Consider the following 576,716-nt stretch of genomic DNA (forward strand, 5'->3'; position numbering starts at 1 on the left):
TCAAAGAAACAGCTTTTTGTTTCATTTATTTTATGTATTTTTGTTTGTTTCAGTATCATTTACTTCTGCTCTGACCTTTGTTATTCCTTTTTTTCTTTTTCTTTTTTTCTTTGAGATGGAGCCTTGCACTGTCCCCTGGGCTGGAGTGCAATGGCGTGATCTTGGCTCACTGCAACCTCCGCCTCCCAAGTTCAAGCGATTCTCCTGCCTCAGCCTCTCGAGTAGCTGGGATTACAGGTGCCTGCCACCATGCCTGGCTTGTTTTGTTTTTTGTTTGTTTGTTTGTTTTGTATTTTTAGCAGAGCTGGAGTTTAACCATGTTGGCCAGGCTGGTCTCGAACTCCTGACCTCGTGATCCGCCCGCCTCAGCCTCCCACAGTGCTGGGACTACAGGTGTGAGCCACTGTGCCTGGTCGATCTCTGTTATTTCTTTTCTTCTGCTGGGTTTGGGTTTGTTCTTGTTTCTCTAGTTCCTTGAGGTGTGACCTGAGATTGTCCATTTGTGCTCTTTCAGACTTTTCGATGTAGACATTTAATGGTATGAACTTTCTCTTAGCACTGCCTTTGCTGTATCCCAGAGGTTTTGATGGATTGTGTCACTATTATTCAGTTCAAAGATTTTTTCAATTTTCATCTTGATTTCAGATTTCATTGTTGATCCAAGAATCATTCCAGGAGCAGATTATTTAATTTCCATGTATTTGCATCGTTTTGAGGGTTTCTTTTGGAGTTGATTTCCACTTTTATTCCACTATGGTCTGACAGAGTACTTGATATAATTTCGATTTTCTTAAATTTATTGAGACTTGTTTTGTGGCCTATCGTATGGTCTGTCTTGGAGAATATCCCATGTGCTGATGAATAGAATGTATATTCTATATTTTTTGGGTAGAATGTTCTGTAAATATCTGTTAAGTCCATTTGTTGTAGTTTATAGCTTAAGTACATTGTTTCTTTGTTGACTTTCTATCTTGATGACCTGTCTAGTGCTGTCTGTGGAGTATTGAAGTCTCCCGCTATTATTATGTTGCTGTCTATCTCATTTCTTAGGTCTAGCAGTAATTGTTTTATAAATTTGGGAGCTCCAGTGTTAGGTGCAAATATGTTTAGAATTGTGATATTTTCCTATTGGACAGGTCCTTTTATCATTATATAATGTCCCTCTTTGTCTTTTTTAACTGCTGTTGCTTTAAAATTTTGTTTTGTCTGATATAAGAATAGCTACTCCTGCTTGCTTTTGGTGTTTGCGTGGAATATGTTTTTCCCACTCCTTTACCTTAAGTTTATGTGAGTTCTTATGTGTTAGGTGAATCTCTTGAAGACAGTGGATACTTGGTTGGTGAATTCATAACAATTCTGCCATTCTGTATCTTTTAAGTGGAGGATTTAGGCCGTTTACATTCAAAGTTAGTATTGAGATGTGAGGTACTATTCTATTCATCGTGGTATTTGTTGCCTGAATACCTGGGTTTTTTTTTTTTTTTCATTGCAATCTTGTTTTATAGGTCCTGTGAAATTTATGCTTTAAGGAGGTTCTATTTTGATGTATTTCAAGGATTTGCTTCAAGATTTAGAGCTCCTTTTAACAGTTCTTGTAGTGCTGGGTTGGTAGTGGCAAATTATCTCAGCATTTGTTTGTTTGAAAAAGACTGTGTCTTTCATTTAGGAAGCTTATACAAAATTCTTGGCTGATAATTGTTTTGTTTAAGGAGGCTAAAGGTAGGACCCCAATCCCTTGCTGCTACTCTGATAGGTTTTCCCTTATAGGTTACCTGATGCTTTTGCCTCACAGCTCTTAAGATTTCTTCCTTTGTCTTGACTTAGGTAACCTGATGACTCTGTGCCTAGGCAATGATCTTTCTAAAATGAATTTCCCAGGTGTTCTTTGAGCTTCTTGTATTTGGGTATCTAGATCTCTAGCAAGGCAGGGGAAGTTTTTCCTTGATTATTTCCTCAAATATGTTTTCTAAACTTTTAGATTTATCTTCTTCCTCAGGAATACCAAGTATTCTTAGGTTTGGTTGTTTAACATAATCCCAAACTTCTTGGAGGCTTTGTTCATTTTTTAAAATTCTCTTTTGTTTGTCTGTGTTGGATTGGGTTAATTCAAAAGCCTTGTCTTTGAGCTCTGAAGTTCTTTCTTCTATTTGTTTGATTCTGTTGCTGAGACTTTCCATTGTATTTTGTATTTCTCTAAGTGCATCCTTCATTTCCAGGAGTTGTGATTGTTTTTTATTTATGGTACTTCTCTGGAGATTTTCTCATCCATATCCTGTAACATTTTAAAAATTTCTTTAAGTTGGTATTCACCTTTCTCTGGTGTCTCCTTGAGTAGCTTAATAATCGACCTTCTGAATTATTTTTCTGGCAATTCAGAGATTTCTTTTTGGTTTGGATTCATTGCTGGTGAGCTAGTGTAATCTTTTGGGAGTATTAAGAACCTTGTTTTATCATATTACCAGGATTGTTTTTCTGGTTCCTTCTCATTTGTGTAGACTATGTCAGAGGGAAGATTTGGGGCTGAAGGCTGCTATTCAGATTCTTTTGTCCCACAGGGTGCTCCCTTGATGTGGTGCTCTCCCTCTTCCCTTAGGGATGTGGCTTCCTGAGAGGCAAACTGCAGTGACTGTTATTTCTCTTCTGGATCTAGCCACCCAGCAGAGCTAATAGGCTCTAGCCTGGTACTGGGGAGTGTCTGCAAAGAGTCCTGTGATGTGATCTGTCTTCAGATCTCTCAGCCATGGATACCAGCACCTGCTCTGGTGGAGGTAGCAGGGGGTGAAATGGACTCTGTGAGGGTCCTTGGTTGTATTTTTGTTTAGTGTGCTAGTTTTGTGTTGATTGGCCTCTAGCCAGGAGGTGGCACTTTCAAGAGAGCATCAGCTGCAGTAGTAGAGGGAGAACCAGGCAGTGGGCGGGGCCATAGAGCTCCCAAGAGATTATGTCCTTTGTGTTTGGCTACCAGGGCAGATAGAGAAAGACCATCAGGTGGGGGCAGGGTTAGGTGTGTCTGAGCTCAGACTTTCCTCGGGTGGGGGTTGCTGCAGCTGCTGTGGGGTACGGGGGTGTGGTTCTCAGGCCAATGAAGTTGTGTTTCCAGGAGGATTATGGCTGCCTTTGCTTTGTCATGCATGTTGCCGGGGAAGTGGGGGAAAGCCGGCAGTTACAGGCGTTACCAGCTCCCATGCAACCCAAGAGGCCCGGTTGCCCCATCCCCAGCTGCGCTGTTTATTTCCAGGCAGCGGGTGAGTGGGGCTGAGAACTTGCCGCAGGCTCCATGCCTCCCAACTGAGGAAGCAAGCAGGGCTTTCAGATTTCATGCCTCCCTGCCTGCCACAGCTTCTGTGCTTGTATCTGCACTCCCTGTTTGTCCCCTCCCCAGGTTCTGTCCAGGAGACTTTGTGTTTGGTCAAAATTGTTACAAAGTTCAGCTGGAAATTTCCTTCTCCTTGTGGTCTTTCCCCAATTTCACTGGCAGCCCTCCCCAAGGATACCTGAGAGACAGAGTCAGAAATGGCTTCCCTGGGGATGGAAAGTTACCCACAGGGCTCTTCCTGTTGCTTCCCCTACCCCTGTATTTGGCTCAGCTCTCTAAATTTGTCTCAGCTCCCAGGCAAGGTCAAATTCTTCTGTGATCTGGACCTTCAGGTTCCCCAATGAAGATGTGTGTTTGGGGGCAAATGATCCCCCTTTCACACTTTCACACCTTGGGCACTCACAGTTTTCTGGCTGTCTCCCAGAGCCTGCAGCCTGCCTGTTTGTGTACTGGGTTCTAATGTAAAATATATTTCTTCCCATAGGTTACAGTAAAAGGAAAAAAAAAAAAAGTCACTGCCTTATTTAATCATCATAAAAACTTCATAAGGCAGGAATTCTCTCCATTTTACAAATGAAACCAAGACTATTGAGTTAAATAATTTACCTTTGGTCATGTAGCTGGTTAGTGGTTGAGCCTGAATTTCATGCAAATTTTTTGACCTCAAAATAACTTCTTTTTGGGCTGGGCACAGTGGCTCATGCCTGTTATCCCAGCACTTTGGGAGGCCAAGGCCGGAGGATTGCTTGTGTCCAAGAGTTCAAGACCAGCCTGGGCAACATAGTAAGACCCTGTCTCCACAAAAAAATTAAAAATTAGCTGGGCATGGTGGTGTGTGCCTGTCATCACAGCTACTCAGGAGGCTGAGGTGGGAGGATCGCTTGAGCTTGGGAGTTTGAGCCATGATCGTGCCACTTCATCAGCCTGGGTGACAGAGTGAGACTTTGTCTCAAGGAAAAAAAAATTATTTTGGCTTCTTTCAGAACGTTCAGACATGCTCTTTTATGATATTTGGCCTGAGGGGAGAGTAGCTCAGTCTCCATAAGCCGACTTACTGTGGAAGCTCAGAAGTCAAGGAGAACACCCCTGTTTCTCTTCCCCTGTGGAAGAGAGCCAGAATGATTTTTCAGCCATCAAAGCTTTCTCATTGCGTCTGCCTCTGATGTAAGGAATGCAGCAAATTTTAAAAGGCCTATGACTCAGAACCATGCTCTGTTCATATGACTGTTTGATGAATACTGATTGAACTAGACTTTAGTAAACAGGAACTATTTGCATGCTATATGACTCCCTTGGCTGGAAGATATGGTATTCAATTAGCATTTTAATTAATAATTAAAAGTCCCTTTATCTCTTCCAATGGACTCATCTTATAAAAGGTGTTATTTTGACTGTAATATTGCCAATGTGCTTGTTTCTTGTGGCAAAATTAAAACTTATCACAACTTCTGCAAACAGGATGAGATCACTCAAATGCTTGTCAGTGCTTGAGGAGAAAGCATATTCTTGTATCCTATTTAAGTGCTATTACATAATCTGAAAATTGGTTGAAGACCTGTCAGGAAAAGATAGTTGATGAATATGGAGGATTTCGAAGAAAAGTGAGGTACCAGATCGAGTGTTGAGGAATCCATTGTAGACTTGGTTTAAATGACTGTCTTTGGTTATGAATATTGTTTCTAAAGAGTAAAGTCACATGAGTACATTCCTGGTAATATACCAGAGGTCAAACAGCCCAACAAATGAAGAGTTTGAAATGTAGATAATTTAAAGATGAAGTACTAGCAGTCTGTGAGCAAGCCAGTATTGAAAGCGAACGTCACTGAGGTTATTGATGAATTAAAACTAATGGATAGGGGTGAGAAATAAATTAGATAAAAATGCAGCACCAAAAAGGAGAGAGATGTTATCTGGAATTCACTGTCCCTTACATATTTAGTTAATTCTTGTTGATGTTGCTGTTGCTTTAGATGTTGTGGTATAGATTACAAGACTTAGTATGTCAGTAGCCCTATACTTTATGATAATACTTGTTTTTTTCAGCTTTTCTTAAATGAAATGTTGGTATATACATCTGTCTAGTCTGTTCAGCCCACTTATGCTTATGAGCATAATGCTTATTTAGCAATGTGAATTTGCTTCCATTTACCACTTAGCTCATAAGGTCTTTCAGAAGAGGGACCATGAGTCCTGTTGGCTTGCCCTAAAAGATAGTGTTAAGGCATATTCATAGATGGATCATTATATGATTATAATACTGATTTATTTATTTAGCAAATGCCTACATAATACTGTGCATTGAACACTGGTAAGTAAACTTTCATATACTAATTAATTTCATCCTCCCAACAACCCAATGCAATAGGTATAATCATTGTTTTCATTTTATCTAGAGGAAACTGAGGAACCTAGAGATTAAGTAACTCAATGTCATATAATTGGAGAATTGGGACTTGTACCCCAGCAATGCAGCTGTAGAGTCGGTGTGCTTACCATGACACCAGCCTTCTTTACCCTTTCTCTAACCCAAGAGTATCAACCACTGCCTGAGGTTGTGATCCTCCCTTTTGCCAGGCGTTTGTTGGAGGAACAGCCCTTCACCCTCTCCCATTTTGGGTACTGAGCATGATGTTCCAAATTATATTGGTATGGTTTCCTCTTTCTGAATTTCTACCATATACCAGTTAGAGTAGTGCATATTAGCACCAGCACAATTGTAATCTTCTTATACTTTTTTTCAAATAGCAGGAGGGAATACAAATGCATACACTAAAGCACCAGTTTAACTGTAGCACCTGCAGTGCTCACTTACTATAGGGTGCATAACTTGATCTCATTTCTATTAAAAAGTATTTATCTTTTTTGTGTGGAGCTGTTTCCTAACTTGTTACACAATTAATTGCTCCCACCTACTCTATTGTGTTCCTTCAGGCTGTAGACATCACAGGATAGACAGAAAATAACAAGATTCAAGGTAACAATCTGCATGCTGAAGGAAGAATTCTGCTTTCAGACTATGCTAAAAACATTTTCAGTATTTCAGACATCAAATTTTGAATTGTTTTTGAGAGACTGAGTATACAGAGACAATGGCTAGACCACAGGACAACAGAACTCTCACCCACAACCTCTAAAGCAACCGTTCTAGGAGACCAAACCCTAACCTCTGTAACAATCAGTAAAGGATGGTCAGGACTTGGTCAATGACTGCTGGCTTCCCTAATTTTTGCCCCTGCCTCAAACTCAGGACCAATCAGATAAAACCAAATATGCTTCCCAAAATAATCACATAGCATACCCTGCTTCTAGGTAGCCTGTCCCCAACTTCCCCATGCCTGCAACCCCAATCAGAGCATACCTGAAGCCTCCCCTTTCTTTCACCATGAAGATTTCTCATGTCTCTGCCAAATGCAAGTGATGATAGCTGACACCCTTGTGAAAGCAAAGTCTGAATAAATAAGTAGCCTCTCTTTGTATAGTCATTATTTCCACACTTTCAATAGGTAAGTCTCCTCTTGCTCCATTTGCCAGAAAATTGCTTATTAATTTAATTTCTCACTTTCCAATGGGGTCCATAAGAGATTTCCAAAAGGGTTGACTAACATCTAGATAGCTAATGGGTTATTTAGAGGTGTGTGTAAGTTGTGGCAAAATCAAAACTTAAAATATTAGTTTTATTGTCTTAAAATATTTTGCTTCTTGTCTACTTGTAATCGGATGTGTTTGCCCTTCTTAGTATTATTTTAAAAATCAGAGAAACAAAGCAAAGATATATTAAGGAGAGTTTTATTGTAAAGATAGGCAGGATCTACAATTTTATATTTTTCCAAGTGTATAAAAACTCTCAGAGTAGAGATTTATGTCTGTCGTACCAGCAGACAGATTATTTATAAATTGGGAAAGGGAAAGTTTACTTTTTGCCAAACTGAGGCAGAGGGGGTGGCACCTTAATATCTTGGCCTCTCTCCAACTTCTTTTCACAATCCACCAGGTAATTGACTCCATCGATGACTATCTGAACAAGCTCAACCTTTGACAGTGAAGAAGATGAATGATTAATTTGAATAGAAGCATCTGCAGGGCATTGATTAACAGGAACAGCACTGTGATAAATGAGAACTTGCCACTTAGATGGACTTCACAACAATTCCTTCCTTCTCAGAGATGGAAGGCAGAGATATAAGGGTTTCTCTCAATCTTTCCATAGTTAAGATGGGGATACTACTTTGTATGTGAAAGCTTTTTTACTATGTGAAAACCATTAGTTTGCATCTCTAACATTTTTTCCTACCAGTGTCTGCTATAAAATATCAGAGTTTGTCTAGCAGTAAGACTACAGTGACACCCTCGTGTTATTCTTTGGCCTGGATCTGAATTCTGACCTGCCACTAATCTATCTGAGCACTGGATATGCTAATGTAGCTCAGATATCATCATTAATACAGTGGGTGTCTTCCTGAAAAATTAATGTCAAATGTTTGGCAACTAAATCATGTTTGTAGTATGCTAGGCAAGCTTATTAATGAAATGAGTTTTGCAAATTAAGATATACTTTCTAAAATTCCTGTTCTTAAAAAACTCTGTATAGAACTTTGGTTTCCAAATATTTGTTTTCCTTAAACCAGAGCACATCTACTTAATTTTTTTTTCCCCTGGGATCACCTCCTGAGCAAATGACTTGCACTGCCCCCAAGGAAACCCAAATTAAGAGAGAAATTAGTTAATTCCAGACATACAACTAAAGAATGAGCAGCAAGGATGGAAGGGACCATTGAATGTTAGCTCTCAGGCATCACATACTCCAGCTGCCTCCCTATCTATCTCTTTATATGCATAAGGAAACTTAGGCCCCAAGAGAGGGTTGAATCAGAATGTTAGTCACTACTAACTAAAACACATATTTTCTATTTATCCTTTTGATCCCTTCCAGTGTTGGTGAGAGTATGGTGAGATAGGTCTCTCACTCACTGCCAGTAGGATTCTATCTTGGTATAAATCTGGTAGAAAACTTGGTTATAAATAGGGGACCCTGGTTTTAACCCAGGAATTCCTTTCCTAGAAGTATATCCTAACTAAATAACCAGAGTTGTGATTAGAATTATGTAGAGAGATGGTCAAACATAAAATCAGGAAAACATTAAATAGGTAATGGATTATCTTTACTGTGATTAAAAATCATGTTTGTGAAGAATACTTAATATTGTGGGAAAATGTTCATGATATAATGCATTGGGAAAAAATTATAACCAGTATTTGGTTATAATATTAAACATGTATTATAACAATTTTTTCAAGTTTTTTGGGTAGTTTTTAAAAAGAATGAAGGGCCATTTAGAATAATGTTCACAATGGTTATCAGGGTTGTTGGGTTAAATAAATGGTGTTTTTAAATTATTTTTTGGCATTTTCCTCACTTTTATAGTGACTGCCTAGTATAGTTAGACTTAACATTTTTAAAGCATTAACTACATTGTTTTCCAGTAATAAATATCTATCTAGTTAATATTAGAATCAACAGGGATAGACTCCCAGATTTTCTTTATTCACTACACCACACATTATTCAGTAAATTTCAGAAGTTGTGGTATTATAGTTGCATGTCCCTCAAGTACTTTACCAGAGCTGATAGCACACTGGCTGATCTAATTGTTTTGAGGGTTTCTTCCTTTCCTTTTCCTCAGTGTACTTACTGGTAGGGATATTGATAGGCAGTGAAATATTCAAAAACTGGTAAGGAAGAAGAGAGAACTTTGATAATCCACAGATTTAATAACCAGTCACTGAATTATTAAGGGTTTTGTTATGAGAAGAGGCTTTAAAATTAATGATGGGCATAATATGTCCAATGGGACCACATCCAGATAGGCTGGTATAACTAACTTACCATGATCAGTATTTGCTTAGCATTCAGCTGCATGTTCCTTACATGTGATCTTTTTGCCTCATTCATTGTTTCAGGCCACACAAAGTCTATGAATCCTTTTCATCCTACATATTCATCACAGAATCCTAAGGATTTTATGAGCACAAACTTATCTAAACCTAGCACATAACATAGTTGCTATCTTTAGCCTAAGAAGTAAAAATTTAGAAACCATCGAGTATCTAAGAACACCAAAGTGAAGATGATCATTTGTAGCCTTCACCAAAGAAAATTCAGAACCAAGAGAAAATTCCACTATTTTGCCACCCTCAGAGGGATAGCATAGATGTTCTGACTTTACAGTAATAAAAAAACTGCAGTCCTTTAGCATAACAGAGCTCCTGCTCGCTGAGGATTGTTGGAATAGCTCTCATGGCAGGTCGGTGACAACAGTCCCACTGTGAATTCCTATACTTGCCTATAAATTCTCAGCTCACATTATGTTTCCCTTTATGCAGTTATTTCCCATGGAAGAATAATGTTACAGAATGAAAAGCTAACATAACTCAGGACTCAATGGGCGAAGAGGAGGTCTCGAATTTTGTGAAAACGGCTAGGCTGTTTGCTTTTCCCTATTCTCTCTTAGGCTGATTTTGTTAGTTCATGTTAGGAAAGTGAGAGAGACGTTACCTCTGATCGACCAATTCTATCTATGTTGGAAATGTCGTACACATCTGCGACCGCGGCAGTGTCCACACCACCTGTGCCACGCTTCTGGAGTCTTAGGTTTTCCAGGATCTTAGAAAAGCGTGGGTCCTAGGACAAAGGGATAATACTTAAATGTGCTAAGAGGCAAAATTGATTCATAATCATTGGTGCATTTACTGACAAAAGACATATAGTGAGAGATAACAGTTTAACTTTTTATATATATAATAAATATATATATAATAGATATATATATTTAATATATAGATTACATAAATAAAGCATTCTGGGATACATGTGCAGAACGTGCAGGTTTGTTAAATAGGTATACACGTGCCATGGTGGTTTGCTGCACCCATCAATCCATCATCAACCTTAGGTATTTCTCCTAATGCTATCCCTCCCCAAACCCCCACCCCCCAACTGGCCCCAGTGTGTGATGTTTCCCTCCCTGTGTCCATGTGTTCTCAGTGTTCAACTCCCACTTATGAGTGAGAACATACAGTGTTTGGTTTTCTGTTCTTGTGTTAGTTTGCTGAGAATGATGGTTTCCAGCTTCATCCATGTCCCTGCAAAGGACATGAACTCATCCTTTTTTATGGCTGCATAGTATTCCATGGTGTATGTGTGCCACATTTTCTTTATCCAGTCTATCATTGATGGGCATTTGGGTTGGTTCCAAGTCTTTGCTATTGTGAACAGTGACTCAATAAACACACGTGTGCATTTGTCTTTATAGAATGATTTATAATCCTTTGGGTATATACCCAGTAATGGGATGGCTGGGTCAAATGGTATTTCTGGTTCTAGATCCTTGAGGAATTGCCACACTGTCTTCCATAATGGTTGAACTAATTTACACTCCCACCAACAGTATGAAAGCATTCCTATTTCTCCACATCTTCTCCAGCAACTGTTTCCTGACTTTTTAATGATCACCATTCTAACTGGCTGTGAGATGGTATCTTGGAGTGGTTTTAATTTGCATTTATCTAATGACCAGTGATGATGAGCTTTTATTTCATGTTTTTTGGCCACATAAATGTCTTCTTTTGAGAAGTGTCTGTTCATATCCTTTGCCCACTTTTTGATGGGGTTGTTTTTTTCTTGTAAATTTCTTTAAGTTCCTTTTAGATTCTGGATATTAGCCCTTTGTCAGATGGATAGATTGCAAAAATTTTCTCCCATTCTGTAGGTTGCCTGTTCACTCTGATAATTTATTTTGCTGTGCAGAAGCTCTTTAATTAGATCCCATTTGTCAATTCTGGCTTTTGTTGCCATTGCTTTTGGTGTTTTAGTCATGAAGTCTTTGCCCATGCCTATGTCCTGAATGGTATTGCCTAGGTTTTCTTCTAGGGTTTTTATGGTTTTTAGGTCTTATGTTTAAGTCTTTAATCCATCTTGAGTTACTTTTTGTATAAAGTGTAAGGAAGGGGTCCAGTTTCAGTTTTCTGCATATGGCTAGCCAGTTTTCCCAACACCATTTATTAAACAGGGAATCCTTTCCCCATTTCTAGTTTTTGCCAGGTTTTTCAAAGATCAGATGGTTGTAGATGTGTGGTGTTATTTCTGGGGCCTCTGTTGTGTTCCATTGGTCTATATATTTGTTTTGGTACAAGTACCATGCTGTTTTAGTTACTGTAGCCTTGTAGTATAGTTTGAAGTCAGGTAGCATGATGCCTCCAGCTTTGTTCTTTTTGCTTAGGATTGACTTGGCTATATGCGCTCCTTTTTGGTTCCATATGAAATTTAAAGTAGTTTTTTCTAATTCTGTGAAGTCAATGGTAGCTTGATGGGGATAGCATTGAATCTATAAATTACTTTGGGCAGTATGGCCATTTTCACTATAATTGATTCTTCCTATCCATGAGCATGGAACGTTTTTCCATTTGTTTGTCTCCTCTTTTATTTCTGAGTAGTGGTTTGTAGTTCTCCTTGAAGAGGTCCTTCACATCCTTTGTAAGTTGTATTCCTAGGTACTGTATTCTCTTTGAAGCAGTTGTGAATGGGAATTCATTCATGATTTGGCTCTGTTTGTCTATTGGTGTATAGGAATGCTTGTGATTTTTGCACATTGATTTTGTATCCTGAGACTTTGATGAAGTTGCTTATCAACTTAAGATTTTGGGCTGAGATGATGGGGTTTTCTAAATATACAATCATGTCATCTGCAAACAGAGACAACTTAATTTCCTCTCTTCCTGCATGAATACCGTTTCTTTCTTTCTCTTGCCTGATTGCCCTGGCCAGAACTTCCAACACTGTGTTGAATAGGAGTGGTGAGAGAGGGCATCCCTGTCTTGTGCAGTTTTCAAAGGGAATGCTTCCAGCTTTTGCCTATTGGCTGTGGGTTTGTCATAAATAGCTCTTATAGTTTTGAGATATGTTCCATCAATACCTAGTTTATTGAGAACTTTTAGCATGAAGGGCTGCTGAATTTTGTCAAAGGCCTTTTCTGCATCTATTGAGATAATCATGTGGTTTTTGTCATTGGTTCTGTTTATGGTTTACGTTTATTGATTTGTGTACGTTGAACCAGCCTTGCATCTCAGAGATGAAGCTGAGTTGATTTTGGTGGATAAGCTTTTTGATGTGCTGCTGGATTCGGTTTGCCAGTATTTTATTGAGGATTTTCACATCAGTGTTCATCAGAGATATTGCTCTGAAATTTTTCTTTTTTTATTGTGTCTCTGCCAGGTTTTGGTATCAGGATGATGCTGGCCTCATACAATGAGTTAGGGAGGAGTCCCTCTTTTTCTATTGTTTAGAATAGTTTCAGAAGGACTGGTACCAGCTCCTCTTTGTACCTCTGGTAGAATTCAGCTGTGCATCTGTCTGGTCCTGGACTTTTTTTGGTTGGTAGGCTATTAATTACTGCCTTAATTTCAGAACTTGTTTTTGGTCTATTCAGAGATTTGACTTCTTCCTGGTTTAGTCTTGGGAGGGTGTATGTGTCCAGGAATTTATCCATTTCTTCTAGATTTTCTAGTATATTTGCACAGAGGTGTTTATAGTATTCTCTGATGGTAGTTTGTATTTCTGTACGATCAGTGGTGATAGCCCCTTTATCACTTTTTATTGTGTCTGTTTGATTCTTCTCTCTTTTTAGTCTGACTAGTGGTCTATTTTGTTAATCTTTTCAAAAAACCAGCTCCTGGATTCACTGATTTTTTGAAGGTTTTTTTGTGTCTTTGTGCCTCTATCTCCTTCAGTTCTGCTCTGATCTTAGTTATTTCTTGTCTTCTGCTAGCTTTTGAATTTGTTTGCTTTCACTTCTCTAGCTCTTTTAATTGTGATGTTAGGGTGTCGATTTTAGATCTTTCCTGCTTTCTCCTGTGGGCATTTGGTGCTATAAATTTCCCTCTAAACACTGCTTTAGCTGTGTCCCAGAGATTCTGGTACATTGTGTCTTTGTTCTCATTGGTTTCAAAGAACTTACTTATTTCTGCCTTTATTTCATTATTTACCCAGTAGTCATTCAGGAGCAGGTTGTTCAATTTCCATGTATTCGTGCAGTTTTGAGTGAGTTTCTTAATCTTGAGTTCTAATTTGATTGCACTGTGGTCTGAGAGACTGTTATGATATCCGTTCTTTTGCATTTGCTGAGGAGTGTTTTATTTCCAATTGTGGGGTCGATTTTACAATAAGTGCGATGTGATGCTGAGAAGAATGTACATATTCTGTTGATTTTGGGTGGATAGTTCTATAGATGTGTATGAGGTCCACTTGGTCCAGAGCCAAGTTCAAGTCCTGAATATCCTTGTTAATTTTGTCTTGTTGATCTAATATTGACAATGGGGTGTTAAAGGCTCTCACTGTTATTGTGTGGGAGTCTAAGTCTCGTTGTAGGTCTCTAAGAAGAGTGCTCTAAGACAGCGTTCCTCCAAGTGTAGTCCCTTGACCAACAACCCCGGCATCACCTGGAAACTTGTTAGAAATGCGAATTCTGCAGGTGGGGCCTAGCAACTTGTGTTTTACCAAGTCCTTCAGGTGATCTCTTGCATGCTCAAGTTTGAGAACTGCTTGAACTAGGAGAGACGGAGAAAGGAGATAGAAAGAACCAGAGAGAGCAGAGCCTACCTATCCTGATTTGTTACATGAGGAAAAATGTAAAGGCCTTATTCTTGAAGCTACCATCTTTTTCTTACAGCCCCTTAACCTTTTATTCTAACTAATACAAATGTCTTTTGAGGCAAACTTAATTTTTTTCTTATTTTTATATTGTAGATAGAGAAAGTAAGGGTTAAGGAATGGGCAGTGATGTTTTCTCCCTCCACAAAGCAGTCGCATCTGAGCTGATCCTGGCCCATCAGGGCCACTGGGCACATAACAGTACCTTGCTGAGCTTTGGGATCCTAACGTGGACACCAGCTCGTAGTCCTGTTCCAAGGTTCGAAGGACAGGTCAAAATGTATCCTAGGCGCTCATTCCACATGAACTCCCAGCCTCGTTCTTGGATTAACCGTTCTACCTACAAGTAGAACCACAGTGAACAAATGACAGCATTTTCCAACATCCATTCATTCAGCACATCCCTAACACCAGGGAGAGAGATGTGTACCCTCCTCTGGCATGAATGAAATTAAGGTAAATTTATAGTACTCCTTTAAGAGAAAATAATACCTCTCCTACCAGACTATTAAAATGGCCCAATTAAGTTAAATGAACCATGTAAAGCAGTGGTCCCCAACCATTTTTGCATCAGGGACTGGTGTCTTGAAAGATAATGAATGTTTTAAGACAATTCTTCCACAGATCGTAGGGAGGGAATGTTTTGGGATGAAACTGTTGTTCCACCTCAGATCATCAGGCATTAGTTTCTCATAAGGAGCATGCAACCTAGATCCCTCACATGCGTAGTTCACAATAGGGTTTGTGCTTCTATGAGAATCTCATGCCTCTGCTGATCTGACAGGAGGCAGAATTCAGGTAGTAATGCTGGCTTACCCACCACTCACCTCCTGCTGTGCGGCCCAGTTCCTAACAGGCCACAGACCTGTACCAGGTCCGTGGCCCCGGGGTTGAGGACCCCTGATGTAAAGCAGACCTGTACCAGGTCCGTGGCCCCGGGGTTGAGGACCCCTGATGTAAAGCAGTCAACATAGTACCTGGCCTGTACTAAGCACTTGATGAATGTTAGTTGGTGGCATTTTTCATGCCAAGAGAGGAGGAGAATACAGGAATTATCAGCAGGTGAGTCTATGGTCAGGCTACATTCTCTATCATCTGTATGCTTAGAATAGCTCAGAGCGATATTAAATAAATCAAAAAACAAGTAATGATCCACAGACTTCCCCAAACCACAGTGGAATGGGGAAGTAAGCGTAATAGCTTTCTAATAACAAGAGAAAGTCACTTATTTTCTGAAGCACTACCTTGGAAGTTGCACTCCAAAAAATGCCTTGAGGCTGGGCATGGTGGCTCATGCCTGTAATCCCAGCACTTTGAGAGGCTGAGGCCAGCAGATCACCTGTGGTCAGGAATTCGAGGCTAGTCTGGCCAACATGGTGAAACACCCCGCTCTACTAAAAATACAAAAATTAGCCAGGTGTAGTGGTGGCACCTGTAATCCCAGCTACTCTAGAGGCTGAGGCGGGATAATCACTTGAACCTGGGAGGCGGCAGTTGCAGTGAGCCAAGATCGCGCCACTGCACTCCAGCCTGGGTGACGAGTGAAATTCCATCTCAAAAAAATTAAAAAGCTTTGATTTCTAGAAAAAAATTAGCTCCATCTTGGAAGTTACCATAGTGTCTTCTTTCAAGAACAAACAATACGGTAATTTTATTTTAATAAATATCCAGAAATCTCAGATAACATCTTACTTCTTTTAGTCCACGACAGAATCGCTCAAATACTCGTTTCATATTGCCTCCTTTTTCCATTGAGATTACCCTGGTGTGATCCTCCTCATTTATCCAGATGAGAAATGTCTTATCATAATTATGCCTAATGAAGAGAGAAATATGGTACTGAGTGTTAATTGCATTTGTTTCAACACATGAAAATTCCCATTACCTCCCTAGCTTGATTGCTTCATTTCACCTTCCTCATTTCCTAGATGGCCCTAATCTCTTAACTGTGCCTGAACAAGTATGACAAAATAATGTTACTTTGACAGAAGGAAGATTAAGACCAACTCTCACCCTAAAAGATGTCATGTTTTTACCAAACAAGAATATAATTCCCCCTAGGTCCTCTGACTAGGATGACAGTAATTCAACTATATAACATTTGGCTTTGACATTAACAAGAATGTTTTGTCTCCTAAAAGATTCATCCAAAATCTTGTGCTCTAAAAAGCGGGTGGGGGTTACCTTCCACCCAAGATGTTGAAGGTACACAACATTTCACACGTTTGCTCCATGGATCCTGCCTGTCCATCCCTACAGAGCAGCTGCACATGAACATTTTTTATTTCTGCTCCTTCAGGCACATAATTCATGCAAACCAGGTCATATTTCTACACATCTTAGAAACACCACAATGCTTAGACACACACACACACACTTTCCAATTTCTGCTCCTTCAGGCACATAATTCATGCAAACCAGGTCATATTTCTACACATCTTAGAAACACCACAATGCTTAGACACACACACACACACTTTCCAAGTAGTCTTTTTCCGTTTAGCTCAGTCTGGGCATGCTGTCAGCTGCAGTACACAGCAACTCCAGGTTAGGATAAGCAGGTGATCTCAAAAACATCCTCTACAGATATTGCAAATATGAAAATGCTGCATCCATACCAGATTCCCCTGGCATCTGGCCAGTCACGGGCCATCCCAGCACATGTTAATAAAGGGGACACTGGCTTATCAAACAGAAAGTGGTCCTGTAGGCCAAAAGGGATAAAGCAGAGAGGAGAGACTGATGAGATCAAACAGGACTGCAAGTGCCAGGTGAACAAGTTCCAACCCACTTATCATGGCTGCTGTCTCTTAGGCAGTGGTTCTTAGCTTTGGCTGCCCACTAGAATAACCTGGGAGCTTCAAACAATGCCTACTTCCCATCCCCCAGAGATTCTGACCTAGTTGTTATAGACTGATCTGGGCATCAGGACTTTTTAAAAACTCTTCAGGTGATTCTAGTTTGCAGCTAATGGTGAAAAACACTGGGTTAGTCCATTTGGAACTCATGAAATCACTGTGGAGCAGGTATACACTACCAACACCAACCCTATACAATGGCTGAGTGAGCAATGAATGAGGGACACTATCCTGAAAAGGCTGTTCTACACAGTGGTCATTCTCTGTTTCTAGCATTATTGCTTCATTATTTCATTAAAAAGTATTAGAGATGTACAGTAATGATCAATAAATATAGTTACCATTAATGCTGACTGTGCCAGGCTCTAGATTACAGGCTTTTATTTCCTTTAATCTTCACAACTCTATGAAATAAGTGTAATTATTTTATAAATGAAGAAAACAGATTCAGAGAGATCAAACAACCTGTCCAATAGGATGGTTGTAGGAAGTAGCAGAGTATAGATTCAAATCTAGACTTCTGTGACTCCCAAGCCTATGCCTTTAACCATTGCAATATACTACTCCACATATCAAAATCAAAGACTTTTTTTTTTGCAATGTGTATACTACTCTTTCTTGCATAGTTACACACGTACTCTACAGAGAGATATATTCAAATATGATTACACAGGTAAGAGACCAAGTGGATGTGGGGAGAGGAGTCCTGCAGTCTCTAAGTGGGAGAGATCAGAGACTTCAGCCAGGAGAGGATTGTGACCTGCCACTGCCCAGGAGCAGCATGTCCCTTAAGCAGGAAACCAGGGTGGTGACTTGAGGTGGAGGAGGGCTTGTTCTATAACTGGGCAGGCCATATAGTTGGCCTGTCTGGTTTGGAAATGAGGCATATTTCTTAGCATTTGCATCTTTTGAAATGACAAAATTTTGTTTCTGCTTTTTTTTTTTTTTTTTTTAGGAGTTTAAAGTTACTTTTGAAAATGCCATCTTGTTTTAGCTGTGCTAAGACGAAAATAAGTAAGGGACTTGAGTTTTGTGCACCCTGGTGCCGGAGGGAAGCCGTGGTAGACATGGTGGAAGCAGCAGGAATCAACCCCACCAGGAAATGCAGAGGCTTGCTCCACAAGAGTCAGGGCAGGCCTCCCACCTGGAATTTCCTTTCTAGATTTTCCTAGCTTCCAGGATTTTCTTTGGCTGTGATAATGGAAACCATCTTCTGGACACAGACAGGATTTCCACACCTAACTGTTCCCATTTATCAACAAGCTAGGAGATCCTCCATTCATCTCCACCCTCCTAACCGCAGGCACCATCTCCATATTGGAGTTTCCTATGCAGATTTTATGCATAGAATGTTTCAGTGGCTTGACAAGTACAATGTGTGGCCTCGTCTTTCTTCCTTACACTGAATAAGTAGATGCTCTTGGGCTGAGCTCAGGGGTGGAGCCCAGCAAGCTCCCAGCTAGGGTAAGGACTGAGCAGAGCACCAGGAGAGGCCTTCCTGTGCGGGTCAGAGCCCTTGGTCCAGTCCTTCCCCAGGGAGCCCCATCTGCTACTCACATCGATGAGCCGCTGCTGGTCCTGCTCCGTCATCTCGGACAGCTTGTAGTAGCGGCCAGCCAGGTCCCCCTTGAGGCCCTCCAGGGCAGTGATGGCCACGTTCTCTACCTCCCTTCGCTCGGCCCGGGTGCAGGCGGGCGGCAGGCTCAGCCCACGGATGCTGCGGCCAGTGCGCACCCGAGAAGACAGCACGTAATGCTCGTCGAACTGCCCTTGGGTGATCTGCCAAGCAGACTGTGGGGTCACTGTGGCCAGCCTCGGACCACGGTCCTGCCACAGCGGGTTCTAATCGCCAATCTGCAGTTTCCCTGGGGACCCTCAGGCACTGTGCACGACTGCACAATCTGTAAATTGGGCACATTCCGGAAGTCTTGGGGCACGGACCTTCGACTAGTAAAGGGGAAAGCTGTTTTATATAGCGTGGTCTGGGGTCCTTGACCGTTACTGGGTGGTTTAGGATGAAAAAGGGAGTAGCTTTAGGAAAGGTTTAAAGTTCCCAATGACCAACCCTTCCCTAGTTGTATTTATTAAAGAAAACAGACTTTCGGACCCTCCTAACCTTCTCTGTGGCCCTCCAGAGGGAAGGCTGTGCCAGGGCAGTCACAGTGCTTTCCAGGGGTATCTGACTTACAGCGGGGAACCCCTCTCTCCAGGGGCCTTCCCCTTGGGCTCAGGAGTGCCAGCTTCGTGGGGAAGGAGAAGGAGGCTGGAGCCTACCTTTGATGCGTCCAGATCCGTTGTGTGCTTCATCACCCTGGGGTCGTAGCCGTTGTGTCTTAGTTTGATGACGGGGTCAAAAAGGTCAGCAAACACCTGCAGGAGGGAAGATGGGTGTTTCCTCTTTAATTGGTTCACCTACTATTCAAAGACCTTTCCATTCACTTGCCCCTCGTATCTTAAAAGCCAAAGTTGATGCCCTCCTTCTCTGAAATTTTCAGGACTATCGTATAGGAAATGGATGTGAGAATGGATTGATTAATAATAACAACAACAACAAGAGAGAAAGCCTTTTGAAGGCATCTTGCCCCTTGAGATAGGGTGGGGCTGGTGAGTTCTGTCATCTTAACCTCCCGCTGAGTGATTCTGCCAAAATCACTGCCATCAGATTGAGCAAGAAAATACTTGTGGTTAGGAATTTAAGGAGTTTCCTAGACGTGTTTGCTCTTGTGGGTTACAAGAAGCTACCTGATCAGAGGCTACATAGTTTTATGCTCAAGGGAAAGTCAGATTCTAAATATTAAGCTACATATGAAATTTGTTGAAAACCTGGCTATGCCAGAAGAAAAGTACATAGCAGCAGTTTGGGCAAAGCAGGGACCTCTCACCCGATGCGGACCTTCCCCAGCCCAAATGATCTCGTGCAAAATCTATTCTAAAAACAAAACTTCAGGCATATCCTTTATGTTGAAAAAAAAATTGTTAAAAGAAGTTGTAACAAAGCACCCTGCAGACTTTGGGAGCTGTGGGAAGTGGGGAGGGCTTTGGGTCTAGAGAGCTACTGCTAGCTTGGGACCCAAACTAGACCCAGGGTTGTGCACTGCAGTACGTAAATGAGCCACCAGTCGTGTTTATTCAAGATGGCTCCCTCTCTTCTCTATGGCTGCCTTTCTAGGGAACTGCCTTCAGCTCCCTGCAACAGAAGAACCCAAAAGGGTGGACCTGAAGGAGGAGGGCTGCAGGCATTTGCCTCAGCGGAGAGGCTGCTCTGTGGAGGGGACGCATAGTGGCTGAGCACTGTTCCAGCCGACCACCCTGTGCTTCTGCATTGAGGATGAGGATGCCGAGGTCATGGGATTTATCCAAGAGACTTGGTGAATTCAGTAGTCTGGGCTACAGTGATCGTCTAATCAGTAATAGGAGAGAAATCAGTAATAATAATAGAATAAGAGGAGAATTCCTCATATTCCCAAAGATACACTGAACCCTCCTCCCGACCCCCACCCAATAAAGCTCAGCCACAGACACATCAGCTCCTAATGTCTTACTGGTGAATACACACCATTCAATTTTATTGTTTCTGTACCAACTCATCCACTTGACAAGCTCAGAGTTCTGTCATGCAATTCATTCCTCCACAGGGAGGGATCTTAGCACAGCAGCAAGGGAAGCCTTGTCCCTGGGAAGCTATAGACCTCATTGTTTCAGAAAGCATTCCAGATGGTTTTGCTGGAGTTGGCTTCCCTTTATGAGAGCCCTTCCTGAGAAGGCAGAAAGTTGGCCCCATAGAGAAGAAAAGGACCCCAGGACTGTGCAAGTCAGTCATATCCAGAGCATCCCTCCCACCCTGGAACCAGCAGCCAATAGTTTTACCTCATAGGACTCCTCGTCACCAGCCACCATGCCCACAGTCTTTATGAAGGGGTGGCCAGGGTTGTCCACTCCAGTCTGGATGCACTGGTCCAGCGTGTAGCCGTTGGGTGTCACCTTGTTGCGAAGCTTGGCATAAATGGCGGGGGTGAGGCACTCGGCCATGCAGTTGTTGTGCTTGCGCAGGTCTGGGTAGTCTGCGCTGTGTGGGGAGGAGGGCAGGCTGTCAGCCAGCAGCCCCCGAGGAAAGGGGCCAATGGAAGGACTTGTTGTTTGCCCATCCTTCCACTAGGCTCCCTTCAGCCAGTGGGCACAGGGATACTTGGCTAGAACTGCCTAGGAGTCATAAATGAATACACCAGATTTCAAAAAATAAGCAAGCTCCACGAGAGCGGGGACTTTGCCTTTTTGAAAACAGTCCCTGGCTGTTAAAACCAGTGTTCAGTAAATATCTGTTGGAATAATAGAAATCAAATTGGGTGCTATCTTACCCTGGAGTGTGTACTGATTGAGGAATAGGAGATTTAGGACCACCACAGCCTCAAACACAAGTCATGTCACCTCAGGAATTCCCAAGGTACATGGGGGTTGCTGGCGATTCCCTCAGAGATCCTGATTTTCATAAGAGACACTAAATGTCTCAGAGACACCTCAGTGGTTTTCCTTGTCTCTCTCATCCATACCTGCCTATGTGGAATTCTGCATGCCACTCAAACTCTGCTCAGCGCATGGTATCTCATCCATGGCAGGGTTCCAAGGGCTGAGAAAACACATCTATTTTCATCCCTCTCATGCCACTCCTCCACTTTCCATCTGCAGTGTCCTTTAGAGCTGATACTTAAAATCAGTACTACGATATCCCTTTTTCCAGAAGGTGGTAGAGCAGTGAGAGAGGCATGGGTCTGGAATCAGGGGGCCTGGATTTGCATTTCGCTGTACTAGCTATGTGAACTTGGGCACTGTTTAATTTTTCTAGGCCTTCATTTCATCACAGAAGGATCCTAAGATGAATAACAGATACTCCATGTAAAGTGCTGGTCACACATAAAAGTGCTCCACAAATGTTAACTATCCCCATTATTACTATGCAACTGGACTGCAAGCTCTAAGCAAGAATGACGATGCTACACTTCTTTGTATACACCACAGGTCACTGGCTTAATGAGTCTCAAAATGATTTTCGGTTTTACTTAGTCATCCTCAAAGGCAAAAAGAAGGACCCTTGCTAACAGTTTCCAGCAGGGGAAAGCATATTTCTTGCTGGTCTTTGAAGATTTTTTTTTGTTTTGGTTTTGTTTTGTTTTGTTTTGAGACAGAGTCTTGCTCCATTGCCAGGCTGGAGTGCAGTGGTGCGATCTCGGCTCACAACAACCTCCGCCTCCCAGGTTCAAGCAATTCTCCTGCCTCAGCCTCCCAAGTAGCTGGGACTACAGGCATGTGCCACTATGCCTAGCTAATTTTTTTGTATTTTTAGTAGAGATGGGATTTCACCATGTTGGCCAGGATGGTCTCGATCTCTTGACCTCATGATCTGGCCTTCCAAAGTGCTGGGATTACATGCATGAGCCACCGTGCCTGGCCTGAGGTTATTTTAAAGTCAGGAGCCCTTACCTTGGAGGAAATAGCCTAGGCTGCTCCCGGACCTCGGCACACACTTTCTGCCGGTTCAGCAGGTACCCGGTGGTCAGGACACTGGTGCCCATGGTAGCAAACAGCAGAGAAGCATTGCGGCCAGTTAGCAACTTAGAAAAGATACTGGCCATCCTTCCTCTTGGATGAGTGTCTGGAAAGCAAAGAAGCTGGATTAGATAGCTTCATAGGATGACCCTGAGCCACAACATAGGGGTCAATGGGCAAGAGAACTGCAGGAGCCATAGCCTCTCTTTCCGGTGTCTCTGTCTCTCTCTCTCTTTCTGTGTGTGTGTGTGTGTGTGTGTGTGTGTGTGTGTGTGTGTGTGTGTGTGTGTGTGTGTTTTCTATTTCTTGCTTTGCTTTTTTCTTCATATTGCTTGGGAAAATCTGGGTAGTTTTAGACATAATGTCTAAACTTTCTGAATTCCATGCTTTTTCTCTGTTAATATGCTATGATAAAAAATAAACAGCAGCAGGGATGTCTTCTTCCAGCTATTTGACAGACCATATGCTCTATTGAACTTTGCCACTGCATCACAACTAGACCCTGAACAGGATGGATTTCTGGACTTCTGAAAGGTAGGAGAAATTTCTGAGGACCACCCTCCCACTCTACTGAAGTTGGGATGCCAGCATTGGGAATAGGGGCTGAGACTGGGATTCCCCCATTGAAGTAGGACCTTTGAAAGAGGCTGAAGTGGCACAAAGTCAGCAGACCCCAACTTCTGGCTCCTGCCTGAAGCAGGTCTAAAAGCTCTCTGAGGAAATTATATTCAGTTTAGGCCCTGGATTCCTACAGATTAAGATGAAACAATGAACTCCCAAAGATCACCAAACACACAAGGAGGTACAATGAATGAGAGTCAACAGAAGAAATAGCAGATGTAGACTGCTAACGACTGAAGATGCTGGAACTGTCAGACAATAATATAAATAAGCCCTATATTGAATGTTTAAAGAACTAAGTGTGGAATCATAGTTATGAGCAAGCAACAAGAGACTATTAAGAATGACCAAGTTGATTTGTAAGAACCAAATTGAACTACTCATTATGACACAGCTGAACATAGAATAAATGAACTGGAAGATATAGCTTAAGAAATTACTCAGAATGTAGCACAGAGAAATGAGAAAATGGAAAATAGATGTAAATTAGGAGATATGATGGATAGAATGTCAAGCTCAAATACACATCAAATTGAAGTCCCAGAAAGAGAATAAACAGAGAAGTCAGATTTGAAGAGGAATGGCTGAGACATTTTTAAAACTGATAAAAGAATCCATGATTCAAGAGGTGTAACATAATCTAAGCAAAGAAATTGACACCTAGACAAATAATAAAACTGCAGAATATCAGTGACAAAGACATGAAGAGCAGTCAGAAAGAAAAGACAGTTTACCTACAAAGAAATGACAAACGAGCTGATTTTTTGATAATGAGCCCAGGTAAATAATATTTTTAGAAGCAATAACTGTCAACCTAGAACTGGGGAACTAGTCTAACCATTTTTTCAAAAATGAGAGTGAAAAACATTGATAAAAAACAGATCAATAACAAAGGAATTACTAAGCTATATGCTTCAGAAAGAAAGGAAATGACAGCATAAGGAGAGAGCCTGAAATGCAGAAAATGGAGAAAACATGTATAAATCTAAATAAGTATTTATATATTTATTTGTAATACAAGTACTGAACTACCAACAAACGATGAAAAAGAGGATAAACATGCACAGACAGAAACCCTGTTGGGTCTGCTACTGCCTAGAGATTTAGAAGGGCCAATTAGCCCCACAGTATCACCTAGCAGGGAGCTGTGTAATGTGGCTCTTTGAGTAGAGAACAAAAGAGTACGTAGTTCTCAGTACTCTATTTGATCTCCATAATGCCCAAATAAAGAGTGTATGGGCCCGGGATGGTGGCTCATGCCTGTAATCCCAGCACTGGGAGGCAAAGGTGGGCGGATCACTTGAGGCCAGGAGTTTGAGACCAGCCTGGCCAACATTGTTAGCTGTCTTTTAGTAGAGACAGCAAAACCCTGTCTCTACTAAAATTACAAAAAATTAATTAGCTGGGTGTGGTGGCATGCACCTGTAGTGTAGTCTCAGCTACTCAGGAGGCTAAGGCATGAGAATCACTTAAACCCAGGAGGTGGAGGTTGTAGTGAGCCAAGATTATACCACTGCAATCCAACCTGGGTGACAGAACAAAACTGTCTCAAAAAAAAAAAAAAAAAAAAAGAGCATGGATTTCCCTAATATTTGGAAGGCTCCCAAGACTCAGCTGCAAGATGCTCCAAACTTAGCTGGATTGATTGCTTCAAAGAACTTGCTGATGTGTAAGGCTGTAGCTGAAAACCTGGGCCATCCAGTGAAGAATAAACATCAACTCCTAATAGAACCGTCATTTCGAAGTCTCTACTAAACCTGAATGTCCCAACTAAAAGCATCAAAGACCTTGAAAACATTTGAGAATGTTTATGTGTGCAAATAACAAATCAAGCCTCTTCTGAGTAGGGGTTACAGGATATAGGTTACAGGATAGCCCAGGAAATCAGATTATTAGTTCTTCTTCCGTGCTAATATCTGCAAACAATTCTTTCAATTCTAAAGCCATTAAGTTACTAAGAGCAGACAAGATATAAATTGGTCATTTCTTGAAGTTGTCCTGGGGACTTGTAAAGACCAACATTCATTCTCATCATGGAAACTTCTTTGCTCCCCTGCTAGATTTCAGGTCATCATGTCAGTATCCCTCCAAGAATAGATAACGGCTCTTCAATGAGCCGCACCAGTGCTTCCTGGTCCTTGCTTGCAGCAGGCAACACTAGCATACATCCTTTGGGCCATCTTATCTGCCATCACACCCTCAAATCCACTTTCTAACTAGAGAGAGGCAATGCTGTCACTCTAGAGGTTTACTGTAGAACTCACTAAAGTGAAAGCTTTGCCCAGATTCTTTCCAGGCAGTATGGGCCTAAACATAAGCCAGACATGGTCTTCCTAAGCTAACAGGAAGTATGTTCCTTTCTGGGATTGACCAGGGATGACCCAAATGTCTTGGTCCCTATTTTTCATTCCTTAAATTGCCTATGCACTGATATGTGCCCAAGTCAGTGTCTGAGACGATAAATCTTAGGAAGCAGAGCCAAGAGGAAGGGGAGTGAATGGTCTCCATGTATAGTCCTGTGACCACCGGAGGTCTTCCCCCTTGTAAGGGTGATGTGTGAGTGGGTATCTGGCTCAGAATATTAATGTTTGAAGTGTCATATCCATATTTTAGTTCCTGGAAGGAACTAATTTAATTAATTTAGAATTATTATTTTATTCCAAGTTCCAATACTGCCCTTGTGTCTGAGCAACAAAGGATGACTCATGCAGATAATCCTGGGGAAGCTTTGATTGTGGCTAGCAAAGCAATCTTGGAACTGAAATTCCTCAGTATCCTTGCTTTGATTCCTTGAAGAGAATTGACACAGACTCCAGGTTTTGGTGAAGCAAAGAATGCCTGCTTCCTTGACTCTGTTTTTGTCTCGCCAGAACACAAAGAGGCATTGAATTTCACTATTAAGGCCTTAATTAGTAACCTTGTTTGTGAAATTGAAACAAAGGTCTCACTGAACAGGCTGGTGATCTGGCAATGGCTGTTCCATGCTCTCCAAAGACCCAGAATCAAGGCTTGCAATGAAATCACTTTTCCTCATGACTAAACTAAATCTCTCTTGCATGTTAAAAGTTAGTCTTTAAAACGCTGCACAGTCAGAACATTGCTTTGTCTTACACATTTCCCTGTTACCTGGCAGGCCCCAGATGTTACATAAGCATTCTCTGCAGCTGTAACCCCTACTCAGAAGAGGCTTGATTTATTTGCACACATGATAACATGTGGCATAAGTAAAGCTGGGAAGATGTTTGTTTGTAAGGGGTAATCTGTGTCTACTAAAGCAGATAGTATTGGTTTTGCCTAGTTTCCAAACATGGTTTTATAAGTCAGTATATCTTGTGAAACCATTAGGACAAAAGTTTGGAACAAAAAGAAATCTCAGGCTCATTGCAAAGCTTTTTTAACGTTTTCAATTCCCTCCATGTTCTGAGCATTATCATAACGTACTGAACTGTTCTGTTCAGAGACCACTAGGGAGAGGAGATGAGGAACCAGAGCAGCCAGGATGTTTCTCCCTGGGATAAAATCTCAAGCATTCAGACACCCTCACTGTGGGCTCCACTTCTGTAGCTAGAGGGGACTGGAAACAGCAGGAGCATCTCACAGCTTGTAGGAAGCACACACCTTTTCCCCAAATGTTTCTTTTTGCAGTTGGTCCTTGCTGGCTGATCCAGCTTCCCCGTCAGCATATGGTGAGCAGTTCGGTGAGAGGACCACACTTCCAATACTGGCAGGTACGGGTCCACAAGGACCCTTCTTCCAGGGAACCCTGGCTGCTAGATATCACAGGGCTGAGGCAAGCTGGCTTCTCAACTTCGCTGCTGCCCGTGTTCCTTCCCACCATCCCCTCCACTCTAATTGGCCCTGTTTTCCGGCCTCACATCTGCCACTGTGCCCGTTCTCACAGGGATCCCAGAAAGTCTTAGATCAGTTACAGCCCGGGATTGGCTTCTAGCCCCAGCAGGAAGCATGGAATTCATCCATTAAGGAACTCTTTACTGAGAGCCTACTGTTAGGCACTGCGCTAGGCAATAATGATATGAAAGTGAGCAAAAGAAACAGTTCTCTCCTGTGGGGGCTTCTAATTCATTTGTGGCAGACAGTCAAGAAACAAGAAAACAAAATCATCGTAGGTGGGGATGAGTGCAAAGAAGGGAATAAGCAGGATATTATTCAGAGAAAATGTAAGTGATGTCTACTTTTAAATAGGCTAGGCAGGGGCAGAGAGTAGAACAGCAAAGCCTTAAAGCTGGACAGATCTGGACTTGTCCCAGGACAGAAAGGAGGTCAGTGGAGCTGAAGCACAGGGAGCAAATCACAGTGGACTTCGGAAAGGATGGACGGGCAGGGTGTAGGGGAGCCAGGTGTGCAGGCCCCGAGACCACCCTAAGGAGTCTGGATTTTATCCTAGTGCAGAGGAAATTTACAGATGTGCTTGCAAGCAGGAGACGAGCTGAGCTCATTTTATGAGTTACAGGGGTAGCTCTGGCTGCCAGTGGAGAATGGTTTAGAGGGACATGTGCAGAATGCAAGCAGAGAGAGCAGTCAGAGGCCCTAGACGTTGTCCGGGTGAGAGATAAGGTGCTGAGACCCAGGTGAGTCAGCGAGGATGAGAGAGAATGTATTTGCAGTCTATTCTGGGGCAGTGCTGACAGGTTGTGCTAATGGTTTGGAAAGGAAAGATAAGGGAAAACCAGGGATGCCTGAGATTTCTGGTCTACAGTTGGGCGGGTGGTGAGGCCCTTAGGTGTTGGGGCCCACTGGTGGGGGAGCAGTTTGAGAGCAGAGTGTTGCTGGCAGATGTGGATGATCTGTGTGGTGGCCCCGGGCCCCTCGCACCGCAGCTGCTGGGACTCTTCACAGCGCTGGCCCTGCTGTGCCCTCTGCCTGATCACCTGCTGCCCCGTCTCAGCTTTCCCATCCCGCTGGCTCCTGGGACTCTTTCAAAGGCTTCATAAGACCTATAGTGAAGGCCTGGCCATCAGGCCCCATTTCTGCCCAGCACAGAGACTGCTATGACCCAGTGATGACATTGTGCCCTAAGAACTTCCCCACATTCTCTTCAACTCGCAGACGACCTCAGATGTAGCTGCTCTCTCAGGCCTTCAATGTACGTCTCCACCCAAATGAGTAATATTTGCATTACAAGGAGGAAAGGAGAGAGGGAACCATCGGGTACCTGCTGTACCAGGCACATTATATGCTATTGTCCCTGTTTTCCAGATGAAGCCAGATACTCCTCTATGAAGTTAAGTGACTGGTTCAGTGTTAACACTGCTAGTGGGCGACAGAGATGGAATTTGAATGCACACCTGTCTGACTCCACCTCGTGTTCCTTCCACATGGCCAGCAAGCTCTGCTGTCCCACCTCGCACTTCTGGGAGGTGGCTACTCCCTCTTTCCACCCCCTTTTCTGGATCTTGACAAGGGATTCTGCCCTGCCCCAGCTGTCAAAGCCTGCAGCAGCTGCCAAAAAACCTCAACACAGGCATACTTTGGACCTACATCATGTGTTGATGTCACAGATGCTGTACCAGGCATTTGACTCCTTGATCTAAAGCCAGGATTCCTAGCCAACATGGCGAAACCCTGTCTCTACTAAAAATAACAAAAATTAGCTGGGCATGGTGGTAGGCACCTGTAATCCCAGCTACTTGGGAGGCTGAGGCAGGAGAATTACTTGAACCCGGGAAGCGAAGGCTGCAGTGAGCAGAGATTGTGCCTCTGCACTACAGCCTGGGCTATGGAGTAAGACTCTGTCTCAAAAAAAAAAAAAAAAAAAAAAAGTAGTGAGGGGGATGCATGCCCACACAAAGGAATCCTGATAGAGGAACAATGGCTTGGTCCATTTCCCCTCCTGTGTAGCACTGTGATAAAGGAAAGCCTTTCAGGTATGTGCCTTGATGGAGCCAGTGGGTGGAAGAGGAAGGGCAATAAGAGGTTTGAGGACAAGCTGCTGATACCCTCATGTGTCATCACAGTGGTGCCCTTTGGGAGCCTGCTTTGGTATACTCATCCACTCAGGGAAGAGGAAGTCTCTTATCCACAATTTTGTCTTCAAAATTGAAATTTCTTTGGGCAGAGCCTAAAAGAGAGTTGCCTCATTTCGTGTAACTGTAGCATATGTAGTGTAGAGGCTCCAATGTGTTTTTGAGGCAATCCGAGAGCTCTTTCTGGAAATCCCGGGCAGATGACATCTGCGTCTGATTTTACTTTGTCTTACAACCAGGCTAAGACCTCCAGCATCATCAGACTGTCGAACTGCTCAGGTCAAGGCAGACAAGTAGAAAGGCCCACATAGATAGTGGTTACTCATCCCAAGAACACAGAGGCCCACACCAGGAAGGGGCAGGTGATGTTAATGATGAGGCAGGCAATTATATCTTGCGATTTCTATGAGCCATGATGCATTACACTAAGGAACTTTACCTCACTTGGCTTATGACTTCTGTTAGTGAAAAGTGGCCTGCTGGCCTATGCTGTGGAGGACTTGCAGAAAACTTCCCAGTCACCGGCAGACGGTTGACATCTCCCCTGGTTCCTCCCCAACCCGTTTAGTGTGAAACGGGACAAAGGGAAACATTTCTTTTGATCTATTTTTGGGGAAAGAGGCAAATGTCAACTAAATAAGATCATATTAGGGACTGGGCGTGGTGGCTTATGCCTGTAATCCCAGCACTTTGGGAGGCCAAGGTGGGCGGATCACCTGAGGTCAGGAGTTAGAGACCAGCCTAGCCAACATGGCGAAACCCTGTCTCTACTAAAAATACAAAAAATATTAGCCAGGTGTGGTAGCACGTGCCTGTAATCCCAGCCACTCGGGAGGCTGAGGCACGAGAATCACTTGAACCCAGGAGGCGGAGGTTGCAGTGAGGCGAGATCACACCACTGCACTCCAGCAGCCTGGGTGATAGAGACTTGACTCAAAAAAAAAAAAAAATCCTATTAGGAATTTCACAAAAGCTCACACAGTTCTTGCACACATCATTCAAGGCCTGTTATGGGGGCCCAGAACATCAGGACACAGTAGCTAGCCTCACATTCAGCTCCATTGCACTAGAGCTTTGCATGATCTCAATTTGAAAAACACACATGTATATCCTACATTTGTATCTCTATTCTAATATACTGTATATGACTTTTTAAAATATTGGTTTGCTGTTTCTATTTTGTGCTAATGCAACAAATCTAATTTGTTTTAGAAACAGTTATTACTGTTTCTTGCTTCTTATCACCCCCTACCGTTTGGACTCTGTTTTCCATCTTTCCCTGCCTAATTGGACCACAGCCTGGTGCCTCAATCCCCACAAAATCTGTTCCCTTCTAGCTCAAGATGACTGCATTCTCTCTCAGTTCGCAGTGCACTCATGGGCTGCTCATTCATCTGCCCTTGTGCTCTGTGCCTTTTTGGCATCTGCGGGTAAACTCAGTGCCACATATCTCTATTCTGTTCACTCCTAATGTTTGTATTGTCTTCCCAAGGGACCTCTCTTATGGCCCTGCTGGGCTCCTCCCCTTACCCACACGTGCCAAGCATAGAAATCAAGGCAACATTCTCAGTCCCTTTAAGGGAAGTTCCAGGTACCTAGCTAGTCCTACAACCAGCAATTAGGGAAGTTAACGAATAACCTGCTAAACAAGAAGATAATAACTTAAAAGCCACCCAAGTAAGTCGGAGTCACAAAATGTTTGATTCCCTGTAGAAACTAAAGATAGCATCTTGACCTATTCCCTTGCATTGCTTTTCAGAAACCAATTCCCACACCAGATGGAAAATGCTGACCACTGTCATAGAACTCAGACAGACTGAAACCAAAAAATAGATATGGAAGTTCCAGAAATTCCCTAGCTCTTAACTCATTTTGGATACCCCCTCACTCCTGCTTTAAAAACCCTTGCTTATAAGCCAGCAGGGAGCTCAGGTGTTAAGTGCTAGGTACCCATTCTTCTTGCTTGGCACCCAGCAATAAACGCCTTTTTCTCACTACGAATCTCAGCGTCAATGTTTGGCTTTTTTGGCATGCTGGGCAACCAGAACCAACCCCATCTTTGTGTGCCTGCATCCAATTCTGATGAGCCTATGTATGTCAAGTTGGTCAAGGCCCTTTGTGCTGAACACCAAATCAACCTAATTAAGGTTGATGACAAGAAACTAGGGGAATGAGTAGGCGACCTCTGTAAAATTGACAGAGAGGGGAAACCCTGTAAAGTGGTTGGTTGCAGTTGTGTAGTAGTTAAGGACTATGGCAAGGAGTCTCAGCCCAAGGATGTCATCAAAGAGTACTTCAAATGCAAGAAATGAACAAATCTTTGTCTCACAAAAAAACAAAAAGCCCACAAACTTTTGAATGAAATCTACTTATATGATGTGACACAAATTTCTTTCAGACATGGATTTTGAAATCCTATCAATAAAAGCCACCAAGTGAGACTCACAGTTCTGGTTTTGAGCATGTACCTGCTCCGTTTCCTGGTATCTGCAAATTAGGGTGGCCCAGTGCAGGCTCCTGACCGTTTGACCATGACAGGCTGTCTGAACCCTGGGAGCTCATTGTGCCCATCGTCAGAGATGTCCGTATGTGACACAGCAGAGACTACCCCACAGATAACAGACGAAAGCCAGCAGAGTACAAGGCCTAAATGTGCATGTCCTTCTGTTTCCTTTTTTTTTTTTTTAGGGGTTCTGACTGAGCAGGCAGATTGGAAAGGAAGAATCAGATGAGGAGCAAGTGCTAGGTGTTGGGGAAACAATTTAAATTTCCTCCCACCCCAGAAATTCCTCTCCATAAAATATAGGAAAAAGAAAATATTTTATTATTGAATAAACATTAAACTAGTGATGCACATCTTTAGCATTCTGCTAAGGAGATTGCAAAGACAGACATCCCACCCTTTTATGTGGGCAAGCAAATAGGACCCATTCATTACATACATGTTCTCGAACTAAAGTAAGAGGACTTGACAGCACCATTTGTCAAGCATAATTCATCCTAAATTCACCTGGTGACCATTTGTGTTCGCTAATTGCCTTTATCAAAAGGACAAATAAAACTCAAGTTTCTAGGACAGCAGGTAGTTTTACAACTTGGAGCCAGGTGCTTAAATGAAACTACTACCCACTGCCCTCCCACTGACAGTGGGAGGTAGGGAGCTATCTTCCTTGATGTCTGTATTTTCAAAGAGATGGTTTCCAGGCCCTTGCAGGAAAAGAGTCCTAGGTTGTAAAATCGACTGGAGCCTTACTTAGCTTTTAAAAAGATTTATGTACATTTCAAAGGGGCAGCAAAATATAAGTTTTCTAAAGGAAATGCTCTAAGAAAAAGGAGGAAGCTCTTCCCCTTTTTGCATGGGCTTGTGGGGTAACTTACATTCTGGAATTCACGAGGAGCAGGAATTGGTTTCCTCCCTCCACGTGCTGGAAGGCACAGTGTAAGAAGCTTGGCAAGGCTCCAGTCAGGGGTGGACAATCAATGGGAATTCCACGCATCAAAGGGACAAGGGACAATCACTGGGTCCATCCTTTACTTCAGAGGGACAAGACCCAATGAATGTAGAACTGGGCCACAGTTTGTCTTGGTTCTTAAGCACGCTGGCCCACACATGATAGGTTATCATTAAATGTCTGATGAGTAAGTGAATGAATGTCAGGAACCTGAGAGGCTTTAGAGGTCATTTACCTCAGCTGAAATTCAGGCATCCCTTTCCCTCAGCCCTCCTTAAATACCAGCAGTCCTGGGGATCCCACCACTTGCCACAGCAACCCATTTTACTGTTGGATAACTGTAATTATTATAACATTTTTTATATGTGAATAAGGAGAGAAAACAAAATTCGAGTGCTTTCAAGGGCAGGGTACTTTTTTCAACACAATCCCAAGAAGCAGGTATCCCATGTCACAGAGGAGGGAACTCAAAAACAGAGACATTAACTAACAGCCCAAGGTCACACAGCTAAAGGGAAATCATATGTATCGAGTGTCTGTTCTGCACCAGGCACTCATTTAAATAAAGATCCTTTCACTCACAATAGTTTACCATACAAATATTACAGCATGTCTAGATGGGGTCTTAACCATACCAAAGTACTGTATTGCATGCCTCCATCTGCCCTGGGACTAGGACCAGGTCACACCCTGCAAAGGATTCAAGTGGAAACAATGAATAGACCCCTGCACACCCATGTGCATCAGTGGAGGACTGTGGATGCCGCGTGCCCCCACTCCTCCCTCCCCAAAGCTGCTTTCCAGGCATCTTCCAGGTGGGGAAATGGCCATTCCCCTCAGCCCAGAGCAGACTTAGCCTGCCCTTGAATGCTGCTGAAAAAAAGAAAGGGCTAAATGTGTCCCCTGTTCTATTCCTAGTCCAGATTCCTAAGATGAGGACACAGCATCCTGGGCCACTGTCACTAATACAAATTTGCCTCTGGAGGGACTCTATGGAAGATAATTCCCCTGAAATTTGGAGAGTTGAATTAAGCTAGGACTGATTCTGGCTGGAATTTGTGGTGGCTACGTACCCTAGAGGGCCTCAAGGAAACCCACGGTTCAAGACAACCCTGACAGATTCTGGAGTCTAGAACAGAAATGGATTTGAACATGGGCAAGGCCAACCACCCAGTTCACGGCCTGTGTACAGCAAAGATTACATTACAGCCTGAGAGCTAAGCCTGGAAGCTCTTTCATCCATCCGTTTGTCCATCTATCCATCCATCTGCTCATCCATCCCTCCATCTGCTCAACAAATGTTAGAGAATCAATCCTTGTGTCAGATACTGGGGCTGCCCTCAAGGAGCTTTTGTAGAGTTCAGGGTACAGCCAGGTGGGGGAGACAGATCACTATAAAAACCTACCACTATAATCCAAAGGACAAGAGCAAAAATAGTAAAGAGGAGAGAAGACCCAAATTTGCCTGGTGGGTCAGAGACGGCTTTCTAGAAGAGGTAAAAAATCTTCGGGGCTATCACTTCACCTTGCCTGGTGGATAAAGGGAGGACTTTCCAGATACAGTGGACAGAATGTGCAGAGGCAGGAGCCATGAGTGGCAGAGGCAGGGGAGGGACTGCAGAGACAGGTTGGAGCCAAAGCACGATGGCACTGGAGCCATAGCCAAAGGAACAAACTGTGAGACCTGGGACTTGAATTTGGAGGTGGTGAAAAGTGACAAGGTCTTCACAGAAGAGTGATTTTTTCAACTTAGGGAAGGCTGACCCCAGACCAGTGCTGCCAAAGTGTGGTCTGTGGGCTGTTAGCAGTTCATGACGATGTAAGTACAGGAATTGAGAGTAAGCATTTAGAACACCTACAGCACTGTGATAGTCATTTTACTTTTTAAATTTTGAGCTGGCATTTTGTATGCCTGTTTTTTTTTTTTTTTTTTTTTTTTTGAGACAGTCTCGCTCTGTCGCCCAGGCTGGAGTGCAGTGGCACGATCTCTGCTCACTGCAAGCTCCACCTCCCGGGTTCACGCCATTCTCCTGCCTCATCCTCCCAAGTAGCTGGGACTGCAGGCGCCTGCCACCTCGCCCAGCTAATTTTTTGTATTTTTAATAGAGACGGGGTTTCACCATGTTAGCCAGGATGGTCTCAATCTCCTGATCTCGTGATCTGCCCGCCTTGGCCTCCCAAAATGCTGGGATTACAGGTGTGAGCCACCACGCCCAGCCTTATTCTATTTTTCTAATAGTTGCACTTTATCATATTTTACAAATGTGTGAGTCTGCTATGGATTAGAAATTAATAAGAGATTTTGCCACAGATAGTTTGAGAAGCCCAGCACTGCCACTCAACAAATGCTGGTGCATTCAGATGGTGAAATATTCTGCAGCTATTAAAGGAGTTAAAACTGCCTCCACTTACCTGGAGGCCCATCTGTGACATCTTTTTAGGGTAAAAGGAAAAGAAAAACTTGCTTAGGACTGAATATGAGTGGTTGCAATTTGTAACAATGATGTATATATACATATACATTTTCATATATTTGTATGAACATAAAAGTATTGAAGGATATTCATCAAACTGCTAAAAGGGTTGCTTCAGAGTAACAGACTTGGAGAAGGCAGATTAATTTTCTCTTAATGGAACTCTGTATTGTATCACTTGTAAAAATAAGCATGTGTTATCTTTATGATAAAAAAGTAAAAACCTAAAAAAGAAAATTTTGATGTGTGTTAAAATTTTGGATTTCTAGGCTCCACCTTTTTGAATGAGTCTCTCCAAGAGTGGGGCCCTCACATGTATAATGAGAAAAAGCTCCCCGATTACAGGATGTTACCAAGCCCTGCTAGGTGTAGGAACCCTGCTTGGTACCCACCCGAGCCTCAGCAGCTCCTCCCCATCATGGGCATGATGAGGTCTCCCTGTGAGGTGTTGTGAAGACGACGGGACAGGCTGCAGTAGGCACTGAATAAATGAGTCCCTTCCCCTGATGACCCTAAGGCTATGGGATCATCATCACTCCCTCCCCAAAGCCACACCTGATTATTCCAGCCAGCACTCGGCCTGCCCCTTTTCTGAATGCTTTTTGATTTTAACTTACATTTTTCGCATTTAAATGTTTCATTTAATTTGAGAAAGAGTCTCGCTCTGTCACCCAGGCTGGAGTGCAGTGGTGCGATCTCAGCTCACTGCAGTCTCCACCTCCCGGGTTCAAGCAATTCTCCTGCCTCAGCCTCCCAAGTAGCTGGGATTACAGGCGCCCACCACCACATATGGCTAATTTTGTACTTTTAGTAGAGATGGGATTTTGCCATGTTGGCCGGGCTGGTCTCGAACTCCTGACCTCAAGTGATCCACCTGCCTCAGCCTCCCAAAGTGCTGGGATTAGAGGTGTGAACCACCACAGCTGCCTTCTTTTAATTTGTATTTTCTATCTCTGCAGACAAGACTTCAAAGGTGTCTATCACATACTTTCAGATCTACTGATCATCCTCTGAAAACCAACATCGGGGTTCACAAAATGGATTTAACCAATTGGGCTCCCCAGTTCTTCTTCCAGACTCCACCCCTCCAACACTGTCTCCAATGACTTCCTGGCATCACTGAACAGGTCCTTCACTTTGCCACCTCTGAGCCTTTGCTTGAGTGTTTTCTTTCACCTGGAATATCCTTTCCAACCCTATACACTGACTGAGTCAAACCTTCTGTCTTCTTTTTGAGCATTTAGGAGCTCCTATCATGAGCCATGCATTATGCAATGGACCTTACAAACACAGTCTATGTAACAATCCTGCCAAGTATGCTTTATTTTGGGCATGGGGAAACTAAGGCTCAAGAGAAGTGACCTGCCCCAGGTTTCAGTGCCAGCACACTAGTAGGGCTGGGATTTGAACCCAGGTTTGTCTTTTGCACTGGATTCAGCTTCCTTGCAGACCGCAGCACCTCACATACAGCCCGTCACTGACCAGCAATTGGAGGGAAACCACCCCTGTGGCTTAAAACCTGTGGTGCCACAGATCATTCCACTCGGTCAAACCCCCAAGACCGTAGAAGTGCATTTAACACAGCAGCTCCTAGGCACAGGATTGTCACCTCAGGGCATATGACTTCTCCTAGAGTTGCAGATTATAAACTTGTTCTCTTTCCTTGTCCTCAGGCTCCCGCTGAAGTAACCCAGACGCCAGGGATATCTCTGCCTGCTCCACTCTGACCCTAGTGCTCAATGTGCCTGCCAGGCCTTGCTAGGGATGCTGTGCCAGTGTGAGGAGGAAGGTGGTCTCCAGCTCTCACCCCATAGAAGCTTTCTGCCTCAGTTTCCCTAACCTGGAACACCACAGTGACTCCCGAATTGAAAAACACTGCTTACAGCATCTAGGCTAAAATTGGCAGAATACCTGGGCTCCAAGCCAGGGAGATTTGGGGCGATGGGGAGGTGCAAGAGCACAGCCCCACAGAGCCAAAAGCAATAATATCCTGTTTGTTCCTACACTGCCCTCCGCATTAAAAAAAACAAGGACAGCTACATCAAGCCCTTTTGTTAAGTGGCCACAAGCTGTACATTTCTTGGTCCCAGGCAGGTATACTGGGAGTTCAGATCCTGGTCTTAATGGTCTTCTCTGGTTCTGTGACATCCTAGAATGTGAAGAGGAGGCCTTGGGTTCTGTCACTGCCTCCAGCCCGAGCCCCCTGCTCTTCCTGGGCATCCCGGATGGACCATGTCTGCCTTTCTGCTGACTCAGATTTATTTCTGGTCCAGCCATTCACAGCGTCCATGTGTCTGAACTCCTCAGCCAGAGGGCAGGTGGAAGGGCAGGAGGAGGACCACGTGTCAGCTTTCCATCCAGAGAGCCACCCCAAAACAGAGGATGTCCTTGGGCTTGGACCAGCTCCACAGAACACTCTGAACAAATTCTCACGATGCCAGGCTCCTAGGCCAGCAGAAAATGCCTGTCTCCTCCCAGTTCTAAGACAGCAAAGGGTGTGCGTTACCTCACAACCACTTGGTACGCAGCCAACCTTAATGGGCACTCTTGGCATTACTGTTCTACTCAGCAAATAGACAGTCCTAGGCAGGAGATATTTAGAATCCTACTCTGTAAAACAGAGGCCTTTCCTAGGCCTCCTGTGATGAAGGCATGGGACCGTTACCAGACTTTGTCCCTCAAGGGTAAATTGTTTTCAAGAAAACAGGAAGCTAGGAGCCATCTAATCCTTTGAAGTGCTGTGAAGAAGTGGGCTGCCTTCTTCCCCGCCCAAGGGAGGGAGTCTCTGAGGCTTCCTGGGAAGGGTTAGTGTGACCTCCAGCAGTCATCTTCAGCATGGGTTGCTGCTGGATTCCTGGCTCTGTGGGCAGGAGCTCCCAGAATGCTTGACACAGACTCTACGTGGCTTCCTTTGGGAAGACAAATGGAGCCTGCTGTAGGCTATGGCAGAGATGGAGGCCCAGGGCCTCTGAGCTAGGGGCAAAGTCAGTCTCCCTCCTGTGTCCGAAACCCCAGGACTCCCCATTCTGTATGGTACTCCCCCCGACCCAACCCACAGTTTCCTTAGGAAAACTGACCTGCCTATGGCCCATTTCCTAATGATATGATTTGGTCATGAGGCTGGCAGAGTCCATGGGGTGCATGTGGCACTCCTGTGCTTTGCTGTGACAGTGCCTTAACCCACAGGCGTGATTAACTCCAAAGTCTGGGGTCTTTGGAAAAGGTGCCTATCAATGCAGAGGAAGTGAAGTGCTCACACCGCCAAACAAGGCCAAGAGCCTCCCGGAAGAGCCTGCCTGTCAGGAAGTCTCTGGCCACATGCTGTGGCCACGCTTGCCTCCATGAGAGGACAAGAGAGAACAGACCAAGGACACGAGTTCAGAACAGAGAAAATGTGAGAGCCGTAGACAGGAAAAGCAGCCCTTCTGGAAACAGCACACTGGTGTACCTAGCGTAACCTTGTCCTGAGGGCCACTAATTGCCCCTCACTTGACTCAGCTGACACTGTGAGGGGTCACGAGCCTGGCAACACTTTCTGGAAGGTCTAAAGGGCAGCACTGAGGAGACCTAAAGGTTTTGGTCTGTTTGTCAAATGTCACTCTTCCTCACATTCGGAGGAGAGCATTTGAAGGCAGACCACTCTAGGGGCAAGAACAGGACTGATTTTAACCCCGGGACAACCAAGCAAGCAAGCTAGTGAATAACAGGCCTCTGCCCAGGTGAAACACGTGGGGCCAATTCCATAGGTTTTCTTTTTTTTTTTTTTTTTTAAATTAACCTCCGGTGGGAAAGGTAAGGATGGTGGGGAGGGAAGACGGTTACTTGTCTCATTATCAATGTGTTAGTATTAGTGACGGCAAAACTGAATATCTAGCAATACTATTTGCCCGTTTAAACTGGGCCTGGCTATTGGGCTTATTAGTAAATAGCTTCTCAAAATTTTAATTTTCTAGTTAGTTCATCCCAAGTCACTGATTTACACGTCTTTTGAGACTGAGACTGCTGGGGAAAAACATTCCCAGAAATGAGTGGATTAGACTCTGTGAATTACAAGGGAAAGACACTTTAAAGTTGTCCCAAACTTAGTGTCAAAATACAGCCTTTAGATTTTTTTTTCCATCGAGAAAAATTCCTGATTCACTACCAAAAAGAGGCCCTGCAGGCAGCGTGCTGATTTGTTCTGCTCCTGGTGCTGAGCTGCCCCCACCTGTGTGCAGGGAGGAGGGGTCGCTTCGGCCAAGGGCGGGAGCTCTGCTGGCTTCAGCGAGTCACCATTGCCTCCTCGCAGTCAGCGTCCTAACGGGGTCCCCGTCTACAGCCCTGCATCCACTCCTCCAAGGTCCTTCACACTGGCTCTAGCCATGACCCCTCCTTGGAGGAATAAAGCAGAGTTTCACGGACTCACCGACCTTGAAGCCGGAGCCTCCCACGTCCTGCTGAGCGCACACAGCCAAGAAGTGTATGCAGGGCGAGCTGGTCGGGCCGGCCTGGAAATCCTCCTTGGCGGGGCGGGGCTAGAGGACCTCACCAATCCCAGCGTAGACCTCCGGGCGCACCGGCCCCCACAGCTGTACCCTTGAAGGCAGGCCCGTGGGCGCTGGGCCCTTTATAGCACCTGCTCTTTCTCTGAAACGTAAAAGGCGGAGCCAGTCTTGCTCCCCAGGCCTGGTCCTGGAGGCTCCTCTGCCAGGGCTCTGGATCTCAGAATTGAAGGGCCAGCAGGTGAAATTGCACATCTGTTGGGGGATTTGTTTCTCTCTTCTCTCAGGTGTACCAGCCTTGGGGCCCTGGTGAGCTCTGGAGGATGAACCCCTCAAGCCAAGGTCGGAGAGGAGGATGTCTCAAGCTGCCTGGCTCCAGCAGCAGACCGGGCCCTGAGCCAGGGGCTGGAGGGACCTCCTTCCAGCGTCTTTGTCTGGGGCCTGGATCCAGGGACAATTACAGTCAGGTTTCTGTTCAAGATCAGGCCATCTGCAGTAGATGGCTAGATCATCTCGCTTTCTGTCCACACCAGCTTAACCCACGGCAAGCCATAGCCCTGCTTAAAAATAGCCCCGCTTGGGATATCCACCGCACGCCGGGAAGGCTGCCTGTAAATAGCAATGACCCAGCAGGATTTTGGACAGCAGCCCTGCCATTTCAAGGGAGCCTGCCTAGGCATCTGGTGACCGTCACGTACTCAGCTTCTGAGGCCACGTGGACATGACCAATTGGTTCCTGTCTCTTCCTTCTCAGAGCCCAGCTCATGCTCAGAGGACTTGATGGAGCAGGGGGTGGAGCCCCAGGAATAACCTTCTACCCAGTGTGGTTCTCCTTCAGAGTTTCCATTTCTTTTAAACACGACCCATGTTTAAAAATATCATCTATTTTACCTTTGCATGGGGTACTGACTGGGAGAGCACGTGCGGGGGCCTTTTGGCGGGATGGGAAGGCTCCTGATTGGGGTGGTTATATAAAGATTGGGACCAATCAAATTAATTTCATAATCCTTTAAGGAGTCAAGACCCACCAGCTTGCATATTCTGTCATCAGGGCAGTCTCGGTTTATTCCTTCTCAAAATAGCTCTTTTCCACACACACTTGTTTCAAGTCAGTTCAGGCACCAACTGAAATAAATCCAGTGACCCTGAAATAGCCCAGCTCCCAGATCCAGAAAATTATAAGGCTTTTAAAGAGCATGGAATTGTAGATTTAAAGAATGGCAGTTATAGCAAAAACCTCCTTTGCCTCCCCAATTGCCTAATCAACATTTAGGGCCCCCTCCACTCACCCTACCTCAACACCTTATATTTTATAGAGTAAATGTTTATGTTAGTAAGGTCAGAAGAAAAATTGGGTCATTGTTGAGAAAAGAGGGTACCACCCTTCTTTTGGGGGACTGGTCCTCTTCAAGCTTATTATAAAGGTGGTGTGATGGGGATGAAATCTCTACAAGGGATTCACAGTAGAAATTCTGGCTTTCTGGAAATCTTTCAAATGCCATCCCTGTCACATGGCATCCATTCCCTTCTCATCGTTACCAACTCCCTTTGAAGCTCTGGGGCTCTAGCCACACCAGGCTGCCCTGTGGCTGGCTTCTGCCATAAGGGCAGGAACAGAATTGAAGTGTGCGACTGCCATATCATTTGCTTTAAAGGAAAATGTCCTGGACTTATTCTCTTTTCTGTTCCTGAGTCCAGCAGGAGTGTGGCTAGAGCAGGCCCCAGATTTGACCTCGAAGGCAAGGATGACGCCTTGTGGGATGAGCAAGTAATAGGATGAAAGGAACCTGGGTTCCTCTGTCGCACCAGCCTGGATTGCTCATTTCAGAATTGGGCAGGAGGGACCCCTTTCCTTAGTCTATTCTTGTGTCCAGCAACTGTAACTTAATTCCATCAGCTCTAAATGTTGCCACAACTTCATAGAAGTTAAAGTATTTTCATATATAGTAATCCATATAACCACTGCAGTTATTTTAGGGGTAGACAGGAGTCTTATTTCAGAAGCCCCTCCTAGGTGGAGCCTAGTGACTTTTAGGCCAGGACTCTACCCCGGCGGCTTCTCCTCTCTCCACCACCCATTCAGGAGCGTTGAGCTGCTGTGCAATGGACTGAGCTGTTCCAGGTAGTAGTGAGTTCTCTGTGCCTGGAGGTATCAAATATAGGCTGGGGATGTCACAGGAAGAATCTAAGCACTGGAAAGAAAGTGTGATTAGTTGATCCTTCGTATCATTTCAAAGCTTTCCCCAAATTCTTTGAATTTTAGGGCCTCTTCTAAACTGTTTTTCTCCCTGAACTTTAGAAGTAATATTTAGAAGTAAATAATATATCTGAAGGAGTTCACTGCTATGAAGATGTAAAATAAAAATAAAGCCCCTAGGCCCCCAAGCAAAACAAAACAGACTCATTGTGGTAAAAAGAGACCCCAGAAAACATTAAAAACCAGATTCTACAGCTTTGGCAAGGCAAGAGGTCAGTCACACCCAACGCTCCCCCACCTCGATAACTGCCTCAAGACTTTCTTTCCTAAAATTAAACTAAAACCAGTTCCTGAAAAACTATGTCTGGAAGATTTCTTCCTCAACTTCAACAGACAACCTGACGTGGTGAACCCCCCTTCCCTCAACGCAGTTTCCCCCTGACAAGTGTTCAGCCTTACAAAGCACTCCATCCTCATAACTGACCACAGACCACAGCCGGTTCTGGGCGGTTTACAGAGATTGCACACCAAGCGTCTTTGTGCCCTGTATTTCATCTTTTGACATATAGAGCCCAATTTTACTACATTTTAAGTCTCCATCCCAAAGTGAACATGGGTTGTATGTAACATGTAACATATATGATTACTGACCATGCATTAGGGCCTCTCATAAATATTCATAAGATTATCCTATAACCTACTAAATGTATATGTAAGGCTCATCTTGTTGGGCATAAATCTCAGCCTCTCCCTTTTTTATCTGAAGTGCTTGCTTTTGGCTTTGGCCAGAGGCTCCAGCCTGCAGATTGTAACCCTTTATAAGAAATTAAGTTCTATTTTTTCTAAATGTATACATTTCATGGTTTTAAGTTGACAATGTAGAAAAATGGGGGGGAAAGAGTTAAATGAAGAAACCAGTGAGATTTCTGAATATTCAAGAAAGGTGAAGTTTAATTTGCATATAGGCATAACCTACACCTCACTTGGCAAGTGTTAGGCCACAGCACAAACCCCTCTGTCCAATCACAAATGTCCACAAATTTGCAAAGTAACTGGACACAAACGATATGCTTCTCAAACTCACACACATATTCGTCCATCGCACACACACTCAAATGATAAAGAAATACATTGAAATCCTCTACAAAAGAGATCTGAGGACAGTAATCAGATGACCTCATGTGCGGACAGCACTTTGCAGTTTACAGTCTAATCCATTTGGTCCTCACAATAGCCCTGTGAGATAAGCAGCACAGGGATTACTATTCACACCGTTTTGCAGATGAGGAAACTGAGGCTCAGGGATGTGTAAACACCAGCCTAAGGTTTTCCAGTTGGAGACTGGGCCTAGGACTCAGGGCCGGGATGCCTAGGCCAGCTCTCTTTCATAACTGGCTTTCTAGTGAAAAATGAAATGAGCTGTGTAAAAACCAACATCATTAAGTATAATAGAACTATTATTTTCCTTGAGCAGATCAGACTAGTGCTATCAATCCTAATGTTAATGTCATGCTGCATGGCAGCTGAGATGAATAATTTTCTGAATCGTTCATGTGTTTATACCTACAACAAAATGACTGCTTTCCATTTTGGCTCTGCCTCATCTTAATTTTAAGTCACCAATGGCCGCTGAGAAATGACACACTGATTAGATTTCATTGACTTAAGTCTTCTATTACATGGTGGTATCTATAATCGAGCCATTAAACTTACAATCTGATTTCTTACTGAAATGAAAAAGTTTTATTTATTGATTCCCTCTGGCTGTGCACATTAGCCTGGCTATACCCTTCAGCCATAAATAGTATGTTCTCTTTTATGCCTTTTCGATAGTTGTAAAAATAATACATTTTGCAATTGGATTTTTAAAAACCTTTATACTTTAAAATGAAGAGATTTTTTTTCAAGGGGATAAAATCAAACTTTGAAAAAAAAAAGCTAAGTAAAATCTCTTGCTTTTAAATAAAAGTTAATTTTATTGGGAATAATCCCTGTATTGCATTACTCTTTTCAGTTAAGAATTTAAAAGCTGCCCAATCGCTGCTGGCCCAAAAGTCTCGTCTTATACAATAACATGAGAGAAAGGGTGCTGATCCATCATTATTCACTCCACGTGGGACCATAATGGATTTTTCTCTTCCAGGTGATTCAGTTTCTCTGAGTTTCATTTGTTTATAAGTAGTACTTTAAGACGTACTGAAATTTAACAAACAGTAATGGGACTTGGTATGAGAGCCACTTGAAAATAGTGCAATGGCCGTTTAAAATTCCGTCTTTAAATTCCTTCAGAAAAGCACTAAGGAAAAGTGACGACGTTTTACTTCATGCCTGAATCTGTCAAATAATATATTGGATTAGGTAAGAGATTTGTCCCTGTAGCAAAACTAGATGTCTCAGTTAATAACGAAAGGCATCCCCTAAAAGCTCCAAGATAATTCCGTTGACAGTACAAAATGTGGGCATTCATTCGAAAGCATGAAATTGGATTTTTCTTCTGATTTTCTAGGTTAATTTTACAGTATACATGTTCGCTACTTGGCTGTTAGAGGTTGACCTCCCATCTCCTCTTAGAAATGGGTCTCCATAATGGACTAGAGGCAGATGCAGCTGGGAATGCATGCTTTGTGTGTAGGCAGAAGAGGATGGGTACTTTAACGACCAGAAAAAACACTGCAAATTGCTCTTGGGGATTTTTAATTTGACCAAATTGAAGGTATTTTAAAATGTGCATTCCTCTCCCAGCTGGCACACGAATAGTGCAGGTCATCAACAGACACTCCCTCAGAGGTGGAGCTCTCTCTCTTGCCCTCTTGCAGCTCCAGGAAGGCTGCAGACTCCAGAAAGTGGTGTAATTCTCAAACAAAAATGCGAAAGGCTAGTGAGTGGCACACCCCTGCAGTCCCAGCTGCTTGAGAGGCTGAGGCAGGAAGATTGCTTGAGTCCAGGAGTTCGAGACCAGCCTGGGCAACATGGTGAGACCCTGTTTTTCAAACAAACAAAAACCCCCTAAAAGTCAGCATAGCAATTGACAGTGCCTAATATGACCACTGCGGGGCAGTTCCAACATCCTGCAGGAAATAGGCGCAAAAGCTTTGTCACTAGTTGAAGAAAAGCTGCGATCCAAAAGGGAAGGAGCATTTGGAAACTCCTGTCTTATTTTTTGTTAATAAGAATGGCTGCAGTGTCTCTGGAACATTTGGGTCAAAGAAATGAGTCCGAACTTCCAGAAAAAGCGCACACAGAACCATCCCTTTCCCTCTGAAGGACTCTGGCAACTCCAAGGCAGAGTAGAATGCATCCACCTTTCCACGTGTTGTTTGGCCCGAAACTAGTATGTGTGTGGTCCTCTCACAGATTTGTCCCGGTTTTAGTTCACCCTTCAGGACTATGCTTTTGAGCCATGAAAGCTAACCTTTACTTTTCTTCTGCAAGACCTTGAGGTGTTTGGTGCAACTGATACATATTATTTCAAACCCTCAGTTTCTGGAGCACTGAGAAATAAATCACAAGTTATGCGTTGTTAGGATCCAAACAGCCCATGCTTCTCATCATGCATCAAGATGCGTCAACCTCTTATTTGAAACTAAAGAGAACAAACAAGCAACTTGAAAAAAGAAAAAGAAAGCATCCATAAGGAACCGTCCTTGGGTTGAGTGCTACACTGTTGGCTAATATGAACTATTGAAAATATTTTGGGAATGGTCTTCAAATATTATAAATATTTTCTTTTACTTAGTTGATATTTCACTATATAGTTACATACAGAGATGGCACTTACCGTGCAGACAGTGTACATTCTCTACCTCTATGGTGCATTACCAATGCTAGCTCTTTCACTGAGTCTTCAGAGCCAGCAGGTGGAATTTATTAGTCTGTTAGCTCTAGCAACATAATTAAAGTGCAAGGAAAGAGGGAAAGCAGCCAGACAGATCAATTTTTCATTGTCAGCATCAATAAGTTTCATGCTGCTAAGAGAAAATGTCAGGTGCAACAGGTTCAGGGAAATAGAACTATATTTTTTTCTCTTCCTTCTTTTAAAGCAGCAGTCTCCCTGAGAAGAGTAGAGGGAGGTAAACAATGAGATAGCCCTATTTCTTCAACAACTGACAATCTTGGGAAAAGGAAGGTCACTTCCCCAGCCTCAGGTAGCAGGACTAACCCTTGCATTTGGTTTTGTAATGTAAGAGCTGTTCGGTGGTTGGGCCCATTTCCCATGCACTTATAATATTCTCAGAGATCTCTCAACATCAGTTTTTAAAGAAAGAGATCTACGAACAGCATATGGAAGTGTGGGTTTTGAAAAGAAAATTTCACTAAACTGTTTAAAAAAAATACAGCCAATGTTCATAGTAAGCCTAAAAAAAGGTCTGTGTAAATGAGAATAGATTCCTGCAGTACTATGAGTGGGGAAAGGAAACAAGCAAAGCAAGGTGCAGAGATGATTTTTAGGTATAGATTTTCACTCAGCACTGAAACCCATGATTCCCCACAGCACTTGGTGGCCTTCTGTCTGTTCCACAGTTTTGTCGGTGAGATGGGCGTGCACCTTTTTGCAGCTGCCTCTCCAAAAGGGCTGGCTTCTTAGGACCAACAGTCTCAAGGAAAAGCTCCCCACCCACCTCAGCCAGCCACTGTCTGGAATCCTCTGGGGCACAGCCTACTGCATTTAATTCAGGAAATGTTACATACAAATCCATTTGTGTTTCATTCTTTCTTTCCTATCCCGTTGCCTAAAGACTGGAAAGGCAGTTTCAGAAGGTACCATTCCTCACATAGAAATATTTAGAATGCACTGAAAACCATGCACATGCTGTAGACTGAAATTGCTTATGTTTTGGTCCATCTCTGTAGAGGAAGTGTCAGCTTTTCTGTGAAGCTTATACCAAAAGGAAATGTAATGGAACCAGTCAAATCCTAGAAGATTGGTAGGTGTGCCCAGGCCAGTAAAGCGCCAGAGAAACATCACAGGTCTTTTTCATGGATCCTTGTCCCTGAGTTCTAACAGAACACGGACAGAGTTTAAAATTTACCGATTTACCTGCTTTGTTAAAATGGCAACTAGCATCTCCCATCTGACATTCCCTTATGTAAAACGTGCCACCAGCTTTCTAAATAGCCATCTTTCACCTTCCCACCCAAGTCTGAAGCATCTGTCTTTGACCCAAACAGCTGGGTTTCTCTCTGGAGACAGAATTCCAGTCTGGTTCCATCTTCTTTGGTGGAGAAAGGAGACTGGCTTCGTGCTGTACCGTGATAGGCAAGGCATACACAATTCTGTCTGTCCTGCTTTCCATGAACATCCCGTGGACTCAGGGGCAAGGCCAGATCTTCAAGCAGGGAGTCGAGGTTCAATTTTTAGTGACAGCTCATATAGCGTATCTTCATCTATGATAAGGTCTTTGTCAAGCAAGTACTGTGTGACCTGAAAAAAAAGGGGAAGTCCCAGCTTTTACCTCTTTCAGACACCAGTGCGTACATTTTCTGAGGGAATCTAACACAATTCAACATTTTCTCTTAAACAACTAAAAATCTTATTTGACCAAAAAATCATAAATATGTTTCCATTGTTTAAAAAAAAAAAAAAAAAAAGGTGAACATCTCTAGTCCTCTCTCAACCCCCAATCCCAGGTACCTCCCTCAAGAGGAACTACTGTTACTAATTGGTTTGTATTCTCCCAGTTGTTTTTCTATGTCTTTATAGAGATTACATGTACTTACAGAAATCATTTTTCCCCCTAAAATTGGCACCATGGTGCACATTTTATTCTGCTTTCATCTCTTAATGATAGGTTGGAGAGAGCTCCCTGTGACAGTAGATAGAGCTCTAACTGCTATACAGTATTAATAGTGCCATATATTGGAGCTTGTTTAATAATCTCATATTGATAGATGTTGAGTTGCTGTCAATACTTCACTGTTACACAAAGTTTCAGTGAATTCCTTGTTAGCATGCTTCCTGGAGTGCATGCGTGAATACTCTGCTAGGCTAGGGTAGATATCAGAAGTGAAAGGAAAGGAATTGACACTAGAAATGAATATGTTGGGGCATGGGGGATTTCCATGAAAATATTTCTTTAGTTTTATTGAAATATAACACACAAAAGTGAAATGGATAGTTTGATGTTTTGACAGATGTATACACCATGTAACTTACATACATTTCTTGATAAAGAACAATTTCAGCATCCCCAAAAGTTCCCTCATGCACCTACTCAGTCAATCTGCTCTTGGAATCAAGCACTGCCCTGGTTTCTATCACCACATATTAGTTCTGTCTATTTTGGAACCTCTTATCGATGGGATCATACAGTGTGTACTCCTTCATGTGTGGCTTCTTTCACTCAGCATAGTGTTTTGAGATTCAGCCTTGCTGTGGCCTGTACCAGTAGTCTGCTCCCTCTCATGGCTGAGTAGTAGTCCATTGTAGAGATATACCATAATTTGTTTATCCATTCATCTGTTGATGGACACTTGAGCTCTTCCCAAATAGGGGCTATTATTTAGAAATGTTATGAACATTTTATACAAGGCTTTTAATCAGCATGCTTTCATTTTCCCTTTGGATAAACACCTAAGAGAGAAATTGCTAGGTCCTAAGATAGGTACTCATTTAACATTTTAAGAAACCTCTAAATGGCAGTTTTGCAAAGTGATTGTTCGATTTTATTCTCACCAACAGTGGTAAGAGTTCCAGTAATTCAATATACCAATTTTTAATTCTAAATGATGATGGAAAATGACCTGCAAAGCTTCCGCACCTACAGTACATGACAGTACCTGTTTTCCTATACCCTAAGCAATGTTTGATATTATCAATCTTTTAAACTTTTGTCAATCCGATAAGTGAAAACGATGTCCCACTGTAATTTACATTTTCTCTTTTTACTAGTGAAGTTGAGCATTTAAAAAATATTCATTGGCCATTTTTTTTCTTCTATGAAGTAACTATTCACAGGTTTACCAGTTGAATTGTTTATGCTTTTCTTATAGATTATGGGAACACTTTTATTCTGTTTCTTTGTTGTATATGTTGCAAATGTTGTCTCATTGTCTACTGCTTATATTTTGATTTTTAAATAATGGTCCTCTGTCATATAGAAGTCCTTAATTTTCATTAACTTTATCAAGCTTGGCTTTCACAGCTTTTGCATTCTGTGCTTAAGAAGGTCTTTCAAATCCAAAGGTCATGAATATTTTATCCTTTATTTTATTCAAATAATATAAATGCTTTTTAAACTTAGGTAATGAACTCATCTGGAATTTATTTTTGTGAATGGTAAGATGGAGAGCCAAAATTCCTGTTCTATTTATTGAATGGTCAGTTTCTTTCTGGCACTTTCTTTGAGTGCCTTCTTTATCTCGTATTAGATTTTCAGGTAGATTAAACACACACATGGACTTTCTTCTGCCCTACTGGATTTGCACTGCTGTGCCAGTAGAGTCCTGAATTTTTTTTTTTTTTCTGAGACGGAGTCTCGCTCTGTCGCCCAGGCTGGACTGCAGTGGCGCAATCTCGGCTCACTGCAAGCTCCGCCTCCCGGGTTCACGCCATCCTCCTGCCTCAGCCTCCCAAGTAGCTGGGTCTATAGGCGCCAGCCACCACGCCCGGCTAATTTTTTGTATTTTTAGTAGAGACAGGGTTTCACCGTGTTCGCCAGGATGGTCTTGATCTCCTGACCTTGTGATCCGCCCGCCTTGGCCTCCCAAAGTGCTGGGATTACAGCGTGAGCCACCGTGCCCGGCTGAGTCCTGCCTTATTTACTCTCACTTTAGGATGTGGCCATAACTGGTAGGGAACACTCTCCTTTACTATTCTTATTTACCAAAAAGTTCTTGTCTGGTTTTTGCCTATCTATGCCTCCCTAAGAGTTTCAAGATAAGTTTGTCAAGTTCCATGAAAACCCTGTTGGGATTTTGACCAGAATTTCAATGAATTTATAGATTAATTTGAGGACAATGGACCTCTTTACAATAGTAAGTGTTTTGATCCATGAATATGATACAACTTTCTCCTTACGTACTTCAGTACATAAAGGCCTTACATATTTCCCGTTCCACTTAATCCTAGTCATTACAGATTTTGTTGCTATTTTGATTGAGGTTTTTTATATTACATTTGAATTGCTTATTGCCAATGTGTTGAAAATTGGCTTTTGCATGTCAAGTTGCTATACTCCTTTAATAATTTATAAGTTTTTCTTAGATTTTCTCTTGGATTTTCTAGATCAAATCATCTGTGAATTATAGTATTTAATCTTCACCTTTCCAATTTTTATACCTTTTGCTTTTTATTGCTTCATTGCCGTGGTGAATTTTTTCCTGTTCAAATCTGAATAGTAGCAGTGATGGTCACAACCTTGTCTTTTTCCTGACTTGAATTAACTAATTCAAGAAACATTTATTATCTACTATGGTCCGGGCACTGTGCAAGATGCTGGGGCTATGACAATAAACACAGTAGGTCCAGCTCTGAACTTCATGCATATCATGCATGTGCACATAATCACACAAATAAATGTAAAATGGTGACTCCAGCAGTAAGTGCTAGAAAGGAGACTTACATGGTGCAATACAACCTTAAGAGTGGAGTGGGGTTTGGGAAAGTTAGGAAAGTCTTCCTAAGTGATACTTAAGCTGTGTACAAGTAAACTGTGCAATGAGGAAGAAAGGGCACTCCAGACAGAAGGAAGAACATAGGTAAAGGCCTTGTGGCAGACAGAAATAGGGCAAAACCTAGGGGCTATTAAAAGAAAGTGTGTCTCTCACTGTTGGAGAGGGAATTTACAGATAAGCAAATGTGGGGAGAGGGCTGGAATGATTCACATGGTAATAGAATAGAGTTGGGGGCATCAGTATATTTAGCTTAATACAAATACTGATGGTTACATAGAGATATATTTATAAATAGATGTGTATAAAATCTATACACACATAGATTCCTATGCTCTGTCAGCTGATACCTCCATAACGCAAGCATATCTAAAGCCCATATCTTGGTTGCTGAAACCATTCTCCAAAAAAACGAACTAGAGCTTTTGGCAGAAATATCTGAAACTAGGACGGGGGCAAAATATAAAAGATGACTCTAGAGCATCTTTTTTCTCCCCCTCCAGAGTCAGCGTGTTGCTCTGTTGCCCAGGCTGGAGTGCATAGGCTGGAGTGCAATGGCACAATCTCGGCTCACTGCAAACTTTGCCTCCTGGTTTCAAGAGATTCTCCTGCCTCAGCCTCCCAGGTAGCTGGGATTACAGCTGCCCGCCACCATGCCTGGATAATTTTTGTAGTTTTGGTAGAGATGGGGTTTCACCATGTTGGCCAGGCTGGTCTTGAACTCCTGACCTCAGGTAATCCGGCTGCCTTGGACTCCCAAAGTGCTGGGATTACAGCTGTGAGCCAAGGCGCCCGGCCACTTTTTGTAGAGTCAGGGTCTCACTATGTTGCCCAGGCTGGGCTCAAACTCCTGGGCTCAAGTGATTCTCTTGCCTTGGCCTCCCCAAGTGCTAAGATTATAGGTGTGAGCCACCGCACCTGGCCTGGAGCATCTTATACTATCAGAAAGTAAGAAAGTCCTCAAAAAAGAAAAAGAGAAAACCCTACATGGATTGGGGTATGACAAAGAAGTCAACTGAAAGAGCACCCGATGGCCAAGCTTGGAACAGTTTCAGCAGTAGAATAAAACATTATTGGATGACAACCCTAAGTATCAAATCCATTAGTCCATACTGATATAAATAAATGATTGAATAAATTAATAAATGGAGAAGAAACAAATCTCTTGAGCAGAAGAATTCCAAGTAATTTATGTAGATATTTCGCTCTCAAGGAGAGGCAGGCATAATTCTCCATTCCTTAGGTGTGGGGTGTTCATAGTGACTTCCTTCCCAAGAATACAGGATGAGGAAGGAAGGAAAAAGAATAACTTTACAGTGGAGACACCCAGCAAACACTACCTTAGCCAGGCGATTCAAGCTAACATCAACAGTCAGAAATTAGGTTGATAATATAACCCCTGATATGATGTGATGAAAATGGCACTTCACCTCTGGGGTCTTCCTTCCAATAACCCATAACCCCAGGCTAACCCTGAGTAAACATCTGACAGATTTCCACAGTGGGCCATCCTGCAAAATACCTGACCTCTACTCCTCAAAACAGTCAAGGCCACCCAAATTAAGGAAAGTCTAAGAAACCACCACAACCAAGAGGAGCCTAAAGAATCTTGACAATTAAATGACATGTGGTGTCCTGGATGGGATCCTGGAGCAGAAAGAGGATATTAGGTAAAAAATAAGGAAATCTGAATAAATGATGGTCTTCAGTTAATAATAAGGTATTGGCTGAGAGCAGTGGCTCACACCTGTAATCCCAGCACTTTGGGAGGCAGAGGCGGGCGGATCATGAGGTCAGGAGTTCAAGACCATCCTGGCTAACATGGTGAAACCCCGTCTCTACTAAAATACAAAAAACTAGCCAGGCGTGGTGGCGGGCTACTCAGGAGGCTGAGGCAGGAGAATGGCATGAACCCGGGAGGTGGAGCTTGTAGTGAGCCAAGATCGTGCCACTGCACTCCAGGCTGGGCGATAGAGCGAGACTCCATCTCAAAATAATAATAAAGTAATGTATCAATATGGGCTCATTACGTCAAACAAACACATCATACTAATGTAAGATAATAATAGGGACATTGGCTGTGAGGTATATGGGAATTTTCTCTACTACCTTCTCAATTTTTCTGTGAAGCTAAAACTATTCTAAAAAAGTAAAGTCTATTAAAAAATGGGGTAAAAGACCATTTGTGACTAGGATGGAGACAGTAAGGCGGTATATGATGTGAACTGAACCTTAAGAAAAAAGTAGGGGCCATATAATGTGAGACTTCACAGTCATGTCAAAGATTCTTAATTTTTTTTAATCCTAAGACCAATGGGAAGCCAGGAAAATGTTTTATGTAAGGGAGAAAATAATCCACTTTGCATTTCAGAGAGCTCTACCTAGCTGTAATTTGTAGAATGAATTTTGCATCCTAGAGTGAATGCAAGTAGAGCAGGCAACAGATATCGGCAGCTTGGACCAAGGGTTCTGGCAGTGAAGACAAATGGAAGAGGATTCACAAGAAATATAAGAAGTAAAATCAATAGAACTTGATGATGAATTGATGTTCTTTTTTTTTTTTTTTTTAATCAGACTAGCCAAAGATTTTCTCTTTTACTGGTCTTTTCTATGAGCTAGCTTTTGGTATTTTGGATCAACTTTTACTGTTGTTTTCTAATTCATTAATTTCCCCTTTTTTCTTTATTAATTTCTTCACAGCCACATAATATTACCTTTGGCTGATGATCTATTCTGTAGGAAGTCTGCTGGAACTGGCGTATCTCTCTGATGATGTGTGATATCTAACAGAGAAAAAAACAAAACAAAATGACAACAACAAAAGCAAAGAAAGGTATTTCCTGCATTGCAGCACATTCTTCTGAGGCCTCTTCCCAGAAGGGTCAGTCCCTTCCTCCAGTGAGGTGGGTGGAGCCTGCCTGACCATTCCCTATGGTTGGTGCTTTCTTGACTCTCAAGGAGGCACATGAAATGCCAAAAGCAAAAAGATACTGAATTCAAAACTGGGGAACAGCTGGCAATATGTGGCCTCATGTTTGGGAGAGGCAAGCTCTGGGTGCTGTCATCCATGGGCTCCTTGCTTCTAGCTTAGTGCTTAGAACCTGGCTGTCCAGGCTGGGCATGGTGGCTCATGCCTGTAATCCCAGCACTGTGGGAGGCCGAGGTGGGTGGATCAATTGAGTTCAGGAGTTTGAGACCAGCCTGGCCCCAACACAGCGAAACCCTGTCTCTACTAATAATACAAAAATTAGCCAGGTGTGGTGTTGTGGGCTTGTAATCCCAGCTACTTGGGAGGCTGAGGCATAAGAATTGCTTGAACCCAGAAGGTGGAGGTTGCAGTGAGCCGAGATCATGTCACTGGCCACTGCACTCCAGCCTGGGCAACAGAACTGTGTCTTTAAAAAAAAAAAAAAAGAACCTGGCTGTTTAGCAAGAAGCCTTCAGCAAGTGTCTATCACTGGTCAGTCTTAGGAAGTCATCCTTGGATTCCCCATCTCCTTGGGGATGCTGAAATGGCTTTGCCAAAAATCTCCTCAATCAATACTTAGGAATATACCTAACCAAGGAATCGAAAGACCTCTACAAAACACTGGTGAAAATTACAAAACACTGCTGAAAGAAATCATAGACAACACAAACAAATGGAAACACATCCCATGCTCATGGATGGGTAGAATCAGTATTGGGAAAATGACCATACTGTCAAAAGCAATCTACAAATTCAATGCAATTCCCATCAAAATACCACCATCATTCTTCACAGAATTAGACAAAATAATTCTAAAACTCATATGGAACCAAAAAGGAGTCCACATAGCCAAAGCAAGACTAAGCAAAAAGAACAAATCTGGAGGCATCACACTACCTGATTTCAAACTATACTATAAGGCCACAGTCACCAAAACAGCATGGTACTGGTACAAAAATAGGCATGTAGACCAATGGAACAGAATAGAGAACCCAGAAATAAATCCAAATACTTACAGCCAACTAATCTTCAACAAAAGAAACATAAGGTGGGGAAAGGACACCCTTTTCAACAAATGGTGCTGGGATAATTGGCAAGCCATATGTAGGAGAGTGAAACTGGATCCTCCCCTCTCACCTTATACAAAAATCAACTCAAGATGGATTAAAGACTTAAACCCAAGACAAAAATAGGCATGTAGACCAATGGAACAGAATAGAGAACCCAGAAATAAATCCAAATACTTACAGCCAACTAATCTTCAACAAAAGAAACAAAAACGTAAGGTGGGGAAAGGACACTCTTTTCAACAAATGGTGCTGGGATAATTGGCAAGCCATATGTAGGAGAGTGAAACTGGATCCTCACCTCTCACCTTATACAAAAATCAACTAAAGATAGATTAAAGACTTAAACCTAAGACCTGAAACTATAAAAATTCTAGAAGATAACACTGGAAAAACCCTTCTAGACATTGGTTTAAGTAAGGATTTCATGACCAAAAATCTCCTCAATCAGCCCACATCGGGTATTAGTCCCAATATCCACCTCCTCTTCCACCGCAAGATTAAAAAGCAAACATTGGGCCGGGCCTGTAATCCCAGCACTTTGGGAGGCCAAGGCAGGCAGATCACTTGAGGTCAGGAGTTTGAGACCAGCCTGGCCAACATGGTGAAACCCCCTTTCTACTAAAGATATAAAAATTAGCTGGTCGCCAGGCACGGTGGCTCACTCCTGTAATCCTAGCACTCTGGGAGTCCCAGGCGGGCAGATCACGAGGTCAGGAGATCCAGACCATCCTAGCTAACACAGTGAAACCCCGTCTCTACTAAAAATACAAAAAATTAGCCAGGCGTGGTGGCGGGTGCCTGTAGTCCCGGCTACTTGGGAGGCTGAGGCAGGAGAATGGCGTGAACCCAGGAGGCGGAGCTTGCAGTGAGCCGAGATTGCGCCACTGCACTCCAGCCTGGGCCACAGAGCGAGACTCTGTCTCAAAAAAAAAAAAAAAAAAATTAGCTGGGCATGAGGTGCACAAATGTAATCCCAGCTATTCAGGAGGCTGAGGCAAGAGAATTGATTGAACCCAGAGGCAGAGGTTGCAGTGAGCAGAGATCGTGCCACTGCACTCCAGCCTGGGCGATAGACTGAGATTGTTTCTCAAAAAAAAAAAAAAAAAAAAAAGGAAGAGAAAAAAAAAGCAGACATTGACTTTTATTACTTAGCCTCTTCTCTATAAACCTCTAAAGCCATTGAAACAGGCTAATTATGAAATTATACCTACCATTCTCATTTTGGAGAAATTGACAAGGCCTTCCTCAGTAAAGTTTGGTGTTCCTTCTTCAATAAATGCCAGGTCTGTCAAGTACATCCCAAGATAAGGAACTGCAGGAGGGTTACAACTGCAAGACCAAGAGGCACTGTTCTGAGACTCATTTGAATAAATGTCTATTTCCCTCCCCAAATTAAACAAAGGAGGCTTAAAGTATCCTCCTTTGGTACTGAAGAACAAAACCTTTTTATTTCAGTTTCAGAAGCATATTCACAATACACAGAATTTTAAACACATTTCACAGTAGAATATAATACAAAATGACAGCCCATGCTTTACTACGTGTTTGAAAAAAAATGGCATGTTCAAACAACAGGATATCTTAGAGACAAATACAAAGCATTTGCTAGCAGTAATTGTTTGCAATACTTGTAAATTGCCCACACTTTTTTGAGGGGTAGAAGCTTGGAGGGAAACCTCTATGGTCTTACCTCTTTAAATCAAGTATTCAGCCTTGATGAACTAGATGGAAAAATCCATGCAATTAGAGCTTTGATGAACTAGATGGAAAAATCCATGCAATTAGAGCTTTGCACTGGTGAAAACTTGTTTTCTGTTTTAGTTGGTACTTAAATGTTTTAGAAAGTGTAGACTTAACATCACAACTCAGACTAAGGTGAGACACTGTTTTGTTTGGTTTTTAGAGAGAGCTGGGTATACTTGGTCTTCTCAGAGGCCGGAGGCTAAGCACATGGGCTTTTGATGCGGGAGGAGCTGGGTTCAAATCCCAGCTTGATCAATTACTAAGTGATACTGGGAACATTCTCTGAACTGCAGTTTCCTCTTCTGTAAAATGGAGATAGAAAAGCTTATCTCTTGAATTTCTTGTGAGGCTTACATAAGACACATCAAGCACTTAGCATGAAAGCTGTCATTTAGTAAATACTTCGGTAATTAGTTCTTATACTATTATTGCTGTTGTTGCTATTATTGCTATTATTATTATTAGTCTTAGTCTTGCTTTCACTCATACCATCAGAGGACTCATGTTTTTCCAAAGTACATGTGGTAGATCATGAGAATACCAGTTGCAGGAGAATCTCAAACTCTCTCTCTCTCTGTGTGTGTGTGTGTGTGTTGTGTGTGTGTGTGTGTGTGTGTGTGTGTGTGTGTGTAGAAAGGGAATAATCTAGAAACCAAAGATCAAAAATAATAATCAACAGGTGCTGGAATATTGAAATAAAACTCACAGGAAATAATTGTGCTTAGATTAGGAAATAACTGAATCAAGAACATTTTTACAGTAAAAGATAGTCCGATTTATTATGGTGGTATTACCTTCTTAATTCTTAATCTGCATGCCATGAGTATATCCATAAGACAATTACTGTATGCACAGTATTCCAAATAATAAGGAGAATCAGAAAAATACCTAGATGATACAAGTTGTTTCCCATTTATTTTTCTTTTCAAAGCAAAGTAGGTGGTAGGTCACTTTGTATACTATATACATTATGTAAATATATTTCTGAATTATGAATAATTTAATAATTAAGATAGACATACTTTTTAAGGGTTTCTCTAAGATTTTTAAATCTTCCTTCAGAGGAAACAGTCTTTTGAAGTTTGTCCATTAGAGCTTTTGTCTAAAAAGAAAAGAAAAAACTTAGTGTGATGAAAATACTATGGTTTAAAAAGACAGTGAATTGCCAAAAGATGTTCAGTTCTCTTCTTTGGTGACAGGTGCTGACACCTTTGCCAGAATAAAGGTCACTGTGTGATAGGATTCTCAAGATGTAGAGATAGGGCATTATGTTTACATTTAATGTTAACAACATATGGAGAAGAGGAAGTGCCTGTATCTACACATTTAGCCAAAAAGAGAGCAAAAATGTGTGGAAAGAAAAATTGCAACGGATAGAAAACTTAGGCACTTAAAGAACTGACAAGTAGGCCGGGTGCAGTGGGTCACACCTGGAATCCTAGCACTTTGGGAGGCTGAGGTGGGTTGATCACCTGAGGCCAGGAGTTTGAGACCATCCTGACTAACATGGTGAAACCCCATCTCTATTGAAAGTACAAAAATTAGTCGGGTATGGTGGCATATGCCTGTAATCCCAGCTACTCGGGAGGCTGAGGCAGGAGAATCACTTGAACCTGGGGGGCGGAGGTTGCAGTGAGCCGAGATTGCGCCACTGTATGCCAGCCTGGGCAACAGAGCGAGACTCCATCTCAAAAAAAAAAAAAAAGATTCTATATTCAGCATGTGCTTGTCAATTATTTTTGACAAGTGGAATTTACAGGCGCATGCCACCACGCGCGGCTAATTTTTGTACTTTTAGTAGAGACAGAGTTTCACCATGTTGGCCAGGCTGGTCTCGAACTCCTGACCTCGAGTGATCTGCCCGCCTCGGCCTCCCAAAATGTTGGGATTACAGCATGAGCCACCGCACCAGGCCGAATATAGAATCTTAAAGGAGAGGTCTCATGTCAGACAGCTTTTGTGATGAACCCTTTAGAGTGTTAATCTCCAAATGACTAAAGCACATGTTTGGTTACCTTGGTATTGACTGAGCAATGTCCTCTACTACAGATCCTTTCTTTTGTGATCTTCTTCATCAATTTGTTAGAGAAGTATAACTGATAATTACTGAGAAATAACATTGTTGTTGACATTGGTCTGGGGTTTCTTCCATGAACATAGGAGAGTGGTAGGGTGGCCCTTGGGGAGGATAACCCATTCCTGAGAATACCCACATCCAGGCAGCGTGGCTGGGCATGGAGGATCCAGGTCCTGCCTGGAGAAGAACTTGGAATGCCCAGGTTGAGGGTCCTCAAACTACTTTGTCTCACCTGGAGAGAAGCTGCACAGCTTCCTGAGAGGCAAAGGGCTGTCTTCCCAATTCTGGTGTCTGAGGGCTCTTAGAGATGGCATGCTTGGTCCAGGGCTAACCTTGCTCAAAAAAGTTTCAAAAGTACAACCTGTCCTACAGCAACAGACCAATCTGTGGGTTCCAGAGTGCAGATTATCAGGCCTGCTGAACAACTCCCCGGCTGATCTCAGATGCAGAGAAGGGACAGCTGCACAGCGGATGTTGTCATCAAAGGTGTCTGAAGCAGGGTATATCTGCAACCAGGCCCTACCTACCATGACTGGAGTAAGGCGCTTGGCTCTAGAGACAGCCTCTCTGGAGGACAGTCCACTAGCCCATGCTAAGGCCACTGTGAGTGACCTATAATGTGACTGAAATGCTAATATTTTATTTAGAGCCTCTACAGATGGTATATTCAAATTTTGAAACAATCATTTCAATATTAGTCTCATCATCTCTATTTCATGATCAGTTCGGTTATTCCTAAACCAGCATCCTATCAAAGACAAGAATATCACTTAACTACAGAGTGGGCCTGGAAACTTTAAGATTTAGGGATCCCTTGGTGATACCTGGTGATCCCTAGAAAGCTGGTGAAATCTGGATAAGACTGGTGGATTGCACCAATGTTCATTTCCTAGTTGTGATACTGTCTGTAGTAATGCAAGATGCTGCTGTTGGGGGAAACTGGGTGTAAGGTGCAGGGAATCTCCGCGTTATTTCTTACAACTGCATGTGAAGCTATAATCATCTCAAAACAAAAGTTTGTTTTTTTGTTTTTAACCAGTATTTTTAAAAACTGTGGCTTTTATTTACCAGGTCCATTGTTGACAGAAAAGAGGACTTTTGAGTTCTAAGGGGCCAAATTTGGGATTCTCAGAGCACTGCATTTTTACTCTGAGAAAGGTAAGATAAAAGATAGGACTTAGGCTTGGTTTCCTGCCACACGGAGAAATTAAATTGTTCTCCTATGCTAAAGGGAAAGGCTTGGAGGGCAAAATGAAGATGGAAAAGAAATAATGAGTGTCTCTGAGAGGGGCTTAAATCCCCAGAGTAGGGTGATAAAATGAGACAGTTTTTAGGCCATGTCAGCAGAATATACCTAGATCTTCCGGTCTGGGACCCTGGAGGTGGCACTCCGTAGATTCCCCTCACCAACTCTGGGTGTTCACAGCAAGGCAGGGGAGGGTTAGGCAGAGAGGGCCTGATGTAGACCCTTCTATTCTCTGGCACCAATGGGACGTGAGAGCCTGGAAACTTCCCCTGAGGCCCTTTGAGGCCCTTTCCCCCTTGCCCCTGAGACGAGGTCAGCCAGGCTCCCTGGGTGCAATCACCATGCATTGTTCCCGGGCAGGGCAAGCAGGCCAGGTGACACCAGGTACAGGCAATTCACAGCAGCCTGTACCCAATGAATAATCAGCAAAGAATGACCACAGGAGGCCAGAGGAGCAGACAGGTGCCCAAAAGCCCAGAGATGCCCTCCAAGGCACCCAACACCCAGGGAGAAGGCCAGGAGAAAGGGCAGGGGAAGAATCATGATTTAGTTTGAATCTTGAAAGTATCTGAGTGAAAATGACAGGCATAGGCAAGCTGAGATTAATGAAAGAAAATGAAAATTATATTTCTGCACATCTAAGTCATTATGCCAAAACTTTACATCTACTACAGGAATGAGCAAGAGAAAGGTGAAAAATGAGGCCTCTTGTCCCTGGCTTTTGGCCCCACAGAGTTTGCACCCTCACTCTGGGAGAGAAAGAATGGACCCACTGGACAAAAGTGTGCTTACTCAAAATCAATGTACCCTCCGAAATAATTCAGGAAACAACCCTTGACTGACAACCACATTGTTTGTGGCTGTCCCCCAAAATGCTTTAATGAATGTTTTAGAAATGCACATGAATGAAATCAATTAAGTGGTAAGAGCACTGTAATTACCCATGTTGGCACCTTTCTTTGGCAACTGAGCGGCTCATTTCAGTTAATGATCTCCTAATTAGTAATATTTAACTTGGCTCCCATCTCCCAGCCTCTCCTCCTCTTAGCAGCAGGCTGTGTCACACGCTGAGGCTCACCTGCTTAGAGACCTTGGCCCAGGTTTTCTTCAGCCTGTAGATGGCACTTCTGTTTAAGGCCGAGGTGATCTCCAGCACGCCGTTGTAGTTGTGCAGGCATCGGCAGATGTCCGCCACTGCCACCCATTTCTCGATGGCGTTGGCACGGGAGCTGACATCAGCATAGTTCATTATCTGGGAGGCCACCAGGTTACTCATCTGAGACAATCAAAGAGCCCCGAAAGGCAGTCTAAGAGCCAAAGCAGTGCATTTAGGCAAAATATGTAAATTATCTGCAGACCTGTCAGGAAGGCAGGGTGTTGAGTAGCTTGAAGATCATATTCTACATTTAGATACCAACTTTCTAAAGAGACTAAAGTCTATAAGAATAAACTAATGAGCATCTGTTTGTCCTTTGAGTGAACAGAGGGGTTATCTGGATTCCCGCTTGTTGAGGGAAGAGATGATTTTGTTCCTCAGCAATTTTGATGGTGTCATTTCTAATAATTACTGAGGAAATGGGACAGAATAACCTAATGCCTGTGGAAAGGCAATGTCTGTAGATCATGGATGTCACTCCCTGGGGCCTTTCCCTTTACTCCTTGGCCCCCAACAGTGTGTGATTACTCACTCTGGGAAGCCACAGTTATCACAGAGAAAGAAAAAACACTTGCCCCCAGTTAGATCAAATTCTGAGCTGATTAACTCTCAAACCAGAATCACTTGGCTGCAAGGAAAAGAACATTTTCTTCATCTTATTCTTCACCAGCAGTTAAAAGGACCTATAGTTTTGAGGCTAAGTACCGTAATTTTATTACTTAAAGCCAGTTTAAGAAGCTCAGCTCTTGTAATATGGAGAGGAAAAAAAAGTGAAATAAGATTACCGTATTAACAAAGGGAATATAGGGCGTGTAATCTTATATCCATACACCAAATCTGAGGGATTCACCCATTCTTTGATGATTCTGAAGACACTTAAGATCTCATAGTGCCTCAACACCATCACTGTGGAAATTCGCTAAAGCACCTACTGCAGTGCTGTTCATTGAGTGCCTGCGCATCCTTAGCGTGAGGAGAGGAATTATTTGGAATCCAGTTTGTTCTGGGAAGAAGTGGTTTTGTTAATCAGTAATTTCGATGAAGAAGTTCTTGCCAATAACTATTGAGGAAATGGGATAGAATAGATTCTTTTAGGTGCTGGGAACAGAAAGACAAATAAATCCATCCCTGACCTTAAGGCAATCTGAGCCTAGGTAGGTGGGAAGGGGAGGGTCGCAGATACATAAACAGGTAAATGCCATGCAGCGAAACACAAAGTTGAGTCTATTCACGGTGGGGTTTGGGAATACACAGGCAGCATGGGGCATCTGGTCTAGTACAGAGGAGGCTTCTAGGAAGAGGTCACGCCTGCATTGAGTCTTTTTTTTTTTTTTTTTTCTGGAGGCAGGATCTTGCTCTGTTGCCCCAGGTGGAATACAGTGGCATGATTACAGCTCACCGGAGCCTCAATGTCCAGGGCTCAAGCGATCCTCTCACCTCAGCCTCCCAAGTAGCTGGGACCACAGGTGTGCACTACCATGCCTGGCTAATTTTTTGTATTTATAGAGACAGGGTCTCACTATGTTGCCCAGGCTGGTCTTGAACTCCTGGGCTAAAGCAATCCTCCCACCTCGGCCTCCCAAAGTGCTGGGATTACAGGTGTGAGCTACAGTATCCAGCCTTGCATTGAGTCTTAAAGGATCCAAGTATAAGAGCAAGGGGACAGAAGTGGGAGGGATGGTGTAATGGAGGATCTGGCAGCCATCTGAGGGGCACAAGGACTGGGAGAGGCAAGGGTGACAGATGGGCTGTGCTCTTGTATGACAGGTTGGGACCATATCCCTAAGGTAAGGGGAAGCCATTGGCAGATTTTTGTCAAAGGGAGGTAGATAATTAGATTGACCTTTCAGAGAAGTCATGCCTGTGCCACTGCATGCAGGATGGTTTAAGGTACATGGCTGTGCTTTGGTCTAGGATAGGCCAAGGTGGACATCTGGGCCAGAGGGACTCAGTGAGTTTAGAGCACAGGTGTATAACTCCACTTGTGATCACAGCCATGTAGCCATAACACGGAAGGCCATCACTTGGCTCTAAGCCACTATTGTCTGTAAAAGATATAATTGCCCTGTTGACACTGTACAGGAGCTCATGCCCAGAGAGAGAAAGAGTTAAGCTGCTGACCCTGAAGGCAAGTGAGAGCTGGCCACACAGCTGTGCGTGGGAGCGACTGGCTCAAGCAGCTGAGACAGAAGAGACAGCGTAAGAGAGCTGCTGATGAAAGAGCTGCTAATGAGACAGCTGCTGCTGAGAGCGCCTGCTGAACAAAATCATCTTTCACCTACCTACGGCCCCCTACGTGTTCTTTCAGGTATCCACCCACTCCCCTCAGACCTCAGCATGGGCTGGAACCTGACTCTGAACCTAACAGATGGATTGGAGGGCAGCGAGGTTGCAGGGGAGAGATGAGTCAGGAGCTCCTGGAGAGAAAGGGTAAAAGGCCACATCAAGGTGGTGGCAGCGGGGAAGGCAGGGTGGGGAAGAGCCTGAGACATATGTAGATTTAGGGTTTGCAAATATGTTGGGCAGTGGTAAGGGTGAGCTGGTAAGGGAGAAGATGACGTCTACATCCTGTGCTTGGGTGAGTGAGTGTATGGTGAGGCCACTACCCAAGACTGAGAACAGAGAGGACAATGAAGAAGCAGGCTTGGCGGCTCTGGGGTGCAGATGAAAGGTTCCATCTGTAATTGTCAAGAATGCAATGTAGCAGTCGTCCCAGCAGAGGAGACATGTGGGTCTGGAGCCTGGGATCGAACCTCTCTTTGAGTGTCCATTATATCCCCTGTGTTGGTTCACCACAGGTAACAGAGGTGTGCTTCCCACAGCAGGGAATCTGTTTCTCAGGGCAGGGACTAGATGGGCCATGCCCTTGTCCTTTAGGCAGCAGCGGCACTGAAGCTCATTGTGTGGTAGCATTCACACAGCATCCACGTGCTTTGGGGAAAGCCTGCAGGAAACACTGTCTTGGGAATCTAAACTGTCATTTTTGCATTTTGATTCTAGATCACTTATTAATTTACCTATGGGGTTCCTGGTAGTTTGTTGTTGTTGTTTTTAAAATCATTATTCCTTTTACTATAGTTTAGTGAAACTGGAAAGGGAGGCTTCCCGTTGCCTGGATAGGCCAGAAGACACTCCCACACTGTTACTTGTTCTACCACAGGACTAAGACTATGAGAACAGCACTAAGGAAGAGCGGGGAGGTATGAAAGCATCTCCCAATCTTACCGCTGGGGAAAAGCAGAGCTGTAAGATGGACTGACAGCTGGCCACTGCTGCACAGAACTATAGCAACAATGGGATTATGCTCCAAGAGGCCCCTTCCAACCCTGGAATGTAATTCAGGCTGAACGTTCAGTAATGATGAGGACTTGCACCAACCCAGCCTTACCGTGACCAACACCACCAGGGGCCAGTGACACATGTACTGCTCACTCTGTTAGTCAATATATGAACAGGAAGTAGTGATAATCATGATAAAAATAGGAACAGCAACCTGTACATTATTGAGCACTGGGTACCATCAAAGGTGAACCTTTTATGTCAGGAAGTTAATTGGACATTATTACATTACTGTGAGCTCTTAGAGATTTAAGCTTGTCTTCAATATCCCATCAATTCTGTTTAAAAGTGGGTGGCAGGCCAGGTGCGGTGGCTCACGCCTGTAATCCCAACACTTTGGGAGGCTGAGGCAGGCAGATTGCCTGAGGTCAGGAGTTCGAGACCAGTCTGGCCGACATGGTGAAACCCCTTTACTAAAAATACAAAAATATTAGCCAGGCATGATGGCATGCGCCTGTAATCCCAGCTACTCGGGAGGCTGAGGCAGGGGAATTGCTTGAACCAGGGAGGTGGAGGTTGCAGTGAGCCGAGATCACGCCATTGCACTCCAGCCTGGGCGACAGAGCGAGACTCTGTCTCAAAAAAAAAAAAAAAAAAAAAAAAGTGGGTGACAGAGTTGCTTTGTTTTAGAGGAGTCTTTAGACCCCAATATCCATCTTCTTGTGACACGCCCAGGGTTTTACTGTTACGGTTACTCACGTCATTGAAGTGTTGGCTGGTTTTCATAATGTAAGGAGTTCTTTCGTTTTTATCCAGCTTCATCCACCCCTGCCCAAGAAACTCCCTGGAAGTTCAAAACAAAGCACAAAACCAATTAAGTTTTTAAAAATATGGTGGCTATGATCCTGGACAGTTGTCACGAATATTAGAAACATTCCATTTGACATGGCCTAGAATGGTTCCTGACACCTGCTGCTGTCAGCCTCACAAGTGAATTTTACCTCGGCTGTTGCAGTTTACCTCTCAATGCCAAAAAGGAAGATTCTTCAGTTTCCAGCTTTCTCTTATAAATGTTTGGAACTGTGTCCCTATTAGGATCCTATAAAGGCTTCTCTGAAGTTGGAAAACAAGAACCAACACAAGGGAAATAAAGAGGTTAAGTACTACCTTAGAAATCAAGACTATTTTCCCAGGATTAGCTTTTAAAAACATTAAGCCTTAGCAGAGGGTCCAAAAATTTCATCACTACCAAAAATGTTAGTCAGAAGCAGAATTTCCTCCCTCCACTCTGCGCTGCCTGCCATTCTCCTGGAGGATGCAGATTTCAAAGGCAGGGATTGTGTTTTGTTCTCCCCAGCGCTCAGGAGGGCGCACGTGGTCAGGGCTGAAAAGCGCTCCTTTTAGGCTTGTACCGCATGTTCCCCTGACCAGGCAGTTCAGCGGGGCAGAAGCTCCACCTGGTCAGATGGGCTGTCTTCAGGGCAGCATCCCTGATCATTCACTTCATTCCTGAGCAGGTCACCAGACACAGCAAGAAACAAGGGACAAGTGAGATGGAGCATACAGGAATTATTTTGTATAGTCATTAAAAACACTCGAAATTACTCTGATACTTAAGTTGACTAAGTCCCTGGGCAAGGTTCTTTGTCCCTTGCTGTTGTTGGTCCTGCTCCCATCCTGCAGAGTGCTGGACACAGAGGCGTGCCAGTTCCATGGATGGAAACAATTGGTAGATACTCACACAGGAACTGAGGGGACAGACATACACACAACCTGCCTTAGGAATAATGTCAACTTCTAAGACAGCTACAGCAGCCAAGCCCTGCTGCTGTAGGGGGTGGCACTCACTCGTAGGGAATGCTTCTGAAAATGACGTGGTCCAGGAGGGTGATCTGTTCTGCCAGCTCCATGGCCGACAAGGACTCAAAGCATTCGGCCTTCATGCAGTCAGTCTGCAAGAGATGAGGGAGGGAAATGAAACACCCAGGAGAGGGCGCCTGCCATCTCATTGCGGGTCAGTGAGGCAGACAGCTGCATGTGTGGAAGCATGAAGTTCACCACTAAATTCTAACTATGAAAAAAATGGCAGAAAGCTAAAAGTATCAAAGCCAACATGAATATCTTAGACCAACTGCTAGACCCCACACCAAATGTGGTTCATCTCACAGAGCTTCACAGATAGGACAGAGGGCCTAATACTACAACACTCCTTGATCGGTTACAAACATATTGCTCGCCTTGGAGAGGTAGTTTGCACATAGTTGTGCTAGATAAAAATGTGGTCAGACTTACCATTTGAATTATATCCTCTAATTTTAGGTGGATGTCATCTTGGTCATCTTGTGAAAGGGCCCTGAAAAAGATATCAAATTATCCTCCATGAAAAAAAAATAGACAACCTAGGAACAAAACTACAAATGCAGTTTGGTTTTCCCTGGATGGGAGGTCTGAGGATTTGGGTCTACAAGGCCATGCAGCACAACCAACTGCTGAGCTGGAGATGAGCAATCCCCAAACAGAAAACATGCTCAAGGCATGACAGAATCATCAGGATAGCTGATTTAGAACAAAAAGGCAACCTGTTACATACAAGGTTGTAAATGAAACAACCACCATCACAGTGAGTCTGAGGGTGAGCTGGGTGTGCTCTGAGTTACCATCCATAATGTAAAATGGAGCATCCTCTAATGCTATCAGCCAGTTGTACTCCTAGGCCTGAGTGCCCTCCTCCCCACACCTCTATCCCCTACCGTGGGCTTTCCCTGCCCTCACAGAGGCAGGAGACGCAGGGCCACCCCTTTCTCAAGCTTACGTAGACCAGAAGCACAGGGGGTTCCTATGTGGCAAGACTCTGAACAATGCCAGGCAGGAGCCAGCAGATAGCTTCTTCCCCCTTGCATTCCAGATGGACTTTCCTCAGACACTTTTGGCCCTGAATCTCATACATGTTATTCAGCTCTCAATAAATATCTTTTTAAAAAATAAATGATGAATGAATGAATGAGTAAATGAATAAACACAAGTTAATACCTTAGATACTGGTTTCAGACTAGAGGGTATTTTTGTGCAACAGACGTTCAGAGTCCAGGAAAACTGGAGTCCAGTAGGCATCCAATTACATAATTTGCCATTGGAGCCAGGCATTTTATGTTTTCCAAAAGGAAGGCACAAGCACATACTCAAAGCATTAAAATAGTAGGAGGGCAGATCATGAGGTCAGGAGATCGAGACCATCCTGGCTAACACGGTGAAACCCTGCCTCTACTAAAAATACAAAAAATAGCTGGGCAGGTGGCGGGCACTTGTAGTCCCAGCTACTCGGGAGGCTGAGGCAGGAGAATGGCATGAACCAAGGAGGCAGAGCTTGCAGTGAGCCGAGATAGCGCCACTGCACTCCAGCCTGGGCGACAGAGCAAGACTCAGTCTCAAAAATAAATAAATAAAATAAAACAAAATAAAATAGTTAAACGGTCCCAAACCATGTACTCCGCTGGAGGAAGCTACTTTTAGTAAAAGGGGAAAGATTTATGCGATATGAAGAGAAACTAGAGTAAGAGGAAGCTACTTTTAAAAGAAGTAATGATGATGTGATGTTCTGTTGTGTTCCGAGTTGATTAAAACAACAGCCACAACCCTCAAACATATAATATCAACAGAGATGGCTTCCTGTATGCCTGCTCTATGCCAGGCATGTGCTAAACATTTGACATGCACTATCTCCTGTATCCTAACAAATCCCTTCCAAGGGATTGTTATACAGGACAGTAGATAATGCAGGCATTGTGATCTCCGTTGTACAGATAAGGAAACAAAAGCTCAAAGACACTGACTAAGTTGCTCAGGGTTGTGGGCCCTTCCTTTACTCTGCACTTCTCTTAAGCAGGCTCAGGGAAGGCATCTCTTCAAGGGTCCCACACACAGCACACAGTCAATAAACACAACTCCCTTCCCTCGGCTGTCTGAAGGGGGAGCAGGAGCCTTCTAGATTATACTAGTAGCAGCCCTCTTATCGGCACTTAGCCATATTATTTGTGAGTAGAAAGAAATAGTCATTTTATCTCAAAGGGCAGATTAAGATGAGGAAAAAATAAGTTAAAGCTAACTCTTTCTCCAAAGCCTATTAAATTACATGTAAGGGTTACACATGGGAGATAAAAGTGACTTTTCCGAAAGGGCACGTCATCTTTTCCACCATTCTAGGTTCCTGGAGAGAGATCTGTGGCTCCATAATTATGTGTACCAGTGGGAAAGATCTTTTTATGAAGCTGGGTAATATCTTTCCCTTGGAAAGAAAAAGTCAAAAAGTTAGTTAGCTCCCATCAAATGTTCCTCTTCTCAATGATCTTACCCTCATTTTCCAAGAGGCACTCTGGTGCCATTAAGTTACCTAACATTTTATGCCTTCCCGTTGATGCTATGTGGGGTTTGGGGATGACTTTTCTATGACCTGAGCCCATCACAGTTGAACATCCAAGAAGTTAATCACTATTTCTTTTCATTTTGTGGCATGTTGGGTATCTAGAAAAACTCTACACTGAATAGATTTTGAAGACAGCTAGTCAGACAACTTTGGAGGAGGAGAGATGGTATTTTAGAAATATAAGTTTTGAGTACAGGTTTTTATTTACAAACAGGGCAACAAACTATATATGGCAATTAAGTGTATTCATCATACACTTAATTGTGACCCCTGTGAGACTGTGAGTCAGGGAGGCTTCATTCAAAAGAGCATTTGCTTTATTGCATTAATGTAACCTATGCATGAAAACATGTTTTATGTTCATATCTCTTATATGTCAGGAATGCATATAAATCTCTAAATGTCAGGGCTGCACTTAACCACCATATGATATGTTTTTTATCTCTCACAGTCATAGCCTGTATTTTCTAGAGGGCATGGTTCAGAATTCTTTCCCTTCAGATGTGGAGGCCTCTGCACTTCTGGTTCAGTTCCGATAGAGAAAAGATTTGCTTCTAGTCTTCTGGCGATGCTTGGGCATTGATGAACATTCCAGGATCCTGGGTTCCCCACCACCATCACTACCACGTCTATCAGCAGTATCATCAGTTTAATAATTGTGCATTTATAATGAAACACCAAATAAAAGGAAATGGGATTATCCAAGTTGTATAAATAGAAAATTCCTCTTTCAATTAGGGTAGTCCAAAAACAGAGCCACGAGCAACCAGTGTCTGTCCTGGGATTGGTCCACACTCTCTTTGTGTGGAAAAGGTGACGAAGCCTAAAGAAAGTTGAGTTGACTAAGATCCAGCCTGGTTTCACTTGGGCCATATGGCCTTAACGGCAGAAACTACTTTTTCCAGGAACTACTGTCAGTGCTTCTAACAGTAATAATACTCACTTTACTACGAGTGCTAATGACTTTTCAGGCATTGTGTTAACCTCCTTACACATTTCACATCATGTACTCTTCACAACAACCTAATGAAGTAGCTATTATGAGTCCCACTTTATAAATGAGGAAACAGGTTTGGACTGGTTGAGAACCTGACATCCATAAATGGCCAAGCCAAGATTTAGCCTTGTGACATCCTGCAAAAGGTAGAATCAGACTCTGCTCAGTGTTGTAGTTTCAAGCTCTACTGCCTACTAAAATTTCTATTCCCTATCAATCTTACACTGCTAACTCTCAGGTCATTATTCAGCAGAAAGAATTGGCGCATCTGAAGCCTGATGAATAATCAAGACCTGGGATGGCAAACAGGATTCATCTTAAGAACCAACTCCAACTGACTGACGTCTGAGGTCACCTCTTGGTGCAGAGAGAAAGCTCTCAGAATTGATGGGTAAAGTCTAGCATGGGCATCTTGAGGGGATTGGCAACAAAAGGCCCTCATATTGGTTGATCCTGACAGTTTTTCCCAGCCTGAACACCCTCACTTCCCTGATAGCTATTTAGTCAAATATCCCTAGGGGCACAAACTTCCTGAACCTAGTTTTTAAATATTAGTGTTTTAAATGCAAAGAGCATAACAAACTAGTTATGAAGAGAAAAGAAACAGTAATCACTCAGAGTCCCTCATGCACTGAAACCAGGCTTCACCTCAATATGTACTTATAATTTTAAAATCTGAAAACAGACACAGTAATGGAATCCCTGGGCTTACTAAGACGTTTTCATAGAATGGAAAAAGTGAAGAAGGCCCCTAACTGTTTCCTAGGGCTGCCTTAATAAAATCCCACAAACTGGGTGGCTTAAAACAACAGAAATGTATTGTCTCACCTTCCAGACAGAGGTCTGTAATCGAACAGTCAGCAGGGCTACGCTGCCTCTGAATCCTGGAGGGGAACCCTCCCTTGCCTTTTTAGCTGCTGGTGGTTTGCCAGCGATCTTTGGCTTTCTTTGGCTTGCAGCTGCATAACTCAGTCTCTGCCTCCAGTCTTCAGATGGCATTGTCTGTGTCTGTCTTCCATGGTTGACTTCTTATAAGGACACCAATCAAAGTGGATTGAGGTCCACCCTACTCCAGTACCTCCACCCTACTCCAGTACCTCATCTTAACTGATTACGCTGGCAATGGCCTTATTTCCAAATGAGGTCCATTTTGAGGTATGGGAGGCTAGGACTTCAATATATCTTTTAGGGGGTAGGGAGATACAATTCTACCTGTAAAAGACCCTACACCAAAGAATGGTCTGGCTATGGGATCTTCAGCTAATGGGGGCTAAGAAAGACTTACAGGCCAGTTGCTAACACATCACAAACCAACATCTGGTGTTGCTGCATCAGGGAAGGACTTGCAAAAACATGGACTGAGCTAAAATGGACTGCCTGTGGATGACACAAACATTCTGGATAACATGTAACAAGGAGACAATGCAGCCAAGCTTCGAGGAAAGGAAGGGTCATTTCTAGAGGTTGTAAATGAAGAGGGAACTAGAAATGAGAGTGGTAAAGAAGTACCAGACCCTGGCAGAGAGATGCTGGGCTTCCCATCCCTAAGCACGGACAGAGGACGTACTTACGAGTGAGCTGGGAAGCTGCAACTGAAATGTCTGCACAAAGCTAGCAATGGCTGCCCTTTCCACATAGAGTGGACAAAAAAAAAATCCACCCACCAGTTCAAGAAGCTATAAGAAAGCTTGTTACCCACTTGGATACTGGGTGCAACAACTATGGACACAATCTCTAGCAGTACACCCAAAGTTGAAGCCTTTATCACATAGAAGTGTGGAGTCATACCTTATACAATCCCCCATAGTCATACCACCTACGTGATGTGGAAATCCTAAACTGACAAGCTGTAGAAAAGCTGGTTGAGGACCAGTGAAATGAGCCAAAGAAAATTCATAACTACTCTGTGATGTCACATCCACATTTTAGGTGCACGAGACTCCCACAGACACAACCACACTCACAAACACGAGCTTACAATAAACAATTACAACCCACAGGAGGAAACATCATCTCTCTTTGATGCCTGCTGGACTTGCAGGAGAGGCTCCTCAAGGGTTCCTTTCTTTAACTGTTTGTTCTATAGTAAACTGCTGTCTGCCTCCATAAATAACAGCAACTGCACTCCACACGAGTTATACCACCCCGTCCCGAGTCTTCCTGAGACAGCAGACCCCAAATTGCCCCCAGGAAAGAGAAGATAATACATAACACTTTACTGCTGAGAACATAGTCCCCACTGTCCCCAGGATTCTAAGATTTATTGGCTCTTATTTTCTATGAACATAGCAGGAATCAACCAATGTCATCTAGTCGGCATCTTCAGCTGCCTTCACCTGAGGATATTCGCGGTGGCTTTCCTTTCTTGGGGAAGAAGGTCTGGGTCTCGCAAAACTTCTTCTAGCAAATTTAGGACATTCATCTTTAGTTCATTGTTGAGTTCGAAATCCTGTAAAATAAAATAAATCTTTTTAAATTTTAGTTTTGAAAGGGTTAGCTCTATGACACATGACACCATTCTCCATGATAAATTCTCTAGAAGCTAGGTATGGAAATTAAAATGTATGGACCCTAGAGTTCCCTGCCACACCTAGGGTCCCGATTTAATTGGTTAGGAATGGTGGTCTGTTATTGGTAGTTCTGACAGGCTCCCCTGGGGGCTCCCCAGGGGGTGCAAATGTGCAGTCAGTGTTGAGAACAACTGCCTCTAGGAACAGCCATTGGGAAGGGTCCTTAACAGAGCTTACGAGGCCCTGGCCCACCCCTCCAGCCTCTTCTCTCACACTACTTGCATCCCTGTGGCCTGCAACACATACCATGCCCCCAACACACACCACGCCCCCAACACACTCACACTGTCCTAGACTTAACAAATGCCTTCAGTTCCTCAAGAGATATGTGCTTCTCATAGCCTGGAACACTATGCCACCTCCATACATGTATTTCTATTCATATTTTGGGCCTAGGAGATGATATGCACTCTCCCTGGAGTCTTCTTAATTCACCCAGTGGGATTGGGAGCTTTTCTTTGTGCACCCATGGCACACGTAACTCACGGCTGTCAACTCCCTGTATTCCATTGCAAGGGCCAATTTAATTGCCTGGCTTTTTTCTGGACCATGAGTAAGATCAGTAACTGTGACATACCAGTATCTCAAATAATATTTGCTGCAAGAATAAAATCTGTCATTTAAGCAGTAACTTGAATGAAAATATGCTAAGGCTATCAATATCTATATCTACATCAATATAGATATGCTAAGAGCTAAAGAATGATACAGACTAATGGGGCCACGTCGAATGAACATAGAAGTGAGATTGAAGAGGCACCCACTGGGGAAAGTTGGGACAATATGAGCATCAAAATGAATAATGAGAGTAATAAGCAATAACCAGTTTAATAAGAAGAACCTGTAAGTCCTTATTGATATTGATGCTCACAAAGACAGACAGATTTTAAAAAGGTAGAAAATAAAACTATTCTTCTTCTTCTTTTTTTTTTTTTTAAATCACAGGGTCTCTCTCTGTCACCCAGGCTGGAGTGCAGTGGTGTGATCATAGCTCACTGCAGCCTCAAATTCCTGGGCTCAAGGGGGTCCCCCACCTCACCCTCCCAAGTAGCTGGGACTACAGGTGTGTGCCACCATGCCCAGCCAATTTTTAAATTTTTTGTAGAGACAGGGTCTTGCCATGTTGCCCAGGCTGGTCTCAAGCTCCTGGGCTCAAGTGACCCTCCCATCTCAGCCTCCCGAAGTGCTGGGATTACGACCGTGAGCCACTGCACCCAGCCTAAAGCTATTCTTTATAGTAGAATTCCAAATAGTAGATGCAGAGAAATAAATGAGTTAGAAAATCACCATTTTCTTTTTTTTTTTTTTTTTTGAGATGGAGTCTCACTCTGTCACCCGGGCTGGAGTGCAGTGATGTGATCTCGCCTCGCTGCAACCCCCGCTTCCTGGGTTCAAGCGATTCTCCTGCCTCAGCCTCCTGAGCAGCTGGGATTACAGGTGTGTGCCACCACGCCTGGCTAATTTTTGTATTTTTAGTAGAGACAGGGTTTCACCATGTTGGCCAGGCTGGTCTCAAACTCCTAACCTCAAGTAACCTGCCTGCCTTGGCCTCCCAAAGTGCTGGGAGCCACCGCACAGGCATGAGCCACTGCACCCGGCAAAAAATCACCATTTTCAACCAAAGCAGTAATCACTGATTCAGGCAAGGATCATGACTGAATGCTAAAATGGTTGAATGAAGTGTATTAGAGAACAGGATTAACAGTGTCAGAGTACACCTCAGAGATTACTTATTAATTACAAAGGGAGAATCTGGCAGATAACACCTTACCCCAAGTGATCAAAGTTACCATCCCCCATGATGGAAGAAACCAACATCATATGTCTACTAATGTAATGCTCTGTAATGTAATACATCCTTAGTATTTCTGCCTAAAATGCATAAGTTGATCTAATTTTGAAGAAGCATTGGCCTGTACTCTTCAGAAATGTCAGTGTCATAAACAACAGAGACAAACTGAGGAACTCTTCCAGCTCAAAGGACACCAAAGGGATAACAGCTAAATGCAACCTGTGAACCTGGAGTCAAGAAGCGAATGCTTTAAAAGGGCATTACTATGACAACTGGCAAAAATGGAATCAGGACTATGCACTAGTAGAGAGCATTCTGCCAATCTGAAATTTTCCTGAATTTGATCATTTTACTGTTGGCTATGTAAGAGCAGGTTCTTCACTTATACACTGTTGGTGGGAATGCAAATTAGTTCAGTCCCTGTGGAAAGCAGTTTGGAGATTTCTCAAAGAACTAAAAATAGAACTACCATTTGACTCAGCAATCCCTGGGTATATACCCAAAGGAAAATAAATTGCTCTACCAAAAGGAGACATATACTTGCATGTTCATTGCAGCATTATTCATAATAGCAAAGACACAGAATCAACCTAGGTGCCCATCAACGGTGCATTAGCTAAAGAAAATGCGGTATACATACACCATGGAATACTATGCAGCCTTAAAAAATGAAATCATGGGCCAGGTGCGGTGGCTCATGCCTGTAATCCCAGCACTTTGGGAGGCTGAGGCGGGCGGATCACGAGGTCAGGAGATCGAGACCATCCTGGCTAACACGGTGAAACCCCATCTCTACTAAAAATATAAAAAATTTGCTGGGTATGGTGGCAGTCACCTGTAATCCCAGCTACTCTGGAGGCTGAGGCAGGAGAATGGTGTGAACCTGGTAGGCAGAGCTTGCAGTGAGCCAAGATCGCGCCACTGCACTCCAGCCTGGGTGACAGAGCGAGATTCCGTCTCAAAAAAAAAAATCATGTTCTTTAAAGCAACATGGATGAAGATACAGGCCATTATCCTAAGCAAACTAATGCAGAAACAGAAAACCAAATATCACATGTTTTCACTTATAAGTGGGAGCTAAATCTTCGGTTCATGTGGACATAAAGATGGCAACAGTGGACACTGGGGACTCCAAAAGGAGGGAGGGAGGTGGGGGCAAGGGCTGGAAAACTTCCTATTGTATACTATATTCACTATCTGGGTGATGAGATCAATAAAGCCCAAATCTCAGCGCCACACAAAACCTGCACATGTACCCCCTGAACTAAGATAAAAATGCAATTAAAAAAAATAACAGGTTTTTGTTCTTAGAGGGAGTCTGGGGAGAGAGAGAGAGAATACATGTTAAACATGTGAATGATTTCTGAGGGATTCTAGATGTGTATCAATGTACTTTCTTTTATTCTGGCAATTTTTCTCTCAAAAAATTTTCAAGGTAAATGTTGGGAAAAAAAGAACAAAAAGGTAGAATTGTGTCTCTTTCATTACTTAATTAAATGTATCCTTATAAAACACGTGCAGGCAGCAGAGAGGAATTGTTAGGTATTCAGAGATGAACTGAACACTGCAAAGTCCTGCTTTTGAGGATCTTACTCTGATAGACTATATCTTTATATGTACAGACATGAGTGTTTATTTTCCCCCATATAAAGTTACTTATTATAATTACATTTTAACTTTAAGGAAAGTAATTTTGAAGCACTGACATTCTGAATCCTTTTAAATGATTGGAGAGAACATTGTTAATTGCAACGAATCAGATAAAAAGAAAAGAGCAAGATTTTACTATATTTGGTAAAAACAATTAACAAGATCATAATTTCACAAATTGTAGACAATGCCAGTCTAATCTAATTTGAATTTAGTATTTTTGTACCTCAGTAGGGTGGCAGATGGTGTAATAAATTATTCCCAATATTTTACTTTTCACTGTTTGACCGTAGTCCCAATTCTTCAGACACAAGAGCCACTGGGGCCCAGGAGCAACATAGATGTCAATATCTCATCAATATTAAGGCTTCAGATGATGTTTTCCTAAAATGTCCCCTATTTATTGCCAAACACCTTTTTGCTATTAGTTTTTTAAAATGTACCTAAAGAGAAGAGAGTAATAGTTTGCCAGTGTTCTTTCCTTTGGTTCCACTCTCTCCCTCATTTCAAGGTAAAGGGATGTTTGTAAACGGTTAATGCTCTCACCTTCGTCAATCTTTGTGCACTACATTCTCAGCCATCAGGACTTTATTTCCTTAATGAATATTTCACATATATTAGTGAGACAACTGAGTCCTCATGTAGCTATGTCAGGTCTCTAATGATGCAAATAATCTGATTATCATAAATGCACGATTAGTGTGAAGGATATCAGGTTACTGTTTAGACCATGCTGAGGGCCAATTAGTGGTTTAATCAACCGGCATTAGTGAGTACCTACTGTGCCCCATACTGGGCTCAACGGGGGAGCGGGGAGTGGGGTGGTGGGACGCTTCTGGGGCCCCAGGATGGCAAATGTGGGAAAGGTCTTGTTAAGAAAAGCATAATGTAATTTTATTATTTTGAACTCTGGGAAGACTGGTCTGAGAGGGACCTTTGAAGGACTTAATGAAATCTGCCAAGACACTATTTGAAGCATGACAAATGGTCGCAGTTGAATAGTTGCTTTGCTGCTGATGATATAAATCAGACTCTGATATAATGCAAAGCAGAATCTCTGATAGCGGAGTATGAAATGGAAGAATTTTTGCCATCCATAATTTTCACTTACATTTGCACAGGTTTTTACAATGTACAAAGTGACCTTTAGTATATAATTTTTTGTTGTTATTTGTTTGCTTTTGAGACAGAGTCTCACTCTATTGCCCAGGCTGGAGTGTGGCACAATCTGGGCTCACTGTAGCCTCTGCCTCCCAGGTTCAATGGATTCTCACACCTCAGCCTCCCGAGTAGCTGTGACTACAGGCGCACACCACCATGCCCAGCTAATTTTTGTATTTTTTGTAGAGATGGGGTTTCGCCATGTTGGCCAGGCTGGTCTCGAACTCCTGACTTCAAATGATCTGCCCTTCTTGGCCTCCCAAAGTGCTGCAGTTACACGCGTGAGCCACGGTGCCCGGCCGTGTATAAAATTTTAATCCTTCCTTAGCTGACCCAGCATCAGACAAGTCAGGAACCATAATCTCATGGTCTCCCATCACATATGGGCCACACAGGCTGAAGAGAGGTGATCACATGGGCTGAGACGAGAAGCATGGGGAAATGGAGGGGCTGGGACAAGAACACCAGTCCTTCTGACTCCTTCGTAGTCCTTTATACTTGCCCTTCTCAAACTGTCATGTGCACAGGGCTCACTAGGGGTTGTGGCTAAAATTAGATTCTGATTCAGGGGATCTGGAACAGAGATAAGGATTCTGCATTTCCAACAAGCTCCCGGGTGATGCTGATGCTGCTGGCCCGGGGTCCACCTTTTGAGTAGCAAGACCTTACATTACCTTTGTTTATCTATCAAAAAAAAAAAAAGGTCACAAAAAAAAAAACCTCAAGAAGTAAAAGAAATCTAGATCTTCTGATGTACTACCTAGAATGATTTTATTTTTTACAAATGCATGTAAAATACAGAATTGGTCATTCAAAAGTCCTTGTTGAAAATACAGTAGCTGCTCCTCAATAGAAAGAAATCTAAAGCAGCAAAAAGACATTTGCCCTATTTAAATCCAGAGATAAGTGATTCCTAATGTCTGGCTGACAGCTATATTGTAATTGTCCGGCATGTAATTATTGGCTACATTTCCCCAAGTCCTGAAACGGTGGAATAAGACGTACCCGAGCGCCTTCTCGGAGGCAGCAATCGAGGCGCCCACAAGATGGCGCTCCCGGGTCAGCATTGGCTCTGGCGCGGGCCCCTGGGTGGAGCCCGCAGGCCTGGAGGAGGGATGTCGCCTGCCCATGTTTATGACACGAAGCCGCACGAAGCCTCATGCGCCAGGAGAGCGAATCCATGGCACCCAAGAGACCCCGAGGTACTTATTGAAGTTATCAAAGCAACAGCGTCTAATTTAGTTTTTGTTTTCCAATTCCTGAAGCAGGGATGTGGAGAGAGAGGATTCGAACGAAGAAACCGCCCTGCTCTCAAAGGTGGCGCGCTCAGAAAATGCAAGACGTTTATATTTCATTCTCTGAAAAGGAGCCCATAGCTCTTGTTCCTTCAAAAAGAATTACTGAGTAACTCAACAAACAACGCTCTGCAGTGGAGGCGGAGCAGCAGACTTCTGGGTTGGTTTGCACATGAAAGAAACATTAACAAAAGAAACCAAGAGAGGCTTGAGGAGGGCGTCCATCTGCAAGGGGCCCCCCTTGGGGACGCCCTACTGACCCTTAGGAGAGGCTGGGCCTGGAAACTGAGGTCCAGAAACCACCTGCAAAAAGCGGGTAGTTCTGGCCAGGAACAAGACAAAAACTGTCAAGTGATGGAGTGTGGCACCCAGCACACGCTTAGGAGCAAAACATTGTCCACCGATGATGCCAGAGTCTTCCAAGGGAGAGATGCTATTGTGAGATGAGTCTATTTTACCAAAATTGTATTGACTCTACTCAACATGTTCATAAATAATTAGGAAAATTAGCATTTTACCTGGATCGGTTAAAAAAAAAAAAGAACAAAAAACAAACAAACAAAATCCTAAAGTAATTGTAAGTAAGACAGTGAGAGGTTGCCCCATGCTAGGTAATTTTTTTTTGAGACAGGGTCTCACTCTGTCACCCAGGCTGGAGTGCAATGGTGTGATGATGGCTCACTGCAGTCTTGACCTCCTGGGCTCAAGGGATTCCCGCCACCTCGGCCTCCCAAGTAGCTGGGACTACAGGCACATGCTACCATGCCCAGCTAATTTTTAAGATTTTTTTTTTTTTTTTAGAGATGGGGCTCTCTCTATGCTGCCCAGGCTGGTCTCCAGCTCCTGGGTTCAAGCAATCCACCTGCCTTGGCCTCCCGAAATGCTGGGATTACAGATGTGATCCACCACACCTGGCCACATTTTAGCTACTTTATTATCTCATTTAATCGTCAATAGCAATCCTGCAACATATTTACTATCATGATTTCCATTTTGCATATGGGGAAGTCCAGGTACAGAAAATCTAGGTATCTTATCCAAGGTCAGACAGTTAGCAAGTGGCAGGCCCATGACTTAGATCCAGGCTAAACTCTTGGCTAAAGCCTGAGTTTTTAAACTGCTTTTCTAACCACTCAACCTCTTGAGATAAAGCAACTATCGAGCTGGGCACGGTAGCTCATGCCAGTAATCCCAGCACTACGGGAGGCTGAGGCGGGTGGATCTACCTGAGGTCAGGAGTTCAAGACCAGCCTGACCAACATGGTGAAACCCCATCTCTATTAAAAAATACGAAAATTAGCTGGGCATGGTGGTGGGCGCCTGTAATCCCAGCTACTCAGGAGGCTGAGGCAGGAAAAGCACTTGAACTCAGGAGGCAGAGGTTGCAGTGAGCCGAGATCGTACCATTGCACTCCAGCCTGGGTGACAGAGTGAGACTCCATCTCAAAAAAAAAGAAAAAGAAAAAAAGAAAAAAGCAGCTATCAGTGACTTAGTGGCTGCTGGCTTGGGGAAGGGAAGGCTGAAATGTCAAACAGTTGCGGAGCCTGGAACTATCTCCCTTCACTGATGACCATTTGAGACAGGGATCTGGAAACTGTGGTTTCCAGTCTGAATAAACTAGTTTGCATTAATGAGGCTAGATCATACACCAGAAAAATCATCTGCAAAGCAATAAATCAGATTTTCTAGCACTTTAAAACGAATCCCTGTTGATAGCTTAGGCATTTTAGAAATGATATTCATTCTTTCAGGAGAGCAGGGTAGTAATTAGTAATTTACTATACATGGCCAAGGGAACTCTAGGACATTGGGAAAATCTGATTGTGTAAACACAGTTTGAGGCTAAAGAGAATTATGAGAGTAATTTTCTCAGTGTAATAAGTACAGTATATTCCTAACGGTGGCCAGAGGTTTTAAAAGGAAAGTGAAAATACTGCAGAGTGGATTAAAATCACACAAATAATTGTAAAATCTGGAACAAAGAGCTTATAAAGAAGGACTCAGGATGTGTTGAGCTCAGAAATAAGAGGTGGGGGGTTAATTTAATGATTTTCAAGAAAATGAAAAACATACTACTGTTTTCTGTCTTGACTGCACAAGATGAAGAATTTAAATTGTGGTGTAGAGTTAGTTTAGACTCGGGCCAGTTTGTAAACTGGGAAGCTGAGGCAAAGGCACTGAATGATCATGATATATGCAAATCAGCCTTGACAGGTCTGGGGTACACAGGTTTGCATCCCTCATGTTCATGAACTAGAGACAACCTCCTAAACCAAGGTGGTTTTCAACTCTTCTGAGGAGAGGAAACCTTATTCAAAACTTTAACATTGAAACCCTCTTCCAGGGGAGATTGTGCTGGCTAAAACCTGGGATGAGAGCCTCTGCAGGGGACCCGCTCGCCTTGCCCACTGGCCACCACCGCTGGCCTGCCTGCGTCGGCGCCACCTTGGGGCAACAGGGACTCTGAATCAGGGCTTCTTGCTGGAAAAGTGAAAGGGTAGGGTTTTCTGGCATTTTCCATTGCCTAACTACAAAAATATTTTAAAAGCCTCATTGTTCACACGATGAAAAAGAACATTCTAATAGAAAAACATAAGGAAGGGCAATAAGTTTGGAATTAAACCCTACATAGCAATATGACAGTAATTCTAAACTTTCCAATACACGTTCAATACTTACTAGTCATTAACTACTCAGTAGGTTCTTGAATCTTCAAAGAGGAACAGAATGTAGAGAAAATATATGCCTGACAATCATCTGGGGACTTATGTTTCAGGTAGTAAAACCCACAGACAATTAAACCCCAAATCTGGTAAGCTCTGTGCCTTGCTCCTGGTCAGCCCTCAAACGTTTGTAGAATGAATGCATAAAAGTCCATGGGGGAGAATACTTGACTTTGAGACAAGTGGTAATAAGCTACCTAAGTTTTAAACTGGTGGTTTGGGAAATTAGTTTAGCAGATGTGAAGTGGGAGGCTACTGGGAGAAGGCACAGCGAAAATGTGGAAGATATGTTAGAACAAAAATAACTGGGAAGAGGCAAATGGCAATGAATGACACTAATTCAGTGAGAAGGAAAAAACCCATCCAGAAAACTATTTATTTGATCATTTGCTGACAAATGACTCTGCATTTGAATGACTGCGAAAATTCAGCCCCTAGTTCTGAACAGCTGTGCATACAGTAATGTTTAAATACTGCCCCACAACCCCGGAATCAGATCGCTTCCAAGCTTACATCTTTACGCCCCAAAAGGGAATCGGTCAGTTTAAAAAGCATTTACCAGAAAAAAAGAGAATTTTTTTTTTCAGATGCTGTGTTTTCCGTTAGGTAGGTGGTAAATTTATATGGATTGTCGTTTTCAAGAAAATGACAAAGACCAGAGGGAAAATGAAAAGTCTGGAAGGGCGTCCTTTTATTGCCAATATTTAAAACTGTATTTAACTTTCTTAAATAATGCCCCCTGCCAATAAAATTATCTTTGAGTTTAACTCTAATATAACTAGAAAGTAGTCTATTAGTTATACTTTTGTTTTTACCCTGATCCATAGGAGGGAAAAAGACTGATAAAGCTGGTGGGTGCATCCTTCCCTCCCCAAGGAGAAGATGCACTTAGAGTTACAGGAAGTAGCATCTTTGACATTCACCCAAGGAGAGACTTTATGCAAAGAGATTGGGAGCTATAAGTTAATGACATCTGAGAGCAGAGTGGAGAGGAGAGGAACACAAAGAGAAAGGCAACAAGCAAGGCAGAGCCGTGGGGCCTTGAGAACCAGTTGATAACACAAATGTTAAGTCAGCTCTTGGCATTCTGAGGCAGCTCTGAAGTGATGGAGAGCACCGGTCCAGGCCTGGTCGGATCAAACAAGGACCAGGTGATGTCAGGATCATTGTTCCCCATGCTGAGGGTTGCATGCCGCAGTCTCCAGAAATGCTTCCAAGGTCCAAGAGTGATTACAAGAGTGGGGAGACAAATTAGGAAAAATAAGGGCTCTCCATGGCACTTGCATCAGAAAACTCTTACAACAGAGATAAGAAGCTATCGAAGTACATAAAATTCCATCAACGAAATCCATCCACAAAAGGTTAAGGAATCCCACTAGTTCAATGGGGAAAATGTTTCTGTTTCGGCAGCTAATGAAAATGGAAAATCAGTGCCATTGAAGGCACACTTCCTAAAAGCTTCAATCTAGCTTATGCTAGCTTAATAAATCCTGCTGTAAATGTCTCACTGTAAGGAGAGTTTAAAGGATAACAATAGGGATGTATAAAAATAAGAAAAAACTTTGGTAAATAGTTCAAGGAACTAGGATTTTCTTACTTGGTTGGTTGTTTGCCTGGACCAGAGAAAAAGAATAAAAATCTATCTTTGGAATTAAAAAAAAGAAAAGAAAATCCATACTTATCAGAGAATAGTTTCTTACATTTCATATTTTCCAGAGAGATATGACAAATAATTCATTTGTGCATTATAACTCCACACAGATAATTTTGCCAATTTTACAAATGTGGAAACTAGCAAGCTAACAATGGAATCCAAACTAGTGTGCAAGTTTCCAGGTTTCTCTCCTCATCTGAGACCTTTTTGACCCAGGAATCTCTGAAGAACTGAAGTGAAATGTGACACCTAAGGCATCTGTTCTGAGGGGAGAAGGAGAGGGCAGCGGTCAGTAAAAGATTACAGCAGGACCCAGCACTGCCGTAAAGATAAGGGTCAGCCTATGTGTCCAGGAAATCAGAAGGGGCCAAAAGGAACTGAAGTTGCTGGCCTATTTAAATTAAATGGAGCATTCTCTATTTCATTTGGGCGGCTGTCATGGGGAATCTGTTTGTGAACAAACACTGGTGTGTGCCTGGTGGACGTTTGGGATCTCTTAGCTGAGATACGCAGAGGCTGACAGTGTCGACAGCTAGAAGTGAATGGGTGCTGATAAATAATAAAAGGGTGAGACTGACATAAAAGTATGTTGGGCGCAGTGGCTCACGCCTGTAATCCCAGCACTTTGGAAAGTTGAGGCGGGTGGATCACAAGGTCAGGAGTTCGAGACCAGCCTGGTCAATATGGTGAAACCCCGTTTCTACTAAAAATACAAAAAAATTAGCTTGGTATGGTGGCACATGCCTGTAAACCCAGCTACTTGGGAGGCTGAGGCAGGAGAATTGCTTGAACCTGGGAGGTGTAGGTTGCAGTGAGCCAAGATTGCACCACTGCACTCCAGCCTGGAGACAGAGCGAGACTCTGTCTCTGAAAAACAAAAAAAAAGTATATAGGCCATCGATTATCCTCTGACATGGTGATTGTATAAAATTATCTGTGGCTAGGCACAGTGGCTCATGCCTGTAATCCCAGCACTTTGGGAAGCGGAGGTGGAAGGATCACTTGAGGCAAGGGGTAGGTCAAGGCCATAGTGAGCTACGATCGCACCACTGCCCTCCAGCCTGGGTGACAGAACAAGACCCCATCTCTAAAAAAAAAAAAAAAAGAAACACACACACATAGAAACAACAAAAAAACCATAAAACACCATTTGCAAAGTTGAAGCAGCAGACAACTCATCAGTCATTTAAAAACATTTCATAGCTGCTAGCATTTCACATTGAGACTAAATTTTATCTTCTTATTCCTGGTATCCCCATCAGTCCTACCAGCTGGGGACATGCCCAGGAGCCTCGTGGCACTCTGTGGCGCCTGAGCAGTGGGCAGCATCTCACCCACTTGTCAAGGTGGGATATCTGGGGTCTTGAGGCTTCAAGAACAGCGGGGGTTTCCTGGCCCTTCACCGCGGGCAGCTCTGACTGTACCTCCTGCAGGCAGGTGGCCTGGGGAGGCTGGCCGGGGCATCTGCTGTCACCATCTCAGCCTGGGAGGTGCAGTGGTTGTCAGCAGGGGCACAGCACTCCTCCCTGCACCAGCCTTTAGCAAGTACAAATCCTTTGAGCAACACAAAATAGACTCAGGGTCAAAAGTAACTTTCCTAAGGAAAGATTGAGAAACAGGGAAAGCATTGGCAGTGTTGACATGTGCTATTCTCACTGTCCTGAGTCAGAAGCGGGTTTTTATGTTTCACATTTTGAGCGGTCTGCATCTCAACAGTTGGCCTGCAAGATGGAGAGGCTGCAAGATTGGGGGTTCCCGGCAAAAACTGTGCAGCCAGACGGCGGGGACTGAAACCTGCTGCTGCCATTTGCTATCAGTGGAACCTCAGGGAAATGGTTCAGTCTGAGCTTCCATTTCCCCATCTGTAAAGCAGTGGTAATAACAATATCGACCTCCTCTCCCTCAAACGAGTGGAGTCACAGTAAGTGACTTAATATTTGAAAACAACTTGAAACAGTGTCTGATATAAAGTAAGTGATACAGTATGTTATTTTTTTTTTAATTGGGTTTCTGTCATTCAGAATCCATCTTCACAGAGGAAGCTACCTACCTTCGTTCTAAGAATCAGGTTCTCAAGTCACCCATAAAAGACCATGTGCCCCATATCATAACTAAACGGATACCAAACTTCAGGCTGCTCCTAGATGACTTCTATGCAATTCAATGGTTCGTCCTCCTTGCTCAGAGTCCTAGTGACACACTTCTGCACTGGAAGTCTCATCCAGCCATGGTGAAGGCTTAGGGAAAGGAGCTTTTAAAGTCTTGAACTTCTTCAGGAAGTGGGGACAAGAAGCCCTATTCACAGCAGAGAGGCATCTTTCTCCTATAAAGATCTCAAAGGTCAGGCCCCCATATGCTGAGATTGCCTTGCAAATGGAAGAGAAGATCCGCTCTTTAAGGGGCAGAGACCAGGCCAGGAGTGTGATGGAAAAGTACCCTGTGGCCAACTGACACGAGCCCGGATGGACGAGGAGGGCAGGGCTGGAAGCAGGCCAGGAGCCATCAGGAGAGGTGACAGCAGCAGTCCAGGAGCGTCAGGAGAGGTGACAGCAGCTGCCTGCTCAATAGCTGGTTGTTTCTTTCACTTTTCATTCTCCTGCCCACACCGAAAATTCTGTGCTGTGTTTGTCCTGGCCCAACCTCCATTTCAGATTTGGAACAATGAACAAACCTGAACTCAGTGCTCTAATTCAACACTGAATTTTGTGTTTCACTAGGCAATGCCAAATAATCAACAAAAAAATTTAGAAGCCGCCCCTGTCATCTGTCAAAATAAGAAACGGAAGAGACGAACTATGTCCACTCACATTCTGGGAAAATCTGATCCCTGAGACCTTGAACGCACTAAGTAGAGGCCATCACACCGTCACGCACTTTTCCACCTTAACAAGTCAGAGGGCATGTCCCCACTTTACCTCAGACCTGGGACTGCAGCCCCAAAACCTAAACTCTGTGGGGCAGATGGATGCTCGTTGGTTGGTTCCTTTACTGGGAAAGAGCCATGGTCTTCTCTGAGATAACAGCGACTCTGAGGTTACATAAAGGTTTTGCTTTCCTCTCCACAAACCTAATATAGGTGTGCCCCCTTCAGCAGGCTTATTGCTGGAGCCATCGTGGAGACCGCCCGGTCGGGTTCTTGTTTCAGAGGAATGAGGCATTGTGGGAGACTGGAAGGAATTTTGACAGCTGGGTCTGTTTCCCTAGGGTACCTTTGAGTGGTCTAGAACTGTGCTGTTTATACTGTAACCATTAGTCACGTGGGACTATTAACATTTAATTCCATTCAATAACATTAAAACTCCAGCTTTTTAGCCACGCTAGCTGCATTCCAAGTGATCAATTAGCTGCATGTGGCTAGAGGCTACTGTACTGGGCACCATGACATAGAACATTTCCACCATCACAGCAAGTTTACCTGGGCGATGCTGACTGAACCCCTTTGAGACTTACGTGGTTCACTGGTCAAATGGGGGTAACAGCATTTGGCCTGCTTGAAGGTCTGGGTTTGGACCAGATGCCGCTTTCACAAGGTTATCTCTATCAAGAGCAGCATCTGCAGTGCTTTGAGCCTTCATCTGTAATGGCTACTCTGTATGTTTTAACTCACATAATCCTCACCCTCCCACAGAGGAAAAAGTGGCATTAATCCCCATTTTTACAGATGAAGAAATGGAGGCCTGGAGGAGCTAAATAGTTTGCTCAGACACAGCCAGTAAATGCCAGAGCAGGGATTTCCATCAAGATCACCCTAACTTCACAGCTCCAACAGGATTCGAAGTACCCCCAGCTCTGAGATCTCTGCTACAAAGACACATGAGGACTGAATTTAACTCCTACTGTGATTTTTGGAGATGTAAAAACTCTCTCCTCAGCTGCTATGAGTGACTAGAGTGGGGTTGTGAGATCCGCTAATTCCTGTCTTCTAGCTCAGACTATATTTATTTGTTAATTGTGTTTGACAGTGTTAGGGAACATATATTTTAATGAAAGAGTGAAAAGGACTCTGTTTTGTGTGTGTGCGCGTGTCTGTGTCTGTGTTTATAGGTTAAAGTATATATAAAACCCTCTTATAATGGGAAAAGGGTGCATATATGTAAAACATACCATAAGCAATGCTAAATGTAAAAGAACAAATTGAGAGAAACAAATATCATTTGACAGATAAAGGATTTTGTCCTGAATATATAAAAAGCTCATAATGTCAATGGGAACAATACTAAAACTAATAGAGCATGGGGTAACAGGAAGAGGGGCAGAGACTTGGAGGCCCCTCTCAGGTGCTGGAAATGTCCCAGATCTTGAGCTGGGTGGCAGTTACATGGGCGTATACAGAGGCAGAAAGTCACTGACCTACACACTGAAGTTTATTGCCCTTTATATGCGGTATGTGATATTTCAATAAAAATGCCAAAAAGCATGTTAACTGAAATGTAAACTCAAGTTATTCATTATTAGCTAAAAATGTGTCTCTTTGTTCACCATAAAATGAATGTAAGAGAACTGGAGTGAGTTAGAAATATAACAGCTGAGCTATTTTGATAGATTTTGTGAAATTGCTCTCCCAAGGGACCCTGGACTCCCTGTATCATAAGTAATAACGGAATCATCAAATGGCATTACTGCTTCTTGCCAGTCCCAGTAAAGCAGTTGATAGCCTATCCTTCCCCACCTGACACGGAGTTCTGGGCAGGCACCAATGTCTTTCAGTACTTTTTAGTTACAAGAATGGTGTCATTTCAACAGTCAAAATGTCCAGTTCAGTATATTCTTCAAAACTTCAGTCCAGCCTCCCTCTAGCCCTGGCGTGGGCTGCTTCCATCCTAGTGGCCTGCACAGGAGGCCCTTTCTGCTGCCTCCACCACCTCTCTACTAGCTGGCTATTGCTTCTGATCCTGCAGCTCAGGTCCAGGGGAAAGCAATAATTTAGTGTGATAGTGTAAGGGGAGCCCAGCCCTGGCTCTCTCTAGATGTGGCAGGTGGGCAGTGGCCAGCTTTTCCTGTGTGGGGCACTTTGGTGAGATTTTGGAGACCTCTCTGTGGGAGACTTAGGGCCAGCTCCCCTGACCCTGGCAATGTCTGTCCTCCTGTGAGTCATTTTCAACTCCCCCAGGCCCTGGGCTGCCAGTGGTCTGCTTCACCCAGCGTCTGTCTACGCGTCACCCCTCCAGGCCGTCCTCTTGGGTAGGATGCAGGGCCATCCAGATTGGACTCCCCATGGACCCATCTGGTTCACTCAAACACATATGAATACAGCTCACTCCTAGCATCCACCCCTCTTCACTTTGCCCAGCCAGCACCTTTCACCTTAACGGGGAGGCTAGCTGGATGGTTTCCTTGAAGCATTTCCCATGTGGCTAGAAGTGAAAAGGAGGCATCTCCCCACCTTCCCCATAGTGGTAGGGAACTTACACAGATGCCTCTCTCTGGAAATCTCCCTCTCCTTGACCTCTCCTACCTCAACTTCCCACAGGTGGGTGATCACAATTGCTAGCAGGATTGATTTCACGAGCTCTTAGCTGGTCTTGCTTAGGTGGCCTAGCCACTCCATTAAGGCCATGCAGGCTGTTGCTGCTACCTATTTTACCTGCCCCTGTGCCTTTGGTCCTCTGCCTGAACGTCAGAAACAATCTGAAGAATTCAATTTAACAGCCGGCCACACATGTAATTACGTTAAGTCCAGTGGCTGTTAGTGGGCATTTTCCCAATGGCTGGAAGCCCCTTGAGGTCAGAGACTGCCTGGATCTTGGTCACTCCCACACCTACCCCAATGTCTGGAACATTCTGGTGCCCAATTCTTATTAGTGAATGAATCAAGGAGGTGAGAAAACAGAAAAAGGAGTAGCAGTGTTCCTCTGTAAACTCCTTTGGGGAGGAGATTTTTATGTAGGTAGGTCATTTTTGTCTGATCTCATGTTTTAAAAACATGCCCCTAAGCCTACAATTAAGAAAATATGTGACTGTTCCATTCTCGGCCACTTGTCATTCAGGCAGTACCCAGAGCCTGATGGCGCCAGTGGTAATCTGCAGACACAGCTGCAGCTCTTTTACCAGCGTCATTCATGGTCTGTGAAATTCCTCGAATAAATGGACAGAGCATCTCTTCAGAATTGGTTGGTCAATACGATAATTGAGGAAAACAAAAATTGCTATAGATCATACGTGAAAGGCCTTCGACAGAGTCTTGTGCACAGATCTGAAATGTCTATAGCCAGCCCCCATCCATCTGTCTGTGCACAGAGGACAAAAGCAATCACGGGAACATTTGGTTAATAGCACTACAGGTCTGAAACCTGCAGGGACCTGGGAATTGTGTAAACGCTATGTAAGGCCTCCCAGCAGGAGATGCTCAAGAAGCATGTAGACCTCTAATGAAAACACTTCCTTTACTTAGACTGTCTAAACACACAGCCCTGATTTCTGATCCATTAGTGATCATAGTCTCTGTCTGGGCTGACTTTGGAAACTTTAAAGGCTAGAAAATGACCTCCAGGAGAGAATGAACAATGGAAACATTAAACTATGAACTCAATTCGACAAGTATTTACTGGGCATCTGCCATGTGTTCAGCATTGCAGAACTATGTGAAAGGAGATGCAAAGATGAATGAGACAAGCAAGGAGCTTACAGGCTGGTTGTAGGGTGATGAAATGTGCATCTCTCCTGTCCATAGCCAAAAGGGATTTCATCACACACATCAATATCATGCTTTATGCTTAATTCAGCATCATCTTTAACTTCATCACATCCTTGGGAGAGGTAGAGCAGGGATGGTTGTTCTCATTTTCAGAAGAGGAAACTAACACCTGAAGAGGTGGAGAGACCAGCTTGGGGCCCCACAGGAGCTACAGTGGCAGAGCTGGAGTAAGAACACTGGGCCCCTGACTCTGGGCTGCTGTTCCCTCTGCTGATTGATAGACAAGGCACATGAGAGAAACCCAGCTTGGGCCTGTGGCTTCACTTTCAACTTAAAAGGCAACAAATAGTGAGAAGGTATAACAAAATCAGGAGCAATAGGCCAGAATGTATTCACATAGGAAGATTTTTAGAACCCCCTAAAAATGGAACATCCTAGCCTCCCCAAATATTAACTAAAGAAAAAACTAGAAGGCTCCAGAAGATGAAATGCTATCCTAGCACCACATGGGGTAGAATTAGGAGGTGACATCCTGGGGCATTCTTATTTCTCTGGAGAACCAACCCCTAACCCCATACTTCTGCAACTTTTTAATTCTCCTGAATAAAGCTCAGGGTAGTATCTGCCAATGTTAGTTGCCTTTGATGAGAAGTGAGAAATAATTAGATGATGTCGAATACTCTGTGGCAGCCTTGATTCTCTAGATCTGTGGGTAAATCTACATCTTGACTGATGTGGATCTACAGCTTTTCTGTTTCTAGAAATCGAAGTGGCCTCCCTGGGTAGTTCACCATGTGAGAAAAAATGTAACTGTTACCATGCTTGGCTGTAGTTTTGAGATGAGTACAACTTCCTACTCATTTTTTAAAAGCTACTGATTCAAAATAATCAGGTTGCCACAATAATGCTATATTCTTCCTTAAATGGACTCAACTAGTACAAAGTGAATCAGATAATTAAAAATCATCGTATCCAAGCCCTTCGCTTTATGATGTGAAAACCAAAGACAATAAGGGTGAGGGTTGGTTGACAGCTGGATTATAGCACACGTTTTCAGACCAGCAGTCCCATCTATAGCTATATGCTGCCTTGGGAGAGTAAAGACCTGCAGATAAACTTGGATAAAGATACCAAGATGGGCTGTTACTCTGAAAGCACCATAACAGTCAGCTTGCTTAGGCTCTGTGAAGCCAGGGCCACCTTCACATCTTCTGAATGAAATGGCCCAGGCTAGGCCCACAGTTGGTGAGAGGAGGCAGTATGCACACAATGAGGCCCGAAGACTGTGAGCTGAGAGCAGCTCTGTCTATTTGAACCATTTACCAATCCATCACCAAGAGCCTGCCTTGACTTGCTCAAACCACCCATTGTGGAGGCCAAATGATTACCAGGCAGCCATAAGTGAGTCAGTAAAAGGAAGAAAGGGAATCTGGACACTCAAGCCAGCAAAAAAGAAAAAAAATGCCCTAAAGCAATTCCCATTAAGTGGAAATTTCACAGAAATGTCTTGCACACGGTCGTGTACTCATACAGAGAGGATGAGGAAGGTGACAGGAGATTCACGTGACAAGGTTGCACCAGGGCATTGATAACCAGCCATAGAGCCCTGAGGCCCACTCATGCATGCAGGGGAGTAAGGAAAGACCTTATGGGAAGAAATTCCTTGGGCACATCAGTGAACGAAATAGCCAGGGTCTGTATTTTACCCAATGGTGAGGTCAGAAGAGAAGACTGGATCCCTGAGCTATTTACATCACTCACCTATGCCCCTGCTGGAGGGAGAGTCTGAGGAGCTGGGATCCCTCTAACTGGAATTGGAGATGGACAAGCTTGCTCATGTATAAGCACAGCTGCAGTCACTCAGGTCGCAAAGCATCTGAACCGTCTAAACAATTCAGCTGCCAAATCAGGTGGCAAACCTTACCGTAAAACTCTTTATTGTAAAGGGCTTCCCTACACTAATCTCTCCCCATCTATGAATTTTTTTTTACCAAAAATAAAAAACTCTCAGCATCCTGTCATTTGCTTTGTGGTGCTTTTGTAGCTACTGTAAAAATTATATGTGAATTGGGAGGGATTCCCGTTTGAGATAATTAGAAAAAGAGGGCACTGGGGATTGAGAAAAGGGAAGTAAGGTGAATAGGGGAACCAAGGCTGGAGGGCTCTGGGGAGAAGATTTGGAAGGGAGGAGGGGAGCTGAGGCCAGGGGAGAGAACCAGCTCAGCCTTATCTAAGATGCAAAGCTACTTTGCATCTTAGAAGCCACTGTGGGCCCCAGGAATTAACTGTCAAGATTCTTGAGAAAAAATCAGAGAGGAATAAGATGGACCATCAGACAGTGGAAAAACTGTAAATGTTAAAACTCATTATAGTGTTTTATCTGCAGTGAGGCAAAATGGATTTACCAGCAGCTCACTGAGACTACAGGGAAAAGAGACTAGACATTTCTCATGCGCTAAGGATGGTTCTTGGAATTTGAATCATAGAGGATTAAATTTTTTCTATTTATTTAAGATGTGTAAGATGGAATGTTTACATTATTTAGTATGCTATCTTTATTACTTTAATTAATATTTAAGAACTTTTATGGGCTTACTTGTGGTGAGGCTTAAATGCCATTTTTCCTAATTAGTAAATTCCCTTACCACAGGGGTTTCAGGAGCCTGCCCTCATGGTGACCCTATTGAACAGACTGTCACTACCGAGGACCACGCAGCAGACACGTGATGGGCTCTGTGAATATAGTGGCAGAAACTGCAATTACTTTGGCACCAACCTAATAATAAAGACCTGGGAATACCTCCCCATGGGAGTGCCATTTATAACACACGATTCTCATTAGCAGACTGACAATTTGATTATATTTCTTTTAATATATGCTGCACATGTTCTGCTCTGAGCCAGGCAGGGCCCATTCTCTCTCTCAAATGCTCCTTGCAGGGTGCCAGGCAGGTGGGTGTCCAGGAGGGCCTGCCTGGTATGTGGCAGTGGGTAAGAAAAGCATTATGCATGCATCACATCAGGGGGGCAAAGTGGCACCTGACTTGTTTTGTGAAAGAGGAATAAATTCTACAAACGTGCACTGAAAACACATAAACAGATAACAAGTGGGTGTCCTGTCAGTGTAACACAATTTAAAAACAGCATTGGGACCCAAAACATCAACGGGCATGAGACAAAATATCTCCAGAATCAGGCCCAGAAAGCACTCCCTGACCAGATCCCAGAGTGTTATTTACCTCCAGGGGGGACCGTGAGGTTTGTGTCTAGCTGGGTGGGGGGCGGGGATACCACTGCAGTTGGCAGCCTCTCAAGCATAGCTCCACTTACAGAGAAGACCTTGTGAAAAGTGCTCCCAGGGTAGGTGGCACAGTACAGAGGCCTTGCTGTGGCTCAGGTGCCCATGGGTGAGTGCTGTTTCCTCAGAAGCTGCAGGGACAGAGGAGCCCCGTTTCACTGTGTCATGTCATTTGCAGATCTGAAACAGTGGATGTTGGCAAGACACTTGTGTCTGCTTTGATCTGTACGCCTAGCCTATTTCTTCCCTTCCTAAGTTCCAGTGTCAAGGTTTCACACTGAACTCCAAAGAATCGGGAGGTGTTTTACATGTGTCACAACTTAAAAAGATGATTTTTAAAAAAATCCTTGCAAGTAATTAATGAGGGCACTGACTTACCTGTGCGTGCTTTGAGACCCAGTGACGGAGGACGTTCAGAACTCGATTGGTAGCCGTTCTCCGTATAATAAACTCTTTATCACATGTTCTCTCGGTGTTGTTAAAGCCTTAGGAGAAAAAGAAACACACACGTGTTGCAGTTAAAGCCACTCCCTAGGGACCTGGAAAAGGTCATATATTTTAGGACATTGGTTAACGAAACTCACAGATGACACTTCTTGGCAGAGAGGTGCGCGTGGCTTCAGACTATTGTGAATTCCGCTCACCTATTACACTCTCAGCAGCAAGGCCCTCGTGCGGTTACAGGTGCAATTAAATAAATAATGCACACATATTTATTGAAGACCACTGATTAAAGCTAAAGCTGCTCTCCTGACACCTCCATTTATGCCTGTCTTGCTCTATAATACAAAGCCAAGAAGGAATCTTAACCAAATATTTGAGTCAGCATTAATTTATACTTTTGCCTCATAGTAACTGCACAACCGATAGCATTTTCAATATCTGCAGATGAATTAGGCCATATCTTGGCTCATGGATGATTCAAACACTTTACTGTGCATCCCTGTACTGAGAAGCAGTACAGCATCACGGCTAAGAATGTGTATTTAAAAAATACTCCAAGAGTAGATTTTAAATGTTTTCACCACACACACACAAATAGTAAATATGCCAGGTGATAGATCTGTTAGTTCGGTTTGATCATTCCACGACATAAACCTATATCAAAGCATCACATTGTACCCCATAAGAATATAATATCTACAATCATTATTTGTCAATTAAAAAGGAAATTTACAAAAACCCCATGGATTCCACAACCAGAGTGCCTGCTCTTAAATCACTGTTCTCCCACCCTGGCAAGTTAGGTCGCCTCTCTGGTGACCGGTTTCCCACATTCCTCATGAGATAATAAGTGTACCTACCTCATAGAGTTGTTGTGGGATTAAGACTTTTAATACATGCTAAACATTTAAAATGGCACTTGCACAGCAGTGAGACTGTAATAAATGTTAGCTACAATTACAAATCAATCTTGATTCACTGTCTTTGAGTCTTCTCTGTGCTGGCTAATGTCTCTATCTTGGCTACCTTTTCATTATCAAGAAACCATTTTAATATTTTTCCACTGACACACTGTTTTAAAAGATTCTGCCTTCCAATCACAATGAAATCACATTTCCTTTAAACATCAATTAAAGCCTTATATAACTTCAGTGGCAAACCTCTTGAAAGAGTTGTCTAGGCTGGGCACGGTGGCTCATGCCTGTAATCCCAGCACTTTGAGAGGCCAAGGCGGTGGATCAGGAGGTCAGGAGATCCAGACCATCCCGGCTAACATGGTGAAACGCCGTCTCTATTAAAAATACAAAAAATTAGCCAGGCGTGGTGGCGGGCGCCTGTAGTCCCAGCCTTTCGGGAGGCTGAGGCAGGAGAATGGTGTGAACCCAGGAGGCGGAGCTTGCAGTGAGCCAAGACGGCGCCACTGCATTCCAGCCTGGGCAACAGAGCGAGACTCCGTCTCAAAAAAAAAAAAAAAAAGAGTTGTCTATACTCACTGATTCAACTTCCTCACTTCCTGTTCTCTCTACATCCTACTCTAAGCTTCTTATCCCATCTCAGCGACAAAACAGCTCCCATTTAAGGTCCTACCAATAACCTTCATGTCCCTATATCCAGGGGACAGGCTATAATCGCTCCCTAGGAAATCTCGTCTAGGCCTACCACTTAAATGATTACCTACAAGCAAATTAGTCATATATTTATATCTCCAGATCTCTTCTCTGAGTACCAGATCCATATACGCAATATCCAACTGTCTCTTTCTATTTTCCTGTTATATATTTCAAACACACTTCAAACTTGATATGTCCAAAAAATAAATAAATAAATAACCAATGGCCTTTACACCAAACTTTGTCTTCTTCTAGTGTTCCCTAGCTCAGTAAAGAAATACCACCCTCCCTCCAGTTATGTAAACCTGAAACTTTGGAATTATTCCTGTCCTATCTTTATGCTGTTTCCTAATAATTTTATCTGCTATATAAATCTCAAATCTGTCCCATGTCTTCCCATCTACAAAACCAAAACTGGGGCTGAGCTACCAGCAACTCTGTCTACTGTAATAGCCTCTGGTCTCCTCTAACAGCCTCCCAGCTGGTCTCTGCTCTCACTCTTGCCTCCTCAAATTTGTTTTCCTCTCTGAAGTCAGAAAGATCTTTAGGATTTTAGAAAGAAAATTAGGATGTGTTGTTCCAGTGTTTAAAGCTCTTTAGATGGCTCTTACGATAAATACAAAACTCCTGAACACAAACTACAAGGTCTTTGGTGGTTTAGCCCTAGCTCCTCTCAGTCTTTTCTGAAACCATATTTTTCTCTTCTTCTTCCATTTCACCACACTTCTTTTTAGTCATTCATCCTTACCCCAGGGCCTTTGCACATACTGCTACATATCTGAAACAATTATCACTCCTCTTTTCACTTAGTGAAAGCCACTCTTGTTTCCAATTTCACTTCTCCAAATGAGCGCTTTCCAGCCTGAATTGGACAAAGCCCCCATTACATATCTCACGGCACCACACACATCTACTTTATGGTACTTAGCACATTTGAAATAATAATATTTGTGTCATCCATGAAGACAGGGATCTAGTATGATCTTGCTGGGCACAAGCACCTGTCTGGCACATAGCAGAAGCTGTATACAATATACATTTGCAGAAAAATGAAAGCCTAGATAGTATGAACTTACTAAGTTTTATTGCATGATATATGACTGTAAGGATAACTGAGTGAATGACTGAAAGAATAATTCTCGGAGCTTACGAGTGAGTTAAGAGAAAAAAAAATCTCTAAGTTTCTAAAGGCCAGAGGCCCCTTCTCCTTACTCCTCTTCGAATGTAGACAGGCATCTTCCACCCACCAGTGGACATTTTAATTCTGTCAGAGGATGGTGATGATGTGTTCTTGGCAGAGTAAGTATCTTGGAAAAAAAATCTTTTGTTATTAAAAACAGAAATTCTGAGTAAAATATAACAAATATCCTTCTAAATGCATAGCTGAGTTCTCAAGAAAGTAAGGAATTTTCCATGGTCAAACACACAGAGGGATCTGAAAAGCAGAACCAAGTCTCTGAACTGATGCTGGCTGTCCTGAGGGGAGGGAAGGCTATCAGTAGCATGGTGCTGGGATCGTAACATCCACATGGTTCAGGAGGAGAAGCACCAGGACCTTCATGAAGTGGGAATGGGGAGATGGGAACTGAGACTCCCACATAAACCTGGAACTCTCAAAGGAACACCCCTCCATAAAAGAAGGTAACAGGGAAAAAATTTATCCTACCTGCAAAAGGAGACTACTAAGAAACTTGTCTGCCTCTGCCTCAGTGGGGTTGTGGGAGAAGGTGGAAACATTCTCCTCGAGAAGAGATAATCATAGCCCACTTCCTTCAGGCCAGAGGCTCAGGTTGAATCACTATTGTATGGTATACCCATCTAATGAGAAGTTAAAATAAAAAGTGGCCTAGGCCAATGATGACCCTGAGGACCCCAACAAAAGCACATGCAAAACCTCTGCCGAGGAACACACACCTCAGCCTGCACTGGATCACCATGGAGAAAGCCCTTGAAGAAGAGCTCACAATCCAAAATTATAAAACGCACAAACCGTCCACATGTGCAATGATCAGTAGGCACAGGGATCAGGAACCTGATGCTCCCCACCCCACCCCTCCATCATCACCACCAAGAATTTCAGATATGAGAATTATTAGATAGCTCTAATTTAAACATACAGTATGTATTCCACATGTGAGATATTAATACAATAGATTCTCCTGGATTATGGAGAATTGGGTTATGCTGCGCATGTGAAAGATGTCTAAAGCCCCCCAAATATTTGCTATTTTCTTTTCCAGAAAATGGTACAAGGACTTCTTGGGGGTGGATCTATGATTTTAGGAGAGAACGGCTTCCACATGGTTACTGCCACCAATTAGCAGTGTAGTCCCTATTTAAATTAAAATATATTGTCCAAGGAGCTCCCCATTTAGGTGGTGGTTTGCAGCAGACACTCTGGCAAGTTGTAGAAAATTGTTCACATAGCTTTAAAGACTGTGAAAAGTGGTGAGATGGGCATGTCTGATTGGAAGCATGTTGGCATGGACCTCGATGTCTATGTCATAGCAAGAATGCACGATCAGCTTCACACATGACAGCACAGTTAAAACAATCACAGCTAATGAGTATACAGCACCCCCTTTTACAAAAAATGATCAAACTGCTACAGGCATGTCTCTTGGAGAGATGACATCTGGTTTGGGGCATTTCTAAATTGTCCCAAAGGGCATTTGGGACAAATTAGGAATTAAGAACGCCATTTCAGTGATGCATCATTTTTCATTTCATACAAATGGGACGTAATCTGTCCAACAGCATCAATGTTATCAATGTGCTCTGCTTTGCCCAGTAGATATTTTTCTTTTTCCTTTTTTTTTTTTTTTTTTTTTGAGACGGAGTTTCGCTCTAGTTGCCCAAGCTGGAGTGCAATGGCACAATCTCGGCTCACTGCAACCTCCACCTCCCAGTTTCAAGTGATTCTCCTGCCTCAGCCTCCTGAGTAGCTGGGATTACAGGCAGGCGCCACCATGCCCAGCTAATTTTTTTGCATTTTTAGTAGAGACGGGGTTTCTCCATGTTGGTCAGGCTGGTCTCGAACTCCCAACCTCAGGTGATCTGCCCACCTCAGCCTCCCAAAGTGCTGAGATTACAGGCATGAGCCACTGCGCCCAGCCCCAGTAGATATTTTTCTAAAGAACTGTAGGCAAGATAAAATCATGTAACTGGTTTGTATACTACTGTGCACTTGGATTACAACTGGATTTCTACTCTTTGGTTGCTATTATGGAAAGATCATTAAGATTTATTGCTTCTTTGTGCCAGGTGCTTTGCTAGGAGCTTTACAAGTGGTCTATAACTTAACCCTCACAACCAAGGCAATAATAACAATTGCCATTCATCACATGCCCACCAAGTGCTAAATATAGTACCATAAGTAATGCGGCTTCTTCAACATAAGAGCAACTGCATAGGTTAAACATTGTTATCCCAATTTGCAAGCAAAGAAACAGGAAACCAAAGAGGCTAAGAAACTTGGCCAAGGTCACAGAACTAAGAAGTGTGAGAACCAGGATTTGAGCCCAGGTCTGTCCATTTCTAAAACTAGAGTGCTCTTAATTACACCCCTGTGCCAGGATCCAAAGTGTAGGCCTTAAGTTTCTCTTGCAAGTTAGTAAACCAACACTTAAAGGTACAAGAGAAGACGCTATTTGGCTATTTGGAGAAAGAAAATGCTTTCCTTTTAATTCTCTCTCTCTTCTAAATTTTGAAGTGTGAGAGCATGACACCACTATTAAATAGACAGATATGTTTCATATTGTCATGGATTTTAAGGCAAAACCTTTACTTGTCTAATGGGAACTTAGATTTCCTCAAAATGTGCTCTTTTCCCAAACTTATCACATTTCTTATGTGACAATTATGTGGACCAGAGCTTTTCTTAGTGTGGATTGCAATAAAAAAGTTTGAAAGTGACTGATATAGACAATCTGATTACTAGCACTATGTTTAAAGAATCTGCATTAATTTCCCTGAAATCCTGGGTAATCAAGTTTGTGCTTTGCTATGAAACATGCTGAGGAAAAAGCAGAAGATGCTTCTCCTCTTGTCACTGTGCCTGCTTTGCTCTGTCGCCAAACACTCTCTTCATTCTCTCCCTGACCCTCCAGCCTCTCCACCTCTGCCTGATTCCTTGGTTCCTCTTTTCTAGGGTTGTCCCCATTCAGTTCTCACCCTCTTGGGGACATGCCCTATCTTGTGGTTTTTCTATGCCTTCCAACCTGACACCTCCAGTTCCAACAGTACCCCAAACTCCTCATTTCAAACTTCCTATTAGACATGTCCATATTAATGACACATTCTCCTCTCCTAAGAAACATATCTAAAAACCAAGTGTATGTGTCTTTTCTTCCAACTGCTCCCCAATCTAACTTTCCCATTGACTTCATGGGATAGCCATGGTTTCAACCTCTCAGGTGGGACACCTTACTCTTCTTTGTCTCTCCTTGGTTTTTCTCATTCAGTCAATAAATTCTGTGAACTTTTGGTAGCACCTGTTAGATTTATCCCTTCTTTTCCATTCTTCTGCTGCCATGCTGTGTGCTCCACATATGGGTTTCAGTTATTGTCTCCGAGATATTCTTCCTTTCTTCATTCTCTCTGTTCTTATACTTTCCTTCTATCCACAATTCAATTATTCGATCAGTGTCTATAAAGCACCTACTATGTTCCAGATACTGTGTAGGTGCTGAGTGAACAAAGGGAGATGCTCCCTGCTCTCGTGAAGTTTTCTCTATAAAGCAGGAGGAGATGGCCTTCAAACAAGTAAGACGCCAAATTTACAAAACTCAAAACCTTGGAAATGAGTAAGGTGCCTATCTCTTCCAGAATAATCTTCCCAAATACCCCTTTAGTTTGTTACTCCTCCAACTCAAGTACTTCTCATGTCTCCCTATTGCCCATTGAACCAATCTAGAACATTTTCCTAGACATGATGAGGTTAAGTAACTTGTTTAAGGTTACACATCTAGTAAACTGAAAATAGCTGGTCAGTGCAGACAAGCAGATTTTCCATACATACATCATGGTAACAGTGTTCACTGAGTCTATGAATTGACATACTGTTTCTGGAGAGATGAGTTAGGATAACAGTTAGGATTATGGAAGCTCAACTTTAGTCTGGATAGGGCAGGACATTTGGTGTAGTAATCTGCTGGTATATTCAACTGCTTCTAAACTACTTCCATCTTTATTTGTTTATTTATTTTTTTAAGACAGAATCTTGCTCTGTCACCTAGGCTAGAGTGCAATGGCACGATCTTGGCTCACTGCAACCTCTGCCTCCCGGGTTCAAGCCATTCTCCTGTCTCAGCCTCTCAAGTAGCTGGGATTACAGGCACCCACCATCACACCTGCCTAATTTTTTGTATTTTTAGTAGAGATGGGGTTTCACCATGTTGGCCAGGCTGGTTGCGAACTCCTAACCTCAGGTGATCCACCTGCCTTGGCCTCCCAAAGTGCTAGGATTACAGGCATGAGCCACTGCTGCCCGGCCTAACTGCTTCTATCTTAATGGAGTACAGTTGGCAATCTTTTGTTTTCAAGGTACAGAAAATCCAACTCAAACTGGCTTGGAGTAGAAAGGAAATTGCCATTTCACATATCTGGAGACAGTGATAGTTCTAGATTCAGATCTCATTTGATTCAGAAGCATATGATGTCATTTCTGTCTCACTGCCAAGCAGAAAAGATGGGTAAGGCTTTGCTAGTTTTATAATCTCACCACACATCATCCAGAGGATGAGAGGGCATTCTTTCTGGAAACTTCCACTGAAGATAGAGGAAGTTTCTATCCGAGGGCCCCCAAACAAATCCTTGCATTTTGCTGACATAAACTGCATCATAGGCCTTCTATAAACTCATCATTTGACAATGGTAGGGATAAGGGGTGGTAAGTTCCCACACAAAGCACATGGCCAGAATGTGAAGGGGAAGTTTCTTAAGGGTGTCATTGGCAAGATGCTAATGAGGCAATGAACAAATATGCCTCAGAGTGGATTTGCTTGTCTGTTTTTACCTTTCTATAAGTGTGTTCTTATCCTTCAGTTTTTAAGTTCATCTCCTTACTCAGGTTAACCTGAGATTTTCTCTAAGTGCAGTTAACTGTAACAATAAACACACACACACACACACACACACACACACACGCACATCCTTGTAGACGAGGGAAAGCAGCTCAGCAGATCTATCATTATTTGTGATGAAAAATACATGAAGAATGGTAAAATCAATATCTTTGCTTTCATCTTTCAAGGAAATCAGTAATTAAAACTGTCAATTAAATTGTTCTCATAGATTTTTTTAAACAACATGTGTTGTTTAGATTCTTAAAGGAATGATTATATATTGAATTTAAAATGAAACTTATTGAGAACCTTTGTGTATTATTTATTTTAATTCCCATAATTCCATAAAAACATATTCCTTGTTTTTATAGATGAGGAAACTGAGCCTCAGAGAAGTCCAACATCCACCTAAGGTCACAGATGGTAAAAAAGCCAGGATTTATGACCAGATAAATGCCTCTAAAATGCAGGCTCCTCCCACTGACACATACCACCTGCGCGCCAACTCATGAGGAGCAGCAAGTTGTTCCTGTTGATTCTATGTAATTATCAGCCCTCCCATCGCTGCTGTCATCAGCTTTTATGCTCGTATAGAAATGCAACAAGAATATACTGCCAGGAAAAAGGCGGAAGGTGACTTCTGCCAAAGGAGAATGGAGACAGGGGTTAGTGTGAGGTGAAGCCACAGGGTGAGCCAGTTTAAAGACTTCCAGAAATTGTCTGGGGCAAGAAGGAAAGGGATGGGTTAGAAGCAGAAAAGTGACAACATGTTTGTGGGAGACAATAACATGAACCAGTTGGAAAATTAAAATAGAGTGCTCTAAAAATTCAAGAAATATAATACTCCAGGTCAGAGTTTCTTGACAGCAAAATCCATATTACTCAGAAAGGCCTTTGAAAATACAGCAAATGCTCTAGAAATGGTTAATATGCAGAACACATACACACACACATACACAAACACAAAAGGAACACACTTTGAATTTTCTGATAATTTTCTTGTCTGCTCAACTTTGTGACCAACTATCTAAAAAGTGAAGGGAGGGAGATTTTGTGTGCTTTAGTTTGAATTCCTTGATGGGGCATTAGTTACCTCCTGTGGATAAGATGTCGCACTCCAGCCTGATGTGAAACAATATTCACCCCCTTGGCATTAAGCAAACTTTCCCCACAAACCAAAATAATAATGATTTTTAAAACCCTCTGTATTTCTTTCTACAAAATCCTACATACACACCTAGAAATGCTTTTCCATGGGAATGGGATCAGGAGTGAGTGGTAGCTTCTTATCAGGGAGGGTGCATTTAAAGTGTGTTCAGTTGTGAATGAGCATGCGCCTGCGTATGCAAGGAGAGGGGGATGGCCACCGAATTAGTGGAGATGTTCCAAAGAAGCCAAATTAGATAATTTTAGAGATGGTTAATAAGGGAGGAAGAAAATGGGCCATTTTCTTCTCCTCAATTTTTAATATATAATAATTTATACAAAAAGGTTTTAATGTCTAAACACAGTAGGCTTTACCATTACAACATGAATGGTAGGAAGGGTGGGAGGAAGGGCGGAAACCAGGAAGCACAAAGCTAGCCCAGCTTGGTCAGACAAAATGTTTACTGAGCATTTTTGTGGCAATCAATGGGTAGGAGTTTTCTTTTGTGGACAAGGAAAATAGTTGGCTGCTCATAGGAACCTATGTTCTACTGGGAGGAGGCAGACATAATAAATAATAAATCATACAAGTGGTATTATTATCTATAAGCAAATAAATAAGGTAAATTCCAATATTGAACAGAAAAAGGGTGACTAGGCCCATGTGAGAGAAAGGGCACATTAGCCAGCTCGGGCTGGGGAAGGCCTTTCTAAGGAGAAACACAGGAGTTGGGACATGAATGAAGAGAAAGACAGAGTCATGTGGAGATTTGGAGGAAGAGTGTTTCAAGCAGAAGGAGCAGTGATTGAAAAGGCTGGGACAGCTCTGCTTGATGGAGGGATGGGAAGCAGCCCAGTATGGCTGCAGCCCAGGAATCATGGGGACAGGAAAAGGGAGGTAAAGTCAGAGGGTAGACAAAATCACCAAGCTTCTTTTAAGCCAGTTTAAATAGCTGAATTTTATTCTCTGGTATTGGGAAGCCATCAGCGGGTTTTGCCCAAGGGAATCATATTGTCTGATTTACATTTTAGAAAGGTTACTCTGGCTGCCATGTGCAGTGTGCACTGGAGGGGGGCAAAGTGGAACGAGGAGAGGCCAAGAGTGAGGTAGTGATGCAGGTGATGCAGATACTGTAGGTGGTGCAGGTGACACAGGTGGTGCAGGTGATAACAGTGGTGCAGGGAGTGCAGGTGCTGCAAGTGATGCAGGTGGTGCAGGTGATGCAGGTGGTGCAGGTGATGCTGGTGGTATGGGTGATACATGTGGTGCAGGTGATGCAGGTGGTGTGGATGATAACAGTGGTGCAGGGAGTGCAGGTGATGCAAGTGATGCAGGTGGTGCAGGTGATGCAGGTGATGCAGGTGGTATGGGTGATACAGGTGGTGCAGGTGATGCAGGTGGTATGGGTGATACAGGTGGTGCAGGTGATGCAAGTGATGCAGGTGATGCAGGTGGTGCAGGTGATGCAAGTGATGCAGGTGATGCAGGTGGTGCAGGTTTGGGCAAAGGCTGTGGCTGTAGATGGTAAGAATCATTGGTGATGGAGGGGCTAAGATGTGCTGATCAATCAGATCTGAAGGTCTGTACTGAATTGAATAGTATTCTCCCCAAATCCACATCCATGCAGAACCTGTGAAGGTTACTTTATTTGGAAACAGGGTCTTTGCAGATGTGACCAAGTTAAGATGTCAAAGTGGATTATGGTGCGTCCTAATCATTATAAGAGGGAAATTTGGACACAGACACACCTAGAGGGAAGAAGACCATATGATGAAAGAGGCAGATATTGGGAGTCATGATGCCACCAGCTGGGGAACCCCAAGGATTGCCAGCAAACACCAGAAGCTAGGAGGAGGCAAGGCAGGATTCTCCCCCAGAGCCTCCAGAAAGTATGGCCCTGATGACACCTTGGTTTTGGACTTCTGGCCTCCAGAACAGTGAGAAAATAAATCGTTGTTTTTTTAGCCACCCAGATTGAGGTACTTTGTTATGGAAGCCCTAAAAAAACGAATTTAAGGTCTGAGGGAAAGAGGAATCAGGAATGGCTCCACTGTTCAGGGCCTGTTCAGCTGGGTAGATGATGATACCACTTCCTGAGATGGGGCAAGGGCAGGTTTGAGGGAGAAAATCAAGAGTTTGATTTTAGACATAGTTAAGTGTGAGATGCCTCTAGACATCTAATGATTACACTGGAAATGCAAATTGAGAGTATCAGCATTTAAACAGTACTTAAAAATCAGAAGTCTGGATGGGCTCACTTAGGTACAGAGTGTACCAGACAAAGCCCGTGGCCCCACAACCAGGAGACATTGGTCAAAGAGCCAGCAAAGCAGACCAAAAGAAGGAGGAGAGCAAGTCCTGGAAACCCAGGCACATTAGTCTCATGGAACCCAAGAGGACAGGAAATATTTCAACAAGGAAGAAGTGATCGCTGTGTCAAATGCCACTGAGAGGTTGAGTAAGACAAGGGGATTGGATTTGACTCTGGCAAGCTATCGGTTGTCAGTGATCTGGGTCAGTCATTCCAAGAGTGACGGAGTAAAAGTCCAAATTGAGGGGAAAAAGAAGGTGATGAAGTGGAGACATTAAGTATGGCCAATATTTTCAACACATTGTGCTTTGAAAAGAAGCAGAGGAAGGGAGCCATAGCTGGTAAAATGGGTGATATTAAGACACCGGTGCTGGGGGCAGTGGCTCACACTTGTAATCTGAGCACTTTGGGAGGCTGAGGTGGGTGGATCACCTGAGGTCAGGAGTTCGAGACCAGCCTGACCAATATGGTGAAACCCCAACTCTACTAAAAGTACAAAAATTAGCTGAGCGTGGCGGTGTGCGCCTGTAGCCCCAGCTACTTGGGAGGTTGAGACAGAAGAATTGCTTGAATTCAGGAGGCGGAGGTTGTGGTGAGCCAAGGTTACGCCACTGCACTCTAACTTGGGCGACAGAGCCAGACTCTGTCTTAAAAAAAAAAAAAGACGCTGGCATGCTGTAGTAATGATTGATAAAGGGGGAAATTGATGTCAATAGAGAAAAGGGTAACTGCAGGAGAACAGTTCTTAAGGAGGTGAAAAGGGATGGGATGGGGCAAAGCGGAGGGGCTGACCCAAGAGCAGTGTGGGGGGATGATTACTCCACAGCCTCGGGGAGAGGGCAGAGGCTGAGACCAAGTGTAGTGTGCTGGCGAAATCAGTGGAGGGAAGAGGTCATCCTTGACCATTTGTATCTGCTTTTGCTGTGAAATATGAGACAAGATCGTCAGCCAAGCCTGCAAAGGGATGTGGAGATCTGAGAAGAGGGGAAGGCGGTAAAGGGTAAAAGGCAGTGTAGGAACATGACTTTACTAGGATTGTCTGGCAGTGCAGAATATCCATTTAAGATCTGAAGTCTTCCTGTGAGTCCCAGCAGCACCACCCTAAGAGTCTCTCCAGACAATGGCTCTGCTGTGTCTGAGTGCCAAGTCGGCCTGACCCCGTCATTGTTCAGTCATGCTCTTCGTTGCTCCTACTCCCCACCTTTGATCTTTCCATCAGAACTTGCCAGGGGAGGCATCTGCTTTTCCTCATGTGCCCTGGAGGCAGCCACAGAGAGGAGAGGCCGAGGGGTCAGAGTGATGGCATCCCTGCCTGCAGCTGCTCATGGGGGCTTCCATTTTCAATTCTGTGCCCTGCGTTGGAACTTACAGAAAGCCCAGCGAGGAGAACACCACTATCACTGAGTGCGCACTGATGTGTGCAGTGAAACCCCTGCAGTTAAGAATTTCAGACGGATTCTAACCAACTCGCTGTAGAATTCTATTCAAGTGGATTAGTTTAACAACTGACTGATTGATGATTGCAAATTTTAACAATCTCTCGGTTTTGCAGTTTCTCTTGTTTGTGTCCCTACTGGTGATGCTTTTCTGCCCTGCCCCCTCATCCGAGGCTGCTATGGGGCAGAAACAATAGCTACGTCTTGGTTGGCCTCCAGTCCTCAGGACTGATACAAAACAGGCCTTGGATAAATTGGTTGCTGTGTGTATGTATTACAGTGAGTTCTTCTAACTGTGTTAAGTAGGAATTTCTGCTGGGAAGACCAGACTTGGACAGGCCAGGTCCTTTACGCTGACAGCCTTGTATCCGTCACTCTATCCATGGAGGGCAATGTAACATAACTCACAATGGTGCTAACAGCTCAGTGTGGTGATGCTTTAACTCCATACTGCCAGGATCATCCCGTCTCTTCACTCGGGGAAGACCCTGCCACCTATGACTTAAAGACTGAAGTCATTTCATGGGGGGGATCAGGAGACACCCTAATTTCCCTTCTTTCAAAAGCTCTCTGCAGTTTCGTCCTCATTCTTTTCCTTTACCCCTGGGGAAAGCTAAAGATGAGCTGGGAAGAACATCTCAGAAGGGACTGGGAATTTTTAAATTGGCTTAGCTCAATGAACGGCCTTAGAAAAATCCTCTCATCTCGGGTTCTCAGTGTCCTTTTTGGTCACAAAAGGAGCTTATCTGGATGCCTCTAAGGTCCCTTCCTTAGTCTCTCCTTGGATGAAGCTCAGGTTGCCCACCATGCATCTGATACCATCCTTTCGCTGACCTCAATTACCAGCCCTTCGTCCCTCCCCCATCCTTCCCCTTCAGTATCCATAAATCCCTCCCATCTGTGTACAGAGGCCTTTCCTCAACACCGCCACTCCCTCACATGTGACAATAGAGGCTGTGTCTTTCTTGCTTATCTTAGGTATCCTTGGAGTATCTGTAAGCAGACAAGGGCTTTTGTCAGGAGAAGTAAAGTTCACGGCCAGGTGCTGTGGCTCACACCTGTAATCCCAGCAGTTTGGGAGGCTGATGTGGGTGGATCTCCTGAGGTCTGGAGTTCGAGACCAGCCTGACCAACATGGTGAAACCCTGTCTCTACTAAAAATACAAAAATTAGCCAGGTGTCGTGGCACGCGCCTGTAAATTCCAGCTACTTGGGAGGCTGAGGCAGGAGAATTGCTTGAACCTGGGAGGCAGAGGTTGCAGTGAGCTGAGATGGCGCCACTGCATTCCAGCCTGGGTGACAGAGCAAGACTCCATCTCAAAAAATACAAAAAAAGAAGAAAAGAAAAAAAGAAGTAAAGTATCACTTTACTTTTTGCCCCAGTAATCCGCTGGTGCTTTGGTCCTGGGTGTTTCTTAGTAAAGTCAGGCAACACCAATTCTATACACCTGACTGCATCTATGAGTTTACATAAGGCCCCTGAATGGAAATAGACTACAATCCCATCTTGTCTCTTTGAGGTTCAATGATGCTGATATATATCAGGTGGACCTATATGGCACAGAACCAGGTCAGACAGTAGGAAAGGATGATGGGGCCTCCAGAGAATCAAGTCACCAGGAGTCTGGCCTGGTGTGCTGGAATAAGTCCCAGGGCTTACAGAAGGTGTAAGTAATATGGTCTGGACGAGTTAGCTCCAGGCTAGTTGGCAGAGATCTACACTGGCCCCAGAAGTGGCCATGAAGAGAGTGGGCATCACAGAAACACCTCTGGAGATGAGTCAAAGCTTTGGCACGAGCAGCAGAGGCACACAGGACCAGCAGGTGGGGCTGTTGATATAGTTAGGACAGGACACATGGCCTAGAGCAGCATCACCAGGCAAGGTCAGGTGGATAATGTCAGGTGAAAACAGTGCTGGAAATTCTTGGAAATATTCCCAAAGAATTCTTTGAAAGATGGATTTTCCTGTGATGATCCATACTGATTACAAGGTGAGAGAAGCAGCTATTAAGTTATTAGAATTCAAGAATTGAAAAGAATCAGGCCTCGCTTTGGGGTCCAGTACTGGAGGCCTGGAACATTGGGTTACATTTATACCTCCCTGCATGGAAAAGGGCCTTACACATGGTAGGGACTCGGTCCAACTGTTCGATTCTTCCTATTTTTTTAAATCGGAGATTTTTTATTCACTTTATCATTTGTGGATAAATAGACCAACACAGACTGCTTCCATTTATGGGAAGACCTTGGTATTTCCTGAGTCAGGAGGTTCCTAAACCTCCCTGCTTTGGAATTTACCACACTTCTCTTCCCATCTCCTCCTCCCCAGGGTCCGTAACCACAAGACTTGAGGTATTGTAAAGTACTTTCAGTTCAGCAACTGAGGACTCAGAAGAGAGGCCTGTACACAGTTGTGAAACCTTAAGCCCCTGGAAAACGCCCACCGTTCAAGGGCAAGGTCACGCTGGGTCCCACCCTTGGGGAACCCTCCACACTGGCAGGCTGCGGATTGGCTCCGCCTGTCTTTCATGTCTCTGCAAAGTGTTAACAAGTCGATTTCTATCGTTTTAGTGGAAAATGGCCGCTCAATGCTCAATGTTGAAAACTTTCAACACAGATTACTGAAAACTCTTAAAACATATTTGAGAGCCTCCAAGTTCCTCTTCTGCCCCGCCTAGATGCCTTCCCCTCATCTACATAGGACTCTAACTCCTATAGAGGAATTTCATCATTCCTCCCTCTAGAATCCATACTTTGCTGATCAGGCCAATACTTACTAATTGGTATGCAACTGCCAGAAGGCAATAGAAGCTCCCCAAGAATTCCACCCCTAAATCTGTGTTGCCATCGCTATTCATTAGACAAAGTCCTTTTTGAAAACCACAAATTCTGAAAGTATTTTCTATGCAACTTCCCAAGAAATGATTTAACAGTCTAGAAATGATTCAAGTCTACCAGATACTTGTAAAAAAAATTTTCTGCCAAATCAAGTCAAAATATTTGGTTAATATAAATATGAATTAATGAACCATATTCATTCTTAAACTTCATGAGGGTTTTTTTTTCATCAAACGTGGCCCAATTTTGAGTCCAGAGACCTTAATAACCACAATGAATGTGTCATTTTGGTTAGAAAAACAACTTTCCAAAAGTAAACTAACCTCTTGGACTTGAGGTCCTATGGAAAGGCTGTAAAGTATACTAAACCCATGGAGTGAATGTGCAGGTTGCTGAGAAAATGCCCAGTCTTGAAGAAATGAAGATGGCCTTTGTGCTGTTCTCTCAAATTTATGCCAGCTCTGTCTTACTCTTCAGAGGTAGAAGACCTCTGGGTTAAATGGCCTAGGAAATATACTACATTGAAAGCATCATTTTTAGAGTTCAAACATTATTGTTATTATAATTATTTTATAGCTAACATCACTCAGTGTTTACTTATGCCAGGGACTAAGCTCATTTAAGCTTCACAAGTCTGCAAGTCAGAGTTATCCCCATTTTATGGAAAATAGTAACAATACAATGCTAATATTTACGTAGTGTTTATTATATGCCGGGAACTGTTCTAAGCAATTTACACATATTAACACATTAAACACCCACACTAACCTCATGAAGTAAGAGAATTTTTGCACTGCACAATACCACCAGGTTCCATTCACATCAATGATGATGTGACCACATCAGTCGTGGTTTCTAATTTCTCCACCTTCTAAGGGTTCTTGAATGAGTAAATGCCTCCCAGCGTAGTGGCCAGTCTAGGTCTCTGATTATACAGCATCTCATGCTGGGACATATATCACATCTGTACTTCTCCCAGGTCAGAAAAATAAAGGACCACTTATTTTAAGCACAGAACTTGATGTACACCCATACGCACATAAACTTGGATCTCACAAGAACCCTCTAATTGCACGTTTCTTTTGTAGCGAGACCACATGTTGCACAAAAACTGCTTTGCCTGAAGATATTGTAAAGTAGTGAGTTTGGGGGGTCTGCAGAGTTGCATTTAAATTTGTGAGAGCACCTTATGTACCTATTTGGCTATTTCACTTATGCACATTTCCCCAATATATTTATATCTTAATTCAAATATATATATTTGAATTAAGATGGTTAAAAATGGACGTTCTTTCATAAGCATAACTGAAGACAGGTAAAGCGCTAAGACACAGAAGCGTTCCTCTCTGTACTTTGGGGCTTGAGGGCTCAAAAGCTAGAAATCGCACTTCCTAGGCTCTCCTGCAACTCAGGTTCCAAGTGCAAATGGAGTATCAAGGCCCAGAAGACGGAAGTGAGGTGGAGGCTATTTTCCTGCTGCTGCAGCTGTCTCAGCTGGCAGGTGGTTGTAGAGGCTAGGACTCTCCTGCAATAGGGTGGCAGCTTCCAGGTGTGGAGTCACAGAGGCAGCCTCCGCAGAGGCAGCCTCCCATAGGGGCAGCAGCAGCTTCCTGATCACTGACTGCAGCTAATTTGATGTCTTCTTGAGGCCAGCAGTTCTAGCAGAGATGTCCTGCTTTCCCAGTGCCCCCCACCACAGAGACAGCAGCCCCCTTGATGGGCCAATTGCACACGGTGTTCCAGAAGTGATTCCTAGATGCCCAGCCTGGAGCCTACTCCTCCAGCCCTTCTTTCTCATATACCCAATTTCCTGTAACAAATCTCTTCCCACGGAAATTAGCTCATTTGTTCCCCCAAACCAAACTTTAATGGATAATAGATAGCACGTGACAAACACCCAGTGCTCAGGAATCAGCCTGCAATGCTCAATGTTTGCACTTAGAAACCAGGAGCTGCTTTTTTCCTGTCGGATGTCAGAGGCAAACAAGGGAGTCAGTGCCCTGGCAAGTCTTGGCACTCAATTAAAACAGCACATTCCATCCAGGTGTGCTGGCTCACGCCTGTAATCCCAGTACTTTGGGAGGCCGAGGCAGGTGGATCACGAGGTGAGGAGTTCCAGACCAGCCTGACCAAAATGGTGAAACCCGTCTTTACTAAAATATACAAAAATTAACCAGGCGTGGTGGCATGTGCCTGTAGTCCCAGCTACTCATGATGCTGAGGCAGGAGAATCATTTGAACCTGGGAGGCGGAGGTTGCAATGAGCCAAGATCGTACCATTGCACTCTAGCCTGGACAAAAGAGTGAGACTCCATCTCAAAAACAAAAACAAAAACAAAACAAAAAAACCCCCCAGCACATTCCACATTTAGAGGTACCAGCCCCGGAGGGCTGAAGTCTGCCTTCTAACTGATCTGCATAATTTCTACTTAAATACTCATACTTCTCACAATCAACTTCTCACCACTGCCCCCCATGTCCCCCACCACCCCCAACAAAGAAAAGAAAAAGAAATTCCAGCAGAGCAAAGGAGAATTTGTGCAGAGGCTTCTTTCTCAACTCTGAGTACCATCCTCAGTAAATCAGGCACTTTTGAGCCCATCTTTTGTGTGTGCTGAACCCCTATTAACTGAGCCCATATTTAAAAAACAGTTAGGCTATGCGTTTTAAGCCTGCCTCAGTCTATGCTTGCCTGGCAGAATCTAACCTCCCCTTTAAATGAGAACCAATTACTACAAGGGATCATTCTTTTGTAGCTTCAGAAAAAAAAAAAAACGGTCTGACTGGCAAAATAAAAGAATTTAAATAGAAGATGATAATGCATACAGGACAAAGGCTGGCAATGAGTTCCTTGGGGCCAACAATGTTTATATTAATAATATCTTCATTATGAGGATTTTAACAAGGCATCAAATCATTTGCACACTAAAGTTCATATATGGGAATCTCTGTATACAAGCTGGAAAGAGGCTACACTAGGGACAAACAATATTTATATATTGTCTAAGAGATCCTCTGCAGCTGTAGAATGTCTAGTAATATTAGCAAACTATACAAACTCTATGACTGGTAGATAGCATGTTCTCCTGAGGGATACATCATTGCCTCTTGCTCCTGAAGATTCCAAGAACGGAAAGCAAGGATTTAACAGCATCTCAATCATACAGTGAGGTCATTCATTACAGCTTATTCTCCATCATCAGCCCAGATGATGAAAAAGGCTATTTTCTTTCAAGGTCATCCCTCAGAAATGCTCTCCAATGAGTGAAATGAAACCAAATCAGCAGACAATTGCACCAGCCGTCAGGAGGCCTTCTCTCTCAGTATGACCAACTCTGTCACCAGCAAGATAATTTGCAGCTCTACGAGATCTTGCCTATGTGTCAAAAATGCCTAGAGTTTTATGCTTTACTAACTTACTGTCTTGCTAAGGTGCAGTGGCCAACTATGCAATGACCCTAGGCAGGAATTCAAATTGAGTCCTTGACCCATCTGAGGCTCAGACCCTGTGGTTTGAATCCAGTGATCACAGTGACAACCTCACACATAAGTGTTCTTCTTAGGACAACATAATCCTCAGAAAGTATGGACAATTCCTTCAGCATCAGATAAGTTAATCTACCTACTCTAGTATAGGTTGGATATTATTAGAACTTTTATGGAAGCCAGGAAGAAAATGCTCACAGTTAAAAGCTCTTTCTTACCTACCTCCAAAACCACAGTCCCTGATATTTGATTCCAGATACTGCAGCATTGAGGATGTTACAAAGCTTGCTTCAGAGTTTGTTGTTGCTGTTGTTTGTTTTTTTAGGGACAGGGTCTTGTTCTGTCACCCAGGCTGGAGTGCAGGGATGTGATCATAGCTCACTGAAGCCTCAACCACCTGGCCTCAAGCCATCCTCCCGTCTCAGCCTCCCAAGCAGTTGGGACTACAGGCACACGCCACCATACCTGGTTGATTTATTATTATTATTATTATTTTTTTTTTTTTTTTGAGACAGAGTCTTGCTCTGTCACCCAGGCTGGAGTGCAGTGGTGCAGTGGCATGATCTTGGCTCACTGCAACCTCCGCCTCCCAGGTTCAAGCGATTCCCCTGCCTCAGCCTCCTGAGTAGCTAGGATTACAGGCGCCTGCCACCACGCCTGGCTAATTTTTTGTATTTTTAGTAGAGATGGGGTTTCATTGTATTAGCCAGGATGGTCTTGACCTCCTGACCTCGTGATCTGTCTGCCTCGGCTATTATTATTTTTTTTGAGACAGTCTCGCCCTGTCTCCCAGGCTGGAGTGCAGTGGTGCCATCCTGGCTCACTGCAACCTCCATCTCCAGGGTTCAAGCAATTCTCCTGTCTCACTCTCTGAAGTAGGTGGGATTACAGGCGTGCGCCACCATGCCCAGCTAATTTTTTCTATTTTTAGTAGAGACGGGGTTTCACCATGTTGGCCAGGCTGGTCTTGAACTCCTGACCTCAGGTGGTCCGCCCGCCTTGGCCTCCCAGAGTGCTGGGATTACAGGTGTGAGCCACTGCACCCAGCCTATTTTTTATTTTGTAGAGACGAAGTCCTGCTATGTTGACCAGGCTGGTGTTGAACTCCTGGCCTCAGGCAATCTTCCCACCTTGGCCTCGCAAAGTGCTGGGATTACAGATGTGAACCACTGCACCTGGCCTGCTTCGTAGTTCTAACTAGGATTTTCCTTATAATAAGATCCCTGGGAGAGGGTTCAAAAAGAGTTCACCTAACACATATCAACTTTTGCTCTGAAGAGAATTCAAAGTTCCAAGGTTCTTACAAAACTCTCTAGGCACTGCCGTTAGCTTGGACACTAGTCACTAATAAAACAGGTCTTTCACTGAAGATAAAATGAGAATAATAATATAAGCAGAAAATGGCTAAGCCAGTAAAACAACAGAAACAAGAATAAATGAAATTATATGTTCTTTTTAACAGGTTTATTGAGGTGTAATTTACATGCCATGTAATTCACCCTTTATAAGCACAGAGTTCACTGATATTTAGTAAATTTATAGTTTTGCAATCATAACCACAATCCAATTATAGAACGTTTCGATCACCCACAAAATATCCCTAGTGCCAATTTGTAGTCAATCCCTGTTTCCACCCACAAGCCAGGCAATCACTAATCGGTTTTCTGTCTTTATAGATTTACTGTTTCTGGATATTTAATGTAACATCCAGTAAAGGAATCGTAGAGTACATGGTCTTTTGCATCCAGATTCTTTCATTGAGCACAGGAGTCAGCAAACTACCTGCTGCCTGTTTTTGTAAATAAGGTTTTACCGGAACACAGCTACAGCTATGCATTCATATACTGTCTGTTGCTGCTTTGGCACTACAAAGGCAGAGTTGGGAAGTTGCAACAGAGACCATCTTGTCCACAAATCTGAAATATTTACTACCTGACCCTTTAAAAAAACATTTGCCAACCTCTAACTTAGCATATTTTTGCGTTTCATCCATGCTGTAGCATGTCTCAGTCATTCATTCCTTTTTATTGCAGAACATTTTGCAATATATCACATTTAATATATAGCATGATTGCTTATATATTAATATATCACATTTATATTCATGTGTGTTAATATATCACATTTGACTATCCATTCATTTGCTGATGGACATTTGGATTGTTTCTAATTTGGGGCCATTATGAATAATGGAGCTATAAACATTCATGTATAGGTTTTTGTAGGAACATATGGGTTCATTTCTCATGGCAGACACCTAGTACCCAGGAATGAAATTGCTAGATTCTACGGTAAGCTTATGTTGAACCTCATAAGAAACTGGCAAACTGTTTTCCAAGTGGCTGTACCATTTTACGTTCCCACCAGTAATGTATGAGGGTTCCTGTTTCTCCACATTCTTACTGCCTCTTGTCACCATCTGTCAATTTTATTTTGCTATTCTAATGGGAATATCATGGTGGTTTTAATTTGTATTTCTTCTAATGACTAACGATGTTAACATCTTTTCATGTTTCATTTGTCTTCTTTGATGAGCTGTCTATTCAAATCTTCCACCCATTTTTTCTTTTTTCTCAGGTTATCTTATTATTGAGGCGTAAAACTTCTTTATATATTTCGTATAGAATTCCTTATCAGATGTATGATTTGCAAATATTTTCTCCTATTTCTCTATGGGTTGTCTGTTCACTTTCTCGAGGGTGTCTTTTGATACTCAAAAGTTTCCAATTTTGATGAAGCCTAATGTATCAAATTTTAAAATTTATAGATCTTGCTTTTGGTGTTGTATGTAAAAAATTTTTGCCCAACCCAATCCACTAACAATTTCTCCTATGTTTCTTATCAAAGTTTCATAATTTTGGCTCTTAACATTTAGGATTAATCTTTTTGCGTGTAGCCGTCCAATTTCCTTACCACCACTGTCCCTACTGAATTACATTGATACCTTTACAGAAAATCAACAACTTTAAACGTAAGAATTTATTCCTAGAATCCTGGAATTCAGTTCCATTGATCTATATGACTATCTTTTTGCTAATACTGTACTATCTTGCTAACTGTAGTCTTATAGTAAGTTTTAAGGCAGGAAGTATAAGTCCTCCACCATAGTTCTTATTTTTTCAAGATGGTTTGGCTATTTTGAGTCCTTTGCATTTCCACAGAAGTGTTAGCACCCTACCAAAAACAAAGCTTGCTGAGGTTTCCAATATTTGTATTTAAAGCTGTACTTTTTCTTTAAGGATCAGCTTGTCCATTTCTGTAAATGAGCCTGATATGGTTTGGCTGTGTCCCCACCCAAATCTCATCTTGAATTGTAATCCCCATAAACCCTATTGGGAGGGACCTGGTGGGAGATAAGTGAATCACAGGGGCGGTTTCCCCCATATTCTTCTCGTGATAGTGAGTGAGTTCTCATGAGATCTGATGGTTTTATAAGCATCTGGCATTTCCCCTGCTGGCACTCATTCTCTCTTCTGCTGCCCTGTGAAAAGGTGCCTTCTGCCATGATTGTAAGTTTCCTGAGACCTCCCCAGTCATGTGGAACTGTGAGTCAATTAAACCTCTTGTCTTTATAAATTAGCCAGTCTCAGGTAGGAATATTTCTTCATAGCAGTGTGAGAACAGACTAATACAAAGGCTACTGGTATTTTCATAGGAATTGTGCTGAATCTATGAATCAGTTTTGGGAAAATTTCCATTTTAACAAATATTAAGTCTTCCAGTCAACGAACTTGGTATATCTCTCCACTAATGCCTCTCAGCAATGTTTGGTACTTTATAGGACTTTAGCTTTTTTTGTTAAATGTATTTTTAAGTAGTTGATTCTTTCTTTTTTTTTTTTTTAGACAGAGTCTTACTCTGTCACCCAGGCTGGAGTGCAGTGGCGCGATCTCGGCTCACTGCAACCTCCGCCTCCCGGGTTCATGCCATTCTCCTGCCTCAGACTCTCTGAGTAGCTGGGACTACAGGCGCCCACCACCACGCCTGGCTAATTTTTTTGTATTTTTAATAGAGACAGGGTTTCACCGTGGTCTCGATCTCCTGACCTCGTGATCCGCCCGCCTCAGCCTCCCAAAGTGCTGGGATTACAAGCGTGAGCCACCGCGCCCAGCCGTAGTTGATTCTTTTTAATGATGTTGTGAATAGAATTGTTTTATTAATTTTTGGGTTGTTCATTGTTAATATACAAAATACAATTGATTTTTATATATTGATCTTGTATCCTGCAACTTTGTTGCACTTATTAGTTTGAGTAGGGGCTTTTTGTGGGTTTCTCAAGGTTTTCTACAAACTGCATCATGTCATCTATGAATAATGACAGTTTTACTTCCTCTTTTCTAATCAGGCTACCTTAAATTATCTTTTCTTATTGCATTTTAAAGATACTCCAGCGCAATGTTGAATAGAAGTGGCAAGAGCAGGCATCATTGATATTGTTCTTTACATCAGGAGGAAAGCATTCAGTCTTTCACCACTATGTATGTTAACTGCAGGTTTTTCATAGATGCATTTTTATCAAATTAAGGAATTTTCATTCTATTCCTACTTTATTGAATGGGTATTAAATATTTTGCAATGTTTTATCTATTTTAAGATAATCATATGGTTTTAATCATTTATTATTTATATGATGCATTATATTAATTGACTGTCTGATATTAAACCAACCTTGCATTTCTAGGAAAAATCCTATTTGGTTATGGTGTTAATCTTTTTCATAAGTTGCTGGATTTTGTTTGCTAATATTTTATTGAGAATTTCTGCATTTTACTCATGAGGGATATTAGTTTGTAATTTTCTTCTTGTATCTTTGTCTGACTTTGGTATCAAGGTAATGCTGGCCTCATAAAATGAATCAAAAAATGTTTTCTCCTCCATTTTCTGGAAGATTTTGTGAAGGATCAGCATTATTTATTCTTTAAACATTGGGTAGAACATTTAAAGAATAAATAATGGTAGAAAAGACCTGTGAGCCCATCTAGGTCTGAGGTTTTCTTTTGGGAAAAATTTTAATTACTAATCCAATTTATTTATTATAGCTCTGTTCAGATTTTCTTTTTTCTTCTTTTGAATCAGTTTTGATCATTTGTGTCTTATTAGAAATTTATCTATTTCATCTCATTTGTTGTAGGGACCCTCAGCTCCCCCTCAACTTTCTTTCTTTGTCCTGACAGGGGAACATAAAGTACCTGGACATAGCTGCATGCTCTCTGCTGCAGGCTTGAACCCACACTGAGGCCTTGAACATTCCCAGGCAAGATAAAGTTGTATAGATTGTTGCCCAAAACACTGAAAGGTCAAATATGTTGCTAAAATGTAGAAACTAGCCCGAGCCCTAAGTCAAATTCCCTAATCCCTCATATAATTTCCATAACCTGACTCCCTCATTATAGACGTACCTGGCCAGAACATCTCCTGTCTCTCTATCTGTTGAGAGGACTCTGAAGCCCTCTGTTTGTAAGATCTCCTAATAAATGCTTTAGACCAGTCACCCTAGTGTTTAGTGCTTCTTTCTTTCTTGGAATCCTAACCAGCTTCTATATCAGGATGGTCTGGGGTAGTTCCTTATGGGAACTCCACTGCTGCCAGTTTTGGGCGTGGGTTTGGTTGGACAGAACATTTGTTTGCATAAAGTTGTTCATAATATTTCCTTATAATTGTTTTAATTTCTGTAGGGTTGGTTGTGATGTTTCTGCTTTCATCCCTGATTTTGGTAATTTGTGTCTTATCTTGCCTTTTATTGATCAATCTAGTTTAAGATTTGTCAATTTTGTTGATCTTCTTAAGCAGCACTTTTGGCTTTTTAAAATTTTTCTCTAATGTTTTTTCCTGTTTTCTATTTCACTGATTTATGCTCTAATATTTCCTTACTTCTGTTTGCTTTGGGTTTGGTCTGCTTTCCTTTTACCAATTTCTGAGGGTGTCTTTTGTGAAAGATGTTAGTAAAAAAATAATTTCTGAGGGTGGAAACTTAAATGACTGATTCAAGATCATTTTTCTTTTCTAATGTAGATATTGAAATATATACATTTCTCTCTAAACACTGCTTATCTGAATCCCATATATTTTGGTATATTGTGTTTTCATTTTCATTTGTTTCAAAACATTTTCTAATTTTTCTTAAGAAGACACACAAATGGCCAACAGGTGAAAAAAATGCTCAATATCACTAATCATCAGCAAAATGCAAATCAAAACCACAGTGAGATATCACCTCACCCCAGTTAGAATGGCTATTATCAAAAAGACAAAAAGTAATAAATTCTGGCAAGTATGTGGAGAAAGGGGAACTCTGTGCACTATTGGTGAAAAGGTAAATTAGTACAGCCATTATGGAAAACAGTGTGGAGGTTTCTCAAAATATCAAAAATGGAACTACCATATGGTCCAGCAACCCCATTACTGTGTGTATATATACACAAAGGAAATGAAACCAGTATGTCAAAGAAATATCTATTTTTTCTTTGACCCATGAGTTATTTAACAATTTGTTGTTTAATTTCTATATATTTGAGACTTTTCAAGTTTATTTCTATTATTGATTTCTAACTGTGTTCTCAAAACATACCTTTCATAATTTCAGACTTTTAAAATCTAGTAAGACTTATTTTATGGCTTCATGTATGGTGTATCTTGGAGATATTTTCATGTCTTCCTTAAATAATGTATATTCTGGCCAGGTGCTGTAACTTACACTTATAATCTCAGCACTTTGGAAGGCCAAGGCGGGAGGATCGCTTGAGACCAGGAGTTTGAGACCAGCCTGGGCAACATAGTGAGACCCTGTCTCTACAAAAAATAAAAAAAGAATTAGTCAGTCCAGTAGTCCTAGCTACTTGGGAGGCTGATCACTTGAGCCCAGGAGTTCAAGATTACAGTGAGCTATGATCACACCACTGCACTCTAGCCTGGATCACAGACAGACTCTGTCTAAAAAAACCCCAAATGTATATGCTTTCATTGGATGGAGTATTCTATATATGTCTATTAGGTCAAGTTGGTTGATAGTGTTGTTCAAGCTCTTTTATATCCTTTTCATTTTTTGTATAGTTATTTCATCAATTATTTAGAGTGGGGTATTAAAGTTAACAATTATTATTGTTGAAATGTCTATTTGTCCTTTCAATTCTGTCAGTTTTTGCTTCGTGTATTTAGGGCTCTGTTGTTAGATGCATATATTTATAATTATTATATATTCCTGAATAATTGCCTGTGTTTTCATTATAAAACACCGCTCTTTGCTGTTAATAAGTGTTTTTTTTTTTTTTTTTTTGGTCTTACAGTCTATTTTATCAGTAGAGCCACTCCAGTCTCTCATGAATTTTTTTTACATGGAATACCTTTTTCCATTCCTTTACTTTCAATTTATTTGTGTCTTTTAATTGAAAATGTGTTTCATATATGGCATATGGTTAGATATTTCTTTTTTATATGGTTTGACAATATTTACCTTTTGATTTGCATTTTCCATGAATTAATGCTTAATGGAATTTGATATGGTTCTATTTATATCTGCCATTTTTCTATTTGCTTTCTATTCATTCCATATTAGTTTTCTGTTGCTGCTATAACAAATTACCATGAATTTAGTGGTTTAAAACAACATATATTTATTATCCTTCAGTTCCAGGGGTCAAAAGTTTGATGCAGATCTCACTGGGCTAAAAGCAAGGTGCTAGCAAGGTTGCATTCCTTTCAGGACACTCTAAGACAGAATCCATTTTCTTGCTTTTTCCAGCTTCTAGAGGGTGCCCTCCATCCTTGGCTCATGGCATCCTCCAAAGCCAGCTATGGCCACTCGAGTCTTTCTCACATTGCATTATCTGACGCTGACTCTTCTGCCTCCCTCTTCCACTTTTAGAGATCCTTGTGAGTATATTGGACCTGCCTGAATAATCCAGAGTAATCTTCCTATCTGACGATCAGTTGATTTGCAACCTTAGTTTCAACTGCAACCTTAATTTCCTTTGCCATGTAAGGTAACATACACACGGATTACACCGTTTAGGATATAGACATACTGGGGGTGCATTACAATGCTGGTATCTTTACTTATCATGATGTCTAGCACCTTTTTGTTTCTTTGCTTGTCCTTTATGCCTTCTTCAGTGTTAAACAAATATTTCATAATGTACCATTTTAATTCTAATTCCTTTGTTGAGTTTTTTATTTCCATGCCCCACCCAGAATCACAACTTCAGGCTAGTTGCAATGTTGATGTTCCCTGCTGTTTGCCACTGAGATTGCTAATGTTTCCAACAACACTCAACAGCGTGAGGTTTTCCCACATTCTACTGTGCTCCAAATCAAAGTCAGTGCCCCCTGACAACAAAGCTGATGGTTTTCATACTTTGCCCATACTAAAGGAGATGGGGTAAGGAGACAAGAGCAGTCTCAGGCTAAAATACCATAGACACTCACTGTTCTTATCTAGCTAGGTTCAGTACTTTCTCCTGAATAAAAGCTTTTCTATTTTGGTATGCCTGTGCTAGATTTCAGGAGTTCATAAATGGTTGGTTTTGATAATTTTGTACAATTTTGTCATTGTTTTGGGGAAGGAAATTTGCTGAACTCCTCACTCTACCATTCTCATATTATTTTAAGCACATAAAATGTTGGCAAATAATACATCATAGCATCTTCATCTAGGATAAAGTCACCCTGTTTCTGAATCAGATAGCTTTGTGGTGGGAAGGGAGTAATATGTTGCCTAAAAACCTACAGATATTGAAGGAAGAAGGGATAGCTTAAATTTGTATATCCTTCTTTCTTCTTAGATGGATTAAACCATACTTTGGTAAGAACAATATATAAATCATTGGTGACAACTTCAAATTATTAGCAGTAATTGTCCAAAGGCTGAGTTGAGTACCCATAATCTTTATTTGAATTTGAACAAAAATATCTCGGCCAGGTGCAGTGGCTCATGCCTGTAATCTCAGCACTTTGGGAGGCCGAGGCAGGCGGATCACTTGAGGTCAGGAGTTCAAGACCAGCCTGGCCAACACGATGAATCCCCATCTCTACCAAAAATACAAAAATTAGCTAGGTATGTTGGCGCGCACCTGTAATCCCAGCTACTCTGGAGGCTGAGATGGGAGAATAGCTTGAACCTGGGAGGCGGAGGTTGCAGTGAGCCGAGATCATGCCACTGCACTCCAGCCTGGGTGACAAAGTGAGACTCCATCTCAAATAAACAAACAAAAAAAAATCTCTCTTCCATAGATTTAACATTAGTTCTCAAGATCCTTCTGACTATGGAAAAACCCAGTACTGCAATATAAATGAATAAAGCATTATAATCATTGTGTCTAAAAAGTAATCAAGACTTAAAAAAATGTCAGCTGAATTGAACCACATTGGAAACTATTCTGAAACATATACACGATCATAGCACCAGTACAGCTGAGTGTAGTCCTGGATATGGTCCAAGTTGCTTCCTATGAAAATCACCCCAGGAATGTCAGTTCCAGCAGCTGGACCCATGTTATACTAGCAAGGCTGGAGCAGTGTCAGAGGAAGTCTCAAAGAACTCTTAAGTAAGAAAATAGCAGAAGTGACCACAGTCAGTGAAATAAAGCAACAGGGAAGTATTCGAGCATCTTGGAGGTGCTTTCCTTGATCCTAACCTTCCTGCCTTTCCATTCTTGGAATTTTCTATATCCAATAAAACTGTCTCTTTCTGGCACAAGTCAGCCAGGCAGTAGAAGAGTGTCAATGGGCAAGAAGCAGCCATAAATAAGTCCTAGACACCAAGAAATGACACCACTGCACTCCAGCCTGGGTGACAGAGCGAGACTCCATCTCAAAAAAAAAAAAAAAAAAAAAAAAGGTACCAGTTTTCCTGTGGACCAAAAACCCAATCTCCTTTCAACTCTATCCTGAATGGAGCCCAGACATGTACTGTACTTGCAGTACAGCTAGGGATCTGCCTCAAGACCTTTTCAAAATGCTGTGAGGCATAAAGGAACATGCTCAGGGGATGCCTCTCCAGAGGCCAGAGGGCTGGACAAGCCCATCTTTGAAGTACATCTAGTCCCCTCTCTTTGGTTCTTCGCAGTTAGATATCTTGTGACACCTAATACTTAGCTAACTGTAAACAGAGATCATTATCATATTATTAACCTAGCCTTTCACAGATAGCTGTGATAACTCAAACAGTTTATATGATATATTAAACTTTAATAAAATATATATAGCCCATCAAAACTGTCTACACTAACATTTCTCAGACTTCTTCCCCTTCCTGAACAGTCCCAGTGCAGGTCATAAGCATCTCCTCATATTACTACTGCAAAACCTATTGGCAAGCCTCTTGGCTCTTCTCTTTCCAGTGATCTGTCATTATACACAGCATCATCTGTGGTGAACACCATTATATAGCACAGATTCATTCTGGGTCTCTTGATTGTGCCCAGAAATTACACTCCTTTTATTGAATTATCATGGGATGCCACACAATTAGTATATGTTTTTTTAAATTTAAACTTTTTAGTTTAAACTTTTGCAGTTATTTTACTAATTCCTGCCTGCAAATCAGTCTGGGGAGTCGTGTGCTTGTGTGTGTGTATGTGTGTGTTTGTGTTCACGTGCACATACATGCATGCACATAAGTGAGTCAGGAAGAAATCCAAAGAATAAATGGATGATGGGGGGATGCATCTATTTCACTTCAACACTCTGGTCTGCCTTGATGATAGGGGCTGGAGATCTAATGGTGAACACACCGTCCCTGATCTCAAGAAGCTTACAAATCAAGTGGAGGAAACAGCCAATAATAACAGCAGAAAATATTCATTGAACACTTAGATGGTTCCAAGTGCTGAGCTAAGAACTGCACATGGTTCACCTCATTTAATCCTCAGGAGAGCTCTGTGAGTTGGGTACAATCATTCTTCTCATTTTAAAGATGAGAAGATGAGACTTAAAGAGGCTGCCCCAGGTCACACAGCTAAATAAATGGCAGAACTCAGGTGCAGGTTTATTTGATATCGGAATTCACTCTCTTGACCACTCTTTAATTCTGACCCCTTGGAGAGCCATTCTTACGTGCCCTCATGGCCATTCTCCCTAAGGCCCTTATGGCCCATGTACCCTAAAAACTTCTTTTTCCCACTGCCAAATCACCAGACACCAGCAATCAGAGTCCATCCATTGTCCTTTGGAATAGGCACACAGCCCCTTATTTCCCTCCTTAAAGTAATAAGAACAGAAGCTCAAATCCTCAGGCCTAGATTGTGAACCTGCAAGGGCATGGAGCTTCTTAACTGTATCCTCCGCCCACCCCACAGTACTCAGAGTGAAGAGTTTCTCATAGATCCCAAGTGAACTCTTTCTACAGTAGGCAGCCTGGGTGTTTTCAAAAATCAAGACTGGAAGCCCACCAAAGATGGCAGGGCAATGCTAGAATCCACTGAATTATATACTTTAAATGGGTGAACCGGGTGGTATGTGAAATATATATGCATAAAGCTGTTTAGAAAGAACAATATGACAGGGCAGCCAGTCTTTGAGAATGAGAGGCTTCTCTCCCTAAGTCTCCATCAGAAGATGGTGAAACTCATGGAGGGTGGATTTTTTTTTTAATTGTAAAAAATTTTATTTCAACAGTTTCAGGTGGTTTCTGGTTACATGGATAAGTGATTTAGTGGTGATTTCTGAGACTTTGGTGCCCCCATCACCAAGTAGTGTACAATGTACCCAATATATAGCCTTTTACCCCTCCTCCCCTCCCACCCTTCCTCCCAAGTCCCCAAAGTCCATTATATCATTCTTACGCCTTTGCATCCTCATGGCTTAGCTCCCACTTATAAGTCAGAACATACGATGTTTGGTTCTCCATTCCTGAGTTACCTCACTTAGAATAATGGCCTCCAACTCCATCCAAGTTACTGCAAAGGCCATTTTTGTCTTCTGTTTTATGCATAAGTAGTTTTCCATGGTGCATATATACTACATTTTCTTTATCCACTCATTGGTTGATAGGCATACAGTTTGGTTCCATATTTCTGCAACTGTGAGTTGTGCTGCTATAAACATGCATGATGATGTGTCTTTGTCATATAATGACTTATTTTCCCAATAGTGGGATTGCTGGATGGAATGGTAGTTCTACTTTTAGTTCTTTAAGGAATCTCTATACTGTTTTCCATAGTAGTTGTACTAGTTTACATTTCCACCAACAGTGTAAGAGTCCCCTTTTCACTGCATTTATTATTTTTTAATTTTTAAATTATGGCCATTCTTGCAGGAGTAATGTGGTCTCTCTTTGTGGTTTTAATTGCATTATCACTAATTATCAGGTTGCATTTCCCCGATAATTAGTGAGGTTAAGCATTTTTTGGTATGTTTGTTGATTGTATATCTTCTTTTTATTTTATTTTATTATTATTATACTTTAAGTTTTAGGGTACATGTGCACAATGTGCAGGTTAGTTACATATGTATACATGTGCCATGCTGGTGTGCTGCACCCCTTAACTGGTCATTTCGCATTAGGTATATCTCCTAATGCTATCCCTCCCCCCTCCCCCCACCCCACAACAGTCCCCAGAGTGTGATGTTCGAGGGTGGATTTTTAAATGACAAAGGAAATAAATCAAATCTAGTTGGTGAGTTCAGGTGTTTCTTCTACTTGCTGTGATGGTTTTGTTACATGTTTAGCTGAAGCAATGTTTATGAGAACAAAGAAATAGGTTCAGATCCCTAAATACGGCTTCTATGTGTATCAATCAGTATCCAAATATGCCCTGAGCCCTGTTGGAAAATTAAACCGAAACTATGAACTGCACAAAGGAAACCAGGGATAAAAGGCAGTCCTCAAAACTTTCTTATATATAGGAAGTGGCTGAATCTGAGAAGCTGGTCGGTAGTTAAAATCACTGGGTGAGAGCTGCATACCAATTAATTCTTCAGCTGTCCCTTGAAATATCAGAGAGATATGGCTGTGAAATACCACTAAACAAAAGTAACCTAAAGCACTAGACTAGGAGTCCAGTTTGTGATTTATAACTGCCCTTGAGTAAGTAAGTCTCTGTCCCTCACTGAGCCTGTTCCTTTATCTGTCAGAAGAGGAAGATGATATCTGGCTTCCTACTTCACAGGCTCGTTGTAATGAATACGTAGGTCTTCGTAAATCCATAATGCTAGTACAGAAAAAAGAGAAAAAGAACATCACTTGCAGGTCATTAACACCCAGTGAGGAAGGTAAGGAAGGCAAGGCAGGAGACTCTAACCTCTGCTGAGACCGTACGCACTTAGTGCCTGCCTCTAAAGGGGACTATGGCTTGTTTCATACACATCTACGGGAATTAAGAGAACTGACTTTGGCAGAGGAAATCTCTGGCAGTGTAACATTATTTGCCAGATGAAGGCTTATCCAGACTAAGTTGCTCTACTGTTTTTAATTAATTTCAACTTGTGTGCAGGATCTCAAAAACAAGAAGCAAGAACAAAGCAAAATCTGTAGAGAGGAGGAGGATTATAGGCAGGTAACATCTGCGCTGTTACCATTCAAATGCTAGACATAATTAAACATGTAGCCTCAGAGCCTTTACAGCTGATGATCCAGTAATATCTGAAAAAGGAGACAGTTGGTCCCCCATGGCTGTTTGTTACATTTATTTTTAAAAACACACACATAAGAGCACATCACAGCACTATTATTTTACTCGATTTCAGTTAGGCTACTTGGGGTTTCCTGCAGGTTTATGACTCTTGATTTTCAAAACCAGTGAAATATAATTTGCTCCAATATGTCTCTCATCACTTCTCATTATGATGCATATGCAGAAATCTTGGAAATATTAATTTAGTCCAGTATGACAGATGCTGCCTCCACCTAATCTAATACACCAGCTAAATTCCTCAGACTGTTACATAAACCACGAAATGCATACCCATAAAGTATAACTTGTAGATCCAGAGGAAGAAAGTGTTTCGAAGTTAAAAAAAAAAAATCTGCTGCCAGAGAAAGCTGACTAATTGGAAGAGCCTATGAAATAATTTGAAACTATATTAACCTATTATTTCAGGGTCATGCACTGAAGCCTTGTTATTTTGGTAATGTGACACTTTGTTTTCAAATCCAGAGTTTAACAACATTGGCTGATAATTATACTGATTATTATATAGCATGCAGGAGTTCACATCTTGATCATTTAACATGTACTCTATGCCTGTTCATCTAACCTTTTCAACTAGATGACCAGTTCTTAAAGAGTAGAAGCAATGCCTTCTACTCTTGTACTTCTACTCAATGTATTTCATTTTTATCCTTCCACAGTACCTGATATGGTACTGTGTGTACACAGAAAGACCTATATAACCAATTGAAGATTTTTAAAAATCAAGTAAGCTTGTACATAATTTAGTCTACAGAGTGGGAAAGAATAACACTTTTAATTTGGGTGGAGGCTTCTGAAATGATACCAACCTTTCTGATGAACAATCAGATTTATACCTTGTGTTTAAAAATTCTAAGCAGCTGACATTTCTGGGAGCCTTGCCAACAGAGCAGGGTAGCGAGGTCAGTGGTGGCTAGACATCCCACCCTCTGCCGCACCCCGACAAATGTTAGAATTCCCACTTCTCTATGGATTCTTTTCTAAAATCATTGGCCCAGGTTCTAGTCACAACAATTTAAGAGCCAAGTTTTTGGTCCCAGAATCACAAAATAAGTATATAGTGAATACAGACAACCTGTTTTCCTACCAATGAGGAATTTACTAGTTTCTCTCCAGCTTTGTCTTATACTTCTAAATACCTTATAATTCCAAGAGACCAGCACGTCTGTAAGGGACCTCAAACTGGGCCAGTCTAACTCCCTGCGCAACTGAGATGCTAGGGTACATAGAATGTGTCACATAGGCCAGCTTCAATTTCATCTTCAAATGATAATTGCAATTTAAAATTCAGCCTTACACACAGACAATAGCTACACAGGGGAGGCTCCTCTCAGTTTGCAGAATAGAGTGGAACCATTAAGTTCCTTCTTATTGCTAAGCAACAGTTGTGTTAAAATCAAACTGCTCTAGGCTCTCAAACAGCAGAAGAAAATGAGTCTATTCAATTCAGAGCACTTCAGGTGATGAGAGAAGAGAAAGACTGTTCGGGAACCTTGAAATACAAGGCAGATTTAAGCTACATGTTAATTTCAAATATACTCCCTCAATTTCAAAACATTTGGTTGAGTATAAGCCCAGGGTGCTGTGTTCCACAGGGGATGCCCAGAAATGCTTCTCTTTCAAAAAATGAAAATATGCCCCTTATGTTTAACGTGATTATGAATAATTTGGTCAAAGTTTACTGGCTACTGTGATACCACCTGTATGAGTTATCTGTATCTACCTAACAAATCACCCTAAAATTTGAGACTTAAAACAACAAACATTTATTATCTCACAGTTTGTTTAGGACAAGAATTCGGAGGCTTAGCTGGGTGGATCGGGCTCAGGGCCATGCGGCTGGAGTCCAGGTGTCCACTAGGGCTGCAGTCATCTGAAGGCTGTGCTGGGGCTACGGGGTCTGCTTCCCAGCTCACTCACATGGCTGTTGGCAGAAGACCTAGTTCCTAGTTTTTTCCCTCGCGCGACTCTCCTCATGACTTGGTAGCTGGTTCTCCCCACAGCAAGTGATCCAAGAGAGAGATTGACCAAGATGAAAGGTGCTAAGCTTTTGATGACCTAGGTGCCAAAGTCATACACAATCACTTCTGCTTTATTTGTTAGAAGCAAGTTACTAAGTCCAGCCCACACTAAAGAGAAGGGAAATTTAGCACCATTTCTTGAACAGAGAAGTAGAAAAGAATTTGTGGTATATTTTTAAAACCACCAGACCATGCAAGAGAAAGGTTCATGTCCTTCCTAAACAAAATGGCAGCACTACAGAAACCCAAATACAAGGTTCCAGCTATGCCTTATATGTATAAGGCAGAGGTTAGGGTGGTGACAGGTTAGACTGTGGGCCCTTTCTTCACTTATTTTTTTTATTTTTCATTTTTTGAGACGGAGTTTCACTCTTGTTGCCCAGGCTGGAGTGCAATGGCATGATCTAGGCTTACTGCAACCTCCGCCTCCCAGGTTCAAGCAATTCTCCTAAGTAGCTGGGATTACAGATGTATGCCACCACACCCAGCTAATTTTCTATTTTTAGTAGAGACTGGGTTTCTCCATGTTGGTCAAGCTGGTCTGGAATTCCTGACCTCAGGTGATCCTCCCGCTGCCTCAGCCTCCCAAAGTGCTGGGATTACAGGCGTGAGCCACTGCACCTGGCATTCTTCCCTTATTTTTTAAACATCAAGTGTGCATTGGGCCAAGGCAATAAAGTACTGATGAAATTCAAGCAGAGTAGGGTGGTGGTTAGAAGAGCCAGATGACAGGATTCAATTCTGCTACTTACTCCCTGTGTGACCTAAGTGACCTTAGGTGATTTACTTAACTCTCTGTATCCTCTGCTGGAACCTGAGTATAGTAATATTAACTACTTCACACATAAGTTAACATATGTAAAACTTGGACCATTGCTCAGTATATTGTATGCCTATTGAAGTGTATAACTCTAAATTACTGTAGTCATTGCTATGTTGATAATAAGTGCAACCACTCAATTTATATACAGAAATGCCCATCCGGGCAGCATAGGAGAATGGTTTGCAAGATGTAGGTGAAGCTTTGGGAGCTTCACCTCTATAAAAATGACCCATAACTGCTATGTATTTACAATCAATTAAAAAGGCTAACTACATGTTATCAAGTTATCGCCTTATGTCTTCCCAGCACTTGTGAAGCCGTAGGCTATAAGTGCCGGTAAGAGCACAACCTGTACTAATCACAGCTGGTGCACAAATAAGGAACACGCACAGGACCTACAGTCTAAGGGGATATTTTCCTGGCAGATTGAAAGCCCCTTCCTCCCTTACCATAGACCTTAGAAGTTTTAATGTTTGGTTTACTTGTGCTGACTTCCACCACCAAGCATATAAAAGCAGTATGTTTCCATAGATTACTTTGACTACCACATTTAATCTTTGACATAATAGTTTGAAAAATTTTTCAACTAAAAGCTTGTCACATCCTTTTAATGTATGAAGCTGATGAAGTTTTACATAATCACAACATTATCATTGGTTATTTCTCCCAAAAAAGTTCATTGAGAAATTCCACTTTTCATTGTATATTTTTGAGGCTGTCTACTATTTCTAACTTTCCTGCATAATAATTTTCAGCTTTGCATAATACTGACATGACCACCACTGTTTATTTGCCCTATTGCCTTTATTATAAAGATTCAAATAACCAAAAAGTCCAGGAAACAGAATTTTTTTAGTCTTTTTTTTTTTTTTTCTGAGACATTTTCACTCTGTCGCCCAGGCTGGAATACAGTGGCACTATCTCAGCTCATTGCAACCTCTGCCTCCCAGGTTCAAGCAATTCTCCTGCCTCAGCCTCCTGAGTAGCTAGGATTACAGGTGTGCTCCACCACGTCCGGCTAACTTTTGTATTTTTAGTAGAGATGGGATTTCACCATGTTGGCCAGGCGGGTCTCAAACTCCTGACCTCGTGATCCGCCTGCCTCGGCCTCCCAAAGTGCTGGGATTATAGGCGTGCACCACCGTGCCTGCCCTTTTTAGTCTTATATGATGATAATTTTTGTTTTTATGCTTACTCTGAATCATCATTAGATAGTGAGAGTCTTTCTGACTCATCAGATATCATTTTCAGCATTCCTGCATTGTTAAAAGTATTTCACTGTATGTTATTATTAAAAAATTTGTATTTTTTTCAGGCCAGGTGTGTTGGCTCATACCTGTAATCCCAGCACTTTGGGAGGCCAAGGTGGGTGGATCACCTGAGGTCAGGAGCTCAAGACCAGCCTGGCCAACATAGTGTAACCCCATCTCTACTAAAAATACAAAAACTAGCGAGGCATGGTAGCATGCGCCTGTAATCCCAGCTACTTGGGAGGCTGAGTCAGGAGAATCGCCTGACTCAGGAGGCAGAGGCTGCAGTGAGTGGAGATTGCGCCACTGCACTCTAGACTGTGCGACAGAGTGAGACTCCATCTCAAAAAAATAAAAATAAAAAATAAAAAATGTGTATTTTCTTCAAAGAATCAGAAGTCCTATGTTCAGATAGTTTTTGTCTTTCTAATTGGTCTTTCCCAGCCTCAGATTTTTTCGTCTTTAAAATAAAGGGATACTACGAATATATTTTTCACCACAGAAAACTTCTACAGAACCAAGATATAATCCTAGAAATGCACTGGAGGCCATATCCTGAGAGCAATTTACTACAGGACCCAGTTGGATGCATTAAGAGACTGCTGGACTCCTGACAAGACTGCAAGAGGCAGGGCCAGTTTCTTGGTGTACAGCCTGTGTCACACACAGCCCATGCTTAGAAGGTCTCATGCTTGGTTAGATGCCCTGCATCTTAATTGAAATTCTTAATAATTCTTAATAAGAATTCTTGAAATTCTTAATAATTCTTAATAAGAATTCTTGAAATTCTTAATAATTCTTAATAAGAATTCTTGAAATTCTTAATAATTTTTTCAACAGGGACACTTGCATTTTCATTTCACACTGGGTGCTGCAAAGCACATAGCCTGTCCTAGCAAGAGGATGTATCTCCATGAAATAGGAGCAGAATTCCAAAAGGTGAGAACCTAGCAAGGTAAAAAGACAGCATGATACAGAAAAAGAGGAGATGAATAAGAAATAAGGCAAGGGTGGGCTATACCAAAATGAAAAGATGGTGAGGGCCCCATATAAGAAACATTGCATGCAGCCAACATTTTGACCTTAGACTTCTGAATGTCATTGCTAAAACAGGTTACATAGGCAGCCTGCTTCCCATCATTCTCTGACTAACCAGAAGATAGAGAAGTGCATTCAGAAAGTGAGCATAGTTCTTTTTAGGGCTGGCAGATAGCAGAGCAGTGATGTTTAGCCTTCTGTCTGTTTTCACACCATTCACACGTGCAGCACATTGCCATCAATAACATCTCTCTTCTGGACTGCTTGCCTCTGGGAGGCCACTCAGAATCCCCACGGGGACAGGTATATTTTGAGGAAGTCCCCGGCTGTTCTTATTCTACCCCATCTACACTCCATTGGAAATCAATGCAGTACAACACCTACATGATATTAAGCTTCTGATTTTGAAACAGAAAATTGATTTGTAATTCCTGCCCAAATTTTACATTTTAGCTTGTAATCTAGACCCTGGAAAAAGCCCAGATTCTGTGCCTTTCTTATAAGTTTATGCATGCTGCTAAGCTATTTAAACAGTGCTGAGTGTTCTCACAAATCCTGAGACTGTAGACAGCAGAGTATATATGTGACATCAACTTAATTCACAGTAATCAATATCTCACTGCAAATTTAATCCAATTCTCAATACAGAAATACATGCTTCCTCTAACCAGATCATATCATTGTACTAAGGCCCTGATTTCCACAATGCTGTGAATGAAATCACAGATCCTTCAATGCTAACTGCTGGTCAACTAAGAACCCATCCACAGACTACTAATTTCCCCCAGGCTCATCTCTCTGGAGTCCCCAAACTGCTGTGTCTATCACTTAGGGGAATGCTAGGTGGATACAGAGGTGGGAAAAAGACGGAAAGAAATGGACGTGCTGCAGAGAAAGGCAGAAGCAAGAGTTAATAACAAAATTAAGCAATTCAGGCTTCCCAAGCTCTTGCTGTTTTTGAAGTTAATATGGATTAGAGGCTATATCAGGGCAAAGAAAGCAGCAGTTTAGCAGTGGATAGATCTGAGGCTCATTCTCAATAACTATGAGAACCTGGGCAAGACCCTTCACCACTCCAGATGCCACACTTGCTTCAGAATCTATAACGTGAGATGAAGAAAGACGGTCCCCACTGTGCCCCTTCCATAGTGAGGGGATGACATAGTGAGGGAGGCTCAGACCTGTGAGATAAGATTACCCTCTGAAAGCGAATGTGGTCAAGCACAGCACCCGAGGAGAGATCAACTTTCTGTAAAATCACCCAGTAAAAGGAATAGAAGATACATGGGAGTGGCACTGAAGAGATTCAGGAGTTTACTGCTAATATTTAGGAGTGTCTCTGGAAATCTTAGCTGTATCAACCTACAACTCCAGCTGTAAGTGATTACAGTAAATCTGAGGTCACACACTGGTGGCTCACAGCCAAATGTGGCCCATGAAAGTATTGTGTTTGGCCTGGACAGTATTTGTAAAGAGTGTGAATTCACTTCCAACATTTCAAAACAGAAAATTTCACATAAATATCAAGATTTCTGGCTGGAAAAAAAAAAAAAAAGAGAAAACACATCTGACAGCCCTAGTCCTGCAGCCCCTCATGGCAACAATCTGCAGGGGCTGGGCAGTGGCTGTGTCCTTCAAACATGGCAGCACCTCTCCATCCCTACTTAGGTTACTTGCCTGGCCCTGACATGGATGAAACAGTAATGTAATCAAGCAGCAATTAAGCCATGTGAGGCACAATCAACTACATTGTACCTTTGCTGAGAAGAGACAGTAATAGAAGAGAGCAGCCTGCAGGGAGCCTGGGAAGGGAAAGTGCAAAGAAAAGGAACTTGGCAGTGCAGCACCATCAGGGAAGAAGGTGGACAGGCCAGCTGGAACAGGATTTGGGTCTGCTTGGAAAGCACAGCAAAGATATCTCTGTGATCTAGCTTGCTGCGTGGCATGTTTCCAGGAAGAGAATGCAAAGCCCACCTGCCATGAGCATTCTAGCTGCTTCGCAGGCTCAGGAGTGTACTCACACCAGTGAAAGCTGCAGCTTTGCAGTTCCACAATTCTAATTCCAAGCAAAATGTGAGTGAGTGTGCGTGTGTGCATGTGTGTGTCTGTGTGTGTGTGTGTGTGTTTAAAAATAGGACTTGGGACCACTGTTAAAGTACTGGTCTTTAGTGAAATAATGTTTAAATATTTTTAATATATTTTGGAAAAAAACAATAGAAAATATGTCCCAAACTAGGATACCCTCCAGTAGGAAAAAACAAAAAGGTGTTCTGAGTCTGTTGAAGAATGGTGTGAAAGAACAAGTAGATGAAAAGAAGTATCCTTGGATACTTTTATTCAGGAATTACCCAGTGATTCTGAACAAGGCCTATTAAGGTACAGCTAATCTAGTTTCAAAGTCAGGTTCCAGCCAGGCACAGTGGCTAACACTTGTAATCCCAGCACTTTGGGAGGCCGAGGCAGGAGGATCACTTAAGGACAGGGGTTGGAGACCAGCCTGGGCAACGTGGAGAGACCTCATCTCTACAAAACCTAAAAAAAATTAGCCAGATGTAGTGGTGCATAACTATAGTACCAGCTACTCAGGAGGCTTAGGAGGAAGGATCACCTGAGCCCAGGAGTTCAAGGCTGCAGTGAGCCATGATTGTGTCACTGTACTCCATGACAGCCTGGGTGACAGAGCAAGACTCTATCTCTCAAAAAATAAAAAAAGTCTGAATTCCAATGGGATGTGTACGGAAAGAGCTTTGTGGGATTATTTTGATAGGTGCCTTTTGTGAGCTGATTGTATGTTTATATCATTATATTTATTACTGTAAAATATGAGCACCAACTATATCATCACCAGTGTATAGTTCCCCTGCTTGACAAGGACTTCAAAGAAGCGCTTGCAATTCAAAACATAGGCTTATAAAAATTAATTTTTGTCTAGTCGGTACAATAAAGCAAGAAAGAACAGCCTGGCCAATATAGTGAAACCCTGTCTTTACTAAAAATACGAAAAGTTAGCCAGGTGTGGTGGCAGCTGCCTGTAATCCTAGCTATCTGGAAGACTGAGGTGGGCAAATCGCTTGAATCCGGGAGGTGGAGGTGACACAGCGAGACTCTGTCTCAAAAAAAAAAAAAAAAAAAGAAAGAAAGAAAGAAAGAAAATGAAAGGCGTATAGATTGGAAAGGAAGAAATAAAACTATCTTTATTCACAGAAGAAATGATTCTATATGTAGAGAATCCTAAAGAATCTTTGAAAACAAACCTAGTAGAACTAATAAATGAATTTAGCAAAGTTGTAGAAAACAAGACAACCTAGAAAAATCAATTATATTTCTAAATATTAGCAACAAACTATCTAAAAATAAAAGGAAACAATTCTATTCACAATAACACCAAAAAGAGTCAAATACTTAGGAATAAGTGCAACAAAACAAATGTAAGATTTGTATGCTAAAAAATATAAAATATCGCTGAGAGAAGTGAGAGAAGATCTCAGTAAATGAAGGGACATTCCCAGTTAATGGATTGAAAGGCTGAGTATTGTTAAGATGTGCATTTCTCCCCAATTTGACCTACAAAATTAATAGATCACAATAAAGATCCCACCAAGTTGAGAATCTGAGTTTCAGCTCTGACACATAAAGAACTTAGAAGTTACCATATCCATCCATAACACAAGAAGAATGAAATAGCCTGAAAATCAATAACTTTTCTTGGACACACCAGAAAACTGAGGTTTCAAGGGAAATGGTCATCACAAACTCTGGAAAAAAAAAAAAAACAAGCACATCCAGAGAGACACAGATCTGCCTACCTGGAGCTGAAGTCGCTGGAACCAGGACCTGGTAGCAGCACTTGAATGGTTGTATTGATGAACTTCTGGAGGTTGAGTGTGGACCAGCATGACAGTGAGACGCTCTTGAGAACCACATTCTTAGGAGGGCGGCCACATATTTGGGGACTTTACCTCCAGGAATCACACCAAGTCCTCCCAGTAAACACCGGAGAAAGATCTCTTCATGGCTCTTGCAGGGTGAGGGGAAGAGTAGCACTGGAAATATGCCCAGGGCCTTCTCCACAATGAAAGCCAGCTCTTCAGGGAAAAAGGCTTTGCCTAAGCCTTATCCCACTTGGAAAAAGACATTTTTCCCATTCCAGTCCCCTCTCGCCTTCTTCTTAGCTACGGGGAAAATAATATAGTCTACAGGGGTCAGGGATTCAAGGAAATAAATTGGGAATGCAGCAGCCAGGGAAGTAGGCGGCAGTGGGAAAAGAAGCTATATCACTGGAGAAACGTTTGTAAGGGTCACAGCTTCAAGACGCCAGTCCATTAAAACACTAAGGTTTCATTGGGAGATATAGAAGACTCTTCCTCCCCACCATCACCCCACCCTAACAGAGACCCAGTAAGATAACAGTAGATTACAGCAGAAAGAGCTCAAAAACAGATTCTCTCTGAGAAGGAGTACTTAGGGAAGCCCCAAGTTGTGAAGGGAAACAAAAAGGGCATTGAAGGAATTTGAAGCCCTTGGTTCCTATAGCTACAGCAAACATCAAGCACGACCCAAATTCTAGCCAGATAACATAAATCTTCACACTTCAAGGCCTATCATTCTCAGTCTCTATTATCTGATATAACCTGTCTGGGTCTCAACAAAAAACTACAAGGCATGCCAAAAGGCAAGAAGAAACACAGTCTAAAGAGACTTTAGTAATTTGTTCAGGCTGCCATAATAAAATACCACAGAATTGGTGCTAAATAAATGTATTTTCTCATAGCTGTGGCGGCTAGAAGTCCAGATCTCAGAGTCAGCGCGTTGTTTCTTCTGAGACTCTCTCTTTGGCTTGTAGGTGGCCGTCTTCTTCCCATGTCTTCACGTGGTCACGCCTTAGTCTATGTGTATGTCCTAATAGCCTCCTTATAGGGTTCATCCATATGACCTGATTTAACCTTAATGACCTCTTTAAAGACCCTGTCTTCAACCACAGTCATATTCTAGGGTAACGGTGGGACCTCCACATATGCATTTAGTGGGGACACAGTGCAGCCCATAACAGATGTAAAGCAAGCATCAGAATCAGACTTAGATATGACAAAGACCTTGGAATTATTAGACAGTGAATTTAAAATAACTATGATTTCAGATGCTGTTCAACTTATGACTGAGTTACATCCCAATAAACCCATCTTAAATGAAAAAAAGTGTAAGTCAACAATGCATTTAATATATCTAACCCACCAAACATGACAGCTTAGCCTAGCCCACCTTAAATGTGCTCAGGACAGTAGCCTACAGTTGGGCAAAATCATCTAACACAAAGCCCATTTTACAATAAAGTGTGGAATATCTCATATAATTTATTGAATACTATACTGAAGGTGAAAAACAGAATGGTTGTATGCATACTTAAAGCACAGTTTCTACCGAAAGTGCTTCACTTTCACACCATCATAAGGTCAAAAAGTTGTAAGTTGAGCCATTGTAAGTAGGGAAATATCTATAATATGTTAAGGGTTCTAATGGAAAAAGTAGACAATATGCAAGTTCAGATGGGTAATGTAAACAGGTAAATAGAAACTAAGAATCAAAGGAAAATGCTAGACATAAAAAACACAGACACGGAAATGAAGAATGTCTTTATCTGATTCATCGGTAGACTCAACATAGCTGAGGGAAGAATAGTGACCTTGAAGAGAGGCCAATCAAAATTTCCAAACTCAAGCACAAAGAGAAAAAGGAAAGGGGGAAAAAACCCAAACAGAAGAGCACATACAAGAACTGTGGGACAATTTCAAAGGGTATAACAAACAAGTAATTGGAGTACTGAAGAACTGAGTCAAAGAAATATTTGCATTAATAATGGCAAGAGCTTTCCAAAATTAATAACAGACATGAAACCCAGATCCAGGAAGCTCAGAGAACACCAAGCAGAATAAATACCAAGACAACCACATCTAGGCATATCATATTCAAACTGCAGAAAACTAAAGATAAAGAGAAGTTCTTGAAATAAACACCAACAGAGGAACAAGGACAAGAATGACAACATCACATCAGAAACCAGGCAAGCAAGAAGAGAGTGGAGTGAAATATTTAAAGTGTTAAAAGAAAAAAACCACCAAGCTAGAGTTCTATGTTCAGTGAAGTTATGCTTCAAAAGTGAAGGAGAAATAAAGACTTTCTCAGGCAAATAAAAACTGGAGGAACTCATTGCTGGCAGATCTGCCCTGCCAGAAATGTTAAAAGAAGTTCTTTACGCAGAGAAAAATGATAAAGGTCAGAAACTTGGATCTATATAAACAAAAGAAGAGCACTGAAGAAGGAAAAAATGAAGATAAAGGAAAATCTTTTGTTTTTCTTATTTTTAAATGATCTAAAAGATAACTTTGCTTAAAGTAATAATAGTCGGGAGGCTGAGGCAGGCAGAATTGCCTGAACCCAGGAGGTGGAGGTTGCAGTGAGCCGAGATTGCGCCACTGCACTCCAGCCTGGGCGACAGAGTGAGACTCCATCTCAAAATATTAATAATAATAACAATGTATTGGATGATTATAGGATATGGATAAGTAAAATAACTCACAGTAATATTACAAGGGAAGAATTGGGACTACTCTGTTATATGGAGCAATTGGAACTCAGTTACACTGCTGATGGAAATGCAAAATGGTACAGCCACTTTCAAAAACAGTTTGACAGTTTATTAAGCAGTTAAACATAATCTTATCACACAACCTAGCAAATCTACTCCTAGGTATGTACTCACATAAATGCAAACAAACAAACACACAAAAATTTGTATATGAACATTGATAGCAGCATCATTCACAGCAGCCAAAAAGCAGAAATAACCTCAATGTCCATTAGCTCATGAATGGATAAATAAAATGTGGTATATCCATACAATAGAATACTATTCCACAGTAAAAAGGATCAAGTGACTGATGCATTCTACAAAAATGGTTGAACCTCAAAAACATTACGCTAGTAAAAGAAGCCAGCACAAAAGGGCACATATTGTATGAATAATTCCATTTATATTAAATATCGAGAACAAATAAGTTTATAGAGACAGAAAAGAGATTAGCAGTTGCAAAGGGCTAGAGGAAGAGACAAATAGGGAGTGACTGCTAACAGCTAAAGGGCTTGGGGAAATGTTCTAAAATGTATTGTGACTGTTGGCCAACTCTGGGAATATATTAAAATCCATGAAACTGTAGACTTATTTATTTATTTTTTTTTTTTAGACAGGGTTTTTGCTCTGTCGCCCAGGCTGGGATGGAGCACGATCATTACTCACTGCAGCCTCCACCTCCCAGGCCCAAAAGATCCTCCCACCTTGGCCTCCCAAGTAGCTGGGACTACAGGCGTGTGCCACCATATGCAGCTTTTTTTTTTTTTTTTGGTAGAAATGGGGTTTTACTATGTTGCCCAGGTTGGTCTTGAACTCCTGGGCTCAAGCAATCCTCCCACCTCGGCCTCCCAAAATGTTGGGATTACAGGGATAAGCCATCACACCCAGCTTGAACTGTAGGCTTTAAACAGGTGAATTGTATGGTACGTGAATTATAGCTCAATAAAGCCATTATAAAAATGTAACTAGAGAATAATTACTACAACAGTTTTTATTACTTTGAGATAAAAAGATTTTCTAACATGATGCAGAACTCTAGGCAACCTTCCATATTTTAAATGATGAAGAAAAGTGAGAATTTAAATGTACAACTTGGAACAACATCAATTATGCATACTGTGCAAAAACTACCAAAAGATAAAGGTTGAGTTGTACTTAGTGCTTAGGAAGAGATTCAAATTTAGGTTTTTCATCTACTGTATAGTCTACTACAAGTAATATGGAGTCAGATTTTTAAACAGGGAAGGCAGCTCAGACATTATACTAGTTCACTGCTTCTCAAACTTTAGTATGTATCAGAATCAACTAAAGAGCCCGTAAAAGACAGATGCTGTGACCCACCCTCAGAAATGCTGATTCAGTAGGAATGATGTGTGGCCCGAGAATTTATTTTTCCAGTAAGTTCCCAGGTTATGCTGATGCTACAGGCCCAGAGATCACACCTGGAGAGCCAGTGCACCAGCTGAGCTCTCAGGCTTCCACCATGAAACAACAGGCCCAGAGAGAAACTGTCCAAGGTGACACACACAGGACTCAGTCTAGCACTCCTCACATCCAGCCCACCTACTATATCTACACCTAAAACACTGAATATGTAAATTAATACTAGACTGTAGAATGAAATCCAGACATACTTCCTAAATTGCCTGAGGGTGTGGGTTAAGATTACACAACTGTTTTAACCACATTCTTCTACTGAATTAATCAAATAATCATGAAATCCATCTACATCCAAATCTAATATGAAATTTGGAAAATCCAAATTTTTACCCTTAACTGACATTACCTCAGTAAAATATTCATTCACACACACACACACACACACACAAGCATTTCCTACTTGGCTTCACATTAGTATCACCTGGGGAACTTAAAAAATTCCTGAATCCCACGATGTACCCCCAGATCAATCAACTCAGAATCTTTAGGTATAGGACCAGATATCAGTATTTTAAAAAACCGATCCAAGCCCAACTCACATTAACCTCAGATCTACTATTTACTACACATGCCATGACTGGTTTTACAGAAGATAAAACAGATTATGAATTATCTACTTTACAAGTACCAGGTAACTACCAGTAAAAGATTCACTATTTATCTAAGCAATTGTAACAGTGTCATTAATTTTCCTATAAGTGCATTCAACTATTCCTCTACTTTGTTAATTTACTTTGAGTTGCATAGAACAGTAAAACATATAATCTGCTCACAGATAATCAGGAGTTGCTTATAGTACCTCCACTGCCATGATTTCTACTCTCATAAAAATAACCCACCTCACACTTTCATACTACATTTTATATCATTTCATAAACTCTATAATTAATCCTACAACTTCAGGTGTATAGTAAGTGCAATGATGTGCTCTGATATATTTATTCATTGAATTTGCATTTCTATTCATATCATAACTATATCCAAACTGCACCTGCAGATTCCCTGTATCAGCAGCCATTTGAAATGCACACATTTATATTTCTACTTTATGCAGAGCTCTTCAATTTGAGCAGGTGCCTGCAAATACATTTCAATCAGTGTGGTGGCACACAAGAACACCATCAACCATCCTTTGTTTCAGTCCTATCCTGTATAGAGTTAAAGCCCTATGAAAAGGAGGACTGTTCGACATTGGAAAAGGAAATCGGGGTGGCAATACATACATCATGCTGCTCTACTCACCACTACCAACTTATCCAACTAGTCACCAGAAGAGTGTGCATATTAACACCTGGTCAACTGTTCATATTTAATTGATGCCATCATCTGCTTTTTTTCATTATACCACCTGACTCTGGGCTAACTTAGAAGAAAGATGGCTAATGACTCATTGACAATCACTGATGCCCCCACCCTCACTCCCCAGCATACAAAATTTCCTGTAGCTGTTGCGATTCCAAGAATTTTCTGGATTGGACTCAAAAGCAGATTTATCAGGAAGTCAAGAAAGCTTAAGCTTTAGGCCTTCTCAATTTGTATGGGCCTCTTCCAAAGCCCCGGGAGGTGCCCTAAAGGTTTATATTTATAATTTTATATTATTTTCCTTGAGGTGTGTTTCCCCAAATTGTATAAACATCAGGCCTACAAATTCAGGATCCATCTGTAACTGGGCCTAATTTGTAGATCAATGATGGTACCAAAAGCCTGGTTCTGTGGGTATGGGTGCAACACAAAACCCATTCTTGTTAACATCACACAGTATGAAGCTTTAATAGTTTAGTCAGTGCTTGCATTCTGATTGGCAGCAAACATTTACAGTGAGCCTAGGCCTCAGGTCTAGGCATATCTCAAGGACTTTCCAATCATGAGTGTGAGGAAAAGTCTTACATCAAATGAATAACAAGACAATGAGGCTTATTTACAAGTCTACCAGGTGCTCAGCTCAGGGTTGTGGGTATCCAAAAAAGTGATACTAAACACAAAAGACACTCAAAACCTGCTTGCTGACTTGAAGAGACTGATATCACCTCCCCAGATCAGTCGGAGAAATAAGACAAAACTCTTTTACCTTGAAATAACAACAACAACAAACAATTTAAAAACACCACAGCACTATAAAAATATATGGACAGTACAGTTTTTTCTTTTCTGCACTGAATATTCCCTATTGCAAGTATGAAGATTCAATCATTGATTCATTAATTCGGTAAGCATTTATGGATCATTTACTACATGTACAATACTATTCTAGATGTTGGGGATACTGCAGTATATAAAATAGATAAAAATCTCTGCCCTCGTGGATCTTACATTTATTTATTGGAGAAATGGATAATAAAGCAAGATAAATTAGTAAAACAAATAGTGTGTCAAATAGTGATAAGTGTTGAGGAAAAAAACAAAGCAAGGATAGAAAGTGTTGGTAGGGAGTTGAAATTAACAGGAAACATGAGACAATAATGCTTCTGCTAAAAGCTGCATTCCTGCGATGTGTTTCTTTGTCAGAGAAACACTATAAACAGACAGAGAAGTAATAGTGAAAGCACAACACTACAATCCTGGGTATCACCTATGGGTCTACATAAAAATCCATTAAAAATTCCCTGAAAGGTTACCACATTCACAGAAAGCATAAAATCCGAATCTCGAGTTTTGAGGGGCAGGATATGGATTCTCTGGATAGCAGTGACTCAGGTAAACAAAGGGAGCATGACATGGAAGGAAAAGACTCATCCAATTTCGGGAAGGGAAGGCTCTAGATCTTTTTTTTTTTCTTTTAAAGGAAGAAAAAGAGATTGAGGCCAGGCGCAGTGGCTCACACCTGTAATCCTAGCACTTTGGAAGGCCAAGGCAGACAGATCACCCAAAACCACGAGTTCAAAACTAACCTGGCCAACATGGTGAAACCCCGTCTCTACTAAAAATACAAAAATTAGCTGGGCGTGGTGGCACACACCTGTAGTCCCAGCTACTTGGGAGGCTGAGACAGGAGAATCGCTTGAACCTGGGAGGCAGAGGTTTCAGTGAGCCAAGATCACGCCACTGCACTCCAGCCTGGGTGATAAAGCGAGACTTTGTTCCCCCGACCCCCCAAAAAGATTGAAAACCAGGCTTTTCCAGTCTATGTGGAAATTAGGCAGGCTGAGACCCCAGCAGCAGGGCAGGCAATCCCAAACAGATCACAGGGCACCATCCACAAATAAAATCAGTTTTCCTTGCCCCCGGGGTCAGGCAGGAACATCTTGTCTTGACCTCCTTGCAAAAAAAAATTGCTGTCCTCACTTGTATTGCATTTGAAATTCCTTTTAATGCAGTAAGGAAGTTTTCTAAGCAATACTTAAAGAGAAACGGTTTAATATACAAATGCCTAGAGTTAATGTTTGAGAGCATAATAATTAATTGACAGTTATAACCCAGAGGTGCCAGATTCCTATATATTTTGATGGAGATGGGGTCAAGGGAAGGGCTGGGAGAGTATTAAAGCAAGAGGGAATCTGCAGAGGCACCTGAAACATGGAAATCCACTCCGCAGACCTCTGGCTTGGCTGGGCTATACCTTGTTTCCTGTTAGGAGCAAGGACACAGCAGAGCTGCATCCTCAAGTCTATCTGTATCACAGCTGAATAAGCAGACAGGAAGCCTGCAGACACTGATGAAAGCATGGGGTGTTTATTTGTCTATGCAATCTTTCTTCTGCTTGCCTTTGCAACTCACCAGGTTCTGGATGCATCCGGGCTGGCAATTCCTGATTCCCAGAGAAGATACAAAGTCTGTTTGGGAGTTGACTCTTATCCAGCACTCTCTTCCTTTGAACACCTGTCCAGGTATCTAGGTCTAGCCCTCCTCGGGCAACACCATGCTCTCCCTGGCTAGCCAATAAATCCAGATTATCTTCTTAGCCCTTCCCTGTTTCTGCTCTGAGCACACCTTCTGCTCTCTGCCTAGTTCTCCCAGGCAGGTGAAATCTGCTAAGGGACCAGTTCCTCTGAGTGGCTGAGCCCCAGGAATGCACTGGTCTCCACTCCAAAAGAGACCCCCTTTCTTACCGCCACTAGCCATTGAAACTGACCCCTGTGCAACTTGCTGCCTTCATAGCAGAGCCATGGGCACTGTTGAATCAAATCCCTTATTTCCTCTACTTCTGAAATCAAATCATGTGGCTTCAGACTGCATGATAGGCAACATCAACAGCACTGTCATAAAACAGCAGTCTGCTCACACAGGGTTCAGGCTCCCCAACACCTAGCAACACTGACTGAGTCTGTTAGCAAGTCCGTGCTGTCCTCCTCAGAAAGCACCACCAGGAGCCAGCTCGCTGAAGAAGGGTTTTCTTCCTAAGACTATTTCAGCTGCAGGGGAGAAGTAGGAAAAAAGGCAACAGAAAAGCAGCAGGCTTTCAAAAAGGGAGAAAGAGCTGGCTGTTTTGGTTACTTTTTCCTTCTGGCCCAATATGCCTGGAAAAGCTAGTCAGAAAGCCATTCTCTAAAGCACATTCAAACGATTCAATCTTCATTGCAATCTCAGGTGAAAAAAGGACCTCCCCCTACCCTCCAGCAAATGGGGAATGGGCTCATCTCAAATAAACCCCAAATTTATTTTCCCTCACAAACCATATTTAAATTAGGAAATCTGTGAGATGTTCTTGTCCTTCACTTTTTCCAAAGGCAGACTAGCGAGTGAGAACGGAAGACAGGAGAAGGTCTTAGCAAATCACAATCGACAATAACTCTGCTGAAAGCCTAGAAAAGCCTCCCTTATTTCCCCCCAAAATGTTCACTGTTACAGAAGGTAATCAATCATAGAAGCCAACTGTATCGACAAGATTGATATTTTGACCATTATAGACTGCTTTGTGTTATTCTGATGGGACTTTTGGGGAAAGGTTTTAAGAATATTTGGGGCAAAGCACATCCCAATTTGCCTGACCACATCTCCAGTGAAGCACATATGGCAAAATGCTAAAGAAACAGAATGTGGTCAATCTGCAAAATGTTTATTTAGAGAAATATATATAATAATAAATAATATATGAAGTACTATGGTAGTTAATGTCCATTAGAGAACATCTCTTTTTGGTCCTCAATTTGGAAAAAAAAAATCACACAGATAATACCTACTAGTTACTATTGTGAATATTGGTTCAGAAGCTTTGGAAAGGATTCCTGTGTTACCACAAAGGTGAAAAATGGCTAATTAGCAAAATATGCCATCTCTCATGTTTCTACAAATCATGACGATTGGAGCCCATAGGTTTAGTTTAGGTGAAGACACAGCAACAAGGCTATTTAAACCACTTACAGATTTATTATTTATTTATTTACTTACTTACTTTTGAGACAGAGTCTCACCCTGTCATCCAGGCTGGATGATCTCAGCTCACTGCAGACTCTACCTCCCAGGTTCAAGTGATTCTCCTGCCTCAGCCTCCCAAGTAGTTGGGATTACAGGTGTGCGCCACCACGCCCAGCTGATTTTTGTATTTTTAGTAGAGATGGGGATTCATCATGTTGGCCAGGCTGGTCTTGAACCCCTGACCTTGGGTGATCTGCCCACCTTGGCCTCCCAAAGTGCTAGGATTACAGGCGTAAGCCACCACGCCCAGCCCTAAACCACTTACAGATTTATTTTAACATAATATCCTCCTTGCGCGTGAGAGAAGAGGAAAGAGATAGTGAATATAATTTTTATCTATTAAAATACTGTGCTTTTATTTTAAGTACTTTTTCTTTACCCTGAAAATTAACTGACAGCAACTCAGAAAGAATCGTGGAGCTACTGGAAATGAATTATGAGTCAGCTAAAGCAATAGCTGCCCCGCTCCGCTCCCCGCACTCCACAAGCCCTCCCTCCCACCTTGCATATGCTTTTAGCATTGTACTCAATTAAAATGGAAACGTGTTCTCAGTAATTGAGTTATAAAGGGTGAAGAACTCTGTCAAACAACACAGGAGGAATAACAACCTTCTCTGATAAAGAATTTCTCAGAGCTGTAACCCACAGATCGCCTGAGTGAGACTCACCTGAAGGAGCTTTTGCTTATTTATTTATTTGATTATTTTTTATTGTATATGCCTACAGGGTACAATGTGATGTTTTGATGTACGTATATACTGAAGAATGATTAAGTCAAGCTAACTAACATCTGTTACCTCACTTACCATTTTTTTGTGGGGAGAGCATCTAAAATCTACTCTCTTAACAATTTTCAAGTATGCGGTACATTTTTAACTAGTCACCATGGTGTACAATCGATCTCCAGAACTTATTCTTCCTGTGCAACTGAACCTTTTATCCTTTTACCAAACAGCTCCCCACTTCCCTTCCTCCCCACCAGCCCCTGGTAACCACCAGTCTACTTTCTACTTCTATGAATTTGACTTTTTAGATTCCATATATAAGTGAGATCATGCAATATCTGCCGTTCTGTGCCTGGCTTATTTCAGGTAACATAATGTCCTTCAGGTTCATCCATATTGTTGCAAATGGTGGGATTTCTTTTTTTCTTTTCTTTTCTTTTTTTTTTTTTTTGAGACGGAGTCTTGCTCTGTCACACAGGCTGGAGTGCAGTGGCACAATCTTGGCTTAGTGCAACCTCCGCCTCCCAGGTTCAAATGATTCTCCTGCCTCAGCCTCCTGAGTAGCTGGAATTACAGATGTATGACACCATGCCCAGCTAATTTTTATATTCTTAGTAGAGACAGGGTTTCACCATGTTGTCCAGGCTAGTCTTGAATGCCTGACCTCAGGTGATCCGCTTGCCTCGGCCTCCCAAAGTGCTAGGATTACAGGTGTGAGCCACTGTGCCTGGCCAAATAAGGAGATTTCTGAAGATGCTCATTTAAAAGACAGTCTCTTCCCAGAAGCACTGACTCAGAAAGAGCTAGGAATGTGCATTCTCTTATTATTATTTTATTTTGTTTTGTTTTGTTGAGATAGGGTCTCACTTTATCACCCTGGCTGGAGTGCAGTGGCATGATCACAGCTCACTGTAGCCTCAGCCTCCTGGCCTCAAGTGATTTTTCTGCCTCAGCGTCTTGAGTAACTGGGACTACAGGCATGCAACACCATGCCCAGCTAATTTTAAAAATTTTTTATAGAGATGGGGTCTCTATGTTGCCCTGGCTAGTCTCAAACTACTGGTCTCAAGCAATCCTTCTGCTTCGGCTTCCCAAAATGCTGGGATTCCAGTGTGAGAGCTGCCGAGTGTCTCCTCAAGACAGTGGCAGACACGGGCCACTGACTTAATATAAATGGTCACATATCTGTACATAGCTGCTCCCCTACTCACCTGGTGGACTCCCATGTCCTGCTGCAGCTGTGGCTATTGCAAAAGCAGAAGCCGGTGAAACAGAGCAGTGGGCATTGTCCGCCGTCTGTCCTGGTTATTTGAAAAGAAAGGAAATGGAATGGTGAGGCAAATGGATAATATTCTGTAACAAAAATCATCATTTTTATTCCTGCACCAGATGAAGGACTGGGCCAAATGCCCTGTATTATCTCTGTTAATGGGCAAACAACAAGATTGCACATCAGGAATTCCACTCTGGGTATATAACCAAGAGAAAAGAAAGCATACATCTGCACACAAACGTGTACATGCATATTCATAGCACCATTGCTCATAGTAGCCAAAAAGTAGAAACAATCAAATGTCCACCAATTGATAAACAGAAAAATACAAGGGAATATTATTTAGCCACAAAAAGGAATGAAGTTCCAAAGCATGCTAGAACATGGATAAACCTGGAAAACATGCCAAGTTAAAGAAGGAGCCAATCACAAAAGGTCACATATTATATGATTCCCTTTGTGTTAAATGTCCAGCAGAGGTGAATCCATAGAGGGAGAAAGTAGATTAGTGGTTGCCTAGGGCTGCTGGGGTTGGAGGGGGAATGGAGAGTGACCGCTAATGAGTATAGAATGGCTGATATTTATAGGGTTTCTTTCTGGGTGACGAAAATGTTCTAGAATTAAATAGTGGTTATGGCTGCCTGACCTTGTGAATATATTAAATTAAAAAAATACTGAACTATATACTTTAAAAAGGTGAATTTTGTGGTATGTAAACTGTATCTTAATATAAAAATATTCTTAAAAAAGATACCATATCATGTTACTGATAGAATTTCCCTCTGACAGAATTTCCTTCTCAGAACACCCTTAACAGTACAGATGGTTTAAGTGTGGCCCTTTTAAAATCAAAAGGATGTATTGAGCAACCTTGCAGTCCCTTTCACTCCTCGGACTGTACACACAGCGTTTGGCAGTGCTGGTGCCAAGCTCGCTGCTTCTCCTCGCTCAGGCTTTTAGTGAAAACAGTCCACTGTGATTCTGACCTGGAAGCTTTTATTAGTTTGGCCCTAATGTTTCACAATCATGCCTAAAATAAATACACACGTTAAGAGGGGAAGCAAAGAGCTGCTTAATGTGCCCAAGCACAAACGCATAAAAGAGCTCTACCTTCTCTTTCCACAACAGACTTATTGCATTTTGGAACAAGGTGGCAAGTAGACAGATGCACAGGCAAAATTTCAGCTAGATAGAAATATGTGATGCTGTCCTTGTTCAGTCCTCCATATTATCACAGGTTTCAGCCTCCTTCCCATGTTTCTATGTCTCTATGATTTAGTTATATCAGGGAAGAAACAAAGGATTTGGCTTAGTTAATCCACAAACAAGATGAGGATTTCCAAATAATCCTTATGTGAATTAAAAATTTTATATGTGAATATAAACATATGAAAAGAGAATATAAAGTAGAGTTCTAATAATTGTAACGCCTTGAACAGCATTTAACTCTTGCCTTGGTAGAGCCTTACTTCCATAGATTTTGGTCCCAAACTCTTCCAGGTTACAATGAAGTCAAAGGGATCTGTCCTATGTGGCAATGGTCAAGGAAGTTGCCAAGACCTGGACTGACCAAAGCTCTAAGAAGAATAGAGAGATCTGGCTAATTCCATAGTAGTACTATGACAAGCCAGGAAAGTCTAATTTGTCACCTTCATTTACCAGAAACACCCAAATGGCAGGATAACCCATAACTGACTTGGAGCCTTAAAGCCCCAAGGGCTAATATCCACAAAGGCAGACATCTAACAACAGCCAGACTGAGACCTTCCTAGTTGCTCTCAGAGCTCATGGCAATGACAACAGCTTCTACCAAGCTGCTAAGGCCACTGATAACCATTTGGAGCCATATACTTTACCTTTTGCTAAAATGCCCTATTTGAAGCATGCCTATGAGAGTCAAAAATGCCTTTACAGCCTGGGCGCAGTGGCTTATTCCTGTAATCTCAACACTTTGAGAGGCTGAGGAGGGTGAATCACCTGAGGTCAGGAGTTTGAGACCAGCCTTGCCAACAAACTGAAAACCCGTCTCTACTAAAAATATAAAAACTGCTGGGCGTGGTGGCCCACGGCTGTAATCCTGGCTACTCGGGAGGCTGAGGCAGGAGAATCACTTGAACCTGGGAGGTGGAGGTTGCACTGAGCCGAGATTGCACCACTGTACTCCAGCCTGGGTGACAGAGTGAGACTCTGTCTCCAAAAAAAAAAAAAAAAAGCCTTTTCATTTGGGTTACTTGGGGTGAATCTGGTTTCATAATTGTGTAATTTTCTGTGCTGACTTGAAATAATTGGCTTAAGAAGAGAAAAGCAAACATTTCAAAACAACTGTTATTTGGATATATTTATTTGAGCAGTGGGGAAAATGGGAGATAATTAAAATATTTCTACCTTTTGTTCTGATTAGTTTTTTTTCTCCAATTAGAGGACATTTATTATGTTCCCAAACAAATTATGGAGTAATGCTTTACAATTTTCTTAACTATATGTCAAAATACATATGCCAGTTTCTGCCACTAGCAATAATGATGACTGGGGTCCCATGTACCTGGACCTTATTTTAGATGAAATAATATTATTAATAGGGTCTCCCCAGATTGTGATGCCCAGAGGAGTCCACTTATACAGACTACATTGGGACTCATGGTAATATATCAGAGACTGGGAACATTTTGGTAAACCCAGCACTGAGATTCTTCAGCTAGCTAACATCTAAAGAAGAGCCTTTTGATTCACGTTACTCCTCACAAAATGCAATGCAATGATGGAACTAAACAAATATTGGTTAGACTAATGACATCTTCTCTAATCATTTATTTTTCCACCACTTGGTCCTACAGTAACATTACAGTCATCCCTTGTTACCTGTAGGGTATTGGTTTTAGGATCTCCCTCAGGTACCAAAATCCACAGATGCTTAAGTCCCTGATATAAAATTGTATAGTATTTGAATATAATCTATGCATATTTTCCTGTATATTTTAAATCACCTGTAGATTATTTATAATAACTAACACAATGGAAATGCTATGTAAATAGCTGTCATACTATAATGTTTAGGGAATAATGACAAGAAAAAAAGTATGTACATGGTCAGTACAGAAGCTTTATTCTTCTGCCAAATATTTTTGATGGGTGATTGGTTGAATCCACAGATATGAAACCCATGGATGTGGAACGCACAGATACAAAGGGCCGACTGTATTTGCTTCCAATTAATTTTCAATAAGTGAGACTAAAAAAATTATTTTGGCAGTGAAACAATTAGGCAAAGGAAAGGTTCAGAAGCTAGAAATCATTTTTCACGTTTCTATTTCTGAGTCCCTCTTGAGCTCTTACCTCCAGGCTGGCGATAGCGGAGGTGCCGAGGAGTTGAGGGGGATCTGCAAGGTGAAAGTTCTGTGGTGTCCGCTGCAGGGGAGCTTTCCACTCCTGCTCGGTCCGCTGGTGCAGACTCTAGGACTGCTGCTTGAAAACATCATGAATTTTAACAACCAGGCCATGAATTCAAGAGCTTCTTGTCAGTATCATGCATGGAAACAAAAGTTCATTACAGATAATAAGCATTTCATTAAAGGGCTTTAATATGAAATCAAGTCAAGTACTAATGACACTAAATCTAAAAAAGGATCTTCTCTAACCCTGTCTTGATGACCCTGTTGGGCCTGGCTGACCCTAGCTGACCCTGGCCAGCCCCTTCTGTCAAATGCAGCAGCAGATGTTAAAGTAAACGGGGGTATGTGGTGGATCCCCTGCCCTTCCAAATGTTTTTGCTTTCTCTGAGTGGGGAAAGATAACTTTGTCAGGTCAAAAATCAGATTGGGATTACAAATCAGAACTTCACCAGTTCTTTGCCTGTGTTGCCCCCTAAACCAACCAAAGTTTGAATCTCTATAATGTGGCCCTCACCAGGGATCTCTGGGTCTCCCAGAGATCTAAAGCTATGTTGTCCAAAATGACAGCACTACCCAAACGTGGCTATGTAAATTTATATTAACTAAAGTTAAATTATTATTTTGGCTTCCCACTTGCACTACACTGAGTGCTCAGTAGCCACATGTGGCTAGTGGCTATGGTATTGAACAGCCCAGATATACAGTATTTCTATCCTCCCAGAAAATTCTACTGGGTATCTCTGAGCTAGAGGTACAGATCAGCAGGAAACACGTGAAAATCTTTTAAATGAACCATTGGGAGGGTTTAAGGTCATTTGAGCTTCTTTGCTGCAGCTAACATCCCAAGAATAACACACACATCATTTTAGGGTCACCCTTAGGCCATTACTAATGATGTTTCTATGCCCCTCCCACTGATTTATTAAGCAGGTAAGACTACAACTTTGCGTATGTTCTTTCAGAGAAAAATACCACAAAAATGTAATACATTTCCAACGATTCTTCCATTCTTCTTGGGCTTTTCATTAATTCCCATTGATAACAGCTTAGTGTCACCTCCACTAATTGTACATTAATCCTGTCAGCAGAACTACTTTGCTTTGCCATTCCATTCAAGATTTCACTCAACAAACTTTCAAAAATCTCTAATGACTTCATCTAAGGCCATTTTTATACTTGCATGTGACTTATCCGCTTAGAAATATGGCCACAATTTTGCTTTTTTGAAACACAAAGGGGCCAGGAAAAGGAAATGGTTAGAATCTTTCTCTGAATGACATAATTACAGTAAAGCTGGCAACGATGCAAGATGCAGACAAAAAAAATCAGTGCTTAGCTGTCGGTTTTATTATTTTCTAAATAACTCCCCCAAAATTCAGTAATGGAAGGCATCTGCTCTGTAAGAACGAGCAGAATATCAAATACATGTCCTTGGTCTGATTCAACCATTCAGTCATCTCAGGAAAATGAGAAAATCATTAGACAGCAATTACATTGAACCCAGGAAATTTCCCAATGAGAAAAGCTGGACGGACCCTGACTGTTCTGAAAGAACAGGAAAGCAAAGAAGAATCCTGTAAGCTAACAGGCACCTACAGAGAGAAGAAACCATGCCAGCATTGGGGGCTGAGGGGAGAATTCCTTCTGGCATATTCACTTTTGATCAGGCTCCTTGCAAACAGCTTTGCCTGCAGGACGAGTGGGCAGATGTGGCTCAAAACAAATGCTAAAATCGGGAGCACTTTCAGCCCACAGGCAGGCAATTTTCAAACTAAGAACACAGAAACAGACACTAGTGCTGTGGGCTGTGCAGCAACACAGGTGGCTAAGTTGCACGGCCATGGTCTAAGTGAACACTGAGGGAGTAATGGGGTCTGAATACAGTGAGCGACCCTTTGGCTTGCCTTTCTTGCCTGCTGTTGGTTTGGTTTTTGTTGAGAACCCATCACTGGGTGGAATCTGGATATCTGAGTCTGGCTGATATTTGTGTTTTGTAGAAGCACCTGGGGTTGAAGAAGATAGAAACTGACTGGTAATGAGAAGAGAGGGTATTAGTGAATGTTGGATGAGTCTGGAACAGATGTGAGGAATGAGTTGGAGGGAAATTAAATTGAATTATTTTTTCCCTAAGTTCATTGCCTCACTCATTTTAAAGGATATTTCCTATTTTGCTTCTTTCTCCTCACATTGTTTGACGTTCTCCTGCCAGAAAATATTGCAAGGCTGGCGTGATCATTGCAATGACAATAAAAATGGACAAAGGTCACTAGCACTTTTCAAAAAACATGCCCTGAAATGAATAGCTGGATAGCAGTGAGGGAGACGTATGGCATCAATAGGGACCTAATTGGCAAAACTGATATTATACAATGAGGTGGAGTGGGGTTGTATTCTTAAGTGAAAAGCAGAAAATGTGTAAGTTCTTGGCACAGGATTCATATTCAAGTTTGCCAACTGTTTTAAGTGTTAACATTATGTGATACACGCAAACATCTTTCAAATTAAAGATGGATCAATGTCTCCTTTTTCTTTGTCAACTCAAGTTTTTAAGACTAGACAGCAGGGTTCACACAGCAGCACTTTTGGCTCTTACAGACATCACACACACACACACACACACACACACACACACAACTTTCAGACTCATGCTGAAGTAGCGTTCATCCATGACTTTCCTAAAACTATTTATGACCAGTATTGCCCATACACCAACACAAAAAAACAAAAACAAAAAACCCTACAATTGAGTCTGTAATTTGTTTCACTTATTCAGAAAAATGCCAAAGAGCTACCTCAACCCGAGCCTTAATTCTAAACTTTCTACCCAGAGTGTTTCCTTCGCAAGGATCCACAGGATAAATTGTTCTCAGTCTCAAGAACTGGCAAGCATGTGCCTGCACAATCAATCTATTCCTAGCCTTCAATATGAATCACAATAATTGATTATATTCCTGTCTTTACTGTGCCAGCAGAGGAGCTTGGAACCAAAGTCAGGGGACTCTAGGAATTGCAGAAGACCACACAGTATTCATTTGTTCAGTAACCATACACTTGGCCACACACAACTTATTCCTTTTCTCCCATTGTCTGATTTCCTTACCTATTTTATTTTATTTTTGTCTTTGTTTTTTGTATTTTTGAGACAGGGTCTTACTCTGTGACCCAGGCTGGAATGCAGTGGTATGATCAGAGCTCACTGCGTCCTTGACCTCTTAGGCTCAAGTGATCCTCCCGCTTCAGCCTCCTGAGTAACTGGGACCACAGGTGCACACAGCCACATCTGGCTATTTGTTTTATTTTTATTTTTATTTTTAGTAGAGACAAGGTCTCACTATGTTGCCCAGGCTGGTCTCGAATTCCTAGGCTCCAGCGATCCTTCCACCTCGGCCTCCCAAAGTGCTGGCATTACAGGCATGAGCCACCATGTCCAGCTACCTATTTCATTTTAATGTAGTTGTACCCTGTATCTCTCTGAATGACCACCTTAAATATTTTTAAGTATAAGATGGGAAATAAATGCATTAAAAAGAAATTAGAGGACAGCTATAGAAAGGGAAAAGAAATAAAGATGCAAAGAAGTGGCTTAATGGAAGTATTAAGGGAGGGATCAGGGTAAAATGAGAGCTAAGGGGGATGCATTAGGTGGTGAATGTGACTAAGAAGCCTGGGGAGCAGAGGAGCTGACAGCTCTGGAGTAAAGGTTGGCTCTACGGGCTTCACCAAGTGCCATGGGCCCCTCCTAGATACAATCTTGGACTTTCTCCATTACCCAGAGTGGAAAGAGCTCAGCATTTAACTATTTTAGAGTACTGGAACTCTAAAATGATATTTCTAACCTATGAACCATCTGGATAAATTAACTGAAAAAAATATAACACTAAATCACTTGTTTTGGGGAAATCCAGTGAGAAGCAGAGGCATGAAGCCTTCAACTTAATTCTCTAATATGAGAAAGAGCCTAATATTTCGGCCATACTGTTATTCACAGGTTCCCTCCATCTGCTGGCCCCAGGCCATGAATGATCAGTGCTGCCACATGACAAAGCTCTCCAGCAGCCACTGGCTGTGTCCACATGATCCCACTCTGTCCAATATCTGTACTGACAGGTCTTCGAAGCCTGTGTCAGTGTCCTTCCCTAAGAGCTTGATCCAGCTCTTTCTCATTTATCTTGGTCTCCCCATGCTATGATTTGATATGTCCCCTAAAGTTCATATGTTGGAAACTTAAACTCCAATGCAACAGTGTTGAGAGGTGAGACCTCTAAGAGGTGATTACATCATGAGTACTCTGCACTCATGAATGAATGAATGCCTTTATCTTGGGAATAGAATGAGTTTGGCCTACTTCACTCTCTTTCCCACCCATGTGATACTTTCCACTATATTATAATGCAGCAAGAAGGCCCTCACCAGATGCCAGCCTCTAGAACTGTGAGAGATACATTTCTGTTCATTATAAATCACCTAGTCTCAGGTAGCACAAAACAAAGAGAAAATTAGTACTGAGAAGTGAGGTTACTGCTATAACGAAAACCTGAAAAAGTGGAAGTGGCTTTGGAACTGGGTAATGGACAGATGCTGGAAGAGTCTGAAGGAATGGGCTAGAGAAAGCCTGTATTGCCATGGATGGAGTATTAAGGATGATGCTATTAATAGTCAGCGCTCAGAAGAAGAGAAGAGCTTTCAAGAGTCTGAATCTCCTTAGAGATTACTTAGGTGGTCATGATAGAATGTTGGTAGAAATATGAATAGTAAAGGCAATTCCGGTGAGGTCTCAGATGGAAATGGGAAACAAGGTGTTGAAAACTGGCATAAAAGCCATCTTTGTTACAAAGTAGCAAAGAACTTGAGTGAATTGTGTTTATGCCCAAGGGCTTTATGGAAGGTAGAACTTCAGAGTAATGAACTAGGATACCTGGTGGAAGAAATTTATAAGCAAAATATTAAGAAGCTGCATGGCTACTTTTAAATATATGCAAGAGGAAAGAAATGGTTTAAGGGCAGAATTTATAATTGAAAGGGAAACAGAGCAGAAAGACTTGGAAAATTTGCAGCTCAGCCACGTAAAGAGTGAAAAGGCCTTTTTGGGAGTGCAAACCAAGGCTGTGGCCAAGTGACCTTTCGCTAAAAAGATTAGTACTAAAGAGAGCATGGCTAAAGGAGAGCCAGGTGTTATTCATTAAGACAATGGGAGAAAGACTCCAAAGGTATTTCAGAGATCTTTCAGACAAGATAGGACCTTGAGGGCCAGGTTGACAGAGAGGAATCTAAGGGACCACAGCATTTGCTGCCCAGGGCTGCTCCCCACATTCCTGTGCAGTGCTCCTCAGCCACACTAGCTGTGGCCCAGGCAAACCCAGGTGCAGCTTGGGCCACCGCACCAGAGGGTGCACATGGAAAGCACTGGTGGCATCCATGTGGTGCTAATTCTGCAGGTGCACAGAATGCACAAGCTGTGAAGGCACAGCTTCCTTCACCTAGATTTCAAAGGATGCTGCAGACAGCCTAGGGTCCCAGGCAGAGACCTATTGCAGGGATGGAGACACTGAAGAGAGTCTTCACTGGGGCAATGCCTAGTGGAGCCATGAGAGTGAGGCCATTGCAGAAATCCTAGAACTGCCAGCAGGCAACAACAGCCTGAGAGAGCTGCAGACAAGAGGCTCTAATCTATGAGAGCTGAAATGTGGGCTGAGCCCAGAAAAGTCATGGGAGTGGGCCTGCCTAAGGCTTTGGGCACCCAACCCCACCCCAGTGTACTCAGGAGGCAGCACATGGAGTGAAATATTATTCTGGAGTCTTAAGAGTTAATGTCTGCCCCGTTGGGTTTCGGACTTACTTGAGGCATGTTATTCCTTTCTTTTTGCCTATTTTTCCCTTTCACAATGGGAATATCTATCCTATTCTGGTCCTACCACCATATTACAGCTGGAAGGGAATTTGCCTCAGGATGAATCATGTCTTGAGTCTCATCCATATCTGATTCAGGTCTCACCCGTATCTGATTCAGGTAAGTCTCTGGACTTTGGACTTATCAGTTGATGCCAAAACAAGTTAAGACTTTGGGGGCTATTGGGATGGAATGAATATATTTTACATGTGAGAAGGACATAAATTTGGGGGAAAAGGGACAGAGTGTTATGGTTTGAATGTTTCCCCCAAAGTTCCCATGTTAAAAACTTAATTCCCAATGCAACAGTGTTGAGAGGTGGGACCTCTAAGAGGTGATTATATCATGAGACCTCTACACACATAAATGGATTAATGCCATTATTGCAGTAGTGGGTTCCTTATAAAAGCCTAAGTTTGGCCCCCTCTCCTCTCTTTCACGTCTATGTGTTGCCTTCCACCATGTTATGACAGAGCAAGAAGGGCCTCACAAGATGTCAGTGCCTTGATCTTGAACTTCCCAACCTCCAGAATTGTGAGAAATAAATTTCTATTCATGTACAATTATCTAGTTTCAGATATCCTGCTATAACAGCCCAAAACAAAGTAAGATAACCCAAGTCTAACTTTTTTCCAGCTTATTGTTCCAGGGAAAAAAACTATTGATTTCTACTTTGTCCTAGACAGTAGCTCAAGCAGCTTTCATGATAAGGTATTGGATCATCACCTTGAAGACTAAAACTGGGGAAGTTGGTGATCGAAGTGGAACATTCCCTGCACAACAAGTTAAAGTGGAACACTTAATCATGCTGATATCAAATAGATATTTGCACACCATATTCATTACACCGTTATTCAAATAGCCAAGAGGTGGAAGCAACCAAAATGTCTATTGATGGATAAATGCATAAAGAAAATGTAGTATCTGCATACTGCATTTTCTTATTATTCTACCTATTAAAAAAGGAAATTCTATCACATGCTATCATATGGTTGGACCTTGAGGACATTACACTAAGTAAACTAAGCCATTCAAAAAAGGACAAATATTGAATGATTCCACATATATGAGGTACTTAAACTTAAAGCAGTCAAATTTGTAGAGACAGAAAGTAGAAAGCTGGTTGCCAGGGGCCAGGGGGAGAAGAAAATGGGGTATTATTCAATGATTATAGAGTTTCGGTTTTGCACGATGAAAAAGTTATAGAGATCTGTCATTCAACAATACTATTGAGCTATACACTTAAAGATACTTAAGATGGTAAGAAGAAGAAGGAGAAGAAAGATTCTCTAGGAGAGTTGCTGTTTTGAAGTTTACTCCGTGCTAGAAAGCCCTAAGAGGACTACTAACAAGGTCTGCTCTACAGGGCTGCCCATGCTGTCAAAACAGGACAAAGCCTGTCCCTTCAGAAGCAGTGATGCTTGTGATGCTTGCAGAAATGGCATTCACTGGCTGGGTATGGTGGCTCATGCCTGTAATCCCAGCACTTTGGGAGGCTGAGGCGGGTGGAACACCTGAGGTCAGAAGTTCAAGACTAGCCTGGCCAACATGGTGAAAGCCCGTCTCTACTAAAAATACAAAAATTAGCAAGGCATGATGGTGCGTGCCTGTAATCCCAGCTACTCAGGAGGCTGAGGCAGGAGAATAGCTCGAACCTGGGAGGCAGAGGTTGCAGTGAGTCAAGATTGTGCCACTGCACTCCAGCCTGGGAGACAGAGTGAGACTCCATCTCAAAAAAAAAAAAAAAAAAAAAAGAAATGGCATTCACCACTAGTGATTACCACCACACCTTTACTTATATATTCTCTTTGCCCAGAAGTTCTCCCATCTCCTCTTTCCAACCCACATATGTTTTGGCTCATGTCAAAGACACTTCTTAATTCTGCTCAACCAGATGTGATCTCCCTGCTCTTCAGCTTCCAGAGCACTCTATCTACACCTCTTATACCACTTGCCCATATACTTATGTTGTGTCTGTATTATCCACATAACTAGAGTATGACAGTGAAGGTGCTATTTACCACTGTGGACTCTAGCACACACAGTATCCTGCACGGAGAAGAGGCTCACTCAATGATTCTTGAACAGACTTTACTGTATCCTCATCCCAGCCCCATGAGCAATCAAACCACAGCCTCCCAATCACTGGTGTTGGACACTGAAAGGTTTGTTCCTAAAGCTTCCCTCAACAAAAACAAAATAAAACAAAATAAAAAGAGAGAAAGAGAGAATCCCGACTTATCTCCAGATTTCTCCTCTCCTATCTACCACAGTGCAGTAAAGAAGGTGAAAAAACTTGCCATGATCTGAAAGCTCCTGTACTTCCCATACCCCCATGCCCCATTCCAGTCATTCCCTCCACAGGGTTTCCCAAGCACTGGCGCTGGGTGCAACCCTGAATGCACTTGTCAGCTTGTGCGCTGCCTCATTATTCCTGATAAGAATCCATCATAATTTTGCTTAAGCTTGTTGTTCTAATGACTTTTTAATTATCTTCTCCCTTTCCTCCTCCTTAGTTGCTAACTTGTCAATTTAAAGACTTTAAAAGAGTGCAAGTTTTGATGATGACAACCACTCCAGTTAAAATTCCATTAACTACTTCACTCAGGAAGCTTATTTAAATGATCTGAGCTAGAAGCACATAGAAGCTTCAAGCAGGTAGAAAGGCAAGCCTCTATGCATCCATCTGGGCAATCCACCTTGAAATTGGACACTTTGTCTGATTTATTGCCCAATTTTTATTATATTATCAATAAGTCAGTTCTTATACAGTTTTTTAAAAGCTGTTTGTAATTTCACTGTGAATCATTTTTATTTTCATTACAGAAACATTGGACTTTAAAAGCAACAAGAATCACCTCTTCCAACCCTACACCGTACCAAGCTGAGAAAGCTAAAATGATGGGAGAGAGGACCCTCGATCAGTTCACTGTATATTTTATTTCATTCATTCATTTAACAAAAATTTACTACTTGTCAGGCACTGGCCAAGACACTGAGGGTACGGAGGTGAGTAAGACAGACTGCTGATCTCATGGAGCTTACATGGCAAAAGTGGCCAAGCAGAGGAAAGAACAAGTGCAAGGACCCTGGGGCAGGAAAGACCAAAATGCTTTTGACACAAAAAGGAAATCAATGTAACAGTAGCCTAGTAGATGAGGGAGCGTGGCAGGAGTAGGGGCTGGAGAGGGGGACAGGATCCATGTCTCACAGAACTGAAGGCCCTGGCAGGGAGAATGTACTTTATTCTAAGTGTGACAGGAAGTCAGTAGAGAATTGAAGCCAGAAACCCTATGACCTAATCAACATTTTAAAAAAACTGTTTTGGCTACGTCACGAGCAATTAACACTGTCTCCAATTTGATTTCTCTCCTATACCTCTGCTATAACATGGAGCACTGTCCTCATAACTAAACTAAAGAAGCCATTGTGGTACTTCCAGCCTAGCTCATCCTCAGCAGGGAAAGGCTGGAGGTACACAGGTACCTAAGGCAAATAAGGGAGGAGGAGAAAGCTCTGCAGCCTGAGCTCATGGGTGAGGGTACCCACAACCTCCCAGTGTGCAAAGCACCATGCTAGGCTCTTTAGCCAACCAGTCTTAACCAAATTCCAAGAACTCTCTAGTAATACCATTCAGATATGCTATTCTCCCATAGACAACTGACCACAATAAGCCTTTTACTACAGGGGCATAAGGACAACTAATCTTGCTTTCTGTTCCAGAAGGGCCAGAAGAATCTACAGGAATTTTCTCTTCTAACTAACCATTGAGCTCATTCTACTTTCTATGCACAAGTATTACAGTTGTAAAGAAAGGGAACCAGGGTTCCAAAAGGAAGGGTGAGGAGGCAGGCGGCCAGCAAATGTGGGGTGTAATTATGCAAATGTGCTAGATAATACCTTTTTGAATACTTCGTTTTAGCTTGTTACACAGATCCACGCGTGGGTTATCGACATTCTCTTCTACCGTTCCCGGGCTTTGCTCTGGAGAAGAGAGGCCTCTGCTGAGATCCAGTGGTATCTGACCAGTGTGTGGTGGTGGAGACGCAGCGGGACTCTGGGTGGTGGTGGTGGGACTGCTGGAAGTTGTCAGGTCCAATGCTCCTATCTTTGAGTTCAAGGGAGAAGTCAAAGACAGCTTTCTGGCCCTCACTGGGGAAGATGTTCTGGACACAGCCAGTGGTGGCGGGGAAGAGAATTTGCGACACAGACGTGGGGATTTGCCATCCACCAAATGTTCACCTCTGTTGTTCTGGCTGGTAGCAAAAAACAATTCCAATGACCTAAAAATGAGAGTAAAAGTGGCTAAGAGATTGTAGCCAAGTGAAATGAATTCCCAGATGTCATTCAAGAACATGATCCCTTCATTTATAGGTCACAATCTCATTGCACTTCTATTGCTGGACTTCCCTTAATCTAAATGCTACATGTATACCCTCCACCTGCCAAAGAAGCACAGACACCTAACTAGGCATCGTCTAATCCCTTGCTACTAAACTGTGGTCCAAACAGCAGCATTGAGATCTCTGGGGAGCTTGTTAGACATTCAGAACTCAGGCTCCACACCAGGCCTGCTGAATCAGAGCCAGCAATTTAACAAGACACCCTCCCCACGCCACACGCAAGCTGATTCTTATGCATATTAAAGTTTTAAAATCATAATTGTCAAAAAAAAAAAAAAAGAAAGAAAGAAAGAAAAAAGAAAAGCCGAAAGCAATGGAGTTCATTCACAAATAATCACAAAACAAGCAAAGGCCAATTGGAAATTTCAGGTTTTCAACTTCATGCCTGGGGAACTCTGTGTGACCTTTACATATGGCCTTCTGCTGGAGGGGCATGGTACATTCAGAGGCAAGCTAGTACACCCTAGGAGCTGCTTTGCAGAGCTGGCCTGCTCATCCGCATGGTGACTCCGGAACGAAGAGGGCCATATGCTAATGACAGGCAAACCTCTAGCAATAGGTGTACCTGACAGGGATGGAGGTGAAAGGCCTCTTGTATATGTCGGAGAGTTTCCCCAGCACCACAGCGGCAGTAGTGAAAATACGATAGGTGTGCAGAAAGGTGTTGAGGAAATCAATACTAAGAAACCGCAAGTCTGTCAGTCGTTCCAAGAGGCGCTCCACGCTGGCATAACGGATCTGGGGCACTTTGCAGGAGTTGAGTGTTTTACTGAAGCAAATGTCAGTGTCGTCTTTATGAAGACGGGCATCAGACCTACGTGCAAAGGCAGGAACATGATGGTAAAACCAGGAGGAGGCTTCCCCCTCGGCCACTGAATATTTCAGCGTTTGTAATCACACACTCAGGAGTGGGCTTCTCACTGCATTTGATAGGAGAGAGATAATTGCACAGTTGTCCCTCAGTATTCTTGGGGGATTGGTGCCTTGATCCCCCCACCATATTAAAATCCACAGATGCTCAAGTCCCTGATATGAAATGGTATAGTATTTCCACATAACCTATGCACATCCTCCTGTATACTTTAAATCATCTCTAGATTACAATACTTAAAACAATGTGAATATTACGTAAAACGTTATCCTGTATTTTAAAAATTTGTATTATTTTTATTGTTGTATAGCTATTTTTTGTTTTTCTTTCTTCCAAATATTTTGGATCTGCGGTTGACTGGTAGGTAGAGGGCTGATTGTGTATGTCTATATGACATATAGACATATAGGCATAGGCAGGGCTATGAAAATATCAAGTTTTTGGAAAGCCAGAATTAATAATGGAGGAGGTAAATAATAATTTGTCTCACTCTGTGGATTCCTTCTCTCTAATTCAGTCATGTTTTATTAGGAAGATGAAGCCAAAAGCCCTCTTTAGGAGTGAGGGAAAGCATTGCTTATGCCCTTAAAGCAAAATATCCAAAGTGTGCATAAAAAGTAGTGGGTGACACCTCCCAAACAGGGGGGCACAGATATCACTGCTATATCTGCACTTATTTCTTTCTCCTGACTTCTAATTTTGTACATTTGTGCTTTCCTCACCCCTCCCCTTTTATTTTTTTTGGATTAAACTGATGGATATAGGGTTAGGTATTTTGCTCTCTAGAATCAGCTCTTTTTATTTACCCCTTCTACTGTTTTTTATATTGTATTAATGTCTCTTCTTATTTCCTTCCTACACTTTCCTACAGTTTAGTCTCTCATTCTTTTTCTAAGTTCCTGATTTGAGTGCCTAATTCATTTATTTCATTCTTCCTGGCTTATTAATGCCTTTTAAGGATATCTATCTTCTGAATACTGTGTAATCCATAAGTTGCAAGAGTGACATGTTATGTTTTTATTATGTTTTCAAAATTCTGTGGTATTAAAAATGTCTTCACTTAAAAAAAAGTAATGGGTGTAAGATATTTCCCTGAATAGCACCTACCACTGCCACCCTGCAATCCACTGCTTTTGTCATTCTGTAAAACCTCACATCTGGCTGCCCCGAACCCCTCGCCTTCAGACCATTGCACTGGCAGCCTCTCCAAGTGGACAACGAGGACCGCCAGTAGCTTTCACTTCCCCTTCTGAGATCCCTTGTTCACCTTCACTGCAGCATTTCAGGACCGGCGATCAATGAAGTCCTGAATTTCACCACTTGATTAAAGGATATGCTACAGGGTCAGTGACGTTCAGTGAGCCAATTGCTTGCTAAGAATCTGTTGGCTGAGAATCAGTTGTGAATGCCTTTAATTAGCCCTTTCAGCGCTTTGAGGGATTTGAAATTATATATCTATTTTCTTTCGGATAAAAAGGAATCAACTGCTTTCTTAGCTTGCTCTTAGAAACATCCCAGCCCAAAGTATGCTCAGTGCAGATGGAAGTACTTCATCTGCAGGCCTGAAAGAGCATTTTCAATGAGCAGCTTCACCCTGCCAAGGAGCTGACTGGGGTGGCCCGTTAGCTTGAGTTACATTACTGATCTTGAAATGCCCAAGTGCATCTTTTGAGATTCTTGAAAATAACAAGGCTCTTTCTTCCACTCACTATGTGTCCCTCAACCAACTTTATTTTTCTGGTTCTTAATTTGCTCATTCGTAAAAAGATCTGAGAAAATTTTATGAATTCATCAGCCTGTCCAGAAGATGGCTGAGCTAGATAATCACTTGTTATCCCATCATTTTCCACCAAAAAATCTCTATTTTCTAAGAAAGTTGAGATCAAGTATTATTAAAAGAAAGTCATAGTCTACATACCCTATAAAGGGATATTTTCACCTAATAAGCGTCATGATTTTCACATTCTATTCGTAGTTTTGAGCTTTGCATCTTTTGACTATAATTAGCTTATTTGAAACACTAGGACAAAAAATGTGTTGAAGCCAGCATGAAATTAAAATAAAACTGACTACTTACACCACTTTCCTTCAAAATCGTGATTACATTTTCATTTTAAGTAAAGAAATTAAATATTATGAAATTATTTAGCTTTCTTTTATTACACTGAGTAGAATCTTACTTTATTTCCTAAGAGACACTCAAGAAAAATATAATACATTACTGAAGTCTCCTATGATAACAGCAACTCCTTTTTGGTAAACACTTAAAAAGCAATCTTGAGAGATCAAACCCAAATCATCTATTATAATTGGTAAGTTTTAAAAGGAAGTGAGTGCTTACAAAGTGACGCCCTGTCAGTAAGAAGACACAGTTACAATAGGATAATTTTTTTTCTTTTAACTCTGAGAAACATTGGGATTTTTCTTCATAGTTTATAGATAGGGAAATAGATACATAGGGAGGAATACAAACTTCAGGGAAGAATAGAGCCATCAGAAGGAACAGAGATTGCAAAAATCTCTTTCCTCTGATTGAGGATAATCAGGCTCAATAAGGCTGGGAAAAAATAGTAGTATATACACAAAACTTCACTCTGCCTTGGGAATAAATCTAGTGTACTATAGATATGTTGGATTTAATAGAAAATCTTTACAGTCCAAGATACAGGTTTCTGTCCTAACAGGAGAACAATTCCAATTCATTAAGTGTCACCTCTGTGCACCCAAAGGCAGAAAAGTCCTGGTCTGTATGTAAGTGGTTACACAAATGAGATTGGACGTAGACACTGGTAAACTGCCACAGTGGGGGACAAAAGATGCATTTGGGTGCCAGCAACAACTGATCAGGCACAAAACTGAAGTCTTCGTTGGTATTTTTTTTTTTTTAATGGAGTCTTGCGCTGTTGTCCAGGCTGAAGTGCAATGGCGTGATCTCGGCTCACTGCAACCTCTGCCTCCTGGGTTCAAGTGATTCTCCTGCCTCAGCCTCCCGAGTAGCTGGGATTACAGGTGCCCGCCACCATGCCTGGCTAACTTTTTGTATTTTTAGTAGAGATGGGGTTTCACCATGTTGGCCAGGATGGCCAGGCTGTTCGCAAACTCCTGAACTCAGGTAATCCACCCGCCTCGGCCTCCGAAGTGCTGGGATTACAGGCGTGAGCCACCGCACCTGGCCTATTATTTTAATTTTTATATGGAACTTGAACATCTTAGGATTTTGTCCTGAGTGAAGACATATGTAACAGTATAAAAAACAATTTTTCTATGCTATGAGTTAATAAACTGTGAATGTGAAAAACCATTTTGATAGTCTCATTTATAATGGAATCATATGAATCACTGCATTCCTGTCAAGAAACGTATTCTCAATAAGAAGCAGAATTCTATTGACACAGTATTTTATTCAAGGTTTTACATGTTCCGCCAATTTAATCTTGATTAAAATGTAAAGGAAAGGATTCTCACACTTACTTAATCATATGTGGCACAGTGACTTTGGAATTCTCTTCAAACACTATAGTCATTAAACCATTACATCGTATATTGTCCACACACTGTGAAATAAAAAGTTGACAATTACAACCCACATGAAAGCCTAGGCAGATCATATATTCCCACAATTGTTTATAGCTAAAAGAATCCATTCAATTTCTCTCTCCCTGTCTCTTACACACACACACACACACACACACACACACGGAGTAGGTAAATATTATACACTGATGAACAGATTCAGTATTCAGACATCAAAACTGTACCAACTAAATGCCTGACAAATACCTGAGGACAGATACAACAGCTGTACTTCCCCTGAATGTATTTCCCAAGAATTCTGACCACAATGTCACTTGGTCACAATTCTTTGGCAGCTCCAGTGCTATTTGAGAGGTGATTGGAACCTGACCATGATTGCTCTTGCTATATTCATTTTCTGCAACCAGGGGGTGGTGTGGAGTAGTCAGATTAGAAATAGTGGCTTCCTAGGATGGAATTCATCTTCTGTCTCACTAGTAAGCTCTGCCTCTGCTTCTCAGGTATTCTTTGCCAATAAATTCCCACATTTTACTAGTACTTCTGGCAGCCCCTACTGATACTAATGCAGTTTGGTGAAGGGACAGTGTGTAATTTCTCCTGTCTCTGGCATGCTTAAAGCCTTGTATCATCTTTTTCTCTTTTCCAAGAGGAGAGTTCAGGAAGCTGTGCTAATTTTCTCTGCCTTCATTATTTAATCTATGCCTTATCAATTTGCATTTTCTCTCTGTAATTATTTTGGGTTAGAGAAGAATTTACTTTGACTTATACATATTCCCTTTGAACAAAACAGGAAAATGAAAAAATATAATCAATTTTTAAAATAAAAAATAGCTTCTAATCACTATGATACTATATAGTGTTTTGTGGCTATAATTAAATAGCGCAGTGAAGCTGATTGCAACATGACCTCACATAGGTCCTGAACTCAGGGTCTACCCTAAACACCAATGTTCTAATAAAAGAGTGAATATGCCGGTAAGAAGCTTTAGATCACTGGAATTCTGACTATTCAGTGTACTTAGTATTTCAGCCATTTTCATACTTGTTTTTCCTTAAAACTTTGTTTTCCTCACGTCTTATGCCATTATTTCAACTACAAAGCATAAAGGATGCCACTTGTGGGAAGAAAGTAGAATATTTTTAAGCTCCCCTTCAATATATTTCCTTAAGCTACAGCATCTGGAAGTAATTTGGAGTTATATTTTCATATAAATAATTATGATCATCTACCTATAAATTTGGCCATTTTTGCTTATATGTGAATTTATGCTCCACCTTATCCCACGAGTGGATTACAAAAACACATATAATAAGACAAAGTCAAGATAAGTGAGAAAATCAGAGATGATTTAGATAAAGGATGGCAAACAATAAGATGAAGCCTGAAATGAAGCCACCACACATACTTTATGTTGAGAGCGCTTGCCAGAAGTGGGCCTCAAAATTAGCAGGGCTGTGGAGTAGTCAACTCAAAGAGGGACTCAGTGTTAGCTACGAAATTCACAGTTTAGTAGAAGGTCAATTAATCCTGGTCTAGGGCCAGACAGGACGATTATCTCATGGGTTCTCATCAAGAGAAATATTGAATAATGTAGTGAACAATGTCCTCAACAATATCTTGTTATTATTATTATTTTTTAGAGACACTGTCATTCTGTTGCCTAGGCTGGAATGCAGTGACACAATCATAGCTCACCGTAACCTCAAACTCCTAGGATCAAGTGATCCTCCTACCTCAGCCTCCTGAGTAGCTGGGACTACAGGTGTGTGCTACCACAGTGAGATTTTTTTTTTTTTTTTTTTTTTTTTTTTTGTAGAGACAGGTTCGCGCTATGTTACCCAAGCTGGCCTTGAACTCCTGGGCTCAAGCGATCCTCCAATCTTTGCCTCCAAAATGCTGGGATTACAGGTGCGAGCCACTGCACCTGGCCAACAATATCTTTAAATAACTACAAGTTTTGGCAAACTGTTTTGTATAAACAGCTGAAAGTACAATTCCAAACACACAACCCTGTAGTGGACCCCAAAGAATGTGACCCAGAGGCCCATCCTTCCTCTGCTGGTCTGGTTGCAAGCACAGGTTTCACACTTTCTAGAAAAAAGCAGGGGCTGCTCTTCTTCACACTGAAGAAATGCTGCTTCTCTTATCCTAGTTCGTGTAAGTCTTGAGCATCAGGAAGTTGGAAATAGTGTTTTCCCAGAAATCCTGAAACTGCTGCATCCTGTGTGTCCAGTTATGTAGAGTCAGTGTTTCAACCAGCGAGCCAAGCTGCCAGTAAGTGGGATATCCTCTTGTGCCCCAAGAAAGGCCACACTACCTCTCTATGGGAAAGTTCTGTCAGGGCCTGATGAAAATACACATCAAGGGCCCTGTTTCAAAGTGGGAACATACATGGAAGAATGAAGAGATGGGGCTGGCTGGTGCACGCATTCATAATGGAGAAGAAAGTAAGAGACAGGACAGAGAAATCAGTTGGAGGCAGGCTATAGAGAAGGGAGTCTTGAATTTTAATTTTATCCTATAGGCAGATGGGAAGCCACTGAGGGTTTCTAAGCAGCTCACTTACGCTGAAAGATCTAAACTGACCTCATGGTGGTATTCATTCAATGGAAACGAGGGGAGAATGAATGGAGACCCAAGGGATGATCAGAATAATATTGAATCAGTAAATGAAATGATTCATACCTCCCCTAAGGCAGGCTGTGAGAATGAAGAGGAAAGGGTGGACATACATATTTTGAAGAAAGGAATAATAAAAATTGATGAACTACTGAATAAAAGCAAGAGAAAAAAAACAAGGTAAAATCAAAGATGGCCATGGTTATAAGGCAATTTTAAATTTTCTGATGCAAATATATTTAAAAGGAAAAAAACATAGCCAAATGTCTTTCGAATCACCCAGAGTTTAAACAAAGTTAGACAGTCTATGTTTCGAATTCTCAAGAGCACCAAGAAGATGCATTGATTACACAGCATTGGGATTTTACTAAATGGCTGTCTTACATCTGCATTTATCAAGTACTTACTATGTGAAGACACTGGGCTAAGTACTGGGAAATGAGGATAAAGAGAAGAAAAGTAATATATGAAAGAGTTTGAAGATGAGTAAGGCAAGTCACTTCAAATTCACTTTACTAATCCCGATGGGGACAAAACAGATTAACATCATCCCTGTTCTTCCCAAGCTATGTGGCGGGGTCAGGGGGTGGGGTAATGAGGAAAAGGATTGGATGGGGAGAGGGGTTGCACACTGACAAGGGTAAGTGCTCCTTCACCCAGCGACCTTTCTAGCTACTCCTTAGACTTCTTTTCACTCTCAGTGTTTCTGAATCACAATGAGGAAGCCCCTTGGGTAACCAACACAGGAAGTGGGAAAGTAGACATGGTGTTTGGTGAGACCTGTGGGAAATGAACAATGTTCCTTCAATTTCCTTTAATATTCTAAGCAAATGGCATAGTTACTGAGACAACAGCCTTAGAACGACTGCACCATCAAGAACATAGGTGAGGTAATGGGGAGATCACTTAAACTCAGCCCAGAGCTCCCACACAGCTCCAGAGACAACCACACTGTTTAAGTGGAGCCCAGACAAGGTGGGGACGGGCACTGGAGGTGGCCAGAGTCACAGACCTGGGTCATAAAGAAGCATCTCTGTCTCGTCCTGGACAGGGGGTCAGAAGGCAGACATTTAACCTGTTTCTTAGGGATTCATAGTCCAAACCCCTGGGGAATACAGGAATTGGGTCTGAAAATCCAGGAAATGCACCACTGGAGAAGAGTTCAAAGGGCTTGTCATCCTACCTGCACTAACAGTCAGAGAATGGAAGGGCAGAGCTACCTGGCAGCCCATCAAAGCTACAGGATACCCACAATCAGGGTATCTTAAGATGCAGTTCTCTGGGGGCTGACTTTGTCCACTTCCCTCCTCTTAGAGACAAGAAGGGAAGCAGTTTTTGCTTTTTGAAAGAGGGAACCAAGAGGAAGGGCGTCTCAAGACCAATCTGCCCAGTTCACTTGCCCCGGAAACTCTGCAGGGTTCAAAGTAGGAGTAGGGAAGACAGTCAGCTTCCATAGTCCACAAGCCATGATGTGTAACCCAAGTGCCAAGGAGTGAGAGATGAGCCCACTCCAGGGAGCTGAAATAGAACTTTTTCTCCTGTTCCCAACATAAGAAGCAAGTGCTTTCCCCTCCTCCACCCTTCATCTATGGTGCCAATCCAGGGTTTAGCTGTGTGTCTCTTCTGTTTTCCAGGATCTGGAAAGGCTTTGTGGAGAAAAACAGAAGAGACACACTGAGACATTTTTGATCAGCTACAGTGTTACATATAAACAGCTTAGTCAGAATACTGCATAAAATTTGAGAGAGAAAATATAAAATATATCTGGCTTTTCATACCTAATATGAATACACATAGAGTACTACTTTGGATGGAACAATATTTAACTTGAAAAACCATGTAATTATATAAAAGAGAATTGGAAAGGGGAAATAATACACTGAAAATTATCACAAAAACGATGAAAAATGAAGAGTAAAGAATTTTATTACTATTAAGCTATTTATTTTTTAAATAAATTATTCATCTACGAAATAGGAAAGAAGAGGTCTTCATTTTTTCTCATCTCTCTCTCTTCACGAATATAGGACTTTATAGTTAGAAATTTAAGAGATACAGGCAAAAATGAATAGATATAGACTTTTATTTATCTTAATGTTTTTATTTTTTATTATGAAATAATTCAAATATACATAAAAGAATGAGCCATCCACATACCAGCCACTAGACTTAACTATTATTAACACTTTGCCATATTTTCTACAGATCATCATTTTTCTGTTAAGGATGTAAAACACTATAAACACAGTTAAATCCTCCTCTTTTTTTCCATTCCAATAGACTCTTTCTACTCTGGAAGTAATGACTATCTTGAAGCTGATGGGTATCCACTTGTCCTTCTTTCATTCCTCTTTTCTTATTTTACTATATATTTGTGTATCTGCCCATCATAAATTACAATATTATTTGCATTTAAATTTTTTATATAGATGCTTGTATTTTTCTCACACAACACTGCTTTTAAGATTTGTTCATATTTATATGCATAGTTCGTTCATTCACATTAACTGCTATATATGCCACTATATAAACATAAATTACAGTTTATTTAGTCAATCTCATATATGTATACATTTAAGAGGTTTTCATTTTCTGCTATAACAAAGATACAGTGACTATTACAAATTTCTCCTTGTGAAAAAGTTTTTTTCCTATCTTTTAATTTTTCAAAGGCAATCTGTCTTTTTACCTTTCGAGATTTTTCTTCTTGTGCTTTATATTCCATAGTTTTACCTCGACGTGTCTAGATGAGGTTCTTAGCTGAGTTTATGCAGCTTGGAATTTGGTATGTTTCTTCAGTATGAGGATTCATATCTTTCATCCACTTTTTAAATTCCTACTCATTTTCTCTCTGGAGACTGCATCTTTTCTATTCCCTTGAATCTTTCTTTCTGCAATTCTCATTCCAGAAATGTATATTGGGCCTTCTAACTCTATTTTCCATCTGAATTTCTCATATTTGCCAACTCTTTAACTCTTTGCTGTATTTGAGGTAATTTCCTAGAATATAGAATCTATATTCTATAGGTATGTAGAATATATACTATAGCTATATCTATATCTATCTATAGCTATATAGAATATAGCTATACTTATATTCTATACCTATATATAGGTATAGAACCACATACCTATATATATAACCTGGTTCTTAATCATCTCACTAGCTATGGTTGACTTAATGAATTTTCAGTGAATTTCTAATGAGTATGTAATGTTGTGGTCCTATAGTTTCTAGTTTTAGATTTTTCTATGTGGTTCTTTGACAGGTCAGCCTGGGGTTTTTGCACAGTGATCTCTTCTTTCCTTATGGTTTCTTTCTTTCTTTTATAGTTTTATTATACTTTAAGCCTTGTTATTTTATGGTCTTTTCCAAGTTGTCACCCTATTACTTGAGGTTCTTGTAGCACTAATTCTACTGCTCTCCATGCCTGCTGAGTCTCACTCATGATACATAATTTACTCACAAGATTTGTAATTTTTAATTTGAGCACATGTCACGAGCCCCAGATTGTAGAAGTGTTGCTAATGGAGTGGCTTTGTGTTTCGGGCTGCAAGCATGCTTGGGATTTCAACACTCAAAAGTTATTTTTATAACAATTTCTCAGTTTGGCACTTTACACCATGTGAATAAGTCTGATTTCAAATCTGTAGGCCACAGACACATTCTTTTTTTTTTTTTTTTTTTTTTTTTTGGGAGACAGAGTCTCACTCTGTCGCCGAGGCTGGAACGCAGTGGCATGATCTCGGCTCACTGCAACCTCCACCTCCTGGGCTCAAGTGATTCTCCTGCCTCAGCCTCCTGAGTAGCTGGGACTACAGGCATGTGCTGCCACGCCTGGCTAATTTTCGTACATTTAGTAGAGATGGGGTGTCATCATGTTGGCCAGGCTGGTCTCAAACTCCTGACCTCAAGTGATCCACCCGCCTCGGCCTCCCAAAGTGCTGGGATTACAGGCATGAGCCACCGTGTCTGGCTACATTCATTTTTAAAAAGAAGATTTTTAAAAATTCAGAACCCAAAACAAAGACAAACTTCTTTATTTCTTTCCTTGGGTCAATGGGTACAGTTTTTTAGGCTCTTTTTTCACAAAGAGAACACCCTTTCAATGCCCAGACTTTAAATAGACAACTTGATTAATGGGCCTTAGGCCAACTCTTGCCCTCTTTATATGTTAATACTCCCAGGACGTGGAACTAATAGCTAGTCTAAAATCATTCCCAAGTCTGTAAGTCTTTAGCTTACAAGCTTTCTGCTATGGCTTTAAATTCCCTTGTTTCTGGCAACAAGAGATTTCCCTTCCTATCTATAAATATACCTACGCATTAAAATTTTTTAATTTTAATGATTTTATATGTTAAACATTTCTGTTTTTATAGCTAGAGGGGAACCTAAATCAGCTCAGTCCTCCATACTACCAGAATTGGAACTTGAGATAAACGTTTTAAACTCAAAAGAGGAGATTTATGTGACCATTTCTGCACATCTCATTATCCAGTGTCAAGTCTCATTCATAAATCTTTCTGAGTCATTGTCAAGCATCAAAATTATTTTAGGAATAAAAGGAAATTTTCGCTTTCATTCAAGTTTCAGGAGAACAAAATATACATTCAATCCAAACCATACTTCAAAAGGCCATATAATGAAGTCATATTTTAAATTATATAAAAATGTCTTTGATAATTGGTACACAACCTTTAATCTATCCATGCGATGGATGGATAGATGCATGGATGGAGAGAGAGAGAGACAGAGAGAAAGAAAGAGAGACAGAGAGAGATGATAGATAGATCGATCTTATTATGATACATTTATATAAAATAGGGGAATGGTTTTCAAAATGAGTTCCCATCCCCAGACTTTAGGGACATCCCCAGGCTTCACAAACAGGAGTGTGAAAAAAAAAAATGGCTCCTGGAGTCTCTAGGTCTACCAATTTTATTTCGACCAGAGAATTTTGCTTTTATCTTACTTCCATTTGGGACTTGGAGTAATGCTGCAATGAAGAAAGAGTTCTGTTCTAAAAAAAAAAAGTTAAACTATAATAGAATTGGTATATGTGAGTGTGTACATGAACAGACTTACAGAGGAAGGTGTGGTAAATATTTATGGTTATGTAAGCATGTACCCTGGTTGTTGGGAAGAAGTGGTGCCTGTATACAGTTCACTTAGTTAAGAAGAAATATATTCAAATAAGCAGGGTTTCAGATATCTTTAATGTCATCTTGAATTTATATGAATTACAATAAACCTTGAAATTAACAGGATAACAAAATTAGATTCCTAGATCATAGATAGTCTAGTTCAGTTTGTAACAGCTGGGATGGGATCTGGGAGTAGGTATGTTCACAAAAGCCCCAAGTGATTTTGAAGCAGCTGGTCTTTGGACAAGTGTTGCGAGTGACTTCTCCACCAAGAGTTTTTCAGGGTTTTACCTAAGGCAGTACCTATTTATAGACCAGCGGTCTACTGTGTTGCCATATTTTCCACCTTCTTGATACTTCTAAGTACTGGGAAGAAAGGTTAGAGTCAATTTTTTTAATTCACCTTTTTATGTTAAAGTAGAAAATTCCCTCTTGATTTCTGAAAAACTATTTTTAGGGAGAAAGCACGTCCAGTGTGCTACAAATTTGTCTACACAGGTCTATATTTTGGGACATCTATCCAAACCAAGAAGCTCAGAGATAAATTTTAATTCTGCATTTTAGTTAATAGCCATAATTACAGTGGATCTGTTTAATAAACCATTATGTATGACAGTGAGACAAGCACAAATGAATGTGCTTTATTGAAATAAATAGTCAAATCTTCAGCCTCAAATCGTTCCCTATAAATAGATGAAAAAGGGGAAGAATTATTGGTTGAGACCATTAGCCACTTGCACTTTTTGCTAGAGGTGCCAACAGTTAATTATGGCCTTACTGGTGTAACTAAGAGTGTGATTAATCATTCAAGCAATCGTTCCTTCTAAAAATTACAGCTTCAGAGAGAGAGAGACCTGGCAAAGCTAAAAGTCTTAAGTTTTGTAGAGTTTCTTATGGGAAACTGGGATTGTAGCAATACTCAGGAACCACTTTATCACATTAAAAAAAGAGCTACCTATGATTAGTATAATACAATACAGTAGCTTAGCAAGGTGGCTTCAAATCAAGCCAGAAAAAGTAAGATTTAGAAAAATAGTGGCCGGGCGCGGTGGCTCTCGCCTGTAATCCCAGCACTTTGGAAGGCCGAGGCGGGTGGATCACGAGGTCAGGAGATTGAGACCATCCTGGCTAACACGGTGAAACCTCGTCTCTACTAAACATGCAAAAAATTAGCTGGGCGTGGTGGCGGGTGCCTGTAGTGCCAGCTACTCGGGAGGCTGACGCAGGAGAATGGCGTGAACCCGGGAGGCGGAGCTTGCAGTGAGCCGAGATCACGCCACTGCACTCCAGCCTGGGCGACAGGGCGAGACTCTGTCTCAAAAAAAAAGAAAAGAAAAGAAAAGAAAAATAGTGACAAAAATTAAAACGACAAAATAATGGAGAACATATTCATAATCTAAATAGAAAATGTTCACATCCCTAGTCTACAAGGGTAGTGCCAGTGAATTACTGTCTACCTAGTATAAAAAGACAAACAGAAATAGTAGAAAATGTTAATCTCATTGATAATTACAGAAATGTAAATTAAAACCACTAGAAGGCAAAAACACTTCTCCATGAAATAGAAAAATGTGATAAATGTGACAAATTTAACATTGGCAAGACTTAGAAGAGAGTTACACAGATACCTTGTTGATGATGTAGTGAAATTATAACTTACATATTTCTTGAAGGAATTGTGGCAGTCTGTCACACTAGGAATCATGAAATAAGGAGAGTGATCAGGCTTTTTACACCAGCCTTATACTCTAACTATACACCAACAAGGGACTTTAAAAGAAGGGGAAAACTCCCGCACGAAGATGTTTAGCACCTCATTATGTATTAATCCTCAAACTTGGAAACAGCTCATACACTCAATGCTCAATTATTCAGAAAAAGCTATAAAAGCAGTAAATTGATGCAGCTGAATATATTTAATATAATGCAGATGAATAATAGATAGCCAATATGAATATGAAGAGTTTATAGGAATATAGAAATAAGTAAATGAGGTAAAAAGCAAACATGATGTATGTATACACTGAGAGGCAAACTGTACAATTATTTCTATATGGCAAGATTGTGGAGACTTTAGAGATGGAAACAGTTCACTCTTCAGGACAGAGGTTCTTTAATTGTGCAGAAGTGATCTATGGAGCTTATGGAGTTTAGAATGGCATCTGGGGAATGTGGGTTAAGGAATCTGCATTTTAAAACAGTCCTCACGTAATTCTAATATAGGTTATCTGTGGAAGGTATTTTGATAAACATTTTAGTGTGTTGCGTGTTGGGAATATTTCTAGTTCATTGGTGTGTCCATATTTTCACATATACACAATAAAATATTAAATAGTACATTTCAAGCATTCAGTAAGCTTATCTTATTAATAATGGATATGCCCAGAGATACACTTGAGAGACTAATTCCATGAATAGATACGAAATCTCTCCTATAAAAGGAAAATGCTTGAAGCAGAGAACAAAGCCAGATGAGATACAGGCTTCTGGGCAGCAGGCTAGGCTCAGTCAAGAGCACAGCACTCTGTCCCTACCACCTACCCACCCACCATTCAAACTCCACAGCAGCAAAATCACTAAGTATACTAGAACAATCACTACTTCACTCAGCCTTTGGCGGCAGTTGACATGTGACCACTCCCTCCTCCTTGACACGTTTTCTTCACTCGGCTGCTAAGACACCATGTCCTCTTGGCTGTTCTCCAGCTGCACTGGTGGTTCCTTCTTGGTCCTCTTCACTATTCTCCCTGACTTGACCCCTCTCTCAGTCTGCAGCCCTCTTACTTCTACCTATGCATATTCCCTTGGCGATCTCAACAGTCTCACAGCCTTAAATACCACCCAAATGATGCAGTATCTCCTACCCGGATCTCTCTCTAAATGCTGGACTTCTATATCCCACTGCTTATTTATCAACTCCACTCAAATGTCTAGCAGACTTCTGAGACTCAATATATTCAAAAGTAAATTTCTGCTTTTCACCCCCAAATCTCTTTTCCCAGCAGATATCTCCATCTCAGGTAATGACAACTCCATCCTTCCAGTTGCTCAGGCCAAAACCTCTGAGGTCATCCTTCACCCTTTTACTCTCACATCTCAGCTCTAATCCACAATAAAACTCTGCTGGTTCTACCTTCAAAATGAATCCAGGCTCAGATCCCTAATCTCCAACTCCACTCCTGCCATGCTGGCCTAGGCTCTCAACATCTCTTGCCTGGACTATTGCAGCAGCCTGCTCACTCATCTCCCTGCTTCCACTCTCACCCTCTGCCCTCAGCCCATCCTCAACACAGCAGCCACAGCAATCCTTTCCAAACCTAAGACAGTTCATGGCATTCCTTTGCTGAAATCCTTTAATAGCTTTCATCTGACTGAGTATAAGCCAAAGCCCCTTTCATTGGCTTAGAAAGGCATTCTTGATCTGGCCCCTGTTACCTCATTGACTTTCTTTTTTTTTCTATTCTCCCTCTCACATACCCTACTCCAGCCACACTGCCTTTCATGGTATTCCTTGAAACATGCAGCATCCTCCTACTTTACAGTCTTTGCAATTGCTGTTCCCTCTCACACGGCATCACATATTCACACGGTATCTCCATCACCTACTACAGCCTTTGTTTAAAAGTCTCCTTCAGAATGAGGTGACCACCATTTAAAAACTATACCAACCCACCCACCTTCAGCAGCCCAATCCTTCTTACCTTGCCCTATTACCTTCTAATATAAAATAGTATATGCTTAGTTATTACCCTTATCATTTATTTTTGGTCTTCCCCAAATTAGAATGGAAGTTACAAAAGGTTAAGAAAATTTTGTTGTTGTTGTCTCTTTTCTTCATGATATGTCACAAATCTCTAGAACAGTGTCAGGCATATATCACTGCATAAATATATTTGTTGAATGAATAAAACCACAAATGTCAAAGCCACAAAATGCCATAGTCATTTCGTGTGATGGTATCCCCATCACTAAAAAAGATAACTTGGCCGGGTGCAGTGGCTCACGCGTGTAATCCCAGCACTTTGGGAGGCCGAGGCGGGAGGATCACCTGAGGTCAGAAGTTTGAGACCACCCTGGCCAACATGGTGAGACCCCATCTCTACTAAAAATACAAAATTAGCTGGGTGTGATGGTGCACACCTGTAATCCCAGCTACTCGGGAAGCTGAGGCAGGAGAATCACTTGAACCTGGGAGGTGGAGGTTGCAGTGAGCTGAGATCGCACCACTGCACTCCAGCCTGGGCGACAGAGCGAGACTCCATCTCAAAAAAAACCACAAACAAACAAACAAACAAAACAGAAAAAACAGATACAACTTTTGGTTAGCCTCCTTCCACTGAAGATATAATCTAGTACAATTTTTTTTTTTGCTAAGCAGCATAATACCCATAGCATCTTGGAGAAATAAGGAGGAAGTTGTGTATTTCTTTCTACCTTAACGTCTAGTAGAAGCAGAGGGAAAGACTCACTTAGACCTTTGCTAGTGACAGGCAAAGCATTGGGTGCCTTTCTTTAAAGGACCAGGCACAGAATTATTCACGCACTCCAAGGGTCTTTCTCTCTTAACAATGTCTCCCCAGTCATGCTAAAGAAGGTCACCTGAGCTTTTATCAAGTCTGTATCTTAGGAGCCCTAATTATATCATAAGGTAGAAGGTAGAAGCAGGTGGAAAAACACCTTTGCCTACTCCTATTCTCCCCATTCTTCCTACATATCTTGGCTTCACAACACGCACACAATTTTTTGCATTTAGCTGTTTACTTCCTTTTGCTCCCTATGAGCCTGCCTATTCTCCCTGAGAGCAAGAACCATGGTCGTATTCCTGGTACCTGCACAATACCTGACAGCACATGGTGATTCCTCAATAAATGTTCAAAGAGTCAATGAATGATCCAGAGTTTCATAAAGTAAGAGATGTGTTACAAATAGGGAGAGACTTAATATGCTATTAATTGATATAGCATAGAGCTAATGAACGTATGAATAAATCACCACAAGGATGCAAGTCCACAAAAATGGAAGATCCCATATTTTCATTTCCTTGTCAGGCAGAAAAGAAATGGCTTCTTTTCTAGCTATTTATTTGCCATTGAAGCCATCCTGAGGGTATATAAGTAAAAGTCCAGCATAAGGCACTCTTGTAGAGGATGTTTAGAGCGCTAAACATAGAAAAAGACCCAGATTAGGTTCACATTCTGACTCAATGCAGCTGAGCAGCTTTTGACAAATGCTTAACTTTGCAGACCTCAGTTTTCTCACCTGTGAAATGGGACTAATTTCTCTCTGCTTACCTTCAGAATACTATTGTAAGAGTCAAATGAGATTAAGTCTGTAAAACTTCTTTGACAAATAAAAATGATTACTATTGACATTCATTTTCTATTTCACCTCAATTTTCAGTCACTCAAAAAAAGAATTAAGTTCCAAATAACTATGATAGAATTCATGTTTCCACTTGTCTTAAATTACTATAAGCTCTTCCAAAAAAAAGCATGAAAACTACAATATATACCTTTTTCATGTGCCCCAGTTTCTTTGAGTTAACAACTTTGAAAATAATTATCAAGTCCTTAAAAAATATTTTTCTTACATAGCAACACTTTTCCCCTACAGAGCCAAAATTCATATGGAGCTTGAATAAGAATGTCCAAGTCCAATCATGACTAGTTTTGACACATTCTAAATCATATTATTTCCTAAATAAATGGAGCAATTCCCCAACTGGCGCTGCTGATCAAGGAAAGGTAAAAATTCTGTTCCCTAATTTTTTAATATACGAAATACAGGAGCTTATTTTCAGGTTTCATACTAGAGACGGTGTCTCTTTTGATTCTTTAATTCATGATTTCCTGCCATAGCCCTATGTTGGCTGTTTTTGTATCTTTCACCATTATTCTACTTCAGAAACAAATAAGCAAAATATGGAGTGGAGTCATTAGAGAATTTATTACTAACAGGGCAATCTCAATACTGTTCAACACAAATGATTACATTTGCTGCTGGTGTAAAATGCCCAGGAACTAAAATCCAATTGCTACATTTCAGGCAAATTTTAACCTTAAGAAGAAAAACAACAACAACAAAAATGATAATGATCACAGCTTATCAAGATACATAGTGATTATGGCAGTGACCATAGCAACTGAGTGTAATTTTTTAATAAAGATAAAAAACCTCTAAAAACTATCTCCAAAAGTTTGAGTTGTGAAATTTAAAAAACAAAAATTTGGCAAAAGCCACTTTCTTACCTGACTGATGTCACTCATCCAGGCAGCTTTCTCCTGGCGTGAGGGTGCTAACAAGACAACAGTGAAGGCGGCAGCGTCGGGAGGCTCCACCACTATTTTAAAATCCAGGTGCCCAAACACTTGCCCAGAACCTTTAGCTTGAACATATGTAAACCAAACAATTAGATGAGAATACAAAAAAACAAAAAGAGTGATAGCTGCCTTCACATTATTCTATTTATACAATCCATTTGCACTCAAATCGGGACTCTCATTTCAGCAATATCGTACTTCTCAGGCATGAAGAGGGCTTTATTAAGCTCATAAGCAGATGAAGAAGCTGAGGTCAGTAGGTTACTTGAGACTAGAATCCTGGTTTCCTTCTGATTTCATAGTTTTTTTTTAAAAAAATTCCCATGATTTATAGAATTCCAACACTCTAATTCAACTCTTCCTTCTTCTCTATCTGCCACTGAATAGTCACTATCACAAAACAAATTCAGTAAAGTGTGAATTCCCAAAGATGGTTTAACAAGGCTCATGGGCTAAATGGTTCAATTTTTCATACATAAATGACTTTAGGGAGTTCATCCTCAGCCTCTCTCTCCCGCCTCTAATTCTAATAGAATCCTAAGTGATCGAATGTGACTTACAGTCATCATCGCTTGCATCTGGCTCCTCAATCAACGTGCAGTCTATTAGAGACAGAACCCCACCTGTCTGGAAACAAACCAATTTTCCACTAAGACGCTGAAGGTCTTGTGTAGATTGAGAAGCTCTGATTTGTAAACACTATATTCAAGTTGCCATGGAAGAAAGCATAGCAATTCTGCATCATAAATAATTTTTCATAGAACCCAAAATTAAACTTAGATGTGCAAAAGGAAGTGAACTCATTTAACTTCAGTAAAATCCTTCCCTTTCAACCCACTCTCACTCAGTTGTTTATAAAATTTAGCAAGTCGGCTGATGGGAGACTTGGATGGTACCACAGTGGCTTTAGAGAGTAATGCACCTTAGCAAAGGGCTGAACTCACCAACCAGGAAGTGGCTTAAGCAGTAGAAAGCTGTCATCACGGTGTCGAATAATATTTATAAGCAATAATAAAAAAGTTTGCCTATCTAGGCAAACTTTTTCCATAAAGGGTCAGATAGTAAGTATTTTAGGCTCTGCAAGTCATATGATCTCTGTCACAACTACTCAGATCTGCCACTTTAGCATAAAAGCAGCCACAGACACAAAGACACGCGCGTGGCTATGTTCCAATAAAACTTTATTAACAGGCCAGGCACAGTGGCTCACACTTGTACACCAGGCACAGTGGCTCACACTAGCACTTTGGGAGGCCAAGGCAGGAGGATCACTTGATGCCAGGAGTTCAAGACCAGCCTGAGTAACATAGCAAGACATTGTCTCTACTAAAAATTTTTTAAAGATTAGATGGGCATGGCAGTGCATGTCTGTAGTCCCAGCAGCTTGGGAAGCTGAGGCAGGAGGACTGCTTGAGTCTAGGAGTTCGAGGCTGCAGTGAGCTATGATCACGCTGCTGTACTCCAGCCTGGGCAACAGAGTGAGATCCTATCTCAACAAAAAAAACACAAAACAAAAAATTTTATTAACAAAAACAGGCTCTAAGCCATGGGCCATAGTTTGCTGACTCCTAGTACAGAGAAAGATAAAATAGGATTTAGCAAATATTGCATTGGTACATTGTAGCGATTTGAGAAGATTTTTGTAGCTCAGTAGTTGTCAACTAGTATATAACTTTGTATATGATTATACAGATACAGTACAGTATATAATTTTGTCCAGGTTACCATTTTAATTGTATTTCTTTATGGTGATGCATACTTAAAATACATTTCTGTTACTTTGAATTTAAATGACAACGAATTAAATGGCAGAGTTGGTAACAGTACATTACCTCACTCATTATGCAATCATGACAATCTGTTTTATGATAATACCAAGCACGGGAAAGTCTCAAATGAGTTAACTTCAATAACTTGTAAGTGCTTGGAAGATAAATGGAACAGTTATGGAAAACCAGTACCTTGAGCAGATGAAGCTTCCCTCCTGAACTTCTTGTACATATTAAAAAGTGTTTTGTAAATAAGAAGCATTGTCTCTCTCCTTCCTTTTTCAAAGACAACGAACCCAGGCGAACTTTACTAAGTTTCCCCCTCTCAACGGAAGGTACTTGAATAAGAGAACCTGGTGATTACAAAAATGAAGAATACACAGCAGTTAAAATTCTGTCAAGTGAGGACCATGTCCACGGCAATAAACACTAAGGTCCGTTTCCCAAAATACCAGGGATTGATTTATGTGACACATCATCAGAACAAGTAACTCTCTTCCAGTCTGAGCAGAAGAAACAATGCATTGTATTTTAAGGGCTGAACTGTTCCTAATATTTTTGTGAAACACTTTAGACTTGATTCTTCATCTATAAACTGGAAAATAAGTTTGAAAGATGGCAAAATTGAATTCAAAGAATGAAGCACTTCTGCCATCTGTCCTTAGTGATCTGATCCAATCAATTTATGTATTTAATAATAACATACATATTACATAATTATATAGAATAATAACAAAAAGCAAATGCAATGTATTCTTCCTGAAGCACAGAACGTAGATAAATAGCATATTAATACAGTTTACCTTGTATTTTAAAAATAGAATGTACAATACATGTATATTATAAAAATATATAAATTATATAATTCAGTGAAATTTAGCTAAGAACTATTTTTAAAGGACACCTATTTCAAGTTACATTTAAATTATGTGAGATAAAAATTATTTGTGGAATCTAAACAGAAAATAATCCACATAAAATCTATACCCAGTATACTCCTAGGAGCAAAACTACCTTCCATTTAATGTGAGAAGCTATACACAGACTTTATAATACCAACATTACCTTTGATTATTTCTAGATTTCACCCTCATAGCAACCTCCCCCTACCCCAAAAATAAAATTCCAATCTAAGTTAAATATCAAACCAAAAAGTACTAACAGAGATTCTTGCCAACCTCTTGATTCTGACTTCTGAAGTGCCCTGAGATAGTCAAATTTCTTACATTTATTTAACCTACCACCTACCCCAAATGCAGCCTTCCGCAGGCTCATATTACCCTCAGAAGAATCATTAAGTGCATATCCAACCCTTGAACATTAACAGCAGTCATCACTAAGAGATGAGATTGTAGACAACCTTATTTTCCTCTTCATACATTTTTCTAGCTTCTTGATTTTTTTAATGAGCACAAATTACTTCAATAAGCAGAAAAAGACCACTAAAGTTCTCCATATAAATAATATATATATGTAAGTTGGTAAAACTATGATTGTGAGTCACAAAATGTTCATATTAACATATGAATGTTGCAAATTGCATCTACTTTTTAACAGAAATTGAAAGGTGTACAGGGTGGCAAGAGACCCAAGTTTCCACGCCTGGATCTCACACTGTCTATTTTGGTGAGTGCTGCAGTGGGATGCTTGACAGACACAGAGTAGGCAGCTATTCTGGGCCTAAAGAATAGCAAGGAAGAAGTCCTGGGTGAGGGTGTGGGATTGGGGAACAATGGGCCAGGAGACGGCTTGACTCCCACGAAGGGATGGGCAAGAGGAGAGTGAATGAAGGAGGTGAGGTGGGTGGGAGCAAACTGGCTGGCAGCCCAGGCAGCAAGGAATGACATAGAGTACTGGAGGCAGGGGAAAGCAGGAGGCAGAAGTTAGGGAAGTCTATGAGCAAGTCATAGCAGCAGAAGGATGGGCTCGTAGGGCTCAGGATGCAATCAAAGCCAGAGGCCTTGCAGAGGACATGGTTTAATGCCTCCCATTTCACAGATGGGGAAACTGAGGTCTGAGGCCAAGTAGCTCGCCTAAGGTCATGCCTAAGTGAGAAGTGAGTGATGTAGCCAGGGGATTCAGCCACATAAAATATAAGACTCAGAAAGAAGACAGATGGGAAGAGAGTAAGTTCTAGCTCTGCCACGGGGGCCATGAGTCATCAGGCCCATGAGTTAGGGCTGAGTGAAAGACTGAGGCTTGGACAAATAATCTTGGTGGACAAATAGCTTTGGGAGTCATTTTCAGAAAGGCTATAAGCAAGCTGTGAAAACTCAATAATAACGTGTTCGTTAGTAAATGCTTCTAGCAATTTAGTGATTTTCTATGTCAGAAATTATAGAATACATAAAAATAAATACAATTTAGAAAGAAATTACAGAATACGCTGTTAGCTCATATATTAGCAATTACTGTGAATTTCAGCTGTGAGACAAAAAAAAAAATAAATGTTTCCTTGGCAACCATACACTAATATGCTTAATCTATAATTGTTTACCTTACATCCAAGTAGAAGGGAGACATAGGAGACTGTGTACATTAGGTACATACAGAAATGTATACATCTGAATTAAAAGTGAGAAATTGCAACACTATGGTTTGTGAAATAATCATATTTGGAAAAAGCATTTTAAGTGGATTTTTTTCACATTTTCTCTTGCATTTGACATGATGTTTCAACACAGCTATGAGATATGAAGAAAGGATTCCTCGCTAGCTAATACAAATTAGAGAAATACTTAGTATTCATTTAGTAATTCATCAGATCATTGCTATAGCATGATTCTTTGCATCCTGGTCATCGGTCTCTCTAATAATTGGGGTCAACTTCCAACAAAATTTCTGTTAATTCAATCACTTCATTCCCACAGAATGGCATTCAAGACTATGCCCCTTATTCTTAATTCTACTGAGTGATGAAAAAGAATGAAGAGCCATTTCCAGCTTATTGGGTTAGGCATTTGAGAAGATATAACTGTCTCTAGACCCCAAGTTACAATTTCAGAGAACACTGGTACATTGAAAGTGCATGACTTAGAGTCTAGGAATGATTAAAATACCAGAAAGGTCCATGTCTTATTCTCAAGGCACTTAGTCCTGTATTCAGTCACCTATATTTCATTTTCCTGATTTACATTTCCACAAAACACTGTTCACAATGCATAACAGATTTTGTACAAAATGTCAGCTTAGAGTGCCTTTATCTTCTACTAAATATTCATACATATTTCATGTTATTGAAAATAGGAAGTCATTCCAAAATTTGGATCCTGGCTTTTAAAGTTTATCATAATCTTGCAGGTACTAGTCTAGGTGCTTTTGTGAGCATTAGCTCATTTTTACAACAATCCTAAAAGATAGCTACTACTATTAACTCCAATTTAAGGAGAAGAAACTGAGGCATAGAGAAGTTAAGTAAATTGCCCAATATCACACAGCAAGGAAGTAGGGGAGACAGGATTTGACCTCCAGTGACGCAGCTAGACTGTTTTCCTATCATTGCCTCAGACACTCACACATTTATTCAACAAACTATTAACAGATTTTAGAAAACAATGATAATATCAGACCATTTCTATAACATAGTCTTCTGTATCCTATCCAACAGACTAATAATGGGAAACCATTTACAATAAAACTTTCATTATTTCAATCACTAAATCCTCATCAAAAAACATTCAAGAGTTTCTGATGCCTTTATTCTGAGGTGATCTTTCAGATGATCTGGATGACGTATTTTTCTAGTTCTTATGAATAAAAATTCACATAAGGTGGAAACTACATGCACACATGCACGTGCGCGCACACACACACACAGAAATAGACCACATATCATCCCTAAAAGTAATTAACACAAATATTAGTACACCTTTAGAGATAAATTGTAGACCATTTCATAGAAAATAAGAATCCCTCTAAATTTTTTTTAAATAATAATTTTTGAAAACACCTCAATGGGTCTTAAAGTCGTTAAGGGTGTTATGTAAAAGTGATAATAGGAGTAACCAAAGCAAAACAATGCAAACTTTCCAAATTGTCTGTGATTGTATTACTTCCTAATTTCAGATTGAGGTCTGAATTTTAGAAACCAACTTTACTGTATAACTCTTAAACAACTAACCAAACCACACATGCAGAAAAATACTGCTAAAAGGCAAATCATTATATTGACATCAACACGATAATAATATCAGAAATATTCATAGCTGACAGAAGTGCCTTAAACATGTGGTACATAACAAGGAATTAATAACATATGGGCATGAATAAAGGGAGAAATTGTTCATGATTGTTTTCTCTCCAATTGCAGTGAAAAAAAATGACATTCAGTATTTGACCTTCCAGCATTTTTCATTATTGAATGTTTTTTCAAGCTCAGACCTAAAAAAGTTTATGTTTTTTAGCAATATAGTATGTTTGTGGGTTATAATACTTCCCAATCAAAAATCCTTTAAGAAATTGTACATTATAGAAACTTTCGTCTCCATTCTCACATACTATCAAGCACAAGTCAATTAGTAGACATTTTCAGGAAACTCCAATACAAGAAAAATACAACATAAAACACTTTACAGTCATAATTGCAATTCAGTAAATAATTTAATTCAACGCCCATTTTCCAGGTATCTGTAACAGAAAGCATCATACTAGACAAGGCAAGGCAGAGAGAATTCCTTAAGTGCTGCCCTTCAGAGTTTACAGTAACCAGGACAGAGAGGTACACAAGCAAGAGGAGGAAATACATGCACCAGGAGTAAAGTGCCTTGGAAACAAGTGGAAGGTAAATCCATTCTAACTGGAGGACAGGGGAGGAGGAAGAAGAGGAAATTATAAAAGGCTCCTTCGAGGTATCTGATCTGAGCCTGGTGGGACAAGCAGAACTTCAACAGGCACAAAAGAAATGGTAAGGACATTCCCAGCCCCCAGGCTGGGGACAGCACAAGGAAAGGCACAGAGGCTGGCAGGCAGGAAGCCAATGTGGGGACACAGTCTGTGCAGAGGAATAGAGGAGGCATTACAAGGGCCTGATGTTGTCAGCATTATATTCCACCCTTATTTAAAGAAAAAAGAATATCTAAAGCCAAAAATGAGAAAAGGAATCATTTCCTAAAATACACTCCCAAACTTTAACATATGTGTGGTTTCTCCTTGTAAATAAATAATGGAAAATAGAATGGCATGCATTAAACTTTTAAAGTAGTCTGTGCAAAAATTAATGGCACAAAACATTGTCTTGTTCTTGATGAGGTAAAAAGAGATTTTAAGCAGTACATTATGGTAGGCAATGGCAACACAAATATCTTCAAATGCATTGGCACATTATAAACAGAAACTACATTAACGATTAATTTGAGTTCCAAATTTATATTCCACTCCTCACCAAATTCAAAATTATAAATGTGTGCAATATATTGTCTCAAATCAATTGCCTGGGGCATTCTCCCCTCCCCCAGAGGACTTAAGCACTAAAAAAATAACTTGGGATGTGGTTTACGTCTTGCATTTTGAAATAACAGCCGAGGAGAAATAGGCACTGTCAGGCTGTTGCTTCTCCACAGTTTCCGGCACAAATATCTTTAACTCTTCAAAAGCTTAATTTATCGAGTGATGCCCCCAAAGCACACTTCGCAAACACGACAGCTTCTGCATTACCAAAGCGTGGCAAGTGTCCATCAGAGACATTTCATCTGGCAACGGGAGTTACCAGTTGAATCAAATTATATCGTGTGGGGCGGATCCGGAAGTGCTGATGAAAAATGGGAACAACAGACAGCTGTTTTCACTTCGGACATGGTCCCCAGTCTTATGTGAAAGGGCTTTGAGCAACGCAAGTTTCTCCTGGGCCTTGGCCTGGGTATCGTCAGCACTTGGCACTGCCACGGCCGTGGGCCAGGCCGACCGGTCCTCCTTGGAGCTGCAGAGAATGTCCGGGCCGCTGAGGAGGAGCGTCCAGTCAGAATGTAACTGCCTGCCCCACTCGTGCTTTACTATGATTGTGTTGCTGTTTTTCATGGTCCCTGAAAAGAAACAGCACAAAGGTGGGCCTCAACCACCGCCTCGGCGAAGGCCGTGGGGGGGTCCTGCGGGCACTGCACCCGTCACGCCTGTTCAGAACGCCTTCCGGGGTGTGCCGAGATCATGTGACAGCCGCACAGCGCATCAGGTCGCGGGTCCATTTCACAAGGACTTACCTTGGCGGATGAACGTTTGGCTGGTGTCCAGCAAGATGTCACAGCCCTCCACGATCATTCTTTCGATGGCAAGGTTTTTCCTTATGTTTTCAGTGTCGCTGACTTCATCGTGCATTACTCTGTGACACAACACAGACAGGATCACAGTAAGAGAGATTTTCTCTTGCCCTAGCATGTAGGCAAAGAAGAGCTCCATCTGAGAAGCTCGGTTGCAAGCTTGTATCGACTGAACCGGGGGTTTGGGGGAAATAGGCTGGATCTTTCCAGGCTTCAACAGGTCATGACCGAAAACAAAGCCAATGTGCCTCATGATTCTAAATAGTTAATGGGTCAGCAATTACGAGCATCCTGGGCATGTCTGCTTCTAAGTGCAACAGGAAAGCAACATGTCATTTTGTGGCCAGTTCCCGTCATTGAGATTAGGGGGCCATTTCTTGGAGGCAGACTAAATAAGAGACCTTTAGACCATTTATCCCATATAAGCTAAAGTAACATAGACATAAATAAGTGCTTGTAACAATGAAAAGTCACTGAGAAATGCAAACTGTACATTCTCTAGCTTCTTACCAAATATGAATTCAAAATGCAACTGAGAGTCTTTTTTGTTGAGATGGGGTCTCACTATGTTGCCCAGGCTGGTCTCAAATTCCTGGGGTCAAATAATCATCACCCCTTGCACCCTCGTCTCAGCTTCCCGAGTAGCTGGGACTACAGGTGCACACCACCACACCTGGCTATCATTTTTTTTTTTTAATGCTGAAAGAAACATGAACATTTCCAAACTTAAACCAAAATACACCTAATCTGAATTACATAAATTCACATGCTATAAGAACATTTTCCAAGATACGTATTTTTCTTGGTTCAAATGAATGTGAATGATGATTCAATATCACCTCACAAGCTACTATTTAACTTTCAGGTGAATCTGAGAAGCTGGATTTGTTTTGCTTCTTGTTCCTTAGAACATATACAGGAGGTTTCCACAAGAGACTAACTTGCTTCTTTCCTCTCCCAAGCCTTTATTATAACTTCTTGGCATACCTGGACAGTTCCTCTAGCTTTGATTTGGCAAACTCCAGGCTTTTCCTTTCCACATGCTCATGGGGTGTGTGAGCAAGGAGCTCATGGAGTGTGATGATATATCTGGGGATCTAGATGCAAACAGAGGCCAGTATGAGCAAGACATCAGGATGGGTGACAGGGCACATGCTCCGCAGGGCCATCATTGCTTCGAGAAGCTTGTCTCTACTCTCCCACTTTTGACTGTTTTACACATTTTTAAAAAAAGAAATAAAATAAAATGAACTACACTTCACACTTCATGCACACCAAAAAAAAGACTTCACCAAGAACACATGAAAAGGTGGAAATTATTGAAGTGTTATGGTACAAAGAGATGGTTTCTTTAATATTTTTTTACATAATCGTACACTTTTGAATCATAATTTTTGAAAACTGGTTCAGAGGGAAACAGATACAGCTATCATCAAGTCACTTGAGTCTGTATTTTAGATATATTAGTCCATTTGCAATGTTTTTAAATCAACAATCCCACTGCACTATTCTCCCTAAGAATTAAAACTTGGGAGAAGACATGTTCACCTTTATTACTTTCTGTTTCTACTTTATCTCAATTCACCTCCTTGCAGTAAAAAGTATTGTTTAGGTTATTTATTTGTACTTTTGTTTATTAACAGACTATCTGAATTCTGTCAAAGACAGAAACTCCACCAACCAGAGGAAGATCTTAATAAACCATGATAGAGATTCAACCTAATTTCTAGTGACACAACTTATGTATTGTGGGCTTAATTTTAACAATAACATGCATGAACATCTACCACAACATTACCCACTCGGGGGTTAGACTGGGTGCTCCAGGCTTTGCCAGTGTGTCCAGTCCTCTAACATCATAAGGATTATGTCTCCATTTTATAGATAGAGAACTAAAATGGGAAGAAGTTTTAGGCTTTTACAGATAGAGAACTAAAGTGGGAAGAAGTTTGGTAACTTGCCCAAATTTGCCCCATTGGTGGCCTCACAGTAAATGGAAGCGTCAACTATAATCCCAGCTCTGACCAGTGCACTAACTGTCTTTTCTCAGAGCTCACCCTGGGAGCTCTCGTCTGCGGGGACTGAGGTCTCACTCAGCACTTGAAAGCACCTTTGAGAATGAAGAAACTACAACGGCTTTCCAGGACCCTGTGTGCAGTTTCTTCCATTCTGTCCTGAAGGGTCAGTGGCCCTACCTAGGGATCTGCACTGGCTCTTGTGCAAGTGGTGGCCTTCATTGGGCTGCTTACCAATGTTTATTGAGTGCCTCCATTTACACACTATGCATAGACACAGCCACCATTAGCACAGACATTGAACTTCAGCTCTGGGATCACACCCTAAGGAGTGTCATCAAATCAAGGCTTCAGGAAGCACAAATAGGCCCCCTTCATCGTGGGAGGGTGGGACACAGGAGAATCCTCCCTTTGTAGGATATATGGAGGAGATTTTCTGCTCCTTCTCCCATGAACTTCTCACTAATACAGCCCTTAGGGTTGTCCCACTTGATGAAGTCTCCTGGGATAAGTGTGCTTTCAAATATCCTTTTCGCTGGCATAATTGCATGACTGATAAAAGTTTGCTTCTAATTAGTAATTCCACAAGAAAATCAAGGCAATCAATAGCTAATGTACTCAATTTTTCATAGCAAACAGGACAGGTGTAGGAAAGCTTGAGTACTTATAATGCACTGAAAATCCACAAAACTGAGTTTGGTCAATACTCTCATGATCCTTCCTCATTACTTAAATTTCTTTTAAAGTGCTCACTGGCTAAGATTCAGGTAGATGGATTTGAATTCAGTCTCTGGACCTTTCTGCCTTATGGTGAAGGAACAAACAGGCACTGAAACTGCCAAAAAGCAGGCAAACGAAGTTCTGCAGAGAAGTGGTCAGCTCTCCAAAGGGCTCATCTGTATCTTCAAGAGCTGATTATAAATCTCTTCCCCTGAAACCAAGAATCATAGGAACTGTCTAAATGAATCATAATTCTGCTTTCAATTATGGAGCAAATACTTGTCACTCTATAGACATTAATTAGCTTGCTCTCCAATTACAGTAAATAAGTGGATAGAATAGCAAGTAGCTACTTTCTGGAGAACATCTAACACTGCTGTTCTTGTCAGGAGCAGATTTCACGATTGGCTTACCAATGGACTTTCAACACATACATATCCAAATAAATACATGAGCAGCTGAAGCCAATTTAAACAGTACCAGCCAAGCCACTGTCTTTAATAAATAAAAATTATGTTAATGACAACATTATTTTCCATAACAAATTTCTTGGCAATACTTGGACTTACTGTTCTGATAGTTCAACTGGGGATAATTTTACTGCATCATCCAAATTCTACAATTTCTCCATGTTTCCATAGTTCAACATAGCTTGATAACAGCAGCAACTGACTAACTCAAAAAAGGGCCGAGAAGGAGGAAGACAATCACCTTCTCTCTTCTACACATACAAGCTAAAGGCTTCCAATTGCCTCTCCTCCTCTCTCTTCCCCTACACTAACTTCTGCCTCCATATCTGGGCTCAAGAAAGTCTGGACAGAGGTCTCTTGGCAGTATAAACTAGGGTCACCTCTTCCATTGTCAGCCTCCAGCAAAAAAAAAAAAAAAAAAGTGAGAACCCTAGCCTCATCCTGAGGCGTCCATCCTTACAAGGGAGCAAGGCAAACATGCAGAAGTACCACTGTTAATACAGAGAGAAGCAGATACAACCGGACCCTCCAAGGGATTCAAACACCTCCATGACTATTTCACTTCATTAGCAAAAGAACTGCAAGGGAACAAGAAGGAGAGAGTGAGCTTAGTAAGGAAAAACCTCTCAGCTTCAGCTTCTAGAAAAGGCAATTTCCCCCAAGTGTTTTCTAGGGTTATTTCTAGAGAGAAGGATGAAGAGTGAGGCATCAAGTGAAGAAGACAGAAGGGAGACACCAAGGAGCATGAGGCCCTTGGGCACAGAACTCCAATGACTTCTCCTGGTCTATTCAAAATAGTTATGGGGAAGCAAGCAAAGACAATTCTGTGCTCTTTCAGTTTGCTCATTTCTTGCAGTTGGACAATTCTGGCTCAACTCTTTGAGGCTTCTTCCAGATCAAAGCCTCCCACAAGCTGAAGCCTCTGGTTAGACTTGTCTGGCAAAAGCCAGAAAGCCTCAATATCTGACCCAACATTCTAAGGTTTGAGGTCACCACATCCTTGGGGAGGGGGCTCCTAGACTAACACCAAGCTCCTTGAAACACCACATAGTTACCCAATCCAAAACATCAGAACTAGTGTAGTCACTCTAGGATCACCACATCAGAGAGCTAGAGAGTCTGGAGATAACTAGAGCTCAGCTCAGCTGCCTCAATTTACAGATTATGAAATAGCTATTTAGTTTGGTTCAATTATTTTCCCCGATGCTATGAGTGAGACATCAGGTCTCCTAAAGATTCCCAGTCCAATGTTCTTTTCAAGACATTATAAAAATTCCCGGGGGTTAATCAAAATGCTCAGTCATTGCTATCAGGCATAGTCTTCGGGAGAGGAAGGGCAGGGTGGTGGGAGAGTATCCCAGCATTTTAAAGAAATCCAAAGACCTTTCCAAGGCCCTACATTTGCTGTATTTGGACACCATATCTACAGCGAAAGTACAGCTCTGCCATTTCAAAATACTGAAAAAATCACACCAAGAGGGAATTAAATAGCACGAAGAAAGACATCAGGGGGCTGTCAGGTAGGAAGCTGGTTCCTCTCTGAATGCCCCATGTGTCTTTCACGACTCTACCTTTGTATATTCAACTGACTTGGGGTTACTGAACAGATACAACTTGGGGTACTGAATCATAACCTAAAGATAATTGTCAAAAATTCACACAGAATCTCAGAAGAATGTTATACTATATATTTCATTATAAATAAAATCTTAAATTCCAATTATGTAGATAGTTGTTTTAAAAGTCTGAAATCTTTCTTGTGAAATATTTCCTAAGAGAGGCAAAGAGTTCAAACAATTCAGTTCCAAAGGAAAACAAAAACAAAAACACTATAAAGTTTCACTATACTTAAGTGGTTTTAAATGCATCCTTTCGGTTAAAAATCTGACTAAACCTCTACGGCAACTTCCAGGATTTCGAGCAGGACTGACAAACTTCAAGGCAAACAATTGTGCACCACAGCCACATTTCTTTCTGAGGCTGCAAAATGATTAGCCAGGGTCAGAGATGCCTGCGCAGGAGGACAAAGCGCTCCACAGTAACCATAACACACATGATTAGTAGAATCGGTTTACCACATGGCAATTTGGAGGCCTGGCCAGAAGCCACCTAAATTCCACAATGGGAACACTCAATGCTCTTCCAAAAGAACAGAATCGACACTTTTCAAAACAACAGGAGATTCGATGCACATTTTGGCCTCCCTGGTTCTCACTTCTGGGCGCTTAACGGTAAAGTCCTAGATCCAGGAAAGAATGCAAGTGTTCTTGACCCCTTGGGTTGCTCTAGTCCCAAAATGGGAGCCCCTGCGGCCACCTGACTAGTTGCCAAGAGTCCTCAGGTCCCACCCGTGCCTTCTGTTTCCTAGTCTCCACAGCCTCTGTGACCAGGGAGGTCCTCCTTTTGTTCTCCAGGGCTCCAGCCAAGGGGAGACTCAACAGCAACCGCGACAGGAAGGGAGGATGGGCCGGAAAACAGAAACCTTCCCAGCAGTCACTCCATCCCCAAGAATCTTTTATGCAACTAGCATAAACTGGAACATTTGCACAGAATCCTATTTCTGTAAACCAAATAATATTTTTAAACATGCTGGAGGAGGAGACTCCATGAAAGAGGTCTGTGTGGAATCTTTCTGTAAAGAGAAAATTGTGCAGCGTTTCAAAAAATCATTCTTGAATTCTTTGCTTCAAAAATGCCTGGTTTTCTTATATCCATGAGACACAGAGAATGTGTGGCACAATATTTGTTTATCTCAGGGTCAAGCTCAAGACAGCAACAGATGGTACATCTGTGCCATAATTCCTCCCAGGGCACACTTACGCATCTCACGCTGGTCACGCTAGGTATCAGTGACATTGAGCTGGAAACTCTGACTTACAAAATGCATCCCAAGTGACTTACCTGAAACATGGGATAGGTCAAGAATGTCTCCAGCATCCTCCCCTCACAGGCTGGATTGGCTTCATACTGTTTTAAGAGTTTGTCAAAATCTCTGTTTTGCTTACAATTGGCGAGAACTTGCAGGCTGTACTGGTGATTACGCACAAATTCTTGATAAATGTTCAGCATGGGGAGCAAAATATCAAACAGATCAGCTGGAAAGAAACAGTAAACACGGCTGTTTCCCTTGTTGCTTGGTAAATTACCTACACTGGGCAGGAATGGCAAAGAGTGGGTCCCAGCACCAGGTGTCACACATGCATGGAGCCGCAACCCTGATGCCTGAATGATGATCTGGTAGAATGCACTCATGGGCAGCACTTGACTCCAGCCCCAAATTAACTATGACAGGCCAGGGGAAAGAATCAAAAGGTAACACTGAGGCAGGGCCCAAAGTACCCAAAAGGCAAGGAGACAGGGTCCCAGGGTACAGAAGCTCACGGGTCAACAGGGTGATGCAAACAGTTTAGGCTGAATAATGTTGGAGCTATTTTACTCTAATTGCAGCCACTTTAAAAGAAAATCTTACACCTTTAAAGAATGCACTTACCTAAAATCAAAGTGGGCCAGTTCGCTATCCTTGCCTTTAGTCCTTGATGAAATATTTCATGAAGAAACATGATTGTTTCACTATAAAAAAAGGAAAAATAATATAATTTAGTTGCTATAATGTGTTTATTTTGTTTAAAATCCAGAGTCCTTAAAGCCTTAATATATACATAATATATATGTCCCATAGGGCCTCCAAACTATACCCAATAATAACATGGATTATACTATCCTCAATCAAGCAATTATGACAGCCTCAGCAAACCCTGATATAACATTCAAATATTAGAGGACAGAAAGCACCAAATCATTGTCACATAACCTTCTTCATCAATTTTTAAGTGAGCTTTCTGCTATTAGAATGCAGTATTTCAATCAATAATCAGAAAATTAAAGTTATGATCCTTTTTTCTCTTCATATGTGATTCTAGATAACTCAGGAGAAAGTTTCTCTGTCAGTAAAATGAGTTTTGACAGAAGGAGAGAGGATGAAAAAAATCTAGAGCAAAAATTTTGACAGAACTCCACTATAACCACTCCCAAGATACCCAAGACAGAAATGCAAAAGAATCTTCTGAAAAGAGTAAAGCCTACACAGAGATACTAAAATAAGGATGATGCATAACTTAGGGATCTAAATTCCTAAAAGGGCCAAGAAGGGTAATTACCAAAGTCAAAACATCATTTGCTTTCTCCTCATTGGAATTAACCTACTGCAATGAGCCTTTGAAGCCTTTTCTGAACTAACACAGTGACACAATCAAATACAGAACCGTTCATCTCAGTGAGATCCCTTGGCTTGTTATTAGTCAAGTTTCATTACAACAGACATCAAGAAATCCTTACTATTTCAAATGGTCCATGAAATAAAACAGAAATGGCTCCATGAGATTCTAATTTATTTTTCTTTTATAACAATTTAACTAAGTAGTATTTGTTGTTCAAGGATTTCAACCAAATCTACTTTGGCAGGTATTATATGTTAGTCATTCAATCTGTATTCCATCCTCCTTCTAGGTGGAGAGGGGTAAAACTAAAACTACATTTCCCAGACTCCCTTGCAGCTATGGTTCTGGATGTAAATTCAGTTCCACTAATAGATGCACTTGGAAAGACACAGAAGGCGGAAGTAGGGGCCATCTTCCTATGGCTGAAAGTCAGTCATGGAGATGTGAGTGCTTTGGGGCAATGTCAGCACCCAGCTTTAGGATTCTAGTTTCTAGGAACCAGCTTCCAGAGTCTGAGAGGCATCTGTGGCAGCAGCAGTGGTGGCAGTGGTTTCCTAACCTCTGGATCTAGTCTATGTTCTCTGAAAGTCAACAGTTTAAGGGCCGCTCCCTGACTTTACTCCCCCAGCCTTTCCAACAGATTCTGTAAGCAGTGAATTCCCTCCACTCAGCGAGGGATTTCTCTGTCCTATGTTGAACACAAACTAATGGATACATCTACCTTCATATTTTGATACCTGGATGGTTAGAAAACAGATGAAACAATTCTGTATATAAATAGGAAGATTGCATTTTCTTAACTATAAACCTGTGTTACAATTCAAAATTATTGAGCTGCCTAGGGCTTAATTTCAAAGGCATGTAAAGGGAATCTAGTTAAACAACAGTAATGATATAAAACTTCTTTAAGCCTCACCTTTAAAAACACACTTCTTCACATTATGTTAAGTGAAATAAGCCAGGTACAGAAAGACAAGTATCACATGTTCTCACTCATATTTGAAAGCTAAAAAAGTTAATCTCATGGAAGTAGTGAATAGAATGGTGGTTACCAGAGGCTAGGAAGGGTAGTGGGGAAGGGGAGGATGAAGAGAGGGTTTGGTGAATGGGTACAACAGTACAGTTAGATAGAAGGAATAACTTCTATTATTTGATAGCACAATAGGGCAGCTATAGTTAACAATAATTTATTTCAAAATATCTAGAAGATTTAGACTGTTCCCAACACAAAAGAAATGATAAATGTTTGAGGTGACAGATATCTCAATTACCCACATTTGATCATTTTACATCATATGCTTATATCAAACTATAACATATACCTCATAAATACGTACAGCTATTATATATCCATTCCATATTATGTATATGTATTATGTAACCATAAAATGTATCCATAAAAATTAAAAATAAAAAAGTTTTAAAAATTTCTTTTCCAATCTCCATCTAAGTCTAGATGTGGTAAATAATTGCTAGTCTATATGAAGAGCTTACGGCTTTACCTTCCAAAGAGAGGCATATCTTGACTCTGAATTTAAACAATATGATAAACCTGGCCTTTCCTGATTCAGATCAAGCAATCCAGCGGAAACAAAGAGCCAGAGGCAACCTAAAAGAATGTGGCACAGCCTCTTTATTTACCTCTAGGTACCACCCTGTTTCTCTGTTCCTCTTTATAGCAGCTCTCCTCAAAAGAGTTTTCAATACCCACCCTCTCCAGTTCCTCTCATTATCAGAGTTCAGTACACAATCCCATCCACTGCCATCAGACCTGTTGAAACTGCACACTTGGTGACTGAAGTATCACCAGAATGCTGTACTGCCTGAGGATCAAGGGCTACCCCCAGGCTCCTTTGGATGTCCCACACACTTGAGAGGAGCCATTGCCAGCAAGGTGGGGAAATCTCCCTCCTTCCTTTTAACAAAAGAAAGCCTAGCTTTTAATCTCGTATTATCAGACTACCACTCATCACCCTTCCTTTCTGCACTCATCTACAGACATGCCAGTGGCTTTTCCTGATGCCTTGAGATCTGAGCTCTCAGCTCACAGTTGCTCTTTTCTCCAACACTACTCTTGTCATAATTCTTGGGGATTCCAATATGCACACAAACAACATTTCAATATCCTGGCCTCACAGGACCTTGAACTCTTCCTCCAAAGATCTTGTCCTCCATTGACCTCAGTCAACACCCCTTTGATTATACTCTAGACCTTGTCATTGTCAATAGCTGCATCCCTTCCCTGTCTCAATTTCAAGCACAACATTCTCTGACTCCTAATCTTTCAGTTCACTGCCTTTAGAACCCTGACTCCAAAATTCTTTCACACTATCATGACCTAAATCCCCAGATCCCACCACCTTTTTATTGGCAAAAACCTCTCATACCAGCACTACTTTCTTTCCTCAGTTTAGATTCCATGGCTCATTATTATAATCTCTTCCTTGTATACAGCTTCAACTTCCTTATTCTTTTCTCACTTCACCACAGCAGCCACAACACCAATCCTAATTAATCCCAATCCTCCACCCACTCTGCACCTGCATCCATGCAGCTGAAAGTGGCTAAAGAAAAACATGCAACCATCCTGACTGATCTCACTGGAAAGTCACAACCAATAGCCTAATAAGCTAACACAAGCTCTCAGTGCTGCCCAGCATTAATACAGCATTCCTGAATCCATTTACTCCCCTGCCCTATCACTATTCCACACCTCTTTCTCTCTTCTCCAGCTCCGACACTTCCCTCCCATCTGCCGCATCAGCGGATGTCCTTGCCTCCTAACTACGGAAGTGTCCATGTACTAATCCTTCCCTGCCCTAGTTATCACTATTCCACACCTCTTTCTTTCTTCTCCAGCTCCGACACTTCCCTCCCATCTGCCCCATCAGCGGATGTCCTTGCCTCCTAACTACAGAAGTGTCCATGTACTATTCTTTCCCTGCCATGCTCCCAGCTAATGACAATCTCTTGACCTGAGCAGTACATTCTGTCCACTTTCGCCTTTGCAAGTTTACTGCTCAGCAATTCCCTCTCTCCTCCATCCTTCTTTTACCCTCTTCATTTGCCTCTAGGTACCACCCTGTTTCTCTTCTCTTTACAGCAGCCCTTCTCAAAAGAATTTTCTATACCCACCCTTTTGAAATCCTCTTCCCTCCGCCCCACCACCTGTTCTCTCCTAAGCCTCCAATCAGGCTTTGGTCTCTAATCAAAGTTACCATTAAACTCCGAGTTGTTAAACCCATGGTCAATTCTAAGTTATTGCTCATTTGACTTTTTTGGCATCGTTGTTGGTTCCCTCTTGCTTTCGTTTCCAGGACAACTCACTCTTCTGGTTTTCATTGACAACTCAAAGGATCCTCTTCACTCTTCTTTGCTGGCTCCTGTTTATCTTCCTGACCTCTAGATGTTGGAATATCCATGCTCCTCTTTTCTTATCCATCTGTACTCACTTGTTGGTAATACCATTCAGACTAGCAGCTTTAAATACTATCTGTATGCTAGAGGACTCCCAAATTTCTATCTTCGGCCCAGAATCTTCCTCTGAACTCCAAACAAATATCTGATCCCTAGTCACTTGACATCTCCACTTAGATGGCTAATAGCATCTCACGCTCAACAGATCCAAGAGAAAACAGTCATCTTTTCCCCTCAGCCTGTTCTTCACTCAATCTTTACCATTTAGTAAACAGTAACTCCATCCTTCTAGTTGTCCAGACCAAAAAACGTTGCAATCTTACCTGTCTTTTTGCTTTCTTTTAAAACCCACATCAAACCCATCAACAAATCCCAACTGTTGAGTCCTGATGGATAAGTAAGTAACAAGGAAGGGGCCTCCGATGGGGGAAGGCTCCAGGTAGGGGAGAAGAATGAACAACTGTTCTGAGAAACACAACCCGCTGGCACAAGGAATGACCTTTCCACACCTAGCCCGCTCTTGTACGACCCTATAAAACTTCCCTCCAGCCCCTGCCTCTCTGCAGACAGCCCCTTCTCTGCTGTGCTGCCCATTGCACCCTTGCAACATGTTTTCACACATTCTCTAACAAATCTGCCTTGCTTTATCTACAACTGTTTTGGTAAATTCTGTGACACTGGCCCCAGCTAGTTGCATCCGTGACACCTACTGGCTCTGACTTAAAAATACACCCAGAATCCAACTACTTATACTGCCTCCATTATAATCATCTCTTACTTGGATTACTGAAATAGCTACCTAACAGGTGTCTCATCTCTCACTCTGTTTATTGAAATAGCCACCTAATTGATCTCCCTACAGACTATTCTCAGCAGAGAAGCCAGAGTGAGCCTTTCAAAACAGAAGTCACATCACACCCCTTCTCTGCTCAAAACCTGACCAATGTCTCCCCATCTCATTTAGAGCAAAAGTTAATGGCTGTACCATGTCCCACCTTGATAACTCCCTGACTCTTCCCTTCACTGACACTGAGCAGGGCAGGTCCTCAAGCTGGACTGCCGGGCACGTGAAAGCCCCATGTCCCCTGCACGCACAGCTCCCTCTGCTTGCCTCACTCTTCCTCCAGGAACTTCAAGCCTTTGCTCGAATGTCACCTTATCCTTGAAACTTTTCTGAAAACCTGCTATAAAAAAACTATGGTACATTCACAGATTGTAATACCATGTCGTGATTTTTTTTAATAGAATGCTCTTTAGGTATCAATATGGAAAGATCTTCAGAAAATAATGTTAAGTGAAACAATGAAGTACATGTTAAAGTACATTGCCTTCGTGTAAGAAGAGGGAAAATAAGACTCTATATTCATAGTTTCTTAGATCAAAACTGAGAAACACTGAAAGGATAGATAAGAAACTAGTACAGATATTACGTATAGAAAGTGGGGGGAATCGGGTGGACAGAGACAGGGTGAGAGTGCAACTGCTAACTGCTGTTTTCATGTTATTTTGACTTTTGAACCATGTGAGTGTACTATCTACTCAAAAACAAATAGCTAAAATTCTAAGTAAAACACTAAACCCTCCCTTGACCCCCTTCTCCCATTCCCTTCTTTATTTTTCTCCACAGCTCTGATCGCCATATAATATACTATCTATTTCACTAATGCTGTTCATTGTCTATCTTCCTGCATCAAAATTTAAGTTCCATAAAGGCAGGCATTTTCTGATTTTTCACTGATGAATCCTCAGCAGTAAGGAAACTAAAGATTTATTGAGCAAATAAATTCACCAGAGCTTCTCAGGCCCTGTCTTAGCTTTTGCTCTTCCTAAAATACTTGTGTATAATTAACATGTAAAAACCCATAATCACTCCATTTTCTTCAGTTTATGAGTGATTATATTCCCCAACACACATCTCCACGCGATAAGACAATGTAGGTCAAATAGAGAAGAAAAAATTAAGAACAGTAGATGCCAAGATTCAAGTAAAGATATAAAAATAACAATGCAGGCTGGGTGTGGTGGCTCACGTCTGTAATCTCAGCACTTTGGGAGGCCAAGGCAGGCAGATCACGAGGTCAGGAGATCGAGACCATCCTGTCTAACACGGTGAAACCCCGTCTCTACTAAAAATACAAAAATTAGCCAGGTGTGGTGGTGGGCGCCTGTAGTCCCAGCTACTTGGGAGGCTGAGGCAGGAGGATGGCGTGAACCCAGGAGGCGGAGCTGGCAGTGAGCCGAGATCGTGCCACTGCACTCCAGCCTGGGCGACAGAGCAAGACTCCATCTCAAAATAAATAAATAAAATAAAATAAAATAAAATAACAATGGAACACAAGTAATAGCTTTCTTATTTTTACTATCATAAACTAATAGAGATGAATTTATGAGACCCTTTTAAACATTAAGTAAAAATTCTTGTTGGAATTACAAAGGGGTTTTTCTCATAACTCTTTGATTTATGCAATGTCAAACCTGTTGAGAAAAATACTGCTGACGTCGTCGTGGCTGATGGGGGGCTTCTTGGAGCTGGCGGCCATACGCAGGGGCCGGAGAAAGCCGTTGACCAGGATGTAGAGCTGGTGAACGTACTCTGACTCTGCCTCCACCATGGTGAACACAATCTGGTTTCTCTTCCTCATACTTTCAGCATGAGGAGAACAAATGTAATCCTGCACGATGGTCTTCCATTTCCTTCTGCACAACCATCCTCGCATGAAACTCTGAACCTACAGAACAAAAAATCAAAAAGGAATCTGACTAGTTGCAATGGTGATTTATTTATGGAAAAGAACATGAAATATAATTAAAAATCAATTTTGCAGAAAACATGATAACCTCTAAAATTGATAAGGATTCCCTAGGGATGATGTGAAAAATAACAGGCAAGCCTGAGAAAGTGCACTGGCCTGTGTGTTTCAGCCAATCAACAAACATTTACTGATCATCTTTAAAATGCCCAGGTAAATGCTGGGTACTGAGCAGTCAAGAATATATTAAAACCTTTAACTCAGAGGCTCTGCCATTACTTGCAACCACCTTGACCTCTGATTCTCTGTTTCTTCATCTATAAAATAACCGACAGAGCTGGACATGCACAGGCCTGTAGTCCCAGTTATTTGGGAGGCTAAGGTGAGAGGATCACTTGAGCCCAAGAGTTCCAGTCTATCCTGGGCAACGCAGCAAGACCCCATCTCGTGTTTCTCTGGTTTTTTGGTTTGTTTTGTTTTTTTCTCTGTTTTTAATCTCGTGTTACCAGACTGCTTTCATTTTTCATGAAATTAAAATAAAATGATTCACAAAAAAATCTGAAGTCCTTTCTAAATATAAAAAATTATAACATAATTAACTAGGATTTGTTTTATGATAACTAGGGTTTCTTACTTTAGATGTGGCAGATTCAGCAACAAAGTAGGTTGTAAATTCACGTATAATTGAAAGTATTAAATCACTACCAAAGTATCATTATTATCTATTTAACACATCCTTACACTTTTTATTTTTTCCACACTATGTTCTAAATGATCACGTATTAAACAACGACCCTTCTTTTGCAATGTCTAAAATTCTCTTGCTTGCCTACCAGTGTCGTCACCATGTTATCAGTTTTTATACAGGCATTAAACTCACTCTACCTCAATAAAAATTAACCACATTTTAACACAATCATGTGGGGAAATTATATTCAGATTATTTGAAGAAATCTAACAAAAATTTCCATGAATTATAACCAATTTTAAGTTTTAGTCTATTAAGGTAAACAAAAATTAGGTTGATATTTGCCAAGACCAAAATAGAGAAACGATTCATTCATTGTTAACACTTTTTTCCATGCAGACATTATTTTGAAATGGGACATAAAGAACAAAAAATTAATCTCAAAACCTATTTAACAAGTACAAAAATTGGTTTAAAAAATTATTAAGAAACAAGAAGGTAGAAAAATATTTTTAAATTTTTATCAGTATTCTTTCATTTAACAGAAATATTTTTAAAAATCAACTTAATTGGATTTTGTGTTAAGTAAAACCTTTCTATTTACTTGGGCAGGGGGTGCTTGCCGACCAATAGATGCTTCACTTATTTAGTAATAGACCAGTTTCTACCACACACGTGAAAATTGAATTTTATTAATTTTTTCTTTACATGCAACTGCATACTATTAAAGGAAAGGCAATAGAATTAATCTTGTTTCCAGACTGACTAGATGGGATTTTTTTTAAAAAAAAACTAATTAATCTTATAACACAATAGCATAAGCTTGATTCAAAAAAAAAATTAATTTCTAAGAAATGAATAGTGTTATTTTACTTTTTTATTTCTGGAAAACTGAAAACATTTGACTAGTCCTAAGAATCCTTTCTATTTCAAATTCTGAGCAATATTTAAAGTTGTAAAAAAGAATATAAAATATAATTTAAAATCAATTTTGTAGAAAACATGATAGTCTCTAAAATTGATCTGAATTCCATAGGGATGATGTGAAAAATAATAGGCAAGCCTGAGAAAGTGCACTGGCCTGTGTGTTTTAGCCAATCAACAAACATTTGCTGATCATCTTTAAAGTGTCCAGGTAAATGCTGGGCACATTAAAGTTTTGTTACAGTGAAAGGGGAAAGATTATTAGCATAAAATAAGAGGAATAATAACAAATTAAAAAGAAATAAGATTTGAAGATGTATATCCAGGGAAATTTCCTCAAATATGATGCTTTCCACTTATTATTAACAAAGCTGAGTAAGTGCTTTATATAAGACAATCAAGATCATAGGATCAAAACCTAAATGACAAATCAAAACACAGTGGACTAGAGTGAGAGTGAGAGCCAGCATTTGGTTCATTGCAAAAGTTGTGCAATTATAAATGGCAGTAAGAGGGAAAAATCTGCTGATTGTGTGGATGTTAAACAAGAAGCAATAATAAAACAGAAATATAAGCGGATGTGCTGATTTACTCAATCTTCACACATGCCCCAAAAAAAATCTTTCTTAAATAACACTAAAGATTAAAGCTAAAAGAAAATTTTTGAAATGTAATTTAAAAAATATTCCCCCAAAATATGAAAGCCGCACAAAATCAAGAGGTTTAACAGCACTTAATTAACCCCACTGGAGAACACTATTGTCTTAATGCCTGGTTTTGGCATCCTTCCTAGACAGTGTAAAGAAATCTCAAGCAGAAATTCTCTAGAGTAGCCATGTCTGGATCACTCTGCAGGGCAAGTCTGGGAGCCATAGCCCAGAAACACCAAGGCTGCTCCCGGCTCACGCACAGGGTGGCAAAGACACCACCATAGAACAGACGACTGGTCACCATGCTCCTACAAAGCTGGAAACCTCCAGGCCCTACCTTTTTAATCTTCTTGATGTCTGGATCTTCATCTTCTTGGTTGCTTTGGTAAGGTCGCATTCGTTCTTTGGTTTTATTAAGAGCAATAATCTGGAACACAAAGTTGGTCCATTTCATGATTTGGGAAATGCTGGATTATAGCCATACACACAGGAAGCTCTGCCTACAAAGGTGGTCCAATGAGATCCTCAGGAAACATCCACTTTTTATGCACACTGTCTTCCTTTGGTGCTGAGATGGGGGAAACATGAACTTTACCCCAAGCATGGTATCACCAATGAAAGTGTTTATAAGAAGTGACTGTGTAAAGTGTGACCGGGGATCTGGGCTAGCAGAAATGTTGGCCCAAAACTCAGCCCCAGCTGCCAGTGGTGAGCCCGCCAAGACCTTGTCAGGAGTCCAGCGATATGTCCATCCCCTCGCCTGAAGGTGGCTGCCTGCAATGTCCTGTGGTCCCCACACGCAGTGACACTCAGCTCAGAGCCCCTGGTTCTGGCCATTGGCCTGTAGTCTTCCAAACCACATGGTACCCCAGACTCACAGACATCCTTAGGAAAATGGCAACTGTAAAGGGAACTTCAGAGCCTTGGGGCTGGTCCAAGCCAACCAAGAGAATTCCTCAGAAAAGGTAAAAAGGATCAAACTAACCTGGGATCTCTTTATATCTCCAGCTCAGTTCTGTGACCTGTGAGGGGCATTTCAAGACTGGGTGGCCTCTCAACTACACATAGCAGTAAAATTCTCTAGACCGGCACTCAACAGCAGGCTCTTACAAGCTTAAGAACCTATACAGACCTACTAGCCAGCAATACCTTAAAAGTTAAGAGATCATAATTGCCCCTCTCTAGCCTGTCTTTCTATTTTGTCCCCAGTACCAAATACACCCCTCTGCCATTTTCTGGCAAGGAGGTGGGAAAAGAAAGGGAGTAGGAAATAAATTATGGCTCCTGTCAAGAGACCAGAGAAGACATACCTGCAACTGACAGTTTTTTGCTGCAATCTACATTCAGACTAAAATAGAACATAGTGAAGGCAGATAAACACACACAAATATTGAGGAACATCGCCTGGTGTTGAGCTTCTCTCGTGGAGTAAATACCAACCTCTTTCACTGAGCAGACAAGCATCTGCTCCAGCTTACAGTGGCTAAGAAAGAACACAATAATTTTGTTTTAAATAACAGTGCCTGATATAGTCTTTTAAAATGCAGGTTTGTTAAGTTTTCTGTTGCTGTTTTCACTATATCACATATCAGGGTCGAATTGGGAAGTTAACAACTGTAATAATATGGTGAACACCATCTGCAAGTTGTCATCATCAGAGAAGCTGCCACATCTCTGTTGGAGGACACTTGTACCCATACTCTCAACACCGGAGGTGATGTGTGTAGGGAGCAGAAGGCGAAAACCCCACCTAGGATTCACAGGGTATGTCTCAGAGGAAGGTGCAAGACACAAAAAGGAAAATGTTGTCTGATGACAATAAAAATGACAAGAACATTGCCAAAACTGACGAGCCTAAACTGTTTCTGTCAAGGAGGATACAATTACTAGTAGGTTTCATTGTGTCCTATTCCCTTCTTTGAATCTCAGAAGATACTAATGCATCCCTGGGCAGAAAGAGGGAGGAAATTTCATTCTCTGCATTCCTCTCCCATTCTTCAGTGATTGCTTACTGCCCATGAGGAAGGATAGGACAGCGGGAAAGGTACATTCAGGATTCTCTATCTAGATTGAGGCCTGGGAGGGAGGGAGGACCCAGGCACACACCATGGCTGTGGACTCTAAAACCGCCTTCTGCTCACACTGGGCATCAGCCTCACTATCTGGGGATGCAAGGCCTGAGAAGTTCACACTCTGAGGGAGGGAGGGGAAGGCAGGAATTCCAACTCCAGGGAAAAATGCACCCTAGCAAATGTCTTATAGTTTAATCCAAATGTTCTTTTCAAAACTGTGGAAGGGAGAAGGTTGGACTCCTTCAAATCTAAAAGAGTAAAGTATTTCTGAATTCATTGCTGGTTCTCCCTTAGTTGTCATTTTAGACTTTAATTGAATCTATGGCAGACTCATAATTATCATTACTGTAGGGTATCTGAAAACAGTTAAATGCTATAATCAATTCTTGAATTTCTGAGCTAATGAAGGGTATCAGGAGAACAAATAACCAACCCCACCAAAAAAAAAAAAAAAAAAAAGCACATTATCCTGATATGTTCCTGTAGCACATTTACTTAATCCTAATATAGACATTAGATTCATGTCTAGGTCAGGCCCAGCCACGTATGTGTTGATGTCAGAGGAAGTCAGCCTGGGATTAAAATGTTGCCCTGAATAGGCCTTAAGTAATCATGAGGAAATGACGGTAAACGTGAAACAATGAGAAGGAATCTATTGACTGGGAAATACCTCTGATTTAAGCCTTTCGATTTCTGTGTCTTGATCTTCAAGTTGATGTCGGAGTTGGTTAGCTGCAATTTTTTCTGTCTCTACGATCTGAACTAGATGAATGTACTTCTGCATTAATACTTCCCTCTCAATCAAAATGTCTGCATAACTTGAGAGAAAATTACACAGTTAGTCATTGAGATATTGTTCTACTATATAGAGTTCCATATAGAATATAATACGCTACATTTGAAAAAGAAGTTATGAGCATTGTTTGTTCAGCTATCTCTACTTGACATAAATGTTAACTTTCAGCTTACATTTGGTATCCTTCGACGATGAAGAATTTAAATAATCATTTTACATATCCTTTACTAAGAATTCATTTAATGATACTTGCTACCCAAAAAATCTTACCATAGAAGTGGGAAAAGTACAAAAGAAATTGTAATAGTTTTAAAAAGAAAGTAGTGTGTCTTCTTTAACCAAAAAGCTGAGGTCTTTTGAATTCTGGCACATGGTTTCCAGGGATGCTATTCAAAATATTTCACCGAGTAAGATATTAGCCAATCAAAATAAACCTGCTCCCAAACAGAATGAATGCAGAGACCATTACAACAGGCACTAACTGGAAAAAATCTATTATGTCTGTATTAGTGACCACCAACTCTGTTGGGCTCTCTTTAAGACTGCAAAATCATTGACTACTCTATTTCTAAAGCCAACAGAAATAGAAATTATATTCTAGAATTAAGTTTAGATTATTTGGGCTCTAACTCCTGCAGCCTAGCCTGTATCTATGTCTTTGGTCAAGTATGGTAAAACAAAACTTACTCTCAGGTTTTTACTGATGATATAATTCTGTGGTATCTAAAATTTTGCCTCCAGATCTTCTTGCATCATTCAGGATGATGAAATGGATATTCTTCCATGCATATCATCTTTCCCCAATGGTATGACAGTAATAATTCATGATAGTTACTATTTATTGAGTGCATAGGATATAGTATACATTATTTCATCTCATAATCCCAGCAACCCCAGGAGATATGTGGTCCCAATTGCCCAGAGAAGGAATTTGATCTTCACAGAGGCGAAGTACTGACCTCAGATCACACAGCTAGTAGGTAGCAGGGCTGGGATTCAAATTAAGGTATGTCTGACCCGAAGTCCATGTTCTTAAACACCAGCTAAACTGCCTCTCTCATGAGAAAGTGCACGCTGGACATAAACAAGAATGTTGCAGCGGAAGTGTTTTGAGATACCTGCCCAATCTTCCACACACTTACCTCCTCTTTGGGAACTTGGGCCATGGCAAGCCATGTTTATACCACAAAAGCTGCCCTCATGACCACATTAAACCAGCCTAAAAAGAGATAACTGGTGCAAGCTAAACCAAATGGATTCTTTCCCCTTGGAATCTGGGATTCTACCTCGCTTTATTTGCTTGAACTGCAATAATATTAACTTGGAAATTCTAGTTGCCATTTTTGGGCAGCCATATTTGGCCACATCCGTGCCAAAACAGTCAAAGTGAGTCCGACGGGAGAGAAAAGAATAAGCAGATGTTCAGAAAAGCAAAGACAGGAGAGACAGAAAGTCTGAGACAGAAAGTTAATGGCTACCTGGGCTCCTGTAGCTTTCTAGTTCCTGGTGCCAGGCCCTCATGACACTGGAACACAATTTTAGGCTGGGGTTCAGGGAGATACTGCAGTGTCCTGCTAATAAATTATTTCTTTTAACCTAAACTGGTTTGAGGTTTAGCTTACTTGGTTTGTGTTGCTTGGAACTAAAAGTCTTAAGACACTTCTAAAATCACAATTTTAAGTCAATTATCTCAACATCCTCAGCACCTGTATCGTGCGTGTTGTTAGGGTTAGAAAAGAACCGTGTCAGCAACATTTTTAAGTCACTCGTTCTGAGAAATTACCCAAAGAGAATAGAAAGGGAGGCTATGAAATTACAAGTGACAGGAAGGGAAAAGAAGAAGAAAAGATAGAAGAGTCTTGATAGGAATATGCTGTGGGAGAACTTAAGGGAGAAAAATAATAATAGAGCATAAAAAAAGTAATTGTTATAAAAATTCTGCCTTTCTCATCAGTTTTATTAGAAATATGCCAAATTGGTTACAAATATATTACATCAGTGTTAGGTAGCAAAGCAGTATTTTCTTTTCTCTTAAAAAAGAAAAAGAAAAAGGCAGGTCCAGTTTGGAATGCAAGGCTGACTTCACACAGACTCATCACCAACGTCCGCCTCCCTGCGCTTCCAAGGTCTTTGCTAGGAAAATTGTTTTCTGTTTAAAGAATGAAACCGTAAGAGCATGATAAAAACAGGAAAATATGCCATCAATAGACCAGACATCCTCAGCACCTATATAATGGAATTTGTAAAATTCCATGAAGAGAAAAACTAAGCAAGCAGAATTAGCTTGGTGGGGAAATGAGAGTAGAGGAAACCACAGATACAGATACCTTGCATAAGCACACTTCTCACCAAGAGTGGCCCGGAGAGTCTCCAAGCTCGGAAGAAACAAATGTAAACAACAGAGGGTAGGCAAGGGCAATTGTTATGATCTTCCATTAAACAAGTACCTTTAGAATATGTGAAGTTAGGCTCCTCCTCTTCACACCCCTCAAAAATAAGAAATAAAAGGCACAGCTGGCAGCAGTGACATGTCCCCAGCTGACAGTGCAAGGTCTGCTTTCTCTAGAAAAGGGTGGCACCTTCCTAAAGAAGAATTCTAAGGAAGGAGCTGGACTCTGAGAACAGAGCTTGGGTTTACTCCAGACATTCACCGTGGACACAAGGGAGAACCAAGAAGGGAAAGGCTTTAAGAGAGCCTGGAAATAAAATACACTGTATTCATTTTCTATTCTGTAAAAACAGAACTTAAGCCACTAAATTTGGTGATAATTTGTTACAGAATAGAAAATGAATACAGTGTATTTTACTTCCAGGCTCTTAAATCAACATATATTTATTATCTCATAGTTTCTGTGGGTTAGGAGTCTAGGCTCAGTTTAGCTAGACCTTTAGGTCAGGATGTCACGAGGCTATGATCACGGTGTCAATCAAGATGCATTATCATCTTGAGGCTTGACTGGGCAAGAATCCTATTCCAAGTTCATTCAGGCTGTTAGAAAAGTTCATTTCCTTGCTGCTGTAGAACTCGTAGCAGCTTCCTTCTTCAAAGCCAGTGGGAGAACATTTCTCACCTGCTCTGTAAGGTCTTTCATCTGATTAAATCAGGTCCACTGGGAGGAGCCAAGATGGCCGAATAGGAACAGCTCCGGTCTACAGCTCCCAGCGTGAGCGACGCAGAAGACGGTGATTTCTGCATTTCCATCTGAGGTACCGGGTTCGTCTCACTAGGGAGTGCCAGACAGTGGGCGCAGGCCAGTGGGTGCGCGCACCGTGCGCGAGCCGAAGCAGGGCGAGGCATTACCTCACCTGGGAAGCGCAAGGGGTCAGGGAGTTCCCTTTCCGAGTCAAAGAAAGGGGTGACGGACGCACCTGGAAAATCGGGTCACTCCCACCCGAATATTGCGCTTTTCAGACCGGCTTAAAAAACGGCGCACCACGAGACTATATCCCACTCCTGGCTCGGAGGGTCCTACGCCCTCGGAGTCTCGCTGATTGCTAGCACAGCAGTCTGAGATCAAACTGCAAGGCGGCAGCGAGGCTGGGGGAGGGGCGCCCGCCGTTGCCCAGGCTTGCTGAGGTAAACAAAGCAGCCGGGAAGCTCGAACTGGGTGGAGCCCACCACAGCTCAAGGAGGCCTGCCTGCCTCTGTAGGCTCCACCTCTGGGGGCAGGGCACAGACAAACAAAAAGACAGCAGTAACCTCTGCAGACTTAAATGTCCCTGTCTGACAGCTTTGAAGAGAGCAGTGGTTCTCCCAGCACGCAGCTGGAGATCTGAGAACGGGCAGACTGCCTCCTCAAGTTAGACCCCCGAGCAGCCTAACTGGGAGGCACCCCCCAGCAGGGGCACACTGACACCTCACACGGCAGGGTACTCCAACAGACCTGCAGCTGAGGGTCCTGTCTGTTAGAAGGAAAACTAACAAACAGAAAGGACATCCACACCAAAAACCCATCTGTACATCACCATCATCAAAGACCAAAAGTAGATAAAACCACAAAGATGGGGAAAAAACAGAACAGAAAAACAGGAAACTCTAAAATGCAGAGCGCCTCTCCTCCTCCAAAGGAACGCAGTTCCTCACCAGCAACGGAACAAAGCTGGATGGAGAATGATTTTGACGAGCTGAGAGAAGATGGCTTCAGACGATCAAATTACTCTGAGCTACGGGAGGACATTCAAACCAAAGGCAAAGAAGTTGAAAACTTTGAAAAAAATTTAGAAGAATGTATAACTAGAATAACCAATACAGAGAAGTGCTTAAAGGAGCTGATGGAGCTGAAAACCAAGGCTCGAGAACTACGTGAAGAATGCAGAAGCCTCAGGAGCCGATGCGATCAACTGGAAGAAAGGGTATCAGCAATGGAAGATGAAATGAATGAAACAAAGCGAGAAGGGAAGTCTAGAGAAAAAAGAATAAAAAGAAATGAGCAAAGCCTCCAAGAAATATGGGACTATGTGAAAAGACCAAATCTACGTCTGATTGGTGTACCTGAAAGTGATGGGGAGAATGGAACCAAGTTGGAAAACACTCTGCAGGATATTATCCAGGAGAACTTCCCCAATCTAGCAAGGCAGGCCAACGTTCAGATTCAGGAAATACAGAGAACGCCACAAAGATACTCCTCGAGAAGAGCAACTCCAAGACACATAATTGTCAGATTCACCAAAGTTGAAATGAAGGAAAAAATGTTAAGGGCAGCCAGACAGAAAGGTCGGGTTACCCTCAAAGGGAAGCCCATCAGACTAACAGCGGATCTCTCGGCAGAAACCCTACAAGCCAGAAGAGAGTGGGGGCCAATATTCAACATTCTTAAAGAAAAGAATTTTCAACCCAGAATTTCATATCCAGCCAAACTAAGCTTCATAAGTGAAGGAGAAATAAAATATTTTACAGACAAGCAAATGCTGACCGATTTTGTCACCACCAGGCCTGCCCTAAAAGAGCTCCTGAAGGAAGCGCTAAACATGGAAAGGAACAACCGGTACCAGCCGCTGCAAAATCATGCCAAAATGTAAAGACCATCAAGACTAGGAAGAAACTGCATCAACCAACGAGCAAAATCACCAGCTAACATCATAATGACAGGATCAAATTCACACATAACAATATTAACTTTGAATGTAAATGGACTAAATTCTCCAATTAAAAGACACAGACTGGCAAGTTGGATAAAGAGTCAAGACCCATCAGTGTGCTGTATTCAGGAAACCCATCTCACGTGCAGAGACACACATAGGCTCAAAATAAAAGGATGGAGGAAGATCTACCAAGCAAATGGAAAACAAAGAAAGGCAGGGGTTGCAATCCTAGTCTCTGATAAAACAGACTTTAAACCAACAAAGATCAAAAGAGACAAAGAAGGCCATTACATAATGGTAAAGGGATCAATTCAACAAGAGGAGCTAACTATCCTAAATATTTATGCACCCAATACAGGAGCACCCAGATTCATAAAGCAAGTCCTGAGTGACCTACAAAGAGACTTAGACTCCCACACATTAATAATGGGAGACTTTAACACCCCACTGTCAACATTAGACAGATCAACGAGACAGAAAGTCAACAAGGATACCCAGGAATTGAACTCAGCTCTGCACCAAGCGGACCTAATAGACATCTACAGAACTCTCCACCCCAAATCAACAGAATATACATTTTTTTCAGCACCACACCACACCTATTCCAAAATTGACCACATAGTTGGAAGTAAAGCACTCCTCAGCAAATGTAAAAGAACAGAAATTATAACAAACTATCTCTCAGACCACAGTGCAATCAAACTAGAACTCAGGATTAAGAATCTCACTCAAAGCCGCTCAACTACATGGAAACTGAACAACCTGCTCCTGAATGACTACTGGGTACATAACGAAATGAAGGCAGAAATAAAGATGTTCTTTGAAACCAATGAGAACAAAGACACAACATACCAGAATCTCTGGGACACATTTAAAGCAGTGTGTAGAGGGAAATTTATAGCACTAAATGCCCACAAGAGAAAGCAGGAAAGATCCAAAATTGACACCCTAACATCACAATTAAAAGAACTAGAAAAGCAAGAGCAAACACATTCAAAAGCTAGCAGAAGGCAAGAAATAACTAAAATCAGAGCAGAACTGAAGGAAATAGAGACACAAAAAACCCTTCAAAAAATTAATGAATCCAGGAGCTGGTTTTTTGAAAGGATCAACAAAATTGATAGACCGCTAGCAAGACTAATAAAGAAAAAAAGAGAGAAGAATCAAATAGACGCAATAAAAAATGATAAAGGGGATATCACCACCGATCCCACAGAAATACAAACTACCATCAGAGAATACTACAAACACCTCTACGCAAATAAACTAGAAAATCTAGAAGAAATGGATACATTCCTCGACACATACACTCTCCCAAGACTAAACCAGGAAGAAGTTGAATCTCTGAATAGACCGATAACAGGAGCTGAAATTGTGGCAATAATCAATAGTTTACCAACCAAAAAGAGTCCAGGACCAGATGGATTCACAGCCGAATTCTACCAGAGGTACAAGGAGGAACTGGTACCATTCCTTCTGAAACTATTCCAATCAATAGAAAAAGAGGGAATCCTCCCTAACTCATTTTATGAGGCCAGCATCATTCTGATACCAAAGCCTGGCAGAGACACAACCAAAAAAGAGAATTTTAGACCAATATCCTTGATGAACATTGATGCAAAAATCCTCAATAAAATACTGGCAAACCGAATCCAGCAGCACATCAAAAAGCTTATCCACCATGATCAAGTGGGCTTCATCCCTGGGATGCAAGGCTGGTTCAACATACGCAAATCAATAAATGTAATCCAGCATATAAACAGAGCCAAAGACAAAAACCACATGATTATCTCAATAGATGCAGAAAAAGCCTTTGACAAAATTCAACAACCCTTCATGCTAAAAACTCTCAATAAATTAGGTATTGATGGGACATATTTCAAAATAATAAGAGCTATCTATGACAAACCCACAGCCAATATCATACTGAATGGGCAAAAACTGGAAGCATTACCTTTGAAAACTGGCACAAGACAGGGATGCCCTCTCTCACCGCTCCTATTCAACATAGTGTTGGAAGTTCTGGCCAGGGCAATCAGGCAGGGGAAGGAAATAAAGGGTATTCACTTAGGAAAAGAGGAAGTCAAATTGTCCCTGTTAGCAGATGACATGATTGTTTATCTAGAAAACCCCATCGTCTCAGCCCAAAATCTCCTTAAGCTGATAAGCAACTTCAGCAAAGTCTCAGGATATAAAATCAATGTACAAAAATCACAAGCATTCTTATACACCAACAACAGACAAACAGAGAGACAAATCATGAGTGAACTCCCATTCACAATTGCTTCAAAGAGAATAAAATACCTAGGAATCCAACTTACAAGGGATGTGAAGCACCTCTTCAAGGAGAACTACAAACCACTGCTCAAGGAAATAAAAGAGGATACAAACAAATGGAAGAGCATTCCTTGCTCATGGGTAGGAAGAATCAATATCGTGAAAATGGCCATACTGCCCAAGGTAATTTACAGATTCAATGCCATCCCCATCAAGCTACCAATGACTTTCTTCACAGAATTGGAAAAAACTACTTTAAAGTTCATATGGAACCAAAAGAGAGCCCGCATCGCCAAGTCAATCCTAAGCCAAAAGAACAAAGCTGGAGGCATCACACTACCTGACTTCAAACTATACTACAAGGCTACAGTAACCAAAACAGCATGGTACTGGTACCAAAACAGAAATATAGATCAATGGAACAGAACAGAGCCCTCAGAAATAAGGCCGCTTACCTACAACTATCTGATCTTTGACAAACCTGAGAAAAACAAACAATGGGGAAAGGATTCCCTATTTAATAAATGGTGCTGGGAAAACTGGCTAGCCATATGTAGAAAGCTGAAACTGGATCCCTTCCTTACACCTTATACAAAAATCAATTCAAGATGGATTAAAGATTTAAACGTTAGACCTAAAACCATAAAAACCCTAGAAGAAAACCTAGGCATTACCATTCAGGACATAGGCATGGGCAAGGACTTCATGTCCAAAACACCAAAAGCAATGGCAACAAAAGCCAAAATTGACAAATGGGATCTAATTAAACTAAAGGCCTTCTGCACAGCAAAAGAAACTACCATCAGAGTGAACAGGCAACCTACAACATGGGAGAAAATTTTCGCAACCTACTCATCTGACAAAGGGCTAATATCCAGAATCTACAGTGAACTCAAACAAATTTACAAGAAAAAAACAAACAACCCCATCAAAAAGTGGGCAAAGGACATGAACAGGCATTTCTCAAAAGAAGACATTTATGCAGCCAAAAAACACATGAAAAAATGCTCATCATCACTGGCCATCAGAGAAATGCAAATCAAAACCACTATGAGATATCATCTCACACCAGTTAGAATGGCAATCATTAAAAAGTCAGGAAACAACAGGTGCTGGAGAGGATGTGGAGAAATAGGAACACTTTTACACGGTTGGTGGGACTGTAAACTAGTTCAACCATTGTGGAAGTCAGTGTGGCGATTCCTCAGGGATCTAGAACTAGAAATACCATTTGACCCAGCCATCCCATTACTGGGTATATACCCAAATGACTATAAATCATGCTGCTATAAAGACACATGCACACGTATGTTTATTGCGGCATTATTCACAATAGCAAAGACTTGGAACCAACCCAAATGTCCAACAATGATAGACTGGATTCAGAAAATGTGGCACATATACACCATGGAATACTATGCAGCCATAAAAAATGATGAGTTCATATCCTTTGTAGGGACATGGATGAAATTGGAAACCATCATTCTCAGTAAACTATCGCAAGAACAAAAAACCAAACACCGCATATTCTCACTCATAGGTGGGAATTGAACAATGAGATCACATGGACACAGGAAGGGGAATATCATACTCTGGGGACTGTGGTGGGGAGGGGGGAGGGGGGAGGGATAGCACTGGGAGATACACCTAATGCTAGATGACGAGTTAGTGGGTGCAGCAGTGCACCAGCATGGCACATGTATACATATGTAACTAACCTGCACAATGTGCACATGTACCCTAAAACTTAAAGTATAATTAAAAAAAATAAAAAATAAAAAAATAAATCAGGTCCACTAACGACCCTTTTTATTAACTCAATATTAACTGATTTAAGACTGTAATGATATCTTCAGTAACTCTTTTCCTTTGTCATATAACATAACCTAATCAAGGACGTCACTATCCCATCATGTTTCCATATTTTAGTGGGTAGTAGCAAGTAACAGTTTCCAGCTGTGTGGGCTAAAGGGTATAGAATTACACAAGGAAGAATTTCCAAATCACCTTCCTACTGTCTGCCCACATATCTGAAAAGGAAGCTGACACACGTTACACGATGCAGCATTCACAGTCACAGAGTAAGCCCAGACCAACTACCCATAATGTCCCACAAGATCCTTCATTTAGAAACAAGGAATAGCAGACACTCATGAAAACCAGACTCCCCTCTCACCACAAAAGGCCCCTATAGTAGGCAGCATCTAAGATGGCCCCCTAATGATCCCCGGCTTCTAGTACTCACCCCCTTAGGTAAAAGGGCCTTCCTTTTGAGTGTGAGCTGGACCTAAGTGACTCACTTATAAAGAATACAACATGGCAGGAGTGATGGGATGGCAATTCCATGATTGGTTTATAAGACTCTGGCTTCCATCTCACTTGCCTTCTCTTGCTGTCTTGCTGGTTTGCTTTGAGGGAAGTCAGCTGCCAGGTTCTGAGCTACTCTACAGAGAGGCCCATGAATAAAGTAGACACTGTAGGAGGCCTCTGGCCAAGAGTCATTTAGGAACTGAGCTCAAGCCAACAACTGGTAAGGAAGCGAACCTAGCCAACAGCAGAGTGAGTGAACTTGGAAGTGGATCCTTCCCCAGCTGTGCATTCAGATGAGAATACAGACCTGGCCAACACCTTGATTGTAGCCTTGTGAGACACCTTTGGGCAGAGGCACCCAGCTAAGCTATGCCTGGGTTCCTGACCCACAGAAACTGTGTATAACAATAAATTGTTTATTGTTTTAAAAATCGTTAAGCAGCAAGAGATAACAAACACAGCCCGAAATGAACAAACAGAAAAGACATTAAAAGAAACAAAGCTAATTCAGGAAAAAAGGTACTTACTACCTACAGAAAGACATGGAAGGATATTAGACATAAGGCAAAAAGAGGCTGCCATGGAAAAGGAGTAATCAGATTTCTTTTAAAAAGCGTTCTTGGAAAAAAAAGATAATTACTAAAATTTTATAGCTCAATGGAATTACTAACCAATAACCCAGACATGGCTAAAAACTAAGCTGGGTGGTCAGAGAGGTCAAATAAAGAACACTAAACAAAAATATAAAGAGATTGGAAATATAAAAGGAAAACTGAGTAACCTAGAGTATAGATCCAAGAAGTCTAATATCTGTCTTGTGGGAGTTCCAGAAAGGAAAAAAGTTACACTGCAATAGGGAAAAAATATTAATAATAAAGAAATGAGAGCTGGGCACCGTGGCTCACACCTGTAATCCTAGCACTTTGGGATACTGAGGCAGGCAGATCACCTGAGTTTGAGACCAGCCTGGCCAACATGGTGAAACTCCGTCTTTACTAAAATACAAAAAATTAGCCAGGCGTGGTGGTGGGCATCTATAGTCACAGCTACTTGGGAGGCTGAGGCAGGAGAATCATTTGAACCCAGGAGGCAGAGGTTGCAGTGAGCCGAGATCACGCCACTGCACTCCAGCCTGGGCAACAGAGAGAGACTCCATCTAAAAAAGAAAAAACAGAAATGGAAGACACTTTCCCTGAACTGAGCATAGCACAGTTCAAATAGAATAATCCAAATACCAGACAAGATAAATGAAAACATTTCATACTCTGATACATCTTGGTAAAATATCAGAATTCTAAGGATAGAGAAAAATTATAGAAGCTTCCAAAGAGAAACAATAGGTAGCGAAAGGAAGTGAGAATCATGCTGTCATAGTTTTTTTTTTTTGCTGTCATACTTTTCATCATTAACTTGGAATTCTAGGTGGCAACAAAGAATTGTGGAGAAAATATTTTGAGCCTGCATAACAATTTCTAAAACAATAAACAATACACAGACAACCAATCACTGACCAAGTACCAGGACAAGACAGGAAAAACTTACTATCCCCACACACTTACTGCAGGAAAAAATTATGAGGAGGTTTTCCAACCAAACAAAACAGAAATCAAAGACAATAAAATGACATTGAATGCAAGAAAACAAGCCAGATGAAGTAAAGGAAGGTAGAAAGAAACTAGAAGTTGACACACACAAGGTTCTCCTTCAAGGAGCAAATATTCAATGACACGGTACATTTCATTCTCTGTGGGACCAAACACCAACCTTGATACTTTGGGGCACAATATTTGTTATAACCACTATGGAAGTGTTCCTTGTTGGTTTTTAATGTTCAAAATCAGCCTATGACAAAACACAGAGGAACAATTTAGAGAACAGAATATGTCTAAAAGTTTATAAAGTGAGAACAAATAATAATGAAAGAAAACCTCAGGATTAGAAAAGAAAAAACAATGAAAACACATTAAATGTCTTAACTTATTATACTTATTTTTCCTAGCAGAGACAATACATACTGTCTAAAGTTGATAAATCAATAGAGGTTTAATTATATTATTTTAAGTTATGAAGTCAACTAATTTAAGATCTAAAAATATGTAAGTAACAAAAACAGAGCGGGCAAAAGACAGGGACATAAGAGGTATTGTAAGGGTGTTAAATTTTTCATTTTTATGCCAGAGAATCAATCACACTGGCTAAAATTAGTAAGTCAAGAAATACACAAAAGGGCTTCACAGAATGTAATAAACAAATGACTAATAAATGCATGAGAAAGGGTCCTTCTTGCTGGGCACAGTGGCCTATGCTTACAATCCCAACACTTTGGGAAGCTGAGGTGAGAGGATAGCTTGAGGCCAGGAGTGACCAGCCTGAGCAACATAGTAAGATCTCATCTCTACAGTTTTTTTTTTTTTTTTTTTTTTTTTTTGTCAGCTGGGATCAGGTGTGGTGGCTCATGTCTGTAATCCTAGCACTTTGGGAGGCTGAGGCAGGCAGATCACTTTAGCTCAGGAGTTTGAGACCAGCCTGGGCAACATGGTGAAACCCCATCTCTACAAAATAAATACAAAAATAAGCTGGGTGTGGTGGCATGCACCTGTAGCCCCAGCTACCTGGCGGGCCAAGGCGGGAGGGTAACTTGAGCCCAGGAGATCAAGGCTGCAATGATGGTATTCATGCCACTGCACTCCAGGTTGGGTGACAAAATGAGACCCTATCTCAGAAAGGAAGGAAAGAAGGAAGGAAATAAATTAGCTGGGTGTGGTAGCATACACCTATAGTCCCAGCTACTCAAGGAGGCTGAGGCAGGAGGATCACTTGAGCCCAGGAGTTTGAAGCTGCAGTGAGCTATGATTGCACCACCACACTCCAGCATGGGAAACAGGGAGAGATCCTGTCTCAAAAAAAAAAAAAAAAAAAAAAGTCCTTCTTAATCAAAGAAGTACAAATTATTTACCAAAACTGGTTAAGATTTTTAGAAAAATAGTACTCAGGGCTAACAAAGATATAGTAAATAGATATTGTCATATAGTACCACTGAAGTGAGTCATTGTAGAAGACAATATCACAATATGTATCAAAACAGGTCAAAATGGTTATATCCTTTGCCTTCATAATTTCACTTCTAATAATATCACTCAAGAAAAATAATCTGACACTTGCACAATGAGATACAAAAGAAACAAAATGTTCATTCATTAAAAACAAATATAAGAAAATGGAGACAATCTAAATATACACATTTATAATATGGGATTGGTTAAATAAGTAATAATATATCTACATAATGGAATGATAACAAGCCATTTAAAATATGTTTTTTGAAAATAGTCATAACATAATGGCACATACCCAAGATTTATTGATAAATAAACAGAAAAAAAACACAAGAAATTGAGATAAACATTATATGTACATGTACATGTATATATGTTCATATGTAGAGGGAGAAAATTAAGCATATACACAGACATAAGCAGAAGAGGAGAAGGGAAGAGAGAGACAGAGAGAAAGGTACTCTAATGAGAGACATACATCAAAACTTAAAGGGAGCTTTCTTTGGCTGGAGCAATTATGGGTGATTTTTAATTTCTTCTTGAGTTACTTCTTTTGTGCTTTTCCATACTTTCCAATATTTCTGTAATATTAAGTGGGGAGAAAAGAGAAAATACATAAAATCCTAATGGTAGTTATTTACTTCATGCATTGGGATTATAAGTAACATGATTTCCTTCTTCCTGGGTTCCTGTGAGTCCAAATTGATTCTTTGAGTCAACAAATATTTACTGAGTGTTGTATATTTGGGAACTGTTCAAAACACTGGGCACAGGAGTAAACACAGTAGGAAAAAAATCTGTGTCTTTATGAAGCTTATACAGTAGTAGAGAGAGAAAGACAACATTAATAAGACAAATCTATCATATGTCACCTGGTGATGAGTACTGTAGAGGAAAAATGGTAAGAGGAGAACAGGAAGTAGGGGGGCAGAGGTTACAATTTTAACCAAGCGGTGAGGGCTGCTTTCATGGAGAAATGGTACTGGAGAAACGACTTGAAGCAGGGACATGCGTGGCTAGCTGATGGAACAGCATCCAGGCCCAGGGAACAGTATGTGCAAAAGCCCTGCAGTGGGAGTGGGCCTAGCCTGTCTAGGGAATGACAAAGTGGTGAGTTTCCTCAAGGGGAATGATATGGTTTAGATCTGTGTCACACCCAAATCTCACACTGAGATGTAATCTCCAGTGTTGGAGGTGGGGCCTATTGGGAGGTGTGTGGGTCAAGTGTGGATCATGGGGACAGATCCCTCATGGCTTCATGCTGTCCTCAAGACAGTGAATGAGTTCTCATGAGATCTGATTGTTTAAAAATGTGTGGCATCTTCTCTCTCTCTGGTTCCTGCTCTTGCTGTATGACCCACTTAATCCTCCTTCGCCTTCTGCCATAAGTAAAAGCTTCCTGCGGTCTCTCCAGAAGTGGGGCAGATGCCAGTGCCATGCTCGTACAGCCTGCAGAACTGTGAGCCAATTAAACCTATTTTCTTTACAAATTACCCGGCCTCAGGTTTTTTTTTTGTTTTTTGTTTTTTGTTTTTTGGTGGAGTCTCCCTCTGTTGCCCAGGCTGGAGTGGAGTGGCGCGATCTCAGCTTACTGCAACCTCCGCCTCCTGGGTTCAAGCAATTCTCTGCCTCAGCCTCCTGAGTAGCTGGGATTACAGGTGCCCGCCACCATGCCTGGCTAATTTTTATATTTTTAGTAGAGACGGGGTTTCACCATCTTGTCCAGGCTGGTCTTGAACTCCTGACCTCGTGATTCACCCATCTCAGCCTCCGGGAGTGCTGGGATTACAGGTGTGAGCCACCGCGCCCAGCCCAGGTATTTCTTTATAGCAATGCAAGAATGGCCTGAGACAGGGAGTAAGAAAGAGGTAGAAGAGGGAACAGGATTCTAAAGCACGTAGATCAATAGAAAGTCTCACGTTTTCCCCCAGTCCGGCGAGGTGTAAGCTTTGATCAAAGGCCTTACAAGATTTCACTTTTTTTTTTTTTTTTTGAGACGGAGTCTCGCTCTGTCACCCAGGCTGGAGTGCAGTGGCGCGATCTCAACTCACTGCAACCTCCGCCTCCCGGGTTCACGTCATTATCCTGCCTCAGCCTCCCTAGTAGCTGGGACTACAGGCGCCTGCCACCAGGCCCGGCTAATTTTTTGTATTTTTTAGTAGAGAGGGGGTTTCACCGTGTTAGCCAGGATGGTCTGGATCTCCTGACCTCGTGATCCACCGGCTTCAGCCTCCCAAAGTGCTGGGATTACAGGCGTGAGCCACTGCACCCAGCCAAGATTTCAGTTTTTAACAGGATCCCACTGGCTGTTCTGATGAGAAAGAAGGGTAGGGGTGGAGCACAAGAGGAGAAGGGGGAAGAGTTGGAACTATTACAATAATAATCCAGGCAAAAAGATTACAGACAAGTCCAGGCCTGGGGACTTGGCACACAATAGTCGTTCAAATGATTCAATGTCATTGTCAAATGAAATAAATCATATTATTCAAATGAAATAAATCATCTAATATGATCTAATATGATTTATCATCTAATATGATTTATTTCATCTAATATGATTTATTTTACACACTCTCTCTTTTTTTTTTTTGATACAGGGCCTTGCTCTATTGCCCAGGCTGAAGTACAGTGGCCTCTCAGGCTCAAACAACCCTCCCACCTCAGCCTCTCAAGTAGCTGGGACTACAGGTGCAAGCTATCACACATGGCCAATTGTGTTTTGTAAGATGAGGTCTCACTATGTTGCCCAGGATGCATGGCTCCTTATTCTTCACATAGTAATTTTCAGGTCATGCCATTGATTTCATTAGGGCTCCCTAGTTTACTACTCCTATTCTGCTCTTACTGGGGTATCCCCCCAACTCTGCATCACAAAACGTTCTTTACATATCCCACTAGTAAATGGATGTCTGCTCCAGGATTGCATCAAATCAACTGAAAACACATGCAGGGCTTCCCTTCATTATTTCTCAAACCACTGGCATTTCTATTCTACTATATTGCCAACACATATCTTATGTGATTAAATTTTCCATTTACTAGGTAGTACTCAAGTTTTAAAATGTTTGCCTAATCTCCTTATTATTTTCATTTGGTTAGCTATTTTTTTATTTTGTATTTTCGCTTTTTAGTTCAACTCCCACAACAAAAAAAGGATCCCCCTGCCAAAGGACATACAAATCCACTTGGTGAAAGCATAACTCAAAATTCAGCTGTTGAGTACAAACAGATGTCAACATTAGGATATATATGGGAATAAAATATTAGTGTGTAATATTTATAAGAATTAATAATCATGTATTATATATTTCAAAATAGCTGGGAAACAGGGTTTTTAATTAATTAATTAATTAATTAATTATTTTTGAGGCAGGTTCTTCTTCTGTTGCCCAGGCTGGAGTGCAGTGGTACAATCACAGATCACTGCAGCCTCGACCTCCTGGGATCAAGCCATCCTCCTGCCTCAGCCTGCCAAATAGCTGGGACTACAGGTGCATACCACCAGGCCTGGCTAATTTTTTGATTGTTTTGTGGAGACGAGGTCTCACTATGTTCCCCAGGCTGGTCTTGAACTCCTGGGCTCAAGTGATCCACTGGTCTCGGCTTCGCAAAGTGCTTGGATTATAGGCACAAGCCACTGTGCCCTGCTGAAGAGAGGTTTTTTAATGTCCTCATCACAAAGAAATAATAAATGTTTAAGCTGATTAATATGCTAATTTCCCTGATTTTATCATGATACAATGCATGTGTGTACCAAAGCATCACCTTGTACCTCGTAAATATGTACAATAATCATGTATCAATCATAAATGAACAAATAAAAATAAATAAAAAATCCTAACCACCATCACTCCATATGGAGAAAAGGAAACATTCAAATAAAATGTTGAAAAGTCCAAAGCAGAGGCACAGTGTGAAATTACAGACCTTAGTTATTTTATAGAAGGGCAAAAATTATATTAGCTTAGCAAAAAGTTGTTGTTGCTGGGCCAGAATTCCACCCCACTTATTTTGACTGAGGACGTATATATGAAGCAAACTACAGCAAAACCCAAATGAAATGTCATAGCCCAGGCCACTAAAGGAACAAATGGTACCAGCCACCGCAAAAACATGCCAAATTGTAAAGACCATCAATGTTAGGAAGAAACTGCATCAACTAAGGAGCAAAATAACCAGCTAACATCATAATGACAGGATCAAATTCACACATAACAATATTCACCTTAAATGTAAATGGGCTAAATGCTCCAATTAAAAGACACAGACTGGCAAATGGATAAAGAGTCAACACACATCAGTGTGCTGCGGGTATTCAGGAGACCCATCTCACGTGCAGAGACACACATAGGCTCAAAATAAAGGGATGGAGGAAGATCTACCAAGAAAATGGAAAACAAAAAAAGGCAGGGGTTGCAATCCTAGTCTCTGATAAAACAGACTTTAAACCAACAAAGATCAAAAGAGACAAAGAAGGCCATTACATAATGGTAAAGGGATCAATTCAACAAGAAGAGCTAACTATCCTAAATATATAGGCACCCAATACAGGAGCACCCAGATTCATAAAGCAACTCCTTAGAGACCTACAAAGAGACTCAGACTTCCACACAATAATAATGGGAGACTTTAACACCGCAATGTCAACATTAAACAAATCAATGAGACAGAAAGTTAACAAGGATATCCAGGAATTGAACTCAGCTCTGCACCAAGCAGACCTAATAGACATCTACAGAACTCTCCACCCCAAATCAACAGAATATACATTCTTCTCAGCACCACATCGCACTTATTCCAAAACTGACCACATAGTTGGAAGTAAAGCACTCCTCAGCAAATGTAAAACAACAGAAGTTATAACAAACTGTCTCTCAGACCACAGTGCAATCAAACGAGAACTCAGGATTAAGAAACTCACTCAAAACCGCTCAACTACATGGAAAATGAACAACCTGCTCCTGAATGACTACTGGGTACATAATGAAATGAAGGCAGAAATAAAGATGTTCTTTGAAACCAATGAGAACAAAGACACAACATACAAGAATCTCTCGGACACATTTAAAGCAGTGTGTAGAGGGAAATTTATAGCACTAAATGCCCACAAGAGAAAGCAGGAAAGATCTAAAACTGACGCCCTAACATCACAATTAAAAGAACTAGAGAAGCAAGAGCAAACACATTGAAAAGCCAGCAGAAGGCAAAAAAAAAACTAAGATCAGAGCAGAACTGAAGGAGATAGAGACATAAAAAACCCTTCAAAAAATCAATGAATCCAGGAGCTGGTTTTTTGAAAAGATCAACAAAATTGATAGACCACTAGCAAGACTAATAAAGAAGAAAAGAGAGAAGAATCAAATAGACACAATAAAAAATGATAAAGGGGATATCACTGATCCCACAGAAATACAAACTACCACCACAGAATACTATAAACACCTCTACGCAAATAAACTAGAAAATCTAGAAGAAATGGATAAATTCCTGGACACATACACCCTCCCAAGACTAAACCAGGAAGAAGTGGAATCCCTGAATAGACCAATAACAGGCTCTGAATTTGAGGCAATAATTAATAGCCTACCAACCAAAAAAAGTCCAGGACCAGATGGATTCACAGCCGAATTCTACCAGAGGTACAAGGAGGAGCTGGTACCATTCCTTCTGAAACTATTCCAATCAATAGATAAAGAGGGAATCCTCCCTAACTCATTTTATGATGCCAGCATCATCCTGATACCGAAGCCTGGCAGAGACACACACACAAAAAAGAGGGTTTTAGACCAATATCCCTGATGAACATCGATGCAAAAATCCTCAGTAAAATACTGGCAAACTGAATCCAGCAGCACATCAAAAAGCTTATCCACCATGATCAAGTGGGCTTCATCCCTGGGATGCAAGGCTGGTTCAACATACGCAAATCAATAAACGTAATCCAGCATATAAACAGAACCAATGATAAAAACCACATGATTATCTCAATAGATCCAGAAGAGGCCTTTGACAAAATTCAACAGTCCTTCATGCTAAAAACTCTCAATAAATTAGGTATTGATGGGACCTATCTCAAAATAATAAGAGCTATCTATGACAAACCCACAGCCAATATCATACTGAATGGGCAAAACCTGGAAGCATTCCCTTTGAAAACTGGCACAAGACAGGGATGCCCTCTCTCACCACTCCTATTCAACATAGTGTTGGAAGTTCTGGCCAGGGCAATCAGGTGGGAGAAAGAAATAAAGGGTATTCAATTAGGAAAAGAGGAAGTCAAATTGTCCCCGTTTGCAGATGATATGACTGGATATTTAGAAAACCCCATCGTCTCAGCCCAAAGTCTCCTTAAGCTGATAAGCAACATCAGCAAAGTCTCAGGATACAAAATCAATGTGCAAAAATCACAAGCATTCCTATACACCAATAACAAGCAAACAGAGAGCCAAATCATGAGTGAACTCCCATTCACAATTGCTTCAAAGAGAATAAAATACCTAGGAATCCAACTTACAAGGGATGTGAAGGACCTCTTCAAGGAGAACTACAAACCACTGCTCAACAAAATAAAAGAGGACACAAACAAATGGAAGAACATTCCATGCTCATGAATAGGAAGAATCAATATCATGAAAATGGCCACACTGCCCAAGGTAATTTATATATTCAATGCCATCCCCATCAAGCTACCACTGGCTTTCTTCACAGAACTGGAAAAAACTACTTTCAAGTTCATATGGAAGCAAAAAAGAGCCTGCATTGCCAAGACAATCCTAAGCCAAAAGAACAAAGCTGGAGGCATCACGCTACCTGACTTCAAACTATACTACAAGGCTACAGTCACCAAAACAGCATGGTACTGGTACCAAAACAGAGATATAGACCAATGGAACAGAACGGAGCTCTCAGAAATAATACCCCACATCTACAACCATCTGATCTTTGACAAACCTGACAAAAACAAGAAATGGGGAAAGGATTCCCTATTTAATAAATGGTGCTGGGAAAACTGGCTAGCCACATGTGGAAAGCTGAAACTGGATCCCTTCCTTACACCTTATACAAAAATTAATTCAAGATGGATTAAAGACTTACATGTTAGACCTAAAACCATAAAAACCCTAGAAGAAAACCTAAGCAATACCATTCAGGACACAGGCACGGGCAAGGACTTCATGGCTAAAACACCAAAAGCAATGGCAACAGAAGCCAAAATTGACAAATGGGATCTAATTAAACTCAAGAGCTTCTGCACAGCAAAAGAAACTACCATCAGAGTGAACAGGCAATCTACAGAATGGGAGAAAATTTTTTCAATCTACTCATCTGACAAAGGGCTAATATCCAGAATCTACAAAGAACTCAAACAAATTTACCAGAAAAAACAAACAACCCCATCAACAAGTGGGTGAAGGATATGAACAGACGTTTCTCAAAAGAAGACATTTATGCAGCCAACAGACACATGAAAAAATGCTCATCATCACTGGCCATCAGAGAAATGCAAATCAAAACCACAATGAGATACCATCTCACACCAGTTAGAATGGTGATCATTAAAAAGTCAGGAAACAACAGATGCTGGAGAGGATGTGGAGAAATAGAAACACTTTTACATTGTTGGTGGGACTGTAAACTAGTTCAACCATTGTGGAAGACAGTGTGGCGATTCCTCAGGGATCTAGAACTAGAAATACCATTTGACCTAGTCATCCCATTACTGGGTATATACCCAAAGGATTATAAATCATACTGCTATAAAGACACATGCACACATATGTTTATTGCAGCACTATTCACAATAGCAAAGACTTGGAACCAACCCAAATGTCCATCAATGATAGACTGGATTAAGAAAATATGGCACATATACACCATGGAATACTATGCAGCCATAAAAAATGATGAGTTCATGTCCTTTGTAGGGACATGGATGAAGCTGGAAACCATGATTCTCAGCAAACTATTGCAAGAGCAAAAAACCAAACACCGCATATTCTCACTCATAGGTGGGAATTGAACAATGACAACACTTGGACATGGGAAGGGGGACATCACACACTGGGGCCTGTCATGGGGTGGGGGGAGGGGGGAGGGAAAACATTAGGAGATATACCTAATGTAAATGATGAGTTAATGGGTGCAGCACACCAACATGGCACATGTATACATGTGTAACAAACCTGCAGGTTGTGCACATGTACCCTAGAACTTAAAGTATAATTAAAAAAAAGAAAAGAATTATCTTATCCATTGTGGGCTTTATTTCTTAATTAAAGGAAGAATTTAACACAACTCAAGTAATTATCATACTTTCTTAATATTTGTTTAATGTAAAAGTCACTTAAGAATCTAATTTATGGGGAGAGATATCTCTGTGGTTTGTTTGTATATATGTGCACAGAGAATAAAGACTACTTAGAATAAAAAAAAGAAAGAAAGAAAAACTCCACCTATCTCCAGGGTTATGCTAAATTTTATCCAGAAAACTGTTTGGAATCAGCGTTCCTCATGTCAGGAGAATCATGATGCCTTTGGGAGTGGAGAAAATCCAAGCATGGATGACAATAGTACAGCCCCTATCAAAGCAACATTTGCTTTGACCTTACCTAAGCAAGGCCAGTTTCTCTATCTTTACTCACACCCCTTCAGCATTACTGTCACATACTGTTTCTGGTTCTCAAGTTCTCTCCTGTCAGTATCTCCACTTCATTGGCTAATTAATATTTTTTAGATATCACATTAACATGAGGTCCTAACACTGTCACCTCCACCAATGTCTTCTCTCTACTGACAGGCTCTTCCCTCCTAAGCTGTCTGCTCTACAGTAAATGGAAACACAAGCATCTTAGTTAAGAGAGATCAAAAAGAGGAACAAAAATTAAAGACTAAAAACCCCTCTTCTAAACATTGCTCCTTCTTTCCTGTTCACAGTCACAGTTCATTACTTAAACATTTCACTAAACTTTGGGACATGTGGAAAGTTGTCGATAATCCTTTCTAAAGCACAATTAAATATAAAAGCGGGCAAAATATTTTTACTAGGAAATACAACAGAACATCACTAATGGTAAAATTATTACCTTGGAACAGAGAAATTTTAAGGAGTGCTTCTAAAAGTAAATATCTTTTATAGTACTATATTATGAAGCTGAAGAAAATGTTTTATATCACAATAGACATTAATGATTCTTTCCTAACACTGAGACTTTCTGTTCCATGTGCACAAGCAGGTATTGGTAGAATTATCTTTATCATCACAGAAAATTCTCTAGCAAGAATACATATACAACTATATTAATTCAACAAGAATAGATTAAAGGGGTTTATATATGAGAACGTATAAAGACTCTAAGCAAAAAAGCAACGAAAATAAGTGTTGGTAAGGATGTGAAGAAACTGGCACCCTCAATACGTTGCTGGTGGGAATGTAAAATGGTGCAGCCACTGTAGAAAACAGTTTGGCATCTCCTCAAAAAGTTAAACATAGAGTTACCAAATGACCTGGCAATTCCACTCCTGGTCATATACCCAAGAGAGTTGATAACATATGTTCATGTACAAATGCACACAAATATTCATAGCAACATTATTCATACTAGCAAAAAGTGGGAACAACCTAAATGGCCATCAACTGAGTAGATAAATAAAATGTGGTATATCCATACAGTGGAATAGAATTCAGCCATTAAAAGGAATGAAGTACTAATATATGCTACAACATTGACGAAGCTTGGAAACATTATGCTAAGTGAAAGAAATCAGACACAAAATGTTTGTAGGATTCCATCTATATGAAATGTCCAGAATGAGCAAATCCATAAACACAGGAAGGAGATTAGTGGTTGGCTAGAGCTAGGGGAAGTGGGGAATTGAGAGTGACAGCTATCGGATATGGGGTTTCTTCTGTGGTGTTGAAAATGCTCCGAAATTAGTGGTGATGGTTGTACAACCTTGTGACTGTACTAGAAAAGCACTGAATTATACACTTTAAAATGATAAACTTCATGGTATATGAAGTATATCTTGATTTTAAAAAATATTTTTAAAAAGCAATAGAACAACTTCCCCCCAAAAGTAATATACTTTGATTGCATTTTAATTCAAAAACTCTAATGTCAAAAAAATCCCATAGGTATAACTACAAGACAAAAAAATGATGCAGGGTGATTTGAACAAACATAAAAGATGAATATATTTTTGTCATACAAAGAGCTTATTTAAAAACTTCTAGAAAAACACCAATACCAAAAAATGGGAAAAGGACATGAGATGATAATTTATATAGTAAATATAGACAGATATTAGTGATAGCAAAACACAATCTTATCAATAATCAAGAAAATGCTTATTATACTAATATATCATTTTTAACCCACTGATATAGTAAAGATTTTAAAAAATGATTCCAGCTTTCTTCTGCCCTAATGGAGGGAGATTAAATCAGTACATGCATTTCTGAAAAGCAATTTGGCACTGTACTGGGGCAGGGCACAAAAGATGAGTAGTACACAATTTGCTTTGAAGGAATTCAGGTTGACAGAGAGATACAGACACATAAACAAATCAATGCAATAATCTCTTAGGTGCTTCGAGCGAAATAAGAAGTTACAGTGAGGGCTCAAAGAAGGGAATGGTCAGGCCTTCCTGCTGGCAGAGGAAGAGGACCAGGAAAGATGCAAGCTGCTAAGAGCTCCATCCTGAAAGATGTGGTGGTGTAAGTCAGACTGGAAGAGACTTTCCCACACATTAAAATTCCTGTATGTGGTGGCTCCAGCTGGAGCCCAGGACATAAGGGGAGGGGTGGCACGAGGAGTTCGCAGAGGTCAGCTCAGAGGGGCCTCGCTTGGACTGGCTCACTCCATCCCAGAACTCAGAGCAAAGCCTAGCATTGGGTAGGGAAGCAATAAATATCAGTGAAATAATGAATAGTTTCTCTTCTTAAAGCAACATGGAGGACTGTTATCTCTCTTTCTCTGTATATATTTAAAATTTTCTACAATAAGAAGTAAATTGAATTATAATAACTAAAAGCAACTGGGAACCCCGGAATTCCTTCAGCAGATCAGATGTTTGCTTAGAAAGGGCACTCTAGTAACTGTAGAGAATCGATGGGAAGGAAGCCGACCTGGAAGAGACAGGCGAGGTGGCAGAGCAATAGTCCAGGCAATCAGTGTTGATGGCCTGCACCAGGGCAATGCTGCAGACGTGGAGAAACGCAGACCAGTGATGTTCTGGGGTAGAATCCACAAGTGGTGACTGGAGTGAGCAGTTAGGCTGGGGTCAGGGGTGATATCCTGCTGGTTTGAGTGACTGAGTGTACAGGAGAGTATGCCTTACATTCCTATCCAGGAAAGGAACATGAAGCTGCCTAGAGAAATACATGAGTTTGGGTTTGTCTTGCTTAGTATCAAGTAATTCTGAGCACCCAGGGAGAGATGATATATAGATAGTTCAATATAGAAAAATACATGTTGGTGAATTTCTACATATAATGGAGGCTATATATCTTTGTGGTTAAGTGCATAGGCTTTGGAGTCAGCCTGCCCAGGACTTGATTCCAGCTCTATCGTTTACTAGACTGGTGGCCCTCAGGAGGTCATTTCATCTCTCCAATACTCAGATTTCCTGGGGATAGTGCCAGCTACTTCATGAGATATCATGCACATAGCATGGTATTTAGCAGAGGAAGTATTGAGAAAAAGCAGCTCTATCTACACGACCTAAGTCTGGGGAATGGATCCAAGTGACGAGACAGGAAGAGCAAAAGCAAAGCCCTACACAGCAGCCACAGTAAAGAAAGGGACAGAACACAAGGAGTAGTGAAATAGGACAAGAAGAAATTGTCAAAGGAGTAAAGGGAGAATCAGGAGGGAGAGACATCGTAAACAAAAGGAATGAAAATTTCGAGATAAGACTTAGATCCCTATAAACTAATGTTAAAAGAAACCCTCCAAATTAGCATAAAAAGATGGTGAATAATGTGAATAGCAAATAAAAAGTCTGTAATTATATCATTCTACCTATCTATCCATATGCAAATATACAGAAAAATCTGGAAGTATGCACTCCAAACTGTTACCAGTAAATACTTCTGAGGAAGTAAATGGGCTTGGGGAAATAAAGGGGGAGGGGGTGGAACTATAACTTTTTACTTTTGTATTGTCTGAATTTTCTTTTCTTTTTTTTTTTTAGGGAACTTGCTTTTATGTATTACTGGTGTAATTCAAAAGTAAGTATTAAATATGAACAGAAAGTTGAAGTTATATAAGGAAAGAAAAGCTTTGGAAATTCATTGTTGACCCAGGTGACAACAGTTACAGTAGAGTAGGGACAAAACCCACCAGGAAGAGCTGGAGAGAGGAAGAGCTGCGTGCCTAGGAGAGCAACCGAACCATTTCTTCAAGAAGCCGGGCTGCATGTGCAAGAGAAGACAGTAGCTAGAGGAGTATTCAGTGCCAAGAAAAGGCTTTCATTTCTCTTATAAGACAGGAGAGATTTTTAGGAGATCCAAAAAATACAGGAAAAAAAGGTAAGGAGCGAGGAGTAAACAGACTGGAAATATAAGAGAGAAATGGAATAAGTAATGGAGCAAGAAATCAGAGAGAGATCTCAAAGTAGAAATTTGTCTTGAACCGGGGATGGTTCTCCTGGAGCAGGTAAAGAGAATCATGAGGATGGCTCCCTCCTGCAGGTGAGATGGTGTGCGCATGAGGACGGGGCACCTGCCCGGTGAGTGTAGGCAGAAGGTCTGACTGCCTTGTCAGCTGGATGCTAAATGTGCAAGACATGCACTTGAAACAAAAACACTGAGAAGTTGGAAAGACAGCTGACGAAAGTATTAACAAAGTATTAAAATAAGAAAATTCAAGCCCGACTTTTCCCTATAGAAAACAATTGTAACCATCAAATCAAGTGAAATATTTCACAGTTTAGTAGTTTAGTAGTATCCCTTCTCTTTCATGTTGCACTTTGTAGGCTGTAAAAGAAAAAAAAATGTTGAAGTATCTTTCATTGTGGCAAATATGAAGGCAAAGCCCTGACAGAATTTCTTAGCAAATAATAATAATAATACCTTAAATGAACAAAATCCACATTTTCATCTTTAAAGTAGTGACAGTTTTACTGTTACAGGAAGAATACAAATTATGGTGTTGGATTGCTTTAGGCTATAACATCACTGCCCATCTCTAATTTTTCTAGTCTTGTGATGTTGCTGTGACACATGAAACATTTTCAGCTTTTCTATGTCATCACTCTTCTCTGATTTGTGAGGGATTTCTCTCTGTGTGCATTCTCTAAAGGGCTGACTTTAAGGGGAGGATATGATATACACAGCAGCCTTTAGTGCTGTACAGATTTTTATACTACATACCTTGCTGCAAATTAAGCCTTTTTCCAAGGATGAGGCCACAAGCATTAGGTGCTGGGTGTTTGGTGCAGCTACCACACTGTGTGTGTGTGCATGTGTGTGTATTTTAAGGGAGAGAGAGAATGAACAACAGCTGTCTCAGACACATGTAATCAAAAAGACTAAACATTAAAAACAGATCCAAGAGGCTGCATTACAGCTTTCTTTACTGGAAAAGAGAATAAGGCTTAATTGAAAGGTTTAACTGGAAGATAAAGTCTCTCTGCTTGTCAAGTTGGAGACTGACAGGGTGAAACAAAGGGTTAGGTCAGGCCCTTGCCAAACACCATCTGACCGTGAGCTTTATGGAGTGGAAACATATCTTTTTGTAATTCTTTTTTCCTTTTGTATGCTCTGCCCTTAAAGGAAAACCTGTGATCTGCCTGCACAAGATACACCCTGAGGGGAGGGAAGAGAATCGAGGTGGAGATTTGAGCAGGTTCAGCTGAAGAAATCAGAAAGCGGGCAAAAGATAGTGGGACAGTTTCAAACACAGGACACACAAGCCATCTGCAGGGGGTGCAAAGCTACACACATTCAACAGTGCTCTGTGCTAGGCTCAACATTCCCAATATCTGTTTTCCCAATCCCTCCACCTTGGTAGAAACCCAAACTCTCCTCTCTCCTCAGGATACACCTTACTTCTCTATCAGCCCCCTGGATACTCATTCTCTCATACCCCACACGCCAAGGGATCAATTCAGTATCTCAGTTTCCTTCCTTTCCCAGCGATAATCATACTCTTCCAATTTCCAGCAGAAATTGCCCAACGTTTCCTGGCCAATGCTCATCATCTTTGCCCACAAACCTGTCCTCATTCATCATTTCTTCTCCCAGTGAGTGACACCGTCCAAGCTAGGGGCCTGAGAGATGTGTTAGATGCCACCCTAGTCTAATACTGCTCAAATCCAGATAGTCACAAAGTCCCTTGAAGTCTACCCCCTACATCTCTGGAGAACCTTCCTCGTTTCTTCCCAAATGTCATAGTCTAGGTCCTGTGCGTATTAGGCTTAGTCAAGGATGGGAAGACCCTTGGAAGATATACAACTGGATCCACGTCCAGGCCATGACTATCTCCTAACCGCTGATACTTTGCTTGGTCCATGTTCTAGCAGATGAAACATTGAAAAGTTGTCTTTTCAGCTAACAAGCCCTAAGGACTCACAATCAACCAGGTCAGTTTTTGATTGTCCTAGTGTCTACAACTAAATCAACCATGATGGACACATATGGACAAGAAAACAAAGAAGAAATATCAGGTTATTTTTTATGTCCAGAGTTCCATACTCAAGTAGCAACCACATAAAATAAGCATAGACTTAACTACTATGAAAAGGCTCTGGCCTCAACTCAACCAGACAAAAACAAGACTGGGTCTCGGTAGCAGCGTCCCCTGAACTAGTGCCATAACATGTGGTAAAATGATATCCTAAATGCGCCCGTGTTCTAGAAATACAGTATTGGCCAATGGTAAGCAAAACATTAAAATGAGCTTCTTGGACTGGTCAAAGCTTCAAAATGAAAAATGTTAATTCCAAAATGATTTTTTTTTCTGGGCCAGATCTAAAGGAGAAAACATGCAATGGGACATCCCAGAAAATGACCCTAAGATTCTCTGAAGGCAACATGGGGCAAGTAGATTCTGCTCTGAGATATGAAAGCCAACAGAACAATGTGATTTTCATAGCACACAAAGACAGCACACCCAGGCTGGTACTGAAAAGCCATCCCAGGAAAACAAAAGTAAATGAGAGAAGGGGTTCTGAGCAGTCTTTGTATCTAAGTGGCATCTACAGGAGGATTTGTAGCTCAGAAAAGAACATCTCATGCTAAACTAATCAAAAGTTTTGATTTTTTAAAAAAGGATCAATAAAACCATAAATATTGAGTATTTAAAACTTTTATATTAGAAAGGCAGCAGTACTGAATTAATGCCATCAGACTGTCTTTCGAGGGTGAAATGTTAAGTCAACCAACCACAATTAATTAATTGTGTTTTATTACAATGCCAAGCAAAAATGGCTGATCAATTCTTGCTCTGAATCAGCTTCATTAACTTTCCGGCTTTGTTCATACATGAACACAATCAAGGTGAATTTTGCAGATTCAAGTTTAAACCAAAAACTCAACTTAATCAAGCTTAGATCAAAAAGTTTTCTTCCCTGATTTAGAAAACAAAAATTTAAGAAATATCTCAATGCAAAACAGAAAATATAAAAACACAGTATAAAGCAGTCAGATTAAAAGAAATTATCAAAGAACCCAGTCCTAGGTCTCAAGTCAAGGGAAAAGCAAACCTAATAGACCAAAAAGTCAAAACATCAAGGAAAAAAGTCAATTATTAACCAAATCTTCAAATCTAAAAAGAAAAGAATTTTCACCATTGTATCATCTAAACCACTTAAGTGGTTTCTAAAGTCTGTCTCCTGACAAGATCACACATGCCCTGGTTTTGACTGTATGTCAAACACCACCAAATAATTACTGACTCAGTTTCCTGTAGATGACAAAATGCATTCCTGGGACAGAAAAAAAGATTTCTTACTTGGAATCTAATCATCTTTAAAGCAATTTGCATTATTTGTGTTTGGTTCACCAAGATATTTGCTTGACAACTACAAAGGCATTTGGGCTACTGATGGTGCCTGCTCTCCTGGAATGAAAAAGATAGGAAAACAGGCATGTTTTAAATTATGTATTTTAACTCCTAGGTAGAAAGGAATAGAGATTGTAGAAAGGAAAAGATTGTGTCTGGAAATGACCCAAGGGCTCTACCTTGCCAGCTTGATGCTTCTTTCATCTTTGAAGGCCTGACTTTCTTTCTACAGCAAGTCATTCTGCATTAGTCCTAAGTCTGGATCAAAACCCTCAAACAGAGAGCACCAAGAGCAAGGACGGCTGAACCATGTGCCGGGGTCATGATGACTCGTGGCAAGCTCTCCTGGGGTCCACATGGAGAGCAGCACTTAGTTGCCAGCCCCATGCATCTCAGAGAAAGAAAAGGAACTGAAATCTTTTGCAAATAACATCTTCTACTCTCAACCCTAGTCTCACATTAATCTACTTTCGTCTTTGAATGAGGAAAAGAAAAAAAAAATAGAACAAGAAAAGACTGTAGTGATAAAGAGGATAACGAAGATAAGTACAATATTGAACATTAGCTAAAGGTTCTGAAGTCCAAACCCAATTCAACTTGGGTTTGAATCCCAGATCTGCAGCTTAACAACTTTGTGTTAGAACTTGGCCAATCTGCCTGTCACAAATTTTTGTTTTCTCCTCTGTAAAATGGGGGTAATAATATCCTATTAGCTTATTGTGAAGAATAAAAAAAGATAAGTACATAAAACACTTGGCATACTGCTTGTCAGAGAAGGTGGTAAATATAAGTAGCTGAAGAGGGTGGGGAGAATAGAGGTGAGGAGAGGGAAGGGGAGGGCAGACTTTCAGAGAAAGCGTCAAGGGTTCAAAGAACAGCCTGAACTCACTCAGAATAAATACCTCATTGTGTGTGTGTTTTTTTTTAGATGGAGTCTTGCTCTCTCCCCCAGACTGGAGTGCAGTGGTGTGATCTTGGCTCACTGTATCCTCCAACTCCCAGGTTTGAGCAATTCTCCCGCCTCAGCCTCCCAAGTAGCCAGGACTACAGGCGTGTGCCACCATGCCCGGCTAATTTTTATATTTTTAGTAGAGACGGGGTTTCACCATGTTGGCCAGGCTGGTCTCAAACTCCTGGCCTCAGGTGATCTGCCCACTTCAGCCTCCCAAAGTGCTGGGATTACAGGCATGAGCCACTGTGCCCAGCCTAAATGCCTCATTCTTACAATCAAACTGAAGAAATCTCCTGATCACCTACTACATAATTAGCAATGCGCTTCACTCAGACATGAATGTGCCCCAATCTCTCTCCTCATTCTCAAGGTGTATACAATCCCACTCAGGAAACAGAAATCTAACACATTCACTATATTAAAAAAGTAATGATAACCAGAATTGCTAAATCGCCCATGTGCAGTACACAATGCAAGTGCTGCAGCCATTTGAAGAGGGCGCCAGTGAGGGCTGACTTGCAGGGAGATGTCTCAGGGCGGGAGTGGTAGAGGGAGGAACAGACAGATGGAGAAGGGAATGCTCATCAGGTGAAGAAAAAGAAAGCATGCCACAGCTAGAGTGTTGCCCCAAAATACCCAAGAGATGAGCAAGACAAGAGAGCAGGGAGTAGTGGAGCAACAGCCTGGATTAGGGAGTGGACAGGCAAAAAGCAAGAGCTTGAGAGCCATGGGAAACAAAACTGAACCAGGTTTAGGGATTGAATAGGAAAATAAGAGAGAGGGACCTGCCTTGTATCTCTTTCAGATTTCTAGTTCCCGTTTAAGACCCTGTACACACATTTCCACCTTCCTGATGTTTCTTAGGGGGAAGCGAAATCACAGTGTTCTATTTCTTTAAATAGAGGATGTCATCCCCTTCTTTTGATAACCGAGATGCACAGAGCAGGGTTTACAAATGTAGGCTAGGCTAGGGCCATATCCCAGCTCTGTGGCTTACTAGCTGTGTGACCTCAGGCAGGAAAACTAACTTTCCAGACCTCAGTTTCCTTATCTGCAGACAGGGGGGAGTTATAATGCCCCTCTTGCCAATTGTTGACAGAGTAAGTGAGTCAATACATTCAATACATTCTGTAATTGAAAAGCACATATAATAGTGCTTGGCACATAGGAAGAAATCCACAAAAGTGACTACTACTACTACTTATTATTATCATTGTATCTATTACCATTAATCTTTAGCTGGAATGTAGCCATGGAAATAATGATCTCACACATGACTAAGGAACAGGTACCAGGAGAAAACTCATCTTAGAGTTGCAAGTTCTTCCAAAACTACCACCAACAGTGATAACCCCAAAGCAGGTCCCAGACAATCAAGTACTACACAGGAAGACTGAGCCTATACCTGGCTTGGTGAATGGCCTCCATCCACTCTTTACCATCCTGCTCCTCCTCACAGCGCAGCTCCAGTGGCTTCTGACCTTCATGGCCAAAAAGAACAGTAAAGTAATACTGGAAAGAAAAAAAAACACAAAAAATTTAGCTCTATTTTTCAAGCACAACAGCATAATAACACAGTATTTGACTACAAAGGGTATATATTTACAAAATGCAACAGTGCTTATGCAAATTTTATTTCAAAATGTAACATTTCACTCTGGGTCCAGCTGGCAATGACTCTGCACCTAGATGATACCACAGACTGCATCTTAACACGCCTCAGTAAGGGTCAACCCTTAACACTCCTTTAATGTACCTTTCTATAATGTACAAAAAAGAATATTGCACAAGTTCGGCTATGCAGATAAATGAAAGGTAATATGATATTTTCCAAAAGGTTTTCCTTTTTTGTGGTGTGATAAAGCTGCAGGGATGCAGAAGTCTACATCACTGCACTAGCTAATTTTATTATCTGTTATATTCTATATCTATTCTCCATTCTGGGAAGCAATATGCCTACAATTATGCAGTCCAATTGCTGCCATTTGCCTCTTCTGCAACCCTAGCAGATGTCATCAATTGCTTATACCCCTGTTTTCCCAGAGGTAGCCTTGCAATTCTGTTCAACACAGTATTCCAGAATGCATACTTGACATGGGAAAGGAAATGTAATTGCCATCCTAGGGGTCAAGATGTGATCAGAATTTCTTTTGGTAGAGGTGTAACGTAAGTTATTGTTGGATGAAAGGAACTGGGCTCAAGTAGGGAAAAGACTGGCATTTATCATGGGTAAAATAATTTCTCTCATATAAGCCTTATTCATAATCACCAAAAACTGGAAACAACCTAAATATCCTTTAATCGGTGAGTGAATAAATAAATGCAATTCATCCAAACAATGGAATACTACTCAGCAATAAAAAAAGAATTCTTGATAAAAGCAACAACATGGAGCAAAAGCATCAGGTTGAATAGAAAAGTCAGTCTCAAAAGGTTACATACTATATATGATTCTTGTTGTGTGATATTCGTAAAATAGGGATAGAGAACAGATCAGGGGTTTCTGGAGGTCAGGGGTGGGAGTGTGTGACCATAAAGGAATCGCATGAGGGAGCTTACGCAGTGATAAAATGGTGCTGCATACTGATTATGGAGGTTACGCAAATCCAAGCATGTGTTTACATTCATAGAACTGTGCACCAAAAAAGGGACAATTTTATACTATAAATACGAAGATAAAAATTTGTAAATGGCTTCTCAGGATTCCACAACAGAGATAATCATATAACCAAGATTCAAAGACTCCCAAACTCATGCTAGTTTACTAACCCACTCCATGTTCCAGCAAAGACAGACATGGAATGGGGAACTTTACAACAAGCAGAGTCCTCAGATCACAGTTCTAAAACAGAAATTTTTTACAATCAGCTTGGAATAATCTATGTTAAGATGTGGAGAATTCTCATGTCAAATACGCAGAAATATATATGTATATTGAGTTTAGAGTGTGCTTTGAATTAGACAAAGTGACAGATGTCTTGAGTTGAAGATGCATTGCCCTTCGACAATATTCACGAATAACAGTACACCCAATAGATCACGATCAGTCAGTACAATCTCAGATTTTTTTTTTTTTTTTTTTTTTTTTTGAGATGGAGTCTTGCTCTGTCTCTCAGGCTGGAGTGCAGTGGTGTGATCTTGGCTCACTGCAACCTCCATCTCCCTGGTTCAAGTGATTCTCCTGCCTCAGCCTCCTGAGTAGCTAGGATTACAGGCATGTGCCACCACGCCTGGCTACTTTTTGTATTTTTGGTAGAGACGAAGTTTCACCATGTTGGTCAGGCTGGTCTTGAACTTCTGACCTGGTGATCTGCCCACCTCAGCCTCCCAAAGTGCTGGGATTACAGGCGTGAGCCGCTGTGCCTGGCCAATCTCAGACATTTTTAAGTCGTAATTGAACACCTGGGCTATCTGAAGATATGCTCTAGCCTATAAAGTTTCAAAATGCTTTAAAAAAAGGCACTAGATCCGGAAAAACTAATAGTGCTTCCAGAGTTAATGCTCATCTCTACCCCATTTTATTTCCAAGCCCCTTAGGATATGTCCTCTCCAAGTTCCTAACCACTGTGAACCAAAGTATGGCAAAGCAGTAAACCAAGCTGAGGGAAAATCCCAAACTGGGTGAAACATACATCAAGCTAAAGCAGGGGGAGAAAAAAGGAATCCTCAGGTGTAGAAACAAAAATGAGAGGCAAAGCCATAGCAAAAAGCACAGGAACCAAGGTTCTAACATCCAAGGGGGTGGGGGCCTTGGCCCCCATGGTCTTGGCCCTGTGCAGGGCACCAAGTTGGAGCTAAGATCCATGCATAACATCAGGACATATGAAGCGTTACCACCTGCGTGTAACAGAGACTAGAAAAACTCTCCCCCATATCTACCATACACCAGGATGATTTCCAAATGCATCAGAAACGTTAATGCTCTATTGTATTGATAATTATTACAACAATATCAAATACTAGTTATAATATTACTATCAGTAGTAGTAAGACATTATAAAGTATCTTATTCCTCTTCTGCTTATTTCCCAACAATTCCATTTCCCTAATTGAGGAATAGTATCAAGTCATTTAAAAAAATAAATTAAGCATGGTGGCTCACACCTGTAATCGCACCACTTTTGGAGGCTGAGACAGGAGGATCGCTTGAGCCCAGGAGTTTGAGATCATCCTGGGAAATATAATGAAACCCTGTTTCTACAAAAATAAAAATGAAAACATTGGCTAGGCATGGTGGCATATGCCTATAGTCCCAGCTACTCAGGAGGCTGAGGTGGAAGGATTGCTTGAGCCCAGGAAGTCAAGGCTGCAGGGTGCAGTGAGCAGTAATTGGGCCACTGCAGTCTAGCCTGGGCAACAGAGCAAGACCCTGTCTCAAAACAAACAAACAAAAAAGTTAATGTAAAAAAAAATTAAGCCATATTAGTATTTTTTTAAATGAGTGAATGACACTATACCTCTGAATAGGACAAACTGTCCTAACTAGGACTCGAAATCCGGAAGCATTAAGACTAATGATTTGATTACACAAAAATAAAACACTTCTGCATAACAAAACTACTGTAAGCAATGCATAAAGACATGTGGGAAAAATATAAGCAATTTGTATAAAAAGGATAATATCATTAATAAATATAATCATGTGGTTTTTCTTCTTAGCCTATACATATGGTAAGTTATATTAATGGATTTACTAATATTTACAACCTCTATGGTTGTATTACTTTTATGTATAAAGGTCTATATAGTTCATAAGTTGAAAGATGCATATGCTCTATATTGTTTTTTCTTTTTTGATTGATGTTTATATTAATGAGAGCCAGTTTAAAATCCAATGTAATGGGGCACTTTACATTTTTTTCCATTTGTTCTGTCAGTTTTTGTTTTACATGTTTTAATGCATAATATAGATTATTGGGTGTGGACAAGTTTAGACCTGCTACACTTTCTAATGAATTAAATATTTTATTGATATAGTGGCCCTCTTTAGCCCAAATTATACATTTGGCATCATAGTCTAATTTTGTCTTTTGGTTAGTGTTTACTTATTATGTCTCTTCTATCACTTTATTTTTAATGTTCTCTTTTTATATTTTAGGCATATCCCTTTTAAATCACTTTTACAGTAACTCAATTTTAAAACATATTTTTGAAATAATTTTAAGCCTATCAGAAAGTTGGAAAAATCAAAATACAGTAAAATACTAGGAAATCTTTTAATATAACTTACCATATGAATAGGCTAAGGAGAAAAATTTTATTATCTAATTCTAAGGAAGAGTCAAATCCTGGTAAAAGTAAAACTTTAAAACTTTTAGAAAGTAATATAAGAGAATGTCTTTATGATCTTGGGATGGAAAAGTATTTGTTAAACAAGACACAAAGCCCAAATCATAAAAAAAGATTGAAAATGTTGATTGCATTAAAATGTAAAACTTTTATACAACAAATGATACCCATAAAAGTGAAAAGACAAGCCACAGATTTGAAAGACATACTTGCAACACATTTTACTGAAAAAAATTAGTGTCAAGAATATAGGCCGGGCACAGGGGCTCATGCTTGTAATCCCAGCAATTTGAGGCGCCAAGGCAGGAGGACTGCTTGAGTCCAGGAGCTTGAGACCAGCCTGGGCTACATGGCAAAGCCCCATCTCTACAGAAAATTTAAAAATTAGCCAGATATGGTGGCATGCACCTGTGGTCTCAGCTGCCTGGGAGGCTGAGGCAGGAGGACTGCTTGAGGCCAAGAGTTTGAGACTGCAGTTTGCCATGGTTCCACCACTGCACTTCAGCCTAGGCAACATAGAGAGACCCCATCTCTACAAAAAAAAAAAAAAAAAAAGCAAATATTTACAAATCAATATTTTTTTAAAACTCAATATAAATACAGGCAAAGGATATGAACACACCATACCCAGACGATGAGACAGAAATGATTAATAAATTTTAAAAGACATTTAATTGTACTCATAATCAGGGAAATGAAAACTGAAAAAAAAACCAGTTCATTCCCATTAGATGGACAGAAATTAAAACACCTGACAATACTGTTGACAAGGAGACAGCACTGGAAAGAATTATATACTATGGCTGCACAAATTGGCACAAGCCCTTTGGAAAGCAATTTGACAAAACCTGGCAAAGCTGATGATGCACATATCCTCTCGCCTTAGCAATATCACTCCTCCACATATACCATAAAGAAACAATCACATATTGGTACAAGTAAACATATTCACATTTTATAATTACAAAAAAACTGGAATCAATCTAAATGTCCACCAACAGGAGAAAGGATAAATACTACAAGGCATATCTGTATAATAATATATCATAAAGCAATTAAAATGAATAATTAGAGCTACAAGGAACAGCATAGATGAACCAACTCAATGTTGAGCAAAAAATGTTTCTGACTATATACAGTATGATATCATTTCCATAAGGCTTAAAACTATGCATATCAAGCTATTTAGTTTTAGATATGTATATAGTTAGAAAAATATAAAGAAGTACAAGGAAACATAAACATTAAACTGAAGATAATGGGTTTCTCTAGGGGAGAAAGGATAGCAAGAGGTTTCAAGGAGGGGTACATGGGATTTCAACTGAATTTTTCTTCTTAAAAAAAACCTTTTTATTTTGACTTTTTTTAATCTTCAAAAATGTTCCGAGAGCACAATAAAGACTTCACCTACGTGCACCTTTTAACATTTTTTGCCTCATTTGTAATCTCTTTCTCTCAATCATTTCACATAAACAATTTTGTATTGATCTTTTTATATCCCAGGTTGAGTGAAAGTACACAAATATTAAACTTTCTTTATATTTGTATCTTAACATTGTGTAATAAATTTAAAACAAATAACTAAAGATCCACACAAAGGGACATCATCATGAAATTTCAGAAGAGGACTGACAAAAAGAGGATCCTACAATCTTCCAGAGAGAGACAGAAAATAAAGAAGCCACATAAAAAGGATGTGAAATTAGGATAGCATTGAAGTTGCTGGAAGAAAGTAGAGCAACACCTTTAATATCATGAGGAAAAAATATATTCAACATAGAATTCTATATTCAACTAAACTACCAATCAAGTATTAGGGCAGAATACATATTTTTAACAGTTTGAAAAATATTCCTTGTAGAATCCTGATATGGTTTGGCTGTGTCCCCACCCAAATCTCATCTTGAATTGTAAGCTTCCATAATTCTCATGTGTTGTGTGGACCTGGTGAGAGATAATTGAATCATGGGGGTGGCTTCTCCCATACTGTTCTCATGATAGTGAATAATTCTCATGAGATCTGCTAGTTTTGTAAATGGGAGTTGCCGCACAAGCTCTCTCCTTTGTGACTGCTATGTAAGACATCCCTTTGCTCTTCCTTCATCTTCTGCCATGATTGTGAGGCTACCCCAGACACATGGAACTGTGAGTCCATTAAATCTCCTTTCTTTGTAAATTACCCAGTCTCAGGTATGTCTTTATTAGCAGCATGAGAACGAACTAATACAAATCCCTTCCTAAGGAAGTCCTTGTATGTATTCTTTTGCAAATAAAGGGATTAACTAAGAAATAGAAATACAGAGGGCTCAGGAAACTATGGTTCCAACACAGGAATGTAACATAGGAAAATCTCTGAATGACAGCTGTACAGAAGATCCAGATAGAAATCAGCCCAATTTGGACAAGATGGGAGTATCTAGAAAGGAAGCCACTAGGGATTAAAAAAAATTGATAAAATATCTGGAATAGGTATACAATGTCCTTAAGTATTTGGTGAAAAAATTATAGTTAAGAGTGGCACAGATATATTAAAATATTTATCAAAAAATAAGGACATACAAATAGAAAACTAAGCAAATTGGATGTGGGGGGTGGCAATTATTAATTCCAGGAAGAAAACATAAACTTATCTAGAAAAGTAAAAGTAAAAATAGTGTATATTATTTGGCTATGCAGTAAACAATATTTCCAATGATAGTGTTAATAACAATTAATTAATAACAATATTTCCATCATAGTGTTAATCAAAATTACTGATTTTACCAAAATTATTGATATAATTATATATACAGAACAGGAGAGTGGGAGGCAGAAGGTAAGAAGATGGCAGGAGGAAAATAGAGCTAAATCTGCAATGACTATAACAATTCACCAGGAAATATTTAAAATTCATAACCCAAGAAATACCTCTATAAGCATATTATTTTAAAATATGAAGGTAAGTACCAGGAAAAGAAAAAAGACCAAAATGAAAAACATTTGCCTCTAAATTATCCTTTTCATCTAAGTTTTCAAATTATTTTCTTTATAACATTTGTTGGTACATTTTCTCCACGTTTAATATTATTTGTGCCTTTTTAAAAAAATGGTAATTCTAAAAATGTCTTCTGAAATAAGTAGGACTTCTTGATTATTGTTGTTGTTTTTCTGTTTTATTAATTTCTTCTCCATATTCCTTTTTACATCTGTTATTTGGATATTTGTTCTGCGGTTCTAGCTTCTTGAATTCAGTGCTTGAGTTCTCAGCCACAATCTCTTCAAATATTACTAATTTGCCATGCCCCCTATTCTCTCTTTCTGTAACTCCCATAGGATGTATGTTTGAATCTTTCAATCCACTGTCTACATGCCTTAACAACACCTTTACATTCGTATTTTCCATTTCTTTATCTCTCTGTTCACTGTATTGAATTATCTAAGACTTTCTTCTAATTCACCAATTCTCTATTCAGCTGTATCTAGCATAAACTTAGCCAGTCTATTTTTTTTCTCCACAAATAAACAATTCCACTTTTAATAGAAAGAGGTTTATTTTTATGTTAGCCAGCTAAAGTACACATTCTCTGCTGTGAAGTCACTTTTAAAGCATGTTTAAGGGGTTAGAAGGGTCTAAAGGAGCATTTATAACTGGCTGTCTCATGCATTTATGTCCTGCTAACATCACCGTCCTCCAAATCCTTCTTTTTCCCAACCCAAGGAAAGGGCAAATTTTCACTGGTCCAGATTAGTGCTGAGTGATGACTTTTTTGGCATCCACACCAGAATCAGCTCAGTCTACCAGTTCAATTTCAGGTTCGCAGATCTGGGGGTGATGTTTTGGCTACTGACTTAAATGTGTTAATTTTTTAACACTCACCGGGTTGCCTTTTGAAGTTAACACCCTTTTTTTTTTTTTTTTTTTTAATTGATCATTCTTGGGTGTTTCTCGCAGAGGGGGATCTGGCAGGGTCACAGGACAATAGTGGAGGGAAGGTCAGCAGATAAACAAGTGAACAAAGGTCTCTGGTTTTCCTAGGCAGAGGACCCTGCGGCCTTCCGCAGTGTTTGTGTCCCTGGGTACTTGAGATTAGGGAGTGGTGATGACTCTTAACGAGCATGCTGCCTTCAAGCATCTGTTTAACAAAGCACATCTTGCACCACCCTTAATCCATTCAACCCTGAGTGGACATAGCACATGTTTCAGAGAGCACAGGGTTGGGGGCAAGGTCACAGATCAACATGATCCCAAGGCAGAAGAATTTTTCTTAGTACAGAACAAAATGAAAAGTCTCCCATGTCTACCTCTTTCTACACAGACACGGCAACCATCCGATTTCTCAATCTTTTCACCACCTTTCCCCCTTCTTTCTATTCCACAAAACCGCCATTGTCATCATGGCCCGTTCTCTCAATGAGCTGTTGGGTACACCTCCCAGACGGGGTGGTGGCCGGGCAGAGGGGCTCCTCACTTCCCAGTAGGGGCGGCCGGGGCAGAGGCGCCCCTCACCTCCCGGACGAGGTGGCTGGCCGGGCGGGGGGCTGACCCCCCACCTCCCTCCCGGACAGGACGGCTGGCCGGGCAGGGGGCTGACCCCCCCCACCTCCCTCCCGGACGCAGCGGCTGGCCGGGCGGGGGGCTGAGCCCCCCACCTCCCTCCCGGACAGGACAGCTGGCCGGGTGGGGGGGCTGACCCCCCCACCTCCCTCCCTGCCGGGGCGGCTGGCCGGGCAGAGGGGCTCCTCACTTCCCAGTAGGGGCGGCCGGGCAGAGGCGCCCCTCACCTCCCGGACGGGGTGGCTGGCCGGGTGGGGGGCTGACCCCCCCACCTCCCTCCCGGACAGGGCAGCTGGCCGGGCGGGGGGCTGACCCCCCAACCTCCCTCCCGGATGGGGCGGCTGGCCGGGCAGAGGGGCTCCTCACTTCCCAGTAGGGGCGGCCGGGCAGAGGCGCCCCTCACCTCCCGGACGGGGTGGCTGGCGGGGTGGGGGGCTGACCCCCCACCTCCCTCCCGGACAGGGCGGCTGGCCGGCCGGGGGGCTGACCCCCCTACCTCCCTCCCGGACGGGGCGGCTGGCCGGGCGGGGGGCTGAGCCCCCCACCTCCCTCCCGGACGGGGCAGCTGGCTGGGCGGGGGGGCTGACACCCCCCACCGCCCTCCCGGACTGGGCGGCTGGCCGGGCAGAGGGGCTCCTCACTTCCCAGTAGGGGCGGCCGGGCAGAGGCACCCCTCACCTCCCGGACGGGGCGGCTGGCCGGGTGGGGGGCTGACCCCCCCACCTCCCTCCCGGACGGGGCGGCTGGCTGGGTGGGGGGCTGACCCCCCCACCTCCCTCCTGGACGGGGCGGCTGGCCGGGCAGAGGGGCTCCTCACTTCCCAGTAGGGGCAGCCGGGCAGAGGCGCCCCTCACCTCCCGGATGGGGCGGCTGGCCGGGTGGGGGGCTGAGCCCCCCACCTCCCTCCTGGACGGGGCGGCTGGCCGGGCGGGGGGCTGACCCCCCCACCTCCCTCCCGGATGGGGCGGCTGGCCGGGCGGGGGGCTGACCCCCCACCTCCCTCCTGGACGGGGCGCTGGCCGGGCGGGGGGCTGACCCCCACCTCCCTCCCGGACGGGGTGGCTGCTGGGCGGAGACGATCCTCACTTCCCAGACGGGGTGGCAGCCGGGCGGTGGGGCTCCTCACTTCTCAGACGGGGCGGCTGGGCAGAGACGCTCCTCACCTCCCAGACGGGGTCGCGGCCTGGGCGAGGTGCTCCTCACATCCCAGACGGGGCAGCGGGGCAGAGGCGCTCCCCACATCTCAGACGATGGGCGGCCGGGCAGAGACGCTCCTCACTTCCTAGATGGGATGGCGGCCAGGAAGAGGCGCTCCTCACTTCCCAGGTGGGATGGCGGCTGGGCAGAGACGCTCCTCACTTTCCAGACTGGGCAGCCAGGCAGAGGGGCTCCTCACATCCCAGACGATGGGCGGCCAGGCAGAGACACTCCTCACTTCCCAGACGGGGTGGCGGCCAGGCAGAGGCTGCAATCTCCGCACTTTGGGGGGCCAAGGCAGGCGGCTGGGAGGTGGAAGCCGTAGCGAGCCGAGATCACGCCACTGCACTCCAGCCTGGGCACCATTGAGCACTGAGTTAACGAGAGTCCGTCTGCAATCCCGGCACCTCAGGAGGCCGAGGCTGGCGGATCACTCGCGGCTAGGAGCTGGAGACCAGTCCGGCCAACACAGTGAAACCCCGTCCCCACCAAAAAAACACGAAAACCAGTCAGGCGTGGCGGCGCGCGCCTGCAATCGCAGGCACTCGGCAGGCTGGGGCAGGAGAATCAGGCAGGGAGGCTGCAGCGAGCCGAGATGGCAGCAGTACAGTCCACCTTTGGCCCGGCATGAGAGGGAGACCATGGAAAGGAGAGGGAGAGGGAGACGGGAGAGGGAGACGGGAGACGGGAGACGGGAGAGGGAGACGGGAGAGGGAGACAGGAGACAGCCAGTCTATTAAGTTGTTTTTTTTTTAAATTTTGTTTTAATTATACTTTAAGTTCTAGGATACATGTGCACAACATGCAGGTTTGTTACATATGTATACATGTGCCATGTTGGTGTGCTGCACCCATTAACTTGTCATTTACATTAGGTATATCTCCTAATGCTATCCCTCCCCACTCGCCCCACCCCACGACAGGTCCTGGTGTGTAATCTTCCCCACCCTATGTCCAAGTGTTCTCATTGTTCAATTCCCACCTATGAGTGAGAACACGCGGTGTTTGATTTTCTGTCCTTGTGATAGTATGCACAGAATAATGGTTTCCAGCTTCATCCATGTCCCTGCAAAGGACATGAACTCATCCTTTTTTATGGCTGCATAGTATTCCATGGTATATATGTGCCATATTTTCTTAATCCAGTCTATCATTGATGGACATTTGGGTTGGTTCCAAGTCTTTGCTATTGTGGATAGTGCTGCAATAAACATACGTGTGCTTGTGTCTTTATAGCAGCATGATTTATAATCCTTTGGGTATATACACAGTAATGGGATGGCTGGGTCAAATGGTATTTCTAGTTCTAGATCCTTGAGGAATCACCACAATAGTTGAAATAGTTTACAGTCCCACCAACAGTGTAAAAGTGTTTCTATTTCTCCACATCCTCTCCAGCACCTGTTGTTTCCTGACTTTTTTTTAATTTTTATTATACTTTAAGTTTAGGGTACATGTGCACAATGTGCAGGTTTGTTACATATGTATACATGTGCCATGCTGGTGCACTGCACCCACTAACTCGTCATCTAGCATTAGGTATATCTCCCAATGCTATCCCTCCCCCCCCCACCCCACAACAGTCCCCAGAGTGTGATGTTCCCCTTCCTGTGTCCATATGTTCTCATTGTTCAATTTCCACCTATGAGTGAGAATATGCGGTGTTTGGTTTTTTGTTCTTGTGATAGTTTACTGAGAATGATGATTTCCAATTTCATCCATGTCCCCACAAAGGACATGAACTCATCATTTTTTATGGCTGCATAGTATTCCATGGTGTATATGTGCCACATTTTCTGAATCCAGTCTATCTCGTTGGACATTTGGGTTGGTTCCAAGTCTTTGCTATTGTGAATAGTGCCGCAATAAACATACGTGTGCATGTGTCTTTATAGCAGCATGATTTATAGTCCTTTGGGTATATACCCAGTAATGGGATGGCTGGGTCAAATGGTATTTCTAGTTCTAGATCCCTGAGGAATTGCCACACTGTCTTCCACAATGGTTGAACTAGTTTACAGTCCCACCAACAGTGTAAAAGTGTTCCTATTTCTCCACATCCTCTCCAGCACCTGTTGTTTCCTGACTTTTTAATGATTGCCATTCTAACTGGTGTGAGATGATATCTCATTGTGGTTTTGATTTGCATTTCTCTGATGGCCAGTGATGGTGAGCATTTTTTCATGTGTTTTTTGGCTGCATAAATGTCTTCTTTTGAGAAGTGTCTGTTTCCTGACTTTTTAATGATCGCCATTCTAACTGGTGTGAGATGGTATCTCATTGTGGTTTTGATTTGCATTTCTCTGTTGGCCAGTGATGATGAGCATTTTTTCATGTGTCTGTTGGCTGCATAAATGTCTTCTTTTGAGAAGTGTCTGTTCATATCCTTCACCCACTTGTTGATGGGGTTGTTTGATTTTTTTCTTGTGAATTTGTTTAAGTTCCTTGTAGATTCTGGATATTAGCCATTTGTCAGATGGGTAGATTGTAAAAATTTTCTCCCATTCTGTAGGTTGCCTGTTTGCTCTGATGGTAGTTTCTTTTGCTGTGCAGAAGTTCTTGAGTTTAATTGGATCCCATTTGTCAATTTTGGCTTTTGCTGCCATTGCTTTTGGTGTTTTAGACATGAAGTCCTTGCCCATGCCTATGTCCTGAATGGTATAGCCTAGGTTTTCTTCTAGGGTTTTTATGGTTTTAGGTCTAACGTTTAAGTCTTTAATCCATCTTGAATTAATTTTTGTATAAGGTGTAAGGAAGGGATCCAGTTTCAGCTTTCCACATATGGCTAGCCAGTTTTCCCAGCACCATTTATTAAATAGGGAATCCTTTCCCCATTTCTTGTTTTTGTCAGGTTTGTCAAAGATCAGATGGTTGTAGATGTGTGGTTGTAGATGGTTGTAGATGTGTGGTATTATTTCTGAGGGCTCTGTTCTGTTCCATTGGTCTATATCTCTGTTTTGGTACCAGTACCATGCTGTTTTGGTGACTGTAGCCTTGTAGTATAGTTTGAAGTCAGGTAGCACGATGCCTCCAGCTTTGTTCTTTTGGCTTAGGATTGTCTTGGCAATGCGGGCTCTTTTTTGGTTCCATATGAACTTTAAAGTAGTTTTTTCCAATTCTGTGAAGAAAGTCATTGGTAGCTTGATGGGGATGGCATTGAATGTATAAATTACCTTGGGCAGTATGGCCATTTTCACGATATTGATTCTTCCTATCCATGAGCATGGAATGTTCTTCCATTTGTTTGTGTCCTCTTTTATTTCGTTGAGCAGTGGTTTGTAGTTCTCCTTGAAGAGGTCCTTCACATCTCTTGTAAGTTGGATTCCTAGGTATTTTATTCTCTTTGAAGCAATTGTGAATGGGAGTTCACTCATGATTTGGCTCTCTGTTTGCCTGTTATTGGTGTATAGGAATGCTTGTGATTTTTGCACATTGATTTTGTATCCTGAGACTTTGCTGATGTTGCTTATCAGCTTAAGGAGATTTTGAGCTGAGATGATGGGGTTTTCTAAATATACAATCATGTCATCTGCAAACAGGGACAATTTGACTTCCTCTCTTCCTAATTGAATACCCTTTATTTCTTTCTCCTGCCTGATTGCCCTGGCCAGAACTTCCAACACTATGTTGAATAGGAGTGGTGAGAGAGGGCATCCCTGTCTTGTGCCAGTTTTCAAAGGGAATGCTTCCAGATTTTGCCCATTCAGTGTGATATTGGCTGTGGGTTTGTCATAAATAGCTCTTAGTATTTTGAGATACGTCCCATCAATACCTAGTTTATTGAGAGTTTTTAGCATGAAGAGCTGTTGAATTTTGTCAAAGGCCTTTTCTGCATCTATTGAGATAATCACGTGGTTTTTGTCTTTGGTTCTGTTTATATGACAGATTACGTTTATTGATTTGCATATGTTGAACCAGCCTTGCATCCCAGGGATGAAGCCAACTTGATTGTGGTGGATAAGCTTTTGGATGTGCTGCTGAATTTGGTTTGCCAGTGATTTATTGAGGATTTTTGCATCGATGTTCATCAGGGATATTGGTCTAAAATTCTCTTTTTTTGTTGTGTCTCTGCCAGGCTTTGGTATCAAGATGATGCTAGCCTCATAAAATGAGTTAGGGAGGATTCCCTCTTTTTCTGTTGATTGGAATAGTTTCAGAAATGGTACCATCTCCTCTTTGTACCTCTGGTGGAATTCGGCTCTGAATCTGTCTGGTCCTGGACTTTTTTTGGTTGGTAGGCTATTAATTATTCCCTCAATTTCAGAGCCTGTTATTGGTCTATTCAGGGATTCCACTTCTTCCTGGTTTAGTCTTGGGAGGGTGTATGTGTCCAGGAATTTATCCATTTCTTCTAGATTTCCTAGTTTATTTGCATAGAGGTGTTTATAGTATTCTCTGGTGGTAGTTTGTATTTCTGTGGGATCGGTGGTGATATCCCCTTTATCATTTTTTATTGTGTCTATTTGATTCTTCTCTCTTTTCTTCTTTATTAGTCTGCTAGCGGACTATCAATTTTGTTGATCTTTTCAAAAAACCAGCTCCTGGATTCATTGATTTTTTGAAGGGTATTTTATGTCTCTATCTCCTTCAGTTCTGCTCTGATCTTAGTTATTTTTTGCCTTCTGCTGGCTTTTCAATGTGTTTGCTCTTGCTTCTCTAGTTCTTTTAATTGTGATGTTAGGGTGTCAATTTTAGATCTTTCCTGCTTTCTCTTGTGGGCATTTAGTGCTATAAATTTTCCCATACACACTGCTTTAAATGTGTCCCAGAGATTTGGGTATGTGGTGTCTTTGTTCTCATTGGTTTCAAAGAACATCTTTATTTCTGCCTTCATTTCATTATGTACCCAGTAGTCATTTAGGAGCAGGTTGTTCAGTTTCCATGTAGTTGAGTGGATTTGAGTGAGTTTCTTAATCCTGAGTTCTCGTTTGAGTGCACTGTGGTCTGAGAGACAGTTTGTTATAATTTCTGTTCTTTTACATTTGCTGAGAAGTGTTTTACTTCCAATTATGTGTCAATTTTGGAATATGTGTTAAGTGGTGCTGAGAAGAATGTATATTCTGTTGATTTGGGGTGGAGAGTTCTGTAGATGTCTATTAGGTCTGCTTGGTGCAGAGCTGAGTTCAATTCCTGGATATCCTTGTTACCTTTCTGTCTCGTTGATCTGTTTCATGTTGACATTGGGGTGTTAAAGTCTCCCATTATTATTGTGTGGGAGTCTAAGTCTCTTTGTAGGTTTCTAAGGAGTTGCTTTATGAATCTGGGTGCTCCTGGATTGGGTGCATATATATTTAGGATAGTTAGCTCCTCTTGTTGAATTGATCCCTTTACCATTATGTAATGGCCTTCTTTGTCTCTTTTGATCTTTGTTGGTTTAAAGTCTGTTTTATCAGAGACTAGGATTGCAACCCCTGCCTTTTTTTGTTTTCCATTTTCTTGGTAGATCTTCCTCCATCCCTTTATTTTGAGCCTATATGTGTCTCCGCACATGAGATGGGTTTCCTGAATACAGCACACTGATGGGCCTTGACTCTTTATCCATTTGCCAGTCTGTGTCTTTTAATTGGAGCATTTAGCCCATTTACATTTAAGGTGAATATTGTTATGTGTGAATCTGATCCTGTCATTATGATGTTAGCTGGTTATTTTGCTCCTTAGTTGATGCGGTTTCTTCCTAGCATTGATGGTCTTTACAATTTGGCCTGTTTTTGCAGTTGCTGGTACTGGTTGTTCCTTTCCATGTTTAGTGCTTCCTTCAGGAGCGCTTGTAAGGCAGGCCTGGTGGTGACAAAATCTCTCAGCATTTGCTTATCTGCAAAAGATTTTATTTCTCCTTCAGTTATGAAGCTTAGTTTGGCTGGATATGAAATTCTGGGTTGAAAATTCTTTTAAGAATGTTGAATAATGGCTCCCACTGTCCTCTGGCTTGTGGAATTTCTGCCGAGAGATCCGCTGTTAATCTGATGGGCTTCCCTTTGTGCGTAACCTGACCTTACTCTCTGGCTGCCCTCAATATTTTTTCCTTCATTTCAACTTTGGTGCATCTGATAATTATGTGTCTTGGAGTTCCTCTTCTCGAGGAGTATCTTTGTGGCACTCTCTGTATTTCCTGAATTTGAATGTTGGCCTACCTTGCTAGATTGGGGAAGTTCTTCTGGATAATACTCTGAAGAGTGTTTTCCAACTTGGTTCCATTCTCCCTGTCACTTTCACGTACACCAATGAGACATAGATTTTGTTTCACATAGTCCCATATTTCTTGAAGGCTTTGTTTGTTTCTTTTTACTCTTTTTTCTCTAAACTTCTCTTCTCACTTCATTTCATTTATTTGATCTTCAATCACTGATACCCTTTCTTCCACTTGATCAAATTGGCTACTGAAGCCTGTGCATTCCTCACATAGTTCTCGTGCCATGGTTTTCAGCTCCACCAGGTCATTTAAGGTCTTCTCTACATTCTTTATTCTAGTTAGCCATTCATCTAATCTTTTTTCAAGGTTTTTAGCTTCTTTGTGTTGGGTTCAAACATCCTCCTTTAGCTCGGAGAAGTTTGTTATTACCAGTCATCTGAAGCCTTCTTCTCTCAACTCATCAAAGTCATTCTCTGTCCAGCTTTGCTCCATTGCTGGCGAGGAGCTGCATTCCTTTGGAGGAGAAGTGCTCTGATTTTTATAATTTTCAGCTTTTCTGCTCGTTTCTCCCCATCTTTGTGGTTTTATCTACCTTTGGTCTTTGATGATGGTGACGTACAGATGGGGTTTTGGTGTGGGTGTCCTTTCTGTTTGTTAGTTTTCCTTCTAACAGTCAGGACCCTCAGCTGCAGGTATGTTGGAGTTTGCTGGAGGTTCACTCCAGACGCTGTTTGCCTGTGTATCACCAGCAGAGGCTGCAGAACAGCAAATATTGCAGAACGGTAAATGTTGCTGCCTGATCCTTCCTGTGGAAACTTCATCTCAGAGGGGCACCTGGCCGTATGAGGTGTCAGTCAGCCCCTACTGGGAGATGTCTCCCAGTTGGGCTACTCGGGGGTCAGGGACCCACTGGAGGAGGCAGTCTGCCTGTCTCAGATCTCAAACTGTGTGCTGGGAGAACCACTACTCTCTTCAAAGCTGTCAGACAGGGATGTTTAAGTCTGCAGAAGTTTCTGCTGCCTTTTGTTCAGCTATGCCCTGCCCTCAGAGGTGGAGTCTACAGAGGCAGGCAGGCCTCCTTGGGCTGCGGTGGGCTCCACCCAGTTAGAGCTTCCCAGCTACTTTGTTTACCTACTCAAGCCTCAGCAATGGCAGACACCCCTACCCCAGCCTCACTGCTGCCTTGCAGTCCAATCTCAGGCTGCTGTGCTAGCAGTGAGCGAGGCTCCGTGGGCATGGGACCCTCCGAGCCAGGCGTGGGATATAATCTCCTGGTGTGCTGTTTGCTAAGACCATTGGAAAAGCTCAGTGTTAGGTTGGGAGTGTCCCAATTTTCCAGGTACCATCTGGCAGGGCTTCCCTTGGCTAGGAAAGGGAATTCCCCGACCCCTTGCACTTCCCAGGTGAAGTGATGCCCTGCCCTGCTTCTGCTCACGCTCCATGGGCTGCACCCACTGTCTGACAAGCCCCAGTGAGATGAACCTGGTACCTCAGTTGGAAATGCAGAAATCACCTGTCTTCTGCGTCGCTCACCCTGGGAGCTGTAGACTGGAGCTGTTCCTATTCGGCCATCTTGGAACCTCCCAAGTTATTTTTATTTTAATAGCAAATTTTTTATTTTCATGGCTTCTAGTAGAATCATTTTCATATCTACCTGTCCTTGATTCACAGCTACCTGTTTTTGTTTTATAATTTCTTGTCCTTTTCATGGATGCTATTTCCATATCTTTATGAGTCCCAAATATACTTTTTAAATTATATCTCATCTTGAGGGGCCAGATAGATATATAGAATTGGAGGGAAATCTTCCCACTCTAGATGAGCCTGAAAACTGAGATTCTAAAACACCAGATTACCAGAAAGACATCAGAAATACAAACAATTAGGAAATAAATTTTTCTCAGTGAAATGCAAATTAAAATTTATGATTTGCACTTTAAATGCAAATTAAAATTTATGATTTACATTTTAAATGCAAATTAAAATTTATGATTTGCATTTTAAATGCAAATTAAAATTTATGATGTGCATTTCATTGAGAAAAATTTATTTCCTAATTGTTTGCATTTCTGATGTCTTTCTGGTAATCTGGTGTCTTAGAATCTCAGTTTTCAGGCTCGTCTAGAGTGGGAAGATTTCCCTCCAATTCTGCATATTTATCTGGACCCTCAAGAATCCCAGAGCAGAACCAGCTCTTTGATTGGCAGATCAAATTCCAACTCCCCACCCCCACTCCACGGTGATGTTGCAGATATTGCTGATATAGTCATTGAGCCTCTCCAGACAGGTATATCTCTTTATAATTTTCACTGATTTCTCAACCACTACAGATAAGCTGCCACATGCATGTTGCTCCAGGACGACCCCAACATAGTTCCCAGTTCAAGTTCTCTGAGTGTGACTGTGATCCCAAGCCATTCTTAGAATGCTTCTCAGTGATTCTGTCCCATAGTTTCAAACTCGCAGCTGACTCTGCCTGCTGCAGAGTTTACAGACCTGGAACTTCAGGTTTCGCATAGCAGAAATGTTTTTACTACACTTTTAGACTGACAAGATTTTCATTTTTCTCCTATTTTTATGAATAGCTATGGCATTTTAATTTTTCAAAGCATATTTCATCCTTCACTAATGTTTTGAGCAAGGGCAGATGGGAGTTATAAGGATGTGATATTTTAATGTAGAAACACTCAGCAATCTCTTAACTGTAACTACCAAAACAAATGGCTTAAATGCTTCTTCAAATAACTCATGCAAGAGACAAAACACAGGTAAGTGGTTGCCAGGAGCGAGGGGAATGGGCAGAGCAGAGTGACTGCTAATGGGTGAGGAGTTTCGTTATCACTATTTTTTAATTGACAGACATTCTAGAACAGTATTTGGTTTACAGAAAAACTGAACAGAAAGTACAGGAAGCTCCCATATGCTCTATCCCCCACACACAGTTTTTCCCATTATTAACATTTTGCATATATGTGACATGTTTGTTACAGTTGATGAACAAATATTGATACATAATTATTAACTAAAGCCCATAGTTTATTAGGGTTCTATGGGTTTTGACAAATGTACAAAGTCATGCATCCACCATTACTGTGTTTTCTTTTTTGAATGATGAAAGCATTCTGGAAATAGATGGTGGTGATGGTTTCACAAGCTGGCTAATATACTAAAAACCACTGGATTGTACACTTTAAAATGGTGAATTTTATGGGATGTGATTTATATCTCAACTTTTAAAAATGGGGAAAAAATAAGAAGCAGGAAACTGGGGGAAAAACACCTATGTGCAAATTCTTGGATTTACTCAATTCCACTCATTCTTATCTATTCACGAAATCTTTCCCCAAAATGTTTCGGCTTCAACAAGCTGGTTGACTTTGACCTGTCTTTTATTAAATAATTGTTTATTGGGCTCCTGCAACTACTGATAAAACATTGTATTAGGACTTCAAAGTATAAAAAAGTTAATATAACCTGTCCCCTGAATCCAAAAAGTTGCCTGCTTTTTTTTTCAGCCCTTAAAAATACATATGCAGCTTTTTCAAACCATTTCATTAGTCATAATTTTTAGTTAATTTACCTGGATTTCCTGCTTAGATTAGCTACATTAATGAAGTTGACTGGAATTGCAGGCTTATCCCACAGTTACTTTACCATTTGCCAAGCATTCTCTCTCCCGTTCACTATTCTGCCTTCTACCTACTTATTTCTTTTCTGTTTGTACATGCATTGGGAGTGTTGAGAGTGCAGTGAAGGCATTGGTGTCATGGGTTCCAGGATGTGTGCCAAGAGTTCCAGTGTGGGTACATATGTAAATCCCAGACAGGACTGAGGGGAGCGTCTCCTATGCAAATGTTGGATGAAGAGGCAAAAAGCCTCCTTCGGGGACACATTGCAGAGTCTTGACCCTACGGAGACCACTGAGGGAGCTTAAGTAGAGAAGATAGAAAGAAAGTCTCCTTCACTGGCCAGGAGAAAGAACAGAGGCCTGAGAGGAAGAAAAAAAAAGAGAAGGGGAGACAGAAAGGAAGAATAGAAAAAAAGGAAGATAGGAGGAAGAAGAAAGGAAGGAAAAAGGAAGGAAGGGAGGAAGAGAGGGAGGGAGGACGGAAGGGAGAAAGGGAGGGAAAGAGAGGAAGGAGAGGAAGGAACAGAGGAAGGGAGGAAGAAAGGGAGGGAGAGAGGAAGGAGAAGAAGGGAAGGATGGAAGGAAGGAGGGAAGGATGGAAGGAAGGAGGGAAGGAAGAAAGGAAGGAAGGGAGGGAGGGAGGGAAGAGGGAAGGAAGGAGGGAGAAAGGGCTGTGTGGGGAGGGAGGGAGTTTGTTTAATTGTGTAAAAAAATAAAACATACAAACAGGTTACCAAATAGGTAAACTAGCGTGGTGGGGGGAAAATATCACCATTTCTAACTAATCTGAGGTAGCAAAAGACTTTGGAGATCCTTTCCCTCCAGTGGCCCCCAACTACAGTGAGAGCAGCAGTTCATATTTTGTCTCTAAGAATCATACTATATATAACGGGCAATGTAGCCAAAGGTAATCAAATATTAAAATGGGACTTTGTGTTTCAGTTTCAGCTGCTGCCTCCGGACAACAAACAGAAACCAATGGCCATGTGTCAAGGTGAGGTACTCAACCACCATGTTGGACTTGGAAAGGAGGTGGCTAAAAATGGTTTTGACTTTCACTCACTCAAGGCCATAAAAGAGTTAGATTTGAAACGGCCAAACTCTTGGAGATCATAGATTTCTTCATGGAGAACTGTGTGCGCTAGGTCCCCCACTTCCACCACCTGTGCCCCAACACACACACCCTGGGGAAGGGGGAAGGGTGTTCTCTCGGCCTCAAGCTAGTGTGAGGAGCTCCCAGGAGCTTGCTAAGGGTTGTTCCTGTGTCCTCCCAAGTTGATGCCTGGCCTGTGCAAGAATCGGAAGGGCTAATGTCTGGGAGCATGTGGGAAGTAATACACCCACCAACGGCAAGTAGAAAGGGAGTGTTTCCTTTGGGCCAGAAGTTGGCCACACCTGAGAAAGCCAGGCTGGGCTTGTCTTAGAGCCGGCTGCAAGGACAGCGAAGAGGGCAGCTTGCAGGGCAAGAAGCTGCAGCACAGACAGGCTGCAGGAATCCCACCCAGTGCCAAGGAGATGGGATGGGGGATCATAGGAGACTGGGCAGAGGAGATGCATGTCCTGCTTCTTGAAAGGGGAGCATCCCCAAAGACTGAGCTTTAAACTCAGACCACACACAGAGGAAACCCCTGCTGGATGGGTCCCAACTGGGAGAAGTCAGAGCAGCCCAGGAAGCTGGTGAGGAGACCCAGCAGCCGGCATCGGCCTTCCCTGCAGCAAGTTCCAGCCAGGGATGGGATGGGAGAAGCTTTCACTTTAAATTCGTCTGCCTGAGGCTGGACATATTAATCACCAAACTGAGACTGTCTGGAAGGAAAATGTGACCAGAGAACTTTTTATTGTATTACAGTGAACAGAAAATACACTGGGCCTGCCCAAGACTTCATCCTGGAGCATGAAAAGAACCAGCCCCACAGAGCTGCTCTGAAAAAGAAAACCAAAAACCAAAACAGAGTTCTTCCGGTTGTCCCACCTCCCCCTACCACAGTCCTGCTTATTCCGTATGATAGTTACGTAGTCATTTTCTTCAAATGAAGTAAAAACCCTCAGGTCAATAATCATATGAGGCCAGGCATTGTGGCTCATGCCTGTAATCCCAGCACATCGGGAGGCTGAGGTGGGTGGATCACCGGAGGTCAGGAGTTCAAGACCAGCCTGGCCAACATAGCGAAACCCCATCTCTACTAAAAATACAAAAATTAGCCTGGCGTGGTGGTGGGTGCCTGTAATCCCAGCTACTCAGGAGGCTGAGGCAGGATAATTGCTTGAACCTGGGAGACGGAGGTTGCAGTGAGCCGAGATCACACCACTGCATTCCAGGCTGGGCAACAAAAGCAAACTTCTGTCTCAAAAAAAAAAAAAAAAAAAAAAAAAAAAAAAAAAAAAAAAAAAAAAATTATATGAATACCTCTAGTCCTGGAGAGGGAAATTATTTTCAGCACAATTTTACCAAAAAGGAAAAATTAGCTAAGAGACCTCTCAGGTTACCTGTGCATGTCATCAGTGACTGAGGACTCTGGGCCATGCCTATGAGATAATCCACCACGCTTCCCAGACAGTCATGAGCCCCGTAAATGACAGCTGTCTTTAGTTCTTAACTCTCAAGTTCAGGCAGAGGACTGAAGGCTTATAAACTAGGGGAAAATAATGCTTACGAAAAGACAACTGGGAATGGGAAGTATTGAGGTTAACATTATATTCAATAAATCTCCACTTAAATTTGACAGGAAGAGTCAAAACTCAATAAAATAACAAATCAGTGGCTTAAAGGGCAATCTTATAACTGATGGCATTTCAGTAACTGCTGGCTTCCATCCAAACCCAAATGCCCAGTCTGGGGAGAGGAAACACTTAATGAACCAGCCCAATGTATCCAAAGGCTGCAGCCTGCACCTTAACAGCAGCTGCTGCTTGGGAACCCAATTAAAAGCAGCCTTTAAAAGACAGCAAGGCAATTACATTAGCAGAGTACATCCAAAGGTTAAAGCGTGTCTGAGGCATAACAATGATGGAAAGAGTTACAAGAAGTACATGTTACACTTTTAGGAGTTAAACAAATTCAGCTAAATCACAAAAAATCAAACACTGCCTCTGCATGTGCCTGCAAATCATTATTTGTAGCCGCTCATCAAAGAGTCTGGTATGTCTAGTCTCACTCTGATAAGAACTCAGTGCATCACAGATCTGTCTCAGATCTGGGGCTTCACAGGTCCCCTAGAGGATGGAAAATAGCAGCAGACACCCTGGATGGTATTCTGTGACCTTTCACCTGTCCTAATGCAGGAACTGGAGCAGACATTACCAAGTACTGGGTCATCACAAAGTGAAAGAAATAATTAAAACACAGTTATGACCTTGTTTGCGTCTTTAAATTCAATATCTACAATGACAATAAGTTCCTCTTCTTTTTTCTCCTTGGATATTCTCATCAGTTTCCAAATCTATTTCTCCAGGCAGATTCTCTCCCAGGCACCAGCCCTACATTTCAACACTAAACAGCATTCCTATTACATCCAAAATGGAATGTACTTGTTACCTTCCTTCCCTCCCTCCCACCCTCTACTCTCCGCACTCACAACTATTCCTTCTCTTGTCTTTTCTCTCAAGAAAAGTGCATCTGGACTCAACAGCTGCTCCACCTAGGAACCTCAAAGTTATCTCCAATTTCTAACCCCTTATCAGCCCTTGCCCATTTGGTTTCACCAGTGCCCCGTCCTAGGACTCTTTCTGGAATTTATTAGCCCTCACCTAGAACTAGACCCACTGACGCAGCCCTTTGTCACTGGGATAGCAGATGTCACAGCTGTGAAACACTTTCCAATCTATGCTGCTCTGTCTGATAGCAGGTCTCTTTCTCTCCTTGTATCCCAGCTGCCATTACAGCCCAAAGGTCGAAGCTAGTGCCCCCGTCTCCCAGGGAGGAGGACGGCATGAACTAAGGGAAGTCCCAGTGAGTTGGGAGCACAAGGAGGAGTGTGGCAAGAAGGAGAGGTCCGAGGTACGTGGAGAAAACAGAGGGAGGCAGGGACACACGTGGTACAGCTTCTCCCCACTTGGATAAATTCCTAGAGAAGAGTGAGGAGCTTAAGGCATTGATGACAAAGCTGATGCCAAAGAGCTTCAGTGCCACTTCCCTCGGGGGCTCTGGAGGACATCCTCTCACACAATGTCCTCTTGCTCCACCCCAAGCCTCATGACAATATGGGTGGTGACCCTAGAGGTGGGGACCACATCCTGTAAATCAGTAAGATTGGTGTCCCAGCAGTTAGGTAAAGAAAGGGTCTATCCAGAGCCTCCCTGAGCATCTCCGTGGGATGGACGCTCCCAACTATCCTGTGGATGACTGCGGAGGGAAGTGCACTATCAGAACTCATGGCCTGGAGTCACGAAGCCCCAGCAAGAGAGACCTGGGAGAGAATTCACTGCTTTGGGCAGAATCATAGTTAGTCACTGACCTGTGCACTGGTGCACTTCAACCCACTCTCCTGCAGCTACTGAGGGAGAGTCACGTAGCATGCTGACCATCTGCTACCACTCCCCCATCGTTCCTATACTTTGAATCTCTGATGATCCAATCATAAGATCTTTTTGCTCAAGAATCGTTTAAGGTGTTTTTCAGATTCTGAATTCCAGTGGAATGGCTGACACCAACCGGTCTGAAGACCCCCACCAAGGAACTGACTCAACTCAGCACAAGAATGCAATTTTTTCACCTCCCTGTCCCATGACTTCTCTCACTTCTTGACCAATCAGTGATCCCCATACTTCAGGCCTGTCCAGACCCTTTAAAAACCCTATCCCCAAACCTTTCAGGGAGGTGAATTTGGGGTTTCTTCCCATCTCCTCATTGGCCACCCTATGATTATTAAACTCCTTCTCTGCTATATCCCAGTGCCCTGGAACACTGACTCACTGTGCATTGGGCAAATGAACGGATTGTGGTTATAGAACCACATATTACAGCAGCCACACACTTCAGCAACAGATATCAACAAAATGGCCAAGGCTGAGCAGAGCAATGCCAGCTCCCAGTCAGCACCAGCAAGATCCCTGCCTCACCCTCTGATAGACACACACACACACACACACACACACACACGCTCGCACAATCTCAAGAACATGTGAGCCCTCTTTTACTATGGCACCATTTTAGTGAGGCACAGGAGGACAGGTGAATTACTAAAAGGGGCCTTTTATATTATTAGAGTTTACTATTTCAACATCTAACTGAGTTGATTACTCTCCACTAAATGCAGGTTCATTTTTCTCTACTTATTCAGTGGGGAGGAGGTCTTAAGGAGAAATTTAGAAAAATATTTTATTTGTATATCTAAGCATAGTGGGGATAAATCTGTGACCCTCCTCCAATTTTCTCAAATCCTTCCATCCCAAACAGGGCAGCCAGGGTTTTCTTTCTAGAGGATAAATCTGAGCTGTCAGATCTGCTTACAAACTTTTGCCGGTATTCTCAAACTCTAATAGCAAATCTTACGTAGGCTGCAAGCGCCCTTCACAAACTGGCCCCATTCTCCATGTTTTCATTTCTGCCAGTTTCTTCCAATGCACACCATACTCCAGCCCCATCAACATATCACTCCCCAAAGAAGCCAAGCTCTCTCCTCAGCCTGTGCTGTGACAGCGTAATCTGTGGCGCGTTCACGACGGTATGTGAATCCTGATGCCTCCAGGTGGTAACTCAAGTTATGAGACCTGGAGCAAGTTACTTCATCTTTTGGAACCTGAGTTTCCTCATGGGCAAAATGAGGACAATGCTAAGTACCTCGTAGGACTGAGTGCAGCTGACATCCAGTGCCTGGCACCCAGTAGACACTTAACAAATGTCAATTCCCTTCTCTATTAGTGTATCTCTTTGTCTTGACATATTTTGATTTTTCCTTCATCCCTGGGCCATTCCGCACCTACAGATTCTTGCTGGACTTTCTGACTCATGTCACTGAAATGTAACACCAGGACTCCAAGAGAATCCTCCCCTGGAGCCTTCTGGCAAAAAGGAGTCCCTCTCTCCTCCGCACCTTCTTTTCTCACACCGGCTGAGAGCTGTCCACTAATGTGTCTCTCTTCCCAGCCAGCCCTGTCCTGTGGTACCCTCAATCCTAGCACTTTGCCAGGCACACAGAAAGCCCTTAATAATGTTTGGGTGAATAAATGATCATCAATAAGGAAACATGAGATGTAATGAACCTAATAAATGTGCTTCACGCAGTCATACACGATGATGACTATACAGTCACATGCAGGTAGTCATCCAGAGAAGGGATTTATACACAGATTTCTAAAAGATTACAGGTAAATTACTCAAAGAAAAAAAAGACCCCCTTAAGCCTCCCAATACATCTTTTATCATAAGCCATGGAAAACCAGAACATTACAATGATCTCACAAATCCTTAGTAGAACAGTAAGAACAGATACTGTAGGTTGGCAGGTTCACGAAAGACTCTTCCTCTTATCTACAAAGACCATAACATGCCAGAAAGACAACAAAATCAATACCTCTAGGAAATGTAAAGGTCTGAGTCTTATTGGTATCAATTGTAGCTTTGTGTGAATTTTCATTTTCAGTCTTCTGGTTTTTATTATAATGTGTTTTCTGCTGTTCATGCTATGTGTTTTTACAGAGAACAAATGTAACCCAATATGAGAACACAAGCTCACTTAAAACTCTGGTCCTTAAGCTTCTGCAGCTTTGCAACAGACTTATAGCTAACAGTGGCAATTTCCAGAGAATGGTATTGCCAGGCCACTTCCCCTTTCCACATTTCTGTATCATTTGAATCATTTATAATAAACATGTATCACTTTATAATCAGCAATAAAGATATTTATTCAATTTTCAAAACTGTGTGCAGGTTCTTCTAATATTGCCCATATATCTATAGATAGTAAATGATACTGGTCAAATCAGTGATGCTCAAAGTAAGATTAAAAAACATTTTTGGTTTTCTTTAAAAGCATACAGCAGAAAAATAATTTCTAAAAAAAATGCTGCTCCACACATATTACTATTTGGACAGTAATGCAGGGTTTTAAATTACTACACACGTTCTTTACATTTTTCAGTTTCAGATAAAGAGAATGAAAGCCTCGCCTCTCACAGATACTCCAGCCCTCTCTGTGCAGCCATCGAGGCTCCTGCTGGGAAGGATGGGAGGTTCCCACCTCCTCTCAGGCTGTGGGACCCCTGACCTCACAAGTCAGATGCTAGATGGATAAAGAAGTGGCTGCCTTTCAAAGGACACATGCCTGGCTCCGTGACTTATCTCAACGCACAGAGGACTACTGTTCCATCATAGTAACAGTAACACAGCAGCCTGGAGGGCAGTGCCTCTGAGATTCCATCAGGGCCCAAAAGTGAGGCGAAGCTCTCCATCTCACCCGCCTTGCGGTCCAGCCTTCCTACTCCCCAGAAATTTGAATAATGCTATTGAGTGGTCCTCTGAAGTCCAGGGTATTCTTTTCCCTGACATCCTGTGGGCGGCCATGACCATCCATCCCAGTCAGAGGAGAGATTCCAAGTGTTTCAAGATGTGCAGATGCGCCAGGCGCAGTGTCTCAAGCCTGTAATACCAGCACTTTGGGAGGCCGAGGTTGGGGGGATCACTTCAGGTCAGGAGTTCGAGACCAGCCTGGCCAACAAGGCGAAACCCTAGCTCTACCAAAAATACAAAAATTAGCTGGGTGTGGTGGGCGCCTGTAGTCCCAGCTCCTCAGGAGGCTGAGGCATGAGAATCACTTTAACCTGGGAGGCAGAGGTTGTAGTGAGCCGAGATTGCGCCACTGTGCTCCAGCCTGGGTGACACAGTGAGACTCTGTCTCAAAAAAAAAAAGTGCAGATGGACAAAACCAGACAGCAATTCTCCAGTCTAGGTACATTTCAAAAGCAGTAAAAAAGTATGTGGTCATGTTATTCACCGTATGATTCATTACCTCCTCCTCTTTCTTGTTTTTTCCCTTTCTTCTTTCTGTAGCTGCTTGTGAGGTAGAAACGAAATGCATTTTAAACATTGGATATATTGATGAAACTGAGTTTTATGTTCCTTTATTCTAATGTTTGCTCTGAATTTAATCTTCACATATCTCAGTACTTAACCCAAACTGACAAGTGAGCTGTCTTTAACACTCATGGGAGCTTCAACTAATGTTTTCCCGGTACGTCTGGCCCTTCAGAAGGGTAAAGTATCCCATCCCTGAGCCGTAGAGGCACAGAGAACTCACTCTAAATCTGACTTGCTGCCACTGTAAGATAGCAAATGGGAGAGAGAGAATTAAGACGAGGCAGAACAAAAATAACAGTAAGGTCGGCATAAAACAGGGGGAAATACTTTGTTTCTTGATACCATTCCCTCCCCTTCTCCTCACACTTCTACTCCTTCATACTTCTTACTACTAAAATGTTACTTGCAAGGGGTTTCTCTACCTATCCCAGCTGATCATTGTGCCAGCTGGTGGGGCACCAACTGAAGAAGAAAGGCCTAGAGTCTTTTTTTCTGTTTTTTCTTTCTTTCTTTCTTTCTTTCTTTTTTTTTGAGACAGTCTCGCTCTGTCATCCAGGCTGGAGTGCAGTGGCGCGATCTCGGCTCACTGCAACTGCTGCCTCCCAGGTTCAAGTGAGTCTTCTACCTCAGCCTCCCAAGTAGCTGGGATTACAGGTGCCCATCACCATGTCCAGCTAATTTTTTTTTTTGTATTTTTATTAGAGATGGGGTTTTGCCATGTTGGCCAGGCTGGTCTCAAACTCCTGACCTGAAGTGATCCACCTGCCTTGGCCTCCCAAAGTGTTAGGATTACAGGCGTGAGCCACTGCACCCTGTCCAGAAAAGCCTAGAGTCTTATCTTGGTCCCAGCTTGTCTCTAGGAGCAGAAATATTTCATCTCGTGGCTCAGTGACTGGTGTTTACCATAACTCTATCCCATGGGCAGGTTTAACTTCAAGAATATTCTGTGTGAATTAAAGAAGACTGACTTTCCAACTCATTTATAGAGTCTATCTTTTCAGATCATGGTTACACAGTACGTTAAAGTTCATTCTTTATTGTCAAATCTTCCAGCTGCCACCTCTGCGTCTTCTGAGGAACAAAGATCTAAGAGGCTGAATTCTTAGCACCTCCGCCCTATTGGTTCAATTCCCTTTAAACCTCAATTCAGAAGCCTTGCCACGGGCACATTTGCTTCACTAGAAGCCAACTTTTATTCACACCAGCATTGAGCAGGCCAAGTGTGGTTCAGCAGGAGCCAGAGGCTAGAAAGCAGACATCAGGATTCTCTCAGGGAAACTGTGTGAACTCTGGCAAGTCGCACTTTGTGCTCAGTTTGTTCTTGGAAACAAGCCCACCTTTCCTACTAACCTCTAGGTGAGGATCAAATGCAGTAACACACATCAACACGCCTTGAAAAGCATGAAGTGCATCCTGTCATTGCTGTAATAGTGGAACTGCCAGAGTGCACCTGGAAACCAGTCACCTCCAGGCTGCCTAGGACACTGGACTCCTGCCGGAGCTGTGAAACTGGGTAATTTCAGCTTTCTCTCCTTTTTTTGCCCTTCTTGCCTCAGATAAATGTGTTCATGCATGGGGAAAAGAAGAAAGGGATGTATGACAATTATCAACCAGCACATACAAAAACAGTATGATCCAGTGTGGTCATACTATCTTTGTTGGGGTGGTTGTTAGTTGTTTTGTTTTTGTGGACTTTTAGGTGGATGTTTAATAGTCATATTGAAAACAGTTCTGATTCTCCCAAAGGCTTAGAGAGGAGTTTATATTTTTTAAGCTTGAATGACATGCAAGAGTTTTCTACATCATTTATCCCAATAGAAGACAACACATAGAGTAGAAATTTGAAATTATGAATAAAGCAAAGCATTAGCCTTCATAAAATCCACACTGTGCTACTAGATCAGCTTTTATACACTGTCTTAAAATATATTCTTCCTTTATTTCTATTTTTTACATTCTCAAAGAAGTAATGAATATATTCTTCTATTAAATACATTTTGATAGGCAAGAATTTCACTTAGAATTCAGCTCATGGAGTTTGGCTGCATCCTATTGTGGTTTTCTCCCACAACAGGAAAAACACATTCAGTCTGGCTTCCAAATTTTACAAACAACTGAAGCAAATTAAACTGTGCTCACTGGAGAGTGACAAGGACAATAAGGAGTCAGAAAGCCTGTCATTTTAAGAATGGCTAAGAGAATTTAATATATTAAGTTGCTCTTCAAATCTCTGAAAGCCTATCATAAAAATCTGGACAGAGAAACTTTCATCAACCAAGGAATCTGAGAATCTGAGCTGCCATAAGTCACCAGGCCTATTGAGATTTATGCAAAGGGAAGCTTGCTGCATGGGGGCTTAAGTCATAATCCCCAGTTTGCAGAGAAAGACAATGATTCCTCTCTGTTTTGTTAAATTCTCATACAAGTTTTTGTCTTTCTCTTGTATTACCATTCCAGCTAGGGATTGATATGGAAGATAACATTTGATCTATATGATTCTCTTCACCCCACTCCCAGCTCTCTCATTTACTTGTTTACAGAGAGATAGCCAACTCTCCTCAGCTTCAGAGCCACTGACTGAGCACACTTATGAGTTCAGTCGCCATTGTCACCATCTTCTCTTACAGTGTGATGACTAAGTCTTTTATAAGGTTGTGCCTGGTTTATATTGGTAATCATCAGTTACACTTATCAAATTAGCTTGGAAACACCATTGCATTGATTAATTTTAATCGGAAGCATTGGGTTAATTACATTATCAAAGTGCCAGAAAGAATACTTAAAAACATTGTTTCATTTTTTGTGTTTTAAGTGCTAACTACTCAATGAATTTAAGTGCAATAATTATTAACACAAATTCATTGACCAACACTCAGAGATGGAAGCCCTAATAATAATCATATAATAATCAAATTATCATATATATCCAAAATGTCATATGCTCATGAAGCAACAACAGGATAATATAAAAGGACTAATTAATGTACTTAATATATAAAGAGGTTTTCGAAATCAATAGGAAAAAGCTAAATACACCAATAGAAATGTGGGCAAAGGAACAGAATATTCACATGCCCACAAATAAAACGAAAAAATTATAAAACACCTGAAAATGTGGAAAAAACACTGATAATCAAAGAAATGTACATTTGCATATTAAGACAATTTTGCCAAGTTACAACTTTTTTTTGTAAATAGCTCTTTGAGCTGATTCCTTTATTTATTTATTATTTGTTTTTTAATTTTACTTTAAGTTCTGGGATTCTAAATTAGTTCAACCACTGCGGAAGACAGTGTGGCGATTCCTCAAGGATCTAGAACCAGAAATACCATTTGACCCAGCAATCCCATTACTGGCTATATACCCAAAGGATTATAAATCATTCTACTATAAAGATACATGCACACGTATGTTTATTACAGTCAAATTACAACTTTTTAAAAATAATAAAATCTAGAGTTGGAAAGTGTAGTGTGCTGATTGAAATAAAAATGGCTACCATCTTTGTGAAGATAGTTGGCAATCTGTATGACAGGCTTTAAAATATCCCCAGGCTAAGCTCAGTAGCTCACACCTGTAATCCAACACTTTGGGAGGCTGATGTTGGAGGACTGCTTGAGTCCAGGAGGTCAAGGATACAGTGAGTCATGACTATGCCACTGCACTCCAACCTGGGCAACAGAATGTGACCCTGTCTCAAAAATAAATACGTAAATAAATAATTCCCTTTTTTATAGAGGAATCTATACCAATAAAATATTTGGAAATATATATAATGACTATGTACAAGAATGTTCTTAGCATCATTAATAATAATAAAAATGTCCAACAATAGGAGACAAGTTAAATAAACTGTGAAATATTTATACTGGAATACTCTGAGCAACTAAATTAATAATCATGCTCCCTAAGAATATTTTCAGGATTCTTCGTAGGAACACTCCTTATTTTAATAAGTTTTAAAGCAAGTTGTAAAATATCATATTAGCACATTTCAGTTGCTGCCCACCACAGGGAATACAGGGTTTGGTGACTGGGTGTTGATGTGGTTTGGCTGTGTCCCAACCCAAATCTCATCTTGAATTCCCACGTGTTGTGGGAGGGACCTAGTGGGAGGTAACTGAATCATGGGGGCAAGTCTTTCCCGTGCTGTTCTTGTGACAATGGATAAGTTTCGCGAGATCTGATGGTTTTAAAAGGAGGCATTCTTCTGCACAAGCTCTCATCTTTTGCCTGCCACCATCCACATAAGATGTGATTTGCTCCTCCTTGCCTTCTGCCATGATTGTGAGGCTTTCCCAGCCATGTGGAACTGTGAGTCCATTAAACCTCTTTCTTTTGTAAATTGCCCAGTCTTGGGTGTGTCTTTATCAGCAGTGTGAAAACAGACTAATACAAGTATGAAACAAATTCTGTAAATAATAATATGTCTAGAAAAGCACTAGCATAAGGAAGCAGAAGACATAAAAGAGAAATTTTACATAAAAATGTAAAACTTTTGTAGGATAAAATACACCATGAACAAAGTTGAAAATAGACCACAAGAAGTTATTTCCAATGTAAGGGTTAACTGATTATTATCCACATATATAATCAATAAAAAAAAGACGATCCATAGGAAAATGGGCAAAACTATAAGTAGGCAAGTTACAAAATAAAAAATAGAACTTTCTAATGAGTATAAAAACATTCTCACTCTCACTAGAATTTAGAGAAAAGCCAATCAAAACATTGTCACCCATCAGACAGGGTACTATGATAACAGCTTTACAAAATTATTATTGAACATGGGGAAATGGGAACACCGATACAACACTGGTAAGAGAACACTGATAACACCAACTGCGGAGAGTCATTGGATAATATCTATTAGAATTTTAAATAAGTTTCTAGTTCCAGTAATAGTAGCTTTCACTAACTCTCTAGTAGAAAACAATTAGAAATCTGGGATAATACATACAACATACATATATTTAGAATAACATATATATACACATACACAACATAATACATAGCATAACATATATATATATAAAACAAATATATTTGGGACAACATATATAACTATTTGACAACAAAATTCAAGAGAGGATTTGATTGTTGAAAGAAGGGAATTGTGCATGAGCTCCATGTCTATATAGCTTTTCGCATGAGGGCACACCACAGCCCAGGTGGTGTGGCACAGCCACAAGTCAAGCAGAAAGCCACAGTTTCACTGGTCTGAGGAATAACTGAGGACAGAACTGAGATATGTCCAAGTAACAGAAATTAAGGGAGAAAGTACGGAAAAAGGTGGGAATCACAGAGAGGATGTCCTAAAATCTGCCTTAGAAACTTTGCTCAAATCTTTGGCTGGACCCTGAATTGTGAAGGGAACTTCCAAGGAACCCAGTAGAAAGCAAGAGCTGGAAGACTGAAAAACTGATCAAAGATTTCAGCTGCTACCTACTATAGGAAAGACAGAGTTTGGAGACTGAGTCAGCCAAGTAAACTGCCTGCTAGAGTTAAAATGAACACTCTTCAGAGGAAAATAACAGAATATAGTGTCTTAAAACTCTCTGGGGGTGTTGCAGCCATTACCGTATTTGGGGCCTGCTCCTATATGTCCATTCATATGCTTCTTCCCAAATCTGTTGTCTCCAAACTTTGAGTCCCTTTCCTTCCAATCTCCTGATTCCAGCCAGGCTATTCACCACTGCCTTGCTTCTGTATGTACTTGAACATCAGGCAGCTTTTCTTCCCACCCAAAGTGGATGACCAGGTGCACGACCTTGTCACACACAGTCTTTCAAGGCCATATTGAGCTGAGCCATCCATAACCCAAGCTTGGGCTTTTTCCTTGTGCCTCCTCTGCTTGTACAGGATCCCCTAGACAGCAATAAGTGTTCGCTGAGAAAGGGGTGCTGTTCAAACAGTGGTGGATGCTATGGAGGTGAATAGTAAAAACTGCGTCAGAGTTGTCCCACCTCAGTCTGAAGTGGCTGGACCTTTACATCACCCCCTCACTCAGGCACTGAATGTGGGCTGCCTCAGGAAGGGCATAACCTTGGACAAGGTAGCTCTCTACAGCTGTAGTGACTCTGAAGGCGCCGACAGACGCCGTCTAGAGTCCGTCTACTGACCACACGCTACAGCTGGGGAGCAACTCCTTCTCTGAGGCGGAGATCTGCTGGATGTAAATGTCTCCGTGTCTAGCAAAATCCCAAGTATCTATCATCAGGTAAATAAATGATATGTGGTATGTTAATGCACTGGAAAACTGTTCAGCAAGAAAAATAACTACTGATACGTACAACAACATGAATGAATCTCCCCATAAATTACTATTAATTCCACAGAAAAAAAAATCACTTTACCACGGAGAGCTCTGGCAGATAGCATCATACCCAAGTAAATAAGGTCAAGAAAAAAATTATAAGTTTATACAGACAGAGAGTATAAAGGCAAATGGGGTAAAATGCTCATAACTAGGAAATCTGGATTAAGGACGTAACAAGTTCTTTGTACTACTCTTGCAGTTTTCCTGATGTTTGAAATAATAACAAAATGAAAAGCTTTTAAAAGTTGGGATGCTAGAAGACAAGTTCACGGTCATAGCTCCAGGCATCATGGATCTGCTATAAAAGTTCAGGCCACCAGCAACGTTGTAGAGCTTCTGCATTTATGTCAATAGGTGACAAAAAACAAGATTTTGAGCAATTTTGAACTGACCCTTTACTCTAAAAGAAAAAGAAATATATACAATGTCTATGTATATATAACGTGTATGTTTGTAAATGGATAAAGAAAAATACTGAAAGCACATACTAAATGAGGAAAACGTAAGTTATGTAAATGCCAATTCCAAGTAACTATTTTCTTTTCCTTTTTTTTTTGTTTGTTTGTTGAGATGGAGTTTCGCTCTTGTTGCCCAGGCTGGAGTGCAATGGCTCGATCTCAGCTCATGGCAACCTCCGCCTCCCAGGTTCAAGCAATTCTCCTGCCTCAGTCTCCTGAGTAGCTGGGATTACAGGCATGTGCCACCATGCCAGGCTAATTTTGTATTTTTAGTAGAGACGGGGTTTCTCCATGTTAGTCAGGCTAGTCTCAAACTCCCGACCTCAGGTGATCCACCTGCCTCAGCCTACCAAAGTGCTGGGATTACAGGCATGAGCCACCATGCCAGGCCCCAAGTAACTATTTTCTAGTAAAACACTCACTCAGATGCTCAAAGGGCACATACAGGAATATTGACTGTAATGTTGGTTTAATGGCAAAAAAAGAAGCAACAACCTAAATGTGTACCAATAAAGCGATAGCTAAATAAACTATAACACAGTCATATCATGAATAAATAGTTTCAAAGAATGAGTTAGATCTACATCTACCAACATAAATAGGACAGGCAATAAAAAAAAAAGTAAGCTAGAGAAAAAATACAGAATCAGTAACATTTATGAAAAAGTATTCATAAAAGTAACTGGAAGGAAATATACCAAAATGAATTTAGTGGTTACCTCTGACTAACTTTTATCTTCTTATCCATATATTTTGTGCGTTTTTCAAATTAGCCATAATGAGTATACCACATACATCTTAAATATGTCAACAGTCCTATGTGCAGTAAAGATGTGAAAAATATTCAGGGCTTACTGAACATTTTCCTGCTTTAAAACATACAAATGTAATGCTGCAACTATAGCAATGTGAAAAAGAGAGCTATTTGGTATGCATTTATTTAGAAGTAGAAAAATATACAATGAGTTACTGGAAACATTTATGTAAATAAAAGAACAGGAAGCACATCTGGTGGACATGTCTGGCTATTAAAAACCACAGGCGCAGGATTAGGAAGGGCACTTACAATGTTGCCTGAATGTGACTACTCATGATGGTTTTGCTGGGCCTCTTTCCCTAAGAAGACTTTTAATATTAAAAATACATTTTCACCTCATTTGCTGATAGCTGAAAGCTTACAGCTGTCAGACTTTTAGAAGAAAATGACAGTTTCAAATCACCCAAAATCAGAATGGCTAAGAATACCAAACTTCGGTGCTGGAAAAGAAAATTGGCCCTTGCTCATGTGCACTACCTAGAACTTTACATTTTTGCTGCTTCTCCAAAAATCTTTAAAAAGCAAAACTTCTCTCGAACTCTCCAGAGTAATGTGTTTTTCACTGAGCTCACACCACACTCTTCTCATACATAACAAATAATTCAGTTCTGTGCCTTACACATTTGGCCTTTTTTCATTGTAAAAATACAAGCCAAATACCATGGCTTCTGTCCACCATCTATGCACATTATTTCCCTCTTAAGAAAAAGTTTGAGTTTTTTGTCCGTGAAAATAATACACATATATAAATACGGAAAATACAGAGAGGCAAAATTAGAGAGGAAAATTCATTCATAATCCTATCATCATCCAAAGACAACCACTGTTAAATCTTGATGTATAGCTCTCAAATCTATTTTCTTTTTCTTTCTTTTTTTTTTTTTTTTTTTTGAGACGAAATCTCACTCTGTCGCTCAGGCTGGAGTACAGTGGCACGATCTCAGCTCACTGCAACCTACCTCCAGGATTCAAGCAATTCTCCTGCCTCAGCTTCCCGAGTAGCTGGAACTACAGGCACCCAACCCCATGCCTGGCTAATTTTTGCATTTTTATAGAAACGAGGTTTCACCATATTGGCCAGGCTGCTCTCGAACTCCTGACCTTGTGATCCGCCCGCCTCTGCCTCCCAAAGTGCTTGGATTACAGGTGTGAGCCACCGCACCCGGCCTCTCCAATCTATTTTCTAAAACCATTTTAATACAGTCATGCTCATGCTGCATATGCAATGCTATTCCAGCATAGTTTTCAGGTCACATGATAACTTAAGAATTTTTCCATATTACTTAAAAATGTAGTAAACGTTTATAAAGCGTACATAATGTTACACAGAAATGATATACTACTTAAATATTTACTTAAATTATATTTGCCTCTTTTAACATTTGGAAGGTTTTTAATTATTCCTTATAAATCTTGGTATATACAATTTTTTATTTGACTTTTGGGTTACTCCATTGGTGGAGATTCTCAAGAACAGATGAAAGACATGAATAACTTGGTTTATGGAAGCTTGTTTTTAGACTTGCTTTAGGGATATTTGCTCCTCATGTTTGCCAAGTCTGATGTGATGCTCCATCTGACAGACATGATAATAAGCTACTGAACAACACTCACATCACAATTTTAGCGACTGAGTGGCCCCATATGTGATGCTATATCTGGACATTCTAGGCAGTTGATGGCTCCTACCCTCTAGAAGCTTACATCTGCTCTCAGGGTATAAGGGAAGTTCACTAACCTGGGCAGTATATGATGATATTCATTAACTGCCTATCTAGGCATGAAAATGGTTACATATCCACTCAGTGCTTAATCTATGGCAGGCATTGTTCTGAGATTCATCCTGCATTTTCTCATCGAGTTCTCATCATGAGCCCATAATTTATTTCCCTTTTACAGATGAGGAAACAGGCTGAAAGAGGCAGGACAATCACCCACAACCCATCAGGGCATGTGCTCTCAGCTGCAGGCCCAGGGGTAGTAGTGGACTCCCACTGGTCTGCCACACTCTGTTGTGAGTCTCTGTTGTGAAAGCTATCTATATGGCAAAGCCAACCAGATCATGAGTCCAAAACCCAGGACTCTGACTTGAAGTTCTACTTGCTGAGACAATCAACCACAAAAGGATGGATCACACGGAAAGGAAGAAATAGATGGGCTGGAGCCTGCATAGATAAGAAGTATGTCCAGAAAATAAATTTCCAAAAAATCATCAAGTCTACAAAATTCTATTCTGCCCTTGAATTTTATAATGGTTCTAGATGCCACCCTAGCCATTTCTGTTCTCATTTCTAATATTAAATCAGCAGCCTAAGAGACAGGAGGTGCTACAAAAGGGAGAGGAAGGAGGGAGGGAAGAAGAGAAGGAAGAGGGGAGGAATCCATTTTATCCATTATTTTATCAACCATCTTATTTTTGAAAGTGTCATGCTGGTATGTATTTTATAGACACACATATACTGATCTTAAGAAGATTACAGTTTAGCTGAAGAGCTAAATTAGGCACTCATAAAGCAATTAAATAACATTATAAGATTAAGTAACAGTGCAAGATGTGTCAAAGTGCTAAAATAAGCTGTATGAAAACTGAAACCAGCCAGGCACGGTGGCTCATGCCTGTAATCCCAGCACTTTGGGAGGCTGAAGCAGGTGGATCACTGGAGGTCACGAGTTTGAGACCAGCCTGACCAACAGGGTGAAACCTCGTCTCTACTAAAAATACAAAAATTAGCCGGGCGTGGTGACACATGCCTGTAATCCCAGCTACTGGGGAGGCTGAGGCAGGAGAATTGCTTGAACCCGGGAGGAGGAGGTTGCAGTGAGCCAAGATTGTGCCACTGCACTCCAGCCTGGGCGAAGAAGCGAGACTCTGTCTCAAAAAAAAAGGAAAGAAAGAAAGAAAAAGAAAACTGAAACCATCATCATCCACTTTTTCCAATTACTACACATTTGAGATAGCTGGTTCTGTAAATCAGACGAGACAGTGCAATTTTGGCCTATCAGAAAGTGTTTACCACAGATGAAGACAATAAATACTATTGCTGGATGGTCCTGGGAAGCTGAGGGTATTGGAACCCTTCCATAACTGCCATGGCCAAGGGATGAGGATGCTTCCATTGCTTTTCCTGTTCACGTCTCTCTCTTCAGTTCACCCCCTCCCAAATGAGAAGCTGCATCGGATCTGCTTGCTCAGCATTTTGCATTTACTAGGTGACTCCTCCATGGATGAGGTCACTCCTTTGAAAAACAATACATGGTTATCCTTCTGTCTCAGTTGCACCTGCGATTAGGTGAGCAAGTCAAGCAGTTATCGTGGAGGGGCAGCTGATCTGAATAGTTCACTTTCCTCGTCCTAAATCAGCCTTCAATATTTACCATAAATGCAAGGACCACCCTGAGAAAGTTGAGTTTGTTGGCGTGAATTTTTCTTAATGGAAAAAAGAAAGTGAGGGAGTATATGGCCAACTAACCCTCACCATGAAGGAAAAAATGACATCCCGGGGCAGCTGACGATAGGGCTCTCTAAACACTTGGTGCCAGTGTGGAGGTGTTCTGGCCTCAAGGCAGCTCCAGGGAGAGGGTCCCTGGGAAAGAATGAACCCCTTCCTCAGGGCAGAAGAGCCTGCTTCACTGCACAGAGTGGTCTCTCAGGAGCTAGGAAAGTTAATGAAGTTGTTGAGCTTGAAAACCAGAAAGTAGGCAAAAAGAAAAACAAGTTCAACCTTCCTCCAACACAGGAAATAATTTGAAACCACAATCGGAAACTTTTTGAGCATTATGAAAGTGTAGAGGCCAAGGGAAAACTCCTCCCCTTCACCTTCTGCAGGTTTCCTGACAGCTACACCCCCTCCCGAATGAGAAGCCACATCTAACAAAAGGAAGGTTAACAGGAGAAGAGGCATATACACATTTATAAATGTGTACGGAGGCAGGTGGATCACACAGTGATTACTCCACCACGCAATGAGGTACAGATGGTTAATGGTTATATACCCTTCTGAGGAGAAAGGGAGATGGGGAAGTGAGGCTTATTTTAGGGGGTTAGTAAACCATTTTTAGGAGAATGCCATGGACTCGAGGAACATACAATGGCTTGGGACAATGTCTCGTGGGCCCGCAGAACAGACAATGGTTTGTGACAAGTCTATAAAAGTGTGTTGATGGACTTGGAATCTTTCTTTCTGAGACATGTGTTCAGTTAATGAAAACTCAGGAAAGTGACCAGAAGTAATTGTTTTCTTCTTCAGCAGGTCTGGACTTTAGGCAGATAAGGGAACTTCAGAGAACAATTTTATCCTGTGCTTTGGGGCGGACCGAGAAGTGGGGAAAGGGGGATCAGAGAGGTCTTGAGGCTCCTTCCTCGGTTCAGCATGTCAAAGCACCATAGTTTGGGGCATCAGCTTCTGAACCCCAGCAAAGGGAATAAGCATTTTGATGGCTTCTAAATCACCAAAACACAGGAGGAAGAAGTGGGTTAGCTGCTCTGGGGTATGGAACTATTAGATTCTGACACACTTACAGCCTTATCTCTGCCTACTACATATGAAGCTTTCTACTGACTATTCTAGAAGGTAACATACTTTCAGAAACACCTTTGCACTTTCAAAACTATCATGGCTTTACCAAAACCACTTAACTCAAAAGACTTTTCACTTTCAAAGGTCCTTCAACCAAAGTTAGAAGCATATTAAGTGAAATCAAGACCAGTCTGAAGGGCAATCAAAACAGGATCCCCATAGAAAACTGTGCCTTGAGCATGACTACAGCCCAATAAACAACTAAACAACCTAAAGGGGCAAATTTGACAAGAAATACACCAAAATATTAAAGTAGATGTCCTTGGGTAATACAAATTTGAGTAAGGTTGGTTCTATAGCCATACAATTTTTAAAGATTTATTTTTATTAAAAACACAAAACTTAATTAAATAAATATTAAAGTCCAAGTTGTTTGAAATATTTCCCTTCATAACTTGAAAGCCTTTCAATCTCACTCAGGAAAACGTTTGAACTTGGAACATTTTAACTTGGAAGCGACCTTAAAGATTGTCTGATAAAACTACTTCATTCTACAGCTGAGGAAACAGAGTGAACTTCCAAACACATGGCCGGTCAGGCGCTGACCTGGAACTCTAATCAGCAATTCCTACCTCCGACTTAATGCTCTCTCTATCACAGACAGAGCCCATCTCACCAAGGAATACTCCCCTTCAATCTTCCAGATAGAAAGGAAAAAAAGTACTGCAAAATATGTCTCTCCACTCTTCAGTATGTACCCAAAAGAAATAAAACATATGTCTACTCAAAAATGTGTACACGAATGTTCACAGCAGCACTATTCATAGAAGTCAAATAGCAGAAGCTACCCAAAAGTCCATCAGCTGAGGAATGGATAAACAAAATGTGGTATATCCATACAATGGGATTTTTTTCTCCATGAAAAGGAGTGAAATACAAATATGCTACAATATGAATAAATCTTAAAAACACTGACTGATATGGTTTGGCTGTGCCCCCCTCCCAAATCGTATCTTGAATTGAAGTTCCCATAATCCCCATGTGTTGTGGGTAGAACCTGGTGGGAGGTAATGGAATCATGGGGGCCATTACCCTCATGCTGTCCTCGTGATAGTGAGTGAGTTCTCACGAGATCCGACGGTTTTATAAGGGGCTTTTCCCCACCTTCGCTCGCATTTCTTCTTCCTGCCAGCATGAAGAAGGACATGTTTGCTTCCCCTTCCGCCATGATTGTCGGTTTCCTGAGGCCTCCCCAGCCATGGTGAACTGTGAGTCAACTAAACCTCTTTCCCTTCTAAATTGCCCAGTCTCAGGTATGTCTTTATTAGCAGCGTGGGAACAGAATAATACACTAATGTTAAATGAAACCAGACACAAAGGATGGTATAATGTATGATTCCACTTACATGAAATGTCCAGAATAGGCAAATCTATACAGAAAAAGTACGTTAGGGGTTGCCTAGGACTGGGGGTAGGTTTAGAAAATTAGGAGATGATGGCTAAGGGCTGAGGGGTTTCTTTTTTGAGGTAATGAAAATGTTTGGAAATTCAGTATGGTGACAGGTGCAGTTGAAAACAAATGCTAATATCAACGTGTACTGCACTCTGTTCCAAGCAAAGAACAATACTGATAATGTCACATTGAGGAAAGAACAATCAGCTACATAGATTATCATTTCAATCAGGGCATCTGTACCTTTTCCATATTTGCTGCACTGCATTTGGTTGTGTTACCTAAGTTTGGATTCTTGCCTCTATCTGCCAAAATGATAAATTCTCCAGAGCCATTTCAACTGATGGAATGACCACCTTAAATTGCTGTGTATACCATCTCAAGGAACAAGCCAGGCTTGGCCAAGACAGCCACGTGCTTTAAGGAAAAGTACATTATTAAGATGCAAGAAATGAATCTGCTTCAAATGGTTTGACCAAGTAATTATGTGTCTGGTGATTCTCTCACAAGCCAAATTGGTGGAATGTTGGAATGTTGCTATCGGACATGCAGCCTCATGGCCTGCCACACCCAACACAGCCTCTTAGCAAGCCCACTTCTCTCCCACGAAGTCCGTGAACTCACTGGTAAGTAAATACCACTCTGTGATCAGTAGGTCAGCCACTGCCCAGATACAAAAAGGGCTGCAACAAATAACGTGCCACATCCTATTACATTTCAGATAAAGGAGGAGACCTATAATCCAAATACATCAAAAACAGTAGCTGAGCATAATTGTCTCCCCTGTTAAATGACAGGAAACTGCTCATTGTGCTTACCGTTTAGCAGCAAGTGGGAACTTTATTCTGACTACAGGCCTCAAATCCTTCCAGAGAACCTTACATGCTCTTAGGCTGTGATCAGAGGTGCCTGCCAACATTAACACAAACACAAGGCACAGAAGTCAACTCCCAGTTCACGTATCAACAACAGCTCTGGGGCAGGGACCCTGCTTTCAGGAGGAAATTTTTAAACAGGAGGGTGGGACCATGTGCAACTGACTAGCACCCTTGTTAGCACCACTGATGTAAAGTTAAATGATCCCCTCTCTAGTTAAAGTCTCCTAATTGTGATCTCCAGGACTCTCGCCAAAGATCTAACACAACTGTAAACATTTCAGAAGGCTCAGCTCACCATGGTTTGGGGCGAAACATACAGGCTTCTATTTCCTAAAATGCGGAAAAAGCAGACATTCTATTTCTTTAGGTCTGTAGTTCAGCCTCAGCACTGGCCCTGTGTTACACAGATTTCTATTTTGATACCTGCAAGTAAACATTTTATTAATATTTTTATGAATAAACCTTAAAATCCAAGCCAACTTATTTTTCCATTATTTAAAAAATTGTCTCGGCCAGGCATCATGGCTCATGCCTGTAATCTCAGCATTTTAGGAGGCCAAGGCAGGAGGATCACTTGAGGCCAGGAGTTCAAGACCAGCCTGGCCAACATGGCAAAACTCCATCTCTACTAAAAATACAAAAATTAGCAGGCCGGGCGCAGTGGCTCACGCCTGTAATCCCAGCACTTTGGGAGGCCAAGGCAGGCAGATCACGAGGTCAGTAGATCGAGACCATCCTGGCTAACCTGGTGAAACCCTGTCTCTACTAAAAATACAAAAAAATTAGGTGGGCGTGGTGGTGGGCACCTGTAGTCCCAGCTACTCAGGAGGCTGAGGCAGGACAATGGCGTGAACCTGGGAGGCGGAGCTTGCAGTGAGCCGAGATCGCGCCATTGCACTCCAGCCTGGGCGACAGAGTGAGACTCCGTCTCAAAAAAAAAAAAAAAAGCCAGGTGTGGTGGCATGCACCCATAATCCCGCTACTCGGGAGGCTGAGGCACAAGAATCACTTCAACCTGGTAGGTGGAGGTTGCAGTGAGCTGAGATCACCCACTGCACTCTAGCCTAAGCAACAGAGCGAGACTTTCTCTCTCTCTCAAAACAAAAGTCTCTTTGTGATATTAAAAAATATTGAGACTTCATAGCTACCCTCTTCTGGCAAATAATTAATTACTTTGACCAAATTCATGTCAACTGAACAAAAGAGTTCAAGGAACCCTCACTGACAGCTTCCATGTGGTTTGAAGATATCCAAAAGGCATTTTTTCCCCATAAGCAGCTCAGTGAACAAAGTGAGTTCTGCCATTCTAGCTGCCAAATCTGTCATAATAAATGTAATATGATGCCAATAATTTATTGTCAGGGAAAATAACCCTATTATCAAATATTCTATTTCATTCTGCCTAGTAAGATAATACCTTGCAATATCCTGAAAGATTATGGCTTAATTACAAAATTTCCAGATCGGCACGACAAATAATCTTATTTATACAGTCTTGATATTCAATAAATACAAACATTTAAAAATCTAGATCATTACTAAAGGCACAGCAAAAATGGCTTTTTCTTTTTTACTTCTTCCAAAGATGCATTTACCCAGTAGTAATTAAAGGCCCTTCCCTTGTTTACAATGATAATATCATGTTTTCTGAGTCACAGAAAATATTAAAAATGGACAGGCTGCCACAAATTATTGTCCAGATGTTCCTTGGCTATCCCTCAGTTATAGTTTTGTTTTCATCCCTCATCATTATTCGTTTAAAACAGACAGCAAATGAATGGCATCTTAATCATCATCTACTTACTCTAGTAAATACTTCGATCAAAACGAAGCACTAAATCCAATACCCAGCATACAACTGCAGGAGGGAAAATGCAACTAAATAATTGGATGTATTACAGACAAGAAAAAAGCCCTGAAAAGAAAGTTGACAGATTAGATAACTACTCCCTCTATAAATGGGAATGGATGTTAAATGCTAAATATGCTATCTTTACTTCCTCCAGCAAAGCAAAACTAGGAGGAAAAAAAGTTAGTTGATATCCTTTTCAAAAATAGATTTACCACTGAATATATACAGTATTTCACCAACTGGACCACTGCTGCAAAGCCATTTGCTAAAAAACTACAGTGATAACCAAATTATCACACATACATGTCTCTTCGTAGATAAACTGACCAGATTATAAACAGTTCCCCTAGAAGCTACCAATTCTGTTATCCCTCAATAGGACATAGAAGACAAAGACCTTGTTCAAACCAGTCGATGAGGAGAAATCCAGAATTCCCTTCTATTTAACATAGATTCAAGTGTCTACCATATTGCAGAATCTCTGCTGGGCACTGTTTGTCTATCAAGATGAGAAATTCCTCCTTGCAGCCCTCAAGGAGGTTACAATCCCACAGCAGAACAGAGGCAAGAAAACAAGTAAATAAATACAAGTCAGGGTACAATTGTCTCGAAAAGGTTGCTCTGGGTTTTCACAAGAGGAGAACAGTATGTGTAGATGACTGTGGGAAGGCTCTTTGGGCATCAAGCATTCACATCATATCCTTTCAATAGCCCAGGAATAGGGTCCATGCTCAAAATGGGGGCAACACTTGACTCTCAAGAGTGTCAAGAAGCATCTTCATGTTCCCAAGGGAAAAATAACAAGATCTGAGGCCCAGAATGGCAGTGAAAACAGACATACTTACATGTAAAAAGGATAAAGCACACCAAGAATGCAGAGAAGCATTGTCTGAGGATACCAAATAGTGCACCTGAAGTCTGTGGGGTCCTTCAGGAACACAGGCCTGTCGTGAACTCAAACTCAGACAGCAAAGAAGCCTAACAAAGGCAACTCACTGCTCAAAACCCTCATTAGCTCCTAGTACCTTATCCTTGATTAAAATTATCTTAGAGAAGACCCATCTAATCAAGTCTAGCTTCATTCGTAAATCTAATAAAAAAGACTGCTGCTGGAAGGCTACTGTCTGGGAAGTAATTGTATTTCCCAGGAGTGAAGACACGAAGAACAACAGAAAACAAATCTCTGTAGGATCCAAATATCAGCTTCATCTTTTTAGAACAGTACTTCTTAACTTCTTAACTAAGACTGCATGCATCCTAGGGTCTGGTAGACATGCCCAATCTATCTAAACAGTAAATGAGGAAATATATTAATCATTTGAGACTGCATTCACTGGTGCATAACTTGGCAATGTAACAATTCACCATCCTCCTAATAGATTCTTATTTTTTAAGAACATGTCTTCAGAGTGACGGAGGCTAGATTCAGCAGCTAGCTGCTATGTCCAGTTACGCACGTTGTTCTGTATTTTGTGTATCATGCTGAAGAAATCCAGATTGAACAGAGCCTTTCTTTGCTAAAGTGGCTGACGTGTAGAGATGCATAGGACAAAACCAAGGCAATGCACCCTGTGAAACTCGCTGTATTCAAACACCAGTCCCATGCCATCAGAGCAGTCTTATGCTTTGACAAACACCAGCATTGGGTAAAGTCGGATATGCTCTTGACACATTAACTTTTACTAAGGAAAAAAAAATCATAAATTATTGTTAACGACTTAGTACGAGAGCCTCATTTACTAACATTATTGTTTTTAAATAAGTTCAAAAGTAGGAGATAGTGGCTCTCACCTGTAATCCCATTACTTTGGGAAGCCGAGGTGGGTGGATCACCTGAGGTCAGGAGTTTGAGACCTGCCTGGCCAACATGGTGAAACCCCGTCTCTACTAAAAAATATAAAAATTAGCCAGGCATGGTGGTAGGCACCTGTAATCCTAACTACTCGGGAGGCTGAGGCAGAAGAATCGCTTGAACCCAGGAGGTGGAGGTTGAAGTGAGCCAAGATCGCACCACTGCACTCCAGCCTAGGTGACAAGAGCGAGACTCTGTTGCAGACTGAGGTTGGAACTTAAAGGAAAGCATGGATATGTGGTCTCTCCAGCCTGGCATCTGCAGGGCAGGTGGGCTGCTTACACAGTCTCAGGGCTCCATATGCAAGTCCTTCCTTCAGCCACCCCAGCCCAGGTACCAGAATGTGAACCAAGAAGCCACCTTGGAAGTGGTTCCTCCAGCCTCAGCTGTTGCAATCCTGGCCATTCCCAGTCGAGCTACTCCAGCCCCAGCCACTACAGCCCCAGCCACTCCAGCCCCAGCAGAGGTCCTAGATATCGTGGAACACAGAAGAGACCTCCCCATCATGCCCTTTCTGAATTCCTAACCCACAGAATCTGTGAACATAATAAAGTGATTGATGTTTTAAACTGCTAAAATGCCGTGGGGGAGGTGGGTTAGTTTGTTATGAAACCAGCTCCTCTCTGCTTTTCCCACCTCAGGGCACAAAGCTTAAGCAGTTTATCAGCAGGCTCAAACAAAAAACAAAACAAAATAAAAAACGCAGAAAGCTCTTCATTAAAGAAAACGAACTAAGGAGAACTGAGGCAGATGTCATGGATATAAAACCCACACCCACTTCCACCCACGCCCAGAATGAAGACTGTTATCATTTTGGCCTGGTATGGTTGGCTTACACCTGTAATCCCAACACTCTGGGAGACCCAGGCAGGAGGATTGCTCGAGCCCAGAAGTTCAAGACCAGCCTCAGCAACACAGCAAAACCCCATCTCTACAAAATAAATAAATAAATAAATAAATAAATAAAAATAAATATTCCAGGCATGGTGGCACGCACCTGTAGTCTAGCTACTCAGGAGGCTGAAGTGGAAGGATCGCCTGAGCCCAGGAGGTTGAGGCTACAGTGAGCTATGATCGCAGCACTGCACTCCAACCAACCTGGGCAACAGAGCAAGACCCTGTCTCTAAAAACAAAAAATAAAATAAAATAAAAAATGGTTAAGGAGAGAGGTGGCTCTGGGGGTGAGATGTAGTGTCTGATACAGGGCTCCCCATCTTATCCCCATAAAGTGAAGATCCTCCCAGCCAGGTACACAGAGAGACCTGTCAGCCCTCTTGGTTCTTCCATCTTAAATAGGAATGGGTGAACAAACTCTGATCTCTGAATATACCTTGCTTCCTCCTCCAACCCCATTGCATCAGTCAAAATCCCAACAGGAAGCCAGTGGCACCCTCAGATTAGGATAATTTGGGGTCTATTTGCCAAAATGTGAGAAAAAAAAAAAGAGATAGTACAATAACGAGGGGCTAGCAAAAGTGGAACTGTCACTCCTCTAAGCCCCAGGGACCAAGAGAGTATTTTACCCAAGTGGAAAAGGCCAAGAGTCCGTTACCAAAAGAAAAAAAGTTATCTTGAGAGGGGAAGTGATTTTCAGCAGATGTACACAGCCAAACGGAGGCAATCTCACAGCAGAATGAACCTCAAGCTCACTCTCCCCACTCCTGCTCTTCGCCTACTGGGCTGCTTGTTGGCTGAACCCGGCCAGAAGCCCCCAAGCCTGGCTGTCTGCTGATGCAACTTATACAGGCAGAGCAGGGTGAAAAAGGGTGGAGCGTGGGTGTAGAACGCACAGCAGAAGGCACTTATGTGTCTTCCAATGAGAAAAATGAAAGTCAGTAAGAAACTCCAGGAAGGGGAAAATGTAAAAGAAAGTCACAGTGCAAATAGGATGCCTGCTAAAATGTGGCATGATGCAGTGAGCACACTGGAAAGAGAATGTATTTAAACTCATTTCTTAAAGATAAAGAAGCTGTGGTGTTGGAATCACAGAGAAAGAAATCAATCAGAGTATACCCCTATATGCTGCAACAAAACCTATTTTCGGCTTTTGTCTTTCAAGAATCAACCTACATGTAAAGCCCAGATGACCATTTAAATCTCAGAATGTATGATATCAAACATAATAGCCTCACAGTAAAGGTGGGAGGAAGAAAGGAAGAGGTAGGGCAGAAAGTAGAGAATCAAAAGGTACTGTTGAAAGTAGATGAAACAGGAAATAGAAATTTACCAGTATTATTAAAAGTTATAAAACTGGGAAGATGGTAACCAATGGGGGAAGGTTACCCCAGCCCTATGCACACAACATGTGAACACCCAGGCATTTCCGCTTCTGGAAGGAAGTGTGTTCAGCAAACACAATGTCCTCAGGTTCTGGTCACTCAAAGCCCTCCTTTGGCACCAGTTCCTACCCTGTGTTCCTAATGTCACTCATCTTCCTATTTTAAAGATGCAGCTGTTGCCAATGGAGAGAGCTCAAAGTCTTAACAACTTTAAATTTTTTTTTTTTTTTTTTTTTGAGACAGAGTCTTGCTCTATCTCCCAGGCTGGAGTGCAGTGGCGCGATCTCGGCTCACTGCAAGCTCCACCTCCCAGGTTCACGCCATTCTCTTGCCTCAGCCTTCCGAGCAGCTGGGACTACAGGCGCCCGCCACCACGCCCGGCTAATTTTTTGTATTTTTAGTAGAGACGGGGTTTCACCGTGTTAGCCAGGATGGTCTCGATCTCCTGACCTTGTGATCCGTCTGCCTCGGCCTCCCAAAGTGCTGGGATTACAGGCTTGAGCCACCACGCCCGGCAACAACTTTAAAAATAAATATTCACTGATTTTCTTCCGTGTTTTACATTTCACTTTTATATGAACTACTGAAACTATTTCATTTTGTGACAAAACAGTAAGTTTCCTGATGTGAACTGTGAAGCTATAGCTGTTTCAGTGAATTCCCATTTTAGCCAACTTGCCTGGATAAATACACCAAGAAAGACAAATAGTTGTTTGGGCTTCATTAAGATCACACTTTGTTGTTGTTAGATTGAATTAAACAAATTTCTTGTAACTGTGGTTGCTGTAAGAGGGGTCTGTTTCTGTATTAAGAAGTCTCCTTGTACTCACCTTAAGTGAGGTCCTCAAGCATTGGCAAATCAGTTAGTAGTATCTTTGAGCACCAAAGAGACCCTCTGCTTAGTGAAGACATTCTAATTTGCAGCGTCCATGGGGAAGGTGGACCTGCAAACTGGAAGCCAGATGCTAGATGATGAAGTCAAATCCTACAACTTCCAAGATTTCAAGAAGGTAAATTGCTAAGACATCCTGTTTGCACCTGCAACTCCTTACCTAGAGGGAAAACCACAGTCATCTAAAAGATAATTGTTTATAAAAATGTGAAGAAAGTAGCCTCAAGTTCATAAATAGTCCTCTGAAAGTTTTGTTTTTGTAATATTGGCTGAAAATGTTCTGACTCAGTTAATTGCCAAATAAGGAGACTTTAGTTATAAAATCTTTATTGCGAGCTAATTTTTATCATGTACCTCAAGCTTTTAAATTTCATGTTTTTGCTGGAAAAAGGAAATTTCCTGACTTTGCTTTACTAAGCCTATAAATACATACACCAAAGAAGTAAAACAACTTTGAGAGGCTGAGGCAGGTGGATCACTTGAGGCCAGGAGTTTGAGACCAGCCTGGCCAACATGGTGAAACCCCATCTCCACTAAAAAGACAAAAATTAGCCAGGTGTGGTGGCACGTGCCTGTGGTCCCAGCTACTTGGGAGCCTGAGGCATGAGAATCACTTGAACCCAGGAGGTGGAGATTGCAGTGAGCCAAGATTGCGCCACTGCACTTCAGCCTGGGCGACAGGACAAAGTGAGACTTTTTTGACAGTGTCAAAAAAAAAAAAAGAAAGGGGGGGGAGGAGGAGGGGGAGGAGGAGGAGGGGGAGGAGGAGGAGGGGGAGGAGGGGGAGGGGGAGGAGGGGGAGGGGGAGGAGGGGGAGGAGGGGGAGGGGGAGGAGGGGGAGGAGGAGGGGGGGAGGAGGAGGGGGAGGAGGAGGAGGGGGAGGAGGAGGGGGAGGAGGAGGGGGAGGAGGAGGAGGGGGAGGAGGAGGAGGAAGAAGAAGAAGAAGAAGAAGAAGAAGAAACTTTACACATTTTCCAAGTATCCTGCAGTTTCTTCTGAATTTTCTTTGTTATGTTTACAAAAATTAATATCAGAGGTCTATTTGAGCTATTTTGTAATATGTATACAGAACGGAAACAAAAGTGAGTCGTATAAATTATCACACACACACAGAGAGAGAGAGAATAGCAAAATAACTTAACTGGTCATGCCTGATCTCCACTCCTGAATTTTACAGTTTATGTGGTTATTTTACATAAAGAATATTCTACAAAGTGCAAAAATTGTAATTACTTTCCTCCTCAAAGTGCAAGTTTAAGTTGTAAAATCAAGAATAAACATTTAAGGTTCAAAGGTAAGCAAAAGAGGCAATAAAAAATAGTGATTTAACTAATAACTATAGGGAGGAGGAGGAAGAGATAAGGTGGAAGAGTGGAGGGGGTAATGCAATGAGCAAAATCATCACTAGTTACTGTCAAGAAACAATGGTTTGGGGCTGGGTGCAGTGTCTCACACCTGTAATCCCAGCACTTTGCGAGGCCAGGGTGGGCAGATCACCTGAGGTCAGGAGTTCGAGACCAGCCTGGCCAACACGATGAAACACCATCTCTAGTAAAAATACAAAAATTAGCCAGGCTTGATGGTACATGCCTGTCATCACAGCTACTCAGGAAGCTGAGGTGGGAGAATCGCTTGAACCCGGGAGGCGCAGGTTGCAGTGACATGAGATCACCCCACTGCACTCCAGCCTGGGCGACAGACGGAGACTCCATCTCAAAAAAAAAAGGGGGGGGGGAAGGAAAGGAAAGAAACAATGATTTGTATATTAATTAAAACCTCCAGAGGAACTAAAGCAGAGACAGCTACATGCTGTTGGCTCTGAGAAGTGGGATTAGAAATGAGAAAGAGTGGGGTATGGCAGACTCATCCTTTTATTTTAAACCCTCTTATACTACCCAGGTCATTTTTACCATGTGTATATATTTGAATAAATATTGTTACCACGTATAAAAGCTGGTTCTAAAATATGAATATCATGTATCTCATATATGTGTGCCTGTGTGTGTGTGTATATATATATATATGAAATTCCATTTATATGAAATTCTAACTAAAGTGACAAAAGTCAGATCAGAGGTTGCTTAGAGCTGGAGTTAGGGAAGGAATGACCACAAAGGGGCCTAAGTAAACTTTTTTTTTTTTTTTTTTGAGACGGAGTCTGGCTCTATCGCCCAGGCTGGAGTGCAGTGGCGCGATCTCGGCTCACTGCAAACTCCGCCTCCCAGGTTCACGCCATTCTCCTGCCTCAGCCTCCTAAGTAGCTGGGACTACAGGCGCCCGCCACTGCGCCTGGGTGATTTTTTGTATTTTCAGTAGAGACGGGGTTTCACCGTGTTAGGCAGGATGGTCTCGATCTCCTGACCTCGTGATCCATCCACCTCAGCCTCCCAAAGTGCTGGGATTACAGGTGTGAGCCACCATGCCCGGCCCTAAGTAAACTTTTGGAGGTGAAAAAAATATTCCATATGTTAATCGTGGTGGTAATTACACAACTGTATATGTGTGCCCAAATTCAGGGAGATGAGCACTTAAAATGGATAAATTTTCTTGTCTATAATCTATACCCCAACCAAACTTTTTGAAAATTGCACTAATGGTTTGAAAAGCATGGGGAAAATCCACTGTAATTCCCTCAAGAGAGTACATACCCATGCTTGATTTCAAATCATAATGCTTTTGTGGCATAGGCAATGTTGTTTCAAGCTCTCACATCAGTGAATACAAGCTCAGAGGGGGTTCTTCACAGGAGAGGCAGTCACACAGGAGAGTCCACAATACCATATTATCACGTATCTGTGAGATGTATGGATCAGAAAATGGGGATCTTTCTCCAACACTAGAAAGCAGCAAATGAAATTTTATGAAGGTTTTATTTTTACCCTCCAGCCTGAAAACTATCTTCTTACAGATTTCATTAGGACTAGGACAACAAAGACTTGAAGAAATCTGACAAAGCCATCAGCTCGTCGTTTCTGTTTGATTTCTTCAGCATTGTAGAGTTCGATCGTTGCTTTGACCTACTACCTCTTTTTTTTTTTTTTTTTTTTTTTGAGACAGAGTGTCGCTCTGTCGCCCAGGCTGGAGTGCAGTGGTGCAATCTCGGCTCACTGCAAGCTCGGCCCCCCAGGTTCACGCCATTCTCCTGCCTCAGCCTCCTGAGTAGCTGGGACTACAGGCGCCTACCACCACGCCTGGCTAATTTTTTTTGTATTTTTATTAGAGACGGGGTTTCACCATGTTAGCCAGGATGGTCTCGATCTCCTGACCTCGTGATCCGCCCGCCCTGGCCTCCCAGACTACCCCTTCTTAAAGTGCACTTCGCAGGGGGCCCTGGAGCCACATTGGTAACCACAGAGATAAGGGCCCTCCTGAAGCTGACAGGAAGGCAGAATTTCCTTACCTTGAGGAAAGACTCAAAGCATTTGTTTAGAAATATGAAGTTATGGGAAGTGCTAGGGGTCTTCCACTTGCCCCTCCACCCTCTCCAACCTTCTTCACCCCATCTGTGCCCCTGGAGGCCAAGGTACATGGAAACCCTCTGGCTTCCTGCTGGGTTTGACCCACAGCGGCCACCATCAAGAGATGAGAGGGGAAAGGGGTGAAACTGAGGTAGCCATCTCTCCAGCTCAACTCCCTACCATGATTGGTTGCAACCCTCTATGGCTTTTGTCAAATAATTCCCTAAAGCTAATCTCTAATTTCTATAACCACTCCCTTCCCTCTTGCCTTCAGGCCTACAGGTGAGAATGGTTCCCTGCTCTAGCCAGCACTGGGCACTGCACTAGGCCTTATTGGTTCCCAAAGCCCTGCCCTCCCTTGGTAAATCATCTCTTTATTGAATGTGCCTCAATTGCCCAGTTTGAGAATGTCAGCTCTTTCTTGCCAAGATCCTGGCTACTACAGAAGGCTTTGAGACAAAAAGGACCTTGATGAAACATTTAAATGCTCTCACTACATAAATTAGGAAACGGAGTGATGAGTAGAAACCACTGGATTTACTCTATTTTGTATATACTTGCCCTGAAATTAAAGTTGTTGACTTTCTACTATCAAAAACTTTAGGCACAAATGTTCCACTGATTAATTTAAAATATCTCCATTTAACTTAACATATTCTAAAAATATGGTTTGGTTGAGCAAAATAATATTCACGGAAGAATGTATCATGGATATGGTGTCCATCCATTTCCAGACACTGTCATTTCATCTCTGGAGGCAGCCAGGGAGGTGCAGGCTTAGACTCTGTCATTTGGGCCCCTATAGAAAAGGCTTCACTAAATTATGCATAGACATTATGCCATCAACCTCTAGCAAAGGACAGATTGAAAAATGGCCCCACAAAACACTATGCTATTTATTTCAGTAATGTTGCTGAGAGCACAGTTCAAAACACACACAGGATTCCTTTTATGAGGTGTTTCTTTCGAGTCTCAGCCCAGGAAAAAATGGTTTTACCTTAATCTTTTTTTCAACATTATGAATCTATCACTGACTCAAGGAGCCTGGAAGCTCTTGGCCAAATTTGTACCTCACTTCTAACAAGTAAATAGCATCTTCTAGAAAATGTTTCATGTGCTGACCATACTCTCTGCTTCTTTTCTTTCCACCTCATCTCCTTGTGTATTTTGTTTTATTTTTTAATCTTTGTAGGTGTATCTTTGTGGGCTGTATCAAATCCATTTGAAATGAGGCAGGGATAAATTCAGAATGAACTTTCAAAAAAGACTGAAAATAGTGACATGTATCTTTCCTCATGAAGCTTAATCTATATTTACTCCATTAAAACAATAAACAAGCTCAAATTGGAATGAGAACTTTTATAACTTACCCTGAGGCTTATCCTGGAACCAACTGTTTTCTGTTTGTCAGACAGTTTCTTCCCTCTTTCACAAGTAAGAACCTGGTTGTATCTCCCTCCTATTCTCTTCTGCAAATTAGAACACTCATTTTTCACTTTATTAACCAGAAATAAAGGTGGAGCAAATACTACACTACATTGAGTAAACTTGCAGAAACCCTCAAAAAAGTCAATTCCCTACAGGCATGGGGATGTGAAGGCCACTGATGCCCCTGAGTGGGATTGGGGAGACAATTTTCTCCTGCAGTCTCAACACTAAGGGAAGCATTCAGACCTTAAGAGGCAGGGACCTACCAAGGACAGTACTGGCTTTACTGAGAGTCTTGGTCTCTTAGAGTCTCTCTCCTCTCTCTTGTCTCTGTGTGTGTGTATGTGTGTGTATGAGTGTGTGTGTGTGTATCTGTGTGTGCATGTAACAGAAAGAAGAGTGATATTCTGCATGTTAAAAGGAAATTCAGCTGAGGCACTGGGCCTTCTCTGGTCCAGGATAGGGGAGGAGGTGGAGACATCATGGTGCCAGGAGAGGGTGGGAACAGACACAGCAGGCATCGATATGAAGCCCGTATGCATTATGACCTTCCTAATGGGAATTTCTTCCCAGGACATCTCATCCAAAGAGTCATTATTCCCTTGTCCATGCAGTCTCCCTACATTTTAAATTCACCTGCCATGGCAGCACTTTCTTACCTAAGGGCCTTTTGCCTCCAGAATTCACGTGTGTTGTTAGTCAGGTTAAAAGCCACTGTCCCTGGCAAAGGGTTTATGTAAGCTACAGGTGCTCAAAAAAGCATTTCTGTAAAATCTGAACATGGCTACATAACTTAAAGAGAAAAATATTTTAAAAATAAGAGCAACTACTTTTTTGTATATATTATCTTGGAAATGCATTCAATAGTTCAGAAGGTTTTTTAAAAATGTACATCAATATACATCTCATTGATAATAAAGCAAACAGGCACACTAGAGATGGCTCTAGTAATAAAATAAAACAAAATAAAAATGGATATGTAAGGTGGGACTTTGGGGTAAAATTGGAAAAAGGTGAAAAAGGTCAAAGTCCTGTTGAGTGAGAAAAGGCTGATAAGGTCTTCCTGGACCTTGTTAGCAATGCAGACTCTCAGGTCCTGCCTGAGATTCTGCTATTTATTTATTTATTGAAAGACAAGGTCTCATCTGTCACTTAGGTTGGAGTGCAGTGGCACCACCTCAGCTCACTGCAACATCCACCGCCTGGGCTCAAATGATCCTCCCACCTCAGGCCCCCCAACACACACACACACTTTTTTGTAGAGATGCAGTTTCACCATGTTGCCCAGGCTGGTCTCAACCTCCTGGGCTTAAGCAATCTGCCTGCCTTGGCCTCCCAAATTGCTGGCATTACAAAGTGCTGGGATTACAGACATGAGTCACCACACCTGGCCCCAAGTTTGCATTTTACAAGGCCTCCAGGGGATTTGCAGATCTTTGTAAGGTTTGAGAGGCCTCGCTCTAAGGTACCTGAAGTTCAGATATTCTGTCAGTGAACTTATAAAATTAAGAAGTGCTGACAAAAATAATGGGTCCCAGACATCTACAGTGATATGAAAAATGAGATTATGCCATTTCTCAAGGTAAATAACTTTCCTGCTCTAGTCTAATTGACAAACTCCTATGACCTACAAACTGACAAACTCCTATGACCCACAAAAGCACTATCACTAACCTGAGCTATGCAGCTCACCTTTTGTGAACCTTCATGTACTAGAACAGTCAGCACTTCTAGTGTACAATGGACATTTGAACTCACTGTACTTACCTGTGCTCATTCCCAGATTTATACCAAGGAATTCCCACTAGAGTTTAGAAACCACAAGAATGTGAAAGACACCAGCCAGCCAGCAATTCAACCCATGGGAAGGAAAAACCTAGCCTGGAAGTACAAAAGGACAACACCAAACAGGAGTCCAGTGGGGCACTGGGGTGAGGCAGCAAAGGTGTGGACCAACAGCCCTGCTCAACATAACAGGGCTCCTGCCACAAAGAGCTCCTAATAGAAGCCAGCTAGAGAAGGGAAAATGCCCCCAGCAGATAGGAAGCCCTAACAGCAGAAATTTTTTGGCTTAGCAATGGGGGTCTAGACGACTTCTTCCTGGAGCCCCCTCCCGACTCCTTTCACTGGCAAGAGGATGACAAGAGTATTTGGAAAATTCTCAGGATTCCAAGTATTGGCTCTGGGTTGGACATGAAATTGGGCACGAGGGAAGCTCACCTACCTCCTACAGAACGTGGAAATCAAGCCACCACTAAACAACACATTGGTGCCTTTGTGCAGTTTAATCAATGATGCTCCAGCTGAGCAGAAAAAAAAAAAAAAAAAAAAAAAATCTGGCAGTCAAATTAGTAAGAGGTCTTTCCTTTAGGCGACAGAGCACTGGGCTAAGCAAATAGAAGGCACCTGTGTTCTAAGAAAATGACCCTACTTTCTCCAGGGGACACAGCCCCTGCTTGACCCCAGCAAAAAACATGTATGCAGCCTTTATACACAAAGCCATCTGCCCTCTCCACTTTGGCAGCCTCTAAGGTAGGTGGTGGGGAGAAGGGGAACACAGAGTACATGAGCAGAGGAATTCTCGAGTCCAATAAGCAATCCAGACAAACAATAGTGGTCTGAAGTGAGGAAATAGCTCTCCAAGGGCTCACCATCCCTCTCATCTCATTATAACTCTTATTGTAATTGTATTTTACCACCAAATAATTATACTGAGTTTAACAAGTTGACTGGTAGCATGATTAACTACAGTATAACTACACTGTGTTACAATGACCATCATAGTATATGTTTCAAAATTCAAGAATATAGTGAAGCCCAGGCTTCAAAATGGAACCTTTTATTTCAGCATGTGAGGAGAGCAGGCTAGCTCCCTCTCTGTTCACAGTCCATCTCCATCTTCCAGATCTCATTTACTAACACGATGTGGCACTTTATGAAAACATTTTTTCACTCTACAGTAGTAGCGCCAAAGTCTGCAACAACATTATTAGTTGTTCTGATGATAAAGGTTGCTCCAATACAGAATTCCACACAAAGGAGTCTTTAAGCATCCCCCATTACAGTAGAATGTCTAAACAAAAAACAATAGCCAAACAGAAATGAGCAAAATCATCAATAACATTTCCATAAGTATGTTTGGATCAATTCTTTTAACATCTGGTACCCTTAGGTAAGGCTTTATACAACTGACTTCATCTGATTTAGAGTAACTTAATCTGATTTTGAATATCAACACAAAGTAAAGGAGTTCTTTCTTTTAAAAAAAATACCAATTATATGGCCAGGCACAGTGGCTCATGCCTGTAATCCCAGCACTTTGGGAGACAGACGCAGGGGGATCACTTGAGGCCAGGAGTTCGAGACCAGCCTGGCCAACATGGAGAAACCCCATCTCTACTAAAAATATAAAAATTAGCCAGGCGTGATGCCTGTAATTCCAGCTACTCAGGAGGCTGAGGCATGAGAATCATTTGAATCCCGGAGGTGGAGGTTGCAGTGAGCCAAGATTGCACCACTGCACACCAACCTGGGCGACAGAGCGAGACTCTGTCTAAAAAAAAAAAAAAATCAATTATGATGCTCAACTTTCTGATCTCAATGGATGTCACCTTAATTTTTTAATGTCTGCAATTTAAAAAGTAAAATTTACAATCATTAGGGCAAATTATGTATGTCCAAACTATGCCTATTTTGTTATGCTTTATTTTTGTTTGTATGTACAAACTATACATAATGGCTAATATTTATCAAGCATTCGTTATGTGCCAGACATTATTAAGCAACATTACAACATTTTTGAGGAATGTTTGTTAAGCAATATTTACAAATGCCTTCTTACATTATCCCTGAATCAACCCTATGAGGAGATGTTACTTCTGCCTCATTAAGAGATGAAAGCAGAAGCACAGAAAGGTTAGACTGCTAATACCTGGCAAAGTCAGCATCTGAAAGCAGACAGTGGCTCTCTCAATTGCTATTAAGTAGCAATTGACAGAGAAGTGCAGAAAGTATCCACCAGGGCCTGGACTATATACATCAATTAAGACTTTAAACACATAACAATGACTTAATTCAGCAAGACTCTAACATTTATTAACAACCTTCATAGAATTGTACTAAGAACTCTAGGTAACTTATAAGAAAAATAAGACATGGTCCTTGGCTAAAAGGACTTTGCAGACTAATTAAAGAGATGATAGGCCGGGTGTGGTGGCTCATCACTGTAATCCCAGCACTTTGGGAGGCCGAGGCATGGGGATCACTTCGGCCCAGGAGTTTGAGACCACCCTAGGCAACATGGTGAAACCTCGTCTCTACAAAAAATACAAAAATCAGCCGGCTGTGGTGGCATGAGCCTGCAGTCCCAACTGCTTGGGAGACTGAGGTTGGAAGATTGATTGAGCCCAGGAGGTGGAGGTTGCAATGAGCCAAGATCATGCCACTGCACTCCAGCCTGGGTGTGACAGCAAGACTCTGTCTTAAAGAAGAAGACTACACACACACACACACACACACACACACACACATTTATTTCAAAACTACACATGAGTAGAGATGATAATGTGGTACAAATGAAACACAGAGAAAGATGACAGATATAACAGGAAGTGTTGTGGAGGTGATCTCTAAGTAGCTTTCTAAGAAAATAATGCTTGGATTAGAAAGTGATGGGAGAAGAGAATTTCACACTGTGATCAAAAACAGAGGCAAAAAGGAACAGGAGAGATGGAGGTGGCAGCTGGAGAATAGAATGTATGTCATGAAGTATTTCAAGTTATATGAAACTGTGATGAGCTATTTCACAGTGGTTTTCTTTAACGAAGAATCTACATTGTATGCTCATCACTATTCTGACTTTATCCCCTCTTTCCCCAGTGTTCCAGAGCAACCTTCTGAGTATTAAGTGGAAGCCAGCTCCCTGTGCTCCCTCCCTTGTCTGCTCTCCCACAAGCATGCATCATGTGCTCAAAAACAAACTAGCAGAGTAAATAAGTGACGTCACTACAAATCACCCAGCACTTATTTCCAAAAATTGTCTTTTCATGAAGCTGAAATAAAATTAGTGTTGAATTCAAATGACTGAACTACTTGTCTATTTTAAAACGATGATGGGGAGGTCTACATTCAACCAATGTGTTTTATTTAAAGAGCTCTCACTCGACCGAATGCTTAGCCTAGGGTAAACTGTGGTTGCTGCCCGCAAGGACTTTTTAATCCAGTGGGAACCAAGTCTCTCACAATGCCTGGCACACAGTCAGTGCTCAACAAATGGGAGTTCCTACCTCTTGAGCACTGTAGCTGAACAATGGGAATTTAAAGAAAAAGTCCAGAAGCAAAGGACAGACCCATAAGGTCACTGTAAATCAAAGAGTTGGTAAGTACTATGTAGAGACCACTGGCAAGGTGTGGCAAACTTCCCAGAGGGTCAGAGAGTTGGTCTTCTGTAGAAAAGGAGCTCATTTGGCAGAAGGAGAAAGCTGAAGAGCATTTCAAGCAAAGAAAACAGCAATGCACACAGCCTGTTAAACAGTGATGACTAGCTTTGTATGGTGTGACTGGGGCCCAGATATGGGGGCAGTGTGAGTAAAGGGGCCAGACCTCCGAGGGCTTCAAGGTTCTGGAAAGAGGGTGGATTATCTAGCAGTTACAAGGAGCCAACAGCAAATATTAAGCAGGAAAATAACATGATCTGACCAATTTAGAGAAACAGGTGCCATGGCAATGTGGAGAATGAATTGGAAAGGAGGTGTGGAGGTCACCTAGCAGTTCGACTGAGGTAACATAAAGGTTTGAATTCAAGCAGTGATGAGCAAGATGAAAAGATGAACCTTAACAGATACAAATGGTAGATTTCTCCTTGCAACACGTAGCTTAAACTCCAAGTTAGAGACTGTCGCATTTCTTTATGTCCCCAAGGCATCCACTATGGAGCAATTCAGACTATTCAGACTACTGCCTTTTGAATATGGAGACTAAAAATTTTACCATACAGAATGCCCCTCTCCTACTTTCCTTCTTTCAGTAAACATTGACTATGTGAAACTAACTACATACCTGTACTGGTAGTTAGAAATGCAAAAGCAAATAAGATACAGTTCTAAGGAGTTCAGAGTTGAATAAAAGACAGACAGATACATAGATAATAACCAACAATATCCCAGTGCTATAAGAGTTGTGTATGGGGCAGTGGGTGTGCAAAGGAGACTTCCAGAGTGCTTGGTTGGGACTGAGAAGGTAGCATTTAACTCCATGAATGTCTTAATGATCTAAAAGATTTATGACCAATTTTTTAAATGATGTGCATATTGCCAGTGACATTTCCCATTAACTTAGCTGAAGCTATACCTAAATTTCCCAAAACATATAATTTCAGATATAGACTATGTGATGGCATCTATAAAGTTTTATTTAATATTGTGAATGTGAAAGGTAAATCCCAATAGTAGAGCTCTGCTTGTTAGCTAGAGCTCACCTGTTAACTACTATAATAAAAACCAGTTTCTTACCTTTTGAAGTTTCAACTGTTAAACTGACTCTTTGTATTGAATTTCACCATGGAAACAAATAAAACGCTTACACACACATACACACACACACACACCTAAAGACCTATTGGAGTCAAGCACACACTCTATATTTATCTTCCACAATAAAAATCTTTGCTTCATACCTAACACTCTCTTCAGACTCCTTTTGGTGGCCTTAGTTCACTTTCAATTTTTCCACAAACTGGCAGGAGTTCCCATAATACTCCACCCCCTCCACATCCTTCCTGTGCTGGGTCACTTAAAAATAACTAGCCATGAAACACTTAAATATTCAGGAAATTATTTTAGTGGGAAAGTCACTGGCGATCACAATTGTAGCAAAACAGAGAATCCAGGGTAGACCTCAGAAGGTGCTTAAATAAGAACTTTATTTTTTAGAGAGTACACATTTCTTTACTCCTTACTTTACTACCAAAACAATTTGTTTGCAACACGTGACTAATCTCTGGGGCTAATGCTCTTTATCTAACATCCTTCATTATGTGACAGTAAAATAGACTTTTATAAATTCTCATGCCACAAAAATATTTTCACTTAGAATTTTGAACTTGTTATGTAGCTGCATCATATATTAATTACTAAATGGCTAAATAATTATTTTAATTATATAAGATACACAAGTCTACTACAGAAAAATAGACCATATAAATAAGCATGAAGAAAATTAACCCCAATCTTCCCTATCAAAGAGAATCAGTATGAACGGTCAGAATCTGTTTCATTCAGAACTTCTGTTGTTGTTGTTTTTGTTGTTGTTATTGTTTTTGAGACAGGGTCTCACTCTGTTGCCCAGGCTGGAGTGCAGTGGCACAATCTCTGCTCACTGCAATCTCCGCATCTCAGGCTCAAGTTATCCTCTCACCTCAGCCTCCCAAGTAGCTGGGACTACAGGCACCTGCCACCACATCTGGCTAATATTTTCATATTTTTTGTAGAGATGGGGTCTCACTATGTTGCCCAGGCTGGTCTCGAACTCCAGAACTCAAGTGATCCACTCGCCTTCGCCTCCCAAAGTGCTGGAATTACAGGCATAAGCCACTACACAGGCCTCTTTCAGAACTCTTAAAAGTACAAATTCATACATTTATCTTTAAAATATTGATCCTCTATAGAGACTCTCTAATAACTCATTACCATCATTTACATTGAAAATACAATTATGTGGATAATCCATAGTTTAAGTAATCAATCTTTATAGTCGGGCATTGAGGTTGTATTCAATTTTTCATTATTAATGACAACATTCTAATGAGCCTACTTATTATACACACACCTTGGCACATTTATCCAAGTGTTTCCTTAGGTCATAATCCTAGAAGTAGAGTTGCTGGATCAAAGATTAGACATGATAAGATCATAATTTTTACATCACAGAAAATGTATACCTCATAGATTTTTAAGAACACATATGATAGAAGAATAACAAAGGAATACCTGATTTAAAATAAAACAGAGCATAATAAACATCAGGATTTAGAAAACACAAAGGAAAGTATAATCTTTATTTAAAAGTAAGAGTTTACATCAATTAAATTATAGCTTAGGTGTCAAAAAAACACAAACCCTAACCTAAAACATGTTGGGGATCAGTCATGTTTGCTAAACTTGTACCACAAGAAACATGAGGCCAGGTGCAGTGGCTCATGCCTGTAATCCCAGCACCTGGGAGGCCGAGGTGGGTGGATCACTTGAGGCCAGGAGCTCGGGACCAGCTGAGCCAACATGGCAAAACCCCATCTCTACTAAAAATACAAAAATTAGCCTGGTGTGGTGCCTGTAATCCCAGCTACTCGGGAGACTGAGGCAGGAGAATCACTTGAACCTGGGAGGCAGAGGTTGCAGTGAGCCAAGGTTACGCCACTACACTCCAGCCTGCCCAACAGCACAAGACTCTGTCTAAAAAAAAAAAGAAGAAGAAGAAGGAAAAACGAGCTCAGTTTATTCAAGAGGCTCCATGAAAACAGAACTCTGTAGACAATAAACTTGGATGCTATGTTATAGATCAGTACTGGACAACAGAAGTATAATACACACCACAAATGTAAGCCATGCATGTAATTTTGAATTTGCTAGTGGCCACATGAAAAAAGAAGTAAAGAGAAATAAGTAAAATTAACTTTAATAATACATTTTATTTCACCCAGTATATCCAAAATATTCATTCAACATGTAATCAAATAAAAAATTTATTGAGCTCTTTTATGGGTTTTTGGTACCAAGCCTTCGAATTCCAGCATGTGTAAGTATACACAAAGCACATCTCATTTTGGACTAGTCACATTTCAAGTGCTCAAAAGCCACACGTGGCTAGTGGCTACCATAATGAACAGTGCAGATGTAAAGCAGAGGTTGGCAAATGTTTTCTGTAAAGGGCCAGATAGTAAATATTTTAGGCCCTGCAGACCCAGAGGCAAAATCAAAGATATTCTGTAGGTACTTAAATAGCACTGTTTGCCTAGGGCGGGCTGCCCAGGGTTGTGGCTTTGCACCCAAATGCCCTCAGATAGAGACATCCTCAGGATGAAGAGCAGCTGCCCTTAGGGTGGGCAGGGCTGCTGCCATCAGTTTCACCAGATCCCAGTGAGCCCCACAACCATGCAGAGAGCCCAAGTCATCGCAATGAGAGCAGGTGGCTGCAAGGGACGAGACCTAGCAACTGAGACTCCCAGATGGAGAGTCCACCATTCAGTGTCCTGCAGTTGCCACAGCAGAGATCCCAACATGTTGGTATTGACTTGAGCAGATGCTGGGAGCAGAGGAAACAGGGGCAAAGGGGATGCCCCCAGCTTGGTCTCTGTAATTGCTGACGCCAGTCCGTCGACATTCAGAGGGCAGATGCTGCTTAGAGAACAGGTTATCAAGTAAGGGAGGATTAACAAAGACATTTGCAAAGTAAAAGTTCTGGAAATCCTGTCCTAACCCGTTTCAAAAAGTGGTACCAAAGCATACAAGTGGATATTCCTCATGGCTAACATTGAGAGACATGGCTCCAAGCTACTGCAAATTTTTGTGGAGACCTATTTGACATCAAGAAAAATTCCCCACAGTAAACTTGATTAATAATAGAACCAAATTCCTGGCCGGGCGCGGTGGCTCACACCTGTAATCCCACCACTTTGGGAGGCCCAGGCGGGCAGATCATGAGGTCAGGAGATCGAGACCATCCTGGCTAACACGGTGAAACCCCGTCTCTACTAAAAATACAAAAAATGAGCTGGGTATGGTGGCAGGCACCTGTAGTCCCAGCTACTCGGGAGACTGAGGCAGGAGAATGGCGTGAACCCGGGAGGCAGAGCTTGCAGTGAGCCAAGATTGTGCCACTGCACTCCAGCCTGGGCAACAGAGCGAGACTCTGACTCAAATAATAATAATAATAATAATAGAACCAAATTCCTATCCCACTCCCAGCCCCCAGCCACACAGCCCTATCTTCCTTTCCAGTCTTGCCCAACCATTATTACCAACTTGAACCTAAACACTTTCAACGTAAGCCAAAATGAGCCTAGTTCTTCCTTCTTCCTACAGGTTAAACATGGCTCTTTCATCAAGGGTGATTTCAGATGTTCCTGCAACCCTCCCTGACCACAAAGCCAGAAAGGTCTTCCCCTTCCAAGAACATGTATAGCCTTTACTAAACCCCCCAAGTCATCAGAGAATGCCTTCAAATACACCATCTCATCTCCTCCATAGATACGGGCTTTCAGGACGGCAGAGATGAGACCTTAAACTTCTTTCATAGGCCTGAGTAGAGCCCTCCATACTCAGCAAGTGCTCAAAACCTGCTTAGTGAGTAAATGAAGGAATGAAGTCCTGAAACTCTGACAAAGGCTCCTAAGAGCCACCAGAGTTGAGAATATACCTCCAGACCTTCACAGGCAGAAAAGCCCCACTAATGCCTGTCCTGATCTATCATTTTAGGGCATAAGCCATATCACTCTAGTGCTCCACTGCTAGTGAATTAATTCATTGTTAAAACTGTATTTCCCTTTATAATATAATTTATCCTTTACAAAATTTTTCTTTAAAGGCAAATATGACACTGTAATTTTTCCATTGAAACTAGATGCTTGGCTTTTTAAAAAGCAATTTTTAGTATGAGAAAGGAAATGTCTGGGACACCTCCTAAAGAATACTTTGGAGGCCGAGGCAGGCGGATCACTCGAGGCCAGGAGTTTGCAATCAGCCTGGCCAACATGGTGAAATCCCTTTTCTACTAAAAGTACAAAAATTAGCCACGTGTGATGGTGCAGGCCTGTAATCCCAGCTACTGAGGGGGCTGAGGCATGAGAATCACTTGAACCTGGGAGGCAGAGGTTGCAGTGAGCCAAGATCATGCCACTGCACTCCGACCTGGGCGACAGAGTGAGACTCTGTCTCAAAAAAAGCACTCTCTAGAGCACTGCTACAAACATACACACACAAACACGCACATACACACACACACACGTACTCACACAAGTACACGCCAGTGTGCTCAGAGCTCAGCAACAACAAATGGCAATCCTTGTTGTAAGAAAGCCTCATTGCCTCTCAGTTGTAGCACATGGACCACTGAGAACACTCTTTAAGGTTCTAACCACGGATTTGTAAACTTTTTTTAAGCTATCAGAAAGTACAGGTACCACAATTTTTAAAGCAAAACCATGATATCATGACCTGAAAACCCAAAAGCATTTATGAAATTGTAGAGGTAGAATATTTCCAATCAAGAGTGTCCTGGAAAACTTGGAACCCGTGCTGTGGTATCAATTAGGCAATGAAAAGCCAAATCATATTAACAAGAACAACAACAAAAGTCTTAATGAAATGGAAGGTTTTCACTTCTTAACAGTGACTATAAACAAGTAGTATTGCTGTATTGGGAGTATAGTAACATAATCAATACATACGCAGCTCTAAAACTTTAAGTGGCTTTTAGACAAATGTGGAGAAGACATTACGAAGTATCTAGAAAATGCTTGCTTGCCTGCCTGGATTTTACCATGATGTTATTGGCAGGAACCCTAAAGAGTCTGAGAACCGGCAGGCAGGGGTGTGGTAAGTGGGCTCTGGAAGAATCCCATTTCTCTAGCCAACAAGGCTACCAGGTAAAAAACCAACAGGCTGTCTTCCCCTCCTCAAAATTACAGAGACGCTCCCTATAAACCTGCCTTCTAAGACCCCCAAATAATTTTCAAATAAAATGTTTCATCTAAACATCACAGTTAGAACACTCATTTATTAAAATTCACAAAGGGTGTAAGTTTTAAAATGGTAAGGGAGACGGGACTAAGAAATCAGTGGTATCCTCTTTTTTCTTTTTCTTTCTCTTTATTTTTTGAGATGGAGTCTGGCTCAGTCGCCCAGGCTGGAGTGCAGTGGCACGATCTCGGTTCACTGCAACCTTCGCTTCCTGGATTCAAGCTATTCTCCTGCTTCAGCCTCCCGAGTAGCTGGGATTATAGGCGTGCACCACTATGCCTGGCTAATTTTCGTATTCTTTTAGTAGCAATGGGGTTTCACCGTGTTGGCCAGGCTGGCCTCAAACTCCTGACCTCAAGTGATCCACCCACCTCAGCCTCCCAAAATGCTGGGATTACAGGCATGAACCACTGCACCCAGCCAGTATTCTTTCAAGAGTACTGTCTGGGGCCAAAATCACCCTCATTTCCAAAAGCCACATGGAAAGCCATGATGGAGAAGGGCTGGTGGGCCCCGGGGACACAATGTTCTTGGTGCAAAGGATAACAGTCAGTCCGAGGAGGCAAGACAGCCCTTACCAACAGCAAAGTAAAGTAGGAAAGAATGAGTTTCCTTATCCATGAGTGCTGAATGGTTTTGTTTTGGTTTTTTCAAATCACAAAGGTAACAAATCAAATTTAACGATGGGCTAAAATTACCAAACTCTCAAATATGCCATTCTCTAAGCCAAATGGAAGAATATGAAAAAATGAAAACCCACTGCCAAATGAGTAGGTAATGCTGTAGCTGTATAAAGAATCGGCAACAGCATCTTGATTTTTAGTGAGCAAAGATCTTGTGGTCCTATGGGGTTACAAAAAAAGATAAAAATCAACCAGGCTAAAGGTTAGCTGGTACTAACATCTGCCATCTTTCCAAGCAGGTTTTCAGAGCATACTCCTCAAAAGCCAAGCACCAAATTTTCCTCTTTCTCACATAGCCATGATATTCTCTAGCCTTAAATTTAATTATTATAAAAGGCCAAAGCTTACAGTACAGGATGCAATACAGACATCCTTTATACAGTACCTGTATGCTGTTCCAAATACACATGCAGCAAAGATCTTTGAAACACAAATAAATGCCAAGTATCTCTCATCTGGAAACTGCCACATTCCTTTGTTTCTAAGATGGTGTTGTAAAGTGCAACATAAGTTAGTGAAGATTTTAGGGAAATAATTAGTACATCAATCATACGTACACAATAATTGAAAACACAACTTAATTTCAGAAAATGCAAAATATTAAAATAAAGGTATTCTTAGAATCAATTAAATAGGGTAATTTGAGGCATTCCTACTTTGTGCCTTCACATGGAGCTCATTAATAACAACCCTAGGCACTTTAATTACAATGAATATCACCCCCAATATCACCAAAATGCACTTAAACTTAGTTTTATTTCAAGAAATTAGACTACTATATTTGGTCTTTCATTTCTATATTTTAATTCACAGATTGTACTTTCATTCCAGAAATTTACATCTTATGTTGAATTTTTTCAATTAGTTACAAAGCTACCTTGAAATGCAAGTAGAGTGTTTATTAAATAAAATAGTTCTTGAGTAAGGTGGAGAAATTGGGAACTACCCTAATCATAGTAGCTAAAAGGAGACTCTCACTTCCCACTTTTTTGTTTGTTCATTTCTTTGCATGTGCTCCACCGACCCTGCAAATTTATTCACAAATGCCATCCTGATGTTCACTACAGAATCACAATAGCAAAACAAAGCTTTTCAATATTAAAACAGCTAAATATCCAACAGTAGGGGAATGCTTATTGTACATCTGTGTGATAGAATGCTGTACAGTCCTTAAAAATAATGTTTTCAAAAAATAATTACTGGCAAGCAAAATGTTCACAATGTAATATTCAGTAAAGTATCAGAATCCTAAAGTCTATATACAATATGATCCCAGTTTTGTTTCCCCCCCTTTTTTTCTCTTTTTTTGAGATGGAGTTTCACTCTTGTCACCCAGGCTGGAGTGCAATGGCACGATCTTGGCTCACTGCAGCCTCTGCCTCCTGGGTTCACGTGATTCTCCCACCTCAGCCTCCTGAGTAGCTGGGATTACAGGCACCCGCCATCACGCCCAGCTAATTTTTATATTTTCAGTAGAAACAGGGTTTCACTATGTTGGCCAGGCTGGTCTCGAACACCTGACCTCAGGTGATCTGCCCACCTCAGCCTCCCAAAGTGCAGGAATTGATTATAGGCATGAGCCACTGTGCCTGGCCTTGTCCCCCTTTAAAATGTCTATTTATTATATACAGACATAGAAAAAAGTCCTTGAAGAAAATTCTCCAACAATTGAATACATAGTTTTCTGGTAAGAATGGGATTTCAGAAGATTTTAGTTTTCTCATATAGTTCTCTGTGGTTTCCAAATTTTACATGCTAGACATTACTTTTATAAATAAAAAACTGCTTTTTAAAAATGTTCTATTAACACGGTACTTTATACTAAAAGGAAGAAAAAAGAGTAAGCTGTGGACTTGCATTATTTTCCTTTTAGTATACATTTTAGACACTCTCTTTTAAAAAAAACTGCATTTTTAAAGCATAAATATCAATTTAGCTATGTATTTCCTCTGAAGAAAACCCTATTATTCTTACTTTAATATATTTAATATAATTATCACAGTCAGAAGGATTTACGTACCAGAAAGAAATCACATGACAAAGAAACTCTTTCACTCACCTATCCTCTAAGGGAATAGTTTCCTGCAGTTAGTAAAAGTAATCACCCAACTATTTCTTAAGGAATTTACCATCCACTAAATATTCTCTGAAGAGCTTAAAAACCCCGGACTCATAAACATGCTTACAAACTAGGCTGATAAGCTATCTGGTTCTCAAAATGGACCATAAAATGAACAGAATACACATCTGTAGCATCCAGACTTTCAAATGATTTGCTCTTTAAATTGCCCTCACTTAAATGAAAAAATGTAATTGTGAAGAATTTAAAATAACATTTTGGGCCAGGTGCAGTGGCTTAATGCCTACAATCCCAGCACTTTGGGAGGCCGAAGCAGGCGGATCACCTGAGGTCAGTAGTTCGAGACCAGCCTCACCAACACGGCGAAACCCCATCTCTACTAAAAATACAAAAATTAGCCGGGTGTGGTGGTGGGTTCCTGTAATCCCAGCTACTCTAGAGGCTGGAGAATCGCTTGAACCCAGGAGATGGAGGTTGCAGTGAGCTGAGATTGTGCCATTGCACTCCAGCCTGGGGGACAAGAGCAAAATTCCATCTCAATAAATAAATAAATAAAATTTTGGTAGCATTTTATAGTTTACAAACACCTTTCACATAGATTATCTCAGTTAATTTAATATTCCACTTTCTTTATTAGGTAGAAATTATCATGCCTATTTTCCAGATGAAGACATGAGTAAGCTTGAGGATCCAGAGTTTGTCAAAGATGGATCTAGAACTTGAACTTGGGAATTTGGCCTCAATAAACTGGACGTTTGGTAGCATTCATCCAAATGGAATGCCATGGCTCCTTCCGTGCTATAACAAAGGACAGGCCAGGTAAACAGGAAGGAGGGTGGACTCTGCCGAAACCACCATGCTGAAGATAAATTTCTATCCTCATGTTCATGGGAGGAAACGACAGCTGGGGCTCTACAACCACAGGATGCTACTATTCGGCCATTTGATGTCACAATTCCAAATAGGTGAACCTTGCCAACAAAACAAATACAAGAGGACGCTATGGACCAAAACAGAAAGACTGTGTACATCTAAGGACCCCTTCTCATTTAATTACGCACACGGTGAATGGCACAGGTTGCAGTTTGCCAATGTGTGGCAACATGGTATTCACTGCTCTGGGCCTGGGGAGATTGAAACTTAGAACTTTCTAGTGGCCAGAAAGTGGTAGCATAAATCAAGGCACAGAGGATGAGGACCCACCTTAAAATGTAAGAAATGTCCTCACGGAGTCAAGAGCTGTACCATAGGCAAGGTCTGAAACGGCAAAGAGCTGCGTTTTGTACATCCTCAGTGCCAGGCACCTTGTGGAGCTGGGCAGACACCAAGAAGGAAGCCTGAGCTGCAAGTCAAGAGGTTCAGGAGGAAGACAGTGGGTTCTTCAGAGACAGACTGCTGTTCTCCAACACCCCGCTTTCTATCATGTCTAAGTTCTCAGGCCCTCAGCACAGAACCCAGCACATAGAGATTATAGAGGTTATGTATACTAGTTCCGATGGACGAGAATGACACTGAAGACAAAAACATTTCCTTCCTAGTTATATACTTCCAGCTCCTAGCTAAGGGCCATGCTCACCAAATGCTGTTATTAATTTTGGTTCTATTAACCAGGTTTGCCATTTCGTAAAGGTTTGCCCTGAGTGAATTACTAAACCGTTCTAAGCCTCCTGCAAAACAAGATACTGATATCTCAAGTTGGTTGTGAGGATTAAATGAGATAATATATGGAAAGTGCATGCCTCAGTGTTAACCCCAAATTAGCATTAAACAAAGAGTGGCTCTTACAGTCATATAACACAAAACAATGTTCATAAAAATTAACAAGTTAGTATACTACAGGCCTACAGAAAGATGATTGCTTTAGCCGGGCGTGGTGGTTACACCTGTAATCCCAGCACTTTGGGAGGCCAAGGCGGGTGGATCACCTGAGGTCGGGAGTTTGAGACCAGCCTGACCAACATGGAGAAACCCCATCTCTACTAAAAATACAAAATTAGTCGAGTGTGGTGGCACATGCCTGTAATCCCAGCTACTCAGAAGGCTGAGGCAGGAGAATCGCTTGAACCTGGGAGGCGGAGGTTGTGGTGAGCTGAGATCGTGCCATTGCACTCCAGCCTGGGCAATGAGAGCGAAACTCCGTCTCAAAAAAAAAAAAAAAAAAAAAAAAAGATGATTGCTTTAAATTAAATGTTCATCAACTAAAATATACAATAGATCAACAGACAGATATCAGGTATGAGAAAATATCTAAAAGCCAAGTTTAGACTAAACCCACTATGTGAGGAATAAATGGGACTCACAGCTTGGTACCCTCAAAATATATACCTCACCACTCATTAGCAAATAAGGATAAATAGCTGTAAAATGTCTTATGACTACAAAATGATATTTTTCTTTTATTTTATTCAAATGTACAATGTTCAGAAATGTTCAGAATTAAATTGATAAAATAAGGATTAGTTGTAATTTGACTAATTACTAGCTTATCATTATTGAGCTAGAAGTAATTAACAGGTAAGTTTCCAGAAAATAAGGGGGTTAACTTTTCCACTGTTTTAAAAAGAGTTTCATATGCTTTTAAACTCAAGATTAAAACTCCTGGCTAAGTAGTAATGGCCAAGTAGCTTGTTGCAGACCCACCCCTCAACGACACACGCACTAAGAAGAATTTTCAAAGCTGGACACAATGCCAAAAAGAAAAAAAAAATATGTTTGAACTCATCATTAAGCAAACAAGACAGCCAAGACATGAGCAGCAAGGATGCCTGAGAGGAGGGAGGTTCACTGGCAGTGAGTCTGACAGTCAGGGAAGCTTTTCGATAAAGAGGCGTTTGCCACTTTATCGGCGTGCAGAGCCAGGAGGCTAAGAAACCAAGCAGAAAGCAGCAGCTAAAAGGCAGGAGACCGGCACTGAGTTCCTGACAATCTCATGGGACTGAGGAGCCAAAAGAGGAAGAGTTGTGTAAATATCCCAAAATTCCAGAGAAGACTCTGGGAAGGCTATACTTTAGAAATTAGGGCAAACTGGAAGTAGACAAGCTCTCAGAAAACCTGAAACCTAGCTGACCAGCTCAATCCCAAAATGGATTAATAGAATGTACCCCCACACTAATGCCTGCAAGAAAGCAAAAGTAAATCCTCTCTAAAAAAAAATAACAGGGCATCAAATTACCACTACGATTTTTCCCACCCAATGTCCAGCATTCATCAAAATTACAAGGCATACAGGCAACTATTAGTTTGCTGCCACAGAGTCTTTGTCAAAACCGATTCACAGAGACTTTGTGACTCTCCGGCCTAAATTCCCATCTGAAGATAGATGAAGTCAGATCAAGAACTAACAAGGTGGGAAGGGACACCTCCTTGCTTGTCAAATGGAAATGGCATACTGAAGAACAGAGCTGGTCTGGCGGCCTCAGCCGTATCTTAGCTTTACATTATTAAAAAAGTAGCTAGTGTCCCTCTGGGGGAAAATTTATCCCCAACTCTAATACCTGAACCAAAGACACTGGCTCAGTGAGGCCCTGGCACAGATTTCCTAAATGCCTGGGCCTAGTTCACCGATGGTTTGGCTAAGCTGAAACCCAGTGGTGTTCACTAGGGCGCTGTAGCTACTCAGCTTCAGTGTCAGCTGTGCTAAAGCAAAAGCAGATAGATGTTCTTGCAGACAGATGTTCTTGCTTCATTCGGGGGTAGAACTGACTTTTCGGTTGTTGCCAACAGCATAGCTGTTTGTGCTACCACTTGGAAAACTACAGACTGGCAGATTAAAGATACCCTTCCTTTGTGGATGTGAATCTGGAAACAAATCATGGCTGCTGATCGAACTGTCTGGAACAATTGCATAGATACTCTCAAATAAGGACTGGTTTTCTGATGGAACCCACCACTCATCAAGTCTGGCTGTTTCTGATGCAGAGGCTACCAATGAATGACAGACTTGTGACTCCTGCCAAAAGCTGACCCATTAGTCTTGCAATGAGAAAGGTCATATTGCAAGGAGCATTACCCCCTACTGCTCCTGGCAGATTGGCTACATCAGGCCTTCAAACCCCTCTCAGGGCTATCAATGCTGCCTTACCACTGTTGATACCTTTTCGGGTTATTACTGGTCAGCTGTTTCTAGCTACACCATTGTAGCTCTTGAATGAATCTATATACTCAACAATGAACTGGCTGTCCAGCTCCCTCTCTCCCTCATCTCCTCCTGGTCCATACACTTTAGTAAGGTACTTTGATCACTGAATGTACTATCCCCAAAAAGGGATCATCACTTCTTGGCCACTTCCTGGATAATGGTCAGGACAAAATGGGAGCAAGGTGATTATGGAGTATCATAGAGACCTGTTTTGAAAATTGAGGATACTGTCCTGACCATTGCTGCCCATGATGCATTTTTCTTTCCCTCATAGCACCCCCAGGCCAGCCTGGTTGGCTCGCCCTCTAAGTAGCAGCAAAGCTTAAAGGGACCTCCAGGATTCAAACTTAATTCTGCATAAGTTTTATTAAGTGCCCTTGTCCCTTCCAGACAAAACATCTAGGTGTGACTAAGGAATTATTGGGAAAACATGAAGTTAGTGCTACTGGAATGAGATACCCAGAATACGTGGAGGCACAGGAAGAGCAACAACCCAGCACCCGAGGAGGGAAGACCTCAGATCACAGGAGGATGAGGGAGGGAAGAACGTCATGACTTTTGTCTTTCAGAATTGTCCTTGGAGACTTCCTCCAAAAGGAAGACATCCTGGGGTGGCAACCCCAACCTACTGTAAGCACATTCTATTCCACCTACGGTTGGGTCTTCTGTGATCTGTCTGCTTGATTTAACCACAATTTGATCTATCAGAGCAGCAGGGGAGGGGCCCAGTTCCTGCACTTTCTACATAAAACAACTTCAAATGTTGTCCTCATCTCCATTCATTTCATGGACAGACAAATGCCATAAAGAAAAAGAGATAACTTATACTACATAAAGTTTAGAACTTCTGTTCATTAAAGACACCGTTAAGAGAGTAGAAAGGCAAACCACAGCAGGAGAAAATACTTGCAATACATATAACTGACAAAGGACTCATCATATATATTAGGATAAACAATATGAAATTATGATATTTAACCATTTTTGATGTACAGAAATGGTAGGTCATATAGTTTAACTTAATATTTCTAAGTCCTACAAATCAATTAGACAATTCAATAAAAGATGGGTAAAGGTTGAACAAGCACTTCGAAACAGAGAACAGGCTGGTGCGGTGGCTCATGCCTGTAATCCCAGCACTTTGGGAGGCCGAGGTGGGCGGATCACTTGAAGTCAGGAGTTCAAGACCAGCCTGGCCAACATGATGAAACCCTGCCTTTACTAAAAACATAAAAATTAGCTGGGTGTGGTGGCACACACCTATAATCCCAGCTACTCGGAAGGCTGAGGTGGGAGAACTGCTTGGACCCAGGAGGCAAAGACTGCAGTGAGCTGAGATCATACCACTGCACTCCAGCCTGGGTGACAGAGCAAGACTCTGGCTCAGAAAAAAAAAAAAAACAGAGACCAATCAAATGATTGATAAGTACTTGAAAAGGTGCTCAACCTCATTTTTATCAGAGAAATGAAAATCCAAATCAAAATGACATGTTACTACACACCTATTAGAATGCTTACAACTAAAATCCTGATAAGACCAAGGGTTGGCAAGGTTGGAAAGTAACTGGAATTCTTAAACATTGCTGGTGGAAGTATAAATTGATAGAACTGTCTTGGAAAACTATTAAGCAAAAATTATTGAAGCTGAATATATGTATGCCCTTTGAAACAACTCCATTCCTGAGTATATATACCCAACAGAAATATGCACATGTATGTACACCAAAAGGCTTGTACAAGAATTTTCAAAGCAGGATTATTTATAACAGCTCCAAATTGGAACCAGCCCAAATGCAGAATAAAGAAATCTTTGTATACTCATTCAGACGAATACTACCTATAAATGAAAAGGGGCCAGGCACAGTGGCTCATGCCTGTAATCCCAGCACTTTGGGAGGCCAAGGTGGGAGGATCACTTAAGCCCAACAGTTTGCCAGCTTTGGCAACATAAGGAGACACTGTCTCTAAAAAATAAAAAAACAAAAAATAAAATAAAATAAAAATTAGCTGGGGTGGAGTGTGGTGGCTCATGCCTATAATCCCAGCACTTTGGGAGGCCAAGGGGGAGCAGATTGCTTGAGCCCAGGCGATTGAGACCAGCCTGGGCAATATGGCGAAAGCCTGTCTCTAAAAAAATACAAAAAAAAAAATTAGCCAGGCATGGTGGTGCATGCCTATAGTCCCAGCTACTTGCATGGCTGAGATGGGAGAATCACTTGAGCCCAGGACGTCAAGGCTGCAGTGAGCCATGATCATGCCACTGCATTCCAGCCTGGATGACAGAGTAAGAAACTATCTAAAAAACAAAACAAAACAAAACAAAAAACCAGGTGTGGTGGCATGTGCCTGTAGTCCCAGCTAGTCAGGAGGCTGAGGTGGGAGGATCACTTAAGCCTGGGGAGGTGTCGAGGCTGCAGTGAGCCATGATCACATTATTGCACTCCAGCAAGACCCAGTCTCAAAAAAGAGAGAAAGAAAGAAATGAAAAGGAACATCCAACAACGTGGATGAATCTCACAAATATGATGTTGAGGAAGAGAAGTCCAACAGGAAAGAGTACTTACTTCATGAGTCTGTGAATAGGAAGTTCAAAAACTGGCAAAAGCATTCTATGGTGTCACAAATTAAGGATGGTGGCTACCCATGGTTGGGGTGGTGGAGAGGAATAGGCATGAGGTTAGCTCTGGAGGGCTGATCGTGTCAATGTCTTGATATGGGTGCTGATTACAAAAATATTCACTTTGTGAAAACTCATCAAGTTGCACACCTATGATGTGTGTACTTTTCTGATGTATGCTACATTTTGAAAAATAGGTTTATTTTTAATTTATCGTTACAAGAACAATTGTAAATAATTTTTAAAATATAAAAAAGTAAAGAAAAATTTTGAACATGGACTCTGGGCGGTACAGGTGACAGCGCAGGACCAGAGGACAGAAATGGTGTATTATTGTAAGATCTTGTTGATAAGGTGAGGATGTAAAACTGCTACTGAAGGAAGAGAATGTGGCCTATCACAGTGAATGAACATTGGTTTGGTAAAAGTAATCTTAACTAGCTTGATGAACGCACTAGATGTGTTAATAATTACTATCATGCTCATTAAACGTTCTGTGAAACACCCTCGTCCACAGCCCCTGCTGTTTGGCAGTTAAGCCACGGGCTGGTCAGAGACTGATGATTTTGTCTGGCCCCCAAATTTGAACTGAGACAATCAGATTCTATCTCACAAGAATATGACCCTGGATATGAGAGATGCTGCAGTGAAAACTGAAGCAGGAGAAAAGGGGCCACAACACTGAGTTAGTATCATGAGGGTTATGACAACCTGAAGTTAGGGGAAAAAAAACCTATGAGGAAAGACTCAGTGAGAAGGCAAACGGGGATAAACACACTGAAAGGTTGGCCAGCAGCAATATCCAAAGAAGAGCTAAGTCCCCATAAAGAGCACTACTCACCTGTATATTATCTTATAATATTCCCACTGTTCCCCTCAACACTCAGAGGTGATCATTATTCAGGACAACTCTAGTTCATACCTCTCCCTTGCAATCAAAAGGGCCTAAAACAATCAGTCATAGGACAGAAACCAACTAACCCTAGATAAAAGTTTAACAATACTAGAAAAAGCCAACTACACACTTGATTAATGAAGCCTTAGTAACTGCCCTAAAATAATATTGACCAGCTGTTGGGTCTCAGAATTGATTGTGAAAGTTGGATGAGACATTAGCTCATGGATGACATTCTCACTGTTGAAAAACTGTGCAAAGGGCGCGGTGGCTCATGCCTGTAATCCCAGCACTTTGGGAGGCCAAGGCGGGCAGATCACCTGAGGTCGGGAGTTCAAGACCAGCCTGACCAACATGGAGAAACCCTGTCTCTACTAAAAATACAAAATTAGTCGGGGTGGTGGTGCATGCCTGTAATCCCAGCTACTCGAGAGGCTGAGGCAGGAGAATTGCTTGAACCCAGGAGGCGGAGGTTGCAGTGAGCCAAGATCGCACCATCGCACTCCAGCCTGGGCAACAAGAGCAAAACTCTGTCTCAAAAAAAAAAAAAAAAAAAAGAAGAAGAAGAAGCATTATTGGCATCTGTGTAGGAAACTCTTATCCTTGATTCTAAATAAGAGTGCTTAGCCAGGCGCAGTGGCTCACGCCTGTAATCCCAGCACTTTGGGAGGCTGAGGCGGGCGGATCACGAGGTCAGGAGATCGAGATCATCCTGGCTAACACGGTGAAACCCCGTCTCTACTAAAAATACAAAAAAAATTAGCCAGGCATGGTGGCGGGTGCCTGTAGTCCCAGCTACTTGGGAGGCTGAGGCAGGAGAATGGTGTGAACCCTGGAGGTGGAGCTTGCAGTGAGCCAAGATCGCGCCACTGCACTCCAGCGTGGGTGACAGAGTGAGACTCCGTCTCAAAAAGAAAAAAGAAAAAAGAGTGCTGGCCAGTCGTGGTGGCTCACGCCTGTAAACCCAACACTTTGGGAGGCCAAGGGGGGCAGATCACAAGGTCAGGTGTTCGAGACCAGCCTGACCAACATGGTGAAACCCTGTCTCTACTAAAGAAAGAATGCAAAAGTTAGCTGGGTGTGGTGGTGCACACCTGTAATCCCAGGTACTCAGGAGGCTTAGACAGGAGAATCACTTGAACCTGGGAGGCAGAGATTGCCGTGAGCTGAGATGGCGCCACTGCACTCCAGCCTGGGTGACAGAGCGAGACTCCAACTTAAAAAAAAAAAAAAAAAAAAAAAAAAGAGTCCTGCACAGCTGGAGGAGCTGGGTAAATGGAAAGAAGATCTCTCAGTAAGAGGATCACCGATGATTTAATTGCCCCTTAGAGTGGGGTCAAATCATGAAAATACTTTACACCATGATCATGGTTATGCAATTCATTTTGGCCAGGGAGAGTGGCTCATGCTGGTAATCTCAGCACTTTGGGAGGCCAAGGTAGGAGAATTGCTTGAGGCCAGGAGTTCAAGACGAGCCTGGGCAACACAGGGAGACCCCATCTCGAAAAAAAAATAAATAATTAGCTGGGTGTGGTGGCACACATTTGTAGTCCCAACTACTTGGGAGGCTGAGGAAGGAGGATCGCTAGAGCTCAGGAGTTCAAGGCTGCAGTAAGCTATGACTGCGCCACTTCACTCCAGCCCAGGTGACAGAGCAAGACTCCGTCTCAATTTTTAAAATTGATTCAAACTTCCTTCTCTTTAAGATTTAACATACTAGGACTTATTTAAAAGCTAATTCCATCTCCTTTATGTCTTCACAACTATTGTCTTAAGTTTTTTCCTTTATTATAACATGAAAGAAACAAAAAAGAGGGCTACCTTTATAATAGCACACATTATTAACAGAAACTCACTATGAACTCTTTCCAAGATAGTCCTTTTCAGAGCTATATCCAGTGCAATCTCCAGTGCCAAAAAAGTGCTATGCCAAAAAGGAAAAAAGTTCCTTATTTACAAGTGAAATAATACAATGTCTGGAACTTGCTTTAAAGTGGTCTAACAAAAAAAAATGTACACATGGAGGGAGACAGATAAAACAAGAATGGCAGAAAGATGAAGATGTTGAAGCTGGAGGATGAGTATGTTGGCATTCCCTGAAATATTCTATTTTGTGTGTGTTAAAGTATTTTTGAAAGGGAAAGGAAAGGAAAATACTTTCTAAGTCATCCTAATAATGAAAATAAAAAGAAGAATATCAAAGAGAGTAACAAAAATGCTAGCTGGCAAATGTGCTGACCGTTCACCATGTGCCAGGCCTATGCCAAGAGCTTGGCCTGTGAGCCTCACAACAACCTGATGGAGCAGGTACTATCCGGATCTCCATCTTCCAGGCAGGGAACCAGGCTTAGAAAGAGAAATTGCTCAAGATCATGTGTCTGGTAAGTAGCAGAGCCAAGACCGAATCCTACGCAGTTTAAATCCTGAACTGAACCATACACAACACTAGCACTTCACCTAGAAACTGATATTCTTACATTCTTAAAAGAAAGCAAATTCATATTGAATATGAGTGGCCTCCTATTCCTATGAATCACTGATATTATCTCGTCATGACTTCTTCTGTGATCAGTTATAATGTTATCTACTGAGCCTTAGACCAAGTTATCACCTCCCTATTTCCACATTGCTAAATGCAGGAAACCTCCTAGCTTTTCAACAGTCCCTCTATTTGAAAGAACTGACCCCACTGTTTACATTAGTCACACAAATGGCATGGGCTCATAAATACAGTCCAGGAAATGAATCAGGCATGTCTAAATTAAATCAGACAATGACAAAATGAAACATTTCAGTACCCCGAAAATAATAAAAAGTACCACTCACATCCCTGCTGTTTCCATCACCACAGGTCTTCACAATGTCATACTGGTAAGTATCATAAGAGCTAAAAACAGAAATTGTGGCCTGAATTTTTTTTTAATTAAGCACTAAAGGATCAATAATTTTTATTTTATTTTTATTTATTTCTTTACCAAGAGATGTTATGTGTTTATTTATTTATTTTGCCCAGGCTGGAGTGTAATGGCGTGATCTCGACTCACTGCAACCTCCACCTCCCAGGTTCAAGTAATTCTCCTGCCTCAGCCTCCTGAGTAGCTGGGATTACAGGCATGCTCCACCACGCCTGGTTAATTTTGTATTTTTAGTACAGACAGGGTTTCGCCATGTTGGTCAGGCTGGTCTCCAACTCCTGACCTCAGGTGATCCACCCGCCTCGACCTCCCAAAGTGCTGGGATTATAGGCGTGAGCCACTGCACCCGGCCAATAAATTTTATTTTTAAGGATTGCTTTTTTTACATCATTTTATCTTTATCTTCTCAGATCTTATGAGAATTAAAATTCTGATTAACTTATTTAATCTAAAGCTGTAAATTATTCTTATATAGGCCTCCCCAACTTTCTGTCTCATTTCTTGCTTTGCAGTTTTTTAACAAAGAAAAGAAACACTGTAGTATATTAGTTAAATAAACACAGACCAACTAAAACTTGTTATTTTTTTCCTGCTTTCTCCCTAAAAGTATATTTGAAGCATTTTGTAGTCACTGTAATAAGTTTTAGGAAAAATGATTTGAATCCTTATTTTTCATTAAATCATTAGTTTTTCAAGTGCCAGTAAAAAAATAAAACTGTGAGTCCATGTGCTTTTTGCATCTCTGTTCCACCTACTGATGCCAATATTTTCTGCAACAACAACAACAACAAACCTGCTACTGTTTTTTTCTAAATATATACACAATTATATTTTTAACTCCTTGGGCAAAAATGTTAACATATTCCCTTTGGCGGAACCAAATTCATGTATTTATAACTTCTCAATCAGCTAAAATTTAAAAGTTGCACCAATAAAAATGTAATGGATAATTTTAGAATAATGGTTAGATTTTAGAATAAAGGCCAAATGTTATAAAATAATCAAACATTTATCACAGTGCTATGTTGATACTTAACAAATATCATTTCTAGTTTCATTTAAATATCAATAAAATTTTACTATTTACAGTCTTTGTTTAAGGTAGACTAATTTCAGAGAGGAATTTATATTGTGAGTAATTTAACAGAATCATTCCATATCCTTAGTCCTGAAAAATAAAGCTCCCCAAATTATAGATAGATGGGATTTATAACTCAGGTCTTGAAATGTTAATGTACACATCAAAATCTGCAAACTCCAATATATAACCGCCTAACAAAGGTTTAATATTCAACGGTAGAAAATGGTAGAAGGGTAACAAACTGAATAAACACCACACACACACACACACACACACACACACATATATCCCTTTCTTGTAGAACAAATGAATAGGTATAAAAATAATAAGCCACTTTAAACTTGTGAAAAGTAGAATTTAAGACTTGAGCAAATCCATATGGTTGGTCAATCTGACTTATTTCATTACAAAATAATCATAAAGACTAAGAATTTTCATTCCAAAAAATTAAAATTATACTGACTGTGGCATGCATATTTAAGTAGTATTGAAAACTGCAGAAAAAAATCCATTTAAAAATATAATCTGCATTAAACAGACAGCAATATCAACAATTGTTTTAATGAACCACTGACATTTGCTTGCTAAAACCAGAAACATTTGGTTATCACACATGCTTTAGGTCTTGCCATCATCCAGTGTGAGAAAAATTTCTCTATTTTTTAATTGTCAAAAGAAGGGAAAAACTGTTATAACACTACAAGTATTTTCTACCCCTCAACAATGCGCTTAGTCGTCACTTAATGAAACCCACAGAAAAATAGTTGTTCACAACAATAATGCATTTTTATGTATTAATACATCTGTCACATCAGGGATGGATTTTTCTGTGTTGAATTCTTATACAACAATCTAAATAGTAAGGCTTAGTGTAGCCAAAATTAAAATAACTCAATTTTGCTAATCCATGAGATTTTTTTTTCATTTAACTTTAAAGAGAAGGATAATTACAAAGTTTAAGTAATAAATTATTTTGTTCCCTAAATTATATTTTTTAACATTGTATAAGATTTAGCAAATATCATTATTCCATTTTCCCTTTGTGTTCAGTAAACAAAAGTTGAGTTGGTTATAATTAGACAACATGAAGTAGTATGAAAATCCACCATCCACACTCTCCATCTCCCACAAATATTTCAGAGTTCGCACGCAGCTCTGCCTAATTCATTCGATGATTAAAATCCTCTGCTTGTGGTCAATTTAGGAAGGCTAAAATGACTAGTAATGAAGTGACAGGAAATCACATAGCCTTTAATCCCTTTAAAATTAAACCAACATGTTTAATTCAGCACAAATGCAAATGTCTACTTCTTTAAACCTCCAGAGCTAAAGAGATATTTTACCCCCCAAAACAAGTGAAATCAGGCTGAAGAGAACATTTACCACCACCAGAAAAATAAGAATCAAGGTGGCTTTTTTGCTATGTGTCTTTTCCTGCTAGTAGGCAAGTCAGATAGTGCCACTTAAACAGAGCAGACTAACTGGGATGTGTACTTTCACCGTAAATGCAAATATTTTTAAAGGTACCCCATTCCTGAAGTAAATGAATTCCTGAAGTAATGTCATGTAAAACTGCTTGTTTAAAAATAAATCCCGTTTTTCTTTGAACATGTAATGGTCTGCAATCGTATTTCTCAAGAATTACAACTGCCATTTAAATAGTTTTGAAAAGGAAATAAGAATAAACAAAACAGTGATTCACATCCTATGCCCCAAGCCCCCATCCATCTAGATTTGCTCAGTGGATTTAAATACAGTCTTAGTAAGGAACTCTTCAACATTATTTAGTCTTTATATCTTCAACTGGACTTTGATCATCTCCCCAGAAGTCTTTGAGTTGCAGTGTTAGCAATAGGTAATAATAATGATGATGTTAATACTCATCATCTCCAAAAGCTGAAGTTCAAATTAGATGAGGTAAGAGAGGATAACAGCCACCAAGAGCACAGAGCCTACCATGTAGAAGGTACTTGCTAAATACAACTTCCCTTTCTCCTTCACCTGGAACAAAACGGGAGGTTTTCATTTTCCACAAATGGAGCTTAACTAGAAAGAAGTGCCACCGGACACATTTTTCAGAAAAGGAACAACACTTTTGGAGAAAATAAACCACTTAAAATTGTTTTTAACTGATCTCATTTTGATTATATCACCATTGCTATCCCAAAGAAGTAGTCACTATGGAAGGCTGATAAGAGAGCCTTGCAATCCTCCAAAGACTCATCAAAGGGAAATCTGAGAACACTATGAAAAAAATAGAGCAATGCAAATATTCCTACAACCTAAGCATATTTGGAAAGTGACTTTCTTTTTTCTGCTTAACTGGAAACAATTTAAGTCCAAGTGTAAAAAAAAAAAAAAAAACGGATTTTTTTTGTTGTTGTCAACCAACTTATTTTGAATTGTTATTTACAGGAAGCAAACCAATGGGTGTTTTCTTCTTGTAACTTACCTAAAAACACAACTAATAAGCATAAAAATCATTGAAGGATATGTGTAATTTAAGCGCCCAAGAATGCTTAGAGGCAGTTTATAGCAATAATTACATCAACTATTGTAACTGTCAAGGGGATTACAATAAATATGTCGCCCTCCAATGTGAGTAATAAGAATGTCTCTGCCTCAGGCAATGATGTTACTATAGGTTTGCATATCTGCTGACCTAACTAATTTATCAGAATGTCCACTTCAATCACCTGCTTGTCCTCGGCTTTCAGATGCAGTATTTATACAAACACTGGTAATCTCTGAATCTTGTGAAATGGTCTTTCACATTCTCCACACTGCAAAAAGCTCACACTGTCTGTCATAACCTTAGAAATAGAAGATGCCATTATTGAAAGGTAATTGGAAACCAACTTAGCCAAATTCTTAATTTTTACATATTAGGAAACAGAGATTTCATTAACAGAAAAAAAGAGAAAAGATTAAGAGATGTGCTTAAAGAAATAACACGGAAACTTGGTGAAGAAAAATGACTCTGCCTCACTAAGTCCTGTTTCAAGCCCTAACCTTCAACTGTGTTGATAGCGTTGAGGGAGATATTGATATGGAAAGCTCCAGAAGCATATAAGGAGAAAGAAGCAAACCTTGGGATGTGCTCACCTCCTCACATCCTCCACAGATCCTTCGTGTCTCAGTGTCTGGATGATCTAAGCACCTCAGCAACATAAATTAGCTGAGAGGTAACCAACTGGATAAACTGTAGATTTAAGGTAGAATGTTTCTCCTTGTTTCTTATTTTCACAGTTTCTTCTTAATTATTCAAACACACCCAGTTGGCAGTGCCAGAGAAAAGCATCAGTGGGCTAAGCTAACGCAACTCACAGCAGCACATCTAATGCAAGACAAAATGTGGAAGGTTTCCCAGCCCAACTCCTAATCCATTCTGGAATGCTTGCTTCTCTACATCTCAGATTTATCTACAAACACCAAAGATTCTAATTTCTAACCTCTTGAAGATGAATAAAATGACTGAGAAATACTCATCATTTGTATGGTCATAAAAAGGGAAAACAATTTTTTCATTAGATGGCCTATTTAGGACAACCATTAGAAAGTGGCATGAAAGTCAAACTATTTGGAAGTTACGTTTCCTTATTAAAGAGCAAGAAAGAAAACAGTCTTGAAGATTACAGTCCAGATATTTTCCAAGTAGAAAAATGTTGGTTTCCATATAACATTAGCAAGTCAGAGAGCCATATGAATTGTAACAGGTAACAACTCCCCACCCCTAACTGAAAAAAAAATCAAAAGTGGTTATCTTATATTAATATAAATATGAAGAAAACAAATAATTTGAGATTCAGTAAATGATATATATCCTGAGTAATTTAAAATACCCTATTCTACTTTAGACATAATAACACTTAGAAACCTATTCATTTTGGTTCCTGCGGGGCCTTGGAACACATACCTTAAAAAAAATCCCACCAATAGAATGTTACTTATATATATTCCTGAAAAAAATGTTTCCTCAAAACTCTTCTCCCAATTTAAATTCTAAAATGCATGACTTGAAATTTTTGTTTATATTTCTAGTATCTATATCTATAAAGTTGGAAACCAGTTTTTCAAATGACTCTGAACAAGCCCTCAGAAACTAAAGAGCATAAACTTTCAGATTTATAAGTGTTATAACAAGTTTAATCACTTCAGTCTGTTAATGATTTATAGTGAAAACAACTCAAACTTCTGGTTGGTCTAGTTTTAACTCCTCTTAATTTTACACATTGTTTTATGAGCCCCAAAGGGTTAGGTAGGCATCTTACGGATCACTCCATTGCTAGCACCTCCCACAGCCTCTGTGGTTTGCGGTAGATGCTGTCTGATCTGAACTTACATGGAAAATTCAGCTGCGAATATTTTTACGCAATAGCAAAAACAATCAGCCTTTTTCATATCAAGGTGGGGATTCAGAAGCTAAATGAGAACATTAGGGGCATAAAATTAGTCTGCTTTAACTTTAATAACCAAACGGTGATTGAAAACATACAAATTTTGTGTTTGCAGGAATGAGGGGCTGGGATCACTAAGACTTAAAGGGTTTTTCTCCCCCACCCCGCGACCATGAGCACACAGCAAAACTAATAAAATTATGACCCAGAATTAAAAGGTCGCATTCATTTTCAAAGCATTCATTTAAAAGTACAGAAGCGTTCTTTAAAAATGCCCACATTTTTAAACATAGCAAGAATGTGGCTACCAAATATTAATCCTGAGGAATATGAATACACATTTACCTTCATAATTAGACCCAGCAGGTCAAATGTTAGCAAGGCCAACTGACCGAAATCACAAAGACTGATTGAAAATGACCAACAGAAAGTGTCTGTCCGGCTTGGGAGCCCCGCTTGTTCTCAGCCCAACCAGTGGTCAAACATCTGCAGGCAAAGAAATCTACACGCGCCAGCCGGGTATGGCAGAAATCAAACTTTTCCAAATAAGTTAGTTCCGTCTTGCCAATCTACACCCAACAGGTGTCAATACATGTCACCAGACAAAAATCTGGCGAGCCAGGTCTAGAGAAGCAATAGATGGTTGGCAGAGAAGCTGAAACGACTCGACCTCTACCAGGGTAATGAAAGCAAGTCGGGCCACTATTCTGACTGATCACTTGGCAGTGGGGTGGAGGGGTATGGAAATGGGAGAATCCCTGGATGAAGATCGGAAGGCGCGTGGAGATGTCCCGCCACTGGTGCCGCGGGGGGATTTCGGAGCATAGTCCCCGCACTCTTTCACGACCCCCGACCCCTGATCCCCGGGTTAGGACGGCAAGGGAGTGCGGCGATCAAGGCTGGGAGACCGCGGAGAGAAGGCGCGCGGTACCTGCTTGTCTAGCGCGTCTCGGACGCCTCCCGGCCCGGCGCCGGCCCTGGGTGGCGCGGGCGTTCGTTCGCAGCTGCAGCCCTCCAGGAGGTACATGCCCGCCGGGCGGCAGCTCTGCTCGCCCTCGAAGTAGAAGAGCACATTCTGGTAGAGGGCGAACCACTTCTCGTGCCAGCGGCTCGCCTCGGCCGTCTTCTTACTCAGGAAGCCGCGCTTGGTGCCCTCCTTGCGCGCCAGAAAGGCCAGGTACAGGGCGTGCCCCTCGTTGTAGCGCACGCTCTTCTGCATGGTGCGGGTGCGGAGGGCTCACGGGTGGCCGCCCGTCTCACCCCTGCCTCGCGGCCATGGCCCAGCCGGCTCCCTCGAGGGCGCGACCGCTCAGGTCCCGGCCGGCGAAGGGCGCCCCCTTTCCCCACGCCGCGCGCAGGGCACCCCGCCCGCTTTCGGGAGGCGGCGGCGCGCGGTGGCAGGGGCGCGGGCTGGGGCCGAGGCACGCTCTCCGCCCTGACCGCCACCCTCCCGGCCGAGCCCCCGGAGCCCCCCAAGCCCCCGACGCCCGCGTGGAGCGCGGCCCCGCGAGGGCGCCCGAGCCGGCCGCCGCTTCGCCCAAAGTTGCGGGAGCCGAGCCCCCGCGGCGGGCTGGGGCGGCAGCCGGGGAAGGACTGTCCTCGGGCAACGCGCTCCGGGAGACAGAAGGTAAAACGTCACGTGGGAGCTCAGCTGTAATCGGCTTGGAGACCGATTTAAAGGGCAAAGTCGGCGCGGCGCCGGCGGTGGCGCAGCCCGCTTGCCCCGGCGCGCGTCCCTCCCTCGCCCGCCCCGGCCCGGGCCGCTGCCTCTGCTCGGGCGCCCGCCGGGATGGGGCGGATCAGCGAGGTGGAGGCGCCCGGCCGCACCACACACCCGCTCACACGCGCTCGCACACTCGCGCACAACGCGCGCACACACACACGCACACCCACACACACGCAGACCAGTACATTCACCCAGATCCACAATGCACACACTCAGACGCACAAAAATACACTCACAAATGCACACAAACACAATGCGCGCACATATGCACAAAAACACACGCGCACACACTCATGACACACAAATACACATTCTCACAACGCTCACACTCAACACACAGTCACAACGCACAAATACATATAGACAAATACACCCACAATGTGCGTTCCCGCGCACAAAAATAAAACCCACATTCAGATACACACTTAAGGAACTATACACATGCACGCAGTGATATGCTCACTTACACACACATTCACACACAACCCACACATTCACTCAAACCCACATTCAAACATACATTCATACACACATTTACACTCATACAGTCACACAAACAGCACACATATACTCACACGTTCACAATCATACAGACTCATAAGCAGATAATCAAACACACACAGATGAACACACATATGTACATTCACAAATTCATCCAAAAATACACACACACAAAGCACTCACACGTATTCGCACGAATCCACACACTTTCACAAACCCACTCACACATACACACACACTCACATGCCACATCCATAAGTACGTTCCCATGGCAGTAGGTAGAGTCACAGAGTGGCTTTGCATAGCCCGCATCCTTGGCTTTTCTGCTTGTACCTGCATTGTAGTATTTAAAACTGCCGGTAAAGGTTAAGGAGAGTGGCCCAAGTGTTCCCGGAAAGGCATCAGATGCCGAAGGTTCTTTCGGAATGCCTGTTATTTCACAGTGGTAAGATGCTAAATTTTAAGTGCCGAGTTTTCAACCTGGAAAAAAATACCCAAATAAGGGACACTTTGCTGCCCAGGGCAGAATCCATCCCCAAAGGCCAGCTGTCACAGGCTCATCGTTTGTAGGACTGGATTCATTTGATTAACAAATCTGACAGGTACAACCAGAAAACCAAGAGCCACCCCCCGCCCCAACCCCATGCTGTAAAATGTAAGTGGAAAAGAAATAATGTAGCCAGCAGCTGTGAGAGAAAGCCAGTGAAACCCCCGGGGAGGGCCTATATTTGATTCTGCTATACACATTTTTTATTCTCCCCAGTCATTTATCACTAAAACGGAGTGCCATCATAAAATGTTTATTGTTAAAAGTAAATAATAATGCTTTTCTGGGTGATGAGTCTACGACAATACACCTGTCTTGTACTGCCAGTTGTGTGTTCATGAATTGGTAGCCCCAGGGGTTCTGCCTGTTTCATAAGTGCTGTTTCTGCAGAATATTTTAACTCTGCCTCACTGAGCAGCTGAGTGGGTTTTTTTTTTCCTTTTACCTTTTAAAAAAATTTTCACTTTTAACAACTATATAGTAGGGAAATTGCCATTTTGAAATTACAGCGTGAGAACAGTGGTCATTTCTCTTTACGTTTTTAAAAATATCTAAAGGACAGTGCTGTGCTAAATTGGGTTTAACCCAGCTGGAAGCTTGCATTGTTCTTCAGAGAAGACACAAGTATAGAGACAGTAAGTAAATGTAGGCAACATTTTGGAGCCAGATTCTAGATGCAGAGGAGCTGGTGATTGCCTCAGGAGGCCTCTTATTTCTTTCTCTGTGGTCCAATCCCAGCTGTGAGAACCGTAAGTGAGTAGACACCTGTGTGGTTGATAAGCTCCATTTTTTTTAGAAGAAACCAGTAAGAGTGTGAAATCAGCACAAAAACTATTTTGCCATGAGTAGTCAAACCTTCTAACGCACTTGAGTTTTTTCAGATGTGAAAGATTCTCTTCTTCAATAAGCAATGTCTCACTTACCATCTCTGTCTCCTTAAATGTGCTTTTCATTTGAACCACCTGAAATATTCACAACCTCTTGTCTGACATCACTTCCTACCACGGAAGGTTATGTGGCCCTTATATGCCACCCCACCCTGCTCTGCCCCTGGACAATGAGAGAAAGGAGTGCTTGTTTCCTGCAAAATTTGGCTGGTGATTACTGTGGGTTTTGATTATGGAAATTCACTGCAAGAACCATTTATTGATCACTAGTTTATGTCCTCAACACTATATTTAGGTGATGTAGAGCATATAGAGAAAAAGCATTGCATGTGTTCCTGGTGTGCTCAGTGTAAGAGGAAGAGAATTTCTTTCTTTCTTCTTTTCTTTCCCTTCCTCCCTCTCTTTCTGTCTCTTTCTCTCTCTCTTTTTCTTTCTTTTTTTCTTTAGAGAGAGGTTCTTCCTCTGTTGCCCAGGCTGAAGTCATAGCTCACTGCAGCCTCAAACTCCTGGGCTCCAGCAATCCTCCTGCCTCAGCCTCCAGCGTAGCTAAGACTATGAGTGTGCACCACCACACCTGGTTAGGTTTTGTTTACTTTTTGTAGAGACAGAGGTCTCACCATGTTACCCAGGCTGGTCTCAAACTCCTGGTCTCAAGTAACCCTCCTGCCTTGGCCTCCCAAAGTCCTGGGACTGTAAGTACGACACCACTCAGCCAGGAAGAAGATTAATGTTTAGGTGCTTCTTCTCACCTGTCTGTTTCTCAAGTGCAGGGCTATCTCCATAATCCCTGTAGCACCCAGTAGGAGAGTTTATATGCAGTAGGCATACAAGTTTTTCAGACAATTATTTTCTAAATTAATTTCTTATTTGGTCATTGAATTGTTAAAGAGGGCATAAGCATTTGCAAATATTAGATCATTCTGCAAGATTGTAAGAGATGAAAACAACCAGACATTCCTGGACAGTCTAGAGAAGCTATCTCTATTAGGTGTCTGATGGGCACCTGGGGGCCTTTAGTCTCCATTCATATGGAAACCGCATCCCTGGAATGGTGCCATCCTGAAACACAAAGGATCAGGAGGTTATGTAAATAAGAATGCTTTCCCCCAGCTGATCAAATAGATTGCCAAAAAGAGACTGCGTTCCAAGTGGATGGGAACAAGCTTCTCTGAATTCATTGTTTTTCCTTCTTGCATTGCATGGATTCTTTCTTGAGCGGGCCAGTTTAAAAAATTTTTTTATGGGCAACAAAGCATATGATCACAGTGCAAGTGGCCTCTTTCCCCTTTTCTAGATAAGTTAAGAGGGGAAAAATAGCAATGAGCTGCCATATCTGGAAACTCTACTAAATAGAGAGGGAGACATTATTCAGATAATTTGATGAGAAAAGGAAGGAAGGGAGGGAAGGAGGGAAAGAGGAAAGAAAGGACGGAAGGAGGGAGGAAGGAAAGGTGGGAGGGGAAATTTTATCTGAATTGTCTAAAGCTTTGAAGTTTAGGGGAGTGGGGAGTGCACAACCTAACCTACAGCTTTTCAAAATCCCTAACTCATGCCTTATTATTGAGATGCACAAGGTAGGTTTTAATTTTTTTTCTTTCTCCTAAACTCTGTTTTGTTAGTTAAATGTAAATGGGCTGCATGAGTTTCTGCAAGGACTTTTCCCTGTGGTTTCTATAATTCAGAAATGCATCTGCACTGGGTTCTTTGAGGAAGATTATGTCAAGCAAAGCTGTCAGAGGCATTTGAACCAAAGCAACTCCATCTTAAATAGGAGCCAGGTAAAATGAGGCTGAAACCTACTGGGCTGCATTCCCAGACAGTTAAGGCATTCTAAGTCACGGGATGAGATAGGAGGTCAGCACAAAATACAGGTCACAAAGACCTTGCTGGTAAAACAGCTTGCAGTAAAGGAGCCACCAAAACCAAAATGGCAACGAGAGTGACTTTGGTCATCCTCACTGCTACGCTCCCACCAGCACCATGACAGTTTACAAATGCCATGGCAATGTCAAGAAGTTACCCAATGTGGTCTAAAAAGGGGAGGCATAAATAATCCACCCCTTGTTTAGCATGTCATCAAAAAATAACCATAAAAATGGGCAACTAGCAGCCCTCGGGACTGCTCCGTCTATGGAGTAGCCATTCTTTTATTTCTTTATTTTCTTAAACTTGCTTTCACTTTGCACTTCGGACTCGCCCTGAATTCTTTCTTGTGAGAGATCCAAGAATCCTTTCTTGGGGTCTGGATTGGGACCCCTTTCCTGTAACAAAGCCACGGTATTACCAAGATCCTTTTCTTGGCCTGACAGAGATCACTTGGGGAATTGTCATTTTGATGGCTTGTAGATGTGGAGAATAATACATTTAATAATGCAGACTCACCAAGAATCCCAGATTGTTTCTACAGGATACAGTGTTACCAGTTCTGGCATATATGTGATTCTGTATCGTCTCTTGATACTTAATTAGTAAAGCCAGGTTCTTCCCAAAGTAGGTAAAACCCAAAAGGATTATTCCTTCCTTGTTTCCAGTATTATTTTGACCAAAAAGAATTCCTTATTTACGAAATACTAGAATGAACTACTTAGAGCTAATAAAACCATTTATCTGGTGTCCTTATGATGTTTCAACTAACTTAATGTTCTAGATACCTAAAGCTTGTCCTTCAAACACCAAAGATAAATGAGCTGTACATCTCTACAGTCTAAAAAGTGAAGAAAAGTTAGCATCTTCTTGATTTAAGGTCACTATTCTAAATACAATGTGTCTAGGAGCTAGACCACAGCTATTGCTAGCCTCTACTCTTTTATGCAAATTAGAAAAAGGCACACCCTCTGGGAGGATGAATTAGAGAGAGCCTTGAGGTGCACACAGCCTTGAGAACATGATCCTGATGAGTGGAAGACATGACACCTTCATGTGACTAAAAGGTGCCCCTCCCACTGGATGGCTACAGCTCTGTGCAGGGAGCCCTGTGCAGTGACCAACCTGTGCAACTGAACACAACAGCTTGTGCTGTGTGCCTCTCCATGGGTGGCCACGAACAGCTGTGCCTTTAGAGTTTCTATAGCTGTTCCACAAACCCAACCACATCCTTCACCCTTTCTCCATCCTAACCTTCTAATTGTCATCTTCTGGTTTCTTGAAGACTTAGGCTGTGAAGCTTTTAAGAACTTTGTGAAACAAAATATAACTTTATTAAACATAAAAATGAGAAGATCTTGGAGAGTCCTCTAGAGAGTGAAGTGTGTAATCTAGCTAGGAATACACGGGAATTGTTTTGACCGCTAGAGATGATTTCCTTTTGGCTTCTCAGCTATGCTCTGAACATGTAAGGTCTGACTACATGAATGTAATTATTCACATTATATACAGTAGTATAAATTATGCATGCATTACTTTTATACTGTAGTGTCACCACAAAAAGTATAGGTTATGATATACAAGGAATTTTAGAGACCCAAGAAAATACTCATGATTTAGTGGTAGCAAAAACCCCTTTCTATTCCCCTGCTTCCCTTTATAGCAAAACTTGCCCTTTATAACATCTCTCTACACACTGGGTCTACTTCCTTCTCCCCATTTTCTCCTGAACTACTTCATTCAGTCTTTTCATCCCCACCACCCCACTGAAACAATCCCCACGGTCACGGTCACCTGCAGCCCTCACAATGCCAAGCTCGGTGGTCAGTTTCCAGTCTGCACATTGACATCGCAGCAGCGTTTGATACAGCTGAACACTCCCTCTTTCTTGAAACAGTCTTCTCACTTAGCTTCTGGGACACCACACTCTCCAGCCCCTTCCTGATTCTCCTGCTGTGTCTTCATTTTCTCGTGGCTGTCCCCCTCCTCTTTGCAGCCTCTGAATAGTATTTCACCCCAGGGCCCTCTCCTGGGATGTCTTCTCTTCTTTATCTACGTCATTTTATCCACTCCATGGCTTTAAATAAGTCTCTCCACCCCTCTCCTTTTCTGAAATGCAGACCTGTGTGCTGCCTACTCAACATCTCCTCTTGACTATCTAGTAGGCATCTCAAACTCAACGTGTTCAAGACTGAATTTCCCTGCAAAACAACAACCGTTCATCCCATAGTCTTCCTCATCTCAGCATATGGCAACCCCATCCTTCCTTTTCTTAAGTCAAAAACTTGAAGTCATCTATGAATCTTTTAATCTTCTCTCACCCCAGTCAGCTCTACCTTCAAAGCATATACTAAATTAAACAATTTCTGACAAGCCCCATTGCTACCCCCATCCAGCCCATCGCCACTTCTCACCCGGACTACTGGAGTAGTCTCCCAGCCGTCTCCCTGCATTCACTCTTACTCTCCTACTGTCTGTTCCCCATTGAGCAGCCAATGAGTACCTTGAAAACATAAATCACTATCGTGCCTCTTCTCTGCTCAACACCTTCCGACATCTTCCCATTGTACTAGAGTAAAACCCTATCCCTTTTTCTGCGTGACCCTATCCTCCTTTTCCTCTGTAGCACCTATTGCTCCCTGACATTCTAGTATGTACGCTTAATTGCTTGATAGCTTCTGTCTCCCTCACTGTTATATCCTCAGCACCTAGAACATTCCTGAATATTACTCATAGTAAGACTCCATGAACATCATCTGTTGAATAAATGCTAGAAAAGAATGACACCCTGTCAATTCAAGAAACTTCCTTTTTTTTTTTTTTTTTTTTTTGAGAGAGTCTTGTCCTGTCGCCCAGGCTGGAGTGCACTGGCACGACCTTGGCTCACCACAACCTCTACCTCCTGGGTTCAAGTGATTCTCCTGCCTCAGCCTCCTGAGTAGCTGGGATTACAGGTGCGTGCCATAATTTTTGTATTTTTAGTAGAGACAGGGCTTCACCACATTGGTCAGGCTGGTATCAAACTCCTGACCTCGTGATCCGCCTGCCTCTGCCTCTCAAAGTGCTGGGATTACAGGCGTGAGCCACTGTGCCTGGCCAATTCAAGAAACTTCTTTTCCACATCAAACATTTGAACCTTAAATACTTTCCCGGACCAGCCCTTATACTTTCTAACCTGCTCCTTGACTTTCTTTTATCCCTTTTTCTCATGGAATTTTACAATCCGCCCCCTCCCCAAGTTCAGCCTCTGGAGGAATTTAGAGCTTCCCTCAGAGCTCCTTGTGATTCTAGAGTGTGATGGAGACTGTGAAGTGCTGCTACGGTCTCCTCCTTCAGAATGAGAGACTTATTCACCCTCCTCACCTCATTATTCCACGCTCTACTACTAGAAGTTCTACTGGCAGTCAGCCCTCTCTGTGATTGTTCTCCGCAGAAGACAGCCACCTCACCAATATCGTGTCTCCCCTTTCTGAGGAAGCCCAGAGCTGATGACTGGCCACATGGATATAAAACGCACAACCCCCTCAGGGGAACTCCGACTCGGGCATCTCTGAAGGACTATGGGGTCCAGTGCAGCACAGAGTGGGACATTACTTTCTGCTGGGAAGACCCACTTCCCAATCAAGGGAGCATTTGGTCTGAGTCCTGAAGGGTGGTTGGTTAAGTGGCAAATACGCAGAGCTGGAGAATGAAGGATTTTTTTTTTTTAATACTTTAAGTTCTAGGATACACGCGCACAATGTGCAGGTTTGTTACATATGTATACATGTGCCATGTTGGTTTGCTGCACCCATCAACTCATCATTTACATTAGGTATTTCTCCTAATGCTATCCCTCCCCCAGACCGCCACCCCCTAACAGGCCCGTGTGTGATGTTCCCTGCCTTGTGTCCAAGTGATCTCATTGTTCAATTCCCACCTATGACTGAGAACATGCAGTGTTTGGTTTTCTGTCCTTGTGATAGTTTGCTGAGAATGATGGTTTCCAGCTTCATCCATGTCCCTGCAAAGGACATGAACTCATCCTTTTTTATGGCTGCATAGTATTCTATGGTGTATATGTGCCATATTTTCTTAATCCAGTCTGTCATTGATGGACATTTGCGTTGGTTCCAAGTCTTTGCTATTGTGAACAGTGCTGCAATGAACATACGCATGCATGTGTCTTTGTAGTAGCATGATTTATAATCCTTTGGGTATACACCCAGTAATGGGATTGCTGGGTCAGATGGTATTTCTAGTTCTAGATCCTTGAGGAATCGCCACACTGTCTTCCACAATGGTTGAACTAATTTACACTCCCACCAACAGTGTAAAAGCGTTCCTATTTGGGGAATGAAGGATTTTTAACTAAGGAAGCTATGAGAATGAAAGACCAATAACAGAAAAGTACAGGGTAGAGGAAATGTGGGAGTTTATCGTGGTTTGAGAGAAGAAAGTATGATGGGGTATGATGAGAGACGAAGGCATAAATGGAGGTAGAGATCAGATCACGGTGGCCTGCAAGGTCCTATATACAAGTAGTCAAAATGGCACGACAGGTTTTTGAGTAGGGAAGCATAGTGGCCTTGTATCGTCTTGCACCCCTTCCTTTTTCCCCTTCTGGCCACAGTCCTGCCCTTCAGACTGTCTGGTTCAAAATGGAGCTGCCACCTTTTTACAGGCCCCACCTTCCTGGTCACAGTGATTGGCCTGGGAGTGGGTGCCTGATTTGGCTCGATCAAAATGAGCTGTTTCCTGGGATATTTGAACTAAAGACCTGCAAGATCTAGTCTCAGTTCGTCTCAAAGCTGCATGTTGTCCAGTGTAACCATAGGAACTGCCGAGATTGTATGAGATCATGGGCTCTGGAATCAGACAGTGTGAATTCCAATCCCTGCTCTATTACATATTCATTATGAAACACTGAACAAACCACTTAATCTCTTACAGGCTCAGCTTTCTCATCACTGAACTGGAGATACAGGTAATAGTAATATCTACCCCTGGAGGTATTTTTAAATACTTCCACAGTACCTGACACATGGTAAGTTTTAACAATGCTGATGGAGGAAACATTTGGATGTTTCCAGCCAAATTGGAGGAATCAACGAGTCTTGTCTACTGATTAGATATAGAGGTCGGAAGATGGAGGATGGAGGTGAAGCCAAGATGGCTCTAGGTATCTGGCCTGAGCAAGAGAACTGACAACAGTTGGTATTTGGGTTTGACTTTAAGGCAACTGTGGGCTATCTAGATGGAGAGAGGTACAGTGGCATCTTGGAATTTCTAAAATAAAATACATATATAATATCTTTTAAAAGTCACCTGCCTGGAAATGGAGACAAATCCTTTACTTGGTGATTTATGTACATTTGATTGTCACATCCACCTCACAAAGTAGGTATTATTATCATGCCCATTTTATAGAAGAAAAACAGGTTCAGAGAAGGTAAGTAAATTCCCAAATGGTAGAGCTTGTGAGTCTCAGAGGCAGGATTTGAACCCGGGCCTGTCTGACCAGAGATCCATCCTCTTTATTATAGAGTGTTTCTCCTGTGTTGCCTGGAAGTGTGAGTTAAAGCTGAGAGCATGTGCCACGTGCTCCAGCCCTAACTCTTGTCATTTATTATATTGGACAAATTACTTATTTATGCCTCAGTTTTGATGTTAGAAGTGGAGGTAATAATAGGACTTTCTTCCTAGGAGTTCATGAAAATTTAATAGTTAATATGTCCAGAGTGCATAGAACATGGTCTATCACATACTAATGACATCATTAAATGGGACAGGATGGGGCCTTATTTATTTATTTATTTAATTTGTGAGACAAGGTCTCACTCTGTTGCCCACGCTGGAGTACAGTGGCACAGTCTTGGCTCACTGCAGCCTCGACCTTCCCCAGGCTCAAGTGATCCTCCCACCTCAGCCTCCTGAGTAGCTGGGACTACAGGCAAGCACCACCATGCCTGGCTAATTTTTGTACTTTTTGTAAAGACAGGGTTTTGCCATGTTGTCCAGGCTCGTCTCAAGCTCCTGGGCTCAAGCAATCTGCCCACCTCGGCCTCCCAAAGTGTTGGGATTACAGGAGTGAGCCACCACATCTGGCCCAGGGTGGGACTTTAAACAGAAAAAGGACGTGAGCATGGAGGTCTGGCCTGAGCAGGAGTGAACAATGCTACATTGAGGAGAGAACATTAAAGGAGACCCAGCTCTTGGAGTGAGGCCTTAAGCTTCGGGAGTTAAAACAATGACCTCCCATTAAAATCCTTGGAGTCACAGGGAGAAACAGATTTCTAGAATTGGACCTAAATCTGTTCATTCTTATTTTTCCTATTTTTGGCTACCTGAAGAAACCAACGATATTTGTTCCCTGGGTATTTTGAAGTTCACCATAATAATACCACTCGGTTTAGAAAACTGTGTATTCAGTTCCTCAGAGAATGGATTATCTAATTACGTGTCTGTGTTGACATGGAACAGGTAGTCCAATCCACGAAAGTGTGAGAACCATGAGCCTAGTCTCGACCTCAGGAGTCGCCTGAGGAAACTGATGCTAAAAATCCAAGTTGCAAATCAAAATATTAGAAAAATCAACCCATGCTCTAGACTTGGAAGCCCGACACTTAGATCATCTCTCTCTGAGCAGAGCCAGCTGTTGGCCCCCATAGGTGAGTGTCAGTGACATTCTGACACAGGAAAGGTCAACAGGTGCCCCAGGACCACATCCACCTGGTTAGAAGCTCTGCTGGGTTTGGTCTGGGAGACACCCGCTGCCTCAAGAGAATTTGCTACAGGGAAAGCCCCCTGGGTAACCATGAAGATGTGGTATGTTATGTCAGCATGAAGATAGACGATATTGTAGAAGACCTTATGGGGTTTGTAATGGGGAAAGTGGGCAGGGGAGGTGGGAATAAATATTGCAACAAAGTACAAAGTATCTTTTCTCTCTTGTGTGTGTGGAAATGTGCTCTTTGGGGCATTAAAATCCTACCAGTGTACCCCCATGCCCTTCCAAGATGAGCTCAGGGAGACGTATTTTTGTGTTGCAGTCAACAGGCTGATCATCATCATCATGGATCATGTACTTAAGGCTGAAAAACAGCAGCCTTCTCTATCCCATCATAGAAAGGGCATTTTGAACCACAAAGGCTATGTCCTTGGTAATAAACATCAGAAATAACCATTTGAATAAATTACATGTGTGTAACGTGATTTTACAGAATGCTTCCACATGTGTTACTATCTCATTTAATTCCATTTTTGTACAAATGTGTTATACACTTGGGTAATTCTCTGAATTCTCTGCATTTCACGCATTTGGAGTAGTGGCAGGGATGTAATGGCACTCAGATGACATCAGGGCCTGTTTGCTTTATGGCAGTAATGAGCATTTGTAGGGCATTTCACAGTTTATGTAGAGCTTAAATACATTTATTAGACCTCATTTGATCCTCACAGTAACTTTATGAGGTAAGATGGATATTGTTCCTATCATAGACTTTAATGCATAATATTAACTGTCTTTGCTTCTCTGCATCTAACTCTAGCCTGCAAGTTCCACAAGGATTATAGCTTTTCGATATATTTTTCACTGTTTCATCACAGTGCTCAGTAACTCTTTGTTTAATTGACTTTGATAGTATTATAATTGCCCCCATATTTGTGATCAATGAAGAAACTGAGGCTTTCAGAAGGATTTATCTTGCCCAAGGTCACACAACTGGGAGTGAAAGCCCTTGAATTCACATCTTGTCACTGTCACTGCCTGTCCAAATGGTCACAAATTGAGGCTATCTGGCTGGTAAGAAGTCCCTTTATCCTGCTATAATTTTCTTGGTGGCTCTGTGTCATTATGCTGAACTCAGTTTCCCCTCAAGCAGGTGAAACTGCAGATGGCATAGGGCACATAGCTGCAGACCTTTGCTCAGACTGGACTCTGAAAGATTTGAAACCTTAGGGAGAGAGGTGGAAGGGAGTTGGGGAGGCAGTGGCAATGATTTGAAAACTATAACCAATTTTCTCTCTCCTAGGAGTTGGAGACTTGGAATCCCCTTTGGTGCAGAAACTATTCCTTCATGAGAAGAAGTCCTTAAATAGGCTCTTTAGGTAAGAGATATAAGAGATATAAAGCAAATGCCCTGTAGGAAAAAACTGTGAAGGAATCCAAATATAGGTATTTTGGCTCAGAAACATGTTTCTGTTTTGTAATACATGTTATTATGTGCATAGCTCCTTGATGGAGAGCAATTTATTTTTCTCCTGGCAGGGACTGGTGAAATATATAAATGAAAACACTACTCTTGTTTCTTGGCATGGAGAGGACTATATTTGCCAACCTCCCTGCCATTTGGCCTAAGGGATGTAGGCAGACATGGTGGGCAACTCCTTATTAAAGATCCGGTCATAATCATCTCTGCCGTCTCTTCTTTTTCTTGAAAAGACAGGAGGCCACATGTTGAAGGCAGCAGGGTCACAAGATGGAAGAACCAGGGTCCCAGCATCATCGCTCCCTGCTTCAAGCTACCAGGGGCAGCCTAACCCACATGGCATTATGACATAAGAAACAAAGTAACTATTGTTTTATTAAATCAATGAGATATTGGGCTTCTTGTTATAGCAACTAGTATAAATTGCCCTGACTGATACATTATGGATTTAGAGTGCACTGTACTACAACTGTTTGTTGTATTTTCAAAATTGTGGTATAACTGACTTACAATAAACTTCATATATTTAAAGAGTACTATTTAATAAGTTCAACATATTCATATATCCATGAAACCATCACCACAATCAAAATAAGACACATTTCCATCAACTGAAAAAGTCTCCTCATTCTCCTTTGAAATCTCTTCTTCCACAACTACAAACCACTGCTCAAGGAAATAAGAGAGGACACAAATGGAAAAACATTCCATACTCATGGATAGGAAGAATCAATATCATGAAAATGGTCATGCTGCCCCAAGATTCAATGCTTGGGGCATTATAGATTCAATGCTATTCCCATCAAACTACCATACATGTTCTTCACAGAATTAGAAAAAAACTACTTTAAAATTCATATAGAATCAAAAAAGAGCCCATATAGCCAAGACAATCCTAAGCAAAAAGAGCAAAGCTGGAGGCATCACACTACCCAACTTCAAACTATACTACAAGGCTACAGTAACCAAAACAACATGGTACTGGTACAAAAACAGACACATAGACCAATGGAACAGAATAGAGATCTCAGAAATAAGACCACACATCTACAACCATCTGATCTTCAACAAACCTGATAAAAACAAGCAATGGGGAAAGGATTTCCTATTTAATAAATGGTGCTGGTAAAACTGGCTAGCCATAGGCAGAAAATTGAAACTGGACCCCTTTCTTACACCTTATACAAAAATTAACTCAAGATGGATTAAACACTTAAACGTAAAACTCCAAACCATAAAAATCCTAGAAGAAAATCTAGGCAATGCCATTCAGGACATAGGCATGGGCAAAGATTTCATGACTACAACATCAAAAGCAATTGCAACAAAAGCAAAAATTGACAAATGGGATCTAATTAAACTATAGAGCTTCTGAAAGAAACTATCATCAGAGTGAACAGACAACCCTACAGAATGGGAGGAAATTTTTGCCATCTATCCATCTGTCAAAGGTCTAATACCCAGAATCTACAAGAAACTTAAAGAAATTTACAAGAAAAAACACACAACCCCATTAAAACGTGAGTAAAGGATATGAACAGACACATCTCAAAAGAAGACATGTATGTGGCCAACAAACATGGAAAAAAGGCTCAACATCACTGATCATTAGAGAAATGCAAATCAAAACCACAATGGGATACCATCTCATACGAGTCAGAATGGCAATTATTAAAAAGTCAAGAAACAGATGCTGCCAAGGCTGTGGAGAAATAGGAACACTTTTACACTGTTTGTGGGAATGTAAATTAGTTCAACCATTGTGGAAGACAGTGTGGCGATTCCTCAAAGATCTAGAACCAGAAATACCATTTGACCCAGCAGTCCCATTACTGGGTATACACCCCCCAAAATATCAGTCATTCTGTTATAAAGGTACATGCACGCGTATGTTCATTGCAGCACTATTCACAATAGCAAAGACATGGAATCAACCCAAATGCCCATCAATGATAGACTGGATAAAGAAAATGTGGTACATATACACCATAGAATACTATGCAACCATAAAAAGGAGTGAGATCATGGCCTTAGCAGGGATATAGGTGGAGCTAGAAGCCATTATCCTCAGCAAACTAACACAGAAACAGAAAATCAAACACCACATGTTCTCATTATAAGTGTGAACTGAACAATGAGAACACACGGATGCAGGGAGGAGAACAACACACATTGGGGCCTGTCGGGGAGGCAGAGGGAGGGAGAGCATCAGGATAAATAGCTAATGCATGCAGGGCTTAATACCTAGGTGATGGGTTGATAGGTGCAGCAAACCACCATGGCACACGTTTATCTATGTAACAAACCTGCACATCCTGCACATGTACCCCAGAACTTAAAATAAAATAAAGAAATCTCTCCTTCCCACCTTTTCCCCCCCATCACCCCATGCAACCATTGGTCTACTTTGTCACTGTGAGTTAGTTTGCATTTTCTAAAATTTTATATAAATGGACTCATACACTATGCACTCTTTTTGACTGGCTTATTTCATTCAGCATAATGATTTTGAGATTCATCCATTTTGATGAGTGTAGCATTAGTTTGTTCATTTTCATTGCTGAATCATATTCTATTGTATTGTATTCTATTGGGTGGACACACCACATTTGTGTATCCATTCACCTGCTGATGGACATTTGGGTTATCCTTTGGGTTATCCCAAGGATGCTAAGATTTTCCTTATTTTTTTTAGAAGTTTTCTGATGTTAGCTCTTACATTTCAGTCCTGTGATTCAGTGGCGTAAGGTATGAGCTGAAGTTCACGTTTTTGCATAAGGCTATCCAACCATTTCAGCACCATTTTTTGAAAATAACATTTTTTCCCTAATTGCCTTGGCATCTTTGTCAAAAAAATCAATTGGCTGTACATGTATGGGTGTATTTTTGGACTCTATTCTATTCCTTTGATTTTTTAAATATATATATGTATATATGTGTATATATATTTATATATATGTGTGTGTGTGTATATATATATATATATATTTTTTTTTTTTTTTTTTGAGACAGAATCTCGCTCTATCACCCAGGCTGAAGTGCAGTGGCTTGATCTCAGCTCACTGCAACCTCTGCCTCCAGGGTCAAGCGATTCTCATGCCTCAGCCACCTGAGTAACTGGGACTACAGGCATGTGCCAAAAAAATGCCCAGCTAATTTTTGTATTTTTAGTAGAGACGAGGTTTCAGCATGTTGGCTAGGCTGGCCTCAAACTCCTGGCCTCTAATGATCCACCCACCTCGGCCTCCCACCACGCCCAGCTGATGTATAGCTTTACATATGTACCAATCCACACTGATAATATATCTTTACACCAACATCACACTGTTTTGATCATATTAACTTTCTGAAAAGCCTTAAAATCAAGTAGCTTAAGACTTTCAACTTAGTTCATTTTCAAAATTATTTTGGCTATACTAAGTCTTTTGTATTTTCATATACATTTTAGTTTCAGTTTGTAAATTTCTAACAACAACAACAACAAAAAATCTTAGCTAGACACAGTGGTGAGCACCTGTAGTGCCAGCTACTCAAGAGTCTGAGGTGGAAGGAACGCTTGAGGCTAGCAGTTCAAGACTGGCCTGGCTAGCATAGACCTAGTCTCTAAATAAATAAATAAATTATAAATGAATAAATAAAATAAAAATTAAAAATTTTGCTGGGGTTTAAATTAGGACTGGGTTGAACCATCGGTCAATTTTAGAAGAACTGACATTTTAATGATATTGAATCCTCTGATCCATAAGCATGGCTTATCTCTTCATTCGTTTAGGTTTTCTTTTAAGTTCTCTCAGCTGTATTTTGTAGTTTTCAATGTACATATCTTGCACGACTTTCACTAGACTTATCTCTACATAATTCATATTTTTTGTGCAACAGTAAATGGTATGTTTTAAGTCATTTCATGGTTGTTCATTGACAGTATTTAGAAATGACATTGATTTTGATATATTGATCTTGTACTATACAACCTTGCTAAATTCACTTTTATAAATTCTTATAACTTTTTTGTAGATTAAGATTTTCTCACAGGCAATCATGTTGTTTGCCAATAAAGATAAAGATAGTTTTATTTCTTCCTTTTATATCAGTATACCTTTTATTTCTATTTCTTCCCTTTTGCTAGGACCTCCAGAAAAAAAAAACAGTTAAGTAGAAGTAGTGAGTGTGCATATCCTGCTCGTTTCTAATCTTAGTAGAAAATTCAGTCTTTTCATGATTATGATGTTAGCTGGATGTTTTTCATAGATGCCCTTAATCACATTGAAAAAGTCCCTACTATTCCTGGTTTTTTGGGGGGGGGTTGATCATGATTGGATGTTTAATTTTGACAGAAGGTTTTTTGATGTTCATATGGTTTTCCTTTTTTAATATTTTAGTGTGGTAAAGTAATAATTGATTTTTCAGTGTTAAACCTTGCATTCTTGGGGATAAACTCTATTTCATTATGATGTCTTATCTGCTGCTAATCCCCATTCAGTGTATTTTTCATCTGAAACATTATTCTTTCATCACCAAAATTTTGATTTGGGTCTTTTGTCTTCCATTTCCCTCTTCATCATGCTCATGCTTTCCTCTCCCTTCTATAGCATATAGGGGATACTTATAAAGGCCATTAATGTCTTTGTCTACTAATTTAGTCATTTTTGTCATTCCTGGGTCTGCTCTTATTGGTTGCATTTCCTCCCGGCCATAAGCCACATTTTCTGCTTCTTTGCTATTTTTGGTTAGGTGACAGACATTGTGAACTTTACCCTTTGGGTTCTGTTGTTGTTTGTTTGTTTGTCATAATACAGTCCTTTAAATATTTTCAACTTTGTTCTGAGACTCAGCTAAGCAAGTTGGAAATGGTTTTGTCCGTTTGAGGCTTGTTTTTCAGCTTTCCCAGGTGAGTCCAGAACAGTCTAGTTTGGTTTGGCCCATCCATCTCAAGGCTCTACTTTGTAGTCCATGTGCTAGGAGACCTTTCCATTCTGACTACTAAGAGCTGGTGTAAGCTCTGAAGATCGTTCCCTCTGCTTCTTTCTGGAGGTTCTTTTTCTGGCCATAGCAATTTTCTCACTTGCATTAGCTGATTTAGACTCAGCTAGACTGTGGGAGAACCTCTTGCAGAGTCAGAGCATTCACTTTATTCAGCCGTCTCCTTTCCAGCAATCTGTCCTGTGTGTTCTAGCCACTGGCCTCCCCAAACTCTACACTTTGTCTCTTCAACCCAGAGAGGCCATCAGCACCTCTTTGATTCTCCTGCCCAGTGCTGCAGCCTGATTACTCTGCCCAGCCTTGAACCGGGGCACTTGGAGGGCTCATCTTATCTGCTTCCTTCACTCAAGGATCATGGTCCTTTATTGCCTATGGTCCCATGTTTGGAAACTCTTGCTTTGCATATTTTGTCCTGGTTTCTATTTGGTTGAGGCAAGAAGTGGAAGTTCTGTCCTTGTTTTTCTGTTTTGTTTTGTTTTGCTTTTAGAGACAGGGTTTCACTCTATCACCTAAACTGGAATGCAGTGGTGCAATCATGGCTCATTACAGTCTCACTCTCCTGGGCTCAAGGAATCCTTTCATCTCAGCCTCTATCTCACATCTGTGGCTTGGACTACAGGTGTGCCACCACACCTGGCTATTTTTTTTTTTTTTTTTTTTTTTTGAGAGATAGAATCTCGCTATGCTGCCCAGGCTGGTCTTAAACTCCTGCCTCAAGCGATCCTCCCACCTCAGCCTCCCAAAGTGTTAGGATTACAGGCATGAACCACTATGCCCAGCCTGTCTTTGTTCTTGAGAAGGTATTTGACAATTACTCACAGAAGATGAAGAGTTAGTGTTGCTAGGATATCTACAGAGTAAACAACATTTACCTTAACCCACATGTAGGGGAGACTGGAAAGGAGCTGCACTAAGCTTGGCAGGCATTCACCATGAACTGTACTATTGATGTCTTACCTACCAGAGATGTCTTCTAAACACTGAAAAGCACAGAGGGCTCATGTTGGACTATTAAATCCCATTGGAGCCTTAAAACAAGCCCCAGGGCTAGGGCGTGTGTTTTCTCCTAATGAAAGTGAATCTTCCTTTCATAAAGTCATCCTGAAGGAAGTTGATTCCAAAGCAAGAAATAAGAACTAGAGGTCAGGCGTGGAGGCCCATGCATGTAATCCCAGCACTTTGGGAGGCTGAGGCGGGCAGATCATGAGGTCAGGAGTTCGAGACCAGCCTGACCAACATGGTGAAACCCCGTCTCTACTAAAAGATACAAAAAAATTAGCCGGGCATGGTGGCAGTTGCCTGTAACCACAGATCCTCGGGAGGCTGGGGCAGGAGAATTGCTTGAACCCGGGAAGTGGAGGTTGCAGTGAGCCAAGATCATGCCATTGCACTCCAGCCTGGGCGACAGGGTGAGACTCCATCAAAAAAAAAAAAAAAATACAAAATTAGCTGGGCGTGGTGGCATGCACCTGTAATCCCAGCTACTCAGGAGACTGAGGCAGGAGAATCACTTGAACCTGGGAGGCAGAGGTTGCAGTGAGCCGAGATCGCACCATTGCACTCCAGCCTGGGCACAGAGCGAGACTCCTTCTCAAAAAAAAAAAAAAAAAAAAAAAAAAGAACTAGAGAGAAGACGGCGTGGTAACTCATGCCTGTAATTCCAGCAGTTTGGAAGGCTGAGGTGGGTGGATCACCTGAGGTCAGGAGTTTGAGACCAGCCTGGTCAACATGGTGAAACCCCATCTCTGCACAAAATACAAAAATTAGCCAGGTGTGGTGGCAGGCACCTGTAATCCCAGCTACTCAAGAGGCAGAGGCAGGAGAATTGCTTGAACCCGGGAGGCAGAGGTTGCAGTGAGCCAAGATCATGCCACTGCACTCCAGCCTGGGCGACAGAGCAAGACTCCATCTCAAAAAAAGAAAAGAAAAGATAAAAAAGAACTAGAGAAAAAAGTCTTGGATTGAAGGGAGACAGAAGCATTTTACAATAGCAGGAAACTGCTGAGTTAGTCTCCATGTTTAACACCTGCATTCTCTGTTCTACCTGAACTCTCAGTTCTCCATGGTTCTGAGGAAAATTAAAGAATGAACTCATCCCTGGTAAAGTCAGTGGTGCTTTCCTTGCCAGTCTCCATTCCCACTGGCCCTGAAGGAGGATTGCATGCAGGTAATTCCAGCTGCAAGGGGACAACAGAGGAAGGCCCCTGGGTCTGGAAACTCAATGAAGAGGCTGAAGCCGGAGACCTTGTGCAGACATTTTTATGAGCCCTCATAAGGAAGCACCCCAGGGGCCATTTAGCAGTAACATGGAAACGCTTTGAGATGGCGAAGTTCCTAGACTCAACTGGATGGGATGTGGAAGTGTGGTAATTAGTCTAGCTATTAATAGATGTGTTTCCTTATTTATCATCCCTGGATAATGGTTCCTAGACATATTGTTATACACATACACACAATTAAGTATCCTGGTCCAGATACTACTGGGAGCACACACTGATATCCTTTAGGTTAAGATCAGAATACCTCCCCGCCAGGGCCAAGTGCAGTGGCTCATTCCTGTAATCCTAGCATAATGGGAGGCCAAGACAGGAGGATCACCTAAGGCCAGGAGTTCTAGACCAGCCTGGGCAGCATAGCGAGACCCTATCTCTATTTTAAAAATAATAAAATAAAAAACAAAAACACCTAAAATGCTTCTCTCAATTCACAACACACACAGAGATGTGCGAAGACAATGGTTTTCAACCGTAGCTGCGTATTAGGAACACCTGGGAAGTGTGTGTGTGTGTTTGTTCGTTTGACTGAGTCTCGCTTTGTCACCCAGGCTGGAGTGCAATGGTGCGATCTTGGATCTCGGCTCACTGCAACCTCCGCCTCCCAGTTTCAAGTAATTCTCCTCAGCCTCCCAAGTAGCTGGGGTTACAGGCACCAGCCACAATGCCCAGCTAATTTTTTGTATTTTTGTAGAGACGGGGTTTCACCATGTTGCCCAGGCTGGTCTTGAACTCCTGACCTCAGGTGATCCACCCGCCTTGGCCTCCCAAAGTGTTGGGATTACAGGTGTGAGCCACCGTGCCCAGCCTGGGAGTTTTTTTTTTTTTTTTTTTTTTAAAGACCAATGACTGTGCCCACCCCCAGAAACTCTACTTCAAATTGGCCTGGTGGATAGCTCAGATATCTGCATTTTCAGAAGTTTTCAAGTAATTCTAATGGCCAAGTAGGATGAAGAACCACTGCTCTAGGCCTTTGAGGCAGGTGCTGCTGAGCTGTGCAAAGCCATCCATGTCATCTGGCTGTGGATAGTGGAACTGCTGGTCTCCTTCCTCTTCATTTCCTCTCTTCCTCTTCCAGGGTCCATTGCAGGCTGCCTGGTGACCACTGCTCCTCTCACGCAAACCCTCTCTCCTCCCCTTTCCTATTTGTTCTCATTTATCTCTTCTATTGGACTATTTCACCTTTTAGCTCTATGGGCTAAAAGACTAACCCTACATAGCCAAGGACGGCCAATCAGAGAGCTGCTTTCCTTCTAGTTGGTAGCCTGGCCAACCACAACACATTGGCTGTGAAATTCAGAGCCTTACCCCTGCCAGCTGGTCTTCAGAAGGTAACCACCTTATTCCAGGTTGCCCAGGACTTTCCTGGTTCAGTATTAAAAGTCCTGTATCCTGCAAACTCCCTCACACCCCACTCCCCCATCCCCCATTTCCCGGCAAATGGGATGTTTGGTCTCCCTAACCCTGTGTATTAGTCCATTTTCACACTGCTATAAAGACACTACCTGAGACTAGGTAATTTATAAACAAAAGAGGTTTAATTGACTCACAGTTCTGCATGGCTGGGGAGGCCTCAGGAAACTTCCATTCGTGGCGGAACACAAAGGGGAAGCAGGAACCTTCTTCATAATGCACCAGGAAAGAGAGAGCAAAAGAGCGAGGAAGTGCCACACTTAAAACCATCAACTCTCATGAGATCTCTGTCACTATCATGAGAGCATGGGGGAAGCCATCGTCATGATCCAATCACCTCCCACCAGGTCACTCCCCTGACATATGGGGATTACAGTTCAAGATGAGATTTGGGTGGGGACATGGAGCCAAACCATATCACCCTGGCTGTCAATGTATAACTTCTTTCGTTCCAATAGCTGTCTTTGAGCACATTCAAGGTGTAAGTCCATCTGAGTACTTGAGCATGGAAGTGGCAGTTTCCCAGATGACCTAAGATTTGCCATGCTCATTATCAAATCTTTATTCCATTCCAAATCTAAATTTCCATGGTTTATTTTAAATGGTAAAATGTTCATGTTCTGAGGCAGTAAACGTGTCAGAATCAAATACACACATAGAGTAGCATATGTTTGCCTGAGGCAAATAAAATGAGATTTTGTAACTGTTAGTCTTAGTATGGGAAGCATACTTTTAAAATGAGGACTATTCTTTTTGTGCAGGATTTGGTACAAATCATAAAGAAATACATAAAGAATAACAATGTGTGTACACTTTACATTTGAAAAACGTTATTCACCCACAACTAGCAAAGCACACACTCTGAGCTGATTTTGCAGTGCTGGCAACAGACTTGATGCCCCATCCACATTCCCCCATCAAGTCCCACGTGGGGCCAAGGACAGGAATCTGGAGCGGAGAATGCTGGGGTGGGGGCGCAGAGCGATGCTCACGCATTCACACAAGTCTAGAAGTGGCAGCATGCAGGCAGCGTAGGCCTCTGAAGGACACTAGGAAAGAGAAATTCCACCATCTGTGAGTCATCACTTTTTTTATTACTGTGTCCCTGGACATTTTTTTACAAATGCATATACTCCCCATAGGGATATGCATCTTTGTATGAATGGGATTATCAGCTCATGTGCCTCTTAACAAGAGAAATAAGCAGCGTGAAAGCTCTGGATCTAAAAGAGGGAAAATTATAGGGAGGGAGGGGAAAGAGGTACAGCGTGATATAAAATTAAGGGCAAAATATATAGTTGAAAGACTTGGGAGAGAAGATATTGATTGGGATATATTATATCATTCAGGGTCCAGTCTGGAAAAATTAAGAATTTTAAACAGAGAGAACTTGATTCAGGAATGGAAGATCAAAGGAGCCAAACAGAATTTGAGGTGGAAACTCAGAAATTAGGAACTGCAGGAAGCCATAGACCTTCTAGGCTGGAGAGACAAAGGGTGAACACCTGGGCACCTGGAGCCCCTGACAGAAGCTGGAATTGTGGTGGGCTTGTCTGGCAGGAGCTAAAGCCGCATAGGAGACTGAGTCACAGCTACAGACATCAGCCAAAGCTGAGATGGGGGAAGAGAGGGAAAGAACTGGCCTCACTCTCCTGCCTTGCAAACTCAACCATGCCTCTCATTGGCTGGACCCAGGCAGAGCCGGGGAGACAGATGCAGAATAGGGGGTTGGCAAAAAGTGGATCTGAGAGCAAGCAAGCCCAAGACTGGCAGACACCACACACAGCTATTTCACTGCTTCACGACTTATTCAAGGGCTGACTGCCTTGCCAGCAGCATGCTCTGAGCGCTGGAGTGTTCCAGCCCTAGACTTCAAAATACAATCTTACGCTCCCAACTCTGTTTTCCCAAACTAGAAATAAGTTTATGGTCTCTGTGATCCAGACCATTAAGAGGTCAATTCATTGAATTCCCACCAGTTATGGTGGTGACGGTAGAAACAAAGATGGCTAAGATTCAAGAGCCTCTGAGAGTTCCCCAATTTATTTTATTTTTATTTATTTATTTATTTATTTTTGAGATGGAGTCTCGCTCTGTCAGCCAGGCTGGAGTCCAAGGGCACGATCTCAGCTCATTGCAACCTCTGCCTCCCGGGTTCAAGCAATTCTCCTGCCTCAGCCTCCCAAGTAGCTGGGATTACAGGCACACACCACCATGACTGGCTAATTTTTGTATTTTTAATAGAGACAGGGTTTCACCATGTTGGCCAGGCTGGTCTTGAACTTCCAACCTCAGGTGATCCGCCCGCCTCAGCCTCCCAAAGTGCTGAGATTACAGGTTTGAGCCACCCACTCAGCTATTTCAGTAAGAATAGCCTGCTGCCTTCACTTGGCAAATGCATGCTTACCCTGCTAGACTCAGCTTGGTCATCTTCTCCTCCATAGAGGCTTTCCTGAGCTCCCCGGCTGAATTTAGTGTCCTCTCCAGTGCTACAATTGCATTATCTCTAGGTTAGCATTCATCTCACTATTTAGGAATTACCTGTTTACATGCCTGTCTTTGACAATACTCTGCAACTTCCCAGGACTGCCTCCTAGAGGTGCTCTTGCTTCTGGCACTGGTGTCCATGGGACACCACTGCAGCTCTCTGCTCCTGGAAGCTCAGTGTGTCTTGGCCACTCTCCACTACTATTTCCAGCTGCTTCCTCATGGTTTTCTCCACAAATTGAAGTCATGAGCAGGTATGTTTAAAAGCAGAATCTAGGTCAGATGCCAACGTTACTCAGGAAGCAGGCTACTGAGTTCTGGTTTTTACTTTAGGAAGGAAGTACTCATAACCTGGGACTCAATGTGGAAGGATTTACAAAACCTACTGGGCACAGGAGTGTTCATACCAGCATTATTCGTGCTATCTGCAAATTGGAAACTACCCAAATGCCCGTCAACATTAGAACAGATATATCAATCAATTCTGGCATATTTTAACACAATGGAATAACATTCACCAATGAAATGAATGAAGTCCAACTACAGGAAACAGGATGGATGGATCTCATAAACATTATGCTGAGAGTAAAAGCCCAACACCAAAGTGTCTGCAGTATATGATTCCATTTAAATAAGACTAAAGAGTAGGCAAAACTAATATATGGTGACAGAATTCAGAATAGCAGTTAGCCTTGTGGAATTACTATCTGCAAGGGTGTACTAGAGAGCCTTCTAGGGTGTTGGCAGTTTTCTAGATAGTGATCTGGGTCCTGGTTCACAGTTGTTTTCACTGTATATAAATTCAATGAGCTATGTGCTTATGATGTGTGTACTTTTCTGTAGGCGTGTTATATTTTAATTAAAGAGTTTACTGAAAAATATGTTCTGGGAAGCTACATAAATGATAAATATAACCAACTCTCATGTTGTCATCCTCTCTGGTAAGTAACTGAGCAAACGGATCATTTTGTTCACATCCATCCCCTGGTCAAAACCTTCAGTTGTTCTGAAGGACAATAAACTTTTTTTTTTTTTTTTTTGAGACGGAGTCTCACTCTTGTTACCCAGGAGTGCAGTGGCGTGATCTCAGCTCACCACAACCTCCACATCCTGGGTTCAAGCTTCTCCTGCCTCAGCCTCCTGAGTAGCTGCAATTACAGGCGCCTGCCACCACACCCGGCTAATTTTTGTACTTTTAGTAGAGACGGGGTATCACCATGTTGGTCAGTCTGGTCTTGAACTCCTGACTTCAGGTGATCCACTCGCTTCAGCTTCCCAAAGTGCTGCGATTACAGGTGTGAGCCACTGCGCCTGGCCTGACGGACAGTAAACTTTAAACTGCTATGCAAGAGTTTACAGTCCAGCCTCAATCCCTGTGTTCCAGCCTCTCTAGCACTTGCCTGCCCTGACCTCTGGTGTAGGCTCTGCTCTCACCTGAAAAGCCCCTGAACCTGAAAAAATTCCCCACCTCCAACTCCTACTGCAGTTAGGATAGGAGAGGTCAGATGTACTTGACAACCCCCTTTGTATTGCAAGTGACAGTTCTTGAAATACAACTTAACTTTTTTGGATTATTAACTTTTGTGTATTTATGTTTTATCTCACCAACCAGACTGTGGGCTTTTGGAAGAGTGATCATAGCCTACTCATCTATTTTCCCTGCAGGGTGCTGCACAGGGTCTGGTCCAGGGAGACAGTCTGGTATCTCTTAGACACATGGATTCAGGCAGGAGTCTCATGTTTGTTCCAAGCTTCGAGTTCAAATCCCACTTCTGCCACTTGCAAGTTGTGATTTAAAAGGGAGTTACTCAACTGTTGAAGAATATTGCACTTTTCTGAAAGGATAGTCAATGATCACTTACATATGCTTAGCCCAGCATACTAAGCACACCATGCATGTTAGCAATAGTTAATATTTTTGTTCTTGTTTTTAACTCGAGTGCTTTTTAAAATTTACCAGGAACTGTGGGTCTCAGACCCTAACGAAGATGAGGAGCCTGACTTTGGACATGGGAGAAAAGGAATTTTGCTAGAGGAAGGTTGATGGGAGAGGAAATATGGCTTGAATGAGTCCATGTTCTTACATTTCCAGGCCCTGTATTAAGCAATATTATAAATCTGACCCTGCCTATCACCTCTCAGAATTTATGTGGTAACCCAACTGCTCAAACAATATTATAATTTGCAGGGTTCAGCTTACTTTAGGTGTGTTTTTTTGTTTGTTTGTTCGAGATGGAGTTTCCCTCTTGTCGCCCAGGCTGGAGTGCAGTGGCGCGATCTTGGCTCACTGCAACTGCCACCTCCTGGGTTCAAGTGATACTCCTGCCCCAGCCTCCCGAGTAGCTGGGATTACAAGCACCTGCCACCACGCCTGGCTAATTTTTCTATTTTTTACTAGAGACAGGTTTTTGCCGTGTTGGCCAGGCTTGTCTCCAACTCCTGACCTCAGGTGATCCACCCGCCTCGGCCTCCCAAAGTGCTGGGATTACAGGCGTGAGCCACCGCGCCTGGCCTAATTTACGTTTTTAATTTTCACTAAGCTTAGCCGTGGCCCACCTATAGCAGCATAAAAATTGAAAGGCTTTTTAAAAATTTTTATTTTAGCAGAGGAGAAATGCCACCATTTAAGCCATTTTTGAAAAAATGATTGATGGATTGATATAATTCTATTGTTAGCAGAGAATAGAGTATATCATTTGAACTGAAGATCCCAAACTAGAGTGAGTTCTGGAATGTCAGGTTAGCCGGCAGATGGAGGGCCAGAGGACAGGAGACACAAAATCTTTGAGATATGTCTTTTTATTCAAGTAGCAATTTATGACTTTTTGGCCTTTGTAAAAAGTTCTTATATAATGATATTGAATTGCATGTCATTTTCCCATTTTGGGTTGGGGTACTATTTGTGATAAAGAGGTTGTAAAGATTTTAGGAAACTCACGGTCTGCTGTATGATCCATGATGGTGCCTAGTTGTTGCAGTAACAATCCACAGAGTTAGCTACAGTGTGGCTGTACTTCACTTTTCCCAAAGCCTGAATGTGCCTGTCTTCTAGATGCGTCAGTTTCCATGCCTAAGCTTAAGTGTCACAGCCAGTGTGGGGGGGATGAAGTGCATTCTCAGTATCCAAGGGAATGTGCCAATAACTAGGCAAAGGAATGTTCTGCGGATAGAGGATCTGAGCAGAACCTCCCCTGGCCCTGACCACAGCAATTTCTCTCAACTCAACACTCTATGAATATTTGAGCTCATCTCTAGGGTCTCTGGGCTTATTAAAATAGGTCTTAGCTAAACACTGTCATGTGCACCTGTAGTCCTATCCTCAGGAGCCTGAGGTGGGAGGATCTCTTGAGCCCAGGAGTTCAGGTCTACAGCATGTAATGATCATGCCTATGGATACTCACTGCACTCCAGCCTGGGCAACACGGTGAGACCCCATCTGGTGGGGAAAAAAAAAAGAGGATTTAAGAGAATAAAGATAAATACCAATTTTACAAAGTTTGTCATATAGTAAATTAGGCCCCAAATTAACACAGCCAACTAGATAATTAAAATTGCTAACCTCATCTTTGTTCATTTGAATGGGGCCCTAAAGATAGCATTCCTGACATGTTATTCAGGAAAGTAATGCATAGAACTTTGACAGTGATGTGGGGGCAGAATTGATGCAGAGATGTACCTTTGGAAGGCAAGCCTGTATAAGACACTTCAGTAAGGGCTTGGAAAGCAAAAAGCAAAATAGAGAAGCTCCCCAGCAAATGTTATCTGAGCAAAGCCAAGCCACAGTGGAGCTGCCTAACACTCAAAAGATAGCATATTTGAAGCAGTATTGTTTTATATAAATGCTAGGGGTAGTCATGGTACTAGCATGCTTAATATCGATCTCAGACACTAAAATCAAACAGACAGGATTCATATCCTGGCTCTGCCATTCATCAAAAAACCTTAGGCAACACTATAAGCTAGCCCCTCAAAATCCAATGGAAATGTGTCTATTGATTTCCATGTCTGTATGTAGGGATGATGATGATGATGACGACGACAATGATGATGATAGTAATAATGACACTGACCTTATGAGGTTGTTGAAAGGATTAACGCATATAGATTTTTCATACATTGCTAGATACATAGTATTTTTTCATTAGTGAGCTATCTACTCACAATCCCTGATTGTGATTATTCTACTCACAGTCCCTGAGCTTAGCCAAAATGCCAAGAAATTCAGCAGGAATCTCAATTTTTTTTTTTTGAGACAGAGTCTCGCCTCATGGCCCAGGCTGGAGTACAATGGTGCGATCTCGGCTCACTGCAACCTCCACCTCCTGGGTTCAAGTGATTCTCCTGCCTCAGCCTCCCCAGTAGCTGGAATTACAGACATGCGCCACCATGCCTGGCTAATTTTTTGTATCTTTAGTAAAGACGGGGTTTCACCATGTTGGCCAGGCTGGTCGCGAACTCCTGACCTCATGATCTGCCTGCCTTGGCCTCCCAAAGTGCTAGGATTACAGGCCTGAGCCACCGAGCCCAGCCTGTCTCAATCATTTATTAACAAGCTCATTTTTTTGATCAATGTTCAGCTATTGCCACCCTCATTCTTTTATTTGTCACCAAGTTAATGGTAATGTACAATAAAGCATTTCCTGTGAGATAGAGTCATTCAGATTTCCTATACTGGGGACAAGCTCAATTTCCTGAAAAGGACCATCTGGCATTGCCTCAGGCTGTCCTTTGGAGCCAGAAACATTGCCTGGCAGTTGGCACCTGGAGTATGTTTCATTTTCTCTTGTAGAATTCAATAATCATATTTCGTTCAAATTACAGTTCTGCTCTCCTTTAGTGCTGGAATAAAAATGCGCACTCATTTTATAGAATGTGGTCTCTATGTAGCATCAATCTCTAGGTCTTGGCCTAGTCTAGAAATTCTGTGATGTTTTATTAAGAAGGCAATGAGGACCACAGAAATTAGAAAGGAAGCCTCAGAAATCAGTATGCTGCAGGCTGTTACGAGAAATAACTTCAGAAGAGTCAAGCCTGAGAGCTTTTATATCATATTGCATATACATTTTCATTTACTTTTATTTGCCTTTGTTTGCATGAGTTGTGTGAAGTTAACTGTCAATGAGTTTACTTATGTGACTCTCATGTTGTAGATGCTGATATCTACCGCTGTGATTGTTATTTATGACAAAATTAGCTCCCATGGGTAAACCTAGCAGGTTTTCACTCACAGACTATATCTATGTTTGTGTTATTTTAATCTCAAATACAAATTGGCAAGCACTTTAATTGTGGAAGAGAACGAGGAAGCTGGATTATAGATTGCCTTCATGGAAAACAAAATATCCTGGGGATACTTTAAACCTTATTTTTTAATAGCATCTGAGGAAAAACTGGAAATCACCTGTTTGGTTTGAATGTAAATGTCCCTTTAAAATTCATATGTTAGAACGTAAACCCCAAGGTGATGGTATTAGAAGGTAGGGCCTTGGGGAGAGGATTAGGTCATGGGGGCCCCGCCCTCACGAATGGAATTCATGCTAGCCTTTTTTGTCCTTCAATCCCTTCCACCAGATGAGGACACAGCATTCCTCCTTTCCAGAGGATGCAACAAGGCACCATCTTGAAAGCAGAGAGTAGCCCTCACCAGACACCAAATCTGCCAGCACCTTGATATTGGACTTACCTGCCTCCAGAAGTGTGAGAAATAAATTTCTATTGTTTATAAATTACCCAGTCTCAGGTATTTTGTTATATCAGAGGAGGAATGGACTAAGACATGCCCCACCTCTCCACCCAAGACAAGCCCCAGGGCTCCACTCTTGACTCTGATAATATCGTATTTGGGGGTTAAAGAGTTGAATTTTACTCTTGATCTTCTGCTTTTATTTCCAGTGTCATTACTGTAGTTATTCAGGTTATTACAGGAATAAACTGAAAGATCACAGGAACATTTAAAGTATATTCACTTGTCTTACTGGTGAGGAATATGCTCTTTTTTTAAAGAATAAAAATTATTATCGAAATCGCTTTGTAATCAAGATTCAGAAAAAACTATACTTGTGCAGGGTTGCACAGCAGGGGCCTTCAGTGTGTTTAGAAAGGGGAAGTTTTCGTCATTAGGGTTGGCACAGTTGAGACACTGGGAAATTTTGGATTTCCAGTCATTGAGTAGACTATATTAATAATTTTGCTTATAACATAGTAACACTGTCCCTTGAGCATTTTTCATTCTAAATTGTTATGATAGTCAAGAAAAGAAATTCTTGTCTGTTTGTTTTTGTTTAGGGTCTTGCTCTGTCACCTAGGCTAGAGTGTATTAGTGCCATCATGACTCACTGCAACCTCAACCTCCAGGGCTCAAGTGCCCTCCACCACACCTGGCTAATTTTTGTACTTTTTGCAGAGACGGGGTTCCACCATGTTGCCCAGGTTTGTCTCAAACTCCTGGGCTCAAGCAATCCACCTGCCTCAGCCTCCCAAAGTGCTGGGATTACAGTGTGAGCCACTGCGCCTGGCTCTGAAAAAATAAAAAACAAAAACTATTTTTAAAAGTTTTTTTGGCGGGCACGGTGGCTCACACCTGTAATCCCAGCACTTTGGGAGGCTGAGGCGGGTGGATCACCTAAGGTCAGGAGTTTGAGACCAGCCTGGTCAACACAGCAAAACCCCATCTTTACTAAAAATACAAAAATTAACCGGTCTGATGGTACGCACCTGTTATCCCAGCTACTCAGTGGGGCTGAGGCAGGAGAATTGCTTGAACCAGAGAGGCACAGGTTGCAGTGAGCTGAGATCCCGCCACTGCACTCCAGCCTGGGCAACAGAGCGAGATTCCGTCTCAAAAAAAAAAAAAGTTTTTTATCAAAGGCATTTCTCTGGTCACCTTTGACCTGACCCCAAGGGAAACAGCTAGACTTCTCCTGGGTTACACCTAGCTCCATCTGTGGCACATTCTAAGCCCATCCTAAAGAGCCACTGACCACTGAGGCCTGGACCATTGGAATATGCCTGTTAGAGTAACTCATGGGAACATGCTTGGAAAAGGGAATAATACAATAACACTTCCCTGTGTTTTTAGTAAGCTTTAATTTCAAAAATATCAAAATGTGGCCATATGTCATCTTGCAGGAATGACATTTAGGAAGTCATTTAGACGCTGGTTCTCAAAACATTATAAAAAGCTTCACTGGTCCTCTGTGAAATGACAAAAGGACAATGTAGTTTTGTAGTACAATTTCAGTGTTAAAATTAAGAGGGCCCCCTTTATGCTGAAATTTTGGCCTTTCCTATTTTAGGAATTAAAATATTCTTTTTCTATGAAATGATAGTGATTGTAGATAGTGGTGTTTTAAAAAATATTCTTAGAAAAATAAAGAATCAACAATCTATCTAATCCAAGTTCTCCTCTACTCCCCAAACCCCATTAAAAAGCAACTTCGATCCATTGATCCAAGCTACACTGTATCCAAGTAAGCCTGCGTGTGCTGTCTTCTGCACTGCATTTACGAATCCTGCACACGCAGGAGCCATATGTCACTCATCCTTGACTGTGCTTTGATTTCCTGACAGGGTTTGGCACTTTGAATGCAGTAGGTGCTCAATAAACACTTGTTCATTGACTCTGAAGCAGCTGTCATTCATAAGGAAAATATCTCCAGGGGACATCAAAGGCACTCTATATTTCATGGGAACAAATCATTTTGAGATTTGGTGATAACAGTGAAACAGAGCGGCAGGCCTGGGTGGATTCCTGGTTTTGTCATTTTCCCAAGAATCTCTTAAGTTTTTAATACCTTGGTTTCTTCACCCTTAAAATGTAGAGTACATACTTTGCTTCTCCATAGACTCAGTTGTGAGGATCAGATGTGTGTGCAGAGGAGCACTCTTTGTATACCTAACACTCCATTTTCTTCCACCCCAGGCTCCTCATCATATGTCCCAGGATAGGATTCTGGGGCTGCCTCCTGGCTGTAAGGCTGAGTCATAAAGATGGTACCTGGGGTCAGCTTCCACTTTCTCCTCTGCAGCAGAAGCCTGAATGTAGTTGGAGCTTGAGAGAGTCAGCCAAGCATAGATTAGACTAATAGCTAGCATGTATTAAGCCCTCCCTATGCACCAGACATTCTTCCGAGCACTCTCACACAAGAACCCTGGAGGTAGGTGCCATGATTGTCACTCTTTATATCAGAGGATAAAACTGAGGCATAGCTAGAAAGAGGAGGAGCCAAATGTGAACCCTGGCAGCCTGGGAGGAGTCCACAGTCTCAGCCACCCCATCGTAACTGCCTTTCCAGGTGGAGGAACAGGAGGTAGACAAGGTGTAACACAGCCTCCCTGGATCTGCTCTCGTCCTTCTCAGTCACACAAGCCAATAGACTCCCACTTTTGAAAGCAAGTTGTTATCCACAGGTCAGCTCTCAGGATTACAGAAGGTCAGAACGGTAAGAAGAGTGGGGAATGTGTGCTCCATCTTCTCAGGAGGATGAGGAAACAGGACCCTGACTTATACAAAGGCACGTGTTCCTGCCATCTCTGCAGCCTCAGCCCCACTTCTGCCTCCCACAATGCTTCTGCACATCCTTACCTAACACACCTGGCCATTCCTGCTCTCATGCCATTGCTCACTTCCATTTGAATTCTGCCACGTGTCCAATCCCATGTCTTCTGTGAAGCCTTTGCTCATTCCATCAGCCCACAGCTTTCTCTCTTTCCTCTGGGTCACCATAGCAGGTTCTATACCAGTCAACTCTATTCGCAGGCTGCCTGCTAGAATCTTTAATGTTGATATTTAACTGTGAACTCTGTTTAACTCATGTACCTCATCCTTGATGCCTATCTTGAATAAGTTCCTTAAGGGTGGGACATTCTGTTTCACTTCCTTTTATGATTCTCAAAGCAGCTAGCACCAGCCCCTTACATATAATTAATGTGTGTGTGTGTGTGTGTGTGGGTGGGGTGGGGGTGGGAGTTGACCCTTACTCTGTTGTTATTCATCTTTCTGTCACATGTACTGCCTATCAGCTCTGTCTAAGAAAGTCAATAGTCTCCTTCCCTTATTCACCTTCTAGCAGAGTAGCTCAAGCACCTTTCCCAAGCCTGATCCAACCCTGTGTCTGGTGATACTCAAGCCTCAGTCAGGAGTGGAAAAAAAACCCAGGCACTGGACAACCCATAACAGATAAGCTGCCATTTAGGAACTTGATAATTCCCTCTATGCAAACTGGACCAACGCACAACCTAGATATGTCACTGTAAATCTCTGTTGAATAAACAGCTCCAATATCATCAAAGTCACATCTTTACTTCTTTATAACACAGTTGTCATGAACATCATGAGAAAGATGTAGAGGAAAACTGAAGGCTCTGACCATTTGGAAGCATTAAACATAGGAAAAGGTAGTGACCAGAATCCAAAATGTCAAATGAAATTCGGTATCAAGTCATATAAGTAACTGAACAAAATATTTGGTCTTTCTCAGTCAGAAAAAAAAAAAAAAGCTCCTTTTTTTTTTCCCCATCTACTTGTTAGGTGCTCTATTGAGTGCTTTGAACCTCATAACAAAGTAACGATTGTTCTGTTTTACAGAGTAGGAAACTGACACCCATTGAGGCTGGGTGACCAATGCAGGATAATACAAATGGGGAGAGAAAGAGGTCATAAGCACATTTAGCAGAGACTGAAAACACTATCTCACACCCAATTTTTAAAATAACAAAAACTAGATCAGATCATCAGGAGTATGTGGATGTTTACTCTGTTGTGCCTTATATGAACTTGTCTTAATGCAAATCTCAGCAAAGAGTCTTTCATCATAAAAAGCCAATAGACCCCATTCTAAAATGGAAATATCTAATTATAAAAGTACTAATTGTAAAAGTAGATTTTCAGTATATTTTCCCACAATTAAAAACACCAAAAAGTAGATGTTCATTGTAAAAAAAAAAAAACACAAAAATAGTACCATAAATAAAATAGAATGAAAATCACAAGTAATCTATCTAGGAATAATGGGTTAATTATGAAGGGTTTATAAAAATCTAAATTCCTCTGCACTGTGGTAGTTCTACAGTGATCTTTCAGAAATGGTAACTGTGAATGACAGGCCAGTTTGCCGATATCGTTTTATTTTAGTTTCATTGATTTTTGAGGAAGAGGGATTAAGGTCGAAGTATTGGCAAATTCACATGAATCTATTGCAATCATCAGTCTAAACTGCTATGTGCAACTAAACTGACAGCTTCTCCTTTTGTACCCAGGAAACTCAGTGTTCAAAATAATATCATTGTGTTGATCAGATAATCAAAAGAAATGGGACACTTCAGGGCATGGAGGATGACTATAAATGTTAGTGCAAGGTGGAAAATGCTGTCTTTCTAAACCCAGTGAAACTGTCCTAGTCTCCAGATAAAGACAGATTTTATTTCTTATATAGAGAGCAGATTCCTGCTGAATGTTGAGGGTCTGAGAAGCAAATAAAAGGTCAAGCATACATGCTTTCTATTTATGCTACTGGCTGACTGCATCTATAATCCAAACCAATGTACAATAGGGGGGATGCATTTGAAGACTCCCAGTGGATGCTTGAAACTGCAGATAGTACTAAATCCTATATATACTGTTTTTTCCTATTCATGCATACTTATGATAAATTTTAATTTGTAAATTAGGCACAGTAAGAAATTAACAACAACAATAATAAAATAGAGCAATTATAACAATATCCTGTAATAAAGGTTATATCGATGTAGTCTTTCTCTCTCTCTCTCTCAAAATAGCTTATTGTACTGTACTGCCAGTAACTAAAACCACGGAAAGTGAAACAGCAGATAAAAGGGGATGACTGTATTACTTACATATTTTCAAAGGCAGTTTTTACCTCTCATAACATACTATTCTAAGGAATTGCGACAAAACATGAATTTAGAGCCAATGTTTACAATTTAAAAGAATATAATCTTCAAAGCACTGAAAAAAAGACATACACCAGAATTATTACAGAAATTGAAAGAGGCTTTACAATTTTTGAAAAAAGACATGCATCAGAATTATTAAAGAAATGGAAAGAGGCCTCACAGTTATTTTGCCTGGATTAAGAAGGCTAAGAGGTGACAAAAACTGCCTTTGAGATATAAAAGGTTATTATGAGGAATTGTGGTGAACCTACTTATTTACCAATTGCAAACCATTGTTATTTAAATGCCATTTATAATGTCTCTAAACTTGAATGTGTAACTGAAAAAGGAATATAACCCCATTAAGTCCATAATAGATGTATTTGGTCCAATGGTTCATATCAAAAAGATTGAGTGTATTTTAGCTTAAGGAGTCTACCATGAATCACCTCCATAGCATAAACTATCAGGTATGGTCTGAGGTGCCCACCATAAATAACAAAAACATTCTTGTTCCCTGGGAAATTCCAAGGGTTTCAGTGCTACCTCCCAGGAGCTAGAGACAAAAGCCAGTCAAATTCTTTATCACACAAAATTATATATCAGATAAGGGTCTAGTGTCCAGAATGTATAAAGAACACTTAAACCGAAAAAGACCATCCAATTAAAAAGTGAGCAAGGGATTTGAATAGACATTTTTCAAAAGAAGTTATACAAATGGCCAATAAGCACAAGAAAAGATACTCAGCATCGTTTGTTATTAGGAAATTCAAATCAAACCTACAATGAGATACTACTTCACACCATTATGATGATTATAATAATTTTTTTAAAAAACAGAAAATAAGTGTACGCAAGGATATGGATTGGAACCCTCAAGCAATGCTGGTAGAAATATAAAATGATGCAGTCACTTCTTTAGTGAAGTGTCTGTTCTGGTTTTTACCTAAATTTTCTTTTACGGATCATGGTTTGATGCCATATCTAAAGTCTCTTGGCTCAACCCAAGAGAACTTTCTCCTGTATTTTCTTCTAATAATTGTATAATGTTTTATATTTAGGCCTACGATCCACTTTGGGTCAGTTCTTATATGAAGTGTGAATGAAGTATGTGTGGAAGTACTTTTTTTTTTTTTGGCAAGTGGATATCCAATTTTTACAGAACTAATTGTTGAAAATACTATCTTTTCCCTATTAAATTGCCTTTGCACCTTAGTCTAAAATGAATTGACTACAGTTGTGTTGCATCTGTTTTTGGGCTTTCTTTTCTGTTCCACTGATCTATATGTCTACTCTTTTGCCAGTAACATGCTGTCTTGACTACTATGGTTTTATAGAAAGTCTTCAAATCAGAGTTTTTCAGTTTTGTTCTTCTGTTTTCAAATTTGTTTTGGCTATTCTAGTTCCTTTGCCTTTTCATGTAAATTTTAGAATCAGCCTTTCATTTCTACAAAAACACCTGGTACAATTTTAGTTAGGGTTGTATTGAATCTATAGATTAATTTGGGGAAGAAATGATATCTTAATAAGATTGAGTCTTTCAATACATGAGCACAATATCTTTCCATTTATGCAGGTCTCTTGACTTCTTTCATCAATGTTTAATAGTTTCAGTATGAAATATTCAACACCTATTTGGTTAGATTTTTACCTAAGTATTTTATTTTTAGTGGTAAATGGTGCTGTCCTCTGATTCGGATTTCTATTTTTTAATACAAAAACTGTGGCTGACCCTATAATCCCAACACTTTGGGAGGATCGCTTGAGGCCAAAAGTTGAAGACCAGCCCTGGCAACATAATAAGACTCCGTGTCTACAAAATATTTAAAAATTAGCCAGATGTGGTGGTGCATGCCTGTAGTCCTAGCTACTCAGGAGGCTGAGATGGGAGGATCACTTGAGCCTGGGAGTTTGAGGCTCCAGTGGGCTATGATTGTGCCACTGCATTCCAGCCTGACCAAGAGAATGAGACCCTGTATCAAAAAAAAAGTATAAAATTTTATACAATTGATTTTTGTATATTGACCTTGTATCCCACAACTTGCAAAACTGACGTCAATTAGTTCTAGGGCTTATTTTTTTTTTTTTTTTGGTAGATTCCTTTGGGTTTTCTAGAGACAACAATGTCATCTGTGAACAGAAACTATTTAATTTCTTCCTTTCCAATCTGTATCCCTTTTCTTTTTCTTGCCTTCTTGCATTGGTTAAGATTTCCAGTATGATATTGTATAGAAGTGGTGAGAAAAGATTTCCTTGCCTTGCTCTTCATCTTAGGGGGAAAGTATTCAGTTTTTCATAATTAAGAATATTGGCCAGGTATGGTGGCTCACACCTGTAATCCCAGAACTTTGGAAGGCTGAGATAGCAGATTGCTTTAGCCCAGGAGTTGGAGACTATCAGGGCAACATAGCAAAACTCCATCTCTACAAGAAATACAAAAATTAGCCGGGCATGGTGGCACATCTGTAGTCCTAGCTACTCAGGAGGCTGAGGTGGGAGGGTTGCTTCAGTCCAGGAGGCAGAGGTTGCAGTGAGCTGCAATCACACCACTGCACTGCCCAGCTTGGGCAACAGACCCTGTCTCAAAAAAAAAAAAAAAAAAAAAGACTATTAGCTGTAAATTTTTAAGAAGACGCTCTTTATCAGTTTTAGGAAGTTCCTTTCTAATCCTAGCTTGCTGAAAGCTTTTATCATGAGTGTTAAATTTTGACAAATGCTTTCTCAGTATCTACTGAGATGATCATATGGTATTTCTTCCTCAGTCTGTTAATATGGCCAAGTACATTGTTTAGTTTTCAAATGTTAAATCTACCTTTTATTTCCAGAATAAACTCCTGTTAGTTATGATGTATTATCCTTTTTACATATTACTGGATTTACTTTTGCTAATATTTTGTTGAGGATTTCCATGTCTAAAGGGTACTGCTTATTGAATATTGACCTTGTATCCAAAAACTGTACTAAAATCTCAATTCCTCTTTGACTGAGGTACAGGAATGCAAAGGCAAAATGACACATCTCTCATTCTATCACTGTTTTCCAAACCTCCGCAGGGGAGTTCTGTGTTTTGGAAGGAATCAGGTACATCTCACACTTTGGTCCTTGTTTAGCTTTTTCAATCCCTTATCCACCAGTCAGAATCTGAGGCATGGAGGGGGCAGTTAATTGGCACCTCAGGCCTCCAACAGGCCTGGCACTGTCAGATTAAGCATGCCGTGCTTTCTGCTACACCTTCTCCATGACACATGCATCTTTTCTCAAGGCTCGGGCCAGGCACCACCTTTGGTAAATAACTTCCCTGAATTTGTCCCCTGTTCCCAGCCCCAGTTTTGATTTAAGTGCACCTCCCGTGTTCCCCTATGCTTTGCATGTATCGCTGCACGGTGCAGGTAATAGATGATATCTATTACTATTGTTACGAACTGCAGACAAGATAGTGTGGTAATTAAAAACATGGACACAGAGTCAGAGTGTGTGGGTTTAAATCCTGGCTTTATTTCTAACAAGGTACGTAACAAAGAAAGTTTCTTAAATTCTACGTGCCTCAGCTTCATCATCTATAAGGATACTAATACCTCCTTCACAAGGTTGTTGAGAGAATTCAATAAAATAATTTATGTATAGCAGTTAGAATTATGTACTTTGTATATAGTAATTGCTCAATAAATATTAGCTATTATTATTTTCTTTATTTCACTTTTTAATTTTTATTTTAGGCTCAGGGGTACATGTGCAGGTTTGTTAATACAGGCAAACTCATGTCACAGGAGTCTGAGGTACAGACCATTTTGTCACCTGGGTACTAAGCATAGTACTCAACAATTATTTTTTTTCTCATCCTCTCCCTCTTCCCACCCTCCTCCCTCAAGAGGGCCATATCATTATTTTCATTTTTAAAAATTTCTAGTTTATCCAGGGAGTAGTAAGCTTCTTAAGGGCAGACAGTATCATCTCATTTCTTTGTCATTCTCCAGCACTAGTAAGGGTGTCTGGCACACAATAGGTGCTCAATAAATGTTGTTTTTGAATATAGGTAGAACCAAAACAGCCTTAGGGGCTGAGCTAAAAAAAACACTAAACTTCAGTCTGTCACCAAATATGTAGGGTTCTCTTCACTTCTCTCCAGAGTCCACACATCCTTTGGGACTATCCATGGTGCTGACCTCTGGCCAATTGGCTTACCTGGCCAGAGCCTGACCAACAATTTGGGCCACTTGCCAATCTGACTTAACACCTCTGCCATGCCCCCAGTTGGATGGACCATATTGTTGCCTCAGTGTAGCTCACGACTAAGGCTTTTCAGTAATCCTCCCTACCTGACCTCCTAAATCTGCCAGAGGACCCTTTCCTAAACCTTGCCCTGTTCAACTTGCTTCTCATGACGCTGACCACAAAAGGAGCTAACTCTCTTCTCTACTTCGCCTCTCTTTCCTTCTCTAATGCCTTTTCTGCTGTGGTTTCCCCCACGACTTTGTTGCTCTTGGGGTTTTTTTTTTCCACACCTTTTCCTCTTTTCCTTCTCCCTTAAAATATCCCACTTTATGTCCACTATATTATTGATAACTCCTCCTGCCCCCCCTCACAAAATCCCTTGGAATTAGGCATATTTTATCTAAATGCAGAAAGATAGGATGTAGAGAAGGCCTTCCATGGGAGAAGAATAAGAGACAGGCAGGCTTTTCCCAGGATGGGAGCTATACATTGGGCCTCTAACATTTATTTACCTGTTTAAAATATGTTCAATATATTTTCACTAAGACAGAGGTGAGGATGAGGGTATAGAGTAGGTATAATGACAGAGATCAGACTAGGGGTTAAAGCCCAGGTAGGAAGTGCCCCAAGGATGAACTTTGATTACATCACTGGCTTGTGTGGGGACAGAACTGGCTAGAAAGACAGGTTTTTGTTCCACATAAACTCTGCTGGAAGGAAGGCATCCAAAGATGAAAGGGAAAGTTATGAGGTATTTTTTATTTCCTCCATGGACTTACTTAAAAGAAATTTAGCTACATCCACACACAGATAAATATTATCAGCATCTTTGAGTAGGGCCATCTCTGAGGAGGAAGATCAGGAGCATTTAATGTATGTGGTTTCTAACATTGCTACAGCAAAATGCAATCAACAAAGCTGGTCAATGACTTAAAGTGAACTAGGTTTAGATCTGTTAGTCTTAGAGCTCTTCTGACAGTTGGTGCTGGAGGTGGGCTAAGCCAGAGGGGCTAAGCCAGAGGGGCTAAGCCAGACTCTTACCATTCACATGATGGCTCGCATTTACTAGAATGCTTCTGAAGGTAAATGAATATACATACAGCAACATATGTAATTGTTTTTGTTAATATGAGTAACCGGCAAAGGAATTTTAAGTTTTGTTTTCTTTTGTTTTGCTTTTTAAAGTTAACACTAGTTGGAGCCATGCATTTTTCTAAGAGTTTCACATCTGTTAACCCATTCAATGTCCAAAGTAACCCTATGATCTAAGTACTATTATTATACAACTTTACATATGAAGACTGGGCCCAGAGAAGTTAAGTAACTTGCCCAAAGTCACACAGCACTTTTGGGAAATGACTGTGTCATTTGAGTCCGGATTCAAACCCAGGTGTTCTGGCTCCACTCTCGGCTCTTAGTCTCTGAGCTCGTCTGGCCCTTTAAGGGAATTACGGGTGATGGGCTATCTTTCTAGGGGTGCAGGGACTGGGTACAGGTCTAACTAGGTGAATCTTTTAAATACGTTTACAACAAATGTTCAGAACTCTTTAAAGTGAAAATGAGGATATATCACCAAAAGCATCTGCAATTCAAGGAGGCTAGGAATGGGGTGAGCAAGGTATTAGTTCATGAGCTCAGCTCCTGCCCTCCCTGCAGGGAGTGACACTTCTTGATTCAGTGTTTCCAGGGGCCCCAGTTACTTAGCTCTTTCCAACTCTGTCCCCTCAATAAACTAGTCAATTTATAATCACATATTATCACCTTATAATAAATGTGAAACAGCATTTTGTTGTGAAGAAATAGATAAAAATGGCAACTTCTGGACATTTCTCAAAGGATCTCTTATGATTGACTCTTGGAAACCATGGAATTTATCTGAGCAAAATCTCTGCCAAATCAGCCTTTTTCCTGTGCTTTACTTCCTATAGCTTCTAACATCCATCTTGCAAAACAGCTCCTTCCCTTTAATTGTGCTGAAATTGATTCCCCATCCCTTCTCACTCTTCTCACCTTAGGTCACAAGAAGTTGTTTTGGGGTGGACAACGTCACCCCTCAGCTTGGGCGATCACTGTCTGATCTAAGTTGTCTCCCTCCCTACTTTCTTGTCTCCTCTCCAGTGAGTCCAATATTCTAGTTACCTTCTCCATCTTGTCCTTTTGCATTCCCAGCTCAATTCATTCCTTCTCAGGAAATCTTCTTCCATCTACGTCTTTAGGAATTCCCTTCCTCCTTCACTTTTTTCTTTCTTGCCCCCATTTGCACTGGAAAATCTCTGCCACAGATATTGTTCACTCTCTCAATAAACCAATGTGCCACTCTTTGGTCTCTCTTGTTGCTGCCATATTCCACCCGGCACCTGTCACTTAGCAGACAATGAACCCTCATCTGTTCCTTTAATGAAAGGACCAAAGGAGGGTGAAGTCATGGCTGCTAAATGAAATAAAAAGTGTCTTTGATATAACTATCTCAAACAAGAAGGAAACCACGATGTTTTTCACTTCTTAAAACTTTCTTGGCCGGGCACAGTGGCTCGTGCCTGTAATCCCAGCACTTGGGGAGGCCAAGGTGGGTAAATCACTTGAACCCAGGAGCTTGAGAGCAGCCTGGGCAACATAGGGAGACCTCATCTCTACTAAAAAATAAGCATTAAAAAAATTCAGTAGGGCATGGTGGTGCACACCTGTAGTCCCAGTTACTTGGGAGGCTGAGGTGGGAGGATTGCTTGTACCCAGGAGATTGTGGCTACAGTGAGCCATGATCACGTCACTACACTCCAGCCTGGGTGAGAGAGCACAACTCTGTCTAAAAAACAAAACAAAACAAATAAAAAAAAGTTCTTATTAAATTTACATTTATCATCTTTGACCTGATTATTAAAAAAAGTATATTGAAGAATATTTTGAAACTATGCCAAGTTGTTTACTTTTATTTTAAAGAGAAACACATATAATAAATAAAACTAGTGTCATGTCCTTCAATCATCCCTGTTGGAATGATAAGAGTATTTCTCTACATCCCTATCTAGCTAAATTTGTTTTTCCTTGACAATCACCATTCAGTAAATGTTTTTAAAAGCTTCTTTCTTATTGAGTTTTGTGACTTTTCTGGCTACTTAGGTTACCAATATTACAATATTCTGCTCTTATTCATTGCAATGCACATAATTTTAGTTATATTCTGGGTAGAACAGGCTTTTATGAACTAACCTAGAAACTTAAGTGCCCCTTTTATCCTTGTTTCCATGGGGAAATGCACTTCAAATAACCAGCTAGCATAGACTGTTAGAATACAAGCCATTTGTACAGCACTGGCTGCCTGGGACATTGAAGGCCTATGACTTTTATTTGCCACATGATACGCAGCAGCAAAGTAGTTAAATGTGCTTTTCACTTCCATGTTACCACACAGATGTTTCAAGGTTTCTGCAAGCTGATAGAATAATGAAAATGCTCCAGCAAAAAAACCACAATAAATCAACAAGGTGAAGTAACCATTAAACTCTGTAAGAGCTTCGTGCATTTGTGCATCCAAAGAAAATTTTATGGGACAACATGCAGAAAACAGATTTTTTTTTTTTTTGGTAAAGCTTTTCTAATTCAAAGCATAAATCTAAGAAAGAATGCTAAGAACTCACAGGTGCTGAGTAACAACAAAACTTGACCTAGGGGCAGTCTAAGTATAAAATGCAGGAAATAGAAAGTAGAGAAAGACTGCAAATATCTCATAGCCAATTACTACCAATTTATACTAAGCAAATTAAAATAGGATAGTACAAATTAAAAACAGGAAGTTATTTAATGAAGATCAATTTGGACCATTTACAAAAAAACTGTATTAGCTTAACAGCAGCTTAACTGTTCTGAGTGGAATTTTTCAAAGCAGCCACCAGGATTAAGTAACCGTACAAGTTTTGTATATTTCTTTCTTATTAACAAGAATATGGTAGCAAAGACAATAAAAAGGGACACCAAGTATCAAAATAACATTTTTGGCAGAAGTGAAATATACGATGTAAAACAAAGATGAAAAGAAAGTAGTGCCAGAAAAATTGAGATATTTGTTATGTGTTTCCAAAAACCTGAAATCAAAGTAACACTCCTACATGGTGTCCAGAAACCACACTGCGAGGACACAAAGAAAAAAGATACCAAGAAAAATTAAAAGAAGATCACATTTCTGAGACCTTTTCTAGGGTCCACAAACACAGACATAAGAAAAAGGCTGAGTAGCAAAACATGGTTTGGGAAGTAGAAAACTAGAAACAAAACAAAACAAGGAACATCTGGAAATAATAGATGATAACAGAAGGCCAACATGGAGACTATTCCAAGAAACTGAAAAAACCAAACTTCTGTTGAGCATTTAGATGCATTCCTATTTGCCCAAATCCATGATCTACCCTGAGGCATTTGCTGCTCATCTCGGTGACTGGGAGCGAGGATTGAGGATCGATGCACATAGTACTCTTTGGGGCTTAAGCCATGAGGTCCCTTTGCACTCATCTTATTGCAGCATTAGGATACAATAGGGAGAGCTCAAGACAGGGACACTGGCAGCTCTTCTGGCTTAACTTTGTTTTGTTGTTGAAATTGTACATTGGGGTTTGGTGGTAGAGATGGGGAGGGGGTGGGGCAGGGGGAAGAAACAGGACTAGGTAGCTCCTAGGACCTTATAGAGACAAAGGACCTACAACAAATGACCACAGGGAGCTGAGGGTTTTGTTCAATGCATATTAAAGAGGACTTCATCAAGGTCTGAGCTGGGTTTAGAGCAGTCAAATTAAGCAAAGGCCCAAAATTCCTTTGACTCTCATTGTGGTTTTTTTAAGTAACTGGTAAATTCAAGGCCTATCTGGGGCAGTCATAAAGATGAACTCCTTGTGAAATGGGCCATGTGAACAATGCTGTGTCCATGAAGGTTTTGTCAGTTAGGATGATTTTGGCAGCAAGAAACAGAAAAATCAGACATATGGCTTAAACCATAAAGACATTAACAGTTCACTATGAAGTCCAGGTAGGCAGTCCTGTGGGTGAGTGGATGGTTCAGTTATGTCAAGGATCCAGCTCTTTCTATCCTTGACTCCATTGCTCTCAGGGCACACTGGTGTTCATCTTCATGGTCAGAGCTCAAGCACCACATTCTTCTATTATGGCTTTTAAAGCTGAAAGTGATGGGAAGAGGACAAAAAAGGCTTTCTGACTTTGCATGCTGCTCTTATCAGAAAAGAAAGATACTCCTGAAATCTCAGGCAGATTCTCCTTAAGGCTCATTGTTCAGAAGTGACTCATATGCTAACCTCTAGGCCGATGACTTTCAAGGGAGAACTGAGTTGCTCTGATTGGCTTAGAATAATTGAACTGTAGTTGGACACATGCTGGGGTTGGGCATATTGCAGCTGGAATGAAGTTGGGATTCTGTTGTCAAGAAGATGAAATTGAGTAAATTTGGATTTTGGGAAAGGGTAAATAGGTACATAAGAAGCCTAAGCAAACTGTTATACAAATTATATAAATGTTTATGATGCTGCTGTTATTTGGATGGAAAATGCAACAGTCAGGATAAGCTAAAGTAATGATGCAGGAACAAACAACCCCCAATAAACAGAGGTTTATTTCCGGCTCACATCATACGCCTATTATGGGTCAGCTGCAAATCTGCTCCACACATAGACCCAGACTCATAGAGCAGGTCTTATTTTGGCTGTAGCTGGTCTTATAGTAGAGGAATAAAAGATGCAGCAAACCAGGTGCTTGTTCTTAATGTTTCTCCTCCAAAGTGACATATGTCACTTTTCCTCACAATGTATTGCCTAGAGCAAGCAAATTGACTGTGCTAGACCTTAACAGCCAGGGAAGTTATCATCTTTCTGCAGGAAGGTGAACTCAGGGAGGGGCAACAAATATTTCAAATGATAATGCAACCTACCAAAAAGATGGATGTGTCATTTAGCCATCATTCTCTTAAATACGGTCATGAACATTTGTGACTCAGTATTAAGCTTTTTTTTTTTTTTTTTTTTTTTTTTTTTGAGACAGAGTCTTGCTCTGTTGCCTAGGCTGGAGTGCAGCAGCACGATCATGGCTCACTGCAACCTCTACCCCCTGGGTTCAAGCGATTCTCCTGCCTCAGCCTCCCAAGTGGCTGGGATTACAGGCAAAACCCTGTCTCTACTAAAAATACAAAAATTAGCATTAAGCTTTATGACAGTAGTCTTGCTTCAGTTTTTCTGTTGCCATTAAAAGCACAGCAGGCAGACCTTGCCATTTATCCTATGATGATATGCTGCCTGAAGAACAAAGTCAACGTACAACGTTTATTATTTTCCTCTTTGTTAAATATTTTTGATAGAATAAACAATATAACAATATTAAAATGATTTTAAATGGCCATTAAAAAATACCATTTCCTGGGATCCATCTCCCTTTTCTTTCCTCGGCTTTAAGCCCTTCTGAATGCAGGAAGGACTTTATCCTCTCAACATCTCATATTCTGTTTTTCATCTAGAGTTAGGCTGGCTCAAGGGAGAGCTCTCACACAACCACAATAGCCTAACCTGCACAGTTCAGATATGTCCTAGTTGGAAAAAGCATAGAGTTCTATTGTTGAGAAGCTAGTTTAAACTGTGGGCAAACCCTATACCTTCTAAAGCTCTATTGTAGTCCTCCCAGGACACAGCCTGATCATGTCCTTGCAAAGCAGCCCTCTTCCAGAGCATTCTTTCTTGTATCCTCAGGATGAGAATCGGGGCAATTATGTAACGATCAGTGACCTCCCTGTAATAATTAAGGGAGGAAATATTGCTTTTCCTGTTGCCTAGGGCTTTGCAGAAGCATTCAAAGCAAGCTTTTTGCTCTTATAGCATAGTTTAACTTACTCTGTGATTAACAAAATTCCATGGCAACATATTATACAGAAATCATATATGACTTATTTGAAATAGTTAATGGATTAACTTTTTTGATGTTTAAAGAACTCAAAATGAGCAAAATGAGGAGTACATAAAGATATTTTTCCTGCATTTCTAAATCAAGACCTGTGAATAAGCAATATTATGTAATCTATTAACTTTCTAAAGTTGTGATAAAATATACATAATATTAAATTTACCATTTAACTATTTTTAAATGTTAGGTCCGTGGCATTCAGTAAGTTCACATTGTTGTGCAACTATCAGCACTATCCACCTTCAGAACTTTTCATCATCTGAAACAGAAGTTCTGTGCCCAATAAACACTAACTGCCCATTTTCCCCACTCCCCCAACCACCGTCCTACTTTCTATCTCTATGAATTTGACTACTGTAGGTATCTCAGATAAGGAATCACACGGCATTTGTCTTTAGTGACTGACTTGTTTCACTTAGCATAATGTCTTTAAGGTTCATCCATGTTGTAGCATGTGTCAGAATTTCCTTACTTTTTAACTGTATTAACTGTTTTTGTTTTATTTATTTATTTATTCATTTATTTATTCATTTTAGAGACAAGGTCTCACCTGGTTGCCCAGGCTGGAGTGCAGTGGCTCTATCATAGCACACTGTAGCCTTGAACTTCTGGGCTCAAGGAATCCTCCCACCTCAGCCTCCCAAGTAGCTGGGACTACAGGCAGGCACCACCATGTCCAGATAATTTTAAAATTTTTTGTAGAGAAAGAGTCTCATTACGTTGCCTAGGTTTGTCTCAAACTCCCTCCTAGCCTCAAGAGATCGTCCCACCTCAGCCTCCGAAAGCACTGGGATTACAGGAGTGAGCCATGACACCTGGCCTAAGTCTACTAACTGTTAAACTGACATAGATGATAATGTGTTAAGAAGCATCTGTTTTTTTAAAAAAATATTTTTCTTTTAAATTTACATACAGGCAGATTCACTTTTTTCAACGTATAGTTCTATGTGTTTCAATGTATGCATAGGTTTGTGTAATCATAATCATGGTACAGAATCCACAAAAGTTCCCTCATTATATCCTCTCCCCAACTCTAACCCTGGGCTAACCACTAATCAGTTCTTCCTCCCTTTTTCCTTTTCCAGAATGTCACATAAATGGAATCAATACATGTAAATATGTACCTATGTCATTATGTGTATCCATAGTTTGTTCCTTTTTGGCCGGGTGTGGTGGTTCATGTCTGTAATCCCAGCACTTTGGGAGGCTGAGGCAGGTGGATCACCTGAGGTCAGGAGTTTGAGACCAGCCCGGCCAACATGATGAATGAAACCCCATCTCTACAAAAATACAAAAATTAGCCAGGTGTGGTGGCACGCACCTGTAATCCCAGCTACTAGAAAGCCAGAGGCGAGAGAATCACTTGAACTCGAGAGGTAGAGGTTAAGGTTGCAGTGAGCCGAGATAGTGTCACTGCACTCCAGCCTGGGCGACACAATGAGACTCCATCTCAAAAAAACAAACAAACAAAAAAGTTTGTTCCTTTTCGTTGCTGAAAAGTATACCACTGTATGGAGGTACCAGAGTTTGTTTATCCAGTCAACAACTGAAAGGCATTTGGGTTGTTTCCAGTTATGGATCATTATGAATAAAGCTTCTATAAGCATTCATGTACAGGTTTCTGTGTGAATATCTCTAGGGTAAATAGCTAGGAGTGGGACTGCTAAATCATATGGAAACTGTATGTTAATAGCAGCCACCAAATGGTTTTCCAAAGTGGCTGTACCATTTTGCACTTCCACCAGTGATTATGAGTTCCAGTTGCTCCATATCATCTCCAGGACTCCAGTACTGTCAGCTGTGTGTGTTGAGCCATTCCAATAAGTGTGCAGATGTATCTCCTGGTTTTCTTTTGCACTCCTCTAATAAATGATGGTGTACATCTCTTCATCTTTTCATGTGATTTTTTTTTTGTCATTCATATATCTTCCTTCATGAAGTGTCTGTACACATCTGCTGCCCATTCTTTATTCAGTTTTTCCTTATTGCTAAGTTTTAAGAGTTCTTTATATATTGTGGCTATAAGCCCTTTGTTAGATATGTGATTTGCAAGTATTTTTTTCCAAGTCATCTTTTCATTCCCTTAATAGTGTATTTTGCAGATGACAAGTTTACTTATTTTTATGAAGACCCACTTATCCATTTAAAAATTTGATTATATTTAGTGCCATATCTAAAAATTATTTGCCTAACCCAAGGTCATAATTTCTCCTAGTAATTTTATAGTTTTACATTGTACATGTAGGTCTACAGTTCATTTTGAGTGAATTTTTGTACAAGAAGTGAGGTATACCTGAGGTTTTTACATGTGGTTGCCGGGTTGTTCTAACTAATCTTTTGTTGAAGAGACTATCCTTTCTCCTAAAAATTACCTTTTCTCCTTTGTTAAAAGTCAGTTGACCATACGCTGGGCATGGTGGCTTATGCCTATAATCCTAGCACTTTGGGAGGCTGAGGCAGGAGGATTGTTTGAGGCCTAGAGTTCGAGACCACCTTGGGAAACAAAGCAAGATCCCCATCTCTACAAGAAATAAAACAAATTAGGGCTGGGCACAGTGGCACACACCTGTAATTCAAACACTCTGGGAGGCCAGGGCAGGCAAATCACTTGAGGCTAGGAGTTCGAGACCAGCCTGTACAACATGGTGAAATCCCATCTCTACTAAAAATACAAAAAATTAGCCGGGTGTGGTGGTGCACTCCTGTAATCCCAGCTACTTAGGAGGCTGAGGCATGACAATCGCTTGAGCCCAGGAGGCAGAGGTTGCAGTGAGCCAAGACTGCATCACTGCACTTCAGCCTGGGCAACGAAGTGAGACCTTGTCTCAAAATAAAAATAAATTAGCCCAGGGCAGTAGCACATGCCTGTAGTCCCAACTACTCAGGAGGCTGAGGCAAGGAAGATGGCTTGAGCCCAGGAGTTCGAGGCTGCAGTGAACCATGATCACAACAGTGCACTCCAGTCTAGGTGACACAGTGAGAAGATCCTGTCTCTAAACAAACAACAACAACAACAACAAAACAATTGACTGTATTTGTGAGGGTTTAATTCTGGACTCTTTTTCACCAATCTACGTGGTTACCGTCTTGTGAGTGTCACACCATCTTGTGTCACAGTATCTCAATTCTTGTACCTTTACAGTAAATCTTAAAATCAAGTAAGATGAGTCTTCCAATTTTTTGTTTCAAAACTACTTTGCCTTTTCATCTAAATTTTACAACAATTTTGTCTATATCTACAAAAGGTCTTGCTTGGGAGTTGACTTAGAATTCACTAATACTATAGATATACTAGGGAGATTTGAAATCATAACTAGGGATGAGTCTTCTAATCTATGAACAGTATTTCTTCATTTATTCAGATCTTCTTTGATTTTTTAAATCAGTGTTTCTAGTTTTTAGCATATAGATTCCACAGGTATCTTATTAGACTTAAACTGAAGTATTTTATTTTGGGGCAACTATTATAAATAGTACTTCTTTTAAAATGTTGATGTTGACATTCAAAAAAACTTGAATGGGGTATGAGGATTATATGGTAGTTATGTATCCCGTTTAGCTTCCTGATTCTGAGAGCTCAATTATAGTTAACATGGAATGTCCTTGTTTGTGGGAAACACACACTCAAGCACTCCACACTGAAGACGCTCGGGTCAGTAAATTACTCTCAAACAGCTGGGCAGGGCTAGTTCTTTGTACTATACTTGCAAATCTTCACTAAGTCTCAGAATGTTAGAAAACTGTGTAAGCAATATTACATTGAAAATACAAAGCTGAATAAGGGACAAAGAATGTACACTCTGAAGAAGTTAAACATGAGATCTATATGATCCAGAGAGTGAGGGAGTGCTTTGCTATACAATTCCAGGGGCTGGAAAGACCAAGAAGTGGGCAGAACAAGATAGACTAGAAACTCTTAAGAAACCCATTTAACCAACTACCCCGATTAACAGATATATATTCCAATTCCCTGAGTTAAGCAGTCAACTACCCAATTACCCCCAACTGCCACAATGACTGAAGTCCCCCATATGCTAACTGCTTGCTGCTGTAGACTGCTCTCTAGCAGAGCTGAGAGCTACATCAGTTGAGTTATATGTTTTATATATTTGTCAAGGACCAACTGTGTTTGGTCTTAACTCTGCTTGTATTTGTTACTGTAAGTACAGTTTAAATAAAAACTGTGATATTAAAATAAAAAAATGACGTTGAATTGCTCATTGCTAACATATAGCAATGTGATTTTTATATGTTAATCATGCATTCTGCATTTTAACTGTGCTAAACTAATTAGTTCTAGCAGTTTTTTTGCAGATTCCTTCAAATCTTCTACATAAACACTCACATTGTTTGTGAATAGAGAAAGTTCTGTTTTATTTTCTCCAATCTGTATGCCTCTTACTTCTGTTTCTTGCCTCATCACAGTGGCCAGGACTTTTAGCACGATGTTAAACAGAAATGCTAAGAACATTTTTGCCTTTTTCCCAATCTTAGGCAAATTAATCAGCCCTTCACCATTAAGAATGATGTTAGCGGCTAGGCGCGGTGGCTCATGCCTGTAATCCCAGCACTTTGGGAGGCCAAGGTGGGCAGATCACCTGAGGTCAGGAGTTCAAGACTAGCCTGACCAACATGGAGAAACCCTGTCTCTACTAAAAATACAAAATTAACCAGGCGTGGTGGCGCATGTCTGTAATCCCAGCTACTCAGGAGGCTGAGGCAGGAAAATCGCTTGAAGCCGTAAGGCGGAGGTTGCAGTGAGCTGAGATCGCACCATTGCATTCCAGCCTGGGCAATAAGAGTGAAACTCCATCTCAAAAAAAAAAAAAAAAAAAAAAAAAAAAAGAATTATGTTAGCTGCCAAGTTTTTTTTATAGTTCAATTTATTAAATTAAGGAAGTTCTCTTGTATTCATATTCCATTGAGTTTTATCAATAAAGAATGTAGAGGTTGGGCACGATGGCTCATGCCTGTGATCCCAGAACTTTGGGAGGCTGAAGCGGGAGGATTGCTTGAGCCCAGGAGTTCAAGATCAACCTGGGCAACACAGTGAGACCCTGTCTCTATAAACAGTTATAAAATTGGCCAAACATGGTGGTGGGCACTTGTAGTCCTAGCTACTTAGGAGGCTGAGGCAGGGCTGCTTGAGCCCAGGAGGTCCAGGCTGCAGTGAGCCGTGATTGCCACCACTGCACTCCAGACTGAGCTACAGTGAGACCCTGTCTTAAAAAAATAAATAAAAAGAATGGATGTTGAATTGTGTCAAATGGGTTTTCTGCATCTATTCATAAAATCATGTTTCTATTCTTCAATCTGTTAATATGGTGGACTACATTGATTTTCAAATGTGGGAACAACCTTGCATTCCTGAAAGAAAATTTTATTTATATATTGCTGTATTCAATTTGTCAATATCTTGTTGGGGATTTTTGTGTCTGTGTTCAAGATATTGATCTTATTTTTGAAATATCTTTCTCTAGTAATGTTAGGATAATGCTGGCTCTTAAAATGAGTTGGAAATTATTTCTTTCTCCTCTATTTTCTGTAAGAGATTGTATAGAATTGGTCTTATTTATTCCTTAAATCTGAGCCTGGAATTTTCTTTTTTGGCTAATGGTTTTCCAGCCTTCTACATTCTTGCTGATTTTCTGTCTACTTGCTTTATTGATTACTGAGAGGAAAACTGAAATTCCCATCTATAATTGCAGAATTATCTATTTCTCCTATTTTATTAGTTTTTGTTTTATGTACAGTATTTTGACACTCTGTTGTTAGCTGCATACATACAGAATTATTATGTCTTGAGTGACCACTTTATTAGTATGCAATTTACCTCTACAAACTTGTTAATTTTCCTTGTTCTGAAGTCTATTTTATCTGATTAATATGCCCATTCCAGCTTCCTTTTGATTAGTCATTACATGGTGTATCTTTTCTTTTTTGAGATGGAGTCTCACTCTGTGACCCAGGCTGGAGTGCAGTTGCAGGATCTTGGCTCACTGCAACCTCCGCCTCCTGGGTTCAAGCAATTTTCCTGCCTCAGCCTCTCATGGAGGCACCCTCCACCACACCTGGCTTTTTTTTTTTTTTTTTTTTTTAGTAGAGACAGGGTTTCACCATGTTGGCCAGGCCAGTCTCGAACTCCTGACCTCAGGTGATCTGCCCGCCTCAGCCTCTCAAAGTGCTGGGATTACAGGCATGAGCCACTGTGCTCAGCCAATCTTTACATGGTATATCTTTCTCCATCCTTTTACTTTTTACATACTTACGTCATTTAAAGTGGACTTCTAATATATAGCATATAGTTGGGTCTTGTATTCTTAACCGAAATGACAAACTGTCTTTTAAATGGTGTTTCTAGAACATTTACCTTTAATGTAACTGTTAATATAGTTGGATCTATCATTCTATTATTTGTTTTCTGTTTGTCTCCTTTTTTTCTTCATTCCTGTTTCTCCTTTTCTGAATTTTTTTTTTTTTTTTTTTTTTTTTTTTTTTTTTTTTTTTTTTTTGAGAGAGGGAATTGCTCTGTTGCTCATGCTGGAGTGCAGTGGTATGATCTCTGTTCACTGCAACCTCTGATTCCCAGGCTCAAGCAATCCTCCTGCCTCAGCCTCCTGGGTGGCTGGGACTACATGCACACATCACCATGTCTGGCTAATTTTTTAATATTTTGTTTTGGAGAGATGGGGTCTTTCCATGTTGCCCAGGCTGCTAACTCCTGGGCTCAAAGAATCTGCCTGCCTTAGCCTCTCAAACTGTTGGGATTACAGACATGAACAACCATGCCTGGCTCTTTCCTGGATTCTTTTGAATTATTTGAATATCTTTCGGTTTTCTATTTTATCTCTTGGCTTTAAAAATAACTGTATATTTTTGTTTTGTTTTTGTATTTGAGACAGAGTCTCGCTCCGTCACCAGGCTGGAGTGCAAAGGCATGATCTTGGCTTATTGCAACCTCTGCCTCCTGGGTTCAAGCAGTTTTCTTGCCTCAGCCTCCTGAGTAGCTGGGACTACAGGCACGCACCACCACCCCCAGCTAATTTTTGTATTTTTAGTAGAGATGGGGTTTCACCATGTTGGCCAGGATGGTCTCGATCTCTTGACTCATGATCCACCTGCCTTGGCCTCCCAAAGTGCTAGGATTACAGGTGTGAGCCACTGTGCCTGGCCAAAAATAACTATATACTTTTAATAATATTTTTAATGATTAAGGATTCCAATATATGTATTTAACTTTTACAACCAGCTAAGAATATTTTATCATTTCAAATAAAATGTGGGGAACTTTCAACAATACAGGTCCTTTTACATTCCACCCTTTATGTTGCAGTTGTCATGTGTATTATTATCTACATACACCAAAAATCCCACCATCAATGTTACAGTGTTTGCTTGCACCCATTATACATATTTTAAAGAAATTATGAAGAGTAAAAAGTATATTTATCCATATATTTACTGTTTCTGTTGCTCTTCTTTCATTCCTGAAGTTTTGAGTTTCCTTCTGGTATTACTTCCTTTCCACCTGAAGAATTCCCTTTAGCATTTCTTTTAGTGCAGCTGCATTATTTTCCCTTCTTCTGGGAAGGAATTATTTTGCCTGCATTCCTGAGGAAAATTTTACAGAATATAGAATTTTGGGTTGACACTTCTTTACTTTCAGCATCAAAAAAATGTTCTACTGCTTTCTGACCGCCATGATTTCTGATGAGAAATCCAGTCATTTTAGTCATTTCGCCTTTATATATGTAATGTGTCATTTTTCTTTTTCAATTTTTTTTTTTAAGGCAGTGTCTCGCTCTGTCACCCAGGCTGGAGTGCAGCGGCACAATCTCGGCTCACTGCAACCTCCACCTCCCAGGCTCAAGCAATTCTCCCACTTCAGCCCCCTAGGTAGCTAGGACTACAGGTGTGCACCACCATGCCTGGCTAATTTTTGTATTTTTTTTTTTTTTTAGAGATGGGGGCTTTGCCATAGGCTGGTCTTGAACTCCTGGGCTCAAGCAATTTGCCCGCCTTGGCCTCCCAAAGTACTGGAATTACAGGCATGAGTCATCACACCTGCCCACATTTTAAAATTTTTCAGCAATTAAAAATCTTTAATTTTCAGCAAGTAAATTTGGATGCATCTCAATGTAGTTTTGTTGTTGTTGTTGTTGATTTTAGTGTATCTTGTTTGGGGGGTTTCCTGAACTTCCTGAATCTTTACATTCATGTCTTTTGCCAAATTTTAAAGTTTCTATCCTTTATTTTTTTCAATATTCATCTGCAGCAGTATCTTCCTCCTGATCTGGGACACCAAAGACATAAATGTTAATCTTTCTGATATTGTCCCACAGGTATGCAAGTCTGTTATTTTTTTCAATCTTTTTTCCTCTCTGTTTCAAATGGGATAATATATCTTGATCTTGACCTTTTAAGATCACTATTTTATCATTTCCATGCAGCAAATGAGTCCATCCAGCAAAGGTTTTAATTTCAATTATGTAGTTTTCAGTTTGTACATAACCACTTTGTCCTTCCTTCCTGCCTTCTTTCCCTTCCTTCACTGTGAAACATAATTTAGTTTTACTTAGAACTATATTATGAACATCTTTCTAGGTAAGTACATACCAATTTAGTTTTATTCTGGTAAAATACATGTAACATAAAATTTACCATCTTAACCATTTTTGGTATACAGTTCAGTAGTGTTAAGTACATTCACATTGTTGCGCAAGCAGTCTCCAGAGCTCTTCTCGCCTTGCAAAACTGATACTCCATATCCATTCAACAACTCTCCATTCCCCACTCCCCATGGCACTTTCTTGTAGCTTCTATTTTTCTGCAGATAATTTTTCTTTCATTTCAAGAGTGTTCTCTCTTCTTACTGCTCTCTTATCGCTATTATGTACTTTTCAGACTCCTAGTTGTGTTTTCTTTCAAGGGTTTTTGGTTGTAATCTTTGGGAAAGATAAAGTGATATGTGCTGCTTACTCCATCTGAACTGGAAATTAAAGTCTGAACTCCTTTTTTAATTAATCAATCAATTTATTAATTTTTTTTGAGACAGGGTCTCGCTGTGTTGCCCAGGCTGGAGTGCAGTAGCATGATCAAGGATCACTGCAGCCTTGACACCCTGGGCTCAAGTGATCCTTCCACCTCAGACCCGTGAGTAGCTATACCTGGAACTTGGCTGTAATAGCTGCTTTGAAGTCACTGTCTGATAGGTTTAACATCTGAATCATTTTGGGACTGGCTTCTTTCTTGCAAGTTGGTGAGATTTTCCTGGTTCCTTATATGTTGAGCAATTTTAGATTATTCCTGAATGTTACATATAGTTTACAAGTCTCTGAGTCTTGTTAAAGTCCTTTGGTGAATGTTTACTTTGTTGTTTTAGCTGCCAATTAACCTGGTTGGTTCAGATCATAAGTTTGGACATACCTTTAGTAAGCTGTGGCTTTAGTGTCACTTCAGTTTCCAAAGGTTTTGCAGTGCTACTTGGATCTGGCTCACATGTGCATCACCCAGGTGGTCATTCTGGTGGTAGTCTACACCACAGCCAGTTCTCAGAGCCTTTGGTATATTGCTTTGGGTCAGCTCCATGCATGAGCAGCTGGGGGTGGAGCCAAGGACTTTATACACAGCTTTTTAGGAACTTTTCCTTGAGCTTCCTCTTTTCTGTGATTTCCCCCATACTCTCCTGCTGCCAAGAGCCTCTTTTTCTGCTTGTGTGGCTAGAAAAGTAGAAATTCAAAGTTTTATCCCCCTTGCATTGTAGTCCACTTTTCATGACTGAGTCCACGTCTAGTGTAAAGTGTTGAAAGAACAGAGAGCAACAACAATAACGGAAATAACAGGGCCCCATTTATGAGTTCTTACGGTCAGAGAGAATTTCTCCTTCAGAGTTTTAGGTGCCCGTGTATCTCCTGCTGCCGCTGTTGCCACCACTATCTCTGCCACTGCAGGAGGGAAGTTGCAGGACTGTGGTTTGACTTGGGGAAGGGCTGGGAGAGGAAAAATCCCAGAGGATTTCCCCAACTATATCCACCTCACAGGAAGTCTCCCCTCCTAGTCCTGTAACAAGAAGGTTTCTCTTAGAGCTTTTTCTGTCCACACCCACTGTGCACTAGACCTTTTAGTCTATAGGCCAGGAGATACAGGAGGAAGGAGAAACACACAAAAACCCAGGACCTCACCTCTGTATGGATTATCCCTCAGTCTTTACTTCCCTCCCCAGTCTGCCTGTTATTTACTTTTCAGACTCCTAATTGTTTTATGTTTTCTTTCAAGGGTTTTTGGTTGTAATCATTGGGAAAGGTAAAGTGGTATGTGCTGCTTACTCCATTTGAACTGGAAATTAAAGTCTCAAGTGTCTTTTTAATTAATTAATTAATTTTATTTTTGAGACAGGGTCTCGCTCTGTGATCCAGGCTGGAGTGCAGTGGCACGATCAAGGATCACTGCAGCCTTGACCTCCTGGGGTCAAGCGATCCTTCCATCTCAGAGTAGCGGGGACCTACAAGTACACACCCTCATACCTGGCTAATTTATTTTTTGTAGAGACAGTCTCACTATGTTGCCCAGGATCGTCTCAGACAGACTCCTGGGGTCAAGTGATCCTCTTGCCTCAGCCTTCCAAAGCGGTGTGATCACAGGCATAAGCCACCACACCCAGCTTATTTTATTTTTTAAGCTACTTGATACTATTCCTCAATCAGAGAAACAAAGTTGTTGGGAAGTAAGCATGAAAGTAATAAGATACTTTATCATTTCTTACTACTATTGATAGTAATATTATAAGTGATATTAGATATTGTTAAAATAATTATCAATACAACAGAGCACAGACAAATCCATTATGACCCATACAGGTTGTGAGCTCCTAAGACAGAGCTAAGATTTCCTCATCATTGACTTTTCTTCTTTGTTTCTGGTCATCAGTGTTGCGGGAAGTCAGGGACCCCGAACGGAGGGACCTGCTGAAACCATGGCAGAAGAACATAAATTGTGAAGATTTCATGGACATTTGTTAGTTCCCCAAATTAATACTTTTATAATTTCTTATGCCTGTCTTTACTGCAGTCTCTGAACATAAATTGTGAAGATTTCATGAACATTTATCACTTCCCCAATCAATACTCTTATAATTTCCTATGCCTGTCTTTACTTTAATCTTTTAATTCCGTCATCTCCGTAAGCTGAGGATGTATATCGCCTCAGGACCCTGTGATGATTGCGTTATCTGCACAAATTGTTTGTAAAACATGTGTGTTTGAACAATATGAAATCTGAGCACCTTGAAAAGAACAGGATAACAGCGATTTTCAGGGAATAAGGGAGATAACCATAAAGTCTGACTGCCTGTGGGGCCTGGCAGAACAGAGTCATATTTCTCTTCTTTCAGAAGGCGAATAGGAGAAATATCACTGAATTCTTTTCTCAGCAAGGAATAACCCTGGGAAAACGAATGCATTCCCAGGGGTAGGTCTCTAAAATGGCTGCTCTGGGAGTGTCTGTCTTATGCAGTTGTAGACATGGGATGAAATATGCCCTGGCCTCCTGCAGCGCCCCCAGGCTTGCTAGGATTAGGAAATTCCAGCCTGGTTGTCTGCTCACAAACCCTGTTTCCTCTTAAGATGTTTATCAATGACAATGTGTGCCCAGCAGGACATGGACCTTCATCATTAATTCTAGTTTCACCCTGGCCTTGTGATCTCACTCTGCCTCTCTGCTGTTGTGATATTTTATTGCCTTTGAAGCATGTGACCCACTCCCTATTCGTACACTCCTTCCCTTTTGAAACCCCTAATAAAAACTTGCTGGTTTTGTGGCTCAAGGGGCATCAAGGAACCTGCCAACATGTGATGTCACCCCCAGAGACCCAGCTGTAAAATTTCTTTCTTTTGTACTCTCTCTCTTTATTTCTCAGACCGGCCAACACTTAGGGAAAATAGAAAAGAACCTATGTTGAGATACTGGAGGCTGGTTCCCCTGATACATCAGAAACTGCTATACCCCTACTTTATTTTTGATTCATAACCTTCACAAATATACCTCAGAGCCTGAACAAAACAAAAACAATAAAAAAATGCATGACTAAATATGCATTATTTACATGTTTTACACAAAGAAATAACTCTGTGTGCTGTTCCACCAGGCAAGGTGCAGCTACAAAGAGACAGCAGAAGACAAAGAAGAATTCTTAAAGGCTTCTTCTGAACACATCTTATAGCCTTCAGAAATTATATGAATTGGGTACTTATTTAAATAATTCACTAGCAGGAATATAGGCTAACTTTTTGTTTTTAAAAATGAGCCAGTCCCAAAAAGTATGGCTAAGATTAGGTTTAGGGTCAAAATCATGCCCAATTTTATTCATCATTTCTAAAAAAGGAAAGACGAGTCTTCCAGGAAACATGGATGGGACATAAAATGTATTCCTCCACTTCTTCCCCTGAGAAATAACAAACAAGGCCAAGCAAACACTGAGAAGGAAATATCTATAATGAAATCAGAACAGCCACAATTCCACTGAATAGACTCTGAAGAACATCTATCAAATACAATGAAATGGGAACCAAAAAACTGAAGGAGCGTGCTGAGATTTGACACTCATCTTATGCAAGATACAGGGAGTGTGCAGTGAGCCCTCTCAACAATGCTTACATTGGATATGGTTAGAGTGGGATATGCATGAACTCAGCATGGGTGGTGAGCACTCATTGCATACCCAGCTTGCAGGTGAAGAAAGTTTGAAGAATAACCTTTCAGCATGCTTTGAAAACAAATCTTATTGAAGTTTAATATACATACAAAAATGCACTAAGTGGACATACCCATGTAACTAGCATTATCCTGAGGCAGGAGAATAGGGTCTGGAGACAGGGAGCCTAACAGCAACCTGCGGCTGACTTCTTGGAACTGGACAGAAAGGAAAACCCCACTTCTCCATGCCTAAGTGACAAGGGGCCAGAGGTCCCTCCCTCTACAAATCCCCCTCTCCCATATGTCATAAATGGGAAATGCCTTTGATCACAGGACAGGCTTCCACTTCAGCCTCTGATTGGTCATGGGCCAAGCTTCCACTCAGCCTCTGACTGATCGTGGGTCAATCCTTCATTTGCATAGTGTGTAACCAATCAGAGGCTTTTAAAAGGTACTTGAGGGTGTTACCAAATTCTTTTAGTTCATAAAAACCCTAAAGAACATTGCAACTGGGGATCTTGAGCCACTTGCTCAAGCTTGCTCCCTCTCTGTGGAGTATACTTTCGCTTCAAAAAATCTGTGTTTTTGGCTGGGTGTGGTGGCTCATGCCTGTAATCCCAGCACTTTGGGAGGCCAAGGTGGGCAGATCACAAGGTCAGGAGATCGAGACCATCCTGGCCAACATGGTGAAACCCCATCTCTACTAAAAATACAAAAATTAGCTGGGCACGGTGGCATGCACCTGTAGTCCCAGCTACTTGGGAGGCTGAGGCAGGAGAATTGCTTGAACCTGGGAGGCGGAGGTTGCAGTGAGCCAAGATCATGCCACGTACTCCAGCCTGGTGACAGAGCAAGACTCCATCTCAAACAAACAAACAAACAAACAAAAATAACAAAAAAAGCCTGTGCTTCCATTGCTTCATTCTTTTATTGCTTTGTTTGTGCCTTTTGTTCAATTCTTTGTTCGACATGCCAAAAACATGGAAAACCTGCAGTCAAGACTTTCCATCTGGTAACATATATTGACGAGCCAGCCAGGAAGTAAGCCCAGTTGCCAGGAGTTTAGATTTCTTTTTCTCCTTCTTTTTATCAAGGCTGCCATTTGCAGGCATGGGTGGGGCAGTTAAAAGCCACTAGGGCACCAACCGCTTGAAGTCTCCCATGACATGATAACTTAGTCATGGAACAGGACATCTAGATCCTGCCAAGCACAAGACAAATCCATGCAACGGTCAGGTTTGCGTATGTGCAGCAATAATGTCTTTGAGATAATTTAATCCTTCACCTTCTAATTTCTACCCCTGCCTTGCAGATGCTTTGTGGGGACCAGGGACTGCAAAACTGTTGTTGCATTTGAGCCCCCCATTACTTATCTGCATGCCCTGTTTGTTTATACATGGAAAGTGCAAAAAAGAACAAGCTTAGAGAAGACCCCCACATCTTGGTGCTTCTTAAACATTATTTTTCCTGTCCAGACCCCAAAGTAAATTACCAGCCGCAGGGATTCATATACCACCCTCCATCCTTCCTGGCTACAAGAAATACTCCACCAACCTTAATGTTATTGATATTAAGATTTTTGGCTACTACCATAACCCTACAAGGAATGCAAGAAGATATGGTGTATCTAAATTGGTGGGATGCTAAACGCCAGACAGTATACCCAGGAACAAAAGAGAAGCTCACGGTAGGCCATTGCCTACCAAGGGAAAACACAGAAAGTGGTGCCAGTGCCCACCTAAGGTCAGAGATGTCTGACTCTCTAAGACTTGACCTAAAGGGATCCCCCTGGGGATCCAATGCCAAACCCAAGACTTCCCCTCGAGGATACCCCAGGTAGAAATTGTGGATGAACAAATAAGCCCTCCCGAGGATCTCTTTTCTCTTCCAGACCGCTATGGAAGCACTCCATCTATTCCACCTGATTCCCCTCTTGGCTGCATCCTAAACCACTGGAGTCAATTTGACCCTGACAATCTGAAAAGGAAACGCTTGATTTTTCATTGTAATATTGCATGGCCCCAGTATCAGCTGGACAGTCAGGAATAACAGCCAGTCAATGGGTGCCTTAACTATGACACACTATTCTGCAATTAGACTTATTTTGCAAAAGACAGGGTAAATGGTCAGAAATACCATATACATTCAAGCTTTTACAGCTTTGTATCAGAATACTTCCATCTGTAAGTCTCCCAAGACTTGCCCTCAAATGGAGAGCCCCAAGACTGAGCCAGACATTGTGGATGATCCTCTCTCACAAGGGTCACTTGTCTCTCAGGGGGAACCACAGCCACCCCTATATAACCCCTTGTCAAATGCTCCAACCATGCAAGGCCACCCAGAGAAGGAAAAAAATTATATTCAGCCCCCAACATAACCGAAGTGAAACACCCTACTCAGCAGCTCCCCTGACACTACTGCCTCTTAGGGAAAGTAGCAGGAGCAGAAGGGCCAGTTTGAGTGCAAGTCTCGTTTGCCATAACTGATATTCAACAATGTAAAGAAAAACTGAAAAGATACTCTGACGACCCTGGCAAGTTTGTAGATGGGTTCCAGACCTTGGTTCTGGCCTTCAATTTATCAGGGAGAGGTATCTAATTTATTTTAGCATGCTGCTACACCCCTATGGAAAAGGAAAGCATTTTTGAAGCTGCCCACTGTGAGGCAGACAATACGTTTGCCTGAAATCCCCAGGGCAATCACCTGGGCCCAGACACAGTGCCTACCACTGACCCTAAATGGGATTATAATACCCCTGTGGAAATAAACAGGCAAGCAAAGTTTCTTGAGGCACTCCTTGGAGGGATGAAAAAGGGGATAACCAAGACCATAAATTATAAGGTCAGGGAAGTCACACAAGGGAAGGAGGAAAACCCAGCTATGTTTTATGGCAGGTTGGAAGAGGCCTTCAGAAAATATACAAATTTAGACCCTTCCTCTCCCAAGGGTATTGTGCTAATGGCACAGCATTTTATCAGCCAGTCCACTCTGGACATCAGGTGCAAGCTCCAAAAATTGCATATGGGACCACTAATAATCAAAATCAGTTTCCTGATACTGCCTTTATGGTATATAACAATCATGACCTGGAGGAGGGGAAAAAAGAACAGAGTAGAGAAAAAATGACACACCAAAATTATGGTAGCCATCACAGCCAACGCGCTAAGTGCCCAAAGAGCATTAAAGGGAAACCCAAAGGGCCATAAGGATGATGCCAACAAGGCTCTTGCTTCAAGTGCAAGAAAAATGGACATTGGGCAAAGGACTGCATTAAGCCGCTGCCATCAGTGTGAAAGCACCAGTCATGACCCCTGGCACTGGAGAACTGACTGCCCTGGCTCCCACCAAGGGGCTCAGTCAGTCAAGACTCTAGCAGTGCAAAAGAAGGAGCTAGATGAAGACTGAAGGGGCCTGGGACTTCCTCACTGCCCCTGTCCAGGCACATCATTATTACTACTGAGGAGCCCTGGGGAGCTGTGGATGTGATGGGCAAACAAATTCAGTTTCTTTCTTTTTTTTTCTTTTTTTCTTTTTGAGACAGAGTCTAACTCTGTCACCCAGGCTGGAGTACAGTGGCATGATCTCAGCTCACTGTAACCTCCGCCTCCCAGGTTCAAGTGATTCTCCTGCCTCAGCCTCCCAAATAGCTGGGATTACAGGCATACACCACCATGCCTGGCTAATTTTTGTATTTTTAGTAGAGACGGGGTTTCACCATGTTGGTCAGGATGGTCTCAATCTCCTGACCTCGTGATCTGCCTGCCTTGGCCTCCCAAAGTGTTGAGATTACAGGTGTGAGCCACCACTCCCGGCCCAAATTCAGTTTCTTTTTAATACACGGCCAAGCTAGTTTGCCCTTACTGCTTATTCAGGAAAACCCTCAACTAGGACCATGACTATTATAGGAATGGAAGGGAAAAATAAAGTCAGGCATATTATCTCTCCTTTAACCTGCCAATCTGAAAAACACATTTTCCCGCAGGAGTTTCTAATAGTACCAAGCTGCCCAGTCCCCTTGAGAAGGGATATTATGGTTAAAACAGGGGCACTGCTACAATTTAAGTACCACCCATCAAGATTGCTAACGGTAAGTGATGCAGACAATGTTCCAGGCCATGTCAACAAACATGTCAACCACTAGCATGGTACACTGGGAGGCCTGGAAGAGCTAGAATGGCAGTGCTCCAAAATACAGCTTAAAGAATCCAGTCGTTTTCCCAACCAAAAACAATACCCAATTAAGCTGGAAGCACGAAAGGGCTTAGCATATGTAGTTAAGGAGTTGCTTGGCCAAGGACTCTAAAACCCTGAAATTCTCCCTACAATACCCCCATTTTACCTGTTTTAAAGCCTTCAGGAGAATACAGTATGGTACAGGATCTCGGTGCAATTAATGAAGCCATGATACCTGTCCACCCATTAGTGGCAGATCCATATATTCTTTTCCGTTTTTTTTTTTTTTTTTTTTTTTGAGACAGGGTCTTGCTCTGTAGCCCAGGCTGGAGTGCAGTGGCACGAACTCGGCTCACTGCAAGCTCTGCTTGCTGGGTTCATGACATTCTCCTCCCTCAGCCTCCCGAGTAGCTGGGACTACAGGCACCTGCCACCACATCTGGCTAATTTTTTTTTTTTTGTATTTTTAGTAGAGACAGGGTTTCACCATGTTAGCCAGGATGGTCTCGATCTCCTGACCTCATGATCCACCCGCCTCGGTCTCCCAAAGCGCTGGGATTATAGGCGTGAGCCACTGTGCCCAGCCCCATATGTTCTTTTAACTCAAGGGCCAGGGAATGGTTCTCAGTCCTAGACTTAAAAGATGCTTTCTTTTCCATTCCTCTGGCCCTAGAATCTCAATACCTTTTTATTTTGAATGGGAAGATCCTAACGGCAGAGAACAATGACAATATAACTAGTTGGACAGTACTCCCTCAGGGCTTTTGGGATAGCCCCTATTTTATTTTATTTTTTGCCTGAGCCTTAGAAAGGGATCTAAGGGGGCTGGGCGCGGTGGCTCATGCCTGTAATCCCAGTACTTTGGGAGGCCAAGGAGGGCGGATCACCTGAATTCGAGAATTCGAGACCAGCCTGACCAAGATGGAGAAATCCCATCTCTACTAAAAATACAAAAAATTAGCCAGATATGGTAGCTCATGTCTGTAATCCCAGCTACTCGGGAGGCTGAGGCAGGAGAATCGCTTGAACCCAGGAGGCGGAGGTTGTGGTGAGCCGAGATCGTGCCACTGTACTCCAGCCTGGGAAACAAGAGTAAAACTCAACCTCAAAAAAAAAAAAAAAAAAAAAAGAAAAGAAAAAGGGATCTGAGGGATCTGCAATTGGGAAACGGGAGTGTACTCCAGTATGCTGATGACCTTCTTGTGTGTAGTCCAACCTGGGACGCATCTGACCAAAATACTGTAAGAACCTTGAATTTACTGGCAGACATTTGAGAAACTTGAATTTACTTGAATACAAAGTGTCCAAAAAGAAGGTTCAATTCACCCTCCAACAGGTCCAGTATTTGGGGTATAGCTGTGGGAGTGCTAACCCAGAAATTGGGATCAGAACCCAGACCAACCACTTGCTTTTCAGAGAAATTGAATGGAGTGGTTTCAGGGTGGCCAACCTGCCTGTGGGCAATAGTAGCAGCCACTGCTATTTTAGTGGAGGAAGCCACTAAAATCACCCTGAGTCAACCACTGGAAGTGTTAAGCCCACATCAGGTAAAGTCAGTCCTGGGAATAAAAGGATGTATCTGGATGACGGGAGAAAGGTTAACCAAATACCTGGGTATGGTCCTGGACAATCCAGAGGTTACCCTTAAACCTATAACACCCTGAAATATGGCTTCATTGCTTCCCAGAGGCCCAATAATTAATCATTCCTGTGAGCAGGTCATCACATACACATGTCATCCGACATGATTTAAAAGATCAACCCCTCCCAGATTCAGAGGATGACAGATTCATAGATTGCAGTAGCTTCATGTCAAATGCAGGGTGGGGTGGGGGTGGGGAATGCCAGGCTGGATATGCAGTATTAAATTACAATACCATTACTAATTTCCAGCTGCTGCCCCCAGGCATGTCAGCACAAAAAGCTGATAGAATTGCTCTTACCCAAACCCTGATATTAGGAAAAGGGGAAAAGGTTAACATCTATACAGATTTTAAATATGCATTTCTTGTGGTTCATGTTCATGCTGCAATTTGGAAAGAAAGAGGACTACTAACTAGTAAACATTCCCCCATAAAGCATGGGTCTGAAATTCTTCAACTATTGGAAGCGATACACTTGCCAAAAGTCATATCCATAATCCATTGTAAGGGGCATCAAAAGGACTTAACCCGTATAGCACACGGGAACAAAAAGACTAAGAAAGCCAACGCAGCAGCCCATGGGGTGCAGTCTCAACAAATCTTAGCACTGCCTCCATTTTTATGATTCCCAGTAGAATCTGAATACACATCACAGAAGAGTAGTTAATAAAAGAACGAGGGGGACAAAAACAAGGATCCTGGTGGCATACAGGATCAAAAGTATATATCTCCCTCAAACAGCCCAATGGAAAGTTATAAAAACCCTGCATGACTTTTTTTTTTTTTTTTTTTTTGGACACAGTGTCTTGCTTTGTGACCCAGGCTGGAGTGCAGTGGCATGATCTTGGCTCACTGCAACCTGCCTCCTGGGTTCAAGCGATTCTCCTGCTTCAGCCTCCAGAGTAGCTGGGATTACAGGTGCAGACCACATGCCCGGCTAATTTTTTTTTTTTTTTTCTAGTAGAGATGAGGTTTCGCCATGTTGGCCAGGCTGGTCTTGAACTCCTGGCCTCAAGTGATGCACCCACCTAGGCCTCCCAAAGTGGCAAGATTACAGGCATAAGCCACAGTGCCCAGCCTAAACACCCTGCATGAATCTTTCTGTATGGGGGGAGATGCTACTCTGGCCATCATAAACAGGCTCTTTATTGGGCCTAACTTAGCTTTGGTGATTAAGCAGGTCTGTCAAGCCTGCTCACTGTGTGCATTCAACAACTCAGGAAACAAAATGCCTCCTCTAATGGAACCAATCCAGAGAAGGTGAACTCATCCAGGCAATTGGACTTTCCCCATATGCCAGCCTGCAGAGGATGCAAGTTCTTGCTAGTGATACAGGATTTTCTGCTCCTTAGTTCAGCTAAAATCCAGGTTCTAGTCTCACATCTGGGAAAAATTAGGCACACAGACACATTGAAGGGCGAGGAGGGCAGATTTATTAGGTGAAAAGAAAGCTCTCAGCAAAGAAAGAGGGGGTCCTGCCAACAGGCTCCCACCTCACAGACTGAATACCAGGCCACCACACAGGGGCTGAAGAGGCCAGGCTCCTCCTGAGAGAAGGTGTGAATTCTTGGTGCTCCACGCCATTCTTATAGTTTGCAGGGGGGCCCTTAGTCTGAGCCACTCCACACTGACTTATTTCCCTTACTGTGCATGTATTAAGGGACAGAATTTTTCAACGTGGCCATGTTTAGGCAAGCTCCCTGTGCACAATGATCTGGGTGGCATTTGGCTGTCTCCTGTCTCTATCGTTAGTACTAATAGACACCTTTCCTGGCTGGGTTGAAGGTTACTTTACCAGAACAGAGAAGGCTAATGAAATTATAAAGGTTCTCTTAAAGGAAATAATCCCTGATTTGTGTAACCCCAAAGCCTCCAAAGTGATAACAGCCCATCTTTACTCAAGGGGTTGCTAAGGCTCTCGGAATCAAATACTATTTATATTCAGCATGGAGGCCTCAATCCTCTGGGAAAGAAGGGCTAATCAAACTCTGAAATGGGTGTTAGCTAAGCTATGCCAGGAAACATCAGAAACTTGGGTCAGCTTACTGCCCATTGCCCTCTTAAGAATCCACAACTTTTAGAGAGCAAAAATAAATATGAGCTCATATGAGATGCTATATAGGAGGCCATTTTTAACTAATGATCTAATTACTGATCCAGAAATGGCTGGTTTAATACAGTACCTAGTTAACCTAGGACAATTTCAGCAGGCACTACAAAAGTTTGGAACTCAAAGGCTTCCCACATCAGGAACTAACCAGCAATTCAAGATCAGGCCAGGAGATAAGGTAGTTGTTAAAACACGGAAAGAGGGGTCCCCCACTCAACAACTACAACCCAAATGGAAGGGACCTTTTTCAGTGGTGTTGGCTATGCCTTCTGCAGTCAAAGTACTAGGATTAGATAGTTGGATACCTCGTTCCAGGATCAAGTCTGCCATACCTGAAGTCCTGGACCTGGAACCTGAAGCTCCCATCACCACTACCCGAAGACCTGAAGTTCCTATTCAAAAGGACAAAATAACACTTAAGTGCTTTTGGCTCCCATAATGATTTGCCATGGCCTGTGTATACTGGACCGTATATACAGGGAATTAGCTTAATTTTTCAGTGGGGCTCACCCTACCCCTCCGGCAATTAGTGAATTCTGGGTATTTATTAAGAACATTAATTAAACACAAAGACTGTTAAATACCACCAGTCCACCTTTGGCAAAGCACTGTTGGCTTCGTCTATCTCCATCATCATCCAAATATGCTGCCATCCCAATCCCAACCCAATCTTGGGCCTCTGAAAAAATGACCTATCTCACCTGAACCATAAGGGAAGAATCCCCTTCAAATTAATGAACCTGGATGACTTATATGACTCCAAAGTTACAAAATTGACAAAGGTTACAATGACAGGATAAACAGTAAACCTTCTCCAGTCCTACCAAAGCAACTTTTCTGGGGTCACATCCCCTCAAAAACCCATTTGGGGCTCAATATCAATGCACACAGAACTAAGATTCCATGCGCCTCTTTGTATTAAAAGAAGCAAAAATTTTGGTCAGGCCCTTTGTATTAAAAGAAGCAAAAATTTTGAAAAGTCATCAATGCAGCTATACCCTAGGTATTAACCCCTCACATGATCATGTAAGCTATGCAGTTACCCAGACTGCATCATTTAGGAAACCTGTACAGTTTTCAGGGAAACCACCCCTAGTTAAGGGTACTTTAAAGGATTAACAGTCTAAGTACTAAGTACTGTCTAAGTACTGTCAGGGTAGGCCCACCAGCTGTGTTCACATTTTCCCTTGGGAAGACTGTACTAACTCTGAGACATCTAGCTGCCTTTTAGTTCCCCATTATGAAAATACCTCTAGGTGGTTGTTGGTGGATACTAAGCATAACTACCTACACTGAGGGAAGAACAAAACCACTGGAGCAACTCAGGATACTTCCCAAGGCTCCTTCCAGCCTTTAATCGGGGCCACTTTAGCAAGGACTTTAACCACTTGGGAAAGTGAAAACAACAAGCTAACTCATACGTTCACCATAGAGAACAATTTTTGTCTTGAAAAACAAGAAGCCTTTTTCCCATGTGGGACTAGTTCCTACTTATGTTTACCAGCCAATTGGACTCGAATCTGTACACTTGTTTATTTAGCTCCGAGATCAATATACCTCCCAATAACCAGTCTTTCATTATATCTATAACTGCAACCGCCAGGCACAAATGAACCATCCAACTCATGCCCCTTTTAGTATGAGGTTAGGAATAACTGCAGGAGTAGAAACGGGAGTTACCAGGCTTGCAACTTCCCTATCCCATTACCAATGCTGTCCAAGGATCTTTCAGACAGCCTGGAAAACATTGTCCAGAGCATTGTCACCATAGAAAATCAGATAGACTCCTTAGCAGTGGATGCTTTACAAAATAGAAGGGGACTGGATACCCTAACTGCTGAAAAAGGTGGCTTATGTCTTTCCGTAGAGGAAGAATGCTGATTTTATATCAACCAAATCAGGATTAGTAAGGGATGTTGGCTGACAATTAGCTGACCAGGCCTCTGAAATACGACAACAGCTGTCCAAGTCATGGGGCTCCTGGTCAAGGGCACTAAGGTGGGCTTCATGGCTCCTTCCCCTGGCTGGCCCATTATTAATAATTATACTTGTACTGATTTTTGGACAATGTTTGTTAAATCTTTTAACCAGATTTACTTCTTCTTGCCTTGAGGCCATTAAGCTTCAAATGATCATGTAGCAGGACTTCCTGCCAGTTCCAGGTGACAATGCCAGCCCCGGTCATCAAGAAGTCATCCTGTCTCCACTAGACAGAACGGGGTGAGAGTTCCATGGTCCCCAGTAGGTAGGGACTGCGCCCCAATCATCATGAAGCAGTTACAGAAGAAAGGCCGTCGATTCCTTTGTCTCCCATAAAGATTCATGGGGATCATGTCTCTTAGGAGGAAATGAAGCAGGAGAATAAGGTCTGGAAAGAGGGAGCCTAAGGCCAATCTGTGGCTGACTTCTTGAAATTGGACCAAAAGGAAAACCCCACCTCTCCATGCCCAAGGGACAAGGGGCCAGAGGTCCCTCCCTCTACATAACCTCCTCTCCCCTATGTCACAAATGGGAAATGCCTCTGAATGGTCACAGGACAAGCCTCCACTTCAGCCTCTGATTGGTCCAATCCTTCATTTGCATAGTGTATAACCTATCAGAGGCCTCTAAAGGGTACTTGGGGGTATAACCAAATTCTTTTAGTTAATAAAAACCCTAAAGAGCATTGCAGTTGGGGCCCTTGAGCCACTTGCTCCAGCTTGCTCCCACTCTGTGGAGTGTACTTTCGCTGCAGTAAATCTGTGCTTTCGTTGCTTCATTCTTTTGTTGCTTTGTGTTTTGTTCAATTTATCAAGAACCAGGACAACTTATAGTTAAGACTTTCCACGTGGTAACAATCTCCAGATACAGGATATTACCATCACCACAGAAGGCTGCCTTGTCCTTCACCAAAGGAGGTTTTCTAATGGGGTAAGTTGGTTTTGCTTCTTTTTACTCTGGGTATATGTGGAGTCATACATACATAGCCATACAGTATGTATGGTTATGTTCATTGGTCATGCCATTTTTATTTCCTCCTGTGTAGTTTCCTAACCAGGGAGAGAGGTCAAGAGATGAGCAGCAGAGGGAACCAGCTTGCTGTAGAGCAAAGATGACTAAATATAAATAAGTAAGACTGGACCTTTTAAATAAATGGCCAGGGAGCCACAGAACCTCACACTGTCCTCCAATTTGAAGAGCATGAGAAACCTGGGACTGTCCACTACTCTCCCCTCACACCAGACTAGACATACACTAGTGATGAAAGATGAAACAGGCCGGGCGCGGTGGCTCATGCCTGTAATCCCAGCACTTTGGGAGGCTGAGGTGGGCGGACCACAAGGTCAGGAGATCGAGACCATCCTGGCTAACACAGTGAAACCCCGTCTCTACTAAAAAATACAAAAAATTAGCCAGGCGTCGTGGCGGCTGCCTGTAGTCCCAGCTACTCGGGAGGCTGAGGCAGGAGAATGGCGTGAACCCAGGAGGCGGAGCTTGCAGTGAGCCAAGATCGCACCACTGCACTCCAGCCTGGGTGACAGAGTGAGACTCCGTCTCAAAAAAAAAAAAAAAAAAAATGAAACAGATAACAGTGATTGCATGCTTGGAGATAGCATACCTAAAGTGGGCTGGCTGATTTGCTGCTCAGCATCACTATTCTCTGCTGCTCCCTGCCTATCTCTGCTGAAAGTAACTGAATAACCATACAGATTACAAGGTAAAAGCATTAGGAAAAGGCAGGTGCATTAATACTTACTTTTACTACACTGGGCAAATATCAGTCTATGCAGAACTGTCCCCACTCAAAGATAAGGAAAATGATGGTATGCAACCTATGCAAAAATAATTTTTATAATTAAGGGCTATAACATGAAAAAGATAAATGCAGAATATACACTTGAAGCTCGGCATGATGGCACACACCTATAATCCCCGCATTTCTGGAGGCTGAGGCAGGAGGACTGTTTGAGCCCAGGAGTTTGAGACCAGCCTGGGCAACAAGGTGAAACCTTGACTCTACGAAAAATACAAAAACTAGCTGGGCATGGTGGTACACACCTGTAGTCTCAGCTTCTCGGGAAACTGAGGTGGGAGGACTGCCTGAGCCCAGGAGGTCAAGCCATGATTGCTCCACTGTACTCCAACCAGGGCAACAGAGGGAGACCCTATTTTGGAAAAAAAAAAAAAAAGAAAATACATTTGAAGATTCCTCCTGAAAACTTTTAAAGTTTTAGAGAAAAAACATGCGCTGTGATATCTTAGGATCTGAAGAAAACAAATGGAAAGAGAAACGGAGAGCAATGGAGGATAAGAATAGCTGGGGTTACAGAGATAAAAGTTATTACTAAAAAGGTCCCATATAGAATTCAATAGCGTCAACATGTGGTAACAGTTTTTCTTTTCTTTTCTGAGACAGGGTCTCGCTCTGTAGCCCAGGCTGGAGTGCAGTGGCATGACCATGGCTGACTGCAGTCTTGACCTCCTGGGCTCAGGTGATGCTCCCACCTCAACCTCTGCAGTAGCTGGGACTACAGGCACACACCACCAAACCCAGCTAATTTTTTGTAGAAACGGAGTTTTGCAATTTGCCCAGGCTGGTCTTGAACTCCTGTGTGCAAGGGATCCACCACTTCAGCCTCCTAAAGTGCTGTTATTATAAGCATGAGCCACCGTACCTGGCCTATAGTTTTCTAAAGAGGAGAACAGAAAAAAAAATAATGCTCAAATACACAGTAGAAGAAAATTTTTCTGTATAAAAGGAAAGCTAGACTAAGTAGAATAAAAGGGCTAAGTTTTAGGAAAAATTAATAGAACTTACTCATTAATAAAACAAATTCTGGTTATAGTGTTGAACTTCAAGGATAGAGAATATCTATGCACCATAAGGAAATGTAATCCCCAAGAAAAATAAATCAGACTGACCTTACATTTCTCCTTAGCAACATTAGGTGCCAAAAAGCAATGATGCAAAGTTCACAAGGCTTGAATGAAACAATGAGACCCTAAAAAGCCAAGCTTCCATTCACACATACAAACCAAAGAAAGCCAGGCTCACATATGTGGGAATTCAGGAAATATAGCAACCATGAATCCTTTCTAAAAAATACTGAAGATATAATCCAGTTAAGTTGATGCATCACAATAAAGAACTCGCAGGAAACTTTTGATATGGAAAAGCTAGAAATAAGCATCACTTCCAGTTAAACATAAACACAAAAATACGTGTAAGTATAGATACCAAATAGACTATAACTGTAATAGTTTTGAAGAAAAGCTAATGTTAAAATGAGAAAGAATAATTCAATCATAATGAACTTAGAAAAAAATCCAGAATACATCAACAAAACAGGAGCCAAAAGAGATAGGAGGAAATCAGTGTAAGAGAATTGGCAGCACATATTTTTCTGTAGTTTTATACACACATACACACATACACACACACACATACAGACACACACACCTGGGGTCTCACTCTGTTGCCCAGGCTATAGTGCAGTGGTGTGATCATGGCTCACTGTAGCCTTGACCTCCTGGTCTCAAGTGATCCTCCCACCTTAGCCTCCCCGGTAGCTGGGACTCAGGCATGCACCACCACACCCAGCTAATTTGTTTTTTTTTTTTGGTATTTTTAGTAGAGGCGAGTTTTCAGCATGTTGCCCCGGCTGGTCTTGAACTCCTGGGCTCAAGGGATCTGCCTCTCTGGGCCTCCCAAAGCTCTGAATTAGGCCGAGCATGATGGCTCACGCCTGTAATCCCAGCACTTTGGGAGGCCGAGGTGGGCGGATCACTTGAAGTCAGGAGTTTGAGACCAGCTGGCCAATATGGTGAAACTCCACTTCTACTAAAAATACAAAAGTTAGCCAGGCATGATGGCGTGTGCCTGTAGTTCCAGCTACTTGGGAGGCTGAGGCAGGAGAATCACTTGAGCCTGAGAGGCAGAGGTTGCAGTGAGCCAAGATTGTGCCACTGTACTCCAGCCTGGGTGACATGGCAAGACTCCATCCCGAACAACAACAACAACAACAACAACAACAACAACAACAACAACAAACATAAAAGCGCTGGGATTACAGGCACGAGCCACTGTACCCGGCCTGTAGTATTAAAGAATAAAAACTTAAACATATGATTGTTTTCGGTTATAAAGACAATCCCAACAGAACTAATGGGATGATGGGCAAAACAAAAAGGGGCCATATAGAAAAACAGAAGAATAAAAACCTTCACAGAGATATGTAAGAAGAAAACTAATAGGGCCAGGCTCGGTGGCTCACACCTGTAATCCCAGCACTTTGGGAGGCTGAGGCAGGCGGATCACTTGAGGTCAGGAGTTTGAGAATAGCCTAGCCAATATGGTGAAATCCTGTCTCTTCTAAAAATACAAAAAATTAGCCGGGCGTGGTGGCGCATACCTGTAATCCCAGCTACTTGGGAGGCTGAGGCTGAGAATTGTTTGAGCTTGGGAGGTGGAGGTTGCAGTGAGCCAAGACTGTGCTACTATATTCCAGGATGGGCAACACAGTGAGACTCTGTCTCAAAAAAAAAAAAAAAAGAAAGAAAGAAAGAAAGAAAAATAATAGGATCCCAGAAGTATATCAGTTGTATCAGTTAATGTATAAAGGACAAGTTCACCTATTCAAAAAAAAAAAAAAAAAGGGTCAGAGTTTCTAACTATCTGCTGTCTTCAAGAGACATAGTGAAGTCACTAGAACTAAAAAACAAACAAACACACAAAGAAACAAACAAAAAAACCCCAAACAGTACTGTTACAGATATACTGGGCAAATGCAAACCCAAATAAAGTAGGTCATCATGTTAATATCAGGCAAAGTTGAATGCAACGCAAGAGGCATTAAATGGAACAATGTGGGTTACAGTAGAATGATGAAGAGTGTAATCTATAATGAAGATATATAACTGGCATAAACCTTTATGTGGCAAATAAAGCATCAAAGTACATAAAACAAAAACTTTATAAATAAGGAAGTATCAGGTTTAATATGCTTCTTAGTTCTAGAAAAATTGAACAAATTTGAGGGAAAATTATATAGATAATCTGCAGAGTATAATTCATATGATTAAAATCATATAAAATAGGGTCTGGGCATGGTGGCTCCCACCTATAATCCCAGCACTTTGGGAAGCTGAGGTGGGAGGATCATTTCTATCCAGGAGTTTGAGACCAGCCTGGGCAACATGGCGAGACACTCATCTCTACAAAACACCAAAAACTAGCTGCTCATGGTGGCATGTGCCTGTAGTCTCAGCTACTCCTACTCAGGAGGCTGAAGTAAGAGGATCGCTTCAGCCTGGCAGTCAAGGCTGCAGTGAGCCTGATTATACCACTGCAGTCATACTGGGTGACAGTGAGACTCTATCTCAAAATAAAATAAAATAAAATAGGACATAGAAAATGTGATTAATATAATCAATTGACATAGGATCTGATATAAGGGTCAATCAAATAATAAATATTTTAGGCTTTGCAGACCATATGGTCTCTGCTGTACGACTCAACTGTAGTGTAAAAGCAGCCACAGACACTATAGAAACAAATGGTCATAGCTGTAATCAAACTAAACATTATTTACTAAAATGGGCAGTGGGCCAGATTTGGTCCATAGGCTATAGTTTTCCCACCTCTGATCTAACGGTATAAAATTTTACATATACATGCATACAACTTTATATCCTGAGGACAGGAAATGCACCTTTTACTCAAGCACTCAGGGAACACTTAAAGAAATATAACAGGAGAATTTCTAAGATAGTCAAAATGGTATAGATGATATTTTCTGACCACAATGAAACAAAACTCAATAACAAAAGAGGAAACAAAATAACTTCTTTGACAGATATAACAGAGCAGCTCAATCAATACGACTCTAACTCATTTGTCAGATTCCTTCCTGTGGACAAGAGCCAGAAGGCCAAAGTCTGCATTTTTCCCATTCCCTTGAGACTAAGGTTCTGCAAGGGCCTGCCTTTCACCAAAGACACATATCTATGAGAGACTTGGAAGCAGAATTGAATTTTGTAAGGGAAGACCATGGCTGCTCAGGCAGGTATCATCTGGGAGTTTGGTTTTTCTGCAACAGTTGCAGTGGAGTGTTTTGGTGTCTAGTCATTATCTTTGTGAGCAGCAAAGGAGAGGTGGTAGCAATGAACTTTTTACTGGCACAGTACAGGGGGTCATTGATCCTGACCATACCGCTTCTCAATAAAATATCTAGGCTTGATCCTCTAGCTCATTCAGAAACTCTGAAAGCTAAATAGACCCCATAATAAATTCCTGTCTTCATAAACTGGGGAGTATGTTCTGTTGTCTGTAACTAAGAACTTGTTCAAAACAACCCCAACCACTTGAAGGTTTTACAACTGTCTAAATCTTTGTAACTCTTTTAAAGGTACTAAGTGGCAGGGCCAGCACTAGAAGTGCTGTTTGTACTGAGCCATGAAGCCTCAGTTGAATGTATATCATATGCTGTGTCACAGATATTTCAACCGATGATCAGATGAGTCACAGTCCGATGAGTATCTTTGGAGCCTAAAGAAAGGCTGGTTAGTGCTCTCTTTGCATATCCTCACTTGGGGTGGAAATCATGAGCTAAGGGGAAGAATTTTTCTTTCCTCCAAATACAGTGAAAGATAGATGTCATAAAAAATGATGGCCCTTCTGGTTCCCCTTTAGATCCTCTTCCTAGTAAAGTGAAACTCAGTGACTAAAATACATACACACACACACACACACACACACACACCCCTAAGACAACCCACTGAATTCAAGTTAATCCTTTCTACCCCAAAGCTATAAGTTGCTCAGCAAGTTCAGAGTCATTGGGAAGCCAGAGGAAAGGCATTTCAGAGAAACAAACATCATAGGTTTGGGACAATAAGAAAAGATAGAGGAGTGGGAAGTAGCATGTGAGAGGGTGATGGGTACAGGCAGGTGCAAAAGACACCACGTACGAAGTTATAAATTGTTCACTAAGAGAGAAGGGAGAAACAGCATCAGCAAATACAGAAAGAAGTGAAGGACACACTGGGCTGCTAGGACCTTTGAATCATCAATTTACAAGGCCATAGGCAGGGAATTCCACGCCAGGGGTTGCTACTCTGCAGGCTAGCTGGCTGTCCATGTGGAGGCCCCAGAAAAAACCTGTACAACAGGAACTACCATCATTAACATAACCAATCAGGTCTGCCTTCCTAAACAGTTGAAGGACAAAGGAAGTAAGAAATTGGTAAATTGGTAGAAGGGGCAGGAACAGAGACACTTGGAAAGAAGGCAGTTAAGCCAGAGGAAAGCAAAAGGCCAGAAAACAAAGAGAAAACAGAGCAGAAAGTCAGTAATGGCAGATGCAGCAAAACTGAAGACAGAGAGAAACTGATTCTCTATAATGGTGGAACAGCCGCCAAGCCTGGAGAAACAGAGGCAGTGAGAAAGGAAGCTTGTTGTGGATAGAGTGACTAACAGAAATCAAACTATGCTGTATTCTGAAAATGACTCCAATTTCTCTTCTTCCGTAAGCCCAGGTTAGGCCACTGTTTCTATTCTTGCAACTTTAGAGAATCTATCACTATTAACTAAGTTTGCAATTATTCATTTAGACCAGATTTATGATAAATTGCCACTCTGAAGGAGTCATTTTAGTTTAACAATGTCTTAGCTATGGTTGAGCATTTATATAACATTTTTCTCTTCTGGTTTAGGGCCAGTCACAAACTGCCTGAATACAATTAGGTGTCTTGCAATTAATGACCTACACTCATCTGCCACTAACAAATGTCTTTTTTACATTTAAATCAGATAGTTTGAAGTCTCTGGTACTTCTGTAGAAAAGTTACCATTCAAAAAGCTACTAATCAACCCAAAAGCCCATCAATGACAGACTGGATAAAGACAATGTGGTATATATACACCATGGAATACTATACAGCCATAGAAAGAACAAGATCATGTCCTTTGCAGGAACATGGATGGAGCTGGAGGCCGTTATCCTTAGCAAACTAAGGCAGGAACAGAAAACCAAATACTGAATGTTCTTGCTTATAAGTGGGAGCTAAATGATAAGAACTCATGGACCCAGAGGGGAACAACTGACACTGGGGCCTCCTTGAGGGTGGAGGGTGGGAGGAGGGAGAGCTTACTAGGTACTAGTAAGGTACTAGGCTTAGTACCTGGGTGATGAAATAATCTGTAAACAAACCCCTATGACAAGAGTTTACTTATATAACAACCGGCACATGTACCCCTGAACCTAAAAAAGGAAAAACCTTAAAAAAGAAAAAAGAAAAAGTTACTATTTCAACTTATTCAATTTATTCCTTCCCACAAAAAAGAAACTGCATTTTCCCACTGCAAGAGAACTGAAGGACTTTTTCTTTTTTCTTCTTTTTTTTTTTTAAATTCAAACCTTACTCCAAGTCTTCTAATATAGGAGTGATTGTTTTAGGAGCATTTAATATTGCAGTATAAGTTAAACCACTGCTGATCAGCATCCATTTACACAGGGACTTATATGCCTATTGCTTACAAAGTATGAGTTAATTCCTGGATTCATTAACAACTCTTTTTCCTGTGTTTAAAACAGCGTGTCTTGTTATGTTGCCCAGGCTGGTTTCAAACTCCTGGCTTAAAGCAATTCTCCTGTCTGAGCCTCCCAGCAGTTTAGAGCTGTGAGCCACTACACCTGGCCAACCACTCTTTTCTATCATGCTTTTGTACCCACAGTGAAATAATAGTTTAGAAACCTAGCTTGTGTGCTAATACCAAAGCTACTGATTGCTGGAAAACTTAATGCTCAAGGTCATGAAGCAGAGTTAGTGCTTGGGAATATTTTTGTTACCTCCTTTCCTGATAATGCTGTAAAATGATTGAAATACCATTGAAAATACAAAATACTACTCTTGTAGAGTTTATCAAAAGATTGAAGTATTATGCCTCCTCTTCATAGACACTCCTTTAAATCTCATAACACAAAAATGCAATTTAAATGTTTGCTTTTGCCTGATATTCCATTAAAAAGTAATCTAAAAAGCTTGGAGAAATTAAAGGCCCACTGTTATTTGCAGAAGTGACCTCTTCTGATGAATAACATTTTGAAGGCAATATGGCTGTGCTTTTTAAAACTTGAGTCTTTATTTGCAAAGGAATCACTTAGGATACTCAGTTTAAAAATCAAGTGTCCTCTTTATATTTCCATTCAATTTTGCTGTGAGCCTAAAATTGCTGTAAAAAATAAAGTCTATTAAAAAAGAACTAGATATAGACCTTACACCCTTCACAAAAAAATCAAATAGACCATTGTAAAATGCAAACTACAAAATTCCTAGCAGATAGAAGAGGAGAAAATCTAGATGATCCTGGCCATAGCAATGACTTTTTAGATACAACTCCAAAGGCATGATCCATGAAAGAAAGAACTGATAAGCTGGACCTCATTAAAATAAAAAACTTCTGCTCCATGAAAGGCACTGTCAAGAGAATGAGAAGACAAGCCACAGATGACAAAAAACATAGCTGATAAAGGACTGTTATCCAAAATATGCAAAGAACACTTGAAGTTCAACAATAAGAAAATGAATAACCAGATCAAAAAATGAGCCAAAGATCTTGACACCTCACCGAATAAGATATAGATGACCAATAAGCATATAAAAAGACGTTCCACATCACGTGTCATCCAAGAAATGCAAGTTAAAATAATGGAATACCACAACATACTATTAGAATGGCAAAATCCATAACACTGATACCACCAAATGCTAGCAAGGATGTGGAGCCACAGGAACTCTGATTCATTGCTGATGGGAATGTGAAATGGTAGCGTCACTATGGAAGACAGTATGGTGGTTTCTTACAAAACAACATTTACCAGCAATCACACTCCTTGGTACTTATCCAAATGAGCTGAAAACGTATGTCCACGTAAAAAGCTACACACAGATGTTTAAAGAGCTTTATTCATAATTGTCAAACTTGGAGGCAACCAAGATGTCCTTCAGTAGGTGAATGGATAAACTGTGGTACATCCAGATGATGGAATATTATTCAGTGCTAAGAAGAAATGAGCTGTCAAGCTATGAACAGACGTGGAGTAAGCTTGAGTACATGTTATTAAGTGAATAATAAGCTAGTCTGAAAAGACTACCTACTGTATGATTCTGGAAAAGGCAAAACTACGGAGACAGTGAAAGGATCAGTGGTTGCCAGTGGTTTGGGGTGAGTGGGATGCATAGGCAGAGCACAGAGGACTTTTAGGGCAGTAAAACTATTCTGTGTGATACTATAATGGTGATTACATGTCATTAGAAATCTGTCCAAACCCATAGAAGGTACAACATCAAGAGTGAGCCCCAATGTAAATTACGAACTCTGGGTGATAGTGTTGTGACAATGTAGGTTCATCAACCGTAACAAACATGCCACCACGGCGCAGGATGTCAATAGTGAGGGAGGTGGTGTGTTTGAGCAGAGGGTATGTGGGACCTCTCTGAGCTTTCCATTCAATTTTGTGTTGAATCTAAAAGTGCTCTAAGAAATAGTCTATTTTAAAAATAATAATGAAGTTCCCTAGATCCCACACCAGATGCAGTAAATCAGACAGAATCGTAAAGAGCAGTCATGAACCAAGGAATATGATTTTTAACAAATTTCTTTGGAGGCCAGATCATTGGCCATATGAGGAAGGAAAAGGTGAGAGAACGTGATGAAGAGATGACAGAAACTAACACTGGTATTTCTGTGTCCCAACTTCAGAGATTCAGGTTCAGTAGCTTTAAGGCAGGGCCTAGAAATCCACATTTAAGAAACTCCTTTGGTGCTTCTGATAAGAGGGCAAGACATTCCTACCTCCAAATGGGAGCTTTCTGGAAGTAGGATTAAGAAAAAGGGGCTTGAGGTTGAAAAAGAGGTGAAAATGGCAGACAATATTTCTTTTCTGATGTGAAAATAAAATACTGTTTTGTCAAAAAAAAAAAAAAAAAAAAGATAGCCAAAGGCAATGAAGAGAGGATCTGAGCAAAGGACAAAAGAACCAGAAGCAATTCCTCCTCCTGAGGAATAATTATTTCTGCAAGAAGACAGTCTTGCTGCGTGTCTCACAAAGTCATGTAGGTGCACATTCCTCACCATGATTTCATGGAGAAGAGGCAGATGACATGTTATCTTTGGGGATTTAGCCTCAACAACAGATTAAGTAGTAAAGCTCTAACACACCAATTAGCAGAGCTGTAGCTTCTAAATGCCACAATACAAAGCACTTATCAAGAACAGGCAAAAACAACTGGCAGGTCTTTAGGGGAAAAACTGGTTCATCCAATGGGTAAGAAAAAAATGAAATTTTTTTTAGATGACATTCAAAATGTAGCAAGTCAGTAACTGTGCTCATGGAATAGCACCTATAATTGGGGTAACTGTATGAGTTATTATCCAAAACAGGACACTTTTGAGTTAAAGAAGCTTTTAATAATTATGCCAGCAAAACAGGTATAGAATAGGACTCCCCAAGTAAACCAGAATGAATGGCTCTCAAACTGTGGTACTTCCCTGGATATTAATAAACCGAATAATCATGATATATAATAACTAAAATGTTCCACAGAGGAATTGGCCTTAATTACAAAGTTAGAAACCACAGATGGTGTTAATGCAAGTTCTTTTCTCTCTCCACCCATATCCTTGGTGTGAAACATCAAATAGCCCTTTTATAATTACAAAGCACAGCAGTAATTAATATTGATCTCAGAACTCAGTAAAGGTCAACACTAATTTATAGAAAATTTTGGATTCAATCTAGTTTTTACTCTGGAATTGATGCAGTGGGCAGTGTTTCACCAGCCCCAACACCATCACCATGATGATGACAGGCACAAACTTGGAAAAATTGTCTGAAAAAGTTTTTTTTTCTAAAGATATAGCACACTTCTGTATGGATCTTGAATCCCTAGTGAAATGGTGCCTTCATTATGAAAAGAAACATCTTTTCATTGGGTTTCTAAGCTGAAGGAGTTTGGTTTTTCTTTTCCACTTTAACAAACATTAATTAGGGTCTACAGTATGCTACACTCTGCCCTAAGTGACAGATAAAGCAGTGGACAAACAGACCAAATGATTGTCAACTCAATTAAAAATACTGTTTAGTCATCTGTCATCTTTGAGACTAATGGTTCACAAACCTGCCTGCACATCAGAATTACTAGGGGAACTTTTTAAAAAATATTATGCCTCGTCACATAAAAACCTATACACAAATATTCATGGTAGAATTACTCATAATAGCTAGAAATATAAACAATCCAAATGTGCATCAACTAATGAATGGATAAATTAAAATGTAAGGTATACATAAAATGGAATACTTTTTACCAGTTAAAGAGAATGAAGTTCTGACACACAGATGAATCTTGCATCTAAGTGAAAGAAACCAGACACAAAAGACCACATATTCTATGGTTCCATTCATATGAAATGTCCAAAATAGGCAAATCTATAGAGACAGAATGAAGATTAGGGGTTGTCTAGGGCTGAGGATCTTGGGGAGGAATGCAGACTGGCAGTTAACAGGTACAGCATTTCTTTTTAGGGTGATTAAGAATGTTCCAAAATTGATTGTAGTGACAGTTGTACAAGCTTGTGAATACGCAAAAATCCACTGAATTATTCACTCTAAATAAATTGTGCAGTATGTAAACTATGTCAATAAAGCTGATAAAAGAATACTAAGCTTGGATCTCAGTCCAAAAGTCTATGATTCAAATGGGAATCATTTGATTTTCATATTCAGCACTGAGAAACATTGAGATAAATTAAGTAACTCAAAAGCTGAGGTTTTTACATTTTTTTTCCTTTAAATGTTTTTTTGAGACAGAGTCTTGCTCTCTTGCCCAGGGTGGAGTGCAGTGGTGTGATCTTGGCTCACTGCAACCTCCACCTCCAGGGTTCAAGCAATTCTTCTGCCTCAGCCTCCCGAGTAGCTGGGACTACAGGCGCATGCCACCACACCTGGCTAATTTTTTGTATTTTAGTAGAGACGGGGTTTCACCGAGTTGCCCAGGCTGGTCTTGAACTCCTGAGCTCAGGCAATCTGCCCACCTCGGCCTCCCAAAGTGCTAGGATTACAGGTGTGAGCAACCACGCCCAGCCTTTAAATTTATTTTTACCTTACAAAATTTAATTTTAAAAATTCATTTTTCCTTTTTTCTCTCTTTAAATTATAAATTATAGTCCCATGGATTTTCAAATATTTTATACTAGTTATATTATATAATAACACTATTTTAAAAACTATATAGAATAAACAGCACTGAGGAGAGATGAAGCAATAGAAAGGTCAAAGTTCAAACTTGTTAAAATATGTTTGGCTTTGTTTCCCTAAGGTTGGAATTATTAAACTGGTGTGACTTTAGAAGGTTTTCGAGGAATTGGTGTGTGTTACTGCAGAATCACTAGCTCTTAATTTGTAATTTGATGGCTAAAAACAGACAAGTCACTTAAAGGAATATATCATATTAAAAAGTTACTTTCCTTGACATTTGGCCACCAGTCAGCCCTGTCTCCCCCAGCCTCCGTCTGAAGTATGGAAGACATTTAGCCTGCAGGCTCATGCCTATGCAGTACCAGAGGGAATGTGGAGGGCGCTTGCCATGCACCAGCAGCCCTATTCTCACCTGTGTGATTATATCTAACTTTAGAATTGCAGCCCCAAGATGGTTATCTGAAATACAAACCCACTTGTTTGCAACTTTCTGCCTACCTCCCCATGGCATTTGTGCAGTCTTTATGACTGGGATTTGGCCTCAACGTTTCCTCCAATATCTCAGTAACCCAGCTGGGGATGAGTCTCACTTGGAAATGCAGTTCAGCTGTGCTGATCTCTTCCCCAGCTTGGAGGAGGCCTGCCTTCCCTCAAGCTGGCCCCCTGGCTGGCTTCCTGATCATGCTGGACAATCTACCCTGTAAAGTTCCACGTTGTCAGCTGCCAGACACTGTGTGCTGCCACTGCCAGGACACAATGCTCCTGGAACCCCTACCTGCTTCAGTGTTGATGCTGGCCTGGACCAAGCAAGAGGGAGAGGTGGCTCCAGATGTCCACCTGGACATTACCAGTGATTGCTGGTCCCTGCAGCTCCCTCTGGCATGGGCATGAAATTCCTGGAGTTATCTCCTTTTCTCCCTGTGAGGTGAGGTTACAGCACTATCTTTGAAATCTTGTTAGAAAAAATATAAGACATTTACAGTTATATAGAGTATTGGAACAATTTTGTTCTTTTTAAAATTTAAAGCGTACATTCCAACTAACTCTATTTTGACAGTTTTGAGAATCTGACTATACGTTCATATTTCTGGAGGGGTGGTAGAAGCAATCAAATTACATCACACTCTAACTCCAATAAGGTTGAGAGTCAGATAGCTAAAGAGTAACTGACTCAAAAGTGAAGCCACAACTTGGGGACACTGTATTGACTCCTGTGTCTGGCTGGGGTCATTGCTGGGATCACTGAAGATAATAATCCAGAAGAAGGAATTAAAAATATGTCCATCAAATGTGGGGAAGACATTTAACTGAGCAGAAATAATAAAAGAGAGGAAAATAGGATGGAGAGCTTTTGTGCAAGATCATATATTTAGAAACAAAAAGAACACATGGATCTGGGAAGCCAGATTGTAAGTGCTGTAAAAAACCCAGGGACACAGTTGAGCACGTGTTACCCTAAATTTGCAGGAAGGGAGCACTGTTATGAATCAACTAAGCTATAAGGCTCATTACTGGGAAGATGATACACCTGATATGTTAATGAACAGAAAGGTCCCAAATGAACAAGTTCACTTCTGTGTATTGCGCTGGTCAAAGCAGTAACCTTAATTTCATAATTACACCTTAAAAAATGACAATTTCCAAACACTTGAAAACACCAAAATTCAATGGGACATACCATCATCTATAGCAAGTATTCATTAAATATTTATTACTTGAATGAATGACAAATAATTTCATCCAACAATCTTTAAACTGCTTAATCCTATGACAATATTTAACCTTTTAAATTTCATGACCTTATTCCTTCTGTGCTCTAGTTTTTAAAAGCTTGATAATTCTATTTCTTTTCTTTTTTCTTTTTTTTTTTTGAGATGGAGTCTTGCTCTGTTGCCCAAGCTGGAGTGCAGTGACGTGATCTTGGCTCATTGCAACCTCCGCCTCCCAGGTTCAAGAGATTCTCCTGCCTCAGCCTCTGGAGTAGCTGGGACTACAGGTGTGCGCCACCATGCCCAGCTAATTTTTCGTATTTTTAGTAGAGATGTACTTTATATTTTTAGTAAAGATGGGGTTTTGCCATATTGGCCAGGCTGGTCTTGAACTCCTGACCTCAGGTGATCTGCCTACCTTGGCCTCCCAAAGTGCTGGGATTACAGGCATGAGCCACCATGCCTGGCCAATTCTTTCTACTTATAAAAAATTCTTATGTTCTTGGTGGATAAACTGGTTGCATAATAAAATTATTTTAGTTCAATGGATAGATTCCTGCCAGATTCACCCAGTTGCCAATTATCTGAACTGAAACAAATAAAAATATCAAGTAAATTTTTATATCACCCTCCAAAAGCTTGGGAATTATATTCTGCCACTTAAGGCTTTACTGGACTTACTGTCCATAAAATTTTCTAATTACAAAGTGGAAGTCTATTCAAGAGTGTTTATACGTAGAAAAGTTAGGAAGACAGAAACCTGAAAAAGACTGTCTTCAGAAAAACCGCTCTGTTTCCAATAGGAATATACCATGGTCATAATTTTATGCTCACATGTCACACAAAGATAGGCTGTTACTGGAGAGTTATTTTGTACAGTTGGTATTTTTAATTCTCCATTTTTTGTTCACAAATGTAGTCTTCATTTTAATGAAGAAGAGAAGTCTGTGTTTCTTCCATTTTGAACTCCTCTGTCCACTTCTGCAGGTCTTGTGCATTATGCATCGTCCATAACTTTGCAAAATACTTGAGTCTCTTCCTGGGGAAAAATCAAATACTACTTATTTAATAAATGAAATTGCTGGGAGACAATACGTCTCATCAGAAGCTATGAAAAGTCTATAACACTTGAATACCGGGCAGGCTCTATAGTTAGGAAGCTGTGTCAGTGTCACCCTTCTGGTGAAAGGAGCTTTCAGAGCTGCTACTATAATCAAGGGACCCAGGTTACCAATTGCCACTATTACCTTTGTGCCTTCTCCTAAAATCCTTACCCCTGCCAGCCCCAGAGGGGAGAACCTGACCTCCTCCTCCTTCAAACTCTGCTAGAGGCTGGTGGTGTGTGCTTATTTGTACCTGGAGAAAAGAAACTCCTATGAAGTGTTCCCAGGATGAAAAGCAACACCAACCGAAAACAATGAAGCTAATTAAAGAGTAAAATGCCAGCATAACACAGACTTACTTTTTTTTTTTTTTCTGCAGAATAGCAACCCAATTGACTATTTAGGGTATGGAGCTAGAGTACCTGAGTTCCAATTACTGCTCCACCATCAAGTAGCTGTGTGACTCTGGGTCAGTGTCCTGTCCTTGCTGGTCTCACTTTCCCCAACTATACCATGAGGATAAGGCTGCCATAAGGATGAAATGAGATAATGTATGTAAAGTGATGAGAAGAGTAGCTGGCACAGTGTGTAGGCTGCTGCAAATGACTGCTCAGAATGGTTTCTACACACAGTAACCATCCAACAAATAGCAACTATTATAACAAATCCACAGTAAGGCCCAAGATGCAGTTTGATTTCTTTGATCTGGCCAAAGGAATTGATGTGATAAGCACTTTTAGAAAAAAGGTAAAATAACAAATACAGTATCTTGATAAATGATCAGATTCCATCCCAATGCAATGTCTTCTAATAATTCTCTCATCTTGTCAAGATAACTTCATAGAGTTCAAAATGTCACTTACTAGTTGGAAGAGTTAAAATATTTATGAGTAATCTGAGAGTTTTTTTGCTCTTGCTTTATAGGCTATATAGCAGAAACAAGAATATATGAAAATATAGAAATTGCCATATTTTATTGCTATCTTGCATATATTTCTATAGCAAATTTAGAAATTGACATATTTTATTACTATCTTGTATATATATCCTTTGTAGTAAAGTTTTATTCTAGGTTTTTTTCAGAGAAAAAGAACAATAATAATATGGCAACTAAAGAGTTTAATTTGTCTCTGGACTTTGCAGAGGAAGAGGGCTAAGTTTATTTTTAAATTCTCATAGATACTTTTCCCTCAGGAAAAATTTTATATTAATCTGGCTTGTAACAGAAATAGGCTGAAACTAATTATGCCACTTTGCTTCTGTTTTGGCATTGCAATTTGGAAATGAGCCAGAAAAGAGTGTCACTAGAGGAGGCTGTGTGCCATTTGTAGAGTCCAGCACTCTGGACTTGGTGAACTACAGTATACCAAAGTGGAGGAGTGCAAGGCGGAAGCACAGGAGAAGGAGGTAGAGAAAGAGAAGTTAATTGCACTACTGTACTTTGGTAAACAAGTTAGCAACTGTTTCTTTAGGTAGTATGATAGGCATTACTATTTCAATATTGAAATTTGGTAATAATTCCCAGACTTATAACCAAATATTAAAGAATATTATTGGAGTATAACACAGGGTCCACCAGTAGCCAGCCAAGATTTTCTATTCGATCAACAATCTGTTCATCATGGTCATATGATTATCAACCAGGGTACTAATGTACCCAGCACATCAGGCTCCCCAAGTACGGCAGGGGTGGGGCAGTAGGTGGATGGGGAGCTTATGTTGTTTTAGAATTTTATATTTGGGAAACAAAAGGGTATAATTTACTAATATGATATTTTTCTAGGAATATCTTTCTTTTAAAGTGTATCTCAGGTTTACATTAAGATTAATTTATGTACTGACTACATACTAGCTGGATAGCAAGCGTAAAGGTGGAAAGTATTCCCATAAGCATTTAAAGTGACAGCAGCCTGTTTAGAATGAAAAATTTGTCACAATCTACAAAATAAGTGACATGTGGATATTGACTGTGATTGCCTGTTATGTAATACTATTATTTTCATTAATGCTCTGATAGAATTTCTGGATGTAATCATTGCATATCTGAATAAAATCTATGAATAAAAGAAATCTTCTGTAGGTTCTCAATATCTTCAGTAACCTTTGGCATACTGAATCTTTGAAGTAATGAATGTGGCACATATTAAGGAGTTAACTTAATTCTTTATAAAAATGACCGAAAAACCAATTTAGCAACTTAATAATGATCTAATGAAGATGGACTGAATTCACCTGAGCTTTGCAAGAGCTGTTTTCACTTCATCATAATTAAATGGTTCAGAATATTTGAAGAGGTGCTTAAAAGTAGACCTGATGTTCATTTTTAGGACGCTCCTCTCTTTCTTGGACAACTTAGAAAGTTTCATTACAAACGAAAAAATGCAGCATAATCACTCTGACCTTTTCGTATTTATTAATCCTTCCAGCTCTTTTGACTTGTGAGCTGCTTTCTTCAAAATTTCTCCAGGAACATCTGCTAGTTTAGCCACATTTAATCCATAACTCCTTGCTGCAATTCCTCTAGTTATTTGGTAAAGGAAGGTGACAAAATCAGGGACTTGTTCTGCTGCACCTGTGAAATAAAGAAAGGAGATCAAAACTGTGCCTGAAAGCTGAAATAAATTAGAGGATTAAAAAGGACATGTAAGTTCTCATAACTTTATTAAATCGTACAATCTGAAATCACTGTTCCTACTTGCCTGTTAGATCCATTTATCAATTTGATATGTCTAGAAAAGGGTAAACACTGTTTTGAAACTGCTGTGTGCATATAGGATCTATCTTTTAGCTCACTTAAAATAGTTTTTAACAATGATTCATTGCAAATTTGAACTGAACGTCTATATTAAAAAGAGAATGTTTTTATTTATTTACTTTTTTAGAGATAGGGTCTTGCTCTATTACCTAGGCTGGAGTGCAGTGGCACAATCATACCTTACTGTAACATCAAACTCCTGGGCTCAAGCAATCCTCCTGCCTAGCCTCCTAAGTAGCTAGGACTACAGGTTCATGCCACCACACTCAGCTAATTTTTTAATATTTTTTGTAGAGATCAGGTCTTGCTATGTTGCTCAGGCTGGTCTCGAACTCCTGGCTTTAAACAATCCTCCCTCCTTGGCCTCTCAAAGTGTGGGATTACAGGCGTGAGCCACTGTGCCAGGATGAGAATGATCTTAGTACGTGATTGATACAATATAATTTCTCCTTTTTATGTTTCTGAGACAGGGTCTGACTCTGTCATCCATGCTGGAGTGCAGTGGCGCAATCTCAGCTCACTGGCAGTCTCAATCTTCCAGGTTCAAGGTGATTATCCCATCTCAGCCTCCCGAGTAGCTGAAACTACAGGTGCATACTACCACGCCTAGCTAATTTTTTTTTTGTAGAGATGGGGTTTTGGCCATGTTGCCCAGGCTGCTCTCGAACTTCTGGGCACAAGTGGTCCACCCACCTTGGCCTCCCAAAGTGCTGGGATTACAGGCATGAACCACCATACCAGGCCTATAATTTCTCCCTTAAAAACAGAAAAGAAAATATTACATGTTGGCCAGTTTAAATAACAGGATTAAGATGTTCTGGTTTATTAAATATTCAGGTTAACTAAGAGCTATACATACCGGATTCTGTTCAGTACCACCCAGATCCCACTTAGGACTAAAGAGTTTATTCCCTCAGCTGTCAGAAAGATTGCTGGCCTCCAACCCTCGACTGTTTGCCTTCTTTGGAAATTGTTGCAGCTGAAGGGAGGGACTTCACCCAAGACCACATCCCGCTTTGGGGCAGCCTACAGCCAGTGACTGGTTGTTGTAGGTAGCCTCTAAGATGGCCACCAAAGACCTCTGCCTGCTGGTGTTCACGTGCTTGTGTCATTCCCTCTCTGTATCATTCCTAACCAGTGACTCACTTCTAACAAACAGAATACGGCAAAAGTGATGAGATGTCACTTCAGAGATTAGGTTACAGAAAGATTGTGGCTTCTGACTTGGGTACTCTCATTTTGTTGCCTGCCTGCTCTGAGGGAAGCCAGCCGCCATGTTGTGGGCTGTCTGTGGAGATGCTCACATGGAAAGAAACTGATGTCTCCCACCAACAGTTGGTGAGAGCCTAAGGCATGCCAACAGCCACATGAGTGGGCTTGGAAGCAGATATTGGGAGGCTTGGCAAGAGCCATGTGTGGGCTGGGAAGCCTTGACATGGCTGCTGCCCTGATTAGTGACTGACTGTAGCCTTGTGAGGAACCGAACTAGAAGGTCTCTTACAGGGCTACAGTTTTCAGCCTTAGAGGTGTTCAGCTAAGTTGCACCTGGACTCCTGACTCACAGAAATTATGAGGTAATAAATGTTTGTTGTTCTAAGCCGCTATGTTTTGGGGGGTAATCTGTTGCACACTGTTTGCAAATTACCCCAAACTAATAGAGATAACTAATAAAGGTATAGAGGTCTATCCCCCTCACCCCAAGTTGAGGTAACTCTGAAGGACCATTCTAGCCTCAGAGTTCTCTGCAGGGCTGGCTGAAGCCTTTTGACTATAACACAGCCCAGCACTCCCAATGAACCTCCTGAATGCAAATCTCAGAATCTGCTTCCTAGAGGACCCAGCCTGTCATATATATACATACACATGAACTTAAAACTTTAAAAGAACTGGGATATAATGAAGTACAATAATTATAATAAACCACTGCATGTAGTTTAAGCTAAAGCAGCTCAGGATATTATGTAACTTTTATTATGAAATTCAATATAATTGTGCTGCAAAATGTGCACTGTGCTGCAGAAATGTCCAAGGTGGACAAGAGTTACAAAGATTTCTACAATCCCAGTATACTTAAGAGTTTATTAAAAGCTTTTTCTCAATCATTATTTCATTTGATAGATGTGTATGCTTTTCTTCTTTTATCAGTGAAAATTTAAAAAGCCAAAGACTGAACATGACAGAGAAAAAGGACAATGGATTTTTCCTGGCCCTCCTCTAAGAATTCGGCAGCAGACAGATAAGAGCTTTCCAAGGGTGGGTGCTGAAGTGGGAGGCGGAAAGAATGCCAACTCACTCAGAAACACAGACCTAAACTTCCGTTGCAAGGCACTGACAGTACCTTTTGCCCCCAAATGAAAGTTGAGAAACACAGGTGCGGAAGTAGGTAGGAACAGATTAGGGAAGACGCAGCTAGAAGTCAGTGCCTGCAAACCTGGATAATTTTTTGTAACTCTTCAAAGTTCACAAGACTAAGAGTGAAGTGAAAGGCAATAGGCAATCAAAAAAAGCCATTTCTTATCTTTAAGACAGAAAAATAGTTTATCACTTCAACTGTGTTAGTCCTAACTGATCTCCCTGTCTCCAGCTCTCCAATATAATCTAGATCCCATGCTGACCTTTCTAAACAAGATTCATTCATCTGTCTGTCTGTCCATCTATCCATCCATCCATCCATCAGTATTTTCTGGGAGCCTGATAAATGCCACAAAATCCCCCTACCCAAAAATTTGTTAATGAATTTTTTTTTTTTTTTTTGAGATGGAGTTTCGCTCTTGTTGCCCAAGCTGGAGTACAATGGCATGATCTCGACTTACCACAACCTCCACCTCCCGGGTTTAAGTGATTCTCCTGCCTCAGCCTCCTGAGTAGCTGGGATTACAGGTATGCACCACCATGCCCGGCTACTTTTTGTATTTTTAGTAGAGACAGGGTTTCTCCATGTTGGTCAGGCTGGTCTCGAACTCCCGACCTCAGGTGATCTGCCCACTTTGGCCTCCCAAAGTGCTGAGATTACAGGCATGAGCCACCATGCCCAGCCTATTAATGACTTTTAATTTTTTTATATAGTGTGTGTGTGTGTATATATATGTATATATGTATACATATATAAAGAGTGCAAAAGAGATAGTTGTAACAATGTTCTTACATATAATTATATATATAATGTATAATATAGCTACAAAATATAGCTAACTTACATAAAATATTTCACTGCTCTGAATACCTTGTTAACATACAAACAGTTGCTGAGTGTATCATTATATGCTGGTCTCCACTTTAAATTATGGTAGTTCTCATATCTTCAAGGTAAAGAACGCAACCACTCTTCTATAATCGCCTGGGGGATCTCTTTCTGTAATTATGTACTCCTTTAACCTCTGTGTGCGAGAGGGGTTGGGGGTGCTGGTAGGATGGAAATATGGAGTCAGAAAAAGACACATGGGAGAGAATAAAACTTGTTTTATGAGAAAAACTCTGTTTCTTTACAGGCTCACAGCAAAAGTTCTTGATGAGGATGTAACTACTTACAAGCTATGGCCATTTCTTAAATGGACATTATTAAAATGTTTACCTGGCACTGCTTTGAGTCAGTGGAAGTAATAATTCATGTTTCTGCTTATTATGGGGAAACATAGCAAGATTTATATTTAAGCCAAACTTCTCTAAGCAGTTATTAAAGAGATGTGTACTGACAAATAATTTCTGAAGTTGCTTTTAGAACAGATTCATAAAAATTTAGGGGTGAGTGAAGTTAGGTGACTTGTTCAAGATCATACAGATTGGAATAGACTAAAACACAGGTTTCTTAACTGTTTGTCCATTGTTTTACCTATCACATCATGGGAAATAGAGTATTATAGAAGCCATCCAAAAGACCTGTGGGGCATTTTACTGATGACCTACGCAATGGCCTCTACCTCATACAGAAGAGGAGAAGTTGGGGAAGAGGTAATGGATGAAGCACAGATATAGCCAGGAACAATATTGGAAGGCAGCAGGCAGTGGAGCACTGCTTCAAAATTCTGAGTGAAATCATTTTCAATCTAAAATTCTAATCCTGGCTGAACTATAAATTCAAACATGGACGCTATAGAGTTGTTTTTTTTTTTTTTAAACTTTTAAGTTCAGGGGTACATGTGCAGGTTTGCTATAGAGGTAAACTTGTGTCACGGAGGTTTGCTGTACTGATTATTTAATCGCCCAGGTATTAAGCCTTGTATCCATTAGTTATTTTTCCTGATCCTCTCCCTCCTCCCATCCTCCCCCATCTAGTAGGCCCCAGTGTATGTTGTTCCCCGCTATGTCTCCATGTGTTCTCATCATTTAACTCCCACTTATAAGTGAAACATGCAACACTTGGTTTTCTGTTCCTGCATTAGTTTGCTAAGGAAAATGGCCTCCAGCTTCATCCATATTCCAGCAAAGGACATGATCTTATTGTTTTTTATGGCTGGATAGTATTCCACAGTGTATTTGTACCACATTTTCTTTAACCAGTCTACCGTTGATAGGCATTTAGGTACATTCCATGTCTTGCTACTGTGAATAGTGCTGCAATGAACATACGTGTGCATGCGTCTTTATGACACAACAATTTATACTTCTCTGGGTATATACCCAGTAATAGGATTGCTGGGTTGAATGGTAATTCTGTCTTTAGGTCTTTGAGGAATCACCACACTGCCTTACACAACAGTTGAACTAATTTACACTCTCACCCAGCATACAAGCATTCCTTTTTCTCCACAACCTCACCAGCACCTGTTATTTTTTGACTTTTTAATAATACCTATTCTGACTGATGTGAGAAGGTATCTCACTGTGGTTTTGATTTGCATTTCTCTAATGGTCAGTGATGTTTTGCTTTTATCATTCTGTACATAGGAACGGGCAAAGATTTCATGACTAAGAGGCCAAAAGCAATTGCAACAGAAGCAAAAACTGACACAGGGGACCTAATTAAACTATAAAGCTTTTGCACAGCAAAAGAAACTATGAACAGGGTAAACAAGCAACGTACAGAATGGGAGAAAATGTTTGCAAACTATGCATCTGACAAAGGTCTAATATCCACCATCTATAAGGAACTTACATTTATAAGAAAAAACCAAACCCATTAAAAAATAGGCAAAGGACATGAACAGATACTTTTCAAAAGACAACATACACATGGCCAACAAGCATGTGAAACATTTTCATTCATGAAAAATCTCAAAACTTTTACCTCCTTTAGTTGATATTAGTAGTAGCCTAATTCAACACTTATTCCACCCCTAAGAAAACCTTGATTTTATAAGGAATTAACTCCCTAATCATTTAACTCAGGGGACTGGGTCTTCAAAGCCAGCTCCAGAAGTTGATCCTGATTCATCTAGGCCCATCAAAGTCACCCCTGCCATCCTCTGCTAAGGAGTGGTTTAAGAAGGAGCCTGTTACTCAATTCTGAAACTGCAATGAGGCAATCATGAGATACTGGAAGGCATCTGAGAAAAAGTTCCCTTGTTCTAAGAAAGAGTGAACAGGAAATGCTTGTCTCTTCTTCCTTTGGACATTCTGGACATGATGCCAGGAAGAGCTGCAGTCATTGTCACTAGCCTGATAATAAAGCTGGACAGGCAGGAAGACAGAGCCTGGGAATTACAAAAAGGAGGAGCTGAAGCCCACTCTTCCTCTGGAAGTCATGGAACATGGGATTATATATACTGCATCCTTTTGTCTGAGCCAGTGTGAGACTGAATGTTTTGTTCCTTGCAATCACATGCTTAGAAGAGGGGTAAGGGAACTCCTAGGATGCCGGCAAGGCAGGCTTAGGATGACAGCTGTGCCGCAGGCCCAGACAGCAGCCAGTTCAGATGAGCAGGAGGACAAAGGGCTCCAGGAGGAAGGGCCCCAGTGGACAAATGGGAACCAGTAGGTTCAGTTGTGTGGAAAAACATCTAGAGAGGCATTTTACGAAGCTATCTGAGGGTACAGGAAGATTCAGCTATAGACTCAAAAACAAAACAAAACAAAATGGAAAAAATGAGGACAGTCAATTCTTATTTTTGAGAAAATAGAAAACGTTGTAAAAGAAAGAAATGTACTTGTCTCCAAACTTGGCTCATCAGTAAGCAATACTTAGCATGGCAATAATAATGAAAACAACAAGTATGAATGACATACAATACATGTGAAATGACTATGCTGGAAGGACAGAGGAAGGGAAAATTGAAGATTCTCAATTAACACAATGAGAGGTCCATCAATAATGTGTCAACCTGATGAAGCAAGAGACAGGAAAATATGGATATTACTTAGAAATACAACAGAAAGGGGAGAAGTGTTGAAAGTAGTTGCCTTGGGACTAGGATGGGGAAGGACATGAACTGAAGGGATGGAAGCTTGTCACCAGGAGCCTTTTAGCACCATTGAATTTTAAAAATTATGTTCATTGATAAAAACTAAAATCAGCCAGGCAAGGTAGCTCATCCCTGTAATCCCAGCACTTTGGGAGGCCAAGGCAGGAGGATCACTTGAGTTCAAGAGTTTGAGACCAGCCTGGGCAACATAGTGAGAGCCTGTCTCTACAGAACATACAAAAATCAGCCAGGCATGGTGGTGTGCACCTGTAGTCCCAGCTACCGGGGAGGCTGACAAGGGAGAATCACCTGGGCCTGGGAGGTTGTGTCTGCAGTGAGCTGTGATCGTGCCACTGCACTCCAGCCTGGATGACAGTGACACACCATCTCAACAAAACACAAAAATTAAAATCAATAAAATAAAATGCCCAGAACATTTAAGGGAAAGGTACAATGCTCTGGGTTAGTTTTCAGTTCACATCAAATGCGTATTAGCGGCACTGACTCCTCTTCTTCCCTGTTGGTGAACTCTATTCTCTTTGTCCCAAGGGTTTTAGCTTAAGTCTCCTCTTGTCAACCTGGATGCAGATTAATAGATACAAAACTACTTCCATAAGAGAATTTATGATGTGTTTTTCAAGATTGCATGGTGGTGAAAAGCAGGAACTGCCTAACATTACATTTATCTTAGGCCCAGTGCTTTGTTTTATTTGGGCCAGCTGCCTGATTTCTTTTTCAGGTCCATCCCTATTACTTTTCCAAAATAAAATCTGGACTCTGGGGTATCTTGCATGATGGATTTTCCATTGCAACATACCAATTGCGCAAACCACCACAGGCCTACAGGCTGGTGGCTTAAAACAATTACTACTGAACAGAAAAAAAAATGCTAAAGTCTACTATATTACTTATGGCACTTAAATGTATTGCTATTGGCTAACGGTGTTCTTTTTCATAAAATGTCTCATTTCTGTGACACCAGTAACTGGAAAGACTAGGAAAAATATTGCAGATTTCCTCCATAGCAGCTCTAGCAGAGGGGAACAGAAGAGAACCCAGAAGCAGAAGAAGTGAATTCTAGGCTCATTTTAGCCCCCATCTAAGTGGTTGACATGGTCAAACCACTTTACCTGTCTGAGATTCAGTTTCCTTATAATATTAAAATAAAAACCTATGTCCAGTACAGTATATGGCCCTTAGTAAGTTAAATGATATTTTGGGGAAAATATTGCGCATTTTTAAAAGATGACTAATTATACTCTGCAGTTGACTGTCATCTGTACTGAGACGAATCATGTAAGAGTACAAGGCACTAAGAGGAAAACCTAAGTGCCCCCTCCACCCACACCCTATTCCTGTAAAAAAAAGAGAAAAGGGTTGCCACGACAAATGAGACAAGGAAGACCAGAGAAGGACTCAGAGATAGCAAGGATAAATCTAAATTCTACTTGACCTAAAGCTTAGCAAAAATGAATCCTGACAAATGTTATTTATAGCTCACATTCACAGCTTTCATTATTAATAAGCAGTAAGTTCATGTTCCAACAAACTTTGAGTTATCAAACATGAAAACCAATATTTGTACCAACTGCAGGAATATTTCATACCTGGATCCAGTTTGCTTTCATCCTCACTGACCAAGAATCCCATGTGGTAATTCCCCACCTGGTGTGAGTAATTTTTTTCTAGTTCACAAACTGGCGGATAATGGGTGACAAACAGGGTTAAGGATTTCACCTAAAGCAATAAGACAGAATAAATGTTATTTCATTTTTAAATTTTATTGTAATTAAAATCTGTCTTCCACTTTCTTTTGAAAAATTTTAAATCTTCCTAAAAGTCACAAGAAAAGTACAACGACCAACTATTATATACTGTTTACCTAGATAATCAATTGTTAATATTTTACCATATTTCCCTTCTTCTTCCTCCTCCACAGACACAGACATTTTTTCCTGAACCATCTGAGAATTAGTTCAGACATCATGACACTTCATCACTAAAGATTTAAGATTCTATCTTCTAAGAACAAAACATCCTCCTATATAACTAGAATACAATTATTACACTCAATAAATATATTACTATTATATAACATATACAGTTCCTAAATCTCCCTAATTCTCCGAACAATGTTTCTTTTTGTCTCTTTCCTTTTTTGTCTTTTATGACATGGACATTTTTGAAGTATCAAGTATCCTTTCGTACAGGAATAGAGTGTGGGTGGAGGGGGCACTTATGCTGTTTTGCATAATGTCTTTCAATTTGGACTTTGCTATTTCCTCCGAACATCATTGCCAGTGAGGACTAAACTCTGATTTTTTAATCTTACCCAAATTCCTACCTAAGGGGTCCAGGGAGTCATGCCCTACATATCATGGATTCTCATCAGATGGGTTTTATTTGACCCTGTATATTGTGCCTTGCTTTTCAATATGACTCCGGCACAACATTATGAGACAAGGAAAAAATATTTAACCCCAAAATATATTTCCTTGCCACGCCTTAAATTGCCCTGCAAAGTCTCTTGTGAGAAAAATCCACATTCTATAGAGAATCCCCTTCACCCTTTGTTTTCCTTCCTTTCCAGATCCACGAGATAATCAACTAAGAGCCAGGCACCCTTTTAGGTCTGATAAGAAACATTTTACAACCTCTTCTCTCTCTGTGAAGTCTGCTGAGAGATTCCTCTGCACAATAAAACTTGGTCCCACAATCCTTTATCTTAACCTGAACATTCCTTTCCATTAATCCCAGGTCTTCACATAAACTCAACCAATTGTCAACCAGAAAATGTTTAAATTTACCTGTAGCCTGGAAGCCCCTGCTTGGAGTCGTCCCACCTTTCTGAACCAAACCAATGTATTTCTTTTCTTTTTTTTTTTTGAGACTGAGTGTCACTCTGTTGCCCAGTGGCATGATCTTGGCTCACTGCAAGCTCCGCCTCCCGGGTTTACGCCATTCTCCTACCTTAGCCTCCTGAGTAGCTGGGACTACAGGTGCCCGCCACCACGCCTGGCTAATTTTTTCTATTTTTTAGTAGAGACGGGGTTTCACCGTGTTAGCCAGGATGGTCGCAATCTCCTGACCTCGTGATCCGCCCACCTTGGCCTCCCAGAGTGCTGGGATTACAGGTGTGAGCCACTGCACCCGGCCAAACCAATGTATTTCTTAAATGTATTTGATTTATGTCTCATGCCTCCCTAAAATATATAAAACCAAACTGTACCCTGACCACCTTGGGTGCATGTTCTCAGGACCTCCTGAGGGCTGTGTCACGGGCCATGGTCACTCATATTTGACTCAGAATAAATCTCTTCAAATATTTTACAGAGTTTGACTCTTTTCGTCGATACCAGGAATATTCCATGTACATGTAGGTGATGGGTCCTTCCCAGTGCATCACATCAGGTGGGACGTGATATCAGTTTTACATAACTGGGGATGCCAAATTTGATTATCTGGTTGAAGAGGGTACCCACTAGATTTCTTCACTATACCTTTTCCCTTTGTAATTAATAAATAACCTGTGGCATGACACTTTGAGATATATGAATATCCTTTTCTCCAACAATCTTTCATCCAAAGGTTTTATAATCTATTGATCATTGCTGTCTGAATCAGTTATTATTATAGTCGTTATTAAATGTTGATTAAAAAATTCTTCCTACATTTATTCGTTGGTATTCTGTAAAGCAGAGGTTTCACTTTTCCCCACTCACCTCCACCATTTTAAAGTTTTTGTTAGTGTCAGTATGAATTAACACATTTTTTTTTTTTAGAGACAGGGTCTCAATCTATCATCCAGGCTAGATTGCAATGGCACAATCATAGTTTACTATAACCTCAAACTCCTGGGCTCAAGGGATCCTCCCACCTCAACTTCCCAAGTAGCTAGGACTACAGGTGTGCACCACTATGCCTGGCTAATTTTTTGATTTTTATTTTTTGTAGAGAGGGGTCTCACTATGTTACCCAGGCTGGTCTTGAACCTGGGCTCAAGGAGTCCTCCTGCTTTGGCCTCCCAAAGTGCTGGGATTACAGGCGTCAGCCACTGCACCCAGTCTCATGGATTCTTTAATAAGCATTATTTTAAGGCATATTTTATATATTCTGGAAACCTCTATCTGGAGGAAAGTTAACACCAATCTTAGCCTAAATATTGGCAGAAGGAGGTAATTAAATCAAAGAACTCCAGTTTTGATTCACCTGCCATTCACCTTATTAAAAGTCTGAATGTGTGCCTTCTTTCTGATAACGATAACAAATAAACATATTAAGGCAGGATTTCTTTAAAAAGCTGTGCTTAAAATCTGCCCCGAGGGATCTTAGGACCACCTGTCTCCATGGTGCTCCTTCTCCAAGCTGATAGGCACTTTTAGCCGGAAGACCTAAGGGTCTGGGATCCGACACTGTGCTCCTCAAGGCTGTTCTCAGCCTGCAGCAGCAACACATGACCTCCCTTATTGCTCCTTTCTGATCTCTCTTCCCTATCCAAAGATCAGAAGGAACCATGAAAATAAAGATTTTCATCCATAAAAAGGTCAGGGAAGTTTCTGGTTTCCAGTTTAGCATACAAGAAGGTTGGAGGTTGCCTCTCCATCACAAGGAAAAAGTAGAACCAACTGAAAAATCAACTCTTTAGATCTGTAAGAAAAATGAAGTCACAGGCAAACCACTGTCCCCCAAGTTAGAGACAGACAAGCAGATACAAAGAATCACAACTTTCCTGAGCTGAAATGCAGGCAGAAACCTCTGAAGCAACCAGTATCAGGGTAGGAAAACTGGAACTGGAACTGATCAGTTGCTGGAGGCTCAGTGTCAACAAGTCTGAGAGTCAAAAAGTGCAGGGGAACCGAGTCATGGTGGAAGGGGGCACACTTTTGTGAGTTTTACTCCCAGGAGTTCCACTTGGTTCTCACAATAAACACTGGAGTAAATTCCCCTTATGCTTCAGGCAAGGGGAAGAAAGAAAGAACTATTTTGAAATGCACCAGGGCACTCTGTTCTTAACAAGGTCTGCCCTCAGAAGAAACTACTTAAGTGGAGCCTAACCTGCTGGGGTTTTATCAAAGCCTCACCTACCTGGGGGAAGGGAAAGACTCAACTCCAGTCTCCTCTAGCCTTCCATATGAGAGAAAGGAAATACCCAACTCCAGCCCACTCTAGCCTTCCTATCCCACCTGAGGGGTGGGAGGGAGGTAAGACTGAGACTTAATCATAGGACTCCTCCCCTAGACCCTTACCAGCACATTACTAAAACCTAACTTACAGCAGTTCCTTTTACCCAATACATCATAGCCAGCTGTCAAGAAAAAGTCGCAAGACATACTAAAAGTAAAAACCCACAAATATGAAGAGACAGAGCAAGCATCAGAACCAGACATAGCTATGGCAGGAATGTTGGAATTATCAGACTGGGAATTGGAAGCAACTGATTAGTATGCTAAGGGCTCTATGGTTAACACAGACAGCATGCAATAACAGATGGGCAATGTAAGCACAGAGATGCATATTCTAAGAAAAAACCAAAAGGAAACGAGAGATCAAAAACACTGTGATGGAAATGAAGAATGTGTTTGATGAGCTTACTGGTAGACTGGACACAGCTGAGGGAAGAATCTCTGAGCTTGAGGACATCTTAATAGAAATCTCCAAAATGGAAATGCAAACAGAAAAAGACTAGAAAAAAACCTCAGAATATCCAAAAAGTTTGAGACAACTACAAAAGATATGACATGCAGCTAATGAGAATACCAGAGAGAAAATAAAGAGAGAAAGAAACAGAAGAAATACTTAAAACAATAATGACTGAGAATTTCCCCAAAGTAATGTCAGACACAAAACCACAGATCTGGGAAGCTCAGGGAACACCAAACAGGATAAATGTCCCCAAAACCACACCTAGACAAATCATATTCAAACTACAGAAAACCAAAGATAAAGAAAAAAAAAATACTGAAGTAAGCCAGAGGGAAGAAACACCTTATCCACACAAGCTCAAAGATAAAAATTACATCTGACTTCTCAGAAACCACAAAAGCAAGAAAAGAGTGGAGTAAAATATCTAAAGTTTTGAGAGGAAAAAAAAAAAAAAAAACAACAAACCTCTCCAACCTAGAATTCTGTACCTTGCAAAATAATCCTTCAAAACTGAAGGAGAAATAAAGACATTCTCAGACAAACAAAAATTGAGGATTTGTAGCCAGCAGATCTATCCTGAAATGTTTAAGGAAAGTTCTTTAGAAGGAAGGAAAATGACAGGGGTCAGAAACTTGTATCTACATAAAGAAAAGTGCAGCATTGAAGAAGGAACCAGTGAAGGCGAAAAAACTTTTATTTTTCTTATTTTTAGTGGATCTAGCATAACATTTTGTTCACAATAATAATAGCAACAGTGTATGCGATTATGTATGTTTATATATATATATGCTTATGTACACTTAAGTATAAGTGAAATAAATGACAGTGATGGTGCAAAGGATGGAAGAAAGTAATCAGGATTATTTTGTTATTAAAAAATACGTGCATTACTCATAAAGCAATATAGTGTTATTTGAAAGTAGACTTGGATTAGTTGCAAACGTATATTGCAAACTCCAGGACAACCACTAGAAAAAGTAAAACAAGAAATATAACTGATACGCTAAGAAAGGAGAGAAAATAGCTGGGCACAGTGCCATGCACCTGTACTCCCAGCTACCTGGGAGGCTGAGGTGGGAAGGTCACTTCAGCCCAGGAGTTTGAGGCCAGCCTAGGCAACACAGTAAGATCCCACCTCAAAAAACACCCCAAGAAACCAAAAACCAAAAAAAAAAAAAAAAAAAAAGAGAGAGAAAATGAAATAATATAAAATACTCAGTTAAAACCACATAAGACAGAAAAACAGTGGAAGACACATGTAGGAACAATGAACAAGAACAACAAATAGAAAAAAGTAAAAAATGGTAAATATTAATCCAACTCTATCAATAATCACTTTGAATGCTGATGATCTAAATGCACCAGTTAAAAGACAGATTATCAGAGTGGATCAAAAAATAAGACCTAATTGTATGTTGTCTACAAGAAACTCACCTTAAATATAAAAATAACTACATATTAAAAATATACGGAGGGGCTAGGTGAGGTGGCTCACACTTGCAATCCCAGCGCTTTGGGAGGCCGAGGCAGATGGATCACTTGAGGCCAGGAGTTCAAGACCAGCCTGGCCAACATGGTGAAACCCCATCTTTAATTTAAAAAGAATACAAAAATTAGCCAGGCGTGGTGGCACACACTTGTAATCCCAGCTACTCGGGAGGCTGAGGTACAAGAATCACTTGAATCTGGGAGGCAGAGGTTGCAGTGAGCTGAGATTGTACCACTGCACTCCAGCCTGGGTGACAGAGTGAGACTCTGTCTAAAATATATATATATATATGGAGGAAGATACATCATGTTAACATTAAAGAAAGCTGAAGCAGCTATATTAATTTCTAAAGGAAGTTAGAGTAGCTATATTAATTTGAGACAGAGCAGACTTCAGATCAAGTAAATTTGTCAGGGATAAAGAAGGATATTATATAATGATAGAGGGATAATGATAAAATGATAAAGGATATTATGTCTTATGTCCAAGAAGACATAATATCCTTAACAATGTATGCATCTAACAAGAGAATGTCAAACTACATGAGGCAAAAGCTGATAGAACTACAAAGAGAAACAGATGAACATACTACTATAGTTAGAGATATCAAAATTCCTCCATCTGAAACAGACAGATCCAGCAGGCAGAAAATCAGTAAGGACACAGCTGAACTCAATAACACCATCAATCAACTAGACATCATTTATATCTATAGATACTTCAACCAACAGCTGAATACGCATTCATCTCAAGCTAACATGGAACATTCACCAAGAAAGACCACATTTTGGGCCATAAAACACATGTTGACAAATTTAATATAATAAAAATCATATAATATTTGATCTCATACCACAATGGAATTAAACTAGGAATCATAACAAAAAGGTAACTGGAAAATCCCCAAATACATGGAGACTAAACAACACATTCTTAAAAAACATATGGGTCAAAAAAGAAATAAAGAGAAATTTAAAATATTTGGAACTAAATAAAAACAGGAAGCACACCTTATCAAAATTTGTGGAACGCACCAAAAGCAGTGCATAGAAGAAAATTTATAGGCCAGGAGCGGTGGCTCACACCTGTAATCCCAGCACTTTGGGAGGCCAAGGCAAGAGGATCACTGGAGTCCAAGAATACGAGACCAGCCTGGGCAACATAGTGAGACCTCAATCTCTATAAAAAATAAAAGTGAAATTAGCTGGGTGTTGTGGCATGTGCCTGTAGTCCCAGCTACTTGGGAGGCTGAGGCAGAAGGATCACTTGAGCCCAGGGAGTCGAGGTTGCAGTGGGCTATGTTCATGCCACTGCAGTCCAGCCTGGGTAACAGAGCAAGATCCTGTCTCAAAAAAGAAAAAATGGAAAGAAAAGAAAGAATAAAAAAAGAAAATTTATAGCACTGAACACATTAGAAAAAAAGAACGATTTAAAATAAACAATCTAAGCTTCTATCTTAGGACACCAGAAAGAGAAGAGCAAAAATAAGCAAAAGAAAAGAGATAATAAAAATTAGAGCAGAAATCAATGAAATTAAAACAAGAAAGCAATGGGGAAAACAATCAATAGAACCAAAAGCTGGTTCTTTGAAAAGAAAACTGATAAGCTTCTAGTCAAGCTAACTAAGAACAAAAGAGAAAAGACACAAATGGCTAATATCAGAAATGAAAAGGACAACACTACGGACGCCGTGGACAAATAAAAGGATAATAAAGGAATACTATGACCAACTCTATGTCCACAAATTTGGTAACCTTGGTGAAAATTTCTTGAAAAACAATTCCTTAAAAGACACAATGAGCCAAAACTCACACAAGAAAAAAACAGAAAGTCTGAATAGGTCTATATCTATTGAAGAACTTGAGTCAATGGCCTTCTAAAACAAAAATCATAGGCCCAGATGGCTTCACTGGTGAACTCCACCAAATGTTTAAGGAAGATATTTTACCAATTCTCTATAGTCTTTTTCAGAGGACAGGAGTGGAGTAAATACTTTCTAACTCATTCTATGAGGCCAGCATTACCTTAATACCAAAACCAAAGACATTATAAGAAAACTATAAACCAGTATCTCTCATAAACATAGATGCAAAAATCCTCAATAAAATATTAGCAAAATGAATCCAACAATGTATAAAAAGAAAAACAGACCATAACCAAGTAGGACTCATCCCAAGTGTGCAAGACTCATTCAACATTTGAACACCAGTTAACGTAATCCATCACATCAACAGGCTAAAGAAGAAAAATCACATGACCATATCAATAGATGCACAGAAAGCATTTGACAAAATCTAACACCCATTCAATAAAAACTCTCAGTAAACTAGGAATAGAGGAGAACTTCCTCAATTTGGTAAGGAATATCCACAAACAACCTCTAGCTAACATCATACTTAACGGTGAGAAACTCAAAGCTTTCCCACTAAGATCAGAAGCAAGGCAACGATATCCTTTCTTACTGCTTTTTCAACACTGTACTGAAAGTCCTAGTTACTGCAATAAGACAAGAAAAAAAAAAATAGATGGGGAAGAAAGAAGTGAAACTGTCTGTTTGTATCTGACATGACTGCCTATGTAGGAAATTCAAAAGAATTGGCAAACATACACACAGACTGGAATTAGTAAGTGATTACAGCAAGGTTGCAGGATACAAGGTTAATGTACAAAAGTCAATTGTTTTCCTATGTAGTTTCTTTTTTTTATTATTATTATACTTTAAGTTTTAGGGTACATGTGCACAATGTGCAGGTCAGTTACATTTGTATACATGTGCCATGTTGGTGTGCTGCACCCATTAACTCGTCATTTAACATTAGGTATATCTCCTAATGCTATCCCTCCCCCCTCCCCCCACCCCACAACAGGCCCCGGTGTGTGATGTTCCCCTTCCTGTGCCCATGTGTTCTCATTGTTCAACTCCCACCTATGAGTGAGAACATGCGGTGTTTGGTTTTTTGTCCTTGCGATAGTTTGCTGAGAATGATGGTTTCCAGCTTCATCCATGTCCCTACAAAGGACATGAACTCATCATTTCCTATGTAGTTTCTATAATGATTAAAGTTTCTGAGTTACATCTTTTTGCAAATGAATTTTTTAAAGCAAAACAAAAAATTCCTTTAAAAAAACAAAATGTTATAATTACCTATGTAATCTAAATAAATGTTTAAACAAAACCTGAGTCACTCTTGGGTCTTCACTGCCAAAATAACAAAGAAAAGAAGGGAGGCTGGGCATGGTAACTCATGCCTATAATCCCAGAACTTTGGGAAGCCAAGGCAGGTGGATCACCGGAGCCTGAAAGTTCAAGACTAGCCTGGGCAACACAGTGAAACTCCATTCCTAAAAGAATACAAAAATTAGCTGGGTATGGTTGGTGTGTGCCTGTAGTCCCAGCTACTTGGGAGGCTGAAGTGGAAGGATCACCTGGGCCCAGGTAGGTTGAGGCTGCAGTGAGCCATGATCATGCCACTGCACTGCAGCCTGAGTGACAGAGTGAACCCATTTCAAAAAAGAAAAAAAAAAAAAAAAAAAAAAAAGAGGAGGAGGAGGAAGAGAAAGAAGAGGAGGAGGAGGAACAACAACAACGGTTGTGCCAAAAAGGGCCATAGCTAGGTACAACCTATTTGCTGCACAAACTGTGTTGGATGCACACCTAAGGAAGAAGTTTGTCATTTGAAATATAGTAGAAGGTACAGCTGTCAGGGACATTTCCAAATTGAGTGTCGTTGATGTCTCTGTGCTTCCCAAACAGTGTATGAAACTGTATTACTGCACAAGTTCTGCCACTCACAGCAAGGTAGTCAGGAATCATTCTCATGAAGCCTAGAGGACCAAACAACTCCACTCCAATTTAGATCTGAGGATGCTGCCCCATGATCTCCATCAAAGCCTGTTCATGGAGCTGAGTCTCTAAAGACTGAAGAAAAACTATCTTCTGGAAAAAAATTAAACGGAAATTAAGCTTTAAAAACAAAACTAAACCCCAAAACACCAATGGCAACAAAAGGTTAAAGAAAAATACATTTTATTTTTGTGTTGCTTTTTGAAAAGAAATATTAAAAATATGATTTTATTGGCTATTTAAGGAAGAGAGAAAGAAATGAAAATGAGGGAAGACACAATGACAAAGGAGCAAGAAAATGGGGGGGGGGGGGGAAACAGAAAGAAAGACCAGAGAAGGGAAAGACCTAAGGAGAGGTGCCATGAGGGGGAGATTTGAAAAGCAGAGACCAAAATGAACAAGATAGAGAAAGTAAACTAAAGGGGAGAGTTAGATGGAAATGACAGGGATGGAAAGTTTGACACAAACAAAATTTTACATTGAAGCTTAGAAATGCACCCTGAAAAAAAGGAGACATGTGTTGAAGGAATGATGTTACTGAATCAGATAGAAACACAAAGAGATGAGATCAAAGATCTCACAGTGAGATCCTTCAGGATGTTGGTGAAAAAAAGGATTTCACAAAGTGGAAATGGCACTATTTCCTTGTTTTTCCCTCGAGGAATTTGGCTGTAGATGGATGGTACCTGTTCTTGATTTAGGGTTCACCAAGGATAATAAGATATAATTCTGAATGAAAATATTGCCAGGAAGGCCTTTTTCATACAACCAGATTTATGTTGAGTCAGCAAAAAAAGGAACATATATCAAAAAACTACTAACATTATTTAGGGTCAATCTGTCTGAATTCAGTGTGTAGCATTCTAATGATCACTTGCAGGACTGCAGTCAATTATAAAAAAGATAATTTTGAGTATTTGGAGACTGAAATCAGGAAAATAATGTGTATAATATGTATCATCCATGTACAAAAGGGTATGCAGGGATTGCATAATGGTATTATGACTACAGCAGTAATAATATATATTTCAAAATAACTAAGAGAAATTTCAAATGTCTCACCACAAAAAATGATATCTAAATGAGGTGAGGAATGTGTTAATTAGGTTAATTTAATCACTCCATATTGTTTATATGTTTCAAAACATCACATTGTACCCCATAAATATAGCACAATTATGACGTCATTTAAAAATAATAATTTACAAATTAATTTCTTTTTAAATACAGTTTACCGGATACTTACATCTCTGATGAAATACTCAAGTGTAGCATAGGCAATGGCAATTCCATCATGGGTGCTCGTCCCTCTTCCTAGTTCATCCAAGATAACCAAGGACTGTGATGTTGCTTTTCTGATTATTTCTGCTGTGTCAGTCAGTTCTTCCATAAATGTACTCCGTCCTTTATATATATTGTCTGCAGCACCCATCCTACAAGCAAGATGAAAACACCTTGATTTTCCTCTTCACTTTCTTATTAGGAAGCCAAACATTATTTTATGAACAATAAATATAAAAGATCACTAAGAATCTATATATTTTGAGCCAATAATAGCTCAAATTAAATTAAACAAAAGAAAACATGTTGGATGTAAAGAGTGTCTAACATCATACTGTACTTTGTAGGAACATTCTGGATAGAATTTGAGGTATTGCACAGAACTCCTAAAAAGTAGGGAAATGTTTGATCCTGCTTTTTTCTCACTAATAAATCCAAATCAAAGTTTTGGTATTCACAGGACAAAACAATACTTCTCTGTGTTTCTGTGTTTAAAAGTCCATGATACTGTACAAAGATCTTGTACAATTAAAGGTTTTTTTCAGTGTTTCCTTAAGAAGATTCCATACTGATATTACAAATTAAAGTACTACATATAAAGTAAGTTATTTATATACAACTTTTTACTGGAACTAGAATTATAGATGTTTGATACCTTGGACAGCAGCTAATACAGGTTCCTAAAGTAGATTTTATGAAACAGTTCCTATAGATGTCAAGAAATAGATCCAAAAGATTTAAATTTCTTTTCTGTAAGACTTCTTAAAGCCTTTAGTATGAGACTACATATTGCGCTTTTTTTTTTTTTTTTTTTGGACAGGGTTTCATTCCCATTGCCCAGGCTGGAGTGCAGTGGCATGCTCTCGGCTCACTACAACCTCTGCCTCCTGGGCTCAAGTGATTCTATAGCCTCAGCCTCCCAAGTAACTGGGACTACAGGTGCATGCCACCACACCTGGCTAACATTTTTTGTATTTTTAGTAGAGGCAGGGTTTCACCATTTTGGCTAGGCTGATCTTGAACTCCCAACCTCAAGTGATCTGCCTGCCTTGGCCTCCCTAAGTGCTGGGATTACAGGCGTGAGCCACCGTGCCCAGCCAGTGCATTTCTTAGAGAAGGATCTAGTACACAGCTTTTCTTTAACTGATTTAACCATGGTCCCTGAAATGTCTTCCAGAGCACCTTGCAGCAATAATGTCTTCCAGAACACATTTGGGAAAACACCTATATAATGCAAAAGGAACTGAAAAAAACAAAGGAATCATTATTAGGTAATACTCAGTGTTATGCAGTTAATTGCAAAACTCAGAATTCAGGTTTTTCACCCAGTAGCCAGCTTTGTGAATGCTGGTAACTACTTTCTCAGCAAAATCCCTTCATTGATTTAGTTTTGCTACAATAGTTCACAAAATAGGACACATACTTCACATTTGACCTACAGCACCATAATGTACCTTTCATTTCTTAAGAAATTCATGGTAAAATTGCACCTTAACCAGCTGTGTGGCTGAAGCCCTATAAGAACAAGGGAGATAGAATGTGATGTCAACACATGGGCAGAGCCTTAGAACTGTTCCAGTAACCAGCGGCATTGAGAAATTGTATAATTTCTGAAATGTTGCCACCTTAGGAACATTCTGGCTACTTTTTCAAAGTTCAAATACTGGTATTTACCTCAAATTTCAATGTTTACTTTAACAATATTTCCTTTTCCCCTGCCACAAAACAGGACGATGAAACTTTCATATCCCTGAAACCACTTAGAATGCTTCAGAATCACAATGGTTCACCCTGTCTACCACTGTTTGCCTTTATTGTGGCAGGATGTGAGCTGACAGAAAGAAATCTTTGGCTGATAATAGAACATTCTGATGAGGGAAATATTTTGGGGAGTCATTGATTTTTAGAAATTAGGATAATACACAAGCACTGGATACAGTTTTTTGTTTTGTTTTTTGTTTTTGAGACAGGCTCTTGATCTGTCACCCAGGCTGGAGTGCAGTGGCAGTGATAACAGCTCACTGCAGCCTCAACCTCCCAGGCTCAAGCGAGTGCCCACCTCAGACTCCTGAATATCTGGGACCACTGGCGCATGCCGCCACACCCAGCTAATTTTTAAATTTTTTGTAGAGTCAAGGTCTCACTATGTTGCCTGGGCTGTTGTTGAACTCCTGGGTTCAAATGATCCTCCCGCCTTAGCCTCCCAAAATGCTGAGATTACAGGCATGAGCCACCATGCCTGGCTGTTGTATACAGTTTTAATATAGTAGATTAAGCATTATACTTAAGTGCTTTCTAAAACAGTAAAGTAACAGAGTGGTCTTGTTAGAAATGTCAAGAATTGTAAGATGTGCCTGGACAAGTTATTTCTAGGCAGATACACACACATATTTATAAAAAACATTTTGTATATGACAGAGGTGAGATTTCAAATTAATAGGGAAAGGATGAACTACCAGTCAATGAAAAAGATGCTAGCTAATTAGTTATTTCAGAAAAAACAAAGATGTGTCCCTATATAAGCCATATTCCAACATAAATGTACATGGATTTAAAAGTTTAATGTAAAACTAGAAATCATAAACATACCAAGCTATATAGATGAAATTTAATCTCTGGACAGGTGAGTGGGTGGCTTTACATATACGTCATCAAAACATATATTTAGCAAAAGACACTTAATAAAAAAATTAAAGGCAAACCACAAACTGAGAAAAAACTTACAGTAATTATAACGAGCACTTAACATTCCCAAAATAAAGTCTGACAAAGCGAAACAAAATGGTGAACAGAAAAACAGGCAAAGAACATAAAGAGTCAATTCACAAAAGAAACTCATGAAAACACCCAAATATGTAAATTCAAACAGGAAAATATTCACATTCTATATATATATTGTAATATGTATATTGCTAAGTTAGCAGAGATTAAAAAGAACATGATCTGCCATTATCAAGAGTGCTGGGGGGAAAGGGTATTTTTATGTGAGACAGAGACTTGTTACAATCTTCCAAAAGACAATTTAGCAATGTCTATTAGAAATCTTTCATGACCTATAAATTTCACTCTAGGAATTAACACTATGAAAACTATCAGAGATACATGAAGAAATACATGTACAAATGTGTTCTTGATGTTATTTAATGAAAAGCTGGAAAAAATCAAATATCCAATAATAAGAGAAAGAGTAAACAGTACTATGATGAAAAACTATGCAACCAATAAAATTAGTATGTTAGAATTTTTGGCATCGGAAAATGGTTATATTAATAACATAGTGAATGTTAAAAAATGAGGTCACCAGAAATTTTTTAACTTCAGTGGAGGAGTCTGCTAGAAAAAGGACCTATTGAGCTACTGGAAATTCATCCTTGCTATTATAATAACTCGAGTAATGTTCCAGTCAGATATATGAGCAGCAAACACATTAAAGAAAAATTTGAGGACACATAAGGAAAAATGACAGTATGAAAGAGAAGACTGAGAAAACCAACAGAACAAGTACCATAGAGGAAGTGGATAAAAATACAATTCACTGGTGATATGATTTGGCTCTGTGTCCCCAGCCACATCTTTTCTTGTAGCTCCCGTAATTCCCACATGTTGTGGGAGGGACCTGGTGGGAGATGACTGAATTATGGGGGCAGGTCTTTCCTGTGCTGTTCTCGTGATAGTGAATGAGTCTCATGAAATCTGATGGTTTTAAAAATGGGAGTTTCCCAGCACAATCTCTGTCTTTGCCTGCTGCCATCCCCATAAGATGTGACTTGCTCCTCCTTGCCTTCTGCCATGATTGTGAGGCCTCCCCAGCCATGTGGAGCTGTAAGTCCAGTAAACCTCTTTCTTTTGTAAACTGCCCAGCCTCGGGTGTGTCATTATCAGCAGTGTGAAAATGGACTAATACAGTAAATTGGTACCAGGAGTGGGGTGTTGCTGGAAAGATACTTGAAAAAGTGGAAGCAACTTTGGAACTGGGAAACAGACAGAGGTTGCAACAGTTTGGAGGGCTCAGAAGACAGGAAAATGTGAGAAAGTCTGGAACTTCCTACAGACATGTTGAATGGCTTTGACAAAAATGCTGATAGTGATACGAACAATAAGGTCCAGGCTGAGGTGGTCTCAGATGGAAATGAGGATCTTGTTGGAAACTGGAGCAAAGGTGACTCTTGCTTTGTTTTAGCAAATAAACTGGCAGCATTTTGCCCCACCCTAGAGATTTGTGGAACTTTGAACTAGAGAGAGGTGATTTAGGCAGAGGATGATCTGGCAGAAGAAATTTCTAAGCAGAAAAGAATTCAAGAGGTGACTTGGGTGCTGTTAAAGGCACTCAGTTTTATAATGGAAACAGAGTATAAAAGTTTGGAAAATTTGCAGCCTGACAGTGTGATAGAAAAGAAAATCCCATTTTCTGAGGAGAAATTCAAGCCAGGTGCAGAAATTTGCATTAAAAACGAGGAGCTGAATGTTAATCCCCAAGACAATGGGGAAAATGTCTCCAGGCATGTCAGAGGTCTTCATGGCAGCCCCTCCCAACACACCCTGGGAGGCCAAGGAGGAAAAAGTGGTTTCATGGGCCAGGCCTGTAGACCCCCGCTGTGTGTAGCATACGGACTTGGTGCCCTGTGTCCCAGCAGCTCTAGCCATGACTAAAAGGGGCCAAGGTACAGCTCAGGTTGTGGCTTCAGAGGATGCAAGCCCCAAGCCTTGGCAGCTTCCATGTGGTATTGAGCCTGCAGGTACACAAAAGTCAAGAACTGAGGTTTGGGAACCTCCGCTTAGATTGCAGAGATGTATGGAAATAACTGGATGTCCAGGCAGAAATTTGCTACAGGGCAGAGCTCTCATGGAGAACCTCTGCTAGGGCAGTACAGAAGGGAAATGTGGGGTCACAGCCCCCACACAGAGTCCCTACTGGGGCACCATCTAGTGGAACTGTGAGAAGAGGGCCACAGTCCTCCAGACCCCAGAATGGTAGATCCACCTAGAGCTTGCACCATATGCCTGGAAATGCCACAGACACTCAATGTCAGCCTGTGAAAGAAGCTGGGAGGGAGGCTGTACCCTGCAAAGCACAGGGGAGGAGGTGCCCAAGACCATGGGAACCCACCTCTTGCATCAGTGTGACCTGGATGTGAGGCATGTAGTCAAAAGATACCATTTTGGAGCTTTAAGATTTGACTTCCCTGCTGAATTTCAGACTTGCATAGGGCCTGTAGCCCCTTTGTTTTGGCCAATTTCTCCCATTTGGAATGGCTGTATTTGCCCAATGCCTGTACCCCCATTGTATTTAGGAAGTAGCTAACTAGCTTTTGATTTTACAGGCTCATAGGCAGAAGGGACTTGCCTTGTCCTGGATGAGACTTTGGACTGTGGACTTTTAAGTTAATGCTGAAATAAATTAACACCCCGGGGGACTGTTGGGAAGGCATGATTGGTTCTGAATGTGAAGATACGAGATTTGGGAGGGGCCAGGGGTGGAATAACATGGTTTGACTCTGTGTCCCCACACAAATCTCATCTTCTAGCTCCCATAATTCCCACGTGTTGTGGGAGGGACCCAGTGGGAAATGACTGGATTATGGGGGCAGGTCTTTCCTGTGCTGTTCTCATGACAGTGAATGGGTCTCATGAGATCTGATAGTTTTAAAAATGCGCATTTCCCTGCACAATATCTTTACCTGCTGCCATCCACATAAGATGTGACTTGCTCTCCCTTGCCTTCTGCCATGATTGTGAGGCCTTCCCAGCCATGTGGAACTGTAAGTCCAATAAACTTCTTTCTTTTGTAAATTGCCCAGTCTCGGGTATGTCTTTATCAGCAGTGTGAAAATGGACTAATAGAACTGGAAAGAATTAAAACAAGCAAAATCTCGATTTGGTATCCTCAGGGAGATTAAGAATATGACAGACTTAAAACAAGAAAAGTCTATGAAGAAATAAACAACTGGAGAACAAGAAATCTTGAAAATTAAAAATATGATCACTGAAAAATTTACTGTATGGGTGAAATTAAAATTCGATGCTGTATAGGACCAAGCTTTTATTTTATTATTGTTTATTTGAGAAAGGTTCTAACTCTGTCGCCCAGGCTGCAGTACAGTGGCATGAACACAGCTCACTGCAGCCTCAACCTTCCTGTGCTCAGATGATCCTCCCACCTCAGCCTCCTGGGAAGCTGGGACTACAGGCATGCCTGGCTAATTTTTTATTTTTTGTATCTTTAGTAGAGATGGGGTTCCACCATGTTGCCCAGGCTGGTCACAACACCTGGGCTCAAGTGATCCACCAGCCTCAGCCTCCCAAAGCACTTGGATTACAGGCGTGAGCCACTGTGCCCTGCCCTAGACCAAGTTTTTAAACCTGGAAGATAAATTCAAAGAAATCTCTGAGAACAGTAATGAGAAAGACCAAGAAATGTAAAGTACAAACAAATAGATTTAAAACATGGAGGCCATGTCCTAACAGTTGAAAGCTGCTCAAATAGGAAGTGCAAAAGATATAAACAACAAAGGTAATGACACAAAATAACTTAAGAAAATGCCCCTATGCTGAAATAAGACATGCATCTTCATATGGGAAGGTTTCATGAAATGCTGAGTAAGATTAGTAAGAAAAGATTTACATCTAAACATTCTGCTGAAAATTTTATAATAAGGATTAAAAAATTCTAAATGCCTCAGAGAAAGAAAAAATTCATCATTAAGCAAGGGATGAGAATCAGACTCTTACTGACTTTATCTACATTGAATGTAATACTGGAAGATAATGGGAACAATTTCTTTACATTTAAAATCTGGATATTTATATTCATCTAAACTTTCAAAGCAAATATGAAGATAAAGCTATTTGAGTCTTTCTAAAACTAAAAAAATTTGCCACCAAGAGCCCTACATGAAAAAAGTACTCAGAGACAGGCTCAAAAAAAAAAAAAAAAAAAAAAAAAAATTCAGCCAGGTGCAGTGGCCTATAATCTCAGCACTCTGGGAGGCTGAGGCAGGCAGATCACTTGAGGTCAGGAGTTTGAGACCAGCCTGGCCAACATGGCAAAACCACATATCTACTAAAAATACAGAAATTATGCAAGGGTAGTGGTGCATGCCTGTAATCCCAGCTACTCAGGAGGCTAAGGCAGGAAAATCGCTTGAGCCCGGGAGGCGGAGGTTACAGTGAGCTGAGATTGCACCACTGCACTCCAGACTGGGCAAGAGAGCGAGAATCTGTCTCAGAAAAAAATCCAAAAATTAAGGGTTGCTTCCAAGATGGCTAAATAGGAACAGCTCCAGTCTGTAGCTCCCACCGAGATGGATGCAGAAGATATGTGATTTCTGCATTTCCAACTGAGGTACCTGCTTCATCTCATTGGGACTGGTTGGACAGTGGGTGCAGCCTATGGACAGTGAGCTGAAACAGGGCAGGGCGTTGCCTCACCTGGGAAGTGCAAGGGGACGGGGGATTTCCTTTTCCTAGCCAAGGGAAGCCATGAGAGACTGTACCTGAAGAAACAGTACACTCCTGACCAAATACTGCACTTTTCCCATGGTCTTTGCAACTGGCAGACCAGGAGATACCCTCCCATGCCTGGCTCACCAGGTCTCACGCCCATGGAGCCTTGCTCACTGCTAGTGCAGCAGTCTGAGATCAACCTGCGACGTTGTGGCTTGACAGGGGGAGGGGCATCTGCCATTGCTGAGGCTTGAGTAGCTCACAGTGTAAACAAAGTGGCCTGGAAGCTCAAACTGGGCAGAGCCCACCGCAGTTCAGCAAGGCCTACTGCCTCTCTAGATTCCACCTCTGGGGGCAGGGCATAGCAGAACGAAAGGCAGCAGACAGCATCTGCAGACTTAAACGTCCCTGTCTGACAACTATGAAGACAGCAGCAGTTCTCTCAGCATGGCATTCGACATCCGAGAAGGGACAGACTACCTCCTCAAGCGGGTCCCAAAACCCCGTGTAGCCTGACTGGGAGACACCTCCCAGTAGGGACCGACAGACACCTCAAACAGGCGGGTGCCCCTCTGGGATGAAACTTCCAGATGAAGGATCAGGCAGCAATATTTACTGTTCTGCAGCCTCTGCTGGTGATACCCAGGCAAAGAGGGTCTGGAGTGGACCTCCAGCAAACCCCAACAGACCTGCAGTTAAGGGGCCTGTTAGAAGGAAAATTAACAAACAGAAAGAAATAGCATCAACATCAACAAAAAGGACATCCACACCAAAATGCCACCTGTAGGTCACCAACATCAAAGAACAAAGGTAGATAAAACCACAAATATAGGGAGAAACCACAGCAGAAAAGCAGAAAATTCTGAAAACCAGAGCGCCTCTTCTCCTCCAAAGGACTGCAGCTCCTCAGCAGCAATGGAACATAACTGGGCAGAGAATGAGTTTGATGAGTTGACAGAAGTAGGCTTCAGAAGGTCAGTAATAACAAACTTCCCCAAGCAAAAGGAACATGTTCTAACCCATCACATGGAAGCTGAAAACCTTGAAAAAAGGTTAGATGAATGGCTAACTAGAATAAACAGTGTCGAGAAGACCTTAAATGACCTGATGGAGCTGAAAACCACGGCATGAGAACTTCATGATGCATGCACAATCTTCAATAGCCGATTTGGCCAAGTGGAAGAAAGGATATCAGCGACCGAAGATCAAATTAATGAAATAAAGTGAGAAGACAAGATTAGAGAAAAAAGAGTGAAAAGAAATCAACAAAGCCTCCATGAAATATGGGACTATGTGAAAAGACCAAATATACATTTGATTGGTGTACTGGAAAGTAACGGGGAGAATGGAACTAAGTTAGAAAACACTCTTCAGGATATTATCCAGGAGAAGTTCCCTAACCTAGCAAGGCAGGCCAACATTCAAATTCAGGAAATACAGAGAACACCACAAAGATACTCCTCGAGAAGAGCAACTCCAAGACACATAATTGTCAGATTCACCAAGGTTGAAATCAAAGAAAAAATGTTAAGGGCAGTCAGAGAGAAAGGTCCGGTTACCCACAAAGGGAAGCCCATCAGACTAACAGTGGATCTCTTGGCAGAAACCACACAAGCCAGAAGACAGTGGGGGCCAATATTCAACACTCTTAAAGAAAAGAATTTTCAACCCAGAATCTCATATCCAGCCAAACTAAGCTTCATATGTGGGGGAGAAGTAAAATCCTTCACAGACAACCAAATGCTGAGAGATTTTGTCACCACCAGGTCTGCCTTACAAGAGCTCCTAAAGGAAGCACTAAACATGGAAAGGAACAATCAGTACCAGCCACTGCAAAAACATGCCAAATTGTAAAGACCATTGACGCTATGAAGAAACTGCATCAGTTAACAGGCAAAATAACCAGCTAACAGCAAAATGACAGGATCAAATTCACACATAACAATATTAACCTTAAATGTAAATGGGCTAAATGCCACAATTAAAAGACACAGACTGGCAAATTGGAGAAAGAGTCAACACCCATCAGTGTGCTGTATTCAGGAGACCCATCTCACGTGCAAAAACACACATAGGCTCAAAATAAAGGGAAGGAGGCAGATCTACCAAACAAATGGAAAGCAAAAAAAAAAGCAGGGGTTGCAATCCTAGTCTCTGATAAAACAGACTTTACAGCAACAAAGATCAAAAGAGACAAAGAAGGGCATTACACAGTGGTAAAGGGATCAATTCAACAAGAAGACCTAACTAACCTAAATATATATGCACCCAATACAGGAGCATCCAGATTCATAAAGCAAGTCCTTAGACACCTACAAAGAGACTAAGACTCCCACACAATAATAATGGGAGATTTTAACATCCCACTATCAATATCAGATAGATCAATGAGACAGAAGGTTAACAAGGATATCCAGGACCTGAACTCAGCTCTGGACCAAACGGACCTAAAAGACATCTACGGAACTCCACACCCCAAATCAACAGAAAATACATTCTTCTCAGCACCACATCACAATTATTCTAAAATTGACCACATAACTGGAAGTAAAACACTCCACAGCAAATGTAAAAGAACAGAAATCACAACAAACTGTCTCTCAGACCATACTACAATCGAATTAGAACTCAGGATTAAGAAACTCACTCAAAACTGCACAACTACATGGAAACTGAACAACCTGCTCCTGAATGACTACTGGGTACATAATGAAATGAAGGCAGAAATAAAAGTGTTCTTTGAAACCTATGAGAACAAAGACACAACATACCAGAATCTCTGGGACACATTTAAAGCAGTGTGTAGAGGGAAATTTATAGCACTAAATGCCCACAAGAGAAAGCAGGAAAGATCTAAAATCGACACCTTAACATCACAATTAAAAGAACTAGAGAAGCAAGAGCAAACAAATTCAAAAGCTAGCAGAAGGCAAGAAATAACTAAGATCAGAGCAGAACTGAAGGAGATAGAAAAAATCCTTAAAAAAGTCAATGAATCCAGGAGCTAGTTTTTTGAAAAGATCAACAAAATTGATAGACTGCTAGCAAGACTAATAACGAACAAAAGAGAGAAGAATCAAATAGACGCAATAAAAAATGATAAAGGGGACATTACCACCGATCCCACAGAAATACAAACTACCATCAGAGAATATTATAAACACCTCTATGCAAATACACTAGAAAATCTAGAAGAAATGGATAAATTCCAGGACATATACTCCATGCCAAGACTCAACCAGGAAGAAGTTGAATCTCTGAATAAACCAATAACAGGTTCTGAAATTGAGGCAATACTTAATGGCCTACCAACCAAAAAATGTCCAGGACCAGACGGATTCACAGCCGAATTCTACCAGAGCTACAAAGAGGAGCTGGTACCATTCCTTCTGAAACTACTCCAATCAACAGAGAAAGAGGGAATCCTCCCTAACTCATTTTATGAGGCCAGCCTCATCCTGATACCAAAACCTGGCAGAGACACAACAAAAAAAGAGAATTTTAGACCAATATCCCTGATGAACATCAATGCGAAAATCCTCAATAAAATACTGGCAAACCAAATCCAGCAGCACATCAAAAAGCTTATCCACCACGATCAAGTCAGCTTCATCTACAGGATGCAAGGCTGCTTCAACATACACAAATCAGTAAGTGTAATCCGTAACATAAACAGAACCAATGACAAAAACCACATGATTATCTCAATAGATGTAGAAAAGGCCTTCAACAAAATTCAACAGCCCCTCATGCTAAAAACTCTCAATAAACTAGATATTGATGGAATGTATCTCAAAATAATAAGAGCTATTTATGACAAACCCACAGCCAATATCATACTGAATGGGAAAAACTGGAAGCATTCCTTTTGAAAACCGGCACATGACAAGGATGCTCTCTCTCACCCCTCCTACTCAACATAGTATGGGAAGTTCTGGCTAGGGCAATCAGGCAAGAGAAAGAAATAAAGGGTATTCAGTTAGGAAAAGAGGAAGTCAAATTGTCCCTGTTTGCAGATGACATGATTGCATATTTAGAAAACCCCATTGTCTCAGCCCAAAATCTCCTTAAGCTGATAAGCAACTTCAGCAAAGTCTCAGGATACAAAATCAATGTGCAAAAATCACAAGCATTCCTATACACCAATAATAGACAAATAGCCAAATCATGAGTGTACTCCCATTCACAATTACTACAAAGAGAATAAAATACCTAGGAATACAACTTACAAGGGATGTGAAAGACCTCTTCAAGGAGAACTACAAACCGCTGCTCAACAAAATAGAGGACATAAATAAACAGAAGAACATTCCATGCTCATGGATAGGAAGAATCAATATTGTGAAAATGGCCATACTTCCCAAGGTAATTTATAGATTCAGTGCTATCTCCCACATCAAGCTACCACTGATTTTCTTCACAGAATTGGAAAAAAGTACTTTAAACTTCATACGGAACCAAAAAAGAGCCCGCATTGCCAAGACAATCCTAAGCAAAAAGAACAAAGCTGGAGGCATCATGCTACCTGACTTCAAACTATATTACAAGGCTACAGTAACCAAAACAGCATGGTACTGGTTCCAAAACAGATATATAGACCAATGGAATAGAACAGAGGCCTCAGAAATAACATCACACATCTACAACCATCTGATCTTTGACAAACCTGACAAAACAAGCAATGGGGAAAGGATTCCCTATTTAATAAATGGTGCTGGGAAAACTGGCTAGCCATATGTAGAAAGCTGAAACTGGATCCCTTCCTTACACCTTACATAAAAATTAACTCAAGATGGAATAAATACTTAAATGTAAGACCTAAAACCATAAAAACCCTAGAAGAAAACCTAGGCAATACCATTCAGGACATAGGCATGGGCAAGGACTTCATGACTAAAACACCAAAAGCAATGGTAACAAAAGCCAAAATTGAAAAATAGGATCTAATTAAACTAAAAAGTTTCTGCATAGCAAAAGAAACTGTCATCAGAGTGAACAGGCAACCTACAGAATGGGAGAAAATTTTTGCAATCTACCCATCTGACAAAGGGCTAATATCCAGAATCTACAAAGAACTTAAACAAATTTACAAGAAAAAAACAAACAACCCCATCAAAAAGTGGGCAAAGGATATGAACAGACACTTCTCAAAAGAAAACATTTATGCAGCCAACAGACATATGGAAAAATGCTCATCATCACTGGTCACCAGAGAAATGCAAATCAAAACCACAATGACATACCATCTCATTCCAGTTAGAACAATGATCATTAAAAAGACAGGAAACAACAGATGCTGGAGAGGATGTGAAGAAACAGAAACGCTTTTACACTGTTGGTGGGAGTGTAAATTAGTTCAACCATTGTGGAAGACAGTGTGGCGATTCCTCAAGGATCTAGAACTAGAGATACCATTTGACCCAGCCATCCCATTACTGGGTATATACCCAAAGGATTATAAATCATGCTGCTATAAAGACACATGCACACGTACGTTCATTGTGGCACTATTCACAATAGCAAAGGCTTGGAACCAACCCAAATGCCCATCAATGATAGACTGGATTAAGAAAATATGGCACATATACACCATGGAATACTATGCAGCCATAAAAAAGGATGAGTTCATGTACTTTGTAGGGACATGGATGAAGCTGGAAACCATCATTCTAAGCAAACTATCACAACAACAGAAAACCAAATACTGCATGTTCTCACTCATAGGTGGGTGTTGAACAATGAGAACACATTGGCACAGGGCGGGGAACATCACACACCGGGGCCTGTTAGGGGTAGGGGGCTGGGGGAGGGATAGTATTAGGTGAAATACCTAACGTAAATGACGAGTTGATGGGTGCAGCAAACCAACATGGCATATGTATACCTATGTAACAAATCTGCGCGTTGTGCACATGTACCCTAGAACTTAAAGTATAATAAAAACAACAACAACAACAACAACAAAAACCCAAAAATTAGCCGGGTGTGGTGGCAAGTGCCTATAATCCCAGCTACTCGGGAGGTTGAGGCACGAGAATTGCTTGAACCTGGGAGGCGGAGTTTGCAGTGAGCTGAGATTATGCCACTGCCCTCCAGCCTGGGCAACAGAGCAAAGAAAAAAAAAAAAGAATATTCAAGGAAGATAATAACATGAGATACAAGGAAGAGCAGCAGTCGAAATGGAAGAAGTGAAAAAAGCTGGATAGAAATGAAGAGTTTTAGACTGGGATGCCTAGAAGATTCCCCTTTCCTTTCCCCATTGCTTGTTTTGTCAGGTTTGTCAAACAACAAAGTTTAGTACCTTAGAATGATATACATATATATTTAGCTCTAAAGAGAATACACATGTAACATGTGATCACAATAATGCATTCCATTTTTAAACTAGCCTATGAAAAAGCACAAGAGATAATACACCAGTAATAATAAATGTCAAAGACCTTTTCAAGGTAAAAACAGTTTTAGAAACTGGAAGCTGAGAAGAAGAACGGCTCAAGCTTGAATTGATAAAAAATTTCTCCATATTTTATAGCAAAAGGTTAACAGATACTGTCTAAAACTAATAAATCTAAAACCAGAGTTAAAATATTTTATATGAATAAAATGTTAACTACCAGAAGAAAATCAGGGACCACTCAGTGGTTGCCTCTAGTGAGTAGGGCTGGGGAGGGTAGCAGGGGGTTGGGAGGAAATGGGAATCCTCCTAGTTTTCAGTTTTGTGCCCTCTGATTTGCTTTAGTTTCCTCCTACCATGACAGCCACTGCTTCTGTAATCATAATTTTTGAAAGTATTTTATTGTGTCACTTTTTATATTAAAAAGTACATGTGCAAAAAATATATATAGAAGGCTATCAACATGTTTAGAGTAGTTATCTCTGGGTAGGAGGATTATGGTCATGTGGTGACCCTTTCTCATCCCCCAAGCACCTAGCAAACATCTGACACAAAGATGGAGATTGATAAATGGACATTAAATGAAAACAACATAATCAATCCTTCTTTCCCAATTCCAGTGGATTAAAATACACAGGAAATATTGTTCTTGGATGGCTATAAAATTTTATGCTGCTTATTTTCATTACTATCATTGGGATACCCTTAAGAATCGGTTCAAAAAATATAGAGCGTGCCCAGATATATAGTGTGAAGCCACATACACATTTAAGTAGCAAATTTATTTTATTTTATTGAGACAGAGTCTCGCTCTGTTGTCCAGGTTGGATTGCAGTGGCACAATTTCAGCTCACTGTAACCTTCACCTCCAGGGTTCAAGTGATTCTCACGCCTCAGCCTCCCAAGCAGCTGGGACTATAGGTGCACGCCACCACACCTGGCTAATATTTTGTATTTTTAGTAGAGATGGGGTTTCAGTATGTTGGCCATGCTGGTCTCAAACTCCTCGCCTCAAGTGATCCGCCTGCCTCAGCCTCTCAAAGTGTTGGGATTACAAGTGTGAGCCACCGCACCCAGCCAATTTAGTTTAATTTAAAGTTAAAACATCAGATCACGTCTTAAACAATAGAGACATTCAGAGAGATTGAGTACTGTCACTAGAAGTTTGCAAATTCTTATTTTAGGGCTAAGGCCTTGAACTTTTCTATGTATCTATTTCTTGGCATTAAAAAATCAGCTGTCTCATTGAAAAAGGAGCTTCTAGTCTACAAGATTGAGTGAAAAAATTTATAAATGTCATAATTAAAAATTATGTCACACAGCTAAACATGGTAGAAACAGCAGTAACTTGCATAAATAGGCCATCACTCTAGTCCTGGCTTAGCCACTAAGTACTGTGAGATCTTAGGCAAGTCGGATAACTTTTCTATGTGGTTGTAGCTTCCTTGTCTGTAAAAAGAAGAGGTTGATTTAAAAAAAATCCTCTACTCAAGTCTAGTGATTTTTCATGAATGTATTAATCCATGCTCACAATGATATGGCAAAAAGTCCATTAGATTAAGTTTACTCAAGAGCAAAAACTGATTTAATATAGGTAAATCATTTAATGGAAAACTTTTCAATTACTTCTCATGGTAGCTGAGACTCAAATGTGATAACATATGTGAGCAAATTTTCCTGTCTTGGGCACTCACTGAAGTGTTTTACCGGCATTATCTCATTTTGTCCTGACACCACATCATGAGACGTAGATCTTTATCCCTATGTACAAATGAGGAGACTGAGGTTTAGTGCTCAAAAGGATAGTCAGTCATGGAGTCAGGATTCAAACCTGGCTCGGTCTGACGCCAGAGTCTACACTCTGCTCACTCGGCTTTAGAGGATGCTCTACTGTACTTTAAGAGGCTGAAAAGTACCTGTGGTGGACATGCTCTATAGTGACCCCAACCATCTCCACTTTCTGGTGTTCACCCCCTTGGATAATTTCCTCCTCTTATTGTGAGTGGGACCTGTAACTTGCTTTGAACCATCAGACTATGGCAAAGGTGATGAGATATTAATTTCACGATTATATGATGTTGTATGTTTTGCCAGTCAACTAGTGCTGGAGACTTTCTCCCCAGCTGGCTTTGAAGAAGTTCACTGTCATGTTGTGAGAGGGCCATGTGATCTGCAAGCATCCTCTAGGAGCTGAGAGCAGTCACCAGCCTACAGCTGGCAAGAAGCTGAGGACCTCAGACTCACAACCTCAAGGAAATGAATTCTGCCAACAACCTGGGTAATTCTGAAAGTGGGTACATCTCTAGTCCTGACTCAAGGTGAGAATCCCACCCTGGCCAATACCTTAACCACAGCCTCACACAACCCTAGCTAAGCTGTGTCTGGGGTCATGAACCACAGAAATGTTGATATAATAAATGTGTGTTGCTCAAGCTGCTAAATTTGTGATAGTTGGTTACACAGTTCAGAAAAATAATACAGTATCTTTGTTCTATAAATATGAAAATGAGAATTCAGTATTTTCTTTCATTTTCCTTGCCCCTTTAAGATGCAATATCCAGTCCCCAGCATTTTTATTTTATTTTATTTTTTTAGACAAGGTCTGGCTCTGTTACGCAGGCTGGAGTGCGATGGTATGATCTTGGCTCACTGCAGCCTCAACCTCCCGGGTTCAAGCGAACTCCCACCTCAGCCTCCTGAGTAGCTGGGACCACAGGCGTGCACCACCATGCCTGGCTAATTTTTGTATTTTTGGTAGAGATGGGGTTTTGCCACATTGCCTAGGCTGGTCTCGAACTTGTGAGCTCAAGTGATCCTCCTGCCTCAGCCTCCCAAAGTGCTAAGATAATAGGCGTGAGCCACCGTGCCTGACCCCTGTCCCTAGTATTCTTGCAAACTAGTTTCACTAATTTACACTCTTTGGTCGAAGCTGTTCCAATAGCCTAGTTTTTCCTCTCCACCTTCACTTTTACTAACAGCTAATTTATCTTTTACCTCCGTATTTTAAAATCAATGGAGTCATTTTGATTCCTATGCTTAAAAACTTACAATGTTTTGCTAATGCCTGGAAAATAAAATTCAAAATTCCTAGCATGGTTTTCAAGACCCTCTGTGTGGTCTGATCCTACACCTCTCTCCAGTCTCCTCTCCTTCTGCACAACACAGGATCCCATGTCACCATGACAACAATTTATCCTTGCCATCCCTAACACACGGCATGTACTTTTGAAAAATAACAGCTTTATTAAGATATAAGTGACATAGCATAAAATTCATCCTTTTAGAGGGTATACAATCGGCTCTCCGTATCTGCAACCACAGATTCAATCAACTGTGGATCGAAAATATTCAATAAAAATAAAAAACAATACAAAATAATATAAATGTTAAAAATAATACAGTATAGCAACTCTTTACATAGCATTTACATTATACTAGGTATTCTAAGTAACCTGGAGATGATTTAAAGTATCGAGGAGGATGTGCACAGGTTATATGCAAATATCCCACTTTATATCAGGGATGTGATCATCTGCAGATTTTCATACTGGGGGGTCCTGAAACCAGTGCCCAGCAGATACTGAGGGAAAACTAATTCAGAGGTTTCTTTTTTTTTTTTTTTTTTTTTTGTGGCATATTCAAAGAGCTGATGTGACACACCTTTATTCCTCTGTGTGTTCTCATGGTTCCATTATACTGGAATCATCTTCACCCCTCTCTTTCTGTGGACTGGAAGCCTTATCATCCTTAAGCTGCTTCTGTGTAGCTGTCCCTGATTCCCTCCCATAGAACTGACCTCACTGATTTATCTCTGTAGTCCCCTCAAGTGTTAAGCAGAGTGTCTTGCACATAAGATGTTCAATACAAGTTGAAATGAATCATTTGTTTTTATAATTGTAATACAACTTACTCAATCCACATCACTCAAGAGTTAACAATTTTGTGAATGTCCAAAATTAAAGTTTAAAATGAAAAGAAGTGACTGATCACGGAGCAAAAGGATTTAAATTTATATGTTCCTTTGTGCTTCCATATAGATTACGATATCCTTGTACAGTATTGCTGAGTTTATTCTAAAAAACATAAAATTATAATGTATATAATTCTAAGAAATATGACAGAATCTTAATTTTTAATAAGATATCAAAAAGTACTTTTTGGTGTTTTCATGGAAAGCTTATTATAGTAATATAACTGGTTGTTGTTATTAAAGACTGTCACATAACCTCCACAGTATTAATATTTTCTTTTTTTTTTTTTTTGAGACAGTCTCTCTGTTGCCCAGGCTGGAGTACAGTGGTGCAATCTCAGCTCACTGTAACCTCTACCTCCAGGGTTCAAGTAATTCTCGTGCCTCAGCCTCCCGAGTAGCTGGGACTATAGGAATGTGCCACCATGCCCAGCTAGTTTTTGTATTTTTAGTAGAGACAGGGTTTCACCCTGTTGGCTAGGCTGGTCTCGAACTCCTGACCTCAAGTCATCCACCCACCTCAGGCTCCCAAAGTGCTAGGATTACAGGCATTAGCCACCATACCCGGTCTCATATTTTCTTCTTAGTTAAAAACACTGCATTTAAAAAATAACTCCAATTTTTCTATTTCACAATGACCTAATTAGTGTAAAAATGCCTTTCCTATATTGGTAAAGCCAAACCTGTGCTAATGAAGTATATGTTTAAAAAAAATGCTATTGCTGTTTTTTATTTTTTTACCTCCCGCTTATTCAATCTGCCTTTGCTAATACCTTCCTCTCTGGCAAGACTAACAGATCGCCCGTTCTCCAGCCTGCCTCGCTTTGAGATTTTGTCACTGGTGACTACTCATTTGTAGATGCCTCTGATGATCTTTGCATCAAACCCCAGACAGTCTCTCAGTCATCTTTTATCAAAGGTCTTTGTTCTTACCAAACCTTTCCTACGGGATGGTCTGACATAGACAAGCTGTAAACAACAAAAGGCAATTGCTCTAGACAGAGCTATTTACCCTTCCCCTACATTTTTTCTTCTTGCTCAAGCTCTCTACATAGAATTTGGTCATTTCTTTCTCCAATGGTTCTTCTCTTTTGACAGAAGGGAAGAGCTTGTCTGATGGCACATTCTTTGCCATCTTTGAGGCAAGAGAAAGAATTTTGAAAAAGTCTTGGTGCTGGACAAGTTCTTAGTAATCATTTTATACTCCTATTTTATAGATGAGATAAGACATTTCAGAGGTCAAGCCACTTCCTCAAGGTGACAGGGCTAATCTGTGGCAGACAAGAGACAAATACTTATTAGGTCTTCTGGTTTCTGGCCTGGAGTTTTTTGAGTCACCCCTACATGCCTCATGGTATTATAGGGTTTCTTTCTTAAGGAGGGCAGGCCAGTGTTCAGGAGATCTTGGACATACTTTTACTAGGCAATGGTCTCGACTCTAGTACTAGGTCAGAGGTTTCAAAATATCTTTTTAGCTGTTAAATCCTTTGTTCAAATAATATTTTTACTTTATTATTTTTAAGTATTATTATTTTATTTTTATATATATTTTAAGTATTTATTTTTATTAAGTATTTAAACTAAAAATATATTTTAATTATATTTAAAATGTAATAACTAGAGTTTAAATATTAAAATTGTTAAGTAGAGGCAATGATTATTTCTATTACAGTAGGATTCTTTGACTTACTTCAAGAGCTTTTAAAAATTATGATAAATATATATAACATAAAATTTACCATTTTAGCATTTCTTAGGTACACAGTTCAGTGGTATTAACATCCACAAGGTTGTGTAGCCATCACTGCTTTCCATTTGTAGAACTTTTTAAATATTTAAAATATATTTTAATATAAAATATTTAATATTTTATAAGAAAATTCACTCTGCAGATTAGATACAATGAATGATGTTTGCTCTGGTTAAGAACCCAGGACTATTAGGCCTGTTATTCTGAGGCGGCTCTGTGGGACTCACACCCTGGAGGGTAGTTTGAAGGCCACTGCATTAGGAGCCAACACATTTTCTATTACAATTCTATTTTTCCATAGCACCTGATGGTATGGATGTAGTACCAATGGAAGTAGCAATGCTGCCCTATACACACTGAAGAAATACTGGCTCATGAACCAGTCATCAAGGCTACTGGGGAAGTATGCATTTATAATTGTGGGAACTGTTTATTGATAAACGTATTTCCTGTTAATTTCCTTTAAGAAATGTATAGTTTATTTATTCTAGCTTGATTACTAGAAAACAACTGAATAACATCTTATACCTGGCTTTATATCATAATTCAATTCTTATTTTCTCTCTGATCCAGCGTCTTTGGATACCATTCTCTTCTCTTATTATTCCGCTATGTTGTAAATATTTCAGTAAAGTGCCTAAGATGGCTGGGCGCAGTGGCTCACGCCTAAAATCAGTTTTAGAAGCAAGACAAGATATACATTAACAAGAAAGTTTGGCTGTGCGAGGTGGCTCACGCCTGTAATCCCAGCACTTTGGGAGGCTGACGTGGGCGGATCACGAGGTCAAGTGATCGAGACCATCCTGGCCAACATGGTGAAACCCCATCTCTACTAAAAATACAAAAATTAGCTGGGTGTGGTGGCACGCTCCTGTAGTCCCAGCTACTCAGGAGGCTGAGGCAGGAGACTCACTTGAACCCTGGAGGTGGAGGTTGCAGTGAGCCGAGATGGTGCCACTGCACTCCAGCCTGGCGACAGAGCGAGACTCCATCTCAAAACAAAAAAACAAAAAAATAAATAAAGTTTATAGTTTTTATTAAATCAACAATCATTTATAAGACATACTATACTAGATAATGATGTTAAAATATGTTAGAGATTTAGGGAATTCCACAGCATATGTTATTATTATCAAGCTGTCTGTATTTACAGTCAAATGTAGTAAAAAATGAAAAATCCATTCTTTAGGTTTCATCTTAAAGTTAGTTTGCCCTGAGTAGACAGAAGGTTACAGTTATGTGATTAAGGAAAAAAAAAATCACTCTGATATTTTTAGGAGTGGCAGCTGACTAATCTTTCTAATCCCCCTACTCCCCTCCTCGCCTATAACCCTTATATAGGTCAACAAAGCTTAATAAAGCATTGTGGAAAAAAGAAATTAGTACTTTTTTGAGTCAGTTTCTAAAATAAAAAACACTTTCATGGAAATTTGAAAAACAGTTTGTTTTTATGAGATCTTAATATTTTGAGATAATATTCTAGATGTCTCTCAGGCAAATGGAGTGGGCTTCTGTCCCTTCAAATCACAATCTCTGGACCTTTTGCAAGGAAAATGCTAGTATAAGGGAGAAATACTGCAATTAGGAAAAGAGGACTTTTCATATTGAATGATAACTAGAGCTTAAATATTAAAATTGTTAAGTAGAGGCAATGATTATTCCTATTACAATAGTATTATTGGACATACTTCAAGTGCTTTTAAAATTATGATATATATATATAAAAATAATAAAATTTACCATTTTAGCATTTCTTAGGTACACAGCTCAGTGGTATTAACATCCACAATGTTGTGTAGCCATCACTACTTTCCATTTGCAGAATTTTTTTTTTTTTTTTTAATGGAGTCTTACTCTGTCACCCAGGCTGGAGTGCAGTGGGACAATCTCAGCTCACTACAACCTCTGCCTCCCAGGTTCAAGAGATTCTCCTGCCACAGCCTCCTGAGTAGCTAGGATTGCAGGCTTGCACCACCACCCTGTATAAGTTTTGTATTTTTACTAGAGACAGAGTTTCACCATGTTGGCCAGCCTGGTCTTTAACTCCTGACCTCAGGTTATCTGCCCACCTCAGCCTCCCAAAGTGCTGGGATTATGGCGTGAGCCACCATGCCAGGCCTCCATTTGCAGAACTTTTTCATCAGAAACAGAAAGAGAAACTCTGTATCTATTAAGAGTAACTCTTTACTCTCCCCTTTCCCCATCCTGGAAAACTCTCCCCTTTCCCCATATTTTCTGTCTCTATAAATGTGCTTATTCTAGGCATCTCATATAAGTAGAATATAGATTTATCCTCTAAGTGCTTTGTATGGGAGAGTTTTTTTTGTTTTTTTGTTTTTTGAGAAGGAGTCTCGCCTTGTCGCCCAGGCTGGAGTGCAGTGGCGCGATCTCAGCTCACTGCAAGCTCCGCCTCCCGGGTTCACGCCATTCTCCTGCCTCAGCCTCCCGAGTAGCTGGGACTATAGGCGCCCCGCCACCACATCCGGCTAATTTTTTTGTATTTTTAGTAGAGACAGGGTTTCACCGTGTTAGCCAGGATGGTCTCGATCTCCTGACCTCGTGACCCACCCGCCTCGGCCTCCCAAAGTGCTGGGATTACAGGCGTCAGCCACCACGCCCAACCTGGAGAGTTTTTAAGAGTTAGTTTATTTTGTGTGCTTTCTGAAACTGAAGATGTTCCCATTCACTTCAGGTTGCTAAAAACTTTGAACTCTGTCCAAAATGGATGTCTAAGTCAAAGCTTGTTTTTTTTTTTTTTTGGATATTACATACATTTTACAAAAGATAGCTAATCTCCTAACTAACAAAGTACTCTAACTTTTAAGAAGGATGGTATAAGGAAGAAAAGCACCCCAAAAAACTAAAGTCCAAGTAGAGGAAAGACTGTAAGAGAATACCAATTACTAAAAGATATGTAGGCACCATATGGTATTTAAAAGGCATAAAAAGCGTGAATTAGTAAATCTGTCTTGTATTTAATTAAACATAAACAATAACTCAGAAATGGAATGAAATTACAAATGATTTACCACTACATATGTGCACTTTAAAAAAGCCTGGAAAGCCATCTACCTAAACAACAATGATCTCCAGGTGGTGGAATTACAAGTGATTAAAAAATTTTGAGTTTAAAATTTTGCATAATGAACATGCATTACTTGTGTAATTAGAAAAACAAATGTTATTTTTAAAAATCACAAATGATACATTTAAGAATTATATCGTATCATTCTGTTAAGACAAGGCAGAAATAACTAGCCTTCTTCTAGCAATATGAAAAACATTTATTAGCATAAGTAAAATTACAGACAATCCCTGACTTATTATTTTAAAATTTTATAACGAGCTTGCTGGAGTATTAAGTGCATTTTTGATTTATGATGTTTCTGACTTATGATGGGTTTATCAGGGCATAGTCCCATTTTAACTTGAGAAGCATGTGTATTATAATAGAAAAAAAAGTTTCTCTCATATAATCCTTCCTTCTAATGATTGCAATAAGATCACACTACAGTATTTAAAGTTTATTTATAAAAGTTATAATACTAAACTGCACATATAATCAAGCAAAAACCACTGTAGCAATCTTTCAATTTCCGTGGAAACACTGATGAGAATCAAGAGAACAATCCAGAAAAATTCTAAATTTCTACAGGCTCACATGACAGTGTTCACTGGACCTGTCTATAAAGCATGTGTAGGACACTTACGAAGGACACAGGTATTTTCCTTCAAAGAAAATCCACACTGTGCTGACTGGGCAACTCATCCTCTAACATAGCTAGTAGTCCACTTTGTGGGAAAGTCCCAAGAACTGCAAAGAAAAATAATTAACAGAGCAAATGATTTCACTCAATGTTAACTATAGCTAGGAAAACTACACATAATTAAGGTTGTCAAAGGAAGATAAGATTAATCTGTCATCATGGATAAAATTAATCAGATAAATCAATAAGATGAATACAGGGGAACCCAATATAACCAGAGGCTGCATCCTTATAAACTGCACACATTATAACCTCATGCAAAACAAAATCTCTCTCTGATCCTGTTTTTCTTCCTATAAAATGTTAGAAATTAAAATGCAAACAATGGCTCCTAAATTTGTGCATCAGAGTCACTTGTAGAGATTCTTAAAAATAAGAGTTCAAGGGCAAACCAGAAACAGGAAAGTAAATTAAATCTGAAGTAGGCAGAAGACAATAAATGACGAGATTACAGCAGAAATCAGTGAAATTGGAAATAGAAAATCAATAGAGAAAAATCAACAACACCAAAAGCTAATTCTTTGAAAAGATCAAGAAAATTAATAATTTCTAGCTTGGCTAAGAAAAAAAGAGAGAGGATACAAATTACTAATATTAAAAATAGAAGAGGAGACATCACCACAGATCTCATGGGCATTAAAAAGATAATAAAGGAATACTGTAAAGTGTTATGGCCATAAATTTCATATCCTAGATAAAACAGACTGATTCCTTGAAAGATACAATCTGTCAAAACTCACACAAAAAGATAGGGACAATCTGAATAGGCCTGTATCTATTAAAGCAACTGAATCAATAAGTATTAACCTTCTAAAATAGAAAACACCAGGCACAAATGGCTTCACTGGTGAATTCTATCAAACATTTAAGGAAGAAATTAGACCAATTCTCTATAATCTGTTTCAGAGAATAGAAGCAGAGGGAATACTTCCTGACACATTCTATAAGGCCAGCATTACCTTAATACCAAAACCGGACAAAGGCGTTATAAGAAAACTACAGGCCAATATCTCTCATGAACATAGATGCAAAAATCCTCAATAAAATATTAGCAAAATGAATCCAACAATGTATAAAAAGAAAAACAGACCATAACTAAGTAGGACTCATCCTAAGTGTGCAAGACTGGGTCAACATTTGATCACCAGTTAACATAATCCATCACATCAACTGGCTAAAGAAGAAAAATCACATGATCATATCAACAGATGCATAGAAAGCATTTGATAAAATCCGACACCCATTCATGATAAAAACTCTCAGTAAATTAAGAATAGAGGAGAACTTCCTCAACTTGATAAGGAATATTCACAAAAAAACCTATAGCTAACATCATACTTAATGGTGAGAAACTTGAAGCTTTTCCAACTAGGATCAGCCAAAATAGGAAGCTGTCACCTCTTACCATTCCTTTTCAACACTGCAGTGGAAGTACTAGTTAATGCAATAAGACAGGAAAAGGAAATAAACAGTACTTTGGTTCAAATTTTGACCCTTCTGAAATTCAAGTTGAAACTTAATCTCCAATGTAACAGTACTAAGAGGTGGGGCATTTAAGAGGTGATTGGGTGATGAGGGCTCTGCCCTCATAAATGAATTAATCCATTCGTGGATTAATGCCAAGCAAAAATGTGGGGTCAGAGCCAGAGCCAGGACAGACAACCCCAAGTGGGGTAATGTCTAGTGGAGCAGAGAGAACAGAACCCCGCTGAGATCTCAGAACTGTAGAACTGCCAGCATTCAGCTCCAGCCTGGGAAAGCTGCAGGCACTTGACTGTTACTTGTGAGAAATGAAGCCTGGGAGAGCCCAGGAAAGCCTAGGTGGTGGGGCTGCCTGAGGCCCTGGGATCCAATCCCCACACTGGTGTATCTAGGAAGCAAGACATGGAACCAAGGAAGATTACTCTGGAGCCTCAAGGCTTAGTTTTTCCTTTGGGTGTTGGACTTATTTGGGACCTGTTACCCCTTTCTTCTTGCCTATCTCTCCCTTATGAAATGAGAATGTCTTACACCTGTCCCACCATTTATTTTGGAAGTAGGTAACACGTTCATTTCACAGGCTCACAGCTGTAAGAAATTTACCTCAAGATGAATTGTCCTTTGAGCATTACTCACATCTGATTCGATGAGACTCTAGACTTTGGGGCTATAAACATGGAATGAATGTATTTGTATATGAGAAGGACATAGAATTTGTGGGGGCCAGGGGCAGAATGCTGTGGTTTGAATGTTTGTCCCCTCTAAAACTCACACTGAAATTGAATTCCCAATGTAACAGTATTAAGTGGGGCCTTTAAGAGGTGACTGGGTCATCAGGGCTCTGCCCTTATGAATGGATTAACCCATTTGGGGATTAATGGATTAAGGGGTAATGAATCAATGGGTTATCATAGGAGTGGGTTACTTTCACTAGAGTGGGTCTGTTGTAAAAGCCAGTTTGGTTTTCTCTAGTAAGCCCCCTTGCCATGTGATGCCTTCTGCCATTTTATGAGGCAGTAAGAAGGCCCATACCAGATGTAGCCCCTTGACCTTGGACTTCCCAGTCTACAGAGCTGTAATAAATTTACTTTGTTTATAAATTACCCAATGAGCCCTCATGTAAACTATGGACTTTGGGTGGTAATGATGTGCCAATGTAGGTTCATCAATTGTAAGAAAGGGAGTACTCTGGTGGGGGATGCTGAAAATGGGGGAGGCTGTGCAGGGGCAGTGGTAAGTGTAGATGGACACTCTCTATACCTTCCTCTCAGTTTTGGTGTAAGCCTAAAACTGCTCTGAAAAATTAAAGTCTTTTTAAAAAAAATAGTGTCTAAAGGCCTCCTTCATCATACCTACTACAACAGTATCTATCTCCAGGGGATCTTCAATCAGAAGATTTGCCTGGGATTTGCATTTAAAACCAAATCAAACCAAACCTTCAGGTGACTTTGAGGAAGCTAATTAAAGGAACAAGCCTTAAATTCATAAAATAATTTCCCATGAAAAAGATGAAATAAGATAACTAGTGTTTGCTAGACACAGTTAAAGAAAGCACAGAGATATTCATAAGACGACATTTTTAATGCCAATAAAATCATAAAAACTTATTTAGTGCTCACTTATCATGTGGATTTTAGTACTGGTATTTACAACTAATTAGAAGGTGTGGACTGATTCAAGATGTTTTCTTTCTGTCCATAAAGAATATATTTTGTATAGAGTACAAATACTCCACAGTCAGTGCTCAATATTTTCTGAATTACACTAAGTTGGGCAAACAAATAAGTTACTAAGTACTTGAATGTCTATTATCTTCCAATTCTCTTTCAAGAAAAACACACTCGTGCCACTCTGAGTACATAGAATTCCCTGAAGCTGGGTGTCAGAAGAGGGGGTTTGTGTAAGTAGCATGGCATGAAAATTGTTAGCTATGGGCCACTTCGAGTAAATATCTCTTTTCATCAACGCTTAATCACCAACGTTTAATAGAAATAAATTATGCTGAGAGAAGAGGCCAATTGTTTTGCTTTTTTCAAACTGTTTTCTAATGAGACTTAATAATTCATTGCTTTTCTAAAACTTAATTACTGAGTCTAAAAGGCTAGATGAGATTTAAGTTTATATTCATCAAGATAATAAACAGATCTTATCTCAGTGATGCATTCAAGGATGTTAATGATCCTTGGAAATATGGGTCTAGAAATATTTCATCGATGAGTACACATATCATAATGCACAGATATATCCATTAGAAACAAATGTATGTGTTTGCCAAAACTCTACTTTTTAAAAAAATCTGTTTCTTATTCAGGAAAAGATTCATGTGAGGTTATAGTATTCAGATAAAAGATTCTGGAGGCCGGGTGCGGTGGCTCACACCTGTAATCCTAGCACTTTTGGAGGCCGAGGCAGGTGGATTACCTGAGGTTAGGAGTTCAAGACCAGCTTGACCAACATGGTGAAACTCCGTCTCTACTAAAAATACAAAAATTAGCTGGGCGTGGTGGCACATGCCTGTAATCCCAACTACTTGGGAGGCTGAGGCAGGAGAATCGCTTGAACCCAGGAGGTAGAGGTTGCAGTGAGCCAAGATTATGCCACTGCACTCCAGTCTGGGCAACAAGAGTAAAACTCCATCTCAAAAAAAAAAAAAAAAAAAAAAAAATCCTAACCTCCTGTCTGTTTATAGCTTTTCATCCATTTACTTCTTCTTGCACACTGTATAGCACATAGTGGGCACTCAATGAATATTTATGGAATCCACAGATTTAAACCTAGTGTTCTAAATGGCCAATTGATAATAGAATCTATTTACAGATACAGCTTGGAGCTAAATCTTATGCAAATATCTCATTCTGCTAGATTTTAATATTTTTTCCATTGAGTACAAAAAGCATTTGAAGTGATTTACAATAACATATTCTAATGAAACAATTACATGAAACTAAGATTACAAGCCATACAGTAGATTCTTACATTTAAGCTTAGCGTGAGCTTTTAAAATGCTAATTCTTGTGTACCACCTTGGAGATTCCAATTAAAAAGATGTGTGAAAGGGCTTAGTAAGTAGCATTTTTAATTAGCACCGCCAAGATTCTGATGCAGCTGTTCTAAGAATGACACTAGAGAAATACTCCCATAAAAGAAGCAAAGGGGAAAACTAAGTCAAATTTGTTTCCACACCTGAGCCTTGAGTTTAGCTCTTGCTGTCTTGGCAGCCAAGACAAAAAGGAATTAAAGAGGAAGCAGCCACTGGCTGATAGCAGGAAGCCTGGCAGTTTGTCAGAAAAGGCCAATAAATTGCTTCAAATCTTTTTGTAAACAGGCACAGTATGCACATGGAGAGAAAAAATGTCCCTAGCATTAACAAAAAAATAATTTACCAGATGGCACTTCATGTGAAGGACATTAAGTAATAAAAATGAAAATGTTCTTATGAGCAATTTTGGAGAATATATAGAAATATCATCAAATGAACATTTCTTATTCTAATCTATTTTAAGCATGAGAACAAACTTTTAAACACTGGTGGTGGGATTCTAAGCTGGTACAGCCTCCTTGGAGAACATGAAAGACACATGTTCCTTACAATCCAACAACTCCACCCCTAGATTGAGAAAAACTCCCTTGTGTGCACTAGGAGTTGAGTATGAGACAAGTCACAAATATGACTGTTTACATTTGCAAAAAATTGGCATCATATCAAGAAAAATGAGGGAATAGTAATATATTCATAAAATAGACTATCATAATTAGGGAAAAATTAATGAACTCAAAGTATATGTACCCATATGAATTTTATAAATATATAACACTGAGGGGGGAAAAAGCCACTTACAGAAGAATATAATGTGATACACTGTGTGTAAAGTTTAAAAGCATACCAAATACTTCCATGCATTGTTTCAAAAAACATCAGTGAGTAAAAATGTAGAGAAATGCATGGGATGGATACCAAAGTCAAGGACAACCAGTTAGTTACTATGGATAGGGTAGAGGGCAATGGGATTAGGGAGGATTAGAGGTTCGATTGTATTGTAGTGTTTTATTTCTTTAGTAGGGTAGAAGGTGCATGGAGGATTATTATACGTCTGAATTATTTCATAAAAAATAAATGAAAGCTACAAGGGCATAATATTAAACTATATCCTAGGGATATAATTTAATGGGATATAATTATATCCTAGGGATAAAATTTAATGTAGTCCATGTAGATTCCTTTCCAGTGGTAACAACAGGAAGATGTGGGAGCACAGTGGAATGGATAGGGAACATGTCCCATATACTAAAGGGCAGTCTGTCCCAGATGGAGCTCTCAGAGGTTAAAGAAATCAAGGAGTATCTGTACTCCAGATACACTGCAGTCATTAAAAAGAGCAAGACTAATCTGTATAAACTGATAGAGAAATATGTCTCCCACATATTAGGAAACAAAAGCAAGTTATACAATAGTAATGCTTAGTATGATACCATTTTAGAAAAGAAAAGATGTATACTTGTAGACTTGTGAAATGTTACCTAAAGAAACATGGTAGACCTGGGGAGAATGGGGTGTTTTTGTTTCACTTCATACCCTAGTACACCTGTTACATTTCATAATAAGCACCTATTATTTTTATAATTCAACACATGATTTCTCCAGCGAGGGCTTGAGGAAGTGCTTCCACATCTTGGCTTCACTTTGAAATCATCTGGGACACTTTTAAAATGTGACTTCCAGACCATGCCCCAGTCCAACTTAAGATTTCTGGGAGGGAGGTGGGGGGCAGCCCCCGCCCGGCCAGCCACCCCGTCTGGGAGGGAGGTGGGGGGCAGCCCCCGTCCTGGAGGAAGGTGGGGGGCAGCCCCCACCTGGCCAGCCGCCCCGTCTGGTAGGTGGGGGGCGCCTCTGCCCGGCCGCCCCTCTGGGAAGTGAGGAGCCCCTCTGCCCGGCCGCCACCCCGTCTGGGAGGTGTACCCAACAGCTCATTGAGAACGGGCCATGATGACAATGGCAGTTTTGTGGAATAGAAAAGGGGGAAATGTGGGGAAAAGATAGAGAAATCAGATTGTTGCTGTGTCTGTGTAGAAAGAAGTAGACATAGGAGACTCCATTTTGCTCTGTACTAAGAAAGATTCTTCTGCCTTGGGATGCTGTTGATCTATGACCTTGCCCCCAACCCTGTGCTCTCTGAAACATGTGCTATGTCCACTCAGGGTTAAATGGATTAAGGGCGGTGCAAGATGTGCTTTGTTAAACAGATGCTTGAAGGCAGCATGCTCGTTAAGAGTCATCACCACTCCCTAATCTCAAGTACCCAGGGACACAAACACTGCGGAAGGCCGCAGGGTCCTCTGCCTAGGAAAACCAGAGACCTTTAGTTCACTTGTTTATCTGCTGACCTTCCCTCCACTATTGTCCTATGACCCTGCCAAATCCCCCTCTGCCAGAAACACCCAAGAATGATCAATAAAACAAAACAAAACAAAACAAAACAAAAAAAGATTTCTGGAGGTAGGGTTCAGGCATCAGTATTTTTTTTAAAGCTCCATGGGAAAAAAAAAATTTAATGTGCACTGAAGATTAAGAGTGCCATATGAGCAGTGTTTTTATTATGAAAATTAAATACATGAATCTTGTATTCTCTCCCAGACAGAATGCCATCAACTCCTAAAGGAAGAAGAACTAGGGTTACTTATAGTCTGGGAAAAACTTTGTGGACAAGTAAGGTCTGATATATTGAAGTGCCCAGGATGGTCTAAAGCTTAAAACCCCAAATTCCATGTCCCTGGGTAGGAAAGAGATATTTGCCCCAGAAAAAAAGGGTTGTCAGACAGTGACCATGTAAGCATTTCGCCAGATTCCTATAAAACATCTCATTTTGACCAATACTGGTAGTTTGTGAGGGTGAGGAGGTTTTACTTTTTTCACACATTTATTTTAGAAATTTAAAAATTTACATAAGTAAAAGAAAAATCACCATAAAGCCATATCCCCCATGGTATTTTGGAATAAGCCTTCTATCTAGATGGTTTTCTCCGCATATATTTATACATACAATTACTCATACAAAAGTGAAATGAATGCCAGGCTTTGTAACTGGCTCTTTTTCATATATTGTAACAAGCATATCTTTCCACACAACACTGCCCACCAGGACCAAGTCACTGCAAAATATATCCCGAAGTAGCTAAAAAACTAGTATGTTTGATGGAATAAATTGAGAATGAATCCTACTATGCTGAAACAACAAATTTGGTGCCGGCAAGGTTTAAAGCTTGGTTGTTCTTTCACACAGTGATTGGCAATTGGGCCAGTTCCTTAAGGCTGTTCCTGGGTCATGAGATAAAGGCATGTCTCAGCATGGAGGAGGATGTGCATCTTCCATGAGACCACCTTCCATGCCAGCCACTTCCTGAGGAACAGAAGGAAAGGCACTGCCATTATCCCATTCTGTGTGGGTGGTGCCTCTAGGTTCCTGGATTCTCAATTCTATTATGGCCACAGTGCTCCAAGAGGGAAAGTGTCAGGGAGATTAGATTTGGTCAACTTCTTTCAATGAGAACAACTAAGAGAAGCACTTCATAGTGATTTCACATCCTTTCAAAACTTATTCTCAAATCAACCTTGTGAAGTCGGTATTATTGAACTTTTTGTTTTATAGGTGCAAAAACCGATGCTAAGTTTAGAAAAGTGAGCACTATACTCACACATATATGAAGACAGACTTTTAAATCTAAAATACTAATGGCATAGAATCTGGAAGAAAAAAAAAAACTAAAATTTACTAGGCACCCACAATGTGTCTGGCATTTTCATGTACTTTATTTAATTCCCACAATAATATATGAGGGTTAGCAGTATCAACTCCATTTTACAGGAAAAGAACTGAGACACTGAGAAGCAGTAATTCGAAAAAGGTCACATAGTTGTTAAAAGGGAAAAGCAAGATTTGTGCTCAAGTATAACATGTCTGATTCTCTTGACTATGGCACAGTACTTCTCTCAGGGTTCTAGAAGGATGAAGTAACTTGCACATGGCCAGGATGCTGGAGAACTTGTACAGAATCTTGAGTTTTCTAGATCTAAAGCCCCTATTCTTTCCCATACACAGCCGGTTTACTCACATTTTGCAGGTAATTAATATTAGCAAGAGATCTGAGAATCCTATTGACCTATCAAAAACTGTGTGAAGTCTAGGATTTTACTCTGCTTAAAAGCTAACAGGTTACCCTAATACCACTGGTTTCACAGATAACGGCAGAAGACACAAGGCCACTGGGTCAGAGACAAAGGACTTTATTACTCATGTTGGTTTACATTAGCCCCCAAGTCCTGTGAGGGTGATGTACCATGGATGCTGTGCATACAACAAGGGAAGCAAGCTTCCTCTTTAAGGGGAGAATTAACTTATCCCTCCAGGTTGTTTGCTGCAAGCACAACTTTGACAAATAAGTGGCCCATGTAAAAAGCAATCAGGGGCTTTCTTGGCATACTCAGTAAGAATATGCAGGGACACAGGCCCTGTGGCAGACTGCTTCTATAAACGTGACCTGAAGGTTGATAAACTAACAGCTACTCAAATGGCAGAGCACAAGAAAATGTCCCATATTTCAGTATTTAAATCTCTATAATCTGCATATTTCTTTTTAAACTGGCACGTGTAATTCTTTATTAATTAATTAATGCTTTAAAGTTGTGGTCAATTTTGAAATATGGGGTCAGTATCTCTGGGTATGTTTCAGACTAATGATAACTTCCAGGATGAAGTGAAAACAATGTAATATAAATGTGAAAATAATTTCATTTCTGAATGACTTTAATTTATATTAGTAGCTATACTTACTGCCATCCTGAGTGGGGCAGGGAATACACAATGGAGTAGAGTTCTTTCCCTCAAATAGTGAACAAATAGCATGATGGCATAGGATAACCAGTTATGAACTAAGATAGATACTGAAATAAGACACTGAAATAACTGAGTCCAAATAAATAGGGCATTAGGAGTTTACCGTGAACAGATCATTGTGGAATGAAATGGTCAAAGTGTCATAGAGATGGGCCTTAAAATTGTAACTAATATTACTGAGGAACTATTATATGTCAGGTACTAGATTGTTTTATATGCATTATTTAAACTACATGACAACACCCTGAAATATAAGTATCATGATTATCTCATCTTGCAGAGAAAGAAGCAGGTGAAGAGAGCTGAATTGCCGGCATGGTCTGATACTCAGATTTGCCTGAGACTTCCCACTTTAGGGACCAGAGTCCAGATTGAGCAACTAAGCTTAACCTGGACCTTCGTGAAGTGCAAATCTCCTCTTACTCAGCATCACAAAGGTGCACTGGTACACAGAGTGTTGTCAGGACAGACTAATCTCCATGACACTGGAACTTTTGCTCTTTCCTGTGTATTAATAATTTATCCTGCCACATACCTAAACTTAAGTGTTTTCTTTGTAAGACCGAAACTTACATAGAAATTTGATGACTTTTTGAGTCCTGTGGCAAAACTTAGTTAAGCTCCAATATACTATTTTAGATGGTGTTTGAATCACAAGGGGATGTTTCCTTCAGATACCAGAAATTTGGACTAAGAAACAGAGTTATGTCAACACATCTTATTTATATTACAGTTTTTATTGTCAGTTTTTAAACAAATATTTACTGCACATCTACTTAGTACTAGGAATAGGGGATAAAAGGTGTGCAGAACAAGCACAATTTCTGTCTCAGTGGAGCCTGTGATCCAAGAATAATATAATCAAACATTTGTTTCCTAAACTGTAACCAATGGGACCCAATAAAACCTAGTCTGTGTGATACTACCCAATATATTCTTCTAGCTGATTTTATTACTAAAAGATTGCTGTCAAACACAATAAAAATTTGTTTTAAGTTGCCTTCTTAACTAATTAATTCATTTGGTTTTCTGGGCACTGTGAACTATTTAACTGAACAAATTTAGCTTTGTGGAAACCTTTGAACCAGATTTATGGCTTATCCACAGCAGTATTGGGCATTGATGTTTTAAGCCTCAGTCATGGCTCCATTTTAAGCCCTCATCCTTATTTATTCACTTAAGCTACTTTGAATTTTCTGCAAGCTGTCTCATTCCTTTCTGGAAGATGACAGGAAAAACATGAATGAAGGAATGAGCAAGCAAATAAACACATATACACAAACACTTCTCTAGCATTGCATGGTCTTACCGAATTGTAAAGATTTGCTTCTCCATCTCCCTTACTGCACTTGAGCTCCTTAAAGACAGGGGCTTTCTTGGCATACTCAGTAAGAATATGCAGGGACACAGGCCCTATGGCCTTAAAGACAGGTAAATTATCTTATTCAGGTTTGTATCCCTAACGTCTAGCATAAAACTACAGTGCACTAAGGTTTTAATAAAAATATGTTTTTGGCCGGGCGCAGTGGCTCACACCTGTAATCCCGGTGCTTTGGGAGGTCAAGGCGGGCGGATCACCTGAGGTCAGGAGTTTGAAACCAGCCTGGCCAACATGGCGAAACCCCCTCTCTACTAAAAATACAAAAATTAGCTGGGTGTGGTGGTGGGCACCTGTAATCCCAGCTACTCAGGAGGCTGAGGCAGGAAAATAGCTTGAATCCAGGAGGCGGAGGTTGCAGTGAGCTGGGATCGTGTCATTGCACTCCAGCTTGGGCGACAGGAGCGAAACTCCGTCTCAAAAAAAAAAAAAAAATATATATATATATATATATACACACACACACATATACATATATATACACACATATATATACACACACATATATACATATATACACACATATATACACATATATACATATATACACATATATACACACATATACATATATATACACACACATATATATACATATACACACACACACACACACATATATATGGGGAACTGGGTGACTTGTCCTATATATACATATGTTTTTAGCACAACAGAGTTTAAATCTCATTATTGGGCCAATGTTAACATCTCCTAATACCATTATAATTTCTATGTCATTACTGATGACACAGAAATGTAATGGCCTTCTTATTGCATAACTCCACCTCTGTGCCACATGCTATAAATTAATGATTTTGATACTTTTTCTTCTACTCCATTCTACTGCATTAAAAAAAAAAGCTTATTTGGGTCAACTGGACATTGGTTGCACCCTGATATGCCATGATGTGGAACACAAAGCACTATCTAGGAAGTATTACCCCAAAATGCTAATTGCAATTCAATGCACTGATTTCATACGCACAGTTTGAAACAATGCCTATCCTACACGAGGGATCTTATCTCTTTCTCAAATGGCTAAATCCCAGAACAATAACAAAAAAACTTATTAAAAAATCCAAAGATGTACAATAAAGAAAAATGCATAATGCAACTCCAATGTAGCCATTATCAAGCTCAAACAATGATCAATTCATGGCCAATCTCATTTCATCTCTATCCTACCAAATTTCCCTATCCATCCTTGATTATTGTGATGTATATCTTGGGTAGCAAATCATTTAATATGTAAACATTTTAGCATGTATCACTAAAGTAAGGATTTTTCTATTAAATCATAACCATTGCATTGCACTGTTTATCTCACTTAAACATTTTTTAAAGTAATTCTTCAGTATCATTAGATACCCAGTCAGTGCTCAAAAATTTTTAAATGTTTCACTAGTGCTTTAAAAAAAAAGGTTTATGTATTTGAGTCAGGATTGAATTAAGATCTGTATGTTGGAACTGGGTGACTGGTCTTTAACTCTCTTTTAATATGCAGGTTCTCTTCCCTCTCTCCCCCACCTTTTTTTTTTTTTTTTTTGTCATTGCTATTTATTTGTTAAAAAAAAACACCAGTCATTTGTGCTATAGTTTCCCACAGTCTAGATTTTGCTGACAGTACCCCCATGGTGGTGTTTAACATGTTCCTCTATTCTCTTTTTCTCTTGTAAATTGGTATCTAGATCTAGAGGTCTGAACAGTTTCAGTTTGATTTTCTTTTTAGATGGAGTCTTCCTCTGTTGCCCAGGCTGGAGTGCAGTGGCGTGATCTTGTCTCACTACAACCTCCACCTCCCCAGTTCAAGTAATTCTCCTGCCTCAGCCTCTGGAGTAGCTGGGATTACAGGTGCTCGCCACCACACCTGGCTATTTTTTATATTTTTAGTAGAGACGGGTTTCACCATGTTGGCCATTGTTGGCCAGGCTGGTCTTGAACTCCTGACCTCAGGTGATCCACCCACCTTGGCCTCCCAAAGTGCTGGGATTACAAGCATGAGCCACCATGCTCGACTATTCAGTTTGATTTTTTTTGGCCAGAAGACATCATAAGTTGTCACAAACTTTTACCTAATGTCTGGTTGTCTCTGCTTTGGTGACATTAGCAGCCATTTCTGATTATTACTTAAATCTGTTATTACATCAGGGGTTGCAAAAAGGGTGATACTCTAATTCTTGTCATTCCTGCTTGGTTTATTGGCTGGAACATTTCTATAAAGAGAAACTTCCCCGTTACCTATTTGAAAAGATAGGATACCTGCTTGGATCTTTATTTTTCAGTTTTCAACCTCCAAGTGACTAATGATATTTTGATTTTAAGTATCATTAGGATTCATTCTAGGATCCTCCAAAGGTGATTAATTTATTTTTTGTTTTTTTTTTAGAATCATAAATTCTTGGAAATAACATATCCCACTGGATAGCCCACTGAAGTACGTTCAAGTCTACCATTTAAAAACAAAAAACAAGTCCCTCACTGGATCTCTCCTGTCTTCTTCCTGGCCAACCTTTGCAGTATCACCTGTACTAACCCCCTCTACTTCCTGACCTCTAACTCACTCTTTAGCCCTCTTTTAACTGCAGTGTGGCCCCACCACTCCACGAAAGCAGCTCCTGCTAAGGTCATTAGTGACAGCTATTTTGCTAAGACCAAAGGTGACTTTTCAGGCTTCAACTCACCTGACCTTTCAGCACTGTTGACCACTACTTTTCTTCTTGAAGCACTCTTTCCCCCTCGCTCCCATGACACTGTAATGTCCTGTTTTTCTCTCCTGCCTCTCTGGCTACACCTCCTTTGTTGGTTTTCAACCTTAACTTCTTACTCAACTATGAAATCTTGGCGGTTTTAAGGTTCAGTCTCAGAACATTAATCTTCTCCACCATACTGTCTGTCAAGATGATCTCATCCACACCCAATCACGTACACAAAAATGTCTCACAACAAATTTACATCTTTACCTTTGATCTCTCTGTCTGAAATCTAAACTTTATATCCACTGCCTACTATATGATAGCTCCCTTTGAATGTCTCAGAATAATTCTACTTATTATATACAAAGATAACGTCGGAATCTATGAAAAAACATCCTCTTCTAGTAAATGTCACCATTCACCATTCAGATGCACAAAGTCAATGTCATCTCTGACAACTCCATTTATCTCAGCTGCCATACCCCTATCTATCGCCAAGTCCTGGTGATTTATTTCCCAAATATATTTCAAATATGACTCCTTTCCACTTAAACTAGCACTACAAACTTAATCCAAGCTACTTACTGATCCTCTCACCAAGACCACCAAAAGAGCCTGCTCTTTGGGTTCCTCTGATCTACTTGGTTTTTTCTCCAGACATTCTTTACAGTGTAACCAATGCAGACATAATCGTGCCAAACCCTGGTTAAAATTCTTCCATAGTTTACCATGGCTCTTAGGATAAACTCCTAAAATGACATGGCTATGCTTCACCTAGAATCTTGCTCTCCTGGAGGACCACCCTTCACTCATTGTCTATGTTTTTTATGCTAAAGGACTTTTGCACATGCTCTCTCTCAAATATACTTCCTTCCTTCTTACACTCATCCTTCAGATAGGCACTCAAAAGTTACTTGCTAAGGGAAGCCTTCCCCTGACCTTCCTGACCAGATCATATCCCAGGATCACAGCCTGTCCTAACATCTTGCATATAGCCTTCATTGACTTGTCATAGCTGCAGTTTTACATTTCTTTATGTGATTATTTGGTTAATGCTGATTTTCTCCACTACGTAGCTTTCATGAAATCAAAAACTGTGGTTCCTTTGTATTCTCAGTGCCTGCCATATGTTAGGTATTCACTTAGTACATGTTGGATGAATGAATAAATGAAAATGAATGGATAAATACTCCAATTTCTTGAAATCAGCATGGTTTAGAAGGCTTAGACATGTACTCATTGAATGTACTTACATAAAGTACTCTATAGAAGGTGCACATAACAGTGCCTGTACCTTGATAAGAATATTACACTAATATTGTAAATATATCATGAAGGTTGGCTGTTACTATTATTACTGATTCCACACCCTGTGACAGAAACTATTTTCTGATTACCACTGATTGTATTCCCAATTACTGTGCTTAACTCTATTTAAAAGCTGGACAAAAACTACCTTCTTATTTTCTGTTTTCCTTGCAACTATGGCCATGAGACACAGTTCTGGTCAGTGAAAGGTAAGTTTTCTGGGAGGATCCTAAAAACCTACTATGTCCTAAAAAAATTAAAAAAAAAAAGGGTGTGGGGAAGCTATGGCAGTCCCTTCTCCTTTTTACCTCATGTGAATAGGAATGTGATGCCTGGAGCTGCAGCGGCAATCTTACAACTCTGAGGGAAAGGCCAGTGAAATGGCAGAGCCACTGAAACACCAGAAGCAGCTACCCACCTCCAACCTTCTCCTTATATGACAAAAATAAACCCTTCTTTTATTTTACTTGTATCTACAAACATTCTTGCTATTCGGTTCAGTAACAAGATTCCCTTCCAGGCAAATCCCCTTATATTGACCAATAATTTTTTTCTTTTTTCTCTTTTTTTTTTCTTTACTAAATATCTCTGCTACGTTCCTTAATACTGTAACCAAAATAAAATACCTGGTTTGTTTTTCTTATAAAATAGAAAATCAATTAAGTCTTAAGAACTAAAGAAAGACTCTTTAAATTTCTTATTTTGAGTTAATTTAAACATATATGGGGATCAGAATAACACCTATTTGGTGACATGGCATCAAACAGAATTCAGGGTACTTTGTTCACTCTCAGATGAAAAATGAAGCTTTAAAGCATTTTAGTGTCTACTCAAGAATATCAATATTAGCATGTGATATATTCTGATGTGATTCCACAGTCAAATATTATACAAATATGTAGCTGGACAACAACTCAAGACACTCTATACACAAAGCTTGACTATGCACAGAGACTGTATTTACTTTTTAGAAATGTACATGTAAGAAATATACACAATGCTTTAAGAACTGATAAATCAGAAGGTGTTAAACAGATTAAACTACGAATTCTCCTTAGTGAAGCCAGGATATTTCACTCATATTCCTAACATGGCATAAAATTTAGGTTTACACATTGAGGGTAAGACTTAGTCAGTTGCATGTAATGTTCATAGAGTAAAAAGGGATATCAACAAAATGATCTTGGTCCAATGCCTTTTGCAGTTTGTCTCAGGTCTGCACCTAAAATGGGGAGGATGGACTAGTTTTCAGACTGTGCTCTACAGAGCCTAACAGCCAAGTCTCCAAGCCTTCTACCCCAGAAGACAGAGCAGATCTGTTTTTATCTGCTTAAATATTGATTTTCTACAAAAGATTTTCTTCAAAATAAGAACTCAGCTGGGTGTGGTGGCTCACGCCTATAATCCCAGCACTTGGAGAGGCCAAGGCGGGCGGCTCACTTGGGGTCAGGAGTCCAAGACTAGCCTGGCCAACATGGCAAAACCCTGTCTCTACTAAAAATACAAAAATCAGCTGGGCGTGGTGGCAGGCACCTGTAATCCCAGCTATTCAGGAGGCTGAGGCAGGAGAATAGCTTGAACTGGGGAGGCAAAGGTTGCAGTGAGCTGAGATAGTGCCATCGCACTCTGGCCTAGGAAACGAGAGCAAAACTCCATCTCAAATAATAATAATAATAAATAAAATAAAATAACTCAATAATTAAAAATAATTTGGAAGCTATTAGACAAAATTAACTCAAGTCTTTTCTAGTATTAACAGTCATAATAAAAATAACGTGGGTTTTTTTTCTGTTTTTGTTTTTTGTTTTTTTTTCTTTGAGACAGGGTCTCACTTTGTTGCCCAGGCTGGAGTGCAATGGTGTGACCTCGGCTCACTGTTGCCTTAACCTCCCCAGGCTCAGGTGATCCTCCCACCTCAGGTTCCTGGCTAATTTTTTCATTTTTTGTCAAGATGGGGTTTTGCCATGTTGCCCAGGCTGCTCTCAAACTCCTAGACTCAAGTGATCCTCCTGCCTTGGTCTCCCAAAGTGCTGGGATCACAGGTGTGAGCCACCGTGCCCCGGCCTTGAAATAATTTATTTAAGCTCCTAAATGTTGAGTGCTTTAAGAGCATCTAAATATGTACACAAAAGGAAAATTCATGCGATAATGTGGGCTTGACTTATTTTCAAGAATATATGCAAACTGAATTAACGTACTTACCTTGTGAAAATGCCATCCACAATCCCAATTGTCGCTTCTTCTGCAGGAACATAGGAGCCAATCTGAGCCATGATGGTAATCAATGCAACTTGTTTTATGTAGGAGCTCTTTCCACCCATGTTTGGTCCAGTAATTATCATTACTCTCTCTGAGTCCTCCTGAAAATTAGAAAGGAATTTCACTTATTGTACCAGAAAAGTTTTTGATAATATCCACAATTTATCTCATAAGTGGAAATGCATTAGGCAAAACATTACTTTGTAGCATAAATATCACAAAAGGAAAGCAGTCCTCTGTCTTCAACCTGAACTGTGTGATACTGCAGAAAAGTGAATTCTTAGCAGTACACACAGCTATTCCTGGGTATTAAAAAGGAAATAAGACCAGAAGTGGATAACTGCTATGGCTTTCTCATTAAGCATTTTTTAATCTGCCTATGTGCATATTCTCCCTATTGCTTATGTTTAAAGACTATCAATTTCCATTTGTCCATCTTAAAACAACAGGTATTACATATCTAATTGCCCATGGCCCTATTTGGGGTTGGCAGCACATGTAATTTTTGGCAGCAATTTTTCAGTTATAGGTAGATGACTACTAAAAGATATAACATCAAATTCTAGATATTGGTTTATCAGCATTTAATTATTTACTAGCATTCACCACAGCATGTGAACGAGGCAGAATTGTAACTCTTGCAACAACTTAATTTTCTAGAACTTCTCTGTACTGATCAATTACAGTATTTTCCAGGTACACACCCCTGCTAAGGGAAACTGTCCAACTACAGCCCTTGGCAGAGGAGTTAGCCCAGGGCATCCATGCTCTGGGCTATGTGAATCCCACATTTTGGCAATAGCTCCCTGGTCAAGAGTAGCCAAGCTGGCCAGGCGCAGTGGCTCACACCTGTAATCTCAGCACTTTGGGAGGCCAAGGAGGTGGATCGCTTGAGGCCAGGAGTTCAAGACCAGGCTGGCCAACATGGCAAAACCCCAATTATACAAAAATTAGCTGGGTGTGATGATGCCAGTTCTCGGGAGGCTGAGACATGAGAATCACTTGAATCCAGCAGGTGGAGGTTGCAGTGAGCCAAGACAGCACCACTGCATTCCAGCATGGGTGAGAGTGAGACTCCATCTCAAAAAAGAAAAAGCCAGAACCAGCCAATGGGCCTAGCATAAAAGCTTCTCAAACTAGGCCAATCAAATAATCTTTTGGGAGTTAACTGAGAACCAGTGAGGTTCAATTACTTGGTAACTTGAAGAGAGGCTAAAAAGAATCACAGAACCAGGCCACAAGGCACTGGGGATCATAAGTAAGTAGTTATGAGAAAATAAAAGGTATGATGAAAAATTATGATGAAAAATTATTTAGACCAGGGGTAAAGAGGGTAATTAGTAATGAAAGGAAGAAAAGATAGACAAAAGCCAAAAGGAAGTGAGAAACTTCACACAAACAACTGGGTATCAAAGTAAAGCCTTATAACATGTTACTAATGGCGGATAAAAAGAAAACCTGTTCCATCCCTAAAGCTGTATCATATTCTAATTAGCCACACATTTCCAGTCTCCCTAATGCCAAACTGTGCTAGAGATCCTGCTCTTCCTGTGTAATTCCTTTCTCTTAAGGCTCCATATGGCTTTATATTGCACCTAATATATCTCCATTACTTGAAGGAACTTGAGTATACCTGTGTTTCTTGTGACAGAAAGAGCTTAACACAATAAGAACCTGGAAAGTAGTTTGGTATAAGCAGAATGATAAAACTAATGATAAAAATAAAATGAATTTTACAGAGAGTAAAAAATAAGCCTGTCATAAAACCATCAAATATTGGCATGATCAAATATTTTATATCTCTTTTTAATCTCTTTAATCTCTTTTTAATCTCTTTTTTAATATGTCTATCTCCTTTTTTAAAAATCACAAAACGACACAAGAAATAGAAAATCTAACAATCCTATATTTATTACATTTGTAAAAGCCCTTCCACAAGAAAAACTCTAAATGCAGAGAACATCCCTACTGAATTCTTGCAAACATTTAAGAAAGAAATAGCATGAATATTACAAAAATTCTTCCAGAGAACAAAACAAGAATTTTTCCCAAATAATTTCAGATTTGGATATCTTATCAAACCTGATAAGAACATTACAAGAAAAATTACAGACCAATTTCACCCATAAATATACATGCAAAACTTCTTAATAAACTATTAATAAGTCAATCCAAGGTTATATAAACCATTTAGAGCTTTTGAGGAATACAAAGTTGGTTTAATAATCAAAAGCCAATCAATGTAATTCACCACATTAACAGAATAAAGAAACCATACAATTATCTCCAATAACACAGAGAAAGTATTTGATAAAATTCAACATTCACTTGTGAAACAAATGGGCAGGAGAGGGAAATAAAAATAAAAGGTATAAGGGCTAGAAAGTAAATAATAAAACTCATTATTCCTATATGTCATGATTGTGCTCCCAGAAAATCCAAGGAAATCTATAAAAATTGAATTTTGGATACAACTTCAGTATTCAAAAATCAACTTTTCCCCTATATTTTAGCAAAAAACACAGGTTGAGTATCACTTATCCAAAATGCTTGGGGACAGAAGTGTTTCCAATTTCAATTTTTTTTTTATCTTGAAATATTTGCATTACAAATAAAATCTAAAATGCTCTGAAATCCAAAGCTTTTTGAGCAACAATATGATGCTCAAAAGAAATGCTCATTGGAGCATTTCAGATTTTAGATTTTCAGATTAGGAATGCCCAACCTGTAATTCAAAATAAAACATTGTTAATGATACAATTTACCATAGTACCAAAAGAAATCAAATACCTAGGAATAAATCTAACAAAATGAGCAAGTCTCTACACAGAAAACTACACAACATTATTGAAAGAAATTAAAGAAGACCTAATTAAATGAAGGAATATACCATGTTCATGAACTGGATGACTCAATATTATAATGCTACAGTAATTACAGTAGTGTGATTTGGCACAATGACATACATATCTAACCAGTGGAATGGAAAGCACAGAAACAGATTGACATGTATACAGTTCCTTGATTTATGACAAAGGTGACACTGCAGCACAGTAGACAAAGGACAGTCTTTTCAACACAGTATGCTGTCAAGATATGGCGAGCAATATGGAAACGCCTAGCAAAGTTAAAGATTGTGTATATTGGTCTAGATGACCCAGCAATTCCTCTTTTAAGCATCTACCCAAGAAACATACAAGTGCTCAAAAAGGCATGTATAAAACTGTTCACTGTAATATTGTTTGTATGTATTCATAACCGACAAAAATAGAGATAATCTAATTGTCTAATGTGAGGAAAATAAATAGATCTACTTGTACAATTGTTAAAACAATTATTTACAATGCAGAATACTAAGATAAGCTCAGTGAGACATTAATGTACCTTTTTTTTTTTTTTTTTTTTTTTTTTTGAGGCGGAGTCTCGCTCTGTCGCCCAGGCTGGAGTGCAGTGGCGCGATCTCGGCTCACTGCAAGCTCCGCCTCCCGGGTTCACGCCATTCTCCTGCCTCAGCCTCCCGAGTAGCTGGGACCACAGGCGCCCGCCACCACGCCCGGCTAATTTTTTGTATTTTTAGTAGAGACGGGGTTTCACCGTGTTAGCCAGGATGGTCTCGATCTCCTGACCTCGTGATCCGCCCGCCTCAGCCTCCCAAAGTGCTGGGATTACAGGCGTGAGCCACCGCGCCCGGCCTAATGTACCTTTTTTTAATACACAAAACATGATTATATGCTGCTAGTTTATATATATATATATGTATGTCAAACAAAAGAATAAAAACCATGCATAAGGATAATAAATAACATCAGGATAATGGTTACCATGTAGGTTAAGAGGTGAAGATGGAGAAAAAGGAATAGCAGTTAATTACGTATGACCTTAGCTGTATCTGCAATTTTTTATTTACTTAAAAAACTCCTAAATATTACAAAACGTCAATCTCTATGACATTTGTGTGATGGGTAAATAGGTGTCTGTTATACTGTTTTCTATACTTTTTCATTGGCTGAAATCATAAAAAATCAAATAAATTTTCTTAGTTATTTCATGGATCACCATCACAAACAATTCAATAACTCCTTACAAACACATTTATGTAATTTAGGAATAATTCACATAACTTCCAAATGACATTTTGTTATTTGGACTTCAGAACATTACATACAAATAAAGCAATAGAGAAAAGTACAAAATGGAAAGTGAAAGAATGTAATGCCAGAGAGAATGTAATCTAAGAATGTAATGCCAGAGAGAATACCGCACAGAAGGGTTACGTGTATCATGTCAAGGCTCCCTGAACTGTGACAGCATTGTTAAAGGGGCTGTCTCAAATGGGATTACCAAATTCAACAAGCACATGAGAGGGACCAATGGAAATGCAGAAATAGAAATGTTTTTAAATCGGTAGTTTAGAAAGATATGAGAAAAAAAGAAAAAATATACACTTTTTATTTTGTAGAAACCTATGCCTTCCAATACCTTGAAAGATAAGAGTATTTATACTTATTGTTCAATTTGGCTTTTTCATGCAATGAGAATCAATAATTTGACAGTGTATTCTTTAAAAGTATTAGCCTGGTAAACTAAAATAATTTAATAAGATTTGTAGTGGTAAAGCATATTATAATACCATTTAGAGTTAGAAGACTGAGGTTCCATTTCTGGCTTAGCCATTGGCTAAATACATTTCATTTTCTCATCTGTAAAATTTAAAAATAACAGAAATCCTAGCCTTACGTGCATTTTGTAAAGTTTAAAACAATTAAGAAAATATATATGAAATTCCTTTGAAACTATAAATGCTATAATTTTTATAAATCATAAATTCTTAAAAATAAAAGATGCCCAAAGCAGCCACATGAAGTCCCAATACCCTATAAACTAATTAACTGAAACAGAAGAAATGAACTAAAACAAATGAAAATACATTTGGCTTAGGCCTAATGTAAAAGTCAGATGTGAAACTTATTTGAAGGCCTTGATGAGTAAAATGTGTATGGCATTTACATGAATAGAAATATTACTCTCTTCGAATTTAGATTGTGTGTATATATATATATATATATATATATATATATATATGAAAAAGATATATTACCCAAAGTAAGTAAGTCTGACACTTTCCAATATTTTCAAAAGGAATAACATTTTTTATATTGAACTACACAGAAACTGCTGGCTTTTAAAACTATACAATCATGTATATGTTCTTTGAGCATTTCATTTCTCCTGAATTTAATAGGGAATGATGAAGTTTTTAGTTTATTTGAACTTCAGGATTTCAGAGGTAACTGATATACAAAAATCAATTCTTTGTATATATAGAAAAAATATCATATAAAAATTTAGACTTCACAGCTCTAATATTTAAACCATGTTTATTTAGCTGGGAAACAGGTTTCTTCCCGACACCATCCACCACTAAGTGGTGAGTGAGTGAGAGAACAAAATGACCCTTAGACAACTTCTTCAACCAGGTCAAGGCTAGCTACCAAAATCCTGCAGCAAACACAGGCTTAATGGTGAAATGGTAAAAGCCTTTCCTTAGGTCAATCAAGACACAATATCCACATTTTCCTGGAGGTCCCAGATAGAAAAACATAACAATAAAAAGGCATTAGGATGAGAAAGGACAAAACAAAACTGTCATTGGCAGATCACATAGCTGTCCACAAGGAAAACCAAAAGGAATCTCTATACAAAGTATTATAATTAATGAGAGGATCTCTAGCAAAATGGCTAGATTTAAGATCAAGATGCAAACTCAGTTGCATTTTTCTGTAAGAGCAACAAATAATTAGAAGACTATTGTAAAAAAGATATGACCTATATACTAACAAAAAGTACTTAGTAATTAATCTAATAAAAGATGTAAAAATCCTTTATAGAGAACACTTTTAAACTTTATTGAAAGGACTTAAAACCAAAATAAAAATACAGCAGGTCCTCAAATAATGTCATTTCATTACAAAATTGATAAGGGAAAAAAAATTCCCAGCCTGGCCACTGTGTTTGCACATTCTCCCTATGCCTGTGTGGATTTTCTCTGGGTATTCCAGTTTCCTCCCACATGCCAAAGATGTACAAGTTAGGTTCATTGGTGTAATAGCCCCGGTCTGAGGTGGGTATCTGTTAGTGTGCCCTGTGATGGGATGGCATCCTGTCCAGGGCTGGTTCCTGCCTGGTGCCCTGCACTGCCAGGATAGGCTCTGGCTACCCATGACTCCAAAATGGAATAAGTGGGTTGGAAAATGAATGAATACAAATGATTGTCAAGTAAAAATTCATAAGGCAGGTGATAATCATACAAATGCATGACAATAAACTGATGTAACACAAAAGTGATAAGCAAGTCTGCCACACGTATTACTCGTTTTTGAGCTGCATGGTAGTAGGAGGTACTTCTCACAATTTTCACTATGGAAACATTTATTCCTTGATTTAACCCACCATCACTATGACCTCTGTCACTCCCTGATTTACCAAAAATTGTGTATCCAATAATCTTATTTGTTTTTATTAATCTTTCTTAAACACATAGTTCATACTTTTTTCAATGTTTAATATTAGAAGTGTGTTGGGTCTTTATTTAGAAGTTTGATGATGTTTTCTGTGGCCAGAAATATGACATAGGAATTTAACTTTGTTTATATCCATTAGCCTATGGTAAAATTGGTTTCATTATATGTCATTTCACTTAAAGTTGCAGTTATTTCCTTTTCCTTTTTTTTTTTTTTTTTTTTTTTTTTTTTTGAGACAGGGTATTGCTCTGTCACCTGGGCTAGAGTGCAGTGGTGCAAACATGACTCACTGTGCCTCAACCTTCTGGGCTCAAGAGATCTTCCTGCCGCAGTCTCCAGAGTAGTTGGAACCATGGGTGGGTGCCATCACATCCAGGTAATTTTTTTGTAGAGATGAGGTCTCCCCATCCCGGGCTGGTCTTGAACTCCTGGGCTCAAGTGATCCTCTCACTTCAGCCTCCCAATGTCCTGGGATTACAGATGTAAGCCTCCATACCCAGCCAGCAGTTTCCAAGAACCTATTGATAATGTCAAGTGAGGACTGACTGTATCTACTGGTTTCATGGAGGGACATATTCATATGTTCACATATGTATCATAAAGATGTCAACTCCTCCCCAAATTGATCTATAGGGTCAATGCAATTCCAATACAAATCTCAATTTTTTCCCCCCAATTAACTGAGTAAGTTGACTCTAAAATAGAGAGAGGAGCAAAAGCTAAATATAAATTAGGAATTCTATTAGGAGAATAGGAGGGGAGAACTTTCCCTACAGATGTAAAAAGTTATTATGATGCTATATCAAATAAGCTTGTGTGATTCTGGCTTGCAGACAAACACTGACCAGTGAAAAATAAGAGTTCAGAACAGCCCCATAAAAATGTGGAAACTTAATATATGATAAATAATTCCATAAACTGATGGGAAAAGGATGATTTGAAAACTGGTACAAAACAATTGATTATCCATATAGAAAGATATGAAATTAGATTCCTAACTCATATCATGTATAAAAATAAATTCTGGGCCAGGCACAGTGGCTCACGCCTGTAATCCCAGCACTTTGGGAGGCCGAGGCGGGCAGATCATCTGAGGTCAGGAGTTCGAGAGCAGCCTATCAACATGGAGAAACCCCGTCTCTACCAAAAATACAAAATTAGCCAGGTGTGGTGGCACATGCCAGTAATCCCAGCTACTTGGGAGGCTGAGGCAGGAGAATCACTTGAACCTGGGAGGCGGAGGTTGCTGTGAGCCGAGATCGCGCCATTGCACTCCAGCCTGGGCAACAAGAGTGAAACTCCGTCTCAAAAGATAAGTAAATAAATAAATTCTGAGTAGACTGATTAATGACTGAAATTTGAAAATTAAACTTTAAAATGTTTATAAAAAATTATAGGAGAATATGTTTAAGACCTCAGGGATTGAAATAATTTCCTATTTAAGGCACAAAAGCATTCACCCATAAAAGGAAGGACTGATACCTTCAACTTCATTAAAGTTAAGGCTTTTTTTGTCATCAAAAGGCATCATATTGGGGCCGGGTGCAGTGTCCCACGCCTGTAATCCCAGCAGTTTGGGAGGCCAAGGTGGGCAGATTACTTGAGGAATTTGAGACCAGCCAGGGCAACATGGTGAAACCCCATCTCTATTAAAAATACAATAATGAGCTCGTGGTGGCGCATGCCTGTAGTTCCAGCTACTCAGGAGGCTGAGGCAGGAGGCTGAGGCAGGAGAATCGCCTGAACCCTGGAGGCAGAGGTTGCATTGAGCCAAGATTGAGACACTGCACTCCAGCCTGGGCAATAGAATAAGACTCCATCTCAAAAAAAAAGGTGGGGGGGGGCATCATATTGAAAGTGAAGACAAAAGATTACTCTAAGTAATCTCTTTTAACTATAAAACACACATTCCTCATCATTTAAAAGTTCTACGGTACAAGTTCAATTTAAAGTGTAGAGTATCTCAAATTTTCTAATGAATAAATTCTAATGTATATTTCAGTATTTAATTGTGTGCATTAGGGGAAATTTAGATGCTTGAAAAGTAAAAAATAATATTAAGAAGACTTAAGTGTATGGAGAAGTTTTTTCCACCACCCCTTCTAAAATGGCTTGCCTGATCACTATGTTTGTTTCCCAACCCACATACCAGTTTTAACGCTCTTGGCTGTTTTGGTCTCAGGTTAGGTAGCAAGGCTACAACTTTGAGAGCCAGACACTGCTGAAGCAGGCAACAGAAATACCAACACACTCAGTGCTTTGCTTTGGCATCTGTTGAAACATGAAATGTGATGAAAGTTGTTAGACTAGAACAAACTTCAAATAAAAACTTCACTTTCTGGAGATGACGGGTGGATTCCTGCGGGTCTTTTGGCCCAATGTATCAGAAAACAAACATTACAAGGTAAGTCATTCTGTCTTCACTCCTGTGACAGTGACCAAAAAGATCCCTATTGTTGAAGGCTAACAAAGAACAAGGCTGCCTAATCATATACATATCATTAAGGTCAAATTAATTACTTCCCTCCCAGAGTATCATTCACTATTGCCAGGCATGGTGGTATAAACAATGATAGCCCTTCAGGCTGGATTTGCCACCTGCTGACTGTAGACCCTAGGACCTTGAGTGAACACAGATGGTAGTCAGACAGTGGTTACCATGGGCCTTGGGTAAGACCCAGTGTTCTGCTGGCTTCAGGTCAGACCCAGTGCAGTCCCAGTGGTGGTGGTCACAGAGGTGCTTGAGTCACCCCTCCCTCAGCTCTAGGTGGCTCAGCAGAGACAGGCTCCGTTTGTTTGGGGGAAAGTAAAGGAGGAGAACAAGAGTCTCTGCCTAGAAATCCAGGGAATTTTCCAGAATATTATGCAAGACCACCAAGGTGGTAACTCTAAGAGTCTACAAGAGCTACGGTATTACTGGGCTTGGGGTGCCCCCTAATGCAGACATAGCTGCAGTGACCACAGATTTAGATCAGAACACTCAAGTCCCTTTGAATACTTGGAAAGCCTTCCCAAGAACAAGTACAAACAAGCTAGACTGTGAAGGCTACAATAAATACCTAATTCTTCAATGCTCACTGGGTCAGACCTGAAGCCATCACAACACTGGGTCTCACCCAAGGCCCATGGTGACCACTGTCTGACTACAACCTATGTTCATTCAAGGTCCCAGGGCTCTACATAAACTAATGCAAAAAATTGAAGAGGACACACAAAAAGGGAAAGATATTCCACATGCATGGACTGGAAGAATAAATATTGTTTAAGTGTCCATACTAACTAAAGCAATCTGTAGATTCAATGCAATCCCTATTAAAAGACCAATGACATTCTTCACAGAAACAGAAAAAATAATCCTAAAATTTATATGGAAACACAAAAGGATCTGAACAGCCAAAGCCATCTTAAGCAAAAAGAACAAAACTGGTGGAATCACATTATCTGACTTCAAGTTATACTACAGAGCTATATAACCAAAACAGCATGGTACTGGCATAAAAACAGACACAGAGACCAATGAAACAGAATAGAGAACCCAGAAACAAATTTACACACCTACAGTGCACTCATTTTTGACAAAGGTGCCAAGAACATATGCTGGGGAAAAGACAGTCTCTTCAATACCCCCATATGCAGAAGAATGAAACTGGACTCCTACCTCTCACCATGTAAAAAAATCAAATCAAAATGGATTAGAGACTTAAATCTAAAACCTCAAACTATGAAACTACTAGAAGAAAACATTGGGGAAAATTTCCAGAACACTGGTCTGGGCAATAACTTCTTGAGAAATACCCCACAAACACAGGCAACGAAAGCAAAAATGGACAAATGGGATCACATCAAGTTATTAAATAAAAATCTGCACAGCAAAAGAAACAATCAACAAAGTGAAGAGACAACCCACAGAATGGGAGAAAATATTTGCAAACCATCCATCTGATAAAGGAACGCTAACCAGACTATACAAGGAGCTCAAAGAACTCAACAGGAAAAAAACTGAAAAAAAATTTTAAAATGGGCAAAAGATCTTAATAGACATTTCTCAAACGAAGGCACACAAACAACAGGCATATGAACAGGTGCAACATGATTGATCATTAGAGAAATGCAAATTGAAACTACAATGAGATATCATCTCACCCCAGTCAAAATGACATATTCAAAAGACATGCGATAACAAATGCTGGTGAGGATGTGGAGAAAAGGTAACTCTTGTACACTATTGGTAGGAACGTAAGTTAGTACAACTGTTATGGATAAGAGTTAAAGGTCCTCAGAAAACTAAAAATAGAACTACCACATGATCTAGCAATCCCACTGCTAGGTATATATATATGCCCAAAAGAAAGGAAATCAGTATATTGAAGAGACAGCTGCACTCCCATGTTTATTGCAGCACTATTCACAATAGCCAAGATTTGGAAGCAAACTAAGTGTCCATCAACAGATGAATGGACAAAGAAAATGTGGTACACTACACAATGGAGTACTATTCAGCCATAAAAAAAGAATAAGATCCTGTCATTTGCAACAACATGGATGGAACTGGAGGATATTATGTTAAGTGAAATAAGCCAGCCACAAAGTGATAAACTTTGCATGTTCTCACTTCTTTGTGGGAACTAAAAATTAAAACAATTAAACTCATGGAGATAAAGAGCAGAAGGATGGTTACCAGAGGCTGGGAAGGGTAGTAGGGGTGAAGAAGGTGAATGGTCCTTGGGTACAAACATATAGTTACATACAATGAATAAGATCTAGTATTTGATAGGACAACACGGTCACTATAGTCAACAAAATTTATTGTACATTTAAAAATAACTAAAAGAGTATAACTGGATTGTTTGTAACATAAAGAAAGGATAAATGCCTGAGGTGATGGATACCCCAGTTACCCTCATGTGAGGGTAACATTATTACACATTCGGTGTCTGTATCAAAATATCTCATGTAATCCATAAATATACACACCTACTATGTGCCCCCAATTTTTGTTTTTTTTTTTAAAGAATCAATTCTGTGAGGTACCATGGCAGGACTATTCATGACAGCAAAGAGTAGATACAACAGAGAAAATATTAAGGCAATTATGGTATATCCATATTGTTGAAAACCATGAAGCCATTAAAAGTTATCTTAAGACTTTTTAAGAATATAGGAAAATATTCATGTTATAATATTAACTAAAAAAGCAGGATATAAAAATTTGTATATAAAAAATGGCTATTTCTTTAAAAAAATTACAAAGAAAGACAAAGGAAACATTCCAAAATGTTAACAGTGGCTATCTTTGGAATTAAGGAGCAATTTCCTCCCTTTCTTTATATTTCAAATCTTAATCTAACACTTATTTGTAAATGGATTCTACAGCAATGAGAGTACTAACAACCATTTGTTCATTGAATGCATACTATGTCAAGTATTATACAAAAATTTTCACTGTGGCGTCAATTTCTATGAGAGCCTTGATAAGCAAGAAAATAACAGAGTGTGAAAATAAAAGTATAAACATGAATAAAGAATTGGCCCACAAAAGAAAGGTGGTTTCTAGTGTGGACTTTGGACAAGCCAATACACCTCTCTAGGCTTCAGTTTCCTCCCCTCTAAAATCAGGGAGTTGAATTAAATAAGATCTCTCATCCTAAATTCAGGTACATTGCTTGAATATGTGGCCCTGGGTGGAATGAAAGAGCAGGAATTAAATTGGCACCAGAGCTCTGTGCCAGATTTGTTTGGAAGATGAGAAGTTGTGGAATTCGTTTGCATGAAGTACCTGGGAAAAGTGGTGCATGGTGAACCTGGTCAGACTTGGGGATACTGTTGTAGAGACAGATTTTTTCCAGCCCCCACCACCCCTGCCCCAGGATTTGAGGATGTCAAAGAAGAACTAACTTCAAGGCTTTAGAAGCTAAATGTGTTCAACCCACTAAACTCAAATATTTGTAGGTGACAACATGGTGGCTTTCTTAGTAAGCCCTAAGAGACTGCCAGCACGAGATAAGTTGTACATCAGGCACTCTAGTAAACACCAGCAGGAAAAAAGACACACGACTGAAGAATCAGGAGGTCCTCTAGGTAAATAAAACCTCCTGTCTCCATGCCCAGTGCCACTGCCCAGGCAGGTGACTGCAGTAGCTCCTGCTGGGTCTTCCTGCTTCTCCTCTGCCCACAATCCACTCTCCATAGGGCAGCCAGAGTGACTGTCATAAAAAGTAAAACAGAACTTGTTTTTTGCTAAAAGCCCTCATCCAGATCCTCAGAGCACTTCTAAGTGTCTAAAGGTCACAGTCTAAAGGCCATGTCTGCCTCCGATCCATTCTTCTACCACCCTCCACCATGTTCACTTGGTGCTAGCCAGACTTGATTTCTGCTCTCCTTCCACCTGCCAGAATACAACATGCTCATTCCTGCCTTAAGGCCTTTCTACAGGTCTACACTCAAACATCAACTCCCAGGACACACCTTCCTTGACCACCCAATCTACAGAAGCCCCTCTGCTCTGTCATTCTCTATCACATCAGCCCATTTTATTTTGTTTTCAACCTTCTCTGAAATTACCTGAATTTTCTTGCTTATTTATTACCAATCTCACTTCTAGAAAGTAAGTTCTCATGAGTGCAGGAATTGTGTCTTCTAGTTCATCCCCGTTGCCTAGAACAAGGCTTGGCACAAAGAAGGCACCCAATAAATAGATCAAAGAGATGAATGTAATACACAAAAGGCATTACAGCAGAGATTTCCACCATGTTTACATTTCAAAAACAATCATTTGCTTTCTCTATAAAAATCTGTCAAGAATATATGACCCCCTTGTTTCCACGGTTCCCAAGATGACACAATAAGTAAGGAAATGGTCAAGAAATTTCACTCATCTAATGTGCTAATCTCTTTTAGAAAGATCGTGCGTATTTGAGGCAGCGCACATCAAGGGTTCCCAGATATAAAAGACACATAAAATCTATCGGCAGGACCAGTTAGCATGAGTGAATGTTCTAACCAAATAGCCAGAATCTGAAAGTTGGCAATAACCACCTCTCCACACACTCTGGAGCCTACTGGGAATACCAGACTGGCCTAGACAGTGCCCAAAGCTGGGCTAGCACCAAGCCTAAGGAGGCCACACACAGAGCAAGTTCTCAAGAAACTAAAGGGGGATGAATGAATTAATTAATGATAGCAAACAAAAGCTGGAAGTATTGCGCTGAAGGGACTATGTTGCTGGATAACAACTAGAGAGGACTGCCTTGGCAAACCTATGAAGAGACTAGAAGTACATTCTATTAAGTGTTCCCTTTAGTTTTGGCAATATCTGTCTGAATAGCATCAATCAATAAGATCTTAGTATTGTTTATCCAGTATCTAAACAGTGAGTTAAAACTTGTGATAACTAAGCAACTTCCACATAGAATGTCAACTTCTGTGGGGGAAGAGAAGATCTAAAAATAAAAGACAAACTTCAAGATATCTTAAGAAAATCACAGATAACAAGTGCCAGGCACTGTGCTAATGATTTTCTATGTATCACTTCATTTAGTTCTTACAACAATGTCACAGGGTAATACTAATATTACTGGATTCCCATTATACAGGTGAGGAAACAGAGGCCTAAAGCTAAATATCTTTCCCAGCAACTAAGTCGCAGAACTGGAATGTTAAGTGAAGTTCATCCTCTGACATGTCTCAATGGGGACGCTTGCTCAATGACAGGGAATCATAGTCACTACTAAATAGGAGAAGACATGCTTTCACTCCATGTGTTCATCATTGAGTACACTAGAATAATGGACAGTCATAATATCCCTGAAGTCAGCAGATGTACAGCAGAAAAAAAATAAAATAAAACTGTCACATGTTAATTTCTAAGACCTGAAAAGCTAATTTTCTGTAAAAAAAAAAAAAAAAGTGCTATCCTCCTTGACAGGTATAAATATTGACAACTGTCTTTAAAGAAGAATTATGGGAGAACTATTTTTATAACAGCTGCAGACTGCTGAAAAAGTTTGGTAGTTTCAAAGTGTTTTATTCCTCGAAAATGTCAATCAACAGCAGGTTATGGTAAGAGACTCTTGAGTCAAAGCCTCCTCCAGACAAGCTCTCAGCCAAATCTTTGCACTTTTAACCCAAGGTGAACTAGAAACAGAAAGAGGGAAAATGAAGCTGGAGAGCGGCACCAGCTGCATGTTGAGATGCCAAAGTCAGGACTTAAATCCCTCCAACACCTGGATCCTGCCCAATTTACATTCCCCTGGGTGTGAGGGCTGGCTGTGACCCAGCTTAACCACCTCCTTTTACAGATGAGGAAACTAAGGCCCAGCAAGTAATCGTGGTCTATCCAAAATGAGAGTGAAATGACAGCAGAGCAGGATTTTAATTTAAATCTCCTACCATTGTGAGCCACTTTCCCACTACACTTGTATAACAAAAGTAGTATGTGAGAACTTTAAAAACAGAGCAAAGAAAGTGCTTGAATAGAAAGGGATTTTTTCTGGCCAGTGGATGGTGAAGGCTCTCAGGAAGAGGCAGTGTTTTGTTGGGTCCTGCAGGAACAGTGAGTCCAATCAATGCAGACAGGTAAGAGATAAGAAGAGAGGGGAGGGCCATTCTGGGCAGAGACAGCGGTGCAGGTCAGAACACTCTATCAGACAAATGTCCTTCTCTATCCATTGTTTCAGAAGCAGGAGAGAGGAGAACCAGAGGAAAGGACTGACAAGAAAACAGTATTCAATTGCCATTAATGTTTCCTAGAATTTTAATCCATGGGCCCACGATTCAAAGATCATGCTATGTGAAAAACACCTTTACAGCAGAATCTGTGAGAATATAATATAGCCATGGAATTAAATTAAGCTTAAAGCTCAGACATATTTTATGGTATGTATTATTACTGTTCCACTTGGTAATTAGGCACAAATTGTCAACAGCTTATGAATATTACTGTAACTAGTCTTTTAAACTTTTATACAGCCAAAGCAAGTATTTCTGGGCCAGCTAGACATTATTTGTACTGAGATAAGGGAAGGAATTGGGAAATCTGTCCTCATCTTTACCAGCTTCAAGCACTTGTTCATGTAACAAACGTGTGAGCACCCATTCCATACCACATGCGGAGCTAATGACTGAAGCACCCTAGGCCCATCTTGATCTCACAAGAAGGGACTGTGACTAGCATCTCAATGTCTACCCTGCCCCAGCAATAAAACACCTGGGCTGTGAATTCTGCTTGGGCTAGAGAGCTACAGGGTTCGAGCGCTTCCTGGGAATCTTCCTGTTGTGCACGTTTGACTCATTTTCTTCCCACCCAACAAACTGAGAAGCTGTCAACCACTCTTTCCCCTCCCCTCCATTAGTTGAAATTTATATTATTTATACTAAAAACAAAAACCCTACAAATGAACTGAAAACCCCAACTTTAACTGCTGTTGAAAATCCATCCACTAAAAAAAAAGAGTCATTTGGTTTAACAAACAATCCTGGGAGAGTTGAGATTGCAGTGGGTTCACTGGGGTTTCCCTAAGCAGCAGTCCTGGGCTGCCTTACAAGGTGACAGGGGTGCCAAGATACTGACCCCTTAACCCACAGGTGGTGGGTGGGGCTGGGGCGGCCACAGTCCCTGGGCCAGCCTCCTTGGCCTCTGAGCAACCTCTTCCTTCTCCTTTTAATCCAGGGTTCCATTAAAATACTATCATTTTCTGTGTGATGCAAAGTGAAAAAGGTTGGAAAGCACTGGCTTGCCTTAAAATATGTTTATGTTTTGGGAAACAGTTCAAGACGACCCAACCTGAGCAACCTCTGGCAGATCATTTCCCCTTTCTGAACCATAGTTTACTCAGAAGTATGAAGACGTGGTTACACTAAAAGATCCCAAATTTCCCTTTTAGTTTGACAGTAAAATTATTCTGTAAATTGGGGCAATCCCCATATAATATCCTGAAAAAAAACATTTTGTGTAGAAAATAAAAGGCAAAAATTTCAAGTGAGACTTGGAGACTGCTGAAGGCTTCTAGCTAATCCTTATTGATTTATTAAATCTGATTAGGTGCCAGCTATGTGCCAGAGAACTGTGACTGATCCTGGGATTACACATAGGTGACAGAGATGTAGTCCCTGTTCTCTTCATGCTTACAGTCCACTGGGAAAGGCAGACAAAAAAAGAATGATTATAATTTGGTGGAATAAGTACTGAGATGTGGAGAAATAGAGTGGCGAGGGTATGTGAGAGGGTTACCCATCCCAGCTGGGCAAAGGAAGGCTGAGTGCAAGAGCTGACATCCAAGGCAAGACTTGAACAAGCCAGAGCTGGGGAGTCGGGTGGGCGTTGGGTGGGTGGATGTTGGAGTGTGTGAGGCGGGAGTGGGTGGGGTGGGGAAAGATGACATTCTAGGCAGAGGGAATACCATCTGCCAAGTCCCAGAGGCACAGTGACTTGGGAACGGCATGAAGTCCAATCTGGCTGGAGTGTGAAGTATGAATTCAAAAGGGAGAGTGGCATGGCATGTTCCAGAAGCCCTGTGGCTGCAGAGTAGAGAATCCATGGAGGTGGGCAGGGTGGAGGAGGGAGCTCCAGCGGTGACCACATGTATAAATGCTTGGATTATATAGTGAATCAAGGAAGGGGACAAAAAGAAACAGTATTTTAAAAAGTATTCTTAAAACTGGGAGAGGAAAAGCGGGCAGAAAGTTGGCTTATTCAGAAGCACTATAATAAGTTCATGTAATACAGAATACAGAAAAGTATACTTATAGTTACATGTACAAAGCACCAGTTCTTAAAACCACATGATTATCAAAAACAACAATGTCATTTAACTTTGAAATTATTTTCAGGGTATATTTTATAATTAACATCCATAAAATATTTTAAATTGAATTTTACGTAAGTTCTTTCTCAACACTATCCCTATATATAAATTTTTACCCTGAAAAATAGAATGCACTTCACCATAGCAACAGTTCTATATCAACTCCTACTCAAGTTAGAAAAAGCATATGTAATAGAAACGAATATTCTGGAATATTCTGAGGTGCCTGCTTGAAAAAAAAATTACTCCATTTATTTTGTAAAGATTTAAATGTAAGAGTTCAATGTTTCTTTAAAACATTATTGTAATTAGACAGAAGGCTATTTTAGTTCTTCAAATCTTGCTTTATTAAAGTGTAACATACGTTTTGAAAGAAAAAGAATGAAAAAGGAAAGAAAAAAAGAAATAAGTCAATCCCAAGGGTAATATTCTTGAGGTCAAGTAGATGGGCAGGGAAACAGTAACAGGAAATTATTTTAAGAAACTTATAGTTCTAATATTTAGTTGCTTAGTTTATATTTAACTTATATTACTTTCTCAAGAAAAGCTATATCCTACTGGTATTATGAGAACTGAAAAAAAAAATTCTTATGTTGACATAGTCTTCTTTTTTTTTTTTTTTGAGACAGTCTCACTCTGTTGCTCAGGCTGGAGTGCAGCGGCCTCCTGGGTTCAAGCAATTCTCCTGCCTCGGCCTCCTGAGTAGCTGGAATCTTAGGGAGGCGCCACCATGCCCAGCTAATTTTTATGTTTAGTAGAGACAGGGTTTTGCCATGTTGGCCAGGTTGGTCTCGACCTCCTGACTTCAACTAATCCTCCTGCCTCGGCCTCTCAAAGACATAGTCTTCTTTTTAAAGACAATAAAAAGATTGGTACTTATTAACTTGTTTGACTACCACATATAAAAATTTCCTAAAAAGAATGCACAAGTTTATAGACATTGGGTCTTAGGTTGCTATGGTATGAATATTTGTCTCTCTCCCAAATTCGTATGTTGAAATCCTAACCCTCAAGGCAATGGTATTAGAAGATGGGGCCTTCAGGAGATGACAAGTTCATGAGGGCCTGAGAGAGACCCCTTATCCCTTCCACTGTGTGAATACATGAGTAAGAGACCCTTTACCCATTCCACCATGTGAGGTGTCATCTAGGAACCAGGAAACAGGCCCTCACCAGAAACTGAATCTGCTGGTACCTTGATCTTGGACTTTCCAGCCTCTAGAACTCTGAGTAATAAATTTCTGTTGTTTATGAGCTACTCAGTCTATGATATTTTGTTACGGCAGCCTGAACAGACTAAGACATGCATTATATACTACCAACAAGTCTTGTTATGATATGAAAATCCATATTATAAATTAAACTAGATGTCATTCAAAGTATTTCCCTTCACATCCCCCTCTCATGGCCAGCCAAATGCACCATGCCACACATCTCTGCCACCTCTGCTCACAGCCCGAGGTGGAATACTCTGTTACAGTCCCAGCTCGCTACTACTCTGAGCTTTCTCTGATCTACATTCCAAATGCTCCCCTACATCTCAATTCTTTCACTGTCCTCAGAAGAGTTCCTTAGTACTTCTGTTTCTAACCACCTTGCTTAACATTTCCTTCATACACTAAAATGAAAACTGGCTGGCTGTTTGTTATTCCCCTGCAGCTCTCTCATTTGGGCGCTGACCTTTCTGCCACATCCAACCATGGACCATGTACCTCAGGGTTCAGGGTTCAGAAGCTCTTCTTTAGGGCTTTACCACTGTCTGTCCTCAATCTAAGCTATCTATAAACTTCAGGATTCCCAATCGCCATTCCTCGCAATCTCAGACACCTGGATCCCTGTTTTCCTCTATGGCATATCTTGCTGTTATCTTAGATTTCAACATTCACATGGACAACTTTTTCCCAAACTCTGTTCCTTGATCTCTTCATCTCCAAAGACCTTCTCCCTTCTGCTACCCACCTTCCATAGCCATACATAGGATCTTGCCATCAACCAGAAAAACAGCACATTTGATATCTGAAAGTCAGGCATTTTATTCTCTGATACCTTCTCTCTCACATAACTACTCCCTACATATTAATTTTTTGACCCATCACCATACCGTTTTACCCCATGTCCTTGACCAAATTCTCATCAGGTTTTTTCTCTGAGCCCTCTTCTGGACTAGTTCTCAACTTTGACCTATAAAAACCTAGAGACTTTGAGTAAAAATGATTTTGTCCACCCTCCCTACTTAGAAGTAACCCCCTAGCATAGTTTCTAACAGCTCAAGGCTGCATCCTTAGGATGACCCCAGCCCCACTAAAAGTATCTGCCTGAGAAAACTCAGTGCTGCCAGGATTCGCCATTCCAGCCAAAATTTGGTGACAGGCAGCCAGATGCTGAAGCCCTTCTTAGAACAGTTACCTTAGAAAGCTTGCAATTATAAATACTTTTTCTGCCCCTTTGTGATGTAAATCTATCACCCAGAATTGTCTTCTTAAGGACCAGAGAGCTGACTCTTTGAAATGTGGTATAAGCAAACAATTAGTAAACCCAGATGGGTTTCAAATAACCACACCTCACTCTCTCTCCTCCCCCAGCTCATTCCCTTTCCCTGTTCCCTCGTATTCCCTTTAAAACACCCAGTCATCTATGCCAAAATGAAGTCAAGTTCAGTTCACACCGGACTCTTCCCTATGCAGGAGTATTACTGAATAAGATCAATCCTTACCACTTCAGTGCCCAGCTCCATTTAGCTTTGACAATGGAACTCAAACACCCTGCCATGACTTCACTATTTTTACCCAGCTTCTATCACTCTCTTGCTAGTATTCTTAATCTTTTAGGGGTAAAAATGCAAATTTCTTGATATGAGTGAACTGGCCTCTTCCTTATCTCTGAACACTTCTTTGTTCACACTCTGCACTCCAACCTTACTCATCATCTTTCAGTTCCTCGAATTCCTCCTGCTATGCTTCACTTCCAATATCTGCCATGCTGGTTCTTCTACCTGGAATACTCCCCTTCAATACCTTGGCTTGCACTGACTCATTCTTCAGTTGGTATCTCCTCCCTGGGGAACATTCCTCAATGCTTCCCTGCCCTTGGGTTAGGCCAACCTGCTACCTATCCCCAGGCCATCCTGGTCTCCTCTATCATGCCATGCACTAAGCTGTATTGCACTAGCCTATCTTCTCTGCTATACAACAAGCTCTGTGAGGGCAGGGAAGAGTTCTGTCTTGCTTACTAGTCTCTGTTCCTAATACTTCATTACCTGAGACACAGGCACTCAGTAAGTATGTGTTAAGTAAATTAAGTATTCAGGATCATTTGTGTTATGTAAGAGAAATCCAGCCCCTATAATGAAAATTCTCATCACTGGAATCTGCAAAGGCATCTCTGATTCTTGCATAGAACATCTGAAAATAGTCACAGTACAAAGGATGGAACACTACATGCTAATATGAATTTGCAAAACTATGGTATAATTCCAACTCTATTTGCATATTGGGTATTTACAAATGTAAAATATTTTTATTGGGTTACCTAGGATAACTAATTAGAACTAAACTTTTAGTTACTAAACCTATTGATAATCTTCCATTGGAAACAGCACCAATTCCACATTTCGTGGTAAATATAAAACTATGTCCAGGCTTAGCCCATTTAAAGCCAAAGTTGAAATTTGGGTAACTTTTAATTATAAAAATGTTTCTTTGGTATGTAAAAGTTTGGGATGTTATCATCGACTTATTTTTTGGCATAAGGTACTTACCGATAAATCTGTATTATTTGGGACATATTGATCCTGTTCTCCCAGCAACACATCAATCACAGGGTGCCTTCCATTTTTTATTACGATTTTTCTTTCTTCTTGTACAGTTGGTCTGCAAAAAAGAAATATGTTTCAATTTACTAGGCATGGAAATAGCCTTAAAAAAAAAACTCTAAGATAGCATGAAAAATTTCAGTACTCTGTTTGTACGACAGAAAACAAAACTTTAAACATAGATTTTAAGAACATATGTCCAGAATAAAACCTTGAGTATAAAAGTTAAATTTGAACTATAAGATCAAAATTGGGAAAACATTTATTATTATAATAGTGCACTGAAGCACATACTTTAGGAGAGTCTTATAAATGGCTTCACCCTTGTAGTTTACCTTTACAAGATCTTTTTTTTCTTTTCTTTCTTTTTTTTTTTTTAAGAGATAGGGTCTCAGTGTGCTGCCCAGGCTGCAGTGCAGTGACTATTCACAGACACAATCATAGCACACTACAGCTTCAAGCTCCTAGGCTCAAGTGATCCTCTTGCCTCTGCTTCTTGAGGAGGCTGGGACTATAGGTGCATGTCACCATGCTGGGCTTTATTCTTCATTTTTCTATTGTTGTCTGAGATCAAACCAATATTTTCATTAGTAAAGATAACAGTTCAGATTATTGCTACTTATTTTCATTAATGAATATAATAAAGTAAATCACATAAAATTATTTCTAGATGTAATTATTAATATAAACTATGTGTTGGACTTGGAAATGAAATGACCTAAAATTTTCATACGCTGTTCAATTAAAACATCTTTCTACGGTCTTTTGTATCTTTTACTTTGATACAAGAATCATTTTTTGACCTTGTTGTTCTTTATGCTTTTTAAAGACCTCTATATCTGTTTTATCTACAGCTTTAGCTGTGTATTCAAGCACCTCTGAGCCCTGCCCTACTCTCAGCTCTCCTTCCCAGATGTTACTACTGAGACCAGCTTGGTGTCTACCCTTTCCAACCTTCTTCTGTGCATTTATGTTTATGTATGCATCACACTGGTTGTGATTTCTTTGGAAAAGTCATACTGTAATCTATCATTCTGTAACTTAAAAAATTCAATAGTTTATTTTAACTCTCACTACACACACAAAAAATAGATTTCACCATTTACTATCTGGATTTAATATATTCCTTTAAAGTCATTTCACAAATAATTTTACAGAAATGAGAATAAGGGGATAGTAAAAAAAATCAACCTCATGACAAATTTTAATAAGAACTTAAACACAGCAAATCTCAAAAGTTTTATTCCATATTCTCCTGGTTTTCAAGGCATATATATCTGAAATGGGTAAGACATTCTGAATGTCATTGCTCATCAGCCGTCAAGCATGCATCTGGAACATATTCATTCATAAATACTAAATTCCAAATTTCAATACATTTCTAATAGCTTCTAGAGCTGATTATTTCTGATTCTTTTCACATTTGTATCAACAAAAATGCAAATACTTGAAGAAGTTTTTGAAATCTTTTAAAGCTCATAATTTTCTTAAAGAGATGGTCATCTTTGCTCCATAATTGCAAAATATTTTCATTTTCTGACTTATCAACACCAATTAGAATAATCAAATGAGTACCTTTATTTCTACATCATCTATATCCTTTCAATCTCCTGTCTGTCTATAAATTGTAACCTATAAATTGTATCAAGTAAATTTTAGTGAATAAATATTATAAAAGATAGAAGAATACTATCACATCTTTCAGCAAAACAGGACAGTCCAGGTTCTTGTCACCAAATATTACATGATGAATGTTTCCTATTGAATGACTAACTGGACAAGAATAACAGAGTTCATTTTGCCCTTACAAATATATTATTCACATACCAACTTTTGAGTTTGAGAAAATTTACCTAGGATATTTTCTGAGCATTCAGAATCTCAGATTTTGCTGATACATGAAATTTCACCATCACCATGAATATGCAGGGCACTGGTTTTTTTCTCTTCACATTCATCATCTGATTAAGCTAATAATTATGAAAGGCCTTCTGTCAATTTTGTTCTCTTTGCCTTTATGGGTGAACAACGAAAAATTCTGAATTTTCAACTGTGTTCAATGAAAATTAGAAGCAGACTCCAACTGTGGCATCTGCACTCTTCTTTAATACCTTCTTGGAAGATGATGTAACGCGGGCAATACAATAAGAAAACAGAAGGATGACGTGATAGTGATTTCTCCCCTCACTTCTGCATCATCATTCTCTCATTTTCTTTTCATTTTAGACTTTTATATTATTGTTGAAACAAATGATAAACAATGTTAAAACAATACTCAGGATGACGAAATAACAAAATGTTCCAAGATACAGAAAAAATAAGATCACTAAAGATCCCAAAATGCATCTTACATTTATAAAACAATCCAATAAACCCACATGGTAAGTGTAAGACAGAGTAAGTTTTACTCTCCTTTTTAAAGGAAAAAAAGTAAACTTTGTCTTTGTTCTTTAGATGGCCTTTAAGAAACTGAAATTAGGTTCAATAGGCCCTTACAGTAGAGTATACTGAAGATCACTTCTTGTCAGATTTTCAAAGCTGCTACACATTTTCCACTGTTAAACATTTAGATTGCATCCAAATTTTTACTTATAAACGATGACGCAATGAACAATCCTATACACATCTCCATGTGTACAAGTCTAAGTGTTTCCCAAAGCTAGAGTAAATTTTTAAAGTGGGATTCCTAAGTCACAGAGTATGCATATTTTTTATTTTAATAGACAAGAGTAGATATACCAATCTACCTTCCTACAAGCAGGATATGAAAGTTAACTTGTTCTCTCATACCCTCACTTAAAGTTGGTATTATTAAACTTTCTAATGTTTGTCAACATAACAGGTACACAGCGTTATCCCATTGTTTTAATTTGCACTCACTGATTACTAAGATTGAACATCTTTTCATCAGTTTCTTGGTGATTCATTGGTCTTTTTTCAAAAGCATAATATCCTACCAATGACCTCCTATAGTTCTTTGACTCAGAACTTTCATGTGTAACCACATTTCTGAACTTGCTCATAACACCAATAAATACTACTTTCCTAAATTATTCTTCTTAAATATATCTGGCTAATAAAATCCCAGATGCTCTCACATTTTGCAAAGAAAGTGACTACAGGACAGGCGCTATGGCTCACGTCTATAATTCCAGCACTTTGGAAGGCCAAGGCAGGTGGATTGCTTGAAGCCAGGAGTTCAAGACCAGCCTGGCCAACATGGTAAAACCCCATCTCTACCAAAAATATGAAAATTAGCCAGGCGTGGTGGCACACGCCTGTAATCTCAGCTACTCAGGGGGCTGAGGCAGGAGAATCCCTTGAACCTGGGAGGCAGAGGTTGCAGTGAGCCGAGATCGCACCACTGCGTTCCAGCCTGGGCCACAGAGTGAGACTCTGTCTCAGGAAAAAAAAAAAAAACAAAAAAAAAACAAAGTGACTACAGTGTCTTCTGAGTAAATACTTTGAAATCATCTGTTGGAGAGAGACACTGAAAATTATGAAAAAAGGATAGTTTTTGGATTTTAGAGTGTAATTCTGAAGACAAGATTTTTTGTCTAGGTGGGTTACAAATTCATTGTAAAAGAAAAAAATGAAAGTATTTGTGACATTAATTTTAAAATAAAATCCTAGGTGCTCTGCCAAGTGAAATCATTATATAATATTCATGACACTGATATGATTTACCAGGAAGATTTTCACTTTGGAACAAAATTTTAAGTGATTTTTTCTGCACTAAAATTTACATCGACTTATTCTGTTGCTATCAAAATTATATAATGACAAAACGCTTCCTGGCAGAAAAGGATGCAAAGGATAACTCACAGAGCTGGGAGGATACACTAGGATAGAACACGCATAGCAAGAAAGCATACTGATGAAACCTATGGCAGTGTGGGAATAATCTAGATGCCTCCTGGAAAGAATAAAACATTTGAACTTGAACAACTTTATTTAATTTTGTATTTTTTAAATTCTATCTCTCTCTCTTTTTTTTTTTTTTTTTTTGAGACAGGCTCTTGCTCTGTCACCCAGGCTGGAGTGCATGGGCACTATCATGGCTCACTGCAGCCTCAAACTTCTGAGCTCAAGCAATCCTCAGTGTCCCAAGCAGCTGGAACTACAGGTGTGCACCACCACGCCCAGCTAATTTTTTAATTTTTGTAGAGATAGGGTCTCAATATGTTGCCCAGGCTGGTCTCAAAATCCTGGTTTCAAGAGATGTTCCTGCCTCAGCCTCCCAAAATGCTGGGATTACAGGCATGAGCCACCAAGCCTAGTCTTACTTTTTCTTAAGTATATATAAAATCAAGCTTTGGAAGACATACAACTTGTATGAAAGTTTTGTCTGAAAAAAAAAATTTTTTTTTGAGACAGAGTCTCACTCTCTTGCCCAGGCTGGAGTGCAGTGGCACGATCTTGGCTCACTGCAACCTCCACCTCCTGGGTTCAAGCAATTCTCCCGCCTCAGCTTTCTGAGTAGCTGGGATTACAGGCACATGATACCACACCCGGCTAATTTTTTTGTATTTTTAGTAGAGATGGGATTTCACTGTGTTAGCCAGGATGGTCTCGATGCCTTAACCTCGTGATCTGCCTGCCTCAGCCTCCCAAAGTGCTGGGATTAGAGGCGTGAGCCACGTGCCCAGCCATCTGAATTTTAAAGTTAGATTTGTTTGTGCTAACATCCTTTATGAAAAAGAGAATAAATATTCCATGTTGGGATGTTTAGAGGTCAATAAAGAATAGTGGGATGAATATGGGCTCTTAACAAAAGGAACAGATCACTAAAATGCCCCTCAGTCCCTATCTTCTCAGTCTTTTCTTGCCTAATCAAACTTTTATAATTATAAAAGTGTTCAAGTAAAAGCTAACAAATGAAGAGAGTGCTGAAACTTTATAAAAATGTCACCCACATAAACTTTAACATCTGCTTTCATTGTACTCAGTGACAGAGCAAGCAAGAAATGAATTTAATTTTCAAATCAAGCTATATATGTATGACATTCAGCTTTCCCAAGAGTCTAACACATTTGAGTAACTGTAATATTTTATAATAAAGACACTATAATTAATTGAATAATGTCATCTTATCTAAAGCACTGATAAAGAGGAAAATGAAAAATATATTACCTGCAGTAATCTCCTTGCTTAGCGACCTTGGCCAGGGAGAAAATGCAGTCAACAGTTGCTAGGTGATGCACTGCTTTACACAAGGAGTGATAATGTTCACTGAATTTCCTATGGAAGCAGCAGCAACAACAAAAAGGTGAGCAAACTGATATCTTAAACCTATAATAGCTCTACAACAAGCAATCACTTTATCAGCTAGTGTAAGCATACAGATGATCAGCAGGCATTCCTAACAGTTAAGAGAGATGGAGATTACACCAAACAGCTTTACTTTTTAATATAATAACTAAATTATTGAGGCTTCTGTTTTGTATATAAATTTAAAACAACTTCTATGTAAAGATATCAACCATTAAGAATATATCACAGATTTCATCTGACCCTGACATTTGAACTTAAGATATAACATAAATATAGCAGTCATTTTCATTTTGCTTCAATAACATCATGAAATATTCATGTGGATCAGCTTCCCTTGTGCTTCTCCTTCATAGCATCCTCCAAATCCGGAATAACAGTTTCAACACCTTTCTCTCACACTAAACTGGAAGCTTCTTGAAAGCAGGTTGTCTATCTCATTAACCCCATTGTAGACCTAACATCTAGTTTATAATGTTGGCATAAAATAAACACTGTAATAAATATTTATTGAAGACAAGGGGAAAAGGTACTTTTTTCACTTATCTTCAGTTATCTTATTAATAATGCATATAAAAACTAAATTTCAGATTTGTTTTTTAAAAGATAATGGTCATTGCCTCAAGTCTCTGGCTACTTAAAACTATAATATTTATTGATCTAAAAGCCTAAATGGCTTTTAATGAAAAACTTATTCGGAAAACATACATGAATACTTTTTTATACTTTTTTCTTTTTTCTTAAATTATCCCATTATCTCATATCATAGTATTTTATGTCAATGTATGTAGTGTCATATAAATTGTGGACATCTGTATGTAGTGATCAATTGTGGATGTGTGAAGTGTACATAATTAAACTACAAAAAGGACCCAAAACTTAATTTTTAAGAATGGCCAAGTATAAAGTATCTTTTTAAGTAACAGGAAATATATAGCTGAGCTTAAATCTTTATAGTAACTACTCTGCCTCCAAGAGAGATTAAGAGGCACAAAAAATGTTTAAGTAGGTGGTGATAAGTCACAAATTCTTCAAAGACTGGAAAATGAGAAAATGTAATAAACTAACTGTAAATAGGTCCAAAAGGAAAGCTGAAAGGAAAACAAACATTTACTAATCAAAGACTACGAAGAAGCCACTACATATTCTTTACAACAACCATAAAGGTAGGTCTTCATTACCTAAGTTTTACAAATGAAGTTCAGAGAGAAAAAGCAGTTAGCCTAAAGCAATTGAGCCTAGACTCAAACTGTGCTCTTCCTATCACCCTACCTCACAGTGCAATTTTACAGACTCCTACTAGCATCTTTCCTTATTTTTGTGCATACATAGAAATAAAATAGAAATAAGGTGCCTACTTTCTTTTTTTAATTTATTTTTTAATTAATTAATTATTATTATACTTTAAGTTTTAGGGTACATGTGCACAATGTGCAGGTTAGTTACATATGTATACATGGGCCATGCTGGTGCGCTGCACCCACTAACTCGTCATCTAGCGTTAGGTATATCTCCCAATGTTATCCCTCCCCCCTTCCCCCCACCCCACAACAGTCCCCAGAGTGTGATGTTCCCCTTCCTGTGTCCATGTGTTCTCATTGTTCAATTCCCACCTATGAGTAAGAACATGCGGTGTTTGGTTTTTTGTTCTTGTGATAGTTTACTGAGAAGGATGATTTCCAATTTCATCCATGTCCCTACAAAGGACATGAACTCATCATTTTTTATGGCTGCATAGTATTCCATGGTGTATATGTGCCACATTTTCTTAATCCAGTCTATCATTCTTGGACATTTGGGTTGGTTCCAAGTCTTTGCTATTGTGAATAATGCCACAATAAACATACGTGTGCATGTGTCTTTATAGCAGCATGATTTATAGTCCTTTGGGTATATACCCAGTAATGGGATGGCTGGGTCATGGGTATATACCCAGTAATGGGATGGCTGGGTCAAATGGTATTTCTAGTTCTAGATCCCTGAGGAATTGCCACACTGACTTCCACAATGGTTGAACTAGGTTACAGTCCCACCAACAGTGTAAAAGTGTTCCTATTTCTCCACATCCTCTCCAGCACCTGTTGTTTCCTGACTTTTTAATGATTGCCATTCTAACTGGTGTGAGATGGTATCTCATTGTGGTTTTGATTTGCATTTCTCTGATGGCCAGTGATGGTGAGCATTTTTTCATGTGGCCAGTGGCGCAATGGATAACGCGTCTGACCACGGATCAGAAGGTGCCTACTTTCTACATTTAAAAAATAGTGTAGCTCAGATATTCTGTACGACCTTTTAAAGATGATCCAAAAACATGAAAAAGACAACAAACGGACAATAAATGCCTCTCTTAAAAAACATTTCTCTATTGTAGTGTGGGTTTCAGAAATGTTGAGACAGTCTGTTTACTACTGAAATCCAAAGATTTCTACAGTGCTTCCTAGCTTGAAAAAGATATCCAGATTACACTACTAGAATGATGGACTATTCCTATATAATCATTATGACTTTTTAAAACTGTAACTTCTGATATTTCTAGTATTATTAGAATAAAGTATTGTACATAAATGACTTTTTCCAGATACTAGAAACAACATTTTAACTATCCAGCTTTATTTCTGTTTTTTGTGAACCGAAAAATATATTCACAGTATACTGTATACTTATTTACTGAGTAGATAGAACATAATGAATATAACTTATCTATTTCTCACTGAATTAAAGTTCATCAAAAACAAATAATACGATTCCCACCAACAGTGTTATAATCTGTGCAAAACCACAAACACAAAACGGACAGGCCCCTAGCATCACACAGGCAGCCCTCAGTCACCACTTTAAAATGTGGAGGGAAGTGGGGATGGCTAATGGGTCCAAAAAAATAGAAAGAATGAATAAGACCTACTATTTGATAGCACAATAGGATTACTATAGTCATAACTTAATTGTGTATTTTGGAGTGGCTTAAAGAGTGTAATTGGATTGTTTGTAACTCTAAGGATAACTGCTTGAGGGCATGGATACCCCATTCTCCGTGATATGCTTATTTCACATTGCATGCCTGTATCAAAATATCTCACGTACCCCATAAATATATACACCTACTATATACCCACAAACATTTAATTAAATAAAACAAAATAAAATGCTCTCTAGTTTTGAAGATGCCACATGTTGCATTGACCTAACTGCCCTGGGTGTTTAGAGTTAAGAGTCACCCTAAACCCGAGTGGGTGCCCACTGACTTTGCCTTGTTATTCCTGCTCTGGCTTTGACTTTATTTATTTATTTATTTTTCTTTTTTTTTTTTTTTTTGCGATGTAGTAGTCTCACTCTTTCGCCGAGGCTGGAGTGTAGTGGCATGATCTCAGCTCACTGCAACCTCTGCCTCCCAGATTCCAGCAATTCTCCTGCCTCAGCCTCCAGAGTAGCTGGGATCATAGGCATGCACCACCACACCCAGCAAATTTTTGTACTTTTAGTAGAGACGGGGTTTCCCCATGTTGGCCAGGCTAGTCTCGAATTCCTGGCCTCAAGCAGTCCACCTGTCTCAGTCTCCGAAAGTGCTGGGATTACAGGCATGAGCCACTGCGTCAGCCATGGCTCTGACTTTAGATTTGACCACTTGTTGCCCTCTTGCACTGTGGCGTATGCTGTCTTTGTTCTAATTACTGACCCATCCGGTCCTCCTATCTAGGCACCCTCTCTTTTGCCAGAAAGCAGCCATATTTGGTATTTCTGCCCTTGCCTCTCTGGACATGAGTATCAAAGCTTTAGCAGTAACAAATGGTCAATTTTTTTCTCACTCTTTCCTTCCTTCTCAGGTCCTGCCCAGGTCCTCAAGACTCTAATTTGCTACTACTCAGCAGCTTGACTTGAGGGTAGCTGTCTCTGATGATCTAATTCTTAAGATGGAAATGAGTTAACACAGCTCTTAGTGGGTCCCATTTCAGTTAAAACAACAAAAAAGCAACAAGGGATAAGTAATTATTTTGATATGAACAACAATGCTCTTTCTGATGTCAATGGTATAAATAAGACATGAATAAAATGAAAAACTATCATAAACCTATAACATCATAACTCTTAAAGAAGCCTTGTTTGACGTCTTGGTCTTTGTCCATTTGATACACTTTGCCAAACTTCAAAGAGATTATCCATACTTAGAAAAATGGTAAGCTGAAAAATGGTCAATGCAGGTAACAATCTGGTAGACTGGGTTTATAGCATAACAACAAGCAATTTTATCACTATGCTACCAACCAACTTAAGGATGAAGTCAAGGCACTATGATTTAACCTCTGGCCAAGAGATATTGCTGGGTCCATAAGAAGCAGATGAAGACACTTTGGTTCTAAAGCTGTTATAGTGTTATGATGACTAGAGAAGTTTACCATGAAGTGTTGCTCAATGATATCTGAAGTTAATAAAAATTGAAAATATTTGCAAATGAATTTCTATAATTTTTTATTATGATATTATAATTCAATTTTTAAATAATTTGCAATTGAGAAGATTACTGAATATACACAGTCCATCTTCTAGAACAAAAAAAAGAGAGACATGTTTCAAGGGAGGATTTAATCCACAGCAGTGTCTACAGCCTTAATTTCTGACAACATTTTGATCAAAAGTAATGTGACTAATGCACAATAGTTAGTACCTCAGTAAGTGACAAATACATTTGTAATGCTGGTATTCAATCCTCTGATGTCAGGTTCATTGAGGTTAATCATTTTTTTAATGATATCATAGTCACACCATCTGGTACCTCAATAAATAGTGTACATAACAATCAATGCTGCTCTCAAGTGGGGGCTCTAGTTGCAAAATGCTCTAGCTAAATTTCAGCCAATATTCTTTTTCTGGATAAAAACTTTAATACACTTTTCTTATTCTGAAAGTAATATATGTACATTATAGGAACTTCTGAAATCATGCTCAGTCATCCCTCAGTATCCATAGGGGATTGGTTCTAGGACCCCCTGCAGATGCTAAAATCCAATATGCTCAAATCCCTTACATAAAATGGTAAAGTACTTGTATATAACCTATGTACATCCTCCCATAGACTTTAAATATCTCTAGATTACTTATAACACATAATACAATGTAAATGCTATAAATAAATAGCAGTTATACTGTACTGTTTCAGAAATAATAACAAGGGGGAAAAAAAGCCTGTATGTGTTCAGTATAGATGCTACCATCCTTTTCATTCCTTGAATATTTTTAATCTGCAGTTGGTTAAATCCATGGATGCAGAACCCACAGATATCAAGAGCCAACTGCATTTGCAAAGTAAACAAATTAAAATCACCAGTAACCTCACCATCCAGAAATAATCAGTTAACATTTTGAGTCTACATATACATATATATATATGTATGTATGTTCATATGTATATAGGAATAGATATTTCTCCAAAGATATACACATAGCCAATAAGCATATTAGTAATACAATAATAAGCATATATAATCTTTAAAAATATAAAAGTCTGCATGCTGTGCATTATGTAAATATACACATATAAAACTGTATCATACTTTTACTTTACATGATTTTCTTCACTTAGTAATTAGAGTATCATATGCTTCTGTGATGTTATATTTACTGTTAGCTCACTCTTCGCAACTCTCAATTACAGCCTAGGGATAATATAATAAAAACTCCTGGGTCAACCTAGCAGAAGGCCCAGTCAGAAGGCCAATACAGTAAGCATGGTTTGAGGTAATAATGGGCTGTTAGAAGACAACAGAAGAAGGGACAAATCAAAGAAACACCTCAAAGGGGGAAAAAGACAATCAGAAATTTGATAACAGGTTGGACATAGCCCAGGAGTTCAAGATTATGCTGGGGAACATAGAGAAACCCTGTCTCTACAAAAACACTTAAAAATTAGCCAGGTGTGGCGCTGCATGCCTGTGGTCCCAGCTACTAGGGGGCTGAGGTGGAAGGATTGCTTGAGCTGGGGAGGTAGAGATTGCAATGAGTCATGATTGTATCACTGCACTCCAGCCTGGGTGGCAGAGCAAGGAAAAAAAAAAAAAAAAAGAACTTGGTAACAGATAAAGGGACCAAAAGGAAGAAAGAATCAAGAATAACACCAGGATGATTAGCCTGGGAGACCTCAACTTTCTTTAGTCTGGAATAATGACAAGAGAATAGAAGCCAGATCTATGAAATCATGTAAGGTCTGAATAGAATGAACATGAAATTACCTCACCAAATCCCAGGACCCTTCTAGAATGTGAGTCCTTGAAGACTGAAAGGTGTAATTTTAGTTCAGTTTTCACATTCTCAGTGGTAATACTAAGGAAAAAGCCAGAAGAACTGAAACACTCAAAGGCCCTGAAAACCCTTAAAATAGAAAATTGAAAGTGAAATAGAAAAGAAACTGAATAGACAAAATTTCCATCCCTCCATTCAAGACTCTGAGTCAAGATAATCTCAAAAGATTTAAGTAAATTGGAATCTCTTCCTGGTCTTACAATTCAAGACTCCTCAGGGCAAAAAGACTGATACCAACTTACTACCTTGTAAAAATTCTCACATATCTTTTTTGTTTTTAGTTTTTTTCATTTGTCGGGTTGATTACTTGAAATACAATAAAGCTCCCTGAAGGACGTCACTGAATTTTTACTGTTTAAGGTTTTATTTATTTATTTGAGACAGTCACGCTCTGTTGCCCAGGCTGGAGTGCAGAGGCGCAATCTCGGCTCACTGCAACCTCCGCCTCCCCGGTTCAAGTGATTCTCGTGCATTAGCTTACTGAGTTACGTGGGATTACAGGTACATGCCACCACACCCGGCTAATTTTTGTATTTTTAGTAGAAACAGGGTTTCACCATCTTGGCCAGGCTGGTCTTGAATTCTTGGCCTCAAGTGATCTGCCCACCTCGGCCTCCCAAACTGCTGGGATTACAGGTGTGAGCCACTGCGCCTGGCCTGTTTATGGTTTTAAAGTGAGAGACTAACAGATGTATTTAGACTGATGCCTGCAGGCTCACCATGGGCAGGCTGGCAAAGGCCAGACATCTGGCTGCCGGATGGCTGGGGCTGAATCTGGGCTCCAACCCTTACCCTTGTAAGATTAACTTCTTATTTCTGCATCTCACTTTATTCATTTGTAAGTTGGGTATGATACTTAGCCTTACAGGGGTCACGTGAAAAATACTGAGTTTATATATAAAGTACTCAGACCAGTGGTGGTCTAGAGCTGGTTCCTATGGACTCATGAAAATCAACTGTGTACATCTCTTCCCAACTCCAGTCCAGTGGTAGCTTGACATCAGCCCTGGTGGGAGTGTTTACACTACAGAAATCAGCAAACTCTACAAACATGACTGTCCTTCCAAAGAGCTGGCTGTTAAACATTGGCCAGCACGCCATGACTTAAAACTGCCAATATGAACACATGACTATCAATAAATCTAGAATATAAGGCATTCTTTGAGACAATGGCAAGGACTCTTCAAAAAATACCATGGTAAAATAACAAAAAACGTGGCAGATAATTCTAGGTTCAAATAGACTAAAGAAGCATAATTACCAAATGCAACATGTAAAAGTTGATTAGGTCTTTCATTTTAAAATCTAAAGCCGGCGGGGCGGGGGGACATTGGGAAAATTCAAGAAATTCAAATATATTCATAAATTAATGTTAATTTTTTGGCCGACGCAGTGGCTCATGCCTGTAATCCCAGCACTTTGGGAGGCCGAGGAGGGCGGATCACAAGGTCAGGAGATTGAGATAATCCTGGCTGACACGGTGAAACCCCGTCTCTATTAAAAATACAAAAAAAAAAATTAGCAGGGCGTGGCAGTGTGCGCCTGTAGTCCCAGCTACTCAGGAGGCTGAGGTGGGAGAATGGCTGAGGTGGGAGAACTCGGGAGGCAGAGCTTGCAGTGAGCCAAGATTGCGCCACTGCACTCCAGCCTGGGTGACAGAGTGAGACTCCATCTCAAAAAAAAAAAAAAAAAAAATTAATGTTAATTTTTTTTAGATGTAATAATAAATGGTGTTAAGATTATATAGTAGAATGTCCTTATTTTTAAAGACGTAGGCTTAAGTATTTAGGGGTAAAGTGTTACAATGCCTAAAACTTACTTCCAAATGTTTCAGGAAAAAAAATACATGAGAGATAAAAAGCAAATGTGGCAAATGCTAACGTGATGAACCTAGGTGAAGGGTGTATAGAGGGTCATCTTAACTTTCAGTAGATTTTAAGAATTTCTTTCGGGCTGGGTGCAGTGGTTCAAGCCTGTAATCCCAGCACTTTGGGAGGCTGAGGCAGGCGGATCACTTGAGGTCAGGAGTACAACATCAGCCTGGCCAACATGGCGAAATCCCGTCTCTACTAAAAATACAAAAATTAGCTGGGTGTAGTGGTGGGTGCCTGTAATCCCAGCTACTCAGGAGGCTGAGGCACAAAGAATTGCTTGAACCTGAGAGGTGGAGGATGCAGTGAGCCGAGATCGTGCCACTGCACTCCAGCCTCGGTGACAAAGCAAGACTCAGTATCAAAAAAAAAAAGTAAAAAAAAAAAAAAAAAAGAAATAAAATCAGAGAACACATGTACTCAACTATTTTATGGTGAGTCATGAGTTGTAATCTCTATTTTCTTTTTGATGGAAAGATTTTTCCAGTCTGTTTCTGATAGCAAAAAGTCAGATTATATTTTTTCATTGTAAACTCACTCTAGAAAATCAAGCCATTCAGCACTGCAGTCAAGGACTAGCTGCTCCCGGAGCTGATTCAGATGTCTGTAATTTTCTACAATAAAAGGAGAGTGAAAGCGGCTCACAGCTTTTGTGCTAGAAGAGGGGAAAGAACACAAATAGGAAATCAAGGTTAGTAAAAAATCCGAAATGCCATCACTTTAGAAAATTAGTTATTTATTATTCTCTGATGAACCTTGAAAGTAAACAGCTGTAAACAGAAGAACATTCTTTAATTATGGTCCTGAACTCTACTGATTCCAAAGAATATGACTTTGCTCAGGAAGCCTTTTAAAATGCATTTCAAATTATACCCATATAGCAAAGTCAGAGTTTAGAACTTTTATTTCATAGGCAGAAAGCTTTTTTCTTTAAATTATACTAAGTGAAAATGCTCTTTAAAAAAGATCAGAAGCATATATGGTAAAAGAAAATAAGACAAAGCTGGGAGGTAGATACATTGGTGAAGGTTGTATTATTCTTTGTTTTATGGGCTTTTCTGTATGATTGAAGTATTTCAGTGAAAAAAGAAAAATAAAAAAGCATTACAAAGAAAGCAATGCATTAAGTCAGGAGGCAATTAAGAAAGATCTTCAGGATACTGTGATCTGTGCAGATTCACAGTGGCTCTGGATAGGAAGAAATATCACATGCTCCCCATCTGGGCTTGAGTATCATCTTTGCTCTCCGTTCAGTAGCTAGAGCACAACAGGGGATGCCATGGGTCCCCAGTCAGAGAAGCCAGGTCGAGGCTCCAGTCCTGCCACTTACTTACTAGCTATGTGATTTGGGGCAAATGAAACAGACCTTCTCTAAATATCACTTTTCTCATCTATGAAACGGGGATAATAATATCTACCTCATAGGTACTGTTGACAGGATCAAACAAATAAAACGTAGGAGAGCGCCTGTAAGTATTGTGGTTGTGGTGGTGGTGGTGGTGGTGGTTGCCACTGCTGTTAATGCTGTCATTATGATGATAAATCTTCAAGAAGAAAATGTCAAGGTGTCTGGTCTTTTTTTGCTCCCCAACTCTTGTAATACACTGTTGCACTTTAATTTGCCAAGTTGCTGGATTAGGGGTGGGCCTTTTGCATTCAAAATCTGACTCCTGATGTTCTAACTCATCTCTGTCAAAACCCTATAGCCAAACAGATAAACTGCAATGAACCTTTCCCTAACTATCTTATCTGTTGATTCAATTTACATTACTGAACATGTGAAAGATGTTGTCACTGATTTATGCCTTGCTTGTTGCTTTAAAATTATATCATCTAGACTTCTATGCCAACATATTTATCAAAGCTTTATCTTCTGGAAAACTCATTTAGGGAGATATTTCAGTTATTGTTGTAGATAGACTAACATGGTTTTTGGTAATTTCTCTTCATAATGCATATTTCACTCATTAGCTGTGGTACAGGACAAAAACAGATAAAGGAAAGAATGCCTGCAAAAAGAGAAAACATCCCCTAGAATCAACAATACTCAAATCTAAAGTACAGCTTCTGGTAGCATTAAAAAAAAAAAGATGGTATTAGAATGAAAGAAATCCATGCCTGTGCCTTCAACATCTGATGATGTGGCAATGGATAATAAACATTCTCTTCTTAAGTTAAAATAATAAATTACTGGGAGGCCAAGGCAGGTGGATCACTTGAGTTCGAGACCAGCCTGGCCAAATGGTGAAACGCCATCTCTACTAAAATACAAAAAAAATTAGCCGTCTGTGGTGGCAGGTGCCTGTAATCCCAGCTACTTGGGAGGCTGAGGCAGGAGAATCATTTGAACCCGGGAGGCGGAGGTTGCAGTAGACCGGGATTGAGCCACTACACTCCAGCCTGGCTGACAAAAAGAGACTCTGTCTTAAAAAAAAGAAAAATATATATATATATATATTTGTATTATTATATATTTTTTGTATATATGTATTATATATATTATATATGTAATAAAGTAACAATCATTCACACATTATGTCAAAATTTCCCTTCATCCTTAAAACAGAATGTCTGTACACTATTACCAGCTACGGTCCCTCTTCTACCACCTGAGGCAAATGTACCGTTTTCATCTCATGTTTGTGCAACTTATTGATAACAGTACTAATAAATATTCCATAAAAGATACTATTCACAGCTGTATACTTCCCTAATACCTTGTCTTTAAATGAGTCCTCTCTCGGAGATTAGTATCTAACCAAGGAGAAAAGGCAGAGTCCCAATGTGGTTCTCTAAATTTGTTTTTGATTAATTTATTTTCATCAATTCATGATCTGGGTTACAAAAAAAAAGATGTAAAGAATTATAATAATTATGTGCCAAGGAAGGCATTAAGAATAAAGAAATGTGGAGCTCAGTGAGGTAGAAAATGAAATTGCAGGCCGGGCGCGGTGGCTCACGCCTGTAATCCCAGCACTTTGGGAGGCCGAGGCGGGCGGATCACGAGGTCAGGAGATCGAGACCATCCTGGCTAACACGGTGAAACCCCGTCTCTACTAAAAATACAAAAAATTAGCCGGGCGCGGTAGCGGGCGCCTGTAGTCCCAGCTACTCGGGAGGCTGAGGCAGGAGAATGGCGTGAACCCGGGAGGCGGAGCTTGCAGTGAGCCGAGATCGCGCCACTGCACTCCAGCCTGGGCGACAGAGCGAGACTCCGTCTCAAAAAAAAAAAAAAAAAAAAAAAAAAAGAAAATGAAATTGCAGCTTCTTAAAAGAAATGTCAGGCATAGCATTCATCATGAAGTAAAAGCAACTAAATTAATCTTACAATTGAAGGTTCCTCAACTTTTCTTCCATGTGTACCCTGTGCTATAAAAATAAAGCAATAATTTACAAAACAAGAAAATAAATGTGTAAAAATAAGATACCTTTTTGAAAAATGTTTTAAAATCAATGATAAAGAGTTAAAAGTAATGATCTCCTTGGTTAAAAGTTCCATAAGAAAGGGCAGGGCACAGTGGCTCATGCCTGTAATCTCAGCGCTTTAGGAGGCTGAAGTGGGTGAATCACCTGAGGTCAGGAGTTTGAGACCAGCCTGGCCAACAGGGTGAAACCCCATCTCTACTAAAAATACAAAAATTAGCCGGGGGTTGTAGTGTACTCCTGTGGTCCCAGCTACTCGGGAGGCTGAGGCACAAGAATCCCTTAAATCAGGGAGGCGGAGGTTGCAGTGAGCTGAGATCATACCACTACACTCCAGCCTGGGTGACAGAGCAAGACTACATCCCCTCCAAAAAAAAAAAAAAAAGTTCCATAAGAAAAAATAAGTAAAAAGAATTGCTTTTAATTTCAAGAATGTGGCTACGATGAGCCCAGTAGCACATAGATATACAGATGTCATCATAATGCATTGTAAGAAAAAAATTTATTTTAAACCTACCTTCCAACCTTTACCCAATCAGTTGGTATACAAGATACAGCAGAGTTCTTTATTTCTATCATAAACTAAAACAAATACAAATAAACAGAGATTTAGATAAGTAACCATTATATATTTTACAGCTTTCCCCAAATTGTGGTATAACAATTTATTATATATTGTTAAACACTCAAGATAAGTCCAGTATTGTTTTTCAGACTGTATATATGTCAATACAGACAAATATTATTAATTAAGGGTTCACTACTTGGGACAAAGTACAATTTGTATTGCATAAAACATTTGTAATACTTGGGCTTTCATGTTTCTAATATTGTTATATGTATACTCTGATGGCTTTTTCATTAACCACCTCTTTCATTTATTAATACTCACTTATCTTAAGAATTCTACTACTCATAAAAGATTGAATTTCTAAGTATATAAAATTTTAAAATATTCAATTACTAGATGTTACACCGGTCTGAGATATGATCCTCCCCTATTCTGAACAGAGAGGATTTTTAGATAGTTTTTATCCAAGGAACCGAAATCCTCTAAAAGTCTCTTCACAGGAAAGCACTGACTTCCCTAACTATAAAGAGAAGAAAGTATTTCTTCCCATATGAGAGTTTTCTTCAAGTTTTCACTTATATGAACCATAGTATCTTTTTTTTATTTTTGTGGGTACATGGTAGTTGTATATATTTATTGGTTACATGAGATAGTTTGATACAGACATACAATGCGTAATAATCACATCAGGGTAAATGGGGTATCCATCTCCTCAAGCATTTATCTTTTGTGCTACAAATAATCCAGTTATACTCTTTTATTTAAAAATGTACAATTAAATTATTATTGATTATAATTACCATATTATCAATACTAGGTTTTATTCATTCTTTCTGGTTTTTTTGTATCCATTAACCATCCCCTCATCCCCTCCACCCCCACTACCACTACCAGTTTCTGGTAACCATCATTCTATTCTGTATCTCTGTGAGTTCAATTGTTTTAATTTTTAGCTCCCACAAGTAAGTGACAACATGCAAAGTTCGTCTTTCTGTACCTGGCTTATTTCCCTTAACATAATGACCTCCATAATCCATCCATGTTGTTGCAAATTACAGGATCTCATTCTTTTTTATGGCTGAATAGTACTCCATTGTGAATACGTACTACAGCTTCTTTACCCATTTGTCTGTTGATGGACACTTAGTTTGTTTCCAAATCTTAGCTGTTGTGAATAGTGCTGCAATAAACACTGCAGTGCAGATATCTCCTTAATATACTAATTACCTTTCTTTGGGATATATACCTAGCAGTGGGATTGCTGGATCATATGGTAGCTCTATTTTTTTTTTTTTTTTGAGGGACCTCCAAACTGTTCTCCACAGTGGTAGTGGTAGGATTAATTTACATTCCCACCAACAGTGTACAAGAGTTCCCTTTTCTCCACATCCTCATCAACATTTGTTATTGCCTGTCTTTTGGATAAAAGCCATTTTAACTGAGGTGAGATAATATCTCCTGTCATTTTAATTTACATTCATAATTTATTTATAGATCCAACTGTGCTCTGCAAATAAGGTTCTCTGAAATCAGCCAGGAAGCAAGTGAAGTTCTATCACACCATTCATTTTTAGCCTTAGTTATGTATTATCTCTTCTCAGTGTGCTTGCATTTCTGTATTATTACAACCAAATTCAGGCTGGGCGCGATGGCTCACACCTGTAATCCCAGCACTTTGGGAGGCTGAGGCGGACAGATTACCTGAGGTCAGGAGTTTAAGACCAGCCTGGCCAACGTGGTGAAACCCCATCTCTACTAATAATACAAAAATTAGCCAGGTGTGGTGGCAGGCACTTGTAATCCCAGCTACTCGGGAAGCTGAGGCAGGAGAATCACTTGAATCCAGGAGGTGGAGGTTGCAGTGAGCCGAGATTGTGCCACTGCACTCCAGCCTGGACGACAGAGCAAGACTCTGTCTTAATAAAAAACAAAAACAAAAACAAAAGAACTAATTCAATGATTCATTTAAATAAATTTATAAAAACCCATTTTGAGCAGAATGGAACCCAGAAGGTGTGTGGTTGTAATCTTGAGAGAGCTATGAGAACTTTTTCACATTTATCAGTTTTATTATATGCACATAACTTCAGGTATTTATAATGTTCATATTAATAACAGTATCAACATGGTTCTTGAGTTTATTTTTTCCATTAATAGAAACACTGTAGCTTTTACATTAATTATATTAAGAATTAGTGGCTAATCTAAAAAATTTCATCCTTAGAAAACTGTTTTGAACTAGTGATGCCCTCATTTATAGAGAATTACTACAGTTTCAAATCTGCCACACCCACTTAAATAGTTAAGAGTGAAGAGTCTAACAAGCCTCCTTTGGCTACAAAAAGTAACTTTTGAAAAACCACAAAAAATATCACTAATGGGAAAGATAAAATCACTTTTAAACTGTGCTAAATAATTCTGCTGTTTTAGAGTGTTCTACCAAAAGAAATGTTGGCCTTTTTATAAAATAATTCTGGAAAGAGCTATGCTAAAGGCAAACAGCAAAATTCAGGAACAGACTGATTGGATCACTGATATTTGGGAAGGACACATCTAGATGCATAATGACTAACACAGAGCTCCACAGGAGTTACTGGCTAAGGGATGGTGGACATTTTGAACAAGGAGCACCTTGGGAACAGTTTGGACCACAACTATTCAATCTGTAAGTATCAAAAGTTCTACTCTAGGAGCACAATCACTACAGCGGGCTACCATACACAGAGCCAATACAGTGCCACTGCAGGGGGGAAAACAGCGAGAGTCAGGAAGGCACAAGTTAAACCCCTCTGGTCACATCCTCAGACAGGGTCTGGTCCTTGGACTGATTCTGAGGGTCCCTTTTCCTCACTCAGCAATCCTCAGAGTTTCAGCCTGGGTTCCTCCTCAGAGTTGTCTTCTGCTAGCTTTTCTTCTCTTCTATACTGACGATAAGATACAACATTTTTTCTCTAGCTATTCTTTTTTTCAAACATTCTAAGAATGAACAGGTAGGCCTTTGGTTTAAGAATTTTATTACTAAAGAAAAGAAAACTAACATAGAAAAATAGCATACATTCCAGTAATCTTAGAAAGCTCTCACAGCAACCTTTCCTGGTCTACAGTTCCTGACTTTGTTTATTAGGTGTTGATGTGAGTAGTCTGCCTTGATTCATTATAAGCAATCTCTCATATTCTTCTCCTGGGACCCAATTCTGTCTTAGTTAAATGCCAGATATTGTTATTCAATCTATATAGCCTGTGGTATCACCGGGCTGGCAACGTTGCTAGGCTTGCCGAAACTCTTACTCACTCCAGAAACTGCTGTTTTCTCCAGCACCACACTTAACCCATTCCTCCAATCCCCCAATTTCATTCTCTTAATAATTTAAGGATGTTTTACTATATTTTAAATCTAAGTAAAAAGTACTCAGATGTAACAGATTATTTTCCACATTTTAAACACAGTAAACAGGTATTTGGATATGCTGCATGCTGTCAATTAATAAAACCCTTTCTAAAGATTTTTTCCAATATTTTTCTTTTTCCCTTAGTAATAATAATAATACTTATCAGTACTGCCCCCAATGTAAACATTGCCCCATTTCCATTCCATATTTCATTCAAGGTTAAGAGATAATTGGTATATATTAATAAAATATGATAGAGACTGTAACAGAAGCAGTAAACTATGTAAACTTCTGCTTTCATTACATACATACATACTTTCATACATACACACATACATTCATACATACGTTCATTACATAATACATAATAATGTATGTACATTATTACATAAAAATATAAAGTTTCTGCTTTCATTAATTTCTTCTAAGCCAATATTTACATAGTCAGAGACAATAAGGCATCATACAATAAGGCTTTATATTCTAATGAGTATATAAAAGCTGGGAACAGAGGTGAAAAATGAATGTTGTCAAAATAACACTGGATTTACAGACTGGCACATTTATCTAATTTTAGTAAAAATAACAAGATCCACATACCATCACGTGGCTCACATGGGGCTGCTATAATGGGTCTTTTAAGGTTATTACAAAAGCCATATGTATAGAAATAAAATGTCAGAACAGAAAGGCATAAAAAAGCACCAATAAATGTAAAATAAGGGTTTTCCACCCTGCCTCCCTCACTTCTCAGAGATAATCATATTTGATGGAGTCTGTTCCTAGTCCTTTAAGTATCTCTAAATAATTTGAGAATAGCATTAGTCCTTTTTTTTTTTTTTTTGAGACAGGGTTTCTCTCTGTTGCCCAGGCTGGAGTACAGTGGCATGATCACAGGTCACAGCAACTTCAGCCTGTCAGGCTCAAGTGATTCTCTACCTTAGTCTCCCGAGTAGCAGGGAGCATAGACACATTCCACTATGCCTGGCTAATTTTATATTTTAGGGATGGTGTCTCGCTATGTTGCCCAAGCAGGTCTTGAACTCCGGAGCTCAAGCGATCCTCCTGCCTTGGCTTCCCAAAGTGTTGAGATTACAGGTGTGAGCCACTGTAGTCTTTTTTAAAACAGAATTTGATTAAAACAATTTTGAATATTTAGAATTCCTTTGGTGTTCCAATGAATAGAATTATTAATTTTTTCAAAAGGTTTTATGAAAGCAATTTTGTATTAACATTCTACTAAAATCCTAGAGAAGATTATTAAAAACCAACAAGAATCCATCCTACTATCAATAACGAAGAAACTTTGTTCCTCAAATTCATCAACTTAACCTAGTAAAGATAAAAGATAACTGATCTTCCTAATAATTTTTAATACAATTAGTTGATCTCCATGCTGTACTTTTTAAACCTCAATGCCACACTCATAATGAATAACCAGTCTACTATCTCTTACGAATTCCTGATAATTTTCTCTCATTTTTACTCAAAAACTGCCAAATGAATCCAGGACCGTCTTTCCAAGACTTAAACTTTATTTTATTTTGAATACTATGAGCTCTAAAATATCTAGATTTTGTCAGATAAAATCCATGGTGTTGAGAATCTTTGTGTTAATATTTGGAATTAATAAATGGAATGAAATACTGATATTAATATAATAGAAAGACTAGAGTCTGGCAGAAGTGGGCTGGATTTGTGCTTCGGACCTTGGGTAACTTATCTAACTACTCCAAACCTTGGTTTTCTTTCCAACAAACTGGAATGACCCTTTTGGGCATTGTTATAAGAATTAAATAATATATGTAGGCACCTACCACCATTCCAGACTTTAACAAGTACTTGATAAATGGTAACTGTATTACTATTATTGTTATTATATGAGTAGTATAAGCATAGCACTTTATGATTAAAAAGCACTTTCATGTATTTTAACTTAATTGGTCTCCATAATAGTCTTACAACAGAGGTAACTCTTCCATGGTCGTATAGCATGTAAATGGTAGAATTGGCACTTACACTTACTTTCTCCACTGTAAAAAAAAAAAAAAAAAAAAAAAAGTAGTAAAGGCAGCCACTTTTCTACTACATATCTTTTATTAAAGTAACTAAAGCAGTGTTGATCATCTGATTTTAAACCAATAGCCAGAATAGTGGCCTTTAGGCCAGTTTTCACTTTGCAAGGTCATGACTGCATAGCAAAAACAAGAGTTACAATTAAATATTTGGTATTTGTCTGTTCAGACAATAAACATAAGTATAAATATTGTCAAATCATTTTTCTGTTATATAGAGTTCTATGTGGCATTGTGAATGTCTGCTGAGTATAATATCTTAATAATTTTAGTTCAGAAGACGGGTTGACTTAATGGGTAAATCTATGAAATAACACAAGACTAATAAACATTTTAATGAACGTTCTCAATTAATGTAGAGCTTCTTATTTCAAATAACTATACATTCAACAATCTTTTGGCAAAACACACAAAACAATGTAAATGTTTAAAAATTTGATTTGAAATTAAGTTCTTCCCCACCGGAAAAATATCTATTTTTTGAAAATCCTGAATAAAATGCTCATTCTATAGAAGTTAACCATAAGTTTCCTAATTTGGTATTTTAATAAAACAGAATTTCTCAAACTCCCTCAGTTGGAATCTTCATATTTTATTAAACATAAGATATAGGAGTAGCATGTCTCAAGACCCAGAATAGGACTGAAAAGCACAACCATATTTAAAAGGCATACTTCTTCCTTTTCTGGTTCTCATTCAGACATTACTATCAAACTTTAAACAGAAGTACACACCCCCAAGAAACATATTCTAAACAGTACCATAATTTCATGGAAGACTCACTAACTGTAGTTTTTCACTCTAGACTTGTTTTTTTTAGCAGCTATACTCTTAACTTTAGGAGGAAGCCCCGCCGTTTAATCACTGTATGAGCCAATCAACACAGGCTTTGTATCATTTCATCATCTGCAAGGTAGGGATCAAAGACTAACTTCTCTTTCCTGGATTTAGAACAAATGAATTCTATAAGTTGTTATTCATAGTAATTGAGATTTTCTATAATATAATTTCAACAGATAACGCTAATATACATATAACATTAAGTTGCATTACTTTAACAAGAGACTAATAAAACACTATCATTAAAATAACTCTTATCAAAACAAGTTATTACAACATATTTCCAAGGAATAAAACAGAAAATTTGAAAAGATAATACATATCCTATCCTCAGATTTCTATTTACATTTTAAAATAGCTTTTCTACTAGAGTAAAACTAATAGAAAATAAAAGTAAGTTTGACATTACCTCCTGTCCTGATACTGTCACATATTGTGTGGAAGGATTTTTTAGTATTTTTCGTATTTCTTGCAAATGCATTCGGATCTCGTCAATAACACCTTGAATTTCATCCTTCCTCTTTTTTATTAAAGGGAAGTCAGAAAGGTCTTTAAATAATTCAGTTTTATCCCCAACTCTAAAAAATCAAAACATGCAAATACATATTCGAAGTTTATTAATTACAGCAGTTATCGCTTATTTTTCATAGTGTGATAAAAGAGGAGAGCACTGGAAGTCAGAAAAATGTGGTTCCAATTGTCACTAAGCACTTATGGATTTGTTTTTTAACTTCTCTGAGGATGGTCAAAATTACCCTAAAATCATTTCTGCTTTTTAAGTTCATGATTCCATGGTAAAACCAAGAGATAAATTATTTGTTGTTTGCCTATGCAGAAAACAAAGACAAATGTAAATGTCAAATCCTATTTCATTTACATAGAATGTTTTGTGCAATATGTTATAACTACCTTTTAAAGGATAACTTTGCTTTTACAGATTCTAAATATAAAGACATCTCTGGAAATATAGGAAATGAGTACAAGATATCTGACACTCATTTTGGGGTTAATAAACTACTAATGCTTGGCTTTGCCTGTGTTTTACCTTTCCATCATCTGATATGTGGGGGAGTACTATATCTGTCCTAGATGGTAAACTGCCTAAATTTTAGATAGCAAGTATTCCAGCTGTAATGTAACACTTTTAGGGTCCAATCACATTTCTAATTATATATGTACTCATGCAACTTCTATTATTATTCTAGTAAAGATTAAGAATCCACAAATAAATGGCAAATGCACTGAATTATACTGACTGGTGAAAAGGAAGAATTCAGGGTCTGGTACTTACTTGGCAGCTTGTTCATTGAGTATCTTTAAGTAATGCTCCACTGGACTGAGGAGTTCAGGAATTTCTAAAATAACGGTCCGGAGCAAGTCTGACTGAATGTGGGAATTAACAGCAGGTATTATTGCTTGAAATTCTGACTTTAGGTGATATAAAGTTTTGACAATCAAGAAGAACTCTTGGGTAGAACACTGAAAATAGAAATATTTTTTATGAAATAGCATAAGATACATGAAAATGAAGTTTAATTAGTGACTTTTAAAAGTTAGAATCAGAATTGAGGAAAGTTTAAATTTTCTATTAACTAGTTAGTTGAAATAAAATATCACTGATATTTTCTAAATGAGGTTAAATACTATGTAATATTTTAAAGGTATAAAGGAAATAATTTTAGCCAAGGAAAACAAAGCCAATACTTGTTTAGTATTTTTTCATTTTTAAAATAACATAAACCATATAGCAAAAATAGGTTAAACAAGTTAAAAAATGTGAAGGATAATATCTGTAAGGCATAACAGACACAAGGCAAAATTCTCCCAAACATAATAGGCTCTTACAAATTGACAAGAAAAAGATGAATAATCCAAAGAACAATGGCTAAACAAACTGAATATGCAGCTCATAGAAAGAGAACAGCAAGTATGTATACGATTATCTTCATATATAATTAAAGACAAGCAAATTAGAAATATAGGATAGCATTTTTCACTTATCAGAACGTCGAAGATTTAAAAGCTTCACAATAACCATGTAACAGGATGTAAAAGAAAAAAAAGACACTTTTATATACTCTTAGCAGAGGACTAACCTTTTTGAAAAACAACTTGGCATGTCTTTGTAATAAAAAAGTGCACATAACCCTTTGAATAAGCACCACTTTAAATAATTTATCTAAAAATAGACTAACAAATAGTGAAAAATATGTGTGTCTGAATATTCATAGTAGCGCTGCTTATAATTTAAAAAGATGAATAAGAAATAAATGTCCATCAATTGGGATCTTATTGGGAAAAACTCATGCAGTGTAGTACTACGAAGCAGCTAAAAGAAAATTAAGGTCTGTTTGCATCAGTATAGAACTCCATAATTTCAACATACATTGAATATATACAGTATGTTTATATCATATACCATATATGTATATATTTTTATGTATTTACATAGTAACACTTTCTTTGTATTCTTTAAATGATATACATTATTCTATATAAATAAAAAATCTAAATATCAATAAAAATTTTAGGAGGTAACACATGTGACTTACTCTGGTTACCTCTGGGTAGTAGGTATGGAGGGGTGGCAGAGGGAGACTTTTTACCCTTTACTGCATACCCCTGCATACTACTGTAGTTTTTTTTTTAACATGATCATGAATAATTTTTATATCATAGCTTCTGGTAAACAGTGGGTTAAACTAATTTCTCTAATTTCTCTCCATGCATCTAATTTCTCTCCATCTTGAAACGACAGTTAAGAGATTGTTTAAAACGGCATAAAACCAGCCAGACGCAGTGACTCACGCCTGTAATCCCAGCACTTTGGGAGGCTGAGGCGGGCAGATCACAAGGTCAGGAGTTCGAGACCAGCCCTACCAACATGGTGAAACCCCATCTCTACTAAAAATACAAAAATTAGCTGGGTGTGGTGGCGCTCGCCTGTGATCCCAGTGACTCAGGTGGCGAGGCAGGAGAATCGCTTGAGCCTGGAAGGCGGAGACTGCAGTGAGCCGAGATCGTGCCACTGCACTCCTGCCTGGGCAACAGAGCAAGACTCCGTCTCAAAAAAAAAAAAAAAAAAAAAAAAAGGAAAAAAACACACTAGAAAAGAAGACAACAGCAATAATATGTTAGAAGCTATAAAGTAAACAGATAAACAGTAATTGACTTAAAAGACTCAAGGTACCTGAATTTTAAACTGTCCTTAAGGAAAACTGAGACACAATTTACATCAAGAATCCAAAAAGACTTGTGTACCAATATGGATTCTGCCCTGTTAGGGAACTTCTAAAAATATTAATAATATCTTCCATGAAACAGAAGATACTACAACCATGAAACAAGATGCTACTTTTAAAAAGAAAAAACATTTGGAGGACAAGAAAACAAAAATTCTTGGAAATTAAAGCACAATAGTAGAAATGAAAAATTCAACAGAAGAGGAAGTAAAGATAATGAAGTCATCTAAAACCTAGAATTTTATACCAATCCAAACTACCAATCAAATGTGAAGGTAGTAACAACAATAACAACAACAAAAAAACCACTTTCAGACATGAATGTTTCAAAAGATTTACTTCCAACATGCTTTCTCAGGAAGGTTCTAGAGGATACACTCCACCAAAATGAAGAAATAAACCAAGAGGAAGACATGGAATATAGAAAATAAAAGATTCAACTCAAGGGAAGTAAAGGGAATCTAAGATAGTACTATACAACAGATATGGGGACAACCAGTCCAGACTGGATCAAATTAGAAGGCTCTAGAAGACAGCTCAGGAAAATAAAACTGACAAAATGTTGGCTGAAAAGAACTGTCTTGAGATGAGAAAACAATTTAGGGGTAAAGTAATAAGGCACATAATAGATAGTATATATGAAATAGATTAAGGCTAAGAACGTATTCAAAAAGGTAATTACTAACCACAAAGGGTGAATTATGCAAAAAAAATAAGAAGTTAGGTCCAACTGAGCAAATGTTGAATTCTAAGTGTATCATGAGGCAACTTTTCTCCAGAAAGACCCCCTCCCCACCCCATACAGGAAGCTGGACTGTTTACATAAACGTGAAACCTGGAAGCTTTTTGGCCACTAGTCAATTAATGATACCTTTTAACAAAAGTAAAGAAACAAACACAAACATTTTCAATATAATTTTGAATATTAACCTCTTATGATTATTGTAATCCCAAGAAAATGATTAATTTTCCAAGCTGAGACACAATGTAAAGTTAAGTCAGCAATAGAAGCAAGGTGAAAACCAGTAGTGCTTTACAATCATGTTGAAAGCCAGAGGCAGCAGGTTGTTCTCAAGTTTCTTAAGCAAAAGAACTCAAAAGAAGCTACAAGAAAGCTGGGGATGGGTAAGTGGCTGCTCCTGAAGTCACTCTCCAGGAGTTCAGCCCTACTTCTGGCAGCAGCTGTCTCACTGGGAGAGCTTGAGCACAGACCCACAAGTATGGTGGCAGGGCCTCACTGGACCCAGGATGGGAAGGACCCCAGCTTAAGTGCCACACTGAACATGCAGCTTTGGGCTTATTCCTGCTTAGCTAAAAAAAGATTTTCACCTAGGAAATTCTGAAAACACTCTCCTCAACATTTGCTAAGTGCGATTATCCTTTAAATGTATTCACCAACCTCAGCAGTTACTTAAGAATTTCTTACAAAACAGTTCTTGAGCAAAGTTAGTATGGGTTCCTGTGACTAGCACTATTTACAGGATTTGAATTTAACATTTTGCCATCAAAAGAAATGTTTATTTTAGGCTAAGCACAGTGGCTCACACCTGTAATCCCAACACACTGGGAGTCCAAGGTGGAAGGAGCTCTTGAACCCAGGAGCTGGAGACCAGCGTGGGCAACATGGCAACACCTTGTCTCTACAAAAAATGCAAAAAAAAAAAAAAAAAAGCTGGGCATGGTGGCACGTGCCTGTTGTCCCAACTACTCAGAAGGCTGGAGGCTGAAGCTGTAGTGAGCTGTGGTCGCACCACTGCATTCCAGCATGGGTGACACAGTGAGATCTTGTTTAAAAAAAAAAAAGAAGAAGAAATGTCTATTTTATACCAGAATCAGCTCACTTGAGATCCTCTATCATTATCACCATAAAAACACCTATTGGTACATATTCCAGGGCACGTTCCACAAAACCATACAGCCTATGCTAACCACTTCCCACAACATCCAGTGTTCCTTCTCATTTTATGAATTTCACATAATTGGCACAATCTGTACCCAGGACATCACCCACTATGTGGTGTACACAGTAGAAGCTTATTTAGAGTAATCTAATAATAAAGAACAGACATATGTTTGATGGTGTGTTCACAGAGCCAGCCAACTAATCTATAAAACATTGGTTTAAAGCATTCAGCTTTCCTGAAGTTGGTTTGTCACCAGATCATTTCTACTCTTCACCCTTCAAACTAATCTTTAGGTACATTCTTGTGTAAACAAACACTAAAACAGCAACAAGGAATGGCTTCCAAGTGAGTTATAAGTTCCGTTAGTAAACTATATTTTGAAATTCCAAAATAAGTCATTCTTGCACTGCATACCGGCCACTTTTTAAATGAATTAGATTCTGACTTTACTAGAGTTTTGAAACTTTTATAAATACACAAACCCTGTGCAATACAAACATCAAAGTAAAGTTTACAAAAAGGCAGGAAGGTGGAATAGAAATCACAGCCCCATGAACTGATGCTGCCATCTTGATGCCATGGACACTTTGACTTTGTGCATTTGAGTAGCCACTGAAAGATTTTCAGCTTTGCTTCTGTTTTCAAATCTCTGACATCTGTCAGTGAATCCTTTGAAGTAGTTAAGGCAAGGTGCCTGGAGATCTGTTGTTTAAAGAAGGTTAATATGCATCAATTTTCAGGCTCTGAGCCAAGGATAAAAACAACAAATGGTTTGGCACCCACATTGCAACTTCAAAAAGGTCTACCATAAAACTTGCGACTATCAGCACAGCTTCTGCTATTGCCAGCAAAACAATAACATGGTGTACCCAATAATGATGCAATAGGCTCCCCTGGCCCCATAACCAACTCATATATCTTTCTCCCCAGGATCAGTATTTCCAGTTCTGGCTTGTGAATTGTTTTCAAATTTAGCCGAGGCATGTAAAACAGTTACGTAAGTCCTCTTGGGCACCTCAAGTATTCTTAGAAGCAGTACTTATCATTCTAGTAAAACTCTGTGGGGGTAAAAGGGGATGAAAAATATAGAAACACTAATGAAAAATTGGTCACAACTAAAATTTAGGCATATTGGCTGGGCGCGGTGGCTCATGCCTGTAATCCCAGCACTTTGGGAGGCCGAGGCGGGTGGATCACCTGAGGTCAGGAGTTCGATACCAGCCTGGCCAATGTGGTGAAACTCCATCTCTGCTAAAAATACAAAAATTAGCCAGGCATAGTGGCGGGTGCCTGTAACCCCAGCTACTCAGGAGGCTGAGACAGAAGAATCGATTAAACCTGGGAGGTAGAGGTTGCAGTGAGCCGAGATCACGCCATTGCACTCCAGCCTGGGTGACGAGAGTAAAACTCTGTCTCAAAAATAACATAACATAACATAACATAACACAACATAACATAACATAACATAACATAACATAAAATAAAAATTTAGGCACATAAAAATGGTTACACAGTAAAATTATTAAATTGGCAAGGAGTTACATTTGGAGGAAAAATAAAATTTGCTTATGAAAAATGGCAACCAGAAAGAAAAAATGGCAGTCAAGATAACTACATCAAACATGATAGCGTCCAAAAGACACAGCCAATGAAAACACAGTCAAGAATCCTGGGTCTAAATACAGATTCTGTTACTAGCAAGTTACTAAACCTCTGAGCATCATCATATTAGCCAAGGTAATTCAAGTGGTTGCAGCATTTTATATATATACATATATATATACACACACACATATATAGCATTAGATACAATTTCTTATTAGTAAGAAGGTAATAAAAATAGTAACTTCTCAATGTCATAAAGTTTTGATAAGGAACAAAGAGTATAAGGTATGTGAATGACTTCTCCAAAAAGTAAAACACCATAGTTTATAGTGTTTTATCATTTAAAAATATTAATAATTTTTTTAATTTTAGGCATATTTTGAAGATAACCTAAATTATTTCCCTAACCGTGGAAAATGACTCATTTTTGCTATGACTCAAACTGTAAAGCTTAAGTGATAAAAATCAAAATAATCCTTTACTCACCTTCAATATCCAAGCTTGTTTGCATACTAACTACCACCACAGATGTTATACTAGCAGATTTTTCCATAGTTTAAGAAATAATAAGTTGTTCTAAGATCAAAAGAAATAAGGTTTTTTTTTCTAAAATAACAAGTCTACATAAATTTCCTATTTTGATAATAGTCTGTACTTTCAGGATGAAACAGGAGAATACCCTATATTATAACAGAAGGGCCTCTATGTTGCTGTAGTTAAGGCACATGAGAAAACTTCATTTTCTACAATGGAAAAATTGGAATAACTCTAACTTGTACTATTAAAATTTCTGAGGATTCAGCTACTCTCGCATGCTATTTGTAAGATTTTACAAAATAAAATAATAATAGAGCTCTCAAAAGTTTTCTTTTAATATATAGTGTCCTCAAGCTGAAGAACACTGTCAGCTTTAATAGATTTCTATCACACTTACTTTTTTGTGATAAATGCTACAGAGTCCCCTCTCTATGTCGGGCAATTTACGTAGATGATTTTCTATCTGACCAAACACACTAGATTCTGAATGGAGAACTTCCGATACAGCATCAAGCCGGGCATTTATTTCCCTGTGAGAAAAGAGTAATAGCAATAATCAGATATGTTAGGAATTCAGAATATAGACATTTCCCACTCTAATACCCAGGAATGTGACACAGCCACTTATTAGGCACAAAGGAAACTCCTCCTTCATACTGAGACAGTCAGGTGGGAAGGACTCCCTGACAAAACTCCAATGGGCATATGCATTGAGAGGAGTGTGCACTGGGGTGGAGACACAGAAGTTCATGCCTTTGGCAGCAGGGAGGAGCCTGGCCCCTCCTCCTCCTGGGTGGAACCTGGGATTACAGTCTGCGAGGCGGGAAGCATACTAGCAAGATTCTCGTTCTGTCTTGGTGGAGAGTCCTTGTTTCCCTTTTTATTGCTCTTCGCCCAACAAATTCCATTTTTCTCCTCCTTCGAATTGTCTGCGGGCCTAATTTTATATGGCTGTGTGATGAGGACCACCCTCCCCCAACCTCGCTGTCTTTAGTTGAACTAAGGAAAAAGTCCTACAACAATATATCTGGTCCTTCCATGCCTCTTATTATTATCTGAATCAAAGAGCAGGTATCATACAAGGAAATTCACTAGCTGGGTTTGACAAAGACAGGCTCACCAAGCAAACACAAAGACTACATTTCCCAGTCTCCCCTGTAGTTAGGTATGGCCATGTACCTCAGTTCTGAAGCATGGGTGGGAATGATGTAAGCCACCTCTAGCCCTGGCCCATAAAAGCTTCCTGAATAAGCTTTCACATTCTCCTAATCCCCTTTGCCAGCTAGGCAAGCTTGTGAGCCTCATGGTAACTCCATCAGCCTGAGCCCACAGTGGAGCAGAAAATCCACCATTCCCGGATCTGTTACCAATTGAACTTATATTAGCAAGAAATAAACTTCTAATGTATTTAAGCCACTTAGACAGAGAATTTGTTTGCTGATAGCTTGCATTACCTTGGCTAATATAATAGTTAAACAATGACCAACAAGACAACCTAGTGGTGGTGGTGATGGCTGAACTGACCAACTGTTTGAATGAATTAAATTAAACATATTGACCCTGACCAAAGATTGGGGAGTAGCAATAGAAAGTGCAGAGGATATGACATTCAGATACATAGGAGATCAGTGCTGCGGGATTTTACCAACGGCTACACCTTAAGTGATGACTCAACTTAAAACGGAAATCTGATGGACTAAATGTATCATCAATGAGATGTGGTCCATGAAGTACCTATAAACATCAAAGGCCCACACTAGGTATAATGACCATCTGTAGTATTAACAACTAAGATAAGTAAACATGTCTGGTGAGTAGTAAGTCCTCAGTAAGGATTTAAAGTGTTTGTAAATGAATGAATGAATGAATGAATAAATAAACAAGTGGATGAAAGAATGAACTGATGTTTTGGGGGAAAGGAGGCATCAGCCACTGAATAAACTTGGTGTCTCTCAAAATTCTGTTGACATCATACACACTGATATGAAAAGCAAATCTTAGATCAGGATCCTGGCTAGATTACAATCAGACTGAGGACTTTCGATTTAGTGAGTGCTTTTGTCTTTATTATCCTTAACTACCTGTGAGATCATGCCTTTTCATAATACAGAGCTTCTATACTAACTTCAGGCCTCATTTTTGTTCCATTTTTCTCTGGCTCATACTCTTGCATGCAGAAGGACCATTTGTTAGTACGATGCAGGAGAGCAAGACAGAGCTTTGTACACACACGGGCTGGCTCTTCCATTCTCAGCAGGGTGGACTCTGTAATCCATCCACCACTCTCCACCTCTACAGCCACAACTATAGTCTAAGTCCAAATTATATTGAAACAGCCTCCTAACTTTCCTCCCCACTTCCATTCCTTTTTCCAACTCATTCTCCACACTGCAGCCTGAGTGGTTTTCCTAAAGCCCAAATCTGTTCATGTCACACCTCTGCTTTAAACTCATCTGTGACTTGCTATTAATCTTAGGTTCAAATCCAGAATCTTTAATTGTTCTAAAAAACAACTGATGCCTGTTTAGCTCTTGGGTCTCCCCTGAGATCATGTGTCACTCTCTTCCTCCTACTCTAAGTTCCAGTCAGACTGCATATCTTTCAATGACTTAGTTACTCCAAGCTCTCTGACATGGAGGCTTTCTCATTTGCTGCTTACTTTGCCTAGAAGGTTATTTTCCTCTTCCCTACCACCCATCAGCTACACTTCGTCTGGCGAACTCCTACCCTCTCTTCCTCTGAAAGGCCTTTCTAGATTCACTAGACCAGACTTAATCCCTTTACTATCATTTCCCATACTACCATCTTTTCTCTTCTCATAATGGTAATCATAATTGTATTTCTTCTTCAATGGGAATTTACTACTTCACTGTCTTTCCTACAAGACTATAAATTCAGTGAACACAGGGGTCATTTCTTATCCCTACATTTCAGGATAACAATTTGTACTCAATAAACAGTTATTCGATTCAATTTCATTCTGAAGACTACATATAAAGTGAATCAAGATGAGCTGGAAAAAATAAATTTTCTTTGCAAAGGATTGTTGTGATAAAATAAACCAATGTTTTACTCTAACATTTACCCAAAATGTTATACAAATATAAAGTTTTACTTTAATAACTCACTCCTGCATAAATGAAAGATGACACCAATTGGAATAGACTAAGTTGATGCTACAGATGGTTTGAGGACTGATAAAATAATGCCATCTGTGAACGTATAAGACAGCCTACACAAATAGCTACTGTCTCAAAAATTAAAGGTTTTCTGAGATATAGAAAGATACGAGCAAAAAAGTTTAATAAAAATCTAAGTCATATTTATGAAGTCTACCAGAAGATTTTTTTAATAGATATAAAACTATAAATTTCTTAGAGACTTGAAAGGTTAGGCCAAGTTGGTTTGGAATCTGGGAAAACATAAAGGAAAAGGTTTTTATTTTAGTCTAGTGCCAACACAGGCAAAAGCAGTATGTTCACTATCAATCAGTTTGGTTTTAACCCAACCTTCTTTAAGGACTACCTCAGAGGTTACCAACTTGGGCTCAGAAGTCAGGTGGCCTTGATTCAAACCCAGGCTCTGCCATTTACCAATTATTTAGCCTTGTCCTAGTTTCTCCACCTATAAAATGAGAAGAGCAATGAGCCCTAACTCTTGGTGTTAGTACAAGAATTCAATGAAATAATAAATGTCAGGTACTTAACACAGTACCTGCTACATCATGACAACCACTCATAAATGTTTACTGTTACCACATCGTTACAAATTTTGTGTAGTAGACACTACAAAGAACAGCATGGAAGAGGGATAAATAGCATCCAAAATATGAGCTCAGAAATAACTATGTGTGGACAAACCTTAGGGCATAGATATGTAAACAGGTATTTTGTGCAAAGTGAACAACAAGTGGGAATTATACAAGAAAAGCTAGTCCTGGGATCTTGAGTGCTAAACCTGACAAGTAATAATGATCTGAAGTACTCGCTGTGCTGAGACTGGACAGTAGATTGCATTGAGAAAGCACAATATAACTATTAATAATTATGGAGGTCTAAATGGGCAGGGAGAGAGTGAAAGGGTATGTGACACTGTTCACCACAAATTTCTCATCACTGCGGTTAGCTATAATTCCATCTTCAACTCCTGTACGAAGATCAGAATGGAAATAAGCAAGAATGACTACATTTTTAAATATTAAACAATTCACATACCTTAGAATTGTTCTTTAATGTGCAGTAGTAACAAGACCTTCCAAATAATTGTAATAAAACAGTATGTCAGGCCACACAATAGAGAATTATTATCTTAGCGCAATTAATGACAGATGGAGTGATAGCAACAGGAAACAAAACCGGAAGAAGCATCATCAATTGGATGATGATAAAGATATTATTCCAAGATGCCTGATAGTATTCTACGGTTGATCTCACTATACAACTTAAATTAACTGAAAGAAGGCACCTGAGTCATTTCATTCCATATACCAAACAAACAAAAAGAAGAGGTCCTGGGGATGACAAAGATTCATCTTTACTACCAAAGATGAAAGGACTAAATGTGAGTGTCACTGGAGTCCTTCACATTTGAAGATAAACTAGGTGGTGACATGAGTATCTACCATGTGTGGCTGTCACTCAGAAACACAGAGTGTGACCTATAGCTATTGTCAGTGATGGAGTCAGTACCTACTGGTTGCTACTGTGAAAATGCCTCTATAATTCAAACTTAAGATAATTTTGTATAGTTAGATATATTGAATAAGATCTAGTATTTGAGAGTGCAACAGGGTGACTACAGCCAACAATTTATTGTACATTTAAAAATAACTAGAAGAGTATAATGGGAATATCTGTAACACAAAGAAATGATAAATGCTTGGGGTGATGGATACCCCATTTACCCTGATATGATTATTATACATTGTATGCCTGCAACAAATATCTCATATACCCTTAATATATAGACCTACTATGTACCTACCAACATAAAATGTTTAAAAAAAGTTGTCTGGTGGGGGTGGGGAGCTGAAATACAAACTGCTAGGAGTGTATTTTTTGTTTGGTTTCGTTTTACTGAAAAGTTTCACTTTTAAGACAACACAGAACGAGTAGATTAAATTCAGACATTAACACATTGGTCATGTGAAATGGCTAAATGAACTACCTAAATAATCTCCTGTCAGAAACATGAACCATAGGCCCTTTCCTAGGATCTAAGCATCATTAGACCTATATAGCTTCACCTTTCACATACACCATTCATTCTTACATTCAATGAACAATTACTGAGTGCTTACAAAGTACTAATTGTACAAAGTGGTAGATATTAGGGCTATAATTGTTAACAGAGCTTTGCTAGTCTACAAACAATTTACACTCTAGTGATGAATAGTAAAACCTTTAAAAAAGCATTAATGATAACAATGTAATAAAATTATAACTGGGTTATGATCTAGGTACAATGGGAACACAGGCCAGGAGCATCTAACGAACAAATGCAGTTTTAGGATCAGGGAGGATTTCCTGGGGGTAGCTACTGAGTAAAAGATTAGCTATTGTCTATAAAAGATTAGTGGAAAATGGAGGGTGAAGGTTTGAAAATGTGATCACAGGAGCTGGGATCCAAGGCTAATAGTTTGGATGCACATAAGAAGAGTGTCAGGAATACCAGTTAGAAAGCTGTTTCAAAAATCCAGAGAAGAAACACTGAAGGCCTGACATTGCCACCCTGTGCTGCATTCTAGGTAATTTCTTCAGGTATTATCTTGCATTTCAGTTATTTCCTCTATTCTTGTTTAACCCATATCCTGCTTTGTTGTTGTTGTTTTCTTTTCTTTCTTTCTTTTTGGAGTATAAGATCCATTCTTATTTAAGTCATTCTTTTTTTAATTTCAATAGTTTTTGTGGCAGAAATGGTTTTTGGTTACATGAATGAGTTCTTTAGTCCATTCAGTCTTAAAGAATTGTCTGTGGTTCCTTTTTAAATCAATCTGAGCCCTTTTGATAGTATTTATTTTCCATGCTCATATTTTTTATTCTATTTTGTATTTTTTTAACTTGGTGATTTATGTGAGTACCATCAGACTGTTTTAAATAAGTTTCACAGCTTGGAAATTGCCAGACCACACAGAGTATAAATTGAAACTGAAAATCTATGAGGGAGGGCCTGTGGTTAAGAATTCTTAGAAACGTTTTCCTCAGGCAAGAATAGGTCAAGACGTATTTGTCACCTCTCTACTGAGACCACAGTCCTTTGAGTGTCTCATGTTACTATGGTATCTCTAACTTAAATGGACCCAAGACCCTGTCTCCTGTCTCCCACAAGGCAATTGAACCCCAATCCTTTTGATTACCAAGATCTGCAGGAGCCCAGAGGGCAGCTGCAGCAGTCAATTCACTTCCATTTCCAGTTCCTTTTTCCATCTGTTCCCTCAGTTTTTCCCTTATGTTTTAAATACAGATTCAGCAATGTCCTAAAGGGATGTTTGTTATGCTTGATCCAGCATATCTAGTTATTTCACATAAGGAGATATTTTATGACATTAAAACCACAGAAAATGAAGTCTTCTTATGGCATTTTTGAAGAGCGATATTTGGAAAATCCTCATTAATAAAGGCATAAAGATGGAGAAAGATAAAGCAGGAAGGGCCAAAAAGGAAAGATATTTATTTCCTTCTCCTCATTCTCTCCAATATTCCTCTTCCTCAGCCCAAATGAAAGCTGCCATTTGCTGCAGGTCGTTTGTGCAGGTCTAGAGCTCACTGAAGGTCCAAATGTTGAAGAACAAAGCAGAGGCCAGCTAAAAGTTCCTGGATGTTAGTTAATCCCTATGCACTGACAGTCGGGACAAACAGTAAGAGGCACTCGGGTTCATTTTGTTCTTAGCAGCAGCAGTTCCTCCTTTAAACTCTCATTCAACCCGGCAGAGGAAAGGGGCACCAGGTCAGTCCCAATCAAACACAGCTCTCAATTACGCACCACCTGCTACTCTCCCTTCCCATTTCCGAGCAGTAATGCATCCCCAGGGGCTGAGTAAACCAGAGTCACTGCAAGTGAACACCCAGTTGGTGGCTCATGGAACATGGGAAACCACAAAGAATACAGAGGGCTTCCCGGTGTAGTTCATTTTAGAAGTTCCAGAGTTAAAAGTGACATTTGGTTTCATTAACACAAATTAAATGTTAAGTGGAAGGAAATATGCAACATTCTATTACTTCATCATTTGGGCCAGGGTAACAAATTAGAAATACAACCATTAATACTCCAAACATATGGGTTTACCAAAACAAAAGCCATTTAATGTAGAGAACATTGACCACTAAAATGTACTTAGTACATCAGAAAGTCATGCAAAAATGTAGTCAAAGATCTATTTCCTAATACAAACCATTTTCTATTCCCTTAATTATGTGATTTAAATGCCAAGAATTATCTTAGCATGCCTAATTTCCTAAAGCAGTTTTCTAAAAATCGAATTTGACTTATAAAGGTATTACTCATTTGCTCTAAATGTGGTATTGAGTTATAGAGTGAGTAACAGGTAAGTATTTGATTTTAGTACAAAAGCTTCCACTACTTGTATCTCTTCCTCCTTACTAGTAGATTATACCTTGACCAGATTAGATTAGAAATTCCCTGACGCTGGGAACACCACCTTGTCATTGAGACTGAATAATACAAAATTTAAAATAACTATCTTATACTACTAAGGGAAAACAGCCAAGTACAAAGTACTGGGTATATTATGGCTCCATCTATGTAATAAGGGAGGAAGAGATTTCATATATATATATATATAAAATTCATATTTGCTTTTTTAAACAAAAGGTTTCTGGAAGTATACATGATAAAGTAATAACCATGATTACCTAGTGGGATCTGAGCAGATGTGGGGCAGGAATGATAAGCAAACATTTTACTGTGTAACTTTTCACATTTTCAAACGTTTAAAGTATGTGAAGATATTGCCTGTTCAAAAGTTCAAATAATTTTTTAAATGCTAAGAAGAATGTACAATGAAATTGAAACAACAAAAACCATCTCTGGCAACAGACTGCTAGGTATTCACTAAACATTTCTTCCTATTCCTTGAAAAACAAGCAGACATTTGCTAGCCCCCGTGCAGTAAGCTGTGACCATCGGAATGCATTCTTCTGCTTATAATCAGATTTAGGCAGAAGGGTATGTGCCAATGCAAGGCCTGCCTCACATAAAAGCCATAAACGTATATCCTCCCTGTTCTTTCTCCTTCCACTGGCTGAATATCAGTTCTCAAGATGACGTTGGAAGCTACACGTTTAAAACTGAAGAGCCTCTGGGGTTCCTAACTGCCTATGTGATGAGAGTCTCACCCCACCCCCCAATGTGGAAAGGCCATGGATTGTTTATGCAATGAAAAAAAAAGAAGAAATTAACTTTCACACCATTAGAGCCATTAGACTTTTTGGGGTCTTTGTGTTAACAGCTAGCTTCCCTAACCAATGCATTGCCTTTTGTGTTAACGAACACATTAGCATTTACTTAGTCAATCAGAACGTGAGGTTGAGATTCCTCAATTCCCAGAACTAGTCAAGTTTAGAGCATAAATAAAAGGGACCACAAAAAAACATTCCTCAATTGTTCATGGTTATATTATTTTGAGAGTAGGCCCCCATAAAAGACTCTACCTACTCACCAGTAATCCTCCAAAAGTCTCCCTACATTCCTGACGGTAGCTACAGGCAAAAGAAAACACAGGCAAGTACCAGATTCAGGAAAAGAAATGACCTGGGCAGATACTAGAAACTGACAGTGCAAGCACCCAGCCTTCCCCCTGCCATCCCTGGAAGCCTTGGTCATCTGATGGCTGTCTTCTGTCTTTCTAATGCAAGATGTGCTGGAAAACAGATGCTCTCAAGTTCAACATGGGCTTTCTAGACAGATGTGCATGGGTCTCATTTTCACCTGATTATGATGGTAATGAAGGTCAAATAGCAGTACATTATAAAAAATTCATGTGTGTGTATTTTCTGTATAATTTTTTAAAAATTAAATATTGCAAATACATGTAAAACACCAGCCTACCTGTATCTCTAACCCTTTTCTCATTTCCCAGAAGTTATTATTGTCGTGACTGCCTATGTGACAAGAAAACACCACTTCTGTTTGAACCCCTAAACAGGATATTGTGTGTGACAAAATTTAAATTAGTGATATCATTTATGTGTTCTTTTATAACATTGCTTTTCTGAGATTTATCCATGTTGATACACGTAGACTTAAGTCATTCATTTTAACTGCTGTATAATATTCCAATATATAACCAGACAATTTATTTTCCCTTTCCCTACTAATAATTACACTGCTTCCAATTTTTTGGTATTCTAAAGACCATGGCTACCTTCTTGACCAAAAAATTGCTATGAGGAACCACACTAATCCTTTTACATACTGTCTCATTTGGTCCTCACAACACCACAATGAGGTAGGTAGTTAATTCCCATTTTACAGGTGAAGAAACTGAGGTATATACAAATTCATAACTTCTCCAAAGTGACAAAAGGGAATCAGAACTCAAGCTGAAGTATCATTAACTCCAAAACTATGCTTTCAAAAGGTCCCCTATGTGCTTGGCTGGATGACCTTGGAAAAACTGAGACTTAGTTATTCTTATGTCTAAAACAGAATAACTATCTCTAAAGATAGCTGAAAAAAATACAGATAAAAAATAAAGCACAGTTAGAGATTAGTTCACTAGACTGACATTTTCTTTCTACTCCCTTGATCCCTCAGAGCTTTAAGTCCTCTGCTTGTCCTATACAAAGACATGTTCCCAGAGTAACACATCTTACCTCTTAGACCTCAGCTCTTCTCCCATTCCACCTTGGCTACTTTTCTTTCTTCGAATCTCAGATTCAGACCTCTGCTCCTTTCTTCCTAGGCATTTTCCTTTATTTTTAAATATATATATAAATGTTTCTTTTTCATCTCTAAAATTAATGTAACACTTTGCATACATACCTTCACCTGGACAGATACTGTCCAGGATATTTGTCAAAGATAAGAGAATAACTTTTCAGAGAACTGTACTACAAACACAAAATTGCACAAGATTGGCAATTTTACAAAATTCAATGGTTATTTACAACCTCACATCAGACGTTGAATAAATGCGCAAAACATTTAAATAATAATCAAAACACTTGTTTCTAGTAAAGAGATGGGTATAATCAGTCTACGTGTGCCAAAAGGAAGAAAATCTGGAAATAATGGGCCTATTTGTTTTGGGTTGAACTGTGTACCCCCAAAAAGATATGCTGAAGTCCTTATCCCTCTACCTCAAAATGTTATCTTATTTGGAAATAAGGTTATTGTAGATGGAATTATTAAGATGAGGTCATTCTGCAGTAAGGGTAGACCCCTAATCCAATATGACCATGTCCTTATTAAAAAACACTGTGTGAAGGGACATACATACAGCAAGCATACCATGTAACCATGAAGGCAGAGATCAAGGAGCTACATCTACAAGCCAAGGAATGCCAAAGGGTGCCAGCACACCACCAGCAGGTAGGAGAGAGGACCAGAACAGATTCTCCCTGATAGGCCTCAGAAGGATTCCTTGATCTTGGACTTTTAGTCTCCAGCTAGCTAGTTTTCCCAGCAAAATTTATCACATAGAGAATCCTTTCCCCATTGCTTGTTTGTATCGGGTTTGTCGAAAATCAGATAGTTGTAGATGTGTGGTGTTTATTCCGAGGTCTCATGAAACTTTTCATAAAGCATTAATGATGTCACCACTCTTCCACCCAAGCTTCACCATAAATATGATGTTTGTTCTCGCTTTAATTTTTAGCAGAATTCATGTTGTTCTGATAGAAGCTCTTTTCAAACTGATATCTTATCCCTGTTAATGCCTCAAACTACATCCTATTGAGACATGCTCTAACAAGTTAGTATGAGTTTATTTTGGTGCCAAAATTTTTTGAAATCTATGCAAAGTTTTTTCATAATATGCATTTTCCATGAACTTTCTGAAGACCCCTTGTACAGATAATGTAAGAGCCCCATGCATATTAAATAAACATAGGTAACAATCATGATTAAACCCTATATGCTATCAATGAGTGATACAAGGAACATAACTTAGATTAGGAGGTCAAATAAAACCTCTCCGAAGATATTAACACAACGTTTTAAGTTGAGACCTCAAGTACAAGCAGTTAACCCTGTAAAGATTAAAGAGAAACAGAAGAATATTCTACGTAGAGAGACCACGAAGTACAAAGACTAACAAGTGCAAAGACTTGAGAAAAAGCCTTGGGATGCTCAGGAACCAAACTATAGACAACAAAAGCAAAAACAGATGAATGGGATTGCATCAAACTAAAAATCTCCTGCACAGCAAAGGAAACAATGAACAGAGTAAACAGACAACCCAGGGACTAGGAGAAAATATCTGCAAATCAAACACTGGATAAGGGGCTAATATACCAAATATACAGGGAACTCAAACTACTCAATAACAAGAAAACAAATAACCCTATTTAAAAATGGGCAAAAGATCTGAATAGACAATTTCCAAAAGATATACAAATGGCCAATAGATAAATGAAACAATGCTCAATATCTCTAATCAGAGAAATGCAAATTAAAACCACAATAGGTCACCTCACTCCTTTCAGATTAGTTATTATTAAAAAAGATGAAAGATAACAAGTAAAGATGTGGAGAAAAGGGAACCCTTGTCCACTGTTGGTGGTATTATAAATCAGTACAGTCACTTTGTAAAACAGTATTGAAGTTCCTCAAAAAACTATAAATAGAATTACCATATGATCCAGCAATTCCATTTCTGGGTATATATCCAAAGGAATTGAAATCAGTATGTTGAAGAAATATCTGTACTCCCTATGTTCACTGCCACATTATTCACAATTATCAAGATATGGAAACAACCAAAGTGTCCACCAATAGATGAATAGATTTTTTAAATGTGATACACACACACACACACACACACACACACACACATACACACTCTGGAATACTATTCAGCCTTAAAAAAAAAAAGCAGTAAATTCTATCATTTGACAATATGGATGAACCTAGAGGACATAATGCAAAGTGAAATAAGCCAGGCACAGACAGAGAAATACCACATGATCTCACTTATATGTAAAATCAAATAAAGTCAAACTCATAGAAGTAGAGATCAGATTGGTGGTCATCAGAGGCTAGGGGAGAGGGTAGATGGGGAAAAGAGAGATGCTGGTCAACTGGTGCAAAGTTTTGGTTAGACAAGAACAAGTTCTGGTGATCTATTGCATAGTATGGTGACTATAGTTAATGCATTGTATATGTGTCAAAATAGCTAAAAGAGGGTTTTAAATGTTCTCAACAAAAAAATGACAAATGTTTGAGGTGATAGATATATTAATTAGCTTGATTTGATCATTCTATAATGTATATATGTAATGAAATATCACATTGTACCCCATAAATATTGTGATGGTTAATACTGAATGTCAACTTGATTGGGTGGAAGGATGCAAAGTATTGTTCCTGGGTGTATCTGTGAGGGTATTGCCAAAGGAGATTAACATTTAGTCAGTGGGCTAGGAGAGGCAGACTCACACTCAATCTGGTGGGCACCATCTAATCAGCTGCCAGTGTGGCTATGATAAAAGCAGGCAGAGAAACATGGAAGGACTAGACTGGCTGAGTCTTGAGGCCTCCATCTTTCTCCTGTGCTGGATGCTTCCTGCCCTTGAACATCAGACTCTCAGTTCTTCAACTTTTGGACTCTTGGACCTTCACCAGTGGTTTGCCAGGGGCTCTCTGCCCTTTGGCGACAAACTGAAGGCTGCACTGTTGGCTTCCCTACTTTTGAGGTTTTGGGATTCAGACTGGCTTCCTTGCCCCTCAGCATGCAGACAGCCTACAGTGGGACTTCACCTTGTGATCATGTAAGTCAATACTCCTTATATACATCTATCCTATTAGTTCTCTCCCTCTACAGAACCCTGACTAATACAAATATATACAATTATTTGTCAATTAAAGATAAAACTTTACAAATTTTTTTAATTAAAAAATGTAAAGTACAGGTAGAAGAAAGAGGTACTCATGAAAGAAACTAAATTTCTTTTAATTTTTAAAGTATATAGTATGCTACTGAAAGTGGAATACCTCTAAGATAAACAAATCTGCCTTGGAAATTAATTATTTTGCTTAACTCACCATTTTAGAGACTCATCCCACATAACCCACCGATGAGTCTGGAACACAGACTCATCTCACGGTTTTCTTTTTTTCTCCTCTACCAATATTTACAAGCAGAATTTGCATTTTCAGGCTTTTTGACAAAACCAATGACATACATATGGGGGTGGGTGTGTGTGTGTGTGTGTGTGTGTGTAAATAAAAAATTGACAAGACTATATCAACTGAAAGAAGTCCAAAGACAGAACCTCAAAAAAAATTAATTCGATATAATCTAATTTTAAAAGGCCTTAAGAATAATGGCATGCCAATGTGACATGCATTTATTTAAAAAACAACTACACTGAAGAATCTTCTTGCCTAAAATTAGCAGAACTGATAAAAACTATAGGTGAGAACACATACGAAAAAATAATCTATTTATAAAAGCTAGTGTGATATCAGTACAGTAAAATCCAGCCTCAATAATCTAAGTGAACTCTTTGAATCAATCAATAAGTAAAGTAAAAACCATTTTTACTTTCTAAAAGTCACTATTAAAATTTTGCACCAAAGAGACCATTTTATAGACTAAAAGGTGACGGGAGTGGAAAGTCTTCTGAAACTTGAATGCCTGGTCCTATTATGAACTGTGTGTTTGCCCTTAAGAGCTAGAACAAGATAAAAATACAAAGAGGAGCTTAAGGGATTTAGGAGAATTCATGGATGACTGACAAACAATGGGATCTTGCAGAACCTGGGGAGATCTGCATTATTTTGCTAAATCCCCTCGTCATCCATTATTTGTTCTACGATCTCACTGTAGAAGAAAACCAGACCCTAAACTAACCTTTGGCAGTCAATGTCAGAGACAGAATATTTGTCTGGATGAGCCACTGATGTGATCAGTAAGGCACTTATGTCAGTATAAACAACAACACCATCATGCCTCACTTAATGATGGGGATACATTCTGGAAAATGCATCGTTAGGCAATTTTGTCATTCTATGGACATTACAGAGCATATAGTTACATAAAATTAGATAGTACAGCCCACTGCACACCTAGGCTATATGGTACAGTATACTGCTCCTAGGCTAAAACCCGGACAGCATGTTACTCTACTAAATACTGTAGGCTACTGAAACACAATGGTAAGTATTTGTGTGTCTAAACATTTCTAAACATAGAAAACACCTCTGTATATGCAATCCCCAAGGACCAAAATGTTGTCATGTGGTACATGACTAATTATATAGCTGAGCCACTGACTAATCAGCAGATTCTCTCCAGGTATTTGTTTGGAATACGTTGCAAGTGCCATTAAAATTAAACTGGAATTCTTTTGAAATAGATTTTAATAGATTAGGAGTATAAAAGTTTAAAAACCATGACCTAAAATAAAAGCACAAAGAAAAGGTTCGTGTGTTTGTTTTTGGCTAACATCAGTGTTAGGTCAGTGAAAAGTTCATACTTGAAAACATCAGTGTTGAATGCCTGGCATATTTTCTCTCTGCCTTTCTGGGAAGGTAGGATCCCCAGAGATACATGATTCGGCGCCTAACAACAGACAACATGGTCTACTAGATTTATCTCAAATTAATCCTGGGTACACACAAAAAAAGGAAATTTAACATTGGAAATGAAAAATTCTAATTTACATGGAAAAGTCTGCTAGTGAGTCTGTTTCTGCTGTAACAAGTAAGCAAAAACACAGTAAGAATTGTAGTAGATGTTTAGGCAGCGTTTCCAGCAGCCACAATGCTGCATCCCTTACACTGTTGTCCACAGAAAGCCATCTTGTCTGCGTCTGCTCTACAAGGTCTGCTTATTTCATCAGAATGCTGAACTAAAGAAGATATTTCCATTTTCAGGATTTCTTCTTTACCTCATCAGTTTCCCATGTCTTAAGGTCTTTATGGCTAAGAAAAGAAATCGGAGTGACCCACTAAATCTGAAAAGATTTGGTAATTATCATCATCCAAACCATGTCTTGAGTGTCCTTGTCCTCTGCCTTCCTCTTCTTTGCTGACGTCGCCCTGCTCTCATGAGCCTCTGGCCAGCGGTCTCCTTAAGCTCAAACACCATGCCGTCAATTAAGGTGCTGAGTTTTGATGCGGAGATATTTGATGTGGAAATTGCCAAACAATCTGTGACTATCAAGACCATGTTGGAAGATATGAGAATGGATGATGGAGATAATGACTCAGCTCCTCTACCAAAGTTAATGCAGCAATATTTTTAAAAGGTCATTTGGTGGTGTACCCACCACAAAAATGGCCGTCCTCCTCCCGAGGATGATGCGAACAAAGAAAACGAACAGAGGAGATCCCTCCTTAGGACCAACAATTCCTGAAAGTCGATCAAGGAATACTTTTTGTACTACTTCTGCCTGCAAACTACTTAGACATCAAAGGTTTGCTTGATGTTACACACAAGACTGTTGCCAATACAATCAAGGAGAAAAGTCCTGAGAAGATTCGCAAGACTTCCAATATCAAAAATGACTTTACTGAAGAAGAGGAAACCCAGGTATGCCAAGAGAACCAGCGGTGTGAACAGAAGTGAAACGTCCTTGACGCCGTCACACTGTAAGGATTGTTCTAAATACTAGCTGCCCTGCTCTGTTTAAAATTGTTAATATCAGACAAACAGCAGCGAAATGCAGCAGCAAATCAATCGTATCAGCAGAATATTGTCCTCAGTGAATGTGTGGTGTGAATACAGATTCCAAACCTATGGCTGAGTTTCTCATAGTATGATCAAGTTTCTTTTTTCTTTGCTCTGAATAAAACTGTACTGTGCGTTCTCTATAGAAGGTGGCATTTTGGGCTTTCCCTCTTTTTTGTAAAGTGATGTCTGCCTAGATTATTGTCCAGTTAACTTTAGTGACCTTTTAAAGTTGGCATTGTAAAAAAAAAAAACTTGCAAAAGAAAAAGAAGAAAACAACAGCAAAACCCATAACAGTGTCTTCAAGCCTATGACCAACATTAACATCTGCAATCCATTATTGAAAATAGTGACTTTATTAATCACAGAGTAACATAGGGCTAATAACAGCATCTGCTTAGTGAGGCTGCTGTGCAGTTTAAAAGAGACAATGCTCATAAAGCTCCTAGCATACTGTGTGGTGTGAGATAAAGAGCTCAAAATTTTATTCCTTACAGCAACGCTGTGATGAGGTGTTCCACCATGTCAAAGGTGAGAACACTGAGGATTAGTGGGAGTGACTCACTCAGCTGACAGAGCCAACACATAGCGGTTCTCTTCACCATCACACCATATTCACTCTGGTCTAGCCAGAGGTATAACTATTCAGGATAATGGCTTGTTCCTGCTAAGGTCTCTGGAGTCAATGCTGGTTTTAAATCTTATATTTATCTCTACCAGCTATGAAACACTGAGCAAGTTAGTGAAGCTCTCTGAATCTGTTTCCTCATTTCAAGAACCTATCTCAGAAGGTGATTTTGAGTATTAAACACCAGTAAATAGAAAGTGTGCAATAAATAACAATTTTCATTCAATAAACATTAACTGGGCTTCTACTAAGTGCCAGGCACTGTTCTAGGTCAGAATCTCCAAATTTATCTGCATATCAGAATCATCTGGGTAAAATTTAAATCTCAACTCCCTGGTCATGCTGGAGACCAATTAAATCACAATCTATGGGGGCTGGACACAGGCATGAGTATTTTGTGAAGCATCCCAGGTGATTCCGATGTGCAGACAACCTTGGAAATCACTGTATGTTAGGCACTGGATTCAAGTATCTTCCCTTAGGGAGCTCCAACTTTACTCACTCTACTCTTCTAAGCATTTCACACCTAACCCCTCTTTTGGACTCCTTGCTATTACTGCTGTAGCTCAGGTCCTCGGCACCTCTCCATGAACTTGCTAACTTGATCCCACCACTACTACCACTTAGTCCCCTCCTACACACAAGCCCAGCTCTGATGATATCAGCCCCATGCTCAGAATCACTGAATGAACTCCCTCTGGCTATCAACTCCTCAGTCTAGCCTTCAAAGCCCTCCACAAAAGGCATCTCTCCTCACTATCCTGGGACAACGCCCTATGTCTGCCAATCTGCAGGCAGGCTCATTCACGAGAATGAGGAAAAAAATCCTTGTAATACTAGAGAGCCAGTCTATTGCTCAGTTCTAAAATAAAATGTTCTCCAATTTAAAACTGTGTTCTTAAAAACAATGGTAACCTTGGTTTTAAAATGCCTTTAATTTCAAAATTTTATAATTTCAGATTAAACACCCCAAAAAGAATTCCTTTTACCTTAATTTAAGGAGTGGCTGGGTCACCCACTTCTTTAACTTCCGTCTCCCAAATGAAGTTTTAGTGTGGTCTAAAACCCACAGCAAACTTCCTTTGGTTTTCATATCAGTCTAAGAAAGACCAAAAAACAAGTTTTATTAACTAGACATTTATTTGTGCCAAATTGTTATTTCATATACCCCAATTCTAAATGTCATATATACCTAGCACAATGTGGCTCATAACAGGTGTTCATTTAATGTTTGACAGATGAATACATACATACAGAATGAAGTACTGACATTTTACACAGAAAAGGGATCGTTTATAGTTTTTGGTTACCTAAGAATAAATTATTCAGAAATTCTTTTGAAATGTACGCTTATCTAAGCATCTTTAAAATATAATTGCATACTTTCCTGCCTTGGGAAATACAACATAGTGAAGATGACTTAATTTTCCTTTGGTATTTCACAGTTACCATTTTATAAACCAATGCTCTCATGACAACACTGAACAAGGTGCTGGAGATAGACATGAACTTGCACTGCACTCTAGGTATTTACCCAGGAAGGATTTTATTTTAGTTTGTTTTACTAAATCCTTAGAAAAGTTTGCTTTTGCCACTTAAAATTTGGGTCCTTAAAAAAAAATCACAATTAACTAGACATAATTAATTTTAACCAAGGTTTCACAGTAGTACAAAGCCCACTGAGACATTTAAATCTTGAGACCTAAAATGGCTGTTTCCACTTGAGTTGGGTTTTTTTAATCCTTTCTTTTTTCCTTCTCCTCTGTAAGTAGCTACTTCCAGAGTACCTCCTATGTGCTGAACATAGCAAGGACATGGTCCCACCCTCAGGGTGCTTATAGCCAAGTTGGAAAAAGACTCATAATTAGGATACAATGCCACCTGCCAGGAATCAACTAGAAAAGGTGTGACATAAGCTCTCAGGCCTCAGGAGTTCAATGGAGAGAGCACAGAGAAGGTACAAGGTCACAAAGGTTCCTCTGAGGATGGCTGGACAGGCTAAGGAGGGCAGTTCAGATCAGCAGCAGCACTGCTGCAGACCAGAGCTTGACTGGCCTGACTGGGGTAAAGGGTCCCGTGAGAGGCCAATTCTCTGACACCCCTGGAGAAGCAGGCTCAGACAAGAGAGGAGGGACAGATACGTGTCCTATTATATCTTTGTTCTTGCTGACACCCAACTCCTACCCTGCACCTCTTTCCATTGCTCCTTGGAAAGGTGGGCGGGGGGCGGTGGGGGTGAAGTTGAAGTACAAAGACAAGCAGAAGATGTTAATCTCAGCTTCGGCTTCTAAAATGGTGCAAGGTCCAATAAAGGAAGGAATTTTGAAGGGTATTTTGATTCCAGATGATTTCTGCCTTAGGAATTTGATTTCAGAACTGACTCTGTTGTAGTAGGATTTGAACAGGGAAGATGCGGCAGAAGCAGGGAACGCTTACAATGCCAGGGCTGGCTGCAGGCTATCAGCACTCCTTCAGCCGAGAAATGTCTCTTTATTCCTACTACTTATTTCCTATCATGGAGATGGCTACAGAGTTGACGAGAGAGACTGGCAGGACAGATTCTCAGCTTTTGGATGATGACAAGATAAAAATGTTACTGAACAAAAATACATCTGAATTCAGCACACTAGAACAGACTGGAACAGGAAGAAACTGAGAGAAACTAGTTAATAATATGCAGATTCAGGAGTCAGGAGAATAAATTCAGTGTTTACTTTAATTTGCAATAGTAATAAATATTTCTGAAGAGTTTTAACTCCTTTGACTCAGATGGTTCAGATGATTCTCCACTACTTAATCAAATGACGTGGGGTTGCTTTTTATCTCTATTACTTTGTTAGGATAACATTAATTTTATAATATAATGTCTCATCTTCCCAAGTGATAATTTAATAAATGAAAGCAATAAGTTTAATCTCCCCGTTATCTTCCTAATTCATCAACAAAGGACAAATAAACAATGAAAGTTTGTGAACTGAGGCCAGGTGCGTTTGCTCACGCCTGTAATCCTAGGATTTTGGGAGGCCAAGGCAGGTGGATCACCTGAGGTCAACAGTTCGAGACCAGCCTGGCCAACATGGCGAAACCCTGTCTCTACTAAAAATACAAAAATTAGCCAGGCTTGGTGGCGGGTGCCTGTAATCCCAGCTACTTGGGAGGCTGAGGCAGGAGAATTGCTTGAACCTGGGAGGCAGAGGTTGCAGTGAGCCAATATCGCATCACTTCACTCAACCCAGCCTGGGCAACAGAGCGAGACTCTGTCTCAAAGAAGAAAAAAAAAAAAAAGAAAGTTTGCAAACTGAAATGTTATGCATCTTACAGTCAAACTGAATATCCCAGAAACCTGTTTTATAACCTGAATAATTAAATAAGACTGCAAACATTTCAAGAAAAAGCTAAAGGTGTATAGAAAAATATAACCAAGTAGACAAAAAAAATCCGCTTCATATTTTCAGTGATGATGCCTTTCCAAAAAACTACATGATATAGAAATGATGTTACAGGAATTGTCAGGATAAGCATGCCCCTCAGTCATTAAAAAGGGCAGCTCCATCATTCCCCCCAAAAAACCCAGAGAAATATTATGTACAGTTCATTCTCCAAAAAGAGCTACAGTTATCAATTAATACTGCAGTCAGCTAAAGACACTATATTTTCACCTGTACCTCTAAAAACAGACTGCTGCCTTACTCAGAAGTTTTTCCCAAAACCATTTATAATCAACTAGCCCTTATATTTGCCTGACCTGATTCTGTAGGATTTCCAGATTCCTTAATGTTGTTCCATTAATTGTCATAAATTCCATTTTACTTGATAGCTGTTTAAAATTCCTGTAAAAGAATCAAATATAATTAGCCTAGATGTAAGTGCATAAAGAAATAAAAAACTAATTCAGGAACTAGAAACATGCCAGCTACATTATGGCAAAAGTTAGCATTCTGACAGAAAATCAAACAAAAGGAGCAAAATGAAAATTCATCAGGCTGTTGTAGTCCATTAACGCTGATGCTGTTAAGTAGATTGATGCAAGACAAGGATAGTTACTCTAACAAAAAAAAAACAAGAACAGGAAAGGGAAGTAATGGTAACAACATTTTGTTTTGGTTTTGCTCTAGGAATAGAACCAAACATGGTCTTTTATCATTAGCCAAGCACAGTGGCCACATCTTCATGAAAAGCTGTGTAATCAGCTAGAAAAATATGTCAAGATACTTAAAACTGTCCTCCTTATTCTTTAGCATGAGATCATCTTGATAAATACTTTTAATCAAGATTCTAGGCCAGGTGCAGTGGCTCACACCTGTAATCCCAGCACTTTGGGAGGCTGAGGCAGGCGGATCACCTGAGGTGAGGAGTTCGAAACCAGCCTGGCCAACACGGCAAAACCTCGTCTCTACTAAAAAACATAAAAATTAGCCAGGCATGGTGGCACAAACCTGTAGTCCCAGGTACTCGGGAGGCTGAGGCACAAGAATCACTTGAACCAGGGAGGCGGAGATTGCAGTGAGCTGAGATCACGCCACTGCACTCCAACCTGGGCAACAGAGTGAGACTATGCCTCGGCAAAAAAAAAAAAAAGATTCTAACATATGCAACAAGTGTTATTTACTCTGTAATTAACAACACACATGCGGCCAGGCATAGTGGCTCACGCCTGTAATCCCACCACTTTGGGAGGCCAAGGTGGGTGGATCACGAGGTCAAGAGATGGAGACCATCCTGGCCAACCAACATGATGAAACCCCGTCTCTACTAAAAATACAAAAATTAGATGGGCGTAGTGGCGCACGCCTGTAGTCCCAGCAACTCAGGAGGCTTAGGCAGGAGAATCGCTTGAACCTGGGAGGCGGAGGTTGCAGTGAGCCAAGATTGTGCCACTGCACTCCAGCCCGGGTGACAGAGTGTGACTCCGTCTCCAAAAAAAAAAAAAGAGAAAAGAAAAAAAACACACATTACCATGGCCAGATTTAGTGGGTATAAAACACTGTTATTTCCTTAAACTGAGTTAAAGCATTCACACTCTCCTTATTGTCTCAGTATCTATCCAAAACAAAATTAGAAGTTCAATAAATTTCAAAAAGATTTGAGAATGAGCTACAGCATGACTAATAAATGTATGTACAATTCCAATTCGTGTTAAGAAGTACTAATCAATGCAGTACTAATGCAGTAATTCAATATCCTTTTTCAGCCAGTCCTTAGATGTTTCTGTCAACAGCCCTTACAGGCTTGAGAGCTTATTTTTAAAGGCAAGGAAAATAACAGCAGGTCACTAAATTATTTAACAAAAGAAAGGCATAAGTGTTTGTGCTATAAACCTAACCGCCCTTCTCATAGCTATAATGAAATTTAGGTAACATCCAGTTTCCCGAGTTAAGAAAACAAGCCCTCACCCAGAACTTTAGAGAACCTAATATCAGAGCCCGAAAAACCAGTACCCAAAAAGAGATTCCTTCACTTCTAGATGACTCCTTTGACTAAGGCCCCAAAGCCCTGGAAAAGAGAAATACTTTACCTCAAATTAGGAACGTTGCCTAGTAACTCAATGCTGTCCTTTGGTAGTGTAATGTATCTGTGACAGGTTTGATCTAGCTTCCAAAGAACGATAATCTGTTAATGATTTTCAGCGGGAAGCAACTCCAAAACTGAAAGGATAGCAAGTGTTCAGCCCTTTCTCTCCCTCTGGTAGCAGTTAACTTAATTTGTCTTGAATTACAGCAATTTATGTTGTGCCTCTACCCTCCTTAATAGATCTAAGCTCCCTGAAGGCAATCATTTTGTACCACCTGTAGAGCTTAGCGGACAGTAGAGGGTCTACAAATATCTGCCATCTTCCTATGGGAAAACCAGGTTGGGTTTATATTTTTCCCTTTGAATCACAAAGCTCCAGAAATGTCTGTGAAATAGCCAGACAGTTATAAAATGTAAAACATTATTTACAGGAAGAAACAATTAGGCAGTGATTGGCTATGTAGCTGACAAGAGTTCACATGAATTCATGGTCAAAGATCTAAGTTGGAAGTTTGGCTGATAGCCTGGGCTCTGAGTTGGTATCTAACCAGTTACCCATGTGTTTAGATATGAGTCCTTACTTCCGCTGTTCTGACAATTAGGTTTAACTAAGTCCATCCTAGGGGTGACTAGTTAACATGTTAGTGCCCTAATCAGTCGTCGACTCTAGAACGGTGCTTAGCTGCCATCTTTGTTTATTTGGGTTATAACAGAATATCTTAGAATGGGCAGTTTGTAAACGGAAGTTTATTGCTCAGAGTTCTGGAGGCTGTCAAGTCCAAAATCAAGGTGCCAGCAGATTTGGTGTCTAGTGAGGGCTCAGTGCCCATAGATGGCACCTTCTGTGTGTCTTCACATGGAGGAGGGACAAACAGTTCCTTTAAGTCTTTTCCATTAATATAAGGGCATTAATCCCATTTACAAACAATCTGCCCTCATAACCTAATCACTTAGTAAAAGGCCCCTTCTTAATATATCCACAGTAGTGATTAGGTTTCAACATGTGAATTTTGAAGGGCACAAACATCCAGGCCATAACAGTTGGCATGAGACTAATCAAGAAACCACAATCTAGCAGCCTTTCCTAAAAGCATCTCAGCTCACTGCCTTTATCTTCTGTCAACAACAGATGTGTAAGACATAATTTTTCACGGTGGTATGGAAGTTTGTGGGCTGTCCAGAAATACTGCCCAGTTGCCTCCTCCCTCATATGAACAGGGTATAATAATCCTATAAATCCAACAGTCCATACCCTAAGGGATGATGTTTTAGGCTTCGGATTCTGAAAGCATCCCCTGTTCTACCAATTATCTCAGGGATTGTTCCCTGACTCCAACTAAAAGTGAACTGTCCCTATTATAATGTTGCACATGCCTCAAGTGAACCACTGAAACAAGGTACTGTCGGAATACCAAAAAGACAGAATTGGAATTTCATAGAGCTAGAGAAGAGTTTACATGACTGTTTTTGTGCCTGCTTGCTAAAAAGTATCTAAATGAGTGGCAGAATTCAGTTTGAATTAACCCACTACCTGGTATACAGGGGGTGGGGTAGAAGGCTTACAGCCTTCATCTACATATAATTACCAAATATCTGCAATATCAAAAAGAAACCAGTAACTGTGAACAACCAAGCTGGTTTTTAAGTTAGCTCACAACCCCAGACCTTTAGAGAGCAAAGGTATAGGTTATTTTAATCAATGGTATTAACGTAAGTATTAATGTGTTGTGTGTGTGGTTTTTTATTTGGTTGGTTATGGGTGTTTTTGTCTTTTCTTTTTGCTGTGTGTGTTTTTGTTTTTTCTTTTTGTCCTTACTGAACAAGTAATCTAAAGTTCAAATCAGATGCACTAAGAGTTTTTTTAAACTGATATCTACATTGATTTTAATAAAAGATCAACCACTGGGCAATCTTAAATCAGATTGATTCCCATCTAGAATAATTATCAAGCAACTACAAGGACTAACCATGCTTCTGGAGTTCCCATATATTTCGTAAGTATTTATAAGTATAAATTTGTACGTATTCTGGAGTTGGAGTCTTCCTTCCCAATAGAAATGAAATTTCCTTCTGTTAGCTCCTATTTCCATTAGAATTATATATATTTTTGAACTAAGGGTTATATCTACCAGCATCCTAAGGTATCCAATAGTATCTGATTACTGACCTGAAACACTCAAGCAATTCTAAATTATTTACCCTTGTAGAAGAAGACAAATTCTATGTGCTTTGAAATGAAACTCACCAACAACATCTGGCTAGAATTCATGCTTTGTGAACCTGCATAGAAATCTTATATATAACATGGGAAAATAGTTTTATCAATATTTCAGACACCAAAAATACAATAGATGCTTTTTTTCCCTCAATAGTGGGAAGGAAACATCTTTGTCAAAAGCTGGACAGAGAAATCAACTCCATATTACTCTAACCCTGCTTAAAAAAAAAGACTTAGACAAAGGCAACAAGGGTACAGAACTTATTTAAATATCATTTTAAAATGGAAACAATGACAAAAACTACCATATAACACATGAAATCTATTGCTGAAAACATTTCTGTGTGTACAGCTTTCAGAGTTCATAAATTCATCACTTGTCTAACTTTTTGGCAGTTAATTTGATTTATAAAATATAAATTGTACTATATTACAAAACTTCAGGGTTGTAGATTCACTTATAATTGATCTGTAATTAAACAACATGACTAACTTTGCATTCCTAAATCCTGCCAATAAGCCCATTAGAAAGGCAAATAATGAGAAAGGTGTATGTTGAGTCTACAAGACCACTGCCAGGTTCAATGACTCATGGTATATACACAGGACTCGACATAGAGTAATACTAACAGCTATGACTTACTACAGTGAAAGAATGCAAAGCAAAATCAGGCAAAGGAAAAGGTGCCTGAGGCAAAGTCCAGGGGGAACCGGGCATCCAAGAATCCTCTCCAGGCGGAGTCACACAGGATGCACTTAAATTTCCCCAGCAATGAATTGTAACAACACGTGTGAAATGCTGTCCACCAGGGAACTCATTAGAGACTCAGCACCCATGGTTTCTATGCCGGACTGGTCCCATAGGCACCATCTCCCTACCATGTAGCAAAATTCCAGCTCCGAGAAGGTAGGTGATCAGCATAAACCACACTGTGTGCACAAACAGTTAAGGCACAGTGAGCCACTCTAATCACGAAATGGTGAAAACTCTCCCGAAATTCAAGGTCCCAGACTCCAGTCAAGGGCCAAGCTTGCAGGAAGGCCTTTCTAAGGAAAGCTTTGTGATTAGGCCTGCTATGTTAATTTTTTGCACATCCCTCTTTTTAAATTCTACTCTAAAACTATATGTATTACATTTATTCGCTATTATGTTCTTTCAAGTTTACGCTTCAGTCCTAAATTGATCTTTTTCTTTATACTTCTTTCTTAAATCCTATCACCTCATTTCCAATCTTTCATACTTCTTAGTTATGTTCTTTCACATCTAGTATCATTTTCTTAGTGTCTTTTAGCTCATTTTAAAACAGTAGTTTTTCTTTTTTAGGGGGGTGGGTGGGTGAGGGACGGAGTCTCGCTCAGTCACCCAGGCTGGAGTGCAATGGCGTGATCTCGGCTCACTGCAACCTCCGCCTCCCGGTTTCAAGCAATTCTCCCGCCTCAGCCTCCTGAGTAGCTGGGATTACAGGCACCCGCCATCATGCCCAGCTAATTTTTTGTATTTTTGGAGAGATGGAATTTCACCATGTTGGCCAGGCTGGTCTTGAACTCCTGACCTCAGGTGATCTGCCCGCCTCAGCCTCCCACAAGTGCTGGGATTACAGGTGTGAGCCACTGCGCCCAGCCAGATCGTCATTTTTATTTAATCTGTGACCATGATTTTCTGGCATGTATACATTATCTGTAATGACATCCTACTCCTTATTCTCTTTTTTCTCATAATAATTTTGTAAGAAATTTGAATTTGGTTCTTTTCCCATTGCTAATTTTTAAGTGAAGATTAATTTTCCTGAAGTTTTAGAACATGGGCAATGTTTAGGATAGTTTTTCTAACTTCATACATCTCGCTCTTCTGTTCTTTTTTGGTTTTGTTTTTTGGAGATGGAGTCTCGCTCTGTCACCCAGGCTTGAGTGCAGTGGTATGATGTCGGCTCACTGCAACCTCCACCTCCTGGGTTCAAGCAATTCTCCTGCCTCAGCCTCCAGAGTGAGTGGCTGGGACTACAGGTGCCCGCCACCAGTGTGGCTGCTTTTTTTGTATTTTAGTAGAGATGGGGTTTCATCGTGTTACCCAGGCTGGTCTCGGACTCCTGATCTCAGGCAATCCGAAGGCCTTGACCTCCCAAAGATCTGGGATTACAGGCGTTGAGCCACTGTCCTCAACTTTTTTTTTTTTTTGAGATGAAGTCTCACTGTCACCGAGGCTGGAGTGCAGTGGCATGATCTTGGCTCACTGGAACCTCTGCCTCCTAGGCTCATGCCATTCTCCTGCCTCAGCCTCCCAAGTAGCTAGGATTACAGGCACCTGCCACCATGCCCGGCTAATTTTTGTATTTTTAGTAGAGACGGGGTTTCGCCATGTTGGCAAGGCTGGTCTCGAATTCCTGACCTCAGGTGATCTGCCCACCTCACCCTCCCAAAGTGCTGAGATTACAGGCATAAGCCACCACACCTGGCCGGTAATCATGTTTTAAACTTCATAGAATGTTTTTCTCCAGCCTCCCTCTTCTCTTTTTTCTGTGCAGTGTTCAATTGTGCCACCTGACCTCTGCTTTCATTCATAAAAAAGTAACTGCATGAGAAATGTCCTCCAATCATAAACAGTAAGAAAACTGGACAAAACACATGAGGGGGAAAACTTCTCAGGTATTGGACAACACTTGGCGCAGAACCGTGACCCTGAGAGAGGAAAAACAAATGAGGTAAACAACATGACTGCCTCTTTGGTGGGCGCAGGGAAACTAGAATTTGTGAGACAGAATGCCAGATAACAGAGCTGCACATACAGCTCCAGAGATCTGCTGAAGGGTCACCTCAACTCTTGGCCAAGTACCAGTCCTCAAAGGCGTTTAGGGACCTCTGTGGGACCATGGAAATAACTACCAGAAAATAGTAGTGAACAGTGACCAGAGTTCACAAAGGGCTTGGAACACTCTCCAACCAGAGTAGAAATACCTCAAAATACATGAGGCATTGGGTATAAGCCTCAGAAGGATATTGCCTTAAGAACAGAATTAAAATAGACAGAGACAAAGATTTTTCAATCTCAGCACTACTGACATTTAAAAGATAAGTGTGTATGTGTCTATCAACTTTATTGATATAATTCAAAAACTATGCAATTCACCCACTTGGAGTGTGCAATTAAGTGGTATTTAGTATATTAAAATTGGCCAACCATCACCACCATGTAATTCTAGATATTATCACTCTAAAAAGAAACTCTATACTCATTAGCAATCACTCTCCATTCCCCCCAACAACCCAAGAGCCCTAGGCAACCACTAATCTACTTTCTCTCTATGGATTTGCCTATTCTGGACATTTCATATAAATGGAATCAGACAAAATGAGACTTTTTGTGACTGATGTCTTTCAATTACCATAATATTTTCAAGGTTCATCATGTTGCAACATGTATCTGTACTTCATTCCTTTTTATGGTTGAAAAATCTTCTATTGTATGCATATAACACATTTTAGGTATCCATTCTTCAGTTGATGGACATTAGAGTTGTTTCTACTTTTTGGCTATTAAGACTAATGCTCTTATGAACATTTGTATAAGTTTTTATGTGGACATCATACTTTCCTTGTCTTAAGTAACATCTAGTGGAATTGCTGGATCACACAGTGAATGTCATGAGGTACTACCAGACTGTTTTCCAAAATGGCTGTACCATTTTATAGTCCTATTGGCAATGTATGAGGATTTCAAGTTGTCTGCATCCCAGCCAACACCTTTTTTTTTTCCTAGTTATAGCCATCCTAGTGAGTATGAAGTGCTATCTAACTGTGGCATTGATTTGAATTTACCTGATGCTTAATGATGTTGAGCATATTTTCACGTGCTTCTTGGTTGTTTGCATATATCCTTTGGAGAAAAACCTGTATGGATCATTTGTCCATTTTCTGAGTTATCTTTTTACCATTGACTTGTAAGAGTTTATATATATATATACTCTAGATACAAGTCCCTTACTGGATATATGATTTACAAAAATTCTTCTATTCAGTGGATTGTCTTTTCACTTTCTTGATGGTGTTCTTTGAAGAATAAAAGCTTTTATTTTGGTGAAGTCCAATGTATCTATTTTTGCTTTTCTCACTTGTGCTTTTGATGTCATAGTTAAGAAATCATTGCCTCATTCAAGGTTACAAAGATTTACACCTATGTTTTCTTCTAAGAGTATAACAATGTTAACTCATATCAGGTCTTTGGTCCATTTTATCTTCCAAACTCAAATATGACATGAAGTAAGGGTCCAACTTCATTCTCTTGCACAGACAGTTATCTTGGCACCATTTGTTTGAAAAAAATCTATTCTTTCTCCACTGAATTGTCTTAACACCCCTGTCAGTAATCAAATGACCATAAGTTTATTTCCAGACTCTGAATTCTATCACATTGATCACATGTCTGTGCTTATGCCAATTCCACACTGTCTTTTTTTAATCCCACTCTCCACACTGTCTTGATTACTCACTTTGTAGTAAGTTTTGAAACAGAGATATGAATCCTATGAATTTTAGGATCAGCTTGTCAATTTCTCCAAGGAAGCCAGCTGGGATTTGATACAAATTGCACTGAACTTAGAGACTGATCTGAGCAATACTGCATCTTAACAACAACAGACAGGTTTAATGTCTGTGAGGTTTTCATAAATGTCCTTTGTCAGGTCAAGAAAGTTCCACGTTAGTTGTAGTTTTTTGAGCGTTTTTATCATGAAGGGGCGTTGAATCTTATGCAGAGTTTTTCCTGTCTATTGAGACTATCATGTAGTTTTTGATAAGGTAGATTACATTGATTGGTTTCCAGATTTTTAAACCAAGCCAGTATACCTGAAATAAATCCAATAGTCATGGAGTACAATCGTTTTTATATTCCTGATTCCATGTACTTATATTTCATTGAGGATTTTTGTGCCTATAATCAAAAGATACTGGTCTGTAGTTTCTTTTCCTGTAATTTATTTGTTTGGTTTTGGAGTGTTGAAATTTGGAGCCAAATAATGTGTTTTTTAGGGAAATATCCTGTGCATTTTAGGATGTTTAGCAGCATCCCTGGCTGCTAGCCATTAGATGTCATTAGAGTAGCTTATATATTAAGCTATTTCTTTCACTAGTAAGTAAAGGTAATCACCACATGTTATCATTCTGTTATCATAAGAAGTTTTCTTTTAAAAAAAAGGTTTTACAGTTTATCTTGGGTGGATTTTCTCACTCTTTCCTAAAATTTCCAATATCTTTTTGAAGTTGTGACCACTCCAATCTTAATAAAAACCATCCAAAATGACAAAAGCATTCATTTCTAACAACAAAAAGTGGATTCCTCTGAATTTCATAAATTTAGGCATCAGGTTAATTCTGTTATAATAAATAATATCCCTCACATTCTATTTATTTTGTTACACTATTTTTCTTTGAAACAAACTTAAACTCTCAAAATAACTTTAGAACCTCAAGTGTGTCTTAACAAAACTTCACTTAAATCATCCTTAAGAACAATTTCTGAAATGGTATATTTTCTCAAACTATCTAAAATTCTATTCTAATGGCACAAGGACCTTTAAATAAACGTATATCATGATTTTTATGAAATATGCAGCAATGTTTGTGAAAGCATTTACTAAACAAGTCAACTCAAGTTAAATTTATTTTCCCCTTGATAACATAGCTTTGTAAATAAAAGTCCAAAACTTCAGCAGCATAAAGTATGTTTATAAAATAATGCAACTGAATTTTTCATCTACAAGGAGAATATTCATTTTTCCAAAGTAATCACCTTAAGAAGCAACATTATTTTTGCAAAATATAAGCACTACAGAATTACTCTTTTAGAATGATCTTCAAATTACATGCCACTCATGAACACCACATTTTGTTTTTAAGCAAAACTAGAGTACCAGTTTGATCACTATCTTTATTAATCTTGGTTTCCAATGAACTTTTGGCAATTTCCAATGAAATATACCCTCACAGAATGAAGAATTCCTTCCTTCTTTCATTAATCCTATATTAATACTATATATAATAATATATAATAAAAGCCTACTAGGTGCTGGGCTTATGCTGGATGCTGGGAATATATACAAAGCAGAGCACTTTATGTCTTTTGGCTTTGGCTCCATGGAAGTACCCAACAGGTAGATTAGATGATACGCTAAGTCACTAGCAGAGCCAGTTTCCTGACCATCCTCCACCATCAATTATGAGATGCAAAAAGTTCAGCTTCAGTTTATCAAGAGGTTACTTCAGGTAATTTGAAAAGAATCTATTTTAATTTCAGTATATATAGACATCTTGTTTTATTGTTTGGTATTATTCTTATTTCGAATTAAATATGAGGAAGACAGGCCGGACACGGTGGCTCACACCTGTAATCCCAGCACTTTGGGAGGCCAAGGCGGGCAGATCACTTGAGGCCAGGAGTTTAAGACCAGCCTGGCCAACATGGTGAAACCCTGTCTCTACTAAAAATACAAAAAATTAGCTGGGCGTGGTGGCGTGCACCTGTAATCCCAGCTACTTGGGAGGTGGAGGCAGGAGAATTGCTTGAACCCAGGAGGCGGAAGTTGCAGTGAGCTGAGATCGCACCACTATACTCCAGCCTGGGCAACAGAACAAGACTCCATCTAAAAAAAAAAAAAGAAAAAAAAAATATATATATATATGAGGAGGACACATCTTTCCAGGTCCAAATTCATTTGCTTCTAAACACATCAGGGCCTGATTTCTAAGTTAGTTTCCTTATCCCAACATTAATACTTCTTTGCTTGGTGATACAGGAACACAAACACAAGTCTTAATGGGCAAGCTATTTATCACTAATTATACCTCACTTACAGGGTCCCTATCATGAACAAGTCAAACTGGTAGGTATCTTGTCACCCCTTTTTTTACAAAGCCCCAACACAACCAACCATATAGATTGATCTCTTTAATAAGTTTATTTTTGGAGCTTAAAGTAGAATCCAATGAGGGTATAATGCCGGGCTGACACTTTTTAAAATAAAACATTTTGGCCACACTAAAAAATGTATAGATTAATACAATACCCACATTCAGAAATGAAACATCAGTTAGAACTCCACTATGCCACGTCCATCCCCAACCTTTACTACTTTCCCTTCTTCCCCCTGGAAGAAACCCTGCTTCTGAATTTTCTATCACTCCCCTGCATGTCTTCACTTATTCTCTAACTACATATATATTCTTAAGCAGTACAGAGTACGATTTCACATGTTTCTAACTTCATATAATGGTATGTACTACGTGGCCTTCAGCAACTTTATTTTTGGCTTAATATACTGTTCATGAAATTTTAAGCATTGGTCATATATTAATAGCTCTAGTTCATTCATTTTCACTGCTATATAACATTACATTGCATGAATATAGCACAAGGATCCCTGATGGGCATTTAGATTGCTTTTAAATAGGATAAAGTTGCTTCCAGAGAAATGATACTCTGTTCTAGTACCACACGGGAGAACGCACATCAAAGACATTACAAAAAGAACCCCAAGGAACCTGCCTTTCTTTGACTCTCTCCAGCAACCTTGAACCAGCACCACCTCCTTGTTTCCTAGTTAATTTCTATTCTGTCATTTTGCTGAGATAGCACCTATCTCCCCTCCCACTTGTGCAGAATGGGACAGAGCTGATGCACCCTGGATCAATATAATGGAGGGTGATTCTTGACAGACCCGAAGACAAGGGGCTGGTGAAGGCGGAATATAAAAAGACAAGGAAAGTACCCTACTACTTTTTTCTATTCCAATGGTTATCAAACTAGTATTTTCCTAGAATGTCAATTGTGAGCTTTTAAATTTCCAAAATCCACAGTTAATCACTCTTGTAAAAAGCTGTGTTAGCAGCTGGCCCTTTTATCTCTAACTTCATGGTCTATGAAATAAGAACTTGAAACCAAGAATAAGAAAGGTGGTAAATTTTTATGAATGCTTTTTAATACTATTTCTGGGTCCAGTTAGTATAAAGCACAGTTTTGTAGTCAAAACTATAATATATCAAATAGCTATCATGAATACAATTTATTTGACAGAATTCTTTATATATATATATATATATATACACACACATACACATTTTTTTTTTTTTTTGGGACGGAGTCTCGCTGTCGCCCAGGCTGGAGTGCAGTGGTGGGATCTGGGCTGACTGCAGGCTCCACCTCCCTGGGTTCACACCATTCTCCTGTCTCAGCCTCCCTAGTAGCTGGGACGACAGGCGCCCATCACCACGCCCGGCTAATTTTTTGTATTTTTAGTAGAGACGGGGTTTCACCATGTTAGCCAGGATGGTCTCGATCTCCTGACCTCATGATCCGCCCGCCTCGGCCTCCCAAAGTGCTGGGATTACAGGCATGAGCCACCGTGCCCAGCCAATATATTTTTAATATTCTTCAGCAACAATACCAAACAGCTCATCCTTGCACCCTAGTATTCTATCAATAGCAGGCAAGCTTCTCTAAGTATAGTACTACCAAATTCAATTTAAGAAATGTTCATAATATAAGCTCCCCCTTTTTTTAATTTTGGAGGAATCACTTACTCAGGTTTGGAGAGCATCTTTTCCAAGTTGAATTCTTTGAGGTATTTTATGATGGCAGCCAAAGAGCAAATCACAGGCTTCTCTAAGTTAACAATGCCAGAAATAATTTGAGAACCTAGAAAACAGAATATATTAACTTGTTATAAAAATTCTTTTAAATTAATCAAATTTAAAAATGAAATAAACAGAACCATTAACTTGTTAGCATTATTAAACACAAATTTTAAGTAAAACTTAATGGTTACCAAAATAATAATTTGGACAGTATCTCCTAAAATTGACCTTTGGAAAAATGTAAATCATTACTAATACCCAGGGCATGGGAAAAAAGGGCATTTTTCTGATGGTGGAATGAACCTTTTTTGAAGAACAGGGTATTTTTTCAAAATGTAAAATGCCCATCCCCTTTGTCTAGAAATACTCCAAACTGCATATCAAGGATGTGTGTACCAGAAGGTGACTTGAAACATCTTTTGGAGTATTAAAAAAAAACTAGAGACCACCTAAATAAACATTAACAGCGTAGTACTTAAATAAAGTTGGGTAAATCCTGGTTATTATGTACCAACTAAATGGAATGACTTCCAATTATCTGCACTGATATGGAAGGCCATCTATAACATGTTGCTAAGTGAGGGAAAAAAAGTTGTCTGATCAATTTCATGTCTCACCACAAACACTGCAACAGCTTTCCATCTGGTCTCACTGCTTCATCCTTGCACCCTACAGGGTATTCTTAACAGAGCAGCCAGAGGAATTCTTTTTAAAATGTATATCAGATCATTAGACTATTTTGCTCAAAAGTCCTCCAACATCCCCCAACTCATTAAAAGTAGAGGCCAAAGTCCTTACAGTGACCCTATACTGCCTGCCATCTCCTCTTTATTTCTGAGCTCACCTAATGTTCTCCCCATCAGTTACTCTGTTCCAGCACACAGACTACTTGCTATTCCTTAAACATGCCAAGCACTCTCCCACTTAAGATATTTTGTACTTACTGTTGTCTCTGCTTGAAATACTGTTCCTTCATATGTCTATATGGCTCTTTTCCTTAACTCCTTCAGTCTCTATTCAAATCTTCGTTCAAGTGCTGTTTCTCGGTGAGGCCTTCCTTTACCATCCTATTTAAAAGTTCAACCCACTCCCCTGCCTTATTTTTTTCATTAGCACTTATCACCTTCTAACACACTAGTTTACTTTATTGTACATCTCTCACCATTAGAATGTAAACTCCAAAAGAGCAGGAATTTTTGTCTGTTTTATTCCTTATTGTATGCCCAATGCCTGGCATATAATAGGCATTCAAAAAATTAGCTGAACGAATAAATCCCAGTTATGTTAAACAAATACAGAGAACTATATGTGTATGTTTATGTGTGTATGTGTGGAGTTTTACACAAGGATATATGCCAAATTGTTAAGGATAACCCCTCCGACATATAAGCTGCAAGGGCAGAGGACAAGTTTGAGGGCAGGCACTTTACTTTTTTCTTTATATACGACTACACTGTTTGACTTTCTTGCAATAAGCATTAATTACTTTTAGAAGTAAAAAAACATATATTACAAGATGTTCTCTACAAATCAGTAAAATATCTTATTAATTTTAACTATAGGTGTTTATAAAACCAGAGTGTAAATGAAGTGCTAACAACACCTTTCCGTTCCACTGAGAAATTGATTTTCTTTTAACTTTCTAGCTTTCTTCCCCAGAAAACATGACAAAGATGGTGTATCAATGTGTTAGAAGTAGCACTGCCTGTGGTAAAAATGACCAAATATCAGTAAATTACATCTGGACTGAGAAGAATTATAAATACCTGACTACAGAGTTTTGGCCTTCCCTTAGTGCGTTGACTTTTGTAAACTGGCGTGTCTTTTGTAGAGACTGCAGCAAGAAATACAGGCTCCTCAAGGGCCTGGAGCTTCTAAGCCAGGGTGGCGCTTACGCTCACTTGATGTGAGTCTCCTTCCTTCATACACTCTCCCGGGCACTGCCACAAAGTCTGCTGTGAGGACTATCCCACTAAGAGCAACACATGCTCTGCTTGCAAGGTGTGTTTTCTGGCCCATATCTTTTAAGTAAATCTGGTACCACGGATAGGTCATGGTAGTCTTGGGATTTATCAGGTCTTTAGTTGAACATAAGATGACCTCTCGGTAATACTGAACACTGGTGTTAGAAGTGGGATACACTTGGCTGGGTGCAGTGGCTCATGCCTGTAATCCCAGCAACTTTGGCAGACTGAGGTGGGAGGATCGTTTGAGCCCAGGAGTTCAAGACCAGCCTAGGCAACATGGCAAAACCCCACCTCTACAAAAAAAGTACAAAAATTAGCTGGGTGTGGTGGCGCACGCCTGTAGTCTCAGCTACTTGGGAGGCTGAGGTGGGAGGACTGCTTGAGTCCAAGAGACAGAGGTTGCAGTGGGCTAAGATTGCGCCACTGTACTCCGGCCTGGGTGACAGAGTGAGACCTTATAGAAAAAAATAAAAAGAAGTGGGATACAGGCTCAGACACTTTATTTGACCAAGGCATCATGAAATTAAAAGAGACATGCTAACAAGACACTGATGCCTAGATGCAAGGAAATGCTAACCAGACACTGATGCTTAAATGGAGCAGTGATGGGGAGCTGATGATGAACACTCTCTAGCATGTGACAGAGATAAATTTCCTCCATATAGAGTAGGATGAAGATTAGAGTGAAGCCAAGTTTATGCCAAGAGGGAAAATGTCTATTCACCTCACCATCCACAAAATGGACCCTAACATAAGCTGGACTGGCAGGAATGTGAGGTACAAATGAAAGTAAACATTAATGCCTGATTGTGGACATGTGAATTAGACAAATAATGATTACCTAAAATATTTCGACCTGTCACTAACATTCTGGTGTTTTAATTTTGGCAACCAACCTTTCAAAATGCTAGTCTTCATCAGAATATTTATCATCCAAACAGTCTATAAAATACAAAGATACTAATGAGCCATCTTTAAAGATAAGCAAAGAGGAAAGATGGTCAAAACTCCTTCCACTCTGATGAATACGTCAAAGCCATCAACTTACTAGCTGGTCATAATTTCAAAAGAGGCTGCAATGGTTCTTTTTGTTTTTTAAGAGACAGGATCTCGCTTTGTTGCCCGGGCTGGACTGCAATGGCATGATAATAGCTCATTGCTGCCTCGAACTCCTGGGCTCAGGCGATCCTCCCCTGCCTCAGTCTAACCAGTAGCTGGGACTGCAGTACAATAGTGTTTCTGATGAGCACAACGACAGTGAGCTCTTCTTCTCCCACATATTTATAATAACTACCTAGTCATCATTAAATTGAGAATCATACTAATACCTTTATCCAAATTTCAAATCAGTTCAACTTGAGGACATACAGGGAAAATATTTACCTTTGATGTCAACTGTATCTTTTGCATAAAACTCTGTAACTGCCTGGAAAGCATGGCTGTATTCAAAATAAATGTTATCCATCCTTTCGACTCGAATTCTGTCATCCTGCACACTGAAAGAAAAAAGGAAAATTTCAAAGATAACTTATCCATTATCATGAAATGCTGGTATTTAGGTCTTGGCCAGAAGAAGAAAAAAAAGATAAAGATTTATTCCTTATTCTTTCCCAAGTTGAAGAAAGAGAGAGAAAGAAAGAGCTAAAGTTTCTCTGCCAAAATGCTCTATTTCATAAAATATTAAAATGAGTACTTTTTATTTTTTTTATCTTTTTTTTTTTTTTTTTTTTTTTGAGACGGAGTCTCGCTCTGTTGCCCAGGCTGGAGTGCAGTGGCAGCAATCTCAGCTCACTGCAAGCTCCACCTCCTGGGTTCACATCATTCTCCTGCCTCAGCCTCCCGAGTAGCTGAAGCTACAGGTGCCCGCCACCACGCCCAGCTAATTTTTTGTATTTTTAGTAGAGAGGGGGTTTCACCGTGTTAGCCAGGATGGTCTCGATCTCCTGACATTGTGATCCGCCCACCTTGGCCTCCCAAAGTGCTGGGATTACAGGCGTGAGCCACTGCGCCTGGCCAAGTACTTTTTATTAACTGCTATTTTATATCACCTAGCACATTGTGAGTACTTTATATCTATCATTATTTAAAAAGAAAAACTCACTGAAATTAGGGTCCATTATGTTACTAAATATGAAGAGAGAAAAACTGAAAAGCATCATTTTGATTTGATTACGTTATTTGTTTAAATAATCTAGCAACAGAATACAGCACTGAGTAACTCTTTCTTTGAGGGACTTTCTGCTAAATCTGTTTCTATCACAGTCTCCAGTCAAATATAGTAAATTAGGTTAACTCTTACTCTTTAAAGTGATTCTACAGTCCTCCTAAAAATATGTATAAAAATTTGCCTAAGTACATAAACAAAATCATAGCATGCATGCTGGGTAGTGCATTTTCTTTTTCCATGTTTTTTGACTCCCTATTCTGTCCTCCTTCTCTTCTTTCTTTATCATCTCACTCCCATGACTGTTATCTCTCATGTTAACAGCCTAGGATGAATCTTTCCATATTTTTTCATGTTCATATTTTGGTCATACACAAGCATATATAATATATGCTCATTATATATTATATTACTACATTATAAAACTGAGATGATTTTATAAACATATTTCTGTGTCTTGTTCTCTTCACTTAATAATTCTTGAAAGTCCCTCCATAAAAATGACCTAGCTACAACTCCTTCTTTTTAATGGCTGAAAAATATTTCATAGTATATAGATGCCACAATTTCTTCAACTATTTCTTTGTTGTTTGATATTCATTTGGTGTTAATGTTTTGTCACATGTTGCTTTAAAACATTTTTATTTAAAAATATAAAACTTTAGTTACAGTTGTAGCCTGCACATATCCCTCACTAATCACATCCCTCTACGATTTCCAGAAGGAAATGCTGGCCGGGCACGGTGGCTTAACGCCTGTAATCCCAGCACTTTGGGAGGCCGAGGCAGGAGGACTGCCTGAGCTCAGGAGTTTAAGACCAGCCTGGGCAACATGGCTCTCTCTACAAAAAATACAAAAATTAGCCAGGCACGGTAGCACATGCCTGTAGTCCCAGCTACTTGGAAGGCTGAGGTGGGAGGATCACTTGAGCCCAGGGAGTCAAGGCTGCAATGAGCTGTGATCACACCACTGCACTCCAGCCTGAGCAAGAGTGAAACATCGTCTCAAATTTAAAAAAAATTAATAAAAGAAGCAAACATTATCTTGAATGTGATGTATATTACCATGCATGTTTTCATGTTTTATAAAAAACTGTATCATTTCATGCTTTTCATTTTGTATGAGTGGTACTTTATCATAACCATACAAATTGACTTTATCCTCAATGTTACACTATTTCTAAGATTTATACATGAAGATACATGTGCTTTTTACATTTTAACAGCAGCTAAGTATTTTATTATTTCTTATATTTTCTAATAAATTTAAGATCTGCTTTCTGAATTTATTCACCAGAATTTATCTTTGTGGATAGTGTGAAGTTATAAATACAATTTAATTTTCCATATAATTAATGATCAAAGCAGCAATTAGCATTCCATACGTCCCTGATTATTTATAATGTTACTTTCACTGCATATTGCATTTCTATATATGTTTTTGGATTCTCCATGCTGTTCCACTGGTCTTTTTGTCTATCTCTGTATCACGACCACAGTCTCTTAATTTCTAGGGCTTGGCATCTATATCTAAAGTGGCAAGGTCCCTACCTTGCTCTTCAAGATTGTCTTGGCTACTCCTGGCCCTTTGATTTTCTTTGTGAATTTTAGGTTCACTTACCTTCGGTCTTCACAAGAAACTTACTGGGATTACTTTATTTATTTATTTATTTATTTATTTATTTATTTAATTTTTAGACAGAGTTTCACTCGGTCGCCTAGGCTGGACCAGGGCTCATTGCAGCATCATCGACCTCCCAGGCTGAAGCAATCCTCCTTCATCAGCCCCAAGTAGCTAGGACTACAGATAGGCATTACCACGCCCAGCTAATTTTTTTGTATTTTTAGTAGATACAGGGTTTCGCCATGTTGCCCAGGCTGGTGTCAAACTCCTGGACTCAAGCGATCTGCCCACCTCGGCCTCCCAAAGTGCTGGGATTATGGGCATGAGCCATTGCGCCCAGCCCTTATTGGTATTTTAATTTGATATGTAATGAATTAATTTAGAGAGAAATAACATCTTAAATAGAGATATCACATTATCAAAGCTGGTATATTCTTCTATTCATGTCTATTATATGCAACAGTAATGTTCTGTAATTTCCTCCATGAAAGTTTTATACAGCTTTGGTTGTGCTCACTCTTAGATACGTACACATACCTCTCTCTTGTCTTTATCTGAAACAGGAACAGGTGTTGGGTGGGGCCCGGCCCAGCATCAGGGGACTCTACTGCACATTAAAGTTAAAGAACCACTGACCTATACAAATAAAAGACTGCTGCTATAATGAAAATTAGTAGATGATAGGAAAGAGTATTCCCAAAGCAAAGAGTATTTCCTTTGGAAGCTTATCTTATGTATATTAATGTAGGTATATCTAATGATCTAAGAACATCAAAAGTTATCTGTAAAGTAAAGCTATACTATAAACAACTGAGTTAAGATAATTTAGAAAGTTTCTCAATATTTTTTTCTTTGGCTCCCTATGCAGAACACTTTCTTGGTCTCTACATAAAACTGAAAAAAGACTTGAAACCATCCCCAGCACCAAAATAAAGCAAGCTTTTTTCTATTTTTATGATTTTCCTTCCTGAGCAAGGAGATCGTATGAGTTGATTTAAAAGTTCAATTACAATGCCTTGTAATAAATAAACAATAGTGAAACTTTATTACCTATTTTGCTTTACAATTAGGTTAAAATTCAGAAAGAAGGATTTATGACAGAAAATCTATAGTTTATATATTTTTTTTCTTCACAAAAACAGTTAAACAAATTCTCATGGGCATATGCCACACAACAATCACTCTTTCTTAGTTTACAATCTAAGACAACAGACAGTAATGTGGTAGACATATGTAAAAGATACAGAAAACACAGAAACACAAATGGCTATACCTCGTCACAAAAGCAGAACACTCCCTCCCTCAATATTATGAAAAGTAGAAATAAATGTATCATTTTATCAATGTAACACACATTTGTAATTTTTTGCTATTTTCCTTGATATAATATTTTATTGAAATAATTGTTGTTTTTTGTTAGATTCAAGCATAGTTTTTCAGTCTCCCTAAATCCTGCCATAAAAACAGAGACTTTAATAACCAAACTAAAACCCACAGATAACATGTACTACACTATAACTGCATCTCAAGATATTAAGAACCCCAAAATGCAAGCAGGTGGGATGAACAATAAGATACAAATGCTATCAGCAACCATGTGAGAAGAAGCAGACAAAAGCAACAGAACTCTAACAATCAGAAAACAGAAACAACACAAAACAGCAACCAGGTACTTGCTGGAAAGCATAGTAGGATATTTTGAGGAGCTGAAATTGGGAGTGCAGTTTGTACATTTGATAATAGTGACTACAGGGAGTCCACAGTAAAGCCTGAAGGGGCTTGAGAACTCTAGGCCCTATGAATTCACAAAACCAGTGATGCAAAGCACTTTTTTAGGACAAATCTTACCCTGAGGAAAAACTCCTATGAACAGAATCTAAAATGGGGAGAAAAGGGTAACAGGGTAATTGTTAAAAAGACAAAAGTACTACAGAACAGAGCCAGGAGAAAATGAGCTGTCACATTTTCAAATATTTTGACAATATGTAGCAAAATGAATCTCAAAAAATCATATTTTGTGAAAGAAATCAAGCCAAAAAATTTTAATATATATTGTAAGATATCCTGTATTTGAAATTCTGTAAAAGGCAAAATATACTGGTGGAAAATTAATAATTGCCTAGGGCCAGATGTGAAGGGAGGGGACCAACTGCAAAAGCACATGAAAGTTTTAGGGTAAAAGTATTCTTCCATATCTCGACTGTGATAGTGGTTACAAAATTGTGTAAAACTACCACTTACACTTACAGTTGTGTAAACTGTACACTTAAAAATGAATGAACTGTTTATAAATAATACTTGGAGTTAAAAAACACTACCAGAACTGTGAAGTCAGAAAAGCTATTTTGAACCCATGCCTCTTCTAAAAGTTTGGGAAAATGAATTTGCATAAAAATGAGTAATAGAAAAGGACCCAACTCAAATCCTGTCCAAAGTTATGATAAGAAAAAAAAAGAAAAAACATAATAACATCTCTACAGACAACAGAATCATGTTAGGTATCTCCATAAAACATGAAAACCCTAACAAGTTAAAAAAATTATTAAGAAAACAAATTGGATTTAGAAAAACTCAGAAATCAACGGGCAGAACTCAGGAATTAGAGACAAAAGGAAAACTTCTCAGAATGAACGATAGTCTAGAAGGCACACAACTGAATAAATACTACAGATAATAAAGATAAGAAGCAGGAAATGAAAGGGGGAAATTTTTTTCAAAGTCAAAAAGAAATGAAAGAGGAGATTTGAAAGATTGGAAGAAAGTAACAAATACAAAAGGTTGGCAAAGAAGATCTAAAACGTGTATAAAAGGCGCTCCCAAGGTACAAAGTTGGCAAAGAGGGCAAAGCAAAGAAACAGAAAAATCACTTGACACTGTATATTTAAAAAACACATCACATACCTGGGGAAATCAACCCATAATGACCATCACAGTAAGTAATCTAGTAAAATTATTTCCAGCCAAAATGACAAGTTGTTTATAAAAGAAAGAAAAACAGAGTTGCCAAACTTTAACGGCAATGTTTTACCCTACAGACAATAGAGTAACGTATTTAAGATACTCAAAGAAATAAACTGTAAGCCAGGAATTTTAAGCTTAGCCAATCTTCCATGTATAAAGGCCACAGAGAGCTATACCCAAAGTATGGTCACCAGACCAGTAGCATCACCACCACCTGGGGACTTGTTAGAAACACAGATTCTCAGGCCCCATCCCACATGTACTGAGCCAGAGAACCTGCCGGTGAGGCCCAGTACTCGGGGCTTTAACAAGCCTGCCAGGTAATTCTGATGCACACTAACGTGTAAGAACAACCATACTACAGAATAAATTTCAGACAACCAAAATGACTAGGAAGACATGGAAATAAGAATTGGTGGTGAGCATGTAATACATATTTGTTTGGAGAACTAAGACTCTCAATGGAGGCTATAAGAAAGAAGGTATAGTACCTAATGGCTATATGCTCTGATGATGCAGATATATTACAACTGTGAAATAAATGGGGAAGAAATGTAAGACCTTTAAATGCAATGGCATTTTATAATATATAATTTTAATAATATAGATTCAGTAATGTGGGATAAAGCAAATTAAATACCTGATATTTGAATGATAAAATCAGAGTACTTACATAAGAACCAGGATTGTCGACATGGTGGGGAAAAGGAGATATAGATGTCAGACTGAAAAAGTTAAATAAAAACTCTTTAGCCCTGAATTTGAATCAGAAGTATTTTTTAATGAGTTCTTAATATAGTTTGACCTATCCAATAAATAGCCTCCCTAGTTGCACACAATGTGGTTTAGAAATACCATTTCCTGGCCGGGTACAGTGGCTCATGCCTGTAATCCCAGCACTTTGGGAGGCCGAGGTGGGTGGATCACGAGGTCAAGAGATCGAGACCTTCCTGGCCAACACGATGAAACCCCATCTCTATTAAAAATACAAAAATTAGCTGGGTGTGGTGGCACGCGCCTGTAGTCCCAGCTATTCGGGCGGCTGAGGCAGGAGAATCGCTTGAACCTGGGAGGCGGGGGTTGCACTGAGCCGAGATCACGCCACTGTACTCCAGCCTGGCGACAGAGTAAGACTCCGTGTCAAAAAAAAAAAAAAAAAAAAAAAAGAAATACCATTTCCTACTAAAAGAAACTAGGGAAGGATTACTGGAGAAATGACTAATTCCAGGTCTGGGACTGAAAATGTTTAAGATGATCCTAGACTATCTTGTTACACAAAAAAGCTACTAAAGATTACTAGCATCATGGCAAAATGGCACAGAGGTCAACTTGGAGAGACTCTCTTTGCTCAATAATGGGCCATTTTGAGCACTGGGAAGAATAACAACTGCAATGAAGCCAAAACACTTTAGACCCTTGGGTTCATAATGATACTTTAAAAAGCAAGACTTGTTCATCACTACTGAGTATCAATGGCTACTCAATTCACAAAAAGAGAGATAATTATATGCCTCCCAATGAAAAAATAGAATCTACGAAGTTCTCTTCCTCTTCCATGAAAAAAAAAAATCTGAATTTTATTAAGCCTCTCAATTCAACTACCAATTTACAGAAAATACAGAGGAATATCTTAAACTCTATGGATATGTAATCAGCAAAATCCAGACTTTGGAAAACTCCACAAGAAAAACAACTGAGTTTCTTCAAAAAAAAAAAAAAAAAACCAAAGGTGAGGATAGGAATAAAAAGAGATGGAGAGGGAACCTGTAGATAAAGAGGTTTAAAACGTATTTTTATAAAAAGTCAGGCACAGTGGTATGCACCTGTAGTCCCAGCTACTCAGGGAGCTGAGAAGGGGGATCACTTGAGCCCAGGAGTTCCCAACTCACCTGCGCAACATAGCAAGACCTTTGTCTCTAAAAATATAAATTTTAAAAATTTTGAAGACATTTAAAAAATAAACTGGCAAAATTAAACCATAAGGATACATACTTGGGTGACAAAACTGCAAAGGAAATTAAGAAGGTGATAACAATGACAAAGTCAGGATCATGATTCCTCTGAGGGCTATGACAGTGAGGAGGCAGAGAGAGCTTCTAGAGTGACTGCCAAAACTCTGTATCCTGGACTAGATGGTGGTTTCAGCAGCCTTCTTCTATATCTGTATTATATTCTTATATTTGTACCATATTTTAATTTTTTCAAATAAAACACAAATGATTCCAATTTTACTGCCTTCTCTGAAAATTAAATTACTTCTGAAACTTTTACTTTTTACTTTAATCCAAGAGTCTGTTTTATCTCATAAGCAACTACCAATGTTCCAACATCACACTGAATTTAGAAGTACTTTGATATAGGAAACTCAAACAACCCAATACCAAAAACACAAATAACCAAATTTAAAAATGGGCAAAGGCCCTGAATGAATGGCCAATATATGAAAAAAAAAATGCTCTCATTAATCATCAGGAAAATACGAATCAAAACCACAATGACATATTTACTTCATTCATGTTAGAATGGCTATTGTCACAAAGACAAAAAGTGTTGGTCAGGACACAGAGAGGCACGAACTCTTACATACTGTTGGTGGGAATGTAAACTGAGACAGCCCTTATGGAAAATAGTATGGAGGTTCCTTAAAAAACTTAAAATAGACCTACTAGCTGGGCAGGATGGCTCACACCTATAGACCCAACTACTTGGGAAGCTAAAGCTTGAGGCCAGGAGTTTGAGACCAGCCTAGGCAACATAGCCTGTCTCTAAAAAAAATAATATAAATTAGCTGGGCATGGTGGAGTGCACTTGTAGTCCCAGCTACTCAGGCGGCTGAGGTGGGAAGGATCTCTTGAACAAAGCAGTTCCAGGCTGCAGCGAGCTATGGTTATGCCATCGCATTCCAGCCTGGGTGACAGGGCAAGACACCCTCTCTTAAAAGAATTTTTTATAATAAAAATAGAACTATTACATGATCCAGCAATCTCACTACTGGGTATACATTCAAAGGAAACAAACTCAGTATGTCAAAAAGATACCTGCATTCTTACATTTACTGCAGCACTATTCTCAACAGCCAAGTTATGGACTCAGCCTAAGTGTCCATCAATGGATGAATAGATAATGAAAATGTGGAATATACACACAATGGAATACTATTCAGCCCCCCCAAAAAATGAAACCCTGTCCTTTGCAGTAACATGGATGGAACTGAGGTCATTATGTTAGGTAAAATAAGCCAGGTACCAAAAGACGAATATCACATGTTCTCACTCAAATGTGGGAGCTAAAAAAGTTGATCTCATAGAGGTAGAATAATGGTTACCAGAGCTTTGGGGAGGGAGGTAATGAGAAGCTGGTTAATGGGTACAAGCATACAGTTAGATAGAAGGAATAAGTTCTAGTGTTTGATAGCACAGTAGGGTAGGACTATAGTTATCAATAGTTTATCATATATTTCAAAATAGCTAGAAGATATTAAATGTCTGACATAAAGAAATGTTGTATCTGAGGTGACAGGTATCCTAAACACCTGATTTTATAATTACACATTGTATACACATATGAAAATATCACATGTACCCCATAAATATGTATAAATATTATGAATCAAGAATAAATATGTAAAAAAATATAAGTTTCTCAAAAAAGGTGTTAGGCACAGTGGCTCACACCCGTAATCACAGCTACTCAGGAGGCTGTGGCAGGAGGATCGCTTGAGGCCAGGAGTTTGAGACAAGCCTGGCAACAGAGCAAAACCCAAACTCTGCAAAAACAAAAAAAAGATAGTTGTCAGATACTATCATAAAAGACACAGGAGAGAAATAAAAAAAAGACTTCCATTTAGAGCACTTCAACAAGTTTTCTTTTAAGTTAAGAATCGACCTTTAGAACAAAAAAATCATAAAGAGGAATTACTCTAAATAAAAGTTTACTGAGGAATTTTCTATCTAATAAAGAAATAAATATAAAGCAGTTGAAAGATAGGTGTGGGGTAGGGAAAACTAGCATTTTTCATTAGTCAATGCAATTCTGAAATAGAGTCTATATAATGCTTTTAAACATTCACAGGCATTTCTACCAGCTACTCTTATGGCTCATAGTGAATGGCAGAATGATCACTTTTAAAAATGCTTAGCAGACATTTATGGAGTGCCCACTGCACGTTACCCCTCAAGCCCTTGTACCACACTGCTGTCAGAGAGAGCACTAAAGATGAAGACATTGCACTTGCCCTCTGACTCCTTCAATAGCTCCCCATTTCTGTGATCAGGAAAAGTGCTTCCATATATGATATGGTTGGAATTTGTGTCCCTGCCCAAATCTCGTATCAAATTGTAATCCCCAGTGCTGGAGCAGGGACCTGGTGGGAGGTGACTGGATCATGGGAGTGGACTTCCCCCTTCTGTTCTTGTGATAGTGAGTGAGTTCTCATGAGATCTGGTTGTTTGAAAGTGTGTGGCACCTCCCCCTCTCTCTTCCTCCTGCTCTAGCCATGTAGGACTTGCCTGCTTCCCCTTCACCTTCTGCCACGATTGTAAGTTTCCTGAGGCCTCCCCAGCCATGCTTCTTGTGCAGCCTATGGAACCCTGAACCAATTAAACCTCTTTTCTTTATAAATTACCCAGTCTCAGGTAGTTCTTTCTAGCAGTGCAAGAACAAACTAATACAACAGAGCACATCTAAAATTCTCTAACAAAACAAATACCACCCCCGACCCACCACTGTCATAGAGCTTACTTTCTAGTAGGATTAAGCAGAAAATAGTAAAGAAAAATAATAATAATGTTAAAAAGTAATTTTTTATGGTGATCTGACTCCCTCATCTTCCTCAGGTCTCCATTCAAGTCATCATCTCAGTGAAACCTTCCCCGATCACCTTGTGTGAAATGGCTCTGCTCACTAGGATCCATGAGGATGGGAACTTTTGTCAGTGTTATTTCTGCTGTATTCAATGCCTGGAACAGTGCCTAGTATAAAACAGGTACTCAACCTATAGAGTAGTGCTGAATAAAGGAATGAATGAGTACAAGATCCAGAAGTACGGCTCTCCTTGCTGTGGGCGGCATTATTCCCATTTTTAAAATGAGTAAATTGAACTTGAGACATTAAGTACAATGTCCAAAGTAATGAAGAGATAACAGATTAACAGATATTCAAACCAAGAGTAGCTAGGTCCAAAGGATTTATCTGTTCTACTACAAGCCTAGGCAGGCATAAGCTGATTCAGGAAGAAACCTAAGAGGGAGGATATTCTCCCATCTGTGGTGCTGAAGAAGGATTTTTCTACCTTAATCCACTAGAGAGAGAGAGTATCGGACTAACTACTGCAAAGTTCTTATCAATTTTTATCTTCCTGTAGACTTCCTCAATACCTGGATTTTTAGAAGTCTGCAATAAAGTTTATTTAGCAACTCAAAAACGAATGACCTTACATGAGCTCCACAATGTTTTTAGACAAGTTCCTAGAGTGAACACAAGAGGCAGCTGGTTACTCAATTACAGTTCTAATTAAAATTTTGTTTGATAAGCAGATAAGGATTTAGAAACCCATTAAGTTTGATAAAAATGGACTTGTCACTTATCCTTGAGGCTTTCCTGGAAGCTTTACAAGAATGTTAAATTCATCGTTCTGCAATCTGTATATTAAACCATCTTCACACAAATATTTTTTCAAACTGGTTAAAGTTATAAAATCTCCTATCTCTATTTTCCTGGATTTCTTAATTAAAGAACGTTATGATAAATTCAAATCACTGTATCTCTGAAACAAAAGTCTATTTGGGCCAGACGTGGTGGCTCATACCTGTAATCTCAGCACTTTGGGAGGCTCAGGAGGGCGGATCACCTGAGGTCAGGAGTTCCAGACCTACCTGGCCAACATGGTGAAACCCTGTCTCTACTAAAAATACAAAAATGAGCCAAGTGTGATGGTGGGCACCTATAATCCTAGCTACTCGGGAGGCTGAGGCAGGAGAATCGCTTGAACCCGGGAGGCGGAGGTTACAGTGAGCCAAGATTGCACCACCACACTCTAGCCTGGGTGACAGAGTGAGACTCCATCTCAAAAAAAAAAAAAAAAAAAAAGTCTATTTGAAATTCTGCACACATGCCTAGCATCCTACCAGAATTCTGTCACATAGATTTTAGGAAAATTTCTACTTTAACCTTTTCATATGTAACATGCCTCTCTGTTGCTGAAGGTATTTTTTTGAAAAATTAAAGCGTAATAAACCTTGCAGAACTGTCAGTCTTGATTTCCTCAAACTGTAGTCTGTGGGACACCGGCATCAGAGTCACCTGCAAAGCACACTGGAAGTACAGATTCCCACCCCAAAAGTGCTAAATCTGAATTCAGCAGGAAGTTAGAGGAGAGCGAGCATTTTCAACAGGTTTCCTGGGGTGAGTCACAGGCAAACTGCAGACTAAGAACAGCAGGCGACAAGAACAATACCGGTAGCCACCATAGGACTGGAGTAAAAATGGATAGAAATCTGCTCCAAAGACATGTATCCAATGGTAGTCTATGATTCAGCTGCTTTATTAGAGGTGGACAGTAAATACCACTGCATCAAAAAAATTAAGTTATCTATGATTATATAATTGACCCAGATCTAAAAAATTATGAAACCACATTCCCTTGACCACTCGCTACAGAGGCTATTTGTGCTGTGGGGCTGAAGCCTCCTGAATGGAGAGGAGCATGAACAGAAGATGTGCTCCTCCCAAGGTGGCAACCTCCCTTCTGTCCTTGTTGGTGGGACTCACAACAAGACAGTCATCTCGGTCTCTCAGTCATTACTTACACAAGGCATGCCAAGCTAGACTGTTAAATTAAAGCTTCCAATTTAAAAAAAAAGAAAATCCTTTTCACATGTAACATGCCTCTCTGTTGCCTACCATACTGCTTTTGAAAAATTAAATGCTCTCTCAGCAAGTGTTGAGCCCACATTAAAACAAGGGAACTTCAGAACCAATAATATCTTTTAATGTCTGCTTGGAAATAAAACTGGTGACTCTCTGGCATCAAATAACAGACCACCAACAGAGATTCTGAACTAATGTTCAACTGTGAACAAACAAATGTCAGCTCACCAACTGCATGATCTATACCGACTTTAGAAACTCACAGACAAAAAGAGCCTTGTTAAAGGTGGACAGTATCCTCTGGGAAAACTTACAAGGCCTCCTCTGACAGTGAACTCATTGGTAATAATAACACTGATGAGTTCCAAGCTGAGTAATTCATTCTCTCCTCTGAAGACAGAATGAAACCGGGTTCTTGACTGAGTAGGACAGACAAGGTAACCTGGCTTTAATATCTCCATATTAGAATTACTATGAAACTCATTATTTTTATCAGTGCTCACAGTAGGGAACAACCACCACTTTCTTAGAAGACTAAGGGCATTATTTGAAATTATAATTCTAAAACCAACCACCAGAACAAAACCAACAACAAAAAAAAAAGATGCAAAGAAAACAGATCACATCGTGAAAGATTATTTAAAAGATATAAAAATCGAAAATATAACACAAAATAGTATAAACTAATATCAAATATATCTGACACATTAAAGGGCTAAATTCACCTATTAAAAGAAAATTAAATTCAGATTGGATCACAGAGGGGAAAAAAACCCCAAAATTCTATGCTACAAACAGGAGTGCAATCCAAAACAAAGTAATTCAGAAAGGTTACAAATTAAAAAGATGGCTGAAAAACAACAACTGCCTAGAGGTATATATTAGGTGAATACAAATAAAAAGAAAGTATGAGATCAAATCTTATTACCAGGAAAAATAAAATTCAGAATAAAAACCATTAAAACAGGACAATGAAGGGTGTTTTTATAATAGTAAAAGGGACAGGATGGAAGAAACTCTTTACCCCATAATTTTTTCAAAATACTTTCCATTTTTTGAACTAAAATATACAACTTATTAAAAAATAAAATGGCATATTAGAAAAGAGAAAGAAGAGAAAAAAAATGGATTACAGGATTTATACAGGAGCTCCCAGAAGGAGATGCTGGTCCTCTTCCCTGGACTAGAACCCTGGAGGCTGGGAGTCAGGACAGAGCACTGGAGCATCCTGCCAACTTGTGGAACACCAGGAGGCAGCCATCACAGGAGGAGAGGAAAGAGCAGAGCCCCTACAACCAGCATGCCCAATTCCAGCCATGCCCGATTCCAGCCTGCCTTCAAGCTTTTCACTTACGAGCCAACAGCTTCATTTTCAACTAAAATTTTTTTCAATAAAAACTCATTAGAAAGTGTAGTGCTGGCCGGGCGTGGTGGCTCACACCTGTAATCCCAGCACTGTGGGAGGCCGAGACAGGTGGATCACTTGAGGTCAGGAGTTCAACACCAGCCTGGCCAACATGGTGAAACCCTGTCTCTACTAAAAATACAAAAATAGCTGGGTATGGTAGTGCAGGCCTGTAGTCCCAGCCACTCAGGAGGCTAAGGCAGGAGAATCGCTTGAACCCAGGAGGCGGAGGTTGCAGTGAGCCGAGATGACACCATTGTACTCCAGCCTGGGCAACAGAATGAGACGCCATGTCAAAAAAAAAAAAAAAAGAAGAAAAAAAGAAAATGTGCTGTCTTCAAAAAGGGGTCTCCTGCTGTCCAGAGAAGGAAATAGACACAATCGCATAGCTTCTTAGAAGGATGGCAGCCCCTACTGAAGTCCACATGGCCAACAGTGAACCAAGGTGAGGAAGACCCAGTTTGACAGTCAGCTGGTGAGTCCTCCTCAGAATGAGCCAACAGGAAGACACAGCACCTGTGGGAGGTTCTGGAGGCCCGAAAAACCCCTCCTTACCAACAGAGGCGAAAGGGCCTTAGCCAACTTACCACAAGGGACTGAAAACTAAAAGCAGATGTAGGGCCCACGCTTCTTCAGGCTTAAAGAGGCCTGAGGTGAAGAAACACACCAGGACCTATCCGCAAAGGAGAGGCCTGTTTGGGAGCAAGGGAGGATTGAGAATTTCCCCACTATGGGAACTCCATGGGGCCTCAGACTCAAGGCTAGCACAATGGGAGCTGGGCTGTTCAAAAGGCTAAGAGAGACAGGAGGTATTATCATAAGGCAGGAAGTCTATACTAGGTAAACTCGTGTTGTTCTAAAACTTTTTTTCTAGTTTTTTCTACACTTTTGATTATACCTTTGCTTCTTTTGTAATGGTTGGTTTTGGTTTTGTTTTTAAAGGTAAAATTCTATCAAAAAAATTCTAGTCTGTCTTGGCAAACCTGATGGGAAAGTACTTCTGTCTGCAATGAGGTTAAAAACACTAAGAGGATCAGCGTGCAACTGGGAAACCAAAGGAAAGGGGAACACTCGAAGGGGGAGGGAATGGCAGAGAAGTCAAGGGCTGAGAGAAGCCACTCATTTCTGCCTGTTGTCATCATCGTCCAGCTCTTGGTTCTTGATCCTAGAAATCTTTTCTAAGGACAGAACTCCTTAGTAACAATATTTTAAAACCCCCATCCTTTCTTAATCTTTCAGCCCCTCACAATCCCAAGTCTTTTTACCACGAATCTACACATACTATACCCCAGACCTGTGCACATATTCTCAGTTAACAAGCAGGTCAAGGCTCACCTCCTCTAAGATGCTTTCCCAGAAGAATAACCACATGTGAAGACAACCCATGCTTTCTGCTGGATACCAGGGCTGTGGTTTGTACAGAAATACCTTCATAAATAAAGCTGCTTTGTTTTAAGCACAGATGCTTTGTCAGAAACTTTACCACCAGAGAGAAATTCAGACTGTAATATGCATTATAAGGGAAAGAAATTTCATAAAATATTAACCAAAATAATTTTAATTGTGCTATAAAATATTACCCCTTTTGCAGTCAAAAGTAAAGGTGAAGGAAGGGAATAGCTGCTCCCTTCTGTGTTTTTCCTGAGAGGCTGTATGACATAGTGTGCTTTAGAGCCAGGAAGTCTGTATCAACTTCCAGTTTTGCCACTTAGTAATTGTATAACCTAGACAAGCTACTTAACATCTCTGAGCCTCAGTCTCCTCATCTATAAAACCCGTAATAAAATAACAGCAGCAACCTCACAAGGGTGTTTATGAGGATTAAGTCGGTCAACAAACATAAAGCCTTTAAAACAGTATCTAATACACAGTGTTATATTATTAACGCTGGTTAAGAATAGGAGATAGATAGCAGTAGTCATGTGCTCAAAGGAAAAGAAGTGCGACCGCTTTAGAATAGATGTAATTGGGTAAGAAAGGCACGAAGTCAAGAAGCTACCAGCATTAAGGAATATTTTCAGTAGCCACAAATTTTGCCTCCAATAGCACCTTTTTCACTCCAGGGGAAGAGAAGATAAAAGGATAGGAAAAGCTACTAATGTGTGATTTCAGAAACAACTGCCACTGCCCAAAATACCACCTCATCTACCTCTGATGCCTGAAATGCCTTTAAAAGCATTTCATTTCACAAAATACAAGAAGAAAAGAAGTTCCTGAAGATCATTTAAATTGCAGTCCTCAAATATGAGAAAACCAAAGGTAAAGAAAAGCTTATCTATAATTATTATTAAACATAAGAAAAATTAACAAAAGTTGTTAAAAACTCTTTTTTTCTTTTTTTGAGACGGAGTTTCACTCTGTCACCCAGGCTGGAGTGCAGTGGCGCGATCTCACGTGATCTCAGCTCACTGCAAGCTCCGCCTCCCGGGTTCACGCCATTCTCCTGCCTCAGCCTCCGGAGTAGCTGGGACTACAGGCACCCGCCACTGCGCTAGGCTAATTTTTTGTATTTTTAGTAGAGACGGAGTTTCACCATGTTAGCCAGGATGGTCTCGATCTCCTGACCTCGTGATCCGCCCATCTTGACCTCCCAAAGTGCTGGGATTACAGGCGTGAGCCACCACCGCACCCGGCCCTAAAAACTCTTAGAATTGATTACTTAAGATTGTACCAGTTGTGCAATATTTATGAGCTTTACCAAATGTTCCACAAATTCCATTAGCTCAGGGTACACACACACACACACACACACACATCTATTTTATATTCATCGCTAATGTGGGTCTACTAAGGAAGAAGCTGAAATGGTAAATTTCTAGAGCTCCCATCCCACCCTTTATTTCTATTATGTGATAAATACAATAACTTCTGAAAAAAAAGAAAAAGAGGGTCCAGTGCCATGGCTCACACCTGTAATCCCAGCACTTTGGGAGGCCAAGGAGGGTAGATCAGTTGAAGTCAGGACTTTGAGACCAGCCTGGCCAACATGGTGAAACCCTGTCTCTACTGAAAATACAAAAATTAGCCAGACATGGTAGTGGGCGCCTGTAATCCCAGCTATTCGAGAGGGTGAGGCAGGAAAATCGCTAGAACCCAGGAGGCGGAGGTTGAAGTGAATCAAGATCCTGCCACCACACTCCAGCCTGGGTGACAGAGACTGTGTCTCAAAAAAAAGAAAAAAGAAAAAGAGAGACCTAAAAACCTTTTTTAAATGACATCCTAGAAAGTCAAAGTCTAAAATATCTAATATAAGAACATAAAAATCTAGGTCATTTTTCAAAGTCAAATTCAAAACAAAACCTTTGATCAAGTCCAGGAGTTTGAGACCAGCTTGGGCAACATAGGTGAGACTCCATCTCCACAAGAAAATCTGTACCCCAACTACTTGCAGGGCTGAGAGGATCACTTGGGCCCAGGAGTTCAAGGATGCAGAGAGCTATGATCGTGCCAATGCACTCCAGCCTGGGCGAAAAAGCGAGACCCTGTCTCTAAAAAAAATAAATAAATAAATATTAATTAAAAACAAAGACAAAATGAAGCCTTTGGCATCAACATAATTCAATGCATATAAAAGTCTTTTCTATAAACAGTGTGGAAACAACTGGTAAACGTACAAAGAAAAAGGAACCTCAATCCCTGCCTCATATCATGATGCCCCAAAGTTAAACCCAACTATTTAATATATTAAAATTAAAAGCTAAAACTATAGAACTAAAATAAAATATGAGAAAATGTTCATGATGTTGGAGTAGGCAAAGATTTCTTAAGATACAAAAAGCACTAGCAACCATAAAAGAAGACACTGATGCATCTGACTTCACCAAATTAAAACCTTCTGTTGTTCCAAGGTCATAATCAGGAAAATTAAAAGGCAGGCCATACACTGGGAGTAAATATTCACAATACCTATAACTGACAAAGGATTTTTATTCAGAATGTATAAAGAATTCTTATAACTAAAAAATACAAGTAATCCAAGTCTCAAAATGGGCAAAAGAGATACATAAATGAATAACCAATAGGCACATGAAAACATCACTAGTCATCAAGAAAAAGCAAGTTAAAAATAAAACATGACACCATACACTAACTATAATAGCTAAAGTTTAAAAGACTGACAAGAGTCAGCAAGAATGTGGAGCAACTACAGCTCTCACACACTGCTGAGAGGAGGGTAAATTAACTACTACTCCAAAACCCACTTCAGCTGTTACTTTTTTGTTTTGTTTTTTTGAGACAGGGTCTTGTTCTGTCACCCAGGCTGGAGTGCAGGGGCACAATTATGGCTCACTGAAGCCTCAACCTCGGGGGCTCAAGCCATCCTTTCATCTCAGCCTTCTGAGTAGCTAGGCCTACAGGCTTGTGCCACCACATCTGGCTTTTTGGGGTTTTTTTGGGTTTTTTTTAGAGCCAGGGTCTCACTATGTTGCCCAGGCTGGTCTCAAGCTTCTGGGCTCAAGCAGTCCTCCCACCTTGGCCTCCCAAAGTGCTGGGATTATAGGTGTGAACCACTGTGCCTGGCCTGGCTGTTTCTTATACAGTGAACATATACTTACCCACATAATCCAGCAATTCCACTCCTAATTATTTGAAGAAAATGAAAATATAGATCTGTGAGAAGACTAGTACACAAATGTTAGTAACTTTAATGAAAATAGCCAAAAGCTGGAAACCCAAATGTTCAGCAAGTAAATAAACAAATGTTGGTATATGCATATGATGCAATACAACTGAGTGAGAAAAAGGAATGAACTACTGATACACTCAACAACATGGGTGAATTGCATAGGCATTATGCTGAGTAAAACGAGCTGGACACAAAAAAGTATGCACTGTACTGACTCCACTTATGTGAAATTCTAAAACAGTCTAAACTATCCTATAGTGACAGAAATCAGAACAGTAGTTGCTTGGAGTGGGAGGTGGAGGTGGGGAGAAAACGACTGCAAAAAGGCACGGAGAACGTTTTGGGAAGATGAAATGTTCTAGATCTTAATTTGGGTGGTAGTTATATTGATGTGTGTATCTGTCAAAATTGATTGACTCATACACTTAAAATGTATAAATTTTATTGCATATAAATTACACCTGATTAAAATTGATTAAAAATAAAACTGTTTATATTTGCCGTATGTAATTTATACCTAAAGATTTTCTATTAAAAAGTCTGGAAAAAAACAAATTCCTGTGCAAATGTGTACTCCAAATATATTTTTGGCATAAGATTCTAATTCTGGTATTTACTCAGCAAAAAGCAATGGTGAGAAATATCTCTCGTTTTGAAGAAAACTAACTTCAAAAAGTATATTCTATATTTACATGCTTCGAGATGACAATAGTCTAAATGTCATCCATTATATATTTAATATATGACACAATCATCCTAACACATGGTAAATCTTTAAAAAATAATTTATGCTTCCTGTGACTCAGGAGGTATTTTTTCAATAGCATAACAGCAAAATTACCTGACATTATATTTGCCTTTGAGAAAAAGCAAGAAAGGCCATACTCTTCTAAGAACTCTACAGTCTTACGTAATCCTGAAGAGGACTAGCAACATTAAGACATTTTCAAATCAGTGGAAATTCATCACAAACATTTTTTTCATGCATGATTAAAAGCTTTTTGTCAGCCACTGACACAAAATCCAGACCACTTCACTCAATCATACGCCTTTTGAGTCCACAAGTTCATTAACAAGCTCAGGTCTGCCTTAGCCTAAAATAACTACTCTTTCTAAACTAACATTTTTCTCTAGAAATACTAACTCTTATTTTCCCAAGAAGGAGCTGTTTCCAAAACAAAACAACAAAAAAAGTTTTTTTAAACCATACTAACTCTGGAGTTCATAGCTCAATGAATAAAAAATTATATACGAATAACATCAGCCAAAAGGTATTTCCTTTTCAAATCTACAAATCTTTACTGTGCAACTACCACAGGCACAAACGGACTGAGGAGGGAGGTGGAAAAGAAAGTCCTCGCCCTATGTTATGAGTTGAATTATGTCCCTGTAACATTCAAATGTGGAAATCCACACCCTCAGTATATAATGTGACTTTATTTGAAGATAGGGTCTTTGCAGAGAGTTAAAGTGAGGCCATCAGGGTGGGCCCTAATCCAATATGACTGGTGTCCACGTAAAAAGGGAAAACATGGACACAGAGACATGCATGGAGGAAAGACCATATGAAGAGACGTAAGAAGGAGGTGGCCGTCTACAAGTCAAGGAGAGGCCTGGAACAGATCCTTCCTTCACAGTCCTCAAGAAGGAACCAATACTGTTCATACTTTGATATTTTTACTTGTATCCTCCAGAACTATGAAATAATGAATTTCTGTTGCTTAAGCCCTCAGTTGGTGGCACTTTGTTACAGCAGCCCTGGCAAACTAATACATTCCACCAAAATGGTCAACACCTATTGAGAGAGACAGGCTTATAAACAAATCACTAGAACATCAAACAGATTGAAGAGAGAGCTGTGGTAGTATTTGCCAATTACGAGTGCAAATATTCCCAACATAGTTGATTTCAAGTTACCAATGCTTTCACCATCTGGTACAAAGTCCTGGAACTATAACAGTCAATTCTTACAAGCAGCTACAAGCGGCTCTAGCACAGGCCAAAAACTCAGGCATCGGCATTTTTTAAAATCCACATGTAATCCCAATGTACAGCTAAGATTAGAACCTCAACTGGAAATTGTAGGGCAGCTTCATGAAAGCAATAAGACTGTTAGTATACAGAATATCTAAAAAGACAGATGTGACAAAAATGCATTGCACCATGTGAGAATAGCTTAAGAATGGTAGAGAAATAAATGCTGAATGAATAACAGGAGGTAATATTTAATGAGCACTATGTTTCAGGCACTGTATTAACTCATTTAATGCTTGCTACTCTATAAAACGTTCTATCAACATATACTTGTTTTTGAATGGGGAAACTGAGCCATGGAGAGGTTAAGATTCACAGGTAGTAAGAAAAATAGAGTCCAAACACAGGCTGTCTGGCCCCAGACTGTACCCAGACCATTATTCTGTGCTCTCACTGTACAGTGTTGAGAGCATGGCAATTACTCTGATGTAGCTGGAGCCCAAAGAGAGGGACAAGGGACAAGACTAGAGGAAAGGTATCATGCTCCTGGCCTCAGGTATGTTACCTTACACAAACAATGGGTTTGTAAACCAAACTTCTGTAAAATGGGTCATTTCAATGTTTTTACATAACTTGTTACTTAAATGTATCAAATCAAATTAGAATTTGAAAAGGTCTAAAAGTTTGCAAGTGAAAATCTCTCTGTAAAACAAAATCACCACCACCTTATTTGCCTCACATCTAAATCCTGATTTTTACACATAAGGATGGGCTTACCAGGCAAAAAGCACCATAATCACTCCAGAGAGATCAGCACGGCCTAGCGCCTCTGAAAACAAAAGCAGGAAAATCATACAGATACCCTAAGCCACAAAGAAATCTGGAAGATGAAGCTTCACTCACTAAGCACCTGGAGGGCAAGCAGCACCAACCAGGAAAAGCATTCCACTTTTGAGGTTACAACAAAAAAACCCATAAACACTTCATCTCACCATGAGGACTGGTGGAGGTGACGACTGAATTCCAGCATTGTTTTCTACACTTAGCCAGTATTTAACTCTGGAATTGTACTTTCAAAAAAGTCATTCTTTGGTGACCGAGCAGGGAAGGACAGTAAGGAGGACCTTGTAGGACCTGGGAAGGCCAGGCTGAGCCAATGGGACCCACGCAGGTCACCCTCAGTGACCCACAGTCACAGCGGCGTGGGTAGCACTGACAGACCCAGTGCTGATAGACCCCGGAACAGAAAATCAGAGAGCCCCACTGAGATCAG

The 576,716-nt window shown here is 40.5% G+C and overlaps 3 protein-coding genes, 1 long non-coding RNA gene and 1 pseudogene across 18 annotated transcripts in view; 2 read left to right on the forward strand and 3 right to left on the reverse strand.

Moving 5' to 3' along the window:
* Positions 1 to 7,086: 7,086 nt before the first annotated feature.
* Positions 7,087 to 40,129, reverse strand: CKMT2 (creatine kinase, mitochondrial 2). 2 transcript variants are annotated; one of them, XM_009448927.5, is made up of 10 exons: positions 39,358 to 40,129; positions 22,352 to 22,523; positions 20,744 to 20,942; positions 19,151 to 19,246; positions 18,434 to 18,655; positions 16,637 to 16,722; positions 15,711 to 15,834; positions 14,224 to 14,358; positions 9,870 to 9,995; positions 7,087 to 7,346 (listed from the first exon to the last, which is right to left on the reverse strand). In XM_009448927.5, exons 2-10 carry the CDS (start codon positions 22,501 to 22,503, stop codon positions 7,227 to 7,229), a joined length of 1,260 nt encoding a protein of 419 aa, XP_009447202.1. In that variant the 5' UTR covers positions 22,504 to 22,523; positions 39,358 to 40,129; the 3' UTR covers positions 7,087 to 7,226. The 2 variants fall into 2 exon arrangements, with proteins under 2 accessions (XP_009447202.1, XP_063666414.1); XM_063810344.1 differs by having other exon boundaries at positions 39,354 to 39,459.
* Positions 40,130 to 42,549: 2,420 nt separating this feature from the next.
* On the reverse strand, positions 42,550 to 321,198 carry RASGRF2 (Ras protein specific guanine nucleotide releasing factor 2). 5 transcript variants are annotated; one of them, XM_517672.9, is made up of 27 exons: positions 320,535 to 321,198; positions 235,474 to 235,580; positions 204,259 to 204,406; positions 201,854 to 201,943; positions 198,980 to 199,233; positions 192,361 to 192,440; positions 191,772 to 191,965; positions 186,653 to 186,762; positions 185,609 to 185,727; positions 179,610 to 179,770; positions 178,209 to 178,275; positions 177,577 to 177,713; positions 163,501 to 163,583; positions 159,724 to 159,972; positions 158,656 to 159,038; positions 148,813 to 148,938; positions 145,418 to 145,507; positions 92,349 to 92,455; positions 71,529 to 71,641; positions 66,068 to 66,128; positions 65,624 to 65,727; positions 64,535 to 64,619; positions 60,419 to 60,616; positions 57,040 to 57,119; positions 55,486 to 55,603; positions 52,951 to 53,019; positions 42,550 to 47,048 (listed from the first exon to the last, which is right to left on the reverse strand). In XM_517672.9, exons 1-27 carry the CDS (start codon positions 320,820 to 320,822, stop codon positions 46,956 to 46,958), a joined length of 3,714 nt encoding a protein of 1,237 aa, XP_517672.2. In that variant the 5' UTR covers positions 320,823 to 321,198; the 3' UTR covers positions 42,550 to 46,955. The 5 variants fall into 5 exon arrangements, with proteins under 5 accessions (XP_517672.2, XP_016808542.1, XP_009447198.1 ...); XM_016953053.4 differs by lacking the exons at positions 235,474 to 235,580; positions 320,535 to 321,198 and adding an exon at positions 206,832 to 206,899 and having other exon boundaries at positions 46,064 to 47,048; XM_009448923.5 differs by lacking the exons at positions 145,418 to 145,507; positions 148,813 to 148,938 and having other exon boundaries at positions 46,064 to 47,048; positions 320,535 to 320,919.
* LOC104006395 (uncharacterized) lies at positions 320,225 to 333,852 on the forward strand. 2 transcript variants are annotated; one of them, XR_010156897.1, is made up of 4 exons: positions 320,225 to 320,283; positions 330,060 to 330,093; positions 333,140 to 333,215; positions 333,550 to 333,852. It is a non-coding gene; the product is annotated as an uncharacterized LOC104006395 (long non-coding RNA). The 2 variants fall into 2 exon arrangements; XR_001717612.4 differs by lacking the exon at positions 320,225 to 320,283 and having other exon boundaries at positions 330,011 to 330,093.
* A 69,871-nt stretch (positions 333,853 to 403,723) lies between these two features.
* The window catches only part of MSH3 (mutS homolog 3), a 221,810-nt gene continuing 48,817 nt past the window's right edge, over positions 403,724 to 576,716 (reverse strand). For 3 of the 9 annotated variants that reach the window (XM_054684235.2, XM_054684237.2, XM_063810345.1), the window contains exons 9-25: positions 555,206 to 555,318; positions 551,802 to 551,916; positions 539,250 to 539,334; positions 536,494 to 536,603; positions 519,417 to 519,549; positions 513,023 to 513,210; positions 512,141 to 512,309; positions 505,374 to 505,438; positions 501,972 to 502,088; positions 493,134 to 493,241; positions 487,947 to 488,058; positions 466,810 to 466,967; positions 426,502 to 426,688; positions 415,887 to 416,016; positions 408,635 to 408,697; positions 407,587 to 407,758; positions 403,724 to 405,122 (exon numbers count right to left, since the gene is read on the reverse strand). In XM_054684235.2, coding sequence (XP_054540210.2) covers positions 405,011 to 405,122; positions 407,587 to 407,758; positions 408,635 to 408,697; positions 415,887 to 416,016; positions 426,502 to 426,688; positions 466,810 to 466,967; positions 487,947 to 488,058; positions 493,134 to 493,241; positions 501,972 to 502,088; positions 505,374 to 505,438; positions 512,141 to 512,309; positions 513,023 to 513,210; positions 519,417 to 519,549; positions 536,494 to 536,603; positions 539,250 to 539,334; positions 551,802 to 551,916; positions 555,206 to 555,318 — 2,137 coding nt within the window. In that variant the 3' untranslated portion in view covers positions 403,724 to 405,010. Of the gene's footprint in view, positions 405,123 to 407,586; positions 407,759 to 408,634; positions 408,698 to 415,886; positions 416,017 to 424,944; positions 425,349 to 426,501; positions 426,689 to 449,803; positions 449,908 to 466,809; positions 466,968 to 487,946; positions 488,059 to 493,133; positions 493,242 to 501,971; positions 502,089 to 505,373; positions 505,439 to 512,140; positions 512,310 to 513,022; positions 513,211 to 519,416; positions 519,550 to 536,493; positions 536,604 to 539,249; positions 539,335 to 551,801; positions 551,917 to 555,205; positions 555,319 to 576,716 lie in introns of those variants that run through there. The other 6 variants (XM_054684236.2, XM_054684239.2, XM_054684238.2 and 3 more) reach the window with 6 other exon arrangements.
* LOC107974686 (S-phase kinase-associated protein 1-like) lies at positions 533,927 to 534,838 on the forward strand (annotated as a pseudogene).

This window comes from Pan troglodytes, chromosome 4 (genome assembly GCF_028858775.2).
Source record: "Pan troglodytes isolate AG18354 chromosome 4, NHGRI_mPanTro3-v2.0_pri, whole genome shotgun sequence".
Taxonomy (NCBI): domain Eukaryota; kingdom Metazoa; phylum Chordata; class Mammalia; order Primates; family Hominidae; genus Pan; species Pan troglodytes.

Coding starts and splice junctions, on each gene's coding strand:
- CKMT2 (XM_009448927.5), bottom strand. CDS start 22,503: ATGGCCAGTATCTTTTCTAAGTTGCTAACTGGCCGCAATGCTTCTCTG. Junction 18,656..19,150: donor CGGATCTGGACGCATCAAAG/GTAGGCTCCAGC, acceptor TCTGCTTGGCAG/ATCACCCAAGGGCAGTTCGA. Junction 9,996..14,223: donor GGATCCCAAAGCTCAGCAAG/GTACTGTTATGT, acceptor CCTTTGTCCTAG/GACCCACGCTTTTCTAAGAT.
- RASGRF2 (XM_517672.9), bottom strand. CDS start 320,822: ATGCAGAAGAGCGTGCGCTACAACGAGGGGCACGCCCTGTACCTGGCC. Junction 179,771..185,608: donor CCAAACGTTCATCCGCCAAG/GTAAGTCCTTGT, acceptor TGTAATCACCAG/GTTCTCTTATTCAAGTACCT. Junction 55,604..57,039: donor CTTAGAGAAACCCTTAAAAA/GTATGTCTATCT, acceptor TTGGTCTTGCAG/TTGTAACCCTCCTGCAGTTC.